The sequence below is a fragment of the Hemicordylus capensis genome, chromosome 6 (assembly GCF_027244095.1).
Source record: "Hemicordylus capensis ecotype Gifberg chromosome 6, rHemCap1.1.pri, whole genome shotgun sequence".
Taxonomy (NCBI): Eukaryota; Metazoa; Chordata; class Lepidosauria; order Squamata; family Cordylidae; genus Hemicordylus; species Hemicordylus capensis.
The window spans coordinates 170,145,473-170,709,544 of NC_069662.1; the positions used below are offsets into that span (position 1 = coordinate 170,145,473).

Below are 564,072 nucleotides of genomic sequence, written 5' to 3' on the forward strand. Positions count from 1 at the left end.
GGGAGAGTTCCTCCTCCTCCTCCTCTCCTCCCCCTCCTCCTCCTCGTTTGCAGCCCTCAAGCCCTGAGCCATGCTGCCCCCTCAGGGTTAGGAGGCTGGCGTGAGGCTGGGCCGGGTGTGTGGCTCACGCCACTTGCTCCCGAGTGCTGGAAGGGAGGGAGTGGCTGGTGGGCAGGTGGACAGCACAGATGGCACGCCCTGGTCCTGCAGGGCACCACCACCAGCATGGCCTCTTCCTCCTGCCCGGCCTCCTCGGCTGATTCCTCTGCTGCTGCCGCTGCCTCCTCTGGGAAGGGGCCTGGCATGGGGGTGGCAGCTGGGGTGTCAAAACCTCTTAAAATGTGATGCTGGAGGTGCCTGCCCAGGTTGCCTAAGTGGGTGGACCAGCTGGCCCCGGGGCCTGTACCTTGGGCAGGAGAGAGCAGTTTCCCCTCCAGGGCTGAGACCATAAGCCATCTTCCAAGGAGAGTAATCAGCATCAGTGCAGAGGAGGCCATTGTGGAGTTTGAATAGGGTTGCCATGTCCTCCAGAATTTAGGGTAGCCCCCGCATTTTGGCTCCTCCTGCTGGCTGCTAAATTCCACCTGGGTTTATATGGATTTCAAATATGCTGCCTGGATTGCCCGGAATTTACTCTGGATCCGATCACATGGGAGGTCAGAGAAGGAGGGGAAAGTAGACAAATCTGTCAAATAAATCTATATATATATTTCTCCTGGGTGTGCCCAGGAGAAATGCGTCCCGGCAGCCCAGCTGATTGGCTGGGCTGCAGGGGCGCCTGATTGGTCCTGGCGGCACAACCCAGGAGAACCAGCGGGCCAGGAGTGTGGGCGGCCATGGTGGCCGCGGAGCCGAGGTGGCGGCCCAGCCGGGCGAGGCAGCAGCGGGCCCAGGCGGAGCCGAGCCGGCGGCCTGCGGGCCCGGCCGGGCCGCGGAGGCAAGGCAGCGGGCCATGCGGCAGCGGCGGGCCCGGCCCAGCTGCGGAGAGGCCAGAGGCGGCGGCGGCGGGCCCGGCCACGGGGAGGCCAGAGGCGGCGGCGGCGGGCCCGGCCGCGGGGAGGCCGGCGGCGGCGGCGGGCCGGGCGCAGGAAGGCCAGAGGCGGTGGCGGGCCGGGCGCGGGGAGGCCAAAGGCGGTGGCGGCGGTGGGCCCGGCCTGGCCTTGCCGTGGGGAGGCCAGAGGCGGCGGCGGCGGCGGGCCCGCTTGAGGCACAGATGCTCTGTGCCCGGGCCCACTAGTAAATAAATAAAATGCAAATTAGTTGCTGAGTAATTTGCAAATTAGGCCACCCGGATTTGGCAACCCTAAGTTCGAAGGAAGCATCCGAAGCATTTAGCAGCCAGGAGTGGAGGGCACAGGGGACTCTGGCCATGCATGCAAAAAGAAGCCATTTAGTTGAGACACACAAACTAATGGATGAGGGAGAATAAACTGAAGCTGAATCTAGATAAGACGGAGGTACTTATTGTGCAGGGTCAGAACTCCAGAGACGATTTTGATCTGCCTGTTCTAGATGGGGTCACACTTCCCCAAAAGGAACAGGTTCACAGTCTGGGAGAACTTCTGGATTTACACCTCTCCCTGGTTTCTCAGGTTGAGGGGGTGGCCAGGGGTGCTTTCTATCAGCTCCGGCTGATACACCAGCTGTGCCCATTTCTCGAGATCAGTGACCTCAAAACAGTGGTACATCTGTTGGGAACCTCCAGACTTGACTTCTGTAATGTGCTCTACATGGGGCTGCCTTTGTACGTAGTCCGGAAACTTCAGTTGGTTCAGAACGCAGCAGCCAGGTTGGTCTCTGGGTCATCTCGGAGAGACCATGTTACTCCTTTACTGATGGAGTTACACTGGCTGCCAATAGGTTACCGGATGAAATACAAAGTGCTAGTTATTACTTATAAAGCCCTAAAGGGCTTTGGCCCTGGGTATGTAAGAGAGCGTCTTCTTCATTATGAGCCCCACTGCCCATTGAGGTCATCTGAGGAGGTCTGTCTCCAGTTACCGCCAACTCGTTTCGTGGCTACACAGAGACAGGCCTTCTCGGTCGCTGCCCCGAGATTGTGGAATGCACTTCCTGCTGAGATACGATCCTCCCCATCTCTGGCAATTTTCAAAAAACACCTGAAAACCCATCTTTTCGCCCAAGCTTCCTAAATTTTGGGGTTTTTAATATCTGGTTTGTTTTAAAATTAAAAACCCAATTTCAGGATTTTAATCACTGTAATTGTTTAATTTTTGTTTTAAAGTGTTTTTAAATGGTTAATTGTTATATTGTTTTTTAATTTGTTTTAGCTCTCTATTGTTTTAGTGGTTTGTTTTAATTGTAAACCGCCCTGAGCCATTTTGGAAGGGCGGTATACAAATCAAATAAATAAAGTAATAAAATAATGGGGGAAATGAGGGAAATTTAGGAACAGAACTCCAAGGCTTCTGTGGGTTCCAGCAAAGAGGTGTCAACCTACTGGATTTGGAGGTAGACTATAGAGCACACCCTTGTATTTTTGGACTCTGCATTTACAGACCCATTTTTGTTGTCTGGCAAGTCAGAGAATGGAAGAGGCCACTCACTGATTGGGTGGGTTTTAGTCTGTGTTGTAGCCAGGCATGGTGAGGTAACTGTGCTGTCCCCTTAGGAGGCCCTCCCCTCCCTGGGTCTTGGAGAAACCTGCTGCAGGTGTGTGTGTTCAAAGCCCTGGCAGGCAGCTGAATATCGCCCTGTTGATTAAACCAGTGGCATTAATACCAGCAGGTGTTGGGGCCAATGGAGTCAAGGTTCAACAGGGAACAGCTGCTTCTTCCTATAGTGATGCAATGTTACAGGATGAAATGCATCTCTGTGCTAAATTAAACATGGTTGTGTAATATTTTGCACTTAGCAGAAACCAGGGCCCTTTATCTATGGATGAGCATGGAAAGCTGTTTGTGAATCAAATCATAAATGAGTATGAGTCTCTTTGAATTGGGGAGTGGTCTATTGTAAGCCAGGTACAAGAGAAGTCACTCCATTCTTATTTTATTTATTTATTTATAAAATTTGTACACTGCCCCCAGAGGTGCACTTAGGTAATTTTGGAGCCCCCCCCCCAATTAAACATCATCATGCTCGGCTGGGTGAACACACCACCCAGGACAGACTAAAGATGATTTGGCGGGGGGCAGGGGCTGTTGAGGCCCGGACTTCATTTTATATTGGAGAATCTGGTAGACTGCTGAAAGATAGAGAGAGAACATCTAGCAGATATGAGGCATTGTGCACAGAGAACAAAGTCCTGGTGAATGCATATGAGAAAAAAAGCACAAAGTAGGTGCCTACTAAAATATCTATTTGGGGAACTGAAAGGAATGTACAAAAATGGAAAATAAAGGAAGCATTATTTATAGAAAAATTGAGGCCAGACATCAATGCTTGGGAGGCATTGGCTGATGCTATAAGATTCATTATTAGCCTGTGAGAAAAACCAGGTGATTCCCCTTTTGTCTCCCTCCCTCTCATTTCTCTCATTATCTCTCCGCCAGACACAGACCAGAGTGTTATCTGGTTTAAAGTATTTATCTGCTGGGAATAGAAGAAGTCTTTTTCTATGCATGTTTGTTTAACTGATGATGGTGTGTACGCCAAAATGAGTTTTTTCTGGATGAGTATCAACTTTTATTTTTTGCACAATAAAGGATATTTTGCAGAGAACTGAAACTATAAAATATTATTGTAGTCCAAAATCACAGTTAGTTAAGGATGAAAGTGGTGGCCAGGTTCAGACGTACAGTATAACCACAGTAAACTGTGGTCAGGGGAACTCCAATCTGCGCCGCAGATGTTCAACAAATTGCGGCCAGCCAAACTGGAGTTGCAGGAGAAGGGAGCCCCTCCCTGCTGCTTGGCCTCTCTGGCTGATCCTGGCCAGCTCTGCGACCAGACTGTGGGCAAAGTGTCAGTGCATCAGCTGACGGGGCTATGACCCTGTGGTGGAGGGGCACACATCCTCAGAGGGGGTGGTGTTGAGGGTATCTGTTCATGGTTGGCGGGCACCATTGCATTTCAACATCCTCTGCAGGGCAGGGCAGGGCATGGGAGAACACTTTGGCTTGCTTACCACTCTTGGTGCCACTCGCCTACCTCCCCTCCAGGGCTGCTCTGATAGTGGTAAGCTGGTGCAATTGGCAGCCACCTGAAAGGGGATTCCTATGTCCTTCCCCTCATTGCTCCCTGCTGGCCCCAGGGAGTCCTTTCTGGCCAGCACACACCACCCACCACCTGAAAGCCTCCATTGCCCCATGCCATGCATGTTAGGGGGGCCCATGTGCCTTGCCTCCCTATCTAGCTACACGTCTACATCCTCCACACACTCCTCCTCTGGCTGGTTGTGGGCTGGAGTCGCTGTCATCACTGTCACTCTCCGCTGCCTCCCTCCTCGCCCTCTGGATGTGTGGACGGGTCTACAGGCAACTCAAGCAGGATGTCACCCCTTGACTTGCAGATGTTGTGGAGGATGCAGCAGGCCATGAGCAGGTGGGGCACCAGGTCCTCCTCCACATCCAGCAAGCTGGACGATTCTGGAAAGAGGAAAGAGGAAGCTGCAGTCCTGAGAGGCAGTTGCTTGCTGGCCTTGAGGAGGGAGGAAGCAACAAGCTTGTAGCAACAGTTCCACAGCAAGGAAATAAAATAAATAAATAAACCACCAAGAAAACAAGAGGGGAAGGAGAACCTAGGTCTGCTAGGGTTGGGAATCTCCTAGGGTTAGAACATAAGAACAGCCCTGCTGGATCAGGCCAAAAGCCAATCTAGTCTAGCATCCTGTTTCGCACAGTGGCCCACCAGATGCCGCTGGAAGCCACAGGCAGGAGTTGAGGGCATGCCCTCTCTCCTGCTGTCACTCCCCCGCAACTGGTACTCAGAGGCAACCTGTCTTTGAGGCTGGAGGTGGCCTATAGCCCTCCGATTAGTAGCCATTGATAGATCTCTCCTCCATGAAGTTATTCAAATCTCTCTTAAAGCCATCCAACGTTTTTGGCTGTCAAGAGCCATCTCATGGCAGAGAATTCTACAAGTGGATTATGCATTGTGTGAAAAAGTACTTCTGTTTGTTGGTCCTAGATTTCCTGGCAATCAATTTCATGGGATGACCCCTGGTTCTAGTGTGATGTGAGAGGGAGAAGAATTTATCTCTCTCCACTTTCTCCAGACCATGCATGATTTTATAGACCTCTATCATGTCTCCCCGCAGTTGTAATTTGCCTTGTTTGCAGCTGCCGCACATTGAGTCGACACTTTCATCGAGCTGTCCACCACGACCCCAAGATCCCTCTCCTGGTCAGTCACCGACAGCTCAGATCCCATCAGCATATACTTGAAGTTGGGGTTCTTCGCCCCAATGTGCATCACTTTACACTTGCTAACATTGAACCGCATTTGCCATTTTGTCACCCACTCACCCAGTTTGGAGAGATCCTTTTGGAGCTGCTCACAATCCGTTTTGGATTTCACTACCCGGAAGAGTTTGGTATCATCTGCAAATGTGGCCACATCGCTGCTTACCCCTGCTTCTAGATCATTTATGAATAAATTAAAAAGCACCGGTCCCAGTACAGATCTCTGGGGGACCACGTCTTACTTCCCTCCAATTCAAAAACTCTCAATTTATACCTACCCTCTGTTTCCTGTCTTTCAACCAGTTAGCAATCCACACATGTACTTGTCCCCTTATCCCATGGCTGCGAAGTTTCCTCAGGAGTCTTTGATGAGGAACTTTGTCAAAAGCTTTTTGGAAGTCCAGGTAGACTATGTCAACTGGATCACCTTGATTCACACACTTGTTGACACTCTCAAAGAACTCCAAAAGGTTGGTGAGGCAAGATTGACCTTTGCGGAAGCCATGCTGGCTCACTCGCAGCAGGGCCTGTTCTTCTAGGTGCTTTACATTTTTATCCTTGAGGATGCTTTCCATCAATTTGCCTGGAACGGACGTTAGGCTAACTGGCCTGTAATTTCACGGATCGCCCCGGCTTCCAGCGGCATCTGGTGGGCCACTGTGTGAAACAGGATGCTGGACTAGATGGGCATTCTTGGGCCTGATCCAGCAGGGCTGTTCTTATGTGATTGGCCAGAATGAGTCTTGCGCTCTGGTAGGCTCTTGACTGTGCCACTGTTTGAGAGCTGGCACCCTGTTGGGTTGGGCGGGGGAGTGCAAAGGTGGGGGATCTCAAAGGAGGGAGTTTCAAACCTATTTAAGCCAAGTCTCTGGCCTGGAAAATTCTCTTTGGCTGCAGTTGTTGGATCTGGACCGTGTGCTCTGAGCTCTCAGCTAGCTCCTGGTGTGAGTCCTTCAGACTGTGCTGCTCTTTTCTTTTGCCCCTCTTTCCTTTCCTTCTCTCCATCCTCAGCCCTGTGTATCCTCCTCTCCTCTGATTTTTTTTTACATTTTACACCTTTCCCCATTGTGGGTTTCCCATTCTCTCTCTCTCTCTCTCTCTCTCTCTCTCTCTCTCTCTCTCTCTCCTTCCTTCCTTCCTTATTTGGCCAGGGTCCTACAGGGCTTGGCCCTTCCACCCCACCCACCCCACCTGCATTGATTTCATTTTGCCCTGCCTCTCTTCTTGTCCTCTTCTCCTGTGTCCTGCTTTTTGCCTTGATTTTGTTTTTTAGCGTGTTCTTTTAATTGTTGTCCCTGCCTCCCTGCATCCCATCCCATTTTCTGGCTTGTGTGGCCCTCTCCTTCCCCTGCATCCTCTGTGTTTGACTTTTTGCTGTGTGTGCAGCAGTCAGTGTGTGTGAGATTACCTGTTTGTGTGTGTGGTGTGTGTGTGTGTGTGTGTGTGTTTGTTGTTTGCCTGCCCTCCTCCTTCTACATCCCATCCTAGGCCAGTCGCTGCCCGGCCTGGTCCCCCCCCCCACCGACCTCCTCCTGTCTGTGCTTTGGATTTTTCTGATTTAATATCTGTTGTTCTCCATGTTACTGTTCAGTTGATTATTTTATATTGCTCCCCCCCCACAAACTCCAGTCCCAGTCCTTTTAACTTTGGGCCTTGGGCCTGGTGTTTTTCTCACCCCTCTCCCCCGCCCTCTCTTTGTGCATCATTGGAATGTTGTGATTTTTTGTTTGCTGGGTTGATTATTGTTGATTATTGATTATTGTTTGCTGATTTGTCCCCCTCCCATCTGGCACCCCCCACTTTGTGCCTTGGTGGAATGTTGTGATTTTTTTCCTTTGCTGATTGATTATATTGCGTTCCCCCCACTCCAGTCCCAGTCTTTTTAACCTTGTGCCTGGTGTTTTTTCCAGCCCACCCCACGCTTCCCCTTTCTGTGCCTTGTTGGGATTTTGTGATTTTTTGTTCTGTGCTGATTATATTCTCGCCCCCCCCCCCGCCTGCCACACATCCCTCCCTGACTCCTCTCTCTTTGTGCACCTTGGGCCCGTTGTCCCCCTCCTCTGCTCTGTCCTGCAGTGCCATCTCCCCCCTCCCATCTAGATTCCCCCGAACCCTCTCCCTCTGCGCACTCTCTCCCTCTCCCTCCCTCTCTCTAGTCTCTTTCTCTCTTTCACTCTTTCTCTCTGTTTTTAACTTCTCTTCCTGCTCTCTGTAGTCTCTCTGACTCTTTTTCTCTTCCTTCTTCCCTTCCCTTCTTCCACACACCACCTGCCAGCCTTTTATATTTATTTTAAAAGTATTTTTATTTAATTTGTTGCTGCTTGGGGGTGGGTGAGTCACTCTGCAACTAGTGGCTCATTCTGCCCTCACCCTTGCCCCCGGTGCCACCCTCCCTGTGTGGCAGCCCACTGGTATTGCTGGTTTTCGTCTTCTAACCAGTGTGGGGCAGGAGAAGAACCGGAAGAAGTGTGTGTGCAGAACATCCCCATCCCTAGTTGGTGGTTTTAAATAGGGCCTCCTTTATTTTTCATTTGGGTGTGGGGAGGGATATATATTTGTGTATTGTTGTTTGCTGCTGCTGCCTTTTCTCTTGCAGGTTGTTTCTTTTTTGGCAGGTTCTTCTCCTTTTACAGGTCCCGTCCCCCCCCCCCCCCGCCCAGCGATTGTTATTGTTGATTGCTTGCTTGTATTATTGTATTGCTTGCTGTGGGTGGAGTGGGTGGGTAGGCTTTTGTTAAAGGGGTCATTTTAAATAGCACTTACACTTAGCACTTATATTTATATACCGCTCTATAGCCAGAGCTCTCTAAGCAGTTTACAATGATTTAGCATATTGCCCCCAACATTCTGGGTACTCATTTTACCGACCTCGGAAGGATGGAAGGCTGAGTCAACCTTGAGCCCCTGGTCAGGATCGAACTTGTAACCTTCTGGTTACAGGGCGGCAGTTTTACCACTGCGCCACCAGGGGTTCATTCTAAATAGGCTTATAACATATCCCCACCCCCACCCCCAACAATATAAAACTTCAGATTAAAGAAGTATTTTGTTTTGATTTTTAGGTTCCCCAAGATTTGATTTCCTATTGGTAGGTGGGTGCTCCTTAATCCCCCCCATTCTCTTTCCCCAAAAAAGCTTGCCCCCCCTTCACCTGGTTAGAGCCTAGGTTAACTGCCTGTGCCACCCAGGGGTCTCCCCCTTTAAAAAATTTTCCCCTCTCCAACACCTCCCCCAAGTGGCTTCCCCCCCACACAAAGGTTTCCCTCCCCTCCCCTCCCCTCCCCTCCCCTCAATTGGCCTTCCCCACCCTGCTAAAAGTCTTCCCTTCCCCCCAATTGGCTTTCCCCCTAAAGAATCTCTCCCTCCCAATTAATTGGCCTCCCCACCCCTTTTAAAAAACTATTTTGCCCCTTTCCAGCCTTTCTCATAAAGTCTCCCACCTTTAATATGTCTGAGCAACATGAGCGCCGTGTTCAGGCCAGGCCTTGCAGAAAGTTGCAAGGCAGAGGTGGGAGAGGCCGGGGGTGGGGGCTGTGTCTGTGGCTGCAGGGCAGAGGGGGAGAGGATGCAGGGAGGAGCCAGGTGATGCCCCAGTCCTCCCCACTAAGGGATTCTTTGCCCCAGCTGAGGCGTCTGTGCACAGCTGGAACTTCCCCCAACCTACTGCCAGCGGCAGCTGAGGCTGAGCCACTAGAGCTGTGGTGGGTCCCTCATCACCAGTGTTGGAAGTAAAGGACTTTGCGCTGTCTCATGCCTTAGACAGTGGAGGACAGACTAGTGAGTCAGAGGGCTACAGGGGCAGGACATTTGGTCATCCCTTCTCCGCTGCTCTGATGCTATCCCTTTGATGTGTAGATTGCTAATCTCAGGGACTTCCTTCCTCCTTCTCTCTTGCTACCTGGCTGTTTACCTTGCAACATGGCAAGCCTCTCTCCCTGCACCATGTGTGCAGAGAAGATGGAGAATCCATCTGCATCCTCTTATAGATAGATTAGAGATCCTAAATCCTCACTTTCCTATCTAGAATGGAGTTCCTTAATAAATGCCTTTTATATTGATTTGAAACTAGCAATTGGCTCCAAGTTACTTGACTCTCAGCATACACGCATGCCTAACTAATTCCGCTGTGTTGTGCCTCTGTGCACTCTGCTATATTGAGAAAGGGATTCTCTCACCACAGAGAATTTCCAACAGGTTATGGGAGCCCAGTATTTTGAGCTGTGTGTACTGCAACTAGAGAGTTAGGATTGTTCCGGGAGATCCATTGAGATCTAGCATGGACACTTTGAATTGCTAATCTACAGCAACTGCCTTTTGGAGCCAGTGACGATGGCTGCATACCTGGAGGGAAAACTCAGGCTTACCATCCTGGAAGCGGATAATTACTTGGAATGGAAGACTCGACTGAGGATTGCACTGAAAGCAGAGGGACTCCACCAAATTGCTGAGGAGGACCCCCTGCCAGATGGATCTACAAATGCTGAGAAAACCTTCAAAGAGAAATGGTTGCACAGAGATGCTCAAGCTCAAACGATGGTCGCAGCTTCCATGAGTAAAAATCTGCTTTACAGTATTTGTGATCTTGGAACCTCAAAGCAAATGCTAAGCAAGCTAGATTCCTTGCATATGAGGAAAGGCTGGGCATATACCTTTAATTTACGCAAGAAAATGCAAGACCTCCAATATAAAGAGGGGGACTGCTTTTCTACTTTTGTGGGAATTTTAGAAGATTTCTTTTTTCAATTTAAAGAAGCAGGAGAAGAATTTTCAGAGAGTCAGAGACTGGAAGCTCTGTTCCTGAGCATGCCCGCTAGTTATAGCAATTTAATCGGGCAATTGGAAACCCACACCAATCTAAGCTTTGAAAAGGCTGTGGAAATGCTAAGTTCAGAGGCAAACCGAAGAAAGCTTTTGAGCTCACGCTCTGAAAGTGAGTTGGCGAGTAACTTTGCTCTTAAAGCAACAATTGATCATTCCAGACGTAACCCGAGATGGGGAGGGAATGCTGCAAGAGGAAACCGGCCCCTCACATTTGCATACAAAGAGAGCTGATTATGCCAAAGAAACTCAGCCCAGAGAGAGGCGGGAAACTGCTGCAGAAATGAGGTCACCTGGAAATAAAGCCTTTAGATGTTTTTTGTGTAACGAATTTGGCCACCGGGTGGCGCACTGTCCCAAGAATCAGACAAAGAGCTTTACTAAAGAGAATGGAAATAATGGAGATCATGCTTTCAAGTTTAATACAGAAAGAGATTCCAAGTATACAGACAGACACTTAAACAAGAACTATAATGTTAATCTAATAAAAGGTGGTGAGAAGTTTATTTTAGATTCAGGCTCGTCTGTGCATATTTCTAAGAATCTAAGTTTCTATACTGAACTGTTTGATATTCCTGAAGAGACTGTTTATTTGGGCAATAATACCGCAATTAAAGCCAACAAGAGAGGCAAAGGAGTTTTTTTATTGCAAATTGCTGGATGGATCTGTTAAACCATTTTTTCTGAGAGATGTTTTGTATATCCCTGACTTCTCAAGCTCCTTGATTTCAACAAGGCTGTGAACTGTATATTAAAGATGGACAATGTGTTGTTACCCAGAATGGAGAAGTTTGCCTTGTAGGCTCGGAATTTCAAGGTCTTTATTGTGTGGAAGAGCATTCTACAGATAGAGAAAGACCTGAGGCATACCAGCCTAATGTAGTGAACCTAGCCAAGTTGTGCCAGCATGGAAACTGCGTACAATTATGGCACAGAAGATTAAGACACAGAAGTTTTGAATCAATTCAGAACATGAAGGAACAGGGATTAGCTAATGGCATTGATTTTGTACCATGTGACACTGTAACTAACTGTGTTTCTTGTCTTGAGTTCAAAGCAGTAAACAAGCCATATCCAAAGCAGAGTGAAAGGAAGACTGAAAAACCCTTGGACCTGATTCACAGTGATATATCTGGACCACTACCAGCAACCATAGGTAATCAAAAATATTTTCTAACTATAACAGATGATTTCTCATGATACACATGTGTTTATTTGCTAAAGGAAAAGTCAGAGATGCTCGAGAAATTAAAAGGATATGTGGCGATGGTGAGCAACAAATTTGGCTGGAAGCCAAAGATCCTACGCACAGACAATGGAGGAGAATATATGTCCAAAGCTACACAGCAGTTCTTGAGAGAACATGGAATTGTGCATCAAACTACCGTGCCTTACTGCCCGCCCCAAAATGGAATTGCAGAACGAAAGAACAGAAGTCTACTGGACATGGTAAGATGCATGCTTGCTGACGCACACCTCCCACAGAAATTCTGGGGAGAAGGCATCATGACTGCTACATACATACACAACAGAATGAACACAAAACCTATAGAAACAACACCTTATGAACTTTGGCATGGTCATAAGCCGTCCCTGATGCACCTGCGTGTCTTTGGAAGCACGGCTTACCCATACATCCCAAAGGAAAAAAGGACTAAGTTAGGGGCTAGGGCCACAAAAAGGATTTTTGTAGGCTACGCAGCACAATCCAAAGCCTACAGAATTCTGGATCCTGATACCAACAGGATAACCATAAGCAGAGTGGTGTATTTTGAAGAGAATGAAAGAGCTACACCTTCAGAGGGGGCCTACACCGAAGCAAGCAACCAGACCAAGCACCCTGATGACTGGATTATGCTTCCTGATCTCAGAGGAATTGAGGAGGAGGAGACAGCAGATCCAGATCCAACCACACTCCACACAGAGACCCCCAGCGATCGACCAGATGCACCCGAGGTAATGGGAGAGACCACAGAGGGTGAGGTGAGGCGATCAACGCGCTCAAACAGAGGTGTTCCAGCTCCGAGACTGTCCTACCTCGCAAGAACGGCGGAACAACCAGAACCTTCATCATGGGAGGAAATATCCCAGCTACCACAACCAGAAGCCCAGAAGTGGAAACAAGCTGCAATTGAAGAGCTTGAGGCTCTACAGAAAAACAAAACCTGGACTCTTACTAAGTTAGCTCAAGGAAGGAAAGTAATAGGCTGCAAATGGGTTTTCAAACTCAAACATGATGCTGATGGTGAGATTCAGCGCTACAAAGCCAGATTAGTAGCAAAAGGATATTCACAGAAATGTGGAGAAGATTATGATGAAACCTTTGCACCAGTAGTCAAACATACCACAGTAAGGACTCTGTTAAGTATTGCTGCTAGCAAAGGAATGCATGTTGAACACCTAGACGTGAAAACTGCATTCTTGCATGGCGAACTAGAAGAGGACATTTACATGCAACAACCACCAGGTTTCTTAGAGAAAGGCAAAGAGGACTATGTATGCAAACTGCAAAAGAGCATTTATGGTTTAAAACAAGCTGCCAGAGCATGGAACATAAAACTAAATGATATGCTGCTTCAAGCAAACGTCAAAAGAAGCAACGCGGATGTACAAAGAGAGAAAGATGGAAGTTTCCTCATCAACCAAGAACAGAAAATTAAAGACTTGATAAACCTGCTCAGACTGGAAATGCGAATCCTACACGAGTAGGATGCGAGTACCCAGAATGTTGGGGGGCAATCATTATAAACCGCTTAGAGTAGGCATACCCAAACTGCGGCCCTTCAGATGTTGCTGAAATACAACTCCCAGCATACCCAGCCACAAAAAATTGTGTCTAGGGATGCTGGGAGTTGTAGTTCAGCTACATCTGGAGGGCTGCAGTTTGGGGATGCCTGGCTTAGAGAGCTTCCAGCTATAGAGCGGTATATAAATGTAAGTGCTATTGCTATTGCTACACCAACTCCAATGGAAGTGAACTACATAAAGCAAGAAGATCAAACTGAGCCACTATCTGACAACCATAGATATCGTGAAGCATTGGATAAGCTTTTATACATTAGTACACTCACTAGGCCAGATATTAGCACAGCAGTTGGCTTACTTTGTAGAAAGACTGCATCACCAACAGTCAAGGACTGGAATGCAATGAAAAGACTTGTTAGGTACCTAAAGGGTACTGCACACTTTAAGCTCAAGCTGCCAGCTAATAGTCAACCAAAACTAGAAGCATACGTAGATGCAGACTGGGGTGGAGATATAACAGAAAGGAAATCCACCAGCGGTTACATAATTTTCTATGGAGATGGAGCCATAAGCTGGTCAAGCAGAAAGCAAGACATAGTAGCATCATCAACCACTGAAGCGGAATATGTATCAGCTGCACAGGGCTGTCACGAGATACAGTGGCTGTGTCAACTACTGAAGGACCTAGGTACAGAGGTACCACAGCCCATACCGGTGTATGAAGACAACCAAAGCTGCATTCAACTCTCCAAACAAGAAGATGTAAAGAGGCGTACCAAACATATTGATGTGAAGTACCATGTAGTGAGAAGTCTGCAGAAGGATGGACTAATCAAGCTGATCTACTGCCCGACAAATGAAATGCTTGCAGACATACTCACTAAGCCACTACCAAGACCCCGCTTTGAAAAGCTGAGAGAGAAAATGAATCTTGTGAACTGAGTCACGAGACATCGAGAGGGGGTGTTGGAAGTTAAAGGACTTTGCGCTGTCTCTTTGCCTCAGACAGTGGAGGACAGACTAGTAAGTCAGAGGGCTAGAGGGTCAAGACATTGGTCATCACTTATCCACTGCTCTGATGCTATCCCTTTGGATATGTAGATTGCTAATCTCAGGGACTAACTTCCTTTTCTCTCTCTCTTCCCTACCTGCCCTTCTACCTTACACCATGGCAAGCCTCTTTCCTTGCACCATATGTGCAGAGAAGATGCAGAATCCATCTGCATCCAGCTAGATAGATAGATTAGAGATCCTAACTCCTCACTTACCTATCTAGAATGGAGTTCCTTAATAAATGCCTTTTATATTGATTTGAAACTATGAATTGGCTCCAATTTACTTTACTCTCAGCATACACGCATGCCTAACTAAACTACCGCTGTGTTGTGCCTCTGTGCACTCTGCTATAATGAGAAAGGGATTCTCTCACCACAGAGAATTTCCAACAGGTTGCACCTCCTCAAGAGGAAGTTCAAGGAGGTCAAGGCCCATAACAAGCCCTAAGGTGTTGCGCCAAGAACAATGGTGGCATATAAGCACCTGGCTGAATTGCTACATGATTGGCACTAGGTCACCCCTGTGCATACAGCTGGGAGCAGAGTTGCTGTAGGTGGGAAGCGTAAGAGAGGAAGCAGGATCGCATCCCAGCGCACCCCAAAGGCAGCCTGCACACAACTGCACTCCACTGCCCCACAAACACAGCTGCTGCTAGGTGCAGCACGGTAGATATCACATGGTGCTCATGGGAACAGGGCATCATGTTCCAGTCTGAGAGACAGGGCACCCCTGCCTGGCTGACCAGCAGTAGTCGGGGCCATTCCAGTAGCCCCCCAAAACACAGTGGGGCACACAGCAGGGAGCCCCCCCCGAGGCAAACACCCCCTGCCGCAAAGCTCACTATCTGGAAAGGACACAGGAGAGGTGCCCTGTGCCAGCATAAGACCCCCAGCCAACAACCACCAGTTCAGAAGGCTGCGGCGCTTCTCCAAGTGTGTTGCTGGGCTGCACAATCATCTGCTGAGGGAATCTGTGTACACCTCCCTGGGGCACAGCTGCAGCTGGAGGAGGAGGAGGAGGAGAGTGAGGAGGAGGAGGTGGATGAACAGGAGGAGAACACTTGAGAGCAGTCCGTCTGCAAACCAGAGGCATCATGCAGCACAGCAACAAGGTTGGCAACCACAGCTGGCCAACGTGATGCCCATGAGGTGACAAGGAGCACTGACAGAGACAGCGCTGGAGAAGTACTTGGCCAGGAATGGCTGGAGCCCTCACAGGAGCTCCTCTCAGGCACCTCAATGCACGTAGTATCCTCCCCAGAGAGCAAGGAAGATCCAGAGCAGCAACATCAGTAGCCAAGAGCAGGGCGTGGATGACAATGCAGGGCATGCACTATAGAGCTCCCGCACCCACCCACCCCATGGAGGAGACACTTGCTGCAGGTGAGTGTAGGGATGCGATGCCAAATGTTGAGATGGAGTCTGTGCACACACAGACCCCTTTCCATGACCCACAACCATGTCCTCCCATATTCCATGGAGCTGGGGACCCACAGCCACAACCCCCTGCCCATGGTTGGAGATTGGCACACCCCGCAGCCCCAATTCACACATCCATCAGCAGCATCCAGCTGCAAGGGCTAGCCTTCTCCCCAACATGGTGAGGGAATGGGGGATGCAAAGAGGGCCACTCCAGGGCCACGAGTCCTGTCATCCAGTTGATGGGCCCTTCCCTCTTTGAGCAGGTGGGTCATCATCACCAGATCATGATGCTGGGGACAGCGACTTTGGCTCCCCCCAGGACCAGGAATGCAGCAGAGAAGAGATGGAGTACCGTGATGACAGCAATGAGTCTCCCAGTCAGAGAGGATGGTGGGGAGGGAGGGAGGTGGGCAAGTGCCAGTGAGTAATGCAGAGCGAGCAGCAAGGCTGAGGGGCAGGAACAGAGACAACAGAATGCAGCTTGCCCGGGACCTTGTGGCACACACAGCAGCTGCCAGTGAGCGATCTGCAGAGACCCTTCGTGAGATTGACAGGAATGAGGAGGCTCAGAGGGAGGCAGGCAGGCGTGCCCACATGGAGGCTGCCACAGCTATGCAGGCAGCTATGGCAGAGAGTGCTGCTTCCACACAGGCAGCTATTGCCAAGAAACATGGACAACAACCTCTGGCTCCTCCCCAGCACTACCTACCAGGCTATCATCTATTTGGTGTGTGACATCTGCTACCTTCACAGCAGGCAGGCAAGTTGCCTTGCAATTGGCACACTCATCACAAACCCAATGATCTCTATTCCTAATGATCAAATCACCCACTACTAGGATCTCCTGGTCCTCCCCACCCCTGGGAGTATAACCTTGGTGCAAGTGGATGTCTTCACTCATTCATTCGATTTCTATACTGCCCTTCCAAAAATGGCTCAGGGTGGTTTACACAGAGAAACAACAAATAAATAAGATGGACCCCTGTCCCCAAAGGGCTCACAATCTAAAATAAACATAAGATAGACCCCAGCAACAGTCACTGGGGGTCTGTGTGCCTGTCAAGGAATGGGTCCCTTGTATGGGTCCCTTGTCTGTGTGCCTGTCAAGGAATGGGTCCCTTGTAAGGGATCATTTCCATCTTCTAGTCTGTGTGACCAGCCCCGCTGGATCAGGCTGAAGGCCTATCCAGCCCAGCATCTTGTTTCACACAGTAGCCCACCAGATGTCTCTGAGGAGCCCACAGGCAAGAGCTGAAAGGGGCATGCCCTCTCTCCTGCTGTTGCTCCTCTGCAACTGGTTTTGAGAGGCATCATGTCTCTGAGGGTGGAGGTGGCCTCTAGCCACCAGACTAGTAGCCATTGATAGATACGTCTTCCATGAATTAGTCTAAGCCCGCTTGAAAGCCACCCAAGCTAGTGGCCATCACCACATCCCATGACAGAGAATTCCATAGATTCATTATGTACTGTGTGAAAAACGACTCCCTCTTGTCGGCCCTCAATTTCCTGGCCTTCAGGTTCAAGGGATGGCCCCTGGTTCTAGTGTTGTGAGCGAGGGAGAGAAATTTCTCCACCCTCTCCACTCCATGCATAATTTTATACACCTTCTGTGTAGAAGGGTGCTGTGAGAAAGATAAGTTCAGGTGGCTCTGATGCTTCAACTGGAGTGAGAGAGATGGAGCATTGAATCTTCAGGACTGGGGTGTGACATGGCTTCCCCTGGCTGGATGGGTAACAGGGTTCCTTCGGGGGCTTCCTGCTCTGGGGTGCCTGAGAACAAGGTTCGAAGGGTTTCATAACTGAGGTGTCCTCCCTCACTGCTTGGCCACCATAAAACTCTGTGGGGGAAATGCTGGGCAGGATGACACCTCCTAGCGCTCTGTACTAGACTTCCCAGATGGCCCTGGGGCTTTAGAGGGAAGTTTCTCTTAAAACACCACACCTCCAGTGGTGAGAAAGCAAAGCTCTGTGCGGAGATTAGCAGCACACTGGGAAATGGCTCTCACACTGGAGGTGTTGTTGTTGTTTTGCCAAAGTGGCTCCCTCATGAAAAATAGTGAACATTACTGACCAATGGAGTTTTTGTTGGGAATTCTCTCTGGTAAGAGATACCCTTCTAATATAGCAGAGTGCACAGAGGCACAACACAGCAGAGTCTGCCCAGGCATGTGTGTATGTTAGGAGTAAAATAACTTGGAGCCAGTTCATAGTTTCAAATAAATATAAGGAGTATTTATTAGTGAACTCCATTCTAGATAGTAAAGTGGAGAGATAGGATCTCTAATCTAGCTAGCTAGCTGGATGCAGATGGATTCATCTCTGCACACATGGTGCAGGAAGAGAGGAGCGTGCATGTTGCAAGGGAGAGAAAGGGAAAAGAAGGCAGAGGAAGTGGCCAGGAAGGAAGTTAGTCCCTAAGAATAGCAATCTACATACCAAAGGGCAGAGCAGTAGAGAAGGGATGACCAATGTATTGACCTCTCTAGCCCTCTGACTCATGAGTCTGTCCCCCTCTGTCATTGAGGCAAGAGACAGTGCAAAGGCCTTCACTTCCAACAGTTTTCCTTATGGTAAAAACTCCACCCAGCCCCCCGCCTAAGGTTTCGGTGTCAGGAGAGAGAAGTTAAAGAGCTAAGAATGGTTGAAGAGGGTTTCGTGAATAGGCAGTAAATAGGCTAAATTGATTTTGGATTGCCTCCGTGCTTTTTACAACTCAGGTGTAAGGTGGCCCAGGCCACAGAAGGCAACAGGACCTTCTTACTGAAGAAGTCAAGAGCAGTTCCCCTGTCAGCCTTCTGACAGTGGTGGGTGGGCAGCAAGACCCTGAGGTGATTGTGATCCCTGAGGGAGACACTTTTTGCCTGACCGATGCTTTCCTGGTGAAGAGAGAATTGGGGGTGTTGGAAGTGACGGACTATGTGTTGTCTCTTGTCTCAATGACATAGGAGGACAGACTAGTGAGTCAGAGGGCTAGAGGGTCAAGACGTTGGTCATCTCTGCTCTACTGCTCTGACACTATCCCTTTGATATGTAGATTGCTACTCTTGGGGACCTCCTTCCTTCCAGCCACTTCCTCTTCCCTTCTTCTTCCCTTCCTTCTACCTTGCAACATGCAAGCTCCTCTCCCCTGCACCATGTGTGCAGAGATGCAGAATCCATCTGCATCCAGCTAGATAGATAGATTAGAGATCCTAACTCTTCACTTTCCTATCTAGAATGGAGTTCTCTAATAAATACCATTTATATTGATTTGAAACTATGAACTGGCTCCAAGTTACTTTACTCTCAGCATACACGCATGCCTAACTAAATTGCACTGTGTTGTGCCTCTGTGTACTCTGCTAAAATGAAAAAGGGTATCTCTTACCAGAGAGAATTCCCAACAGGGGGAAGGGGGAGAAAAGGGATTCTACAATCCTGGCAGGCTTACTCAGAAGTAAGCCCTTCTGAACAGAGAGGGTCTGAACTAATCTATCCGATCTCTTTTGATTTGTATACAGCTACACAGATAACTACTTAGCATGTATGTGTATGTTTTGCATGTTTTCATCTGCTTGTGTTTGTGTGTGCATGTGCTTAATGAGTGTGTGTGCAGGCAGGCACATCTGATTTGTGTGTAAGCGCACATGTGTTTCTGTGGCAGTATGCTTGCATTGAGTGTGTGCACGTGATTATGTATGCATGTTTCTGTGTGTTTGTGTACTTCTGTTCCTGTGTGCATACATAAGAATATGAAAACAACCTGCTGCTGGATCAGGCCCAAGGAAGCCCATCTCGTCCAGCATCCTGTCTCACACAGTGGCCCACCAGATACCGCTGGAAGCCTGCAGGCAGGAGTTGAGGGCATGCCCTCTCTCCTGCTGTGACTCCCCTGCAACTGGTACTCAGAGGCATCCTGCCTTGGAGGCTGGGGGTCAGGGGCGTAACTACTATTAGGCAAGGGGAGGCGGCTGCCTGGGGCCCCCCCACTCCTCGAGGGGGCCCCCAGAGGCAAGTCACATGACTATATATTGTTGAGTGTGTGTGTGTGTGTGTGTGTGTGTGTGTGTGTGAGCGAGGGGCCCATTTTAAAATTTTGTCTCTGGGCCCACTCCAGCCTTGTTACGCCCCTGCTGGGGGTGGCCTATAGACCTCCGGCTAGTAGCCGTTGATAGACCTCTCCTCCATGAAGTATCCAAAGTTCTTTTAAAGCCATCCAGATTGTTGGCTGTCACCTCATCTTGTGGCAGAGAATTCCATAAGTTGATTATGCATTGTGTGAAAAAGTACCTTTTTCACACAATGCATAATCAAGAGGAGAGGAGAGCTGGCCTTGTGGTAGCCAGCATGACTTGTCCCCATAGATAAGCAGGGTCTGCCCTGGTTGCATCTGAATGGGAGATTTGATGTGTGAGCACTGCAAGATATTCCCCTCAGGGGATGAAGCCGCTCTGGGAAGAGCAGAAGGTTTCAAGTTCCCTCCCTGGCTTCTCCAAGATAGGGCTGAGAGAGATTCCTGCATGTAACCTTGGAGAAGCCGCTGCCAGTCTGTGAAGACAATACTGAGCTAGATAGACCAATGGTCTGACTCAGTATATGGCAGCTTCCTATGTACCTCCATTTGTTGGTCCTAAATTTCCTAGAAATCAATTTCATGAGATGATGCATGGTTCTAGTGTTATGTGAGAGGGAGAAGAATTTATATCCACTTTTTGTTTGCATACATATGTATTATGAGCATGTGCTTGTGTTGTGTGCATTTATGTGTGCACATATGTTTATGTGCATGTTTGTGCATGCACACATGCATGAGTGTTTTTGTCATGTGTGGATGTATTTGTGTGTGCACATTTGAGTGTGCATTGTATGTGCATGTGTACATGTTCCATGCATGTTTCTGTGCATATCTCTGTGTGTGCTTGTGTATATGTTGCACATTTGGTGTTGTAAATTACCCAGAGACATGAGACTGGGGTGATATACAGGGTATATAACAAAGTAAACCAAGAAATAAAAATGTGTGCATACATATGTTTGTGTTGTGTGCATGTGTTTTTGTTGCATGCATGCATGTGTGTATCTATGTGCTTGTGCATGTTTGTGGTGCATACATTTGTGTTTCTGCATATGTGTTTGAGTTTGTGGTGTGCACATGTGTGTGTGTGTTTATGGCACATATATGTTTGTGGTGAGTACTTCTGTTTGTCCCTGTTCTGTTTAATGGGGGGCAGAAAACCTTAATCATTTTTGAACCACTGCTCAAAACATCACTAAGCCACTATAAGACATGCTTCATAGACACAAGCTGGAACAGAGTACATCAGTCCTTTTCACCACATTTGAAATAAATATAGGATATATCTGGATAAATTTTGGGCAAAAAGGAGTCAAGATGTCAATTTTCAGGACTTTTAAACTTGCTATACCTGTGGAAATTTATTTCAGGGTACTTCGAAACTGGGCACATTTGTACCGCTTGAGCCCTTTCTCACAATCGGAGAAAGGGCTCAGATGGGCGAGGGGAGGAAGGCTTGAAATGCTCACCTCCCCTGCAGATGATCCAATTCTTGTTGCTGGGTGGCTGATTGGCCGCCCAGATGATTGCCAGCTTCTGCTGGTAGCTCCGAGGGCCGGGGTGCTGGGACGGCTTGCCCCATCCTGCCCCATGCATTGCCCCCCCCATGCTGCCCCATAATACACCGCGTGGGTGTGTGGTGCATTATGGGGATCCCCCTTCCCCTCCCTGAAGCCAGCCAGGAGCCCCGTAGTCTGCCAGCCCCAGCTGGAGCTGGCAGACGATCAGTAAAACCCTATTTAAGAGGGTAGCTTTGGAGGTGGGTTTGCCGCCAAGGAACCACTAGGATCGGACATGATCCTGGCGGTTCTGACGTACAGGGAAAACTGGGCTTGTCTTCGTTAGCCTGGTTTTGCTTGCGCATGAGCGGAGCCTCTTAGTCTAGTAGGTCACATGTGTCCACTTTCAAGTGATTAGCTCAACCACCGTCTTATTTTTAATCAATACAATTTTCAGTGTTTCTTTGTTTTCTGCAACTTGTCTTAACGAAAGGGATACACCCCCCCCCCATCTCTTTAATAACAGGACGTCCCTGACTGACATACTAGGCAATGAGGTGTGCGGAGTGACGCGATTCCCCTCTTCCAGAGCACTTCCAGAGCACAGGCAGTGCTGGGAGGTTGTCACCCTCTGGAACAACACAGCGCACTGTGGAGGAAGGAGGCCTAAGACCTCTTGGTTTTGTAAACAAGTCATTGTATTCTAAATGGATTGAATTGATATCTCCCCAAACCTCTTCTTCTTGTAAATAAGCCCTTGTGTTATCTTCTTTAAATTTATTTCTCTAAGATGTACCCATGGCTAATCCCGTGCGTGGCAGCTCTCGTGCGAGTTTGCAAGCAGATTAGCCACGGGGACGGGGGAGAAAATGGCAATGTGGTGGGCAGGTGGTGGAGAGGGCAGATCAGCCTCCTTCTCTCGCCTGCCTGCTGGCCACAAGGCTGGACCACTGGGGGTAGGAGCGTAAGTGGAGGGGGGGACAATGGGGGGCGGGGAATGGGGGAGAACTAGAGGTGCAGATGCTCTGCACCCGGCCCAGCTAGTTGCATCAATATGCCTAAAACTCTTCTTTATTGTAAATAAGGTTGTGTGTTTAATATGCTTGCAAATCCCTTTGTATGAAAAAACTGGCGAGGTCAAAAGTTCATGCCTGCTCTGTTTTAGTTTCATTTTGAGAATTTCAGTCTGACAGTTTGGTTTGGGAGGAAAGGGAAGATTTGAAAAATGGAGGGAACATGGAGTTACCCTGACTGGGTTGTTTTAAAAACAAACAAACGGTTGGAGTATAATTTTGTATATACAGTGGTCCCTCGACTTACGAACTACTCGACATAAGTATTTTTCGAGTTACAAACGGCAGTTTTAGATCCGGTTTTAGATGCAGTTTTTTCGACTTACAAATTTTTAGATGGGGTTTCCTCGACTTACGAATTTTACATGCGGTTTCCTTGACTTGCCTGCCTGTTTACTGCCTGTTTATTCTTGAAAATAAATGTTCCTGTGCAGTTTGCAAGCCTTACTGGGGGTCTGGGTCTTTTTTCTAGGCTCCGGAATGCATTAATCCGTTCCCAATGCATTCCTATGGGAAACCGCTTTTCGACTTACGAACTTTTCGACTTACAAATGTGCATTCGGAACGGATTAATTTCGTAAGTAGAGGGACCACTGTATAGAGAGAGTTTGGAAGTCACAGCTGAGAAAAGAGTCAGAGACAGAGTCAAGAAGAATCAAGAAGAGAGAATCAAGCAGTCAAGTTGGCAGAGTTGGAGAGCTGTGCAGAGCTGTGGAGGAGGAGGAGGAGGAGAAGGAGAAGCCGGGTGGTTTAGAAGTCACAAGCAATAGCTGAAAATCACTACAGTGAGTGGAGACTCTCTGAAGGGCTGAAATCACAGAACCACTAGTCTGGATTTAGCCCCAGGCCAGGAAAAGTGACTAAGACCTGAAGCTGCAGAAGGAACAAGCCATACTGCTGACAAAAGGAGGTAACTGCAGAGAACTCTGTGCTAGGGACCAGTTGACTTAGGTTAGTTGGGTGCGTTTTTCCCAACCCTTTTATTTCTTCTTTTATGCTTTTATGGAAACTGTAGGTTTTTAAATTTAAGAAACCAAAGCTAATGTATTAAATTGACTATATGTTTTTCCAAAGTGAACTTCCGCGTTGCATTTTTTAAAAATTGAAGCTTGGCGAATTGTCTTCACCCCACACCTATAAGCCTTTCCACTCTACTCAGGTTTTTGTTTATTTGGTATTGTTGCAGAGGTGTAAGGGCTGTGGTAGTAGACCCAGCCATATATAAGGAAAGTCTACTTCAAGCAAGCGATAAAGAGTTAATATCACGGGGCTGGTGGGATCTGAAATCCCTCCACGCATAGCATCACACAGGTAGGACAAGTAAGAGTTCTTCCACACACACACACACACACGGCCTGGGGGAGCTGCGCATGAGCACCTGTCATGTCCCCACAGAACCTCCCCATGCACACAGTTGGTTAGTATGTCAGTCACTGGTGTTAGGCAAAAGCGAAATGAAGGTGTATAGCAAGACACAGCGGGACACAGAGGGGCTCTTTATGTTCTTTATTTAAGCCATCTTGCAATAATCGTCCTTCTCTTCTGTTTGTCCAGAGTGAAAGGGGCTTTTGGTTCATCCTGCTTATAAAGGTCCTCCTCTTCTGGCAGCAGAGGCTCCTTGTTGGCGATCTTCTGGATGATCTCAGCCACTTTCCTCACTTCCTTCAGAGACCAGATTCTTTCCAGATATCCAGGCTTCCTTTCCTGCTGTTCTGATAGGATGAGGAGGTCGATGTAGTCTGGGGTGGAGAGAGGGTTGGGCTTCAGCGCAATTTCCCGCAGGCGCTGGAGGCTTTCGGATGATCTCCTGAGAAGGTCCAGCAAGACATTTTTCACCGCTCGGTATTCTTTGTGGAGATTTTCAAGCACCTTCTCTGTGGTCATCACCTCTCCAGAGGCACGCTCATACTTTTGCTTCAGCTCCTCATAGGTCCTTTTCTCTTTGATGGTTTTATAGTCATACCTGTATGTCTCGATGAGGTGAGCACTCAGTGCACACTGGCCAGGGCAAACCCTGCATGTTCCTTTCAGCAAACGCATAGCTGAACAGAAGCGCCTGAGGGCATCATTCGCAATTGTGCAGGGATAGTGACATGTGTAGGAACAAAGGCCACAGTTAGTTGCATGCTTCCTGGTGCCGGCAATGTCCATCTTCACCTGCACAGTTTTCTCGACCTCGTACTCAAAGTTTCGGTTGGCCGCCATGTCATCCTTGTGCTGATCCAGGGCTTGCTGTGTCTTCCTCAGCTCTTCCAGCTTGACCAGGCCGGCGTTGATTTGGGGCTGTAGTCCTTCCACGGCAGTTTCAAGCTCTTGCCGTTCCCGGAGAACTTCCTTTGTCAAAGTCAAACTTTTCATTTCGAGTGCATATAACGAATCAAAAAAGATCTTCATGCTCCCTGAGCCCAGATTCCAAAACATTTGGGCAAACAAGGTGCCATTTCCTTTTTTATCTCCAGTATTCTTGGCAAAAAGTACAGAATTATTGAACTGAAAATGAATAGGGGTGCCCTCAGCATCTTTCGCACATGGCACATCAGCCACTTTTATGGCTTCTAGAACGGGGGGTGTTTGCCCATCTGCAAATGTGACCAGGACTTGGATATTGTCCTTGATATCTTTCCCAAAAATGGAGAGCACTGAATCAAACACATATTTCTGGGCATGAGTTAAACGAGCTAAGGGGGCCTGGACCACAAAGCAGACGGCATCAATGTGGTCAATGCATCCTGGGGTGGAGAAGAACTCCCTGATTTGTTGGGTAATCAGCTTGTCACGTTCGATGCCTCTGGTGTCTCCAAAGCCTGGGGTGTCAATGATAGTGAGGGAATAGGGGACATGGAAACCTTTGCGATGATTCACCACATAGGCGGTCACTTCTTGTGTCTGGCTTTCTGCTTGGCTTCTGTTTGTAATTTCATGAATCAGTTTGTATCGGAAGTTGTCTCCCCACTGGACCCCCAGGATATAATTGATCATCCCATTAATGAGGGTGGTTTTCCCTGACCCCGTTGCTCCCATCAGCATGATCACCTTGTGGAAGACCTGCAAGTTCTCTTTTCCTAGCTGGTACTTTCGGGAAGGCAGGGAGGCTTCGGACCCTCCCTTCTTCAGTGGAAGAGCAAAGATTGCAGGATGCCCTTTCTCCACCAGGGTGCTTTTGGGGAGATATTTATGGGCTAGTCTGTTTCCATCTTCTTCATCACCTGGTGGTGAAATCTCCATCTTCTCACCAAGAAACGTTCTGTCAGAGAGAAATCTATGCATCAGAAACAAACCAAGAAAGAGAAAGAAAAACTGAAGAGAGTGGAACTTTTCAAGGGCAGAATAATAATTTTTAAAAATGAAACTGGCCCAGGTAATCAGGAACATCTGGGACATATGGGAGTGAATTAAGTTGTGCCCTCAAACTATGCCCTATCTAGGTTGGATGGCGAAAAGGAGGTCTTCCTCATTATGTCCTCTGGGCTTTATCCCTGACCTCCTGACATAAGAACAGCCCTGCTGGATCAGACCCAAGGATGCCTATCTAGTCCAGCATCCTATCTAGCCCACCAGATGCCTCTGAGAAGCCACAGGCAAGAGGTGGATGAGGGCATGCCTTCTCTCCTGCGTTTGCTCCCCTGCAACTGGTCTTGAGAGGCATCTTGCCTCAGAGACAAGAAGCCTTCCTCTCTTGTGGAATCTAGAGCGCCAGCTTTACTCTGCATCCCACCCCTTCTCTCATCCACCTACAGGCACCCAGCCAGAGCTCATCCCCTCACTCCAGCCAGTTGCGGATAGCTCCCATCCCTCTCATTCCTAATTTGGAGGGTCAATGCTTGGCTCTCTAGGCTCTTGAGATCCTTCACTGGTCTTCCACCCAACCATCATAGGTGCACACTGCTTCTTCTTGGCTACACCCTACAGTGATCCTCTCAGGCTGAAATCCAAAGATCTCTACTCCATCCTCAATGTATTGCTTCCAGTTGCCCCATGGAATGTGCAATCCTGAGTTCAGTCATGGGGAAACCAGCCACCACTGGGGAGGGGGGCAGGCCCTGCATGGCAGCACATAACACACCCATTGGGTTGTCCAGATAGACCGCCACAGGCAACCCCACTGCATATGCCAGCATTGTAGGACAGCCCTCCTGGCCACTGCTTGCCTGCAGAAACACAACACTGGTCATGGCCGCTTGAAATAAAGGCTTGCAGGGCCACTTCTCGGCCAGAGAAAGGAAAAACATAGCACCCTTTCCTCTTGCACAGCATAGAGGCAGACCTTTTGGTGTGAGGCGGAGAGTGACTTCAGATCATGGGGATTCCCTGAAATGCCTCCCCTCTGATATGCCTTTTGCTCTTCCTCAGGCTCAGTTCCCTTCCTCGGCTGCTCTTTTTGTCTTACTTGGCTTCCTGAGTGGAGGGCTGGCCTTGGACATCCCAATTGCCGGTGGTGCAGAAGGAATGGCTACCACGGGGCAGAAGATCTGGGGTGCCATTAAGGAGGGCAGAAGGAGAGAGAGAGAGATTTGTGCTGTGCCATGGTCTCCTGGGCAATGAAGGAACTTGAGCTGCCCCCTGTTAGGCACCTGCAGCTGGTGACTTCACAAAGGCTGCCTTCCGCCAGCAGGGAGCAGCTGACTGCCGCATTGGAACCCACAGCAAGATGGTGCCTGTGGCCGGGGCTGGGGCCATTTTGGCCTTTCCTTTGTTATGGCTCTGCTTCCACCAACTTCCCAGGCCTCCCCACCCAAAAACTGCTGACCACAGCTTGATGTTTTCATGGGGAAGCTGTTGAAGGAGAAGCAGTGGAAAGCACTTCAGTATGCTTCTCTGGATCACACCAGAGGGAAGAACCAGACAACCATCATTGGTGAGGATGTTACAGAGCCCTTTGTAATCGCTGGCACCATCAGCCAGCTTGAATCTGGTTTCACTGTCATGGAAATTCTAGTTTGGTGAGGATGCTGAGTGTTTGCTGACAGAGACCCCCTACCTAGCCCCTTCACCCTATCATGAATTTCCTCTCATTAGATTACTTTTCACACCCCAACAATATTTACATTAGCTGCCAATTCTATCAAGAAAATGCAAGGTATCTACACATCCATTTAGGAATACACTTACTTGGGTCCATGTTCCTCAAAGGGGTATTGATTGATTGATTGATTGATTAAATGCCGTTAAGTCGATGTCAACTCTTAGCGATCACATAAGATAGATTCTCTCCAGGATGAGCTGTCTTCAACTTGGCCTTTAAGGTCTCTCAGTGGTGCAGTCATTGCTGTCATAGTCGAGTCTATCCACCTTGCTACTAGGCATCCTCTTCTCTTTCCTTCAACTTTCCCCAGCATTATGGACTTCTCAAGGGAGCTGGATCTTAGCATAACATGTCCGAAGTATGATAGTTTGAGCCTGGTCATTTGTGCCTCAAGTGAAAATTCTGGATCAATTTGTTCTAGGATTCATTTGTTTGTTTTCCTGGCTACCCATGGTATCTTCAAAAGTCTTCTTCAGCACCAAAGTTCAAAAGTGTCAATACTTTTCCTATCTTGCTTCTTCAACGTCCATCTTTCACATCCATAGAGTGTCACGGGACCAGGCTTATTTTGGATTTCCCCCTGCTGCTTGATCACCTGCTGCTGCCTCCCAACTCCTGGACTGTTCCTGGGGAAAGAAGTCCTTCAGTTGCATCTGAGCCACAAGGGTCCAATTGCCACTAAATGGAAGAAGCGAGGTAGTAAAATAACTACTGCACCCCTCTGGGCTTCTCCCTATCCCTGTTCTTTCCCAAACCCAGAACCCTGTTTCTCTAAAACCTTCTTTCTCTAACCAGCCTGGAGTTCATCTAATTCAGACACCATGCTAAACTGACGCTTTGCAAGCTACGTGGTTAATCTCTGTGACGTATTTTAGTAATAATATTGCCTTAACTCATTTCCTACTGTATCCTTAAGCCCTTCAATAAACTGAATGTATTCATGAATCTCAGCCTACTCTCTGTCAGTTCATTTCCCCAGGGCCAGGACTTTGCACAAATTTATTCTGACATGGGACTGCTCCACTCTAGTTTGCTAACCCCCCCCACAAGCCCAAACACACTTAGGGGTGTTTGCCAGTCATCCCGTAGCAGTTCCATTAACAACACTCTCAAACCCAGCACAGCTGTGAGGGAAGAGCTCCCTTCCTACCCTTCCCCTCCTTAAACGAACCTCCGTGAGTGGAAGAGGGGTGAAGCCATGGACTCTGGGCAGCCCTCCCTGGAGCTTTCTCTCGGTGGGGGGGGCTTGCCATTTCTGGCCTCAGTCTCTGACACCGCCGTGGCCAGCCGGCCCTTGGGGGAGTGGGAGGTGTGGGCCTCTGCTCAGCTCGCAGCACACTCCCCACCCTGCTCCCCCGTCAGTGCACAGGAGGTGGTGCTGGGTCTGGAGCTTTAGACAAGGACAGGCACACCTTTATTCCTTCTAGGGACAAGGAGGGAGCAGCTCTTGCAGAACTTGATGTGTACAGTTCAGGAAAAGAGTCTTGTAGTTGTCAACTTCTTTGGCTCAAGAGAAAATATAGGATCTAATGTCCCATAAAATGGCGCGTCTTGTTGAGTATGCTTAATGCTAAGTTTCACAAGAATAGTTTTTGTCAGTTGCAGCTGAACATATAAGAACAGCCCTGCTGGATTGGGCCAAAGGCCTATCTAGTCCAGCATCCTGTTTCACAAAGTGGCCCACCAGTTGCCTCTGGGAAGCCCACAGTCAAGAGGCGAGGCCATACCTTCTCTTATACTGCTACTCCCCTGCAACTAGTATTTAGAGGCATCTTGCCTCTGAGGCTGGAGGTGTCCTATAGCCACCAAACTAGTAGCCATTTATAGCCCTGATATACTTGTCTAAGCTCCTTTTAAAGCCATCCAAGCTAGCGGCCATCAGCACATCCTGTGGCAGAGAATTCCATAGATTAATTATGTGCGGTGTGAAAAAGTACTTACTTTTGTTGGTCTTAAATTTCCTGGCCTTCGGTTTCATGGGATGATCCCTGGTTCTAGCGTTGTGAGAGAGGGAGAAAAATTTCCCTCTGTCCACTCTCTTTACTCCATGCATCATTTTATACACCTCAATCATGTCCCCTTCCCCCCCTGTAGTTGCCTCTTTTCCAAATTAAAAAACCCCAGGAGTTGCAGCCTTGCCTCATAAGAAAGGTGTTCAAGGCCCCTGATCATCTTGGTTGCCCTCTTCTGCTGGTTGGTTACACAAGACTCTGTAACAACTGGTTCAGGGTACACCAGACCACAAAAAGGAAACATCTGTGTGAGTGAGCATGTGAAGAGTGAAAGTAGATCATTTGCAGCCGTAATGGGCTGGAGAGACCATTGTTGGAAGATATTTTCAAATTGCTTGAGCAGCCAGCATTCTGCTAGCTAAGATAGATGGCGCTTTCACGCTTTTCACGCCTGGTACATTCTCCCCTGCCCCACTTTGCCTTGAGGATATCTCACATTGCTTGAGGAATGTCTCTGCATGGGGAGGGGAAGCAGGAGCCAGATCTCTTCAGTATAATGGGTGAGGAATATCACACCTGGGAGCAAGATCAGAAACCTCATTGTTAAAAGAAGTGCTTTGGCTTGTGTACAATGCACAGGTGTGGAATGTGTGTGTGGCTCAGTATATAAGGGGATGGAATTTGCCAGAAGGTGGCCGGCCATACAGAGAAGGAGCTTATTGCTAGCAATGAATGAATAAAGCTTATTTGAAACTGTGATACTGATGCCTGGTGAAAATACCTAACCAAGAAACAAACGTAAGGGCGGATCTCTCCCTTCTAACACCATGTTGAGGGTGGAATGAGAAGTGCAAGAAGATGCTCTCCTGGATGGTGAAGGAGGTCCGCCCTATCAGGGAGAGGCTGTCTAGCCAATGACCACCCTTGGGTGAAGGATGGATGAATAAATAAAATGCCAGGAAGACACCTTACCCTCAGTTCAGCTATAAAACTGATGAATGAAATTAGAGTTTCCCCTTCTCTGAATGTGTTTAAGAAGAACCTGAAAACATACCTGTTTAGCCAGGCTTTTGGTTTACAGTTTTAAATGTCAAGCTTTAGAGTTTTTATTTGTATTTTACATTGTTTTAATCGTATTAATGTTTCAGTGGATTTTGGACTGTCAACTGCCCAGGTATTTTTTTGTATGGGGCAGTATAGAAATGTAATAAAAGTGACCCAGACCCAGACCCACACAGAGAAGTGACCATCTGGAACTTGGAGGCTGTATTACAGCTGCTCCTCTGCTCCTCTGACAGCACACCCAGTGCCTCCGGCCTCTGCACCTGGCCAGTCCGAGTTAATTAGTGGATCAGTGAGCAGATGAATGTAAGAATGACTGAGTTTCTGTACTATTATTTCTAGGATCTTATTCCCCCCCTTATTAATCTTGTTATCTGAGTGGCTTGCATTGCTATCATTCTTAATACTTAATCAAAAGTTACATGAAGAGTGTTCAACCTAACTCTCTGCCTCCAGTGCCTCTCTCTCCCTTGCCCTTTTGGGGAGTAAAGACCCCAACCAAGCCTTGGGTTTTTAAGAAAATGACCCCTTAGGCATAACAGACTCCAGCACGCATCCCCCCCTCCCCGAGAACAGCCCTCAGACTGGGCTCCAGACCCAAGACCAAAGGAGGGGGAAGGGGGAGAACCTACCTGTTCTCATGACTCACCCACAGCTTAGCAGGGAGGGGAGAGTGAAAGAGAAAGGCCCCCTTGCGAACTCAGTGACTCGATCCACAGGTAGACCTACCTCATTGTGTTGCAGGCCCTTGCAGAGAAGTAACAGGCCTTGGCTGTTGCCACCCCAGGCCTCCACCATTAGCCATGCAGGGGATCGTGGCCGTTTGGCTCCTCTGTATGGCCACCTCCATGACAGGAGGGGAAACTCCTCTGCACAGCCTGATCCTCTGCACCTTGGCTCAGAGAGATGTCCCACTCATTTCAACAGGGCTGCTTTCTAGGGCCGTGCTATACAGTGCAAGCATTGATTTACTCCGAAGTAAGTATGTTCAGGCCCTGAAGCTAGTGACTTCCAGGCAGAAGTGGCTAGTAGTTCCTCAGAGAATGAAGGCTGGACTGGATAACCTCTGAGACTTGGAGCACAATCTCCAGAATGAATCACCTCTGATTTTACACACCCAAGGGAACTCACCCCACCCATGGACCCTGTGTTCCCTGGGGATCCTGCTCCCCCATCAGGTCTGCATCCTTCAGCAGTAACCCCAGATGTACTAGAGATTTCTACCTCCATAGTCCCAGGAGTAACTAACATAAGAACAGCCCTGATGGATCAGGCCCAGGGCCCATCTAGTCCAGCATCCTGTTTCACACAGTGGCCCACAAGATGCCCCTGAGAAGCCCACAGGCATCTGTTGCTCCCCTGCAACTGGTATTGCAGGGCATTTCCCTGCTAACTGGGCAAAGAGGCACCTTTTACTGTGGTGATTCTCTTTATTTAGCAGGGGGAGAGTAACTGGCCCTATCCACCCCCAGCACAATACTTCCAGTGACTGTTGCTGGTGTCTATCTTGTGTTTTTTTTAGAATGTGAGCCCTTTGGGGACAGGGAGCCATCTTATTTATTATTTCTCTGTGTAAACCTCCTTGAGCTATTTTTGGAAGGGCAGTATAGAAATCAAATTAATAATAATAATAATAATAATAATAATAATAATATTCAGAAACATCTTGCCTCTGAGGCTGGAGGTGGCCTATAGCCACCAGTCTAGTAGCCATTGATAGACCTGTCCTCTATCAATTTGTCCAAGGCCCTTTAAAACTCATCCAAGCTGGTGACCATCACCACATCCCATGGCAGAGAATTCCACAGACTAATGGTGAATTGTGTAAAAAGGTTCTTCCTTATGTTGGCCTTAAACTTCTTGGCCATCAGTTTCATGGGATGGCCCCTGGTTCTAGTGTTGTGAGAGAGGGAGGAAAATTTATTTCTGTCCAGTCTTTCTACTCCATGCATAATTTTACAGACTTCTAGCATGTCTCTCCATAGTCACATCTTTTCCAAACTAAAAAGCCCCAGATGCTGTAGCCTTGCCTCAAAGGAAGGTGCTCCAGGCCCTTGATTATCTTGTTTGCCCTCTTCTGAAACATTTCAATTCTACCATGTCTTAAGATATGGTGACCAGTACTGCATTGATTTTCATTGATTGATTAAGTGCTGTCAAGTTGGTGTCGACTCTTAGCGACCACATAGATCGATTGTCTTCAACTTGGGCTTTAAGGTCTCTCAGTGGTGCATTCATTGCTGTCCTAATCAAGTCCATCCACCTTGCTGCTGGTCGTCCTCTTCTCTTTCTTTCAACTTTCCCCAGCATTATGTACATTTGGAGTACTGTACTGCATACAGTACTCCAAATGTGTCCACACCATTGATTTGTATAATGGCATTATACTATTAGCATTTTTAAAATTTTCAATCCCCTTCCTAATGATCCCTAGCATGGAATTTGCATTCTTCACAGCTGCCATGCACTGAGTCGACACTTTCCACCACGACCCCAAGATCTCTCTCCTGGTCAGTCATCAGCAGTTCAGATCCTATTGGCCTATACTTGAGGTTGGGGGGGGGGGGGTTTGCCCCAATATACATCACTTTACACCTCTTTACACTGAACTGCATTTGCCATTTTGTTGCCCACTCACCCAGTTTGGAGAGATCTTTTTGGAGCTCCTCACAATCTGGTTTGGATTTCACTACCCTAAATAATTTAGTATCATCTGCCAATTTGACCAGATGACAATAAACTATTTAGGGTAGTGGCCTTATGACCACAGCAGAGATGTCCACACAGGTGGTGGTGGTGGTGGTGGTGAGATGGATGCTTTCCAAGGGAAAGACAAAGATTTAATAAATAGTTCATTAGCCAGCACAGCATAGTGGTTAGAGTGTTGGACTAGGACTGGGAAGACCCGAGTTCAAATCCCCATTCAGCCATGAAATTCACTGAGTTATTCTGGGCCAGCCACGTATCTCTCAGCCTAACCTACCTCACAGGGTTGTTGTGAGGATAAACATAACCATGTGCTCTGAGCTCCCCAGAGGAAAAGTGGGATATAAATGTCAAACAAACAAACAAACAAACAAACAAACTGGTGTATGATTGAACAAGCCAGCCACTTCCCAGAATCCCCTTGGGCCCATTGACCCAAGTCCTGCTCACTGTTCCTGGTCCAGCTGCAGGATCAGACTGGGCTGTTTGGGCCTAACCACCAGCATTCCTTGAGACACTGGCTGGGGCATGGCTTGCGCTCCCAGCTGCGATTATTCTTGAGCTGGACCAAATGTTCATCTATGGGGCATGGGCCCCCTCTGTTATCCCACTGCCTCCTTGCCAATGCTGCATGCAACTGCTAACTGTCGAAATCATGAGGTCAGTTTCCGTTTCTAAGCCAGCATCTCCTGGGGTCTTCCAACCAGGGGCGTAACTAGGTTGGAGTGGGCATGGGGACAAAAAGTGAAGATGGGCCCCCACCATCTTCATCTCCCCACCGGCCCACTATCAAACCTGTAAGGCCAAAGTGAAAAACAAAACCTTCTTGGCATGCCCTTTCTCTCTCTCCTCTCTTGGTAGGGCTGTGAAAGACGCCCGGCTGAAATCCTGGAGAGCAGTTAAGTAAGAGAAGAAATGAGAGACTCACTCCTTCAATCTTGGGTTCTATTCGGCATGTCCTGGCTGGCAGTTGGCCCTCCAGGCAATGCTAAATCACTGGCTTTAATAAATAAGGCTTACAGCAAGCTGCTTCCCTTAAGCAACTACTTTACTACGGTAAGTGTGCCGTCAAGTAGATTTTGACTCCTGGAGCCCACAGACTAGCCCTGTGGTTGTCTTTGGTAGAATACAGGAGGGGTTTACTATTGCCGCCTCCCACGCAGTATGAGTTGATGGCCTTTCAGCACCTTCCTATATCACTGCTGCCCAATATAGTACCAGCGGGGATTCAAACTGGCAACCACCTGCTTTTTAGTCAAGCATTTCCCCACTGTGCCACTTAAGGTGAAGAGCTTTTGGCACAGGAGCCAGTCACCAGAGTTTTTTGGGGGGGGGGGGGCTGGAACAGATATTTGGGGTAAGGTGGGCTAGAAAAAGCTTTCAGGGTCCAAATAGAAATTTGGGATGGGAAGGGTCTGTCCTGGCCCAAGCCTGGCTATGGGCCTGCTAACCAGTCAGAAGGTATAGAGCGGGCCCTGGAAAAAAAAGAGGAGCAGACCAGATCCATCTTCAATTGGCTGGGCCAGCTTATATGGTTATACGATTTGCACTACTTATACTGAAGTCCTGCAAAAGTCTACAGAAATTGCAGTTCTCTAAATCAATGTTTTAAATAAATTCAATTTAAAAAATCACACAGTTAAAACGTCAAACTATTTTTATTAAGCAACTACAACAGAGTATTATAATATTTTATATCAAATAAAAAATTCACATAGTTAAAGCTCTAAACAGTTCTAATGAAGGAACATACTTTTCTAAATGCATTCATCTTTTACCACGACATGACCGGCACAAATAATTCAACAAGGAGAGCTTTTGGCCAGCATAGCGATAGGAAATGTTTCCTCTACTGAATTTCTGCCTATTTTATCACCCTCTTGCATTGACATGTGAGGCCATTGTAAATGAGAAGTCTGGCTGGGGAAAAAGTTTATTATTTATTTATTTATTTATTTATTTATTTATTTATTTAACATATTTTTATACCTCCCAAAACGCAAGTTAACAAAACACATTTCCATGTGTCTATTGTGAGCAGCGGTGGGGTTGGGGGACGGATGGGGGAGGAAACCACTTGACTGTGTTATCCAATTAACTTTTGCAGCCAGCATCAGGGTGAGTCATTTACGTGGGCTGTGACTGCCAGCAAGCCAGCCTCCCCTTGATTGCACTGATGCGATCTGGCTTTCATTGACATCTGGGGAATCTCCATTGCTCTGGAACAGACAGAAGAAGCAACACTCAATAATGACACTGCCTCTTTGACCATATAACCGCTCCAGAATTGAGTTTTTCAGGTTTAGTGACTGAGGAAATGGGTGAATTTGAGGTGACAATGGAAGAAAACTGTTTTGAAAAAGCTATAAATTAACAAATCGCCAGGGCCAGTTGGCATCCACCCAAGAGTTTTGAAGCTACTCGAATGGGAAATTGCTGATCTCCTAGCAAAAATATACTGAAAAGTAGCCAATGTGACTCCAATTTTCAAGAAGGGATCCAGGGGGGATCTGGGAAATTACAGGCCAGTCAGCTTAACTTCGGTGCCAGGTAAATTGACGGAAAGCATACTTAAGGACAACGTTGTTAAGCATATAGAAGAATGGACCTTGTTGAAGGAGAACCAGCATGACTTCTGCAAGGGAAAGTCTTGCCTCACTAACCTTTTGGAGTTCTTTGAGAGTGTCAACAGGCATGTGGATAAAGGTGATCAGGTTGACATAGTATACCTGGACTTCCAAAAAGCTTTTTATAAAGTTCCCCACCAAAAGCTCATGAATAAACTTATCAGTCATGGAATAAGGGGACAGGTTATTGTGTGGATTGGTAACTGGTTGAACGACAGGAAACAGAGAGTAGGAATAAATGGACAGTTTTCACAGTGGAGGTAGGTAGGAAGTGGGGTCCCCCAGGGATTGATACTGGGACCAGTGCTCTTTAACTTGTTCATAAATGATCTGGAAGTTGGGGTGACCAGCAAAGTGGCCAAATTTGAACATGGCACCAAACTATTTATGGTAGTGAAATCCAAAATGGATTGTGAGGAATTCCAAAAAGATCTCTCCAAACTGGGGGAATTGGGTGACAAAATGGCATATGCGGTTCAATGTAAGCAAGTGTAAAGTGATGCACATTGGTGCAAAAAACACCAACTTCACATATACACTGATGGGATCTGAGCTGTCGGTGACTGACCAGGAGAGACATCTTGGGGTCATGGTGGATAGATAATTGAAAGTCTCCTTTCAGTGCACGGCAGCTGTGAAAAAAGCTAATTCCATGTTAGGAATCATTAGGAGGGGGGTTGAAAATAAAAATGCTAATATTATAATGCCCTTATAAAAATCTATGGTGCGGCCACATCTGTAGTACTGCGTACAGCTTTAAAAAATTAAGAACATAAGAACAGACCTGCTGGATCAGGCCAAAGGCCCATCTAGTCCAGCATCCTGTTTCACACAGTGGCCCACCAGATGCTGCTGGAAGCCTACAGCAGGAATTGAGGGCATGCCCTCACTCCTGCTGTTACTCCCATGAAACTGATAATCAGAGGCATCCTGCCTTTGAGGCTGGACGTGGCCTATAGCCCTAGGACTAGTAGCCGTTGATAGACCTCTCCTCCATGAAGTTATCCAAGCCCCTCTTAAAGCCATCCAGGTTGTTGGGTGTCACCACATCTCGTGGCAGAGAATTCCACAAGTTGATTATGCATAGTGTGAAAAAATATTTCCGTTTGCTGATCCTAAAATTCCTGGCAATCAGTTTCATGGGATGACCCCTGTTTCTAGTTTTATGTGAGAGGGAGACACTTTCAATGAGCTGTCTACCATGACCCCAAGATCCCTCTCCTGCTCAGTCACCAACAGCTCAGATCCCATCAGCATATACTTGAAGCTGGGGTTTTTTTTGTCCCAATGTGCATCACCTGACACTTGCCAACATTGAACTGCATTTGCCACTTTGTCACCCACTCACCCAGTTTGGATAGATCCTTTTGGAGCTCCTCACAATCCGTCTTGGATTTCATTACCCAGAATAGTTTGGTATCATCTGCAAATTTGGCCACATTGCTGCTTATCCCTACTTCTAGATCATTTATGAATAAATTAAGAAGCACAGGTCCCAGTGCAGAGCCCTGGGAGACCCCACTTCTTACTTCCCTCCATTATGAAAACTCTCCATTTATACCTACCCTCTGTTTCCTATCTTTCAACCAGTTAGCAATCCACACATGTACTTGTCCCCTTATCCCATGACTGCCAAGTTTCCTCAGGAGTCTTTGATGAGGAACTTTGTCAAAAGCTTTTTGGAAGTCCAGCTATATTATGTCAACTGGATCACCTTGATCCACACACTTGTTGACACTCTCAAAGAACTCCAAAAGGTTGGTGAAGCAAGATTGACCTTTGCGGAAGCCATGCTGGTTCACTCCCAGCAGGGCCTGTTCTTCTAGGTGCTTTACAATTTTATCCTTGAGGATACTTTCCATCAATTTGCCTGGAACAGACGTTAAGCTAACTAGCCTAATTTCCCGGATCGCCCCTGGATCCATTCTTGAAAATCGATGTTACATTTGCTACTCTCCAGTCCTTTGGTAAAGAGCCCGATTTCAGGGATAAGTAAATATTTTAGCAAGGAGGTCGGCAATTTCACATTTAAGTTCTTTGAGGACTCTTGGATGGATGCCATCTGGCCCTGGAGATTTGTTAGTTTTCAATTTTTCCAGACAGTTTAGAACATCATCTCATGTCACGTCTATCTGACTCAGTTCTTTAGCCTCCATCCCTAAAAAGCCTGGTTCAGGAACAGGTATATGCTCAGTATCCTCTGCCGTGAGGACGGATGCAAAGAACTCATTTAGCTTCTCTGCAACCTCCATATCCGCCTTAATAATCCTTTTCACTCCCTCATTGTCTAATGGTCCAACCGCCTCCCTGGTGGTGCTGCTGGGCCATACTGGCTCCAGGCCAGGATGTGCCATCCACCTCTATCATGGGCCTCGTGGTGTCATGCATGGTTGAAACAAATCAAACACTATTCAACATTAAAGGGAAACAAAGCAAACCCTCTGTGACAGTGTGCTCCACTCGTGTGTGTTTGTGTGTGTGTGCAGTTAGACATAAGCATGTGTGAGACATAGCATCCCAGAAACGTTCCTGTGCCTGCACACGGAGCAGCCTGCCTCTGTGATGGATGGTGTGCCCATCTGTGGATGGGTGGTGCTGCTGCTGGGCCATAGTGGTGCCAGGCCAGGCCAGAGCATATGCATAACCCTCTGTGGCAGTGTGCTCCCCTCATGTGTGTGCATGTGTGTGTATGTGTGTGTGTAGTTAGACGTGCACATGCAGCAGCCTGCCTCTGTGATGGATGGTGTGCCACTTCTGCCTCCTGGTCCTCAGGAATGGACAAGCGGGTGCTCTTGCAAGAGGGAGGGATCCACAGATGTATGCTACTGAGAGCGCCTACAACTCCCATTGTCCCTAGTCTCGATGGTGGCCAGCCATTGTAACAGTGGGGAATGGGAGTTGCAGGCTCTCTCAGCAACATCTTGGAGAACCCCCCCCCCGATGCAGGGAGCACTCACTTGTCCTATCCCTGAGTGCCAGCACAGCAGCAGTGCCCCATCTAACGATTCTTGGGCTGGCAGGGTGGCCGTTCCTGTGTGCGTGTCTGACTGTCTGGATGTGTCAGCAACAGTAAGGGGCAGACACTGTGACACAACTTGGTTGGGATGAGCTGCCATGGTGTGGGAAGCGCTGCATAGGGGTGTGTGTGAACGAGTCACTCACCCTTCATGGCCAGCTCGGGGTAGCCCAGCAGGAGGAGGTTGGCCTTCAAGAAGACCAGCTGCTCAACCAACTCAGCATACAGACGTGAGAGTAGAGGGGTCACCATGTCCCCAGCCATGGAGAACAACCTCTCGCTTGAGACACTGTTTGGCGGGCATGAGAGGAACTGGCCAGCAACGGTTGCCAAGTCCAGCCAGACATGGTAGTGCATTGCCCAAAACTGGCATGGCTCCATCTCCCAGCCTTCTGCTGGCTCCTTCAGGTAGAGTAGAACGGACTGCTCAGCATGGCTGCAGGGAGCGGCAGGCTCCTCCTGTCCCCCTGGCAAGGCACCAAAGAAGCCCTCTGTGAACCACAGGGTGGCAGAAAGTGGAGGTGGCATTGGCTGCTCCATTGGTGCCACTGCCAGAGAAACCGTGCTGTTGCACTGGGAAGAAGTGGTGGTGAGTCCTGCTGGGGGTGGAATGTGTTGGAAGTAAAGGACTTTTCGCTGTCCCATCTCAGACAGTGGGGGACAGACTAGTGAGTCAGAGGGCTAGAGGGTCAAGACATTGGTCATCCCTTCTCTACTGCTCTGACACTATCCCTTTGGAATGTAGATTGCTAATCTCAGGGTGACTTCCTTCCTCTCTCTCTTCCCTACCTGTCCTTCTACCTTGCAACATGGCAAGCCTCTCTCCCTGCACCATATGTGCAGAGAAGATGCAGAATCCATCTGCATCCAGCTAGATAGATAGATTAGAGAGCCTAACTCCTCACTTTCCTATCTAGAATGGAGTTCCTTAATAAATGCCTTATATATTGATTAGTAACTATGAATTGGCTCCAAGTTACTTGACTCTCAGCATACAGGCATGCCTAGGTAAATTCCGCTGTGTTGTGCCTTTGTGCACTCTGCTATAATGAAAAAGGGATTCTCTCACCACAGAGAATTTCCAACAGAATGTACACTTCTAGGGTGTGTACCTAGACTCTTCTCCTCTGCATGCCTGATGTGCTCGACCAGGTGATCCCTCCTCCTGGGCAGCTGGGCAGGGGTAACAGCTCTGCCCTTCCTCCTTGGGTCACAGATGCATGCCAGGACATGCCATGCAGATGCACCCAAGGGTGTTGTGAGCCGTTCCACTACCCCAGTCCTCAGCCAACCTGCCAGGGCGACTGAAACCCCAGTGGTCAGAGTGGCCTAGAGATCACCCATGGTCTTCTCAAGGAGAAGACTGCTGGGCAAAGCCCAGCTCAGCATAGCTGCCTCAGTACACAAGCTGTTCATGGCAGCATAGAACAGCTTGAGTACTAAGGCCAGCTCAGAAATGAGCTTCCAGTCCCCAGTGGACAGGTCACACACATCCAAGCCACTACACCTTGCCAGGCTGTGGATGGCTCCCTCTTACTCCTTCAGGTGCTGGAGGAGGAGAAAGGTGGAGCTCCACCAGGAAGGAACGTCCGGAGGGATCAGGTGATCAGGCATGCCCAGCTCAATCTGCCTCGCCTTTGAGCAGGCACCTTGCCTTTTCACTCCGGTGGAAGGGGCTAGCAATCTTGTGGCACTGGTCCACAAGAGTGGCCATGGAAGCAGCAGGTTCTGGGGTGGGAACTAAATCTAACCTCTGCTGGCGATTGGACTGCACCTCCTTAAGTCCAAGTGCATCTTGCACCACCAGGTTCAAAGTGTGTGCAATGTAAGCGATGTGCACAAACTGAACCTGCCTGGCTGCTGTATTATGTTGGCTGCATTGTTGGTGACCACGAAGCCTCGGCTGAGGTTTGGCTCCTGGCTAGCCAAGTCCCCACCTGTTGGGCCATGCTCGCTGACAACTGATTCGACCTGTGGTCTGTGTCCATGCCTCTACATGCAACACTGCCCAAGAAGGCTTGTCTGCATGGGAGGAGATGGATACAGCTCCTGTGGAATCGTATGTCCCCTCACCCTCATGCCCCCACCAGTGGGCAGACAGAGACATGAAGGCAGTGTGTAGCCCACTGTGGCTCGTCCAGAGATCTGCAGTGAAGTGCACACTGGTGCTGGGTCCGGCTGCATGCAACTAGGCCAACACAACCTCCTCCTACTTTCTGCTAGAGGAGGCACTTGGCCTAGCACTGCTGCCAGCAGAGGTGCTGCCAGCACAGCCCAGCATGTCAGGGGGAGATAAGGGACTGGGAGGATGGGTGGGCCAGATAGCAATGAACCACACAGAAGCCACAAAGATGGAGCTTGATGGAGCTGCAGAACAGACATGTGGACCAGGGTGGACCCGGCACGGGATGAGCCATGATACGGATATGCAAAGCCAATGCCAAGCTTGTGAGGGGCAGATAAAGAACCCTGCAGAAGCCAGAGAAATGGCTCATGGATCAGCACAAAATGGCCAAATGGACCAACATCAGATGAGTTAGAGTGACCAGTAATCATAAGTCCCCTCCTGGACTATTAAGAGTTTCTGTAAGGAAACCAGGAGAGACCATGCTATAAAAGTGTAACATTGAGGGAACCATGTAGCTTCTACCTCACTGCCTCCCTTTTGTCAGGGGTGGACGAGGGGAGGCAGCGATATTTATAATCCTTCCTTCCTTCCTTCCTTCCTTCCTTCCTTCCTATTTATATACCACCCAGTACCTAAGCGGCATACATAGACCAGAATACATTATAAAAACAGTTTTAAAATAGTTTGGATTAAAAGCCTGAAAAAACAGGTGTCCTTGGGGTCTTAACAAGCAATCAGAGAAGGAGATTTGCTCATGCTACAAGCTCGTAGCAACATCTCCACAGCAAGGATAATAAATAAATAAATAAATAAACCACCAAGAAAACAAGAAGGGAAGGAGAAGCCAGGTCTGCTAGGGCTGGGAATCTCCTAGGGTTGGTTGCTTGGCAGGCTGGCAGCGTTTGTGTCTTTGCCAGAGGAGAAGCCTGAGTGGGGGATTCATTCATTCCAGGTGAGGGCCCCAGCTTGTGGGAGGCTCCACATTCCTGAGCTGAGTCAGTTTGACTGCTGGTGTTGAATACAAGTCTTGGACCAGAGGAGCTTTCCTCCCAGGAGCTTTCAAACAGATAACGAAGGAGTTTTGCAGGCGTTTAGTGGGAGATTATTATTATTATTATATTTATTTGATTTGATTTGTATACTACCCTTCCAAAATGGCTCAGGGCAGTTTACAATTAAAACAAACCACTAAAACAGTAAAGAGCTAAAACAAATTAAAAAACAACATAACACCTGCACCACCTCCACATCTGCCACGGGAAGAACTTCTTCCCTGGCAGGTGAGGCCCTCCCCACTAACTGCTGCCTGGCCACAGGTCCTGGTGTAGGGCCAGGCAGACGAGAGAAGTCCAGCCTGCACACCAAAGCAGGGGTGGGGGTGACTCGGGGAATAGGACCCGGTTGCCCCCCCCCTCATGACTAGCAAGAAAAACCCTCCCCCTACCTAGCACTCTTCCACCCTGTCCAGCCATCTCTTTGGGGACTTTTTAGAAGCCTGACTTAAATTCTTTGTTGTTGAAAGAATTGGTGGCCAGGGGCAGAAGTGGGGTGAGAGGGCAGGGGACACTCAGTTGGGAGAAGGGTCAAAACCAGGGGCTGGGCTGACTTCAGCAGAGTGTGCCCCCAGCAGGTGGGGGTGGGGGTGGGTGGTAAGGGAGGAGGCTAGAGTCTGTGCTGACTCAGAGCCTGTAGGCTGCTGCTGGGCTGGGCACTAGGGAGGGAAGAGATACAATAGGCTGCTGCTGCTGGACCACTGGGGTGATGGCTGAAGGCTTTGCTTGTTTAAAGGCTGCAGTTGGGAGCAGCTTGGGGGTAAATGGGCGCAGTGAGGAGGCTGGAGTGTGTGCCCACTCAGAGTCCGTAGACTGCAGGGCAGAGAGTCTCCATACTGACCTATATTCCTGGCACAGAGGGCTGGAGGACAGGCTTCTGTTTTTTCAAAGTTGTCAAAAGAAATCTTTGGCATGGGGGAAAAAGACAGAATTGTTTTTTTAAAACCATGAGGTTATGCTACCCTTCTAACCACCTTCTAGTCCTAGCTAACGGGGATCCCTCCCACAGACAGAAATTCAATTGCAGCCCAAAACCTCCCTCCAAACAGGGAAAAAGTCACAAGAACACACAATTCCAGAGGGGTGTGTGTGTGTGTGTGTGAGAGAGAGAGAGAGAGAGAGAGAAATGGGTACTCACTCAGTCTAAGGCTTCACCCATGTTGCATCCAGTATTCTACTTCTGTGCTCTGGTCTCGGAGTCTACTCTTTCTTCTTCAATCTTCTTCCGATGGTGGGCGGGGGCTGCGGCAAAAGCCGGGACAATCCAGTGGCCACAGGTGCTCTGGGGCTGGTGGCTGGCACAGACTGCAGGCACGGGCAGGCAGTGATTCTCTCAGCAGCAGGAAGGGGGTGAAAAAATAATTCTCTTTTCTTCTCTATTCCTGAATCAGCAGCAGGAACAAAAAAGCAATGCAGCAGAGAAACCATTCCAGGCTTGCATGCAGCAGGGGCAGGCAGTCTGAATGGCAAGGCAGAAGGCAATATGCAAGGCAAAGAAGGGCAGGAAATTCAAAACAATGTCAAAGCACAAAATGGAGACTACATAGAGATCGCCACAAAATGGAGGTCTGAAACAATGAAACATTCGGCTCTGAAATTTGGGTGATTTGTTTTGGAGCTGAATCTTGCCGGACTTGCAGAGGGGCAATTTGTTTTGTGCACAAATCACCCGAAACAGGTAGATTCAGGTACAGATCTTTCTGTACCAGAAACATTTCATGCATCCCTAATGGGTCCCTCAGTGGCAACCACCTCCCTTCTAGAGATGGATGTACCCTGAATGGTGACTTCCAAGCTGAGACCTGAATGGTGACTTCCAAGCTGAGACCTTGGGCACCTTGGTCACTCGTGTGGAGCCAGTGGGCATGCAGGACCTCCCTGACGAGCCAGAAGGAGTACACCCAGGATGGACAGTAGGGATCTGCATTATTTGATTTTTTTCATTTCAATTTGTACTCAAACTGAAACACCCCCATTTGTTTTGGGTTCAAATATGACCCCTCGAATCACCTTAGATTTGATTTGTACCCAAATTTTCCGAATCCAAATCCTAATCGATTTGGATCAGAAACCAGGGTCCTGGGACCAAAAGAGTGGGGTGGGTGGTAGTGCTCAATGGGTGGAAGCTACCACCCAAATTTCAAAGATATTGGGCAAAGGGGTGATTTTAAAAGAATTTTTGAATTTTATGCATCTTTAAGTTTCCCCCCATAAGGAATAATGGGGATTTCAGCACCCTTATAGATCAATGTGGGGGGCACTGGGGTGGCCCAGAGTGAGGTCTGGTGGGTGGTAGTGCCCAATGAGTGCAAGGAAGCTACCGCCCATATTTCAAAGGAATTGGGCAAAGGGCTGATTTTTAAATGATTTTTGAAGTTCATGCATCTTTAAGCTTTATCCCATAGGGAACAATGGGGATTTCAGCAGCGTTAGTTAGAACTCCCTAGAGTGTGTGTGTGTGGCACCAGGTTGGCCCAGAGCGGGTTGTGGTGGGCAGTAGTGCCCAATGAGTGCAAGGAAGCTACCACCCATATTTCAAAGGAATTGGGCAAAGGGCTGTAGGGATGTGCATGAATTGATTTTTTCATTTCAAAAATCATTTTTAAATGATTTTTGAAGTTGGCATGTCTTTGTGGCAGAAAGGGAGTCTGGGGGGCAGAAGACTGGGTGAGATAGTAGTGCCCCAATGGGTGCCTACTACCATCCAGATTTCAAAGAAATTGGGCAAAGGGTTGATTTTTAAACCATTTGTGAAGTTTGCACGTCTTTAAGCTTTCCCCCCACAGGGAATAATGGGGATTTCAGCAGCCACACAACTCCACTTGGGGGGCACCAGGGTGGCCCAGAGTGAGTGGTGTTGTAGTGCACATAGGGTGCCAACCACCTCCATACCCACAAGCCCATGGGGTACTGGGTTTTGTGGTTACCAAGGTGTTTTGAGAGTAGATTCTCTGGTAGCAAATGAGGGTGGACTCATTTTCAACGACAAACCATGAAACCACTCTGATATGTCCAAAGCAGCTCACAAGAAGTTGTGGGGTGGAACTGTAGTTTGGGGCAGGGCATCTGCTTTGCGTGCAGAAGGTCCCAGGTTCAATCTCTGATGGCATTTCCAATAAGGACTGGGGAAAGACTCATGCCTAGAGTTTTTTCAATTGTTTTTTAAAGCAGCCACAGACTCCAAGGAATGGACATCCCCTGGGAGAGCATTCCAGAACTTCGGGCAACAACAGAAAAAGCAGTAATCCAGCCACAACATGCCAAGGCATGGTAACTGTGGCTAGATCTGTGTTCTCGAGAAAGGTCTGCAGGAGGCACACTAGCTGAAGCTGTGCAAAGGCACCCCTGAACACTGCCTCTGCCTGAGCATCAAAAAGCAGAGTCAGGTCCAGCAACACCTCCAGGCTGTGTACCTGCTCTTTCAAGGGGAGTACAACCCCATCCAGAGCTGGTTGAACCACCCTTGGACTCTCCACCCAGCCCTGGGGCTTCCACCAGGCATCCTATGCACCAGGCAGCTCTTTCCCAAGCTCTTCTCCCCCTCCCCTCCCTTCCCCTCCCCAGCCCTTCTTCAATCAGTCTCTTTTGCTGCCGAAAATTTGTGGCTACTTAGGACCAACACTTGCTCCTTGCTTCAACACGCCAAAGAGCCAACCGGCTCGTCGCCCCACCTAGAGCACGTTTCTGCAGCTGTAGAAGCACCTGTCTCTCTGGGTGAATGGCGGTTGGGTCTGTTCATCCTCACCAGACAGGAGGAGATGGGGAGAGTCTTCCTAGACTCCCAGAATCCATCTTCTCCTCCCTGCCTTTGCGCTGCCAGTGCCTGGCTGGCTCTGACATGATGCCAACCCCTGCTGTGTAATGTCGCTCACTCACTCGCTCTGCACAAGCACACTGCCTGCTATGGCGGGTGGGGGGAGAAAGTGACTTGGGTTGGGGACCTCCCCCGCCTGACCCCAACATTTGTCACCAAACCAGAATTACATGGAACCCACGCCTGTGTCTGATTCCATTTTATAAGAGTTCAATTAAATGCCTGAACTCAAGGTGAACTGACACCCAGGTCTCATGCCTGCTTCATGTACTGCTCTGTGAAGGAGGAGGCAATCCAGCATTGTATTGTGAAATGGGCACTCACAGACACACAAGGGCTAGGCCTGAGCTAATCAATATGCTAAAATGTAACTCACTATCAGATAATGTCTGTGGAAGAGGCCAGGGGCTGATCTCCCCTTTCCTGTTGCAAGAAGTCTATGTTAATCCTTGTCAATGATTGCTCTGCCCTGCCCAAAGGGGATTACTCAATTGCTGTCTATAGAAATTCCACTCTAGGAAAACACCTGTAGATCTAGTCTTTTACTAACACCTTTTAACATCTGGGACAAGGCGGAGAAATCTGGGGACAAGAGAAGATGCCCATTTGCAGCTCAGAGATGCAGATTTGCTTTGGGCAATGTCCCCTCCTCAAGATAGCAGCTAACAGAAGATGGGATTAAGTTCTCCCTGGACTGGGCTAATATCCTGACTAATCGAAAGACATTATCCAGAAGGTAACAGCATTGTCACCTTTCTGAGGACCCAGGAAGGATGAGGATATTTTGAGTAGACTCTATGGGGATCAAAGGAAAATACAACTATAAAGAATGAGGCTTACTGGACAGAGAGCTAGCAGTCTTTTGCCTACGAGCAGTCTTTTGCCTACTAGCAATCTTTTGCCTACAAGCAAGACTTGCTCATGAGCAATCCAAGGGTTTGCTGCCTAAGCCGTGGGGCTGGAGGCAGGAACTCTTTCCATGGGAGAAGGGACTGTTTGTGACTTCTGCTGTGAAGTGAGAAGTCAAGACTCCCCAGCCATGATACTCCTGAGCAACCTTGCCTAACAAGTATACTTGCTCAAGAGCCATTTCAGAGTTTGCTGCCAAAGCCGTGGGACTAAAAGCAGGAACTCTGTCCATGGACAGGAATTGTCTGACTTCTGCTGCGCAGTAAGAAGTCAAGACTTCCCCAGCCATGGTGCTCTGACTCTCTGCCTCACTCTGAGCAAACTGCCTGCGTGACCAGCGTTCTCAAATTCCTGTTCCCAGCCATAGCCTCTCTCCTTCAGCTGAAAGCCCCACCGCTCTCGAAGCCTCTGACCCTGGTAATATGCTGCTCCACAAGCCTTGGATCCCTCTTCCCTCCTTCCTACTAATCACTGCCATCCCTCTCCTAAGCCCTGCCTTCTTCCTTCTTCCTCTGCTTCTCTCTAAATGTTTTATTAGGATTTGTTAGATTATTAGATAGCTGCAATTACTGATTGCACAGACATATGTTAGTTAGGCACATTACACTACACTTTGAATCGGAAACATGTTTTTATTTTATCCTGATGAGCAACTTTTTATAATAAAGCCCATTGAGTGTGTCTCTCTCTCTGCTTGCGCGCCCAGATCCTACATGGTCACCATCTCCAAGAACCAATTCAGTTTGTGTATGATGTGACTTTGCCTCTCTCCCTCTGAGCATGTACAGAGTGTGAAACCAGGTGTAGCTCACACTTGGGCTTCTCCACCGCCCTTTTCGTCTCAGTCTTACCACATGCCTGGCCCCCACCCAGACCCAGCGAGTGAGCGGGGCTCACTACAGCCATGGCAGTGGAGGCCGCAGGCCGACATGTCCCCACTCAGCCCCTGGTCGGCAGTTGCGCATGGCAAGAGAACATGGGCTGTGATAACACCCCTGCACAGCATGGGTGTCCATAAACCAAATGCACCCCTGGGCAGTGCCATTTTGTCCACTCCTTTAAGCCACCCCCTGCTTCCCCAGAAGGAACAGGTACACAGCCTGAGGTTGCTTCTGGATCTGAACCTCTCCCTGGGGTCCCAGGTTGAGGTGGTAGCCAAAGGTGCTTTCTATCAGCTTTGGCTGATATGCCAGCTATGTCCATTTCTTGAGATAAATGACCTCAAAACAGTGGTACATATGCTAGTAACCTCCAGACTTGACTACTGCAGTGTGCTCTATGTCGGACTGCCTTTGTACATAGTCCAGAAACTGCAGTTGGTCCAGAATAGCAACAGGCAGCCAGGTTGGTCTAGGTTATCTTGGAAAGAAAATATTACCCTTGTTTTGAAAGAACAACAATGGCTACCGATACATTTCTGAGCAAAATACAAGGTGCTGGTTATTACCTATAAAGCCCTAAGTGTCTTAGGCCCTGGTAGGGGCGTAGCCAGCCTGCCGGTGGCCTGTGTGCGGCCATGGCAGGCGGCCCGATAGGCCTGCCCCTGTGGCTGACATCAGATGCAGGGGATAGCCCTGCCCCCTGCATCTGACATCAGACGCGGGGGCGTGGTCTGGCTCCTGACCTCTTTGCAGGGAAGAGCCGCTCCTGGCTGGTGCTGCGAATGCAGCACCAGCCTTTGTTTAGTTCCCGAAGGGGCTGCGCGGCCCCCACTTGGGAGCTAAACTACCGCCCCCGCGTCTGACATCAGACGTGGGCGGTGTGTCAGGGCCACTCTTGCGGCCCCTGATTGGCCACCGGCCTGGGTTCTTTGAACCCGTTGGCCCAATGGTGGCTCCGCCCCTGGGCCCTGGGTATTTAAGAGAACATCTTCTTCGCATTGATTCCCACCTCCCATTCAGTCATCTGGAGAAGTTTGTCTACAGTTGCCACCGGCTTGTCTAGTGGCTACTCAGGGACAGACCTTCTCTATTGCTACCCCGAGGCTTTGGAATGCGCTCCCTGTTGAAACAAGAGCTTTCCCATCTCTGACAACTTTTTAAAAGTTGGTCAAGACACATCTGTTCACCCAGGCTTTTAATTAGACTTACTGTTTACTGTTTTAAAGCAGTCTGGAAACAATGGCAGAGAGGGAAGTAGAGCAAATAGAGGGGCTGGGGGCAGGCATCTAGGGCCTAGCATTTCAAGGAATTCTTGTGATTAAAAATGGCACAGCACCTCTCATCACAAAGTTTATTGCCTTGGTGAGAAGGAAACAGGAAGAGGGTTTTTGAAACGATGATTGGCCCAGGTCACTGCATTAACTCTGGTTTGTTCTGCTTTGGAGCAGAAGATTCCAAGTTCCCTCCCTGGCAGCATCTCCAAGACAGGGCTGGGAGATTCCTGCCTGCAGCCCTGAAGAAGCCACTGCCAGTCTGTGTAGACAGTACTGAGCTAGATGGACCAAAGTTCTGACTTGGTGGAAGTCAGCTTCCTATGTTCCTAAAAGTGGTATAGAAAACCTTAATTAATTAATTAATTAATTAATTAAAACAACAACAACAACAACAACAACAACTTTTTTGTTTGTTTGCAGAGTCAGACAGGTGTTATTGACTGGTTTGTTTTATCCAGACATCGAGTCCTTCCCAAGGACCTGGGATGGCTGAATTTTATTATAAGTGTTGCTTTTATTATTATAGATATTGTTGCAGAATATATGCTGTTCCCAGTAAAGTTGCTTTTTGTAATTGGCTGATGGTGATTTCTGTGGCCCCTCTGGTGCTGAGGTGCTCCTCAAGGCGTTTTGGAATTGCACCTAGGGCGCCAGTTACTACTGGGATTATTTTGGTCTTCTTCTGCCACAGCCTTTCAATTATATGATTATTATTGTTATTAGTCTTGCTTCATTGGATAAGACAAACATGAGAACCTGGAAGGAAAACATTACATTTTCTGAATTAGGGTGTAGGAAGTTGAAAAATTTCCATTAAAAAGGCACCTGCTGAAACGAACAGAACACATTCTATTGCACTGTGGTGGTTTGGAATATTATATTTTTGTTGTATTCTGTGTGTGTGTGAGTGTGGTGCATTTCAATTAGGGAACCATATGAGTGAGGAATAGGTCACAGCCCAGCATGTCAGGGGGAGATAAGGGACTGGGAGGATGGGTGGGCCAGATATCCATGAACCACACAGAAGCCACAAAGATGGAGCTTGATGGAGCTGCAGAACAGACATGTGGACCAGGGTGGACCCGGCACGGGATGAGCCATGATACGGACAAGCAAAGCCAACGCCAAGCTTGTGAGGGGAAGATAAGGGACTGGGAGGACAGGTGGGCCAGATATCCCTGCTAGCTTGGCAAAGAGGCACATTTTAAGGTGGTGATTCTCTTTATTTAGCAGGGGGGAGAGTAACTGGCCCTATCCACCCCCAGCACAGGACCTCCAGTGACTGTTGCTGGTGTCTGTCTTTTAGATTGTGAGCCCTTTGGGGATAGGGATCCATCTTATTTATTTATTATTCCTCTGTGTAAACCACCCTGAGCCATTCTTGGAAGGGCGGTATAGAAATAGAATAAATAAACAAACAAACAAATAAATAAATACCCACAAACCACACAGAAGCTACAAAGATGGAGCATGAAAATATAGATCGGGGCAGCACCAACACTGGATACGGCGGAGGGACTAGTCAGGATAAGGATAAGGAAAGCAGGAGCCCAGCATGTCAGGGGAAGATAAGGGACTGGAGGATGGGTAGGCCAGATATGGAAGCCGTGCAGAAGCCCCCCCAATGGAGCTGCAGAATAGACATGTGGACCAGGGTGGGCCTGGCACGGGATGAGCCATGATAAGCATAAGCAAAGCCAACGCCAAGCTTGTGAGGGGCAGATAAGGAACCCTGCAGAAGCCAGAGAAATGGCTCATGGATCAGCACAAAATGTCCAAGTGGACTAAAGGAGATGGATCAACATCAGATGAGTTAGAGTGACCAGTAATCATAAGTCCCCTCCTGGACTATTAAGAGTTTCTGTAAGGAAACCAGGAGAGACCATGCTATAAAAGTTTAACATTTAGGGAACCATGTACAGGTGAAACTCGGAATTAGAATATCGTGCAAAAGTCCATTAATTTCAGTAATGCAAATTAAAAGGTGAAACTGATATATGAGACAGACGCATTACATGCAAAGTGAGATAAGTCAAGCCTTAATTTGTTATAATTGTGATGATCATGGCGTACAGCTCATGAAAACCCCAAATCCACAATCCCAGAAAATTAGAATATTACATGGAACCAAGAAGACAAGGATTGTAGAATAGAACAATATCGGACCTCTGAAAAGTATACAGTGTACTGTGCTTGATTGGCCAGCAAACTCGCCTGACCTGACCCCATAGAGAATCTATGGGGCATTGCTAAGAGAAGGATGAGAGACATGAGACCAAACAATGAAGAAGAGCTGAAGGCCGCTAATGAAGCATCCTGGTCTTCCATAATACCTCATCAGTGCCACAGGCTGTTAGCATCCATGCGATGCCGCATTGAGGCAGTAATTGCTGCAAAAGGGGCCCAAACCAAGTACTGAATACATATGCATGCTTATACTTTTCAGAGGTCCGATATTGTTCTATTAGGTTGTCATCAAGACTGGACAGTAAATACTTCAAATAGAAGTCATCCAAATGCCCAGGAAAACGTTGCAGCAAAGGGGACACTAATGGGCGTCCCTATAGAAATTACAGTATAAAATGGCATGCGCACTTGTCTCCACTTGACCAGACCCGCAAGGGCAAAGTCGAGCAGAGAAAGGGGTACCTTTAAATCTTCCCTCCATAACAGCAGATGGAAGCGCATTAAGACAGGTGAGCGTCAAAACACGTCTAATTTTAGGAATGGTAATTAGACTCAGATAGCTAGCTGGTTTAATGTTAAATATTTGATCCCCCAGAAAGATATTCTTGGGCAAGGAAGCAACTTCTTCCTGCAGTTCCATGTCCGTTATGGCGGCATATGGAATAGAACGTAACACTTTGGTGGCCAAAGTGAAGGTTTCAGCGGCAAACCTTAGAGATAACCAAAGGTTTGATTTGGAATTTGGCGAGGCAAACTGGAGGTCGCTTTTGGCCCATAACTGAAGTTTCACACATTCGGGCATACGGGAGCTCCAAACTCAGCCACGTTTAACTCTGGTTTGGCATTATGTCTGAATCCGGCCACAGTGGCTAACATCCTAACTAAATCAATTAAAATAAGTCCTTTAGAGTAACTCCTGAATAGTAACACTGAGAAATGTTGTCAGGATGTCAGTCAGCAACCACTGAGCAAGGACTTGTGATTCAAAGGGGAGAAACTTTCTCTCTTTATGGTCAGAGCTTATGCCTTCTTTTAGACAACTTTAAAAACTTACTACTTTCTGGACAGCAGACAAAGAAAGAGACAGACTCCAAGAAGAGCCAGCGTGGTGTAGTGGTTAGAATGCTGGACTAGGACTGGGAAGACCCGAGTTCAAATCCCCACTCAGCCATGATACTTGCCGGGTGACTCTGGGCCAGTCACTTCTCTCTCAGCCTAACCTACTTCACAGGGTTGTTGTGAGGAGAAACCTAAGTATGTAGTACACCGCTCTGGGCTCCATGGAGGAAAAGCGGGATATAAAATGTAAAATAAAACATATTTTTAAAATACGGGAAGGGAGAAGGAGAAAGTCTGTCTTTCCAGGCGAGAGAATGAAACCTAGCAGTCTAACAAAGGGGAATCTGAGTAGAGCAAGCATGGTCAGAGGGGGAATGCCCTTACGGGTGGTCTCTACCCCTAATGCCCTTAGTGGTCAATAGGGTTGCTGGTGCCAACAAGGGTCGGTGCCATCGGGAGCTGCATCTCCAACCAAAAACACCAAATAGATGTTTCCCTGTCTCAAAGTGGGTGTCACAGTCTGAAATCATTGTTCCATGAAGGACTCTTCAGCCTTCAACCCTTTTATATCAGGGAACAGTGAGGCCATCATAAATTCAGGCTGCCTCTGATGTGTAGAGGGCCTTCCCCCCTTAACCACTGTCACAGAACTCGACTGCCCTTTGGAATGGCAAAGCAACACTTCTCCACCAGTGAGAAGGTCTCCCTTTGCAGAGGAGGCTGGGTGCTGGCGCAGCCCCATTTGGATGAGTCTGTACAAAATGATCTGCCCAGATAAAGAGCAAGTGTCCAGTTCTGGGGCACGTGCCACCCAGAATGGGTGCACAACCCCCCTTGCAAAGCACTACTACTTTGGGGCAATTTTCATTCATTTCAAGTGAGCTTGCGCAGAGAAGATTCCCGATGGATTGGGCCCCTGGTCCGAAGAAGGCTGCCCCTCCCACAATCAGTGCTGCTGCTGCTGCTGCTCAGGAGAGCCTGTTGGAAGTTCCTTCAAGCTGGCTGCTGCGGAGTCTTAGGTTGCACAGCTCAGAATTACCTAATTAGGTGTGTTTGGATGTACTGTGATTCTGATCATTTCTGCAAACCTTAAAATTTTAAGGTTTTAATTTGCGGGAGATTTTTTAAATTGTTAAATTGTTTTTGTATATGTTTTAACTTGTTTTATGCTATTGTTAACCACCCATAAAGTTTGTGGGTGGTGTACAAATTTGACTAATAAATACATAAATATGTTCTAACTGCTGGCAGAGGAGGGGTCTTCCCGGGGGCGGGGCGGGGTGTGTGTGTGCAGCAGCTGGTGGCAGAGGTAGCTTCCTTCCGCACGCAGCAGGATGCGTCCTAATTCTAAATTCAACAATAAGTTGTTGCTGCGGGCTGCTTTGAATTGCATCACAGACGTACCCCAACGGCGAGCAAGGTGGGGCGGCGTACAGTTTAAAAAACACATGGATGTAATTCCATTTGTTTGAAAGGAACTACACAAGCGTAACTACCATGGGGTCCCTGGGAGTGGGCGAGAGAGACGCATTCCGTTGTGTGTGGAACGCAGCTACCTCTGCCAGCGGCACCCCACGCCCTCAGGAAGACCCCTCCTCTGCCAGCAGAGCTGGAGAGCCCGAGGGAGCCCCGCGAAGGACCCGCCTGCTGGCCCCAGCCAGGTGGGGTGAGAGGAAAGAGGCTCCGACCTGGCCGTCCACTCTCCTGGTCCGTCTCCATCCTCGAGGAGCCTCCCCCCTGCCTTGGCACAGCCGGTCACGAGCCCGAGACGGTAGGGGCAGGCAGGCAGGCGCCCCTCCGCAGCCAGAGCACATCCCTGGAGAGCTCAGCCCCCTGCCCCGGCGCTGCACCCCTGGAGGCCAAGACCCCGTGAGAGGACAGCGAGGCACACAGTCTCTGTCCGCTGCTACTGCCGCTGCCCGGGGAGTATGCAGAGCGCGCGGGGCTCCCGCAGCGGGCGGGTGGGTGGGGAGAGGGGAGGGCATGCTGTCGCTTTCTGGCCGCCCCCTGGGGGGCGTGGCGACCTGAGCGTCTCCCTTGCTGGTTGCTGCTGGAAGAGGAGGGCCTCGTTCGGGCAGCTGCTGGAGGAAGGGCAGGCGAGCGGCCAAGCTTTGCATTCCTTCCTGGAAGAAGGCTGCGATTCTCGGAAAGGTGCCTCTGGCTCCTTCCTGGGCCACGGACAGGGCTGCTGCTGCCACGCCCACCTCGAGAGAGTAAGCGCTCGGGGCTCCTGTGGGGGCCAAGAGCTGCTCCGACTGCCCCGTCCGCCCTTCGCCCAGACACTGCACGGTGGGTGAATCTTAGCAAGAGGGGCTGAAGGACGGCCAGACAGAGCCGTGTGCCTGCATGATCAAAAGTGGGCTGAGCGAATCCTTCCTGGCAGGCCTGCTGCAGATGGCCACGCTCAGCCCCCAGACTCTGTAAGGTGGTCATAACAGGAGGGTGCCTCTGAATGTGCACAGCGTGCTGCCACACCGCACTGCGCATGGGTTCTGGGATTTGAGGACTCAGCTGCAGTTCTGAAAAGGCTTCATCAGCCAGCTGCTGCCCTGCAGTGGCCTCTAGGAAGCCCGCAAGCAGGGGAAGGTAAGAGCTCCCTGCCACTGTTGCTCCCCTGCAGCTGGTGTTCAGGGGTAGACTGCTCTGGAACCTGGAGATCCAAAGAGCTTTGGCCGCTTTGTGCAGTCAAGGTGCCTTTCTCTTGGAAGGATTTTTTCACACAACGCATAATCACCTTGTGGAATTCTCTGCCACAAGTTGTGTTGGCTACATAGGCGGAACTTGGGGGGGGGCAGGCAGGGCACATGCCCTAGGAGCCAGTGAGGTGGGGGCGCCATGCCAGTTCCTGCCACCCCGCCCCATTGCCCACCTGCCCAGCCTCAGGGCCCCTCAGCCACTTGCCTCCAGCTCCGGCCTAGGATCAGAGCAGCCTGCAAACTGCAGAGCTCTTCTCTCCCTGCCTCTCAGCTGATCGGTGGGTGGGTGGGGCTTCCAGAGAGGCCTCCGAGTAGGCCTCCCTGAAGCCTGAACTCGGCAGGCCCCAAGGGAGGCAGGAAGCCCGGAAGGAGGCTGGCAGAGCTCCCTGCAGCAGGCCTTCTGCCCAGACCATCCAGCACAGCCTTTGCCAGGTAGGCTGTGAATTCCTTTTTGTGGTTCCCCCCCCCCCATATAGGGATCTGCTTGCCATAGGGCTTTGATATGGGGTCTGGGGCGAGACTGAGAAGTCTCTGAATATTTAATTTAAAACAGACTGAAAAATGTGCTGGCTTTAAAAACAAAAACTATCTAAAAAGGCCTATAAGTGGCTTGTTTCATGTCAGAAAATTACAAGCACTTCTGGAACAAATATTCATTCATTCATTCATTCATAAATGCACTTATGTTCAAGTTGTTTTGCAACCCAGAAGGTCTGAGTGAGAACTGTGAAGCATGTGTTGTGTTTTTATTTCATTTTATTTTTCTTGTGTGTGAACTGCTCTCCAATAACTTGCAGGGACTTCAGGGTAAATCTGGCCAACATGTGAATGCAGCAGCTCCATTCCAGAGGAGATGTGTGTTAAAGGGCTTTAAAAGCCTCGTGTGAAAAACCTCCTGGAATCAAACTTTACTGTTCAGAAATCTGAGAAAACAAACCTAGGCTCAACCTGCATGGTTGAAAGTCTCCTTTGCTAATCTGCAGCGAGGGGGCCATTTTAATAATTAGCGTTGCTAGTGTGTTCTAGGCATTAAAACTAGCACAAATATATAGTACTCAATGTATATCACTATATACTGTGAAGTGTGCATGTGTGTATTCAGTGAAATGTATTTCCAGGCAGCATACTTATTTTGAAATATCAGACTTAAATCCTTGGGGGCCTGGGGTGTGTGGAGGCCCTGGACTTTGAGGGGCTGGGGGCCCATTTTAAAATCTCATCTTGGCCCATTCCTACCTTGCTATGCCCCTGGCGGTCACTACACATGGGTTTCTGCACAACACCTGCACAGAATAAACTTCCATGTAGAAAATGTGTCTCTTGTAAATTGACCCTGAATTTTCCATCCATGAACTTAGAGTCAATAATAAAAGAACAGCACACTGCTTGTGACAGGAAGGGGCAAATTACAATGATTTCTTAGTCTGGCAGGGGCTGGTGTTGGCCCTGGCAGAACTTGGCTGTCTGCTCCTGTTGCAAATGCCTCTGTCTAGTGTGGCAAACTAATGTATCCTCCTCCCTCTTGGTGTCAAAGTAAGCACTAGTGTGGTGAATGCACATATACCCCATCATGAGCCAACAGTCATCATAAGACAAAGGCTGGCAGGAATCATTCACTGGTTTATAGACACACACACACACACCACCACCTTCTTCTTCCCCTATTTTGCTAGTGGCTATTTGGGCAGGTGATCCTCTAGGGCAGGGCTTCTCAACCTGTGGGTCCCCAGATGTAATTAGACTTCAACTCCCATAATTCCCAACCAAAGGCCACTGGGGCTGGGGATTATGGGAGCTGAAGTCCAATAACATCTGGGGACCCACACGTTGAGAAGCCCTGCTCTAGGACAAAGTCATGTTTTTTAAAAAGAATGAGATGAGACAGAGAAAATGACACTTGGAATCCTTGCATAACTCCTGACTGTTGTTCTAAGTCATGTTTTCAGGTTTTGATCAACAACCATGTCTAGATGGTACAGTGTTCCTTTTAACAGGGATTTCCAGATATTGTTGACTACAAGTCCCGTCATTCCTGTTTGGACAGGGGCGCAATTTCTGTACTTGCCCTAGGCGCTATTTTCCCTAGTTATGCCTCTGGTTGGCTACTAGTTTGGATGGCTTTAAGAGGGGTTTGGATAACTACATGGAGGCAAGGTCTATCATCGCCTACTAGTCGGTGTGGCTATAGGCTACCTCCAGCCTCCAAGGCAGGATGCCTCTGAGTACCAGTTGCAGGGGAGTAACAGCAGGAGGGAGAGGGCATGCCCTCCACTCCTGCCTGTAGGCTTCCAGCGGCATCTGGTGGGTCACTGTGTGAAACAGGATGCTGTACTAGATGGGCCTCCTTCTGGGGAAGGCCTGCTGTGAGACAGAAAAGCAGCCTCTGCTTTGGATCTGCTTCCCCGAGTGGTTCTCATGTACTTACATAAAAGGTTTGATGCAGAGGATCTAACCTATCTTAAACCCAATCTGGAAACCATAACGAAGCTGATATGGTGAGGAAAATTACTCAAAGTAGTCCCAAAGGATTGCTCAACTTGTTCTTTTAATGTCAATGGGACTACTTTGAGTAATTTTCCTTATCATGTTGGGCAGAATTTTTAATTTTTTTCTTAAGCTGGAACCAAACCTGAACCATTATTCACAAGTCTCTGTTGAGTCAAAGAAAGTCAAATTGGAACCTTCCCCGCAAAAGTAACCAGTCTGAAATAAGGGTTTAACATTTTAAAAAGCCGGACTCCACTTGGGTTTATTCATGCTCCTGCAGGATCACAAACCAGCGCTCCCAGAGTCCCCTGTAAGAAGGGTGCACAAGTGGACACAAAATGTATCCATTTCAGGATGGGGTTTCTGAATGTAAACAACCAGTTTTTTTAGCTGAGCCCTTATTTTGGACGGGTAACCGAATCTCCCCCTCCCCCACTGCAGTGCAGAGCATTCCCTTAGCAATAGCACTTACATTTATCTACCGCTCTATAGCCAGAGTTCTCTAAGCGGTTTACAATGATTTAGCATATTGCCCCCAACATTCTGGGTACTCATTTTACCGACCTTGGAAGGATGGAAGGCTGAGTCAAGCTTGAGCCCCTGGTCAGGATTGAACTTGCAACCTTCTGGTTACAGGGCGGCAGTTTTACCACTGCGCCACCAGGGCCTTGACCAGTGGTTCTCAGCCAGTCTCTACAGTGTTAACGCAGCATAGGGACATAGGAAGCTGCCATATACTGAGTCAGACCCTTGGTCTATCTAGCTCAGTATTGTCTTCACAGACCGGCAGGGCTTCTCCAAGGTTGCAGACAGGAGTCCCTCTCTCAGCCCTATCTTGGAGATGCTGCCAGGGAGGAAACTTGGAACCTAGATGCTCTTCCCAGAGTGGCTCCTTCCTCTGAGGGGAATATCTTGCAGTGCTCACACTTCTAGTCTCCCATCCATATGCAACCAGAGTGGACCCTGCGTAGCTAGGGGGACAAGTCCTACTTGCTACCACAAGACCAGCTCTCCTCTCCTAGCAGTTGTGGAGGTGGTTCCTTCCTGCCTTTGGCCTTGGGGCCTGCATATCACACTCCTCAAGGATGCTTCTGGGCATGACTGGGCTGAGGGCAGCCCAGCGACACGCATGGCCTGGTGATCAGTGGAGGTGGGCAGCACAATCCAAGACTCAAGCATGCCATAAGGAGAAAGCATGGCCCAAAAGCGAGTGCAGGCAGTTGGCTCCAGGTGACTACAGCAGGGAGGCCAGCCACAGGCTTCATGGCAAGCCAAATCCATACAATTCGCTGAGATGTGCCCTGTTTCATTTTATGCCATTTGAGGATGCTGGTCTCAAGGCACAGCAATACGTGAGGAGCCCAAGATTGGCCCATGAATTTGTGGTACAAAATTCTTGAGGAGGAATAATAGTCAAAGTGCCTCTGAGTATATACAGAGAGCTTTCAGCTCATTCCCGAACCATTCCAATCTCTTTCCGCAGCACACATCCTTAGAATTAAGAAACGGGGTTTACAGTGTAACTTCCAGCCTGGCATCAGCCTGTGGCATCCTAGGGCAAATGCAGGGGGCTTCCCCACCGCTGTTGCAGCCTCCCACTCGGCCCCGTGCCCCTTCCCACTCTGGGACTCCTTTTAGTGCCAGCTCAGCTAGAAGCACACCATTTTAATTTGCCCACAATGCCTGGTCCCCACATGCCACTCCAAGATTCAAGTTGTTCAAATTCTGAATAGCTCGACGTCCTGCTTTGCTGAATCCCAGCCACATCTTACTTCCAGGGGATGTCGGAACATTCAGATTCAGGTGGAAGCGGCGATGCAAAGAAGAGGCATTGAGAGGAGCATGGTCCCTGCTGCTGCTGCTGCTGCTGCCAGTAGCTCATGACCACCACCTTGTAAGCCCACCAGGCGGGCTTCCCGTGTGAGTGGGCCGTCAGCTTCCGGGGTGGCGAGAATCAGCAGCAGGCAACAAGGACAGCAGGGTCATTCCCCTCGCTACTTTTGCAGTTGAGGAGCGCAGTGTTTGAATTTCTCCTTCGGGGCCAGACCCCAAAGCGCCCCTCTGGCCTGAGCGTTGTGGGGAAGGGAAGATTCCACTGAGAGGAGCAGTCATGCCCTTGCTGCTGCCTGGGAAGCAAAGGCCCACCCACATAGGAGGGGGCCCACCAGTGTGGGGCACTTTGCCCAGAACCTGAGAGCTGGCTCTGAAACACTGAGCTCCGGAATGCAGACCAGCTGGGAGCAGGAGGGGAGGCGTATGCAGAGCTGCTTCTTGGAAAGAAAACTCCCTGCTCCCTCCTTGCTGCAGTTCAAACTCTGGATGGCTCAGCCTCCTGCTTTGCTAAATCCCAGTCATGTTATTTCCACTGTATGTTGACAGCCAGATGGGAAGAAGTGGGACCCAGAGAGCCACACTCTTCTAATATTTTCTTACTAACCCACAGGACAGGGCAGAGAATCGGAACTGGGGATCATCCTGGTTGGAAAGACCAGAGGTGGGAAAAGTGCCACCGGAAACACCATCCTTGGCCGGAAGGAGTTCCAGTCCACGCTTGGGGTGAAGGCAACCACTCTGTCCTGCCAGAGAGGGTGTGGGAGCTGGAACGGCCGGGATGTGTCAGTGATTGACACGGCAGACATCTTTGATCCAGAATCCTGCAGTGAGGACTCCTGCAGTGAGGTCATGCGCTGCGTTGCGCTCTCCAGGCCGGGCCCTCACACTCTGCTGCTTGTGACCCAGGTGGGTCGTTTCACCGCCGAAGACGAGGCAGCCGCAAAGCGAGTGCAGGATGTGTTTGGGCTGGAGGCCACCAGGCACATGATCGTCTTGTTCACCCGGAAGGAAGATCTGGGGGATTGGGCCCTGCAGGATTACGTTAAGGGCTCAGATAACCAGGCTCTGAGGGAGCTGATTCGGAAGTGTGGGGGCCGATTCTGTGCCTTCAGTAACAGGGCGGTCGGAGCAGAACGGGAGAAGCAGGTCTCTGAGCTGATGGCCATGATCCAGGGAATGGTTTGGGATAACGGAGGAAGTCATTACATCAATGAGCTGTACTCGGAGCCCAATTTAACAGACGCAAAGGTCAAGTCTTACCTGGCAGCAAACAGAAGGGCCAGGCAGAGGGCAGAGGGAGGCTTTTGGAGTCAAAGCTTTTGGCGTCGTTTTGGCAGAAAAGTGATTGGGATGTTTCCATGTGCTGCTGCTGGGCTTTTCCTTCTTTACTGCTATTGGAATAATTTCCTCAGCTATCCTCCTTCAGGGACTGAGAACCACTTGAAGAATGTTTAAACCCAGTGAATCCTGTTGTTCGGAGCAGGCAAGGAAGGGATGAATGGTCCAGCCAATTAATGGACAATGTCTGGTTCTCTCCTTTGGTTTGAGGTCATGAATAAATTTACTAGCAAATAATCTTAAATGTGCATTGCTTGACTTAGCAGGTGAACATGGACTGGGCTACTGTAAAACGTTGTCAGAACACTGATTCACAGGGAACAGCTCAGAATAAAAATCTACATTTTTAACCTAGAAAGTGTAAGATTGCTAGCACTCTACCATAACTGCAAATATTTATATATCACTTTTCAATAAGTTTTCAAAGCGGTTTACATAGAAAAATAAATGAGATGCCCCCAAAGTGCTCATAACCCGAAAAGGTTAAATATTAATAATAAATCTTTCTTTTAGAGTAGACCCCCAAAGGTAGACCTCAGCAACAGCCAGTGGAGGGATGATGCTGAGATTGGAGAGGACCAGTTGCTCTTGCTCTGCTAGATAGGAGAGAGTCAATTCACCAGTTTAAAAGATGCCTCTTCTACCAAGCCAGGAGATCAGGGCCGGACCTCTAACCCCTACAGAAATGCTGGGGTGGCCCCCAACACTCTGGTCCCATTTAACTTGCCATCTTCCAAGGATTCTCCCTCCGGCCAGGATTCTCCACACTAACCCTAACCGGCTCTGTGGCCCTGACACACTCTCCAGAGCCAGCAGACCCGGATGTCTCCTCATCAGAAGTGGGAGGGAAAGGGATGCTCATCACAGTTGGCAGTGACCACTTATGACTGTGCTGGCTAAGCACAGGTCGGAGTGGAGATGCTTCCAGGCTCTTCTGATGGCCAGAGGGGAGGGGAGAGATCTTGCACAGGGGATACTCCTCTGGGGGGTGGGGGCCTCCTTGTAGTTGGTGATTCGATCATTAGAGGTATAGAGAGATGGGTTTGTGACCCACGTGTTGACCGCACAGTGACTTGCCTGCCTGGTGCGAAGGTTGCGGATATCACAGTGTCTAGATAGGCTCTTAGGCAGTGCTGGGGAGGAGACAGCTGTCGTGGTGCACGTTGGCACCAACGATGTGGGGAAGTGTAGTCAGGAGGTTCTGGAAGCCAAATTTAGGCTGATAGGTAGCGTATTGAAGTCCAGGACCACCAAGGTAGCATTCTCAGAAATGCTACCTGTTCCATGCGCAGGTACAGTGAGACAGGCAGAGTTGAGGGGGTCTCATTGTGTGGATGAGACGCTGGTGCCGGGAGGAGGGGTTTAGATCTGTTAGGCACTGGGATACAGTTTGGGGCAAGCAAAGCCTGTACAAAAGGCTCCACTTGAACCAAGATAGAACCAGACTGCTGGCGCTTAAAATCAAGAAGGTCACAGAGCAGCTTTTAAAACGACTCCTGGCTGGGGAATAGCCAACGGGAGCTGGAAAGTATCTGGTTCAGCAAATGTAATCCCTTAAGGTGCGAGGGTGTAAAAGATTCAGATAAAACAGAAGGGGACAGAGTAGAACCACATAAAGAGAAGACAGAAGGCTGTGCCAGCTGGTCAAAGAGTCAAAAGAAAGATAGCATACATCAGGTGAGAGATTCAACATATAGGTGCTTATATGCCAATGCCAGATGCCTCCGAGCCAAGATGGGCCAGCCGGAGTTTGTGGTTGCTAACGAAGAAATAGATATTGTGGGCATAACAGAAAACTGGTGGAATGGTGCGAACCTGTGGGACACTGTTATCCCTCAATATAAACTTTCTATAGACAGGAAGGGGCGCCTTGGAGGAGGGGTAGCACTGTATGTTAAAGAAGGGATAGAATCTAACAAGCTAGAAAACCTAGGTGGACTGGAGTCCTCCACAGAAACCCTGTGGGTGATGATACAAGGCCTGAAAGGCAATGTGCTACTGGGGACGTGCTATCGCCCTCCGGATGAAAACACTGACAGTGACTGGGAGTTGCAGGAGGAAATCAGGGAGACGCAGGGCTGTAATAATGGGTGACTTCAATTACCCACTTATAGACTGGGTAAATTCACAGTCAGGTCATGACAGAGGGGTCAATTTTCTAGATACACCGAATGACTGTGTCCTAGAACAGTTGGTCTTGGAACCAACCAGAAAGAAGGTGACCTTGGACTTAATTCTGAGTGGCACCCAGGACCTGGTGTGTGATGTCAGTGTCACTGACAAAGAAAGAAAAAAAGAAAGAAAGAAAGAAAGAAAGAAAGAAAGAAAGAAAGAAAGAAAGAAATTTAATTATATATGGGGAGCCCTTTCTCACAATCATGTGAGTGGGCTTGAGGGTGGGTGACAGGGAAAGCTGCAGAAATGTACCTCCCCCACAGACGATCTCATGGTGATCATGTGCCCAGATGTTCACCAGCTGCCCCAGGCAGCACGGAGGTTCAGGGGCTGGGACATGTCGTCCTGGCCCCCAGAAATCCCACAATGCATCACACCAGTGTGCGGTGAATTGTAGGGATCCCTCCAGAGCTGGCCAGGAGCTTGCTCCTGTGTCGATGCCACGTGGCTGCCTTAGCCTAGTCTTGGCTGCTCATGAGAGCGGCCTCAGGGTTTCTCTGTTACAGCTTGCCTAAAAATGATCTAGAAACCAATCCTTTTCTTTTTATAGTTCTCAGGAAACGAAATTAGGTCAGCTGTCACGATTTTGTTGGCAAACACCAATGTGTTTACTTGGTGTTCTTATGAGTTGTACCATAATCACCCCTGATAACTGGGCAAAGAGGCACCTTTTACCATGGTGATTCTCTTTATTTAGCAGCGGGAGAGTAACTGGCCCTATCCACCCCCAGCACAGTACTTCCAGTGACTGTTGCTGGTGTGTGTCTTATGTTTCTTTTTAGAATGTGAGCCCTTTGGGGACAGGGAGCCATCTTATTTATTTGTCATCTTATCGCCCTGAGCCATTTTTGGAAGGGCAGTATAGAAATCAAATTATTATTAATAATAATAATGATGATGATGATGATGATGATGATTTACAGGAAGAGAGGTGGTCTTTCTCCCTGCTCTCCTTGGATAAAAAGAAGTTTTGTAAAACACCTAACTCTGGTTAACACCTTGAAACTATTGATTGGATGCAGAAATCCTTAAACTTGACTGACACTCATCTTAAAGATGACAATGACATAAAAATGCAAGTCTGAGTTCATATATATAGAAAACCAAAATTGGGGCAATGAAATACAACTGGATAACTCAGCTCAGGTTTTGCACTGTGTAGCCAATGCAGTAAGAATGAAAGGAGAGCAAAGAAAAAAGGTTGCTCATTTTGAATAAAATTCTATGCCTGCAGTTCCGTTTTCCACACCAGGCACTTCACACGACATGTGTGAAGCCCACTCTCCCCGCACATGAGCAGCTGCTCGTAGCTGGGTGGCCGGATGGGCCATCCACACAATGCCGGCTCTGTCACAGAGAAGTTGCGGGGATTGGGGGAAGGTTCCAGGTGGTGCGTTGGGCATCCTGGAGAGACCCCTGAGCCCGAGAGGTTGCTGCATACCGCGGCGACACATAGGCAATGAAAAGAGGTTAATGGAGAGCGCTTGCTCTGTTAACCTCATTTAAGGGGAGGGTGGTTTAGGCAGGCTAGCTGCCTAGGCAGCACTAGGCTCGCCTGGTGGTTCCCCTGACCACTGGAAAGCGAGCCCGCTTTCCAGTGGTTGTGGGAATACCTTCAAGGCCTGGCAGCCATTAGGAGGCCACTGTGCCTGTGCAATGGGCCTCTGCAGTAGCCTGAGTCATGCCTCTGCGGACCCCCACCCGCCCTGGAGAACACTCCTGGAGGGAGCAAGTTTAAATTAAAAATAAATAAATATGCAAACCCCCAAACAGGCCAAAATTATCTAGGTGCACCTCTGTTGTTGAGCAGCCGAAGAACAGGGAGAGCCCTGTCTGTCTTTCTTTTTGCTCTCAACCCTCGCAATTGCTTGATTTTAATAAAGCTTTTCTGACAGTGAGTGGACTACACGCAGAGTGAAGGCGGAAGTGAAGAGGGATGATTGCAGTGTGTGGCATCATTAGGTCTGGCTGGCACAGCAGCTGAATCCTCCTAGTCCTGCTGCCGAGAAACTTGAGGAGGAGCCGCCTTCTCTCAACGGCCTGTGCGCCCTCCTGTGCTTAGAAGGGCAGCTCAGCAGCTTCTTCGCGGTTTCTCTCTCTTCGCGGACTGCAAAGCTGCAAGGCCAAGAGGAAGAGCCCGTCAAGGGGCGGCTACTTTCGCTTTCGAGGGTAGTGACGCCACCGCGCCGCCTGCCCAGGACTCGGCCCCTTCCGCCTGCCCCACTGCGCGGCGGTCGTTGCTGCAGCGAGCGGGGACGCGGAGGCTCCGCCTAGCTGGGAGGTGCCTCCGGGGGCTCCTCCCTCCTCCCCGGAACGGAGAAAGCAGCCGCAGCGCAGGTAAGGAGCGCAGCAGCGTTTCCAAAGCCCGAGTGTGCCTCGCTGGAGCCCGGAGGCTGCCCGTCGCTCTTGGGGTGAAGGGAGCCGAGACGGAGCCTGCCCTTCGCGGGGAGGACGAGTGCGGCGGCCGCCTGGGCTGCTCGCCTGCCTGCCTGCCTGCCTGCCTCCCTCCCGGCTCCCAGGGCTGCGGGGAGGAGGCACCGCTCGCACCGTTGTCCCCCGCGCCCCCTTGGCAGGACGGGGCGGGCTGCGGAGGAGGCGGCTTTGGGGCTCGCTGTGGAACTCCCCTGAGAGCGCGCGCCTGGAGGAGCTGGCGAGGGGCCCCTTTTTGGAGGGGGTGCGCGCGGGCGCGCTGGAGACTTCCTTGAGCCCTGCCTCCCGCGACCGCACACTTCAGTTTCTTGGGGCTGTCGGAGAGATCTCCAACTAGGGTTGATTATATTATTATGTTATATTATTATTCTTTAATATATTTTTATACTGCCCCAAACTCACATCTCTGGGTGGAAGCAAACAAATGAAAACTTAAACAGTAGTTAAAACAAAATAAATGAGATAATAAAATAAAAGTTAAAATATTACAACTCAAATGGTAACATTTTCAAATGCAGAGAGAGAAGTGACTGGCCCAGAGTCACCCAGCTAGTCTCATGGCTGAATGGGGATTTGAACTCCGGTCTCCCCAGTCCTAGTCCAGCAATCTAACCACTACACCACGCTGGCTAACATTTTCAAATTGAGCCAGCGTGGTGCAGTGGTTAGAGTGCTGGACTAGGACTGGGGAGACCTGAGTTCAAATCCCCATTCAGCCATGAAACTAGCTGGGTGACTCTGGGCCAGTCACTTCTCTCTCAGCCTAACCTACTTCACAGGGTTGTTGTGAAAGAGAAACTTAAGTCTGTAGTACAATGCTCTGGGCTCCTTGGAGGAAGAGTGGGATATAAAATGTAAATAAATAAAAATAAAATGAATAAATTCTAAAACAACATTTTAAAATGATGCTAAAACTGTTAAAACAATACTTAATTAAAAGTCTGGGTGAATAGGTGTGTCTTTAAAGACTTTTTAAAAGTTGTCAGAGATGGAGAGGCTGTTATTCCAGCAGGAAGCATGTTCCAAAGCTTTGGGGCAGCAGCGGAGAAGGCCTGTCCCCAAGTAGCCGCCAGACAAGCCGGTAACTGCAGACAGATCTCTCCTGATGATCTCAATGGGCGGTGGGGTTCATAACCCAAAAGACATTCTCTTAAGTACCCAGGGCCCAGGCCATTTGGGGCTTTATAGGTTATAACCAGCACCTTATATTTTGCGCAGAAACATATTGGCAGCCAGGGTAGCTCTTTTAGTACAGAAGTAATCTGGTCTCTTCAAGATGACCGAGAGACCAAACTGGCTGCCGCATTCTGAACCAGCTGTAATTTCCGGACTACACACAAGGGCAGCCCCACACAGAGCGCATTGCAGTAATCCAGTCCGGAGGTTACCAGGATATGTGCCACTGTTTCGAGGTCTTTTATCTCAAGAAATGGAAGCAGCTAGTGTATCAGTCAAAGCTGATAGAAGGCACTTCTGGCCACTCTGCATGTCCAGCCTTCAAGCCACAGAGAGGCTATTGTTTATTGTTTTTCACTCACAGAATCTTTCCCAAATACCACAGACAGGGAGTAAAACTTGGGTTCATTACTCCATCTTGGATTTCGCTCTTCCGTCTTAGATTTTCCACAACAACTCCCTCCTTTGACGCTATGTGAACCCTTCCACCTTCGCCTCACCACCCACCTATAACCCCCTCTCAGGCCTTCAGGCTACATGTTCATATATTCCTTCTGCTCCCTGACTCTCTCCTGCTGTGCATACATTCTAACATACATAGCACGCTCGGATCTCAGCCCTCGCAGGAGTGGGTAATCCCAAAGGCATAACGACTATCCGTGTAGATGGTAGCCCTCTGTCCTTTGGCCAGGGTGCAAGCACATGTGAGAGCAATAAGTTCAGCCGAATGAGTGCTCCTGTAGGCAGGTAAGGAGAAAGCTTCAAGCACAGAGAAGACAGCATATCCAGTATGCAAAGTGCCACAGTCATCCCGGAGACAGGAACCATCAACATAAAGGACAAAATCAGAATTCCGCAATGGATAATCAGTTAAGTCAGGGCTGGGATTTTCCACAACAGGGCAGGGAACAATTTTCTGTATTTCCATTGCTAAAAGCCCATCTTGAGCACTTCTTTGTTGAAAGGTGGTGTATGATGAACATCTCAAGAAATCTTTCCCTGGGGTCTTTATAAGCAGGACAACAGAGTGTAGTGAGCAAGATCTCCCATTTCCAAAGCAAAAGCCACAGTCAGGTAATTTCTTTCTGAAGACCAAAGTGACATAAAGGTCTGAGCAGCAAGTTTTGGAGGTCTCCAGGACTCTCCTTCCATCTGGGCGGTCAGAAATGCATCAAAGAGAGTGGGTGTGGGGAGGAAGCTGGGCACAGTGGCCAACCCCAGAGTCAGGAATGGCACTTAGGAGAGTCCTGGTGATGGAAGGCAGGAGGAGTTATGTAGACTTAAGCTGACAAGCCTCACTGGTTGCCAGAGACTATCTGATGTCCAGGCGTTTTACAGATTATGCACTGTAACAGTTTTGTAATGTGTTCACTAAGTGCCCCTCTATTTTGCCTGTGTTGCGACATCGGTGTCGCTGCATTGTCAGCAGGGTACAGTTCATATTTCCCATGCCCTGTTTCGGATTTAGTTGTTTTGTTTTTGCCCTGTAACATAGTAGCAGTGTTGCAGGAAAGTAGCTGTATTTTTCCATTGTACGGAGGCTTGTCACGTTATTTATGCTTGCAGCATGTTGCAATGTGGACAGTTACTTTCATAACTTATCATCTATCTATCTATCTATCTATCTATCTTAGGTGGCCCCACCACTAATCCCATGCGTGGCAGCTCTCATGAGAGAACTGCCAATTAGCAACAGGGACTGCAGGGGGAGGGGAGAGAAGCGGTGGCCCAGAGAACGGCTGCCCGCTGGGGTGGGGTCGGGAGAAGTGGCGGCCCAGCAAACAGCTGGCCGCGGGGGGGGGCGGGCAGGGCGAGGCGAGAAGACAGGCAGCCAGCAGACAGATGAGTGGCCCCAGCAGGCGGCTGCCCAGAGTGGCCACGACCAGCTGGTGGGCTCGGCAGATGGGCGGCTGCGAACGGCAGTTGGGCCCGTTAGACAGGTGGCCAGAGCAGCTGTGGATGGCCAAGTGGCTGTGAATGGCAGGAATGGGGGCTGGGAAGAAGGCGGGGGCTGCAGGGGGGGGGAGAAGAAGACTGGTGGTGGGGAAGAATGTGGTGGTGGTGGGCAAGCAAAAAAGCGGTGGTGGGTGGTGGAACTAGAGGCGCGGATGCTCTGCACCAGATCAGCTAGCTGTTGTTATTTGGTGGTGGGGAAGGGGGTCGGGTGCTGCTTACGGTGGGGGTGTTGAGCAAGAGGCTCCCTTCCACTCCTTTCCCTGCCAAAAGCATATTCCCTGGCACTTTTCTCAAGAGGAAGCCCATTGAACTAAATTGTTACTTTTGTGCCTTCCCAATAGCAATAGCAGTGTGAGGATTGGTTGATTTTACAGCCCCTCTGCGATCCGTCCATGAAATAGCTTTACCAGACTGATTTTGCTCTCCTTCCAGAGAGCTCCTTGGGTGGGGTGGGGGCTGCCCTCTCTCCATTTCCTGCCCCCTCCTCCCCCCACTTGCAAATTGCTCCTTTTCTGGAGCCCCTCTGCCAGCCCGGCACTGATGGGGAGAAGAAGCGACAGAGACGGCTCTGACAGCTCAGGTCAGGGAAAGCCTGCAAGTGCCAGTCCCAGAGAAGCCGCCGCTCTTGCTTGGGTGGGTGGGGTGGGGGGCACAGAGACCAGACGTCCTGGGCAGCCCCCTCCCCTCTCCTTGTCTTCAGATTGCTCGCCCTCACTGGGGGAGCACCTGCCTCCCCTCTGCCGCCTCCCTCCTTCACCACTGGGTTTTTGTTTTTGTTTTTAATTATCTTTGCTTGCTCAATTTGTCTGCCATGGCAAAAGGCATTGCTTTGGAATGGTGCTTCCCCCTGCTGGTGGATTTTTGCAAGTGCCTCGAGAATTATTATTATTTTTAAATAGTTCTGTCGTGTCAGCAGTTCTCCCTTTCCCTCCGCAACCCCATTGGCCCGAAATTGAGGAGGGGCCAGTGAATGTGTTCCAGAAGTGGAATATGGTTAGAGTGCTGGACTAGGACCGGGGAGACCCGAGTTCAAATCCCCATTCAGCCATGAAACTAGCTGGGTGACTCTGGGCCAGTCACTTCTCTCTCAGCCTAACCTACTTCACAGGGTTGTTGTGAGGGGAAACTCAAGTATGTAGTACACCGCTCTGGGCTCCTTGGAGGAAAAGCGGGATATAAATGTAAAAAATAAAAATTAATTAATTAATTAATTAATTAATTAAATATTCTCGGCCTGGGAAAACCACTGCAGTGATGGGCAGTATGGATGGGCAAAACCTTGCCACATTGCATATAATACTGCCTGAGAATTGCTGCGCTTGCGGTTCCAAACTGCTGCCTCATTCCATTACACTTTGCAACACGTTAAGTGTTGCAAGTCTCGTAGTCCGGAAAACGCTCCCAGTTAGCAGCCAAGGTATTGGTTTGCTAGGGTTGTGGAGAAGAAGGGGGGAGGAGTGAATGGGCTTTGTGGCGATTAAACTTGCAGGTCAAGTAACAGGGCCCTAAGAGCAGTTCCCTCCTCAGAGCTGAATGGTCCAGGCAGTGGGGCGTAGGGCAGAGCCAAAGTGCTGAAATTTACTTCTTGCCCTACAATTACATTTTCACTGGCCAGGGTGCCACTACCTTTGAAGGAAAAGGATTCAGCCATTTCAAACCCTGAACACATTGGGTTGTTGGTCAGCGTGGATGTGGCCCCCTCCCTACGTGAGGCCCAGGGAAATCGCCTGCATTGTGTCCACTAGGGATGTGTATGAACTGGCCGAATGCCGGTTTTGCAGTGGGCGGGAGGGGTTACCTTTAAGGATGCTCATCCCCCTGCCACGGTTTTTTTTTGGGGGGGGATGTCTGTCAGCACTGTCTACGAAACCGGTGCCACAGGATAGCAGCGCACCTCCTTGCCTCCCCGTTCAGCAGTGAAGCAGAAGTGGCAGCACTTCTGTCTTCAGCAGGACTTTCCCTTCTTCTTATATTGCAGGGATTCGGAAGGATTTGAGCCCTGAGCTGGGACTTCTCCTTGGTGGGTGAACATGGCTGGAGTCCACCCAGGTGAGGCTCCCCCCAGCTGCCCATTGCGTCTCCGCTGAGGCCTAGGAGAAGAGCCTGGCTGCTGGATCAGGCCCAAGGCCTCCTTCTGGTCCAGCACCCTGTGTGTGGCCGTGGCCCGCCAGATGCCTCTGGGAAGCCCACGGGAGCGGGAGCAGAAGGTTGGCCCCCTCTCCTGCCACCGCTGTCCTGCCGCTGGGCTCCAGAACGGATGGAAGAGAACCAGGAAACCATCTGCTCAGCAACCTCGCCTGCATTCATTTCTTCTTTCCCTTCCCGCCCTTCCCTCTCTCCTTCCCCAGGGGAGAACGCTGCCCCCTCCCAAGGCCGGTCCTTCCTTCCTGGCCCAGCTTGTTGTAAACTGCCCAGAGACGTAAGTTTTGGGCGGTATAAAAATATGTTAAATAAATAAATAATCTTAATGCTGTGGCCTGGTTCTGCATTTCCGCCAGAGGAGTGAGCACATACATAGGAGGATGGTCTAAAACAGCCAGCTCAGGTTCACAAGACAGAACCTCACTGGGTTATTCTTTGAAGTTCACAGGAGAGTGACAGAGGAGGGGGAATCGGTGGCTGCTCTTTGGCTCAGGGAAACACACACACACACAACTGGGCACCAAATCATTGCGAGGGCATTTTACCCTAATAAGTCAAAGAGCATTTTACTAGCTCCAGTTCCGTTCTGGGCTTGGGTCCGGAGGATGGGACTTCAGGGGCTCAACTTGTGATGGTGTCCTGAGACAGCTGGGTCTGGCCCCACAAGCACGAAATCCTCGGGGGACCCTGAGGAGCTACCAGGCCACTCTCTCCTCCTCCCTCTGCTCATCTGCGGTAGCTGCTGTTTCTGCTCACTGCTGGCAGACTTTAAAATAAGGGAAAGGGGGGAGGGTGATTATGAAGTAAGGGAGGCTGGTGGGGAAGTTGTTTTAGGGCTGGAAATGGGTCATGAAGAACTGGGGTGTTGAGGAGCTTCCTTTTCCTTTAAGGGCCCTTTTCAAATCCCCAAAGTTCTTCTCCAAGCCCAAGTTTTGAAAATTCTGCTGAACCGACATTGAGATGAGTTGAACCCTAGCCATGGTGCACTGTATTTCTTGTACTTCCTGCTTTACAGGGCAAGTCAGACAACCAGAACTGAGGATCATCCTGGTTGGAAAGAGTGGAGGCGGGAAGAGTGCCACCGGAAACACCATCCTCGGCCGGAAGGAGTTCCAGTCCACGCTTGGGGTGAAGGCAACCACTCTGACCTGCCAGAGAGGGTGTGGGAGCTGGAACGGCCAGGATGTGTCAGTGATTGACACGGCAGACATCTTTGATCCGGACTCCTGCAGTGAGGTCATGCACTGCATTGACCTCTCCAGGCCTGGCCCTCATGCTCTGGTGTTTGTGACCCAGGTGGGTCGTTTCACCGCCGAAGACGAGGCAGCCGCAAAGCAAGTGCAGGATGTGTTTGGGCTGGAGGCCACCAGGCACATGATTGTCTTGTTCACCCGGAAGGAAGATCTGGGGGATTGGGCCCTGCAGGATTACGTTAAGGGCTCAGATAACCAGGCTCTGAGGGAGCTGATTCGGAAGTGTGGGGGCCGATTCTGTGCCTTCAATAACAGGGCGGTTGGAGCAGAACGGGAGAAGCAGGTCTCTGAGCTGATGGCCATGATCCAGGGAATGGTTTGGGATAACGGAGGAAGTCATTACATCAATGAGCTGTACTTGGAGCCCAACTTATCAGATGCAAAGGTCCAGTCTCACCTGGCAGCAAACAGAAGGACCAGGCAAAGGGCAGAGAGAGCTTCTTGGCGCAGAACAGTGGTTAGAATCTGTGCATGTCCTATAATTGTTTTCATGCTCTTCTACCAGTTTGCCGCATTCATTCTTCGGTTCTTCTCTCGTTGCTTTCGGCGTTTTTTTTAAACTCAATTGATGGCTGTGCTTTCCGATGTTCAGTAAATGAATAAATGAATATTCTAATACAGTTATGAACACACACGGTTTTCCTGGCTTAATGAAATCACTGGTTGGAAAATATTCTCAAACATGCTTTTGCACAACCCCTACTTCCTCAGGTGGTGAGAGGTTCAAGGGTAGCATTACCTGGGTTCGGTTTCTTTTGGAGGAACAATCTTGGTGGAGACTTGAGGTGTTTTTTTTAAAATAGTTGCTCTGTATGATTATGTAAGCAGAGCACAAGCAGTGGGAAACAGCACAACCTGCTCAAACCACCATGGTGTAGGGGTTAGAGTGCTGGTCTAGGACTGGGGAGACCCAAGTCCAAATCCCTGTTCAGCCATGAAACTCATTGGGTGACTCTGGGCCAGTCACACATCTCTCACCCTAACCTACCTCACAGGCTTGTGGATAAACACAATCCTGTACACTGCTCTGGGCTCCTTGCTGGAAGAGCAGGATACTAAATAAAGGAATAAATAAGCAGGTGTGTTTCCCCCCCGTCACATCTGCAGAAAGAGGCCCTGCCCCCCTAAGGTACTTCCCCTGCAGCCTGCATGCCCCACTCTCTCTGCCTTCTGAAACCTGCTGGTTTTCTTCCCCAGACACACCCCTCCCTCTTCTCTAAGCTGGATCTCTGGGCCACCTTTTCCAAGCTCTGACAGGCATATGGTTGAAACATGCAGATTCCCCGCCTGTGAGTAAATCAACTCCTAACCCAGGGGTGAACTATCAACTGACAACTAACAGGAAATGTTCCAGACCCAAATAAAGCAAGATAAATGGAGGGGATTGGGTAAAGATTTGAAAATAGACATTGCAGAATAAATAGTAGTCCACAGAATATTTCCCCACGGAAATAGCCATGGGTATTCCTCTAGCACAGCCCTGCACAACAGAAGGCCTGGGGGCCAGATCGGACTTTTAGGGATTTAATTTTTATTTAATTTATATATTTATATATATTTTTATACCGTCCAAAACTTGCCTCTCTTGGTGGTTTGTAATTAAAATCATTTAAAACATTAAATCAATTAAACAATTAAAATCATTTAAACATTAAAATCATTAACATCAGAATCTTTTAAAACCAACATTAAAAATTAAAACCGTGAGTCTAATTAAAAGCCTGGGTGAATAAATGCATCTTCAGTGCCCTTTTAAAATCTCCAGAGATGGGGAGGCTCTTATTTCAACAGGGAGCACATTCCAAGGTCCAGGGGCGACAACGGAGAAGGCCCTTTCCCGAGTAGCCACCAAACGGGTTGGTGGCAACTGCAGATGAACCTCTCCAGATGATCTTAACAGGCAGTGGGGCTCATGGTGAAGAAGACGTTCTCTTAAGCACCCAGGGCGTAAGCTGTTTAGGGTTTTATAGGTAATAACCAGCACCTTGTACCTTGCCCGGAAACTTATTGGCAGCCAGTGTAGATCTTTTAAGATCGGAGTGATATGGTCTCTCTGAGATGACCCACAGACCAACCTGGCCACCGCATTCTGGACTAACTGCAGTTTCTGGACTACGTACAAAGGCAGCTCCACATAGAGTGCATTGCAGTAATCCAGCCTAGAGATTACCAGCAGATGTACCACCGTTTTGAGGTCGTTCATCTCAAGAAACAAATGCAGCTGGCGTATCTGCTGAAGCTGATAAAAAGCACCTCTGGCCACTGCCTCAAGATAAGGACTAGGACCGGGGAGACCCGAGTTCAAATCCCCATTCAGCCATGAAACTCGCTGGGTGACTCTGGGCCAGTCACTTCTCTCTCAGCCTAACCTACTTCACAGGGTTGTTGTGAAAGAGAAACTCAAGTATGTAATACACCGCTCTGGGCTCCTTGGAGGAAGAGCAGGATATAAATGTAAAAATAATAATAATAACAACCCCCAGTGAGGCACTACCTTGACGTGGTTGTGGGGCTTGTGTGCTCTGATGAAGGTGAGAGTTATGCCAGAGGTCCAACCATACTGGGCAGGTCTCACCAGAGGAGCCAGACAAAGAGTGCCTCTCCCATCAACAATATGGTGAGACGTAACTTTAATAAATCTATACCGGATCGGTCGTCGCCCAGGTCAACAAGGACCGCGCCAGGTGCTATAGTCCCTGAACATCTGGTGGCAAGTGGGCAACAGGACTCAGGATCTTCAGTTGAGCAACCAGGACTGGAGACAGCAAAGCTACTGGAAGAAACGTCGCTTAACCGGAAAAAAAAAACAACAAAAAATGCCAACAAGGAAATGATGATCTGCTATTACAAGTCTAGTCCAACTAGAAGAGTCCAACTAGAAGTTATTTAAAAAGAATGTACCAAATTTGAAAAGAGAAGCATCCAGATACAGAAATAACAACAAAGGTTAGCAGACCAGAGAAGATTCATAATAAGAAATAAAGTATTCACAGAAGTTGAGCTGGAAGAACTGCAAAAAGCAACACAGGCTCAAGATATGGAAGAAGAATTACCACCAACTGAAGCAGTTGCTCAGGCGCAGATGGAGGAGGTGTTGGAAATAGAGGATACCACCATTGCAGAACTGTTTCAAAATCAAAACCAGGCAACCTCCCCTTTGCCTTCACCTCAAAAACCCAAATGCCGTTTAACAGAAAAGCAACAAGAACTAAAGCAAAAAATAACTGAGCACATGAAACAAACAACCACCAGGGTTCGACTTCCCGCTCTAAAAACAGTTGCCAAAAAACAACTTGCTCAGGCATTAAAAGATGTCAATGCTGCACTCGCAGAAATAACAACCAAGAATTTGCAAGAAACAAACCAACTAATGTACAGTGCAGCGACAATAACAACACAAGAGCTCGGATATAAGATCAGTGGACCTGTCAAAAAAGAAAGCAGTACATCACCTAAATGGAAGATTCGATTAGAAAATAAAATCTCCAGGCTTAGATCAGATGTTGTAAATTGAAAGATATGAAAGACAAGAAGCTGAAGAATGAAAACACCAAACAGTATCTGATCCAAAAATACCACCTAGATTCAAGGAAAATTAGAGAAGTCCTGGAAATAATAAAGCAGCAAATAACAGCAGTGTCAAAGAAGTTTAGCAGATATGAAGCCAGAATTACACAACACAGGCAGAAGCTCCAATTCCAGTCGAATCAGAGACGTTTCTACCAAAGCATAGAAGGAGAAACTGCAAGAAACGTAGAAACACCAAATAAAGAAGAAACAGTGCAATTCTGGGGGAAATTATGGGACAATCCAATAGATTATAATAAAAAAGTAGGCTGGATGAAAGAGGTCCAAAAATGTAACCAACAAATGCAAGATCTAATAATAACACCAGAATTAATAAGTGAAAGAGCAAAGAAAATTAAAAATTGGACTGCGCCAGTTGACGATGAACTGCATGGCTTCTGGCTTAAACACCTAACAAGCCTTCATAAACAACTATCAAAACAGTTCAATCACATTATGAAAGGCGGTGATATTGAACAATGGCTAACAACTGGGAAAACTCATCTCATTATGAAAGACCCAGCAAAAGGTGCAGTTCCAAGTAATTATAGACCGATAACCTGCCTGCCAACCATGTTCAAATTATTAACTGGAATAATAGCAGATGAAGTGATGCAACACTTATTAACTAACAAACAGCTTCCAGTTGAACAGAAAGGAAATTGCCCGAACACCAGAGGCACAAAAGACCAGCTGCTGGTTGACAAAATGATTTTAGAAAACTGCAAGAGAAGAAAAACAAATCTAAGTGTTGCATGGATTGACTACAAGAAAGCCTTCGATTCATTGCCTCACACATGGATACTAAAATGTTTAGAAACAACTGGTGTCAGCAAAAACACTCAGATATTTATTTAAAAAGCAATGAGCATGTGGAGTACACAGTTAACAATCAATGGCGAGGCACTTGGACAGGTTAGCATTAGAAGAGGCATTTTCCAAGGGGACTCACTATCCCCTCTATTGTTTGTAATTGCCATGACCCCACTTTCACAAATACTAAACAAAACAAGCCTCGGATACCAAACATCTAAAACATCCATTAAAATCAACCATCTGCTGTACATGGACGATCTGAAGTTGTATGGAAAGTCCCAGTCAGAAATCAAATCACTGCTAAACACTGTCTGCATATTCAGTAGCGATATAGCAATGGAGTTTGGACTAGACAAGTGTGCTGCATTAATAATGAACAGAGGGAAAATAACAAAAACAGAAGGAATAGAACTGCCCAATGGAAGCAACATCAGGAACCTGGAAGAGAAAGAACCTTACAAATACTTGGGCATTCTCCAGGCTGATAACATCGCACACACTGAAGTTAAAAGAAAAATTGGAAGTGAATACATCAGGAGAGTCAGAAAAATCCTCAAGTCCAAACTCAATGGCGGGAACATCATACAAGCCATAAACATCTGGGCTATACCTGTTATCAGATACAGTGCAGGAATAATAGACTGGACCCAGGCAGAGCTAGAGACGCTGGATCGTAAGACCAGGAAAATCATGACCATCAATCATGCTCTGCACCCCCGCAGTGATGTAGATAGGCTCTACCTCCCTCGCAGCTCAGGTGGAAGAGGAATGCTGCAAGTCCATCAAACAGTAGAGGAGGAGAAAAGAGGCCTTGAAGAATATATAAGGGACAGTGAAGAAGATGCACTTCAAATGGTCAAGAATGCGAAACTATTCAACACCAATGAAACAAAGCAGGTCTACAAGAAAGAACAAGTCAAAAACCGAGCAGAAAAATGGAGAAATAAGCCCCTGCATGGTCAATATTTACACAATATAAGTGGAAAATCAGACATCACCAAGACCTGGCAATGGCTTAAGAATGGCAACTTGAAGAAAGAAACAGAGGGTTTAATACTGGCTGCACAAGAACAGGCACTAAGAACAAATGCAATAAGAGCAAAAGTCGAAAAATCCACAACAAACAGCAAGTGCTGCCTTTGTAAAGAAGCAGATGAAACAGTGGACCACCTGATCAGCTGTTGTAAGAAGATCACACAGACTGACTACAAACAAAGGCATGACAAGGTAGCAGGGATGATACACTCGAACATCTGCAAAAAATACAAGCTACCTGAGGCCAAGATTTGGTGGGACCATAAAATTGAAAAAGTTGAAGAAAATGAAGATGTAAAAATATTATGGGACTTCCGACTACAAACAGACAAACATCTGCCACACAATACACCAGATATCACTGTAGTCGAGAAGAAAGAAAAACAAGTCAAAATAATCGACATAGCAATACCAGGGGATAGCAGAATAGAAGAAAAAGAAATAGAAAAAAATCACCAAATACAAAGACCTACAAATTGAAATTGAAAGGCTGTGGCCGAAAAAGACCAAAATAATCCCAGTGGTAATTGGCGCCCTGGGTGCAGTTCCAAAAGAGCACCTCAACACCATCGGGGCCACAGAAATCACCACCAGCCAATTACAAGAAGCAGCTTTACTGGGAACAGCCTATATTCTGCGACGATATCTATAACAACAGCAACAACATTGACAATAAGATTCAGCCATCCCAGGTCCTTGGGAAGGACTCGATGTCTGGATAAAACAAACCAGTCAATTACACCTGTCTGACTGTGTAAACAAGAAATAATAATAAAATTAATCATAACATAAAAACAGCCCTGCTGGATGCCCATCTAGTCTAGCATCCTGTTTCACACAGTGGCCCACCAGGTGCCTCTGGGGAGCCCACAGGCAAGAGGTCTTCTCTCTTGTCCTCTCTCTCTCCTGCTGTTGCTCCCTTGCAATTGGTATGGAGAGGCATTGTGCCTCTGAGGCTGGAGATGGCCCACAGCCACAGGACTAGTAGCCATTGATAAGAGCAGTCCTCCATGAATCTGTCTAAGCCCATTTTAAAGCCATCCAAGCTGGTGGTCACCACCACATCCCATGGCAAGGAATTCCAAAGATTAATTACGCACTGGGTGAAAAAGTACTTCTGCTTGTCGGTCCTAAATTTCCTGACCTTCAGTTTCATGGGGTGACCCCTAGTTCTAGTGTTGTGAGAGAGGGAGAAAATTTTCTCTCTGTCCACCCTCTCCACACCATGCATAATTTTATAGACCTCTATCATGTCTCCCCTTAGTTGCCTCTTTTCTAAAGTAAAGACCCCAGATGCTGTAGCCTTGCCTCATAAGGAAGGTGCTCCAGGCCCCTGATCATTTTGGTTGCCCTCTTCTTCACCTTTTCTAGTTCTACAATATCCTTCTTAAGATACGGTAACCAAAGCTTTACGCAATACTCCAGATGTGGCTGCACCATAGATTTGTATAAGGGCCTTATAATATTAGCATTTTTATTTTCAACTAGCTGACCCCGCACAGAGCATCTGTGCAGTCGTGCACTGAGCCTGTGGCACCCCCCGACAGCGCGCTCGCCCGCCTGCCCCGCCCCGCTCTCGCCGCCCCCCGCCATGCTCCCCCCCCCACCGATTAGGGTTAGGTTTAGGGTCCCTATAACTGTTCCAACTTTTTTCAAATCTGTCCAGGCTTTGCAAGGTTGATAGCAGAGGAGACAGACACACACAGAAAGCTGGGTGATATCTTCATCTTACTTTCCATAAGAAAAGTAGGCAAAACCCACAAAAGTCTCAATTCACTGGGTCCCGTCCCCCCCGAATATGCTCCTTAAGGTGTTGTGGAGGGCCTGCTTCCTCTGTTAGTCATGCCCCCAAAGAGTGATTTATGGATATGCAAATTATTCCTGGATGTACACTTCCCAGCATGTACTGAACCAAGTATTGGACTAGTACCAGGCAGACCAGAGTTCAAATCCCTATTCAGCCATAACCTTCACTGGGGCGTTTTCTGTCGGAGATGGGGTTCCAGTGCATCGACCTTTTGCACCAACTATCCTAATGACCACTAGGGGCATTGGGAGTAGAGAGAGTAAGTAAGGGTCTCTCTATCGGTCCCTACTCTATGACCCCTAAACTGACTCTTCAGCACTTCCTGTGCTGAGTCACAATCCTTCCTTTCCTCTTAGAGAGCAGATGGAAACATCTCTCTCCCTCCTTACCTATTCATTATGTCATCCTTTAGATTAGGTTTAGGTCTTTCCTATCCAAGTGTACTTAACCAATAAATACTTCGTATTGAGTTCTACAAGAATCTCCATGTGTTTTCTCTAAATAGCTGCAACAACTAAACCATCCTCTTCTACCTACTCTGTAACTGAAGTGTGTGCTCGCTTCCTTAGTGCTCTGCTGTTTACTTACTGGAGGTAAAATTAACAACCCCAACATTTTCCAGACTATGAGATTTGCAACTGTTAATGCGTTGCAAACTGTGACGGAATAGTGCAACAGTTTCAAAACAAGAGTAAAGGGTTGTTTAATGCTTTGTTGTAAGCTGGTGGCCATTCATATTTTCCATCCGCTGAAACATATTTTCCAGGCAGGAATGTCCATATTCTCATTGAAACACATTTTTCTGCTCCTCCTCCTGCTCCATTTGGGCCAATAGAGTTGTGAGCGAAAGGGAATCCTGTGGTGAGCCTGGAAGGCGGGGGGGTGGGGGGAGAGGAGCTGGCGTGCCTGGGTGGGTGCTCTCTTCCATGGCGGTGGTGGCCAGCAGCCCCTCAGCTCCCCCGCCAGGGCTGCTAGAGGCGGCTGTAGCAGTAGCAGCAGCAGCCTCCGCCACTCTTCCTCAGTCAGGGCCCCAGGCAGAGCCTTGCTAGTGCCAGGGAGCCTTGTGGGGGTGGGGGGGCGCGCCTTTCTCCTCTCCACCATTGCCTCTGCTGCTTCCCTCCTGCTGGGCCTTCTCCGGAGGAGGGAGGATAGTTCGCCTTGTAGTATTTATTATTTATTTATTTAACGTATTTGTATACCACCCAAAACACAAGTATCTGGGCAGTTTACAACAAAACAATAAAAACAACAAATAAGAAGGTTAAAACTTTACAACAATTTAAAATTCAAAAGGTTATAACTATTAAAAATCATCAAACAATTAAAACAGTATCTAATTAAAAGCCTGGGTGAAGAAATGTGTCTTGACTGCCTTTTTCAAAGTTGTCAGAGATGGGGAGGCTCTTCAGCAAGCAGGATTGCACAGATGTAAATGATTTAGTTCAACAGGCTTCCTCTTCAGTAAAAAGTGCATTTGAAAGGGTTGGATTCAGAAAGCTGCTCAGCTGCTCTCCCCTCTCAGTCTGTGTTGACAAGCTCAAATTATGTTGGAAGCAAGAGGAGGAGGGAGGTGTGGGGTCTATGGTGGGAACGAAAGGAGAAGAAAGCCAAGATTTCTCTCTGCCTGTTTCTCTCTCCGCGGAAAGAAATGTCCATACTACAAAATGATAGAACACATAAAATGCGGGGAAAGGCTCCCTACAACAGAAAAATACAGCTACTTTCCTGCACCACATTTATAATGTTGTAGGGCAAAAACGCATCATTAAAATTCGAATCAAGGCATGGGAAATGTAATTGGCACCCTGCAGACAATACAGCGACACCGATGTGGAAACACAGGCAATCTGGAGGGGCACTTAGTGGATATGCTGCAAGTACATTGGGGTTTATCCTACATCTGAGTGTTGTCTTGTGTTTTATTCTCAGTGATTTGAGCATTGCCATTTCATTTTGAACCCCCTTTTGAAAATATATCGAAATATGGTATAAAGATGGCTGTGGCCAGGAGCACTTTCCATCAACTTTGGCCGATTCAACAGCTGCATCCATTCCTTGATGAGAACAGTCTCAAAATAGTGGTGCATCAGCTGGTAACCTCCAGACTCGACTACTGCAATGCGCTCTACGTGGGGCTGCCTTTGTATGCAGTTCAGAAACTTCAGTTAGTTCAAAATGCGGTAGCCAGATGCGTCTCTGGGATAACCCAGAGAGACCATATTATGCCTGTTTTAAAACAGTTGCACTGGCTGCCGGTATGTTTCCAGGCAAAATACATAGTGCAAAATACAAACCATTAAAACTCTGAACAGCTTGGGTCCGGACTACCTTAGAGAGTGCCGCCTTCTGTATGATCCCCATCGCTCATTGAAGTCATCTGGAGAGGTCCATATCCAGTTACCACCGGTACATCTGGTGGTGACTCTGAACCGGGCCTTCACTGTAGCTGCTCCTAGCCTATGGAATGCATTCCCAGCAAACATCCGCAGTTTAGGCTCGCTGTTGGCCTTTAAAAGAGCCCTAAAGACTTATTTGTTTGGCCTGGCCTTCCAAGGTTTTTAAATTGTTTTTAAGTACTTTAATTGGTTTAAAATGGTTTTGAATTGTTTTTATATTGTTTTAAGCAGTAGGTTTTAAATGGTGTTTGTTTTTATGTCTTTTTAAATTTGTTGTGCACCATCAGAGCCTTTGGGTGGGGTGGCCTATAAATGCAAAAAACAAATAATGATAAATAAATAAATAGTTTGTAAATGAATAAGAAAATCAGGTAATCCAGCATTCCACTGGCATGTGCCTTGACAGAAAGCAACCTTTCTGCATTGCTTTTAAACCTGCTTTATCTGTAATGGAAGAGCATCTGCAGTTGCATATAGAAGGTAGCTGGTTCACGCCTTAGCAGCCTCTGCAAGGAGGGCAGGGTAGGGAACAAATTTTGTTTAAAAAACCCTGCAGAGTGGCTGCCAGTTAGAGTAGTCACTACTGAGCTAGAGGATAAAACAACTTCCTGTGTGGCTATCAGGACAAGGCTGTCAGAGTGAGGGGTGTAGGAAGCTACTTCCAACAATTCCTTCAAAAAATTGAAGAGGCCCTGTAGCAGATTTAACCCAGCCTTTGTCTCAAAGCAAGCTCACATGAGGGGAAGAAAAATGTGGAATCATCCTCTCTCTTGCTTTCACCCACAAAGGCTCTTCCTTTAAACTTAAACTGTTCCTTTAGTAGCTCAGTTGCTGCCACCATGCCCACTTTTAAACAGAGTTTAATCCCACCCCGCTGGTGTGGATGAAATTCCAGGGAAATCTCCTTCTCTTTACTATTGGAAAAGTGCACAAAAACCTCCACGTGCAAGCCTACATGTGATGATGATGATGATGATGATGATTTTATTACATTTATATCCCACTCTTCCTCCAAGGAGCCCAGAGTGGTGTACTACATACTTGAGTTTCTCTTTCACAACAACCCTGTGAAGTAGGTTAGGCTGAGAGAGAAGTGACTGGCCCAGAGTCACCCAGCTAGTTTCATGGCTGAATGGGAATTTGAACTCGGGTCTCCCTGGTCCTAGTCCAGCACTCTAACCACTAGTTGCTGAGCAATCAAACTAAGACGTGTGTTACATACACCAGAGACAAAACCCCTTTCCAGCTCCACTTTTCTGAGTTAAAAATCCACTGAAATCCACTGGTTAAAAGTGCAAAGGACAAAAGGAAAAACAAACTTTATTTAAAATACTACAGACTGCTTCCATCTGAGGCTTTCTCAGCTTTTAGTTACAGGTAAAAGAAAAACTCTGGAGTTGCAAGAATACTTCAGAAAGCACCCCAGTTGCAAGAAACAGGGATATAGGAATCTTTTAAAACCCCTTTAAAGGTTACAGAGACTTTTGCAGCACCCTGCTGGAATGGCACCGGCTCAGTTTCTCTTAGCTTGTTACATTACAGATAAAACACCATAAAACAGTTATAAGAATTTGCAAACCACGATAAAGGAAAATAAGTAGTCTAATGCGAGCTAACTAACAAACTGTTCCATAGGCTAAACCCTTCCCCAAGCCAACACTCTGGCTTCCTCCCTGAACTCACCAAATCCATGGTAGAAACTTCAGGCCCCTGCAGTCCTAACTTCTCAGGATTGCGGTCCTCCTGGTTGCAGCCATTTCCCTGGCCAGCCAACCTGTTGTTAGCCCGGCCTGACTCCAACTGAACACAAATAAATCCTTCTCTTCCTGCTGCAAGGCCCTCTAGCCCCCACCCACCATGTCCTGAGTGGCTGATCGCTAGAGGTCACTGCCTGTCAATCAGGACAAGGTTCACTTCCGGTTCACTATTTCGGAGAGGGGAGGGCTGATAATTAGCTACAGGCCCCAAACCTCATTTTGCATTAGGTCCCTAAATCCCTTTATCAGACCCTGGGTCAGCAGCAGGTGGGGAGGTAGTGCTGGTGTTGTTACCCAACTCTCCTCCCCCTCCCCAGACTCTGGGCGTTTGCCTACCAAAGCTTTAAGGTGTGCTCTTTCTGGGTGCCTTCATGCTTGAGAGAGCCACAGATTCACTATGGCCACTAAGAGTTTCCTTGAAGGGTCCCTCGGCACTCCCAGTGCCCCGATGAGTGTCACAGCTACTTGTACAATACACCTGGTTTTGCAGACACATCCTTTACATTTTTAGGAATATATCATTGCCTTTGTGAGAACAGTAGACACTAGACTTCTAGACTAGACTGACACACCTCTTTATTGCTTACAACTCACTGAAGGAAAAAAACTTAGACTGGCGGAATAAGTACAACAGTTCCAAATATTGTCTTTAGTTGCTAGTCCATCTGGCCCAGGACTGAATCTGGTCCGTGAGGAGATCACAGAGGCTTCTGCCGCAAAACAGGAGTGGATCCCTCCGGTCTCTCCCAGGAACCTCCTCGTCCTTCCAGCCGGGCCGCATGGCTCTTGAAGAAGCAGCTCACAACGGTGCCAGTGTAAAGTCTCTTTTGTGTGAAGCAGCCCTCAGCCTTTTTGGTGACTTCAGGGGTCTAAGGAGGGCTCCCTGCCACCTTGTTTGGCCCCCTGAGCATTGCAGCAGTGTGTGGGGGGCTCTGAGGAATAACATGATGGCTAAGAAGCATGCGGCTCCAAACATGTCAGGATGGGCTTGGCTCCTTCCCTTCACCTCTGCCAGCCATTCCTCAAGTGTCCCTTTCGAACTTTCCACCTCCAGTGACAATTTCCATGCAGATTTACCTGCTGAAACTGGAATGGCTGTGCTTTCCAGGGCACTCTGGACATGTTCTAGGGTGCACATGCTTTCCCCACCGGGACCTCCCCTTCTTCACCCTATGTGTGGACTGAGAGCACAAGCCAGCACTCTGCTCCCAACATTCTCCTGCAGATGCACTTTGCTGAGGAAGAGCCATCTCAGGGAGAAGCCGCCTTTCAGGGATGCTCCTCTGCATGACTGCCCTTCTCATGGAGGAATCCCCAAGCCGCTTCCAGGAGCCCCAGAATTCAGGCTGGTTCCCTCACACTAAGTGGGGCATATGGCCAGGGAGCAAAGCCAGGAAGAAGAAACCTGGGGACCCGCAGAGAAGCAATCTTCACCCTCTGAGCTGCAGCAAGCAAGAAGGGGGAGGCAGGCCTTGTTATCCCCGTAGGTAGGACAAAGCATGGAAGAGGAATAGCAGTGGGGGGTGGCCCAGGTTGGGCGAAATGTTTATAACCTTCTTCCTGTTTTTCTCGAGGAGAATAAACGTTGCTCTGGGAGCCGCTGGGTGCTCTTTTTAATCATGTGAATTCTCAGAAATGCTGAACGGCAGATGCACTTTCGTTTTTGCTGTTTGCTCTCCCTGGGGTTATTTTCTGAACTTGGCTTGGCTTCCTGAATGATTATATATGTGCTTGCAAAAATGTGCTGCAGAGGCACGCAGAGCCTGAGGAGCCCCTTCTTGTCTTGAAAAACAGCCACTTGGGCAGGAGTCCTCCTGGTCACGACAGCAGCAGCAGCATGTTTGGAGGGGGAGGAGGTTCATTCTGGCCCTCCCACCATTTCCCTGCCAAAAACCTCCCCCGAAGTGGCTGTTGGAGGAAGCTTGCCCTGCAGCTTACCCTGCAAGAGGGCTCTTTGGGGAAACCCCAGTCCCACAGGGGGGTCCCAGCTTTTCCCTGCCTTTGTCCTGCTATTGACGGAAGTGCATGGCATGGGAGTCCTCCTGGCCTTGCCGCTGTCTCTGGAGGGCCAGTCAGCAGCGGGGGTGTTGAAGAGTGCAGCAGCTTGGCTCTGACTGCATGGGTCTTGTAGTTCCTAGGGAATGGTTTTACTTGAATGGAAGCAGTGTTAGTTTCCCCGATCACCCAATTACCAATAAATCCTTCTTGTTAAAGAGTGTCACTCTTTATTGGGTCCTGCCCTAGTCACATGCTCCGGAAGGTCTAAGATTGTTGATGCTTTTATAGTACCCCTTATCATCCAATTATTAATAAATCCTCCTCCCTCCTCCTCCTCCTCCTTGTTCTTGTTTTGATTTTCATTCACATAGGTGACTACAGTGAGTGCTTTCCGCTGTAAAAGATTTCCCTTAGGGAATGTGGGCTGTAGTTCAGTTGGTAGAGCATCTGCTTGCCTACAGAAGGTCCCAGGTTTACTCCCTGGCAACATCTACCTACTACAGTGAATCGTGGGTGCTAAGGAGAGAGACCAAGTTCTAAGCCCTGGGAATGGCAATTCTCTTACAGAATGGATGACAGGTGTTGATTAAAAGAGGGATTGAGACAGTTTCAGACAAAGTCATGATTGTTTAAAAAGCATGGAAGTTAAGGGGACCACCTTGTCTTGATGCTTCCATTATTTTTGAAGTATGTATGAAAATTGTAAACACCTTGACCGAAATGTCAACACATATTACAACAACATGGAATGGTGGAATGGTTTTATTTTCTGTGCAGAATAATCAAGCAGACTTTGCAGATGGAGTGTGAACAGTCAGAGGGCAGTTTGCTCAGAGGCTTAGCCAGGGCAGCTGGATAGACAGAACACACACACACCCCTTGTGGCTTTTCATTGGCCCTCTGCTTGCAGCCTAATACAGCAAAGCAAATTCATCCACTGAATATTTCTGGTGAAGAAGGAGAAGATCAAAGACTTGTGATGTTGGACAGCAGCATCCAGAATTTTCTTTTTTTTACACAACAGCTTCTGTGCAGGAGCGGTCTTAGCAGTAAGAACTTGGAAACTCAATGGCAGAAACTCTGAGGACTACCACTATTCTCAATTCACTCCTCTGTTTTTGGTTAATCCATTCATTGATCCAGGCCAGCTTTTGAATGGTGCTTTAGTTGCTTTTATTCCAGTCCTGGAGTAGAGGCGGGGCTAACACACAGCCAGCAGCAAGAGCACTGAGCCTCTCTGTCAATAATGAGGCTCTACACACAATCCGTGTGCAGAGCCTAACCGGGCTTTGCAGGGAGAGCGGGCTTAGAGCACTCCCCCCACAGACAAGCAGGTAGCTCACCCTGGGCGGCCAGATTGCCCACCCACATGAGTACTGGCTTCGTCACGGAGCCGGTAGGGGCGGCAGGGAACAGCGGCCATCCGACCCACAGAAGTCTTAGGATGCCTTGCGTGAGTGTTCAAGGTTTATTACGGTCTATGACCAGCACAACAAGGAAATAGAATAGAACATATAACACAGTTTCAGATAAAAACATAATACCACTTATATCACAATCATAATCCAGTAAACTGGAACAAGTACCAATGGTCTGACAAAAATTCTGCACATGCATGTATCCAAATATTTAAACTCTAGTAATAAGACAACAATATAGCAAGGAGTAAATATACACATGAAAATACTACAAACTGTATATAAGTCCATATGTAGAATGATGATTGCTCCAATGTAGATGGCAATTTCCAAATAAAATAGAGGTGTTGATATACTGATGCCTGAGCATCCAGTTTACTGGATTATGATTGTTATGGTTTCATTCTCATATAGCATCTTGAATTTGTTTCACAGATATTATTGCCTCCTTCCCTCTATATGTATTTCTGGTTATTTTTCCAGTATTAGTAGAGGTTCCGCTACTGTTAGCTATTTTTTGAGTCTCTGAGCAATTACCTCTGCACGGTTTTTTGCATCTTATTTCTCCTATTTTTCGTGCATCCCGCTTTTTTTTGCTCTCTTCTCTACAGACTGCTACACGTGATGATTCTTGCCTCTAGATTGTCATTAAGACCATTCACAGCGGTCAGTGGAAAGCACTTTGAAATGATTTAGCACATTTGACTTCTGAGGCACAAGCCACCATTTGATCTTTTGCCACGGTGCACAATGAACTTACTTTCACAGACAACGATTTCCTCCTTTGGGGCACTCCATTGGTTATTCCATGGGCTCTATAGAACTGTGCCATTGATTTGGCTCATGAAGGTCACCAAGGTTTGGTGAAAACCAAAGCGTTGTTAAGAGAGAAAGTATAGTTTCCTGGTATTGATGCCCTTGCTAAACCATGTGTGCAATCTGGCTCTCTGTGCCAGGCTGCAGTTCTTCGGGGTCACTCAGCTCCATTGCAAGTTTCTCCTCTTCCTTCCTCACCATGGACAGAAGTCAGTGTTGATTTTTATGATCCCCCCAATGGCAGAGGCACCTTTTGGTTGTCTTTGATTACTATAGCCCCTTTCCAGAGGTGGGAATGCTTACAAGCACTTTTGTAATCCCCAAATTGGATAAGATATTATCTTCCTATGGCATACCAATCAGTCAATCAATCAATCAATTTTATTACAGCCTTAAGCCAACCAGAAGAACATACAAAGGTGCAATAAATATCATAAAGAACATCGAAAATATAAAACCAGGATTGCGAATCAAACTATGGCATACCAACTGATCTCAATAGTGACAATGGAACACCTTTTCAGAGCTCCCAGTTTGATTAATTCACAGGTTATCTAGGTTTCAAACATCGAAAAATCATGCCTCATTGTCCTGCAGCCAGTACGGCGGTGGAGGTGTTCATGAGGACACTCAAGAAAATCCTCCAGATTGCCACAGCAGAGGGTGCCATTCTGAAACAAGAAATATTTTGTTTCTTCCGCAGCTACAGGTCCACTCCCCACTGTTGTACTGGTGTGGCACCAGCTACCCTTATGTTTGGCAGACAAATTTGGACAAAGCTGCCTCCACATTCCATGTCAGGACACCGCTTTATGTCAATTAATGTGAGGAACATGCAAAAAGTGCGATGAAACAGTACACTGGTCAATGCAGGCAAGCCACTATACTACCATTGAAAGTGGGTACATGGTTCTAGTGAAAAACCTTCGTTCTTGGATCAAACTGTCACTGCCTTTTTATCCTGCACCATATCAAATAACGCAGATAAAAGGTACCCTGATCACAGCCCAGCACAGAGATCACACAGTCACAAGAAATATATCTCACTTCAAACCAGTGCAGCAGAGCACACATCAAGCTTCACGATCAGATGATGACAACTCCAGACCCAGTGGCACGGTCATCCCATCCAGCGCTCCTGATCCACCAGTGTCTGCAGCCCCGTGTGATCCTGAGCAGTGCCATTCATGCTATCCGCAAAGGACCAATCGCTGAGCTCCAAGCTGTTTGCAGGACTTTATTACATATTTATTATTTATTACTATTTGTTTATTTATTACATTTATAAACTGCCCCATCCAAAGGCTCTGGGCAGTGTACAACAAATTTAAAAACAAATTTTAAAACATAGCAGTAGCTGGTCACAATTCTGTGCACCAACTTTTGATCTGAGTTCTTGTTTTATGTGCCTAGTTTTGTGTTTTGAATGTTGTTAGTAGTGTGATGGGACTGGTCTTTTTATATGGGGGAAAGGAGGGATGTGGTGCTTTTGTTAATCCATTCATTGATCCAGGCCAGCTTTTGAATGGTGCTTAAGTTGCTTTTATTCCAGTCCTGCCAGCAGCAAGAGCACTGAAGGCAGACTGCACTGGCCTCTCTGGACATAATATCATTAAACTGTTCAAATTCTTGATTCAAGACCGCTGTCTTGTCCTTGCACACCACAACGCTTCCTCTTGGGTTCTACAACTGAGGAGAGGAGAAGTCATGGATGGGAGTAGCTCACGTAACTCCTGTGGCACAGATTGAGGCCACTAATGAGAAAGGAACAAAAGAGTCCTTCGGTGTCAGCTGCTGTGTAAAAGTGAAACCAGCGTGCAGCCAAAAGCAGTTGCTGGCTGGGAGGGGGGAAAGCTCAGAAGGCTGAGAGAGTTCAGAGAAGTTGGAGGTTGCCTGGAGCTGCAGAGAGAAAGACCAGATGGGCGAAGGAAGCCCCAGGTAGTGAAGAGCAGATCCCCTTCTTTCCCTCCCGCCTGAGGCTTTTTTTCACAGAAATGCTTTTTAACATCAGGATAAAGCAGAGCCGATGGTCCCTCTTAGCAGGAGTGGGAGGCAGGGAGGGGGCTCACCAGCACTCAGTCATTCCCCACCCCCCTCCCCTTTGCATTTCTGGGTTTGGGTGGGGGTAGAGAGTGGGTGCCGTTTTGAAGCTGTCTTTGGGCATCAGATCTCAGTTCTGTGGAGTTAGAATGAGCATGATCCAAAGTCGCATGCAGCTCATTCCTATAGAAGGCTAGGATTACATTGTGCTTAATATTTGTAATTGACTGTTTAACATATTTCTGCACTGTACTTTGAAAAGTATATTTGATCATTATAGTGTGTTTATTTGGTCCACCGACCTTTCTACAACCAGAATAATAATTAAAAACAAAAACAAAAAGAAAGATTAAAATTATATAGTTAATTTTCCAGTTAACCCTTCAGACATTAGATAAAACTCCTAATACTGTTCACCTAGGCTTTTAATTAAATATGGTTTTAATAGTTTTAACAGTGTTTTAAAATATTGTTTATTTTTTAAAAACTGTTGTAATGTTTTAACTTTTTCTGTTTTTTTTAACTAATGTTTTAACTTTTTCTGTTTTGTTTTAACTTTTTCTTTTCTTTTTGCTTTGTTGTAAACCACCCAGAGATGTAAGTTTGGGGCGGTATAAAAATATGTTAAATAAATAAATAAATAAATAAATAGGAAAGGAAAGGTTGTGCCATCAAGTCGGTGTTGACTCTTGACAACCACAGAGCCATGTGGTTTTCTTGGTAGAATCTAGGAGGGGTTTACCATTGCCTTGTCCCATGCAGTATGAGATGATGCCTTTTCAGCTCCTTCCTATATTGCTGCTGCCCGATATAGGAGTTTCCCACGCATATTCTGGGAAACACACCAGCAGGGATTCGAACCAGCAGCCTCCTGCTCTCTAGGCAGATTGATTCCCCGCTGCGCCATTAGGTGGCTTACAAAAATATTTAAATTATATAGTGAGTCTCCCAATAATCTGAGCATTGGGAAACTAAAGGTATATTTACCTGAAGCAATTTACAGTAAATTGGAGGACAAAAAATTCAGTCATAAGAAAAAAGAAAAAGCAGAAGTAGCAGAGTAAAACACATGAAACCAGTGTCAAATTATTTTAGCTAAAAGCCAGCCTAAAGAAGTGAGTGGTAAGAATTTGTTTAAAAGCCATAAATGTGGAGGCCTGAAGGATCCATCTGCAGAAAGTTCCACAGATGAAATCCTATTGATTTCTTAGGGCAGAAATACCAGTTCCTCCAGATTGCTTGGATTATGTGCCATGCTGCTGTGCTTATGGTTTTATTATTTGTAGTCTTTATTGTTTATTGATTGATTGATTGATTTGATTTGATTTGACTTGATTTGTATACCACCCTTCCACAATAGCTCAGGGTCGTTTACAATTAAAACAAACATGCTGTTTAACATACATGCATAATACATAATACATAATATACATGCTGTTTTGCATTGCTCTCATTACAACTCCATGAGCTCCATAATTAATAGCATGGATTTACAGGTGAGGGGACCAAGGCTGGATTTTGCCAAGTCCAGGTGAAGCATGCAGTGGGATCAGGAGGACTGTGATTTCAAGAGATTGATTGATTGATTGATTAAGTGTCGTCAAGTCGGTGTCGACTCTTAGCAACCACATAGATAGATTCTTTCCAGGATGGTCTGTCCTCCACTTGGCCTTTAAGGTCTCTCAATGGTGCATTCAGTGCTGTCGTCATCGAGTCCATCCACCTTGCTGCTGGCCGTCCTCTTCTCTTTCCTTCCACTTTCCCCATCATTACAGACTTCTCAAGGGAGCTGGATCTTAGCATAACATGTCCGAAGTATGATAGTTTGAGCCTGGTCATTTGTGCCTTGAGTGAAAATTCTGGATTGATTTGTTCTATGATCCATTTTTTTGTTTTCCTGGCTGTCCATGGTATCCTCAAAAGTCTTCTCCAGCACCAAAGTTCAAAAGCGTCAATACCTTTTCAATCTTGTTTCTTCAGAGTCCAGCTTTCACATCCATAGAGTGTCACGGGGAAAACCATTGTCTGAATGATTCTAATCCTTGTAGGTGTAGACATGCCACAGCATCTAAATATCCTTTCCAGGGCCTTCATTGCAACCCTACCAAGTGCTAGTCACAATCGAAGGCTTTTCTGTAGTCGATTTCAAGAGAAGGGGGTGTATTTATTTATTTAGCACGTTTATAGACTGCTCCATATAAAAAAGTCCCTGGGCAGTTCACAATATTGAGGGTTTCCAGTCCTACCTGCCACCTTCACTGGATGGAGGCCATGCCCCACAGAGCTGAAAGGCTGGTCCCCCAATCACTATTTTACAGGGCTGCCAATTATTCTGTGACCAAAGAAGGCACTCGGTATGTGCTCAGATTACTGCCTTGCTTCTTCCCCTGTTTTGGGGTGAGTTTAGCACTGAAATGGGTTTTAGGCTGGAGCTGTGTTTCAAGTTCAGCTCTGGGGTGTTAAAGGAAATGTGCTCTGGAAGATACTCTCCTTGCCATTTCAAAGGGAGGGGGGTGATCAGAAGTTGAAGGGTGGAGAGCAGCCAGCCAGGGATGTTTCTTTGCTGATTTGGGCCTTTGGAAAGGGTTGCAGAAGAGCAATTTTGCACCCTGGGGAAAGAAGCTGAGGGATGGGAGGGGTGAGCTGGGCTCACAGGAAACATCTCTGTAGGAAATCTGGGCCAGAATGGCCCGAGATGAAGGAACCATAGGAGGCTTCCGACTTCAGCAGGAGATTGTCCTCTCCTCAAAGAGAAGACAAGGGATGCTGTAAAGCACTACAGGGATGCCATAAAGGCAGGAAGGATTGTGAGGCTCCACAGGGACAAAGACTGAAACAGAGACAAAATTTCTTTGTGATTGTGTCAATAATTGGGGCAAAAAAATCCCAACTTTACATCTACACTAATGGGGTCTGAGCTGTTGGTGACTGACCAGGAGAGGGATCTTGGGGTCAGGGTGGACAGCTGGTTGGAAGTGTCGACTCAGTGTGCGGCAGCTGTGAAAAATTCCATGCTAGAGATCATTTGGAACCGGGTTGAGAACAAAATTCCACTTCCTACAGCAAAACCAAAAGGCAAACCATTTTCCGGACTGCAGAACTTAAATAATCCCCCATCTAAAAATATTTGTGTGCACAAGAAAGTAGCACATCTGGGGAAATTCAGCCCAGCAGTCCCCTCGAAGCCTGACATTTCTATGCAGAGGGGGGAGATTCTCCTTGCTCCCCTTTTCTTTTGGGATTACAGTTTGGGGAGGAGGGGAATATTCAGACATGCAACCCGACCCCAGCCGAGCCGGGCAAGGAACAGAGCTTTACCGGCCCTAACATTGCTTGGTTGGTGGGCTTCTTCTCTGCTCTGTCCCTACCTTCTGTTACTGCTAGCAGATGGACATTGCCAATGCAACCTTCTAGTACTTCTGCCTTTTTAGGTTTAGTTGTTTTTTAAAATGAAAAAGTAGAAACGTCTTTATCATTCTAAAAAAGCGGAATCCCTCCATCCCTCCCCCCCCCACCGATTTAATAAAGAGCACGAACACAACCCAGTCCTGGGTTCAGTCCCTGGCAGTATCTCCAACTAGGGCTGGGATAGACCCCTCTCCCCTCTGAAACCCCGGAGTGCCACTGCCAGTCAGTGCAGGACCAATACTGGAGCACTGGGATGATCTGCTATAAGGCAGTTGTCTAAGTTCACACATATGCAACGGACATGACAAACAGGCCTGGGGTGAGGACACCGGGTGTAGCTGCAGTGCAGGCAGTGGACATGTGTGGCACCAGGGAGGGACCCCATGACCAGTCTTGCAGGGCTCACACATGCCACCTGTGGGGAGGGGCTGAAGGTGACATTCCCCTCCTGAGGAGTCAGAGTGAGAAGAGCAGACAGGTTGCTGGGTGGGAGAGACCAAGGCAGGATTTTAAGCACCTGGAGATAGTGGGGTCATCTTAGGATGCAGAGGCGGGCAGTCAGGGCAGGTATTGGGCTCTCTGGTGTAATTGGCTGCTATCTTCTAAGAATGTCCTGCTTTCTTTCCAACTTCTCCAAGGCTCCACCTGTAAATCTGTGCAAAGCCAGTATATCCTGCAGTGACAGTGACTCTCGTTCTAAGGGAAAACAGAATCCAAGTCGTGCAGCAGAGGCCTGGAACTTCCCACCACTCGGGAGTGAGAGAACTGAGGCCGTGGGACACACTGGTGTCAGGTGGGGTTGTGTTTCCCTGGAGAGAAATTGTGAGCTGGTGTGACTGAGCCAAGATGGAAGAAGCTGTGGTAACACTCATAGAGCAAATGAAGCTGATGATGCAAGAGCAGAACCAGCAACTGAAAGACAGCCTGGAAGCAAACATGGAGACTGAGGCCAAGCTGCAGACGAAGACTTTGTGGCAGCAGGAAGGAGACCTGAAGGCCAGCCTAGAGAAGCTGAAACAGAGCCTGGAAGCCTTGGGTCAGGAAGTGAGAGCCCAGCTGCAGAGCCTCCAGTCAGAAATGGCCAGCAAATTCAATGAAGTGGATGGACAGCTGAGCAACATGGAGTCCAAGGTAGTCCAGTCAGCAGCTGAAAACCAACAGGCTTTGACTAATTTGGAAACAGCCACCAGAGACGAGAGTGATCAGCTGAACACAAAACTACAGGCACTGGAAAACATATTGCAGGAGTTGAAGGGTAAGCAAACCTGCTCTGTAGACACCTTTATAGCCCATCTGCTCCCCAAATAGGCCTCAGTGGGAGGAGAACAGTCCCTCTTGCATGAGTGCTCCAGAAGTCCACTCTTTGCAAGGGCTTCAAAGTCTCCTGGGAAGACGATCTCTGCCCGTCTGAAATGGTCTCCATACTATTATTATTATTATTTTTACATTTATATCCCGCTCTTCCTCCAAGGAGCCCAGCACGGTGTACTACATATCTGAGTTTCTCTTTCACAACAACCCTGTGAAGTTGGTTAGGCTGAGACTGAAGTGACTGGCCCAGAGTCACCCAGCTAGTTTTATGGCTGAATAGGGATTTGAACTCGGGTCTCCCCAGTCCTAGTCCAGCACTCTAACCACTACACCATGCTGGCTCTCATACTAAATGGTTGAGGGATAGAAAGGATGGTCCCTGCCAGCTATATGGAATGGGCCAGCTCTGAAGGTCCTGCAGAATGTGGTCTCAAGTTTTTCACACCCAGCTTTTAGTTCGCATCTCTTCCAGAATGGAGGTGTGCATTCACATATTGGCCAAATTTGCCCCAAAGTCCCTGCAAGCTATTGGGGAGCACTTCACACAAATTTGGGGGTTTCCATTGCGCATTAAGAGTGTAGCCCAATTTATATCTGGGACCAAAAAATCCACTTTTTGCATCAGGGTTTGGGGACAACTGCGAACTCACAGTAAGGCCTCGCAGTAAATCCTTGGTAAAGCCTGATGTCTGGGAAAGCTCCAGGAGACCGAGTTATGCAGACTAGTTCTGCAGTTTGCAGCAGTACAAGACAGAGAGGATGACCCCCCTAGTGTGACAATTCAAGGAGTAAGCCATTCATTTTGCTCTATGGTCCATTTTTTTCTGAAAAGCCACCCTATGGGCTTACTCTGGTTTAACACCATTTGCGCAGTTCTGGTGTTTGTGTAACTTTCATGCACATAGCATTATTAAGCTGCTGTATCATTGTGTGACATGTCAGCCAGCAATAATAACCTTTTTCTTTGCCCCCATCCCCACCCCCATTTACCAACAGGATCTGAAATGAGAATTGTCCTCATAGGCAAGACAGGAGCTGGGAAGAGCGCGACAGGAAACACCATCCTGGGGAAGGAAGCATTCAATAGCCACATTTCATTAAGCTCAGTAACAAAAGAATGTGAACAACAGAATGCCTTTGTGGAGGGGAGGAAAATTATGGTTGTGGACACTCCTGGCTTTTTTGATACCCAAAACAAGCCAAAGTTTGGCTGGAAAGACCTTGAGAAGTGTGTCACTCTTGTCAGCCCAGGACCCCATGTTATTCTGGTCGTGACAAAGGCAAGCAAGATGAGCGGAGAAGAAAAAAACACATTTCGAGAGATTAAAAAGCTTTTCAGCGTGGAAGGAAAACATTTTCTTATTATTTTATTTACCCATAAAGATACATTAGAAAGCAGTGGCATGAGTCTAGAAAGGTTCTTAGAAAGCGCAGATGGAGAGCTGAAGGAGCTGATTGAGATGGCTGGAAACCGCTGCATCCCTTTCAACAATAAGGCTGAAGGAGAAGAAAAGACTCAGCAGGTTAGGGAGCTGATCGCCATGGTGGATGCCTTGGTGACCCATAATGGGAGAAACCCCATTTATACTCTAGAACTGTTCAAAAAGGAGGGCTCGGGGTGCTGCATATTGTAGCGTGTTTGGACTCAAGGGTGGAGATGTATTTGACAAGGAATCCTTGTTTCCATTATGTGACTCCCTGCAGAAATGAAACCCAGCTGGACTGCCTCCATCTTTCTCCTCCTCCTCCTCCTCCCTCAACAGGCTGTTTCACCCGAAGCATCAACCTTCCAGTATAAAACTACTTTTGTACTTCTGGGGGCCAGTTGCCTCCACTGGGGATGTCAAAATTCTGTTTTGCCTCTTGTGTTTCTTTACAAGTAGGCAAATGCCAGTTGGGAATTTCTTGAAGTACACAAAGTTGTACCTCAAAAGCAACCAGTGTTCTTTCTCAGTTTTTTCACCTGTGTATGGAATGGGTTTTGCTCTGGCCAGCAGTATCAAGGCAGTGTGTGCACACCTGCATTCAGAGTGCGGCTCTCCTGATTCAACCGGAAAACTAACTGGGTCAACATTTTAAAAAATCATGAGTGTGCACACATGTGTACGCCTTAGAGGAAACACTGCTCCCAGCCTTCTGCGAGCAAAGCTCTCTATTCTGCTTCTGAGTGCTCCTTGCCCCCAAGAGTTTTTGCCCGCTCAACAGGGGCATCAGAGGGGGCTCTGCTCCATGTGCCAACATTTAGGGAGGTTCAACTGCTGTGCACACGGGACAGGGCCTTCTCTGTTGTTGCCCCAAGGCTTTGGAATCCTCTGTCGGTGGGTCTCCATTCTCTGGTTCTCTGGTGAAGGGATTGCAAGTCCGTTCTTCAGAGCTACTCAGTTTTGGTTTTATGGCTATTTTATGCTTCTATGATTTTAATTGATTTTAATATTTCCATCTGATTTTGTGGAATTTTATTGCATTAATTTTTGTAAACAGCCCTGGGATAATTTTATGGAAGGTGGTATATAAATCTAACAATAAATAAATAAAATAAAATAAACCAAATGACCTGCTACAGGGGTCTGATTGCTATTCCCATCGCATTCCTGTTCTTCAGGCTGCTGCCCATGTTATGGGGCTATGCAAGGACTATGCAAGAAAGAAAAGGCCATCTCATTTCTCCATTTGTATTAACAGTATCCCTGTTGTTATAGAGAGGAGAGCTGGTCTGGTGGGAGCAAGCATGACTTGTCCCCTTAGCTAAGCAGGGTCCTCCCTGGTTGCATGTGAAAGGGAGACTAGAAGTGTGAGCACTAGAAGAGATTCCCCTCAGGATGGAGGCGCTCTGGGAAGAGCATCTGGGTTCCAAGTTCCCTCCCTGGCAGCATCTCCAAGATAGGGCTGAGAGAGATTCCTGCCTGCAACCTTGGAGAAGCCTCTGCCAGTCTGTGAAGACAATACTGAGCTAGATGGACCAATGGTCTGACTCAGTATATGGCAGCTTCCTATGTTCTGTGTTATCATGTCAATCCCTGTAGGCTTCAAAACGTTTATATTCAAACTATATTGCTTCACTCATTGGAGAAAAACCCAACTTCACATATATGCTGATGGTGTCTGAGCTGTCAGTGACTGACCAGGAGAAGGATCTTGGGTCGTGATGGATAGCTCGTTGAAAGGGTTGACTCAATGTGTGGCAGTGGCGAAAAAGGCCAATTCCATAACACACACATTGGGTTTTATTCTTAGCATTACCCGGCCATAAAGTTAGTGCCAGCATCAAAAAGGATCTCTAGGGGCCACCCTATTCTGGTGAATAGGTCTATTAATGCTTGACTCACAGTCTTGGCATCAATACCAAGACTGCCAAGACCCCTGTTAACCCCAGCTAACTTGGCAAAGAGGCACCTTTTAACATGGTGATTCTCTTTATTTAGCAGGGGGAGAGTAATTGGCCCTACCCACCCCCAGCACAGTACCTCCAGTGACTGTTGCTGGTGTCTATCTTATATTTCTTTTTAATTTGTGAGCCCTTTGGAGACAGGGTTCCATCTTATTTGTTTGTTTATTTGTTTGTTATTTCTCTGTGTAAACCACCCTGAGCCATTTTTGGAAGGGTGGTTTAGAAATCGAATGAATGAATGTGGCTCAGGGCGAATGCATCTGGCCACCTGGAGGCATAATGCACCAATGTAAGGGTGTATTGCTTGCCACAGGGTGAATGGGCCCCATAATGTCCGATGCAACCCTCTGGAAGGGAAGGTCTGTTACAGGGAGTGGTTGGAACAGGGCCTTGTTTGGGCTGGTACCCACCCGCTGACATATATCACATGATTTCACATAGTTGGACACATCTTGGCCATAGCCCTCCCAGTAAATGTTTTGTCTTAGTCTCTCTTTGCTTCAACCCACTCCCATGTGTCCACTGGGCACTGGCAGATTAAAGGAGAGACAGTAGAGCAAAATTTTTGGTGGCAAAATTCCCCCAGCGGCGAACTTTGGAGTGGAGACTGTGGATGTTTAAATGGATTTTTAATTTTTTTAAATTTGTTTACCTTTAAAACTGCCGCTGAGCTGCTGCACGGTGGTGAGAGCTCCTTGCGCACCCCACCCGCCTCCCAAATTATGGCAGCACAGCCAGTGGCAGGTGTGGCAGCAACGGTGTGGCGGCAGGTGTCCAACATTGGCAACGGAGAGAGCAGGACAGAGAGAGCAGGGCAGGCAGCGATATGCCTCCTGACAAGCCCACCTGTCTCCAAATGAAAGCCATCCCCTGATGTCGGTTTTTTTGCACACATGCACGTGCGCAGGAAGGCCCAACATCGGGCAATGGCTATCATTTGGGAGGCAGGCAGGCTTTTGTTAGGAGGTCTATTGCCACCCTCTCCACTGCATTGGTGGCAGAAAGACGAGCACGTGAGCAGAAAGACCCGGCATTGTGGGATGGCTTTCATTTTGGAGAGAGGCGGGCTTGTTAGGAGGTCTATTGCTGCCTGCCCTGCTCTCTCCGCCATGCTCTCTCTGCCACCAATGTTGGGCACCTGCCGCTGCACCGTTGCCACCACACCCGCCGCCGGCCACACCGTTCAAATCCCCATTCAGCCATGAGACTTGCTGGGTGACTCTGGGCCAGTCACTACTCTTTCAATCTAACCTACTTCACAGGGTTGTTGTGAGGAGAAACTCAGTTATGTAGTACACTGCTCTGGGCTCCTTGGAGGAAGAGCGGGATATAAAATGCAAAATAAATATGTAAGTTTCTCCTCACAACAACCCTGTGAAGTAGGTTAGGCTAAGAGAGAAGTGACTGGCCCAGAGTCACCCAGCAAGTCTCATGGCTGAATGGGGATTTGAACTCGGGTCTCCCCAGTCCTAGTCCAGCACTCTAACCACTATACCATGCTGGCTCTTCCTCTATATCCTTCTCTATAGCCAGGTTGAGGAATGATCCCTGCATTAATCCATGCCATCTCAGCCTCATGGGCTAACTCAGCTTTCCTCTGTCCAACTTCTAGTCTTTCTCTTTCTATTTTTAGTTTCTCTTGTTCCTTTCCCATTATCTTGAGTTCAATTTGGAACTTCCCAATTTCCAGATTTTGAAGGGTTGTCTCTGTGCTTTCATCTGGCCTTGATCCGGTTCCCGTGCCACTGTGTGACTGAAGCTGCCTGGACTTCCTCCCCATTCCCTCCTGAAGCTAGCATTGGGGTTTCAGTGTCCTCCACTGCAGAGTTGGTGTTTTTTACACTCTTTCTTCCCCTAAGGAGCATACACACTTATTCCTAGCACTACCCTGAGTGTCCACCGTTTCCCGAGAGCTAGAAATAAAACAAACTGTGTGCTTGCTTGGATCTGTTTACAAAACCTTGCTCCCTCTTTTCCTTCCTACAGCGCAGGGAAAAGGGCAGGAGAGAAGAAGGGGGAGGAATCGTTCCTGCCACTCACATTCACTGAGGGCTGCCCTAGTGTTGTTCAACAAAAATCCCACCATGCTACCTATCTCTCCTATAGCATTGACTTCTCATCCACTTTTTAATATGAGCAGATTCACCCTTCCAAGTGAATATTTTGGGAGAGTAAAGTGGGAAACCACTCCCTACAAGAAAGACTTGAGCAGTCTTGTGACTTGAGGAACGTGTGACTATGGTAGGACCCAATAAGGAGTGACACTCTTTAACAAAAAGGATGTATTAATAATTGGATGATAAGGGAAACTAACACTGCTTCCATTCAAGTAAAACCCTTCTCCAGGAACTACAAAACCCATGCAGTCAGATCCAAGCAGTTAAAAACAAACAAACAATTTCCTGATGCATCTAGCTAAACTGCTCCATTTCCTTCCTCCTTATTTCTAGGTAAGGAACTCTCCATTGATTTCCAGCCCAAGGTGGTTAGTCTCCTCTTTCCCTACAGTAGATGCTGATCAGACCTCCAGGGAAGAACTGAGCTCACACACACCTCTCCCCTGCTCCTCTATAGGCTGTTGTCCAGTAAACCCTGCCACTCACCCTGCACTGGACCACTGGGATTTGATCCTCCTGGGCTTTCTTACTTGTTGGGAATTCTCTCTGGTAAGAGATACCCTTCTAATATAGCAGAGTGCACAGAGGCACAACACAGCAGAGTCTGCCCAGGCATGTGTCTATGCTAAGAGTAAAATAATTTGGAGCCATTTCATAGTTTCAAATCAATATAAGTAGTATTTATTAGAGAACTCCATTCTAGATAGTAAAGTGAAGAGATAGGATCTCTAATCTATCTAGATAGCTGGATGCGGATGGATTCTGCATCTCTGCACACATGGTACAGGGAAAGAGGAGCTTGCATGTTGCAAGGGAGAAGGAAAGGAAGGAAAGGGAAGAGGAAGTGGCCAGGAAGGAAGGAAGTCCCTAAGAGTAGCAATCTACATACCAAAGGGATAGTGTCAGAGCAGTAGAGAAGGGATGACCAATGTCTTGACCTTCTAGCCCTCTGACTCACTAGTCTGTCCCCCTCTGTCATTGAGACATGAGACAGTGCAAAGTCCTTCACTTCCAACATTCCTTATCCGGAGAAGCCCACCCTCCAAGCAGTTACTCTAATTGAGGCCTCATCCTCCCTCAAGCCTGACTATCAGTACAACTGGACAAAGGTTAAATAGAGACTAAGTGATCCTGTCACACTGTAAGGATTGTGCTTCATGTCAATTCAATTCAATTCAATTCAATTCAATTCAATTCAATTGTGCGTCATTAACCCCGTCCTTTTTAAGAACCTTGTCCCCATGCTCTGATTTCAACTGCCTGTTTTCCTGTGTTTCTCCAGTAGTAGCATTTGACGAAGTGGGTTGTTACTCACAAAAGCTTGTGCAATATTCAACCATCTTACAATCCTTTCAGTTAAGATCTGAATGCCACCTATTTCTTTACAAGTCATTTGAAAACTTTGATGAACATGGCTAATAAAATATAAGAACATTAAAAAGTGAGTTTTTCATCCCCCCCCCCAACCTGTGGCATTTACCATAAGAGGAGAAAGTTGAAAAAATCTGGAGTGCACATCCCATACTGCATGCCCCAAGGGTGTATATGTTGGGGGTTGTAATTTTTTAACCCCCACTTAATTAGCAGAGCACTAAGGAAGGCACCCACTCCAGTGACAGAGTAGAATGCTGAGTTTAGTTGTTGCAGCTGCTTAGAGAAGAAACATGGAGATTCTTGTAGAACTAAATACTAAGTATTTATTAGTGAAGTACACCTGGGATAGAACTACATAACGAATAGTTAGGGGGATATAATATATATATATATATATATATATATATATATATATATATATATATATATATATATATATATCCATTTGCTCTCTAAGAGGAAAGGAAGGGAATCTGATTCTCACAGGAAATACCTGAAGAGTCATATCCGGGGTAATAGAGTAGAGACAGGTAGAACAGCGAGGGAGTCCCTGACTCACTCTCTCTACTCCCAGTGCCCCTAGTGGTCATTAGGATAGTTGGTGCAAAAGGTCAATGCACTGGAATTCCATCTCCAACAGTACAGGTGAAACTCGGAAAATTAGAATATCGTGCAAAAGTCCATTAATTTCAGTCATGCAAATTAAAAGGTGAAACTGATATATGAGACAGACGCATTACATGCAAAGCGAGATAAGTCAAGCCTTAATTTGTTATAATTGTGATGATCATGGCATACAGCTCATGAAAACCCCAAATCCACAATCCCAGAAAATTAGAATATTACATGGAACCAAGAAGACAAGGATTGTAGAATAGAACAATATCGGACCTCTGAAAAGTATAAGCATGCATATGTATTCAGTACTTGGTTTGGGCCCCTTTTGCAGCAATTACTGCCTCAATGCGGCGTGGCATGGATGCTATCAGCCTGTGGCACTGCTGAGGTGTTATGGAAGACCAGGATGCTTCATTAGCGGCCTTCATCTCTTCTGCATTGTTTGGTCTCATGTCTCTCATCCTTCTCTTGGCAATGCCCCATAGATTCTCTATGGGGTCAGGTCAGGCGAGTTTGCTGGCCAATCAAGCACAGTACACTGTATACTTTTCAGAGGTCCGATATTGTTCTATTCTACAGTCCTTGTCTTCTTGGTTCCATGTAATATTCTAATTTTCTGGGATTGTGGATTTGGGGTTTTCATGAGCTGTACGCCATGATCATCACAATTATAACAAATTAAGGCTTGACTTATCTCGCTTTGCATGTAATGCGTCTGTCTCATATATCAGTTTCACCTTTTAATTTGCATTACTGAAATTAATGGACTTTTGCACGATATTCTAATTTTCCGAGTTTCACCTGTATATCGCTCACGATCAGGCAAGCATGGCGATTCCCCCACCCCCACCCCGCGCCCTGCACTCTCCCAGGGCCATAGCAGAAACCCACCCTGGGTGCCCTGTCTCCTGCGCTGCTGTGGCTGCTGGTGCTCCATCTTCTGTCTAGAAGGAGAGGAAGAGGACTGACTCACCACAGGAAGTACTGGAGGAGCCAAAGCAGGGGTCACAGAGGGACAACAGGTAAGGCGGCCCTCACCAAGTGCCTGTACTTCCAGTGTCCCTAGTGGTAATCAGGATAGTTGGTGCAAAAGGTCGATGCACTGGAACTCCATCTCCAAGAAAGAGAAAGGACCACTCTGTGCAAACATGCCAAGTTGCCTCGTTCCAAGTCAGCCACGGGCCCCTCTGCGCTAGTCTGCTCTGACCAGCAGCCCTCCAGGGTTTCAAGCAGGAAACTGTCCCAGATCTCCCGCTGAGCCACAGCCCCTCCTGTAAATGCAGGTGGAAGCAGCAGCCCAGGGCTGAAGGCTTGGCAAACTAAGGCTGCTGTGAAATGGGCCTGGAACAGGAGGGTCAGTGCTGGGGACACAAAGAGGAAACGCTGAGCCCAAGAGGCCACTGGCAAGATCCACAGACAAAGGCTGCTGTGACCGGTCTAGGCATCCATATCAGTGTCACGTGGCCCTGCCTCTGCTTCGGTCTGGTCATGCTGCCTTAAGCAATGCTTTGGGGATGTGGGAGGGCCTGCCAGGGGCGTAGCCAGGGGCGTAACTAGGTTGGAGTGGGCCCTGAGACAAGATTCTTAAATGCCCCCCGCCGAGAATTTTTTTAAATAATAATAATGATAATAATGATAATAATAATATTTCTATACCACCCTTCCAAAAATGGCTCAGGGCGGTTTACAAAGAGAAATAACAAACAAATAAGATGGCTCCCTGTCCCCAAAGGGCTCACATTCTAAAAAGAAACTTAAGACACACACCAGCAACAGTCACTGGAAGTATTGTGCTGGGGGTGGATAGGGCCAGTTACTCTCCCCTTGCTAAATAAAGAGAATCACCACAGTAAAAGGTGCCTCTTTGCCCAGTTAGCAGGGGACTTTTATTCTCACATTTGAGAATAATTTGCCTTTAGGTGGCAATCGAAGAACATCTAGGCAAATTCTTCCAGCAGAATCAATATTGGGATGTTAAAGACAGACTGGTGGCTAGTAGGAACCAAAGTCTTCAGCAGTAGCAGGCTTGTTGTGAACTCCTTTCTTAGGGCAAGACTTATTTCTTACACTTCAGAAGTTACCAGAACACTTTCATTCCATAGGGCTTTTGAGATAGGTAAATGCTACTAATAGGGCAGGAAGGGAGAGATTATCCCCCACTTGACTGTGATGTGTAGTTTTATTTCACATTTTGTAAACCTCAATACAGGAGGACCAGTTTACTTAAATAGCACATATTTAACAAAGAAAGCTTCATTTTGACACACAAATACCATCTTGCAGGCATCTCAGAAGAGCAACAAGAAAAGCAGCCAAAATAGTTTTTAACCATCTTACATCACGCTGAATTAGATCAACAGAAGGTAAACATTGAAGACCTCTCAATGATCATAATACTCTTTTAAAAACCTTTCATAGCAATAGATCAAGAGGCCGGATCAAGGATGGAGAGGGAGAGACTCTCCCCATTGACAAGTTAAAGTGAGATTTTTAATTAGTCTTTGGAACTGTGATTTCTACGTCGTGGAGTTCCTTCGCACTAATTACACCGAACTTTAAAAGATTGCGATGACTACAAATGTACCCCTGGGTTTGAGCCTCCAAGGAGAGGGAGAGATTAGCGATTCCGTCTTTTATAGACAGTGAACCAGAGATCCTTTGAACGCCAAGGAGGACGCCTCCCCCTCTCAACCCGGCCGCTGCGGTCCCGGCCTCGACACAGCCTTCCCTGCAGCACCAGCAATAAAAGGAGCAAGGCACAAAGCAAGGTAACTTACTAGGCGATAGCCGTGAAAGCAGCACCGACTGCAGGAAACAAGGAGAAGCGGGGGCCACTCTGCTCTTTGCACAAGCCGCAAAACGGCAGCTGCGCCCCTCCACCCCACCACCTTCACAGGCCAAGGAGCTTCCCCGAGACCTAGGCTCATGGGAAGCTCCCTCTACCTTTTCCAGCCGCTCCAACCGAGCCTGAGCTTCGGGCCCACCCCTTTCGTGTTGCTATAGGACGGTGACCTGCAACTCTGATTGCCATTGGGTGAGATCGGGTTCGGGTGCGCCAGATAGGGAGAGCCCTAGCAATAGCAATAGCACTTACATTTATATACCGCTCTATAACTGGAAGCTCTCTAAGCGGTTTACAATGATTTAGCATATTGCCCCCCCAACATTCTGGGTACTCATTTTACCGACCTCGGTAGGATGGAAGGTGAGTCAACCTTGAGCCCTTGGTCAGGATCGAACTTGTAACCTTCTGGTTACAGGGCGGCAGTTTTACCACTGCGCCACCAGGGGCTTACAGCTTCTCCTTGGTAACGCGCGAAAGATCGGGTGGGGGAGAGCCTCTGAGGGGCCCCCCCAAGGCGGGGCCCCCCGAGACTATTAATTGTAGTTACGCCCCTGGGCGTAGCTATAATTGAGCGAAAGGGTTCAAAGAACACGGGCCCCCAGCTCCTGAGGGCCCTTCAGCTCCACCCCTCCTTATTTTCTTCATTATCTCCCTCACTCTGGGGGGCCGCCCGAGAGAGGGGTGAACACACGCCCCTGCATCCTGCCTGTAGGATATCCTACTTTCTGAATTGGAAAAGAGCACAAGAATGAAGAGAGTGAGTTGCCATCCCACTCTGTGCTGCTTTCTGAAATTGAGATGATGACGCCCAAGAACAAAAGTGAGCCCTTTGTGGTTATAGTGTTGATTGAAGCTTCTGCAGAGGCCTCAGCAGATCAGCTGCTTTCTAAAACTGAGATGAAGCCCAAGAATGCAAATGAGTCATTTAATGCACTAACATTGGCTGAAGGTCTTGAGAGACGATCTAGAAAAAGACTGTGGGAGGCAGAGGAGAGGTTGGGGGAGGAGGAGGAGGATGAGGAGCTGCAGCTGCAGCTGCAAAGTTATGCAGACAGAGGAGTACCAAGGGCTGCCCCATAATCAACAGCCTGTGGTCCATTTCAGACCATACAAGGGTTCTCCAAGTGTCCCATGAAACCTTCTGCCTCGTCTTCTCCTGGTGACTGCCAAGCTCCCCGTTTCCTTATGTATTCTTTACGCTGCTCAAGCCCTGCAGGCCATAACTGTGATGGTTCAAACCCAAGTACAGACTAAGCGTATGATCCACCAGGAACCTGTCCTGCACAAGCCCCTTTGCAATGAGTAGGGTTTGTGTGGGACCACAGCTTGTTGCAGTGTTTGAACTGCATATAGTAGGTTCAAGATACTAAGGTTTTTCTCACAACCACTGCAGCCTAACAGGGAGGCACTGCCTCGGGGGTGCTGCCTCGGGGGGGCCCTGACCATGAAGGGGCTTCCACAAAGGGTTCCATCCTCAGGGCTTCCTCACGTTCTGGTTCAGTGGTGTGGTCCAGCTTAGCCTTCCCACACTCTACTATACTGGTAGTGTCCAGAATGGTGTCTGGCTCCAGTTCTACCCCCCTTAGTATCCAACTCTGAGATGCTACTGGAGGAGGAAGGGGTGGCAACAGATGGGGACATGACAACAACCTGCCCCAAAGCCACTTTGAAGTGGGTCCATCCAGGTAATCTGTTTCTTCCCAAACCTCCTGGAGCTAAGAAGCCACCACTCCCTCAGTCATCGTGCCCAGCCATGGCAGCTGAAAGGCTGGCCTTTAATTGCTCATCGCTATGAGATCCAATGCAGGCTTCTGCAAAAGTGGGCTAATACCATCCTCCTTAAGACACCTGCCCTCCCGCCCTCCCTCAGAGAGGCACTGAGAATATCCACAGGGCCATCTCTGGTAACCTCCTGGCTAGAAGATACAAGCCATTCTGCCCAAGGGTCAGTATTACAAGTATTACTAGCTGACCGGGCGCATAGCATCTGCGCCCCTAGTTTGACTCTTCCCCCCACCCTTCAGCCCCTTCTCCTTGTCTTCCGGCCCACTTCTCTCCCCCACGCTCACAGTTTCTCCTGCCACCGCCTCCTCTTCCTAGGAGCCCAGCCACCCACTGTGGCTGGGCCTGCTGCTGCCGCCGCAATTTCAACATCACTATTTCTCGGCCGGGCTGAGTGCCCCCACCGCCGCGGCCGGGCCCGCCGCCTTGCCTCCGCAGCCGCCGCCGCCGCTTTCTCCTAGGTGTGCCTTACCCAATCAGACGCCCCTGCAGCCCAGCCAATCAGCTGGGCTGCCAGGACGCACGTTAGAAAGGCACACCCAAGAGAATTAAATATATATATTAGTGGACAGGACAGATCTAGGCAGCTTGTTCATGTCCCCTGGAGTCACAGATGGAGACTGGCCCAACCTAACCATATAAAGTGAGTTGCTGGACATCTCCATAATTAGCTCTGCCCCAATAGGGGGATGTAGGTTGGCCTGGATGCAAGAGATTTCATCCCCCCACAAAAAAAACCCCAAACTCATTACATGTGTGACAGTGGGTCTCTGATGGCTGTAGATTTGAATTCAGGGAAGGAGGAATCTGAATTAGTGCCTTCACTACCCTGGATAATTCTGACAGACATGGACATGCAGATGCAATGCGTGCAGAAAAGAATTGCTTCGTTGCTGCACGTATGGCCCCAGCATAAGCCTCCAAATGAGCCCTATGTTGAGCCTTGTCAGCTTTGAGAAAAGCCCTTCTCCACCTGCGCTCTGGTTGTCTACCTTGCCGCTTTGGCTCCTGCCATTCCAAATACCATGGTGCTAATTGTGAAGTGGGGCAGAGAGAAGCACTTCTGTCAATGGCCCTAATAAGTTTGTTATTCAAGGCTTCTAATAGGGTGTTGACAGAATCCCCACAAATGGAGGAAAGACATGACATTTTCTGCCTTGCACGTCCCATTCAGGAGCCACCCCAGGACAGCAGCCAGCCTGAAGACTAGGAGGAGAAAGGGAACGACAAAGGAAAACATTGAATCAGGGTTCAGTTTGCTGGTTAGTCCTTCCTTAGTTTGCTTCAGGTGTTTCTACCCCACTTCTCCAGTTCACTGCTTCTTGGAGTGGCCTACAACAAAACAAAACCACTGAAAAACGAAAACATATATAAAAATGCAACAGCAAGACAACCGAGCAGATAGGAGTAAATCAGGATTAAAATAATAATAGTATTATTATTAATAGTATAATAGATTAAAACTCAGTTAAAACCAATTTTGAAAGGCTCCTTTATAAAGATGGCTTTCCAATTTCCTTTTAAAACCTTCAAAGAGGGGGACTAATGTAGCACCTCTGGGTGGGCGTTCCAAAGTGAGGGCACCACGACTGAGAAGGCCCCGTCTGCAGTCTCTGCCAAGGAGCCCTGTGTCAGTGCTGGAGCCAAGAGCAGAGCCTGGGAGGGAGACCTGAGGATCCTGGCAGGTGCTTATGGGGGAATGTGGACCTCCAGACATCCAGGTCTCAACCCGGGCAGAGCTTGGACGGTCAAAAGCAGCTCTTTGCATTGAGCCGGGGAGCAAACGGCCCACTAGTAAAGCTGCTGCTTGACCTGTCCAGAGAGCATTGCAGTGGTCCAGTCTGGATGTCACCAAAGCCAGAGAAGCAGAAGTCAGAACTGGTTCCCCCCAGCAGGCTCCCAGCCGGCATCCCAGCAGAAGCGGATCAAGGGCACTCTCCCCCCCACTGCCGACTGGCCCTCCAGAGACAGCGGCAAGGCCAGGAGGACTCCCATGCCATGATCTTCCGTCAATAGCAGGACAAAGGCAGGGGAAAGCTGGGCCCCCTCTGTGGGACTGGGGTTTCCCCAAAGAGCCATCTTGTAGGGTAAGCCGCAGGGTAAGGGCCCAACGCTTCCTCAAACAGCCACTTTGTGGCAAAATGCCACTTCAGGGGGAGCTTTCTGGCAGGGAAATGATGGAAAGGGGAAGAAGTAACTTCCCCCCTCCAAACATGCTGCTGCTACCTTGGCCAGGACTACTGCTCAAGTGCAGGGGTGTATCTAGGGTAGGGCAGGCAGGGTACGTGCCCCGGGTGCCACTTGAAGGGGGGGTGCCATTTTTAAAAATTATTATTTTTAAATGGCCACCGAAAACAAAATGGGCACCGTGCATGCTCAAATGGCCTCTGTGAGGCCCTAGGCCATGCAGGCCTTGCAGAGGCCATTTGAGAATGTGTGGTGCCCATTTTGTTTTTGGCTGCCATTTAAAAAAAAAATTAAAAAAAATTAAAATGGCCACCGCACATGCTCCAATGGTCCCTGCAAGGCTCTAGGCCTTGCCAGGCCTCACAGAGGCCATTTGAGCATGCGTGGCGGCCTCCAAAATGGCCACCACACTGATCTTTTCCGGCCCAAACAGGCCCGAAAATCAGCCTGGGATGGGCTGCAGCGGTGAATTAAGAGGCCAGTGGGGGGAGGGAGAACCTTTGCAGACCCCCCCCCCCGCCACGGCCTTTAGGAAGCCCCTCAAAGAGGCTACAGGTTAAAAAAAAATATTATTTTTAAATATAATATGTCACTGTACACATATTCAGTTTGGCACTATGTACAGAGAATCAGGGCTTGTGAATACTGAGTGAAGCTTATGAGATAGGATTGTATTCATTTGCTCTTACTTTGCTTCTTGTGATAAGTGAGTTAAATGTGATGTCTTAATAATATGGCTATTAATGGTGAGTTTGTCTTTGAATCAGTGTGAAATCCTTAGTATTAAGGCCCACTGGGAGTTTCTTGCTCTCTTTCTCTCATTTTAACTGTCTTTCTGAAATACTAGAATATATTCCAAGCAGTGATACAGTTTACTCTGCATATCCTTTAATTATTTTCAGAGTATCTGGGAAAAGCCAGAATCTCCATTTATTTTTAAAACTTATGTAATAGTGATGCTACAATGCATAGTAGAGAACTAGACAGGCACTTCTGTTTAGTTTACCAAGTACACCTCCACATAGTAATTGGGTATTTCATGAGCCCCAGCATACTGAAATTCATAGTTTCCCAGCATTTTTTGGTCTGGCTACGTCCACAGCTAAATAGTTTTTGAAATATTAAAAGATTAACAAGCCTGACTTGTATTTTTGAGCTGATATTATGGTCAAGTTATCTGAAAGATGGATGTCAGATGTTTGGACAGGGGGTGCAATTTCAGTGCTTGCCCTAGGCGCTATTTTCCCTAGATACGCCTCTGCCCAAGTGGCTGTTTTTCAAGACAAGAAGGGGCTCCTCGGGCTCTGCGTGCCTCTGCAGCACATTTCTGCAAGCACATATATAATCATTCAGGAAGCCAAGCCAAGTTCAGAAAATAACCCCAGGGAGAGCAAACAGCAAAAATGAAAGTGCATCTGCCGTTCAGCATTTCTGAGAATTCACATGATTAAAAAGAGCACCCAGCGGCTCCCAGAGCAACGTTTATTCTCCTCGAGAAAAACAGGAAGAAGGTTATAAACATTTCGCCCAACCTGGGCCACCCCGCACTGCTATTCCTCTTCCATGCTTTGTCCTGCCTACAGGGATAACAAGGCATGCCTTCCTCTTCTTGCTTGCTGCAGCTCAGAGGGTGAAGATTGCTTCTCTGCAGGTCCCCAGGTTTTTTCCTGGCTTTGCTCCCTGGCCATATATGCCCCAGCCAGCCTGCATTCTGGGGCTCCTGGAAGCGGCTTGGGGATTCCTCCATGAGAAGGGCAGTCATGCAGAGGAGCATCCCTGAAAGTTGGCTTCCCCCTGAGATGGCTCTTCCTCAGCAAAGTGCATCTGCAGGAGAATGTTGGGAGCAGAGTGCTGGCTTGTGCTCTCAGTCCACATATAGGGTGAAGAAGGGGAGGCCCCGGTGGGGAAAGCATGTGCACCCTAGAACATGTCCAGAGTGCCCTGGAAAGCGCAGCCATTCCAGTTTCAGCAGGTAAATCTGCATGGAAATTGTCACTGGAGGTGGAAAGTTTGAAAGGGACACTTGAGGAATGGCTGGCAGAGGTGAAGGGAAGGAGCCAAGCCCATCCTGATATGTTTGGAGCCGCATGCTTCTTAGCCATCATGTTATTCCTCAGAGCCCCACACACACTGCTGCAATGCTCAGGGGGCCAAACAAGGCGGCAGGGAGCCCTCCTTAGACCCCTGAAATCATCAAAAAGGCTGAGGGCTGCTTCACACAAAAGAGACTTTACACTGGCACCGTTGTGAGCTGCTTCTTCAAGAGCCATGCGGCCCGGCTGGAAGGACGAGGAGGTTCCTGGGAGAGACCGGAGGGATCCACTCCTGTTTTGCGGCAGAAGCCTCTGTGATCTCCTCAGGGACCAGATTCAGTCCTGGGCCAGATGGACTAGCAACTAAAGACAATATCTACCTATTTGCTTCCGGGCCCAATTCAAAGTGCTGGTCCTCACCTTAAAAGCCCTTCAGGCCTTAGCACCTGTCTACCTGCAGGACCGTCTCTCCCGGCCAGCTCTGTCACATCCTGTGAGACCTTCTCAGGTTGCCCTTCTTTCAGTCCCTGGTCTCAGAGAGGTCCGTAGTACTGGGGCCCGTGGAAGGGCTTTCTCTGTTGCCACCCCTTCACTTTGGAATTCTCTTCCCCCCAGATTCGGTCTGCTTCCTCCCTTTCAGCTTCTAAGATCTTATTGAAGACATTTCTTTTCTGCCAGGCATTTTCCCTTTAAATCTCTCTCTCTCAGATCTCAGACGCTGTTCTTTTCTGTATACTGCCCTGAGTCTGGATTGGGCGGTATATTATAGCAATCAAATCAAGCAGTCAGTCAATGGAAATGTTCAAAAAAGGGTTCAAAATGAAATGGCAATGCTCAAATTACTAAAGAATAAAACATAAGAAGATGCTCAAACATAGGGCAAACCACAAACCAGCAGAGGAGTGTTTGCAAAAGACATGTTTGCAAAACCTGATTGAACCGTGAGAGATCTGCTTTGAATACCTGAAGCTGCCTCAGTGCATCAAGCCTCGGGCTCTGACTCACAGCATTTGCTACTGCCAGTCAGACTCGTAGGCTTGGTGGACTGATAAGATCTCAGTAGTGATGTGCATGAATCACAATCTGTGTGCTGATTAGAAGGGTCAGTTCGGGAACCTTTAAGAGAGAAGAAAGTAGGTCCATAATGCTCTTCCACCTCATCTTCCTGTTGCGGTGTTGCACTCCCCAGCAGCATGTGTTGTCAGGGGCGTATCTAGGGAAAATAGCACCTAGAGCAAGCACTGAAATTGCGCCCCCCGCATTCAAACATCTGACACCCATCTTTCAATGGAAGGTGAAATGCTTGTATTGTATTAAAGATGTATCAGGCATGCGTACAGAGTAAAGATTTATCAGGCACAAGTACATCCATTCCAAAAGAAATATTGATTTCTGTTTACTATTAAATGGCTTCTCTTTCACTGAAGGTGAAATTGAATATTTCTTTTGCAAATGAACAGTCAGTATTTGCATCCATGTTGTAGCAGATCAACTGATACAGTTGAAAAATGTTTTTCTTTTAATTTACCCAGGAGCGGGGGGTGGGGGAAGGCGGTGGTTGAGGAAAATGGTTGCGTGTAGTGGTTAGAAGGTTGGACTAGGGCTGGGAAGACCCAAGTTCAGATCCCCATTCAAGCCATGAAACTTACAGGTGACTCTGTGTCAGCCACTTATCTCTCAGCCTAACTTCTCTCACGGGGTTGATGCAAGGATAAACATAACCATGCAGTCCTCTGAGCTTCTTGGAGTAAAAGCAGGTTGTGCTTGGACCAGCACCTGATTGCCTAATCCACACCTGATTGCCCAATCCACACACACACACCCCAGCGAGCACTTGCAGTTTATTTCAGGCAGCGTTTGCTGCCTGAAAGCATCTCTTCCCCTTTCTCTCCCTCCAGAGAGGGAGAGAAAGGAAGAATAGATGCTTTTGGGCAGCAAGTCCTGCCTGAAGTGATGCCGAATAGCTTGCTCAGGCTCTTCAGAGCTTGAGGTCATGCCCCCTTTGACATCACATGCAAAAGGGGGCATGGCTTCAAGCTCTGAAGAGCCTGAGCAAGCTCTTTGGCTTGCTGCCTGAAAGCATCTATTCTTCCTTTCTCTCCCTCTCTGGAGGGAGAGAAAGGGGAAGAGATGCCTTCAGGCAGCAAACGCTGTAATAAATGGCAAGTGCTCACTGGGGAGAGGCGCCTCTCCGGACCACAGTTGGGGTGCGGGTGGGGGGACATGGCAGGCACTTTGCACCCCCTGCAATGGCAGCCAGGGCACATGCCCTGCCTGCCCCACCCTCGTCATACGAGTTGTGAACCAAGCCTGATTTGTATACTAGATATGCTCAGGAGCTAGCATATGAAATTAGGCTGGCTTCACTAGTGTCACAAAGTGACCAGTTCTTTTATACGGTGATCATGTATAGTCTGGACATGAAGGTAGAAAGAAGGCCCAAAACACTGGGGTGGTTGCCCATCACTGTGGGGCCCTCTGTTTCTTCGATCTATCTGACCTTTGGATGGCCTTGAATAAATGCATCCTGAGCAGGAACAGCTGGAGCTGTGCCAAGTTTTCACCTTCTTGCATCAAGGGGTTTTTATTTTTTTGATACTAGTGTCTGCTGGACTAACTTGGCTTCTGTGATCTCTGGCTTTGGCCCAAATGTCCTGCAGGGGGAGTGTGTGCCTTTTTAACACAACCAAAGATCAGCAGAGGCAGACAGCCCCTCCTGGATCAATGGGTCTTTTATTTACACTGCAGTTATTTCTTTCAAAGATCTCTGGAAGGGATCCTCCTGGTTTGCTTCTCTCTTCTGCTAATTTAGTGACTTGATTTCACTAACATAACTCTCTTGGACAAAGCATAGTCTGACTATTGTTGTATTTAAGGGGCTTTGCCTGCACTTTTGTATTTCTTAAATAGCAGCTTTCTGCAGGGGTATTCAATTGAACCACTGCCAATCTATCAACTTCCTATTGTGATTGGACTGGGGCCAATTGGACTTCTCCAAACTTCTGGGTTTGGACTTTTATGGACTGGGTTCCCGCCAGTCTGTCAGCTGGGGACTCCCACCCCTCTACCCTGGTGGAGCTGTCACCAAACTGTCCACAGTTCAACTCTGAACTAACCTCAGAAACCTGACTCTTGCAGGATTACTCCTCCTCTGCTCTCAAGGCAGAGACAACTTGGCTGGTGTTCTTGACTGTGACAGAGGTTCTCTCTTCCTGTCCATGCGTGTTCAGCCTAGTGGTGACTGAGGAGGTAATTGCTGCTATGGGATTCGCTTCCCAGGAGGCAGTGCATTCTCGGGCTGGTCCCTCAATCACTGCCACAGGCTCCCAGCTGGGATCAGGCTCTGCTCCCATGATGCTAGAGATTTGTCGGGTCTTCTGCTCTAGCTATCTTTTAAGCTGCTGGACTTGAGAGTGACAATCACACAGATTGTCCTTTCTGACATGCTGGGGTTTTGGTAGGGAGAGTTCCTTTACTAGCTCTTTTAATCCTGGAACAGCCATGTTCTTTTTTTCTACTACTTAAAAAAAACAAAACATTTTCTATCCCGCTCTTCCTCCAAGGAGCCCAGAGCAGTGTACTACATATTTAGGTTTCTCTTCACAACAACCCTGTGAAGTAGTTTAGGCTGAGAGAGAAGTGACTGGCCCAGAGTCACCCAGCTAGTATCATGGCTGAATGGGAATTTGAACTTGGATCTCCCCGGGCCTAGTCCAGCACTCTAGCCACTACACCACGCTGGCTCTTCCTCAACCAATCTCTGATTGGCGAAACCTAAACTCCTAATTGTTGGGAATTCTCTCTGGTAGGAGAAACCCTTTTTCATTATAGCAGAGTGCACAGAGGCACAACACAGTGGAATTTAGTTAGGCATGCGTGTATGCTGAGAGTAAAGTAACTTGGAGCCAGTTCATAGTTTCAAATCAATACAAGTGGTATTTATTATAGAACTCCATTCTAGATAGGAAAGAGAGGAGATGGGATCTCTAATCTATATCTAGCTGGAGACATATGGATTCTGCATCTCTACACATATGGTGCAGGGGAGAGGAGCTTGCATGTTGCAAGGCAGAAGGAAGGGAAGAGAAGGGAGAGGAAGTGTAAGGCAGGCAGGTAGGAAGGAAGTGTCCCTGAGAGTAGCAATCTACATTCCAAAGGGATACCGTCAGAGCAGTAGAGAAGGGATGACCAATGTCTTGACCCTCTAGCCTTCTGACTCACTGGTCTGTCCTCCACTGTCATTGAGACAAGAGACAGCGCATAGTCCTTCACTTCATGGGTTTTCAAACTCAAACATGATGCTGATGGTGAGATTCAGCGCTACAAAGCCAGATTAGTAGCAAAAGGATATTCACAGAAATATGGAGAAGATTATGATGAAACCTTTGCACCAGTGGTTAAACATACCACAGTAAGGACTCTGTTAAGTATTGCTGCTAGCAAAGGAATGCATGTTGAACACCTAGACGTGAAAACTGCATTCTTGCATGACAAACTAGAAGAGGACATTTACATGCAACAACCACCAGGTTTCTAAGAGAAAGGCAAAGAGGACTATGTGTACAAACTGCAAAAGAGCATTTACGGTTTAAAACAGGCTGCCAGAGCATGGAACATAAAACTAAATGATATGCTGCTTCAAGCAAACTTCAAAAGAAGCAACACGGATCCCTGTCTATACACAAGGTGCATATGATGGCAAGTGGACCTACATTTTGGCGTATGTTGATGATTTGATTCTTGCCTATGAAAATCCAGATGACAGCAAGGAAATAATGTATCATCCGAACAGAGATGTGGAAGTCAAGCGACTTGGCAACATTGCACACTACTTGGGCATTCAAGTACAAAGAGAGAAAGATGGAAGTTTCCTCATCAACCAAGAACAGAAAATTAAAGACTTGATAAACCTGCTCAGACTGGAAGATGTGAATCCTACACCAACTCCAATGGAAGTGAACTACACAAAGCAAGAAGATCAAACTGAGCCACTATCTGACAACCATAGATATTGTGAAGCATTGGGTAAGCTTTTATACATTAGTACACTCACTAGGCCAGATATTAGCACAGCAGTTGGCTTACTTTGCAGAAAGACTGCATCACCAACAGTCAAGGACTGGAATGCAATGAAGAGGCTTGTTAGGTACCTAAAGGGTACTGCACACTTTAAGCTCAAGCTACCAGCTAACAGTCAACCCAAACTAGAAGCATATGTAGATGCAGACTGGGGTGGAGATCTAACAGAAAGGAAATCCACCAGTGGTCACATAATTTTCTATGGAGATGGAGTCATAAGCTGGTCAAGCACAAAGCAAGACATAGTAGCATCATCAACCACTGAAGCGGAATATGTATCAGCTGCACAGGGCAGTCACGAGATACAATGGCTGTGTCAACTACTGAAAGACCTAGGTACAGATGTACCACAGCCCATACCAGTGTATGAAGACAACCAAAGCTGCATTCAGCTCTCCAGACAAGATGTAAAGAGGAGTACCAAATATATTGATGTAAAGTACCATGTAGTGAGAAGTCTGCAAAAGGATGGACTAATCAAGCTGATCTACTGCCCGACAAATGAAATGCTTGCAGACATACTCACTAAGCCACTACCAAGACCCTGCTTTGAAAAGCTGAGAGAGAAAATGAATCTTGTGAGCTGAGTCACGAGACATCAAGAGGGGGTGTTGGAAGTTAAGGACTATGCGCTGTCTCTTGTCTCAGACAGTGGAGGACAGACTAGTAAGTCAGAGGGCTAGAGGGTCAAGACATTGGTCACCCCTTCTCCACTGCTCTGACACTATCCCTTTGGATATGTAGATTGCTACTCTTAGGGATCAACTTCCTCTTCCTCTCTCTCTCTCTTCCCTACCTGCCCTTCTACCTTGCAACATGGCAAGCCCCTCTCCCTGCACCATATGTGCAGAGAGGATGCAGAATCCATCTGCATCCAGCTAGATAGATAGATTTGAGATCCTAACTCCTCACTTTCCTATCTAGAATGGAGTTCCTTAATAAATGCCTTTTATATTGATTTGAAACTATGAATTGGCTCCAAGTTACTTTACTCTCAGCATATATACATGCCTAACTAAACTACCGCTGTGTTGTGCCTCTGTGCACTCTGCTGTAATAAAAAAGGGATTCTCTCACCATAGAGAATTTCCAACAAATATGGTCCTCCAGTCTGATTGTGTTGTCCTCTAATAGTCTCAGAGCCATGGCTTACTTGGTTTCACATATGTGCACTTTTTCCAGGGCAGCATCTCGCTCCCTTTCCAAAGTATCAATACGTGCCTCCAGGGCTAGAGTTATGCTCTTAACTTGTGCAAGGAGCTCTTCATTCTTGTTTATGAGTGTTCTAATTTTTCCAACCTTATGGTCATGTTTCTCTAAGTGCTTATGTAGAAAAGCTCTGCTGCTGCTTTTCTGTCCTTTTTATCTGGGCACTGCCTACTGCCGTATTCCTCGAAGAGAGTCTTACAGTCTTCAAGTTCTGAAAGTTCTGCCTAACTTTGGAAAGGGCGAAGGTCCAAATTACTCTAAAGCTGCCTCCCACTTGCCCTTTTTGGGTCCCCAAAAGGCGCCACTAAAATTCACTTCCCTCCCAGGACTCAGGTTTGGGGTGTTCTTTCACCTTATATTTCCAGAAAGCCATGGTTTCACCAGTATTCTGCTCACAGTGCCATATATGTTGTGAACCAAGCCTGATTTGTATACTAGATATGCTCAGGAGCTAGCATATGAAATTAGGCTGGCTTCACCAGTGTCACAAAGTGACCAGTTCTTTTATACATAAGAACATAAGAACAGCCCTGCTGGATCAGGCCCAAGGCCCAACTAGTCCAGCATCCTGTTTTGCACAGTGGCCCACCAGATGCCAATGGAAGCCACAGACAGGAGTTGAGGGCGTGCCCTCTCACCTGCCATTACTCCCCTGCAACTGGTACTCAAAGGCATCCCACCTTTGAAGCTGGAGGTGGCCCACAGCCCTCCGACTAGTAGCCATTGATAGACCTCTCCTCCATGAAGTCATCCAAACCCCTCTTAAAGCCATCCAGGTTGTTGGCTGTCACCACATCCTGTGGCAGAGAGTTCCACAAGTGGATCACACGTTGTGTGAAAAAGTACTTCTGTTTGTTGGTCCTAGACCTCCTAGCAATCAATTTCATGGAGTGTCCCCTGGTTCTAGTGTTGTGTAAGAGGGAAAAGAATTTCTCTCTCTCCACTTTCTCCACACCATGCATGATTTTATAGACCTCTATCATGTCTCCCAGGTGTTGTAGTCTTGCCTCATAAGAAAGGTGCTCTAGGCCCCTGATCATCTTGGTTGCCCTCTTCTGTACCTTCTCCAGTTCAACAATGTCCTTTTAAAGATGTGGTGACCAGAATTGTACACAGTACGCCCTGTGGTCACACCATAGTTTTGTATAAGGGCATTATAATGTTAGCCGTTTTATTTTCAATCCCCTTTCTAATGATCCCTAGCATTGAATTTGCCTTTTTCACAGCTGCCGCAAATTGAGTCGACACTTTCAAAGAGCTGTCCACCACACCCCCAAGATCCCTCTCCTGGTTCGTCACAGACAGCTTGGATCCCATCAGTATATACTTGAAGTTGGGGTTTTTCATCCCAATGTGCATCACTTTACACTTGCCATCACTGAAGCACATTTGCCATTTTGTCGCCCACTCCCCCAGTTTGGAGAGATCCTTTTGGAGCTGCTCACAATCCGTTTTGGATTTCACTACCCGGAAGAGTTTGGTATCATCTGCAAATGTGGCCACATCGCTGCTTACCCCTGCTTCTAGATCATTTATGAATAAATTAAAAAGCACCAGTCCCAGTACAGATCCCTGGGGGACCCCACTTCTTACTTCCCTCCATTGTGAAAACTCTCCATTGATACCTACCCTCTGTTTTCTGTCTTTCAACCAGTTAGCAATCCACACATGTACTTGTCCCCTTATCCCATGACCGCTAAGTTTCCTCAGGAGTCTTTGATGAGGAACTTTGTCAAAAGCTTTTTGGAAGTCGAGGTAGACTATGTCAACTAGATCACCTTTATCCACATACTTGCTGACACTCTCAAAGAACGCCAGAAGGTTGGTGAGGCAAGATTTACCTTTGCGGAAGCCATGCTGGCTCACTCCAAGCAGGGCCTGTTCTTCTAGGTGCTTTACAATTTTATCCTTGATGATGCTTTCCATCAATTTGCCTGGAACGGACGTTAGGCTAACCGGCCTGTAATTTCCCGGATCGCCCCTGGATCCCTTCTTGAAAATCGGTGTTACATTTGCTACTCTCCAGTCCTCTGGTACAGAGCCCGACTTCAGGGATAAGTGAAATATTTTAGCAAAGAGGTCGGCAATTTCACATTTGAGTTCTTTGAGGACTCTTGGATGGATGCCATCCGGCCCTGGTGATTTGTTAGCTTTCAGTTTTTCCAGACAGTTTAGAACATCATCCCTAGTCACTTCTATCTGACTCAGTTCTCTAGCCTCCATCCCTAAAAAGCCTGGTTCAGGAACAGGTATATGCTCATTATCCTCTGCCGTGAAGACAGATGCAAAGAACTCATTCAGCTTCTCTGCAACCTCCATATCCTCCTTAATAATCCCTTTCACTCCCTCATTGTCTAATGGTCCAACTGCCTCCCTGGCAGGTTTCCTGCTTCTGATGTACTTAAAGAAGTTTTTGTTATTCCCCTTGATACTTTTGGCTAAATGTTCCTCAAACTCTCTTTTTGCCTCCCTTATTGTCACCTTGCATTTCTTTTGCCAGAGTTTGTGTTCCTTTCTGTTCTTTTCGTTTGGACAGGCCTTCCAATTTCGGAAGGAAGTCTTCTTCCCTTTTATGGCTTCCTTGATGGTACCCGTTAGCCATGCTGGCATCCTCCTGGACTTAGTGGTACCTTTCCTCCTTTTGGGTATACAATCTAACTGGGCTTCTAGTATTGTGGTTTGGAGTAAACTCCATGCACTCTGGAGCGAAGTGACTCTCCTGATTTCCCCCCTCAGCTTTCTTTTCACCATACTCCTCATTTTGGAGAAGTTTCCTCTTCTGAAATTCAAAATGTCTGTGTTAGACATCCTTGGTGATTCTCTCCCCGCATGTATGCTGAATTTGCTGGCACTGTGGTCACTTTTCCCTAAAGGGTCGATGACACTGACGTCACACACCAGGTCCTGGGTGTCACTCAGAATTAGATCCAAGGTCGCCTTCTCTCTGTTTTTTTCCATGACCAACTGTTCTAGGGCACAGTCATTTAGCATATCTAGAAATTTGACCTCTTTGTCCTGACTTGAATGTGAATTTACCCAGTCTATGTGTGGGTAGTTGAAATCACCCATAATTACAGCCCTGCCTCTCCTTGATGCCTCCCTGATTTTTTCCTGCAACTCCCAGTCACTGTCGGCATTTTGATCCGGAGGGCGATAGCACGTCCCCAGCAGCACGTTCCCTTTCCGGCCTTGTATAGTCACCCACAGGGTTTCTGTGGAGGACTCCAGTCCACCTAGGTTTTCTAGCTTCTTAGATTCTATCCCTTCTTTAACATACAGTGCTACCCCTCCTCCAAGGCGCCCCTCCCTGTCCTTTCTGTTGAGTTTATACCCAGGGAGAACAGTGTCCCGCTGGTTCTCACTGTTCCACCATGTTTCTGTTATCCCCACTATGTCTATTTCTGCGTTAGCAACCAAGCACTCCAGCTCACCCATCTTGGCTCGGAGGCTTCTGGCATTGGCATATAAGCCCCTATACACTGAATCTCTCCCCTGATGTATGCTACTCTTTTGACTCTTTGACCTGCTGGCAGAGGCTCCCGTCTACTCTTTGTGCGGTTCTGATCTGTCCCCTTCTGTTTTATCATAACACATTAAATCATAACAGAAAAAAGGTGAAAATAAAATACAAAATACAATACAAAGCAGCATTAAAAGCTCATCTTAAAAATCAGATAAAATCTGAAAAGCTGGATTTAAAATCCCAAATTTAAATGTCCTGGGTGAACAAAAAGCTCTTACCTGCCATCTAAAAGAACAAAGTGATGAAGCCAGGTAAACTTCACTGGGGAGGCTATTTGTATTCCACGAACAGAATAACTGTTTGCGCAATGACTGAACCGTTTGTGCAACCACTTTCAGTATAACCACCAAAAGGCCCTCTTCCTGGTAGCACTGCCTCACCTTGTTTGGTAGGGGTACCCAGAGGAGGCCTCCAAAAAGGATTTTAAGGTACGGGTAGGGACACATGGGGCAGGACACTCTCTCAGGTAACCCGGTCCAAAGCCATTTAGTCATTCTCTCTAAATGGAGGGAAGTAAGAAGTGGGGTCCCCCAGGGATCTGTACTGGGACCGGTGCTTTTTAATATATTCATAAATGATCTAGAAGTTGGGGTAAGCAGTGAGGTGGCATAGGACACTGTAGCACACAGTTTCTCAACCACTGGTCCCTGGACTGCTGCCGGTCCCTGAAGGGTTGAATGCCAGTCCCTGAATGGGAATCAAACCCCACCCCCAACAACTGCAATCAAGGCACTCACTTCCTCAATTTTGCACATGGCACGGAAGAGGAAGAGGAAGAGTATCATGGAGGCGTGGGACCCTTCTTGTTCCTTGCCTCCACGGGCTACTGAGATCTTCCTACAGCTATCTTATTCCCTATCTTTACAGCTTCAAACTGTATGCAGCATGGGGGCATCAAGGAAAAGGTATGGCATTGGGTGCCACTTGAAGGGCTGCTGGTTCTTGCATGCTCATTGTTTGCAGCCAAAGGTTGATTGATTGAAACCCAGCTGCCTGTTGCGGCCGAGGCGCCTTGAGAGGGAACGCTGTTTCCCTCTTGCATCGGTGGGGTGTTGTGGTCCCTCGGTCCCCTGTAACCCCCTGGTCTGCATCGCTGGTGGAAGACGGCGGTCCCCTTTATGACCTCGCCGGTTGTGGGGGACAACCTCTGGCCGGGATCATGCCGCGGTGAGGGCTAAGCAGAGGAGGGAGGGAGGAGGGCTGCCTTGGCTCGGCTCACAGGTATGCGCGGGCAGCCTGTGGGACCACGTGAGCTGCGTGGCCCCAAAGGCAGGCTGGTGTGATTGGCTCACGCAGGGGAGTTGGAAGCGGGGCACAGAAGCGCGCATTGTGAGAGAGGATGGGGGAACACCTGCTACACTCTGGTGCACAAGCACAGTGACGGCAGCTCTTGGACCCAGGCGACCTTCCGAGTGCGGTCCAGTGTACCATTGCCTCACCCACCCTGAACAGTGCCTCGTCTCCCCAGTGAGGAAGATGAGGCATCCACCACTACAAAGCCCCACCCCCTCTGCCATCTCAGAATCACCCTCTTCCCTTTAATGCCAGGTCCCCACTGCTCTTCTTCACGCTTTCTTTCACCATTAAAAAATCCCCATTCCCAGCACCTGCCATGTAACCGTTTTTAAGGAGTTTTGGAGGAGCTGCATGGGTTTCATTAGGTCCGCCTCACGAAGTGCACATCTAAGAGCAGGGGATCCAGATCAAGCCAGGTAATCATGACCAAGCAGCATTGACACAAATGAGAGATGACTAAATTAATTTCAGTGGGAGGTCCTGACTAACATCGTCTGGATCCGGCCCTATGACTACACAACTCCTGCTAAAACTCCACCTCCATCATGAGAGGATTAAACTGTAAGTAGTATAGGGGCATACCTGCTGTCAAAAAGCATGTGCTTTTGTTTACAAACAAAAGCACGTGGCTGGAGGATGACGTCACAGTGACATCACGGGGGCGGGGGCTTGCAGCTGTCAAAATGCGCTTACGTCACCGGAAATACGTCATCGGAAGGGCTTGAGGAGACCCCCACGTGACCGGAAAGGGTCAGAAGTGGGGGACGCCCTTACCCCCGGAAGTCTGGCACCCACCCTACCACGCATACCCCAGAATATGTTCAGACATGTCCGAAGGGGTGCATGTGGCCCCTCTACAAACACTCCTAGCCACCCTGGACCAATAGGAACAGGTTTCAGGCTCCAGAAAGGTCCAAGTGCGCAGGGGTGAAAATGGTCGGGCGGCCATTTTGTACAACTTTATTGTGTGAAATGGCCCAGAGGAGGCCCCACGTGGTCGGGAAGGGTCAGAAGTAGGCGTACGCCCTCACCCCGGAAGTCTGGCACCCACCCTACCACCCCTACCCCAGAATATGTCCAGACATGTCCAGACATGTCCGAAGGTGGACATGTGACCCCTCTACGAACACGCCTAGACAGCCTGGACCAATAGGAACAGGTTTCAGGGTCCGGAAAGGTCCGAGTGCGCAGGCGTGATAATGGTTGGGCAGCCATTTTGTGTAACTTTATTGGGTGACACAGAGTCAAGTGAGCCCTCTACGAACACACCTGGCCATCCTGATTCAGTAGGAATACACCGTTTCTCTCTGAGCCACTTTGTTTTTGCAGACCCACGGTTTGAGCGATCATGGGTTCCCCAGAGAGATCCTTGGAGGATATTGTACAAGAAACAATTGTAAATCCCTAGCCTGAGAAAGCATTCTATTAGTACAAGTTCTGATGATGAGAAGTTTCCACCAAAGTCCCCTAATTTCCTTTCTTCTCACAAATACGCACATGCACCCTTTTTTTAAAAGCAAGACTTTTCTCTCTCTCTCTCTCACACACACACACTATAAACATTTCTGGGATATATATTCTTTGGTTGCAAAGCTAAGCACACAAGGGTTACCTGGGAGTAAGCCCTCATGGGTTCATTAAAGCTTTGAAGTAGAAACTGTATAGAATGGTTGCAATCTGGGCTGCTATGATTTAAATCACTTCACAGAACTTAGTTTTAATGATTTAAATCTCAATTTAAAGCACCATTTCCTAGTAAAAGTAAATTCTTTCTCTTTTCCTTTCCTTTTCCTCATCTTCTAAAATTTCACTAGCAAATCTTAGTAACACTCAGAAATCTAGAAAAGCCTGTTGCGAGCTTCCTCAGCTCTCCTCTCGAGAGGGTGGTTTAAAAAATAATAATGATATTTTAACTGAAATTACACCTTGGAAAATTTCAAACCTACCCTGTCTGAAATGGGTCTTTAAAACAGAAATACTTGTTTTTAATTTTTAAGAAATCTGACATTTCTTGCCTTCTATTTATGAGCCAACCTAACAGGTATAGCTTAGAAACCAGGCAAGTCCAAAATATTTAAGTAACTGCACCTCTCTCTATAGTCCTTAATTATTCTAAGGTGTGTTTTGGGGTTTTTTTTTTTGTTTTGTTTTTTTTTTGCTGTTGGCTGTTTATTTTGTTTTTGTTTTTTTTAACTTTGGTGACTGTAGTAGTATTGAAAGGAGAGATCTTCAGCATAAATTCTCTCTCAGGGCTGTGATCTATATGCCTTAATTTTTCAAAACTGATAAAGTAAATGTTGCATAGAATTGCAGCTGGGGTTGATAGAAAACAATGATTTTTAAAAAAAATAAATAAATCAGATTTTAAAATTTAAATTGGATTTTCCCCCTTAAACCTATTTATTTATTTATTTAAAGAACATAGGTCAAAGATATCATGAACAAGAGTATTAATAATAACTCCTAATTATATTCTGTGAACTTGTTGGTCCATTCACACATTATGTTCAACAATTGTACAATGAGTGTATGCACAGGTACAAATCTGTGCACACGTACAGTCATTCATATGTTACACAGGTACAGCATTATACTTCCTATCTGTACCATGCACTTGAAGGGCCTGTATCCCCGTTTGAATTTTAAAATGAACCCAGGTACAGTAATTCACACCAACTTGTGTACACCTCCACAGAACAGTGTCTGAATTGGGATAAAGAAGGCCTAGGAGATCTGGGGAGGTTGGAATAGATCTGGGCAAGCAACAGGAACATGGAGGAAACCTTTTCCAAGTGTATCCTCCATTTTAGAAGGGAAACACCTATCAGGGTTGCACGCTTAAAAGAGACCTCACTTGGGAGTATTTTAATCAAGTTTCTGTACATGTGGGTAAGTCAGGTATGTGTGCAAAAAATGCAAAGAGTGCAACAAAGAAATGCAAGGTCTGGTTGCCCGAATGAAACAGCATTATGATCTCTGAATACGTATTACATCTCTGAATACGTACTAAGGTTATATTAGACAACGAGAATTTACTTTTACTAGGAAATGGTGCTTTAAATTGAGATTTAAATCATTAAAACTAAGTTCTGTGAAGTGATTTAAATCATAGCAGCCCAGATTGCAACCATTCTATACAGTTTCTAACTCAAAGCTTTAATGAACCCATGAGGGCTTACTCCCAGGTAACCCTTGTGTGCTTAGCTTTGCAACCAAAGAATATATATCCCAGAAATGTTTATAGTGTGTGTGTGTGAGAGAGAGAGAGAAAAGTCTTGCTTTTAAAAAAAGGGTGCATGTGCGTATTTGTGAGAAGAAAGGAAATTAGGGGACTTTGGTGGAAACTTCTCATCATCAGAACTTGTACTAATAGAATGCTTTCTCAGGCTAGGGATTTACAATTGTTTCTTGTACAATATCCTCCAAGGATCTCTCCGGGGAACCCATGATCTCTCATACCGTGGGTCTGCAAAAACAAAGTGGCTCAGAGAGAAACGGTGTATTCCTACTGAATCAGGATGGCCAGGCGTGTTCGTAGAGGGCTCACTTGACTCCGTTTCACCCAATAAAGTTACACAAAATGGCCACCCAACCATTATCACGCCCGCGCACTCGGACCTTTCCGGAGCCTGAAACCTGTTCCTATTGGTCCAGGCTGTCTAGGCGTGTTCGTAGAGGGGTCACATGTCCACCTTCGGACATGTCTGGACATATTCTGGGGTAGGGGTGGTAGGGTGGGTGCCAGACTTCCGGGGTGAGGGCGTCCCCCACTTCTGACCCTTTCCGGTCACGTGGGGGTCTCCTCAGGCCCTTCCGATGATGTATTTCCGGTGACATAAGCGCATTTTGACAGCTGCACGCCCCCGCCCCCCTGTGACCTCACTGTGACGCCATCCTCTAGCCACGTGCTTTTGTTTGTAAACAAAAGCACATGGTTTTTGACAGCAGGTATGCCCCTATACTACTACTGTAGATTTCTGGCTCTACTGAACATGCCCAGCTCTCCTCTCCTCACCTCCTTTTTGCTTTGCTTGACATCCAGCCTGATGAAGCGTTTTGGGGAATTCAAAAGCTTGCTTGTGTGTTGTTTTCATTGGCCCCATGTAGCTTTTGAATTTTGCTAATGGCCCAACATCCATTGGGCCATCCATCCATCTCCATTGAGTAATCACAAGCAACCCTACTCCCACGCCGCACATACTGAAGACATACTGGTGACATACTGGAGACAAATTTGTTCACCCAGGCTTTTAGATTCAGGGGCTCTCAACCTTGGGTACCCAGATGTTGGCGGACTTCAACTCCCATAATCCCCAGCCATAATGGCCAAATGCCATTGTGGTTGGGGGTTATGGGAGTTTAACTGAGGGACCCAAGGTTGAGAACCCCTAATATTCCATGTTTGCAAAAGATTCCAAATTTAATGATTTTAATACTTATATTATTTTAATTGTAAACTGCCCAGAGATGCAAATTTTGGGCAGTATAGAAGTCTGTTAGATAGATAGATAGATAGATAGATAGATAGATAGATAGATAGATAGATAGATAAACTTGAAACCCCTTTACTAACTGCTGGTCCAGGAAACTGCGCATGAAGAATGTAGCGGTCCTTGAAACTCTGCACGAAGAATTTAGTGGCCCTTGACTCCAAAAAGATTGAGAAACTGCTGTAGCGGATTAAAACCTTTGTCTCAGAGCAAGCTCACGTGAAGGAAAGAAATGCTGAATCATCCCTGCTTTAGCTGCCTGGCTAGGCTCCTCCTAAAACTATTCTGTCTTATTTGTAGGTTCAAAATGCTGCCGCCGCCACCCCTCTTATTGACAGAGCTTGAACCTCCATGGGCTTGGGGTGGAATCCCAGGGAAAACTCCTCTTTATTTTGACTCTTGGACAAGTACAAAAACCTTTCATGTGCAAACCTACACATGGCAAGAAAATGGATAGTTGCTGAACATTTGAGGACATGTTTGCACCAGATAACTGCCCCCTTCACCCTCCCTTTTCCCGAGTTAAAAACCAATTCGGAGAAGCTTGTAAAAAAAAACAAAAAACTTTAAAAACCAGTTTTATTCAATTACTACAGACTGCTTCCATCTGAGACTTTCTCAGCTTTTAAATACAGTTAAAAATACTTAGTAGGTTACAAAAATAGATTGTTTTAATGCATGTTTAAATGTTTATAGAGTCTTTTGCAATGCCCTAGGTAGGATGTGTGTAGGCTAATGTTTCTTATTTTAATTAAGTTACAGGTAAACAATAAGAGAACAGTATCAGGATTATGCAAAAGTATACACACCAAAGAAATATAAACTTCTAAAACAGAGTCTGACTAAATGAACATTTCCCTAAATTAATCTTCCTGAAGCAAAAGCCCAGGTTTCCTTTCCTTGAACTCACCAAACTCCAGATGAGAATTCTGCCTTCCTATCTTTCAAGGATCTGCAGAATTATTCTGCCCCTGCTAACTGGGCAAAGAGACACCTTTTACCGTGGTGATTCTCTTTATTTAGCAGGGGGAGAGTAACTGGCCCTATCCACACCCAGCACAGTACTTCCTCCAGTGACTGTTGCTAGTGTCTATCTTTTGTTTCTTTTTAGAATGTGGGCCCTTTGGGGACAGGGATCCATCTTATTTGCTTGTTATTTCTCTGTGTAAACTGCCCTGAGCCATTTTTGGAAGGGCGGTATAGAAATCAAAATAATAATAATAATAATAATAATAATAATTATTATTATTATTCTCCAGCAGCCAGCCCCCATGCCACAGATATAACTGTAGTCGAGAAGAAAGAAAGACAAGTTAAAATAATTGACATAGCAATACCAGGGGATAGCAGAATAGAAGAAAAGGAAATAGAAAAAATCACCAAATACAAGATCTACAAATTGAAATTGAAAGGCTGTGGCAGAAAAAGACCAAAATAATCTCAGTGGTAATTGGCGCCCTGGGTGCAGTTCCAAAAGACCTTGAAGAGCACCTCACCACCATAGGGGTCACAGAAATCACCATCAGCCAATTACAAAAAGCAACTTTACTGGGAACAGCCTATATTCTGTGACGATATCTATAACCATTGACAATAAAATTCAGCCATCCCAGGTCCTTGGGAAGGACTCGATGTCTGGATAAAACAAACCAGTCAATAACACCTGTCTGACTGTGTACACATGAAATAATTCTCCAGCAGCCAGCCCCCATGCCACATGTCCTCCTCTGAGCACCTCCAGTCTAGCTTCTTTGTAACAAAGAACTCCCCTCTTCTTGGCAACAGCTCTCTAGGTCGCACCCACCTGGTGTGCTGATTGGCTGAGCCCTGGAATTCACCAGCCTATCAGTCAAGACAGGGTTCACTTCAGGTTAACTCCTTAGAGGGAGGGGAGTCTGATCACTACAGACACAAAACTATTTAGGGTAGTGAAATCCAAAACAGATTGTGAGAAGCTCCAAAAGAATCTCTCCAAACTGGGTGAGTGGGCAACAAAATGGCAAATACGGTTCAATGTTGGAAAGTGTAAAGTGATGCACATTGGAACGAAAAACCCCAACTTCAAGTATACGCTGATGGGATCTGAGCTGTCAGTGACTGACCAGGAGAGGGATCTTGGGGTCGTGGTGGACAGCTTGTTGAAAGTGTCGACTCAATGTGCGGCCGCTGTGGAAAAGGCCAATTCCATGCTAGGGATCATTAGGAAGGGGTTTGGAAATACAATGGCTAATATTATAATGCCCTTATACAAAACTATGATGTGGCTACACCTGGAGTACTGCGTACAGTTCTGGTCACCGTATCTTAAGAAGGATATTGTAGAACTGGAAAAGGTGCAGAAGAGGGCAACCCAGATGATCAAGTGCCTGGAGCAGCTTCCTTATGAGTCACCTAGGCAGTAGTGGCTGGTGCAGGCCAGCGCCGCTGGGGGCGGGGGAGCAGTGAGAGGCACCTTTGAGAGTAAATTAATAGGGGCTTACCTACACTACTGCCAACCCTGAATCCTGCTCAGAGCAGCGCTGTGCCGCCTAGCAGGGGATCAGCTCAGCAGAGGCCAGGTGAGTGGCAGAGGTGATCTGCCATCGTAGGGGGTGCTGGGTGGCATGCTGCTGCTCCGAGCAGTTTTCAGGTGCAGTGAGAATGGTGGTGGTAAGACCCTACTAATTCACCCCCAAAGGTGCCTCTTGCCACCGGCCCCCAGCAACACCCTCACCGGCTTCTACTGCACCTGTGGCTTTTTAGTTTAGTTTAGAAAAACTTCTGCAGCTGGGGCCAGAGCTTCAGATGTGGCACATCTGAGCACTTGGTGAGTGTCCCACAGCTGCAGCATCTAGAACAGCATCAGGCTGGATGCTGCTCTGGGATTCCCGAAAGCCTCACATCTTCACATGTTAAGCCACTCTTTGCTCATGATTCATTCTACGTTATTTGAATTGTCTTCTGCTCTAATGTAATATTCACTATGGTTTTGTTTGTTCTCCAGACATTGCAATCACATTGTGTGCACAGCACACAATGAATCCCTGCAGAATATAACTTTTCACGACTGGACAATAAGCAGGTAGAAGTGGCGGGTCGGGGGGATGTTTAAAGCTAATGAGATTCTGTCATTTGTAAAGGAATATCTTTATGCAGGGATGTTTTACACATCTCAGGCCATATCCTGTAGCCACAGTAAGATATATGCACTTCCTTTTCCGTGGACAAATGTTCATGTTTACATAAAAGAGGTCATAACAAGCAGGTTCTGCACAAATTATGAGAGGATGGTCCTCCCTGTCTGGCTGGAGCATCTTCACAAGGTGAGACAAGAGGTTTCTTCAGAACCTGACACAAGTTTATGGAGCATGTGAGAGAGCCCATACTTAAGTAAGGTTGGAGTTTTAAAAGTGACAGAATAAACCATGGCCTGGAGGAATACTTACAGTCATAAAACCGAAAGTCACTGCTGTTCACCAAAAGCAAAGAAAGGGTGCATGCAAAGATGAGATTCACAGAGGGTGTTTTACATTCTTTATTTCAGCCATCCAGAATTATCCCTATTCTAAATGTGTCCGGGGTGGGGGGTGGGGCGGGCATTGGGGGGATGCTTTCTTTGTTCAAGCTCTTCTGGCAGCAGAGGCTCATTGCTGGCAAACTTCTATATCATCTCAGCCACCTTCCTCACTTCCATCAGAGACTGGATTCTTTCCTGATACCCAGGCTTCAGTTCTTGCTTTTCCGACTCGATGAGAAGGTCGATGTATTCTGGGGTGGAGAGGAGGTTGGGCTTCAGAGCAATTTCCCACAGGCGCTGGCGGCATTTGGATGCTCTTCGGAGAAGGTCTGCTAAAACATCTTTCACCTCTTCGTATTCCTGCAAGAGATTTTCAAGCACCTCCTCTGTGGTCATCACCTCCTCAGAGGCATGTTGATACTTTTGCTTCAGGTCCTCATAGGTCATTTTCTCTTTTACAGTTTTATATTCAAACTTGCACTGCTCAGAGATGTGAACACTTGATGCACACTGGCCAGGACAAACCCTGCATGTCCCTTCAAAAAAACGTATAGCATCACAAAAGCACTTCAAGCCAAACTTAGCCACTGTGCAAGGATAGTGACAGGTGTAGGAACAATTTCTGCAGTTAGTTGCATAGTTGCCAGTCTCACAGACATCTGCCTTCACTCGCACCGTTTTTGGTACTTCATACTCAAAATCTCTGTTGGCTTTCATGTCATCCTTGTGCTGATCCAGAGTTTGCAGCATCTTCTTCAGCTCTTCCATCTTGACCAGGCCAGTGTCGATTTGTGGCTGCAGGCCCACCATGAGAGTGTCTAGCTCTTTTCGTTCCTGGGAAACTCTTGTCAAAGTTAAACTTTTTGTTTCTAGTGCATTTAAGGAGCCAAGAAAGGTCTTCATGTTATCAAAGCTGAGATTCCAGATTTGAGATTCCAGATTGCCAGTTCCTTTTCCAGCCACAGTATTCTTGGCAAAGAGTATGGAATTATTGAACTGGAAATGAACAGGGGTGCCCTTGGCATCTTTCGCACATGGCACATCAGCCGCTTTTATGGCCTCTAGAACGGGAGGCGTTTGCCCATCTGCATATGTGACCAGGACTTGGATATTGTCCTTGATTTCCTTCCCAAAAATGGAGAGTACTGAATCAAAAACATATTTCTGGGCATGAGTTAAACGAGGTAAGGAGGCCTGAACTACAAAGCAGATGGCATCGATGTGGTTAGTGCCCCTTGGGGTAGAGAAGAACTCCCTAATCTGCTGGGTAATCAGCTTGTCATATTCTATGCCTCTTGTGTCACCAAATCCTGGGGTGTCAATGATAGTGAGGGAATAGGGGACTTGGAAACCCTTTTGATGATTCACCACGTAGGCTGTCACTTCTGGTGTCTGACTTTCAGCTTGGCTTCTTTTTGTTATGTCATGAATCAGTTCGAACCGGAAGTTGTCTCCCCACTGGACACCCAGGACATAGTTGATCATCCCATTGATGAGGGTGGTTTTCCCTGATCCTGTTGCTCCCATCACCATAATCACTTTGTTAGGGACTTTCCAGGTTTTCCTTCCTAGGTAGTAGGTAACACCAGCTTTTGAGACAGCAGGTGATGCATTTTTAAATGGCAGAGCATATACAGAAGGTTCCCCCCTTTTTGTCAGTTTGTTTTCTTGGAGATATTTCTGGGCGATTCTTTGGGACCCTTCTTCTTCCTCCTGTGATGTAGCTATCTCCACCTCCTCACTGGGGGCACTCATGGCTTCATCTGCACACACGGCAGACACCCGGAACCGGTAGGCCGTCTGGGGCTTCAGCCTCTCAATGTGAAAGAACTCCGTTTTCCCGCCTGTCCTCTGCTCAGCCCAGGGGTCTTTGCCCTCAGGACTCTCCTCTCCCTCCACTTCTCTGTACTCCACTTTGTACTCCTGTATGAGGACTCCAACTCCAGTGACCTTTGGACCATCCCAAGCAACAGAAATTCTGGAAGATTCAACCAATACCATTTTGGGTTTTCCAGGGGGGCTTGTGGGAAGGGTCTTCACCAATTTGCTTGTATTGCTGGTCTCACTGAGGCCGAGTTTGCTCTTTGCTGTGTATTGGAACTGGTACTTGGTGTTTAGGTGCAGATTCATTACTGGGAAAGTCTCCTGGCTATCCTCTGTCTCCAGAGTTGTCCAGTCTTCTTCCCCTGCAATCCTGTACTCCACCTGATAGCTAGAGATATTGGCCCTCCCATAGTCAGCTGGCTGAAATATCAGCTGCACACAGTCATGTCCAACCTCACCAATCAGGGGAGGGAGAGGTCTGAAGGGCAGCTCAAAGCTCCTGCTGACCAGATCTCCTTCTTCATAGAGGTAAATGGACGCCCCTGGGTTGTCCTCATCCGGGACAGAGGCCACAATATACTGGATCTTCTGATTTGACTTATTGATGCGGGCAAAGTTGGAAATGGCTTTGGCAGATCTCCGAGCACATTGGTGCCTCTCATTGTCTTCAAACCAGGCCATGCATTTCTCTGGCACAGAACAGGGACTGGCCGTTTTCTCAATGTGTTGCTTCTGAAGGCAGTCTTGCAAGCTGGATAGGAATGGCTCCTTCTCGTGGAAAGAAGTGAATGTAAATGAAACCACAAACTGAATTTCAGGGTTAAGAACTATTTTTTCTAGTTTATTCTGGGAGGAGATTATATCTATCCCCTTTAGGATAGAAAGGTAAGAGCTCACAAAATTCATCTCCCGTTCCTTGGTGTCCAGGAATTCCGTGAGTCTCTGGCTGTTGAAGGGCGACTGGTTTATTGCTGTTAGGATGTCCACCAGGGCTACTTCCTCTTTCCCTCCTCCACGGATTGAAGGCAAGATTCCCGCCAGCTCTTTCTGGAAAATCTGCTTCTGTTTCTTGCACAGATTGCTGAATTGCTGGATTTTCCTCTTGATTTCTGGGAAGGTGTCAGTAATAGGATTCTTTGCCAGGTCATTGCACCTCATGTTGATTTCGGTCAGCTGCTCCATGAATGACTGGGCATCAAAGAGCAGTGCTAAGCGGATCTCACGAACCAGCTTAGCTGCTCTGGAATCCAGCTTGGTCAGTGGGTACAACCAGACTGTGACGGGCACAGCTTTTTCCCCATCCTGCCCCAGCATTTTGGGCAGAGCTGTGTAGACCTCCATGGCATCTTGGAAAGTCACTGGATTTTTATCTAGAGAGAAGTCTCCATGGAATTTGCAGCTAAAGTTCTCAGCATGGGATTTCCCTTTTTTATTTATCTCGAGTTCTGCTTGCCCTGTGATGGAGACTGTGTTTTTAATCACAGCTTGGAGGTTTCCTTGTATCTCTAGTATATTCTCAGAAGAAGACACTTCTCGGTCAAACACAAAGAAAGCCTGAGCTCCATGCAAAATTGCAGTGACAACGTGGGTGGCCGTGCCTTGATCAAAGACAGCTCGGTAGGAGACATTTTGAGTTCCCAGATGGCTCATTGTCAGTTGTTCAAACTTGGTGGTCACTTTGTACTGCAGAGTGACTCTGGCCTGCCGCTGGGACTTCTTGGTGTCATTGAGGTATTTGGCAGATCCTTCCAATTCAACCAGCCCCACCAGGAAACTGGCCTTGAGTGATGCCTTGATGTTGAGGGCAGAGGCCTTGTCATCAATGGAATCGGACGCAATGATCTCGGATTCTGTCTTGGGCTGCGGTTTGACACACAAGTCCTTCTGAAGCAATTCCAGATCCCAGAGGGTGATCCCTGAAACAGAAGAGGAACAATCAGGGGCATTGCTAGGCTGTCATTATTGTTTCTATGTTTTTATTGGATGTTTTAATATTGTGTTGTGAGCTGCCAAGAGAACAATTTGTTATGGGACAGCTAACAAATAAAGTCTGTTTTTCTAAAAAAAATTGCTGTTGTTCTTATAGATGTTATCTTGCCTGTTTTAAACCAGTCACTAATTCAGCTCAATTAAGTGATGTCAAATTCAAGAGGGAGAAACTATTTCTCAGCTGCTATGGGTCACCACAGGTGCCATCAGATATAACAGATCCTCTTTAATGTAATAACTGCTCAATGAGTTGTATCCAAAGCAAGTGAATCCTGACTAAGCACCCTTGACATCAAGAGGACTTCAGTTAATCATTACTAGAATCTCACTGATTTCAGTCATGGTGCTTAGCCCTGAGTCACTTCCTTAATTGTATCAGCAGACAGAAGTCACAGATGAATATTAATTGAGGCTGTTCTCATGCACAGCTTAACTCAGCCTAGGACATTCTGATCTGGGTAAGAATGTATGTGTAAAGTGCCGGGAGCCAGTTCACTCCATGTCTCCATAGGATCAATGGGAATCTCAAAAAGCTGAATAACTCCCAAATGGCTATGCAGAAAGCTCTGAAATTTCATATGGTATTAAATTAAATTAAACCCATAATGATATCACATGATGTAGAAAGGCTACACACCACAAGAGAAATGTTTCTCCCTCTCTCACAACACTAGAACCAAGGGTCACCCATGAAACTGAAGGTCAGGAAATTTAGGACCAACAAGAGGAAGTACTTTTTCCACACAGCACACAATTAATCTATGGAATTTCTTGCCATGGGATGTGGTGATGGCCACCAGCTTGGATGGCTTTAAAAGGGGCTTAGACAGATTCATGGAGGCTATCAATGGCTACTAGTCTTGGTGGCTGTGAGCCACCTCCAGCCTCAGAGGCACAATGCCTCTCAATCCCAGTCGCAGGGGAGCAACAGCAGCAGGAGGGGGGCATGCACAGACCTCTTGCCTGTGGGCTCCCCAGGGGCATCTGGTGGGCCACTGTGTGAAATGGGATGCTGGACTAGATGGGCCTCCTTGGGCCTTATCCAGAAGGGCTGTTCTTATGTTCTTATGTAAAGTCCATAGACATTAAGTATGTGGACTTTCAAGGATATTGAGTCTCTTGATTTTTCATTAACGTTCATTAAAAATGGAGCAACTCAATAGTTTCTGTTTAAAAGTGTCATAATGGCTTTCTTTCAAGTTACAAAAAGTTCTGGAAATGAATCACCCATTCTGGCCATCATTCAAACCTCATTTGCTGGAAACTGCTCCTTACCTTCATACAAAAGGCGTATCCCCATTTTTTGCACTACATGTTCCAGAATTCAAGAATGACTGGGAATAAAGTTCTCAAAGTTCATATGATGGTAGCATTAAATGTGTGGATGTTCAAGGAGATCAATTCTCCTTGAGTTTTGGGCGGTATAAAAATGTTTTAATAAATAATAAATAAATGATAAATAATCATCATGCGGTTTCTGCCCAGCCATTCCTGAGTTATTAATATTTTTGAGTTCCTCATTATCCCTAGGAAGAAATTATTATTTTAAGTTTGGAATCTGGACGTGGCTCCACCTAGTATAGCAACCCATGTTCGTTGCACACATTTACTGGATTGTAGATCCAGCCCTGCTGAGAACTGCTTCTAAAAGGAACTGAGGCTGTTCACCAGCTGCTGCTCGGAAGGGCTGCAGGGAGGGAAGGCGAGAGCTTGCCTGCTCTCCCTAGCAGATGAGCAGCAGCCATCTGTCCCTCTGCTGTGCCACTCACCCGCATCAGCAGTGGTGCAGCAAAGGCCAAGCTGGGAGTGGGAGGCTTCGCCCTCCAGCATCCCACAGTGCCCCTTGCCACAGGTGCAGCCACTCCTTTCTACCAACTTGCTACCAGAAGTGACGGCGGGCCAGGGAGAAGCCTTTTAAGCCAGTGGTGATAGTTCTCATGATTGCCAGCCAAAGTTCAACAAACAGCAGGTTCATTTATCCTCAGCTAAATGCTGGGTTTAAAAGTCAGGCTACCTTGTTCTGGAGCAGCCGGGAGTGGAGTGGAGGGTTCCCAGCGCTGCAGATGTTGGATTACCCCAGGCAGCACATGTCGTGTGAATAGCCTCAGTATTGCTTCTGGAAATTGTAAGGATTTTGCAACTGGTTGATTGTCATTGTATGGGTTTTGCTTTGCTATGTTTTCAGATTTTAGTTTTGAAGCAGAGTTGCCAGAACTTAAGGGGTATACTCGTGGGTCAAATGGGCCATAAGCCAGAATTTGGCTTTTTAAAAAGCCAAATCTGGCCACCTAGTTTTGAAGTACTGAAATAATTGGCTTAGGCCGAGTTCAGACGCACACTCTAACTGCGGTTATAGCTGACTGAGATTGTAACTGCAGTACGCCCAAACGCGTGAGACTGTGGTTATGGGCCGAAAGTTAATTCTGTTTTGCCCCGCCGAACTCCAGTTGGGACCTTTGGTTTTCTCTAAGCTTTGCTACCAACTGTGGTTTTGCCACTGAAGCATTACGCTCGACTGCAAACTCAGCTATAACTGCGGTTTCATGCTTATTCCAAACCCCAGTCATAGAGGTGGCAGCCTAGAACTGCCCAGGGACTTGCCAGCACTATGAATGCTGTGGCTTTTCCGGCACGTTCGTGGAGAACACGCTCTGCCCACGACCTCCTTCCCTATCATGCTCATTCTGCCTAGCAACAGTGACATGTGCTGGCAGCTTTAAAGAGACACGGCCCTCATGCCACTCCCTGCTGAAAGCTGCTGTTGGGGGGGGATGTTTCCTTGGGGCATGCCTTGCCTGCAGGGTCTCGGGGTGAGGGTGGTGCATGGTGGGGAGGCACTTGCAAATGAGGATGCACAGCTCTCACCACCTGACCCAAGCAGGTGACAGTGTGTTCAGAACACGGGTGGAGTGGGGTGGCCAGCACACACCGCAGAACAGAGTTTAAGCAACGTACCCCAGCAGACCTCCCTCTAACAGGCAGCAGCACAACAGTGGACAAAGGGCAGACAGGAGTTTGCTGGCAGGGGGTGTCAGTGCACCCACACCAAGGGCCCTCTTCTCAAACGCAAGACTGGAAGAAGACTGCCCCTGCTGTGCTGACTCTGCGGTATCTCCTATCTAGTTCTATGTCCTGAAAACTGCCAGCAAGGACATGCAGTGTCCACCATGGGGATGCACAGCCCAATCACAGCGCACCTGTCCCTCACCTCATGAGCCAACACCACAATGGTTTCCTTGCTGATGCTTGTGAACAAAGCGATGGGAATAGTCTGTAAATACTGGGAGGGTGTTTGTTCTGAACCATTAATGCAAAAAAGCAGAACTGCTCATACGGATTCTATATGGTCAAAATAAATGTCAAATACCTCCAAAATGGCATTGTCATGGCTTCTCCTCCATTGTCCCTTACATACTTCTGTGGAGGGAGAATATATCTCATTTCCCTGGAGATACTTGGCTTTGAGATTGTGCATGGGGTGGGGGAGGAATCAGGAGGGCCAGCAACTGAAAGGACAGAGGGCCTAGCAGTCTCCATTTGCTCTCTCTTCCCAGGCAGTTGGTGTTGCAGGGAGCTATTGCAAGACGCCTGCCCATTTAAATGCAGCTTGTTCTCCTTCTCAGCCCTGCACAAGAGAATATCCCCAACAGCCCCTTCAGCCATTACCTGGGACGAGTGTGTCATTTCGGCAGTCGTACAGCATCCCCAGCTGGAAGGGGCGGCCCAGAGCTGGGATCTCAATCGCGGCATCTATTTGGCTCATGGCTCAGCTCCAAGTCACTGTGCTGCCCTGCAAGAAAGAACAAGAGTGAAGGACACCTAGGCAGGACCGTGAGAGCTGGAGGAAGCTCTCTGGACACCTAGATGTCTTTGCTCAGCTTTTGTTGCCAGTAGCCCAAGGTCCCAAGTGGTGAAAAACAACTCCCATCATCTGCAGCCACAATGACCGTTGTGGCTAGGGACGATGGTGTTACAACGTTAGAGGCAGAGTGGCAGTTCAGTCCCCAACTAGCAGAGCAAGACCAGTTTGGGGAGAATTCAGCCAAGCAAGAGGTCTGGAGACAACTCTTGAGTATTGAAGAACAACAAGGATTTATTTAGAAGTTACAAAAGGATAGGAAAGCTAAGCTTAAGGCTGAAAGGGCAGAGAGACTAACCAAGCAGCCATCTCTGGAGAGACAAAATGGAGACGAACACTGGAAGGACTCTGCAATAAGCCATTGATCTTTACCACACTCTGGTTGTGGGGTAAATTGTGCCAGGTTTTCTCAATAATTCTCCAGCCTCCACTTTTTTAGGCCAGGAGTCCCCACTTCCATGTTACCTCTGAGCTCTTGTATTTTATTTGTTTGTTTAATTTAAATTTCTATCCACTTTTCCTCCAAGAAGCCCAGAGCAGTGTACATGATTATGTTTATCCCCACAACAACCCTGTGAAATAAGTTGGGCTGAGAGAGAAGTGACTGGCCCAAAGTCACCCAGTGAGTTTCACAGCTGAATGGGGATTTGAACTCAAGCTTTCCCTGGTCCTAATTCAACACTCTCGCCACTACACTACTATGGGGCAAAGAAGCCAGAGAAGCTAACGGGCATTCACAGATTCCTGGATATATTGAAAAGGGGTGAAATCAGAGGCGTATCTAGGGAAAATAGCGCCCAGGGCAAGTACTGTAATTGCACCCCCCCCAAACATCTGACACTCATCTTTCAGATAGCTTTACCATAATATCAGCTCAAAAATACAAGTCAAGCTCTTTAATTCACATATCTTTTAATTAACAAATTATGGCACTACCTGAAAATTATAACTGCACCTTCCTTGCTTGTCACTTCTCTCTCAGCCTAACCTACTTCACAGGGTTGTTGTGAGGAGAAACTTAAGTATGTAGTACAAGGAGCTCTGGGCTCCTTGGAGGAAGAGTGGGATATAAATGTTAAAATAAAATAATAATACAAAGAAAAACATTTTCTCTGAGTGTTAGAAGTCCAGCACAGAGGAGGTGAAACATTGAAGCCTAAAGGGGACATTAAAGCATAGCCTATCTTTATTCTCACCAATATTGATGACAACAGTATCAATTTTCCTTATGAGTAAAAATTTAGGCAAAATCCCTAGCATTGCTTGATTAGAATTAGCCCTCAGGCGAGGTGAGAATTATGGGTGCCTGATATCAGACTTTCAGTACTGTCTCCAGTTAGTTAATCTCTGAAAGCACAGAGAACATGAACGCTGTAGTGTAGAATACTAGGCTACTAGCAGATAAGCTATTGGAAGTGTCAGTGTGATAAAAAGTGTGTTGAAGAGGAACTTTTCTATGTAACACAGAAGATGAAGCCGGAACACAACTAGCACATGTCACTTTTTCTGCACTAGCAATTCCCAGTTCACATTTACTGTCTTTCTAACTCTCTGCTCACCCTGGCAGCTGACCTAGGACTGCAACTCCTCAGAGCGGTGTAATTCAGTAAACTGCTGAATTACAGAAGTAAGCAACCCAGCACAAGCAAATTTGTAATCTGGAGAGTGCTACACATTCATGGCTAGAACGCTGTAAAATGTAGATCAGCTGGACTGCCCGACAGAGACGTCAGGCTAGCTGACTTCTGGTGGCGGGGGGGGGGGGGGAAGCGTCGCCAGATTGTAACACTCCAAAATAGCCGGAACTGAGAAGGGAGGGAGTGGCGACTGGAAGAATAAACGGAGGAAGGCTGGACTACTATACTATCTTCTTAGTTTAGTCTCTTTCCGAGTAAGCCACCATTCGCTCCCTCAGAAAAAGCCACAACAAAACACACCACCACCACTCTCTCTGGTTGAGATGTCTGGAATCATGCTTGGAAGGGGCCAAAGCTCAGAAGAGGCTACTAGCGGGCAGCGTGGCAGCTAACGCTTGTTCCTAACCCAACGGCAGGCAGGCAGGCCTCTCTGCTGCTGTGGGCCATTTTCTACGGCAACGTCTATGCGTACACTCTCACGCAACTCAAGCCAGAGACTGAGGAGTGAGGGGAGGGGTGCCGCCTGGCAGGCAGGAGGAAAAGAAGTGAACAAGGGCTCCTCCTTCACATAGGGGGAAAGCGGAAAGAAAGCGCCAGCCTGCCCTGCTGCAGTGCAATCCTGCCTGCTCCTCGGAAGAGCCCCGCAAGGAGGGCGTGCTTCCCCTGCGCCTCCCTCTGAGCCAGAGATTGGGGAGCTAGGGAGGAGGGCCAGGCGGGAGGGAAAGTAGCGAGCAAGGGCTCCTCACCCCGGCCCCGGGGAAAGCGGAAAGAAAGCGCCAGCCTGCAGTGCCTGCTCAGAAGAGCCCTACAGGAAGGGCTTGCTTGCTGCCTCACCTGCGTCCTGCTGCCTCGTTATTGCAGTTATTTATTTCAAAGGTGGTTTTTCTACACTTAAACAGCCGCAAAAGCCTCTCTGAGCAGCAGAGCAGCTAATGATTAACAATCCAATGGCGAGCAGATATGCTCAGCCAGCCAGTAGCTGCAGCGTCCCTAGACAAAGACCAAGCAAACCCTGGTGGTCCCACCCTGCCTGCAATGCGCACACACAAAGTTTCCGATTCCACCCCACACACTGACCTTCCAAGGAAAACTTTACATTGGCTTGGGGGAGCGGGAGAGAGGAGGAAGGAAGATCATTCAATGAAGCAGGCAGCAGGAGGGCGCGCGGGCGACACACACAGAGCTTGTGTATTAGCTTGTTTATTTTTACTTACTTTGGAAATGGGGAGGGATCAATTAAGAATGCAGCGAGAAAAATAAAAATGGGTCGAAGTGACAAAGGATTAGGCAGCAGCAAACACAACAGTAGCACACGAGGATTAGCAAACAGCACGAAATTCCCAACTGCCCAGCAGCAGCTGCAGTATCTCTCTTCAGCAACCCACGTGGACGCAGGCACGTGCGCTGATTGAATGGGGGGGGGCGTGGGGCGCCGCATGCACTCTCTGCCAGGTCACCAATGGGAGCTCTCAGTGCCTGCCTGTCCCCACTCGCCCGGACTGGGTCAGAGATTCTCGCAACTCATGTGAGTGAGTCGAGTGCGCTGTGCCTGCGCGAGTGGGGGTGGGTGCGGGCGCCACCCAGAGATAGTGGATGGTGGTGGTGAGCAGCGGCGGGGGGCTTCCCAGCACAGTGCCGCGCCCCCGCTGGCTGATCGGAGAATAGTGGAGGGGAATTCTGCGCCGCCTTCAACAGTGGCGCCTAGGGCACATGCCCTGGCTGCCCTAGCCTGGATATGCCCCTGGGTGAAAGGCCTTCTAAAAACAAACTTCAGCAGCCTACAAGTGCTTTCCCATTCAGTGCAAGTAAATTTTATACTATAATCCCCAGCCCTTACACAAAAGAGAGCTAACAATCTGAGCTAACCTTACGACATCAGCCAACTGTACTAGTTTCATGTTTAGGGTCAAGAAACTGAAGGAGCTGCAGGGGGGGTACTGCTGCCAAAACCTCTGTTTCTTGAACAGAGGCATATCTAGGGCAAATAGCGCCTAGGGCAAGCACCGAAATTGCACCCCCTGTCCAAACATCTGACACCCATCTTTCAGATAACTTTACCATAATATCAGCTCAAAAATACAAGTCAAGCTTGTTAATCTTTTAATATTTCAAAAAATATTTAGCAATGGACATAGACCAAAAAACGCTGGAAAACTACAAATTTCAGTATGCTGGGGCTAATGAAATATGCAAATACTTTGTGGAGGTGTACTTGGAAAACTAAACAGAAGTGCCTGTCTAATTCTCTACTGTGCATTGTAGCATCACTATTACATACGTTTTAAAAATAAATGGAGTATATGTGTGTAGTGACTTATATTATATTACATTTTTTATTTATTTTTAACCTGTAGCCCTTTTGGGGGGCTTCCTAGAGGCCATGGGGGGATATGTAAAGGTTCCCCCTCCCCCCCGGCCTCTTAATTCACTGCTGCAGCCCATCCCAGGCTGAGGGCCTCGCAGACACCATTTGAGCATGTGCGGTGTCCATTTTAAAAAATCATTTTTAAAAATGGCTGCCTTAAACAAAATGGCCACCACACATGCTCAATTGGCCTCTGCGAGGCCTGGCATGGCCTAGGGCCTCGCAGAGGACATTTGAGCATGCACGATGGCCATTTTGTTTTCGGTGGCCATTTAATTTTTTTTTCATTTAAAAAACTGGTGCCCCCCTTCAAGTGGTGCCCGGGGCACGTGCCCTGCCTGCCCTACCCTATATATGCCCCTGTTCTTGAAAGGCCATGATAGTGTTGCTTTTAGACCCCAGAGTACTTGTTTTAAGTCATCTAAGTAACTAGAAATTTTCTCATTTGCTTGTGCAGACAGAAAACATTGATTTCTGAGCTGTTCAAAATTTTTAGCCACTGCCTCATTGCTATCACTGGAGAAAATATCACCCCCCTGATTATCTGGCTGGCTGTCATGGGCCCAGGGTGTAGTGGGAACCCTTCTGCTGAAGAGGCTTGGATCAGGTGACCAGCTTCCCAGACAGACCTCCTCCTGGGCATTTTCCACACTACAAGCTTTGCAACACTTAAAGTGTTGCAAAGTGTAATGGAGTGAGGCAGTGGTTTGAAACTGGGAATCCAGCAATTCTCTGGAAGTAATCTTTCTGAATTCTGCAGCATTGTTTCCAGGCAGGGAGCTTCCATCCTCCGCCTCTAGAATGCATCCACTCGCTCCTCTTCCTCCTCTATCTCGGGCCAATGGAGTTCCAGAGGGAGAGGGGGTTCGCTGACTTTTAAAAAACAATTTCTCGGCGCACTTGTGCAAATCCGACAGGAGAAAAAAAGCACCTTTCAAAAAAAAAAAAATCCCTTTTGTCAATGCAGGCTAGCACAAGACAAGCAAAGATAAATTTTTATTTTAAAAACCCAATGGTGGAGAGGGAGGGAGGAGGCGAAGAGGAGGCTAGCAGTCTGAAGACACGGGTGGGGTTTTTGCTTAAATCTCCCTACCTGCTCATGTTGGTATGTTTGAGAAATAGAAGGCTGATACGGGGGTTGTGAAGGGAGGTGAGGGACATTTACAATAATTTCTCTCCCTTGCCTTCCACAACACCATCTCTGCCCCCCCCCCTTCCCCGCAGACTGAGTTTGTTCACTGGAATTAGTTTCAAATACTTCAAATTAGTTTATTTTTTATGACGATGGCTTCATCCCAGCAGCTGCTTGCAAGTTTACTGACCAGCAAAAACTCTTTTCTCTCTCCTCCTCCTGGCTTGTTTTGTTCCCATCCAATTATTCAGTGTGTTTGCTGCTCTCTTCATTTACACTGCAGCTTTTGCAATCTCTCTGTAGAATATTTCCCCCCAGTTCCTTCATCTCTCCCAGCTCCCATCAAGTCATCTTCAGGGAGGAAGAAAAAGCTTGAGACGTTTCCTCTTGCTCTCCTCCCCACCACCCCCAAGTGGAGACTCGGGAAGCAAAAATATTTCCAAGCTGTTTTGATAAAGGGAGGTGTGAGAAGAGGCTGGTGGAAGCTCCCAGTCCTGGGAGGGGTCGGAGAGGGTTAGGAGAGGGGCTGCAAGAACAAAAAATGGGGAAGCTGAAGAAGGGAGGCTATTCCCCTGCACCGCCTTAAGCAGCCTCCAGTGGAGGTGGGAGGGGAGGGAGACTGTCGCCTTTCCCTCCATAGGTAAGGCCCGCTGCTGCCCCCTCCCCACCCATGAGAGCTGAACATTTAAAGAGGCAGGAGGAAGCAGATGTCATTTTCAGAGTAAATACAAGGCCTGCCACACGTTGCAGTGCATTAAGTAGGCATATAGCCTCCCTAATACGGAAAAATACAGCTAGTTTCCTGAGATGCATTAAGAGCGTTGTAGGGCAAAATCACATCACTATGATTCGAATCCAGGCAGGGGGGAATGTGGATGGCACCCTTCTTACAATGTGGCGATACCGAGGGCAATCGGGACAGGCACTCAACAGAAACATTTTGAATACCTTGCAGCATCCAGTGTGAAAAACACCCTGCAGAGGAGTAGGCAGCATCATTTCTGGAAACATGTCACTAACTGTTTCTGCAGGATTAGGATGAGTTGCATCAGTAACGTTGGCAGGTATATTTGAACCAGGCATGAAAAAAACATTCTCTTTCTCTTTGGGCAGCAAAAAGGATACAAGAGGGGTCCAGAGGCTTAAGCTTGATAAAAGCAGGAAGGCTTCAGACTCTAGATCAGGGCCACCATACATAGCCAGTGGGCTAACAGACTGCCCAGGCCAAGCAGCCCTGGTTGTGGAGTCTGTTGCCGCCCCCTTAACACACAATGGGCTTGTTCTCATGACCAAATGGGGGTGAGCTGGAGAGAAGGCAGAATCTGACCTTCCAGATGACCAGAGCCTGCTCATGGCTCTGTAGCGCATGTGCCCACATGAACTGCACAGCGGTAACCTCCATGGCTGAGATTGGGCGGGGGGGGGGCGGGGTCCAAGCTGGGTCCTTCAGTATCCCACAATGCACCATGCAAGCAGTGGAGAAGCAGGCTTCGATGCTGCAGCAGTCCTGTTCTGCCTGGTTCTGCTTTCCACAGCACTGGCTGTTGGCTCCTCAGGAACAGTTTAAACCATGCCAGTGTCTCAGACATCCAACAGGAGGAGGTCGGGGTGCACTCTTCTTGTCCTGCCTCACCTTTAACCTGGGTAGTGCAACTGGGCTACCCAGGCTCAGAACTGCAGGGTTGGGAGGGCTCCCAGTGCTGCAGATGAACTCAGATTCCTGGGTTAACCCCCTCCTACCCAGGAATCGGTGGTCATGAGAACAGCCTCATAACCTCCTGGCATTTTGTAGCATGGGTGAATGTGGTAAGGCCTTAACAGAACACGTCCTATTGCGAATGGGAGTCTAAACCATTCATGGGAAGGTGAAATCTTTCTCTCTCTTTGGGCAGCAAAAAGAGATTAGTCTAAAGGCTTATGACTGACCTAAGCCAAGCAGCCCTGCCTGGTTGCAGAGTGTGTTACAAGCAGGAGCGTAGCCACCGTGGTGCTAACGGGTTCAAAGAACCCGGGCCGCCAATGGTAGGGGCCGCTGTGGCTCAGGCTCCAGAAGAGCCCCAAACGAACTCCCCCTGCCCACACCTGGACTACTAAGAGCCCTGAGCCAGCACTTGCCCATCCTTTTCAGACAGCGATTGCTCCCTGAAAGCATCTATTCCCCTTTCTCTCCCTCCAGAGAAGGAAAGAAAGGGAGAAAAGATGCTTTCAGGCAGCAAGCACTGCCTGAAATGACAGGGAAGCTCTTGCTCAGGCTCTTTGGTGCTCGAGACCACACCCTCTTTGTGTGGAGAGAAAGGGGCATAGATGTTTTAAGGGAGCAAATGCTGCCTGAAAAGGACGGGCAAGTGCTGGCTTGTGGGCGGGGAGGGGATTCTCTCGGGGCTGAGACATGCCCACAGAGCCTGGTTACAAGGAGATAAGGAATAGGAGGTGTTTAAGATGGATTCTGTGACAGAGCAGCCTGTTGTCAAAGAAAGAACTCCAGGGCACGAGTTTGAGGGAACACCAGCAAAGCTTTCCAGACAAGATTTCTTGCATCATGTGGTGCATATGGTTCCTCAGCTTTCTACACACACACACACAAACACACACACACACACACACACACACACACACACACACACACACACACCTGGCAGTGTTGCCTAATATCACACTTGCCCCAGGCCGCATAACTCCCCTTGGCAGCCCTGGCTGGCTTGTGGGCTTCACAGAGGCTTCTGCTTGGCCACTCTGGGAAACTAGAGTCTGGACTTGCTACTCCTTGGCCTGATCCAGCACCCCTTTTAAAGATGTAGCTGATTTCATATGTTGGGGTTCCTAGTTAACAACCATGACAAGATCATCCCCCCTCCCCAGCCTCTTCTGGAATTCTGTGCTAGTTTTGTGCTGCTTTGTGCAACCCCCTTTAAAGATGAGTATACCAGACAGATCAGGCTGGATTCCTAGATAAGTGCTTAAAAAATTAAACAGCAGGGATAGTGTCTCTGGGGTTTATCCCAAGCTGACTTAGCACGTGGGAAAGTGGCCTTGTGACAAAGCCGAGCCTTCTAGCATGGAGCCAACCAAGCCAGGTGCACGGTGGAATGCTGGGGTGGTGGGAATTCCCATTGACTGGTCAGCCCTAGGTTTGGTGGGAGCCGACAGAAGCAAAGAGCAAAATGGAAGTATCATTTCCTCATAATTAAAACAAAAACAGCAGTCATCCCACCATGGAGCACAATCTTTGCCACTTCTCCAAGAGCAACCCTGAAGGAGCAATGCAAGTCTGCACTGGAGTCAACACCAAGTGCTGAAAGCCACACACACCAACAAAGAGACACTAGTAAGGAGGGAACAGACCGTGAAAGCAGGACCTTCTTTGGACTCCCTCCTCCCCATCCTCCCCCAAACAAAGCACCTCCCTTCAACTCTGCTTTATCCAAATACGACAAATAATCTTTTACCAGGAAGGGTAAGGCAGGATGAGCAAATATTTGCTCCTTTTTCTTCCTTCAGAAATGACTGGCCTGGTTGTTCTTTCCCTCTGCAGTGTCAGGCAGCTTCTGGTCCGTCTTGGTCCGTCTCTCTGGAACAACTCAGTCTCCAAAACAGTTTCACTTGCATTTTTAGAGCTGAGCTCTCAGCAGCCAAGAGTGGTTTCATTTTTACACAGCTGCTGCTGAAAAGATTGTGCACATTTGCCAGTTACATTTTGATCAATACAATTACAGTACCAGATGCCACCACACTAGAATGGCCACATTCCAAGAATCCAAAAAGCAAACCAACAGATCCAATAATATGACAGAAAGAAAAACAACAAATATATAAATATAAACTATATTGAAAAAGGAGTAATGATCTAAACATGGTCAGTCTGTGGGTGCTTCTGGACACAAAACTCTCCCTGGTATCCCAGGTTGAGGCTGTGGCCAGAGGTGCCTTTTTCCAGCTTCGGCTGATACGTCAGCTGTGTCCATTTCTTGAGATAAATGACCTCAGAACAGTAGTACATCTGCTGGTCACCTCCAGACTTGACTACTGCAATGCGCTCTATGTGGGGCTGCCCTTGTGTGTAGTCTGGAAACTGCAGTTGGTCCAGAAGGCAGCAGCCAGGTTGGTCTCTGGGTCATCTCGGAGAGACCATATCACTTCTCTTAAAACATCTACACTGGCTGCTGGTAAGTTTCTGGGTAGAGTACAAGGTTTTGGTTATAACCTATAAAGTCCTAAACATCTTGGGCCCTGGGTATTTAAGAGAACGTCTTCGTTGCTATGACCCACACCGCCCATTGAGATCATCTGGAGAGGTTCGTCTGCAGTTGCCACCAGCTTGTCTGGTGGCTACTCAGGGATGGGCCTTCTCCATTGCTGCCCCAAGACTTTGGAACACACTTCCTGCTGAAATAAGAACCTCCCCATCTCTTACAACTTTTAAAAGGGCAGTCAAGATCCATTTGTTCACCCAGGCTTTTAATTAGATACTGTTTTAATTGTGTTTTGTGTTTTAATAGTTTTAACTTTTTAGATTTTAATTTTTGGGATGTTTTAATCTTTTTATTGATATTTTTTATTTTCTTGTAAGCCACCCAGAGAACTTTCGTTTTGGGGGGTATAAAAATATGTTAAAATCAATCAATCAATCAATCAATCAATCAATCAGGTAAGGCAAATTTGCTGGCAAAACATAAAATGCAACCAACAACAAAGAACTGAACAAGAGAACAGAATAGTCCATCAAACGAAAGAACTAAATGTGCAAACAGTAGCATAATGCTGTTTTGAATATCATTTTCAAGAATTCATAAAAGTTCATATATTCTTCCAAAAAGGTCAATAAGATGTGAGGGGACACTGGAACTGTGGACATTGCACATGTTGCCACAAATCTTTACAAACAGAAGAATTTGTTAATCCAGCTGCTAAGAAAATTACATTAAAATGTTTTACTACCTGCCAATCCATTGATGCTATTTATGTAATTCTTTGTCCCTGTGGACTTTTTTATGTGAGGCAGACTAGTAGGTCTTTAAGAATTCAAATTACAGAACATATGAGCAAGATTAGTACTAGGAATATGAAGCCCCCCACCTTTACTGCTCATTTTTTAAAATATAGACTTTTACCAGAAACAATGACATTTTTTTGCTTTAGAAAAAGTGATAGTTAACACAAGAAAGGTGAGGAGTTGATTTCAAAATTGAGTCAAAGGGAACATAAGAACAGCCCTGATGGATCGGGCCCAAGGCCCATCTAGTCCAGCATCCTGTTTCACACAGTGGCCCACCAGATGCCCTCCCTCCTGCTGTGACTCCCCTGCAACTGGTACTTAGAGGCATCCTGCTTTTGAGGCTGGAGGTGGCCTTCAGCCCTCCGACTAGTAGCCGTTGATAAACCTCTCCTTCATAAAGTCATCCAAACCCCTCTTAAAGCCATCCAGGTTGTTGGCTGTCACCACATCCTGTGGCAGAGAATTCCACAAGTTGATTATGTGTTGTGTGAAAAAGTACTTCCATTTGTGGGTCCTAAATTTCTTGGCAATCAATTTCATGGGATGATCCCTGGTTCTAGTGTGATGTGAGAGGGAGAAGAATTTCTCTCTATCCACTTTCTCCACACCATATAGACCTCTATCATGTCTCCCAGCAGTCATTTTTTTTCTAAACTAAATAGCCCCAGGTGTTGTAGCCTTGCCTCATAAGAAAGGTGCTCTAGGCCCCTGATCATCTTGGTTGCCCTCTTCTGCACCTTTTCCAGTTCTACAAAGTCCTTTCTCAGATGTGGCGAACAGAATCGTACACAGTACTCCAGGTGTGGCTGCACCATAGATTTGTATAAGGGCATTATAATATTAGCAGTTGTATTTCCAATCCCCTTCCTAATGATCCCTAGCATGGAATTGGCCTTTTTCACAGCTGCCGCACATTGAGTTGACACTTTCAATGATTTATCAAATTTATTTATTTGTCATGACCCCAAGACAACTGTCCACCCCTGTCAGGCAGATGCTTACTGCCTGTTGCCTCCATAGCAGGAGGGGGTTGGAGAACAACTTCCCTTAAAAAAATATCAGTGCTACCAGAAAGTGGGGGGGGGCATCTTCAGCCCCTTCCGAGCTTATTACGCCCCTGGCCATGAAACAATACTTGGGGCCATTCCAGGTCAATCACCCCTCTACATATTGTTGTTGGGAATGCATAATTAAAGGATGCACCAAGACACCTGTACCAGTGACATCAAAGCAGGTGCCTTCGTGACACAACCCTGATGCTATCACGTGTGCAGGACTCTGTTTATCTGCACCTGCCCTCAGAGGACTGTGGTGAGGGATAACTCTTTTCCCAGTGTAGAGGTGGGAAAATAGAGAGGAGAGCTGGTCTTGTGGTAGCACGCATGACTTCTAAGCAGGGTCTGCATTTGAATGGGAGACTACATGTTTTCCACAGAGACTACAACTGCCTGCCTGGGCCACGAGTTGGTTCATTAGAACTGGCTAGCATTTCGGTTTGTGCCTAGAACAGGTTGAACTGGCCCAGTTCTGCATGCTTGCAGAGGGGACTCTGGTCAGGATTCCCCTTTACAAGCAAGGGGGTGGGGGTTGAGGAACCCTGTGGGGTTTAAAAGGGAGGGGTGGGTGGGAGGGATGTACCAGGGGCATAGCAAGGCTGAAATGGGCCATGGGGCAAGAAGTAAAGGTAGGCCCCTGCCTCTCCCTAGGGCACCTGCCTTCTTCTCCCCCTCCCACAAATCTTTGCTGCAGTAGAACTGCAAGGATATGATGAAAAACAAAACATGCTCAGCATGGCCTGTCTTTTGCTTCTTTGCAAATGATATCACACCCTCCATTCAGGAGGCAGCAGCTTGTCACTGATGGGGGAGCAGAGATTGGGAGGCCCCCTCCCTGATGGGCCCAGGGGCATTTGTCTCCCCTGCCTGTTCAATTAGAGCTACGCCCCTGCTCCATCCATTTGTGAGGTTTTAAAAACAATCATAACAAATAGATTGCATGAATATAGTCGTCAGTTAAGATACATGGTACAGAAAGGAACAGACCTTCCTTGTGTGTTACTACCCACCAAGCTCAGAAGGGAAGGGAAGTGAAGGAACCTGGAGGAAGCCTCCCCAGAAGATTTTAAGTGCAAGGTAGACTCATATGGCCCTCTCCACCCCCAGCACAGGACCCCTCCAGGGGCTGTTGCTGGTGTCTGTCTTCTGTTTCTTTTTAGATTGTGAGCCCTTTGGGGACAGGGGACCATCTTATTTATTTATTTATTATTTCTCTGTGTAAACCGCCCTGAACCATTTTGGGAAGGGCAGTATAGACATTGAATGAATGAATGAATGAATGAATGAATATGGTCCTTTAAGCCCCTTGATCCTGAGCCATTTAGAAAATGTCCTTGATAATGACCTTCCCACTAACAAAGATCCAGTTGGGGAAGACTAGAGATTTTGTTTGTGACCGTTTGGCTTTAGAACAGGGTCTTTAAGAAATTGTGGAGGATCCATCTCTTTAGAGTGGCATGATTAACTCTTTAAATCTGGTTTTAAGTGGGGATTGCTATTAGTTAGTTTCTGTTATTTTCTTCATTTCAATTTGTTGTTTATAGTGCATTTGTTTCACTAATAAACATTTTAAATATATAAATAATGGGTGAAGCAATACATTTTGCAGATATACTTTTTTAAAGGCTATAGTGACGGAAATGATAACAGGGATGCTGTTAATACAAATGAGGGAATGAAAATGACTCTCACCTCCCCCCACTTGCACATCCCATTCAGAAGCCTGAAGAATAGTATTCAGGGAGCGAATGCCAAGCAGAGCCCTGGAGCAGGATTTGCTTGGCTGGTTGGCACATCCGTCAACAGCGCTTCCGCTGCAGAGTGTGCCTCTGTCACCTGCGTTCTTGCATGCACGTCTGGTTCGATGCCCAGCTCCACTCGGGAAGCCAAGCAATGGTTTTGGAGCAGTCCAGAAGCAACCTCAGAGAGAGGAGCAGAGCCAACTGAGAGCGAAAGGCACTTGCAGTCTAGCATTTCTGGGAAGTCACGTGGCTAAAAGTAGCACAGCCGTGAGAAACAGGAAGCGGCTTTCAAGAACTTTGACTGACCCCGGTCGTGCTTGCTTTGCTCCACTCTGTTTCCCACCTCCATGCGGTACTGTGCTTCCCTCAGGGCTCTTAAGAATAACAGAGCCCTGTAAGCCCCAACACCACACAAGCCCCCACCATGAACCTGGACTTAGAGCTGCCATATTCAAGCTTCCCAAATCGGGGTGGCCTAATTTGCATATTGTGGCAACTAATTTGTGGCAACTAATTATGTGGCAACTAATTTGCATTTTTTAAATTTATGCATTTGACAGATTTGTCTACTTCCCCTCCTTCTCTGCCCTCCCATTTGATGGGATCCAGAGTAAAATCCGGGCAATTCAGGCAGCACATTTTAAATCTGTGTAAATCTGGGTGGAATTTAGCAGCCGAGTGGAGGAGCCAGAATCCAGGGCTACCCTAAATTCCAGGGTACATGGCAAGGCTAGCCAAGGTCTGTGATCTTCCCTATTTTTCAAGTGAAGCCCACTTTGGTTAAAAAAAAAAAAAAATCCCCACTGTGAGAGGCATTTCCCACCTCCATGCAGTGCTGTGCTTTTCCCAGCACTGGGGAGCAGTGGAGAGTGAAGGATAATACAGTGAACCCCCCCAGATTAGTGAGAGGCAATCCCACCCTACTCTGATGCTGCCGGGGGGGAGATGCAAATCCAGTGAGCTCCCTTTCAGATCTATTTAATCAGAACTGAGGTTTATTCAACACAAGGAAAGTGGGGGCCAGGGGGAAGAAATGATAAAAATGATTCCAACAAATATGTCATTTAAAATAAATTCCTAGCCCACACACAGATTTTACTCTGGATCCGATCACAGTACAATATTTATTTATTTATTTTTATTTATTTATTTTTACATTTCTATACCGCCTTTCGTTAAAAGAAAACCCCAAGGCGGTTTACAAAAATTAAAACATACAATAAAAGCAGTAAAAACATCAAGCAATAAAAACATCAAGCTAAAAACATATAAACAAGCATAAAAACATGACAACAGATAACAGATAAAAACAGAGAAGCCGCAGTAAAAACGATCATGTAAAAGCCTGGGTAAAAAGCCAAGTCTTTAAAAGCTTTCTAAAAGCTGTGATGGCGTCTGAGGAACGAATGGCCACCGGGAGAGCATTCCAGAGTCTAGGGGCAGCAACAGAGAAGGCCCTGTCCCGAGTGCACGACAGCCGGGCCTCCCTCATTGTCGGCACCCAGAGCAGGGCCCCCTCAGATGTCCTTGTCAAGCAGGCAGCAACCCTTGGGAGCAGGCGGTCCCTCAAATACCCCGGGCCCAAACCATTAAGGGCTTTAAAGGTCAAAACCAGCACCTTGAATTGGACCCGGAAACGAACTGGCAGCCAGTGCAGCTCTTTCAAAATGGGGGTGATATGTTCCCAACGGGCAGCTCCAGATAACACCCTCGCTGCCGCGTTTTGCACTAGCTGTAGTTTCCGGATAGTCTTCAAGGGCAGCCCCACGTAGAGCGCGTTACAGTAATCCAACCGCGACATGACTAAGGCGTGGCTAACTGTGGCCAGATCTGCCTTCTCGAGAAAGGGACGCAGCTGGCGCACCAGCCGAAGCCGTGCAAAGGCACCCCTGGCCACTGCCTCCACCTGAGCTTCCAAAAGCAGAGCCGGGTCCAGCAATACCCCCAAGCTGCATACTTGCTCCTTCAAGGGGAGTGCAACCCCATCCAGAACCGGTAAAATCTCCTCATCCCGATTGGCTCTCCTACTGCCCAACAGTACCTCCGTCTTATCCGGATTCAATTTTAGTTTGTTAGCCCACATCTACCCCATCACGGCCTCCAGCCCCCGATTCAGGGCATCCACCGCCTCCCTAGGATCCGATGACAAGGAGAGATAGAGCTGAGTGTCATCCGCATATTGCTGACAACTCAGTCCAAATCCCCGGATGACCTCTCCCAGCGGCTTCATGTAGATGTTAAACAGCATGGGGGACAAGACCGATCCCTGCGGGACCCCACAGGCCAACGGCCACGGGGCCGAGCAGTAGTCCCCCAGCACCACCTTCTGGACCCTCCCCTCAAGAAAGGACCGGAACCACTGCAACGCAATGCCTCCGATTCCCATACTCGAGAGGCGGCCCAGAAGGATACCATGGTCGATGGTATCGAACGCCGCCGAGAGGTCCAGCAGAACCAACAGGGACGCACTCCCCCTGTCTAGTTCCCGGCGTAGGTCATCCACTAGGGCGACCAAGGCAGTCTCAGTCCCGTACCCGGGGCGGAAGCCAGATTGAAAAGGGTCCAGATAATCCGTATCATCCAAGACCCTCTGCAGCTGGGACGCCACCACACGCTCCATCACCTTGCCCAGAAAGGGGAGGTTAGATACAGGTCTATAGTTGTCCAGGTTGGAGGGATCAAGGGAGGGCTTTTTTAATAGAGGTCTTACCACCGCCTCCTTAAGGCACGATGGCATCCTGCCCTCCCTTAATGAAGCATTAACGATCACCTCCAGCCATCTGCCTGTCCCCTCCCTGGCAGCTTTTATTAGCCATGAAGGGCAAGGGTCAAGAGCGCATGAAGTCGCCCGCACACTGCCCAGGATCTTGTCCACATCCTCAGGCCGCACCAACTGAAAAGAATCCAAAACAACGGGACCAGATGGTACCAAAGGCACGTCTGCCGGTACTGCCAAAACTCTGGAGTCCAGGTCAGCACGGATGCAAGCGACTTTATCTGCAAAGCGACAGGCAAACCGATCACAAAGAGCTGTAGATGACTCCTCCCCCATTGTCCGGGGGGGATGTGTGGAGCAATGTTTTCACCACACGAAACAGCTCTGTTTGCCTGCACTGAGCAGATGCAATGGAGGCGGAGAAAAAATGTTTCTTCGCCGCCCCCACCGCCACGGCGTAGTCCCTAAAATGGGTTCTAGCCCGTGTTCGATCGGATTCGTGATGACTCTTCCTCCAGCGTCGCTCCAGGCGTCGTCCAAGTTGCTTGGGGTGGCTAATAAAATTAATAAAATGGATAGCAATGTAACTCCTGATTGGAAACATGAAACAAGGGGCCCAGCAGACAACCCAGACCATTGTATCAATCAAAATATGATCTCATACAAGAGGTACATTGATGATATAACTAAATCTAAAGATAATACAGACCTTAATGAAATGGGAAGTGTTACACTAACCAGGGGTGAACCTGATGCCCAAGGGTGGTTAGCTTTCTTGGACACAGAAATTAAATTAAAAGGGGGTGGTGGTGTTCAGACAAGATGGTACAGAAAACCAACTAAAAAGAAAATAATAAGGAACAGCTGATCAGCAGACCTGCTGAGGATGTACAGACCATGAAAGGCATGATACAGAGAGTAGTGGGAGTATCAGCCAAAGATTATGTTGAATAATCTAGGACAGGGATTCTCAACCTTGGGTCCCCAGATGTTGTTGGACTTCAACTCTCATATTCCCCAGCCCCAGTGGCCTTTGGTTGGGGATTATGGGAGTTGAAGTCCAACAACATCTGGGGACCCAAGGTTGAGAACCTCTGATCTAGGAAGAAAGCAGAGGAATAGGGAAAATTGATGGTTATGAATTCCCAATTAAAGGACATAGGAGCACAAAATTTAGAGAAGGGTACACAGTACTTAAAATCCCATATGTGACTTTGGAGGCACATGTGACTTTGGTTTACTTTGGAGGCACAGTGGATTATCAAGAAACAAGGTCTGGAAGTGAATGTTTTCTGTACAGCCCCGGTGACCTTGAGACACTGCAAATGTAAATGTGAAATAGAGGATTGCCAAATTTGTGAGAATAAAGAGGGGAGATGTCAGACAAAGGGGGTGATATATAAAATGATGTGCCTAGAATACATGGATTATTATATTGGGGGAACAGGTCAACTCCTGATAAAAAGGTATAACATCTGGCAGACAAACGGCACAAAGACAGAACAAAATCTTGGGTGGTGCATATTAAAGAACAAACCCAAGGCAGAGCAATGAATACAAAAATTTTCACCTTGGCTGTGTGAGGCTGATGTGAGGAACTGGAAAATCAGGGAAGCCATGTATATAGAACAGTTGCACTCAACTATAAATATCAAAGAAGAAATGAGGGAAGCAATGAAATCCATTGGTTATTGAGCATGGGTGTGAACTTCATTTTATGTTTTATTTTCTCCCTTCCACTGTTACCTTCTTTTCCTGTTACATTGGGATTATGTATGTATGTATTTATGTATGTATTTATTTACTCTCTCCCTCTGAGTATGAGGCATTGGGAGTTTGCACTTGGCAATGTAACAGGATTGGCTGATTGCTATCAGTCCTTTTACTGAATCATGACAATAAGTTACATTTAAGAGCACGACTCAGCCACCTTTTTGTATAGCATTGAAACTGATGTTTTACATGGAAATCTCTGTTATCTGGGAACACCTTTATTTATTTATTTATTTGATTGATTGATTGATTGATTGATTGATTGATTGATTGATATACTGCCTTCCAAAATGGCTCAGGGTGGTTTACAGCATGATAAAAACAATTAAAATAAGTTAACAGTTAAAATCTAACTATAATAACAGAGCAAAACCAATTAAACAATTGAAACAGCTAAAAAACCCTGGACATCAGGGCAGCAATTTAAAACAATTTGTCAATCATTTTAAAACCCTGGAAGGCCAGGCCAAACAGATAGGTTTTAAGGGCTCTCCTGAAGGTCAATAAAGAATTCAGATTGCGGATTTCTGCTGGGAGTGCATTCCACAGCCCAGGAGCAGCTACAGAGAAGGCCTGCCTCTGCGTCGCAACCAGACAAATCAGTGGCAACTGTAGACAGACCTCCTCAGATGACCTTAACGTGTGGTGGGGATCATGTAGAAGAAGGCGCTCTCTAAGATAACTCGGACCTAAGCCGTTCAGGGCTTGGTAATAACCAGAATTTTGTATTTTGCCTGGAAACATAACGGCAGCCAGTGCAACTCTTTCAAAACAGGCATAATATGGTCTCTCCAGGTTATCCCAGAGACCAATCTGGCTGCCCCATTCTGAATTAACCAAAGTTTCCAGACTACATACAAAGGCACCTCACATAGAGCGCATTGCAGTAGTTGAGCTGGGAGGTTACCAGCTGATGCACCACTGTTTTGAGGTCATCCTCTTCAAGGAATGGGCACAGCTGTCGAATCAGCCAAAGCTGATAGAAAGCGCTCCTGGCCATAGCCTCCACCTGAGATACCAGAGTGAGGCCTGGATCCAGGAGTACTCCCAAGCTGTGCACCTTCTCCTTCTGGGGGAGTGTAACCTTATCCAGTACAGGAAGATCTAACTCACCCCTCAGATTCTGAGCCCACACAATGAGCACTTCTGTCTTGCTTGGATTCAGCTTCAATTTGTTATCCTTCATAAAGCCCATTACTGCCTGTAGGCAGACATTTAGAGAATGAGTGCCATTTCCTGAACATGAAAAGGAGAAGTAGATTTGGGTGTCATCAGCATACTGATAACACCCAGCACCAAAACTCCTGATGACCTCCCCCAGCAGTTTCATGTAGATATTAAAAAGCATTGGTGACAGAATGGAGCCCTGGGGGACCTGTTGTTTTTAATATATTTGTGCCAGGTGCGGAGCCTGACTGCTGGCAGCCCATGTGCAGCCGTGGCGGTGGCCCTGCTGACATCAGACAAGGGGGGTGGCGAGGCTACGAGGCACGGCCCCTGATTGGGCACGTGTTACCAATCTGACCACCCGGTAGGGAAGTCTAGGATGATAGTTCACAAAAGACCAAACTGGATTGCAAAAGTGAAACACGGCTTGGAAATCTCTCTCTCTCTCTCTGGTTCAGGCTGGAAGCCGTCGACACTAGGGATGACATATGTTGCCTTCCAGCGGCTAACTGCAAGCTGTAGACATGCTTTTATAGTCCAAGCTGATAACTCTCAGCTGGCAGGGATTCAAGGCTTATCAGCCCTCTGCAAGAGGCATTTACTTCTCCTGATGGATTCCAGATGTGCTTGTCACCTTGTGACCCGTCTCTGCTGAGCATCCAGTGGGGGTTGCCTGCACGGCTCATCCTCTGGTTTGTCAGTTCCTGTCTCTGCTGCCTCAGACTGCTGTGCCTGCTCTGAGACATCAGCTGGACCTGCCTCAGCCATCTCTTGGGAACTGACAGCCGGGCTCTGCCCCTCAGGCACTCCTGCATTGGCTGAAGGTCTGGCAACATCCCCCTCCTCTTCGCTATCTGAAAGCGAGGGCATGACAGCATGGCCTGGGTTCCTTGAACCCATTTGCCCAACGGTAGCTCCGCCCCTGATTTGTGCAGTGGGCAGGGGTTATCCCAGAGACTGCTTTCCTGCTTCCAGTGACAGTGACTGAGGTGCCAGGGAGACCAACCCTCTGCCATGGCAGTGACCCCTGCAGTCTACTCAGCTGTCCCAGGGGCAGGGGAGCAGAGGGAAGTGGCCTCTCTTGCAATTCCTCACACCCACCCATCTGCATATGACGCAAAGACGGACTGTACTGGGGAACTTTAAAACTTGAGTGAATGTGCTGTCCCATAGGTCCACCCCATGGATGTGCATGCACCCATGCTGCTATGGAACCTGGGATATGGTGATGTCCTCTGGGTTGCATGCAATGCAGAAGAGGGAGTAGGGGAGAGGGAAGTTTTATTTTTCTTACTCCAATTTTTAACAAGGATAGTCGAGGACCCCACTAGAGCAGGGCCTCCTTTGATTCCCTTCTGGTTAAGTGGCCAGCTCAGCTTGTGAGCTCGTAGTCCGCAGGTGCGGATAATGACTTAATAGACTCAGATATATCCCCAGTGTGAGCCCACTGGGCAGCAGGCTGCTTGAAGTGTGGTGCTTTCAGGTTTTAAATAAGTTCCATGATTTCTGGTATGATTTGACCCTCCTGACTTTCCCTTTCAGCTTCCTTTTCACCAGACCCCTCATTTTTGAGAAGTTTCTTTCTCCTGAAGTCCAATGCATCAGTGTTGGACTACTTTGACAATTCTCCACTCACATATATGTTGAGTAGAGTCACACTATCATCACCGTTCCCCAATGGTTCTGCAACTCTGACATCTCACACCAGGTTCTGGGCACCACTCAGGATTCAGTCCAAGGCCACCATCTCTCTGGTTAGTTCTGTAACTAACTGTTCCAAGGCACAGTCATTTAGCATGTCTAGTAGGGATGTGTGAATCGATTCAAGATCCAATTGATTCAGCTTGAATCTGGTCAATTCGAATGATTAGATCTCAAAATGGATCTGCCCAGTCACTTGTGGCCAAATTTGAGTTCAAATTGAATCTCACCAGATTCGATTCAAATTGATTCAAGATTCTACTTTCACCTTTTAATTCCCCTGGATTCCCAGTGTTCTTCCCTTTTTCTTTTTCTTTTTTTTAAAGCTAAGCTCTAGCCCTTGTAGAAGTGTAGTTATAGAGCAAAATGTGCGGTCACTATTTTTAAAGTGTTTTGAGGCTTTGGTGTCTAATAACATTTTCTCATAATGAATTCCTATGAGGATTCATCATTACACACTTTCATTTCTTCTGTTCATTTTGACTGTATTGGACAGTGGCAACTGTCAACTGCCATGTCCCAACTACTCCCTCTCACCCATAAGGCAGTGGGATACTCAGTTTATTTTTTAGGAATTTTTTCAAGTGTTTTGGACTCTTTGATGTCTAATAACCTTTCCTCATAATGAATCCCTATAAAGACTATCTATCTATCTATCTATCTATCTATCTATCTATCTATCTATCTATTTATGTCACCCTACTCCCATAGGACTCAGGGCGGCTTACAAGCAAACATACACAACACAATTTCATAAAACTATATCTTGCATAGCCTCATAAACCACAACCCCATATAATACTCATTCCACATGACATAATAACCATGGATTACAAGAGCACTCTGCGACCAGCTATCTAAGTGACCGAACACCCGGTGGAACATTTCAGTCTTACATGCCTTACGAAAGGCCAACAGATCATGGAGAGCTCTGATATTATCTGGGAGACCATTCCATAGAGTTGGGGCCACCACTGAGAAGGCTCTGGCTCTCGTTGATTGCAATTTAATATCCCTCGGGCCCGGGATCACCAAGGCATTACTTGTGGCTGATCTCAGGACCCAGTGAGGGACATATCGAACCAGGTGGTCTTGAAGGTATGGAGGGCCCATAGCGTTTTGGGCTTTAAATGTTAAGGTTAATACCTTAAACTTAACCTGGGACTCAACCGGCAACCAGTGCAGCTGAATGAGCAAAGGTGTCCCATGTGCTCGCCAAGGCGCCTTAGTAAGGACCCTGGCCGCTGCATTCTGCACCAGTTGCAATCTCCGAGTTAAGTGCAGTAGCAGCCCCACATAAAGCGAGTTACAATAATCTAACCTGGAAGTGACCGTTGCATGGATCACAGTGGCCAAGTCCGGAGAGGATAGATAGGGGGCCAGCCACTGTATTTGCGGTAACTGGAAAAAGGCCTTTCGAGTGACCTCCATGATCTGAGCCTCCATATTCAAAGAAGCATCAAGGATCACGCCCAGGCTCTTCACAATAGGCTGAGGTATCAGACAAGCACTACCAAGGGTTGGTAATTGAAAACTCCCCCCTGACCTCTTCAGGCCCAGCCACAGAACTTCAGTCTTATCCGGATTAAGCCATAAACGACTTTGCCTCAGCCAGTCTGTGACTGCCTCCAAACACCTGATCAGCTGGGCTATGGTGTCCTCAGCCCTGCCATGCATCAGCAGAAAAAGCTGGGTGTCATCCGCATATTGATGGTACCCTAGCCCCAAACTCCTCACCAGCTTTGCTAAAGGCTGCATATAAATATTGAACAGCAAGGGCAAGAGAATAGCCCCCTGGGGGACACCACATGTTAGTACCTGACGTGAAGACCTCTCATTGCCCATTGCCACCCTATATCCCCGGTCTTGTAGGAAGGAACGCAGCCACAACAAGGCCACACCTCGAATCCCAGCATCAGCTACACGGTGGACCAGAATATCATGGTCCACAGTGTTGAATGCTGCCATGAGATCGAACAGCAACAGCAGCGCCGACCCTCCCCTATTGAGCCGGTGATGGAGATCATCAGCCAGGGCAACAAGGACCGTTTCTATTCCATGCCCAGGTTGAAACCCAGACTGGAAGGGGTCGAGAATCGCTGCATCCGCCAAAAATGTCTGAAGTTGTATGCTACCGCTCGCTCTATCACCTTACCTAAAAAAGGCAAATTCGATACCGGGCGGTAGTTAGCTGGCTCCGAGGCATCCAACGATGGCTTCTTCAAAAGTGGCCTAGCCAATGCCTCCTTCAGCTCTCTTGGGAAAATCCCCGTCTCCAGGGAAAGCTTGATAATATTCCCAAGGGAGGTCTGCAACCCCTCCCAGGCAGCCTTCACCAGCCAGGAGGGGCAAGGATCTAGGGGACATGTGGTGGGCCTCATAGCCATCAAAGTTTTTTCAACATCGGCCTCTGAAAGTTGGTTAAAATTCTCCAAAATTGGCCTGGTAGACGACCATGAAACCTCCAATTCCTCAATTGCATCAAGAGTGAAGGGGCGGTCCCGACGGAGCAGCGAGACTTTATCAGCAAAAAAGCCCTTAAAAACCTCACAGCCAATACCCAATTCTCTAACTTCATGATCTGTACCAGAAAAATTTGTCAGAGATCGAACTATCTCAAATACTTTAGCTGACCATGAGCTAGCGGATGCAATGGCAGCCCCGAAAAACTCTTTTTTCACGTCCCTCACTGCTACCTCATAGGACCTCATAAATGATCTATAGGATGATCTCATAGCTTCATCTTGGGTTCTCTTCCAGCCCCGCTCTAATTGTTTGAGATGACGTTTCATCTCCCTCAACTCCAGGGTATACCACAGAGCTGGGTTCCGGGGACATCTCAAAAGACACTGCAGTGTGATCGTATCAATAGCCTCAGAAAGCCGGCTATTCCAGTCGGCAAATAGGGCATCCAACGAATCATCAAGAGGCATCGGATCCCGTAAAGCATGCTGCAATTCCAATGGGTCTATTAATCTCCTCGGGCAAACATAAACCTGCCTTCCCTCTGAGCGGGGCAGAGGTGTAATCCCCAGCCGTGCCTTCAAGGTATAATGGTCTGACCATGGCACCCTTTCAGTTGAAAATGGACACACCTTTAACCCCATCCCAAAAACCAGATCCAAGGTATGACCCAATTGATGGGTAGGACCCATAACAAATTGCGAGAGTCCCAAGGATGTCACACTAAAGAGTCAAAACACCTCAAAAAACTGAGTACCCCTCTGGCTTGCGGGTTGTGGGGTAGTTGGTACATGGGAAAACACTAATCCTCACACCCCAGCCACAAAGCGGTGGGGTCAAAATGAACCGAAGAAATGGAGAAATGAAAGTCCTCAGATCGGAAGTGACTGGAAGCACCCAGTGTGTATGTGCACATTGGGCGCATGCGCATGAGCCAGTGTGATGTGTGCACACACATGCCTAATGTGTGCATGTGCACTGAGTTGTTCCAGTCCAAGGAGGCAACAGGGTGGCAGGGAGGTACACTGCTGCCCCGCCTTGTTCTTTCGCCTGCTGGTGCTGCTGTTTAATGTCAGGTTAGTTCAGAATAAATCTCTATCATCCACAATTTAATTGTGGAGGAAGGGGACAATATGGTTTTTATTATGGAGACCGGGGTGGGAGTGGGGTAGCTGGAAGAGATTAGTCTTTCCCAACTGTGTCCACCTGGGTAATTAGTGTAATATCAGTATAGGCTGGAGAGTTGGGGGGTGGGGGCATTTCTGTAATTTATAAAAGTTCTGTTTTCCTCTCTAGGCTCCCTGTCCAAGTCAGTGCCAGTTCAGAGTGTGTCAACACCTCAACCTGGTGTTGGGCTCTCGGGGACAGAGTGGAGATTCTGTTGGTGTACCACCCACCCTGCTTCCCAGCTGTCCTTCCTGCCTGAGCTCACGGAGGTGGTCTCGGATTTGGTGTTGAGGATTCCCAGAATGATTGTTGTGGGTGATTTCAACATCCATGCTGAGTAAATGGCAATCATTATGGAAGTCTGGGGGATTCCTGTCAGCTTCCATACAATGGAAGATTTTACATCAGTGGCACTTAACTCCAGTAAAATTAGCACATATTTCTCATAATTATTCTGCTCAGTGTTGGAGGGGGTGTAAGCAAAAGGGAACATTTTATCACATGTGGTGGTCTAGTGAAAAGGTGGTATGTTTTTTGTGGGAAATATTTGGAGAAATAAGAACTATAACGAGACAAAATGTGGAGTATTCTCTAGAATTAGGGTTATTACATATATTTGTAGGAAATAATGCCAAGTTAAAAAATAAGGAACTTGTAACTTTTTTAACCATGGCAGAGAAAACACTAATTGTTTAACAATGGAAATATTTGGATCAATTAACAATTGAGCAGTGGTATAATAAGGTGTGGTCATTTGCGCGCTTAGAAAAGATCACTGATAAGATTAGATTAATGCAGGCTGTGAGAGTAGAATCACAGTTCCATCGTATTAGGGTAGATTATATTTATTATATTAACAGTACTAGAACTGATTTTGGATTTTCTTGTGATATTTGGAAAATACGATTGTTAAATGTACTGTGTTGTTATGTGATACCGTTCTATGTTATTATGTGAATACTGCAAATAAAAATGAAAGAACAAAACAAGAACATCCATGCCGAGGCTGCCTTGTCTGGGGCGGCTCAGGATTTCATGGCCGCCATAACAACCATGGGGCTGTCCCAACATGTTGTTGGCCCAACACATAAATTGGGGGCACACTCTGGATTTATTTTTTCCGACTAGGCAGGAGGATGGTGATTTGAACATGGGGGATGTGCCAACTGTGCCATTGTGACGGTCAGATCACTTCCTTCCGAGGTGTAGAGTTTCAGCAACCACACCACTCTGTGAGGGTGGGGGAGATGTTAAAATGGTCCACCACCCCAGAGATGGATGGATGGATGCCTGAGGACTCTGGGGGATTTTCCAGCTGGCATGGCAGGTACTCCTGTCAAAGCTCTAGTTGCTCTCTGGAATGGAGAGATGGCTTGGGCTGTCAACACAATCACTCCCAAGTGCTCTCTTCTCCTGCAAAGCAGAGCCTGTGCAGCACCTTCGCATACGCCTGAGCTGAGGGTGATGAAGCAAGCTGGGAGATGGCTGGAATGTAAGTGGAGGAAAACTCGGGATGAGTCTGAGAGAATGCAGGTTAGCGCCAGTGTGGTGTAGTGGTTAGAGTGCTGGATTAGGACCGGGGAGACCCAAGTTCAAATCCCCATTCAGCCATGAGACTTGCTGGGTGACTCTGGGCCAGTCGCTTCTCTCTCAGCCTAACCTACCTCACAGGGTTGTTGTGAAGAGAAACTTAAGTATGTCGTATTCTGCTCTGGGCTCCTTGGAGGAAGAGCAGGATATAAATGTTAAATTATATATATAATTATATATATATATAATCAAGTCTATTCTGTGGCCATGATGGACAGAAGCAATATTTGTATTTCCATCCACCATTGCATCTGCTCAATGTTGTCCAGCAGGGCTTTTCCAGGTGGTGTGGGGCTCTTGAAACCGGGCCCCAGCCAAGATGTATTAGAACCTTCGGTAGGAACGTAGGAAGCTGCCATATACTGAGTCAGACCTTGGTCCATCTGGCTCAGTATTGTCTACACCGACTGGCAGCGGCTTCTCCAAGGCTGCAGGCAAGAATCTCTCTCAGCCCTATCTTGGAGATGCTGCCAGGGAGGGAACTTGGGAACTCCTGCTCTGGGCAAAGAGACACCTTTTTAATGTGGTGGTTCTCTTTATTGAGCAGGGGGAGAATAACTGGCTCTATCCATTCCCAGCACAGTACTTCCAGTGACTGTTGCTGGTGTCTATCTTGTGTTTCCTTTCAGATTATGAGCCCTTTGGGGACAGGGACCCATCCTGTTTGTTTATTATTTCTCTCTGTAAACCACTTTGGAAATGTTTGTTGAAAAGCGGTATATAAATATTTGTCGTTGTTCCCAGATTGGCTCCATCCCTTAAGGGGAATATCTTACAGAGCTCACACTTCTAGTCTCCCATTCATATGCAACCAGAGCAGATCTGGGGACAAGTTATGCTTAGCTAAGGGGTCAAGTCATGCTTGCTACCACAAGACCAGCTCTCCTCTAGTATGCTGTACGCTGTGACACATTTGCACAGTACTTTGAGGGCAAAGTCGCTTGCATTCACCAGGAGTTGGACTCTACAGTTGATGCAGGGTCATTGGGAGAGGTGCCCAGAGTACCTCCTGGTCCCATTTTACTGGAAGAGTTTCAGTTATTGGTGCCTGAGGATGTGGACAAAGTGTTCAGTCAAGTTCGGCCGACCACATGCATGCTTGACCCTTCATGGCTTATTAAATCTAGTACTAGTGGGCCCGGGCACAGAGCATCTGTGCCTCTAGCTGGCCCGCTGGCCCGCCGCCACCAGGCCCACCGCCGCCTCGCCTCCGGGCCCGGCCAGGCCCACCGGCTCGCCTCCTTGGCCTTGCCCTGCCAGGCCCACCGGCTCGCCTCCGTGGCCGGGCCCGCCTGGCTCCCCGGCCATGGCCGCCGCCGCTGTTCTCCTGGGTGCGCCAGGACCAATCAGGCGCCCCCACAGCCCAGCCAATCAGCTGGGCTGCCGGGATGCATTTTTCCTGGGCACACCCAGGAGAAATATATCTATAGATGGAGGTCCAGTAAGTTCTGAATGCCTCATTGAGAGAGGGAGTGATCCCAGCTCTGTTGAAGAAAGCTATTATTCCACCACTTAGGAACTTAGGAACTTAGTCTGGACCCAGAGGATGTAAACAACTATAGACCTGTGGCCAATATTCCCTTCCTGGGCAAGGTGCTTGAGTGTGTCGTGGCTGAGCAGCAACAGACACTCTTGGAGGAAATGGACTATCTAGAGCCATTTCAATGAGGCTTCAGGCCTGGCTTTGGAAAAGAAACTGCTTTGGTCACTCTGTGGGATGACCTGTGCAGAGAGAGAGACGGGGGACTGCAACGAACCCTGTTAATTGTCTTCGACCTCTCAGCAGCTTTTTGATATCATTGACCATGGTATCCTTCTGGATAGGCTGGCTAAGCTGGGTCCACACTGCACTGCCAAGTTGGGTGTAGAGGATATCCAGAGTTTTGGCCTGAGGTGTCATCAGTATGTAAATGACACTCTGTTGTATCTCCACTGATACACTCAATTGTATCATCAGACAGAGATGAGTGTCTGGATGAGAGCGATCAAGTTGAGACTCAATACAGACAAGACATGAGAACAGAAGAACAGCCCTGCTGGATTGGGCTCAAGACCTAGCTAGTCCAGCATCCTGTTTTATACAGTGGCCCAACAGATGCCTCTGAGAAGCCCATAGGCAAGAGGTGAGCGCATGTCCTCTCTCCTGCTGTTGCTCCCCTGCAACTGGTATTTAGAGGCATCTTGCCTCTGAAGGTGGCCTATAGTATTCAGACTAGTAGCCACTGAAAGCCATCCAAGCTTGTGGCCGTCACCACATCACATGGCAGAGAACTCCATAGATTAACAATGTGCAGTGAAGAAAAAGTACTTCCATTATTTGGTCCTAAAGTTCCTGGCCTTCGGTTTGATGGGATGACCCCTGGTTCTAGTGCTGTGAGAGAGGGAGAAAAAAATTCTCTCTATCCATGCATAATTTTATAAACTTCTAACATGTCTCCCCTTAGTTGCCTCCTTTCCAAAGTAAAGAGCCCCAGATGATCAGGGGCCTAGAGCACCTGCCTTATGAGGCAAGGTTACAACACCTGGGGCTCTTTAGTTTGGAAAAAGGTGACAGAACAGAGACATGGTAGAGGTGTATCAGAGGCTTCTGGAATTGGTATATAAACACCTATATGCTGAGACTGTTACCTGGAGTTGCCGTGTGCTGACTCATACAAACATAGGAAGCTGCCATATACTGAGTCAAACCATTGGTCTATCTAGCTCAGTATTGTCTTCACAGACTGGCAGCGGCTTCTCTAAGGTGGCAGGCAGGAGTCTCTCTCAGCCCTACCTTGGAGAAGCCAGGGAGGGAACTTGGAACCTTCTGCTCTTCCCAGAGTGGTGGCTCCATCCCGAGGGGAATATCTTGCAGTGCTCACACATCAAGTCTCCCATTCAGATGCAACGAGGGCAGACCCTGCTTAGTTAAGGGGACAAGTCATGCTTGCTAACACAAGACCAGCTCTCCTCTTTGTCTCCCTTAACTTCATTTGAGCTTTTTCTCCAGCTGTAATTTGTTTCTGTCTGCTCTGCTCCTGGTTCTACTCTGTCCCCTTCTGGCTTATCTGAAACCTTTGTACCCTCACACCTTAGGGGATTTTGCTTGCTGCATCAGATACCACGCAGTTCCTGTCGGCCAACAAATTAAACCAAGGAAGAGAACCAGGCATTGTTCATTAGTTTATTAGATGACCCACTTGTCAGCTTCTTGCCAGCTACCATATTTACTTGACAAGTTTATTGTCTGTTATTGCTTGTTAAATATAGGAGGATCATCTTGAATTCAGAGCCCTCTTTCTTTTTGGTAAATACAGGTATAACCTGTATTAAACTGCTATCCTTTAAATCATTGCTTTAAATTCAGAGTTGCCTATACTCAGGTAAATACAGTAAGAACAAGGCAGCTAGTTGGGCTAATAGTTCCTTATCACCCTTGGCCTTTCTCTACTGGTTCTCCTTCTCTCACTTTCCCTCTGGCCACTGGGAGAACTTCAGGGCATCTCCTCCCCAACCTGTGCTTAGCCAGTCATGAAATAGCAACAGCCAACCATGGCAGGGACCCCCTCCCCTCTCTCTTCTGGTGATAAATCCAGGCCTGCTGGTCCTAGACTGTGGTCAGGGGCATGGATTTGGGCCTCCCCACCAAAGCAGCCGGGCAGTTGTGGAAGCACCCTCTGCTTTGTAACTCTGCAGGGGGGGACTTCTGGGGTGGGGGTGGGGGGAGGGTCCCATCTTGGCCCACAGAAGCATCTTTGGAAGGTGGCAAGGTGGGTGGAGCCAGGGAGTTGGAGGGGCGACCCCAACACAGCAGGCTTATAGATGATTGTGAGAGGTCCAGCCCAGATTTCCTGGCTTGGGAGTAACAAGAGCACTAGCAAGATGATCACTTTACATATTGCAGATTAAAACGGAGGTTATTATTCTGAGCTGTTCCCTGTGAATCAGGGTTGAGTCCTGACAACATTACAGTAACCCATCTGTGTTCATCGGCTAAGTCAAGAAATGTACAGTTAAGATGATGATTTGCTAGTAACTTTATTTGTGACATGAAACCAAGGAGGAGAACTAAGCACTGTCCATTAGTTTATTAGATGATCCACGTGTCAGTCCCTTGCCAGCCGAGAACAAGAGATCTAGTTGGATTTACTCACTCCTCAACTGCTATTCAGGACCAAGAAAAGCAGCACCGCTGGGGAAATGATGCCGACAGTAATAAAGGAGTAAAAGACCAGCAGCAGCACATGCAAAGATCACAAGGGCTTTTCTGTAGGATAGGAAGCCTCCCTCTGCCCTCTGCCTGGCCCTTCTGTTTGCTGCCAGGTAAGATCTGATCGTTGCATTTGTTAAGTTGGGCTTCGAGTACAGCTCATTGATGTAATGACTTCCTCCATTATCCCAAACCATTCCCTGGATCATGGCCATCAGCTCAGAGACCTGCTTCTCCCGTTCTGCTCCGACCGCCCTGTTATTGAAGGCACAGAATCGGTCCCCACACTTCCGAATCAGCTCCCTCAGAGCCTGGTTATCCGAGCTCTTAACGTAATCCTGCAGGGCCCAATCCCCCAGATCTTCCTTCCGGGTGAACAAGACGATCATGTGCCTGGTGGCCTCCAGCCCAAACACATCCTGCACTTGCTTTGCGGCTTCCTCGTCTTCGGCGGTGAAACGACCCACCTGGGTCACAAGCAGCAGAGCGTGAGGGCCAGGCCTGGAGAGCGCAACACAGCGCATGACCTCACTGCAGGAGTCCTCACGGCAGGATTCTGGATCAAAGATGTCTGCCGTGTCAACCACTGACACATCCCGGCCGTTCCAGCTCCCACACCCTCTCTGGCAGGTCAGAGTGGTTGCCTTCACCCCAAGCAGGGACTGGAACTCCTTCCGGCCGAGGATGGTGTTTCCGGTGGCACTTTTCCCACCTCCACTCTTTCCAACCAGGATGACCCTCAGTTCCGATTCTCTGCCCTTTCCTGTGGGTTTGTAAGAATACGTTAAGAGAAGAAGCAGGATGGGGCTCTCCAGCACAGTGCAGTGGTTAGAGTGTTGGCTAGGACCAGGAATACCTGAGTTCGAATCCCCCATTCAACCATGAAACTCACTGGGTGACTGGGCCAGTCATGTATCTCTCAGCCTAACCTACCTCACAGGGTTGTTGTGAGAATAACAATAAGCATGTACACTGCTCTGAGCTCCTTGGAGGAAGAGCGAGATATAAATGTAAAAAACAAATAAATCTGGCTGTCAACAGATAAGGAATCTTTTGACACCCACTGGAAAGAATACATGGCATCAAAGCAGGAAGTTGAGCCATCCGGCACTTGAACGGTTTGTGGCTGAGGGCCAAGCAATGCACCCAGATTCAGTGAGCAGGGGACAGGGAGCTTTCTTCTCCAGAAGCAGCTCTCCACACGCCGTCCCTCCCCCTCCCAGCTGGCCTGAGCTTCAGAGCCCTGGCAGGGCCAGCTCTGAGGCCCTGGGCAAGGGGCTCTGCCGTGGTGCCCCCACCACCCCCACCACATAACAGGGGTGTACCTTGGTTTCCTAGGAAGCAGCAGCAGCAAGAGCACCCTTGCCCCTCTCAGTGGAATCTCCCCTTCCCCACAAGGCTCTGGGGTCAGGCCCTGCAGAGGACACCCAAACTGTGCCCTCCCCAGCTGTGGAGGCATTGAGAGGAGGAGCAACATTGCTATCCTCACTGCTGCCGCTTCCCGCAATCCAGTGACAACAGTGGCAACACAGCAGCAGCAGGAGGGACGATGTGCCGCTCACTGCCTCTCTTCTGAATCTCCCCTCTCATTTGAATCCGACATCCATTTTTAATTTAAACAATTAAAAACCATGTTAAGATCACTGAAGGCCCCACTATAAAGATGTGTATTGTAGAACTGGAAAAGGTGCAGAAGAGGGCAACCAAGATGATCAGGGGCCTGGAGCACCTTCCTTATGAGGCTAGACTACAGTATCTGGTGCTCTTTACCTGGAAAAGCGGTGACTAAAGGGAGACATGATCGAAGAAGTGTATAAAATTATGCGTGGAGTGGAGAGGGTAGGCAGAAATTTTTCTCCCTCTCTCACAACACTAGAACTAGGGGTCACCCCATGAAACTGAATGTTAGGAAATTTAGGATTGACAAGCAGAAGTACTTTTTCCACACAGCACACATTTAATCTATGTAATCCCTTGCTATGGGATGTGGTGATGGCCACCAGCTTGGATGGCTTTAAAATGGGCTTAGACAGATTCATGGAGAGGAAATCTATCAATGGCTACTAGTCTGGTGGCTGTGGGTCATCTCCAGCCTCAGAGGCAAGATGCCTCCAAATCCCAGTTGCAGGGGAGCAACAGCAGGAGAGAGGGCATGCACATACCTCTTGCCTGTGGGCTCCTCAGAGGCCTCTGGTGGGCCACTGTGTGAAATAGGAATAGGATGCTGGACTAGATGGGCCTTGTGCCTGATCCAGCAGGGCTGTACTTATGGTATTCAGAAGCATCTTGCCTCTGAGCCTGGAGGTGGCCTATAGCCCTCAGACTGATAGCCATGGATAGATCTGGCCTCCATGAATTTGTCAAAGTCCCTTTTAAAGCTGGGAAAGGTTAGATGCTCAGGATCAGATATTCAGGATAGGTTAGATACTCTGTAGTGAAGCTTTCTATGCGAGTGCTTGAGAACCATCCGTGGCACTGAGGGCTGGCCGGTCTTTTCCAAGAGTTCCCTGCTTTCACAACTGATGTGTCCTGAAAATCACCCCTACGCAGAGGCGTATCTAGGGGAAATAGCGCCTAAGGCAAGCACTGAAATGGCGCCCCCCTGTCCAAACATCTGAGATCCATCTTTCAGATAACTTTACCATAATATCAGCACAAAAATACAAGTCAAGCTCGTTAATCTTTTAATATTTCAAAAACTATTTAGCAGTGGACATAGCCAGACCCAAAAATGCTGGGAAACTACAAATTTCAGTATGCTGGGGCTCATGAAATACCCAAATACTATGTGGAGGTGTACTTGGAAAACTAAACAGAAGTGCCTGTCTAATTCTCTACTATGCATTGTAGCATCATTGTTACATAAGTTTTAAAAATAAATGGAGAATTTGACTTTTCCCAGATACTCTGAAAATAATTAAAGGATATGCAGGGTCAACTGTGTCACTGCTTGGAATATATTCTAGTATTTCATAAAGACAGTTAAAATGAGAGACTGAGAGCAAGAAACTCCCAGTGGGCCTTAATACTAAGGATTTCACACTGATTCAAAGACAAACTCACCATTAATAGCCACATTATTAAGACATCACATTTAACTCACTTATCACAAGAAGCAAAGTAAGAGCAAATGAATACAATCCTAGCTCATAAGCTTCAGCTCATTATTCACAAGCCCTGATTCTCTGGCAGCCTCCTAAAAGCCGTAGGGGGTCTGCAAAGGTTTTCCCTCCCCCCACTGGCCTCTACGGCCTCACAGGGACCATTTGAGCATGTGTGGTGGCCATTTTTAAAAATAATCTTTTTGTTTAAAAATGGCTGCTGAAAACAAAATGGCCACTGCACATGTTCTAATGACCTCTGCAAGGCCCGGCATGGCCTAGGACCTCACAGAGGGCATTAGAGCATGCACAGTGGCCATTTTGTTTTTGGCGGCCATTTTAAAAAAATAATTTTTAAAAATGGCGCCCCCCCTTCAAGTGGTGCACGGGGCACATGCCCTGCCTGCCCCACCCTAGATACACCTCTACCCCCACTCACCACTGAAGTAAGAAATGAAGGTAGATTTTTCAGTTTTGGTTACTGTCAGCGTCATTCAATGCTTTAAACAAATGTTTTGAAAAGCCCTCATGTCAAGCTCTCATCAGATTGTGATGTTTTGTCTTGTGGCTTACCATACATGATCCTGTTCTCCTCTCTCTGAAATATCTGCCAAAAAAGAAAAAAGAAAAGGTTGTGTGGGTTACAAGCAGTCCTCATTCTGCAACCCCAACAAACACAAAGAGCATGCAGGGGCGTATCTAGGGTGAGGCTGGCAGGGCACATGCCCCGGGCACCACTTGAAAGGGGGTCACCATTTTTTAAAATTAAGAAATTTTTTTAAATGGCCACCAAAAACAAAATGGCCACTGTGCATGCTCAAATGGCCTCTGTGAGGCCCTAGGCCATGCCAGGCATCGCAGAGGCCATTTGAGCATGTGCGGTGGCCATTTTGTTATCAGTGGCTATATATATAGCCACTGCACATGCTCAAATGGTCCCTGCAAAGCCATAGAGGCCAGCGATGGGAGGGGGAACCTTTGCAGACCCACCCCACAGCGTATAGGAAGCCCCCAAAGGGGCTACAGGTATTTTTTAAATTTAATATAATATAAGTCACTGTACTTATACTATCACTTTGGGGGACAGCGAGGGGGAGGGCCAGGTCTCTTGGCCTAGTTATTTGTATAGGGGGGCATTTAATAGTGGAGCTTCTGTTTTAATTTGTCCTGGGTGAGACAATCTTAGAATGTGTCTGGGCTTAACTGGAGATGGGGAGACGGGGGGGCATATCTACTGACTCTGGGGTGGCCATTCTGGTCGTGGTGGGGAACAGAAGGAACATTGGCAGGTCAATGGGCCATTACAGGGGAAGGGGACTTGGAAATCTAATAGCTGTTTCCCCTTCCGGCTGTCCTGCCAGCTCTTTGACCTTGGGGAGCAGTGCCAATCATCCTTGGAACCTCACCTTGCTCCTCTGTAATGCCAGGTCGATCCAGAACAAATCAGAAACCATCCATGATTTGATTCTGGATGAAGGTGCTGACTTGGTATGTATTACAGAGACATGGCTGGGGAGGCTGGGGTCCCAGTGTGGTCCCAGCTTCTTCCTCCAGGCTACTCTGTTGAGGAGCGGGTAAGGGACCATGGGCAGGGAGGTGGAGTGTCTGTGGTCTATAAGAATAGCCTTTCCCTTACCTGGATCCCTGTTAGAGTGTCGGACCATATCAAATGTGTGTAGCAAGGTAATTGAGAGGGTCGTGGCCTCACAGCTCCAGACAGTCTTGGATGAAACTGATTATCTTGACCCATTTAAAACTGGCTTTCGGGCTGGCTATGGAGTGGAGACTGCTTTGGTCAGCCTGATGGATGATCTCCAATTCGCAATTGACAGAGGAAGTGTGACTCTGTTGGCCCTTCTGGACCTCTCAGCGGCTTTCGATACTATTGAACATAGTATCCTTCTGGAGTGTCTGAGGGGGTTGGGAGTTGGAGGCATGGCTTTGCAGTGGTTCCGCTCCTACCTCTCGGGCAGGTTCCAGATGGTGTCCCTTGGAGACTGCTGTTCCTCAAAATCTGAACTTTTGTATGGTGTTCCCCAGGGCTGCATATTGTCTCCAATGTTGTTTAATATCTACATGAAGCCGCTGGGAATGATCATCAGGAGATTTGGTGCAGGGTGCTACCAGTATGCTGATGACACCCAAATCTATTTCTCCATGTCAGCATCATCGGGAGAGGGCATAACCTCATAGGAACTTAGGAAGCTGCCATATACTGAGTCAGACCATTGGTCTATCTAGCTCAGTATTGTCTTCACAGACTGGCAGCGGCGTCTCCAAGGCTGCAGGCAGGAATCTCTCTCAGCCCTATCTTGGAGAAGCCAGGGAGGGAACTTGGAACCTCCTGCTGTTCCCAGAGCAGCTTCATCCCGAGGGGAATATCTTGCAGTGCTCACACATCAAGTCTCCCATTCATATGCAACCAGGGCAGACCCTGCTTAGCTATGGGGACAAGTCATGCTTGCGACCACAAGACCAGCCTTCCTCTCTCTAAATACCAACCTACATGCCTTCCTGGAGTCGGTGATGGGCTGGATGGGGGATAACAAACTGAGACTGAATCCGGCTAAGACAGAGGTACTCATTGTCCGGGGTTGAAACTCAAGAGATGATTTTGATATGCCTGTTCTGGATGGGGTCACACTTCTCCAGAAGGAACAGGTACACAGTCTAGGGGTGCTTCTGGATCCAAGCCTCTCCCTGGTGCCCCAGGTTGAGGCGGTGGCCAGAAGTACCTTCTATCAGCTCTGGCTGATACGCCAGCTGCGTCCGTTTCTTGAGGTGAATGACCTCAAAACAGTGGCACATCTGCTGGTAACCTCCAGACTGGATTACTGTAATGTGCTATTTGTGGGGCTGCCCTTGTACATAGTCCGGAAACTACAGCTGGTCCAGAATGCGGCAGCCAGGCTGGTCTCTGGGTCGTCTAGGAGAGACCATAATACTCCCGTACTGAAGGAGTTGCACTGGCTGCCGATATGTTTCCAGGCAAAATACAAGTTGTTGGTCATAACCTATAAAGCCCTAAACTGTTTGGGCCCTGGGTAATTAAGGGAATGCCTTCTTCTGCATGAACCCCACCACCCACCGAGATCTGCTGGAGAGGTCTGTCTGCAATAGTTTTAATCTAGATTTAATGTGGGCTACCAACATTGAAGTGCTGGAGGCAGTAATGGGCTGGATGAGGGATAACAAACTGAGACTGAGTCCAGATAAGATGGAGGTACTTATTATGCAGGGTCACAACTCAGGAGATGATATTGATCTGCTGGTTCTAGATGGGGTCACACTTCCTCAGAGGGAACACGTACACAGTCTGGGGGTGCTTCTGGATGTGAACTTCTCCCTGGTGTCCCAGGTTGAGGCAGTGGCCAGAGGTGCTTTTTATCAGCTTCTGCTGATACACCAGCTGTGTCCCGTTTCTTGAGATGAATGACCTCAAAACGGTGGTACACATGCTGGTAACCTTGGCTGGATTACTGCAATGTGCTCTATGTGGGGCTTCCTTTGTACATAGTCTGGAAACTGCAGTTGGTCCAGAATGCAGCAGCCAGGTTGGTCTCTGGGTCATCTAGGAGAGATCATATCACTCCTGTGTTGAAAGAATTACACTGGCTGCCAATAAGTACAAAATACAAGGTGCTGGTTTTTACCTATAAAGCCCTAAACAGCTTAGACCCTGGGTATTTAAGAGAACATCATCACCACCATGAGCCCCACTGCCTGTTGAGATCATCTGGAGAGGTTTGCCTGCAGTTCCTGCGGACTCATTTGGTGGCTACTTGGTAACAGGCCTTCTGCGTTGCTGTCCTTGGGCTTTGGAATGCGCTTCCTGTTGAAATAAGTCTCCCCATCTCTGGCAACTTTTTAAAAGGCACTGAAGAGGCATTTATTCACTCAGTCTTTTAATTAGATTTATGGCTTAAATTTTTAATGCTGGTTCTAAATTATTTTAATGTTAATGTTTAAATGATTAATTGTTTAATTGATTTAGTTTTGATTTCAACCATTAATTGCTTTTAATTTGTTTTTATTTGTTCTAACCACCCTGAGCCATTTTTGTCCCGCCCCTCCAGCGCAATCCCGCTCAGGGCGGCTCACATTAAAAGTAATATCAAAAGGAGCCCAATGAAACAAAGCCCCGTGGAGAATGCAAACCCGCCGTCTTCAGGCCTCCGCTCGTCTGAACCACCCCGACGAGGAGCTGTCCTGCTGCTGCAGCCGCCCAAACGTGCAGCTCGGCTCCTCTCGACTGAAGGCCCCGCTCGGCCGCCCCGCCACAGTCAGGCGCGCCACGCAGCCGCCCCGGCATCTCCAGCAGCCCCTCGGGAGTCCGCTCAAAGAGCCTGGGCGGCCGGGCAGGCGAAACTCTCTCTTAGCAAGGACAACAACAAGCCGCAGGCAGCGGCGGGGCTGCTGGCAACCGAGGGCCGCCCCGGGCGTGAGCTGAGAGAGCAGCGGCGGGCCTGGCGGGGCCTGCGACCCACCTGCGTGTCGTCGGGCTGGAGCAGCAGCGCGGCCGCCTTCGGGGCTGCTTCTCGGAGCCGCTTCTCGGAGCCGTGACGAAGGAGCGACGAGTCGAGCAGCTCCGGCAGCGGCGCTTTCGCTTTCGCTTTGCAGGCGGCGGCTCTGCCCGCCGGTGGCCAGCCGGCCAGCAGCCCTTTCCGGGAACCGTTGCGGCGCTTTGCTGGAAGTCAGGCTGGGTGGCTGCCTCTGGCCCCTCTCCCGCAGCCGGCCCCAATGAAGCGCCTCCCGGCGGGGAGCTCAGGCAGCCCCGCCCCAGCAGGCTGGAAAGCGAAAGCAGACGCCCTGCTGGGAGCTTCACACCCGCGGCGGGGCTCCTCGGGCAGGTAGGCTACGCGGGCTGCTTGGGGGCGGCAGTGGCGGTCCTCCTGCTCGGGGGCTCCCGGGTGGTGCTGCGCGGCCGGGGAGAGGCTGTGCTGGTGCCGGCGAAGGGCGGGTGCGCCCGGCGGAGAGGAGAGGGGCCGGCAGAGGGGAGCGCCGCTCGCTGACCCTGCGTCCCATGGGTCGAGCAGTTCCCCCCCTCGGACTTGCCGCCCTCATGTTTGATTTGATTTTAAACAAACGAATATATGTTTGTAAAAATAACTGCGTGTTGCTTGCTTGCACTGAGGATTAACCCCCCCCCCCGCCGCCCCATCAGCGGCCCCTTCTGTCTCGTCCCAGTTGCTTCCAGGCAGGGGTGGGGGCGGGTCTCCACCCCCCAAATGGCCTACCCTGGGGTGGGGGCGGTGATGGCAAACAGAGGTGGTCGATGCCCTTCCTCCGGCCAGAGCACGACTGTCCTCGCCCGCTCTCCGGCTGCAGGCTTCTTAAACTCCTGTAGTTCCTCTTCAACCGTGCATGGAATGACATCAATTTATGCTGTTGTATTTTACTTTATTTTGAAGAATGTGTGCCCCCCATTTCTTGCCACCTATTCAAGGCCGCCAGCTGCAGCAACAAAAATGTGCAATAAAAACCTATACAGAAATAATCAAAATTGCAGTACATCCAAACAAAACCGAATAAATTCTGCAAATAATAATGAGTTAGTAGTACAACAGAAAGATACGCAGCAGCCAGCTTGAAATTAGTCAGAACAGACTCCTATGGACAGCAGCGCAGACTGTGGGCTGGGCAGCCATCAGACCATGGTGGGCCCAATCCACCAGGAATCTTTTCTGCACATGCTCCCTTGAAACTAATAGAAACTGCACAAGAGGATTGGTTATTCGAAAGGGGACTTGTGCATGAGGGATTGTGGGTGGATCGTGCCCCAGAACTGTAGGGAGGTATGTATGTATGTATGTATGTATTACATTTATATCCCACTCTTCCTCCAAGGAGCCCAGAACAGTGTACATGGTTATGTTTGTCCTCACAACAACAACCCTGTGAGGTAGGTTAGATTGAGAGTTATGTGACTGGCCCAGAGTCACCCAGTGAGTTTCATGGCTGAATGGGGATTTGAAGAACTCAGGTTTTCCCAGTCCTAGTCCAACACTCTAACCACTGCACCACACACACATTTTGTGCAAAGCTATCCTGATGTCAGCCCAGCCTCCAGTGAGAATGAAGCCCTGCTGCCTGCTAACTCAGAAGTGTTTCTTTGGAATTCCAGGAGAGAGTAGAGTGCTGACTTTGGTTGAGAGGGAAAGGCACTCTGCACGCCCTCAGAGGCAGCCCTGAGTTGATGAGCTGACCTTTCCCAGATACAAAAGGGTTGAGGGCTGAATGATTGTTTCAATTGCGACTCCCACTTGGGACATGGAAACTTCTCTTTGTTTCTTTGAGCAACATAAACAGCTTTGAGGGCACTTTTGTGAGTGGCGATATATACATACAGTGGTCCCTCTACTTACGAAATTAATCCGTTCCGAATGCACATTTGTAAGTCGAAAAGTTCGTAAGTCGAAAAGCGGTTTCCCATAGGAATGCATTGGGAACGGGTTAATGCGTTCCGGAGCCTAGAAAAAAGACCCAGACCCCCAGTAAGGCTTGCAAACTGCACAGGAACATTTCTTTTCAAGAATAAACAGGCAGTAAACAGGCAGGCAAGTCAAGGAAACCACATGTAAAATTCGTAAGTCGAGGAAACCCCATCTAAAAATTTGTAAGTCGAAAAAACCGCATCTAAAACCGGATCTAAAACTGCCGTTTGTAACTCGAAAAATACTTATGTCGAGTAGTTCGTAAGTCGAGGGACCACTGTATTTTAAATAATAACAAGCTGACCCCCGCACAGAGCATCTGCACGTTTTTTGGGGCTGGCTACCGTTCTCTACCTCTCTCCGGCCGGGCCTCCGCTGCCGGGTCAGGCCCGCCGCCGCCTCTGTCCTCCACCACAGACGCGCCTCAGCCAATCAGGTGCGTCCCTCCGCTCCGCTGCCCAGCCAATCAGTTGCGTTGCCGGGACGCATCCCCACAGAGGCTGAGGCATGTCTACGGGGATTAAATATATAGCTCCTGCATCTATTTTTGTGTGAAGTCACCATGAGAGGATGGCTCCAGTTTCCATATCTGCACAGGTTTGTCTGAATTCCAGAGCCTGTCTGGAATGCCAAGGCATAGCCCTGGAACATGGGACGGAGTGAGTGAAAGCCTCTGAGCATGCACAGAGCAGTTGTGGTACTTGACCCTCTCCACTCCCTGTATCTGGGGTTGTGCGAGAGGATGCGGCCAGAGGGTGTGGATTCCTGAGAGGCTTCAGTTCCCCTGCCGACATTAAAGGAAGGAAGCCTGTCAGCTGCTGTAGCCTGTGAGGCAGAGATCAGCCAGGGAAGTGGGAATTGAGCAGGCTCAGCTGAGATGGGGCTTCCCAGGCTGGCTTTTATAGCTGGATCCAGACCTAGGATCTCCAGAGGGCCTCTGACCATGTACAGAGTGCTTCTTGGCTGCTGGGTGAGGACATTTCACGTAGGTTATCCTCTATGCACGCTCCAGAGGGCAGGACACAATTAAGCAAAGGCTTTAAGAGATGGAACAGGATAGCCCCTCCCAGTTCAGTTTGTGCTGCTGCTGCTTCAGAAAGAAGGTCTTCCTCGCCATGCTTCTAGTTATTGAATAGCTGCTATTCCTTTTTCTGCCTACTATTTCTGAATATTGTTTCTCCCCTGTTCCTCTTATTCCTTCTCCAAAAGAACTCCCCTTTTCTCTGCTAACCCCCCCCCCAACCTTTATTTTGCTTACCACTCTCCTCTACACACCTCTGTGTAGAGAAACCGGTACTGCCTCCACCTTCTACCCTGGTGGAGCAGTTGAAGGACAATAGGGGCAATGGGGATCCGAGAGCATGCCTCCCACTCCATCCTGACCATCCCTGATGACACTGGGAATGGATGCGTTCTGTGCCCGGTGACCTGGCCGCCACAGGGACTGGTGAGTCCAGGGCCATCTGGTCCATTAAACCCAGATCAGCTTAGCCTTATGCAAAATCCAGCAGTTCCCTTCCTCCCAGGGGAAATGCCTGTGGCTTGGCAGGCTTTGTTTATAAGAACATAAGAACAGCCCTGCTGGATCAGGCCCAGGGCAGCCCATCTAGTCCAGGATCCTGTTTCGCACAGTGGCCCACCAGATGCCCCAGTGAAGCCCACAGACAAGAGGTGAGGGCATGCCCTCCCTCCTGCTGTTGCTCCCCTGCAACTGGGACTCAAGAGGCATCCTGCCTTTGAGGCTGGAGGTGGCCCTCTGACTAGTAGCCATTGATAGACTTCTCCTCCATGAAGTTATAGAAGCCCCTCTTAAAGCCATCCAGGTTCTTGGCTGTCACCACATCTCGTGGCAGAGAATTCCACAAGTTGATGATGCGTTGTGTGAAAAAGTACTTCCGTCTGTTTGTTTGTTTATTTACTTATTCATTTAACATTTTTATACCGCCCAAATCTTACGTCTCTGGGCAGTTTACAAGAAGATAATAACAACATTAAAATTCTCCAGTGGAAGCCTGCTGGAGAAGAGGAGAAGAGGAGACCATCTTCCCCAGGGTGTGAGACTGGGGTGCCTGCCTCTTCTCTTCTGCCCTCCCTGGTTGCCATCTGCCTCCCCCCAGGACTGCTTGCGGAGAGGCTTTGCAGGACTGGGGCTGTAGGGGTGACTGGGCAGTTTTCCTGGTTCCAGCTGCTGAGCTTGCTGCTCAGCCTATATAGGAAGACTGCTAGTGGTGGCGGGCCCGCCCCCGGCGGTGTAACCACCAAAGGGCCCCTTTGGGGGAGAAGCAAGGGCAAGGGCTGGACACCTTGACCAACCATTTGTATAGAGGGAGGCATTCAATAGTGGAGCTTCTGTTTAATCAGTTTTAAGTTGTGCTGAGGTTGGGTTGAAGTTGCAATGTGTGTGGGTTTGTCTAGAGATGGGGAGGCAGGGAGTGCTTTCGTTGAATGTGGGGCAGCTATTCTGGTGGTGGTGGGGAATGGAAGAAGAAACGTTGGCAGGTCAGCAGGCTGTTCCTGGGAAAGGGTGGTCAGAAATCTAATAGCTGTCCCCCTTTCTGGCTCTCCTGCCAGCTCTTTGACCTCGGGGAGCACTGCCAACATCCCACATAACCTTACCTTGCTCCTCTGCAATGCCAGGTCGGTCCAGAATAAATCAGAACTCATCCATGATTTGATCATGGATGAAGGGGCCGACCTGATGTGTATTACTGAGACTTGGTTGGGGGAAGCTAGTGGTCCAGTTTGGTCCCAGCTTCTTCCTCCAGGATATTCTGTAGAGGAGCAGGTGAGGGGATGTGGGCGGGGAGGTGGAGTGGATGTGGTCTGTAAGGATAACATCTCCTTTACCAGGGTCCCTGTTAGGGTATCAGACCATATTGAATGTGTGTACTTGAGTTTGGGGACCAGGGATAGATTGGGACTTCTGTTGGTGTACCGATCGCCCCGCTGCTCAGTGGAATCCCTTACTGAGCTCACGGACTTGGTCATGGAAATTGCGTTGGAGTCTCCCAGACTTTTGGTGCTGGGAGACTTCAATGTTCATTTTGGGACCAATTTGTCCGGGGCGGCTCAAGAGTTCATAGCAGCCATGACGACTATGGGCCTATCCCAAGCGGTCTCTGGATCGACGCATATTGCAGGTCACATGCTTGATTTGGTCTTTTATTCTGATCAGGGTGGTGTTCCGTGGGTGGGGACTCCTACGATCTCCCCGTTGTCATGGACGAACCACCATCTGGTTAAGGTTGGACTTACAACAGCTTTCCACTTTCGCAGGGGCGAGGGGCCTATTAGAATGGTCTGCCCGAAGAGGTTACTGGATCCGGTAGGATTCCAAGAAGCCTTGGAGGGATTTAATGTTGGCTCTGCTGGTGATCCTGTTGATGCCCTGGTGGAGAACTGGAACAACTTGCTCACCAGGGTAGTAGACACGATTGCTCCTAAGTGTCCCCTCCGACCTGCTTCAAAATTGGCCCCTTGGTATACGGAAGATCTACGGGGGCTGAAGCGGCAAGGTAGGCGACTGGAGCCCAAGTGGAGAAAAACTTGACTCGAATCCGACAGATGATCTATGCTCAGGTAATACGTGCAGCAAAGAAGCAGTTCTTTTCTGCCCGTATTGCCTCTGCGAGTTCATGTCCGGCGGAATTGTTCAGGGTTGTGAGGGGACTAGTATCTGCTCCCTCTCCCTTGAACCAGAATTTGGAAACATCAGTTACCCGCTGTGGTGTGTTTAATGAATTTTTCGCTGAGATACGATCCTCCCCATCTCTGGCAATTTTCAGAAAACACCTGAAAACACATCTCTTCAACCAGGCTTTCTCAGCTTTTTAAAACTTGTTTTTAAATTGTTGTGATTATTTAATTGTTGTTTTATGATGTTTTTAATTGTTAATCATTGTTGTATGCTTTATAATTTTTGTTTTATTTATTAACTGATTTTAATGGTGTTTTAATGTAAACCACCCTGAGCCTTTTGGAAGGGCAGTATAAATGTTTGTATGTATGTATGTATGTATGTATGTATGTATGTATAAATAAATAAATAAATAAAATTACTTAAAAACAAAAACAAGAAATTTAAAACACTAAAATTTCTTTAATACAATATTATAGAACAACATTAAAAACAATCAAAACAGTATCAGTTAAAAGCCTGGGTGAACAGATGCATCTTTAAAGACTTTTTAAACATTGTCAGAGATTGGGAGGCTCTTATGTCACTAGGGAGTGCATTCCAAAGCCTCGGGGCAGCAGCGGAGAAGGCCCGTCCCTGAGTAGCCACCAGACCAGCTGGTGGCAAATGCAGACGGACCTCTCCTGATGATCTCAATGGGCCGTGGGGTTCATAACAAAGAAGAAGTTCTCTTAAATACCCAGGGCCCAAACTGTTTAGGGCTTTATAGGTTATAACTAACAACTTGTATTTTGCCCAGAAACATATTGGTAGCCCGTGTAACTCCTTCAATACGGGAGTATTATGGTCTCTCCTAGATGACCCAGAGACCAGCCTGGCTGCCGCATTCTGAACCAACTGTAGTTTCCAGACTACATAAAAGGGCAGCCCCACATAGAGCGCATTACAGTAATCCAGCCAAGGTTACCAGCATATGTACCACCGTTTTGAGGTCATTCATCTCAAGAAACGGGACACAGCTGGCATATCAGCAGAAGCTGATAAAAAGCACCTCTGGCCACTGCTTCAACCTGGGACACCAGGGAGAGACTTGGATCCAGAAGCACCCCCAGACTGTGTACCTGTTCCTTCTGGGGAAGTGTGACCCCATCCAGAACAGGTAGATCAAACTCATCTCCAGAGTTCGGCCCTGCACAATGAGTACCTTCGTCTTATCTGGATTCAGTCTCAGTTTGTTATCCATCATCCAGCCCATTACTGACTCCAAACAGGCATTTAGGGTAGGGGTGTGCATTTTGGAATTTTCTTGTTTCGATTTGTATCTGAATCGAAACATCCCCGTTTTGTTCCCAAATTTTCTGAATCCGAATCAGCCCTGTTTTGTTTTGTAGCCAAATTGCTGACAACTCAGTCCAAATCCCCAGATGACCTCTCCCAGCGGCTTCATGTAGATGTTAAACAGCATGGGGGACAAGACCAAACCCTGCGGGACCCCACAGGCCAACGGCCACGGGGCCGAGCAGTAGTCCCCCAGCACCACCTTCTGGACCCTCCCCTCCAGAAAGGACCGGAACCACTGCAACGCAGTGCCTCTGATTCCCATACTCGAGAGGCGGCCCAGAAGGATACCATAGTCAATAGTATCGAACGCCGCCGAGAGGTCCAGCAGAACCAACAGGGACGCACTCCCCCTGTCTAGTTCCCGGCGTAGGGCATCCACTAGAGCAACCAAGGCAGTCTCAGTCCCATACCCGGGGCGGAAGCCAGATTGAAAAGGGTCCAGATAATCCATATCATCCAAGACCCTCTGCAGCTGGGACGCCACCACACGCTCCATTACCTTGCCCAAGAAGGGAAGGTTAGACACAGGTCTATAATTGTCCAGGTTGGAGGGATCAAGGGAGGGCTTTTTTAATAGTGGTCTTACCACCGCCTCCTTAAGGCACGATGGCATCCTGCCCTCCCTTAATGAAGCATTAACGATCACCTCCAGCCATCTGCCTGTCCCCTCCCTGGCAGCTTTTATTAGCCATGAAGGGCAAGGGTCAAGAGTGCACGAAGTCGCACGAACACTGCCCAGGATCTTGTCCACATCCTCAGGCCGCACCAACTGAAAAGAATCCAAAACAACGGGACCAGATGGTACCAGAGGCACGTCTGCTGGAACTGCCAAAACTCTGGAGTCCAGGTCAGCACGGATGCAAGCGACTTTATCTGCAAACCGATCACAAAGAGCCATAGATGACTCCTCCCCCATTGTCCGGGGGGATGTGTGGAGCAAGGTTTTCACCACACGAAACAGCTCTGTCTGCCTGCACTGAGCAGACGCAATTGAGGCGGAGAAAAAACGTTTCTTCGCTGCCCCCACCGCCATGGCGTAGTCCCTAAAATGGGTTCTAGACCGTGTTCGATCGGATTCGTGACGACTCTTCCTCCAGCGTTGCTCCAGCCGTCGTCCGAGTTGCTTCATCGCCCTAAGCTCCGAGGAAAACCAAGGAGCAGAACGGGCTCCACCAAGCCGGAGAGGGCGCTTGGGGGCAACCGTGTCAACAGCCCGGGCCACCTCTCCATTCCAGAGATCAACCAAGGCCTCAACAGGGTCACCAGCTCTGGACACTGGAAACTCCCCGAGGGCCGTCTGAAATCCAAGCGGATCCATAAGCCTACGGGGGCGGACCATCTTAATCGGCCCACCACCCCTGCAGAGGGCAGACGGAGCAGTCAAACTAAACCCCACCAGGTGATGATCTGTCCATGACAAGGGAGTGATCTCAAATTCCTCCACCTCCAGATCATTTATTTCCCGGTTGGCAAAAACCAGATCCAGAGTGTGTCCCGCCACGTGGGTAGGGCCCGATACCAATTGAGACAGGCCCATGGTTGCCATGGAGGCCATGAAATCCTGAGCCGCACCCACTAGGGGGGCCTCGGTGTGGACATTGAAATCCCCCAAAACAATAAGCCTGGGGGAACCCAAAGCCACCTCCGAGACCACCCCCGCCAGCTCAGGTAGGGAGACTGAAGTGCAGCGGGGTGGTCGGTACACCAACAGAATCCCCAGCCTATCTCAGAGGCCCACCCTCAAGGACAAACACTTGAAATTCTGAGATTGCCTGACCGGGCACCTGGAAACGGGGAGGGTCTCTCGAAAGATGACCGCAATGCCTCTTCCCCGGCCCTCGAGGAGAGGCTGCTGCACGATCTGGAAACCTGGAGGACAAAGCTGAGAGAGACCAACCCCGCCCAGCGCATCCAACCAGGTCTCCGTCACACATACCAGGTCAGGTAGTATGAAGTTATGCTCCAGGTTACAATCTGTAAGTGAAACCCAAAATGCTGGGATATCAGACATTTTAAAAGATTCTTCAAGGCAAAACTGAAAGCTGTTAGCATTGGAATGCTGAGATCTTCAGCAAAGTAAAGATAGAAGAAAATAAGCAAGAGCTTTCAATAAGGAAAAAAGCCGTAGATCTGCCAGACTCACGGCTGTGGACTTCTCAGAGATTTATTAGGAAAGTTAAAAGGAATAGAGCAGGTTGTCCGTAATTAGGCGATTAGCCCCTCTTCATTCGGTCTGATGATTGTGGATAGGTCTCTCCAGATGTCCATCAAGGGTTTTCCAGACTTTTTAGCGTCTGAAGACCCCTTAGACTCCCACCTCTAGGAGGAGGACCTAGCCCCGCACACATACCGACCTCCATCTGGCCGATGGAAGGTGATAAGACTAAACGATTGATGAAAACCTTGACAACTGGATTAGTCAGGCGTTTTCCTTCCGGACACCATATTGCTTCCCAATAATTTTTTTTCTGATGCAATACCCAGCCAGCTGTGTGGCCCCCTCCAACCACAGGGTGGGATGGCAACTCACTCTCTTCATTCTTGTGCTCTTTTCCTATTCAGAAAGTTGTCAACAGACTGAGCAATGGCTGGATTCTGCCGACTCTTGACAGAATGCATGGGTAAGCTACCCCTCCCCTCCCCCTCACACCTATCTCAGAGGACCACATGGCAGTGGTGGAGACGGTGTCCTTCTGGACTGCGTGGGCAAGAAGGGACGCATGGCCCAGGAGGCTGGCCTTAGTTGTGGCCATGGCAATGCTGGCTTAAAGCAGCCTCGCTGCACAACTGCACGAATAAGGGGTGGGATCCAGGGCCCCAGGCAGTGGGAGCCAGCTGCAAAGTGGGAGGGATGCTGTCCCCATTTCCAGGGGTGCAGGAGGCAGGGTGAGCAATGGCATGTGTGTGTGGTGGGGTGGGGGGCTTCCTGGAAGTGGGAGCCATGCAGAAGGGAGGCGGGCAGTAGTCAGGCTGGGGGGGTTGGTGGCATCGTCTTCTTGCACGCTGGGCCTGCATGCAGGAAGGCTGTCCTGTGGGGAGAAGAAGCCTCGTGCAGCGGTGCAGGCAGAGGGGGCCGCCTGGAAGGCCATCTGAATCCACACAGGACAGGGTGCACCACTTTGGCCCTCCAGCAGTTCTTGGACTACATCTTCCATCCTCCTCAACGACAGTGGCCAAGGGTCAGGGATGATGGGAGTTGTTGTCTAGCAAAAGTGTTGAATAAAAAGGGCAGGCTCCCTCTCCTGTTGTTGCTCCCCTGCAACTGGTGTTAGTGGCATCATCTTGCCTCTGAGGCTGGAGGTGGCCTGTAGACACATAAGAACACCCCTGCTGGATCAGGCCCAAGGCCTATCTAGTCCAGCATCTGGGACAGTCATCATTCAACAAGGTAGAGGGCTGGATTGGATGGAAAGGCTAGCGTCCTCTACATGCCTGTTTATCAGTAATGGTAAATTACACTTACCTGTAAGTAAGTGTAAGACTGACTTATGTCCCAGTGAGTTTGCCCTTCAAGTAAACATGTATAGGCTCGGACTGCACATCTACTGAGCCTTTGCTAACATGTGTTGTATCTAACTCATTTTTGCTACAGACACGCGTGTTGAGGGTTGGGGTGCCTCAGTGGCGGGGGGCAGTGATCAAAAGCAAAAATGAGTTAGATACAACACATGTTAGCAAAGGCTCAGTAGATGTGCAGTCCGAGCCTATACATGTTTACTTGAAGGGCAAACTCACTGGGACATAAGTCAGTTGATCACTGCCCCTTCAATTGGCCTGTCAGGGAGTACCTGATTGCTCACTGATGCAATTTAGAGATTCCACCTTGCCTCTCAAGACTCACGGTCTCTTTCTCCTCTGTCCGTAGGAAGTTGTTTCCCCTGCTGTAGCTCAGCTAGTGTAGCTGCAGCCACAGAAGAGAGCAGTGGTGGAACCCGAAGTCCTCCAGGTAAGTTACTCAGAGTGGTGGCTTCCTGGGGAGCACATCCTGGTGGCCGTAGGGTGTGGGAGGAAACCCGGAGGCAGGCTCAGCCAGATCCCTGTTGCTCTGGGCAGGAGACTGAACTCCTGGCGGTGCAGCTCCCTGGCTGCATCTCAACATCCCCCCCACCACACCCCTCCCTCTCCCCACACCCTGGTCCTGGCTCTCCCTTGTTGTCCTCCCCACTGCTTGGGGGCAGGGCCCAGCTGCTGCTGCCAGCCTCAAGAACATGCTTTGGGACGGTTATACATGTTTGTATTCCACTTGTACCCTGCCTTTCTGTCCTACCAAAAGGACTATTGGCAAAGTAGTGAAATCAATGTTTGCAAAAACCTCAATTAAAACCATTTAAAAGAAGGAGAGAGACAGAGATGGAGCAGCACAGCCAATAAAACCAAGACATGAAAGCCACCAAAACAGCAGGAGGCAAAAATGTTAGGCATAAAGGCATAGCACGTGGTGGTGGGTGGGCCCATTGGTCTGAAAATGGGGTGGGTGGGTGTAACAGAGGGCTCGCACTTCCCCTTGAGGAGGAGTTTTGCATGCTGGACTTGGGATGCTGGAGTCTGGGATGCTGAACTTGGCATCAGGCTGCAGCGTGGCTGCTGTTATGGCCCCGAAATCAAGCAGCAGCCGTGGCGTCTGCAAGGGGATGCCAAGAATGCCACCGCCCCAATGCTGATGTTAGCCATGCCTCCCTCAGAAGAATAGCCCTGCTGGATTGGACCCAAGACAATCTAGAACAGCATCCTGTTTCACACGTGCATGATTTTATACACCTCGATCATGTCTTCCTGTAGTCGCCTATTTTCCAAACTGAAAAGCCCCAGATGCTGTAGCCTCATAAGGAAGCTGCTCCAGGCCCCTGATCATCTCGGTTGCCCTTTTCTGCACCTTTTCGAGTTCTACAATGTCCTCCTTAAGATAAGGTGACCAGAACTGAACACAGTACTCGAAATGTAGCCACACCATATATTTATTTATTATTAAAACTTTTATACCGCCCTCCCCAAAGGCTCCTTATATATCTGTATAAGGGCATTATAATATTAGCATTTTATTTTCAGTCCCCTTCCTCATGATCCATAGCATGGAACTGGACTTCTTCACAGCTGCCAGGCACTGAGTTGACACTTTCAGAGAGCTGTCCACCATGACTCCAAGATCTCTTTCCTGTTCAGTCACTGTCAGCTCAGACCCCATCAGTGTATACTTGAAGCTGGGTTTTGTTGGCACAATATACATCACTTCACACTTACTTACAGCTCTCCTAATAGGGGGAAGTAAGAAGTGGGGTCCCCCAGGGATCTGTACTGGGAACAGGACTTCTAAATTTATTCATAAATCCTCTAGAAGTTGGAGTGTAAGCAGTGAGGTGGCCAGATTTGCAGATGACACCAAGCTAGGGTAGTGAAATCTAAAACCGATTGTGAGGAGCTCTAAAAAGACCTCTCCAGACTGTGAGAGTGGGCAACAAAATGGCAGCTGTGGATCAATGTTAGCAATGTTAGCTTATTTATTTATTTATTTTGATGTATATACCGCCCTTTGTAAAGGGGCTCAGGGCAGTTTACATTAAAATAAAATAAAAAACATTTAAAAGCAGATTAAAATTAGATATCATTAAAAGCCAGGCTAAAAAGATAGGTCTTTAAGGGTCTCCTGAAGGCCTTGAAGGAAGATTATCCTCTAATATCCATGGGGAGCATGTTCCACAACCTAGGGGTGACAACAGAGAAGGCCCTATCCCAGGTTGCCACCAGATGAACCAGTGGAACCCAAAGACAAATCCCTCCTGATATTGGGGAAAACCCTGCCAATTTCACATATACACTGATGGGGTCTGACCAGGAGAGTGACTGGTTGTCGGTGACTGACCAGGAGAGAGATCTTGCAGTCATGGTAGACAGTTTGTTGAAAGTATTAACACAATATGTAGAAGCTGTGAAAAAGGCCAATTCCATGCTTGGAATCATGAGGAAGGGGGTTGAAAATAATAATGCTACTATCATCATAATGCCCTCATATAAATCTATGGTGTGGCCGCATTTGGAGTGCTGTGCACAATTCTGGTCCCCATACCTCAACAAGGGCATTATAGAACTGGAAATGTTGCAGAAGAGGGCAACCAAGATGATCAGGAGCCTGGAACACCTTTCTTGTGCGGTAAGGCTAAAACACCTGAGGATTTTTAGTTTAGAAAAAAGACACCTGAGGGGTGACCTATAAAATTGTGCATGGTGTGGAGAGAGAGAAATTCCCCCCTCTCACATAGCACTAGTACTAGGGGTCATTCCATGAAACTGATGGCCAGGAAATTTAGGACCAACAAAAGAAAGTACTTTTTCACACAACACATAATTAACCTATGGAATTTTCTGCCATGGGATGTAGTGGTGGCCACCAGCTTGGGTGACTTTAAGCGTGACTTAGGCAAATTCATGGAGGACAGGTCTGTCAGTGGCTACAGATTTTGATGTCTATAGGCTACCTCCTGGATCAGAGACAGGATGCTCCGAATTACCAGTTGCTGGGAAGCAACAATGAGAGAGGGCATGTCTTCATCTCTTGTCTGTGGGCTTCCCAGACAAGGGATCTTGTCTGGCATCTGGTGGGCCCCTGTGGGAAACAGGATGCTGGACTAGATGGGCGTTGGGCTTGATCTAGCAGGACTGTTCCTATGTTCTGATGACATGTAAGTATGTCCTATTGCTTTCCAACAGAGGATACAAAGGACCTCAGCAGTGCTGCATCAGAACTACGGATCATCCTTGTTGGGAAGACAGGGGGAGGGAAAAGTGCCACAGGAAACACCATTCTGGGTAAAGATGAATTTAAGTCCAAGCTTTCACTAAAGCCTGTGACTGAGACTTGTAGGAGAGAAATCCGGGAGAAGAAGTGGAAGGGGAAGCAAGTGGTTGTCATTGACACTCCAGTGATCGTTGACACCATCATTAAAGGTCCGCAGAAGTCTCAGGAGATCCAGAATTGCCACCGTCTGGCCCGGCCAGGCCCCCATGCTCTGGTGTTTGTGATCCAGGTGGGCCGTTTCACAAGGGAAGACAATAAAGCTGTGAAGAGGGTATGGAAGGTCTTTGGCAAGAAGGCTGCAAAGTACACGGTTGTCTTATTCACCCACAAAGAAGACTTGGATGGGAAACTCCTGCAAGACTATATAGAGGAGTCAAACAACAGGGCCCTTCAGGCCTTGCTCAGAAAGTGTGGGGACCGTTACTGTGCTTTCAACAACAGAGCAACGAGAGAGGAACAGGACACCCAGGCTGAAGAGCTGCTCTTGCAAATTGAGAAGATGATGCAGGAGAATCGAGAGAAGCCATATCTCAAGCCGCTTCCCAGGGGGCTGACGGGGAGGACAACAGAAAGGAAACCAGATAAAGAGGACATGGGCAAGGAAGAATTGCCAAAGCATTGTGAGAAGAGGGCAATGGAAAGTAAGGCAGAGGAGGAAGAATTGGGCACAGAAGAATTGCCAAGAGAGGAGGAGACAAATGTTCATGAGGAAAGGAAGATATCAAATGATGAATTCACAGGTAGAATTCTGCTAAGTTTTCTAGGATTATTATTATTTATTTTTTGGCCTGTTACTAAATTCACACAGGGCTATCCCCTTGCGAGACCCACCAAATTGTTTGTCTCCTCACTGTTAGAAGGGAGGGCACAAGGTGTACCCAAACACTACCTCCCCAAACCCCTTGATGCTATATGTGCACATTATGCAAATTAAGCAAATGCACCTTGGCTTGCTTGTATCATCTTCTCCTTCTGTTCCTCATGATTGCAGCCTTTTCAGTACCACCATCCAATCTGACTTTTCTGCCTGCTCACTTCTCTTCAGGCTTAGCCAGATAACGAACCATTGCACACAACCATCTTGGTGTGGTTTGTGATAGGGAAGAGCCCTAACCCTGATTCCTATAGATGACCAGATAACTCACCACCCACATGATAGCTGCTATCAAGAACTGGGATGAAGGAAGATCTTTTGAGTATAATGAGAGACCTCCCACAATGCACTACACTGCCAGCAGTAGGGAAAATCTCATTATATGGAGCCACTCTTGGGCAAGCCCCATTTGAGCCATTTTAAGGAGGTGATCATAGAGTGTGCTGTGCAGAGCAGCACATTCACAGATCACAGCCCCTCTAGCTGCAGCACTCTCTGACAAACATGGAGGCTGGTGGCAGGGCAAAAACAGGGGAAAGCAGACACTGGATCAAGACCCCAAAGGCTGCAGGGTTAAAAGCAGGGTTACCCAGATTCAGACTACCAAGGTTGGGAGATTTGCCCTGGTTCACATGAGCATTCAGCCCTGGGTTATATGCTTCTAACCCAGGTTTAGATGATTGTGTGAAGAGGCTTCATCAATGTTACTGCAAAAAAAAACAACAACTCAACCATTGCTCCATGATTGCTTCCAAGGGAACTGGAACTCTTTCCCTGGGATATTACTGCTATTGTGGGATAACTTTATATAGCATCCAAGTGTCCGTTTTTATTTTCCAGGAAATTATGTTGATTGCTTCACCTTCCCCGATCCTCCAAACTAACACTTCCATCATGTTCATCGACTGTATTTATGCAAGTGTGACAGGCATCTATTGGAAGGAGCTCATGATGTCACTGAAGGGTGAAATAATGTGGTTTTCCCTGTGCTTGAAAAATGTTTTAAGTGTTTGAAGACTGGTCACTCTCCAGCTGTATTGTTAAATTGTTAAGAGAGCCATCATAACTGACTTGAACCGAGTAGAACAAAGTCAGGGAGGAGAGCTGGTTTTTCAGTAGCCAGCATGAATTATCCCCTTTGCTAAGCAGGTTCTGCCTTGATTTGCCTAGGATGCGTGACTACATGTGAGCACTGTCTGCTGTAGGATATGGGGCCACAGCTCAGTGGCAGAGCCCCTGCTTGCTTGCAGAAGGTCCCAGGTTCGCTCCCTGGCAGCATCTCCAGGTAGGACTGGGACAGACTCTTGCCTCAAACCTTGGAGAGCTGCTGAGAGGCGTAACTAGGGAAAACGGCGCCTAGGGCAAGCACTGAAATTGCGCCCCCCCGCCCCCCCCATACATCTGACTTGCTTGAAATAAATACATATAAATAAATACCCCCCAACATACATCTGACTTGCTTGAAATAAAAACACAGGCAAATCAAAAAGATCATGAATAAGTAGGGGTGAGATTTTTCTTTGTTTAAAAAAAGCCTTCCCAATTTTCTCTTATTTTTAAAACTCTCTCAAAGGAAAGTATAAGTTTAATATGTAAAACAAAATACACATTGAATGAAAAACTGTGATTAACTTTTAAAAAACTATTAAGTATGTAATTAGAAGGATTCCATTACATTAAGATACCAATTTCTTTAAAGCCAGAAATAATACCTACTGAAACTTTAATTATTTAAATGAGAGAAAAAGGCATGTTATCTTCCCTGACAAAGATTAAAATCAATTTAATTGGTTCTCCACTGCCTTGACATGATTCTCGCTGTGAGTCAAGCAACCAAAAAGGGAAATTAATAGTGCAGCTGTTAATCAAGTGATATTTGTGCACTCCATCTTATTAAAGCTACAGGGGCAGAAAGAAAAACTTCCCATTGTTATTTTTTGGACCAATTTGTTCACACTGTATTAAATGGGATTCCCCCCACTTCAAAAATATAGATGCTGTACTTATGTTTTGGAGACAGAACATCTACAATATGCACCAAATGAACAAGGCTGAAAATGTTGTAGACTGTATGTTGCTAATAAAAATCTGCTATAAAGGATAAACCTAGTATTAATCCAGACAGACTGAACATTATTCAAAAATTATATTAATTAGTTCCAAATTAAATTTGCCACACACACCCATGCTAAGGGATGATCCAGAAGTTGTAATTATTAGCAGAGCTGCAGAGGTCTTGTGTACTAGTACTACTAGTTTCCTTTTGCAATCCCACCTCGAGTGGCTCCGAGGTGGGATTGCAAAAGGAAATTCACGCAATGCAAGCCAGGAGAGCGCCACTGGCTCCACTTGCAGGCAGCTACCCTCGGTTTAGGGGTGGGGGGGTGAAGCCTGCTATCTATGCGAAGCGGAGAAGAGCTAAAAGGAGGACGTGGTGGTGGTAATCTTGGGGAAACCGCGGCTGAGGCGGGACTCGGAAGAGGCAGACAAGTCTCTCTCTCCCTCTTCTCTGCTCCCCACCCCATACCCCCCCCTTTTTTCAACTTTAAAATAAAAGGAAAGAAGATCTGCTTGTTCCCCAACCCCCACTCCAATGCCTACGCTAAACGTTTGAAGCTTGATTCAGCCTGTGAGCGACACCCGACACCAGCTCCTCCAGACTCCAAGGAAATCACTGGGTCTGAGAGCTGCAAAGCACTGGGGAGAAAAACTTTTGTCTTGCTCTCGAGGAATCCACACGGCTAGATTCAGAAGCCCACAGCCACAGGACACACAAGGCAAGGGGAATCCTCCTTCCATGGTCAGCCAGCTAACAGAGGGTTCCCAAAACACTGCATTTGGTGGAGTTGGAGGGTGTTATAAAAGCACCCTCCCTTTTGAAATGCGCAACACACATGGGAGAGAGAGATTTGAGCAATGACTTATAACTTACTTTGTTAATGCAGAACAGAACTGAAGAATAAAAGGCAGCCAGAGGGCAGTGTGGTGGGCAAACGGCAGGCAGGCAGAGTCAGAGAGTGTCCCCAGCAGCAGCTGCTCTCTCAACCAAAGCAAGCTGCTCTGCTCCACTCCTCGTGCGTGCAGCAAGCAGGGAGGGAGGAGCTGAGACAACCGGCATGGCGGGCATGTGTTCTCCGGCAGCCAATGGGAGCGCCCGCCCACCGGAGATCTCAGTAATGACCAAAAAAAAATCACAAATTTTTTTTTTTTTGCCAAAGGCAGGGGATCGGCGGGGGCACTTTTTGGCGCCCCCTGCCAAGTGGTGCCCAGGGCACGTGCCCCCCTGCCCCCCATCGTTACGTCCCTGGAGCTGCGGCCAGTCAGTGCAGATGATCTTGAGCCAGATGGACCAAGGATCTGACTCAGTATACTCAGGGGCGTAACGATGGGGGGGGGGCAGGCAGGGCACGTGCCCTGGGCGCCACTTGGCAGGGGGCACCAAAAAGTGCCCCCGCCGATCCCCTGCCTTTGCCTAATTTTTTTTTAAAATTCGCATTTGTTGTTGGTTTTTTTAGTCTGGAAAGAGCAGTCCCCCTCCCCCCCGGTCCCGGCGCGCCCCCCCCCCCCCCATTGCTCAGCTCCGGCCCGGCACTGGGCGCCTCCACGGTGTCTTCGTCACATTCACATAGTCTGACACTGAGTCTCTGACGCAGCACTCCCCGCCCCGCCACCAGTCGTGTATGCATCGGGAGGAGGACACGCCGCGCATGCGTGTCTGGTGTCTGGCCTGGGAGGAGAGCTCGCCGCCTGAACGTGCGTGCACTTTGTCTTCTCTTTAAACAAGTTCGAAAACTGTGTGCTTTCTGATAAAGTGCACCATGTCGGTAGCCACCGGGGGCAGCGAGCCGGGAGCCACTACCGCCGCTGCTACCGGAGGCGGAGGGAACCGGGTCTTTTTCCAGAGCCCTCGCGACGGCTCGTCCTGGGAGGATTCGGTTGCCCCATCAGCAGCGGTGGTGCAAGTCCAGCAGCAGCGGCGCCATCAGCAGGGCAAAGTGATGGTCAAATACAATCGCAAAGAGCTGCGGAAAAGGCTGGTGCTGGAGGAGTGGATCATGGAGCAGCTCGGGCAGCTCTACGGCTGCGAGGTAGTAGCCGCGCAGTAGCCACTGGCCGACTTCTGAAGAGGGGTGGGGAGAGAGTTGGCTTCTTCCAGGCAGCAGCAGGCTCCCTCCGCCTGGGTCCGATTGTACAGTCTGGCCCTTGCCCGAAATACAAGAGAAGCCGCCCGCCTGTCAAGGCACACACCACACCCCTCATGGCACAGTTATCCAGCGAGCGCTGAGCAAATGCAAAACACTCGCAGTTCAGATTTCCGTCTCGCTATTTTAGGCGTCTTCTAGACTAGAGCATAGGCTGAGCTCCTAGCAACCCCAGCTCGCGCTTTCTTTTAATTGTTTTTGGGGGTTTGTCTTGTTCTTCGTAAATGTACTTGCTGCTCTTCGTGTCCTCAATCCTCGGTCTACATAGACCGAATTCTTTAAATAGTGCTCGTCGCTTTAAATTGCTCTTTAAGAATATGAAGAGCTCCTTGGTTGACAACTGTGTGTGAGAGAGAGAGGGAGAGAGACATACACACACACACACACACACACAGACAGAGAAGCCACCTCCAAATGACATTCCCAGTGCTCGGTTTCCCCATTCTTTGCCCCGTTCTCTATTCCCCCACCCCCACCCTTTATTTTCAAAGAAAGAGGAGGGTATCTGTGTATAGGATTTCTACCTAGCCCTGTAAAAACCCTTTAAAAGGCAAGTTGGCACTCCTTAAGATCTTGGCATGTTTTGTGATACAGGGTGGCGGGGGGGGGGACGTTTTTCAGTGTTCATACATGCAGTTTCTTCTCTGTATCATGTGATGCATATTACACTATGGTTCTGCCCACTGCAGCTTAGCTGAAATCGTTCGGCTGCCTACAGAGAAGCTCTGACTTTATGTGAGGGTGATGAATGTTTCATTTGCTGTTTCTTCCTAGGTTCAAAATCTTTACCTTTTGATGCCACATACTGTTGACAATTATAGACATTGTCTGAGCTGATTTATCTGGCTGTAATCTCTCTGTGTGATCACAAATCACAGGTTTAGGTTGCAAATAGACTTAATGGATTTTTAAAATGTGTGGTGAACCTTGGGTTAAGTGGAGTCTCCTTGTTCTGATAATGCATGTACAACTGGAAGAATATAGTAACCTTGGTGTGTTTCTGTTAAGTTTGTCCAGAAACTGGTCTTATGTTACTGGATGCCTCTACAAGGAGGTAGGTTTGGCTGGGAGTGATTACCGGTACATGCATTAAATCCTGATCTTGTCCGTAGCCAATTGACTGCCTGAAGAAAATCACTTCATTATAGAAAATTGCTTCATTATAGAGGGTGTCAATTTCTTGCCCAGAATATCCATCTGGGACTGTGTAAATAAAATATCAGCGACTCAACCGGTGGTAGAAAAATGAGAGTCAAATAGGCGCATTTGCTGATATCCTTTGCCTGCCTGCCTGCCTGCCTGCCTGCCTTCCTTCCTTCCTTCATATTCTTTTTTAAATCTCTACTTCACTTTCCCTCGAGCTCCTACTCCTTCCTTCCTGGGGGTATTTATTTATGTGTATTTATTTCAAGCGGGGGGGGGGGGGGGCGGGGGGAATTTCAGTGCTTGCCCTAGACGCCGTTTTCCCTAGTTACGCCTCTGCAGCTTCCTAGGTTTCTGAAATAAAGGAGCAAACATCATGCAACCCTTTCCTCAGCATATTCAGAACCCACTCCATTTCATGTCATTTCTGGTGGTTATCTTCTCTTTCATTGAAAATGAATGCTAAACAATGCGTCCCTCTGGCTAGTGCTCTAATCCTGAGTGTTAGTATAAACCCCGTCTATTTCACTTTCCTCACTTTCCTAGGGTGTGAAATTGACAGAGGTTGCTGCCAGGCATTTGCTGATTCTTCTGCGGTGTAGCATTTCTGTGGTCTTCTGGGAGGACCCCCCAAAAAGAGGGGGGGATGTGCTGCAGGATAGCCTTGTCCTGAGGGGTGGTGGCATTATGTGGTCTTGTGGGAGGGTCCACCAGAAGGAAAAATATCAACTCCTGGGCTGTGTCTTACTGTGGACTATGTTAAGTGACAACATCAGTAAATATCTGGGTTGCGTTTCTCTCCACAGAGTCTGAGGATGTCAGCAGCTTCCCCATGGAATCAGAATGGTGTATTGTCCTTGTTGGAAAGTCAGGAGGAGGAAGAAGCACCACAGGAAACACCATCCTGGGTGAAGAGAAGTTTGAGTCCAAACTTTCTCCAAAGTCAGTGACCCAGGTTTGCAGGAAAGAGAAACGGGCAGAGGAGTGGGAGGGGAAGCAAGTGGTTGTGGTTGACACTCCAGCCATGTTTGACGCCAACATTAAAGACCCCCAGAAGTCCCAGGAGATCCAGCATTGCCTCCATCTGGCCAGGCCAGGCCCCCACGCTCTGGTGTTTGTGACCCAGGTTGGTCGTTTCACAGAGGAAGACAGCGTGGCCCTGAAGCAGGTGGAGAAGATCTTTGGCCAGGAGGCCACAAAGTACATGGTCATCTTATTCACCCGCAAAGAAGACCTGGATGGGGAACATCTGCAAAACTATATAAAGGAGTCAAAGAACAAGCCCCTTCAGGACTTGGTCAGAAAGTGTGGGGACCGTTGCTGTGCTTTCAACAACAGAGCAACGAGAGAGGAACGGGACAGCCAGGCTGAAGAGCTGCTCTTGCATATTGAGAAGATGATGCAGGAGAATCGAGAGAAGCCATATCTCAAGCTGCTTCCCAGGGGGCTGACGGGGAGGACAACAGAAAGGAAACCAGAGAAAGAGGGCATGGGCAAGGAAGAATTGCCAAAGTATTGTGAGAAGAGGGCAATAGATAGTAAGGCAGAGGAGGAAGAACTGGGCACAGAAGACTTGCCAAGTGATTTGGAGGCAAAGAACAGGCCTCTGCAGGACTTGGTCGGAAAGTGTGGGGACTGTTGCCATGCTTTCAACAACATAGTGACAGGGGAGGAACGGAATGTCCAAGCTGAAGAGCTGCTCTCTCCAATTGAGAAGATGGTACAAGAGAATCGGGAGGAGCCGCGTCTCATGCTACTTCCCAGGGAGATGAAGGGGAGGGTAGCAGAAAGGAAACCAGAGGAAGAGGAAATGGAAAGGGAAGAATTGCCAAGGGATTGTGAGAATCAAGAGGAACTGCATCTTGAGAGCCATGATGCCCCAGCTTCAAAACCCAGGAGTGGCCACTCTGAAGAATAGGGTGCAAGGGGTCCCAGAGGATTTTTTAGGATGCTTTGGTACCATGGCCCATGAGAGAGCCATGGTGTGTCGGCCAAGAGTTCGCTTTAGTGAGTGGCCTGGCTCTTGTGCTGGAGTCCTCATCCCATCCAGCCCCACCTCCCCCATGTTCATATGCTTGATTACTGGTCCCAGAAGCCCTTTCTCCATTCACTCCAACCTTTCACTGCCATGCAACCAGTAATCTGGAGGAGGGTGGAATACAGGGACCTGTTGAGGCTCTCGCAATCCTTGCTTCATCTGTTCTTCAGTGACATGGTTCAGGCCAAGTTGCACAGCCTCAGCCCACAGGGTGTGGTGGACCCCAGCCCCTCCCACTGTGGGTGCCCCATCCCGAAGAGAGCTAATGGTGTGCCGTGATTGGCACCAGAGCTAACTGAAATGCTAATCTGACTGAATGTCTGTTGCTTCTCAGCTAATGAAGAAGAGCTTGCCGCAAAAACCAAGATGTCTTAGTTTTATGTGTTCCTGCAGGATGCATCTGGCTGAGGCTGCTAACTGTGCCAAAACTTCAGGGTTGTGTTTGATGCAATCCAACTCCTCTTCTGAACTCATGGTCTGAATTCATCCAGGGGTGGGATTCTGAACTAACTTGGGCTCTACAGGGACTTGGGAACAATGGTTCAGGTTTTGGTCTAGCTTTTAAAAAAAAAGAAAAAAAAGAATGAGTCTCTCTCTTTTTCACCTGGCAATCTTATGTGTTTAGTAGGTGAATCTGTCATTTACATAAGGAACTTTAAGTATAGGTAACCCTTCCTGGCAAAACACAAAATATTTTGAGAAAACATGGCCTGAAAGCTAATGTAATTTGTACAGCACCCATGAAGCTGAAATAGCATCTGGTTAAGTCCAGGCTTTATGACAGTAAGTGTGAGAGAGGGGAGGATTGTTTGATTTGTGAGAAGGAAGAGGGTTGTTGCCAAATTAAAGGAACAGTGTATAAGATTGTATGTCTGGAATGTGAAGAATCTTACGTTGGGGAGACGCCTGTTAAAACGGTACTAAGAGTGTTTGGCAGACATGCAACATAAAAATCGATTGAAACCCTGGGCAAGGCATATGAAAGAAAAACAAAGGGAGATGAGTTTATTTTGGCTATTGAACTTAATAAGTAAAGCTTAAGATAAGGGGCCATGTATATTGAATAGCTGCAACCAACTATTAATGCTAGGGAAGAAATGAATGAGGTAATGAAATGTATTGGTCTATAAAAGGGTTAACATTTGTTCTGTAGAGTCATCTCCTCCCTCTCCTGTTCTTGGATTGGTTATTTAGCCTCAGTTACTGTATTTAATCTTAAGGGTCATGTTTGTAAGATCTTTGTTTTATTTGTTTTATTTATGCATTAAAAGAGGTCTTAAATCTTGTCTAAATTGTATTTTTCTGACCACTTATTTATTTATGTCTGCTTCTTACTTTTGCCCATAAATTATGTTGAACTTAACGTAAGTAAGTAAAGTGTGCCATCAAAACGATTTGATTCCTGGTGCCCACAGAGCCCTGTGGTTTTCTTTTGGTAGCATACAGGAGGGGTTGACCATTGCCTCCCCCTGCACAGTGTGAGATGATGCTTTTCAGCATCTTCCTATATCGCTGCTGCCTGATATAGTGCCAGTGGGGATTCGAACCGGCAACCTTCTGCTTGTTAGTCAAGCATTTTCCCCACTGCACCACTTAAGGTGACTGAACTTACGTAGCTTGCTAGATTTCTTTAATTCTGAGAACACAGGTTCTGTTACAATACATATGTGTATTATATGTGTAGAATGGGTATTTGTTTAACTCTCATCTAGATTTTGGAGTAAATTACTGCCCCCAGCTGCATAAAGGTGCTTAAGAACAAGCAAGCTGCTCCACTCCCAGCTATGCCCTTGTTGTCATACTCTTACCTGCACTTTGGTACACAAGATATCCACAAGAATGGCCTCATATCAGTTATGATATTTATGTTTTTAGTAGAAATATGACCTAGGGTAGAAAACCACACTAGAAATGAATGTACTCCTTACAGTTGGGGTGGTTTCTATCTCATTCCCACACTAAGCCACTTGTGATGGGAGAGAACACCCTGTTTCTCTTAGGAAACTTCAGTTTTGTTTCCCCTTGCAAACTCAATTGTCCTCAAAAGATGATGGTGTCTAAAAACTAGGCTGAGGCACTGTGTAGTTCTGTGCTCCTGAGTTAGGGCAGATGAAACCAGCCCCTCCCACAATGTCAAACCTAATGTTTGGAACCAGTAAATCATTCCGAAGCATCTGACCTTGCAGAAGCAGAAATAGTAGCCAGGAGAAGATAGTTGAATGGATCACAATGTGTCAGCTTCAGTGAGCCTGGCATCAATGGATCAACCATCCACAGTATGTCTCTGGATTTTCCAGCTTCTCCTAGAGGGATACAGCCCAAAACGGGGGTGGGTGAGCTTGGTCCCAGATGGAGAGAGCAAGATGTAGAGATGGGATGTGTGGCACTGAGCAGACTGCTGAACCTCACTCACCTATCAGTGAAGGTACCGAGATAGTGGGTTACATGACAAGCAGAAATAGCAAAAAGTGGTCTACAACGGGGCCATCACTGGCCCAATGTGCTCATCATACATGAGCACACAAGGATGGTGTGTGAAAAAATCAGAGACACTGTCCGTTCCTCACACCTCATCCTCTGCTTGACTCAGCCAGAAGGGGGAAGCAACATGGGGAGACAGAGTAGTGTGGGGTCCTGATGTGGCATAAGGCCTGGCCAGAGTGACTGGTGCTGGTCAAGCAATGCGAGGAAACTGGGCAAAAGTAGGGGGGCCAGCGGATGTTCATGTAGCAGCCAGTGTGAACAAAGGCGATGAGGTGGGGCTTCTGACACCTGAGAGAGCCCCGGGATAGGAGGAGCTTGGCTTGGGAAACACTGAAAGGAGGGTGAGCAAGGAGGTTCATCAGGAAGGATGGAGGTGGAGGCAGGAAATGAAGTGGGAGGCCTCTGGAGGGATGTGTGAGTGGAATAAAGATATTTAGGGATGTGCAACTCAGTGATGAGATGAACAATGCTGAGGTGAGGTCTGGGTCCTCCAAGAGGAGCTGAGTCTGGTGAAGTGAGTGAAGCAACTCCCTCCCCTGCAATCTGAAACCAAGAACCATCATGAACCTTGAGGGAGGAGTCCAAATACTGCCTGAAGCCCTGGAGAGCCTCTGCCAGTCAGAGTAGACAATGCTGCTCAATGGTCTGACTCAGAGGGCAACAGCTTCTAATGTCCCCAAGGAAGCACCTTGACCGCACAGGACTGAAAGCATAGCTTGGCCTGCTAGTGTGTTTCATACCAACCATGAAGTGCTTCAGGGACTGTGGACAGCACATTTGGGGCCTTCCTGCTTCTGTGCCATAATGCAGCTGAGATAGTTTGAGGACATCACAGGTACTTTAAGGTTCTATGACAAAGCCACATGACAGGAAAGAAGAGTGACTGCCAAGCTGGCAACCATTAGAAGTATCTGGATCTTGTTTGTGCAGCAGATATCATTCCTCTGTATGACTTAACAGTTGATGAGCTGCTGCTAGGCTTCCAAGGTGCTCTCCCTTCTGGCAAAATGTGCCAAGCAAATGAAAGAAGTACTGTTTAAAAATAAGGTGCTGCTGTGATGCAGAAACATCCTACCACTCACAGGCAATGTTTACCATGGAAAGCAAGCTGGAGGACTGCAACAAAGACAGGACTGTAAGTTGCACAGAGGCACTGCAAGCAATACCAAGTTTGTGTGCATTCCATCTCCCTCCTTCTCCTTGTAATAATAAATAAAAATTCCTCCATCTCCTGTTCCATTTGTCTATTAAATTGAGGTTCATTCAGCAGGGATATATTCATATACCACCTAAATGAGGTATTAGAGCAACTTTCCAAATGAACAACCATCTTAACGGGGGCGTTATCTGAGATTGCTATGACATCAATATTACATGCCTGAACTTGGGACACTAAGGAACAAGGTATCAAAAAATAATCCAACCTAAAACAATTTTTATAGACAGGAGAAATAAATAAATATTCCCATTGAGAAGGATTGAGAAGATGCCCTTTGTGTGCTAGATTAAAATCTGACATATAAGCCTTAAGTGTGGTATGGGTTCGAGAGTGTGGTCTAGATGGGGGGGGGCAGTGTTGAGGTCAAGAAGGGGATCAAGAGTCTGATTCAGGTCTCCACCAATAATCAGGTGATCAAAAGTCAAGGTATGTAAATGTGCAAAACAACCGTGTATTAATTCTGGAGAATCTGTATCTGGACCATACAAATTCATTAATGTCACGCGTTGACCACCCATGCTATCAATAAATACAAGGAAATGACCTTATATCCCGTTCAACAATTAATTTAAAGGATTTATGAATTAAAGTGGCCACACCCTTCGCCCTCGTAGAATTGCCACAGACATAGACTTTCCCCACCCATAACCATTGCAAAGGGATTTTTCAACTGGCAAAATATGAGAAAGGCAACCTCAGCAGCCGATTCTCCTAACTTGACCAACACTTTGTGAATTTCTGAAGGCTGGCATAATCGGTGAATATTCCAGCTAACCATAGGAACTGTCATGCTCAATTATTAAAAAGATCACACACACAAAAAAAAGCCCAAACAGCAAAAAACAAATGAATATGTGTAAATGTGAAGAAGTAGGTGAATACAACTTGACAGGTACATAATTATTCGTAAGGACAACATAACGTTATAAACTCCAATTGATCCAACAAGTAAAAAAGCTGAAGAAGAAAAAAGTCAAAGGAACAAACAACCAATCAAAAATAATGTGTACTTCCAGTTCAGTAGCCCCCTGTGAAAGCAATTGAAGTCAGGATAATAATTAACTTTGGTATAGAGGCCTTGAAGGGAAGCGAAAGAAGATAAGAGGCCTCGGCCGATGTTCAAATAGTAAGAGTTAGTCTAAATTTCATTCATTCATTCATTCATTTGATTTTTAGACTGCCCTTACAAAACAGCTCAGGGCAGTTCACAAATATCATAGAACAGTTAAAATCAATCAATGATCGGGAATAAAAATTTTAAAATACAATAAAACAGCTAAAAATAAAACAATTCAAAACCTTATAAAAACCCGATACATTGAAAACCCTTTAAAACAATTTAAAAACCCTGGAAAGCCAGGCCGAACAGGTAGGTCTTTAGGGCTCTACTAAATGCCAATAAAGAATTCAAATTACGGATTTCTGTAATTATTCATTCTCCAACATGGCTCAAAGCAGACAGAAATTGCACAGAGGTTGACGAATCATGAAAGGATCTAAATTTATTCTCATGGCAAATGCAAAACATTGCTGGAAAATGAACATGATGGATCTTTAATTTTCTTTCTCTAGCCATCACGTGAACTTTTTGGAAGGAACACCGTCTGTCAGCAACTTCTTTGGGAAAATATGGGAAGAACATTATTCAAGAGCTTTCCCACAGAAAGTCCTTTCCTTCTCCAGCATGCCTCAAAAGATCCTCTTTAACTGTAGATTTTAAAAACTTTATGATGAATGGACGAGGCTTATCACTGCCACGTGGAGGAATAGGTATATGATAAGCTCTTTCCAACACATACTCCTCTGGCAAAGTGAATATTATGTGGAGAAAATCTTTAATGAAATTAATAGAGTCCATCTTTCCCAGATGTTTTAGAACCCGCAAAATATGCAAATTCTGATGATGAGACTCTAATTCCAGGATACAGACCCTGGCATTCAGGCTCTTATAAAGTAACTAGTAATTTTAAGCCCGTTAAAATAACGGGCGCTAGTACCTGTTGTTGTTGTTCACTTTATTCCTTTCCTCTCTTGTTTGCCCTCTTTTCCTTTTATTTTGTTCTATTTTTGTCTTTCCTTTGTCTTCCTTTTCTCTCTCTCTTCCTCTGTTTTCTTTTCTTCCTGTCTGCTTTCTCCCTCTCCTTCTCTTCCTTCCTTTCTTCCACCTCTTCTAATTCCCATCTTTCTGTTTTCTTGGTCTTATTGTTTTCTCCTACTCTCGCTCCCTGTATTTTGACCCATACTTTTGTATCTGTTTTTCTTTCTCCCATTCCACCCTCTTGTTTTCTACCCTTCCGTCTCCTGCACTCTCTTGTTTCCTTTCCCCTCTCCCTTGGCCCTCTGTCTCTGTTTTCCCCCTCTCCCCTCTGTCCCGCTTTCTTTTGCCCTTCCTTCTCCCTTATTTAGTTTTTTCTTACTTATGAGGCAACTTTTAGAGCATAGTTCTTGTTTTTATATATATTTTTATTTTTTATACTCAGTATTGAACTTAACTTACTCATCTGAATCATGTTTTGGTTTCCCCCCCAACCCTCATAGTATTTCTTTATGCACCACAGTCTTTGTGAAAATTCTTTCTGAGTTTGGTAATAGTCTTCCTTGTTCTGGGCCTTCTAGCACCTTGACCACGACGTTTGTAAAACTTCTGACTCTTGATAATGCCACATATAACTGTCCGTGGCTGAATACTATCTTGGGCAAATAGATCCAAACCTTTTCTTGGGTCTGACCCTGTGACTTACTTATTGTCATTGGAAAAGCCAATTTTATCGGGAACTGTCGCCTTCTCAAGGGAAATGGTAAGTCAGTACAGGATGGTGCCTAATCAATTTGGGGGATGAAGTCCATGTCTCCCTGTGTCGATCCTGTAATCACTTGAGCAATGATGAATTTCCCCCCCCAGGTTTTTTATGATGAGGCGGGTGCCATTGCATAATTCTTTCTTGGTGTCTAGATTTCTCAGGAGCATAATTATTGCACCTACTTTCAGGGTGAGTTAAAGCTTAGGCATTCCTGTTGGTGTTTGGTCATTGAGGAATTCAATAGGGTAGTTTTTTTAATCCTCCTTAGTGGAATCATCTATTGTGTCTGCGCTGAGATATGTGACTTCTTCTCCTTCCAAAATGTTGAACACCTGTTCATTTATGGTGTCAACATTGGAGTTCTTAGGTCAAAGGATGGATCTGTTTTCTATTCTGGGAACATTGTCAACAGGAATGTAGTCTTCGGAAATATCGATATCCCCTGTGCATATTATTCTGGCTGGGATTTCAATGATGTCCTCTGGAAGTCCTTCAATGCGTGGTGTTTCTCCATTGCCAACTTTGATTAGCCACTTGCTGAATTCCGCGTCGATGGATCGGATATTGTTTTGTAGCTTGAGGATTTTGAATGTGGGCCATAGCGTAATATATTTTATGCAGGCTTCAACGATATGTGTCTGGCTACCATGTGGCACCACTGGAAGTGTTTGCTGGAAATTTCCTGCCAGCAAAAATATTTTTCCTCCCATGGGTTTGTTGTTTTCCATAATCTCTCTAATTAGTTTGTCCACTACTGTGAGTGCTAGAGTGGGTGCCATTGTTGAATCGTCCCAAATGATTATCTTTGCTTTTTTTATATTTTTAGCATCTGCAGAATTGAGGCGCATGTTTGATATGAAGTTCTCAAGTATAGGTGCTGGTAGTTTGAACTGGGAGTGGTATGTTCTGCCTCCCTGTAGTAGATTGGATGCTATTTCTGTGGAGGCCACAGGGAGTGCGACTTCATCTTGGCCATGCACTGTACTGAGTAAGGTCTTGTATAAGTAAGTTTTTCCACTGCCTCCTGGCCCATCCAATAAAAAATAGCGGTGGCAAAGCTGATCATTCTGGCTTGCTGTTAATATTTGCTCCATGGCTGTTTTTTGCTCGTCGTTGAAGCTTCTTGCCATTTCTTCAGTTGTGTGTTTTTCATAGGCCTGGTTGTAGGCATCTGTAAGCTGGTCTGTATTTTGCATGGTTCATGTCAATCCAAAGTCTTTTTTTTTTTTTTCCCATGGAGTGTCAGAATGTTGGATATTTCTTGAAGGGCGAGGTCACGGCATCTTGTGCAATATTCATTGTGTCATATATGTTTATGGACATAATCCTCAATGAGGTATTGTTCATATTTTTGAAACAGTTCATGCATGTTTTGCAGGGATGCGAATACGCAGATATAGGCAAGCAGTTCTCTGAGTTGTTTGGGCATGCTGTATTGGACAGCATCTTCTAGTGTACTCTACCACACTTGCTCATCATTAATGAGCCCTCTTGTTTTGGCAGCTTATTGGAAAGTGGGGTAGGCATTACCATTTACGCTCCTGAGAATTTCGAAGGATGTAGCACCTGGTACATGCAGCAGTAGGAGGCGTTGGCAGTAGCGCTCTGGATCCGATGGCAAATTTACAGAATACATTCGCCCGATCACTTTGTCTGCACCAAGTTGTCGTAATTTCCAAGTGCAGTTTGCAGAGTGAAAGACATAATGAAAAGGAATGTCTGAGTATAATATGTTTCTTGCTTTCTCTTCTTGTTGATTTAATTTGAACCAAGCTGTCAAATGAGTTTCGCGAGTTGAAGCTCTATCGGCTGCAGCGCCAATGTCATCTGGGTTGAAAATTACTGCCTGTTCGTTTGGGAGATGATCTGCTAGCCTGTGGACTGCATGGGATTGGTAATGCATTTTAAATCCATTCAGACGCCATGCTGCTTCTGGTGCGCTGACATACCTTGAATCCATGAAGGTTTTTATTTCATCGTGGTTCAAAGTGTCTTGTTTCTGGATCACTACTTTTGTGCAATTGTGGCCCTTGTATACATATTAGAATAGGGTTTTTACGCTCTTAACTGAAGCGCAGACTTCAACGTTGATGTGACAGTTGTATTTCAGGGCTAGTTATGGATTATACGGTACAACCCAGCTGTTATCAATTGTCCTGTTATTTTCCATTGTGCTTTGGCCAGTGTTTCGTCTTCTGTATTTGGGGTAGCCGTTTCTAATTGCAGTAGTTTGTTGCTGGTATTCTTTTGGGAAGTCCTTTGTGCATTTCTCATTTGACATACAGGGTGAATTCCGATTGTGTGTTCTGCATGGTCCATGGATCATATGCTTTGTTATGATTGCATATAGTCGAGGAGTTTTCTCCACGTTCGGGATTTCTGTGGGTAGTATTTTGTCTATGGACGCTTCGGTTTTAGGTTTATAGTTTTCTCTTAGGATGAGCAGTATGTGTGCGTGTGGTAAACCTCTCTTTTGGAATTCTATGACATACACAATGGCTTTAGGTGGCCCAAAAATATGCTTTTTGCAGATGTCATCAATTAGTGATCTTAGTTTTAGGTGGAAGACTCTAGCCAATAAATCAGGTCGTGCAGCAGCAGTTTGGCCATGTTGCAGGTTATCCACAATTTTTTCCCACTTGGGGTTGCATGTAATGGTAATAAAGAGATGTGGTTTTCCATACTTTCTGACAATTGCCATTGCGTCCTGATAGTTTTGGAGCATGTTTCTGAGGCGACCTGCAAATGAGGATGGCAAAGTAAATGTCTTTCCAGGAATTAGGCCTGTTGCATTGGCTTTTTCATTTTAGTGGTCCATTAATCTTGAGTATTTCTCCACTCTCAATTTGGGCTGATTTTTCCAGACAAAAGTGAGCCTGTTGGCTTCTGTTGTGACATATTCATCTACTATGTATTGTTGTGTTAGACGTCCAGCATTTTGGAAGGTGTTAATGTTGTCTCTGATGGAAACCCACAGTACTGCATATGGCTGACTCTTACTCTTGGTGCTCATGGCTGTTTTGCTAAAGCTTTATAGGCTTGTGGTCTGAGTTGTAAAGTTATGTCTATTCCCCAGCTTTGTTCTCCATAGGGGAATAGCAATGGGTACAGCAGTGGCTCGAGATTAGGATCTAGGACACTAATTCTTTCTGTTATTTTATGGTATGTTTTGCCTGCACTTGGTTTGCAGTGTATTAGTAGATCTCTTTCCAGTGGAGGTTCTCCATCCTTATTTTGGAAAATAAACGCTACCTCATTATGCTTTGGTGCATTATAACGTCTTGGGTCATTTTCATGATCTTGGACTATAGTCAAGGTAACTTCCTTAATAGCATCGTTGGCTTCCTCTTGACACTCTCTTTCTACCTGGTGTAGCATTTTGCAGGCTTCAGCAAATGAATTGTTTTCTGCCATAAGTGTACTTAGTTCTTGCATAAGGTGAGGTTTTATTTTTGTGTTGGATTGATTTTTCATTCTTTTTTATGTGGCCTCAGTGGGATTTAAGATGAACAATCAATGTTCAATCTCACATAGAGCATATTTGAAGTTTTTTAAATAATTTTGGTATTGTTTTCTTTTTTTATTGAATTTATGTATACACCACATTTCTTGTGAATATTATTTTTGAGTTTGCTAATAGTTTGCCTTGGTCTGGGTCTTCTAGTACCTTGTCCACAACGTTTGCAAAACTCCTGACTCTTGATAATGCCACATATAACTGTGTGTGGCTGAATACTGTCTCTTGCAAATTAATCTCTATTTTTTCTCGGGTTTGGCCCTGAGATTTATTTAATGTCATGGCATAGGCTAATTTAATTGGTAATTGTCGCCTTTGCAAGGTAAAGGGTACATCAGTGCAGGATGGTGCCAAATCAATACGGGGGATGAAGACCATGTCTCCCTCTGCTGATCCTGTTATCACTTGAGCAATGATGAGGGGTTTTTTCAGGTTCTTTACGATGTGGCGGGTACCATTGTATAATCCTTTCTTGATGTTGAGATTTCTAAGGAGCATATTTATTGCTTGCAGTTTCACGGTGAGATAATGCTTAGGCATGCCTGTTGGTGTTAGCTCATTGAGGAACTTGATTGGATAGTTTTTTGTATCCTTTTCACTGGAGTCATCAATTGTGTCTGTGCTGAGCTATGCAACTTCTTCTCCTTCCAAAATGTTGAGTACCTGTTCATTTATGGCATCAACATCGGAGTTCTTTGGGCGAAGGATAGATCTATTTGCTATTTCGGGCACATTGGCAACAGGAATGTTGTCTCCAAAAATGTATTTGACAATATCCCCTGTGCATATAATTTTGGATGGGTTCTCAATGACGTTTTCTGGAAGACCATCAACGCGCGGTGTCTCACCATTGCCAGATTTGAGTAGCCAGTCGCTGTTTTCTTTGTTGATTGATTGGACAGTGATTTGAAGGTTGAGCACTTGGAATGTGGGCCTAGGCCTATTTTACTTTATGCAGGGTTCTTCCATTCATGTGTGTTTACCGTGTGGCACCACCAGAAGTGTTTACTGGAAATCTCCACCAATCAGGAAAATTTTTCTTCCACAGGTTTGTCGTTATCCATTATTTCTTTCATTAGTTGGTTGAATTTTGAAAGCGCTAATGTGGGGGCCATTGTAGACTCGTTTCAAATGAGTTTTTTTGTTTCTCTCTAATTATCTGCATCTGCAGAATTGAGGCGCATATTTGATATGGAGTTCTCAAGTCTAGGCACTGGTAATTTGAATTTGGAGTGGTATGTTCTGCCTCCCTTTAGTAGATTGGCTGCTATTTCTGTGGAGGCTACAGGGAGTGTGATTTGACCTTGTCCACGAACTGTGCTGAGTAGGGTCATGTGTCTCATGAGATTATTAAAGGATTCTGCACCTGGAACATAGCAATAGCAATAGCAATAGCACTTACATTTATATACTGCTTTATAGCCGGAGCTCTCTAAGCGGTTTACAATGATTTAGCATATTGCCCCCAACATTCTGGGTACTCATTTTACCGACCTCGGAAGGATGGAAGGCTGAGTCAACCTTGAGCCCCTGGTCAGGATCGAACTTGTAACCTTCTGGTTACAGGGCGGCAGTTTTACCACTGCACCACCAGGGGCTCATTGGTGGAGCAATAGGAGGTGTAGACAGTAGTGCTCTGGGTCCAATGGCAAATTTACAGAATACATTAGTCCGATCACTTTGTCTGAACCACGTTGTCGTAATTTCCAAGTGCAATTTGCAGAGACAAAGTCATAGTGAACATTAGGTTTACCATACTTTCTCACAATCACCATTGTGGCTTGATAGTTGTACAGCATGTTTCTGGGGCTCCCTGCAAATGAGGATGGCAAAATATAGATATTTTCCGGAATTAAGCCTGCTCCATTGGCTTCATCATGTAATTGGACCATTAATCCTGAGTATTTTTCTGTTCGCCATTTTAGCTGATTTTGGCGGACGTAATTGAGTGTGTTGGCCTTGGTTTTGACATATCCGTCTACTATATATTGCTGTGTAAGGTGTCCAGCATTTTAGAAGGCGTTATAGTTGTCTCTGATGGAAAGGCGGTAGCCATAATATTAAATTTGGCTTACCCTCACTCTTGGTGCTTGGGACTGTTTTGTTAAGTCTAATAAGGCTTGTGGTTTGAGTTGTAAAGGTATGTAAATTCCCCAGCTTTGTGCCCCATAGGGAAATAGCAAGGGGTTCACCATTTGCTCTAGATTCGGATCAAGGACACTAACTCTCTGTGTTCTTCTCTGGTCTGGATCGCCTGCACTTGGTTTGCAGTGTATTAGAAGATCTCTTTCAAGTGGTGGTTGTTTGTCATTTTTTAGAAAAATAAATGCAGCCACATTCTGTTTTGGTGCATGATACCACCTTGAGGCATTTTTGTGATCTTGGATTATTGTCATGGACAGTTCCTTAATAGCATTGTCTGTTCTGGCGGCATCTTCTCGATACTCTTTTTAAACCTGGTGCAACATTATGCAGGCTTCTGCAAATAGATTGTTCTCGGCCATAAGTGTGCTTAGTGTTTGTATAAGTTGAGGTTTTATTTTTGTGTTGGCTGAATTTTGCTTTATTCCCTTTCCTGCACTCTATTATTTCCTTTCCCCTCTCCCTGGTTCCTCTGTCTCTCCTTTTATTCTCTTCTCGTTGTCCCACTTTCTTTTGTTCTTCCATCTTTCTTATTTATTTTTTCCATCGTTATCAGGTGTTTTCTGTTTAAATAATATGCTTGTTTGGTGTTCTTTTTAAACTCAGTTTCTTTGTTTTGTTTTCCGTCTCTCAACCCTCATAGTATTTCTTCATATCTTTCCCCATTTTTTTGTGTTTGTCTCCCCCTCTGTTTTACGCTTTGTCTCTTTCTCTGTGTCGTTGTTTTTGTCTCCTTTTTTATTCCGCTCTCCCCTCTCCCTTGTCCCTGTGTCTCTGCTTTTGTTCCCTTTTTGTGGTTGTTGTTGTTGTTTGTCCTTCTCTTTTATTATTTTCGTAATCAATTATGTGGCTATTTGTTGATTAAATATTATGTTTTGTTTATTATTTTCTTGGTTCCCCCCCCTCCCCCCTTACAGTATTTCTTTATATACCACATTTTTGGTGAATATTTGTTCTGAGCCTGCTATTAGTCTTCCTTGTTCTGGGCCTTCCAGTACCCTGACCACAACGTCGTTAAAACTTCTCACTCTGGATAATGCTACATATAATTGTCCATGGCTGAATACTGGGTCAGGCAAATAGATTCCGACCTTTTCCAGGGTTTGTCCTTGTGATTTGTTGATTGTCATAGCGAAAGCCAATTTGACTGGGTATTGTCGTCTTCTTAAAGTGAATGGCAAGTCAGTGCAAGATGGTGCTAAATCAATTCTTGGAATGAAGACCATGTCTCCCTGTGCTGATCCTGTAATTACTTGTGCTATGATGATATTCTTTTCAAGGTTTTCCACAATGAGGCGGGTGCCATTGCATAATCCTTTTTTTGTGTTTAGGTTTCTAAGAAGCATTATTATTGCGCCTACTTTCAGGGTGAGTGTATGTTTGGGCATTCCCGTTGGTGTTTGGTCATTTAGGAATTCTGTTGGGTAGTTTTTGGAATCTTCTTCGGTGATGTCATCTATTGAGTCTGAACTGAGATAAATGATTTCTTGGCCCTCCAAAATGTTGAGCACCTGGTCATTGATGGTGTCAACATCACTGTTTTTTGGGCAAAGGATGGATCTGTTTGCTATTTTTCGGACGTTTTGCACTTGAATATTGTCTCCAAAAATCTCTCTCACGATATTCTCTCTGCATATTATGCTTTCTGGGATCTCAATGATATCTTCTGGTAATCCCTCAATGCGTGGTGTCTCTCCATTGCCCACCTTGATTAGCCACTCGCTGAAATCTGGGTCATTGGATCTTATATTGTTTTTGAGTTTGAGGATTGTGAATGTGGGCCACAGAGTATTGAATTTTATGCAGGCCTCAACGATATGTGTTTGACTTCCGTGTGGCACCACTGGTAGTGTTTGTCGGAAATCTCCTCCCAGTAGAAATACTTTACCTCCCATGGGCTTGTTGTTCTCCATGATTTCTTTCATTAGTTTGTCTACAGTTGTTAGTGCTTGATTGGGTGCCATCGTTGACTCATCCCAAATGATTATTTTTGCTTTTTTTAGATTTTTAGCATCTTGAGAATTGAGGCGCATGTTAGACACAGAGTTTTCAAGTATGGGTACTGGCAATTTGAATTGTGAGTGATATGTTCTGCCTCCTTGTAGAAGGTTAGCTGCTATGCCTGTGGAGGCTACAGGGAGTGCGATTTCACCTTGGCCACGCACTGTGCTGAGTATGGTTTTATATAAGTATGTTTTTCCACTGCCTCCTGGCCCGTCCAAGAAAAAGCAGCGGTGGTCTAGCTCATCATTTTGGCTTGCTGCTAAAATTTGTTCTATGGCTGATTTTTGGTCATCATTGAAGGTTCTGGACATCTCTTCTGCTGTTTGTCTTTCATAGGCTTGGTTGTATGTATCTGTCAGGTGCTTTGTATTCTGTATGGTGTATGTCAAGCCGTAGTCTGTGCATTTCTTTCCATGGAGTGTTAAAATATTGGCAATTTCTTGGAGGGCGAGGTCACGGCATACTGTGCACTCGGTATTGTGTTGTAAATGTTTATGGACGTAATCCTCAATGAGGTATTGTTCATATTTTGTAAATAGCTCCTGCATGTTTTGGAGGGATGCAAAGACACAGATATAGGCAAAGAGTTCTCTGATTTGTGTGGGCATGTTGTAATGTGCTGCATCCTCTAGTGTACTTTCCCACACTTGTTCATCATTTATGAGCCCTCTTGTTTTTGCTGCTTCTTGGAAAGTTGGGTATTCATTTCCATCCACGGTTCTGAGGTGTTCATAGGATGTTGCTCCTGGTATATGCAACAGTAAAAGGCGTAGGCAGTAGCGCTCTGGGTCTGATGGCAAGTTCACAGAATACATTCTACCAATCACTTTTTCTGCACCACGCTGGCGTATTTTCCATGTGCTGTTTATGGTGTCAAAGACATAATGTAATGGGATGTCTGCGTATAATATGTTTCTTGCTTTCTGGTCTTGTTGATTTAGTTTGAACCATGCTGTCAATTGTGTTTCACGATTTGTAGCTCTGTCGGTTGCTGTGCCAATGTCTTCGGGGTTGAAAATTACTGATTGTTCGTTTGGGAGATGAACTGCTAGTCTGTGTACTGAATGGGATTGGTAATGCATCTCAAATCCATTTAGACGCCATGCTGCTTCTGGTGCGCTGACATACCTGGAATCCATGTAGGTTTTGATTTCATCATGGTTCAAATTGTCTTGTTCCTGGATCACCACTTTTGCGCAATCGTGGCCCTTGTATATATATTTAAAGAGGTATTTTACACTCTTAACTGATGCGCAGACTTCGACGTTGATGTGGCAGTTGTATTTCAGGGCTAGGAATGGATTGTACGGTACAACCCACCTGTTATCAATTGGTTTTCCTTTTTGCATTGTTGTCTGGCCAGTGTTTCTTCTTCTGTATTTAGGGTAACCGTTTTTGTTTGCGATAGTATGTTCTTGGTATTCTTTTGGGAATTCTTTGATGCATTTTTGGTTGGACATACATGGCGAATATTGGTTGAGAGTTCCACATGGTCCATGTATCATATGCTTTGTAATGATTGCATGAAGTCGTGGGGTTTTTTCAATGTCTGGGATTTCTGCAGATACTATGTTGTCTATGGATGCTTCGGTTTTAGGTTTATAGTTTTCTGCTAGGATGAGTAATAGGTGTGCATGTGGCAAGCCTCTTTTTTGGAACTCTATGACATACACAATGGCTGTGGGTGTTCCAAATATATGCTTCTTGCAGACGTCTTCAATTAGTGATCTGAGTTTGAGGTGAAAGACTCTTGCCACTAAATCTGGTCGTGCTGCAGCTGTTTGGCCATATTCTAGGTTTTCTGTAATTTCATCCCACTTGGGGTTACATGTCATTGTAATGAAGAGATCTGGTTTTCCGTACTTTCTAACAATGGCCATTGCATCCTGATAGTTTTGGAGCATATTTCTTGGGCTTCCTGGAAATGAAGATGGCAAAATAAATGTCTTTCCGGGAATTTGGCCTGTTGCATTGGCTACTTCATTTAAGTGGTCCATCAACCCTGAGTATTTCTCCACTCTCAATTTTGGTTGATTTTGCCGGACAAAATTGAGTCTGTTGGCCTCAGTTTTAACGTAGGCATCTACCATGTATTGCTGCGTTAGGCGTCCAGCATTTAGGAAGGGGTTAAATTCGTCTCTGATGGATAGACGGTAGCCATAGTACTGCATCTGGGTGACTCGTACTCTTGGTGCATGTGGCTGTTTTGTTAAATTTTTTAAGACTTGTGGCCTAAGTTGTAAAGGTATGTCTATCCCCCAGCTTTGTTCTCCACAGGGGAATAGCAGTGGGTACACCATTGGCTCTAGATTTGGATCTAGGACACTAATCCTTTGTGTTTTTCTCTCATCAGGGTTGCCTGCACTTGGCTTGCAATGTATTAGTAGATCTCTTTCCAGTGGTGGTTCTCCTTCGTTATTTTGGAAAATGAACGCTACCTCATTGTGGTTTGGTGCATTATATCGTCTAGGGTCATTTTCACGATCGTGGACTATTGACATGGTCACTTCCTGAATAGCATTGCCAGTCTCATGGGCATTGTCTTGACACTCTTTTTCTACCTGGTGTAGCATTTTGCAGGCTTCAGCAAATGGATTGTTTTCAGCCATAAGTGTACTCAGCGCTTGCATGAGTTGAGGTTTTATTTTAGTGTTGGATTTGTTTAGCATTCTTTTCTCTGTGGCCTCAGTGGGATCCAAGATGTATAACTGTGCAAATTGTCTGTCTTGGCCCTGCTGTGGGTGCAGTGTCCCTGTTCTGTGGCAAATTGAGCCGTGTATCCGGAAGCAGTACGGCCCATGGCCAGGTGGTGGTACAATGTTTGCTCCCATGGAGGCAAATGCTAAGGCACTATTTATCGATCTGACATTCTCCGTAAAGTTTCTGCTGTGTTGATGTTGGCCTGTCATAAGCTGCTGGATGAATGGCATTGTTTTTATGGGGGGTAGATGTACTTTTCCCTTAGAGCAGCAATGTGTGAATTTTTGATCTGTGGGTCTTTCTTCCTTAAAATGCTTTGCAGCACAGAATTCGCATCTTTGGTCCAAACTGCCGCAGTTGTGTGGTTTGATGTTGTTCTGGTTGTGCTCTGTATTGTCATTTAGAATGGATGTTGTGGTGATTGCAGCCTGATATTCCAGATTTTGGGATCTTTTTTTATGGGTTACTTCTTGGCGATGCATTTTTTGTTGTTCAGCAGTCTGACCTCTTCTTCTTGTTCTCTCCTTCTCTGCATGTTGTTTTTGCTGTGTTTGTTGTTCTTCTGGAGTTTGATTTGATTTTTTTTTAATGCGTCTCATTTTTATTTTTTGCTGCTCAATTTGTCTCTGCTCAAATGTTCTCTGTGTTCGTCTTTGGTTTTCTTTTTCTGCTTTTTCCTGTTTTGTTTGTTTCTGGTGGCTAGTTAGCTCTTTCTCCATATGTTTTACTTCTGGTGTCTGCTTTGCTCTGTTTTCTCTACGTCGTTGTGTGTGTCTGTGCTGTTCATTTTCCTTCTGTTCATTTGTTCTTTTTGCGCGTCTGTGTTTCTCGCGTTCTGCTTTTTTCTTGTTCATTAGTATTTGGTAATTCTTTTTATCTTTCTCTATTTGCTGCTTCTCTATGTCTTGTTGGATTTCTCTGTTGGCTGTCATTTTTATGTTCTCTTCTTGTGCTATGGAGGCCATGTTTCTTAGTTTCAATTTTTGTTTTATTTTTCTCTTTGTAAATTGGCCTTTTTATTCTTTATTTATTTTGGCTGAATGTACTGTACAGACTTTTTGTTCTTATTGTTTTGTAACTGTGGTTTATTTCACACTGCTGGTATCAGCAGGAATATTGGTGATTTGATTATTATCTTGTTTCTTCTGCCTGGCTGTGACTTCCCTGTGTGTTAGTGGACCCTGGGCTGAGGATCTTGGCCAAGGCGAAGTCAGTGTTTCACATGTGTTTTTGTTCTTTATAAATTTTCTTGGATTTTGTTTTTTGCCCCCTTTCAGGACAGTGCCTAAGCCAAATATATGTGTATGAATTTGGGTGTGTGGTGAATTAGCTGTTTATTGTGTTGTGGTTCCAATTCCTTGAGCTGCTGTGAGAGGTGTTCTTCACTGGAACCTGGTATGTGGCAGAGCTTGGCCTAAGGCACTAACTTTTAATCCTGCTGGAGATGCAGGTCTGAAGTAAGAGCAGCAAGGATTTTCCTCACTTTTTTGCTTTCACACTCTCCTTATTTCCTGCCTTTTTTCTATCTCTCTCTCTTTTGCTCCTTTGTTTAGATTTTGTTTTTTGCCTCCTTTGAGGGCAGTGTCCAAGTCTAATAAATATGGACTCTCCTTCTTTCCTCTCTCTCTCTTTAATGCTCCTTTGTTTAGATTTTGTTTTTTGTCCCGTTTGAAGGTTTTGTAACTGTGGTTTGAGATGCAGGTCTGAAGTAAGAGCAGCTAGGATTTTCCTCACTTTTTTGCTTTCTCACTCTCCTTATTTCCTGCCTTTTTTCTATCTCTCTCTCTTTGGGTTTTTTTTTTAGATTTTTTATTTTTTTGCCTCCTTTGAGGGCAGTGTCCAAGTCTAATAAATGTGGGCTCTCCTTCTTTCCTGTCTTTCCTCTCTCTCTCTTATGCTCCTTTGTTTAGATTTTGGTTTTTGCCCACTTTGAAGGTTTTGTAACTGTGGTTTATTTCTCACTCCTGGTATCAGCAGGAATATTGGTGATTTGATTATTATCTTGTTTCTTCTGCCTGGCTGTGACTTCCCTGAGTGTTAGTGGGCTCTGGGTTGAGGATTCTGGTCAAGGCGAAGTCAGTGTTTCACGTGTCTTTTTGTTCTTTTTAAATTTTATCAGATTTTGTTTTTTGCCCCCTTTGAGGGCAGTGTCTATAAGTCAAATATATGTGGACTCTCCTTCTTTCCTGTCTCTGTCTTATGCTCCTTTGTTTAGATTTTGGTTTTTGCCCCCTTTGAGGGCAGTGTCTATAAGTCAAATATATGTGGACTCTCCTTCTTTCCTGTCTTTCCTCTCTCTCTCTTATGCTCCTTTGTTTAGATTTTGGTTTTTGCCCCCTTTGAAGGTTTTGTAACTGTGGTTTATTTCACACTGCTGGTATCAGCAGGAATATTGGTGATTTGATTATTATCTTGTTTCTTCTGCCTGGCTGTGACTTCCCTGTGCGTTAGTGGGTTCTGGGTTGAGGATCCTGGCCAAGGCGAAGTCAGTGTTTCACGTGTCTTTTTGTTCTTTTTAAATTTTATCAGATTTTGTTTTTTGCCCCCTTTGAGGGCAGTGTCTATAAGTCAAATATATGTGGACTCTCCTTCTTTCCTGTCTTTTCTCTCTGTTTCTTTTTTTCCCTTTTTCCCCGATTTTGATTTTTGCCTCCTTTGAGGGCAATATATGTGGACTCTCCTTCTTTCCTCTCTCTCTCTTTCACTCCTTTTTTTAGGTTCTATTTCGTGCCCCCTTTGAAGTTTATTTATGTATGACCCTCTGTGGTATTTTCTCCAATTCTCCACTATAGGCAAGGGATGGCACTGTCTCTGCTGTTGTGAGAAGAAAAGGGCTTCCCTGTTGGTTAGCCGGCTGACTCCCCTCAGGGAGTTTTGTGTCCTGCCTTTGTATTTATTTATTTATTTATTTAATCTAGTTAATTATATTTATTTTTTTTAGTCAATGTGGAGGCAATAATATACGACGTTTGCTACTCTCCTTACGCTCTGCTCTAGCGGTGACCGTTAGTCTGTTAGCCTGTCTCGCGCTCCCGTTATTTATGCACCCACTTTTCCCGCCCTTAGCTGGTAAGGGGGGGGGGAGTTTTCCAGGTTTGTGATTGGTTGTCCGCGGAGAGGGAGAGGGAGAGGGAATGGCAGGGGACTTGGAAGTGCTTGTGTGACAGTGGTGGCCATGTTGGCCAAATGGAAGATAGTTTCTCAAATGTTTCCCGCGGCGCCAACTGTCCTCCCGCCCTCCCTGCTGGCCGATTTCTCCTTCGCCGTCCCATTCCCCGCACGAATAAAGGCCGCCGCCCACCGCCCTCCCAGCTGCCTGAATAAAGAATTCCCTATTCCCCCTCTCAAAAAAGCCCAGTCCCCGCCGCAGTCAATTGAAAGGAGAGAGGAACTCGCAAGCAGAGCTCCTCTCTCGGCCAAGCCTCTTCCCGAAGTGCTGCATTGGCTGCAAAGAACGCCTATTGCATTCTTTGTGTCCAAAGCGGCAGTCTGAGCAGTGGCTTTGCCGAGAGAGGAGCTCTTTTCGTGAGCTCCTCTATTTTGCTTGTAAAGGGTCCTTGCTTCGCCCTGGTTCGGGTAAGGAGATCTCGGACAGCTGGGTGGGAGAGGGGGGGCTGGCGGCGACGGCCGCGGCCACAATATTTCGGGCCGTTTAGGCCTTTATTATTCATGTGGGGGGGAGCGGGGAAGGCGAGATTGGCCACCTGGGAGGGCAGGAGGACAGTTGGCCGCGGCAGCAATATTTCGGGCCATTTAGGCCTTTATTCAGGGGGGCGGTGCGAGGAAGGCGGTTGCAGCATTTGGGGCACTGAAAACATGGCCGCCGCCTCGGCCGCACTCTCCGGCTGCCGTTTCTCGGGCTGGCGGCCGCCGCCATCGGGGCCAGTCGCCCCGCCGTGGCCCCCGCCTCCTTGGCCCGCACTCCTTTGGCCTCGGCCGCGGCTCCGCCACCGCCTCGGCCGCACTCTCCGGCTGCTGTTTCTCGTGGCGGCGACTGCCGCCATCGGGGCCAGTCGCCTCGCCGCGGTCCCCGCCTCCTTGGCCCGCACTCCTTTGGCCTCGGCCGCGGCTCCGCCGCCGCCTCGGCCGCACTCTCTGGCTGCTGTTTCTCGTGGCGGCGACTGCCGCCATCGGGGCCAGTCGCCTCGCCGCGGTCCCCGCCTCCTTGGCCCGCACTCCTTTGGCCGAGGCCGCGGCTCCGCCGCCGCCTCGGCCGCACTCTCCGGCCGCCGCTCCGCGCATGCCCAGATTGGGCGAAAAAGACACGGGCGGCACGGACGCACGCCCAAGGCTTTTATGGGTAAGGACAACAGAGGCTTGAAGTGAAGCAATCAAAGCTGTGATACTTTTTAAGATTGGATTTTAAGTCAGCAGCCATAGTTTAAAGAAATCTCTGAACTGAATGTGGAAGTCCCCAAATTAATATTGCTCCAGGACACTCTGCTCCTTCTGTGTGAACCAAGGGAACACTACTGCAACCACCAAAGGAAGAAATACGCACCATTTAGGAAGCTCAAGTTGCTTGAGAAAGAAAATAAGATGTATGAGAATTACACCAGTAGGTGCCATCTACTGAGTAAGTCTACACTGTTGGAAATTCTCTGTGGTGAGAGAATCCCTTTTTCAATATAGCAGAGTGCACAGAGGCACAAACACAGCGGATTTAGTTATGCATGCATGTGTGCTAAGAGTAAAGTAACTTGGAGCCAATTGCTAGTTTCAAATCAATATAAAAGCTATTTATTAAGGAACTCCATTCTAGATAGGAAAGTGAGGAGTTAGGATCTCTAATCTATCTATCTAGCTGGATGCAGATGGATTCACCATCTTCTCTGCACATATGGTGCAGGGCAAGAGACTTGCCATGTTGCAAGATCAACAGCCAGGTAGCAAGAGAGAGAAGGAGGAAGGAAGTCCCTGAGATTAGCAATCTACATTTCAAAGGGATAGCATCAGAGCAGCGGGAAGTGATGACCAAATGTCTTTGACCTTCTAGCCCTCTGACTTACTAGTCTGTCCTCCACTGTCTGAGGCAAAGAGACAGCGCAAAGTCCTTTACTTCCAACACCCCCTCTCGTTGTCTCGTGACTCAGTTCACAATATTCATTTTCTCTCTCAGCTTTTCAAAGCAGGGTCTTGGTAGTGGCTTAGTGAGTATGTCTGCAAGCATTTCATTTGTCGGGCAGTAGATCAGCTTGATTAGTCCATCCTTCTGCAGACTTCTCACTACGTGGTACTTCACATCAATATGTCTGGTACTCCTCTTTACATCTTCTTGTTTGGAGAGTTGAATGCAGCTTTGGTTGTCTTCATACACCGGTATGGGCTGTGGTACCTCTGTACCTAGGTCCTTCAGTAGTTGACACAGCCATTGTATCTCGTGACTGCCCTGTGCAGCTGATACATATTCCGCTTCAGTGGTTGATGATGCTGTTATGTCTTGTTTTCTGCTTGACCAGCTTATCGCTCCATCTCCATAGAAAATTATGTGACCACTGGTGGATTTCCTGTCTGTTATATCTCCACCCCAGTCTGCATCTACATATGCTTCTAGCTTTGATTGACTATTAGCTGACAGCTTGAGCTTAAAGTGTGCAGTACCCTTTAGGTACCTAACAAGTCTTTTCATTGCATTCCAGTCCTTGACTGTTGGTGATGCAGTCTTTCTACAAAGTAAGCCAACTGCTGTGCTAATATCTGGCCTAGTGAGTGTACTAATGTATAAAAGCTTACCCAATGCTTCACGATATCTATGGTTGTCAGATAGTGGCTCAGTTTGATCTTCTTGCTTTATGTAGTTCACTTCCATTGGAGTTGGTGTAGGATTTGCATTTTCCAGTCTGAGCAAGTTTATCAAGTCTTTAATTTTCTGTTCTTGGTTGATCAGGAAACTTCCATCTTTCTCTCTTTGTACTTGAATGCCCAAGTAGTGTGCAATGTTGCCAAGTTGCTTGACTTCCACTTCTTTGTTCAGATGATCCATTATTTCCTTTCTGTCATCTGGATTTTCATAGGCAAAAATCAAATCATCAACATACGCCAAAATGTAAGTCCATTTCCCATCTCTGCATCTCGTGTACAGGCAGGGATCAGCTTCACTTCTTTTGAAGTTTGCTTGAAGCAGCATATCATTCAGTTTTATATTCCATGCTCTGGCAGCTTGTTTTAAACCATAAATGCTCTTTTGCAGTTTGCATACATAGTCCTCTTTGCCTTCCTGTAAGAAACCTGGTGGTTGTTGCATGTAAATGTCCTCTTCTAGTTCACCATGCAAGAATGCAGTTTTCACGTCTAGGTGCTCAACATGCATTCCTTTGCTAGCAGCAATACTTAACAGAGTCCTTACTGTGGTATGTTTAACCACTGGTGCAAAGGTTTCATCATAATCTTCTCCATATTTCTGTGAATATCCTTTTGCTACTAATCTGGCTTTGTAGCGCTGAATCTCACCATCAGCATCATGTTTGAGTTTGAAAACCCATTTGCAGCCAATAAGTTTTCTTCCTTGTGGTAACTTAGTAAGAGTCCAGGTTTTGTTTTTCTGTAGAGCCTCAAGCTCTTCAATTGCAGTTTGTTTCCATTTCTTGGCTTCTGGTTGTGGTAGCTGGGATATTTCCTCCCATGATGAAGGTTCTGGTTGTTCCGCTGTTCTTGCGAGGTAGGACAGTCTCAGAGCTGGAACACCTCTGTTTGAGCGCATTGATCGCCTCACCTCACCCTCTGTGGTCCCTTCTATCACCTCAGGTGCGTCTGGTGGATCGCTGGGGGTCTCTGTGTCGAGTGTGGTTGGATCTGGATCTGCTGTCTCCTCCTCCTCAGTTCCTCTGAGATCAGGAAGCATAATCCAGTCATCAGGGTGCTTGGTCTGGTTGCTTGCTTCGGTGTAGGCCCCCTCTGAAGGTGTAGCTCTTTCATTCTCATCAAAATACACCGCTCTGCTTATGGTTATCCTGTTGGTGTCAGGATCCAGAATTCTGTAGGCTTTGGATTGTGCTGAGTAGCCTACAAAAATCCCTTTTGTGGCCCTAGCCCCTAACTTAGTCCTTTTTTCCTTTGGGATGTATGAGTAAGCCGTGCTTCCAAAGACACGCAGGTGCGTCATGGATGGCTTATGACCATGCCAAAGTTCATATGGTGTTGTTTCAATAGGTTTTGTGTTCATTCTGTTGTGTATGTATGTAGCAGTCATGATGCCTTCTCCCCAGAATTTATGTGGGAGGTGTGCGTCAGCAAGCATGCATCTTACCATGTCCAGTAGAGTTCTGTTCATTCTTTCTGCGATTCCATTTTGGGGCGGGCAGTAAGGCACCGTAGTTTGATGCACGATTCCATGTTCTCTCAAGAACTGCTGTGTAGCTTTGGACATATATTCTCCTCCATTGTCTGTGCGCAGGATCTTTGGCTTCCAGCCAAATTTGCTGCTTGCCATCGCCACATATTGTTTTAATTTCTCCAGCATCTCTGATTTTTCCTTCAGTAAATAAACACACGTGTATCGTGAGAAATCATCTGTTATAGTTAGAAAATATTTATGATTACCTATGGTTGCTGGTAGTGGTCCAGATATGTCGCTGTGGATCAGATCCAAGGGTCCTTTCGTCTTCCTTTCACTCTGCTTTGGGAATGGCTTGTTTACTGCTTTGAACTCGAGACAAGAAACACAGTTAGTTACAGTGTCACATGGTACAAAATCAATGCCATTAGCTAATCCCTGTTCCTTCATGTTCTGAATTGATTCAAAACTTCTGTGTCCTAGTCTTCTGTGCCATAATTGAAAGCAGTTTCCATGCTGACACAACTTGGCTAGGTTCACTACATTAGGCTGGTATGCCTCAGGTCTGGACTGGGCTGGTCTTTCTCTGTCTGTAAATTGCTCTTCCACATGATAAAGACCTTGAAATTCCGAGCCCACAAGGCAAACTTCTCCATTCTGGGTAACAACACATTGTCCATTTTTAATATACAATTCACAGCCTTGTTGCTCTAGCTTGGATATTGAAATCAAAGAGCTTGAGAATTCAGGGATATACAAAACATCTCTCAGAAAAAATGGTTTAACAGATCCATCCAGCAATTTGCAATATAAAATTCCTTCGTCCTTTTTCTTTGCTTTAATTGTAGTATTATTGCCCAAATAAACAGTCTCTTCAGGAATATCAAACAGTTCAGTATAGAAACTTAGATTTTTAGAAATATGGACAGATGACCCAGAATCTAAAATCAGCTTTTCATTATTTTTCATTAAATTAACACTGTAGTTCTTGTTGAAATGTCTGTCTGTATACTTGGAATCTCTATTTTCATTCTCCTTTGTTTGACTGATATTCCCAGACCTCCTGGTCTGATTCTTGGGACAATGCGCCACCCGGTGGCCAAATTCGTTACATAGGAAACACCTGAAGGCTTTGTTTCCAGCTGACCTCATTTCAGCACTGGCGGTCATGTGACCTCTCTCTCTGGGCTGAGTTTCTCTGGTGTAATCGGCTCTCTTTGTATGCAAATGTGAGGTGCCCATGCGGTTCCCTCTTGCAGCATTTCCTCCAGCATTCCCTCCCCATCTCGGGTTACGTCTGGAATGATCAATTGTTGCTTTAAGAGCAAAGCTGCTAGCCAGTTCACTTTCATAGCGTGAGTTTAAAAGGATTCTTCGGTTTGCCTCCGAAGACAATGTTTCTACAGCCTTTTCAAAGTTTAGATTGGTGTGGGTTTCCAATTGCCCAATTATAGTGCTATAGGAAGCAGGCAAGCTCAAGAACAGAGTCTCCAGCTTTTGACTCTCTGTAAATTCCTCTCCTGCTTGTCTAAATTGGAAAAAGAAATCTTCTAAAGTCCCAATAAAAGTAGAGAAACAGTCCCCTTCTTTATATTGGAGGTCTTGCAATTTTCGGAGTAAATTAAACGTGTATGCCCATCCTTTCCTCATATGCATAGAATCTAGCTTGTTTAGCATCTCCTTTGAGATTCCAAGATCACAAATAGCATAAAGGAAAGTTTTACTCACGGAAGCTGCAATCATCGCTTGTGATTTTTGGTCCTTAATTAGCCAGAGTTCCTTCTCCTTTTTCTCAGCATCCGAGGTTCCATCTGGCGGGGGGTCTTCCTCAGTAACTTGGTGAAGTCCCTCTGCTTTCAGTGCAATCCTCAGTCGAGTCTTCCATTCCAAGTAATTATCCGCTTCCAGGATGGTAAGCCTGAGTTTTCCCTCCAGGTATGCAGCCATCGTCACTGGCTCCAAAAGGCAGTTGCTGTAGATTAACAATTCAAAGTGTCCACGCTAGATCTCAATGGATCTCCTGGAACAAACCTAACTCTCTAGTTGCAGCACACGCAGCTCAAAATACTGCTCCCATAACTTGCTGGAGCCCATAACCTGTTGGAAATTCTCTGTGGTGAGAGAATCCCTTTTTCAATATAGCAGAGTGCACAGAGGCACAAACACAGCGGATTTAGTTATGCATGCATGTGTGCTAAGAGTAAAGTAACTTGGAGCCAATTGCTAGTTTCAAATCAATATAAAAGCTATTTATTAAGGAACTCCATTCTAGATAGGAAAGTGAGGATTTAGGATCTCTAATCTATCTATCTAAATGGATGCAGATGGATTCACCATCTTCTCTGCACATATGGTGCAGGGCAAGAGACTTGCCATGTTGCAAGGTCAACAGCCAGGTAGCAAGGGAGAGAAGGAGGAAGGAAGTTGAATCCCCTAAGATTAGCAATCTACATTTCAAAGGGATAGCATCAGAGCAGAGGGAAGTGATGACCAAATGTCTTTGACCTTCTAGCCCTCTGACTTACTAGTCTGTCCTCCACTGTCTGAGGCAAAGAGACAGCGCAAAGTCCTTTACATCCAACATACACTGACCAGCAGACGCTCTCCAGGATTTCAGACGCAGGAGGCTTCCCCAGCCCTACGGGGAGATGCTGCCAGGGATGGAACCTGGGAAGTTCTGCATGCAAAACAGACACTCTACCACTGAGTTATGGCCCTATCCTTAATCAGTGTGCCAGAAGTAGAGCCCTTTCCCAGCTTGGATGTGGTTTGTCTGTCATGGGAACTGCAGTCCAGGGAGGATTTGGTGTGCCTTATAATCTGGACTCTCAGCCCTGCCCACAATGGTAGTTTCCAGAGATCCTTGCCATGGCACTTGCCGCTTAAACAGAGTTGGAAATGATTTAAATGTGCCATGTGGACAGGCTGCTAGAACGAGCAACCCAGTAATCCCAGAAACGGAGACACTGAGGCAATGGCAGATATTTAATTGTTTCAATTAACAACAACAAAAGAGCAGTGTGAAATATTTGGCCCATCTCATGCCTAAAGTTTGCAACAGGTTACAGAATTTAAAAGTGTATTTCATCAGAAAACCAGACTGCATTTAAAAACCCAATCCTAGGTCTTTACAAGCTCAGCCTTGAAAGTCTCTCCAGCTGCAAAAATCACCCCAAAATAGAAGGTTTTGCAATGCTGGTTAAAAATGCCCAAGCTCAAGCTTTGGTTTGCTTCCAGTTGCTGGAGTTTTACAACAGAAGGGAAACCAGACAGGCACATATTGTAGAAGATAATCACCAATGGAAACTAGTAGAGCGTGATGAGATAAAGAGTAATAGATTGTATCATCTGTTATGGCTTAGATACAGATTATATTCCCAGGAATCTTCCACTGAATGAGGAAATCCCCAAATCAGTATTGCTCCAGGACACGCTGCTCCCGCTGTGAACCAAGGGTACATGACTGCAACCCTCAAAGGAACAAATACGCACCATTTAGGAAGCTCAAGTTGCTTGAGAAAGAAAACATGATGTATGGAAATTATACAGGTAGGTGCCGTCTACTGAGTAAGTCTACACTGACCAGCAGACGCTCTCCAGGGTTTCAGACGCAGGAGGCTTCCCCAGCCCTGCGGGGAGACGCTGCCAGGGATGGAAACTGGGACCTACTGCATGCAAAATAGACACTCTGCCACTAAACTAATTCACGTACCAGGATAATGACAATCACAATCACAACAATTCCTCCAATTCCTGCAAGCACTAGTCTCTTTCTATCCCAAACCCAAGCGCCCTCTGCCCTTTTCCTGGCTCTTCTATATTCCGCCAGGTAGAATTTGAGCCTCGTGTTGGTCAGACTGGGCTCCAAGTACAGCTCATTGACGTAGTATCTTCCGCCGTTCTCCCGAACCATTTTCTGGATCATGGTCATCAGCTCAGAGACTTGGCTCTCCCGTTCTGCTCCTTCTGCCCTGTTATTGAAAGCGCAGAAGCGGTTCCCGCATTTCTGAAGCAGCTCCCAGAGAGCTTTGTTATTTGATGAGCTTACGTAGTGCTGCAAGGACTCCTCCCCTAAATCTTCTTTGCGGGTGAACAAGACAATCATGTGCCTGGCGGCCTCCCTCCCAAACACATCCTGGACGTGCTTCGCGGCCGCTTCATCTTCCGCGGTGAAACGACCCACCTGGGTCACTAGCAGCAGAGCATGTGGGCCTGGCCTGGAGAGGTCAATGCAGCGCTTGATCTCCCTGAGGGATTCGTCACTGCAGGATTCGGACTCAAAGATGTCTGCTGTGTCAATCACAGAAACGTCCTGGCCATTCCAGCTCCCACGCCCTCCCTGGCAGGTCAGAGTGGTTGTCTTCACCGCTAGTGTGGACTGAAAGGCCTCCTTCTGGCCGAGGATGGTGTTTCCGGTGGCACTTTTCCCGCCTCCACTCTTTCCAACCAAGATGATCCTCAGTTCCGATTCTCCGTCTTCACCTGCGGAGTACAAAGAAGATGTCAGAGAAGAGCAGAAAAACACAGCCATGGCTCAATGGGTTGCCAGGTAAGTGTCAACGGCTGCCGAATTTCTGATATTCCCTGTCAGATCATACATGGCTGTGATCCAACGCAGCCAGGAGTCAAACTGAGACATTTTGGGATCAGTTCAGGTTCACCAGTGACCACATTTGCCCCCTTTCAGATCCTCTGACTCATTACATGGAAGCAAAAATAGATATTGGTTGAACATGCTGCTGCTGTTCTGCCAATGTGAAGGGAGATCACAGGTGTATGAAATGTCATGATGATGATGTGGTTATATCTCAACCTTATACTAGGTGGGTGACCATACTAGATAGGAAAGTCTATACTTGAAGCCAGAAACTGGAACACACCAGGGAGAAGAGGGAAGGAACTGTCAGAGCACGGTTCATTGTTCCTGAGCTATTACTGGGCAGTAAAAGAGGCAAACCTCAAGTTTAAAGGGAGAAACTTTCTCACTCACACCCCATTTCTCTAGGGTGTCTCTAGTGGAGCTGGGATCAGTCCTGGGAGGCTGCTGCACTCACCTGCCTGGGACCCTACAAGCCAAACCAGCACAGATGGAGCCTGTTAGGCAACTGAGTCCAGACAAGGCAGAGGTTTTCTTGGCTAGGAGAGCCAGTCTGGGGCCAAGTTTGCAGCCTGTTCCGGAGAGGGCTGCACTCTCTCTGGAGGATCAGGCTTGTCATTTGGGTAAAATGGGCTGGGCGCTGCTACAGGGTGGTCAGGCAATGGCCAGGGTGCTTCCGTGCAACTTTGGCTGGTGTGCCAATGGCAGCCTTTCCTGAAGAAAACAGATCCAGCCCCTGCCACCTATGCTCAGAAAAGTGTGTGAGGCAAGCAGCGAGAGAGAGGGAGAGAGAGAGAGAGAGAGAGAGAGAGATCTTTATTTTGGTCATTGACCAGCATATATTTGACTCTGTCTCAGGGTAAGCAGAGATTTTCCAATCAACATTGGCTGACTTAGTGTTGAGAGTCTGCCACTTTTAACACTTCTGTGTTGAGTCCTGGAATTCCATTATCGGGCTGATATTTACGAGGAGTCCACAAACTGAAGATACAATGGAGGAGATGAAAAAGTCACGCGACACTGTGTGGACTTTCACCACCACCTCTTCGTCTTCAGCCTTCTCCCAACATTACTGCTCTTTTGGGAAACAAAAGTTTCAATATAAGCAGTCCGAGCATAGAGACTGCAAAAAAACTTTTTAATACATGCCTAAGCACCAGTACAACCTGTGCAACCATCAACAACAATGTATAAAACTGAGTGGGGTGGTTTCCAGGTCCCTGTGCAGTGTGGCTCCTCTACAGCTTTGGGACTGGAGCATTGCACACCAAGTATACCCCTTCATAGCCCTTCATATCAAGGGCACAGTCAATATTCCGATGGACGCCCTCAGCAGGGACTTTGACTTGATCCAACGTGAGTAGGAGGTCAATCCAGCCCTGCTGGAAAACACCTTTTGCCAATGGAACACCCTTCGAGTAGATCTCTTCGCCACATGATTCAACAAGAAATGCAGGCTGTTCTGCTCCAGGGCAGGAGTGGGCCTAAACTCGAAGGGGGATGCATTTCAGATGCTGTTCACACAGCATCTCCATTCTCTTTCCTCTCCATTTCCCTTCTATCAAAGGTCCTGGCCAAGATTCTTCTGGAATGCACCCATTGCATTCTTCTCACCCCATGGTGGCCATGGCAACCATGGTTTCTGACTTTTCTCAGGCTGCCGTGAGGCATCTACCTACGCCTGTCTCTTTGACAGAACCTTTTGTCTCAGCACGAGGGCCGTGTCCTCCATCCCAACCTCCGTCTGCTGAATCTGTCCACCTGTTATTATTAGATTCCATTCTACTGAACAAGCAGAAATAATCCACACGCAGAAATTACATGCATAAGTGGAGGCATTTATCTGCCCATGCCGAAGCTAAGGGCTTTGATCCTTTCGCTGCTGTTATCTGCCAAATTCTTCTCTACCTCAAGCACTCTGGTCTCTCTAACACATCTCTCAATGTACATCTGGCAGATCATTCTGCAAGACACCTTGGGCTGGATGATCAGTTTTTCCCCATCCAGATTCCAAACTCTTCCTCAAAGGTGTTAACAACCTCTTTCCTCCCAATGAGATCCTGTTGGAGCCTCTCTCTGGTCCTCTCTTCTCTCCCTTCGAACCGCTCCTGTCCGTTAGCATCAGGTCCTTGTCCTTAAAAGTCACCTTTCTTGTTGCCCTATATTTGGCACACCATGTCAGCCAGCTGATAGCGCTTTGTGCTGACTCTCCATACATGAAGTTCTTCGCAGACAAGGTCGTTCTTTGGATGGATCCCCCTTTCACTCCTAAGGTTCCCCCTTTCACTCCTGGGCCAGCAAAAGAATCCCCACGGGCCACATTTGGACCCCAAGGGGCCTTATGTTGTGCAGGCCTGCTCTAGATCAGGGATTCTTAATGATGGGTCCCCAGATGTTATTGGACTTCAACTCCCATAATCCCCAACCAAAGGCCACTGGAGCTGGGGATTATGGGAGCTGAAGTCAGGGGCGTAGCTAGCCCACCGGTGGCCCATGTGCGGCCGTGGCGGGTGCCCCGATAGCCCCGTCCCCTGCGTCTGACATCAGGTGCAGGGGATAGCCACGCCCCCACATCTGATGTCAGACATGGGGGGGCGTGGTCTGGTTCCCGAAAGGAGCCTTGAGGCTCGTTCGGGAGAAGCAGCTTTAAACAAAGGCTGGTGCTGCATTCGCAGCACAGCCCAGGAGCGGCTCTTCCCAGGGAAGAGCCGCTTCTGGGCTGCGTTGCGAATGCAGCACCGGGCGGCCCCATCAGGAGCTAGTTAGGCTGGTGCTGCATTCGCTCCTGGCTAGCGCCAGCCTAACTAGCTCCTGAAGAGGCCGCCCAGCCCCCGCTCGGGAGCTAAACTACTACCCCTGCGTCTGACATCAGACGCAGGGGGTGTGTCTGGGCCGCAAATGGCGGCTCCTGATTGGGCACGGCCCGGGTTTTTTGAACCCGTTCGCCCAATTATAGCCCCGCCCCTGGTTGAAGTCCAATAACATCTGGGGACCCAACATTGAGCATCCCCGCTCTAGACAGTTCACAAATATAAAAACAGATTAAACAAATAAATAAATAAATAACTCATCAAAACAAAATTGAAACCACTTGAAAATAATTTCAGCACTCACCACAGGTCAGGCTAAAATGATATGTTTTTAGGGCTATTATAAAGGCTGCTAAAACTCTTAAGCCTCTACGATACCTAAGGAGTGCCTTCCGGAGCCCGGGAGTAGCTCCTGAGACGGCTGCTCTAACTGCACTCAGACCCTCCTTCGGAACTCAAGGTCTGATTTATTTATTTATTTATTTAACCTATTTTTTTTACTGCCCAAAACGTATGTCTCTGGGCGCTTTACAACAAGATTAAAAAGTAAAACATTAATTAAAAAAAAAAACAAAAAAAAAATTAAAAGCAAGAAATTTAAAACACAACTTAAAATTTTAAAACAATATTCTAAAAACAACATTAAAACAATCAAAACCAAACAAAAAAAATCAAAATGTCTTTGAGGGGTGGGAAAGGGATTTGATCCGGTGCAACAGAGGGGTCCACATAATGGTTCAGATCTGGGTCTAGCTTGAAGAGCAAAAGAAGACTTGATCTGGTTTCTGAATGAGCTCCAGGTTCCCTGCAAGGAAACTCAATGGGCGAGAACCAAGGAGAACCATGCACAGAACTGGCAGTGCTTGTAAAGGGGGGATTTAATGTGACACAGGAGATGTGCGGCTGCATCTCCCACCAGATCTCTCTCCCCTGAAGAGGAGCCGTGGAGGAGGCTGAATTGCGACCCTATGAGTTGTGAAGGGGAAATGTGGGGGCACAATAAGAGGGCCTGAACATTTTCCCCTCTAACAGCAGCTTCTGGGGAGGAGGATCCAAGCCAGGCACATGGCGGAGAGGAGATGCTCAAATCCCTGCTCCCTTGGCACCCTGGCCCTGATCCAAATCAGCGCTTCGGTTGCCTTTAGCCAAAGACCAAGGCATCATCGGGAGAGAGGGTCCTGCATTTCCCACCCCACATTCCCTAGTATGGCCCCAGATGTCAGGGGCAGTTTTCCTTCAGGGAGCCTATGCGCTGGGAATCCTCGCCCGGGTGAGAAGACACTGTGGAGAGAGGGGACTCCCCTGGGAAAGCACCCTGCGGAGCCAAGAAGGAACATTTTGGAGATACATGCCAAGCAGCCAAGCAGCGCTGTCGCCAGAATCAGCGGCTCCGTCTTGCTCCTTACCGTGTCTGTTCTCGTCCATCGCTCCCTGGAATGTCTGCAAGAAAAGCACGTGTTAGATGCAAGCAGCCTTCCGTTTCTCTAGAGACACACAGAGTCGGGCTGTGCATGGAACCGGTTCGAAGAAGCAGTGGTTCCACCGGTTCAAAGGTGGCGGGGGTCTCCCTTTAAGAGCAAGGGGAGGGTGCACTTACCCCTCCCACCACTCTCCCCCTGCTGGCGTCAGTTTTTTAAGAAGCCCATCAGGGAGGTTTCCTGCTGCCCCAACGGGCTTTTAAAAAAACTGACGCTGGTGGGGGAACACTGGCGGGAGGGGTAAGTGCACCCTCCCCCCGCTCTTCAAGGGAGACCCCGGCCGCCTTCGAAGCGCCTCGCCGTGGCTCCGTGCAGATCCCTAACACAGAGCAGAACTTGAGAGATTGGGGGGCGGGGGGTGAGGGCGGGGAGTGTGCCTCAGGCCATCTTGGGAGCTCCTGACTGAAGCCAGATGCCGGCTCTGAATACCAGCCCTTGCTGGCTCTTCCAGAGGGTGTGGGGGGACCTTGGGGTTAGCTTCTCCTTCCCTCCTCTCTCCAGTCAAGGCACGGGGTGGGTGTTAAAAAGGGGAGCAGTGGGGTGTCTGTGTGTGTGTGAGAGAGAGAGAGAGAGACTCAGCTGCACTTTCTGAAAGGTCCAGCCACTTCAACCCAAGCTTGGGGGGTTAGAGCGCTTACCCACGGAGTGCCTGAGGTCGACTGATAGGTCATCATTTCTCTTCCTGTCGCTGCCAGGTGAGGCCCTCCGCGGATCTGTGGCTGCAAACAAGAGCAGTTTTTTCCTCCTTCAGGTGAGGGTGATGATGATAGCTGCTCCCTCCCTGCCTAAAGGCCTTAAGGGCAGTCAGCACCTTACAGCAGCAGGTATACAGCCCGGTTCGGATCGGCGAGGGGAACGCGTGGGTGGGTGCCCGGAAGGGGCCTGGACGCTGCCGGGCCCGCCACACACAGCCCCAGGCGGGGCAGGCACACGCACGAGGACCATCTCGGGCAGCTCTGAAGCCAGCCTGAGCGCCTGCAGACAGTGCCCCGGCCCAGGCGCTCCAGGCCTTGCTCTTGGGGAGGGCGACGGGTCCTGTGTCCTTTGCGCGCGTCTGAAGGCAGGACACCAGACAAGTCCCCTGGGTAGCGAAGAGGTGGCAGTTCTCAAACAGCTCTGCACCTGCGGAACTCCCTGCCCCAGGAGACTCGCAAGAACGGAGGCTTTTCTTCTACGAAGCAGTAGCACCCCTTCATCTGGAGGGAGGCAAGCAGGCGGGGATCCTCTCCCTCCTTGGCTTTGGTCTCTGGCTCGCGGTGGGTGGGGGCGCGACTGCCAGTTCCAGGAAGCGCAGCAGCCCTCCCCGCCTGCCTCCCCGGCGCTGTTCTCCAGCAGCCCGGCCAGGACCCCGAGGGCGCTTCCCAGGCCCCCGCCTCCTCCCCTCGCAGCCTCGCCTTGCCACCCGCGGGCCTTACCTGCCGGGCGGAGAGCGAGCGCCCCGAGAGCCAGCTGCCTGCAGGGACGGAGCGCGCTGCTGGGCAGACTCCGGGAGGGCAGCCTGGCAGCAGCAGCAGCAGGAGGAGGAGGAGGAGAGGCGGCGCCCCGGGAGCTGCCCCCGCCGAGGGAAGCGGCGAAAGCGAAGCGCCGCCCAGTGAGTCCGCGCTGCGCTGCTGGCGGCTCGGTCGGTGGGAGCCGGAGCCGGAGCCGGAGCCGGAGCCGCGCTCGCACCGCTGGGCTTCCTGGTCCTCGGAGAGGAGGGCCCGTCCTGACGCGGCGGCGGCGGCGGCACCCCAAGCAAGGTCACCGCCTGGCGGAGAGCAGAGAGAGAGAGAGAGGAGCGCGGGCGGGAGCTGCAGCTGCCGCCGTCGCGGGAGAAGAGGAAGGCTGAAGGCGCCTGCCTGCCTGCTGGGAGGAGAAGCCCCGCTGCTGCTGCTGCTGCTGCTGCTGCACCTCGGGGGGGAACCGAGTAACGGGTACAGACGCGCGCCCTGCACGGCCCCAACCCTCCGCACCTCGAAGGAAGCCCCTTTGAAGGCGCGCGTCTCCTCCGTCCGCTCGGGGTCAGGTGGGCGGGGGGGGGGCTGCTGCTGGGCGGCGGAGGAGCGTCCCCGCGCCGCGTCACCGAGGGGGTCGCCGCAGACTAGGCGAGCCTCCCAAGGCCCCGACGGTCCCCTGCACCGGCACAGGGCCAATGGCCGAGGGCGGGGGAGCCCAGCCAGCCGGCCGGGGAGTGGCGGCGCCCGCTTCCCTGTGGATCGTGCCACTGTCTGAGTGGGCGAGAGGAGGAGGAGGAGGGCGCCTTTCTCTCCCCCCCCCCCAAGGCTGGGTGGTGAGTGAGCGCTCCCTTCCCCGCCGTCATTTGCATGTGTTTATAACAGGGTTGGTTGGTTGGTTTGTGTTTCCCATGTTTGGGAATGTCCTGAACCTGAAAAATCTGTAATGCCTTAGGTGGGAATCAATTCTGCATTTGGATGAAGTTTTGGTTGGTCCAAATCCATTGGATAACAATGCTTTTGAAAGATTTGGGGACATGTTTTTGCACACGCGTGCCCTTTATACATATACATGCTCATTTCCTAGTGAAACATTGTCTGATGCATAACTTCTTTTCCTTTTCTTATTCAAGGAAAAGCCAGAACATGGATTGGTTGAGGAGCTGGGGACCATATCTTGGTAAGATCTTCCTTGGCAGTTCCAGAAGGCCATTTGAGAACAGTGGGGGAGGGTCACAGGGTCCTGTGATGGCCATTGTGGGACAAGTGGAGACTCTAGATCAGGCCTGCTCAACGTAGGCCTCCCAGCTGTTTTTGGACTACAACTCCTATAATCCCCAGCCACAGTGGCCAATAGCCAGGGAGTTGTAGGCCAACATCTGCAGGAGGCCCAAAATTGAGCAGCCCTGTGCTAGATAGAGCTATGCTTGCTTGAGCGGAGAGCCCTCACGACGCTGAGTCGCCCCAATTTACATGCAGTTCTAGAGCTCCAAGGACTCAAGCAGCCCTTCGATCCATCCCTTGCTTCCAAGCAGGACCATCCTGCTCCAACCCACCCGCCCCAAAGCCAAGAAAAAGGCTGCAGAAAGCCAAGAGGAGACCTGCAGAGCAAATCACTCCAGAAAACTCAAGCCAGCGAGCCAAGCCACACACTGCCAGGGAAGGCGGGCTGCTGCCCACCCCATCGAGGGGCAAAACGACCCTAAACAGGGCAGGCAGCCTGACCTTGACTACCCTTCTTCTGCATCTGTCATCTCAAGGGAAATGTCACAGGATTATTTGGGGGGGGGGTTAGTGAGATTGCTCCAAACTGATACCTCCATTAATTCAAATCTGCCCTATTTCTTTTTTCCTATTTGTTTTAATAAGCAACAAACTTTAAAATTAAGCAACAGACAATAAGCACTTTTGTTCCATGCGGTAATTACAATAGATCAGCCAGTTTACAACATTGTCATCCATTTCATATCTGGACGTTGGGATACATGGCAAAGTGGCCAGATTTGCAGCTGACACTGAACTATTTAGGATTGTGAAATCCAAAACACTTGTGAGGAGCTCCAAAAGGATCTCTCCAAACTGGGGGAGTGGGCGACAAAATGGCGAATGAGGTTCAATGGAAGCAAATGTAAAATGATGCATACTGGGGCAAAAAAACCCCAGCTTCACGTATACACTGATGGGGTCTGAGCTATTGGTGACTTACCAGGAGAGGGATCTTGGGGGTCGTGGTGGACACACTCGTTGAAAGTGTCAACTCGGTGTGTGGCATCTGTGGAAAAGGACAGTTCCATGCTAGGGATCATTAGGAAGGGGATTGAAAATAGAAATGTGACTATTATAATGCCCTTATACAAATCCAGGGTGCGGCCACATTTGGAGTACTGCATGTAGTTCTGGTCACTGTATCTTAAGAAGGACATTGTAGAACTGGAGAAGGTGCAGAAGGGGGCAACCGAGATGATCAGCGGCCCAGATCACCTTCGTTTTGAAACAAGGCTATAGCATCTGGAACTTTTTAGAAAAAAAGGCCTGGAAAAGAGGCAACTATATGGGAGTGATGAGAGAGGTGCATAAAATTATGCATGGAGTAGACAGAGATAAACATTTCATCCTGATACTGAAGGCCGGGAATTTTAGGACCAACAAAAGGAAGTACTTTCCCACACAGCGTGTAATCGATCTATGGAGTTCTCTGCCACCGGATGTGGTGATGGCCACCAGCCTGAATGGCTTTAAAACAGGTGTAGACAAATTCACGGTGGACAGGTCTATCAACGGCTACCGGTCTGGGGGCTATAGGCCCCCTCCAGCCTCAGAGGCAGTAAGAGGCCTCTAAATAAATAAATACCAGTGGCAAGGGAGCAACAGCAGGAGAAAGGGCATTACCTCACCTCTTACCTGTGTGCTTCTCAGAGGCATCTGGTGGGGCACTCTGCAAAACAAGATGTTGGGATGGATGAGCCTCCTTGGGCCTGATCCAGCAGGGCTGTTCTTGTCTTCTTACAGTATATGCTATATTTGGGGTTGCCAAGCTTGATTCACTATTTGTAATTCATACAATGATCTTTTGATAGTGTGTTCACAGGTTGACATCTCATATCTTTAGTTACCATCCCTTTGTTCAAGATATGAGAGAGAGTTCAGGGGGAGTGGGCAATATCCAGAAACTGCCAGTGTTGCTGTTCCTCTGCTAGAACCTCCAGGGTTCCTGGAGGCTCCCCTGGCCCTGAAGCCAGGGGCGTATCTAGGGTTGGGCAGGCAGGGCATGTGCCCTGGGCGCCACTTGAAGGGGGGGTGCCATTTTTTAAAATTAATTTTTTTTAATGGTCACCAAAAACAAAATGGCCACCGCACATGCTCAAATGGCCTCTGTGAGGCCCTAGGCCATGCCAGGCCTCCCAGAAGCCATTTGAGCACACACGGTGGCCATTTTGTTTTCTGTGGCCATTAAAAAAATTTTTTTAATGGCCTCATGCTGTGGTAAAGTTATCTGAAAGATGGGTGTCATATGTTTGGACAGGGGGCACAATTTCAGTACTTGCCAAAGGCGCTATTTTCCCTAGATACGCCTCTGCCTGAAGCCTCCTGCATTGCATGCTGTGTGATGGCCAGAGGTCCCCTGACCTTCATCCACAGCCCTTAGGAGGCTTCGGGAGCATCCGGGGGGAAGGCTGCACCATGTCGGATGCTCCCCAATGTAGAGGCTTCTTTTCCAATGATGATCTGTGTTGCTGTGCTTTCCTGCTCCAGCTTGCGTGTATCCTTCGGTCGGAGGAGGATCCGGTGGGGTACAATGTTCCAAACTGGTCTCTTTTCTGCAGGCAGCAACAAGCTGCTGAAATGCAAGTGCACAACATGCATGCAGAGGCATGGCACTATCTCCACCCACCAGGGGCGTAGCAAGGTTGTAGGGGGCCCAGAGACAAGAAGTTAAAATGGGCCCCCCGCTGGTATACACACACAAACACACTTCACAATATATAGTGCACTCACACTCATATTCCCATTATGAATACGGTGACTATCTAGTTCACATTGAATCTAGTTTTTTAACTCTCTGCTCCAGTCGATCTCCAAGAGACTCAACATAATTCATGGGGGGTGCAACATGGGTGGGTGGGGAGTCATGTGATGTGCCTCTGGGGGACCCCTCGAGGGAGTGGGGCCCCATGACGACTGCCTCCCCTTGCCTAATGGTAATTACACCCCTGCCACCCACCACCACCAAACTGCCCCTCTGTTTCTGGCCCAAGGCAGTGCCTGGAGCAGGACCCTCCCCCTTCCTCACCCTGGGGTAATATTGGCCACACCCCCTCGAAACAGATCTCTGCATAGGCTGCAGTGTGCTGGCTGCACACTTGTAACCTCTGGCTTCTTTTCAGCCGGACCCAGCCCTTTGCCCCAAATCCCGGAACTTCGGATTGTCCTCGTTGGGAAGCCGGGAGCAGGGAAGAGTGCAACAGGAAACTCCATTCTTGGCAAGGAGGCATTTGAGGTCGGCTCCAGAACAACCTCTTGTCACCTAGGAATCCGGGCATGGGAGAGGAGGCGGGTCATCCTCATTGACACTCCAGCTATTCCAGAACTGGATGGGGACAACCCCCAGACTTCCCCTGCAGTCCAGCACTGCTTCCGTCTTTCCAGGCCAGGCCCCCACGCTCTGGTGTTGGTGACCCAGCTGGGCCTTTTCACAGAGGAAGACAAGAAGGCGATAGGCTGGGTCCAGAAGGTGTTTGGCCCCGAAGCCTTGAAGAACACCATCCTTGTATTTGCTGGAAAAGATGCTCTGGGCGGCCAAACCTTGGAGGAGTATCTCTCTGATAACAAGGGTCATCAGGACATGTTTGATGCCTGTAATCTCCAGGGCTACGTATTCCACAGCAAAGAGAGGGAAGAAAGTTTGGTTGAGGAACTGCTCTCCAAGGTTGAGAAGATGGTGCTGGCAAATTCATACAGACCCTTCTGCATCCTTGAAACGGCCAAGCCTCCCCAAAACCTTCCAAAGGAAATGCAAGTTATGGAGGTGGAAGGAGAATGCAAAGAGATCATTTTGCGGGTGGAAACGGAGAACTCAAATGCAGGAAGAGAAGGCACCCTTGCTCAGGGTAAGAGTTCACAGATAGATTGGGGTGAGAAGAGAATGATTTGTGAGTTGGTAGTTCTCCTCTTCTGGATGACCGACCGAGTGTGTAATTTCTTGGTTCTACTGGACCCAGCATTGCTCCAGGGTTCCCAGCGGTTGCTGAAGCCTCCCACTTGCTCTGGCTGCTTGTAGATTTCCGTGACCTCTCCAGGATGACATATTCTTTGGTAACCCTTGAGCTGGACTCTACATGGGTCTGCCTGTTGAAGACCAAGCATCTGTTACTGAAAAGGTTGGCCACCCCTTTGAGGATGGGACAAGACCAAAGGGATCACCTTGTCTCTCCACTGAAGCAGCAGCATTCGCTCCCAGTGGGCTTTGAGGCACATTTGAAAGTGCTGGTGTTAGATGTTAAGCTTTTAACCAGCTGGGCGAAGGTGGATGGAGCCCCTTCTCCTTTTCCAGCCTTGAAGCCCTGAGATCTTAGGAGGAGTCTCTGCTTCAAGCAGTGGTGCAGCCAGGTGACTTCCGAATATGCACCCAACAACCTTACGGGCCCTCTGGTATGCAGGTTTTAAAAATCAGCAGCAGCAGCTGCTGCTATGTTATTTGTGGAGCACCTAAATTATTCTAGGGCAACTTCCCTGCCAAGCAGGGAGGGAGACAGACCAGGGAAAGAAAGGCGGGCTGAAGACAGTGGAGGACACTCTGCTCTAGTGCTTGCTTAAGGGGCCAGCATGCCAGGTTCTCGGACTGGCCAGAATGCTGTGGGGCAGAGGAGAGGATTGCTGGGGCCTGCACACATGAAGGCAGAGCAGGGGCTCTGGACTTGTGCCCAAAGGGCCCTTCCAAAAGGTGCCACTGCCTCCAGGTTCCTCTCCTGTCTGAGGTTAGTTTGGCAGGAAGAAGGAACAGGGCCTTGTCAGCCTTGGCACCTTCTCTTTGGTACAAATAAAGCCAGGCGATTTCTATCCAGGAAAGGCTGCAACTGGCAGACTAACCTAACTGGTGACAAGCAGCCTGTCACAGATGCCACCGGAGCAGCAACACTTCTGACTGCTTCCTTGGCTAACTGAGCAAAGAGGCACCTTTTTAAAAGTGGCGCTTCTCTCTATTGAGCAGGGGGAGAGCAACTGGCCCTATCCATCCCCAGCACAGCATCCCTCCAGTGTCTCTGTCCTTTTTTTTTTTTTTTTTAATTAAGGTTGTGAGCCCTTTGGGGACAGCGAGCCTCTTTCTTTCTTTCTTTCTTTCTTTCTTTCTTTCTTTCTTTCTTTCTTTCTTTCTTTCTTTCCATTTGATATCCCGCTCTTCCTCCAAGGAGCCCAGAGCGGTGTCCTACATACTTAGGTTTCTCCTCACAACAACCCTGTGAAGTAGGTTAAGCTGAGAGAGAAGTGACTGGCCCAGAGTCACCCAGCTAGTTTCATGGCTGAATGGGGATTTGAAAGTCTCAGGTCTTCCCGGTCCTAGTCCGGCACTCTAACCACTACACCACGCTGGCTCTATTTATCTATTTATTTCTATCTCAGCGAACCGCTTTGGGAACTTTAGTTGAGGAGTGGTATAGAAACATTCATTGTCTTGGTACCTCCCAGAACTACTGTGTGAGGATGAGGATGAGGATGACGACGATGCAGCAGCATCCCCGAGGCCCACACATTTCTGCTTAGACTGCTGGCCAAGAGTGGATCGGTGGTTGTTGTCCAACCAAATGCCCCGCCCCACCACACACACGCTTGGCTGGCTCACCCAGTCGGAAATAAGGCAGGAGGCACATCCCACCCACATTCGGGAGCTGTCTACACTCCCATTTCTGCTCATGTGTGAGTAAAAAGCAAGGTAGGAGGCGGGGAAAGTGATTCTGTGTGGGGCTTATGCTGGGTTGGAGGGCTTTTGCTCCTACCTCACTAAAGAGCTGGGTGCAAACTCTGCCCTCCTACGTTTCTTTTTACTCTCAGATGCCCACAAAATGGGAAGACATGCCGCTCCTACACTTGGGTAGGATGTGTCTCCTACCCAGTGAATGATGGAGCCAAGAGCCCTGTCCCATTCCACACTCCCCTCCTTCTCCCTGCCGGGCTACCTGGCTGCTCAGTGGCTCCTGCTGTGTATTAAGGGTGGCCTATGAGCCTCCCGATGCCCAAGAGAAAAAGCTGTGGCGGCGGCGGCAGCAGCAGCAGCGACTGTCATTTTCCTGCCCAGACCACCGGTCATCTGGAGGCTGGGGCGGGGTCTGCCCAGGGCTGGCTGCAGCACGTGGGGCTGCTCTCTCCTGGGAAACTGGGGTGGAAAGAGCGGAGCCGGACACCTGCTCTTCCTTCCCCGTCTCCCTGGAGGTTTTACAGACAGGGCTTTCCCCCTGAATCCACTCCTGACCGGAGTGGGCCAGTCCACATGTTGGCTGGATTTAACCTGACCTCCCTGCGGGCCACCAGGGAGCAGGACAGACCGGGCTTTGCTTTTCTCCGAAGGGAGGCGTCAGATTCTGGCATAGCCCGAGGTGGCACCAGGGTAAAAAAACCAGTCTATCTCCAGATTCGCTCTTCAGATACCCCCGGCATGGAGCCACGTGGGAAAAACCTCCTGGACTTGCTTCCCCTTTGCATGGATTTCTGCAGGAGGCAGCAGTGAGGCACATCTGGCGCTTCCTGCAAAAGGGAGGGGGCGCATCTCCCTTTCCTCCTCAGAGGCAACCAGAGCACCCAGAGAAAGAGCTTCTGCCCAGCAGCAGGCCTTTTGCCGGAAGGGCAGAGATGCTAGCCAACAGGGGAAGGACAGTTGCCACAAGTGGGGAGGCCAGTGGCTCTATGGAAGCCTGAACATCTCCACCTCGGCATGTATTGCACCTTGTACAAGATGCCAGATCGCTTGAGGAATCTGCTCTTCTGCGCCCCACAATCTGCAGTTGGGACACAGAGATGCAGGCTTCCTGCATTTTGAATCATTTCACCCACAGCTGTGCATTGTGCCCAGTGGGGAGTTAACCACTGAATGGGAGAGGTTAACTGTGGGTCTGGAAGATTCTTTGTCTGCTGCTCTTACAGGCTCTTGTTCCAGTTCAACTTGCTGCATCTCACTTTGTAGGAAACTTGCTTCTCTTCCCTTTCCTCCTCCTCTTGGAGAGTTCAGGGCTTGTTGGAGAAGTCACAGAATGCAGGAAGGGAGCGGTCCAGGAAATTCCGATAGTAGACTGGCAGTGAGGCCTTCTGTCTGGGATGATTTCATTGCTCTGCAGTGTAAAGTTTACTTTACTGGATTCCCTGACTCTGATATTCTCTTTGCAGCAGCTGCCAATGAGAGCATCGCCCTGCCTTTTGAGGAACCAGAGCTGCGGATTGTCCTTGTTGGGAAGACAGGCGGAGGGAAAAGTGCGACTGGAAATACCATCCTTGGGGGAAAATGTTTCGACTCCAGGCTTGACTTAAATCTGGTCACAAAGTCTTGCCAGTTAGGAATCAGGGAATGGAGGGGGAAGCGAGTTGTCGTTCTTGACACACCCGCCCTTTTTGATGCTGGATGCCAGGATGCTGCTGGGAGGGAGCTCTGCCTCTGCCTTTCCAGCCCAGCCCCCCGTGCTCTGGTGCTGGTGACCCAAGTGGGCCGTTTCACGGAGGAAGACCACCAGGCAGCAGAGGAAGTGAAGAAGATATTCGGCAGCAAGGCCCCAAAGGACATGATCGTCTTATTCACACGCAGAGAAGACTTGTGCGATGGCAGCCTGGAGGACTATATTTTGCACTCCGACAACCAGTGCTTTAAGGAGTTGATCGATGCATGTGGCAGCCGCTACTGTGGTTTCAACAACAAGGAAACAGGGGAGAAGGCAGCAGCCCAGGCCGAACAGCTGCTTTCCAAAATCGAGGAGATGATGGAGTCAGAGAACAAAAGCGAGACCTTCACGGTTATAACATTGGTTGAAGCTTCTGAGAAACAAACTAGAAAAAGACCCAGGGATGAGGAGGAGGAGGAGAGCCACAAGCACGTAGACACAGAGTAGTACAAAGTGCTGCCCCATAATCAACAGCTTGTGGTCCATTTCAGACCATACAAGGGTTCTCCAAGAGCCCTGTGGGGCCTCCTGCCTGCCTGGTCTGCTCCTGGTGACAGCCAAGCTCCATGTTTCCTTATGTATTGCTTAGGCTGTTCAAGCTCTGGAGGCCATAACTGTGATGATTCAATGCAAAGTACAGACTATGGGCATGATCCTCCAGGAACCTCTCCTGCACAAGCCCCTTTGCAATGAGTAGGATTTGTGTGGGACCACAGTCTGTTACCATGTGAACTGCATAAGTCCACAATGTTGACTATCCTACCCCATGGTGTAAGCCTTTAGTTAGGATTTTACTCATATTCCTAAATAATTATAATCTTGTTTTGCTTGGCACACATTCTAAACCAATGAAGAACAAATCGCATCTTCCAACATTGCCTGTGTTCTGTCCATACTAGGTTATGCAATGATTTTCCAAACTAATGTTACTGAGGAAGAGCTGAGCTTGCTAAATCAGATAAAAAATACTTTTAGCACAGCCCAGTTCATTTACAAGTTAAGTGGTCTGCCATTAAAGCACAGTTATGTTTTCAAGGAGCAGAGCTGTGCGGCTGTGGTGCTTTCTTTCGTTCTAGAAAATTCAGCTTCTGGAGAGCTTACTTTGACCATCCTTGCAGAATCTGCTGAACCGGGGTGGGCATTAGGTAACTCAGGAACCGCTGGTAGATCCCAGATGTATCTGAAGAACCTCTCCATGTAGAGCCACACCAGGGGAGGCAGGACACTTGATTTCCTTCTAAAGACAGCAGCAAGCAAATACATAAATAAACAAACAAGGAAATGAGGAAAGGCCAATATGAGCTTGTCAGGGCTAGGCGTTCCTAGGGTTAGATTTCTAACTGGCTAGGGGTGTGTTTTTGACAAGGCACTTTTTGCTTCAGTTGTGGAGAGCCAGAGGGTGGGGATTAGCTGCAGGTGAGTCACAGCTTGTGGGAGGGGCCACATTCCGGCGTTTGTCACTTTGCATACAATTAAGTGTACAAACCCACCAATCTGACTGCAACAAACCCTCTTATTTAGAAAGGCTCAAGGGCCACCTTTTGCTGGTTCAGCTTCCTTTCAAGTAGAGAGACACCACCAGTGAAGGAAGAATGGGTGGGCCACAGCAAACACAAATGCTGCTTAGCCCAGAGCCTGACTCAGTCTCAGAGTGGGCTTCAGGGTAAGGACGGCCCAAAGCACAACAGGCTCCTTCTGCAAAGCCTCAGCTCCCGATGCTTCTTGCCGCCAGAAGCAAACCCACCTCTTTCCAAACAGGGTCAAATCCTTGCATCTCCACATGCAGAACCACTGGATGGCTCTCGGCAATCGCTGAGCAAGGGGCTGGACCAGTATAGGTGACCTCCAAGGTCCCTTCCCGCCGTGCAATGGGAAGAACAACACTCTGCTCCACAGGGTTGCTGCCATGGTGCAGAACTTCATGCCAGGTGGGGCCACCATGTTTCCCTGCTTTCCCCCAGCTGCACATTTCAGACAGAGGTTGCGTGTGCATATGGGCGTTTTCAGACATCACTTCAGAGACACCTTCACCCCCCAAGCCAGATGGAGCAGGTCAGGCTCCCAGGATTAAGAACATGAGAACATCCCTGCTGGGTCAGGCCCAAGGCCCATCTAGTCCAGCAGCCCGCTAAAATATGATCAAGTATAAATACATACTTTCTGTTTCAGACAGTGACCAGACATGACACGGACTGGGACGCAAGGGGGGTTGGCCCACTTCCCAGCGTGGTGAGAAATTCCAGGGTCCTGCAGCAAGCCTCGGAGTCTGGTTTCCCTTGGAACTGGGGCCCTTGTAGGTACAGCATTCCTACCAAGGCTGGAATGAAGAGTGGGGGCAGGTGGGGATCACTTTATTCAGTCATTGACCAGCAAATGGAATGAAGGTTCACTGAAAGGATTACGTTGCAAAATCATTACAGACCCTTGCAGTGTAAAGTAAACCCTTTTCTGAATAAACATTTTGATGAGAAAGTTCTATAACAAGTTTATAGAAGAAACGTAAGAAAACCAGCATTGAATTGAATCCTGGGGGAAATCCAAGAAGCACTGCAGCACAAAATCTGACTAGAAAACCAGCAGAGGAGTGAGTGTGTGGTGGGGAGGGCGGGGAGGCAACTTACTTTGGAAAGTGAAAGAAATGACCTGCCCTTTCTGGGAAATGTCATGACTGTGTGGAATCCTTCATCTACAAGGCAGGCTTTCAGCCAAGCCGCACACTCACAGAGAAAGGACACAAGGCCGGATCGAGGGACCTGTTTACTTCTCTTAGGCTCAAACTGCTGCTCTAGGGTGTGCAATTAAGTCTTTGCTGGCAAAATGTCAGGACAGCCGGTCAGTCACAAGGATATAAGAACAGCCCTGCTGGATCAGGCCCAACAAGGCCCATCTAGTCCAGCATCCTGTTTCACACAGTGGCCCACCAGATGCCACTTGAAGCCTACAGGCAAGAGGTGAGGACATGCACTCTCTCCTGCTGTTACTCTCCTGCAACTAGTATTCAGAGGCATCCTGCCTCTGAGGCTGGAGCTGGCCTATTGTCTTCAGACTAGTAGCCGTTGACAGAGCTGTCCTCCATGAAGTTATCCAAACCCCTCTTAAAGCCATCCTGGTTGATGGCTGTCACCACATCTTGTGGCTGAGAATTCCATAGGTTAATTGTGTGTTTGTGGGAAAGTACTTCCTTTTGTCGGTCCTAAATTGCTTGGCAATCAGTTTCGTGGGATGACCTCTTGTTCTAGTGTTGTTTATTTTTATTTATTTATTGTTGAATTTCTATACCGCCTTTCATTAAAAACCACCCCAAGTGTTATGCAAGAGGGAGAAAAAAATCTTTCAAATCTCCACACCATGCATGATTTTCTAGACCTCTCTCATGGTGCCGGCTCAGTCTTTTTTCTAAACAAAAAAGCCCCAGGTGTTGTAGCCTTGACTCATAAGGAAGGTGCTCTAGGCCCCTGAACTTCTGGGTTGCTTCCTCTTCTGCAGCGTCTCCCGTTGTACAGTGCAAAATACAGACTAAGCATATAACCCACCAGGAACATCTGCACAAGCCTCTTTGCAATGAGTAGGATTTGTGTGCGGCCACGGCCTGTTGCAGTGTTTGAGCTGCACATATTAGGTTCAAGATCATGGTTCTCCCCACCATTGCAGCCCAGTGGGGAGCACACGGGGACACTGTTCCCTCCAAGGAGCGGGCACCTGCACCAACTCCCAGGCCTCCGCGCAGCCCCCCCCACTGCCTGTCCCCCCGCCCCCCCCATCACCAACTGGGAAGCATTTCTGCGCTCTCCCCGGCCAGGTTGCTGCCGTGCCACTGCTGCCTCCTCCCTCCCCCCACCAGCCGGGCCGCCTCCTCCAGGTCCGGCTGCAGCTGGAGGAGGTCAAGAGGCAGTGGCAGCTCCCCAGACAGAGCCCACAGAGGCTGGAGCTGGGGCGGGGGGGGGAGGGTGGCAGATGGCGGCAGGTATCCCCCAGCCCTGCAGGGGGAAAAGGGTTTAAAGTTTGTGTAAAAAAAAATTTGTGTAAAAAAAAATTTGTGTAAAAAATAGTAAAAAAATGGGGGGGGGGTGACTGAGAGAGAGAGAGTTGTGTGCACACAATGACTGGATGCTGCCACCCAGGACAAAACTCTTTCCACTCACTGATTATAAAAATTAGAGGGAACGCAGCACCGGTGGGCAGGGAAGGGGAGGAAAGATTGAGATACCCCCCCCCCCCAAACAATCCTCCTCTTGTCCTGACCATCTCCTGGCCACGTGCAGGGGCGTAGCAAGGTTGGAGTGGGCCCAGAGACAAGATTTTAAAATGCCCCCCCCCCAAAGTCCAGGGCCTCCGCACACCCCAGGCCCCCAAGGATTTAAGTCTGATATTCCAAAATAAGTATGCTGCCTGCAAATACATTTCACTGAATACACACACACACGTCACAATATATAGTGATATACATTGAGTACTATACATTTGTATTACTTTTAATGCCTAGAACACACTAGAAAGATGAATTATTAAAATGGGCCCCTCGCTGCAGATTAGCAAAGGAGACTTTCAACCATGCAGGGTGAGCCTATGTTCGTTTTCTCAGAATTCTGAACAAATTCAGTCAAGTTTGATTGCAGGAGGTTTTTCGCAGGAGGCTTTTAAAGCCCTTTAAGACACATCTCCTCTGGAATGGAGGTGCTGCATTCACATGTTGGCCAGATTGACCCTGAAGTCCCTGCAAGTTATTGGGGAGCAGTTCACACACAAGAAAAATAAAATAAAAGCACCACACATGCTTCACAGTTCTCACTCAGACCTTCTGGGTTGCAAAACAACTTGAACATAAGTGCATTTATAAATGAATGAATGAATAAATAAAATTAATAAAATACTGTTCCAGAAGTTTTTGCAATTTTCTGCCATGAAACAAGCCACTTATAGGACTTTTTAGATAGTTTTTTTTAAGTCAGCAAATTTTCCAAGCTGTTTCAAAATAAATATTCAGAGACTTCTCGGTCCCTCCCCCCCCCATTTCCAAGCCCTATGGCAAGCAGATCCCTATATATGGGGGGGGGGCGGGAAAGGTAACCACAAAAAGGAGTTCACACTCGACCTGGCAAATGCTGGTCTGGGTTAAGCAGGGCAGCAAGGGGTCTTCTGCTGCAGAGAACACTCTGGCTGCCTCCTCCTTCCTGGCTGGCTTGGGCCCTACTCGAGTTCAGGCTTCCCTGCGGCCTACACGGAGGCCTCCGTGGGAGCCCCATTGCCCACCCGCCGATCAGCTGAGAGGCAGGAGAAAAGGAGCTCTTGGCAGCTTGTCTGCTGCTTCGATTGCGGCCAGCAGAACAAGCAGGAGAGACGGCGAAGAGGGCAAGTGGCTGAGAGGCTATGGGGCTGGGCAGGGGGCAATGGGGAGTCACATGAGGTGCCTCTGGGGTGCCCCTCCAGGCAGTGGGGCCCCCAGACAACTGTCTCCCCTTGCCCTATCATTGTTACGCTCCTGGCCACGTGGCTTGGGGCGCCCACACCACCAGCTGTATGGCCATCCGGAGGCTGGGAAAATGCATCCTAGCTGAAAACGCTTTGTAACACAGCCCAGCTCATTTACAGGTCAAATAGCCTGCACATTTTCCTCCGACCTTGGTCAAATGCTGGGTATGGGAGCAGGGTAGGTTAGCCCTGTCCTCCCCAGCTTTTCTCCCTGCCTTGATTCCACACAATCACTTACAACTGAAAATTGGGAGCGCACACAGCTCCCAAACTTGTTTTTGGTTGTGTGAATGGCCTCTGTTACTCTGTTTTGGAGCAGCAGGCCTGTGTGGCAAGATGCTTCTGCAGAGCTTACTTTTTCCATCCTTGCGGAATCTGCTAAACCTGGGGTGGGCATTAGGGAACTCAAGAACCACTGGTAGATCCCAGACTTGTCTGAAGTGCCTCTCCGTGCAGTTAGGCTTGCTTTGCCCTGCCTCCCTTTTCAGATGATACTGCAAATCTGGCTGAGTGGGGGTGTGGTCCGCACCATCTTAAGTTTCTCTCTAAAATTCTCTTGCTTTTACTTTGTCTCCCATTATTTTCTTGCCTGTTTCTTCCCCCACAAGGCAGCCTCTCTTTCTCCCACCCTGCAGCAAAGTTCTGTGGTACTTCAGGGACTGAACGGTTACACTCCTTGTTCTGCTGATGGAAAACCTTATATATGCTGCCATTTTGCAGCTAGTTCCACCTTCCTAAGCTGCCATTTTGTGACAAGCTCTGCTTCCTCAAGCTGCGATTTCATGCTGACAGCAACCAAAGCTCAGGTGAAAAGAAGAAGAACTCCCAGAAGCTTTAGTCTGCCTGATGTAGAGTAAATCAGAAATACATAGAGGTTCACAGCATGACATAAGCAACGCCATTATGTTTAACTAAACTCAAGGATCTGCTCTGCTAGAAGGATGCTTACTACTGTGTATTCTATCTAGTGGTCTTCCATCCCCCATAAGTTACAGTGACCATCTGTGGAATGTGTTATGTAGAAGAAGGGAGATAAGGCTGTCTGTCTGCCTGCCTGCATGTTTGTGGTTTATTCCCTAATCTTAGCAAGTCATGATGACGTATTTGCTATGTAGCTGAACAACATGTTATTCTGGAGAACAATTTTAAGAGTATAAATGTATGCTCTCTGTAATGGTCCTTTGTCTTGCTTTGCGCGAAAGCCAAAGTAACACCTTTGTTCTTAAGGCAGAATAAAACCTTTGATCTTGTTATCTCGTCTGGGCTGATGATTATTGGGCTCCATCTGCCCAGGAACGAACCTCCTTGTTGGGGACAAGGTTACCCTGATACATCATGCCCATCCTTGTCTCTTTATTGGAATAAAAATGTGGGTGGATCTTTATTTCCTCAATGGGCAATCAGAGCAGCTAACCCGGACCTGCATATGGTGCAGCAGTCCACGATCCTTCGAAGCGAGACGGCCCCACACAGCAGCATTCTCCTCCAAAGCAGGCCACCACTGTCTGCACACAACCAGCAGCCTCGGTGGCTCCTAAGCGCAGCATCACCGCTGGAGTGACGATGCTCCCATTGGGAATCAGGGGAATGTTGTTGCTCCGGTGATGAAGCTGTGCTTAGGAGCCACAGTGGCAGTGGTGGCGGCGGCCATGTGTTCGTAAGCAGTGGCGCCATGTCTGTGAGTAGAACGCTGCTGCATGGGGGCATCTCGCTTGCCAGGACGGTGGCCGCTGTCAACGGACCTCAGCAATGGAGCTCCACAAGTCGTGGGGTCTCTCTCAAAGGAAGTGGTACAAGCTGTTTAGGGCCTTAAAGGTAATGGACAACACTTTGTATTCCGCCCCTCCAAAAAAAACCTATGGGCAGCCAGTGTAGTGTTTTTGGCATCAGAGAAATGTGTTCTCTGCATGTTGTTCTGGAGACCAACCTGACTGCTTTGTACTAACTGAAGTTTCTGGACTACATACCAAGGCAGCCCTATGCAGCATACACTGCAGTAGTCAAGCCTAGAGGTCTCCAGCATGCATGTGCACTACTGTTTTGAGGTCATTCTCTTCCAGAAAAAGAGTCAATTGGCATATCAGCTGGAACTGACAGAAAGCACCCCTGGCCATTGCGTCAGTCTGGGAAACGAGAGAGAGGTTTGGATCCAGAAGTACTCCCCAACTATGTACTCTTATCCTTCTGGGGAAGGGTAGCCCCAATCAAGGACAGCAACAGCCATCTAGTGTGTATACTGTAGCTAATAGAAGGAAGAAACGAAGCAAGGTTACTTCTCCTTCATTTCAATGTCCCATTTGTGTCACCATGCTGTGGGCAAGGCGTCAACACACTAGTGAAGCTGCAACCATTGGCCATGATGTATTAGAGCGAGCATGCTCAGTGCAATCATGCCTTTTCGGCAGTGTTTGCCATCCTCAGCAGGGTGAAGACCTTTTAACCCTTTCCTCACACCGCTTGCACCACTGTCTTCCGCAGCTGGGGAGGAAGGGTCTTGTGGCTCCCCTCTTCCCTCCCCTGGGAAGAGAGGATTGGGCCCCTCTCTTGCCACATATACTGTGTAAAGATAGACTGTACAAGCGTACCCTCCACTTTTTTTCATATGTGTGCAGAAGGATCCAGTTATGGGCCATTTTTGACACCATCACCACCACCATCCCATTCTACTTTCTGTACCAGTTGGTAGGGGAAGGGGCCCCTTTCCCTGGGTGCAAGCATGCTTTGTCTTGGCCAAACCTCAAACCTCTGGAATTTTTACCTCTGGTTTTGACGTTGTGTCCGAACGTAGGCTGAGGCTGTCCCAGGCAAGGCTAAGGCAAAGCAAGGCAGGGTTGGACCAGGCTGGGATGAGGCTGCAGTTCCCTCAAAGGGCCCCATGGAACAAGCTGACTCACCACTGTCTGCAGGAAGGCTGATCCCTCAAGTCCTCTGGAGACCAAATCACTCTTCCCAGGCTCCGTCTCCATGCATGGAATGTCCAAGCCTTAAAGAGGCCTCAGTCCAGAGTCTGGTGCTCCTTCTCCGTTCCAGCTGTTCTTCCCTGGATTGCTGGTGGCATTGGTGGGGTCTGGTGATGGAGCAGAGGCTGGCTCTGTGGTGGGTTCAGGTCCCATAGGTGCTGCCTCGGGGGCCCCTGACCATGAAGGGGCTTCCACAAAGGGTTCCATCCTCAGGGCTTCCTCACGTTCTGGTTCAGTGGTGTGGTCCAGCTTAGCCTTCCCACACTCTACTACACTGGTAGTGTCCAGAATGGGGGCTGGCTCCAGTTCTACCCCTTTTGTATCCAACTCTGAGATGCTACTGGAGGAGGAAGGGGTGGCAACAGATGGGGACACGACAACAACCTGCCCCAAAGCCACTTTGAAGTGGGTCCATCCAGGTAATCTGTTTCTTCCAAAACCTCCTGGAGCTAAGAAGCCACCACTCCCTCAGTCATTGTGCCCAGCCATGGCAGCTGAAAGGCTGGCCTTTAATTGCTCATCGCTATGAGATCCAATGCAGGCTTCTGCAAAAGTGGGCTAATACCATCCTCCTTAAGATGCCTGCCCTCCTGCCCTCCCTCAGAGAGGCACTGAGAATATCCACAGGGCGCTCTCTGGTGACTTCCCTGCTAGAAGATGGAAGCTATTCTGCCCAAGGGTCAGTATTACAAATAGTGGACAGCACAGATCCAGGCAGCTTGTTCATGTCCCCTGAAGTCACAGATGGAGACTGGTCCAATTGTACCATATAAAGGGAGTTGCTGGACATCTCCATAATTAATTCTGCACCAGTGGTGGGATGTATGTTGGCCTGGATGCAAGAGATTTCATCCCCCCCACAAAAAAACCCCAAACTCTTTACACGTGTAACAGTGGTTCTCTGATAGCTTTAGATTTGAATTCAGGGAAGGAGGAATCTGAATTAGTGCCTTCACTATTCTGGATAATTCTGACAGACATGGGCATGCAGATGCAATGCGTGCAGAAAAGAATTGCTTCGTTGCTGCACGTATGGCCCCAGCATAAGCCCCCAAATGAGCCCTTTGTTGAGCCTTGTCAGCTTCGAGGAGAGCCCTTCTCCACCTGCGCTCTGGTTGTCTACCTTGCCGCTTCGGCTCCTGCCATTCCAAATACCATGGTGCTAATTTTGAAATGGGGCAGAGGGAAGCACTTCTGTCAATGGCCCTAATGTTGGTTGTTCGAGGCTTCTACTAGGGTGTTGACAGAATCCCCACAACAAATGGAGGAAAGACATGACATTTTCTGCCTTGCACGTCCCATTCAGGAGCCACCCCAGGACAGCAGGCAGCCTGAAGAATAGGAGGAGAAAGGGAATGACAAAGGAAAACATTGAATCAGGGTTCAGTTTGCTGGTTAGACCTTCCTTGGTTTGCTTCAGGTGTTTCTACCCCACTTCTCCAGTTCACTGCTTCTCGGAGTGGCCTACAACAAAACAAAACCATAGAAAAATGAAAACAAACATAAAAATGCAACAGCAAGACAACAGAGCAGATAGGAGTAAATCTGAATTAAAACAAGTGAAAACTCAGTTAAAACCAATTTTGAAAGGCTCCTTTAAAAAGATGGCTTTCCAATTTCCTTTTAAAACCTTCAAAGAGGGGGACTAATGTAGCACCTCTGGGTGGGCGTTCCAAAGTGAGGGCACCACAACTGAGAAGGCTCCGTCTTCCGTCTCTGCCAAGGAGCCCTGTGTCAGTGATGGAGCCAAGAGCAGGGCCTGGGAGGGAGACCTGAGGATCCTGGCAGGTGCTTATGGGGGAATGTGGAACTCCAGACATCCAGGTCTCAACCCGGGCAGAGCTTGGACAGTCAAAAGCAGCTCTTTGCATTGAGCCAGGGAGCAAACGGCCCACTAGTAAAGCTGCTGCTTGTCCTGTCCAGAGAGCATTGCAGTGGTCCAGTCTGGATGTCACCAAAGCCAGAGAAGCAGAAGTCAGAACTGGTTCCCTCTCAGCAGGCTCCCAGTCGGCATCCCAGCAGAAGCGGATCAAGGGCACTCTTTCCCCCACTGCCAACTGGCCCTCCAGAGACAGGGGCAAGGCCAGGAGGACTCCCATGCTACGATCTTCCGTCAATAGCCATGCACTTCCATCAAAGGCAGGGGAAAGCTGGGCCCCCTCTGTGGGACTGGGGTTTTCCTAAAATAGCCACTTTGTGGCAAAATGGCACTTCAGGGGGAGGTTTTTGGCAGGGAAATGATGGAAGGGGAAGAATTAACCTCCCCCCCCTCCAAACATGCTGCTGTCGGCAGGACTCCTGCCCGAGTGGCTGTTTTTCAAGACAAGAAGGGGCTCCTCAGGCTCTGCGTGCCTCTGCAGCACATTTTTGCAAGCACATATATAATCATTCAGGAAGCCAAGCCAAGTTCAGAAAATAACCCCAGGGAGAGCAAACAGCAAAAACGAAAGTGCATCTGCCGTTCAGCATTTCTGAGAATTCACATGATTGAAAAGAGCACCCAGCGGCTCCCAGAGCAACCTTTATTCTCCTCGAGAAAAACAGGAAGAAGGTTATAAACATTTCGCCCAACCTGGGCCACCCCGCACTGCTATTCCTCTTCCATGCGTTGTCCTGCCTACGGGGATAACAAGGCCTGCCTCCCCCTTCTTGCTTGCTGCAGCTCAGAGGGTGAAGATTGCTTCTCTGCGGGTCCCCAGATTTCTTCTTCCTGGCTTTGCTCCCTGGCCATATGCCCCAGCCAGCCTGCATTCTGGGGCTCCTGGAAGCGGCTTGGGGATTCCTCCATGAGAAGGGCAGTCATGCAGAGGAGCATCCCTGAAAGGCAGCTTCCCCCTGAGATGGCTCTTCCTCAGCAAAGTGCATCCGGGCATTTTCCAGATCCCCCACTGCAACCTACTCACACCACATCCACTAAGTGCTCTTCCAGATTGCCTGTGTTGCCACATCAGTGTCACTACGCTGTCAGCAGGGTGCGTTCACATTTCCCATGCCTTGATTCAGATTTTAATGATGCGTTTTTGCCCTACAGCGTTGTAAATGTGCTGCAGGAAAGTAGCTTACAGTGAGCACTGGAAGAGATTCCCCTCTGGGGATGGGGCCACTCTGGGAAGTACATCTAGGTTCCAAGTTGGCAGCATCTCCAAGAGATGGCTGAGAGAGACTCCTGCCTGCAACCTTGGAGAAACCGCTGCCAGTCTGTGAAGACAATACTGAGCTAGCTGGACCAATGGTCTGACTCCGTATATGGCAGCTTCCTATGTTCCTATTCTTGCTGAGAGCCAGCCAGGTATTCAGAAGAATCCATGGCCTTTTCTTTATATTTATTTTATTTATTTAAAATATTTCTATACTGCCTAAAATGTGTGTCTCAGGGTGGTTTACAATTAAAATCATTTAAAACATTAAATAAATTAATAATTAAAATCATTTTAAAGATTAAAAACATTTAAAACCCAATATTAAAATTATTTAAAACTATACATCTAATTAAAAGCCTGGGTGAATAGATGTGTCTTCAGTGCTTTTTTAAAAGTTGCCAGAGATGGGGAGGCTCTTATTTCAACAGGGAGCACATCCCAAGGTCCAGGGGCTGCAACGGAGAAGGAGGCCCCTTCCCGATGAGTTGGCGGCAGGTGCAGACGGACCTCTCCAGATGATCTTAGCAGATGATCTTTTCTATTTACATTTGGCAAGTAAATGTTTAGCAGCACCAAGGATGCAAATTGACCTAGTCGGACTCTGTGAATTGGCAAGACCAGTGGAAGGCTTGGACTGGCCCACAGGGCAACAGGGCATATTCCTGGTGCGCCCTACCTGTGGGGTGCCCCTCCTCCCTCGGCAGCAGTGAATACTCCCACCCTTAAGGACCCAATCTGCTCAAAACCTGGCGCCCTCCCCACATACATTCCACCCCCCTCTCAGTGCCCCCAGTCCGGCCCTGAGCAATGGGCTTCTCCTTGTGTGGTCTTTCATTCTTTTCTTTCACCTGATTATAATGCAAACACCAGACTTCAAAGGCTCCATGCAAAGGCCTCATTTGCATGCTCCTTGAGCAGGGCATGTGCTGATGCATCTGCAGGATCTTGGAGCTGGAGGGATCTTGGCAGTGCTTCTAACCTGGTGTTTGCTGTAGAAAACTGCTGCAGCATCCATGACTGATGGTGGAGTCCCTGTTTTGGAATCACCTGCAAAGGCAAGTCCAACCTGCAGGGAGGCTTTCCTTATGCTCCGCTCCTGAACAGTTCTGGCAGTGCGGAAATTCCTCCTAAGCCCAAATCTGCTTCCTCAAAAATATCCAACCCGTCGGTTTTAGTCCTGCCCTCAGGACCAAAAGAGAACACGTGCTCCATCTTCTGAGTCGTGGGTTTCCAACCTCTGTCCCACGGTCTTTCCCCACCCACCGAACATTCTTCACCGGGAGGGGAAGAGAATGCTTAAGAGAATTTATGTCCAGTTCACAAATCTCTTCATTTATTTTGACATTTCTATCCCGCTCTTCCTCCAAGAAGCCCAGAGTGGTGTACATGGTTCTTTTTATCCTCACAACCACCCTGTGAGGTAGGTTAGGCTGAGATTTAAGTGACTGGCCCAGAGTCACCCAGTGAGTTCCACAGCTTAATGGGGATTTGAACTCAGGTCTTACCAGTCCTAGTCCAGCGCACTCTAGCCACTCGTGACTTTATTCACCCAGGAAGTGGTAGTAGTCTTTATTTTGGTCAGAGACCAGATACAATAAAAGGTTTACAGACCCTGCATAATAATAATACATGGCTCCATCCACAATACCTGACTGTCCTACTGTCTATTCCAGCTAGTGGTACTTGATGCCAGGTTAACGGTTAATACCGAAAAACATACAAATTAAAGGCCTGAGCCCAAAAGGTGGTGCCTGACCTTACAAATAGCTATACAAAATTTGGCCACCTTGAGACTAATTGCTGTATTCTGGTCTGAACGTTCTAAGTAAGATAAAATGCTTCAGTACAGCCAGGAATAATTTGCATATCCCTTGATCACTCTTTGGGGGCATGGCTAACACAGGCCCCCCACAACACCTTAAGGAGCATATTCGGGGGGTGGGGTGGAACTCAATGAATGGAGTTTTTAGGCTGCTTTCCTTAAGGAAAATAAGCTCATGAAATCACCCAGTTTTCTCTGTGTGTCTGTGTTTCCCCTGCTATCGACTTTGCAATGCCTGGACCAACTTGAACTGAATTTGAAATAGTTGTAGGGACACCTCAGCAGCATAGTTTGTGATGATGTCATCCACCCTAGTTCAAGATGGCAGATATGTGAACATTTGAGGCCCAAGTGGGCTAACTTATGAACCATTTCATCCATTTGAACTAAATCTGATACAGCTGCAATGACGCATAGGGACACCTCAGTGATGTAGTTTGTGATGCCATCCACACTAATTCAAGATGGTGGACGCATGGATGTTTGAGACTCAAATTGGGAACCAATTTGATACGGGGACACCCTGACAGTGTAGTTTGTGATGTCATCCACCCCAATTCAAAATAGTGGATGTCTGAATCTTTGATTCACAAGTGGGCTAACTTGTGAAGATGGTAATTATCAATTAAGATTGTAGTGAAAGGAAAGCAGGCAGATTAGTTCTTTCCAGAATTTCCTGTTTTATATATATAAATAGGCTAAACTGTTGGATTTTATGCATATGTTTTAAATTCATGGTGCTAGAGCAGGGGTGCACAACTCAAATGCCCCAGTGAGACAGAACCCACCATGAAGTGGTATGAGGGAGTCAAGGTCAATTTCCAGCACATTAATTATTAGAACTATGTATGAAAGTGAGGGGACAGAGGGTTGGAGTCAGGGGAAAGGGATGGTGTCAGCAGGCCCCAGTCCAGGGGCAGGGGAATCTGGCCTCAAGCGGCCAACGGCATTGAACTTCTGCTGCTGGTCAGCAGGACAGGCCAAGAGCTCTTCATAGTTCTTGCTGGTGCTGCAGGGGAGTCCTACCTGAGAGCCAGCAAAGAAAGTCCAGGTGGGCCGGATCTGGCCCCGAGGTCTTGTGTTGTGCAGGCCTGTGCTGGAGGAATACCCATGGCTATTCCTGTGGGGAAATATTCTGTGGACTACTATTCATTCTGCAATGGCTATTTTCAAATCTTTACCCAATCCCCGCCATTTATCTTGCTTTATTTGGGTCTGGAACATTTCCTGTTAGTTGTCAGTTGACCCCTGGGTTAGGAGTTGATTTACTCACAGGCGGGGAATCTGCATGTTTCAACCATATGCCTGTCAGAGCTTGGAAAAGGTGGCCCAGAGATCCAGCTTAGAGAAGAGGGAGGGGTGTGTCTGGGGAAGAAAACCAGCAGGTTTCAGAAGGCAGAGAGAGTGGGGCATGCAGGCTGCAGGGGAAGCACCTTAGGGGGGCAGGGCCTCTTTCGGCAGATGTGACAGGGGGGGAAACACACCTGCTTATTTATTCCTTTATTTAGTATCCTGCCTTTCCAACAAGGAGCCCAGAGCAGTGTACAGGATTGTGTTTATCCACAAGCCTGTGAGGTAGGTTAGGGTGAGAGATGCGTGCAGGTGCGTAACAAGGATCGGGCAAGGGGAGACAGTTGTCTGGGGGCCCCACTGCCTGGAGGGGCACCCCAGGGGCACCTCATGTGACTCCCCATTGCCCCCTGCCCAGCCCCATAGCCTCTCAGCCACTTGCCCTGTTCGCCGTCTCTCCTGCTTGTTCTACTGGCCCGCAATGGAAGCAGCAGCCCAGCTGCCAAGAGCTCCTTTTCTCCCGCCTCTCAGCTGATTGGCGGGTGGGCAATGGGGCTTCCACGGAGGCCTCCGTGTAGGCCGCAGTGAAGCCTGAACTCGAGTAGGGCCCAAGCCAGCCAGGAAGGAGGAGGCAGCCAGAGTGGCCACCACTGATCTCTGCAGCAGAAGACCCCCTGCTGCCAGGTCGAGTGTGAACTCCTTTTTGTGGTTACCTTTCCCGCCCCGCCCGCCCCCGGATATATAGGGATCTGCTTGCCATAGGGCTTGGATATGGGGGGGGGGGAGGGACTGAGAAGTCTCTGAATATTTATTTTGAAACAGCTTGGAAAATTTGCTGACTTAAAAAAAAACTATCTAAAAAGTCCTATAAGTGGCTTGTTTCATGGCAGAAAATTGCAAAAACTTCTGGAACAGTATTCTATTAATTTTATTTATTCATTCATTCATTTATAAATGCACTTATGTTCAAGTTGTTTTGCAACCCAGAAGGTCTGAGTGAGAACTGTGAAGCACGTGTGGTGCTTTTATTTTATTTTTCTTGTGTGTGAACTGCTCCCCAATAACTTGCAGGGACTTCAGGGTCAATCTGGCCAACATGTGAATGCAGCACCTCCATTCCAGAGGAGATGTGTCTTAAAGGGCTTTAAAAGCCTCCTGTGAAAAACCTCCTGCAATCAAACTTGACTGAATTTGTTCAGAATTCTGAGAAAACAAACATAGGCTCACCCTGCATGGTTGAAAGTCTCCTTGGCTAATCTGCAGCGAGGGGCCCATTTTAATAATTTATCTTTCTAGTGTGTTCTAGGCATTAAAAGTAATACAAATGTATAGTACTCAATGTATATCACTATATATTGTGACGTGTGTGTGTGTATTCAGTGAAATGTATTTGCAGGCAGCATACTTATTTTGGAATATCAGACTTAAATCCTTGGGGGCCTGGGGTGTGCGGAGGCCCTGGACTTTGGGGGGGGGCATTTTAAAATCTTGTCTCTGGGCCCACTCCAACCTTGCTACGCCCCTGGATGCGTGACTGGCCCAGAGTCACCCAATGAGTTTCATGGCTGAACAGGGATTTGAACTCGGGTCTCCCCAGTCCTAGACCAGCACTCTAACCCCTACACCATGGTGGTTTGAGCAGGTTATGCTGTTTCCCCATGCTTGTGCTCTGCTTACATAATCATACAGAGCAACTATTTTAAAAAAGACAAAAGTAGCTTTTTCTCCTACCTTGCTTCCACACAATCACTTCTACCCAGGTTTTCCTCTAACCTTGCTTCCACGCAATCAAAAATTGGGAGTACACACAGCTCCCAAACCTGGGTAGAACACAGTTTTCGATTGTGTGAATGACCTCATTGTATACTATTGTATTTTCTATGACTATTGAGTCTGAATTCATCAAATGTATATACGAGATTCAGAAGACAGGATATAAATGCATTAAGTTTATACTAAGGTCTTTGGTCACGGTGTTAGTGGTTTGTTTATGCCTCTATCTTTCCTTGCTGGTTTATACCCGTGACTCCTGTTCTTGGATTTTTCAAACTGCAGTCTTTTTTCTAAACAAAAAAGCCCCAGGTGTTGTAGTCTTGCCTCAGAGGAAAGGTGCTCTAGTCCCCTGATCATCTTGGTTGCCCTCTTCTGCACCTTCTCCAGTTCTACAATGTAGTTCTTAACGTATGGTGACCAGAACTATACACCGTACTAAAAATGTGGCCACACCATAGTTTTGTGTAAGGGCATTATAATATTAGCAGTTGTATTTTCAATTCCTTTCCTAATGATCCCTAGCATGGAATTGGCCTTTTTCACAGCTGCCACACATTAACTCTGCATCTTCAACAAGCTGACCCCAAGATTAGGGATGAATGAACTGGTTTAACTGTTATGCATTTCATGTTTTAGAAAATTAGTTTTGCTTCTGTTTATATTTTGATCTATCTTTTGCCACGCATGAATTGTTTGCAACACATCTACCATCTTTATGTATCTTTAGCTATAGATTCCCCCCCATTTTATATGTTTATATGCCTCAACTTTGAAAAATGTTTTTAAGTTTTAAGAGGTGTGGTTATTGGGCTCTGGGATTCTGATTGTACAAAAAGCCTACTGAGGTAATAAAAGAATTGGATCATTTCAGCATATTTTCAGATGCAAAGAACTCATTCAGCTTATCTGCAATGTCCTTATCTTCCTTAAGAATCTCTTTCATGCCCTCATTGTCTAATGGCCCAACCACCTCCCTGGCAGGTTTCCTGCTTCTGATGTATTTAAAGATGTTTTTGATATCCCCTTTGATGTTTTTAGCTAAATGTTCCTCAAACTCTCTTTTTGCCTCCCTTATTGTGTCACCTTGCATTTCTTTTGCCAGAGCTTGTGTTCCTTTCTGTTCTCCTCATTTGGACGGGCCTTCCAATTTTGGAAGGATGGCCTTCTTCCCTTTCCTCCTTCCTGGCATACATTCCAACTGAGCTTCTATTATTGTGGATTTGAATAAGTTCCCTTCTCTCTGGAGTGATTTGGCCCTCCTGACTTTCCCTTTCCTCTTCCTTCGCGCAATGTGAGCATGAGAAGGGGATTGGGCTGTGCAGGGGAAACCGCAAGATTTGCCAGCTGCAGTCTGACAGTCCCGAAGAGAGGGGGTCCCACTGCTAGGGGTGTGCAGGGAACCGCCAAACTGCAGTCCGGCACTGGGGTGGGGGGTAGCTTTAAGAGCGGTGGGAGGGTTTACTTACCCCTCCCTCTGCTTTCCCGCTCTGGCACCATAATTGTAGGAGTAATTGGGGCAGCAGGATATCTCCCTGGCGGCCCTTCCCCGTTGTAAAAAACTCCCAGGAGTCCTTTACGTGCGCGCACAAAGGACTCCTGGGAGTTTTTTACAGCAACAGCAGGGGAGGGGTGGCAGGGAGATATCCTACCACCCCAATTACGGCGCCAGAGCGGGAAAGCAGAGGGAGGGGTAAGTAAACCCTCCCACCGCTCTTAAAGCTACCCCCCCACCCGAACCGGACTGCCCAGGTCCGGACCGGTCCGGAAGCCTTTACAATGGCCTCCGGACCGGTCCAGGCCCATCCCTACCCACTGCAAGGAGGACATTTGCTCCCTGCAGGACTCCACCCACGTTCTAATGTCCCCTGTGCAGGGCCCATCCTTCCTGTTCACAACATCTTCCCCAAACTTTCCTTTTTTCCTCCCTTTACCACACCACAATGATATTCCAAATAAAGTTCTTTTATTTAGACAAAAACAAAGTTCTTCGATATTTACAAAAGGAGAGTATCCTAAGCTGCATGCTGCTCCTCCTCCTCCCTCACACCAGGAAACCTGGCAGCTTTGATGTCCTCCTCCATGCGGTCCAGTCGCTGGCTGGTCTGTGCAGAGAACTCTGCAAACTGCCGCTGAAGCTGCTGAAGCTGGCTCTCCAGCTTGGCCATTTGCTGCTGGACCACCCTGGCCAGCTCCTCTTCTGCTTGGGGAGAAAAAGGGGAAGATGTGCTCATGCTCATGCAATACGGCACCCAATGATCACCACCCTAAGAATCAATCCCATTACAATGCACAGAGCATGCAGTGGTTCAAAAAAGTGAGGGTGTATACCAGAGTAGGAACCACGGAAGATGCCATATACTGAGTCAGACCATTGGTCCATCTAGCTTAGTATTGTCTGCTGTTATGAACGGTCTATAACATATCAGAACCAGAGGTACCAACTCAGAAGTATGTGAAATATAGGCCTGTGTCTGATTTCATTTTATATTAAGAAATGAATTAACTCCTGAACTCAAGGTGAACTGGCATGCTAGATCTCAAACTGCTCTGTGGAGCAGGAGGCAATCCAGCATTGTTTTGTAAAATGGGTAAGCACAAAGGCTTGGCCTGAGCTACTCATATGCTAAAAATGTGACTCACAATGTCTGTGGAAAAGAAGCCAGGGGCTGATTCCCCCCCACCCTTCCTGTTGCAAGAAGCCAGTGTTAATCCTTGTCAATTGCTCTCTATAGAGATTCAACATAGGTAGATGCATACAGAGATCCGTCTGTAGACTTTAATTCTTACCTCACTGATGCTTCTGTGCCAGCCAAATGTATTGAACGTCTCACACAGAATAGAATTAATTCTCACTAACTCCTGACTTTTAACACCTTTTGGGGCCAGGCTAGCACATCTGGGATGAAGATTTGCTTTGGACTATGTCCCCTCCTCAAGATAGCAGTTTACAGAAGATGAGATGGAGATCTCTCTGAACTGACCAAATATCCTGAGAGATTTTTGGTAATTAAAAGACAATATTCAGAGGATAGCAGGAATAAACGCCTTTTGTGATCCAGAAGACTCAAATGGACATCAAAGGATGGAACCACTATAAGAAGGAGTCTCTGGACATGGCAGTTTAGCTATCTTGTGCCTACAGCAAGATTTGCTCACAGCAATGCCAGAGTTTGCTGCTAAGCCGCGGGGCTAAGCAGGAACTCTGCCCATGGACAGGAACTGTCTCCTACAAGCAGACTTATGCCTACGGGTAATCTTGCTCACATGCCATCCCTAGAGTTTGCTGCTAAGCCGCGGGGCTAGAGGCAGGAACTCTGTTCATGGACAGGAACTGTCTGTGACTTCTACTGCACAGTAAGAAGTCAAGACTTTCCCCCAGCCACGGTGCTCTGACTCTCAGCCGTGATTTGAGCACTGCAACAACTCCTGTCTCCAGCCAGAGGCCTCCTTCAGCTGAAAAGATCTCCGCTCTCAAGTCTCTCTGATCCTGGTAAATATGCTGCTCCTACTAGCCTGGAATCCACTCATCCCTTCCCCTTCCCCTGATCCCTTCTCCTCCCCCCCCTTTTCCCCCTCTACTAATCTCCCCAAACCAACCTCAGTCTACCTCCCCCCCACTCTTTTCTGCCTGTATCTGAATTGTATTAGGCTTTAGGAAGATTTAATGCACACACATATGTTAGGCACATTACACTACACCTTGAATCGGAAACAATTTTTTTAATGTGGATTATTTTATCCTGTTGAGCAACTTTTTATAATAAAGCCCATTGAACTTTCTGAGTGTGTCTCTCTCTATCTCTGTTTGCACGCCCAGATCCTACATGGTCACCATCTCCAAGAACCAATTCAGTTTGTGTATGATGTGACTTTCCCTCTTTCCCTCTGAGCATATACAGAGTGCGAAACCAGGCATAGTTCACAACACTGCACAGACTGGCAGCGGCCTCTCCAAGGTTGCAGGCAGGAATCTCTCAGCCCTATCTTGGAGATGCTGCCAGGCAGGGGACTTGGAACCTAGATGCTCTTCCCAGAGTGGCTCCATCCCGAGGGGAACATCTTACAGTGCTCACACTTCTAGTCTCCCTTTCACATGCAACCAGGGTGGACCCTGCTTAGCTAAAGGGACAAGTCATTCTTGCTGCCTCAAGACCAGCTCTCCTCTCTGAGCAGGGGCACTGCTCAGTCTGTGTCCCTTTGTTGAGGCTCTGTTGTCCCAACTGCCCCTGAGGAATAAATTGAGAATGTGTAGTACAGGACAGGAGGACACAGTTCCACTTGTGCTATCATTGATATTTAGCCGATTCTCTTCCTGTAGGGGGCAGGGTGTGCATGCATACATCTGTGTGTGTATATATATAATATACATTATATGCATACAGTATCACATAGATAATCTGCATGCAACATTGACAAGATGTTCTGGTGATGAACCTAGGATATGTCTCCAAAAAAACCTTGTAGAGTTTAAAAAACAACAACAAACAATTCTGATGAAGAAGGAAGAACCCCAATATATAATCTAGTCCTCACTCTGCATAATAATCAAATACTTTTTAATATAAATAAGACTATAGGCTAAACAATGTTGATCCCCAGTCTATGAATTCACTCCTCAGAAAGATATATCACATGTCGTTCTAAACACATCCCAAATGCCCCATATATGTTCAATTTATACTATAGCATTTCAAGCTTCAAAAGGAACATCTAGTTCATACATGGCAAGCGATTGGGAAGACGTTCTTTGGAGGCAATAGATTCCTTTGGGACTATCAGGAAAGTTTGTTGACAATGAAGTGGGCTAAAGCGACAAGAACCATCATGTGTTTGTGTTCAGGAACTTTGCTGGGTTAATGGGATGGATGTGGGGGTTGGGGTCTCAGGCAACCCCACCATTCCAGTCTGGGGGACCCAAGTTTCTCCATTTATCCTTGCCAATGGCACCTACCCAACGTGCTGGTGGCTCATGAAATCCTACCTGGGGCACAGAAACTGGAAAGAAGCAAACTACAGCACGGTTTTTAACAGATGTGGCCATGTTGTAGAAGGGGTATTTGGCTACCTCAAGGTGAGGCAGTGGTATCTGATTGGAGCTCTGCAAGTGAGAGACTGAAATGTTGTGTCAGTTGTCACCACTTGTGCCATCTTGCACAATTTTGAGGAGAGCTGGTCTTGCGGTAGCAAGCATGACTTGTCCCCTTAGCTAAGCAGGGTCCACCCCGTTTGCATTTGAATGGGAGAGTAGAAGTGTGAGCACTGCAAGAGATTCCCCTCAGGGGATGGAGCCGCTCTGGAAAGAGCATCCAGGTTCCAAGTTCCCTCCCTGGCAGCATCTCCAAGATTTGGCTGAAAGAAATTCCTGCCTGCAACCTTGGAGCAGCCGCTGCCAGTCTGTGCAGACAATACTGAGCTCTATAGACCAAGGGTCTGACTCAGTAGATGGCAGCTTCCTCTGTTCTTAATACACGCAAGGAGAAAGGACACCCACTGCTTTCTGAAGAAGAGCCCACAGAACAGCCAATACTTCCCGAGCCTGTTTGCCAGGGGGAAAACTACTGCAGGGAGGGGTGGGGGTGGGGGTGGGGGCAGGGGACTGGACGAGGGGAGGAAGGTGCAGGACGCAACAGCCGCTTGGTTGGACACTGGCCAGATGGCTGACTGACAGCTGCTTCCATGTATACCCTGGCAGTGTGCTAAAGTGCTGCCTGAAGAACAGGTTGCATGCCTTATAGGTCATGAAAATCACCAATAGCTTTTTAATTTAAACACACTGATTCCTGCAATGGCACCCATGGGTGGTTCTGTGTCTGGCAATGTGGGCAGAAGGACTGAGGCTGTCTTAGCAAAGCCATGTGCTGCTGCACTGGCTCAGGGGACCTCTGTATGGCCTGGCAATGAGGTGGTGGTGGTGGTGGTGGTAGTAGGGAAAGAGAGGAGGCAGCCTCTGGTGACAGAGGGCCGAAGGGGATGCTGGTGGAGGGCATCCTCAGTAGATGCAAACAAAGGAGGACTCTACAAGGAGGCTGTTCAAGGGATGCCCAGCCTGGGTGAGGCTGCTCATGAGAACTGCTGGGGTGGGGCCTGATCCTGGTGGGGCAGCACCGCCTAGCCCGGCTTTTTAGCCAAGATTGTGAGTGCGATTAGCTGGGCAATTAGCATAGCAAGCTCCTATAGGAGCTGGGTTTCTTGGACTGACCTCATGTGGCATTAGGACAGAACTGGCTTCAAGACACCCCTCCCGAAATGCACATCCTTGGAGGTGCAGTGCATAGTGTCTAATGAAGGGGCAGAGACACTCTTACCCCTGGACTCTGAGGCTGAAGTCCAGGGCCTCCTTCGGCCCTGGTGGCCCCCAAATCTCCTTTGTTCTGTCCTGGGTGGTATGGTTGCCTGGTAGAGCATGATGGAGCTTAATTTGCAGGGGAGGGGGGCCTCCAAAGACCTTGAGGTCCAGGCTCCAAAATTACCTAGGTGCACCTCTGTGAAAGGTGGCTGCTCTCTGGCTCTCAGCCATGGAGACGCCTGACAGATTGGTGGCCAAAGAATCTACCGCTCTTGTAGAGTGGGCCCTGATGCCCTTGGGTGGGTCTTGGCCTTGAGACTTGTAAGCCTCCACTATAGCTTGAATAATCCAGCGTGACAAGCACAGAGGCTAGCGGACAAGAAATACAGGAGTTAGCAAACAGGTATACAGGAGTTTAGCATGGAGTTTAGTGGGGGATCTTGAAAGGAGCTCCCTTGATCACAAGGAGCTCAGCAGGAAGAGAAATTAAGTACTACTCCCTCTTTCATATTATTGTGCAATAAAGTTTAAACTGTTGAATAGCTAACAACTTCAGCTAAGACCCAACTTTTAAACAAACACTCTCCAAATACTCTAAACAGCCAAGTGGTCATAAAGGTAGAAAGCCAGCAGGGGAGGGGGCACTTCCCCAGTGTATTGCACAGAGTGCCACGTGTATGACTGTTTGCCCCATGGGCAGAAGTCATGGGTGTGTGCTCGGTGCAAGGAGCTCCTAGCTCTCAGGGAACAAGTTTGTTCCCTCGAAGCCAAGGTGGTGGATCTGGAGAAACTCAGAGAGATAAGTGCATACGAACATAAGAACATAAGAACAGCCCTGCTGGATCAGGCCAAAGGAGGCCCATCTAGTCCAGCATCCTGTTTCGCACAGTGGCCCACCAGCTGCCGCTGGAAGCCACAGGCAGGAGTTGAGGGCGTGCCCTCTCTCCTGCCATTACTCCCCTGCAACTGGTACTCAGAAGCATCCTGCCTTTCAGGCTGGAGGTGGCCCACAGCCCTCCCTGGTAGCCATTGATAGACCTTTCCTCCATGAAGTCATCCAAACCCTTTTTAAAGCCATCCAGGCTGTTGGCTGTCACCACATCCTGTGGCAGAGAGTTCCACAAGTGGATCACACGTTGTGTGAAAAAGTACTTCCGTTTGTTGGTCCTAGACCACCTGGCAATCAATTTCATGGAGTGACCCCTGGTTCTAGTGTTGTGTGAGAGGGAAAAGAATTTCTCTCTCTCCACTTTCTCCACACCATCCATGATTTTATAGACCTCTATCATGTCTCCCCGCACTCATTTTTTTCCCTAAACTTAAAAGCCCCAGGTGATGTAGTCTTGCCTCATAAGAAAGGTGGTCTAGGCCCCTGATCATCTTTGTTGCCCTCTTCTCTACCTTTTCCAGTTCTACAATGTCCTTTTTAGGATGTGGTGACCAGAATTGTACGCAGTACTCCAAGTGTGGTCACACCATAGTTTTGTATAAGGGCATTATAATATTAGCTGTTTTATTTCTAAACCCCTTCCTAATGATCCCTAGCATGGAATTGGCCTTTTTCACAGCTGCCACACATTGAGTTGACAGTTTCAACGAGCTGTCCACCACAACCCCAAGATCCCTCTCTTGGTCAGTCACCGACAGCTCAGTTCCCATCAGCGTAGACTTGAAGTTGGGGTTTTTCATCCCAATGTGCATCACCTTACACTTGCCAACACTGAACCGTATTTGCCACTTTGTTGCCCATTCACCCAGTTTGGAGAGATCCTTTTGGAGCTCCTCACAATCCGTTTTGAATTTCACTACCCGGAAGAGTTTGGTACCATCTGCAAATTTGGCCACCTCACTGCTTACCCCTACTTCTAGATGATTTATGAATAAATTAAAAAGCACCGGTCCCAGTACAGATCCCTGGGGGACCCCACTTCTTACTTCCCTCTATTGTGAAAACTCTCCATTTATATCTACCCTCTGTTTCCTGTCTTTCAACCAGTTAGCAATCCACACATGTACTTGTCCCCTCATCCCATGACCACTAAGTTTCCTCAGGAGTCTTTGATGAGGAACTTTGTAGAAAGCTTTTTGGAAGTCCAGGTATACAATGTCAACTGGATCACCTTGATCCACACACTTGTTGACACTCTCAAAGAACGCCAAAAGGTTGGTGAGGCAAGATTGACCTTTGTGGAAGCCATGCTGGTTCACTCCCAGCAGGGCCTGTTCTTCTAGGTGCTTTATAATTTTATCCTTGAGGATGCTTTCCATCAATTTGCCTGGAACGGACGTTAGGCTAACTGGCCTGTAATATCCCGGATCGCCCCTGGATCCCTTTTTGAAAATCGGTGTTACATTTTCTACTCTCCAGTCCTCTGGTAGCCCGATTTCAGGGATAAGTTATACGTTTTAGCAAGGAGGTCGGCAATTTGACATTTGAGTAAAAAGTGTTTTGTCTGTGGGAGTCCCAGACATATGAAGGCTCAATGTCCTCAGAAAAAAGAATTTGCAGCTAAAAAGGAGGGAAACCTACATTTCAAGAGGAGTGAGTCACCTAAGCATACAAAGGAAAATGCATGGAAGCAAGAAGAGAATAGGTCTGACAAACAAAACATATGTTGCTAATACAGAGAAGAATTTAAGAGCTAGTTCTACAAAATGTAATGCTTGGATTTGTATTAATTCAGGTGCAACCAGCAATTTGATTATGATTTACTAAGTAGGACACAAATGATAAATTTCCCATTTTTCTAGTTGATGGAAAGCAGATGTTTGATGAAGGCAGAGGTTCTGCAAGGCCACAATGCAAATTGAAAAAGGAGAAACAATGAAACGGAGTATTGAGGATGCATTGTTTGTGCCCACACTTGAGTCCAGTCTGCTGTCAGTTAAAAATGCCACACAGAAAGGTTATCAGGTGAAATTCAAAGGAAAACACTGTTTTATCACAAATAAAGATGAGCTACTTATGAAAGGGACTATTTGAAAGGGACTTATGAAATAGTCTAGTGGTCTGTTTGAAGTATATAAATAAATTGGGACACAGAGATTCCAATGCAATGCCACAATTGGAGAAGGAAAATCTAGCCAGAGCCCTCAGTATAAGACACTGTAATGAAAAGTCCAAGTGTACATGCTATGTAAGGGTGAAGGGAACTAAACCCACTTTCCCTCAACACAGAGAAAGAGAGAGACAGCAACCTCTTGAGTTGATACACAGTGATATTTGTGGGCCTATGCAAATTAATTCATCCAGGGGAAACAAGTATTTGCTAACTTTCATAGATGATTATTCAAAATAAACTTTTACTTATCTGATTAGTGAAAAGAGTCAAGTATTTGAAAAACTGAAGCAGTATTTTGCAAGCATTTGCAATAAGTTTGGAAGGAAACCTCAAATTCTGAGATGAGACAATGGAGAAGAATATACAGGAAATGAGATAAATGAATATCTGAAAAATGAGGATATTGAACATCAAATAATAATAATAATAATGATGATGATGATGATGATGATGATGATGATGTTTAGTGCCCAGTGAGGCACTACCTTGGCGTGGTTGTTGGGCTTGTGTGCTCTGAGGAAGGTGAGAGCTATGCCAGAGGTCCAACCATACTGGACAGGTCTCTCCAGAGGAGCCAGACAAAGAGTGCCTCTCCCATCAACAATATGGTGAGACGTAACTTTAATAAGTCTATACCGGATTGGTTGTCGCCCGGGTCAACAAGGACCGCGCCAGGTGCTGGAGTCCCTGGACGTCTGGTGGCAAGTGGGCTACAGGACTCAGGATCTTCAGTTGAGCAACCAGGGCTGGAGACTGCAAGGTTACTGGAAGAAACGTCGCTTAACCGGAAAAAATATACGAAAATGCCAACAAGGAAATAATGATCTGCTATTACAAGTCTAGTAATAGACTTCCAGTTAAAAGAAAAATTGGAAGTGAATACATCAGGATAGTTAGAAAAATCCTCAAGTCCAAACTCAATGGCGGGAACACCATACAAGCCATAAACACCTGGGCTATACACCTCTTATTAGATACACTGCAGGAATAATAGACTGGACCCAGGCAGAGCTAGAGATGCTGGATCGTAAAACCAGGAAAATCATGACCATCAATCATGCTCTGCACCCCCGCAGTGATGTCGATAGGCTCTACCTCCCTCGCAGCTGAGGTGGAAGAGGAATGCTGCAAGTCCATCAAACAGTAGAGGAGGAGAAAAGAGGCCTTGAAGAATATATCAAGGACAGTGAAGAAGATGCACTTAGAATGGTCAAGAACGCAAAACAATTCAACACCAATGAAACAAAGCAGGCCTACAAGAAAGAACAAGTCAAGAACCGAGCAGAAAAATGGAGAAATCCCTGCATGAAGTCCCTGCATGGTCAATGTTTGCACAATATAAGTGGAAAATCAGACATCACCAAGACCTGGCAATGGCTTTAAAATGGCAACTTGAAGAAAGAAACAGAGGGTTTAATACTGGCTGCACAAGAACAGGCACGAAGAACAAATGCAATAGGAGCAAAAGTGGAAAAATCCACAACAAACAGCAAGTGCCGCCTTTGTAAAGAAGCAGATGAAACCGTGGACCACCTAATCAGCTGTTGTCACAAGATCGCACAGACTGACTACAAACAAAGGCATGACAAGGGAGCAGGGATGATACACTGGAACATCTGCAAAAAATACAAGCTACCTGTAGCCCAAAATTGGTGGGACCATAAAATTGAAAAAGTTGTCGAAAATGAAGATGCAAAAATATTATGGGACTTCCAACTACAAACAGACAAACATCTGCCACACAATACACCAGATATAACTGTAGTCGAAAAGAAAGAAAAACAAGTTAAAATAATTGACATAGCAATACCAGGGGATAGCAGAATAGAAGAAAAAGAAATAGAAAAAAATCACCAAATACAAAGATCAACAAATTGAAATTGAAAGGCTGTGGCAGAAAAAGACCAAAGTAATCCCAGTGGTCATTGGCACCCTGGGTGCAGTTCCAAAAGACCTTGAAGAGCAACTCAACACCAGAGGGGCCACAGAAATCACCATCAGGCAATTACAAAAAGCAGCTTTACTGGGAACAGCCTATATTCTGCGACAATATCTATAACAACAGCAACAACACTGACAATAAAAATCAGCCATCCCGGGTCCTTGGGAAGGACTCGATGTCTGGATAAAACAAACCAGTCAATAACACCTGTCTGACTGTGTAAACAAGAAATAATAATATTTATTTGATTTCTATAGCGCCCTTCCAAAAATGGCTCAGGGCAGTTTACACAGAGAAATTACCAATAAATAAGATGGCTCCCTGTCCCCAAAGGGCTCACAGTCTAAAAAGAAACACAAGACAGACACCAGCAACAGTCACTGGAGGTCCTGTGCTGAGGGTGGACAGGGCCAGTTACTCTCCCCCTGCTAAATAAAGAGAATCACCACATTAAAAGGTCCCTCTTTGCCAAGTTAGCATGGATCAAGTTAGCAAATGGCAAGTTAGCAAATGGCAATGCCTTATATTCCAGAACTAAATGGTGATGCAGAAAGAAAGAATCAGTCTTTCATATAAATGGCCAGATGCATGCTGCTGGATGGAGGACTACACAGTAAGTTTTGGGGAGAGGCAATTGCGAAAGTGACTGATCTACAAAACAGATTGCCTAATAAAGTTACAGATACCACACCATTTGAATTGTGGCATAGAAAGAAGCCTAAGATGGAGCATATTCGAGTTTTGGGCTCAAAGGTATATGCCTATGTGTCAAAGTTTAAAAGAACCAAATTCAACTGCAGGTGTGAGGAAGGGATATTAGTTGGCTACAGAAGGGTACAGAATACTAGATCTTGCCATAGAAACTGTAAAAATGTGTGATGATGTGATGTTGTTGTTTTTTAAAGGAACGCCAACTGCTAATGAAGCATCAGATATTAATCCAGACATTCAGATGCAAAAGGACCCCGAACAAGAAAAATCAGAGTAATAAGTTGTAATTATTGTGCCAAATAACTATCCAGAGAAAAATGAAAACATTAAGACTCAATCAGAGATAAGTTGCTGAGCAAGAACCAACAAAGGTGTTCCAGCAAAAAGATTCTCATATATGACTAGAGAAGAAAATGTGCAGGAGCCTAATACATGGGAGGATATCGATAAAATGCCAACAGATCAAGCTTGCTATTGCAGAAAAGTTGCAGAAGAAGAAATCCAATCGATACAGAATAATACTTGGATTCTTTCAGAGCTGCCTATGGGAAGAAAAACTGTAGGGTGCAAATGGGTTTTCAAAGTGAAGCACAATGCAGAAAGAGATGTCCAACACTATAAAGCAAGGCTAGTTTCTAAAGCATATTCACAAAAATATGGTGAGGATTATGATGAAATGTTTGCCCCAGTAGAAAAACACTCTTCTATAAGAATGCACCTTTGTATTGCAGCAGCGAGGAAAATGTACGTAAACCATCTAGATGTCAAAACTGCATTTTTTACATGGTGATATTAAGGAGGACATTTACATGGAGCACACAACAGGGTTCAGGGAACCTGGCAAAGAGGAACTTTGTGTAAGCTTCAAAAGAGCATTTATGGCCTAAAGAGCATAAATAAAGAGTGTTTATGGCCTGAAATACAAAGCTAAATCAATTGCTAGTCAAACATGGGTTTATCCAAGGAAAAGCTGATTCCTGTCTATATTCAGTTTAGAAACAATAGGTGGACTTCTATACTAATATATGTTGGTGGTTTGATTGTTGTCAAAACACAGAAGATAGTGATGAGATTGTAAAACATTTGAACAAATTAAAAATAAAGCAGGTCTCTAAAGGCAGTTAGAGTCAGTAAGATTTGTTCAGTTGGTGAAGGCTAGTGCCTGTTTGGGTATGTTGTTCTATGTCTCTCTCAGTACGTGATGTCCCATTTCTTAATAAACCTTTATTTGTTTTTTTAACTCAACCTAGTGTCTCCAGATAATCTCTCGGGCAAAACCTCTTTACCACCAGAGCATATCCTGCTGTGTGAGGACTTTAATGTTTCTCCTTATACCCCTCAACAGCTCATTGAGTCCTCAGGGAGACCTGGGCAGGGAAGAGACCCCTGAACAAGGGAGGGAGGTGGAAGAGAGACTTCCATGTTTGCTTCCCAAATGTCTTTTCTCAAATGACTGCAGAAACTTTGAAGCCTGTCCTCTTTGTTAAGCAGGGTCCACCCTGGTTTGCATTTGAATTGCAAATGAACAAGTGAGCACTGTAAGATAGTCCCCTTTGGGGATAATGGCCACTCTGGGTAGAGCACCTGCCTGCTTGCAGGCAGAAGGTTCCAAGTTCCCTCCCTGGCAGCATCTCCAGGTAGGGCTGAGAGAGACTCCTGCCTGCAACTTTGGAGAAGCTGCTGCCAGTCTGTGTAGTCAATACTGAGCTAGGTGGACCAAGGGTCTGACTTAATATAAAGGCAGCTTCCTATGTGCTTATTAAGATTATATGTATGTATGTATTGGTTTATTTCGGCCCAAGGCCAGCATAATTAAGATTATAGGAAACAACAAAATACTCCTTTTCTCTCTCTAGATTCCTACCCCACAATTACAAAGCACTTGGAGCATGTGGTATGAGGTGCAGAATTCAGCATGCAAAGGACATATTTTGTGCGCTGGAGGGGCGGGTGTTCTTATAAGTTCTTAGCCCTTAAGACTGTGAAGACAGGCTTAAAAACATATGGCCAATGTTTGTTAACATCTTGGATATCCAAGCAAGGACTGAGCAGGATGGCCTGCAGTCAGAGGGTGGGTTTCATGGCCCTTCATGGCTCTTTGGTCACCCAATGAGGAGCAGAAACAAGACAGATGATGCTGAGCAAGGAAATAAGTGCACCACTTCTTAATCTGCATGATTTGTACCAAGATCTTTGTGGTGCAATCTTTGGGTTACCCATCTGTCCTTTGCTGCAACAAGGAGACGTATGTAACCCAATGGGAATAGCTCTAAGTCAGCTTAGGTAGGCAGGCATGCAATATTCTACCAATCATAACTAGGTGGGCACATGTTTGCCTTCACAGGAGCTCTTCATTATCTTATGATCTTTCATATTGTTACCCTTGACTGTGGCCAACATCCTACACTGCACTTACACAAGGATGCTGTACTAGCTTCTTGCACTAAGCCTGGAGCTGCTGTCCCTGAATGGTATTGCGCTAGTGCACAACAGGTGTTCAAGCTGTGTCAATGCCTCGTATGTTTTAAAGGGAATTTTTGTACAACAGTGCAATTTAGAAATTTAGAAAATCCCCATGCTTTCACACAGCTACAATCTTTTTGCACTATTGCAACCTTGCTCATAGCACAATTGCATTAGTTGGGACACTGGCCTGTGTTTTGGTGGGGTTTGGGGTGTTCCCTCATCCCTTTGCCTCCTTTGTGCTGAGAGCCACTTACGGTTTGATGGCAATGACTCAGAACACGGCTTCTTCCGATTCCTCTGCACCATCTCCTCAATCAGAGAGAGCAGCTCTTCAGCTTGGACATTCCGTTCCTCTCTTGTTGCTCTGTTGTTAAAAGCACAGCAACGGTTCCTACACTTTTTGACCAGCTCCTGAAGAGGCATGTTCTTTGAGTTCTTTATATAGTCTTCCAGGCCTCTCCCATCTAGGCCTTCTTTGTGTGTGAATAAGATGATCATGTACTTTGCAGTCTCCTTGCCAAAGATCTTCTCCACTATCCCCACAGCTTCGTTGTCTTCCTTTGTGAAACGATCCACATGTGTCACAAACACCAGAGCATGGGGGCCTGGCAAGGCCAGATGGAAGCATTTCTGAATCTCCTGGGTCTTCTGAGGTTCTTTAATGCTGGAGTCAAAAATGGCTGGAGTGTCAACGACAACCACTTTATTCCCTTTCCATGCCTTCGTCCGGACAGCACTTGAACAAGTCTTAGTCACTGACTGTAATGAAAGCGTGGACTCAAATTTATCTTCACCCAGAATGGTATTGCCTGTGGCACTTTTCCCTTCTCCAGTTTTCCCAACCAGGATGATCCTTAGTTCTTGTTTATCAGGGTGAGGGCTGCTATTGCATGACCCTGTTGGGGAAAAATCAGACACTTTAACCACTTCTGTCATGGAAGGTGTGTTTACACAATTCTTTAAGAACATAAGAACAGTCCTTCTGGATCAGGCCCAAGGCCCATCTGGTCCAGCATCCTATTTCACACAGTGGCCCATCAGATGCTGCAGGAAGCCACAGGCAGGAGTTGAGGGCATGCCCTCTCTCCTGCTGTTACTGCCCTGCAACTGGTACTCAGAGGCATCCTGCCTTTGAGGCTGGAGGTGGCCTATAGGCCTCCAACTAGTAGCCGTTGATAGACCTCTCCTCCATGAAGTTATCCAAACCCCTCTTAAAGCCAGCCAGGTTGTTGGCTGTCACCACATCTTGTGGCAGAGAATTCCACAAGTGGATTGTGCATTGTGTGAAAAAGTACTTCCGTTTGTTGGTCCTAGATTTCCTGGCAATAAATTTCATGGGATGACCCCTGGTTCTAGTGTGATGTGAGAGGGAGAAGAATTTCTCCTATCCACTTTCTCCATACGATGCATGATTTTATAGATCTCTATCATGTCTCCATGCAGACATCATTTTTCTAAACTAAATAGCCCCAGGTGTTGTAGCCTTGCCTCATACGGAAGGTGCTCTAGGCTCCTGATCATCTTGGTTATGCTCTTCTGCACCTTTTCCAATTCTACAAGGTCCTTTTTTAGATGTGGTGACCAGGATTGTATGTAGTACTCCAAACGTGGCCCCACAGCAAGTTCACATTTGAGTTCCTTCAGAACTCATTGGTGGGTTCCATCTAGCCTTGGCAACTTGTCAACATTTAATTTTTCAAGACAGTTTAGAACATCCTCTCTCGTCACCTCAAATTGGCCCAGTTCTTCAGCCTCCAAGCCTGAGAAGCTCAGTTCCAGGAAGGGTAGATGGGTACACTTAAATGGGGATCAATCTTATGTGTTCTGTGATCAACTGGAGACCAGTGCCAAACTTCTGTATTCTTTGCTAGTTGGAGAACTATTTTCAAAGTTATCCCCATGTACAGTGCATTGCACTAGTCATGGTGAGACGGTCAAAAGACAGCAGCCCAATCACTTATCTCCTCAAATGCAGGCAGCTGACATAGCCAAAGTTGGAAGAAGGAACTCCTGGCCACTGCCATCCAGAGATCCAGGAGCACCCCTAGCTGCAAAACTGCTACTCCAAGGGAGAGTATGAGCCCCACCACACACAAACATCTAGATTAAAGGACCCACCCACCATCAGATGATATGACTTTGCAATTAATTTTTCCCCCATGTTGGTTTTATAGCTTTAATGGCTTAAAGTTTTATTTTTAGCTGTCAAGTTTCATCTCACCTTTTAAGTTGTCTGAACCAATCAAGGTTTTTAGCCTACTTTCCTGTAGCCTTATGAGATCACCTGGCATCCTGTGTGTCCGTCCCCTTGTATCAACTTTGCAACACCTGGACCAATATGAACCAAATTTGGTACAGTTGTAGGGACACATAGGGACACCTCAACGGTGTAGTTTGTGATTATGTCATCCACCTTCAGTCAAGATGGCAGACACGTAAACTTTTGAGGTGCATGTGGGCTAACTTGTGAACTGCCTAACCAATTTGAACCAAATTTGCTACAGCTGTAGGGACACATAACGATGCCCCACTGGCATATTTTGTGATGATGACATACATATGGAAAATGGGAAGGGTAGGTACCAAATGCAATTGTGAAACACAAAAAAAGAGAAGTTCCTAATAGATGTTGAAGTATATTATAATATCAATAGTAAGAGAATATATACATAAGTGAGAGGTAAGTATACAGTGTACAATATTCCAATGGGTAATAACACAAAAATCAGAAAACTAAAACAGTTTTCTGATTTTTGTGTTATTACCCATTGGGATATTGTACACTGTACACATAGGAAGATCTCAATGGCTTAGTCTGTGATGATGTCATCCACCCTGTAACAATCAGCCAACAACAGCCTCTCCTCACCTCTAAAGAGTGAACAGAAGTGTACCCTGTCCTGACTGACAGGCTAGGGATCAGCTACTCAGCACATGGTGGGCGGGACCTTGAGGGCCATAATAGAGGAAGAGAAGGCTTTCTTTGTTCTCAGTTGGAGCCAGGCTGTGCTTGCAACAGGTTGTTGGCTAGGCAAATGGCTGCAATCAGGACTGCAATCCTGGGAAGTTAAGACTTCAGGGGCCTGAAGTCTCTACCATGGATTTGGTGAGTTCAGGAAGGAAGTCAGGGCTTTGGCTTCAGGGAAAGGTTTAGCCTATGGAACAGTTTGTTAGTTCACGTTAGACTTCTTATTTTCCTTTGGTGTGCCTTGCGTGACCTTGCAACTGTTTTATTGTGTTTTATCTGCAACATAACAAACTAAGAAACACTAGCCTGCACCCAGTTGTCCATCCAGGGCACTGCAAAAGTCTCTGTAACCTGTAAAGGTGCGTTTAAAGGTTCCTATATCCCTTTTCTTTGAAACTGGGGTGCTTTTTGAAGTATTATTGTGTAGCAGAAATCTGGGCTACTAACCCTCAAATCCCTGATGAGAAAGTGAACCAAAGTTACTGTTTAGGATGAACTGATGATTTTTGGAATGTGTGATAAGGAGGGGAATGGGGGGAACAATGAATAATGGGGTTACTGTACTTTGAAGAGCCTACATGTGTAGTTGGGACCATAATGTATCTTGTCTAGAAAAACCATGATTGGGTTCTCAAACAGATTTGGCAAGATGGTGTTGTGACCTGAAGTTGCAGACGGCAGAATTGCCGCCAAAGCTGCAGTTTCTCTTCGGTCTATCACCTTCAATCGGCAAGATTGATATCAGAAGACACGTGGATTTGGACTTCCTCTCTGGGGGCTGTCTGGGTCTGATCTGAAGCATGATACTTGTAACCTTCTGGTTACCCCTGTAACCAGAAGGTTACAAGTTCGATCTTGACCAGGGGCTCAAGGTTGACTCAGCCTTCCATCCTTCCGAGGTCGGTAAAATGAGTACCCAGAATGTTGGGGGCAATATGCTAAATCATTGTAAACCGCTTAGAGAGCTTCCAGCTATAGAGCGGTATATAAATGTAAGTGCTATTGCTATTGCTATTGCTATTGCTATTGCTATGATAGTGCCTTGGAAAAGCCTGGGCGATCCCGCCTGGGAGACCTGACCACAAGTGTCTCAGCCCGAAGAAGACAAGGCAATTCCACCAGCCTGTTCAGCAACGTCTGCCAGTTCTAACTTTTCTTATCTTTGATTTTTGGAAACCTGCAAGAATGTTAGAGTAAAGAGTATTTCCATATTAAGACCTTTGGGAACATGGATTGGAGTGGTGGAACCATCTGGATAATCAGCTTAAACAAATAAGAAGAGCACAGAAGAGACGGTTACATGGATGGGTCATTTACTGTTAATTCAGCTTTTACAACTCTTTTTCAACCCTTTTACAGATTTCATAATGGCCTTTCCTTTACAACCTCCAGACTCCGCTAAGATGTTAATCCAACAAATCTGCTTTGCTTGCTTTTCCCTTTATCCAATCTTTATCTATGAAGTTTTTGAATTTTTTAAGGTAGAGAAGTAAATATTTTTGCAGCTCTTGAAACATGAAACAAAGTGACTGTTGCTATTCTTTTTTTCTCTAATTTACTGATGACTGAAGATTGTGTTATCTATAAAAATTAATTTAAGTAAAGAGCAAAGGTTGTTATACAGCAGCCTTGTTTTCAGCTGATTGACCATTACAATTGTTTTCTTTTTTATTACTATTAACTTTTTGTCTGACCTTTAGGTTCAATTTTTCCTGGATATCTTGGAGGACTCCATTATGGGGCATTTCTGTAAGTTTTAATCTATAAACTATATTAAGACTTTGGATATTTGGAGGGAGCTGTGTTGGATTTGAACAAGCATTTTGTTTCATTTGAGGTTTATTTGTGCTCACTGTTCATTGGAGTAATTTGATAGTATGGGGACAGACCTAAAGGATTACAATCGTTATATAAATACCTAAGGAGTGAAACCATCTATTAATTTATTTTCTTTGCTGTAAGAACTGGATATTTTTGTTTATTGCTGGAATCTGGCTTCCTTGGGGTTCACTCGGAAGGATTATGTGGCAGTGAGTTGGTGCTCTGATCTCGTTTGGCTCTCCCTCACCCTCTTCTTTTGGTTACATCAATTTAAATGGATTGCAAACTTAAAGAGTAATTAACTAATGCAGAGGGTAATTCTGATTTCAAGCAGTAAAGAACTGCATTTTACTGATTTCAAGAAGTTGTTTTTTTACTCTGCCTGCGATATAGTGCAGCGTTCAAGACTAATTACTTTCTAAGGTGGACATTTTCACTTTCCTGTTGGGACTTCTTTTTCGGCTGTGATCCCCCCTTCTTCGAGGCTATTCAGTCTCCTGTTTTTCATCTCATCTGTTTTACAGAACATTTGTGGATTGCCATTTCAGCTTGTTATTTCAGGAAGAGACTAGACTGTTACCAACTTATCTGCCTGAATACTTTAAGAAGACTTGTGCTAAGACCTATTAAAGTTATTCATTGGAGAGGACATTTACAATAAGCACATCATTTACATTAACATGTACTGATTCCCCATATTAGAACTTCCCTTTGAACATTGAACATATGAGCACTGTTTTTTATTGGACTGCATTTATTTGTAATTTTTAAATTTGTCTTGGATTTCATTACTGTTGGCAATTAATTTAGAGATTGCTTTTTATGGTTTCTTTCTTTCTTTCTTTCTTTCTTTCTTTCTTTCTTTCTTTCTTTCTTTCTTTCTTTCTTTCTTTTTCTTAAGAGATAGTTTAGCTGATCTTTATCTTTTGGTCCCTGAAGTAAGAATAGTTCTAGCATTATTTCTGACTTTAGGACATCTGTTTAGTAGTAATGATTATATACAGGAGGAAAATAATTCATGTGGTCAATACCAGAAAATTTCTGGTCGGGAAATGTTGCAAGATTATTTTTCTAATTCGATAGAAAGTGAAGATGTGAGTACCGGTTCGCTTTCTGCAGCAGTGACTTCAGATATGCAGGGTGTTTTCCTTTCGAATTTTGGAATTGGTTACACAGCGGAATCTCAGATGGTGAAAACAATTTGATTTTTAATCCCTCTTCTTACAGGAGCACTTCCTTTAAAAGGAATTAGGTACAGATGGGCAGCGGATTTTCAGCAAATTCCTTCCCAAAGTTACAGAAGAGTGTACACAAGTTCTTGGGCTCAAAATAAATCTTAAGTGTATTTCTTTTTCCGAGTGGCCCTCATTCTGGATTATGATTAACTTGATCTGTTTTGTGACAATGCTTTTAAGATACACCTTTAAGAGTTTCTTTTAATTTTTAATCTAGTTAGAGATAATAGTGTTTCCATATATTTTCTCAATACTACAGTTCCCTCTAATCCATTTTGAATTATCTATTTGATTTTTGTAGCCTAGAATATGAACTGGATATACAAATAGAATCTAAACCAATGAGGCCCAGGTTTAATCTGAATTCATAATGTTTGTTTTATATTTTCTAGTTGGTATTTCCTATTCTTTGCTTTTATTCTGTGGATGGTCAGGCAAAACAGTTTGGTACCAACGTAATGGCTGTATTTCATGTATGAAAGTTGAAAGTTTAGAAATGTGATTTTTCTCTTTCTTTCTCTCATTTGTAGCTAATAATTTTTATATATATATATTTTTAAAGAAGAACCATGATTAATCCTTCTGGAGCAGGGGGGATGCTCAGTTTACAAGAGCATATGTATGACTAGATATTAACATAGAGATACGAATGAGTATATAATATGTCACCACCATTTTGTGGGAGCTTCACCCATCACCTGCATGTGTTAGGTGAAAGCCCAGCTGTGATTCTCATTATGTAATAAAGTGCTTTGAATCTGACAGAAAGGGTGTTCGCCTCTACCTAGAAAGAAACTAGAGTGTAGTATTTCCGCTACACTTGCAACTACTGAGTGTTTCTTTTACCTGTAACTAAAAGCTGAGAGAGCCTCAGATGGAAGCAGTCTGTAGTATTTTGAATACAGTTTTTCTCTTTTTGTTCTTTGTCTTTTACCTGCCTCTGAGTGGATTTTTAACTCAGGAAAAGGGGTTTACTCTGGTACAACACATGTCTCAAGTTTGATTGCTCAGCAACTCTACCAAGTTTTTTCATCACATGTAGGCTGCATGTGGAAGAGTGGGGTTTTTTTGTACTTTTCCATTGGTAGAGAAAGAGAGTCTCCCTGGACATCCACCCAAATCCAGGGGTGGCTAAGCGCTGTTATTAGGGTGTGGTGGCAGGGATTAAGCTACTGTAAAACAGTTTAAGTTATAAAGGAACAGCCTTTGTGGGTGAAAGAAAGAGAGGGAATGATTCAGCATTTTTCTTCCCCTCACGTGGGCTTGCTTTGAGACAAAGGCTGGGTTAATCCGTTACATACCCCAGTTCAAGATGGTGGATGCGTACATGTTTATTTATTTATTTATTAAAACAATTTTATACCACCCAAAACTTACGTCTCTGGGCAGTTTACAACAGAATAAAAACAAAGTAAAACATTCGTTAAAACAAAAATGGGGACACACACACACACACACACACACACACACACACACACACATTACAATAATTTAAAAATTTCAAAACAATACTTTAAAATAGCATTAAAACCATTAAAACATTAATTAAAAGCCTGGGTGAAGAAATGTGTTTTTAGCAATAGCAATAGCACTTACATTTATCTACCGCTCTATAGCTGGAAGCTCTCTAAGCGGTTTACAATGATTTAGCATATTGCCCCCCAACATTCTGCGTACTCATTTTACTGACCTTGGAAGGATGGAAGGCTGAGTCAACCTTGAGCCCCTGGTCAGGATTGAACTTGTAACCTTCTGGTTACAGGGCAGCAGTTTTACCACTGCGCCACCAGGGGCTCCTGGTGGCGCAGGACTCTTTAAGACTCTTTAAAAGCTGTCAGAGATGGGGAGGCTCTTATTTCACTAGGGAGTGCATTCCAAAGCCTCGGGGCAGCAGCGGAGAAGGCCCGTCCCTGAGTGGCCAGCAGACAAGCCAGTGGCAGCTGCAGACGGACCTCTCCAGCAGATCTCAGTGGGCGATCGGGTTCATGCAGAAAAAGGCGTTCCTTTAAATACCCAGGGCCCAAACTGTTTAGGGCTTTATAGGTTATAACCAGCACCTTGTATTTTGCCCAGAAACATATCGACAGCCAGTGCGGCTCCTTCAAAACAGGAGTTACAGTGAGGGAAATAAGTATTTGATCCCCTGCTGATTTTGTCCATTTGCCCTCTGACACAGAAATGACCAGGCTATAATTGGAATGGTAGGTTTATTGTAGCTGTGAGAGACAGAATAACAACAAACAAACCCTCAAAAGCCCAGTGCCCAAAAGTCAGCGATGGATTTGCATTGTAATGAGGGAAATAAGTATTCGATCCCCTATCAACCAGCAAGATTTCAGGCTCCCAGGTGTCTTTTCACTATATGCAGGTCACGAGCTGAGATGAGGAACACCCTCTGTAAGGGAGTGCTCCTAATCCCAGCTTGTTACAGTACCTGTATAAAAGACACCTGTCCATAGAAGCAAGCAATCACTCAGCTTCCAAACTCACCACCATGCCCAAGACCAAAGAGCTGTCGAAGGATGTCAGGGACAAGGTTGTAGACCTGCACAAGGCTGGACTGGGCTACAAGACTATCGCCAAGCAGCTTGGTGAGAAGGTGACTACAGTTGGCACGATCACTCGCAAATGGAAGAAACACAAAATAACTGTCAATCTCCCTCGGTCTGGGGCTCCATGCAAGATCTCACCTCGTGGAGTTGCAATGATCATGAGAACGGTGACAAAGCAGCCCAGAACTACACGGGGGGAACTTGTCAATGATCTCAGGGCAGCTGGAACCATAGTCACCAAGAAAACAATTGGTAACACACTACGCTGTGAAGGACTGAAATCTTGCAGTGCCCGCAAGGTCCCCCTGCTCAAGGCAGCACATGTACAGGCCCGTCTGCAGTTTGCCAATGCACATCTGAATGATCCAGAGGAGAACTGGGCGAAAGTGTTGTGGTCAGATGAGACCAAAATCGAGCTCTTTGGCATCAACTCAACTCGCCGTGTGTGGAAGAGGAGGAATGCTGCCTATGAGCCCAAGAACACCATCCCCACCATCAAACATGGAGGTGGACACATTATGCTTTGGGGGTGTTTTTCTGCTAAGGGGACAGGACACCTTCACCGCATCGAAGGGACGATGGACGGGACCATGTACCGTCAGATCTTGGGTGAGCACCTCCTTCCCTCAGCCAGGGCATTCAGAATGGGTCGTGGATGGATATTCCAGCATGACAATGACCCAAAACACACAGCCAAGGCAACAAAGGAGTGGCTCAAGAAGAAGCACATGAAGGTCCTGGAGTGGCCCAGCCAGTCTCCAGACCTTAATCCCACAGAAAATCTGTGGAGGGAGCTGAAGGTTCGGGTTGCCAAACATAGCCTCGAAACCTTTCTGACTTGGAGAGGATCTGCAAAGAGGAGTGGGACAACATCCCTCCTGGGTTGTGTGCAAACCTGGTGGCCAACTACAAGAAACAACTGACCTCTGTGATTGCCAACAAGGGTTTTGCCACCAAGTACAAAGACATCTTTTGTGAAGGGATCGAATACTTATTTCACTCACTACAATGAAAATCCATCGCTGACTTTTGGGCACTGGGCTTTTGAGGGTTGGTTTGTTGTTATTCTGTCTCTCACAGCTACAATAAACCTACCATTCCAATTATAGCCTGGTCATTTCTGTGTCAGAGGGCAAACGGACAAAATCAGCAGGGGATCAAATACTTATTTCCCTCACTGTATATGGTCTCTCTGAGATGACCCAGAGACCAGGCTGGCTGCCGCATTCTGGACGGGCTGTAGTTTCTGGACCACGTACAAGGGCAGCCCCACATAGAGCACATTACAGTAATCCAGTCTGGAGGTTACCAGCAGATGTACCACTGTTATGAGGTCATTCACCTCAAGAAACGGACGCAGCTGGCGTATCAGCCGAAGCTGATAGAAGGCACTTCTGGCCACCGCCTCAACCTGAGACACGAAGGAGAGGCTCAGATCCAGAAGCACCCCTAGACTGCATACCTGTTCCTTTTGGGGAAGTGTGACCCCATCCAGAACAGGCAGATCAAAATCATCTCTCAAGTTTCGACTCCGGACAATGAGTACCTCCGTCTTAGCTGGATTCAGTCTCAGTTTGTTATCCCTCATCCAGCCCATCACCGACTCCAGGCAGGCATTTAGAGAGGTTATGCCCTCTCCCAATGATGCTGACATGGAGAAATAGATTTGGGTGTCATCAGCATACTGGTAGCACCCTGCACCAAATCTCCTGATGATCTCTCCCAGCGGTTTAATGTAGATATTAAACTACATTGGAGACAATATGGAGCCCTGGGGAACACCATACAAAAGTTCAGATTTTGAAGAACAGCAGTCTCCAAGGGACACCATCTGGAACCTGCCCGAGAGGTTGGAGTGGAACCACTACAAAGCCGTGCCTCCAACTCCAAACCCCCTCAGACACTCCAGAAGGATACTATGGTCAATAGTATCGAAAGCCGCCGAGAAATCCAAAAGGACCAACAGAGTCACACTTCCTCTGTCAATTGCCAATTGGAGATCATCCATCAGGCCGACCAAAGCAGTCTCCACCCCATAGCCAGCCCGAAAGCCAGTTTGAAATGGGTCATGATAATCAGTTTCATCCAAGACTGTCTGGAGCTGTGAGGCCACCACCCACTCAATTACCTTGCCCAGCCACAGAAGGTTGGAGACAGGCCTGTAGTTGTTCAAGTCCGAGGGATCCAGGGTAGGCTTCTTCAGAAGCGGCCTAATAATTGCCTCCTTAAGACAAGGAGGCATCCTACCTTCCCTCAGAGATGCATTTATAATCTCTACCAGGCCTTCTACAACAACCCCCCTGCCAAATAGTATAAGCCATGTCAAACAAGGTTCAAGAGAACAGGTGGTAGGCCGCACCATTCCAATCAGCTTGTCTACATCCTCAGGAGTCACAAACTGGAACTGGTCCAACCTAATCACACAAGAGGAGTCGCTGCACACCTCCACATCAGACACTGAGGTAATTGTAGAGACGTAGTCTTAAGTCGGCCCAAATATGAGAGATTTTTTCCACAAAGAATTTATTAAACATATCACAGCGGGTAATCAATGGTTCCAGATTCTGATTCAAGGGAGGAGGGGCATTCACTAGCCCTCTCACATCCTGAACAACTCCACTGGACGTGAACTTGCGGATGCAATACGGGCAGAAAAGAATTGCTTCTTTGCTGCATGTATCGCCTTAGCATAGGTCTTCAAATGAGCTCTATGTTGTAATCTGTCAGATTCAAGCCAAGTCTTTCTCCACTTGCGCTCCAGTCGTCTACCTCGCCGCTTCAGCCCACGTAGTTCTTCTGTATACTAAGGGGCCAATTTTGAAGCAGGCCGGAGAGGACACTTAGGAACAATCATGTCTACTGCCCCAGTGAGTTTGCTGTTCCAATTCTCCACCAGGGCATCAACAGGATCACCAGCAGAGCCAACACTAAATCCCTCCAAGGCTTCTTGAAATCCTATTGGATCCAATAACATTCTCGGGGGGATCATCCTAATAGGTCCCTCGCCCTTGTGAAGGTGGGAAGTGATTGTGAGTCTGACCTTAACCAGATGGTGGTCCGTCCATGACAATGGGGAAATCACAGGATTCCCCATCCACGGAACGCCACCCTGATCAGAGTGAAAGACCAAATCAAGCGTGTGACCAGCAATGTGCGTCAGCCCCGAGACCACTTGGGATAGGCCCATAGTCGTCATGGCTGCTATGAACTCCTGAGCCGACCCGGACAAATTGGTCCCAAAGTGAACACTGAAGTCCCCCAGCACCACAAGCCTGGGGGACTCCAACACCAGGTCCAAGACCAAGTCCGTCAGCTCAGTTAGGGACCCTGTTGAGTAGCAAAGCAATCGGCACACCAAGAGAAGTCCCAGTCTATCCCTGCTCCCCAGTCTTAAGTACACACATTCGATATGGTCCAACACTCTAACAGGGATCCAGGTAAGGGAAAGGCTATTCTTATAGACCACAGCCACTCCACCTCCCCGCCCATGGTCCCTCACCCGCTCCTCAACAGAGTAGCCTGGAGAAAGAAGCTGGGACCACACTGGGCCCCCAGCCAGGTCTCTGTAATACATACCAGGTCAGCACCTTCATCCAGAATCAAATCATGGATGGTTTCTGATTTGTTCTGGATCGACCTGGCATTACAGAGGAGCAAGGTGAGGTTCCAAGGATGATTGGCACTGCTCCCCAAGGTCAAAGAGCTGGCAGGACAGCCGGAAGGGGAAACAGCTATTAGATTTCCAAGTCCCCTTCCCCTGTAATGGCCCATTGACCTGCCAATGTTCCTTCTGTTCCCCACCACGACCAGAATGGCCACCCCAGAGTCAGTAGATATGCCCCCCCGTCTCCCCATCTCCAGTTAAGCCCAGACACATTCTAAGATTGTCTCACCCAGGACAAATTAAAACAGAAGCTCCACTATTAAATGCCCCCCCATACAAATACCTAGTGCAAGAGACCTGGCCCTCACTCTCCCCCGAAGTGGCTCCCCCAAAGGGGCAGCCCCCTTTGGTGTTACCCCTTCGGTGGTGACCCCGCCACCACTGGCAGAAGCCTATATAGCCCTGAGCAGGCAGCTCTAGGCAGATGGAATGCAAGCAACTGCCAAGTCACCCTCCTCCCCGGCCCCAATCCTGCAAGGCCTCACCTCAGCACAGCAGCCAGTCCTGGGGGGCAGATAACAGACAGGGGGGCAGCAGGAGAAGCAAACAGGCAGGCACCCAGTCTCACACCCTGGGGTCTACCTGGGAGCAGCTGTTGTCTCTCCTCTTCTCTCTCCTGCGAGCTTCTGGGGGCTGAAGTCACTGGCAGAAGCCTATATAGCCCTGAGCAGGCAGCTCTAGGCATGTTTGAGGTGCAAGTAGGCTAATTTTTGGACCATCTAACCAATTTGAACCAAATCTGGTACAGCTGTAGTGAGTGAGACATAGGGACACGTCAATTGTGTAGTTTGTAATGATGTCATCCACCCCAATCCAAGACGGCGGATGCGTGAACATTTGAGGTGCAAGAGGTCATACCTGTGGACTGCCTAACCAATTTGAACCAAATTTAGTCCAGTTATAGGGATAGTGAAAGTTAGGTAGGCAGATTAGTTCTTACTAGAACAACTTCTTGTAAATATTTGTTTCACTACCGTCTAACTACGGCTGTTAGATACCTTGATAGTCCCGTGGGTAGGACAGAGAGGCAGGACATCCATAAAATGAAATAACCATGTCTAACCAAAGCATGTTCCTGCTTCCTTCCATCACCACTGCTTGCTCTCCCTCCTGTACCAAGTTGTGGGGGCAGAGGAAACATGGAGACAGGAAGGCCAGTGGACTGACTGCACAGATCCTGCCCTTCAAGCAGAGGGTTGGACAAAAATGGATATCCAAGACCAGGACAGGGGAGAGGAAGTGGAATGGGAGGAAAAGGGGCTACCAGGAAGGCTAACTGAAAATCTGGTGGTCTTCTTGGAGTCCAGCTGGGTTGGTCAGAGAGTTTCCCCTCACATCCACGACCACTCAGGAAGCCACAATGCTGGAAAACATACCTGCCCGAACCAGATATTCATAGCTTTCTTCAGTGCCTTCAGCTGCACCAGCTGATCCAAGGGCCTGGCCATGCAAAAAGGAATGGAGAAGCCCTTCTGTTGGAAAAAGGAGGAAGACACTGTGAGTATTTAAAGCCAAAGTACATTAGAGCCAAAGCAAATTAGAGATTTGCAATTTGATTCACACTCAAATCGATTCATGACAAAATGAAGGTGATTCAAGGATTCAAGCGCAAATCAAATTACCCCAATATTAAGGGGCTGATTTGAGTGCAAATCAAATCACCCCCAATTTGACACTTATCAATTTGTGCGATTCGCGCTGCAGGAGCCATTTTGTCTGTGTTTCCCCCTTGCTGTTTAGTCATCTGGCACTGGCTTCCAAATGGCTTGAGATCTCCTTGCTTCTTAGTTGGCTTGTTTGTTTGTTTGTTTAATACATTTCTATACCGCCCGAAATAGAAGTTCTCTGGGCGGTTTACAAAACAATAAAAACAGCCAATAAAAGATTAAAACATTTCAACAATTAAAATTAAAAAGTTAAAACTATTAAAACACATGTAAAACACAACTAAAACAGTATCTAATTAAAAGCCTGGGTGAACAAATGCGTCTTGACTGCCCTTTTAAAAGTTCTAAGAGATGGGGAGGCTCTTATTTCAGCAGGAAGCGTGTTCCAAAGACTTGGGGCAGCAATGGAGAAGGCCCATCCCTGAGTAGCCACCAGTTGAGCCGGTGGCAACTGCAGACAATCCTCTCCAGATGATCTCAATGGGCAGTTTGGTTCATAGCAAAGAAGACGTTCTCTTAAATACCCGGGGCCCAAGCTGTTTAAGACTTTATAGGTTATAGCCAAAACCTTGTACTCTGCCCAGAAACTTACTCGCAGCCAGTGTAGATGTTTTAAGATAGGAGTGATATGGTCTCTCCGAGAGGACCCAGAGACCAACCTGGCTGCTGCCTTCTGGACTAACTGCAGTTTCAGGACTACTTACAAAGGCAGCCCCACATAGAGCGCATTGCAGTAGTCAAGTCTGGAGGTGACCAGCAGATGTATTACTGTTCTGAGCTCATTTATCTCAAGAACTGGACGCAGCTGGTGTATCAGTCAAAGCTGATAAAAGGCACCTCTGGCCACTGCCTCAACCTGGGACACCAGGGAGAGTTTTGTGTCCAGAAGCACCCACAGACTGCGTACCTGTTCCTTCTGGGGAAGTGTGACCCCATCCAGAACAGGCAGATCAAAATCATCTCCCGAGTTCTGACCCTGCACAATAAGTACCTCCGGCTTATCTGGATTCAGTCTCAGCTTGTTACCTCTCATCCAGCCCATCACTGCCTCCAGGCAGGCATTTAGGGAGGTTATGCCTTCTCCTGATGATGCTGTCATGGAGAAATAGATTTGGGTGCTATCAGCATACTCATAACACCCTGCACCAAATCTTCTGATGATCTCTCCCGGCGGTTTCATGTAGATGTTAAACAACATTGGAGACAATATGTAGCCCTGAGGGACTCCATACCGAAGTTCAGTTTTTGAAGAACAGACCCCGAGAGACACCATCTGGAATCTGCCTGAGAGATAGGAGTGGAACCGCCGCAAAGCAGTGCCTCCCACCCCCAACCCCCTCAGACACTCCAGAAGGATACTATGGTTGATAGTATCGAAAGCCGCTGAGAGATCTAAAAGGACCAACAGTGTCACACTTCCTCTGTGAATTCCCAATTGGAGATCATCCATCAGGCTGACCAAGGCAGTCTCCACCCCATAGCCCACCCGAAAGCCGGTCTGAAATGCGTCTAGATAATCAGTTTCCTCCCAAGACTGTCTGGTGTTGGGAGGCCACCACCCTCTCAATTACCTTGCCCAGCCATGGAAGGTTGGAGACAGGCCTATAGTTGCTTAATTCTGATAGATCCAGTGCAGGCTTCTTCAGAAGTGGTCTAATAATTGCCTCCTTAAGACAAGAAGGCATCCTGTCCTCCCTCAGAGAAGCATTTATGATCTCTACCAGGCCTTCTACAACAACCGCCCTGCCAGATAGCATTAGCCATGTTGGGCAAGGGTCAAGAGGACAGGTGGTCGGCCGCATCGCTCCAAGCAGCTTGTCCACATCCAGTCACAAACTGAAACTGATCCAGACTAACTACATAAGAGTCGTCACTGGACACCTCCCATTCAGACACTGCAGTAATTGTGGAGTTTGAGTCCAAGTCGGCCCGAATATGAGAGATTTTATCAGATTTGAGAGATTTTATATGTTGTCATTCAGATCCAGTGTTGCATTGGCAACTGTGCCCCGTTTGGCTGGGGAGAGGCAGCAGGGAGGGGGAAGGCCAAAGGAGGAAGTTTGAAAATGTAGTTAAGGGGCTGCTTGGAGGCAGCGAGAGCCATTGTTTTTGTGCCTCGGGAAAGAAGGATCAGAGAGGGAGTGAAGCAACACTGAGCAAAGACTGGTGATGGTGGCCTGGGTCTGCCTGGGCCCTGTGAGTGGAGAGAGACGGAGACAGAGAGTGCCTGCTGGGCTTCTCTCTCTCTCTCTCTCTCTCTCTCTCTCTCTCTCTCTCTCTAGCAGTCCTAGTGGCTTTAACTGGGTGCTGCTTGGAATTTCTTCTTATTATTTATTTATTTATTTGTTTGTTTATTTATTTATTTATTTAATTTTTACATTTCTATACCGCCTTTCGTTAAAAGAAAACCCCAAGGCGGTTTACAAAAATTAAAACATACAATAAAAGCAGTAAAAACATCAAGCAATAAAAACATCAAACTAAAAACATATAAACAAGCATAAAAACATGACAACAGATAACAGATAAAAACAGAGAAGCCGCAGTAAAAATGATCATGTAAAAGCCTGGGTAAAAAGCCAAGTCTTTAAAAGCTTTCTAAAAGCCGTGATGGAGTCTGAGGAACGAATGGCCACCTGGAGAGCATTCCAGAGTCTAGGGGCAGCAACAGAGAAGGCCCTGTCCCGAGTGCACGAAAGCCGGGCCTCCCTCATTGTCGGCACCCGGAGCAGGGCCCCCTCAGATGTCCTTGTCAAGCGGGCAGCAACCCTTGGGAGCAGGCGGTCCCTCAAATACCCCGGGCCCAAACCGTTAAGGGCTTTAAAGGTCAAAAAAGGTCTTCTTCTTCTTCTTCTTCTTCTTCTTCTTCTTCTTCTTCTTCTTCTTCTTCTTCTTCTTTGCATTTCTTCACACACACACACCCGCTTGTAGCCAGCCCCCACAGGCTTTGGGGTGCTGTGCTGATTTGTGTTTTCTCCTGCAGCCCCAAGCTGCACCTCTTTTTGCTGCTGCTGCTGCTGCTGTCTGCGTGCCTGGATTGGACTGATTTATTTGGTGGGGGCGGGGGCAGGCTGGTGTGCTGTGACTTCTGTCTGGTGCCAAGCCTGCCCAGGCTCCTTCTGTTTCCCTCCCCTCCTGCCCCACCCAGCCCCCCACACCTTGGTCTGGTATTAGAGATAACTGAGTTCTTTTAATAGGGCCTAATTTGGAGAAGGGAGGGATTAGGTACTAGGAGGTCTGAAGGACAGGGTTGGGGTTAAAGACAGGCCACTGTAACCCCTGGCCTCTCTCTTCTCTTCAATTTACCCCATTGTTACTCATTCCTCTCCAAAAAAGCTCCCCCATAAAGCCTGCTTCTTCTAGATCACCACTGACCCCACACCCCATTTTGAAATACCTGCCTTAAAGGCACTTCTTCTCCCACCCATCAGAGTTAGGGCTTCAATTTAACGCCCCCCCTTCCAAGACGTGTGAGGCAGAGTCAGGAGCAGATTGCCAGGTGGGGTGTGTGTGTTTGTGATGCTGTTGTCCCCGCCCCCACTGATGTGGTTCTGCACAGGCTCTCCTTTCCGGAGGAGCCTGCTCTTGCAGCACACCCAACTGTGGCAGCTGCACACAATAACAGCCCTGCTGGATCAGGCCCAAGGAAGACCATCTAGTCCAACATCCTGTTCCACACAGTGGCCCACCAGATGCCGCTGGAAGCCACAGGCAGGAGTTGAGGACATTCCTTCTCTCCTGCTGTGACTCCCCTGCAACTGGTACTCAGAGGCATCCTGCTTTTGAGGCTGGAGGTGGCCTTCAGCCCTCCGACTAGTAGCCGTTGATAAACCTCTCCTTCATAAAGTCATCCAAACCCCTCTTAAAGCCATCCAGGTTGTTGGCTGTCACCACATCTTGTGGCAAAGAATTCCACAAGCTGATTATGCTTCGTGTGAAAAAATAGCTTTGTTTGCTGGTCCTAAGTTTCCTGGCAATCAATTTCATGGGACGACCCCTGGTTCTAGTGTGATGTGAGAGGAAGAAGAATTTCTCTCTATTCACACCATGCATGATGTTATAGACCTCTATCATGTCTCCCCGCAGTCATCTTTTTTCTAAACTAAAGAGCCCCAGGTGTTGTAGTCTTGCCTCATAAGGAAGGTGCTCCAGGCCCCAATTATCTTGGTTGCCCTCTTCTGCACCTTTTCCAGTTCTACAATGTCCTGAAGTAGAAGAAGGGGCGGCCTCCCATCAGGTAAGAAGCTGCTCCCGTGGCAGCTGAGGAGGAGGGGTTGTTGGCTGCTAGCCCAGCCAGATCACTCTCTCCATCCTCCCCCTCAATCCCTGTTGGCAATGGGAACCCCGTCTGAGACTGAGGAGGAGCAGGAGGAAGTCATTCTGGTTCTTCCTAGACATTCTCAGCCCTAGACCAAGGGCAGTGGTGGTGGCGGCCCCCAGAATGAACCAGCAGCCCCAGTACCACCACCACCACCACCACCACCACCACCAAAATGTTCCCGGTCCAATAGCAGCATGGTGTGGGACCACTTTGAGCTTTGCCATGGTGACCCACCCCATGTTGCCTGCATCCACTGTGGCTCACAGGTCAGTGGGGGAAGGACCCCAAGCACCTTGAGACAAAGGGGATGCAGCAGCAGCTGCAACTGCATCACCCAGGGGTCCGTGCCCCTGCTGGCAGCCATAGGCCTGGTATGTCCTAATAGCAGCAAAGCACCTGCTCCTGCTCCCAAGCACGGGAAGTTGCCTGCGCAGTGGGTGCAGTTGGTGGGCAAGCAGTGTGCTTCCCCAGATCCTCATCCGATCACCTGGGCCATTGCCAAGATGTTCGCTTTGGGCAACCAGCCATTTCAGGTAGTGGAGAACACCGGCTTCTGCCAGCTGCTCCAACCGCTTGCCCCCAACTACAACATCCCCTCACAACCACTTTTAGCAGGTGGGTGGTGCCCTTCCTGTACCTCCCTGACACCAGTGTGCACTTCATTGCAGATCTGCGGAACAGTCCCAATGTGGGGTACAGTTCTTTCCTGTCCCTCACAGTGCACTGGTGTGGGCAGGAGAGCAAGGGGACATCTGCTGCTGGTGGCGTGGACAGCCCCTCCCATGCAGCGAAGCACAGGTGGGTTGTGCTGCATGTGGAGGTGCTGGACATTGACCACATGGCAGGTGAGCGAGCTGCCAGGGGGTATGACTGTCCAGGTAGCTATACCTTCACCAAAGGTTCATGGTCACCGACAATACTGGCAACATAACTAAGGCAGCTGCACAGGTTCATTTTGTGTCCCTCCGTTGTGTGGCGCACACTCTGAACCTGGTCATGTGGGATGTGCTTGGCCGTTCTGGGGCTGTGGCCAGGCAAGTCATCCCCGCTGCTCAGTGCTATCCTCCTGCTGCTACGACTGCTTTTGTGGAAAGGTGCCACCAGATAGCATCTTTCTTCCACCGGAGCAAACAGGCTAGGCATATGCTCAAGGAGAAGCAGCTTGAGCTGGGCCTAACTAAACACCCGATCCCTCAGGATGTTCTGACCTGATGGAACTTCATCTTTCTCTTGCTCCGGTGCCTGCAGGAGCAAGAGCTGGCCATCAACGCCCTGGCAAGGAGGTGTGGCTTGGAAGTATGTGACATATCCAACCAGGAATAGGCGTTCACTTCTGAGGTTGTCTCGGCACTTGAGTCGTTCTTTGTTGCCACTAACAGTTTGTGCGCTGAGACAGCATCACTGAGCCAGGCTTTGCCAACCACTCTTCTTGAGAAGAGGATGAGTTCCAGACCACACTGACCAGGGGGGAAGCAATCACCTTGGCAGGTTGTCTGAGGAATGGAGTGATGGATCAGCTCCCAACACCCTTGAGTGCATTGGCAGCACATTTTTTTGTCTTGCCTTTGTGACCCAAGGGTGAAAAGCAAAGCAGTTACCCATGCCCAGCCGCCGAGGAGAAGGGACCTCCTGGTTGCAGAAGTTAGGCAAGCTGAGGAGAGGAGACTGGGGCGCAACCAGGAGAAGGGTGCTGGAGTGCCTACTGGTAGTGTGCAGTCCACCCCTAGCAGCAGCAACACCACCGCCCCCTAGTCCAGCAGCATGGTGTCCCTGGCAGCACCGAAGCAGCTGGCAGTTCCACCTGGGCATTCCACTCAGTGGTTCACAGAGAGAATCCTTGTTGCTTTGCCAGGGTTACGGGAGAAGCCCGCAGAGCCCTGAAATAGTGCTGAGCAGGGTGTTCTGCAGTACCTGCATGAGCCAGTGGCAGGCCAGGAGACTGAGCCAATCCAGTTTTGGGCAACACATTGACAAGTTGGTCAAACTCGGTGGTGGTTGCCAGACGGTCTCTCCTATACCCACCAGCCAGCATCCAGAGCAAGAGGGTTTCCTCCGTGGCCGGGGACATGGTGACACCCCATTGCACAGACATGGACGCTGTCATGGTGGAGCAGCTGGTCTTCCTGAAGGCCAGCCTCCCCCTGCTGGGCTATCCTGATCTGGCCATGGAGGATGAGATACTCATGGTCAACCCCACTGCAACACCACTAGCAGCTCACCCCACCCTGGCCAACCCCAAACCCAGATGTGTCACAGTCTGCCCAACAGTGCTGCTGACACACGCAGACATGTATGCACACCTCCGCCATGGCCAATGCACTGTCTGGTGTCCTGACCCATGTGTCAGGCAGGCTGTCAACCGGGGCCCAGCACCAATCTCAGGCCATGATGTTATCCAGATACAGGCAGGCATGTACTACATTGGAGAAGAAGAGAAGAAAGAAGAGTTCTTCTCATATTAAAAATCAATCTAGAAACTTTGTTTCTTGTCAGACCATTGTTCCATCAAGCCATGACTGCTCTGTCCTCCTGTCCCTCTGTGGCAGGCAGGATAGAAGGCAGGCAGGATGGAAGGCAGGCAGGCAGGCTTGCTTTTGTGGTTTTCTTTTCTCAGCACTGAATATAATATGCTGTGCTATTGCTCCTATAACTATCTGGTTTTTCTGGATCTTAGATTGACAAAGGCAGAACTGGGGTGCCCACCTTCCTTGAGTTGTAATTTGTTTCATTTGTGAGATGGTGTTGTGGTGAGAAATGGACAGCGGCAGCTCAGCTTTCTGGGTGGGTGTAATGGGCTCCCATCCAAGTCTTTCTCTTGAGACATCTTAACACAGGTGAAATTCCAGCTTCCTCCTGATCAGTCTCCTCAGCCCTCATCTCTGCCAGCTGTTCAGATTCCCCTGTCTGCTGCCATTCCACCTCAGCAGGCATTTGGGATCAAGCCAGCATTTTCATGGCCACAACTAAAGCCAACCTCCTGGGTTACCCGGCCCTCCTTGTTGTCATAAATCTGTTGGCACGACTGACCTGACAGGATTTACGATCCCTCCAGCTCTACTTCTGTGAGTCAAAAATAGAAATTCTGTAGATAAGAGTAGCAGCTTAGCTGCAAGAACAAAAGCAAAGAATGACTCTCAAAAATAAACAAAATAAAGTCCCTTGAAACTAAACCAGGTACCCTCCTCTATGATAACTGAGTAATAACTGAAAGAAAGGAGCAAGGAATGAACAGAACAAGGACAGGCTGAAACAAGAAAGGTTGAACAAGTATAAATACAAGGAACACTGTCTGTAGAAGGCAACGTTGCTGACAGTACTGTCCCATGAACAATGTCTGCTTAACATAAGGCTCGAGATAACCGGCAACCAATCAGGCTTTCCTGACACAGCATTTCTATTGCCTCTCCTGTGAGAACATGCGCCTGCATATCTCCCACTGAGCCTTTCTCTTGAGACATCTTCTTAACACAGGTGAAATTCCAGCTTCCTTCTGATCAGTCTCCTCAGCCCTCATCTCTGCCAGCTGTTCAGATTCCCCTGCCTGTTGCTGTGCCAGCTCAGCTTCAGACTAGAGTCTGTTCTCACAGCCAAGTCCTCCTGCTGTGCTTCTGAGCCTGCTCTCCCGACCAGGTCCTCCTGCTCCTCCTCTGACTCTTCTGACTCAGAGGTCTGGGCCATGACACTTGTGCATGAAGTCCAGAATGACCCAGCCTCCACCATACCACTGTCATGTGGTTCTCTGAAGGAATGGGACTCGGGTCGGGGTCGGGGTCGCTTACCTGAGCTTTGTCTCAAGGCTTTCCATGCAGGCATTGCTCAGTCTGTGGAGAACCTTCTGAACTGGAAAAGAAGACAACAACAAACTTAGTAAGCAACCATCTCACCATGAGAGTAGCAGAGGCCATACAGTTGGCTGAGTACTGCAGCAGGAAAATATATCTGGGGTTTCTTGTAGTTATGATCTGATAAAAGGTAAGGCACCAGTTGTTTAAAATGTTTGAAGGCCTTGTAACTCAATTATTCTATAGCTGGTAGTGGGGCTCAGAGGGGGGAAATGAAATAAAGTTTTCTCAATGCCTAGCTTATGGTTGTGCTCCTAAAGAAAATGGAAAATATGTTGAGTCACAGACTAGTCAGCTGTCTCCAGAGACTGTGTGGTTGAGCAGAGCTTTGAAAGGTGCTTAACTACTCAGTCTTGAGGGAAATGCATTCTGCATATGATCAGAAGCTCTTTGAAGGTCCTAAGACTGGTGACAAGAGAGGATGTTCTAAACTGTCTAGAAAAATTAAAAAATCACAAGGGACAGGTGGAATCCACCAAGAGCCCTTAAAGAACTCAAATGTGAAATTGCCGACCTCCTGGCAAAAATATGACTTATCCCTACAATCAGGCTCTACTAGTGGACTGGGAAGTAGCCAACGTAACACCGATTTTCAAAAAGGGATCCAGAGGCAATCTGGGAAATTACAGGCCAGTTAGCTTAACGTCTGTGCCAGGCAAACTGATGGAAGGCATTCTCTAAGATTTTTAAACATATAGAAGAACATATGGGTGAAGAGCTGGTCTTGTGGTAGCAAGCATGAATTGTCCCCTTTGAAAACCAGGGTCCACCCTGGGTTTGCATTTGAATAGGAGACCACATGTGTGTACTCTGTGAGATATTCCTCTTAGGGGATGGGGCTTCTCTGGGAAGAGCGTCTGCCAGGCATGCTTACACACAGAAGGTCCCCGGTTCCCTCTCTAAGACAGGGCTGAGACTCCTGCCTGCAACCTTGGAGAAACCGCTGCCACTCTGTGTAGACAAATACGGAGCTAGATGGACCAAGGGCCTGACTGTGTAGAAGGCAGCTCCCTATGTTTCTAACAGGCCCAATTGAAGGAGAACCAGCATGGCTTCTGCAAAGGGAAATCTTGCCTCACCAACCTTTTGGAGTTCTTTGAGAGTGTCAATAGGCATGTGGATAAAGGTGATCCGATTGACACAGTATATCTGGACTTTCAAAAAGCTTCTGGCAAAGTTCCTCACTACAAGCTCTTGAGAAAACTTAGCAGTCATGGGATAAGGGGACAAGTTCATGTGTGGATTGGTAACTGGTTGAAGGTCAGGAAACAGAGGGTAGGTGTATATGGAGAGATTTCACAATGGAGGGAAGTAAGAAGTGGGGTCCCCCAGGGATCTGTACTGGGACCGGTGCTTTTTAATTTATTCATAAATGATCTAGAAGTTGGGGTAAGCAGCAAGGTGACCACATTTGCAGATGACACCAAACTATTTAGGGTAGTGAAATCCAAAACAGACTGTGAGGAGCTTCAAAAGGATCTCTCCAAACTGGGGGAGTGGGCAACAAAATGACAAATGCGCTTCAGTGTAAGCAAGTGTAAAGTGATGCACATTTGGATGAAAACCCCCAACTTCACATATACGCTGATGGGGTCTGAGCTGTCAGTGACTGACCAAGAGAAGGCTCCTGGGGTCGTGGTGGACAGCTCGTTGAAAGTGTCGACTCAGTGTGTGGCAGCGGTGAAAAAGGCCAATTCCATGCGAGGGATCAATAAGAAGGGGGTTGAAAATAAAACTGCTAATATTATAATGCCCTTATACAAAACCATGTTTCGGCCACACTTGGAGTACTGTGTAAAATTCTGGTCACCATCTCTCAAATAGGACAAGGTTAAGAAAAGGTCCACATAAAAACAGCCCAGTTGGATTAGGCACAAGGTCCATCCAGTCCAGCATCCTGTTTCCACTTCTCTGAATGCTTCTGAGAAGTCCACAGGCAAGAGGTGAGGGCATGTCCTCTCTCTTGCTGTTGCTCCCCTATAACTGGTATTTGGAGGTCAAATACTGATACTGATATTTATCAACAAAATACTGATCAGTAAGATATTCAGGGGCCTGGAGCACCTTCCCTATGAGCCCTTCAAGGTGTGTGCACGTGTGCATGCTCACAAGTTTTTGGATGTCTGCTCTGTTGATTTTAGATCCTGCTCAGGTTGAATCAGGAAGGCCCCACTCTGAATATACATGTGTGCACACTGCCTTGATACTGCCACCCAGAACAAAACTCATTCCGTACAGAGATGAAAAAAAATTAGAGGGACCACTGCTTATGAGGCAAAGCTATCTGGGGCTTTTTAGTTTAGAGAAAAGACGGCTGAAGGGAGACATGATAGAGGCGTATAAAGTTATGCATGGTGTCAGGGGAGTGGATAGAGAGAAATTTTCCTCCCTCTCAGATTGCCAAAAAAGTTAGGATTGATGAAATTTAGATCTGGGTTTGATACAAAAGTTAGGTTCGACAAAAGGAAGTATTTTTTCATACAACAGATAATTTAACTATGCAATTCTCTGTCACAAGATGTGGTGGCAGCCAACAGCCTGGATGGTTTTAAGAAGGGGTTAGACAAATTCATGGAGGTCAGGTCTATCAATGGCTACTAGTCTGAGGTCTATAGGCCACCTCCAGCCTCAAGAGGCAAGATGCCTCTAAATGCCAGTTGCAGGGGTGCAATGGTAGGAGAGAGGGTGTGTCCTCAACAGTGTTCCCTCTATTTTTTAGAATCAGTGAGCGGAAAGAGTTTTGTTCTGGGCGGCAGTATCAAGGCAGTGTGCACACATATCTCTCTCTCTCTCTCTCTCTCTCTCTCTCTCTCTTTACACACACACACACCCCTTAGAGGGAACTGTGGCCCTTACCTCTTGCCTGCGGGCTTCCCCAGAGGGATCTGGCAGGCCACTGTGTAAAGCACGAGGCTGGACTAGATAGGCCTTGGGCCTGATCCAGCAGGGCTGTTCTTATGGAATTCCTTATGGTGTTCTCAAGGAAAGCTATTCTTTGCAGAAGGACAAGTTCCATTGCCAGGGATACTTCGAATACCATTTCAGCAGCTGTGGAGACTCCTATGTGGAATGCATGAGGAATCTTGCTGTAGGTTTCCAGGTGGCAAACCACCATGCAGAAACTGCAACATGCTTAAGAACAGGTATCGGTCCATGCACGATGGGCCTCCAGGTGTAGCTGCAGGGTTTCTATCTCCAATGGGGCCCCTGTGCCATCCTAAAGTTCTGGATCCACTGCTCACCATCCCAAATGCAGAGCGTCATGTAACATCTCTAGTTCCTTGGGTAGATCCACCACTTCTTTCTGGGAGTTTGTGAGTGGGAAGACCAGGGTCCAGCGAAAGGGCTGGCATCCTGCTTGCCAACCGGTGGATTGGGGCCCTGGTCTAAGGGCTGCGCAGCCCACAATCACTGATGCTGTCCCGAGGAGCCTGTTCTTCTGAGTCATTTCCAGTGGGCTGCTGCTTAACCTTCTCCTAATTATTTGTGGGATTTTGATTTGATTTGATGTGCTGCCATTTTAATTGTTCCTGGGTATGCTTTTACTGCATATTGTTGTTGCTGCTGCTGCTGCTGCTGGTTGCCTTGAATGGGTGGCAAGCAATGGGGGGCACACATTCTAAACGAATACACTAAACGACACCCAGCGAGACTGATTTGATCCCCTTTGTTGAAGAGGAACGGCACGCACAAGTTTCACCACAAGGGGCTGTGGCGGCTGAAGCAGCCCGGGCGGGCCAGCGAAGGCCGGCCAGCCTGCCGCGGAAACGGAATCTGCCTTCTGTCCCCTCGCCCGCACCGCGGGGAAGAGGAAGGCGGCGGCGGCGGCGGCGGCAGCGGCAAAGCTGTCGGCAAAGCAGCGGGGAGGTGCTGCCGCCACGCAAAGGCCCCGCTTCTGGCCTTTGGGTGACCTGACGGGGCGGCGGGGCCTGGGGAAAGCGCCCCTCCCAGCTGGCACGAGAATGAAGCGGAGCGGACGCCCATTTAATCCGCAGTTTGCGCGGAGAGCTCGGCTCGGCCGGGAAAGCCGGCCTCTGGCTCGGGCAGCCAGAGGCCACGGCAGTGGTGGGTGCGCCGTCCACGGGAAGCGAAGCGCCGCCGCCGCCGCCTCTGGGAGACGGGAGCCCCCTCCCCAGCCCCCCGAGCAGCGCGAGCCTGGAGACGCCCTGCCCAAAGCCCCCTTCCTTCCAGCGGGAGAGCCCCGAGCCGGCCGTACCTGCCCGCGTCGAGGGGCGGGCGGGCGCGCGGGCGGGCTGTCTCTCCTCCTCCGCCTCCGGCGCCGCTTCGCTTGTCTTGACAGCAGCGGGTCCTGCTGCTGCTGCCGGCAGCTGCTGCGCTCCGGCCGAGAGCGAGAGCAGCCAGCCACTTTCGCTTTGCAGCCTTCCGTCGGCGGGCGAGCGGGTGTGACGAAGCTGCTCCGCCTCGCCTTGCCCTTCGCTCCCCGGAGGGTTTTCTGGGAAGGAAAACCTCACTGGGCAGCATTGTGGCGGAAGGAGGGAAGCTAACCCGTGGCGGCCCCCGCCACCTCCACGGGAGGCAGGGTAGGATCTCCTCCGATGCGGCAACCCCTGCTAGCCTGGCAAAGAGGCCCCTTTTAAAAGTGGTGACTCTCTTCACTGAGCAGGGGGAGAGCAACTGGCCCTCTCCATCCCCAGCACAGCATCCCTCCAGTGACTGTTGCTGGGGTCTGTCTTACGTTTCTTTTTAGATTGTGAGCCCTCTGGGGACAGGGGGCCATCTTATTTATTTATTTGTTATTTCTCTATGTAAACAGCCCTGAGCCATTTTGGGAAGGGCAGTATAGAAATGTAAATAAATAAGTGTATGGCAGGGCTGGCCTTAGGGCAGGGCAAGCAGGGCAACCACCCGGGCCCCGCTCTTTGAACCCCCATTAAAATTAACTGGAAGGGGGACCCGCACTGGCTGATTGGCCCCAGGCCCTGCACCCTGCCAGGGCTCTCTAGGGATGGCCCTGGTGTATGGTCCAAGGCAGAATTTGAGGTTTCCAAGATGGGGCAGGCCAGGACCCAGGGGGGAAGCCAGTATAAATTAGCGGGGCCCAGCAGTCTGGAAGGAGAGCTGGTCTTGTGGTAGCATCAAGCATGACACGTCCCCTTAGCTAAGCAGGGTCCACCCTGGTTGCATCTGAATGGGAGACTTGATGTGTGAACACTGGAAGATCTTCCCCCCGGGGATGGAGCCGCTCTGGGAAGAGCAGAAGAAGGCCCCAAGTTCCCTCCCTGGCTTTTCCAAGATAGGGCTGAGAGAGACTCCTGCCTGCAACCTTGGAGAAGCCGCTGCCAGTCTGTGAAGACAATCTTGAGCTAGAGAGACCAATGGTCTGACTCGGTATATGGCAGCTTCCTATGAAGGGGGCCCAAGGCCCAGCTATGTTGCATATGTTTTTGTCTTGCTTCCTGCTGCCACCCCACACCTGCCCCACCTCCGCCAAACCTCCAATCTTTAAAATAATTCTAGCTGCCATGTGTGCGGCCGAGGGATAAGCCAAGCACCCACACACACGCACACACCGTGGGCGGCAGCAGGAAGAGCGGGAGCGGCCACCGAGCCCGACCATCTAGCCCAGCGGCCCTTAAAAACTGCGAGGTGCTCCAGAGCACCTGCATAGTTTATATATTTTATTTATTTAACACATTTGTATACTGCCCAAAACACAAGTCTCTGGGCAGTTCACAACAAAACAATAAAAACAACAGATTAAAAGATTACAACAATTTAGAATTTAAAACCTTAAAGCTATTAAAAGCACAATTAAAACAATGTCTAATTAAAAGCCTGGGTGAACAAGTGCATCTTGACTGCCCTTTAAAAGTTGTAAGAGATGGAGAGGCTCTTATTTCAGCAGGAAGTGTGTTCCAAAGCCTCAGGGCAGCAATGGAGAGTAGTCAACAGACCAGCCGGTGGCAACTGCAGATGAACCTCTCCAGATGATCTCAATGGGCGGTGCCCAGTTACGGAAAGTTGGAGAAATAGAGCGCCAATGCTCTATTCAAACTGCGCAGGCACCTTGCAGTTCTCAGCTAGGTGGCCAGATTTGGCTTTTTAAAAGCCAAATTCTGGCTTACGGCCCATTTGACCCACGAGTATACCCCTTAGGTTCTGGCAACCGAGCTCTGGGTTGCCAAATTTGGCTTATTTTAAGCCAAACTTTGGGTTATGGCCCATTTGATTCACAAGTATACCCCTCAGGTTCTGGTGTGGCTGAGCTGAACTCCAAAGTCAAGGCCCATCAGTGTCTGATTGCACCATCCATTGCTTTCTGAGTGACAGTGAGCTCAATGGAAGAAGACCAAAGAGGACTCCACTGTTGAAAGAAAAACCTAAAAAAGCCAGACTGGAATTTGCTAAAATGCATATTGACAAGCCACAATGCTTCTGGGAGAATGTCCTTTGGACAGATGAGACAAAGCTGGAGCTTTTGGGCAAGTCACACCAGCTCTATGTCCACAGACGAAAAAATGAAGCTTTCAAAGAAAAGAACACCATACCTACTATGAAACATGGAAGAGGCTCGGTTATGTTTGGGGGCTGCTTTGGCACGGGGTGCCTTGAGTCTGTGCAGGGAACAATGAAATCTCAAGACTATCAAGACATTCTGGAGCAAAACGTACTGCCCAGTGTCAGAAAGCTCTGTCTCAGTCGCAGGTCATGAATCCTCCAATAGGATCATGACCCAAAACACACAGCTAAAAGCACCCAAGAATGGCTAAGAACAAAACATTGGACTATTCTGAAGGGGCCTTCCATGAGCCCTGATTTGAATCCTATCGAACATCTATGGAAAGAACTGAAACATGCAGTCTGGAGAAGGCACCCTTCAAACCTGACACAGCTGGAGCAGTTTGCTCAGGAAGAGTGGGCCAAACTGCCTGTTGACAGATGCAGAAGTCTCATAGAGAGCTACAGGAATCGCTTGTTTGCAGTGGCTGCCTCTAAAGGATGTGCAACAAAATATTAGGTGAAGGGTCCCATCGTTTTTGTCCATGCCATTTTCATTTGTGTTATTATTTGAAATATCCTGTTGCATCAAAACTCTAAAGCAAAGTCTGATTTTTGTTAAATGCGGAATAAATTACTTTGTCAGTTTCAAGTTATTTCAGAGACAATTGTGGGTTCTTCTTTTTTTGTGGAGGAGTACCAACACATTTTTTCACATGTGCATAAAAAGATGCCCTATCACAAGTGCCCCTGCAGATCAGGTGAAGTTGAAAATTTGGCTCATGTTTTACTTTGTTGTAACTTGTATAGCATCCCACATAGTAAATTGATTTTACTGCTTTTAGAAGGTTTACGGGGGAAATCAATGGATTTTTATATAACTTACCTCCTTGCTGAAAAGAGTATGTGTGTTATCTCCTGTGTTGCCAAATTTTGTGCCATTGCATATACACAATGCCCAGTTGCATTCATTGTAGTTGTTGCTTGCTGATTGGTCAGCAGTTGTGCTTCAGTGGCCACACTCTTGTCCTTGATTGGCTGGCTCAGGACTGCTTGTGACTGTCTTGCTGGCTCATTCACAAACCATCTGGGAGGAGGAGGCTGAAGAGTGACCCAGATCGTGCTCACTCCCCGTTTCTGGTCTGTTCTTGCCTCTGTCTTGCTTGTGTTGTTGTCCCCTGTGGGATAAGGATGGCAACGGCTTTTCCTATGTGAACCACATACTTACTTACTTATTGATATAACATATTTCACTTCAAGAACATTTGCTGAAAAGCATAATAATAACAACCACCACAATAATAATGGCTTGCATCATGTGCAACCGTAAGGCTCACCCCCGGGGCTTCTGCAGACTTGGCCAGAAGCAAGCCCTGACACAATTCGGGACTCACAGTTTCGCCAGCAGTGTTACTCCAGCATTATTCCAGTAGTCGGGATCAGGAATGGAGAAAACTGCAGTAACACTGCTTGTGAAACTGCTTCTCCTGAACAGGGTGGGTGTGGGGGGGGGGGGGGGGGCTCTTGTTCTGAATCTGCAGAAACCCTGGGACAGAGCCTTATGCCTTTGTATGACTGTGCATCATGTAAGCCAACACCAAATTAGTGTTAGGGTTTTTGTGTGTGTGTATTTTAAAAAACAAACCTTATAATTTACTTGTTTGAAGAGGTTTTTTGATGGGTTTTTCCCTGTTGGGTCTGATAGGCTTATATTTTTGATTGGGTCTGTTTTAATTGATTTTATTCCTGATTTATTGTTTTACTGTTTTTAATGTTATGTGGCTTTTATAATTTGACTGTTGTGAGCTGCCCTGAGCATTATTGTAGTGGAGGGGTGAGATATACGTTTTGAAAAGAAAGAAATAGACAACAATCAACAAAACACAGCCATGCACTTTGCTAGGAACAAACTCTGGTCGAGCAAAACTGGGCAGTTCCCAAGTCCAACCATGCAAGCTGAAAGGCAGACATGATCGGCCCGCCCAAGGCTGGTCCCCTTGGGTGCAAGCCAGAGAGAGGTGAGTCTAGGCTGAAAGCCAGCCATTTCCCAGAAGGGCCAAGATTTCCGCTCCCTTTCAAAGTGCCACTGCAGCTCCACCACACACAGATGTGCTTCTAACCCTTTAGGGACCGGGGGGGGGGGGGCGCTCTGATAGGCCTCTGCTGTCTAGAGTACTGGATCTTGAGAGAGCGTCATTCCCTCCCTGTTACAGATCCGGGGATGCCTGGGGACTGCACTTCCTCCTCCGGTGGGAAAAGCTCTGGGAGGAACTTCAGTTCCCAGGCACCCCCACGCCCTCTCCCAGCCTCCTGTGTGTGCCTCCCCACCTGCTCCACGGATGCTCCCGGTATTCTCCCCACCCACCCAGCCTGCCCCTCAGCAGTGCTGGATCGGGACTGAAAGAACTCCACCCACCCTCCTCCGCCATCCTGCCCAAAGCAATTGCCCCACAATCAGCTGCCTCCTTGTGCTGGGGGGAGGGAATGGCGCTTCGGGGGGTTCCGATACTCCTTCCAAACTGGTGAGGGGCCAGTCGCCTCCTGCCATTCAGGCTGGGAGCCAGGAAAGCCCGTGCACTGCCTTTAGTAGGAGTGAGAGGTGACGCTGCTGCACTTGTTGGTAGTAGGTGGCACTTTGAGGAAGCACAGTTCTGGTAAAGACATATTTGGATGACATTCACAAGGTGCCGCTACGCCTGCTGAACGTAAGGACACCCTTGCTGGATTAGGCCCAAAGCCTATCTAGTCCAGCATCCTCTTTCACTCTAGGAAGCCCACACAGGCGAGAAGAAAGGGCATGCCCCCTCTCCTGCTGTTGCTCCCCTGCAACTGATTTTGAGAGGCATCCTGCCTCTGAGGCTGGAGGTGGCCCACAGCCACCAGAACAGTAGCCATTGATTGACCTGTTCTCCAGGAATTTGTCTAAGTCTAAGCCCCTCTTACAGCCATCCAAACTAGTGCCTAGCACCACATCCTGTGGCAGAGAATTCCATAGATTAATCATGCACTGTGTGAAAAAGGACTTCCTTTTGTTGGTACTACATTTCCTGACCTTCAGTTTCATGGAATGACCCCTGCTTCTAGTGTTGTAAGACAGGAGAAAAAATTATCTCTGTCCACTCTCTACTCCATGCATAATTTTATACACCTCAATCATGTCTCCCCATAATCACCACTTTTCAAAAATAAAAAGCCCCAGGTGTTATAGCCTTGAATTTCTCCCTAGATGCATCCCTCCCCAGCACAATGTTGAACTGAAAGGCCAAGGCAAACTGTGATTGCATGGAACGTAAGTTGTAAAGTCAGCATAAGATATGAAACTGTACAAAGTCTATACAGCTTACATGGTGTGATAGTTAAGGTGACCAACCTTTTTTAGGCCTGGGGAATGGTGATTCCCTTAAGGCAACATTTATGAGTGGAGGATTAAAGGGGGGGATTTGGGCAGTTTCAGACAAAGGCTTACATGCAGTGTAGTACAAAAGGCAGGGCACACGCTCTGTGCATCACCTAATCATGTCCTCTAGTGTACCAGGTGCCGTTGCTACAAATGACTGCATCATCACTGCAGTGACTTTTTGGAAGAGGAGAGCTGGTCTTGTGGTAGCAAGCATGACTTGTCCCCTTAGCTAAGCAGGGTCTGCCCTGGTTGCATTTGAATGGGAGACTTGATGTGTGAGCACTGCGAGATACTCCCCTCAGGGGATGGAGCCGCTCTGGGAAGAGCAGAAGGTTCCAAGTTCCCTCCCTGGCAGCATCTCCAAGGTAGGGCTGAGAGACACTCCTGCCTGCAACCTTGGAGAAGCCGCTGCCAGTCTGTGAAGACAATACAGAGCTAAATAGACCAATAGTCTGACTCGGTATATGGCAGCTTCCTATGTACCTATTAATCCCAAAGGGGAGCTTGTCACTGCAGCAATGTTGCAATTCTTAGAAGCCACAGAGGCTCTGCAAGCTCAGTACAAGCAAGGACATGGTTTGGGCTTCCATGGAGTGAACACACATGCCCTGTTCTTCCATGGGCTGTGCACTGTGCGGTGTGTAAGCCATGTTCTTTACTGCTTACATGGCATGGAAGTAAAAGAGACCACCTTATCTTGAAATTTTTAAAGTATGAGTGAAATCTCTAAGCATCTGAATTCACATTGATAGATATTACCACATGCAACTATAGAATAAAGTGTGTGTGTCTGTGTAAGATAATCAGGCAGGTTTTTCAAATGAAGTTGGCTATCAGGTTGCTCAGAGGCCAAGGCAAGGCTGCTGACCAGGCAGAGAAGCCCCCTTTCAGCTTCTTTGGCTCTCTACCTGCAACCAAGCACAGTACAGCACATTCAGCCACTGAACTCTGTTGGTGGAGAAGGAGACAATCAGACTTTTGATGCTGGACAGCAACCAACAAGCTTTTGCGCAAGAGCTTCTGAGCCAGAGAGGTCTGCCTGAGCAGTGAGAACCTGGAAAATCAATGGCAGAAACTTTAGAGGTCCACCACCATTCCCAGCTTACTTACTCCTCTACTGGAATCTCAAAGCCAACTGCAGGAAGATCCAGTTAGCTCTGTGCACTGCTTAATCAACACATGTCTGTCGGTTCCTTTCAGTGAACGAGTGCACTGAGGCCTTTGACCTGTGACACTGGACGGAGGTCTGCTAGGCTAGGTGAAGGTCCAAGTGAAGCAGAAAGTGGCAGATACCCGGCCACAAGGCAGGGGATTTCCCTGGGAAAGAGGCGATGATGGAGAGTTCTGAGCTAAAAGCCATGTGGAGCTAGACAGAGCTCCATGGAAAAACAGAGGGAGGGTCATGAGGGAGCAGGCAACAAGGATGAGGCGGACCAATAGACATGAAGGAGGGAGGGCATTAGGAAGGACTGCCTGGTTGGGATAAGCCAATCACCATGGAGAACAAAAGACATTGCTCAATATGGAACTTGAATCTTGTGAAGCAGGGTTATAAAAAGTGTGCCTTGCTGAAGAACTGGGGTCTGCCATCTTGGTTCTTGATCCATGCTACGTTGCCTCTTAAGTGCCCACCAGATTGGCTGACTGTTTCTGTCAGCCATACTTGCGTGAGTATGCTGTCTGTCTGTCCTCGCCATTTCTGACAACTTTCAAAAAGTATCTAAACATGCATTTATTCACCCAAGCGTTTAAACTAGAATTGTGGTTGTCAATTGTTTTAATGTTTTAATTTTTGTTTTGACTTGTTTTATGTGGTAAACTGACCAGAGATGTAAGCTTGGGGTGATGTACAAATATGCTAAACAAACAAACATATTGTTTGAGACTGCAGATGGCAATCTATTGGATTTCTGCACACTGAACGTGATGGGAGAAAAGCCACCCGTTCCTGCTTCGGACTTCTGGTCTGTGTGGGCTTCTCTAGGGCAGTGTGCTGGGCCATGTCCAAGCAGAGAGGGGGGGGAGGAGTTGTCGCTTGTGGGGGGGAGGAGGGGGGAGCGGGCTGTGTGTGGCTGCAGATCTCAGCCTCAAAGGGACTTGCTTGCTACACCCCCAAGTAACTGCATCAGGCGCCTAGCTAGGGGAGGGGGGGCCGTGCTCGCCCCTCTCCCCCTCAGAGGGAGGGAGGAGATGAGGAGGAGAAGAGAGAGGGGTGGAGCTGGGGGGCCGGCGGGTCCTCTGAACTCGTTCGCTCCACGGTGGCTCCTGCAGCATCCCAGAGACCTGGAATCCCCCAGCAGCAGCAACAGCTTCGCTCAGGCCCTGGAGGCGAGCCGCGCGCCGGGCAGGCCCAGCAGCCCCTTCCAGCGGGAGGCACGAAGCACACGGGGCGGGCGCCCAGAGTCCCGAGGCCAGGAGGGAGCGGGGCGTGGGGCAGGGCAGGGTGGGTCCCGTGGCCTCCTCCGCTGTGGCTCCTCACCGGCTGCTGCGAGCAAAGCAGGCGCCTCCCTTCGTGCTGCACACGCTTCCCGGCGGAGGCCGCCCACTAGCCGGACGAGCGCAAACGAGCCTCCTGCACCCACCCCGGGGGTGTCCGCTGCTGCCGCCGCCGCCGCCGTCGCGACTGCAGAGAGAGCAGCAGAAGCAGCCCCGAAGGCGGGCAGAGCCCAGCAAAGGCGGCGGCGAGGAGGACGGCTCTGGGCAGGCGCTTCCCTGGCCGAGGACGGAGGCGGCAGCAGCCCTGCAACCCCCCGGTATGATCGGACGGAGACCGGCTCCCCCGTCCCCTCCCGGCAGGGCCTTTTGATAGAGGCAGGATTGGCAGCGTCTGGCTCGGCACTCGGCCGCCGGCGTTCCCCAGACGGATCCTTTGCATTTCGGGGGGGGGGGCTGCTGGGCGGAGGGAGCCCCTTGTTGGGCGCTGCTGCCCCAGACCGCAGGCGGGGTGGGGTTGGCCCAGAGCCCTTTCTCTGTCCGGGGGCGCAGAGGAGCCAACTTGTGGGGACTCCGGAAGCCGGACGCGCCCCCCAGATTCCCGCCCAGCCTGTTCATCCCGGGCAGAGACCCCAGCCAGCCCCAGGTCCCACGATCCCGGTCCTCCTGCTCGGGGGCTCCCGGGTGGTGCTGCGCGGCCGGGGAGAGGCTGTGCTGGTGCCGGCGAAGGGCGGGTGCGCCCGGCGGAGAGGAGAGGGGCCGGCAGAGGGGAGCGCCGCTCGCTGACCCTGCGTCCCATGGGTCGAGCAGTTCCCCCCCTCGGACTTGCCGCCCTCATGTTTGATTTGATTTTAAACAAACGAATATATGTTTGTAAAAATAACTGCGTGTTGCTTGCTTGCACTGAGGATTAACCCCCCCCCCCGCCGCCCCATCAGCGGCCCCTTCTGTCTCGTCCCAGTTGCTTCCAGGCAGGGGTGGGGGCGGGTCTCCACCCCCCAAATGGCCTACCCTGGGGTGGGGGCGGTGATGGCAAACAGAGGTGGTCGATGCCCTTCCTCCGGCCAGAGCACGACTGTCCTCGCCCGCTCTCCGGCTGCAGGCTTCTTAAACTCCTGTAGTTCCTCTTCAACCGTGCATGGAATGACATCAATTTATGCTGTTGTATTTTACTTTATTTTGAAGAATGTGTGCCCCCCATTTCTTGCCACCTATTCAAGGCCGCCAGCTGCAGCAACAAAAATGTGCAATAAAAACCTATACAGAAATAATCAAAATTGCAGTACATCCAAACAAAACCGAATAAATTCTGCAAATAATAATGAGTTAGTAGTACAATAGAAAGATACGCAGCAGCCAGCTTGAAATTAGTCAGAACAGACTCCTATGGACAGCAGCGCAGACTGTGGGCTGGGCAGCCATCAGACCATGGTGGGCCCAATCCACCAGGAATCTTTTCTGCACATGCTCCCTTGAAACTAATAGAAACTGCACAAGAGGATTGGTTATTCAAAAGGGGACTTGTGCATGAGGGATTGTGGGTGGATCGTGCCCCAGAACTGTAGGGAGGTATGTATGTATTACATTTATATCCCACTCTTCCTCCAAGGAGCCCAGAACAGTGTACAGGTGAAACTTGGAAAATTAGAATATCGTGTAAAAGTCCATTAATTTCAGTAATGCCAATTAAAAGGTGAAACTGATATATGAGACAGACACATTACATGCAAAGCGAGATAAGTCAAGCCTTAATTTGTTATAATTGTGATGATCATGGCGTACAGCTCATGAAAACCCCAAATCCACAATCCCAGAAAATTAGAATATTACATGGAACCAAGACAAGGATTGAAGAATAGAACAATATCGGACCTCTGAAAAGTATAAGCATGCATATGTATTCAGTACTTGGTTTGGGCCCCTTTTGCAGCAATTACTGCCTCAATGCGGCGTGGCATGGATGCTATCAGCCTGTGGCACTGCTGAGGTGTTATGGAAGACCAGGATGCTTCATTAGCGGCCTTCAGCAATTCTGCATTGTTTGGTCTCATGTCTCTCATCCTTCTCTTGGCAATGCCCCATAGATTCTCTATGGGGTCAGGTCAGGCGAGTTTGCTGGCCAATCAAGCACAGTACACTGTATACTTTTCAGAGGTCCGATATTGTTCTTTTCTTCAATCCTTGTCTTCTTGGTTCCATGTAATATTCTAATTTTTGTCTAAACTGGGCACTGGGCTAATAGATTTTTGATATAATTTAACAGTTATATCTCCACATATTTATAAACTCAATGTGATAAATAATTGTGTAGCCATACAAGTATAATTTGTTCTTATCAGAAAAACACTGTCCGGCAGCAAGTCAGAGAGCCCGGCCTGAAACCCTGGCGGGAGAGCAGCAGCTGTTGCTGCCAATCCCTCCGCACAGGCAGTACCGGTGCCTTCTTGGCCTGACGCCGTAGCAGGCGGCAGCTCACTGGGTTCAGCCATCAGAAAGCAGAGCCGAGGCCTCTCGGCAACAGGTTCTAAAAAGCTGGGGAGGCTTCCAGGAAATGGCTCCAGCTCATCATCATGCTGGATGCAGGACACCGGCACTGGCAGGCTCGTAAGGCTCACATATAGGGACATAGGAAACTGCCATATACTGAGTCAGATCCTTGGTCCACCTAGCTCAGTATTGTCTTCACAGACTGGCAGCGGCTTCTCCTTCGCCAAGGTTGCAGGCAGGAATCTCTCTCAGCCCTGTCTTGGAGATACTGCCAGGGAGGGAACTGGGAACCTTCTGCTCTTCCCAGAGCGGCTCCATCCCCTAATGGGGGGAATATCTTCCAGTGCTCATACTTCTAGTCTCCCATTCATATGCAACCAGGGTGGACCTTGCTTAGCTATGGGGACAAGTCATGCTTGCTACCACAAGACCAGCTCTCCTCTTCCAAAAAGTCACTGCAGCAATGATGCAGTCATTCTCATTCGTAGCAAGGAGGAGAACTCCAGGCAGGCGTAGGGAGGTATGCAGTCATTCGTAGCTCTCCTCTCCTATGGGCTGGGGTGTGTGTGCTGAAGGTGACATTGCCCCCCCCCCCCCCGTGAACCGTCATGTTGAAAAGAGCAGGCAAATTGGCGGGGGGCGGGGCGGCGAAGGCAGGTTTTCAAGTGCCTGGGAGAGGTGCCAAGCAGAGAGTGGAGGCTTCTTGGGGCAGAGTCTGGGCTTTCTGCTGGATGGAAGCTGGGGCTCACTTTTAAGAATGCTCTGCTCTCTTTCCAAGGCGCCACCTGCAAATCAGGGCCAATCCACAAAGGCACTATACGCCTGCAGCAGCGACTTTCCTTCCAAGGAAAAGGAGCCCCCCCCCCACCAGCTGTGAGGCAGACCCTTGACATTTCCAACTGCTCAGGGGAGTGGGGCAACGGAGGCATCCTAGCACACTGGTGTCAGGCGTGGGATCCCGCTTCTTTGGGGAAGAATTGCGAGCTGGTGTGAGGGAGCTGAGATGGATGAAGTTGCAGCCACACTCCTACAGCAATTGAAGCTGACGATGCAAGAGCAGAACCAGCAGCTGAAAGACAGACTGGAAGCAAACATGGAGGCCAAGGCCCAGCAGCAGATGGAGGCTTTGGGGCAGCAGAAGGAATACATGAAGGCCAGCCTAGAGAAGGCTCAGACGCAGCTGAAGCAGAGCCTGGAAGCCTCTGGTCAGGAAATGAGAGCCTTGCAAGAGCGGAGGCTCCAAGGGCTTAAAGAAGACTTAGAAGCCCAGCTGCAGAGCTCCAGGACGGACATGGCCAGGAGATTCGAGGAGATGGGTGGGCGGCTGGCCACCTCAGAGTTGAAGGCAGCCAAAAACCAACAGGCTCTGGCTAACTTGGAAGTGGCTACAAGAGGCAACTATGAGAACCTCAACAGAAAACTGCAGGAACTGGACTGTGAATTGCAGGAGGTGAAGCGAGAGCAGCAGCCCACACAGAGAGGGAGTGACTCGGCGGGGGAGCTTCTGTCAGATGCCATGGGCCAGGAAACCCCCCCTCTAAACTTTTATACCCCAGCTGCTCTCCGAAAAGGCCTGAGTGGGAAGAAGACGGTACCTACTATGGCTCAGGTGGTCCAGCAGCCCGCTCGTTACAACGGCGAGGTGCCCTGGGAAGCCTACCTCATCCAGTTTGAAATAGTCTCCAAACTCAATGACTGGGACGAGGGTCAGAAAGGGAGATTCCTGGCAGCTAACCTGAGTGGGCCAGCTCTGATGGTCCTGCAGAATCTGTCCCCAGAGAAGAGGCAGAATTATCCAGCCTTGGTGAAGGCCTTAGCCCTGCGGTTTGGAGCAGTGCACCAGTCCAGGCCACAGACCACGAGCAGCAGAAGAGAGGAGGAGGAGGGCGATCTCCTGGGGTATGATGACGGCTTGAGATGTCCTGGGGGACTAGCACACTGGGGAGCCAGCGGGGAGATGCCAGAGAGGCTGGCAAAAGACCAGTTTCTGTACAGGCAGTATGGAGCAGACATCCTCTCAAAGATCAGGGAACGGCAGCAAAAGACTCTTTGGGAAGAAGAGAAGATGGCCATAAAGGCAGAGGCTTCCCTTGCAGCTGCCACCAGGCCTCACGCTGGAAAAACATCTGCAGGTAAACACTGCTCTGTTTCTACAGTAGTTTCTGATCTCTCTCCAGTGTGGGTGGGGATTTGGAGCGCCCTGACTGGGACTCAGAGGAACTCCTAGGCCTGCTTGGAAGAGCACAGGCCACTGGCCCTGGCAGAGGGCTTGGCAGGCGGAGGGGAGCATTGAGGCCATCAAGAAGATGGCTGCTCTCTGGGGAGTGGAAGCCGGGGCTGAGGTTCCCAAGTGGGTTTGTTGATTGTTAGATTTTTATACCATCTTTTCATTGACAAATACGACTATAAAACAGTTGCACAGTAAAAATATTAACTTAGAATATAAAAATACAAATCAAACTAAAAGTTTAAAAAACATACACAATTGGGCCATAGAAAACAGAGCAGCAGCAGCAACAATACGGAGCACCAGCATATAAAAGCCAAGATTTCACTTGCTTTCTAAAAACTGTGATGGTGACTGGGGAGCGGATGCCCACTGGGAGAGCATGCCAAAGTCTGGGGGCAATGACTGAGAAGTCCCTGTCCCATGTGCACGACAGCTGAGCCGCCCTCATTGTCAGCACATGGAGCAGAGTCCCCTCAGATGACCTTGGCAAGTGGGCAGCAACCCTTGGGAGCAGGTGGTCCCTCAGATACCCTGGGCCCAAACCATTAAGGGCTTTACAGGTCCGAACCAGCACCTTGAATTGGACCCAGAAACAAATTGGCAGGCAGCTGTTTCAAAATGGGTGTAATATGATCCCAGCAGCCAGCTCCAGATAAAATCCTAACTGCCACATTTTGCACTAGCTGCAGTTTCTGAATATTCTTCAAGGGCAGCCCCACGTAGAGTACATTACAGTAATCCAGCTGTGATGTGACTAAGGCACGGGTAACTGTGGCCAGATCTGTCTTTTCAAGGAAGGGGCACAGCTGGTGCACTAGCCAAAGCTGTGCAAAGGCACCCCTGGCCACCGCCTCCACCTGAGCTTCCAAAAGCAGAGCCAGGCTCAACCATACTTCCCAAGCGGCACACTTGCTCTTCCAAGGGGAGTGCAACCCCATCCAGAACTGGTCAAATCCCCTCATCCCGATTGGCTCTCCTACTGACCAACAGCACCTCCGTCTTGTACGGATTCAGTCTCAGTTTATTAGCTCACTTCCAACCCATCACTCCCTCCAGCCCCCAACTCAGGATGTCCACTGCCTCCCTAAGATCAGGTGATAAGGAGAGATAGAGCCGAGTGTCATCTGCATATTGCTGACAACTCAGTCCAAGTCTCCGGATGACCTCTCTGAGTGGTTTCATCATGTAGATGTTAAACAGCATGGGGGACAAATCTGAACCCTGTGTGACCTCACAGGCCAATGGCCAAGGAGCTGAGCAAGTCCCCCAGCACCACCTTCTGGACTCTGCCCTCAAGAAAGGACCAAAGCCACTCCAAAGCAGTACCTCCAGTCCCTATACTCAAGAGGTGGTTGAGAAGGATGTCATGGTCGATGGTACTGAACACTGCTGAGAACTCCAGCAGAATCAACAGGACGCACTGCCCCTGTCAAGCTCCCAGAGTAGGTCATCCACTAGAGCGGCCAAGGCACTTTCAGTCCCATATCCAGGACAGAAGTCAGACTGAGAGGTGTCTAGATAATCTGTATCATCCAAGACCCTCTGCAGCCAGGATGCCACCACATGCACTATCACCTTGTCCAAGAATGGAGGGTTAGAAAGGTTAGGAAGGTCTATAGTTGTCCAGGTTGGAGGAATCAAGGGAGGGCTTTTAAAATAATGGTCTTACCATTGCCTCCTGAGGCATGGTGGTAAGTTTCATTAAGGGAGGCCCTCTCTCCCTTAATGAAGCTTTGATTATAAACTCCAACCATCTGCCTGTACCCTCCCTGGCAGATTTCATTAGCCATAAAGGGCAGAGTACACAATGTTGCCCGCACATTGCCCAGGATCTTGTCCCACATCCTCAGGCTGCACTAACTGAAAAGAACCCAACTCAGTAGGACCAGATGGTACCCGATGCATGTTTGCTGGAACTGCCAAAACCTTGGTGCCAAAAGGTTTGTTGGCAATAGGAAACTGGGATATTGGGCAGAGGATCAGATGCAATTGTCTTTCAGTCTGATTTGCTAGCCATTCTCAGAAAACAAAGGGCCCCAACTGGTCTCATCTGGAGACGGTCACTGGTGCCTACCTATGCCCCAGTTGGAGAAGGTGGGCAAGCCAGATCTCTTCTTAAGTACGGGCAAAGAGTTTGTTCCAACAGGGGTCAGACAGCAAACAAACCCCATCCAAGGCATTTAGAAGTAGAGAAGCTCCATAGGAGGCAAAGGAATGAGATAAAGTAAAACTCTCAGGGCGATGGTGAGGAGGAAATGAAACTCGATCGTGTGACAAGACCTTTTCTTAATTCTGCTGATCTTGAGCCCAGTGAATTGAATCCGATCTTGCAGGGAGTGATTTGCTGGCAGACGTGGAAAAGCAGATCCGAGGATTCTGATCTGTCACTTTGGGGAGACTCGCAAATGCCAGAGCATTTGAGCCAAGCCTTCTCCTGCTGTGCTTCTTTGGGAGAACTGCATGCGAGCGAGTGCAGGACTGCAAGCAACTAGCACATGGGACAAGGGGTGGCCCCTCATTTGGCAATCCAAAGAGTGAGCCATTCCTTTGGCTATGTAAACTGCTGGGTGAACTGCTGCTGCTGCTGCTGTTGTTGTTGTTGTTTGAAAAGTTGTATATATGTATTCTTAGTAACAATAACATTTGCCCCCTCATTTTCACTCACTTAGCAACTGGGCAGGAACTGAGAATCCTCCTCGTTGGCAAGACAGGCACTGGAAAGAGCGCAACTGGGAACACCATCCTGGGGGAGAAAGCATTCACAAGCAGCCCTTCATTAAGCTCAGTAACAATAAATTGTGAGCGAAAGAATGCCTTTGTGGAGGGGAGGAAAATTCTGGTTGTGGACACTCCTGGCTTTTTTGATACCTATAACCAGCCAAAGTTTAGCTGGAAAGAGGTTGAGCTCTGTGTCAATTTTCTCCACCCAGGACCCCATGTCATCATTGCTGTGATAAAAGCAGCCAAGTTAACACCAGAGGGCAAAAATACTGTAAGGCAGATTAAAAAGCTTTTCGGTGTAGAAGGAAATAAATTTCTCATCCTTTTATTTACTCATAAAGATGATTTAGATCAGCAGGGTTCAGATCTAAACAGTTTCTTAAAAAGTGCAGATGGAGAGCTGAAGGAGCTGATTGAGATGGCTGAAAACCGCTGCATCCCTTTCAACAATAAGGCAGAAGGAGAAGCAAAGTCTCAGCAAGTTAGAGAGCTGATCGCCATGGTGGATGACTTGGTGACACTGAATGGGAGAAACCCCATTTATACTCAAGAAATGTTCGCAAAAGACAGCGCATGGTGCTGCATATTGTAGTGTGTTTGGAATCCAGGCTGGAAAAGAATCAAGGAATCCTAATTTCCATTCTGACTCTGAGGGGCTTAGATGACTCCCTACCACCACTCAGAGACAAAACCCTGCTGGGCTGCCTCTGTCTTTTTTGCTCTCCTCCAACCCCAATCCTTTCCACCTTAACTGCTATACATGGACCTATTTCAAAGTCAAAATAAGTCCACCTTTTTCAGCTACATATGCTGCTGCTTTGGCTTAGGTGTGCCTGCCGTTTTTCTGCATGCACTTTGACTCTTAGCGACCACATAAATAGATTCTCTCCAGGATGATAGCACCATTAGGTGAATGAAATGAATGAAAGGATGAATGAATGAATCGTTAGTAAGTAACAGTTGGAGCTCTGGAACATTTATTTTTAACTCAGCTTCTCTGAGGGAGGGCAGAATGATGTGGAGGTGTCCAGCGACTTCTCTTGTGTGGTGAAATTGGATCAGTGCCAGTTTGTGACTCCCGAGGATGTGGACAAGGTGATTGGAACGGTGCAACCTACCGCCTGTTCTCTTGACCTTTGCTCAACATGACTTATACGATCTGGCAGGGGGGTTGTTGTAGAAGGCCTGGTAGAGATTTTAAATGCATCTCTGAGGGAAACCAGGATGCCTCCTAGTCTTAAGGAGGCAATTATTAGACCATTTCTGAAGAAGCCTGCCTTGGATTCATCAGAGCTGAGTAACTACAGGCCTGTCTCCAACCTTCTGTGGCTGGGCAAGGTAATTGAGAGGGTGGTGGCCTCCCAGCTCCAGATGGTCTTGGAGGAAACTGATTATCTAGACCCATTTCAGACTGATTTTTGGGCGGGCTATGGGGTGGAGACAGCTTTTGTTGGCCTGATGGATAATCTCCAATTGGGAATTGACAGAGGAAGTGTGACTCTGTTGGTCCTTTTGGATCTCTTGGCGGCTTTCGATACTATATCGACCATAGTATCCTCCTGGAACATCTGAGGGGGTTGGGGGTGGGAGGCACTGTTTTACAGTGGTTCCGCTCCTACCTCTCGGATAGATTCCAGATGGTGTCGATTGGAGACTGTTGCTCTTCAAAATCTGAGCTTAAGTATGGTGTCCCTCAAGGCTCCATACTTTTTCCAGTGCTTTTTAACATCTACATGAAACCGCTGGGAGAGATCATCAGGAGATTTGGAGCTGGGTGTTACCAGTATGCTGATGACACCCAGATCTACTTCTCCATGTCTACTTCTTCAGGAGATGGCATATCCTCCCTAAATGCCTGCCTGGAAGCAGTAATGGGCTGGAAGAGGGAGAATGCACTGAAGCTGAATCCAGATAAGACGGAGGTACTTATTGTGCAGGGTCAGAACTCCAGAGACGATTTTGATCTACCTGTTCTAGATGCAGGTCTCACGTCCCCAAAAGGAACAGGTTCGCAGTCTGGGAGTACTTCTGGATTCACACCTCTCCCTGGTTTCTCAGGTTGAGGCCAGGGGTGCTTTCTATCAGCTCCGGCTGATATGCCAGCTATGCCCGTTTCTTGAGATCAATGACCTCAAAACTGTGGTACATCTGTTGGTAACCTCCAGACTTGACTTTTGTAACGAGCTCTACGTGGGGCTGTCTTTGTACGTAGTCCAGAAACTTCAGTTGGTTCAGAACGCGGCAGCCAGGTTGGTCTCTGGGTCATCCCGGAGAGACCATGTTACTCCTTTACTGATGGAGTTACACTGGCTGCCAATAGGTTTCTGGACAAAAAACAAAGTGCTAGTTATAACTTACAAAGCCCTAAACAGCTTAGGCCCTGGGTATCTAAGAGAGCGTCTTCTTCATTATGAGCCCCACCACCCATTGAGGTCATCTGAGGAGGTCCATCTCCAGTTACCGCCAACCCATTTGGTGGCTACACAGATGGGCTTTCTTGGCTGCTGCCCTGAGATTGTGGAATGTGCTCCCTGCTGAGATACGATCCTCTCCATCTCTGGCAATTTTCAAAAAACACCTGAAAACCCATCTTTTCACCCAAGCTTTCTCAGCTTCTTAAATTTTGGGGTTTTTAATATCTGGTCTATTTTAAAATTTGAACCTGATTTCAGGGGTTTTAATCACTGTAATTGTTTGATTCTTGTTTTAACATCTTTTTAAATTGTTAATTGTTACATTGTTTTTTAATTTGTTTTAGCTCTTTACTGTTTTAGTGCTTTGTTTTAATTGTAAACTGCCCTGAGTCATTTTGGAAGGGCGGTATACAAATCAAATAAATAAATAATAAAAATAAATAAACTAATGTTTTAACTTTTTGGTTGTCATTTATTTTATTTTGTTGAGACATGACCCAGAGACATGAGTTTTGGGTGGTATAAAAATGTGTTAAATAAAATACTTAAGTAAATAAACTCTGATTGGCTCTTAAGTTGTTTTCCATTTGCTTGTATACGTGCCTGATCTCCCCTCCCCTGCTTTGCATAAATGCACTTCTCTTTGTTTAAAATCCTATTGCTTTGTTTTGGGGATTCAAAAATGGAGGGTGGTGAGGATGCAACTGGGGAGCTCTTGTATTACGAAAGGAAGCTCCAGGCTCAATCCTGCCTGCACATGTTTCTGTTTAGCAGGAATCCCTGCCTACTGGGACTAGAATGGGGGGGGGGGAGAGGGGTCAGAAAATCAGTTTGGCTTAACAAGAACTATTACGCAGGTCTACTGGCACTTATATAGCCACCAATGGTGCAGCAGGGAAACAATCTGCCTAGAGAGCAGGAGGCTGTTGGTTCGAATCCCCGCTGGTTTGTTTCCCACAATATGGGAGACTCCTATATCGGGCAGCAGCGATATAGGAAGGTGCTGAAAGGCACCATCTCATATTCCACGGGAGGAGGCCATGGTCAACCCCTCCTGTATTCTACCAAGAGAATCACATAGCTCTGTGGTCGCCAGGAGTCGACAGCAACTTGATGGCGCAACCTTTCCAAACCATTCTATCAAAGGTGCCCAGGACACTTTCACAAAAAGACTGTACACCCAGAGTAGCACCAAAAATTCAGTCTGAAGTGCTGGCAGGATCGGCACTCTTAGCTTCACATGCAAACTCTGAAGACATCTCCTATCTGCCGTAAATTTGTGTTTTGGTATATTGCTCTCTTTGCCCAAGCTGGAGGCAGACATGTTATATGAGACTGGTGGGCTAAGATCCCAGAAAAGGTCTGATGTCCATGAAAAAAAGCAAAGTACACAGGCAGCAAAAACAAGGAAAGAAGGAAAAGACAGAAATGTGTGTATGATATCTGTACATCTGGGTGGTTTACAGCAAACATGAAGCAAATTAAAACAAAAATTAAAATATTAAAACAGTTTGGAATCACAGTTCTAATCAAAAAGCTTGGGTGAATAAAGTTTTTAAAAACTGTCAAGAAATGGGAGGCTCTTGTTTCCGCAGGGAGCACATTCCAGATTCTCGAGGGAGCAACAGAGAAGGCCCGTCCCTGAGTAGCCACCAGATGAGCTGGTGGCAACTGTCTTTGGACTTCTCTGGACGATCTCAATGGGCGGTGGGTCTCATGGTGAAGAAGACGTTCTCTTAAATACCCAGGGCCTAAGCTGCTTAGGGCTTCATAGGCAGGAGTGCACCTAGGTAATTTTGGTGCCCGGATCTAAAAGGCTTGGGAGGCCCCCTCGCCTCCCACCGCGAGTTTAAAAAAAGTTAAAAGTTTTTTTTAAAGAATAAAGTTTTTTAAAAAGGGGAACCATGGTGGGACTCCCCAGAAGCATTCTGTGCAGCCCCGTGGTGCTAAAAATAATTCTAGCCACCATGTGCACAGCCAGGGGATGGTGTGTGTGTGTGTGGGGGGGGTTGTAGAGGATTAAAGCCTTTGTCTCAGAGCAGCTTGCTTGAGGGAAATGCCAAGTCATCCCTGGTGAGCTGCCTGAGTGGGCTTCTCCTAAAACTCTTCTGTATTTCTGGTAGGTTCAAAATACTGCCGCCGCCACCCCCTTATTGACTAAGCCTGAACTCCCCTGAGATTTGGGGTGGAATATCCCAGGGGAAAACCCTCTTAATTTTGCTATTGGGCATATATAACAAAACAAAAACAAAAACCTTCCACATGTATACCTACACATGGTAAGAAAACTGATAGCTGCTGAGCTCCCAAGGACGCATCTACATCAGAGAAATCGTCCACTCTACTGAGTTAATAACCAACCTTGAGAGGCTTGTAAAAAGAAAACCGCACTTTATATTTTGCCCAGAAACATATTGGTAGCCCGTGTAGTCCTTTTAATATAGGAGTAGAGTGGTCTCTCCGAGATGACTCAGAGAACAACCTGGTAGCCTGGACCTAAAGGCCTTTGTTCGGAGGCCCACTGCTGCAAGTTAAGCATGTACCATTTTTTAACATGCAGGTTACTGAGGGCACAAACCACACCACCCAGGACAGACTAAAGAGGATTTGTTTATTTTATTCATTGAACATATTTATATACTGCCCAAAATGCAGTATAGGGGCCCCTAGAGGGTGTGGAGGCCCTGGACTTTGGCCCTGAAGTCCAGGGGTAAGAGCGCCTCTGGTAGCCGCATTCTGTACCAATGGCAGTTTCTGGACTATGTACAAACTGGCAGCCCCACCTGCTTTATCAGGCTTTTAGTTTATGACGTCTGATTGTTAGGTTTTAAGTGTCGTTTGGTTAAATGGTAAGTCACGCTGATATTTTATAAAGGGTGGTAAATAAATATGGCATATAAATAAACACAATAAAATACAATACCCTTAACCTCTGCTAGCTTGGCAAAGAGGCACCTTTTAACGTGGTGATTCTCTTTATTTAGCAGGGGGAGAGTAACTGGCCCCCCTCTCCACCCCCAGCACAGGACCTCCAGTGACTGTTGCTGGCGTCTATCTTGTGTTTCTTTTTAGATTGGGAGCCCTTTGGGGACAGGGATCCATCTTATATGTTTTATTACTTCTCTGAGCCGTTTTTGGAAGGGCAGTATATTTTTGGAAGGGAAGTATAGAAATCTAATAATAATAATACAACTTGTGCTGGTCAACGACTGTAATAAAGATTATGAATAACAACAACAACAACAACAACAACAACCCAGTGAGGCACCACCTTGGCGTGGTTGTGGGGCTTGTGTGCTCTGAGGAAGGTGAGAGCTATGCCAGAGGTCTAACCATACTGGACAGGTCTCACCAGAGGAGCCAGACAAAGAGTGCCTCTCCCATCAACAATATGGTGAGACGTAACTTTAATAAATCTATACCGGATCAGTCGTCGCCCGGGTCAACAAGGACCGCGCCAGATGCTATAGTCCCTGGACATCTGGTGGCAAGTGGGCAAGAGGACTCAGGATCTTCAGCTGAGCAACCAGGGCTGAAGACAGCAAGGTTACTGGAAGAAACGTCGCTTAACCGAAAAAAATATAAGAAAATGCCAACAAGGAAATAATGATCTGCTATTACAAGTCTAGTCCAACTAGAAGAGGTTATTTAAAAAGAATGTACCAAATTTGGAAAGAGAAGCATCCAGATACAGAAATAACAGAACAAAGGCTAGCAGACCAGAGAAGATTCATAATAAGAAATCAAGTATTCACAGGAGTTGAGCTGGAAGAACTGCAAAGAGCAACACAGGCTCAAGATATGGAAGAAGAATTACCACCAACTGAAGAAGTTGCTCAGGCGCAGGTGGAGGAGGTGTTGGAAATAGAGGATGCCACTGTTGCTGAACTGTTTCAAAATCAAAACCAGGCAACCGCCCCTTTGCTTTCACCTCAAAAACCCAAATGCCGTTTAACAGAAGAAGATCCTGAGTCCTGTTGCCCATTCGCCACCAGATGTCCAGGGGACTCCAGCACCTGGCGTGGTCCTTGTTGACCCGGGCGATGACTGATCCGGTATAGATTTATTAAAGTTACGTCTCACCATATTGTTAGTGGGAGAGGCACTCTTTGTCTGGCTCCTCTGGTGAGACCTGTCCAGTATGGTTGGACCTCTGGCATAGCTCTCCCCTTCCTCAGAGCACACAAGCCCCATAACCACGCCAAGGTAGTGCCTCACTGGGGTTTTTTATTTATTTATTTATTTATTTATTTATTATTAATATAATACAGACTGAGGAGGAGAGGCAGCCGCGGACACTCTTCAAATATCTGCAGGCCTGTCACACAGAAGGAGAAGCAGCTTAAGAACATCAGAACAGCCCTGCTGGGCCAGGCCCAAGGAGGTCTATCTGGCCCAGCATCCTGTTGCCCACCAGATGCTGCTGGGAATTCCACTGGCAAGAGTTGAAGGTGTGCCCTCTCTCCTACTCTTGCTCCCCGGCAACTGGGATCGAGAGGCATCTTTTGGACAGGATTATTTCTTGTATTTTATTTATTGTTCAATTTCTATACTACCTTTCATGAAAACAATCTCACACCACCTTAGGGTTCTGAGGAGAGAATTAGAACTAATGGCTGAAGTTACAAGGAAGCAGGTTTAGCCTAGTCCTTGGAAGGAATTGACTGTGAATATTTCTACACCACTTTTCAACAAAGGTTCCCAAAGTGGTTTACACAGTAAGTAAGAAAGATGGCTCCCTATCCCCAAAGGGCTCAACATCTAATTTCTCTAACTGTAAGAGCTGTTGGAGAGGGGAGTGGTCTGCCTTGGAAGAAATGTGCACAGTCTGAACTGCAGAGAGAAATTCCATTTTTCTCTCCATGGAAGCCAGCCAAGCCAAGCCTGAAAGAATCATTGCAGTGACCGGGGTCAGGCATAATGTTGTTCCAAAGCCTCTTTCTGTTTCTCTCCAAGGGAACAAATGTTGCTGTGGGTGCAGCCTGGGCTGCCTGGCTATTTCTAATCATGTGAGTTCCCAGAAAAGGCGGGTGGGGTGGGTGGGGGGGGAGCTGCAGTAGGAGCTCTTTCACTTTCGCCCTTTGCTCTGTTTTGCTCTCTGCTGTGGTTTCCTGGCCGCTCAGCAACCTTTGCTTGGCTCCTGAATGGAGCTGAGCCTAAACAAGACATGTGTGTGCATGCGCGCGCGCACACACACGCTACAGATGTGAGTGCTTTGCACTCAAAGTGGCTTTGTCTCTATAAAACCAGCTGGAAGGGATGGCAATCCTGGTCACATTTGGAGGGGGAGGCTCATACTTTGCTCTTACATCAGTTTCCTGCCAAAAACCACCCTCTGAAGTGGCATTTTGCTCCCAAGTGGCTGTTTGGGGGTTGGCGCTTCCCCTCAGCAATCCAAGGGTGGGCCCAGAAGTGTCCTCAGAGAGCGGCTTGTGAGGGTCTCTACAGCCCCATAGAGGCAGCCCAGCTGCTCCCTGCCTTCTGGCTGCCTTGTTGACAACCAGTAAGCCCAATCAATCTCCCACCCCCACTCCTGGCCAAATTTGCAGATGATACCAAACTCTTCCAGGTAGTGAAATCCAAAACGGATTGTGAGGAGGTCCAAAAGGATCTCTCCAAACTGGAGGAGTGGGTGACAAAGTGGTCAGCCCAGTCAATCTGCTGCTTCAGGGGGCTGCTTGGCATTCCCACCCCTACTCCTGACCTCCAGTCTACGCTGGCAGGGCTGGAGAGGCAGAGGGAGTGCAAGAGAGACAAGGTCATTCCATGCCTCCCTCTGTGTTTGTCATTTATGTTGGAGATGAACTTCCAGTGCATCGACCTTTTGCACCAACTGTCCTAGTGACCACTAGGGGCATTGGGAGTAGAGACAGTGAGTCAGGGTCTCCCTATCTGTCCCTACTCTATGACCTCTGAACTGACTCTGCAGCACTTCCTGTGCTCAGTCACAATCCTTCCTTTCCTCCTAGAGAACAGATGGAAACATCACTCTCTCTCTCCTTACCTATCCACTATGTAGTCCTTTAGATTAGAGATAGGTCTTTCCTATCTAAGTGTATTTAACCATAAATATTTAGTGTTTAGTCATACAAGGTTCTCCATGTGTTTTCTCTAAATAGCTGCAATATCCAAACCATCTTCTGCTACCTACTCTGTAACTGGAGTGTGTGCTCATTCCTTAGTGCTCTGCTGTTTTACCTATTGTGGGTAAAAACCAACAACCTCTAACAGGGTTATGCGCCCAGCAGGAGCAACAGGCTTCTAGGCACAAGCAGAGTTTATTTTATTTTTCATTTTTCATTTTTGAAAGTGCAGCTGAGTTAGTTAAAAACTGCAGTATGGATCCTGTGACTACAGCCTACTCAGGAATGGCTCCTTCTTTTCCCAAACTGGATGGCAATAACTATGAAACCTGGGCCCTCAAGATGAAAGTGATCTTCATGACCCTGCTAACTGGGCAAGGAGGCACCTTTTACAGTGGTGATTCTCTTTATTTAGCAGGGGGAGAGTAACTGGCCCCATCAACCCCCAGAACAGTACCTCCAGTGACTGTTGCTGGTGTCTATCTTGTGTTTTTTGTAGAATGTGAGCCCTTTGGGGACAAGGAGCCACTTTATTTATTTATTATTTCTCTCTGTAAACCACCCTGAGCCATTTTTGGAAGGGCGGTATAGAAATTGAATTAATAATAATAATAATAATAATAATAATAATAATAATGACAAAAGGAATCTTTGAAGTGCTCACGGAGAGACGGCCAGCCCAAGATGAAGCTGTTCAAGCCTCGTGGGACAAGAAAAACCAACACGTGTAGTGTATGGCCTTTTAATTTTGAGTATAAGCGATGATTTATTGATCTATGTGCGGGATACTGATTTAGCCTCAGAAACGTGGGATAGACTGAAAAAGCAATGTGGCCAAGTCTCTGCGAACACAGCGCTTCTCCTGTATAAAAGGCTATGTGAAAGCAAACTGCAGAAAGGGGGAGACTTTGAAGCCCACTTAGCGGATATCTTAGAAATTAACAGGCTTTTGAAGAGTAACCAATGTGAATTGAATCATGTTATTCTAATTGGGGCAATCCTACAATCCCTGCCTAAAAGTTTTGAACCCCTAATTGTTGCTCTTGAACTGTCTCATTGTGAACTGAAGGTTGATCATGTCGTGTCCAGTCTGAGAAATTTTAATATAAAGTTGCAGCAGGAGAAATTTGAAAATGATGGCACTCTGGCACATTTCAGCAGGCAAAGTAATTCCAGCATTAGCAAGCGAAGTAGCCTCAGTGACTCATCAGCATATAATTCAAAGAGCGGGAAACTCAGAGGGCACAGACCTGGTCACCATGACAATGAAGTAAACACAGGGATGAGTCATGGCGACAAACAAAGAGGGGAGGAGGAGAAGAAAGGACAAGGCGGCTTATCTGAAAGGGAGAGTAATGCCAAAAGCTACATTACCTAAAAGAGCCAACAAAGGGTCACACTTTCATCCTGGACTCAGGTGCATCCCAGAATATAATCTGTGATCGCAATCTGTTCATTGAACTCGACACATGCTACAGATCGGATGTCACACTAGCAGATTCAAGGAAGATAAGTGTGGCAGGCAAGGGGACAGCAAAGATACTTTGTGGTTCTGCTACTGAAGCTTATGAGGTTAAGATAAATGATGCACTTTTCATGCCAGAGATGCAAGTCAACTCGATTTCAATTGGGCATGGACTCAAGAAGGGGTGCAAAGCAATTTTTGAAAATGAAGCATGCTACATATCTAAAGGTGATGAGTTAATCATGACTGCCCACATGCGGGATGATGGACTTTTTGAAGTGGACTGTGCTACTGCACAAGCAAATGTGGCAAGTAGTTGCCAACACAAAAATTGTGATTTCTTATGGCACAGAAAATTGGGCCACCGAAGCCTAGACTTTAAAATTGACTCCCAAATGAGGAAACTAAACAAGGGATTTAATATAAGGGCATGTCCAGAAATCGCCAGCAGATGTCAGTGTTGCATTCTTAACAAGGGAGACAAGCCAACCTTTCCGGCAAAGGGAAATGTACAGTCCAGGAGCATTTTGGAACAGGTTCACTCAGATGTTTGTGGGCCATTACTGATCAGTTCAGGTGGAAATAGGTATGTCCTGACTTTCATTGATGATTACTCCCAATTTTGCTATGTGTATGTTCTAAGAGAGAAAAGCCAGGTGTTTGAGAAATTTAAAGAATATATTGCACTGGTGAATAACAAATTTGGAAGGAAGCCCCAGTGTTTGAGGTCAGACAATGGAGGGGAATATATGTCAAACCAGATGAAAGAATTTATGAAATCAAATGGTATCTCTCACCAGACTACCCCTCCATTTACTGGACAGCTCAACGGGGTAGCTGAGAGAAAGAACAGATCTCTAGTGGAAATGACCTACTGCATGATGCCAATCTAGCGGACAGGTTCTGAGGAGAAGCAGTGATGACTGCTAACTACCTGCAAAACAGATTGCCAACCAAGGCAACAAATAAGACACCATTTGAACTTTGGCACGACAGAAAACCTTCCCTAAGACACATCAAAGTGTTTGGTTCAATGGCCTATGCATATATTCCCAAAGCAAAGAGGACCAAACTCAACTGCAGATCTGAACTGGGAATTTTTGTTGGCCATGAATCTAGAGGATACAGAATCCTTGATCCAAAAAGTGGAAAGGTCAAAGTCTGCAATGCAGTGTATTTGGATGAAAGACAAAGACCAAATAAAGGTGAAGCATCAAAGATTTCCCCAGAAATCCAGATGAATAAAGAGCCATGTGATTGGGCTCAAATGGATCTGGAGTCAAGCAGCAATCCCAAGGAATCAGTGCCAGATTCAGAAGGGGCTGGACAACTGGAACCCAAACTGAGGCACTCACAGAGGCATAACAAAGGGGTTCCACCTAACAGACTCTCACTCATGGCTAAAGGAGGAGAGATGCAAGAACCCACTACATGGCAAGATATAGAAAGGTTGCCAGATGACGAAGCTGAGAAGTGGAGAAAAGCAGCAATGGAAGAAATTGATTCCTTGCACAAAAATGACTTGGAGACTTGTGGAACTACCCTGTGGAAGAAAGACTGTGGGATACAAATGGGTCTTCAAAGTCAAGCAGGATGCAGAAGGGGATGTACAGCGCTACAAAGCCAGACTAGTAGCCAAAGGATACTCTCAAGCAGGGCCGGCTCTTCCGATGAAGCAAGAGATGCGTTGCATCGGGCACAGCTTGCTGGAAGGCGCAGAGCGCCACCCACTGGGCTGGGAAGGTGCTGCTGCCGATGGAACTTGAAGAAAAGCAACAACACTCAGAGTGTGCTGTGCCCTCAGCCTGAGCCCCGACCCCCTCCTGTGTGTCCCACGGTGCCTGCCTGTCTCTTTCAGGGCAGGGAATCTGCATACAAGTGGATTGCAATTTGCAAAGATAGACAGACTAGCAGAGGTGGGGGGTGGACTTGGCTTCCCTTTGTTCTGCTCAGTCTGAGTCAACAAGTCAAAATAAAGGGACTCTCTTTGTTTTGCAAAGGGACTCTCAAACAAACTTGACCAGAGCCATGTAGAAAGAGGCTCTCCTCCTCCCCTCTCTTGCTCTCTGGACTAGACTCTCTGTACATGCACATAGTCACTCCTCACCTCATGTGTGAGGCTCTTCAGATCAGAGTGAGGAGAAAGGAGACATGGGGAGCAAGACCACAGGCACAGTCTCATTTCAAAGAGGAAGCATCCTTTATCATTCATATTTCAAAAATAGTAAGCAAAAATGGAGGGGTGCATATGGGGGATGTTTTGTGAAATGGGGAGATACCAGGCATGAAATCACTCTGTGTCTGTGATTCTGGGGATGGCAGAGCATTGAATGCAAAACATGCAGTGCCTGTAGAATCCAGGGCAAAAATGCAAAAATGCAGTATGTTTTAGTTGCTTAATGCAGTATAATGTTCAATTTAATTTTCAGTATGATTATTTTGAGTTAATTGAGTAATATTTACAGGCATAGGTAGGGACTATTTTTAAACGGTGAAAATAAGGAGCAAGGACTACTTGAGTGTTTTGCCTGCTTAATCATGATTGTATGCACAAAATTGAGATTAACTGGCACAAAGAAAAAAGCCTGTGTGTGATCTTGTGTAAGTTTCAATGATGAGATAGAGGAGAGTGAGAAGGATTTTGTGAAGGTGGTTGTTCATGCTGGCCAGTGAATTGCTGTGAAATGCATACCTTACTTATATGTTACACCTTAGTTTAAAGAATATACATACGGATATTCTCTCTCTCTCTCTCTCTCTCTCTCTCTCTCTCTCTCTCTCTCTCTCTCTCACACACACACACACACACACACTCACTCACTCCTCATTCAGTTCTGGACATGTAAATGTAAAGTGTGCTATTGAGTTGGTGTCTACTCCTGGTGACCACAGAGCCATGTGGTTGTCTTAGGTAGAATACAGGAGGAGTTTACTATTGCCATCTCCTGCGCAGTATGAGACGATGCCTTTCAGCATCTTCCATGTAGCATGTGTATAAATGTGGTGTAGTGGTTAGAGTGCTGGGCTAGGACCGAGGAGACCCAAGTTCAAATCCCCATGCAGCCATGAAACTAGCTGGGTGACTCTGGGCCAGTCACTTCTCTCTCAGCCTAACCTACTTCACAGGGTTGTTGTGAGGAGAAACCTAAGTATGTAGTACACCGCTCTGGGCTCCTTGGAGGAAGAGTGGGATATAAAATGTAAATAATAATAACAACAACAACAGAAAACAGAGTTTAGATATCAACAGTTAACAGAAGAAAAAAATTATTAAATGAAACAAAAAAGTACCGTGAAACCCACCCATTCTGCTGAAAACCTGGTGCCCTCCCCACATTATTTATTATTATTTTTTACATTTGGAACCTAGATGCTCTTCCCAGAGTGGCTCCATCCCCAGAGGGGAATCTCTTCCAGTGCTCACTGTAAGCTACTTTCCTGCAGCACATTTACAACGCTGTAGGGCAAAAACGCATCATTAAAATCTGAATCAAGGCATGGGAAATGTGAACGCACCCTGCTGACAGCGTAGTGACACTGATGTGGCAACACAGGCAATCTGGAAGAGCACTTAGTGGATGTGGTGTGGGTAGGTTGCAGTGGGGGATCTGGAAAATGCCCGGATGCACTTTGCTGAGGAAGAGCCATCTCAGGGGGAAGCTGCCTTTCAGGGATGCTCCTCTGCATGACTGCCCTTCTCATGGAGGAATCCCCAAGCCGCTTCCAGGAGCCCCAGAATGCAGGCTGGCTGGGGCATATGGCCAGGGAGCAAAGCCAGGAAGAAGAAATCTGGGGACCCGCAGAGAAGCAATCTTCACCCTCTGAGCTGCAGCAAGCAAGAAGGGGGAGGCAGGCCTTGTTATCCCCGTAGGCACAACAAAGCATGGAAGAGGAATAGCAGTGCAGGGTGGCCCAGGTTGGGCGAAATGTTTATAACCTTCTTCCTGTTTTTCTCGAGGAGAATAAAGGTTGCTCTGGGAGCCGCTGGGTGCTCTTTTCAATCATGTGAATTCTCAGAAATGCTGAACTGCAGATGCACTTTCGTTTTCGCTGTTTGCTCTCCCTGGGGTTATTTTCTGAACTTGGCTTGGCTTCCTGAATGATTATATATGTGCTTGCAAAAATGTGCTGCAGAGGCACGCAGAGCTTGAGGAGCCCCTTCTTGTCTTGAAAAACAGCCACTCGGGCAGGAGTCCTGCCGACAGCAGCATGTTAGGAGCGGGGGGGGGGGGAGGTTAATTCTTCCCCTTCCATCATTTCCCTGCCAAAAACCTCCCCCTGAAGTGCCATTTTGCCACAAAGTGGCTATTTTAGGAAAACCCCAGTCCCACAGAGGGGGCCCAGCTTTCCCCTGCCTTTGATGGAAGTGCATGGCTATTGACGGAAGATCGTAGCATGGGAGTCCTCCTGGCCTTGCCCCTGTCTCTGGAGGGCCAGTTGACAGTGGGGGAAAGAGTGCCCTTGATCCGCTTCTGCTGGGATGCCGGCTGGGAGCCTGCTGGGGGGGAACCAGTTCTGACTTCTGCTTCTCTGGCTTTGGTGACATCCAGACTGGACCACTGCAATGCTCTCTGGACAGGACAAGCAGCAGCTTTACTAGTGGGCCGTTTGCTCCCCGGCTCAATGCAAAGAGCTGCTTTTGACCGTCCAAGCTCTGCCCGGGTTGAGACCTGGATGTCTGGAGGTCCACATTCCCCCATAAGCACCTGCCAGGATCCTCAGGTCTCCCTCCCAGGCCCTGCTCTTGGCTCCATCACTGACACAGGGCTCCTTGGCAGAGACGGAAGACGGAGCCTTCTCAGTTGTGGTGCCCTCACTTTGGAACGCCCACCCAGAGGTGCTACATTAGTCCCCCTCTTTGAAGGTTTTAAAAGGAAATTGGAAAGCCATCTTTTTAAAGGAGCCTTTCAAAATTGGTTTTAACTGAGTTTTCACTTGTTTTAATTCAGATTTACTCCTATCTGCTCTGTTGTCTTGCTGTTGCATTTTTATGTTTGTTTTCATTTTTCTATGGTTTTGTTTTGTTGTAGGCCACTCCGAGAAGCAGTGAACTGGAGAAGTGGGGTAGAAACACCTGAAGCAAACCAAGGAAGGTCTAACCAGCAAACTGAACCCTGATTCAATGTTTTCCTTTGTCATTCCCTTTCTCCTCCTATTCTTCAGGCTGCCTGCTGTCCTGGGGTGGCTCCTGAATGGGACGTGCAAGGCAGAAAATGTCATGTCTTTCCTCCATTTGTTGTGGGGATTCTGTCAACACCCTAGTAGAAGCCTCGAACAACCAACATTAGGGCCATTGACAGAAGTGCTTCCCTCTGCCCCATTTCAAAATTAGCACCATGGTATTTGGAATGGCAGGAGCCGAAGCGGCAAGGTAGACAACCAGAGCGCAGGTGGAGAAGGGCTCTCCTCGAAGCTGACAAGGCTCAACAAAGGGCTCATTTGGGGGCTTATGCTGGGGCCATACGTGCAGCAACGAAGCAATTCTTTTCTGCACGCATTGCATCTGCATGTACATGTCTGTCAGAATTATCCAGAATAGTGAAGGCACTAATTCAGATTCCTCCTTCCCTGAATTCAAATCTAGAGCTATCAGAGAACCACTGTCACACGTGTAATAAGTTTGGGGTTTTTTTTGTGGGGGGGATGAAATCTCTTGCATGCAGGCCAACCTACATCCCCCTATTGGTGCAGAATTAATTATGGAGATGTCCAGCAACTCCCTTTATATGGTTCCACCAGTCTCCATCTGTGACTTCAGGGGACATGAACAAGCTGCCTGGATCTGTGCTGTCCACTATTTGTAATACTGACCCTTGGGCAGAATAGCTTCCATCTTCTAGCAGGGAGGTCACCAGAGAGCGCCCTGTGGATATTCTCAGTGCCTCTCTGAGGGAGGGCAGGAGGGCAGGTGTCTTAAGGAGGATGGTATTAGCCCACTTTTGCAGAAGCCTGCATTGGATCTCATAGCAATGAGCAATTAAAGGCCAGCCTTTCAGCTGCCATGGCTGGGCACGATGACTGAGGGAGTGGTGGCTTCTTAGCTCCAGGAGGTTTTGGAAGAAACAGATTACCTGGATGGACCCACTTCAAAGTGGCTTTGGGGCAGGCTGTTGTCGTGTCAGCCTGTTGCCACCCCTTCCTCCTCCAGTAGCATCTCAGAGTTGGATACTAAGGGGGTAGAACTGGAGCCAGCCCCCATTCTGGACACTACCAGTGTAGTAGAGTGTGGGAAGGCTAAGCTGGACCACACCACTGAACCAGAACGTGAGGAAGCCCTGAGGATGGAACCCTTTGTGGAAGCCCCTTCATGGTCAGGGGCCCCTGAGGCAGCACCTATGGGACCTGAACCCACCACAGAGCCAGCCTCTGCTCCATCACCAGACCCCACCAATGCCACCAGCAATCCAGGGAAGAACAGCTGGAACGGAGAAGGAGCACCAGACTCTGGACTGAGGCCTCTTTAAGGCTTGGACACTCCAGGCATGGAGGCAGAGCCTGGGAAGAGTGATTTGGTCTCCAGAGGACTTGAGGGATCAGTCTGCCTGCAGACAGTGGTGAGTCAGCTTGTTCCATGGGGCCCTTCGAGGGAACTGCAGCCTCATCCCAGCCTGGTCCAACCCTGCCTTGCTTTGCCTTAGCCTTGCCTGGAACAGCCTCAGCCCATGTTCGGACACAACGTCAAACCAGAGGTAAAAATGCCAGAGGTTTGAAGTTTGCCAAGACAAAGCATGCTTGCACCCAGGGAAAGGGGCCCCTTCCCCTACCAACTGGTACAGAAAGTAGAATGGGATGGTGGTGGTGATGGTGTCAAAAATGGCCATTGCCCATAACTGGATCCTTCTGAACACATATGGAAAAAAGTGGAGGGGACGCTTGTGCAGTCTATCTTTACACAGTACATGTGGCAAGAGAGGGGCCCAATCCTCTCTTCCCAGGGGAGGGAAGAGGGGAGCCACAAGACCCTTCCTCCCCAGCTGCGGAAGACAGTGGTGCAAGTGGTGGGAGGAAAGGGTTAAAAGGTCTTCACCCTGCGGAGGGTGGCAAACACTGCCAAAAAGGCACGATTGCACTGAGCATGCTCGCTCTAATACATCATGGCCAATGGTTGCAGCTTCACTAGTGTGGGACGCCTTGCCCACAGCATGGTGACACGAGCGGGACATTGAAATGAAGGAGAAGAAAGTAACCTTGCTTTGTTTCTTCCTTCTATTAGCTACAGTATACACACTAGATGGCTGTTGCTGTCCTTGATTGGGGCTACCCTTCCCCAGAAGGATAAGAGTACAAAGTTGGGGAGTACTTCTGGATCCAAACCTCTCTCTGGTTTCCCAGACTGATGCAATGGCCAGGGGTGCTTTCTATCAGTTCCAGCTGATATGCCAGTTGACTCTTTTTCTGGAAGAGAATGACCTCAAAACAGTAGTGCACATGCATGCTGGAGACCTCTAGGCTTGACTACTGCAGTGTACGCTGCATAGGGCTGCCTTGGTATGTAGTCCAGAAACTTCAGTTAGTACAAAGCAGCCAGGTTGGTCTCCAGAACAACGCGTAGAGAACACATTTCTCTGATGCCAAAACCACTACACTGGCTGCCCATAAGTTTCGGGGCAAAATACAAAGTGCTGTCCATTGCCTTTAAGGCCCTAAACAGCTTGTACCACTTCCTTTGAGAGAGACCCCACGACTTGTGGAGCTCCATTGCAGAGGTCCATTGACAGCGGCCACCGTCCTGGCAAGCGAGATGCCCCCATGCAGCAGCGTTCTACTCACAGACTTGGCGCCACTACTTACGAACACATGGCCGCCGCCACCACTGCCACTGTGGCTCCTAAGCACAGTTTCATCACCGGAGCAACAACACTCCCCTGACTCCCAATGGGAGCATCGGCACTCCAGCGGTGATGCTGTGCTTAGGAGCCACCGAGGCTGCTGGGTTTGTGCAGACAGTGGTGGCCTGCTTTGGAGGAGAATGCTGCTGTGTGGGGCCGTCTTGCTTCGAAGGATCGTGGACTGCTTTACCATATGCAGGTCCGGGTTAGCTGCTCTGATTGCCCATTGAGGAAATAAAGATCCACCCACATTTTTATTCCAATAAAGAAACAAGGCTGTACAGACTAAAGCTTCTGGGAGTTGTTCTTCTTTTCACCTGAGCTTTGGTTGCTGCCAGCATGGAATCGCAGCTTGAGGAGGCAGAGCTTGTCACAAAATGGCAGCTTAGGGAGGTGGAACCAGCTGCAAAATGGCAGCATATATAAGGTTTTCCATCAGCAGAACAAGGAGTGTAACCGTTCAATCCCTGAAGTACCACAGAACTTTGCTGCAGGGTGGGAGAAAGAGAGGCTGCTTTGTGGGGGAAGAAACAGGAAAGAAAACAATGGGAGACAAAGTAAAAGCAAGAGAATTTTGAAGAGAAACTTAAGATGGTGCGGACCACACCCCCACTCAGCCAGATTTGCAGTATCATCTGAAAAGGGAGGCAGGGCAAAGCAAGCCTAACTGCACGGAGAGGCTCTTCAGACAAGTCTGGGATCTACCAGTTGTTCCTGAGTTCCCCAATGCCCACCCCAGGTTTAGCAGGTTCCGCAAGGATGGAAAAAGTAAGCTCTGCAGAAGCATCTTGCCACACAGGCCTGCTGCTCCAAAACAGAGTAACAGAGGCCATTCACACAACCAAAAACAAGTTTGGGAGCTATGTGCGCTCCCAATTTTCAGTTGTAAGTGAGTGTGTGGAATCAAGGCAGGAAGAAAAGCTGGGGAGGACAGGGCTCTCCTACCCTGCTTCCATACCCAGCATTTGACCAAGGTTGGAGGAAAATGTGCAGGCTATTTGACCTATAAATGAGCTGGGCTGTGTTACAAAGCGTTTTCAGCTAGGATGCATTTTCCCAGCCTCCGGATGGCCATGCAGCTGGTGGTGTGGGCGCCCCAAGCCACGTGGCCAGGAGATGGTCAGGACAAGAGGAGGATTGTTTGGAGGGGGGGTTAGCTCAATCTTTCCTCCTCTCCCCTGCCCACCGGTGCTGTGTTCCCTCTAATTTTTATAATCAGTGAGTGGAAAGAGTTTTGTCCTGGGTGGCAGCATCCAGTCATTGTGTGCACATAACTCTCTCTCTCACACTCACCCCCCCCCATTTTTTTACTATTGTGTCATGCTAAGCGCGGCACACAAATTTTAAAACCTTTTTTCCCTGCAGGGCTGGGGGATACCTGCCGCCATCTGCCACCCTTCCCCCCCCCGCCCCAGCTCCAGCCTCTGTGAGCTCTGTCTGGGGAGCTGCCACTGCCTCTCGACCTCCTCCAGCTACAGCCGGACCTGGAGGAGGTGGCCCAGCTGGTGGGGGGAGGGAGGAGGCAGCAGTGGCACGGCAGCAACCTGGCCGGGGAGAGCGCAGAAATGCTTCCCAGTCGGTGATGGGGGGGGGACAGGGGGACGGGCAGTGGGGGGGGGGCTGCGCGGGGCCCTGGGAGTTGGTGCAGGTGCATGCTCCTTAGAGAGAACAGTGCCCCCGTGCGCTCCCCACTGGGCTGCAATGGTGGTGAGAACCATGACCTTGAACCTATTATGTGCAGCTCAAACACTGCAACAGGCCGTGGCCCCACACAAATCCTACTCATTGCAAAGAGGCTTGTGCAGGAGATGTTCCTAGTGGATGTTCCTAGTGCTTAGTCTGTATTTTGCATTGTAGAACGGGAGAAGCTGCAGAAGAGGGAAACCCAGATGATTAGGGGCCTAGAGCACCTTCCTTATGAGTCAAGGCTACAACACCTGCGGCTTTTTTTGTTTAGAAAAAAAACTGAGCCGGCACCATGAGAGAGGTCTAGAAAATCATGCATGGTGTGGAGATTTGAAAGAATTTTTTCTCCCTCTTGCATAACACTTGGGGTGGTTTTTAATGAAAGGCGGTATAGAAATTCAACAATAAATAAATAAAAATAAACAACACTAGAACAAGAGGTCATCCCACGAAACTGATTGCCAAGCAATTTAGGACCGACAAAAGGAAGTACTTTCCCACAAACACACAATTAACCTATGGAATTCTCAGCCACAAGATGTGGTGACAGCCATCAACCAGGATGGCTTTAAGAGGGGTTTGGATAACTTCATGGAGGACAGCTCTATCAACGGCTACTAGTCTGAAGACAATAGGCCAGCTCCAGCCTCAGAGGCAGGATGCCTCTGAATACTAGTTGCAGGAGAGTAACAGCAGGAGAGAGTGTGTGTCCTCACCTCTTGCCTGTGGGCTCCCGAGAGGCATCTGGTGGGCCACTGTGTGAAACAGGATGCTGGACTAGATGGGCCTTGTTGGGCCTGATCCAGCAGGGCTGTTCTTATATCCTTGTGACTGACCGGCTGTCCTGACATTTTGCCAGCAAAGACTTAATTGCACACCCTAGAGCAGCAGTTTGAGCCTAAGAGAAGTAAACATGTCCCTCGATCTGGCCTTTGGCCGTTTTGATTGCCATTCTCTGTGAGTGTGTGGCTTGGCTGAAAGCCTGCCTTGTAGATGAAGGATTCCACACAGTCATGACATTTCCCAGAAAGGGCAGGTCATTTCTTTCACTTTCCAAAGTAAGTTGCCTCCCCCCACCCACCCACACACTCACTCCTCTGCTGCTTTTCTAGTCAGATTTTGTGCTGCAGTGCTTCTTGGATTTCCCCCAGGATTCAATTCAATGCTGGTTTTCTTACGTTTCTTCTATAAACTTGTTATAGAACTTTCTCATCAAAATGTTTATTCAAAAAAGGGTTTACTTTACACTGCAAGGGTCTGTAATGATTTTGCAATGTAATCCTTTCAGTGAACCTTCATTCCATTTGCTAGTCAATGACTGAATAAAGTGATCCCCACCTGCCCACACCCTTCATTCCAGCCTTGGTAGGAATGCTGTACCTACAAGGGCCCCAGTTCCAAGGGAAACCAGACTCCGAGGCTTGTTGCAGGACCCTGGAATTTCTCACCACGCTGGGAAGTGGGCCAACCCCCCTTGTGTCCTAGTCCGTGTCATGTCTGGTCACTGTCTGAAACAGAAAGTATGTATTTATACTTGATCATATTTTAGCAGGCTGGACTAGGTGGGCCTTGGGCCTGACCCAGCAGGGATGTTCTCATGTTCTTAATCCTGGGAGCCTGACCTGCTCCATCTGGCTTGGGGGGTGAAGGTGTCCCTGAAGTGATGTCTGAAAACGCCCATATGCACACGCAACCTCTGTCTGAAATGTGCAGCTGGGGGAAAGCAGGGAAACATGGTGGCCCCACCTGGCATGAAGTTCTGCACCATGGCAGCAACCCTGTGGAGCAGAGTGTTGTTCTTCCCATTGCACGGTGGGAAGGGACCTTGGAGGTCACCTATACTGGTCCAGCCCCTTGCTCAGCGATTGCCGAGAGCCATCCAGTGGTTCTGCATGTGGAGATGCAAGGATTTGACCCTGTTTGGAAAGAGGTGGGTTTGCTTCTGGCGGCAAGAAGCATCAGGAGCTGAGGCTTTGCAGAAGGAGCCTGTTGTGCTTTGGGCTGTACTTACCCTGAAGCCCACTCTGAGACCGAGTCAGGCTCTGGGCTAAGCGGCATTTGTGTTTGCTGTGGCCCACCCATTCTTCCTTCGCTGGTGGTGTCTCTCTACTTGAAAGGAAGCTGAACCAGCAAAAGGTGGCCCTTGAGCCTTTCTAAATAAGAGGGTTTGTTGCAGTCAGATTGGTGGGTTTGTACACTTAATTGTATGCAAAGTGACAAACGCCGGAATGTGGCCCCTCCCACAAGCTGTGACTCACCTGCAGCTAATCCCCACCCTCTGGCTCTCCACAACTGAAGCAAAAAGTGCCTTGTCAAAAACACACCCCTAGCCAGTTAGAAATCTAACCCTAGGAACGCCTAGCCCTGACAAGCTCATATTGGCCTTTCCTCATTTCCTTGTTTGTTTATTTATGTATTTGCTTGCTGCTGTCTTTAGAAGGAAATCAAGTGTCCTGCCTCCCCTGGTGTGGCTCTACATGGAGAGGTTCTTCAGATACATCTGGGATCTACCAGCGGTTCCTGAGTTACCTAATGCCCACCCCGGTTCAGCAGATTCTGCAAGGATGGTCAAAGTAAACTCTCCAGAAGCTGAATTTTCTAGAACAAAAGAAATCACCACAGCCGCACAGCTCTGCTCCTTGAAAACATAACTGTGCTTTAATGGCAGACCACTTAACTTGTAAATGAACTGGGCTGTGCTAAAAGTATTTTTTATCTGATTTAGCAAGCTCAGCTCTTCCTCAGTAACATTAGTTTGGAAAATCATTGCATAACCTAGTATGGACAGAATACAGGCAATGTTGGAAGATGCGATTTGTTCTTCATTGGTTTAGAATGTGTGCCAAGCAAAACAAGATTATAATTACTTAGGAATAAGAGTAAAATCCTAACTAAAGGCTTACACCATGGGGTAGGATAGTCAACATTGTGGACTTATGCAGTTCACATGGTAACAGACTGTGGTCCCACACAAATCCTACTCATTGCAAAGGGGCTTGTGCAGGAGAGGTTCCTGGAGGATCATGCCCATAGTCTGTACTTTGCATTGAATCATCACAGTTATGGCCTCCAGAGCTTGAACAGCCTAAGCAATACATAAGGAAACATGGAGCTTGGCTGTCACCAGGAGCAGACCAGGCAGGCAGGAGGCCCCACAGGGCTCTTGGAGAACCCTTGTATGGTCTGAAATGGACCACAAGCTGTTGATTATGGGGCAGCACTTTGTACTACTCTGTGTCTACGTGCTTGTGGCTCTCCTCCTCCTCCTCATCCCTGGGTCTTTTTCTAGTTTGTTTCTCAGAAGCTTCAACCAATGTTATAACCGTGAAGGTCTCGCTTTTGTTCTCTGACTCCATCATCTCCTCGATTTTGGAAAGCAGCTGTTCGGCCTGGGCTGCTGCCTTCTCCCCTGTTTCCTTGTTGTTGAAACCACAGTAGCGGCTGCCACATGCATCGATCAACTCCTTAAAGCACTGGTTGTCGGAGTGCGAAATATAGTCCTCCAGGCTGCCATCGCACAAGTCTTCTCTGCGTGTGAATAAGACGATCATATCCTTTGGGGCCTTGCTGCCGAATATCTTCTTCACTTCCTCTGCTGCCTGGTGGTCTTCCTCCGTGAAACGGCCCACTTGGGTCACCAGCACCAGAGCACGGGGGGCTGGGCTGGAAAGGCAGAGGCAGAGCTCCCTCCCAGCAGCATCCTGGCATCCAGCATCAAAAAGGGCGGGTGTGTCAAGAACGACAACTCGCTTCCCCCTCCATTCCCTGATTCCTAACTGGCAAGACTTTGTGACCAGATTTAAGTCAAGCCTGGAGTCGAAACATTTTCCCCTAAGGATGGTATTTCCAGTCGCACTTTTCCCTCCGCCTGTCTTCCCAACAAGGACAATCCGCAGCTCTGGTTCCTCAAAAGGCAGGGCGATGCTCTCATTGGCAGCTGCTGCAAAGAGAATATCAGAGTCAGGGAATCTAGTAAAGTAAACTTTACACTGCAGAGCAATGAAATCATCCCAGACAGAAGGCCTCACTGCCAGTGTACTATCGGAATTTCCTGGACCGCTCCCTTCCTGCATTCTGTGACTTCTCCAACAAGCCCTGAACTCTCCAAGAGGAGGAGGAAAGGGAAGAGAAGCAAGTTTCCTACAAAGTGAGATGCAGCAAGTTGAACTGGAACAAGAGCCTGTAAGAGCAGCAGACAAAGAATCTTCCAGACCCACAGTTAACCTCTCCCATTCAGTGGTTAACTCCCCACTGAGCACAATGCACAGCTGTGGGTGAAATGATTCAAAATGCAGGAAGCCTGCATCTCTGTGTCCCAACTGCAGATTGTGGGGCGCAGAAGAGCAGATTCCTCAAGCAATCTGGCATCTTGTACAAGGTGCAATACATGCCGAGGTGGAGATGTTCAGGCTTCCATAGAGCCACTGGCCTCCCCACTTGTGGCAACTGTCCTTCCCCAGTTGGCTAGCATCTCTGCCCTTCCGGCAAAAGGCCTGCTGCTGGGCAGAAGCTCTTTCTCTGGGTGCTCTGGTTGCCTCTGAGGAGGAAAGGGAGATGCGCCCCCTCCCTTTTGCAGGAAGCGCCAGATGTGCCTCACTGCTGCCTCCTGCAGAAATCCATGCAAAGGGGAAGCAAGTCCAGGAGGTTTTTCACACGTGGCTCCATGCCGGGGGTATCTGAAGAGCGAATCTGGAGATAGACTGTTTTTTTTACCCTGGTGCCACCTCGGGCTATGCCAGAATCTGACACCTCCCTTCGGAGAAAAGCAAAGCCCGGTCTGTCCTGGTCCCTGGTGGCCCGCAGGGAGGTCAGGTTAAATCCAGCCAACATGTGGACTGGCCCACTCCGGTCAGGAGTGGATTCAGGGGGAAAGCCCTGTCTGTAAAACCTCCAGGGAGACGGGGAAGGAAGAGCAGGTGTCCGGCTCCGCTCTTTCCACCCCAGTTTCCCAGGAGAGAGCAGCCCCACGTGCTGCAGCCTGCCCTGGGCAGACCCCGCCCCAGCCTCCAGATGACCGGTGGTCTGGGCAGGAAAATGACAGTAGCTGCTGCTGCTGCCGCCGCCACAGCTTTTTCTCTTGGGCATCGGGAGGCTTAAAGGCCACCCTTAATACACAGCAGGAGCCACTGAGCAGCCAGGTAGCCCGGCAGGGAGAAGGAGGGGAGTGTGGAATGGGACAGGGCTCTTGGCTCCATCATTCACTGGGTAGGAGACACATCCTATCCAAGTGTAGGAGCTGCATGTCTTCCCATTTTGTGGGCATCTGAGAGTAAAAAGCAACGCAGGAGGGCAGAATTTGCACCATGCTCTTTAGTGAGGTAGGAGCAAAAGCCCTCCGACCCAGCATAAGCCCCACACAGAATCACTTTCCCCGCCTCCTACCTTGCTTTTTATTCACACATGAGCAGAAATGGGAGTGTAGACAGCTCCCGAATGTGGGTGGGACGTGCCTCCTGCCTTATTTCCGACTGGGTGAGCCAGCCAAGCGTGTGTGTGGTGGGGCGGGGCATTTGGTTGGACAACAACCACCGATCCACACTTGGCCAGCAGTCTAAGCAGAAATGTGTGGGCCTCGGGGATGCTGCTGCTTCTTCTTCTTCATCATCACAGTGGTTCTGGGAGGTACCAAGACAATGAATGTTTCTATACCACTCCTCAACTAAAGTTCCCAAAGCGGTTCGCTGAGATAGAAATAAATAGATAAATAGAGCCAGCGTGGTGTAGTGGTTAGAGTGCCGGACTAGGACCGGGAAGACCTGAGACTTTCAAATCCCCATTCAGCCATGAAACTAGCTGGGTGACTCTGGGCCAGTCACTTCTCTCTCAGCTTAACCTACTTCACAGGGTTGTTGTGAGGAGAAACCTAAGTATGTAGGACACCGCTCTGGGCTCCTTGGAGGAAGAGCGGGATATCAAATGGAAAGAAAGAAAGAAAGAAAGAAAGAAAGAAAGAAAGAAAGAAAGAAAGAAAGAAAGAAAGAAAGAGGCTCGCTGTCCCCAAAGGGCTCACAACCTTAATTAAAAAAAAAAAAAAAAAAGGACAGAGACACTGGAGGGATGCTGTGCTGGGGATGGATAGGGCCAGTTGCTCTCCCCCTGCTCAATAGAGAGAAGCGCCACTTTTAAAAAGGTGCCTCTTTGCTCAGTTAGCCAAGGAAGCAGTCAGAAGTGTTGCTGCTCCGGTGGCATCTGTGACAGGCTGCTTGTCACCAGTTAGGTTAGTCTGCCAGTTGCAGCCTTTCCTGGATAGAAATCGCCTGGCTTTATTTGTACCAAAGAGAAGGTGCCAAGGCTGACAAGGCCCTGTTCCTTCTTCCTGCCAAACTAACCTCAGACAGGAGAGGAACCTGGAGGCAGTGGCACCTTTTTGAAGGGCCCTTTGGGCACAAGTCCAGAGCCCCTGCTCTGCCTTCATGTGTGCAGGCCCCAGCAATCCTCTCCTCTGCCCCACAGCATTCTGGCCAGTCCGAGAACCTGGCATGCTGGCCCCTTAAGCAAGCACTAGAGCAGAGTGTCCTCCACTGTCTTCAGCCCGCCTTTCTTTCCCTGGTCTGTCTCCCTCCCTGCTTGGCAGGGAAGTTGCCCTAGAATAATTTAGGTGCTCCACAAATAACATAGCAGCAGTTGCTGCTGCTGATTTTTAAAACCTGCATACCAGAGGGCCCGTAAGGTTGTTGGGTGCATATTCGGAAGTCACCTGGCTGCACCACTGCTTGAAGCAGAGACTCCTCCTAAGATCTCAGGGCTTCAAGGCTGGAAAAGGAGAAGGGGCTCCATCCACCTTCGCCCAGCTGGTTAAAAGCTTAACATCTAACACCAGCACTTTCAAATGTGCCTCAAAGCCCACTGGGAGCGAATGCTGCTGCTTCAGTGGAGAGACAAGGTGATCCCTTTGGTCTTGTCCCATCCTCAAAGGGGTGGCCAACCTTTTCAGTAACAGATGCTTGGTCTTCAACAGGCAGACCCATGTAGAGTCCAGCTCAAGGGTTACCAAAGAATATGTCATCCTGGAGAGGTCACGGAAATCTACAAGCAGCCAGAGCAAGTGGGAGGCTTCAGCAACCGCTGGGAACCCTGGAGCAATGCTGGGTCCAGTAGAACCAAGAAATTACACACTCGGTCCGTCATCCAGAAGAGGAGAACTACCAACTCACAAATCATTCTCTTCTCACCCCAATCTATCTGTGAACTCTTACCCCGAGCAAGGGTGCCTTCTCCTCCTGCATTTGAGTTCTCCGTTTCCACCCGCAAAATGATCTCTTTGCATTCTCCTTCCACCTCCATAACTTGCATTTCCTTTGCAAGGTTTGGGGGAGGCTTGGCCGTTTCAAGGATGCAGAAGGGTCTGTATGAATTTGCCAGCACCATCTTCTCAACCTTGGAGAGCAGTTCCTCAACCAAACATTCTTCCCTCTCTTTGCTATGGAATACGTAGCCCTGGCAATTACAGGCATCAAACATGTCCTGATGACCCTTGTTATCAGAGAGATACTCCACCAAGGTTTGGCTGCCCAGAGCATCTTTTCCAGCAAATACAAGGATGGTGTTCTTCAAGGCTTCGGGGCCAAACACCTTCTGGACCCAGCCTATCGCCTTCTTGTCTTCCTCTGTGAAAAGGCCCAGCTGGGTCACCAACACCAGAGCGTGGGGGCCTGGCCTGGAAAGACGGAAGCAGTGCTGGACTGCAGGGGAAGTCTGGGGGTTGTCCCCATCCAGGTCTGGAATAGCTGGAGTGTCAATGAGGATGACCCGCCTCCTCTCCCATGCCCGGATTCCTAGGTGACAAGAGGTTGTTCTGGAGCCGACCTCAAATGCCTCCTTGCCAAGAATGGAGTTTCCTGTTGCACTCTTCCCTGCTCCCGGCTTCCCAACGAGGACAATCCGAAGCTCCGGGATTTGGGGCAAAGGGCTGGGTCCGTCTGAAAAGAAGCCAGATGTTACAAGTGTGCAGCCAGCACGCTGCAGGCTATGCAGAGACCTGTTTCGAGGGTGTGTGGCCAATATGACCCCAGGGTGAGGGAGGGGGAGGGTCCTGCTCCAGGCACTGCCTTGGGCCACAAACAGAGGGGCAGTTTGGTGGTGGTGGGTGGCAGGGGCATAATTACCATTAGGCAAGGGGAGGCAGTCGTCTTGGGGCCCCACTGCCTCGAGGGGCCCCCCAGAGGCACATCACATGACTCCCCACCTGCCCATGTTGCACCCCCTATGGATTATGTTGAGTCTCCTGGAGATTGGCTGGAGCAGAGAGTTAAAAAACTAGATTCAATGAGAACTAGATATTCACTTTATTCAGAATGGGGATATGAGTGTGAGTGCACTATATATTGTGAAGTGTGTGTGTGTGTGTATACCAGCGAGGGACCCATTTTAACATCTTGTCTCTGGGCCCCCTCCAAACTTGCTACGCCCCTGGTGGGTGGAGATAGTGCCATGCCTCTGCATGTATGTTGTGCACTTGCATTTCAGCAGCTTGTTGCTGCCTGCAGAAAAGAGACCAGTTTGGAACATTGTACCCCACCGGACCCTCCTCCGACCAAAGGATACATGCAAGCTGGAGCAGGAAAGCACAGCAACACAGATCATCATCGGAAAAGAAGCCTCTACATTGGGGAGCATCCGACATGGTGCAGGGCTGTGGATGAAAGTCAGGGGACCTCTGGCCATCACACAGCATGCAAGGCAGGAGGCTTCAGGCAGAGGTGTATCTAGGGAAAACAGTGCCTAGGGCAAGCACTGAAATTGTGCCCCCTGTCCAAAGATATGACACCCATCTTTCAGATAACTTTACCACAGCATGAGGCCATTAAATTTTTTTTTAAATGGCCACAGAAAACAAAATGGCCACTGTGCATGCTCAATGGCCTCTGTGAGGACTGGCATGGCCTAGGGCTTCACAGAGGCCATTTGAGCATGTGCGGTGGCCATTTTGTTTTTGGTGGCCATTTAAAAAAAATAATTTTAAAAAATGGTGCCCCCTTCAAGTGGCCCCCAGGGCATGTGCCCTGCCTGCCCTACACTAGATACGCCCCTGGCTTCAGGGCCAGGGGAGCCTCCAGAAACCCTGGAAGTTCTAGCAGAGGAACAGCAACACTGGCAGTTTCTGGATATTGCCCACTCCCGCTGAACTCTCTCTCATATCTTGAACAAAGGGATGGTAACTAAAGATATGAGATGTCAACCTGTGAACACACTATCAAAAGATCATTGTATAAATTACAAATTGTGAATCAAGCTTGGCAATCCCAAATATAGCTTATACTGTAAGAAGACAAGAACAGTCCTGCTGGATCAGGCCCAAGGTACACCCATGCCAACATCCTGTTTTGCACAGTGGCCCACTAGATGCCTCAGAAGCACACAGGCAAGAGGTGAGGTAATGCCCTTTCTCCTGCTGTTTTGTCTCTTGCCACTGGTATTTATTTATTTAGAGGCCTCTTACTGCCTCTGAGGCTGGAGGGGGCCAGGTGGCCTACAGCCCCCAGACCAGTAGCCGTTGACAGACCTGTCCACTGTGAATTTGTCTACACCTGTTTCAAAGCCATTCAGGCTGGTGGCCATCACCACATCCGGTGGCAGAGAACTCCATAGATTGATTACACGCTGTGTGGGAAAGTACTTCCTTTTGTTGGTCCTAAAATTCCCGGCCTTCAGTATCAGGATGAAAGGTTTTATCTCTGTCTACTCCGTGCATAATTTTATACACCTCTTTCATCAGCCCCATATAGTTGCCTCTTTTCCAGGCCTTTTTTTCTAAAAAGTTCCAGATGCTGTAGCCTTGCTTCAAAAGGAAGGTGATCTGGGCCGCTGATCATCTCGGTTGCCCTCTTTTGCACCTTCTCCAGTTCTACAATGTCCTTCTTAAGATACAGTGACCAGAACTACATGCAGTACTCCAAATGTGGCCACACCCTGGATTTGTATAAGGGCATTATAATAGTCACATTTCTATTTTCAATCCCCTTCCAAATGATCCCTAGCATGGAACTGGCCACAGCTGCCACACACCGAGTTGACACTTTCAACAAGTGTGTCCGCCACGACCCCTCTCCTGGTCAGTCACCAATAGCTCAGACCCCATCAGTGTATACGTGAAGCTGGGGTTTTTTTTGCCCCAGTATTCATCATTTTACACTTGCTTCCATTGAACCTCATTCGCCATTTTGTCGCCCACTCCCCCAGTTTGGAGAGATCCTTTTGGAGCTCTTCACAATAGTTTTGGATTTCACAATCCTAAATAGTTTAGTGTCATCTGCAAATTTGGCCACTTTGCCGCGTACCCCAACGTCTAGATATGAAATGGATGACAATGTTGTAAACTGGCTGATCTATTGTAATTACCGCATGCAACAAAAGTACTTATTGTTTGTTGCTTAATTTTAAAGTTTGTTGCTTATTAAAACAAATAGGAAAAAAGAAATAGGGCTGTATTTGAATTACTGGAGGTATCAGTTTGGAGCAATCTCACTACCCCCCCCCCCAATAATCCTGGGACATTTCCCTTGAGATGACAGATGCAGAAGAAGGGTAGACTCAGCGTTGTGAGGGCTCTCTGCTCAAGCAAGCATAGCTCTCTCTAGCACAGGGCTGCTCAACTTTGGCCCTCCTGCAGCTGTTGGCCTACAACTCCCATCATCCCTGGCTACTGGCCACTGTGGCTGGGGATTATGGGAGTTGTAGTCCAAAAACAGCTGGGAGGCCTAAGTTGAGCAGCCCTGATCTAGAGTCTCCACTTGTCCCACAATGGCCATCACAGGACCCTGTGACCCTCCCCCACTGTTCTCAAATGGCCTTCTGGAACTGCCAAGGAAGATCTTACCAGGATATGGTCCCCAGCTCCTCAACCAATCCATGTTCTGGCTTTTCCTTGAATAAGAAAAGGAAAAGAAGTTATGCATCAGACAATGTTTCACTAGGAAATAAGCACGTATATACATAAAGGGCACGCGTGTGCAAAAACATGTCCCCAAATCTTTCAAAAGCATTGTTATCCAATGGATTTGGACCAACCAAAACTTCATCCAAATGCAGAATTGATTCCCACCTCAGGCATTACAGATTTTTCAGGTTCAGGACATTCCCAAACATGGGAAACACAAACAAACAAACAAACAAACCCTATTATAAACACATGCAAATGACGGCGGGGAAGGGAGCGCCACTCACTGCCCCGGCGTGGGCAGGGGAAGAGAGAAAGGGGCCCTCCTCCTCCTCCTCCCGCCCACTCAGACAGTGGCACGATCCACAGGGAAGCGGGCGCCGCCACTCCCTGACCGCCTGGCTGGGCTCCCCCGCCCTCGGCCATTGGCCCTGTGCCGGTGCAGGGGACCGTCGGGGCCTTGGGAGGCTCGCCTAGTCTGCGGCGACCCCCTCGGTGACGCGGCGCGGGGACGCTCCTCCGCCGCCCAGCAGCAGCCCCCCCCCCGCCCACCTGACCCCGAGCGGACGGAGGAGACGCGCGCCTTCAAAGGGGCTTCCTTCGAGGTGCGGAGGGTTGGGGCCGTGCAGGGCGCGCGTCTGTACCCGTTACTCGGTTCCCCCCCGAGGTGCAGCAGCAGCAGCAGCGGGGCTTCTCCTCCCAGCAGGCAGGCAGGCGCCTTCAGCCTTCCTCTTCTCCCGCGACGGCGGCGGCGGCAGCTCCCGCCCGCGCTCCTCTCTCTCTCTCTGCTCTCCGCCAGGCGGTGACCTTGCTTGGGGTGCCGCCGCCGCCGCGTCAGGACGGGCCCTCCTCTCCGAGGACCAGGAAGCCCAGCGGCGCGAGCGCGGCTCCGGCTCCGGCTCCCACCGACCGAGCCGCCAGCAGCGCAGCGCGGACTCACTGGGCGGCGCTTCGCTTTCGCCGCTTCCCTCGGGCGGGGGCAGCTCTCGGGGCGCCGCCTTTCCTCCTGCTGCTGCTGCTGCTGCTGCCAGGCTGCCCTCCCGGAGTCTGCCCAGCAGCGCGCTCCGTCCCTGCAGGCAGCTGGCTCTCGGGGCGCTCGCTCTCCGCCCGGCCCCCACCGGCTGCCCGGCAGGTAAGGCCCGCGGGAGGCAAGGCGAGGCTGCGAGGGGAGGAGGCGGGGGCCTGGGAAGCGCCCTCGGGGTCCTGGCCGGGCTGCTGGAGAACAGCGCCGGGGAGGCAGGCGGGGAGGGCTGCTGCGCTTCCTGGAACTGGCAGTCGCGCCCCCACCCACCGCGAGCCAGAGACCAAAGCCAACGAGGGAGAGGATCCCCGCCTGCTTGCCTCCCTCCAGATGAAGGGGTGCTACTGCTTCGTAGAAGAGAAGCCTCCGTTCTTGCGAGTCTCCTGGGGCAGGGAGTTCCGCAGGTGCAGAGCTGTTTGAGAACTGCCACCTCTTCGCTACCCAGGGGACTTGTCTGGTGTCCTGCCTTCAGACGCGCGCAAAGGACACAGGACCCGTCGCCCTCCCCAAGAGCAAGGCCTGGAGCGCCTGGGCCGGGGCACTGTCTGCAGGCGCTCAGGCTGGCTTCAGAGCTGCCCGAGATGGTCCTCGTGCGTGTGCCTGCCCCGCCTGGGGCTGTGTGTGGCGGGCCCGGCAGCGTCCAGGCCCCTTCCGGGCACCCACCCACGCGTTCCCCTCGCCGATCCGAACCGGGCTGTATACCTGCTGCTGTAAGGTGCTGACTGCCCTTAAGGCCTTTAGGCAGGGAGGGAGCAGCTATCATCATCACCCTCACCTGAAGGAGGAAAAAACTGCTCTTGTTTGCAGCCACAGATCCGCGGAGGGCCTCACCTGGCAGCGACAGGAAGAGAAATGATGACCTATCAGTCGACCTCAGGCACTCCGTGGGTAAGCGCTCTAACCCCCCAAGCTTGGGTTGAAGTGGCTGGACCTTTCAGAAAGTGCAGCTGAGTCTCTCTCTCTCTCTCACACACACAGACACCCCACTGCTCCCCTTTTTAACACCCACCCCGTGCCTTGACTGGAGAGAGGAGGGAAGGAGAAGCTAACCCCAAGGTCCCCCCACACCCTCTGGAAGAGCCAGCAAGGGCTGGTATTCAGAGCCGGCATCTGGCTTCAGTCAGGAGCTCCCAAGATGGCCTGAGGCACACTCCCCGCCCTCACCCCCCGCCCCCCAATCTCTCAAGTTCTGCTCTGTGTTAGGGATCTGCACGGAGCCACGGCGAGGCGCTTCGAAGGCGGCCGGGGTCTCCCTTGAAGAGCGGGGGGAGGGTGCACTTACCCCTCCCGCCAGTGTTCCCCCACCAGCGTCAGTTTTTTTAAAAGCCCGTTGGGGCAGCAGGAAACCTCCCTGATGGGCTTCTTAAAAAACTGACGCCAGCAGGGGGAGAGTGGTGGGAGGGGCAAGTGCACCCTCCCCTTGCTCTTAAAGGGAGACCCCCGCCACCTTTGAAGCGGTGGAACCACTGCTTCTTCGAACCGGTTCCATGCACATCCCGACTCTGTGTGTCTCTAGAGAAACGGAAGGCTGCTTGCATCTAACACGTGCTTTTCTTGCAGACATTCCAGGGAGCGATGGACGAGAACAGACACGGTAAGGAGCAAGACGGAGCCGCTGATTCTGGCGACAGCGCTGCTTGGCTGCTTGGCATGTATCTCCAAAATGTTCCTTCTTGGCTCCGCAGGGTGCTTTCCCAGGGGAGTCCCCTCTCTCCACAGTGTCTTCTCACGCGGGCGAGGATTCCCAGCGCATAGGCTCCCTGAAGAAAAACTGCCCCTGGCATCTGGGGCCATACTAGGGAATGTGAGGTGGGAAATGCAGGACCCTCTCTCCCGATGATGCCTTGGTCTTTGGCTAAAGGCAACCGAAGCGCTGATTTGGATCAGGGCCAGGGTGCCAAGGGAGCAGGGATTTGAGCATCTCCTCTCCGCCATGTGCCTGGCTTGGATCCTCCTCCCCAGAAGCTGCTGTTAGAGGGGGAAATGTTCAGGCCCTCTTATTGTGCCCCCACATTTCCCCTTCACAACTCATAGGGTCGCAATTCAGCCTCCTCCACGGCTCCTCTTCAGGGGAGAGAGATCTGGTGGGAGATGCTCCTGTGTCACATTAAATCCCCCCTTTACAAGCACTGCCAGTTCTGTGCATGGTTCTCCTTGGTTCTTGCCCATTGAGTTTCCTTGCAGGGAACTTGGAGCTCATTCAGAAACCAGATCGAGTCTTCTTTGCTTTTCAAGCTAGACCCAGATCTGAACCATTATTTGGACCTCTCTGTTGCGCCGGATCAGAATCCCTTTCCCACCCCTCAAAGACATTTTGATTTTTTGTTTGGTTTTGATTTTTGTTTTGATTGTTTTGTTTTGAGTGTTTTAATGTTGTTTTTAGAATATTGTTTTAAAATTTAAAATTGTGTTTTAAATTACTTGCTTTTAATTTTTTTTGTTTTTTTTTTGTTTTTGTTTTTTGTTTTAATTAATGTTTTACTTTTTAATCTTGTTGTAAACTGCCCAGAGACATACGTTTTGGGCAGTAAAAAAAAAAAAAAGTCAAATAAATAAATAAATCAGACCTTGAGTTCCGAAGGAGGGTCTGAGTGCAGTTAGAGCAGCCATCTCAGGAGCTACTCCCGGGCTCCGGAAGGCACTTCTTAGGTATCATAGAGGCTTAAGAGTTTTAGCAGCCTTTATAATAGCCCTAAAAACATATCATTTTAGCCTGACCTTTAGTGAGTGCTGAAATTATTTTCAAGTGGTTTTAATTTTGTTTTGTTATTTCTCTTTGTAAACCTCCCTGAGCCATTTTTGGAAGGGCGGTATAGAAATCGAATTATTATTATTATTATTATTATTATTATTGATGATTTATTTATTTATTTGTTTAATCTGTTTTTATAACCAGGGGCAGGGCTATAATTGGGCAAACGGGTTCAAAGAACCCGGGCCGTGCCCAATCAGGAGCCGCCATTCGCGGCCCTGACATGCCCCCTGCATCTGATGTCAGACGCGGGGGTAGTAGTTTAGCTCCCAAGCGGGGGCCGGGCGGCCCCTTCAGGAGCTAGTTAGGCTGGCGCCAGCCAGGAGCAGCCCTGAAGAGTCACTCCTGGCTGGTGCTGCGAACGCAGCACCAGCCTAACTAGCTCCTGAAGGGGCCGCCCGGTGCTGCGTTTGCAATGCAGCCCAGAAGCGGCTCTTCCCTGGGAAGAGCCACTCCTGGGCTGTGCTGCGAACGCAGCACCAGCCTTTGTTTAAAGCTGCTTCTCCCGAACGGAGCCTCAAGGCTCCTTTCGGGAACCAGACCACGCCCCCCCGCATCTGACATCAGACGCGGGGGCGTGGCGATCCCCTGCGTCTGATGTCAGACACAGGGGGCGGGGCTATCGGGGCACCCGCCGCGGCCGCACATGGGCCGCCGGCGGGCTAGCTACGCCCCTGACTTCAGCTCCCAAAATCCCCAGTCCCAGTGGCCTTTGGTTGGGGATTATGGGAGTTGAAGTCCAATAACATCTGGGGACCCAACATTAAGAATCCCTGATCTAGAGCAGGCCTGCACAACATAAGGCCCCTTGGGGTCCAAATGTGGCCCGTGGGGATTCTTTTGCTGGCCCAGGTGTGGCCCAAAGGTTTGTGTTGCCTGAGGTGAGGTCCAAACATGATGGCCTTGCCCCATGGCCCTGGCGGGGGCCACCCCCTTTCAAAATCAGCCTTTGCAAGCTTTGGAAGTGCACCAGGGGCAGAGAGGAGGAAAGGTTCTAGCAGCCTCCTCCTCTCCCCTCATGCTGCAGGCAACTAGTAATTGCTTTCATTAATATTTTTAGTTAGTAAAAACAGGTTGCTTACCTGTAACAGGTGATCTTCGTGGTGATCCATGTTCACTCACAACCTGGGTACTGCGCCTGTGCAGTAACCTGCCGTGGAAGAATTCCAGGCTCTTTGAGGTGCTCTTCGGCTCTGCTGAATTGCACATGTGCTCAACCATTAATTTTGGCGGGAGACAGCCATTCTAATTTCCTGATCGACCACTGCAATGAGTGAAGAGGAATGTCCATAGATTAAGGCAAGAAAGTACAACTATGGAGGAATCCAAGCAGCGAGGTAGGCCAGGTGGGTGTTGTGAGTGAACATGGATCACCAGAAAGACCACCTGTTACAGGTAAGCAACCTGTTTATCTTTGAGGTGATCCATGTTCCTGCACAACCTGGGCGATTAGCTATCTCACCAAGATGGAGGCAGGAGCCAGGATTCCATTCATAATACTTTCTTGAGGACCGCCGGACCAAAGTTGGCCTCCACCACTGAGTGCATGTCTGTAGTGTAGTGCTTTACAAAAGGTAAGTCCGAAGACCACGTGGCTGCCTTAAAGGTGTCCTTCACACTGATTCCAGACATGTGAGCCACTAACGTGGCCATGGCCCAAGTGGAGTGAGTCCTGATCTTTCAAGGGTGCTGAACCTCTTGTTGGCGGTAACACATGAAAATAAGTTCAACAAACCAATGGGAAAGTCTTTGGCAGGAAATAGGGCACCCCTTATTTTCCCCTTTGTATGAAACAAAGAGTTTCCTAGATCTACAGAAGGGCTTAGGATGGTTAAGGTAGTAGAGCAGGGCTTGTCGAAGGAATGCATCAACTTCTCCAGTAAGGAGGAAGGGTTCTGGAAGAAGTCAGGCAATATGAAGTCCTGATTGAGATGAAAAACAAAGACAACCTTAGGAGTGAAAAAGGGATCCATCCAAAGAACGACCTTGTCTGCGAAGAACTTCATGTATGGAGAGTCAGCACAAAGCGCTATCAGCTGGCTGACATGGTGTGCCAAATATATGGGAACAAGAAAGGTGACTTTTAAGGACAAGGACCTGATGCTAACGGACAGGAGCGGTTCGAAGGGAGAGAAGAGAGGACCAGAGAGATGCTCTAACAGGATCTCATTGGGAGGAAAGAGGTTGTTAACACCTTTGAGGAAGAGTTTGGAATCTAGATGGGGAAAAACTGATCATCCAGCCCAGGGTGTCTTGCAGAATGATCTGCCAGATGTACCTTGAGAGATGTGTTAGAGAGACCAGAGTGCTTGAGGTAGAGAAGAATTTGGCAGATAACAGCAGTGAAAGGATCAAAGCCCTTAGCTTTGGCATGGGCAGATAAATGCCTCCACTTATGCATGTAATTTCTGCATGTGGATTATTTCTGCTTGTTCAGTAGAATGGAATCTAATAATAACAGGTGGACAGATTCAGCAGACGGAGGTTGGGATGGAGGACACAGCCCTCGTGCTGAGACAAAAGGTTTTGTCAAAGAGACAGGCGTAGGTAGATGCCTCACGGCAGCCTGAGAAAAGTCAGAAACCATGGTTGCCGTGGCCACCATGGGGTGAGAGGAATGCAATGGGTGCATTCCAGAAGAATCTTGGCCAGGACCCTTGACAGAAGGGAAATGGAGAGGAAAGAGAATAGAGATGCTGTGTCAACAGCATCTGAAATGCATCCCCCTTCGAGTTTAGGCCCACTCCTGCCCTGGAGTAGAACAGCCTGCATTTCTTGTTGAATCATGTGGCGAAGAGATCTACTCGAAGGGTGTTCCATTGGCAAAAGGTGTTTTCCAGCAGGGCTGGATTGACCTCCTACTCATGTTGGATCAAGTCAAAGTCCCTGCCGAGGGCGTCCATCAGAATATTGACTGTGCCCTTGATATGAAGGGGTATACTTGGTGTGCAATGCTCCAGTCCCAAAGCTGTAGAGGACCCACACTGCACAGGGACCTGGAAACCACCCCACTCAGTTTTATACATTGTTGTTGATGGTTGCACAGGTTGTACTGGTGCTTAGGCATGTATTTAAAAGTGTTTTTGTAGTCTCTATGCTCGGACTGCTTATATTGAAACTTTTGTTTCCCCAAAGAGCAGTAATGTTGGGAGAAGGCTGAAGACGAAGAGGTGGTGGTGAAAGTCCATACAGTGTCGCGTGACTTTTTCAGCTCCTCCATTGTATCTTCAGTTTGTGGACTTCTCGTAAAGATCAGCCCGATAAGGGAATTCCAGGACTCAACACAGAAGTGTTAAAAGTGGCAGACTCTCAACACTAAGTCAGCCAGTGTTGATTGGAAAATCTCTGCTTACCCTGAGACAGTCAAATATATTGCTGGTCAATGACCAAAATAAAGATAGCGCTCTCTCTCTCTCTCTCTCTCATAACAGAGCGGGCTGCCCCTGCCCCCTTCCTCTGTCTCTCTCGCTGCTTGCCTCACACACTTTTCTGAGCATAGGTGGTAGGGGCTGGATCCGCTTTCTTCAGGAAAGGCTGTCGTTGGCGCACCAGCCAAAGTTTCACGAAAGCACCCTGGCCATTGCCTGACCACCCAGTAGCAGCGCCCAACCCATTTTACCCAAATGGCAAGCCTGATCCTCCAGAGAGAGTACAGCCCTCTCCAGAACAGGCTGCAAACTTGGCCCCAGACTGGCTCTCCTAGCCAAGAAAACCTCTGCCTTGTCTGGACTCAGTTGCCTAACAGGCTCCATCTGTGCTGGTTTGGCTTGTAGGGTCCCAGGCAGGTGAGTGCAGCAGCCTCCCAGGACTGATCCCAGCTCCACTAGAGACACCCTAGAGAAATGGGGTGTGAGTGAGAAAATTTCTCCCTTTAAACTTGAGATTTGCCTCTTTTACTGCCCAGTAATAGCTCAGGAACAATGAACCGTGCTCTGACAGTTCCTTCCCTCTTCTCCCTGGTGTGTTCCAGTTTCTGGCTTCAAGTACAGACTTTCCTATCTAGTATGGTCACCCACCTAGTATAAGGCTGAGATATAACCACATCATCATGACATTTCATGCACCTGTGATCTCCCTTCACATTGGCAGAACAGCAGCAGCATGTTCAACCAATATCTATTTTTGCTTCCATGTAATGAGTCAGAGGATCTGAAAGGGGGCAAATGTGGTCACTGGTGAACCTGAACTGATCCCAAAATGTATCAGTTTGACTCCTGGCTGCATTGGATCACAGCCATGTATGATCTGACAGGGAATATCAGAAATTCGGCAGCCGTTGACACTTACCTGGCAACCCATTGAGCCATGGCTGTGTTTTTCTGCTCTTCTCTGACATCATCTTTGTACTCCGCAGGTGAAGACGGAGAATCAGAACTGAGGATCATCTTGGTTGGAAAGAGTGGAGGCGGGAAAAGTGCCACCGGAAACACCATCCTCGGCCAGAAGGAGGCCTTTCAGTCCACACTAGCGGTGAAGACAACCACTCTGACCTGCCAGGGAGGGCGTGGGAGCTGGAATGGCCAGGACGTTTCTGTGATTGACACGGCAGACATCTTTGAGTCCGAATCCTGCAGTGACGAATCCCTCAGGGAGATCAAGCACTGCATTGACCTCTCCAGGCCAGGCCCACACGCTCTGCTGCTAGTGACCCAGGTGGGTCGTTTCACCGCGGAAGATGAAGCGGCCGCGAAGCACGTCCAGGATGTGTTTGGGAGGGAGGCCGCCAGGCACATGATTGTCTTGTTCACCCGCAAAGAAGATTTAGGGGAGGAGTCCTTGCAGCACTACGTAAGCTCATCAAATAACAAAGCTCTCTGGGAGCTGCTTCAGAAATGCGGGAACCGCTTCTGCGCTTTCAATAACAGGGCAGAAGGAGCAGAACGGGAGAGCCAAGTCTCTGAGCTGATGACCATGATCCAGAAAATGGTTCGGGAGAACGGCGGAAGATACTACGTCAATGAGCTGTACTTGGAGCCCAGTCTGACCAACACGAGGCTCAAATTCTACCTGGCGGAATATAGAAGAGCCAGGAAAAGGGCAGAGGGCGCTTGGGTTTGGGATAGAAAGAGACTAGTGCTTGCAGGAATTGGAGGAATTGTTGTGATTGTGATTGTCATTATCCTGGTACGTGAATTAGTTTAGTGGCAGAGTGTCTATTTTGCATGCAGTAGGTCCCAGTTTCCATCCCTGGCAGCGTCTCCCCGCAGGGCTGGGGAAGCCTCCTGCGTCTGAAACCCTGGAGAGCGTCTGCTGGTCAGTGTAGACTTACTCAGTAGACGGCACCTACCTGTATAATTTCCATACATCATGTTTTCTTTCTCAAGCAACTTGAGCTTCCTAAATGGTGCGTATTTGTTCCTTTGAGGGTTGCAGTCATGTACCCTTGGTTCACAGCGGGAGCAGCGTGTCCTGGAGCAATATTGATTTGGGGATTTCCTCATTCAGTGGAAGATTCCTGGGAATATAATCTGTATCTAAGCCATAACAGATGATACAATCTATTACTCTTTATCTCATCACGCTCTACTAGTTTCCATTGGTGATTATCTTCTACAATATGTGCCTGTCTGGTTTCCCTTCTGTTGTAAAACTCCAGCAACTGGAAGCAAACCAAAGCTTGAGCTTGGGCATTTTTAACCAGCATTGCAAAACCTTCTATTTTGGGGTGATTTTTGCAGCTGGAGAGACTTTCAAGGCTGAGCTTGTAAAGACCTAGGATTGGGTTTTTAAATGCAGTCTGGTTTTCTGATGAAATACACTTTTAAATTCTGTAACCTGTTGCAAACTTTAGGCATGAGATGGGCCAAATATTTCACACTGTTCTTTTGTTGTTGTTAATTGAAACAATTAAATATCTGCCATTGCCTCAGTGTCTCCGTTTCTGGGATTACTGGGTTGCTCGTTCTAGCAGCCTGTCCACATGGCACATTTAAATCATTTCCAACTCTGTTTAAGCGGCAAGTGCCATGGCAAGGATCTCTGGAAACTACCATTGTGGGCAGGGCTGAGAGTCCAGATTATAAGGCACACCAAATCCTCCCTGGACTGCAGTTCCCATGACAGACAAACCACATCCAAGCTGGGAAAGGGCTCTACTTCTGCCAGCAGCGCTCCAGGAGGCCTAGAACAACCCTGATGGATGATCGACTGCTCCCTGCTCTCTAAGGATGCAGTTCAGAGGTGTGTGCACAAAAGTGAGTTCTGTTTCCTTGTCAAGAGATCTCCAGCATGGCTCCAAACTGCAGTATGGTTGGTGGGGAGGAGCTGATAACCTTATTCTGCCTGCTCCCAGAAGCCTTCGTGGTTGCAACTGCATCTGCAGGCTTGGAAATTGCACTTTGGTTATGCTCAGGAGCTGCACCACAAAGTGAGCTCCCAGTCCACGTTATACATGGGGACATATCACTTAGTTGGCAGTGGACTTGTCACCCCTAGATTTAGCTACAAGCACCACACATTGGAAAGGGGATTAGATTCACACTCCCTCTTTCTATGAGGGCCCCCCAGCTAAACAGACTCCAGAATTAGCAAGATCATTTTGGCCAGAGAGATAACACCTGATGTAGAAATATATGATATCAGTTTCCAATGACATGGGTTTAAAAAGTATGGGGACGAATCCAGATTTAACCATACAGATTTTGAAACTGTCACACCCAGTTTGAATCCCTCTCTTAGTTTATTTGCATGCTTAAATCTCTTTCCTAATATTGTTCAATATCCACCATGCCAGTCTCATGTGTTGCTGAGTGGGATCTTACTAAAGGACTGGTGTAGCACACTATACTCCAACCTTGTACTTTTATGCATATTTGATTTGGTTTTCCTGCCTCTCCTCTCGCTTTTTTTTTTTTTTTAAGGAAGCCACTGTGTGTTGGAGGGGGACGATGGACAGTTGAGTTGGAGTGAAGGATGCACGGTTCGTACCAGAGCCGGTTAGGAGGTGCCCCACTGAGCCAGTGAAAACTGCCACTGCACCTCCCTGAATGACCTTGAATAGCCAGCAGGGTTGGTGAAGAACGAGGTGCTCTCCTACACACCCAGGACTCAATCAGTAGCCAGGAGGAGAAGCCTGTGGTTGGCCAGGCAAAGTCGTTTTGCACAGACATTTGAAGGAATTAAATCTATGCAATAATGTGATTGGAAAAGGGAACTAAAAGGACAGTTGGAAATTTGTAGAATTCTATTTTTTAATTTTTTACTTTATTTTATTTATTATTCAGTTTTTATACTGCCTTTCATAAAACATCCCAAAGTGGTTTACAAAGGTTAAAATACAATAAAACTCCATAAAAATCAAATTTAAAATCATCATAATATATAATTAACATAATTAATTATACATACATACAAACATATTTGTATACCATCCAAAACACAAGTCTCTGGTCGATTTACAACAAAACAATAAAAACAACAAATTAAACTTAAAACCTTACAAGAATTTAAAATTTTAAAACGTTTAAACTATTTAAAATCATCAAACTATTAAAACTTTTTTGGTTGTGCTTCCCCCCAGCCCCCCATCCTAACCCACTCAAACCGGAAGCAAACACTGTTGCAGAGGAAGCCTCTAAAGGTTTGAGGGTGGCGGGGTGGGGGGGAGGAACATCAGTTTGTCTCCCTCGGTTCCAGCCTGCTGCATCAACCTAATTTAAAAGTACTTGTCAATATCCCCCAGCCCAGCTAATCACCCCAGCATACTCTTCCCTCCTCCCCTAAAATTCCCTTAATATAGAGGTTTAACAAGTTTAACCAAATCTTCCAGCTGGTTTCACAGTCACATTGCCTAGTTTCCAAGAAGACGGGGGCGGTGGGGAGGGGGAGAGAGAAAGGGAAAAAGTGGTTTTCCCCCTTCTTCCTTGGCAGAAGCTCATATCTTATCATCATATCTCATGTACAAATCTCTCCAGTTGGCCATGGCACTGAAGCATCTCAGAAATGCCTGCTGGGGTCCCTCCCAGCCCATTATTCTGAGTGAGCCCTCCCAGGTAATGAAGCTGGGGCATCACAGGCCTTGAGATGCGGTTTCCCCCGATTCGTCTGCACCATCTGCTCAATCAGGGAGAGCAGCTCTTCAGCCTGGGTGTTCTGTTCCTCTCCTGCCGCTTTGTTGTTGAAAGCACAGCAACGGCCCCCACACCTTCTGACCAAGTCCTGAAGGGGCTTGTTCTTCGACCGCTTTATGTAGTCTTTCAGGCGTTCCCCATCCAAGTCTTCTCTGCGGGTGAATAAGACGACCATGTACTTTGTGGCCTCCTGGCCAAAGATCTTCTCCACCTGCTTCAGGGCCACGCTGTCTTCCTCTGTGAAACGACCAACCTGGGTCACAAACACCAGAGCGTGGGGGCCTGGCCTGGCCAGATGGAGGCAATGCTGGATATACTGGGGGTCTTTAATGCTGGCGTCAAAAATGGCTGGAGTGTCAACCACAACCACTTGCTTCCCCTCCCACTCCTCTGCCCGGTTCTCTTTCCTACAAGCCTGGGTCACTGGCTTTGGCGAAAGTTTGGACTCAAACTTCTCTTCACCCAGGATGGTGTTTCCAGTGGCACTCTTCCCTCCCCCAGTCTTCCCAACGAGGACAATCCGCAACTCAGAGGGAGGGCTGCTGCTGAGTGGCTCTGCTGGAAAGAAATCACACTCATTTACCACAGTTGTTGCAGAAAGTTTGTTCACATAGACCCTTAAAATAACCCTAGTCTTTTGTTGGAGCTAGGACCCTGGCAGCATCAGCTCTTGGCTGCAATGTCCCATAGTGACCACTGGGGGTTTTAGGGTCATGGATACAAGTGCTGGACTCCTCCCCTCTTTGTCCTTCCAGTGTTAGTCTCCATTTTGTCTCTCCAGAGATGGCTGTTTGGTTAGTCTCTCCCCCCTTCGGCCTTAAACTCAGCTATCCTAATCTTTTGTAACTTGTAAATGAATCCTTGTTGTTCTTCAATACTAAAGAGTTATCTCCAGACCTCTTGCTTGGCTGAATTCTCACTGAACTGGTTCTGCTCTGCTACTGGGGGACTGAACTGCCATTCTTCCCGTACATCTTTTAGGGAGTACACCACTAGAAAATCCCGGCTTCTGTTTGAAGGGAGTCATACCATTGCCTGGGATGGTGTAAGGGGCAACATGTCTTGTGGTAATATTAATTTACAGGTGGGGTGTTCATGTTAGACATAGGGATGTGCACAAACCAGTCCGGAGGCCATTATAGAGGCCTCCAAACTGCTTTGAATGTGGACCAGTTCGGTGGTTTGACGCCAGCGGGGGTCTCCCTTTAAGAGTGGGGAGTTGTACTTCTCCCTCCTGCCGCTTTCCCCCTGCCAGAGCTCCTTTTTTTGCAAAGTTTTTGGGGCGGCAGCATTCCTCCCTGCCGCCCCTGCCCCCGTTGTTGGCTGGAAATACCAGAAGTAGCGACTGCGCATGCTCCCACTGCCGCGCACGTTGGACATTGCGTGCGCACGTCACACACGCAACGTGGGAGCATGCGGCAGGGAGGAACGCTGCTGCCCCCAAAACTTTGCAAGAAAACGGAGCACCGGCAGGGGAAAAGTGGCGGGAGGGATGAGTACAACTCCCCACCCTTAAAGCGAGACCCCCGCTGGCATTGAACCACGCCTCCACGGTTCCATGCACATCACTAGTCAGAAAGTGCTCCCTCAAAAGACCTGGACCCAGGCCTTTAGGAGTCAAAACCAGCACCTTCCATTAAATCCAGCACCAAACTGGGAAGAGGATCACTGTTGTGTGTTCTTCCACCATCAATGGAGACCAGTGCCACACTGCCACATTTGGGCAACTTGAAGCTTGTGAACTATTTTGAGGCCAGCCTGATGTAAAGTGCCCTAGTGGCCAGGCCCTGGGCTGGTTCTAGCCCAAATGGGGCCTCAAGCAAGGAAGACTGTGGGGCGCCTCCTACTGGCGGCATCCTGAATGGTGCTGCTGCCTCCTGACACTGCTGTGAGCCAAGCCTCCCTTGTTGGCATCATTCCTCTTCCCTGTTGGCCCCACCTTTCTGGTTGGTGATGCCACTTGGTTTTAGAAGGGTGGCAGTGGCTGCAGAGAGAATGGAGCTTGCTTGCAGCAGAGGTGGCCGCTGATGAAACAACTTATGTCCATTGAGGAACAGAGACCATAGTGTGATCCAATTCAGTCTATATGCAAGTGGAGCATTGCCAAGCAAGTCTACCACAGATGCGTTGGACAGAAGAAGAAGAAGAAGAAACTTCTCAAACATGAGGGGACTGGTAAACAGGAAGCTGAATGGGAAAGTCAGGAGGGACAAATCCCTCCAGAAAGCAGGGGTGTTGTGTGGCCCAGCCTCTGATCTGAGCTTTGTGGGATGGGTTGCCTTACTTAGCATCCTGCACCGGATATCCTAGACAGGGCTACACAACTTCAGGATGGGATGGGATGGGGGAGGGGAGAGGCAGCTTACCTGGGTCTTTTTTAAAGGATTGCCTCAATTTTTGCCACTGCCCTTTCAGTTTATCCATTGTTCAGTCTGTTGACAACTTTCTGAATTAGAAAAGAATACAAGAAAGATGTTAGTGAGCTGCCATTTCACCATGTGGATAGAGGCGGCCATATAGCTGGCTGACTATTGCACCAAATATATATATATTGGGGGGTTAGAATTGTGATCCCATAGGAGGAGAGGTCATGGGCATGATAGATGTTAGTGCACCAGTTGTTTAAAATACTTGAAAGCCTTTGAGCTCAATTATTCTGTGGCTGGTATAGGCACTCAGTGGGGAGGGGGGTTGATATAAAGTCTTCTCAGTGTCCAGCTGATGGTTGTGCACCTAAAGAAAGTGGGGGGAAAGGTGTCAGTTGAGCCACAGACCAGCTGGCCTTCTTCAGCGACTCTGTGGTTGACCAAAGTTTTGAACTGTGGTTAGTTACTGGTGAAAGAAATGCACTCTGCACGTGACCAGAGGCCCTTTGAAGATCTGATGTCTGGCTCCTCTACAAAGCCGGCCTGAGGCCTGGTGAGCCAGCATCTCAGCCAAGTCCTGCTCCGCTCGCACTTCCCAGGGCTGATCTCTGTCTGACTGACTACAGAAGCTGCCAGGCTTGCTTTCTTTATCGTGGGGTGGGGGAACGAAAGCCTCTCCGTAATGCCCACCCTCTGACCGCAATTCCTCCCCCGCAATCCCAGATATGGAGTCCAGTGGCAGCCAGGGAGTCCCAGGTTGGCTGTCCTTGCTCCGGGGAATCGTCAGGCTGAGCAAAAGCTCGATAGGTAGGGATCTGCTTGTAGGTTTCTGGGTGAGGCAGGGTTTTGACTCCCACCTTTCTTCTCAACATTATTTTGTTTTCAGAACCCTCCCCCTCCCCCTGTGATTCTGCAACAGGGGCCAGAACAGCTTACAGAACATCCACCATGAAGTGTAAAATACTTGCAGGGAGGCATTGTATTCCTTTTGCAATGTAAACTATCTTGAGAAGTTTTTGTTAGAAAGTGGTATACCTTGAATATGTCCTAAATCAGGGTTGTTGTTATTTAGAACAAGGTTTCTTAACCTTGGGCCCTCAGATGTTGGTGGACTACAACTCCCATCATCCCCAGCCATGTGGCTGGGGATGATGGGAGTTATAGTCCATCAACATCTGGGGGCCCAGGTTAAGAAACTCTGTTCTAAATAATAACAATGCTGAGATTATTCAATAGCATATAATTCAATAACATATACATCATTGATACTCGGGCTCTTTTTCGCATTTTAAAATTTTATTGATTTTTACAATACCTTAACAATCAAGTTACACTTAATTAAGTAAATATTGACTTCCCGCTTACCAGTCTGTGCAGTTCTTGTTAAGTATACATATAAGCCATTGCTATAATAATACAAAACATATATACTCCACTTTACAATTTGATTTTATCCTACCCAACCTGCTGTGATTACTAAATTTCAAACCCTGCTGCAAGGTCCGTGTTAGAAAAATAGTTCTTTAAGTAACAAAGGTTCCCAATCTTCTTTGAAACATTCCAAGTTTTCATCCCTTATAAGTGTTGTAAATTTTGCCATCTCCGCATATTCATTGATACTCGGGTTCTTGATTATTTTATTTATTTTATTTTGTTACATTTTATATACCGCTCTTCCTCCAAGGAGCCCAGAGCGGTGTACTACATACTTGAGTTTCTCCTCACAACAACCCTGTGGAGTAGATTAGGCTGAGAGAGAAGTGACTGGCCCAGAGTCACCCAGCTAATCTCATGGCTGGATGGGGATTTGAACTCGGGTTTCTCTGGTTCTAGCCCAGCACTCTAACCAGGACACCACGCTGGCTCTCATTTCCCTCAACACACTGAGTAGTTAACCACTGTGCAAAGCATACTAGGGATGTACACAGAACCAGTTCAGAGGCCCTTTACGGCGTCAAAGCCCACCCCTGCCGCCTTGTTGTCCCCGTTGTCTGGATATAACCGGAAATATTTGATGTGCATGCGCCCGCTAGCTCAGCATGTTGCACCTACCTGCACCTGATGTGCAGGCAGGCAGGCAGGCAGGCGCAACGTGCAGGCATGTTGGGTACTTTCGGTTATATCTGGACAACAGGAGTGGCACAGGGAGGAACGCGGCTGCTCCGATGGGCTTGGACAAAAATGGACGCTGGCAGGGGGAAAGTGGCGGGAGGGGTAAGTGCACCCTCCCCAGCTTTAAGCAGCGCCCCCGCCTAGGGTTGCCAACAACTTTTCATGGCTAGAAGGAGGGGCACAAGTTTGGGGGGAGGGGCTGGGAGGTGTATGGAGCGGTATTCAGGAGCCTGAGCATCACCGACGCATCTGCAACTGAACTGTATGCTATTGAATAAAGGAGGGGCCAACATGTCATCCCTGAAAGGAGGGACAGTTGGCAACCTTGCCCCGCGCTTCCCTGCTGCACACACCTCCAGCCCTGCCAACCCCGCCGCTTCTGCCCCTCGCTCTTCGCGCAATGACATGTTGGCAACCCGAGCGGCCAGCCCAGCGCCCGCCCTTCGCGACACCGGCGAGCCCGTCCGAGTCAGGAAGACAGAAGCCGTGCAGACCGCAGCCCCAGACACGAAGCGGAGCCAGGCGGAGCCGCCGCCGTACCTACCTATCTGCCTGCCTGCCTGGAGAGCCGCGCCGGCGGGAGCGCGCAGATCCTGGGGCTGGGCTCCCGTGCCGAGCTTGCTGCTTTCGCTTTCGCTTTCCGGCCGGCGGAGCGGGTTGCCGGAGCGCCTCTCTGGCAGCAGCTGGCCTAGCAGGGCTTCGTCGTCCGGCTGCGGCAGGGAGGGAGGGAGGGCAGAAGGCGCGCCTGGCTCTGGCGCCCGGCAGCAGCGCTCCCCCGCGAAAGCGCCGTGCGGCCACGGCTCCGCCCGCGGTCAGGAGGAGGAGGAGGAGGAGGAGGCGCACGCCAGAGTCCCCCGGAGGCGCCGCGGGCTGCGCTCCCGCCTCAGAGGCCAGGTGGGTCCCTCGTCAGCGGCTGGGCTCGCAGTCCCCTTGAAGCCCAGGCAGGGTCGGGGCCTAGCCCTGCTGTGGCGCGCTGGGTGGGGCCCAAACCCTCGGTGGGATGCATTCCTGCCGGGCTGATGCCGACGCGCAGGCTGCCACCCTTCGGTGTGCTTCCCACCGAGCGCTAACGGGGGCGGGGGGGGGGTGCTCCGGCTCCCCGCTGTGGCCATTGGGCTGCTTCAGACGGGCAGGGCCCTCTGCACAGCCGGGTCACCCGCCTGAGGCCGCCCCCGCCATTGGATGCGTTCTCGACAGCGTGCCCCTTGCTCGCCTGTGCAAGAGCCCACTCGCACGCGAGCCAGGCCAGGTGGGCCGCCAGGCATCCTTTGGTGGCGTCGGGGCAGTGCCCCCTCCCTGCACCCCGACATCGCGCCGTGCAGATAGAGCCAGAGGGCCCTGCCTGATCACAGAATTGCATCTGAGGCCACCTGCAGCTGCCTTCAGACATGGTTCAGGGCCTCCCGAGGTGAGGACTCCAAAGACCATCAAACAGCAGCCCACTGTGACCGATTCGCTTTACACTTTGCAGATAAAATCGCTCCTATCCGTTCTGACTTGGATGCCATGATTTTTGCAGCACCGGAACTGGATGTTGCTGATGCACCCTCTGGTCTTGTTATATTGGATGCTTTTCAGACTGTGTGGCCTGGGGAGGTGGACAGGCTGCTTGGACGGCTGAGGCCTACCATGTGTGTCCTCAACCCTTCCCCTTCTTGGCTGGTGAAGGCCTGAAGGGAGGGACTGGGCCGTGGGTGGCAAGGCTGGTGAATGCCTCTCTAGAGCAGGGGGTGGTCCCCCCTTGCCTGAAGGAGGCAGTCATTAGGCCCCTCCTTAAAAAGCCCTCCTTGGACCCAGATGACTTAAATAACTCTCGACCAGTTTCAAACCTCCCCTTCTTGGGCAAGGTGTTGGAGAGCGTTGTGGCGTCTCAGTTCCAGGCAATGCTGATGAATCTGATTACTTAGATCCTTTCCAGTCTGGCTTCTGACCTGGATATGGGACTGAAACTGCCCTGGTGGATGACCTATGCTGGGAGAGATATAGAGGGAGTGTGACTCTGTTGATCCTCCTGGACCTCTCACCTGCTTTCGAGACCATGGACCATGGTCATGGTATCCTTCTGGGCCATCTCTCCGGGTTGGGACTTGGGGGCACGGTGATGTGGTGGCTCTGTTCCTACCTAGAGGGTTGTACTCAGAAGGTGGTGCTGGGGGATGCCTGTTCCACCCCTTGGCCTTTGGCCTATGTGGTGCCACATGGGTATGATTCTGTCCCCCATGCTGTTTTAACATTTACATGAAACCCTTGGGAGAGATAATCTGTGGGTGTGGGCTGTGGTGCCATCAATATGCTGATGACACCCAGCTCTGCCTATCTTTTAAGTCAGCAGATACCAGGGAAGCAATAGATGCTCTGGCTTGGAGGCTGTTCTGGACTGGATGGGGGAAAACAAGCTGAAACTTAATCCAGATAAGACAGAAGTGTTCTGGGTTGGTAGAACTGATCATCCGAGTAATGAGATAAATCCGGTCTTGGAAGGGGTCACTCTCCCTCTGAAAGACCAAGTCCCTCCTTGGAGGTGAAGGTGGCGGCCGGTATGGTTGCAGCTCCCAATGCACGGCTCTTCCTCTGAACTGCTGCTAGTTCCGCCAGGCTGGTTGCTGGGAGAAGACCGTTCTGCTTCTGGGCAGAGGAGAACCTAATTCCTGGCACCATGAAGTGTTTTTCAACATGGAGCAAATCTATTCCCTGTTAATTGCCCGAAACCAGAAGACGGAAACAGCGTGCAAGGCAGTCCAGAAACCAAAAAGATCTGCAGAAGCAGCTGATAAGACTATACTGACAATCGCTAAAAAGGTAGAGATGGGTGTGCGGGGAGAGAAGGAGAAAAGGTTCTGAGATGGTGACCTGTTTCTGGGTGGAAAACATATGGGAAAGCAGCAGATATGCTTGTAGGGGGAGTCGATCCACCTCTCTCCCACAAGGCAAGCAGCTGCTCCAGGGGGACATTTGCCTTGAAAGAATGGAGTGGGGGGAGGGTTAACACCCCTCACCAGTGCTGGTGCCTCAGCACCTATGGTAACTGGGGAGGGGGCACAGCTGAATTTGCCCTTTTAAAAAAAATGTGGAAGTTCCAGACACACAAGGCCTCCTGTCAGGTCCGGTTCGGTTGTAAGAGCGTTTGCACCCAGGGGCCTCTTGGTGAAGGTGCCGTTCTCGCTGTCCTCTGCAGCAGACTGAATGTCAAGGCCGCACTTCTCCTGGGAGGATTTCTAAATTCATGTTCTACATTCTAATGTTCTAAATGCAGGCTCTCCATGTTTGCAGAGCAAAGGCTGCTTGTGACCCACACATTCTATTTTTTGCAGATATTCCAGACAGGAGGACAAGATCATGTATGGTAAGAAACAAGACAAAACATCACAATCTGGTGTGATCTTGACATTAGGACTGTAAAGTTGGAGTAACCTGGGACCCCTACATTCGGATCACAAGGCTGGGTTAAGCAGTCCCCAGGGGGAAAGAAAGGCACAGATCTAATGTTCCAAATAAATATATATATTATTGAAAACAATGAAGAAGCATGGCCTTAAAGAACATATGTATTCTCACATTAGAGAACACACTAGATGTTTGGTGTCTAGGCACTAAAACTTAACTTTTATTGTATAACTAAAGTGGATTAATATGTATGAAATTGGCTAGGTAATGAATAACTAAACAATTAATGATGCAATCCACTAACACACTAGGTAGATGTATTTAAATTACTAACCAAGACCAAGTCCTTTTGAAGACAGAGGGGTTCTGGTGACTGGAGTTGCTTAAATCTGAGAGGGACACAGGAACGGAATCCTTCCCAGGAGATCTGGTTGGAATCTACCTATGACAGGGCAGTGAAAGCCCAAAAGGTTTCTAGACTGCCTCCTGGGGCAGCCCTTTGGATTGTGAGTCTCCAACATGGAGACTCTTCTCCTGTCCTGGGGGAGAGTTGGCTGTCTTCTCCAAGGGACAAGGGCTTCCCCCATTATTCTAGTCTAAAAGCTGCTAGGCTGACTGGTCCTTAAACACTCACCCTTGCATTCATACGGTATATCTTCAAGCATGCTTGGGATGGGAAGGGGAATTAAGAAAGGCCATAGTTACCTATCCATGTGAGATGTGCTGAAGCCAGGTGTTTAGTACAGCAAAAATGGGGTGCACTGCCAGGATCAGAGAGAGCGTGTGGGGCTTGGAAGTCCATTTTTTATAAGTTCCAATTCATGTGCTCAGTGCTGATGTGAGTCACTGAACACCTCAATATGTTTCTTGGGTCAGAGAAAAGAAGGAATGGGATTACAAGTTGCAAGACAGAAAACAGCCTTATGTTGATGGCCGAAAATGCAAAATACTGGTGTTGGGTAGTTATCATCCACAAAGGGGTGACTAGCTTTTGCCACCATAGTTAAAGGTAGGGTCGAGTTGATTTGGGTTGGATTTGGGTTGTCGTAGAATCGATTTGGGTTGAATTGGGGGTGATTAACAAATTTGACCCCAAATTGAATCGCCCTCAAAATAGAAAGCCTGATTTGGGATTGAGGAGACTCCTGATACAACCCGAATCGATTTCTGCGATTCAAATTTTTATTCGCTTATTAATTATTTATTCAACCTATTCCTATGCCACCCAAAACTTGCATCTCTGGATGGTTTACAATTAAAATCATTAACATTAACATCATTTAAAAACCCAACATTAAAAGATTAAAAAACTATAAATCTAATTAAAACCGTGGGTGAATAAATGTGTCTTCAGTGCCTTTTTAAAAGTTGCCAGAGATGGGGCGGCTCTTATTTCAACAGGGAGCATATTCCAAAGTCCAGGGCCAGCAACGGAGAAGGCCCGTTCCCAAGTAGCCACCAGATGAGTTGGCGGCAACAGCAGATGAACCTCTCCAGATGGTCTTAACAGGCAGTGGGGCTCATGGTGAAGAAGACATTCTCTTGAATACCATTTTGAGCCCAGTTTTTCTGCAAAAACAGGCCTCAAAATGGGGTCCCCCCAGGGAGAACTATTCTACCAATTGGGATCAGTGGGTAGACCAGCCCTCCCCTCTGGACTTAGTATTTTAGTCTGCCTTGGACAACAGGTCTACCCAGGTAGACCTGTCCTCTGAGGTGGACTGACACACTTAAGTCCAGAGTGGAGGGCTGATCTACCCGCTGATCCCAATTGGTAGACCAGTTCTCCTGTTTTTGGGGGGAGAGCTGGTCTACCAAATGAGATCAGCCCTCCCCTCTGGACTTAGCGTGTCAGGCTGCCTCGGAGGACAGGTCTACCTGGGTGGGCTGACACGCTCAGTTCAGAATGGAGGGCTGGTCTATCCACTGATCCTAATTCATTGACCAGCTCTCCCAGGGGTGGGGGGAGTTCCAGTTTTTGAGGCCAGTATTTCCAGCAGCCTGGGTGATTTGGGGCTGAGTCATCGAGGCAGATGGCCAAGCTGGCTGCTTTCGACAAATCAGTTCGAAGGTCTGTGATTCAATTGCACCTTGAATCGAATCATAGACTTTGATTTATGCACACCCCTAGTTAATAAGCATTCCAGTAGGAAAACAGGAATGGGCAAAAGGAGCTTCCAGAAGGTGCCAGAAAACCCATCCAGGAGGTGGAGATTAACAAAAAAGCCAAATCTCCCTGGGGCAATAGGATGGATCCAAGAGGAACCAGGGCCATTTTGATATTCAATGCAGGAATGCCAGGAATGTTGCAGACTTGCTCTGGAGGGGTCTGAGCAGTGGAGATGCAATTCATCTGAGGGAAATCTCAGGAAGTTTTAATGGAGACTGCACGAACTGTGCGGTCAGTCTGATTTTAATGGGTCAGGGACTCTCCTGGGAGTAAAATGCATTTGCCCGGCTTCTCCCTCATTAGAGTGATTCCAATCTCCAGTGCTAAAACATTGCTTATTCCTGGACTATTTCCTCTTACACACATGCCAACCCATGCCAAACACTCCAGTAGGGGTGTAAAACAAACTGGGTGTGTGTGTACTGCCAGATCTGGGATCAGATCCCGTAACAGGACTTTGCTGTTTGTCTTTTTTTTTTTAAAGCCCTTTTAAAAAAGCCTTGAACTGCATTGACACTGATCTGCCCCGAAAGCGATGCTCATTTCTCTCTTGGGTTGTGGGCGCAATGGGGGGTTCTGGGTGGGGCGATTTTCAGGACACATCAATTGTGAAACAAGAAAGCTCTCTGGGGAAGTCCTGCCATGAGACAGAAAAGCACCCTCTGATTCCCCACATGATTCTCATGCACGTACATAAATAGCTTTACTGCAGTGTGTCTAACCTATCCGGAGCTCAGTCTGAAGACCAGACAGGAGGCTGACATGGTGAGGAAAATTGCTCGAAGTAGTCCCAAAGCATTGTCTAACTTGTCCTTTTAATTTCATTGGGACTATTCTGAGTAATTTGGATCCCTGCCCCTCAAAAATTCCAGTCTGGAACCAGGAAAAAATCTGAGCTTTTTAAAAAAACACACACACACATTCAGAGCCAGTCTTCAGCTGGAATAAATCCTGAAATGGACAGATCGAGGGTTCACTCGTGCTCCTGTTCTGTGCCCACCTTGGGGGCTGGGAGCAGCAAGCGAAGCGGATCAGGGCCTGCGGCTCCCAGGCAGAGACCAGAGCAGTGAGAGGAGCTGCCAGTTGCTTCATGGAGCGCCAGATCCACCAAACTCACAGAGAGGCTCTCTGCTGTTACCATCATGCCCTTTTGAGGACGTTGGTCTCCAGGCACTGCCATCAGTGAGGGGCCCATGACCAGGCAGTGAGTTTGTGGCCCAGCGCCCTTGAGGAGGAGGAGGAGGAATAATAGTAGAGGGTGCCTCTGAGCATTTGCAGAGAGCTCTCCTCTCATTCCTCAGCAATTCCAATCTCCTCCCGCAGCACACATCGGGATTTACAGAGCGGTGGCTTAACTCCCAGCCTGACACCAGCATCTTGCACCACCACTGACCCCCCCCCCCTTCCTTGCTGGGACGCCTCTTAGTGCTGGCTCAGCTGGAGGCCTGGCGTTTTAATTTGCCTGCAAGGCCTGGTTCCCACATGTCACGCGGAAATTCAGGTTCAGATGGGAAGGGGGGTGGTCAATGGAGGGGCGTTGAGAGGAGCTTCCTCACTGCTGCTGATTCCACCTGTTGCCCACCAGCAGGTGGGCTTCCCATTGGAGTGGGAAGCCTTGGCTTCCCGGGCAGAGGGAAGTGGCAACAGCGAGGATGCAGAGTTGCTCCTCTGGGCTGGGCATTGTGGGGAAGGGGAGATGCCACCCGGAGGAGCAAAGGTGCTCTTGCTGCTGCTGCCGCCACCCCCAAGCCCACCAGGGCAGGGCACTTTGCCCAGGACCTCGGAGCTGGCCCTGTAGCAGGGCTCTGAAACTCAGGACAGCTGGGAGGGGGAAGGAAGGCATATGCAGAGCTGCTTTTTGGAAGGAAAGCTCCCTCCCTCCCTGCCTGCCTGGCTTGCTGCATTTGAATGGGGAGCCTGACTCTCAGTCGCAAACCATTCAAACTCTGAATGCCTGACTTCCTGCTTTGCTGAATCCCAGCCATGTACTGTATTACTTCCAGTGGATGTCAAAAGATTCCTTATCTGTTGACAGTCAGATGGGAAGAAGTGAAACCTGGAGAGCCCCATCCTGCTTCTTCTCTAACGTGTTCTTACAAACCCACAGGAAAGGGCAGAGAATCAGAACTGAGGGTCATCCTGGTTGGAAAGAGTGGAGGTGGGAAAAGTGCCACCGGAAACACCATCCTTGGCCGGAAGGAGTTCCAGTCCCTGCTTGGGGTGAAGGCAACCACTCTGACCTGCCAGAGAGGGTGTGGGAGCTGGAACGGCCGGGATGTGTCAGTGATTGACACGGCGGACATCTTTGATCCAGAATCCTGCAGTGAGGACTCCTGCAGTGAGATCATGCGCTGCGTTGCGCTCTCCAGGCCGGGCCCTCACGCTCTGCTGCTTGTGACCCAGGTGGGTCGTTTCACCGCTGAAGACGAGGCAGCAGCAAAGCAAGTGCAGGATGTGTTTGGTCTGGAGGCCACCAGGCACATGATCGTCTTGTTCACCCGGAAGGAAGATCTGGGGGATTGGGTCCTGCAGGATTACGTTAAGGGCTCAGATAACCAGGCTCTGAGGGAGCTGATTCGGAAGTGTGGGGACCGATTCTGTGCCTTCAATAACAGGGCGGTTGGAGCAGAACGGGAGAAGCAGGTCTCTGAGCTGATGGCCATGATCCAGGGAATGGTTTGGGATAACGGAGGAAGTCATTACATCAATGAGCTGTACTCGGAGCCCAACTTAACAAATGCAAAGATCAGATCTTACCTGGCAGCAAACAGAAGGGCCAGGCAGAGGGCAGAGGGAGGCTTCCTAACCTACAGAAAAGCCCTTGTGATCTTTGCATGTGCTGCTGCTGGTCTTTTACTCCTTTATTACTGTCGGCATCATTCCCCCAGCGGTGCTGCTTTTCTTGGTCCTGAATAGCAGTTGAGGAGTGAGTAAATCCAACTAGATCTCTTGTTCTCGGCTGGCAAGAGACTGACACGTGGATCATCTAATAAACTAATGGTCAGTGCTTAGTTCTCCTCCTTGGTTTCATGTCACAAATAAAGTTACTAGCAAATCATCATCTTAACTGTACATTTCTTGACTTAGCCGATGAACACAGATGGGTTACTGTAATGTTGTCAGGACTCAGCACTGAATCACAGGGAACAGCTCAGAATAATAATCTGCGTTTTAAACTGCAATCTGTAAAGTGATCATCTTGCTCGTGCTCTGTTACTCCCAAGCCAGGAAATCTGGGCTGGGCCTCTCACAATCATCTATAAGCCTGCTGTGTTGGGGTCCCCCCTCCAACTCCCTGGCTCCACCCACCTTGCCACCTTCCAAAGATGCTTCTGTGGGCCAGGATGGGACCGTTCCCCACCCGCCCCCTAAAACGTCCCCCCCCCGCAGAGTTATGAAGCAGAGGGGGCTTCCACAACTGCCCGGCTGCTTTGGTGGGGAGGCCCAAATCCATGCCCCTGACCACAGTCTAGGACCAGCAGGCCTGGATTTATCACCAGAAGAGGGAGGGAGAGAGGGGAGGGGGTCCCTGCCATGGTTGGCTGTTGCTATTTCATGACTGGCTAAGCACAGGTTGGGGAGGAGATGCCCTGAAGTTCTCCCAGTGGCCAGAGGGAAAGTGAGAGAAGGAGAACTAGTAGAGAAAGGCCAAGGGTGATGCAAGCAACTCCCCTCCCTCTCAAGTCTCAGGCCCTGTAGTGGGGGTGGGGAGAGTTGCAAGCAAGGGTCGAATCCCAGCCCTCACATGGTGAGAACACCCACAGGATCCCCGAGCAGGCTGTAGTCATCCCAGGACCCTTCCAACCCCACGCTCTTCAAAATGCCCTAGAGGAAATCTGTGGAATGAGGGAGGGCCAAGGCAAACAGTAGCCGAGGGCCAGTCCAAGCTCTGGCTTCTCCCCCCACAAGCAGGGCAAGTTGCCAGTGGGAGTGATCTCCAGTGGCTGCAGCTCCTGTTTCCAGGGCTCCAATCTGGCAGAGGAGATGAATTGGGTGCTCATGGCTCCTGACAACACAAGGAAGGACACTACGGACAGCTAGAATAACACTCCCTATGACCTTTGCACCAGCACCTAGGAAACGGGGCGTCAACTGTGTGACATCCCTTTTCTGCCTCAACAGCATCGTGGGTTTGATACGCATGCAAGTAGGAAGCCAGGTTAATATTGTTAGACTTCCTATTGTATGTAACTCTAGAAGAATGACCTAGTCTGTGTTAGATGAACTAGAAGCTATGCTGGCCACTTAAGCAGAGAAAGGCGTATTTAGGATCAATGTCTAGGGAAAAGCTTAGTAGGGCTGTCTTGGTCTGAGATAGGGGTGTGCATGGAACCATCTGGCCTGGTTCGGTTCAAGGCCTGACCGGCCTCAAACGGAACCGGGCCAGTTTGGTCCAGCCCCACATCAAACCTCTCCCCCGACCTGAACGGTCCGTGAATTTTTTTGGGTTTTTAATTTTTTTTAAAAGTTAATAAAATACCTTTAGCCCCTTTGGGGGGCTTGCTGAGGCTGCGGGGGTGTGTGTGTGTGTGTGTGTGTCCGTGTGTCCCTGCGCGGGTTTCCTCGGTCCAACGGTTCTGGTTCCAGTTTGACGGGACCGGGGGGCGGTTCGGTTCAACCCCGAACCGGACCACCGGACCGGTCTGCACATCCATAGTCTGAGAGCCAATGAAAGCACTGGCTCCTCTTTTGTCTTTGCGCCTTCTCCCAGCTGATCCTGCTGGTAGTGGGGGAAATGCCCTGTCTGGGAAAGAGAGACCTTGAACCCTCACCCAAACATGGCTGAAAACAATGGTATTTTAATCTAATGGGTTTTATGCCCAAGCTTCTTCAATCTGAATGAACTCGCTAACAAACGCTGAGGAAATCTGTGATCTGTGAGTTACCCTTTGCATGTTAGGCAATAACCTAACATTTAACCTTCTTTCATGTTTTCTTCGGTTTGAGTGATACTGTGTGAAATCACCTGATGTTCAGAATGTTCCTCTGTCCCCACTGCTGCCTGTTAAGTTCAATGTGCAGCATTGGGAAGAAAAGTGGGCAGCAGCAAGGAAGCCTCTTGAAAGGGAGGCCCACTGTGGACTTGGCCCGAAATCCTACAGGGAATCACTTCATAATGGGTTCCGGGAGGGAGTCAAAAGTGTGCCCCAGTTCACTGACCCTTGTCACCATCACCGACACAGTTCCCAGATATCAGGTGCTCAGGCTTGAGGGTGGCCAGTAGGTTGGCTGAAGGCCAGTGTTGTGGAAGCCCAAAGGGAGGGTCTGGTGGCCTCTCTTGGCAACAAGGTGCCCAGACTGGAGGAAGGCAGAACTGAGTATTCTTAGCTGGTGCCACCGGATTCGGTTTGGCCCTCAAGTGGTACTGATTTCCCAGGCCTGGAGAATTATGAAGTGTTGTGTGAACGTTCCTGCTGGAACATATTATTATTTCTTGTTAACACAGTCAGACAGGTGTTATTGACTGGTTTGGTTTATCCAGACATCAAGTCCTTCCCAAGGACCTGGGATGGCTGAATTTTATCATCAATATTGTTGTTGTTTGTTGTTATAGATATCGTCGCAGAATATAGGCTGTTCCCAGTAAAGCTGCTTTTTGTAATTGGCTGATGGTGATTTCTGTGGCCCCGATGGTGTTGAGGTGCTCTTCAAGGTCTTTCAGAACTGCACCCAGGGCGCCAATTACCACTGGAATTATTTTGGTCTTTTTCTGCCACAGCCTTTCAATTTCAATTTGTAGATCTTTGTATTTGGTGATTTTTTCTATTTCTTTTTCTTCTATTCTGCTATCCCCTGGTATTGCTATGTCGATTATTTTGACTTGTTTTTCTTTCTTCTCGACTACAGTTATATCTGGTGTATTGTGTGGCAGATGTTTGTCTGTTTGTAGTCAAAAATCAAATAACATATTTGCATCTTCACTTTCTACCACTTTTTCAGTTTTATGGTCCCACCAATGTTTGGCTACAGGTAGCTTGTATTTTTTTGCAGATGTTCCAGTGTCTCATCCCTGCTACCTTGTCATGCCTTTGTTTGTAGTCAGTCTGTGCGATCTTTTTACAACAGCTGATTAGGTGGTCTAAAAGCAGCGCAGGCCGATCTCCTTTCCAAATGCGGCCATGCGCCTGACATCAGCTGTGGGAGGGGGGCCGGGGGGCTGCAGTGGCTGCACACGACACAGGCCACCACCAGTCTGACTCTGCTCCTGGTTTGTTGACACTGTCTTGGTAGAATGAACTGCTTCTCCACCCTCTCAACAAACAATCCCCCAAACGAGGCCGAGAACATGAAAGAGAAAGCAAATTCCGCCAGAACCAATCACAAAGAGGGCAGCTCAATAAATACCTAAAGCTTTCTGAGAAGTGTTTGCTCTTCTGGGAAAAGATATGCGTGTGTTTTGTTGTTGTTGAACAATGAGGAAATTCAGCCAGCATTTGTGGCCCTGTCCATGAGGTTTAGATTTATTTATTTTTAATGCTTGTTTTTCACCTCTAAAATTAATCATTGTTTATAAATGGGGAGGGGGGACAAAGACATTCATGGTTGTTAAGGGTACAGTGCTCAGTTGTCATTGGCTCAAAGAACTCCCAAAGGTTCGTGAGGCAAGATTTCCCTTTGCAGAAGCCATGCTGGTTCTCTCCCAGCAGGGCCTGTTCTTCTACGTCCTTTACAATTTTATCCTTGAGGATGCTTTCCATCACTCTGCCTGGAACGGACCTTAAGCCAATGACAACTGAGCACTGTACCTGGAACGGACGTTAAGCTAACCGGCCTGTAATTTCCTGGCTCGCCCCTGGATTCCTTTTTGAAAATAGGTGTTACATTGGCTACTTTCCAGTCCTTTTAAAGCAGGGAGAGCCACTCCTGGCTGCACTGCAAAAGCGGCGCTGGTCGGGAATTTGCTCAGAAATGGGCACGCCCTGTTTCTGAGCAAAACCCACCCCCCTCAGACACTGGGTGGGGCGTGGCGGCGGGCAAACACAGTAAAACACAGTCCTCAGTAAAAAGGCATTCTCAGAAATAATCAGGGAAGCCTGATGGAAGAAGCATCTTCTCAGTCAATGCTGGCTCACTGGTGGGATGGGGGCCAGCTTTGCCTCAGGAGGCAGGGATTTTCATAGCCACAAGAGGGGAAGCCTTCTCATCTGTCACCACCAATCACGTTTCAGAAGAAACCTGGAAGAGGCCTCCCCAGAAGATTCATTCCTGCTACCTTGTCATGCCTTTGTTTGTAGTCAGTCTGTGCGATCTTGTGACAACAGCTGATTAGGTGGTCCACTGTTTCATCTGCTTCTTTACAAAGGCAGCACTTGCTGTTTGTTGTGGATTTTTCTACTTTTGCTCTTATTACATTTGTTCTTAGTGCCTGTTCTTGCGCAGCCAGTATTAAACCCTCTGTTTCTTTCTTCAAGCAACCATTCTTAAGTCATTGCCAGGTCTTGGTGATGTCTGATTTTCCGGTTATATGGTGCAAATATTGACCATGCAGGGGCTTCTTTTTCCATTTTTCTGCTTGGTTCTTGACTTGTTCTTTCTTGTAGGCCTGCTTTCTTTCATTGGTGTTGAATAGTTTCTTGTTATTGACCATTTGAAGTGCATCTTCTTCACTGTCCTTGATATATTCTTCAAGGCCTCTTTTCTCCTCCTCTACTGTTTGATGGACTTGCAGCATTCCTCTTCCATGTCAGCTGCGAGGGAGGTATAGCCTATCTACATCACTGCGGGGGTGCAGAGCATGATTGATGGTCATGATTTTCCTGGTCTTACGATCCAGCGTCTCTAGCTCTGCCTGGGTCCAGTCTATTATTCCTGCACTGTATCTGATAACAGGTATAGCCCAGATGTTTATGGCTTGTATGGTGTTCCCGCCATTGAGTTTGGACTTTAGGATTTTTCTAACTCTCCTGATGTATTCACTTCCAATTTTTCTTTTAACTTCAGTGTGTGTGATGTTATCAGCCTGGAGAATGCCCAAGTATTTGTAATGTTCTTTCTCTTCAAGGTTCTTGATCTTGCTTCCATTGGGCAGTTCTATTCCTTCTGTTTTTGTTATTTTCCCTCTGTTCATTATTAATGCAGCACACTTGTCTAGTGCAAACTCCATTGCTATATCGCTACTGAATATACGGACAGTGTTTAGCAGTGATTCGATTTCTGACTGGGACTTTCCATACAACTTCAGATCGTCCATGTACAGCAGATGATTGATTTGACTTGATGTTTTAGATGTTTGGTATCCAAGGCCTGTTTTGTTTAGTATTTGTGAAAGTGGGGTCATGGCGATTACAAACAACAGAGGGGATAGTGAGTCCCCTTGGAAAATGCCTCTTCTAATGCTAACCTGTCCAAGTGTCTCACCATTGATTGTTAACTGTGTACTCCACATGCTCATTGCTGTTTAAATAAATATCTGAATGTTTTTGCTGACACCAGTTGTTTCTAAACATTTTAGTATCCATGTGTGAGGCAATGAATCAAAGGCTTTCTTGTAGTCAATCCATGCAACACTTAGATTTGTTTTTCTTTTCTAAAATCATTTTGTCAATCAGCAGCTGGTCTTTTGTGCCTCTGGTGTTCGGGCAATTTCCTTTCTCTTCAACTAGAAGCTGATTGTTAGTTAATAAGTGTTGCATCACTTCATCTGCTATTATTCCAGTTAATAATTTGAACATGGTTGGCAGGCAGGTGATCAGTCAATAGTAATAATAATTATAATAATTATAATTATAATTATTATAATTATTATTATTTTATTTACAGGTAAAAGAAACATTCAGTAGTTGCAATACTTCAAAAAGCACGCCAGTTGAAAGGAACAGGGATATATGAATCTTTAAAAGCACCTGACAGAGACTTTTGCAGTGCCCTGGATGGATAGCTGGGCGCAGGCTAGTGTTTCTTAGTTTGTTATGTTACAGATAAAACACAATAATACAGTTGCAAGGTCATGCAAGACACACCAAAGGAAAATAAGTCTAATGTGAGCTAACAAACTGTTTGCTAGACTAAACCTTTCCCTGAAGCCAAAGCCCTGGCTTCCTTCCTTAATTAACCAAATCCAAGTCAGAGACTTCAGGCCCCTGCAGTCCTAACTTCCCAGGATTGCACTCATCCTTGTGGCAACCATTTGCCTGCCAACAACCTGTTGCAAGCCCTGCCTGGCTCCAAATGAGCACAAAGAAACCCTTCTCTTCCTGCCGCATGGTCCTCAAGGGTCCTGCCGCATGGTCCTCAGCCCACCATGTGCTGAGTGGCTGACCCCTAGAGTTGGCTCCAGCAGGAGGTGAGCAAAAGACTCGCATGTGACCAGGGTGGGGTGTGGAGTCTGATGGTAGGATGAAAATGCTGATGTGCTTGGAGGTGGCTCCTCTGTATGCTCCTTAGACAAAGTGATGTTTGCAAAGAGATTGCTGAATCACTCTTCAGATGGGGCAACCTCTCTGGAAAATTGGTGGCCACTGGACTGTTGGCTGGATTGGCAGTTGTTTCAGGCAGGCAGGCAGCAGTGATTATTCTGGCTCCACAGCAGGAAGAAGTTGTCAGGATTTTATTTTATTTTTACCAGGAAAAAAATCCTTCTCTAACTATATTCTCTTTCTCAATTAAAAAGAGAGAAAATGCAGGAGGGAATGGCTAGCACAGGCAGGCAGGCAAGAGGCTGGCTTTGCAGCAAGGCAGGTATTTTAAAAAATCTTTTTTTTTCTCCTCCTCTTCTCTTTTTCTGAAAAAAAGGCTGAAATTAAGCAAGTGGGAGGCAGGCAGACCACTGGCATAAGTGCTTGCTGAACAATAGCTTGCTGAGCAAAATGGAGGCAATGGTGGAGAAATCAGGGAATCGCTCTCTCTTCTCTCACACAGGCAGCAGCAGAAAGGAAGAAAATAGCTACTGCTAGCCCTTTAAATACCCTCCTGCAAAGCCCTCTGAAAATGCCCCCCCACCGTTGCCCCTTCCTTGACCTCCCCTTGGCCAATGGGGGGTTAATTTGGCCACTTAACACCAAGTGTGGTCATCCCTCTGCAGGTCAGAACTTTTCAATTAAAGAAGCTAGTTTTTAAATACTGCCCTCCGGCAAACTTTGCAAAGCCCTCTGCAAATCGCCCCCCAGAAGTTGCCCCTTCCTCGGCCTCCCCCTGGCCAATGGGAGGTTAATTGGCCACTTAACACCAAGTTCCTCTGCAGGTCGGAACTTTTAAGCTGAAGTCAATGGGATCTGTTTTTACATTGAAGTCAATGTAGGCAAAAAGGTGGGAAACTCACATACACGTCATTGCTCAAAATGAAGGGGGAAGAAGAAGCATTTTATCGGCCACAAAATGGAGGGCCGAAACAACAGATACTTCGAAGCTGAAACGGGGGTGATTTGTTTCATCTGTTTCGCTCCAAAACATTTCAGGGGGCTGGGGAGGGGGAGATTCACTTTGGCAACGAATCACCCAAAAATGGCATTTTTGGGCACAGAACGATCTGTACCCGAAACCTTTCGCTCATCCCTACCATGTATACTATGTCAACTGGATCATCTTTATCCACCTGCCTGTCAACACTCTCCAAAAGATTAGTGAGTCAAGACTTGCCGCTGCAGAAGCCAGGCTGGTTCTCCTTCACAATTTTGTCCTGAAGTAAGCTTTCCATCAATTTTCCAGGCACAGAAATTAAGTTGGCCAGTTTGTAATTTCCTGGATCCCCACCCCCACCCACCCCGACCCTGATCCCTTTTTGAAAATTGGAGTTACACTAGCTACATTCCAGTCCTTTGATACTGAGCTTGTTTGTAGGGACACGTTACATATTTTTGCTGGAAGATCATCAGCCAGTTTCACATTTGAGTTCCTTCAGAACTGGCTTGTAGAACAGAGACCTGACTGGGTGAAACTAGTGGTCTGGGCCCAGCTTCTCCCTGTGCTATATTCTGTTGCAAGGGAGGTCAGGGAAGGGCGGGGGTTGGAGTGGCTGTGGTCCACAGGATCCCCCCGCCCCCTGTAACCAGAATCCCTAGGAGAGAATCAGCCCATAGGGGGGGTGTCTATCCTGGCCTGGGATGCAGGGATGGACTCGGGATTCTGTGGGTGTACCAGGCACCCCACTGCCCAACAGAGTCCCTTACTGAGCTGCTCACAGAGTTGGTTTGGAAGCCCCGGCTTTTGGTGGTGGGCCACTTCCATGTCCACTTCAGGGCTGATTTGTCTGGTGCAGCTCAGGAGTTCCTAGGATGCTGGATGGATAGGCCTTGGCCCTGATCCAGCAGGACTGTTCTTATGTTAGTTATTCCTGGGACCTTGGAGGTAAGAGTTATCTAGTACATCTGGGGTTACTGTTGAAGGATGCAGAGCCAATGGGAGAGCAGGATCCCAGGGAACACACACAGGGTTGATGGAAGGGAACCAATTTCCCTGGTTCGTTCTCTCGGTTAGGTTGTTTGCTGGACACCAGAAGCAGAGTTTCAAAAAGAGCTTTATTGAGAAGGTTTGCAAACGAAGCTCTGGGAGGTGGCCGTGCCGACATGGGAGGGCCCGACCCTTAATTACGAGGCAACAACAGCCCAACAAGCTGTTGCCCCAGATAAGATAGTAGACCTTAGCAACTGCATCCAAAGTGTGCTGGTCATGTCTATAATCTGTTTGCAACCTGCCCCCAACCCCAAGGGTGGGGGTCTAGTCTTTGCTCTTGCGATAGCAGTTTCAGCACATCAGCATCTGCTCTACTTGCAAAGAACAGATAACCACACCCTGTTTTCAGACAAGGGGCGCAGTCTTACCAGTCCAGCCAAGGCTGAACTTTTAGCATGTAGCTAGCAGAGAAGTTAATAAAGGATTATACCCCCATAGAAATGACCACTTACAACAGGGTCCGTGGGTGGGGTGAGTTCCCTTGGAGATGTACAGTCAGAGGTGTTGTAAGGGTTCCTCATTCTGCAGGTTGTGCTCCAAGTCTCAGAGGTTATCCATTCCAGCCTTCATTCTTTGAGAAACTATTAGCCTTTTCTGCCTGGGAGTCATTAGCCTCAGGCCCCAAACCCAGGTGGATTCAAATATCAAGGGTTTGATAGAGGGAGTGTGATTCTGGGCCTCTCAGTAGCTCTCAATACCATAGACCAATTCCCAACCTCTTTTTTTTTTTTTAAAGAGTCCCCTTTCTGTCACACACCATCAGCTCGGGTACCCCAGAGAGATTTAAGTGCATACTCTCATTAGAATTAATAGGATAAGTAAACTTGTCCCATTAGTTTCAATGCGACATCTTATTCATCTGATGATGTAAGCCAGTGACTGGAAGAGCCAAACTCATAACTGTAATGTTTCAACGAGTGTGTGCTTGGAGAGCAGGAAGGCGGAGAGAGGGAGGGAGTCCAGAGAATACCATTCTACCCATCAGAGGGTCCCAGAGCAGCAGGACTGAAAACAAGACAGGGAACCAAGGAGGAGGAAGGCCCTTGCTTGGCTTCCTAGCTCTCCTCCCAATGCCCTCAGGGGTCTATAGGCTGGAAGGTGTGAAGAGTCAATGTTGCTGCTGGAGCTCTGTCTCCAACAGGATGCTGCTCTGCCTCACAGGCTTGCTGTGATGGTCCAGAACTTGGTGCCAGGCAGGGCCTCCATGCTTGGCTATTGGCACCAGCTGCACACTTCAGAGGGAAGTTGTGTGGATGTGGATGTTTGCAGTCATCGCCTCAGAGGCACTTCCACACCCAGCCAAAGCTGGAGCTGGTCAGGTTCCCAGAACTGAGGCCATTGCATGCAAAGCATTTCCACCAAGGAAGGAAGGAGGATTCACTGAGAGGAGGATCACATTGCTTGCCATATCATTCATCCATCTGCAATGCAGAGTATGTCTTCTTCTGGACAAACATTTTGACAAGAAATTCCAATAACAGCCTTATAGAAGAAATCCACAGAACATTCCGGAAGAGCTGCTGCAGTGCAAAACCTGATTAGAAAAACTGCCGAGGGGGTGGGGTGGGGTGGGGGTGGAAAGGCAGCTCAACCTGGAAAGCAAAAGGCATTCTTTGCCTTTCTGGGAAATGTGGTGACTGTGGAAAAACCTTGATCTAAGAGGCAGGCTCTCAGCCAAGCGGTAAGCTCACAGGGAATCGCCATATAATCTTCCAGAGTTTCCTGTTGCAAGAGGACACAAAGATAAATCCAGGAACCTGTTCACTTCTCTTGGCTTCCAACTGCTGCTGCAGAGTGTGAGGTGGTGTCTTTGTGGGAGTCTGTCCTAGGAAAAGGGGGGCCAGCTGGTCAGCAAGGTTACATGTCCTGACTATGGAGAGACATGGTAGAGGTGTATAAAATTATGCATGGAGCAGAGAGACTAGACAGAGAGAGATTTCTCTCCTCTCTCACAACACTAGAACCCGAGGAAGTACTTTTCCACACAGCACATCCTTAATCTATGGAATTCTCTGCCATGGGATGTGGTGATGGCCACCAGCCTGGATGGCTTTAAAAGGGGTTTAGACAGATTCATGGAGGTCTATCAATGGCCACTAGTCTGGTGGCTGTGGGCCACCTCCAGCTGCAGAGGCAAGATGCCTCTCAATACCAATTGCTGGGGAGCAACCGCAGGAGAGAAGGCATGCACAGACCTCTTGCCTATGGGCTTGCCAGAGGCATCTGGTGGGCCACTGTGTGAAATAGGATGCTGGACGAGATAGGCTTCCTTGGGCCTGATCCAGCAGGGCTCTTCTTATGTTTGCTGAAGAGCCCTGGCATGCCCCCAAAAGGTACGGCCTCTGGCACACCATGTTTGTCTTCCAGCTGCCTTGTTTAACTTTTGTGGAATTAGTGTGGTGATCTTCACTGTTTTTCAAGTGGGGGCCGCTTGGGCCAAAAACCTTCAACAGAGCAATTCCCTCTGCACAGTATTGTGCTTTTCTCAGTGCTGGGAGGGCCCTTTGAGACGGAGCCCTCCCTTTAGAGCTCTTGAAGGAAAGCCCTGGGAAGGGCTGCATTTCCTTGCATGCTGTCCAAGAAGTGCAGAGGCTCAAGAGGGCAGACCATGGGCGGGGCACAGCACTGCATGGTGGGGATGGATGTCTCCGCATGGTGCCCGGAGGCAGTGGTGGGGCATGCAGAGTATTCAGCCCTGCCTTCATCCCAGCCCAATAAACAGGTCATCATCAGGGAGCTGCAGCTAGCCTTGATGGGAGCTCCCACTGGCTCACCATGAAGAGCACTGGACTGCTGCATCCGGATGCAAAGAAGGACAGCAGTGTCCAAGCGCAACATAGTTGTGCAGAACTACCAGAAGTGCCAATTTCCACACCCTGGATGATAAACGGCAGCTGCCAAAATCCCCTCTCTGAAGGTGTTGAAGGCACCAGGCAGATCTCCTTTGCCGCTGGTCACCTTAACAGGGACTGGAAAGAATCTGCCGGTGCCTGCTTCTCCATGCCTGGCCCCAGGGGCGTAACTCCAATTGGGGGATGTGTTCTGAAAACTCAGGCCACCCATGGTCACCCCCCAAAAGAGGGGCCACCAAGCGCTCCTCACCTGTCTCTTGCCCCCTCCCACTGTCACCACTTGCGGCCAGACAGTAGGCAGCTAGATGGTCTCTTTCTTCACTTGAGGAAAAAGGCTATTCAGCCCCTTCCTACTGGGCGAGTGAGCTGGCCAGCAGTGACTCCAGGTGGGCGGGCTGGGCAATTCAATTTTAAATCGTAGCTCAATTTTTAAAACTACATAGGTAAAACAGCGAGCTGCTTGCCTTAAGCAATTGCTTTCTTTTCAGGCTCTGTGTCTTTCACCTTTGCATGCAATTGGAATGGACAGTGGTGAGGAGCATCCCCTGGGAAGACAGAGGTGAGCATCCTGCCCCAGGCCGTAGACTGGAGGAAGGATGCAATCTGCAGCCAGCCAGGCCTTCCATCCGGAGAAGAGAGAGAAGAGGATACAGGGGCCAGTCACCAGAGTATTTGGGGAGGCCCTGCTACAGATGGGGGGGGGCAAGGTGGACCAGAAAAGCCTTTTGGGGGGCCAAATGGAAATTTGGGAAGGGCTGGGTCCATCCTGGTCCAAGCCTGGCTACGGGGCTGCTTCAGGCCTGTAGCTTTCTGTAGCCAGCCAGAAGGTTTAAAGCGTGCCCTGATAAAAAATGGGGAGTAGGCCAGGTCCATCTTCGATGGGCTGGGCCAGCTTATATGGTCGTCGTAATACCATTTGCACTACTTGTACTGAAGTACTGCAAAAGACTACAGAAATTGCAATTCTCTAAATCAATGTTTTTAATAAATTCAGTTTAAAAAAATCACACAGTTAAAAGAGCAAACTATTTTTATTAAGCCACTACAACAGATTATTCTAATATTTTATATCAAATAAAAATTCACATAGTTAAATCTGTAAACAGTTCTAATTAAGTAACACACTTTTCTACATGCATTCATCTTTTACCACTTCATGACCGGCACAAATAATTCAACAAGGATAGCTTTTGGCCATCATAGCAATAGGAAAAGTTTCATCTGCTCTACTGGTTTTCTGCCTGTTTTATCACCCTCTTGCATCGACATGTGAGGCCATTGTAAACTAGAAGTCTGGCTGGGGGGAGATCGAAGTTTAAGGTCTAAGACAACACATTTCCATTGGTCTGTTTTGAGCAGGGAGGGGAGAGAGAAAACCACTTGACTCTGTTATCCAATTAACTTTTGCAGCCAGCATCAGGGTGAGTCATTTACGTGGGCTGTGACTGCCTGCAAGCCAGCCTCCCCTTGATTGCACTTATTAGATCTGGCTTTCATTGACATTTGAGGAATCTCCATTGCTCTGGAACAGCGACACTCAGTAAGAACACAGCCTCTTAGGAGAGGAGGCATATCATGCCTAGTTTAGCATCATGCTGGTGGCGGTGGGGACACCTGGAGGGGGCCAGCCGAGAGACTGATTGGAGTCGGGGCCACAGAATTGTTTAGAGCGAGCCTTGTCTGGCAAGACCACCACCTGGCTACAGGCCTGTGCTTGCTGACAGTGCTGATGCTTGGATGGGAGGGAAACTTCACATGGACCTGAGCAGCAGGACGGTGGAGTGTGGGCAGAGGCCGGAGCCACAGAGACTGGTGTGGGTTGGGCAGCCGAGGGACAAACTGCCAAGAGTGGCAGAGATGTGTGAATGCATCTCAGGTGCATTTCCTTGTCTGCAAAAAGCAGCTGCTGGGTGTCTTGTTTGGATGAGGGATGTGGCACAGTGGGAGGCACCCCCAGGGTTGCAGAGGGGGAAATATACAGCCTCTGTGTTCCCCCCTCTGTGGCTAACATGAGCTCTGGAGGTGTGATTTATACTGAGGAATCAGCACGGAGGAGGGAGGGGAGGTCTTCTAAGTCTGCTAAGCATTTGACTATAGGTCTGTATTTGTATTACTCGACTATTCTACCACAATATTTTTTCATTTTTGTTTATGGAGGCTTTTTGCTCTCTATTAGAGTATTGTGCACCAACTCAGAGGGAACTTCTTTTTGTCTTCCTCAAACATTTCTTCCGTATAATAGGGGGCCTTGCTGTTCCTCTCCACCATGCCATCAATCATTTCCAGCAGTTTGGCTACCTGCGCCTCCCTTTCCTGGCCTTTCGCCTTGTTGTTGAAAGCCAGGCAGCGGCCTTCACACTGGGCAAGCTGCTCTTGAAGATCTTCGTCTCCCTCCTGCAGGAAATCTTGGAGAGATCTGCCTTTCAGATCCTCTTTCCGGGTGAACAAGAGGATCATGTACTCCTTTGCTTTGAAATTAAAAACCTTTTGGATTAACTGAGCAGCCTCCTTCTCCTGTGCGCTGAAGCGGCCCAGCTGCATGACTTGTATAATGGCTTGTGGCCCAGGGTAGCTGAACTTCACGCATTTCTTAACTTCCTTGGACATCTTGTCGTTTGGAACATTAGGGTCGAAAAAACCAGGAGTATCAACAACTACAATTTTCCTGCCATCAGTCAGAACCTCCTTTTTTTCAGTTTTTTGTGTCACTGCAGCGGGTGAAATGGCAGACTTAAATCCTTTCATCCCCAGAATGGTGTTTCCTGTGGCACTTTTCCCAGTTCCAGTTTTACCGACAAGCACAATTCTCAGTTCATTCTCTGCAACAAGGAAGTGAAAGAGAAACATGAGAAACTGCCATGCAAAGTCCACTCGCAGTCCAGCCTTTCACAGTCATTGTTCCATCTTCTGACATCTGGAAGCCCAGAGGGCAGGGAGGGAGGAACACGGAAAGATCCATCGGAGACATTCACCCCATCATGGGGAGTCATGGCTCACTGTACACCAGAGTCCCAGGAATATCCCGACTCTCTTTCTACATGCCCACATCCATTGTAACAGCCACCTGTCACTGATAAAGGTTGTTCACTTGACTGCTTAGTCTTGGTCTTGGGAGGGCTGGGGGAAGGCAAGATTGTACCTATGTACCTTGCCCCACATGAGCAGGGCTTCCTCTGGGCTTTGCCACACTGTGCACCCACACGATCGCCTCTGCAGTGAGCAATGCAGCGATCTGGAGTCAGGAAGAGTGAAGCCCAGCTACCCGGAATCCCACAATGCACCGTGCGAGCAGCACCATGCATTGGGGGAATGCTTGCTGACGTGACGCTCCTTCCACCCCAGCTCTATGGCCGAGATTGCCCCTGGCAGCCCAAAAGGAGCTGCCAGCACCCTGCTCACCCACACGACCGGGAGGTGAGGTTGAAGGGTGTGCACACCCCTCAAACTCACTTTTAGCTGGGTACAAAACCCAGACTGCCCTGCAAAGGAATGTTGGGATGACAAGTGATCCCAGGAGTTCTCACAACCATCCCTACCTGGATAGGGCAGTTCCAGCCCAGGTAGGGCTGATCGTGTGAACAAGCTTCTGCTGCAGCAATCTCCTGCACTGAGCAAAGGCTGAACTGGAAGACCTCCAAGTTCCCTCCCAACTCTAAATTTTGTGCTTCTGTAACAATGGGTCTTCTGCAAGGAATAGAGTCCAACAGTGAATACATTAATAATATACAACTAGGGATGTGCCGAACCAGTTTGGTGTGAATCGGTTTGGTGGCAAACTGGACAGGCCTCAGTTTGAGGCAACTGGTCCACACTCAAACCAATCCTGAACTGGTTCAGGCCAAACTGGTTCAATCCTGGTTTGGTGGGTCCTAACGTAAGGGGGAATCCAGTGAGGATTCCCCTTTAAAGTCAAGAGGGAATCCTGCAGAGGAACGCCTCTAAGCAGGGAAACGGTGAGAGGGCAGCTTAACAGCAGCAGCAGTGCGGTGACAGCTCACCCAAGCTTAGGCACTGTTTCTCCCCAGCAGTGTGGCCCACACAGTGGCAGGCCAGTTCCAGCCTCTGAGCATGCACGGAGACCACACAAATAGCTTCCGTACATGCATGGGACATGCTGCTAGTGGGGGAAGCAGCACCAGGGCATGGAACCTCACCAGATTCCCCTTTACATTTGAGTCCCTTGAACCAGTTCGGACAGGTTCGACAGGTCGAACAGAACTGGGGGTTGGTTAGATCCAAACCAGGTCACGGACCAATGGTCTGGTTGGAACTTGGATTGAGTTCAAACCGAACCTCCAAAATTGGTTCCGCACACACCCCTATATATAACAGTGTATATGATAAGAAAATATTTTTGCTGTAGTTTGAAGACTGGTCTGATATGACCCCATAATTCAAAGCTTTGTGAGAATGATTTCAGGTCAGCTGGTTAAAGGCCTTACCTTTGATGCCTGAAGCCATATTCATACAACCAGGGCAAGTCAGAAGCCAATATTCAGGATTTCTGCATTTAAAAGAACATTTCAAACCAGAATGAGCAAAGTCTGGGATGTTTTTAACTTGGAATAATTTTATGAAAGGCTGTAAAGAAATCTAAGTATAAAATAAATATAAATAAATAAATAAAATGTTTGCCTTATTTGCAGGATAAATGTGCCCCACAATGTATTGTTCCATAAAGTGTCTTTCACGTGGGTAGCAACAAAAGAAAAGAAAAAGGAATTCTGGCTGGCAGAGGAATGGTCCTTGGTCCTGTGTGGGGTAATGTTAATCATTCTCTTCTACACCATCCCATCAGCTCCACTTTATTTATTTATTTATTTCGGGGTTTTTTTATACCACCCTTCCTCTGAAGACCCCAGGGCAGTTAACAAGATAAAACAGTGATAAAATATAATAATAGCTACATACATGCTAGGAGGAGGGGGCTGGCAGCCACTGAAGTTATAAAGGAGAGTGCAGCTGATGGCACAGCGGTTAGTGGCTCACTGGCCGGGCCGCCTATCCATGCCCACCACAGCCAGCTACCAAAGGGGGGCAGCCTTGGGGTGGGCTTTGGGTATGGGACTGAGGGCTGGGAGAAGCCATGCTGCTGCAGACTGGTTTCTGCTAAATATTAATTAGGCCTATGCAGGTATGTGCTTTAGTTTACCTGGAGATGGGGGTGGGGGGACTGGGATGGCGTTCACTCTTCCTGGGGCAGCGGGCTATTTCGGTGGTGGTGGGGAACAGAGGAAGGTGTGTTGCTAGGTCAGCTGGCCTACAGGGGACCTCTAGCCAGCGTGTCTTCCCTAAGTTTTGAAGAAAGGGGGCAATTTTGGGCAGGTTTCTTTTTAGAAGAGTTCCCCCCACCCCCAACAGCCTGTATATTTGCATTAAAAACAATACAACTGCATTAAAAAAAATACAAATACTATAAAGTGGTGACTTGGTGGTATTGCGTTTTGGGGGCGTGGCCACTTGGGTGTGTGTGGCTATGGGTGTGGCCACGGAGGTGAGTGTGGCTGTGGGGGCTGTCATGGAGGGTCCCTGCGCTTCTGCGTTTGTGACTACACCACTGAGCACTCCCTCAGAAACTCATTGCCCCTATACTTGGAAAAGAATATTTTCCAATTCACTTAATAGAATGGATAGAAGAATTTTCCAGAATATTCTCTTCGACTTGACGAATATTCTTTCCCAGTCTGCACAATGCATTCAGGACATGCTGACAGAGCTGAGCATGAGGAAGTTAAAATTAACAACAGGAGAGCACAACTTGTTATGTATGTATGTATGTATGTATGTATGTATGTATGTATGTATTTAAACAAACACATTATTATACCACCCCATACACAAATCTCTGGGTGGTTCACAATTTAAAAACACAATTTAAAAATTAACACAAATTAAAACAATTTAAAATACAGATAAAAACTCTAAAATATTAAAGTTTAAAAACTTTAAACTTTGAAACTATAAACTAAAAGCCTGGCTAAACTGGTGTGTTTTCAGATCTTTCTTTAAAACACCCAGAGAAGGGGAGGCTTTAATTCCATTAGGAAGCACGTCCCAAAGACTTGGGAAACCCAAGAAAAGGCCTGGGGTTGTGTGACCACCAGCCAAGCTTGTGGCAACCCAGCCGGACTTCCCTGAGGACCTTAATGGGTGGTGGGGTTCATGAAGAAGGAGCCAGCATTCTCTTGAATACCTCGGACCCAAGCGGTTCAGAGCTTTATAGATAATAATCAGCTCTTTGTAGTTGGCCTGGAATCTTATTGGCAGCCAGTGTAGTTCTGTGGAAATGGGTGTAATGTGATTCTGTACCAGCTGCAGTTTCTGGACTACGTAGCATGCATTGCAGTAGTCAAGTCTGGATAGGTTATGTGAATGAAATCATTTTTATTTCTGTATTATTTTGCAAAAATCCTCAGTGGCTGACATCCTGACTAAATTACTCAACAGTACTACTGAGGAGTTAGTCTTAAATTTCAATGGGATTTCCTCGAGTACATTTAGTCAGGATGTCAGCCTGCTTCTGCTAGCCAGGAGTAGGGATGTGTGGACTGGTCTGGCGGTTCGATCTGGGGGTCCGGAGGTTTGTGGTCGAACCAAACCATCCCCCCAGCTCCGTTGGACCAGAACCGGACCGCTAGGTTCCAGTCCGGGTTCATGGCAGCCGCGAGCTCTTACGGAGGCCCAAAAGGGCAGAAAATGCTCCAGTTACACAGCCACGGCGGTGATGAGGAAGGCCGGTGGGGGGAGAGGGAACCGGTGCAGACCCCCCTCCCCCCGCAGCTTCAGAAAGCCCCCCGAAGGGGCTACAGGTACTTTTCCTTGATTTTAAATTTTTTTTAAAAAAATTCATGGACGGGTCCAGAACCGGACCGGGGGGGGGGGAGGTTTCGATGGTGGGCCGGACCGAACTGGCCCAGTTCCATTCAAGGCCAGTCCGGCCTCGAACCAAACCAGGCCAGACGGTTCTGTGCACACCCCTACCCAGGAGGGTTGGGAAGCCTCCTCTGTGCCTCCAGCCCCTCTCTAGCTGAGCAAAGGGGCTTCCTGGACCCCCTGCCTTCTTCTCCCACATGCCCCATGCCTTTGCTGCAGGAGAATGCAAGGAGAGTCAGGCTGAGGGCAGGTGGAAACTGAGCATTAGCCAGTTTTGAGGAAGAGGGATGTTGCCTGACACTCCTCTCCCTCTCCCCCAGAAAGTTCTCCCTTGACGCTGAGGTGAGTCCCCCAGTCAGGAGCCATCAGTATGCCAGAAGTTGGGGAGGTGGGAGAAGGAGACCAAGGAGTCACCTGTGGCCCAGCCAGAGGGTCCCCTCTCCCCCAGGGACATGCATTCCACCTTGTTCGATTATCGTTCCACCCCTGGCTGATAGCCTGGTGGGAGGATGTGGCAACTGAATCAACTTCCCATCCTCTACGAGCAAAGAATACTTATTGGCTCAGCTCAGGTTCTTGATAGGCAGTCTTGGCAACTGTTATTTCCTTTCAAAATCCCACTTTTCCTTTCAAATTCCCCCAAAATATTAAAACAATGGGGGGAATCTCTAACACCCACCCCCACCCCCACTACGGAGTAGTAATGCCATGATGTCACAAACTAACATTTAAACACACCTTAGATACACAAATTGTGGTTGGTGATGGCAGGTGCGTTGTCACCAACCAGACTTTGAGTCTGTTCTCACAACCAGCTCTACCTGCTCTAGTGCAGCCCTTGCCAGGTAGAGCTGCTCGTGAGAACCGCTAAGATCAGTCCCAATCCTGCCACTCCTCAGCTGGGTAACCTGTATTCTTTTACCCAGGCTAAAAGTGAGGTAGGAGGGCCTGCGTGGTGTGTGCCCACTGCCCAGCTGTCCTTCCCCCGGCCTCCCTTTCATCTGCAGCAAGTGGGGCCACTGTGTGGCGGAATGTAGGACCAATCCTGCCTCCCTCCCAGTCCTTCCTGGCCCCAGGAAAAATGTGTGACCCACCTTGCTGTGTTTTGGCAGTGGAAGCAGCTATCCCCACAACTGAGCAAGAGAAATTAGCAACTGCAGCCCTCCCTGTCCCAACGAAGGGGAGTCCGCTCTTCCAATTCTTTCGCAACCAAAGCAGTAACTGTCCCTTCGAGCCCACCTCTCACTTGGGCTGTGAGGTGCAAAAAGCCGGGCTAGAGAGGAGTCTGGGAGATACTGACAGGCAGAATTTCACTCTGTCACTCTGCAGTCAGCTGTGGCTCCGGAGACTTCTGGCAGACTCGGCTGGAGGTGAGGTGGGCTCTGTGTTAAAAGTTCTTGCTCTTAAAACAAGGCAGAACCTACTCACGGTTTGCAGGCTCCCCGCAAGGCAGGCTGTTGATTGAAGAGCAACAAAGCACAGACTGACTACTGACCAGGAAAATGAAAGTAACTGCAGCAAGGAGAATCTGAAGGGTGGGGTCGTTCGCTTTATATTTAACCCTATAAATCCTGTTACATTAGTACACTCTAGTTCATGACCAGCTTCTGCCACAGTAAATCTATTTAGTCCTTAAAAGTCTTTGCTATATTTGCTGCAACACAGCTGAGCTAACCCTCTAGGACAGGGATTCTCACTGTTGGGTCCCCAGATGTTATTGGACTTCAACTCCCGTAATCCCCAGCCTAAGTGGCCTTTGGTTGGGGATTATGGGAGTTGGTCCAATAACATCTGGGGACCCAACGTTGAGAATCCATGCTCTAGGAGATCCTTTCTGGCAACTTATGGGCCAACATCTGCATCTGGCCAAGACCAGCAGAGCTGCAATGGGTGGGATGCAAGGAGTGCCCTCGGCGACAAATTCCCAGGTCACCAGACTGCAAACTGGGAGAAAATGGATACTCTCACTTTTGCCCAAGAGCATTAGCCTGTGAATCTCACAGGACGCGTGAGGACTGCCGCCAGAGATTGCTTCTGCACTGTGCCTCACTACAATGCAGCCATGTGCCGACTGTGTTTTCTGACATGTTTTTTCTGCAATCAGTTTAAAATTGTTAACGTGATTTTTCTAATATGAAGTTTCTAAATATATTTTGATAAAGAAGAAAATGTGTAGTCCTAAAAGCATTTCTTTTTTTAAAGGTAAATAAAAATGTTAAATGTGTTCTTCCAGGCTAATTAATGCTAAGAACATCAATAGTGCCTTTTCTGAGTTATGTAATACTTTTGCAGTGTTTAAATTGGGCGAGTGGCTGGGGTACCCACCCACCCCCGATTTCAAACAATGGCCTCTTAAAGGACAGAAAGTTACCCCACAATTACAATGTTATAATTTTCATGAGGTCTGTTGAAGGTTTTAAAGAGAATGGCAATTCTGTGTGAGCTCATACAGCTTGGCTGGGAGGCTGCCTCTTAGATCAAGGCTTCTACACAATCATGGCATTTCCCAGAAAGGCAGAGAATTCCTTTCACTTTCCAAGTTAAGCTGCCATTCCGCCCCCCTGCCCCCCCCCACACACCCTGCTGTTTTTCTAGTCAGGTTTTGTACTGCAGCGCTTCTTGCATTTTCTGTGGATGCTGATCCTCTGACATTTCTTAGATACATTTATCATTTAAATTTCTTGTCCAAATGTCTGTCCCGAAAACAGGTTATGATCCTTCCAGTGAGCCCCTCCTTCGCCTTTCATGGGAATGCTTTGCCTGCAACGGCCCCAGTCCTCAGATGCCTCCAGTCTCAGAGGCAAGAATCGGGTCCCCTCCGTATATCTCTGTCTGCCAGGAAAGGCTGGAAGTGTTCTTAAGCACCCAAGCCTCGTGCAGATGGTGGACACATCTATTGTCTGAGGACCTCACGGAGAAACATGAAGCTTTTGAATCCAGAGTCCTAAGCAATTAAGTACCATGCTGTTAGGAGGGGGATCTCCGGTTTACAGGTACTTTCAGGAGTCCCACTTGTTAGACAGGGAAACCTCATCTTTTACCTATTAAGGGAACGGCCGGCTTGTTGCTGTTTCCAGATTGTTACTTTTGTGTTAATTTGGCTTTGTCAGCTGAGGCCAGGCTGCATGGCTCCCAGGAGCATGCAGACAGGGGTGTCGCTATAACTGAGCGGGTGGGTCCAAAGAAGAACCCGGGCCCCCAAGTTCCTGAGGGCCCCTCAGCTCCACCCCTCCCTATCTTCTTCATTACCTCCCTCATTCCAAGGGGCCACTAGAGAGAGGATGGAACACGGGCCCCTCTCCCCTGGCTACGCCTGTGTGTGCAGAGCTCACCATGATGCGAGTGTTTGTTTTCTGAACTGCAGCTTAAGACCCAGGATCGACTAAGCCTCCTGTTTAACCACCAGACAGGAAGAGACATGCCTCACTTATGCCTTGTAACCATTTTGCCTGTAGTCCTGCTTTTTATAGCTACTTGAATAAACTAGGTTTTGATTGTTTTAAACTGGACCTGGCCTGTCCTTAAGTCAGTTTTTTAAAATATAAAAGACCACATTCTGAAACTTTAACATAGAGATATTTATTGCAAATAGAACTGATTGATTAAGCAGAAGTACTGCAAACATGCACAAAGCATTGTAGCATTGGTTTATCTGCACAAAATGCAGTGATTATAAGACCAAGGCACCAACAGCTGAAGCAGAAACAGAACATCTCCTGCTTTCTGTGAGGAAACTCAGTTCACCAGTGAGTTAGACGGTGGAGTTAGCAGATATCAGGAAACCTGATCTCTGAGTGCCCTGCAGATCTTCAATGCCCCTGGAAAGTGTATCCTCTGAATCGTGTCCAAGGTAAAGTCTTAATGAATGGAAGAAGATGCCACAGTATGCAGCTAGTTGAAGATCCCTGTGTGGGCAGAGGATCCAAAGGCAGCAGCACCCTCTCAGCCAGCCTGATTCCCTCTCCTAGGCACCTTCCCTACACGCCAGCCAGGTTCTCCACACAAACTCCTGCAGCTGTGAAGGCTGCTCAATTCAATCATTACAATTTCCCCACTATATTTGTGTCCTTGCTATTCCATTTGGGCCTGAGAATGCAAACTTGCATGCCAGTTGCACTAACTGGTAGGAGAACTGCCACATTCAGATTCTGCCATGAGCGGATGCCTCACTTCCCTTTGCATGGAATACTACATCTGCTCCTGCCTTTCAGAATCTATTGGATATTGTGGGGTTGGGTGTGTGTAGGTGTAACTAGAGGATCAGAGCAGGAGTAAATATTTGCAGAGGGCCCACTTGGGTCTGAGATCAACCTGGTCAATTATATAATCTAGGGAAAGTTGAAATATATAACTAGGGAAATTAAGCCATAGGAATACTTTGGGCAGAACTTCACCCAAAATTGAAAGGCGTAGCAGCGAGAAGCTGGCTTAGAGGCCAAGAGTGGGGTGACATGGAGGCAGGGACTCAAGCAGTGGAACACAAGACTGTGGCTCTCAGTCGCTAGTTCAATTAGACTCTGCTGTTCGGCTATGATTCTTTGCTAGAATGTTCCTTTTGGTTTTTCAGTTGGGGAATCTTTCTAGGCTTTATTATAATAATGTACAGCAGTCACCACTGGTCTCACGCACTACTCTCTCTTGGTCCTTCGCTAACATGTCTTCCGTATAATAGGGGGCTGCTTTGTTCTTTCCCACAAGGTCATCCACCAAACTAAGCAATTCAGCCACCTGCTCATCCCTTTCCTGGCCAGTCGCCCTGTTGTTGAAAGCCAGGCAGCGGCCTCCACACTGGGCAAGCTGGTTCTGGAGATCTCTGTCCCCCTCCTTTAAGAAATCTCGGAGGGGTCTACCATCCAGATCCTCTTTTCGGGTGAACAAAAGGATTACGTAGGCCTTTCCTTGAATGGTAAAAATTTTTTGGATTAACCGAGCGACATCTTTTTCCTCCTGGCTAAAACGATCCAGACGAATGACTTGTATAATGACGTGTGGACCCGGAGAGATGTACCCCACACATTTTTTGATTTCTCTGGCAGTCACCTCGTTTGCATAGCGGGTGTCAAAAAAGCCAGGTGTGTCCACCACCACAATTCTCCTGCCATTCCTTACAACCTCCTCCCTTTGGCACTTTGTGGTCAGGGAACTGGGTGACATAGAAGACATAAACACATTGGCCCCCAGGATGGTGTTTCCTGTGGCACTTTTCCCAGCACCGGTTTTGCCAACGAGGACAATCCTCATTTCAGGGCCTAAAACAAACAAAGCAGAGAACATCAGCAAATGCCAGGGAGGTAATCCTAGGGATGAGCACTCTAGGTCAGTATCGCTCTTCTGCCAGGCAGATGACATGGGGTGTGTGTGTGTGTGTGGTGGGCAGGGGACCACAGGGCACTGTTAATTCATTAACCACTCCCCTCACCCACAAATGAAAGCTCAGAGCACACAACTGCACTCCCTCATCTGGGGCCCAGGAACATGCCAGGCCTCCACCCACCCACAACCTAGCACTCTGAACATAGGAACATAGGAAGCTGCCATGTACCGAGTCAGACCCTTGGTCCATCTCGCTCAGTATTGTCTACACAGACTGGCAGCGGCTTTTCCAAGGCTGCAGGCAGGAGTCTCTCTCAGCCCTCTCTTGGAGATGCTGCCAGGGAGGGAACTTGGAGTCTTCTGCTCTTCCCAAAGTAGCTCCGTCCCTTGAGGGGAATATCTCACAGTGCTCACCCTTCTAGTCTCCCTTTCATATGCAACCAGGGCAGACCCTGCTTAGCTAAGGGGACAAGTCATGCTTGCTACCACCAGACCAGCTCTCCTCTCCTGACAATGACACCAGCCATGGGTAGATAATGTGCAACCATCATCCAGGCCTCTGTAAAACTGACATCAAGTGTGCAGACTGAAGGCCTTACCTGTGATGTTTCCAGCCATAATCACAGAAGCAGGGCAAGTCACAAGCCAAACGTCAAGATTCCTGGATTTAAAAATAAAAATGAAACGGGGAATCAGCTAAGGGGAAGCTTGTCCTGTGAGGTAGAGAAATGCGTCCTGCAGCATTTGGTGCTAAAATTTCTCTTCCATAGGCAGAAAAAGCAGTTCTAGGTTCATGCAGGGATCGTCCTCCTTAGTGCCCCCCTTTATCAATCAGCATTTGTGTGTGTGAATGTGAATATTCTTTTCCACACTCTGCCCACCCACCCCTCCCTCCCTCCCCCCCATTACAGGGACTGTGCAGCAACTGCTGCTGTTGCAAGCCAGCGGCTGTACTTGCCCAGAGGTGTCCCCCGTCCCCCCCTCCCGTCCCCCAAGCAGGCTCTCTGACCACTGCCTGGGGCAACCCTGAATCTCAGCAGCGGGGGGCGGGGGATGGAGAGCAGAGACTCCTCCTAACAGCAAAAGCAGCACCTGGCAGTTGATGGAAAGGGAGGATGGGGAAGAAATGGTGCTGCCCAAAGCAGACGGGCAGGCACAGAGCTGGGCCTTCTTCCACAAGGCACGGTGAGTTGGTCACCTCAAGCAGTGAAGGGTGGAGGTGGCCGTGGGGCAGCAAGCGGCCCCCTGACAGCTCACCTGCCTGCCTCTGCCACCCGATGAGCAGCTCTTTGCCGACACCTCCCTTGCTGCTGAGCTGAGAAGGGAGAGGCAGCCGGGAAAGGGGAGATGAGGGGAGAGGACCCGGCCATGCTGGGAAAGCTCTCCAGGAGGCCTCCAGTGTCCTTTCCTGATGTCCTCTTCGGCTTCCTCGCCCGCCTCAGTCTCTGCAGCAAGGGAAGCCGTGCAGAAGAGGAGGGCGCCTTGGGGAGGGCAGGCCTGCACACAGACATGCACACAACTCCAAGTGGAGGTGGTACAGCTGCCGCCGCCGCCGCCAGCTGGAAAATGGGAAGGGGTGCCAAAGGCCACTAAAAGGCGGCAGGGCAGGGGGGATTATGGTCTTCTTGGGCCACCGAGAGCTCGCAGATGTGGACTCACTGCTCTGCATGGCAACAGGCTTTCCAAAGGCAAGTTAGGGTCATGACTAGCTGGTCCCGTCACTGGCTCATACTCTGGAAGGGCTCTGCACGGAGAGGAGCCCGTGGCTGAGCTGCAGCGACACACTTGCTTCCAGGCTTGCAGAGCCCTTCTTCGGGAGCACAAGCAAGCCGTGCCCGGAGTCGGAAGTGGGGGTCTTGTGGCACCGCGCAGGAACTGGAGGGTTGCGTGCGCGGTGCGGGTTGGGGTGGGGCCCCAGCAGCAGCAGCAGCAGAGCCTCTGAGGCGAGCAGCGCTCTTGCTCAGGAGGTCAGCCTGGCCCGCCGGGCCCCGCCGAGCTCCCTCGCAGCCAGGAAGGCGGCTCCTCCTCCTCCTTCTCAAAGGAGAAAACGGCCAAGCGGCTCTCCGGGAAAGCGCCCGTGCGCCTCGCTGGAAGGCAGCCGCCGCCGGCTTCTTCTCTCCGCCGGTGGTCCCGGGGAGGAAGCAGCAGAGTCCCCTCATGCCGCAGATGAAGCGTGGCGCAGGCGCCGGTGCTGCTGCTCTCCGGGGCTGGCCCGACGAGCAGCAGGGAAGAGGCCTCCTGAGTCGCCTCCCTCCGGCCGTTTCTGGGAAAGGGAGGCTCTCACGAGGCTTCGGTGTCTCCTGCGTGGGGAGGGGGGGCACAGATCCGGCGGGCAGCGAAACCTGCCCCTCCCCGCGCCCGCTCTTTCCCCACGCACGTTTCCGGCCTCTCGCCTCCGCTGACCCGCAAGGGCGCCCGCGCCCTCCCCACGGTGCCCCCTCTGAGCCCGCGACTTTGCCTGGAAACCCCCCGCAGACACACATCCCTCCTCCCCAGAAGCAGGCGGAGAACATGCCGCACCGCACCGCACCCCACCGCCGCCTGGAAGGAAAGCGAACTTGGAGGGACCCGAGTCCTGTGGCTCTTCGCGGGCTGAGCATCCCCGCGGGACGCTCGCCTCCTCGGCAGCCGGGCCCGCTCCCCGCCCGGGCAAAGCTGCGTCCTCCTGGTGCGGCAGAGGCTGCTGGGACCAGCAAGGAGCGTCTCTTTCCAGGGACGCCCAGCCGGGGCGGAGGAGCTCCAGGGAGACCAGTCCTGCTGCGCTCCTACGCGGCGGGGGGGGGGCGCTTGTGGATGCCGCCCGTGCCCACCCACCCCCGACTACTCGGTCCCCCCAGGCAGCCACGCGCCGGCGAAGCCGGAGACCCACCTGCGGAGCCAGATGCTCCTCGCTCCCGAGCTGCAGCAGCGGCAGCGGCAGGCACTTCTCGCAGCGAGAGCAGCGCAGCCGGCGGCTCCTTGCACTTTGGTCGCGGGGGCGGCTGCGCCGGAGAAGGAGGAGGAGGGCTTGTTTGGAGGAGGCCAGCTGAAGAGGACGCGCCCCTTTCCGAGAAGCGCGGCCGCCGACCCCCCAGCCCGGCCGTCTCCTCTGCCAGTGACTCTGCTCCTCGCTCGGCTCCCCTCGGCGCAGCGAGCCACGAGCCGGCCACCCCGAGGCTGCTGCCAGCCAGCCAGCGGCGCGGAGAAGGTGCGCGTAGCCTCCTTGCCCTTCGCTGCGCGGACAGCGGGAGCAGCCACGTCTGTATGGGGCGCGGGGGGAGGCGAGAAGGGCGCGCGCTGTGCCGCGGCGGAGTCCGGAAGGGAGGGGAATCCCCGCGGGCTGGTTCACGCCCACGCCCCCCACCCTGAAAACCTCCCCCCGAACCCCGCATCTGGCCCCCACAGCCCGCGAGGACCGGCTCCCTAATTAACGGGGGACAGACGGGACAGAGAGAGCCTCTCGAGGCGGGGTCCCCCCAGGGGCATCACCAGGCGGCTTTTGCCGCCTGCTTTTCGGGTTGCAGTGCTTGTGACGTGAGTAGGGGACCCGTGAGGGGCGCTCGAAGGCCAAGACAGGCCGTGGCTGGGAAAGGGGGTTGCTGCACTCCCGCCCCACTAAGACAATCCCTGGGAGAAAGCAGTTGCAACTCCGGTAAGCAGCCGAGAGGAGGGTCCCGTGTCTGTGGGCTGCGAAGGAAGTCCCTCCCGCTCAGTTCAGGCCCTACTGCTGCCCTGGGGGGCCCTGCCCCCTGCTGCTGCTGCTGCTCTTGTGCACCTTTGGGAGTTAAACCCAGTCGGCTCAGTGGGGCTTACTTATTCCCAGGTGAGCGTGCTCACAATTGCAGCCGCCTCGGACTGGACACACTTGCTTCGATACAAATCCCCCCTGACTTCTATGAGGAGGATCGGGCTCCCTCAAGCTTCCGGAGCTGGTCTTCTGACCCTGGAGGGGCAGGCAGGAGTCCCGCGTGTTTGTGTGAGACCCTTAAACACTTTCAGCGTCTGAGAGGCATCAAATGAAGCCCCAGAGGTTTTCAGGGCCGGCTTTCCTTGAAGAAAGACGGGGATCCTCTCCAAGGGTCCTTCGTTTTGTTTGGTGCAGTGCTCAGCATCGCCGGGAGTCGGCACTGAGCGGAGAGCAGAGCACAGCCTTCCCTTTGCCCAGCCTCGAGGTGAGGGCAGGAGAGAGGACGCTGCTGCAAGAGAAAGGGCTGGAGGGGAGGCGGCTGGGGCTGGGGCTGGGGCTGGGCTGAGTTGCCAGTGGATGCCGAGTCCCCTCTTCCCAGGACAAAGGACAAATGTCCTCTTGTGGGACCTTAAGAAACTAGCCCATTTAAAGGCACAGGCAAGGAGAAGAGATGGCAGGGGGCATACCTTGAATTAGGACGATGAGCTGGAGGAGGGCTGAAAACAACATCACCAGCTAGCAAAACGAAGGCCAAGAGCTTAGAAGCGAGTATACCACACTGGAAAGTAAGAAGGCAGCCAGCCCAGCAAGGCAAAGAGGAGGCAGAGCCAGGGCTGAGTCCCCAAGGGCAGCAGAACAAGGTGAACCATTCCCTGGCCCAGGAGGTGAGAAGCTGCATCTGCTCCGAGGGCTCTCGGCCCCAGGGGGGCTCACAGCGAAACTTGAAGCCGTGCAGAGAAGGGAGCCCTGCTCTCGCCCTCCTCTTGAGCTCCATGGTCAGACGCTGCCCCGAGCCTCACCAGACTCCTGTCTCTTTTAGGCCGCAGAGGTGCTCTCACCCCTGGACCTGCGGGCCAAAGTTCAGGGCCTCCACCACACCCTCTGGGCCCCCCCCCCCCAATCCTCTGCAGTCTGCCTTTCGTGGTGTGGTCACTGTGCCACCAGCCCACTCTGGGCACCACTCCTTTAGAGACAGAGAGGGGAGTGGGGAAAGAAATATGTGGGATGGGGGTATGTTCAGTTGTGTGTTGAAATGTTTCTGCTCATGCATTTTGCATAAACATTCCGTTTTCTATTCTTACATTCTTGTGTGTTCTGTTGTGCTTTGTGCCCTTAAGAACCCGCATGTTAAAAACACTCTGTGTGTGTGTCACAGGGTATGTCTGTGTAGGGGGATGGATGATGCTCAACCTGAAGTGGGCAGGGGGCCTCCCTCCGATGGCCTTTAGGCCCAGGCTCCAAAATTACCTAGGTGCATCTCTGCTTTTAGGAGCAAAACAATCAGCCTGAGCATCTCGGAAAGTCCATTTTATTTTCTCGCCAGTCCCTGAACCATATGAAGAAATATGGAGCCTGAAGGCTTTGAGACGTTTTAGGTGAGGGCTGACACATATTGCACAATTGAGCAAAGAGGCACCTATTTCAAGTGGTGGCGAGTCTCTTCTCTTCAGCCAGGGGAGAGCAACGGGCCCTCTCCAGCCCCAGCACAGCACCCCTCCAGGGGCTGCTGCTGGGGTCTACTTTGTGCTTCTTTTTAGAAAGAATGTGACCCCTACTTTGGAACAGGAAGCCACCTTGTTGGTTGCTTTTTCTGTGGAAACTCCTTTGAGAAGTTTTGTTGAAAAGCTTTATATAAGTACTTGTGGTCGCAGACAAGGCAACGCGGGTGTTTTTCTGAACTGCCACCAACTTAAAACAGGGCACAGGCACCTGTGCAGCCCTGCTTCCCTGGTTTCCCGTGGGAGTTGTGTTGCACTGTTCCAAGGAGTTGCACAAGTGTGCTCTTGTGCAACACCACTGGGGCTGGCTTGCACATGCACAGCAGCCCCGGCCTATGCAATGAAAGAGATCCTGCCATTCCCTAGTCTGCCTGTTTCTCTGCCTCGTCCGCATTTTGTGGGACCAGCTACCAAATCCCAGGGATCCTTCCCTCGCGCTGTGCAAATGGAGCAGCAGCTGGCTTCCTTCACTTTGAAAGGTGGGAGATGACTCATTTTCATTTTTCTGTTCTTTTCTAGTTCAGACATCTGTTGGAAGACTGAGCCATGAGTTCTCGGAAGTTTTTCGGCTCCAAAAAGGGTAGGTTCCCTCTACCTGCTGCTGGCACTCTTTCAGAGGAACCAATTGCCAAAGGTGGAGCTCGTATCATTCATGGCCCATCTACCAAGGATCCTCTTCAGTCGTATCAGTAACCCCTGGCTTGCACTTGAGGCTGTAAGAGCGAGAGGACAGCTACTGGGATGATGAGTGAGGGAGGAGAGCTGGTCTTGTGGCAGCAAGCATCAGGGGCGTAACTACCACTAGGCAAGGGGAGGCAGTCGTCTTGGGGCCCCACTGCCTCAAGGGCCACCCCCAGAGGCACATCACATGACTCCCCACCTACCCATGTTGCACCCCCTATGAATTATGTTGAGTCTCCTGGAGATCGGCTGGAGCAGAGAGTTAAAAAACTAGATTCAATGAGAACTAGATATTCACTTTATTCAGAATGGGGATATGAGTGTGAGTGCACTATATATTGTGAAGTGTGTTTGTGTGTGTATACCAGCGAGGGACCCATTTTAACATCTTGTCTCTGGGCCCCCTCCAGCCTTGCTACGCCCCTGGCAAGCATGACTTGTCCTCTTAGCTAAGCAGGGTCTGCCCTGCTTGCATATGAAGGGGAGACTAGAAGTGTGAGCACTAGAAGAGATTCCCCTCAGGGGATGGAGCTGCTCTGGGAAGAGCATCTAGGCTCCAAGTTCCCTCCCTGGCAGCATCTCCAAGATAGGGCTGAGAGAGACTCCTGCCTGCAACCTTGGAGAAGTCGCTGCCAGTCTGTGAAGACAATACTGAGCTAGATAGACCAATGGTTTGACTCAGTATATGGCAGCTTCCTATGTTCCTATGAGACAAAACTCACCCGTGGAGTCCTTTGCAACATTTCATTTACTTAATTATTTTTAGGGATGTGCACAAATGGTCTTTGGCACCGGCAGGGGTAGTACTTTAAAGGCAGGGGAGAGTGTACTCACTCCCCCCGCCACATTTTCCCCGCCAGCGCTCTGTAAACTTTAAGCCCATTGGGACAGCAGCATTCCTCCCTGCTGCCCCGTTCCCCCCATCGGCCGGAAGTGGCCGGAAGTTGCGAGCGCGCATGCGCCCATCGTGCGTCCGTGTGCCCATCTGTCGTGTGCACACACACATGATGGGCGCACTCACCACTTCCGGCCGATGGGGGGAACAGGGTGGCAGGGAGGAATGCTGCCACCCCGAGGGGCTTAAAGTTTACAGAGCGCCGGCGGGGGAAATGCGGCCGGGGGGGTGAGTACACCCTCCCCCGCCCTTAAAGTACTACCCCCACTGGTGCCGAAACGCCAAATACCGCCCCAGAGCCGAAACGTTTCGGAGGCCTTTACAATGGCCTCCGAAATGTTTCGGGCACATGCCTAATTATTTTACCGCAGATTTTTGTTTTTGAAAAGGCAGGCATTTGCCACAGAAACACAGCATCTGCTGCTCGGTGGTCCCATTCAGCTGGATATAGTGGACAGGTGTATTCTGGGTGGGGTCTCCCTCCTGTGTCCTAAGGTTTCCAGCCTGGACCCAGCCTTGCTTCTGGATCTCTAGGTGACCGCTGTGGCCCGGAGTGGGGTCTCAGCTTTGCCTGATATGTCATCGGTGCTCCTTTCTGGAGAAGGACATCCGGGCCACTGTCTTGCACCTTCGGGTTTGATTGCTGCAGTGGACTGTACTGTACATGGGGCTGCCCTTAGAAGCAGTTTGGAAACATGCACGGATCCAGAATGCAGCGGCATGGCTTTTGTCTGCATGAGGATCCCCCTTTACAAGTAAAGGGGTACCCCTAAATCTCCCTAAAGGTGCTGGGGGGGGGTTAGTGAGAGAAAGTGGCCTCCGTACCTTTAGTGGAGGCTGCAGGATAGGCAGCGAGGCAGCTTCAGTCCTTCGGAGAAGCCTCAGAGGTTGTGGGCAGTGGTGGGGGCTCCTACAAGCCCCCTGTTGGCCTCCCAAATGACAGCCTGGGCTGGCTGTGGCCTGGTTCAGGCCTCTGTGCACACGCAGAGGCCATTTTTATAACCTCCATGCATGTACAGAGGCCATCTGCATCACCACACAATTTGTATGGTGACTCAAATGGCGGCTGTGCATTTGCAGAGGTCACAAAAATAGCTTCTGTGCATGTACAGAGGCCCGAACCAAGCCACAGCTAGCCCAGGCTGTCATTTGGGAGGCCAGCAGGAGGTTTGGAGGAGCGCCCCCCGCTACTGCCTGCTTCTCTGAGGGACCACAGTCATCTCATCGCCTATCCAGCGGCCTCAGCTAAAGGAAGGGAGGCTGCTTTCTCTCAGTACCCCCCCCCACCCCCGGTGACTTTAGGGAGATTTAGGGGTGTCCCCTTCACAAGTATACCGAAGCCAGTCCACAAGCCGGTTCAGCCTGGCTTGAGGGCCGGACCGAGCTGGACTCGGCTCGACTGGAACCTGGCTAGGCCAGGTGGGTTTGAATCCAGTCTGGCTGGTTCTGTGCACATCCCTAAATGACAATCCTTTCCCAGTCACTTGTTTATTTCTGGGTTGATCTAAGGGTCCTCTCAGCTCTTTAAAAGCTTGGGAAGCATCGGGGACACATTCTTGTATCTAAATATATCTATATTCCTCCCCCGCCACCCTTCATTAAGGTAATTAGGAGCCATGTAACGTCAGGTGCTGCCACAATACATTGCTAAGGTTTCCTTCCACCAGAATCAGGGTTGATGTGGTGGCCACTTTCCTGTGGACTCCCCTCTGCTCATGGGCTGGGCTTTACTGCTGACACACCTTCAGAAGTAAGAATGGTCACTGTGTCTGAATTTCCCCTAACAGAGCCAGACAGCATCCGCCATGTCCCAGAGGAACCAGAACTTCGTGTTATCCTTATTGGGAAGACTGGAGGAGGGAGAAGCGCCACTGGAAACACCATCCTGGGTGAAAAGGAGTTTGAGTCCAAACTTTCTCAAAAGCCAGCGACCCAGACTTGTAGCAAGAAGTTTCGGGCAAAGGAGTGGAAGGAGAAGCAAGTGGTTGTGGTTGACACTCCAGCCATTTTTGACACCAACATTAAAGACCCCCAGAAGTCCGAGGAGATCCAGCAATGCCTCCATCTGGCCAGGCCAGGCCCCCACGCTCTGGTGTTTGTGACCCAGGTTGGTCGTTTCACAGAGGAAGACAGCGTGGCCCTGAAGCAGGTGGAGAAGATCTTTGGCCAGGAGGCCACAAAGTACATGGTCGTCTTATTCACCCACAAAGAAGACTTGGATGGGGAACGCCTGAAAGACTACATAAAGCGGTCGAAGAACAAGCCCCTTCAGGACTTGGTCAGAAGGTGTGGGGGCCGTTGCTGTGCTTTCAACAACAAAGCGACAGGAGAGGAGCGGGACACCCAGGCTGAAGAGCTGCTCTCTCTGATTGAGAAGATGGTGCAGATGAATCAGGGGAAGCCGTACCTCACAGTACCTCCCATGGAGATGAAGGCCAAAGCAACAGAAAGGAAACCAAAGAAAGAGGAAATGCCAAGAGGGTGGGAAATGAAGGATTGTGAGGAAAAGAAGAGATCCGAGGATGAACACACATGTGCTGAAGGTAGAATTCTGCTAGGATTCCCAGGATAATGTGTGCCTATGACTAATATCACGTAGAGCTATACCCTTGGGTGACCCACCAGATGGCATTCATCTTCCCATGGTGACAAAGAATGGCACAAGGGACTCCCAAATGCTGCCCCCAAGGCTCTTGATTATGAAATTTGTACACATCTTGCAAATTAAGCCAAGGTGCCTGGGTTTGCTTGTGTCATCTTCTCTGTCCTGCCTCTGACCCTTATGATGAGGGTCTTTTCATCCTCAGCAGCCCCTTCCACTCTGACTCTTCTACTTGCTTATTTCTCGTATATGTTGTCGCAAAAAAAAAAAAAACAAAGTACAGCCATTGCTCCGTGATGGCAGGGGAACCCGGAATCTTTCAGCAATATTTTACTGCTGTTGTGGGATAACTTTTCCCAGCATTCAAAATGCAAGTATTATTTTCCAGAAAGGTAGGCTGATTGCTCCCGGCCCTCAGTCTTCCAGCAAACACCTCCACTTACGTCCATGGACCTCATAGACTGCGTTTATACAAGTATGGCAGGCACCTATTGGACCGGGCTTGGTGGTCTTAGCAAAGGGGTCCATTCGTGCTCACCACTGCAAAACCAGCTCTCCTTTCCTACTTTGAGTTGTCTCCTTTGCTAAGACCACCAAGCAGCTGGTCTTGTGGTGACAAGCATGAATTGTGGGAGATTACATGTATTGTGAGATATTCCCCTGAGGGGATGGGGCCGTTCTGGGAAGAGCACCTGCCTGCCTGCTTGCATGCAGAAGGTTCCAAGTTCCCTCCCTAGTGGCATCTCCAAGAGAGGGCTGAGAGAGATTCCTGCCTGCAACTTTGGAGAAGCTGCTGCCAGTCTGGGCAGACAATACTGAGCTGGATGGATCAATGATCTGACTCAGTATATAGCAGCTTCCTATGTTCCTATGTCACTGGAAGGTGTGCTAATGTTTTCTCCAAGACTGAACAAAATTAGGTTTTTAAAGAAAGTTTTTGAAGCCTGGGCATTATCCAGTTGTATTGTTAAATTGTCAGAGTGCTAACATAACCTGTTTGAACAATGTAGGAAAGGAGAGCTGGCTTTTCGGTAATGAGCATGAGTTTGCTCATTACCCTTTGCTAAGCAAGTTCTGCCCTGGTTTGCATTTGGATGGGTGACTACACATGATCACTGTCTGCTGTAAGATACTCACTTTAGGGCAGGCCTGCTCCACTTTGGCCCTCCTACAACTCCCATAACCCCTGGCTATTGGCCACTGTTGCTGGGGATTATGGGAGTTGTAGTCCAAAAACAGCTGGGGGCCACCAAAGTTGAGCAGGCCTGCTTTAGGGGATGGGTCTGAAGCTCAGTGGAAGAGTACTTGCTTTGCATGCAGAAGGTCCCAGGTTCACTCCCCGGCAGCACCTCGAGGTAGCGATCAGAGGGACCCTTGCCTGAAACCCTCCTTTCCTCAGCATACTCCTGTAGTGACAGTCAGGATTGAGGGAGGACAAAGCCTCCGTTAGAGTAAGGTATGTTAGAGTTCGGTTCAAGACCTCTGAGTGAGGTCTGATCAGCAACTGCTGTAGGACAAAGGGAGTCTAACAGCCTTGGGCTGGGAGTCAACTGGAAGTTCATTATCTGGAAATAAGTAGGATGGAGACGGACCAGTTTAGCTAGACACACCAGGGAATTTATTTTTGTTTAGGTGCTTGGATCTGACTGCATAACTCTTCTAGTTCCTGGGGAAGGCTTTCATTTGAATGGAAACAGCAATTGTTGATGCCTCTATAGTTTCCCTGATCATCCAATTATCAATAAATCCTTCTTCTTGTTATAGGGTGTCAGTCACTCCTTATTGGGTCCTGCCCTTGTCAAACGCTCTTGAAGGCTGTGGGCCACCTCTATCCTCAAAGGCAGGATGCCTCTGAGTACCAGTTGCAGGGGAGTAACAGCAGGAGGGAGGGCAGGCCCCTTTCAACTCCTGCCTGTGGCTTCCAGCGGCATCTGGTGGGCCACTGTGAGTAACGGGATGCTGGACTAGATGGGCCTCCTTGGGCCTGATCCAGCAGGGCTGTTCTATGTTCTTATGAAGGCCTAAGACTGCTCAAGCCTTTCTTGTAGGGAGGGGTTTTCCACTTTACTCTCCCAGAATATTGCCTTGGGAGGGTGACTCTGCTCATACCGGGGACTCCTCACAGCTAGAGGAGGGATTTTGTATTCTACCCCCCTTCTGGTGGTTACAACTCCAAGCCCACTCCATTTCATGACTTTTCTGGTTGTTGTATTTCCTCTTCATTGCTAAACAATGGATTTGTGCTGCCTCTATCTGGGGCTGTAAAATAGCCCTTGTCAGTTTCACTTTTGCCCCCTTTCCTAGGATGTGAAATTGGCAGAGATCTGCTGCCGGACTGTCTTATCCTGAGGGTCTTGCGGGAGGATCCAACAAAAGGGAAAATATTGGCTTCTGGGCTATGTCTTCCTCTGAGCAACTTTAAGTGGCAACTGCTATAAATATCTGGGTTGTTTTTTAATCCACAGAGCCTGAGGATGTCAGCAGCTTCCCCATGGAATCAGAACGGTGTATTGTCCTTGTTGGAAAGCCAGGAGGAGGGAGAAGCGCCACTGGAAACACCATCCTGGGTGAAGAAAAGTTCAGGTCCAAACTGAGTTTAAAGCCAGTGACCCAGATTTCCAGCAGGGAGGTCCGAGCAAAGGAGTGGAAGGAGAAGCGAGTGGTTGTGGTCGACACTCCAGCCATTTTTGACGCCAGCATTAAAGACCCCCAGAAGTCCCAGGAGATCCAGCATTGCCTCCATCTGGCCAGGCCAGGCCCCCACGCTCTGGTGTTTGTGACCCAGGTTGGTCGTTTCACAGAGGAAGACAGCGTGGCCCTGAAGCAGGTGGAGAAGATCTTTGGCCAGGAGGCCACAAAGTACATGGTCGTCTTATTCACCCGCAAAGAAGACTTGGATGGAGAATGCCTGGAGGACTTTATAGAGGAGTCGAAGAACAAGCCCCTTCAGGACTTGGTCAGAAGGTGTGGGAGCCGTTGCTGTGCTTTCAACAACAAAGCGACAGGAGAGGAGTGGGACACCCAGGCTGAAGAGCTGCTCTCTCTGATTGAGAAGATGGTACAGGAGAATCGGGAGAGGCCGTGTCTCATGCTGCTTCCCAGGGAGATGAAGGGGAAGGCAGCAGGAAGGAAACCAGAAGAAGAGGAAATGGACACAGAAGAACTGCCAAGAAGGAAGGAGGCAAAGGATCCTGAGAAAACCGAAAGACCAGGTGAGGGGGAATACTAGGTGTGCACCAAAGGTAGAATCTCACTAAAGTTTCTGCTTGTTTATTTCTAAGAACATGGATAGGTTTCTTTTTCACAGTGAGCATAATCAAAGCAACTTATAGCTTGAAACTACATAAAATAATAGCACCAATAGAGCCTATTAAAAACATCATAGAAGGAAGAGTCCAGCAGCAGAGCCAAATACCCAGGGAAATGAATCAGTCCTCATGTGATGGTGGTGACATCCAGTGGGGGGGGGACCTATTCAAGCATCTTGGGGGAGGGAGTTCCACAGCTGAGGACCCACTACTGAGAAGGCCCTGTGTATGACCCCTGGGAATCCTGCTCAGCCTCTGCTCTGACTACTTTTGAGATGTTCACAAGAACACGGGAAGCTGCCTTCTGCAAGGCAAACAGACCCATTGCCAGCACCCTAAAGGAACCCGCCCCTGCTACTCAGCTGGGCGCCACGTGTGTGTGGTGGTCAGCATGGCCAAACTTTGCCATGCTGACTCCTCAAATGGCTGCCAGGCATGTGTGGCGTGGCCAGCTGAGCAGCAGGGGCCCCTCCCCATGGGATGCTGGGCCAGCCTCCTCCAGTTCCCTTGGGGTGCTGGCCGTGGGTAAGTTCGCCTTGTGGAGAAGTTATATTCTGCCATCCTCGCCGCCCCCTCAGGTCAGACTTCACTGGCTGCCACTGGTCTACACTGACTGGCAGCAGCAGAAGCCCCAGAAGTCTCTCCCAGCCTTACCAGGAGATGCAGCTGCAGGTTGAACCTGGGAGCCTGCAGTTGTGGACGGGCTCTCAGGAGGGGATCATCTGCTCCAGCGCTGTGGCCCCACCTCGCAACGCCATTGTTCACAGTCATTCAGAAACCTGAAGGACTGGGAACTTGCTTTAAAAAAAATAAATGAACCAAATACTGCAGTTCTCGGGATACTGATTTCTGCTCCTCCTGCCAAATGTAGGGAATTGGGGTGTGCACAGCCCTGAATCTTCTGGGGTTGGTGGGGGTGGGGGAGAGAATAACATTGTTGTGTTATCTTTTTTTTTTTAATTGCTCCCCCCTCCTTCCAGTCTTCAAAGTGTCTCCCCGCAGTCTTGACATGTGTGAAGCAAAGTTGCCGCGTCCATTCTGCTGCTTTTACCCCCCATTCAGAAGTTTCTTCAGGCCCAGCTCCTTGGAGAGTCCGCCTTCCACCCGTCTCTTCCACCTGCGTGTTTATTCGACACACATTTCTCCCACCTGTCTGGCAATTCCGCAGCTTCCTACTGTGATTTGTCTTTTCTTTGTTTTTGCAGAGGGGCAGTTCCAAAGCCATTTCCAACACACTGAGAGGAAATCCGGTGAACTGGAATTTGAAATGCGAGTAGAACCAGCGTCAGAGGCAACTGAAGAGACGTTTCTGATGCTGTGACCACTCTCGATATCACTGGGTGTCCTCCATGTAGCACTGCTCACATAGCATCTGAGAGCTGAAAGGGTCCAGGAGGACTTCTGCTCCTTCACCACCCCTGCCTAGTGCAGGGACCTGCTATTGCAGGGCTGTGCACCTCCAGCCCTCCTGCAGAATTTGGGGTACAATTCCCACCCTATCTGCTTACTGGCCACTATGGATGGGGGATATGGGAACTGTAGGCCAAAAGGAGCAGGAGGGCTGAATCTGTGTGGCCTCTGTCAGGAAGAGCATCCCTGGCAGATGGCCTCTGTCCCCAGGCCTCTAGAGAAGGAGAGCTCCCCACTGCACAGGCAGACTGCTCCACTGTCGTGCAGCCAGGAGATTTGCCCCGATGACGTCTAGCTCCCATGACCTGCTCCCTTTTAGCCTCCACCCACGGGCCCCAGCCCTGCCCTTGGGAGCAGCTGAGAACAAGCCTGCTTCTCCTCCTCCTCCTCCTCACCCTTTCTGATACCTGCACTCAGGCTAAGCACACCCAGCTCCCTTCGGCATTCCTCACAGGACCGTTTCTAACCCTTCACTACATTTGTTGCCCTCCTCTGAACCCATCCCCATTGATCAGTGTTCTCCTCAAAATGCAGGCTTGGCCAGTGCCGAAGGGAGAGTGGAATGATGCCCCCTCGGGCCTGGGGCACCACAGCCTGAGATTGCATTTGCTTTTGGGCAGCTGGCTCAGGTTCCCGCTTGTTGACCACGAAGGGACCCAGGTGCTCCCTTGCACACATCCTGCTGCCCACATTTGTGCATTTGATTGTTCTTCCCCAAAGGGAGAACTTCCACAGTTGTCTCCGTTGTTCATCATGGGTCTCCCTATCTGTCCGAATCTTGACTCTGTCTTCTAGGGCATTCAGTATCCCCCTCCACAGCTTTGTGTTGATAAGCATCCCCTTGTTACCCCACCTGCTCACACCTGTGTATGCTACTATGAACGTACCCGTGCTTTTAGATGGACTTGGGGGAATTAGCCCAGAAACCAAACTTTCAATGGTATATAACAAAAATACTGCAACCTGAACACATGCAAATGTGATGGCCAGATGACCCTCGAGGAGGGTCAGACTCCGAGGGAAGGCTTTTGGGAGGAAAACAATGTCGTTTATTAATAAACAGAAGTGCAATGCAAAGGTTGGAAGAATTGGGCAAATTTGCAAGTTGCATGTTGCTAAGAACCAGCTAAGGAGGGAAGGGGCTTGGCTGGGGGGGACTGAGGGCTCTAATAAAGGTACAGATGTGCTGTCAAGTTGGTGTCAACTCCTGGAGACCACAGAGCCATGTGGTTTTCTTGGCAGAATACAGGAGGGGTATTGTATTGCCTCCTCCCGTGCAGTGTGAGATGATGCCTTTCAGCACCTTCCTATATTGCTGCTGCCCGATATAGGAGTTTCCCATAGTCTGGGAAACATACCAGCGGGGATTTGAACTGGCAAGCTCTGGCTTGCTAGGCAAGTCATTTCCCCACTGTGCCATTAGGTGGCTATGGCAATTAGATGCCAAACATTGGCATGTGGACAGAGAAGAAAGGGGAGGGTGAAAATGGTTGCCTCTCCTTATTCTGCACTTTCGTGTGCAATGCCAAAAGAGGGGGGGACCTCTCCATGTCTGTGGTGGGTTTGAGGTTCCTTGCAGAGGTTTTGCCAGAGGAGGGCAGGGAAAGACCGCTGGGGACTGGCACGGCAGTTGCACATGCCCCCAGCTTAGCAAAGGGGAGCACTCAGGCTCCTGGGCTGTCAGGCACAGGGGTTAGTCCGCACAAGCCCACATGGAATAGCCCAGTTCCAGAGGCTCCTCTCTGGGGGCAATCTGCACACCCCACTTAGGAGTCTAGGGGCTCTTAGGTGGCCGGGCATGGGAGTATTGCCATGTCAAGCCCACACAGAAAGTGACCCAAAGAAGACTCTGGCGTCCAAGAAGGTCCGGGGTAGTCAAGAGCAGGTCTCCCCACAAGCAGCCCCACAGAAGACGTGTCCCAGGCTAGTCGATTCCACTCAGTCATCTCTTGTGTCTTCAAGCCAGTGGTCCAACTTCAGGGCTCAGCAACCTTGTGGTTTTGGATTCGAAGGGGAAGAGGGGTGAGCACAGAAGCTGGTGCTGGCTGGCTGGATCTCCCAAAACAGTCTTCAGTTGCTTGCATCACCAAGCCTGATCCTGTGCTCCCTCCTCTAAGTCAACAGCAAAACTGTTGAACAGTTTTGCAACAGGACCCCGGAGACAGTCCTGTGGCACACCACCCAATTCCCTCCACCCCCGAAGGATGAGGAGCCAATCAGGAGTCCTTGCTGGGCACAATGGTTCAACCAGTTGTGAAGCCACCTAAGAGTGGCATCGTCTCTATTTTACCAGTTTGTCCACAAGGATATTGTGGGAGACTCTGTCATACCCTTTGCTGAAATCAAGATGCAGTGCCTGATGTGCTGTGCAATGTTCCATCTGCCTTTTATTGGAATGTGTGTGCATTTGCACAAGAAACCTCCTGTGGAAAATGCATGAATTGTGCCATAGGAAAGAATGTCTGTTCATCACGCACCTGCATTTGCACGATTCCTGCATTTTTCGCGGAACGCTCTTGTGCACATACTCGTCATCTGTTCCATTAGAAGGCAGACGGATCATTGCTCCTTACGCCAGCCACGAAGTCCACAGCACAGCCATGACCTGCTAAACTGGGAACTCTGTGGGGGAATGAGGTGAGCTAGTCTGGCATGACCACCGCTTCTTGATAAATCCATGCTGGCTCCTATGAATTCCTCGATTCCTTCCCAAGTGCTCACAAACAGACCCCTTAATACCCTGTTCTGGTATCGAAACCACACTGACGGGCCTGAACTTTCCCAGACCCTTCCCCTCTGTTTGTAGTGGGGTGCTATTTGCTTGCCTCCCATTTTCCAGCACCTCACCCCTTCTCCACGAGTTTTCGGAGGTGACAATGATTCTGAGAGCACCAGGGCTGGCCCGAAATTTGGCTTCTACATAGCTTCTATAATTAAAAAAAAAAAAATCTAATGTAATCCTTATAATGTTGAGATTTGATATAAAAGGTTCTTCTTGGAAAAGAACAAGAAATTAGAAAAGTCTTGCATCAAAAGAATAACTTGCCATCACAAACGGTTACATCAAAATAAATGCATACATTAAAACAGACCTTCGATAATAAATAATCCATAATAATCAATAAAGCTTGAAGAAGAAGAAACCGTAGTCTGAAAACAATAGTTTGGCCCCCAAAGGCTACCTCTAGCTTGCATACAAGAGGAGGTTCATTAGCTCTTCCTGGCATCTCAAAAAGCATTCTTGAAAAGAAAAGGTACAATTCAAAGCTGCTGTTTCTAGTCTCAGAAGAGACTGGCTCCCTCTTAAAACAAGGAGTTATTCACACTTGGCTTCAGTGAAGCCACTTGGAGGTACAGGGACCACCTTGAGGGAAGCAGCCCCTCCCCACTGCTCTCAGTTTTCTTTTGAAACAAGTCCACATGCAGGCGTCTGTGTTTTCCTTCTAGCCAGTGTGTGTGGGAGCATTTCTGAAGAGAGCTTGCCTCTTATCATGCTAATGATTCTACATCAGTTCCTCTCCCTATTTGCTCCAGCATTTTTAGAAAAAGTAGCTTAAAACCAGCATTTTTACAATCCAGAAATACCTCAAGATAAGCCAGAATTCGCAAGACAAAGCCCAACTTTGTGGAGTGAGTCCAAGGATCTCGAAGGGACTTCAGGGTAAGTTTGGCTGGTGTATGAACGGACACACTCTCTCTCGAAGGAGATTCAGGGCAGAAGCCCTGTGTGTAAAACCTCCTGGTGACCAGTCCACTCTGCTTCTTTAGAAGTGCATTTTCTGGCTGCCCGACTACCTGGTCAGCTGAGGATCAAAAGTTCCTTCTGTGTGTGCTCTGGAGCGCTTCACCGAAATGGAGAACTTTCGCTCCAACTGCCCCTCCTCATTCAAAACCATCCATTTAATTGATGTCACTTAGTCCTGGGAATGTTGCTCCGAGTGGAGACAAGAATATCGTTTTGGTTAGCTGCGTTCTTGCTCCTCGGGAAGGCCAGGCTGGTCTCTTAGCAGCAGCTTGTAAGGCCCCGATGTGTGTCCAGAGAAACTGCTGAAAAGTTCACACGCACAAAGATGATTCTTTCCAGCTTCCAAGTAGTTCGGGCACAAAAATGGCTCCTCGCGTGTCAGGCTGGGAGGCCAGACCAGTCTAGAATTGTGTTTATCCACGACATTCCCATTCTATAACAACCTTTTTGGGATGTGGCACAACCAGAATGGCACACACTGTTCCAAATGTGGCTTCATCGTAGATTTGTATACATTATTTGTATAAAACTACTAGTTTTATTTATGGCCCTAGCATGGGATTTACCTTTTTAGAATAGTTTGTGTGTATGGTGGGGGGGGGGGTTGTCCCAATGTGCATCACTTTACACAAACTTATACCGAACCATATTTGTTGTTTGTTGTCCAAACTGGACAACAATCCCCTTTTTGGAGATCACCTTTTTGGAGCTCTTCAGAGTCCACTTGGGTTTCCTCCATCCTAGATAATTTCTCACCATCCACAAACTGCTCACTCCTAACTCCAGATAATTTATGAGAAAGTTGAATGGCCTCAGTCCTAATACTGATTCTTGGGGAAGACCATTCTTACTTACTTCCATTGTGAGAAATGCTCATGTAATCCGACTTTCTGCCTCCTGTTGAATAACCAGTTGCTAGTCCGCAAAAGGGCTTATCCTCTTCTCCTGACTGCTAAATTTTCTCAGGCATTTCCAGAAGGCTGTGAGGCAGGGATGCTCTAAAAGGTCACACCAGATGCCGTCAGGTTCCCAGAGAGTGGTCCCTGCATGATCCCAGGCAGCTGAAGCTCTATCCTGCCTGGCTGCTCCATTCCAGGCTTGAACCACCACCACCACCGTGTACCAGGAATGCCTTGATACACAATCTCTTATTTATTCTTATGCTTGGAAACTGGGGTCTTCTCAGTACTTATGAGGCCTTAGCACAGTGTTTCAGTTGTTGGCAGAAACTGGTCTCTGGGCCAGAAACAAGAGTGTTGTGGCTGGTGTAGGAGCTGCTGTCTGGTGTCAGAGTCTGATTTATTTGTTATTGAGAGTTGGGGCTTCCTGAGATCTGTTTCCTTCAGTGTAACCAGGAGACTGAAGAGGGAGTTTCACATAAAACCCCAAGATGTTTTTCTTCCAAGTGGTACGACAGCTGGAAGCACCTAGAGGTGTCCTCCCTGGTTTAATATGCAGCCGTACAAATCTAGGTTCAAGGAGTATTTTCTGCTCTTCGATAGGAGGAGGGAATTGCCTCTGGCTGGGTCCCAGTTCAGTTCGTCTTCAGGAACAGAGAGGAGATTTTGCAAAATGGCTTCTATGTCTCGCTCTTGATATTGGGAATTCTCTTTGGTGAGAGAATCCCTTTTTCTTTATAGCAGAGTGCACAGAGGCACAACACAGCGGAATTTACTTAGGCATGCCTGTATGCTGAGAGTCAAGTAACTTGGAGCCAGTTCATAGTATCAAATCAATATAAGTGGTATTTATTAGAGAACTCCATTCTAGATAGGAAAGTGAGGAGTTAGGATCTCTAATCTAGCTAGCTAGCTGGATGCAGATGGATTCTGCATCTTCTCTGCATACATGGTGCAGGGAGAAGAGCTTGCCATGTTGCAAGGTAGTAGGAACAGGAAGAGAAGAGAGGGAGGAAGTTAATCCCTAAGAGTATCTATCTACATTTCAAAGGGATAGTGTCAGAGCAGTGGAGAAGGGGTGACCAATGTCTTGACCCTCTAGCCCTCTGACTCACTAGTCTGTCCCCCACTGTCTGAGACAAGAGACAGTGCAAAGTCCTTAACTTCCAGCACTTGCTACCGAGTGTGTGTGTTCCTGATCATGTTATAAATGGTGCTGCTGAGAGCGAACATTTTCTGGTTTTAAATAATTGGCTGGCTGGTGCAGAGTCAACAGTTTCTGTTGTGTTGATAGCTAAAATACTAAGTCTGAACTGACCAGATCAGCAAATATTCCAGGATATTGTGGGCGGACCAATGCAAAGTTCATATGCAGCCGTTCTCTAAGCAGACCCATCCAGTTGCATGGTGACCTTGCTGTTAAATGGAAGGTTAGAGGGCATCACTGCACCGAGAAACCAGACAACTTGTACAAATGAAAGAAATTTGCCTATCGCTGTTTGTTTTGCATTATGTGCCCTGCTTCTGCTCCTTGTGAGGACAGGCAAAGAGCCAGCCTGGGCTGTGACCTCCACTCTGACCAGGAAATCCCCTCAGCCTCTGCTTGGGCTTCTTGGTGGTTCATGAAAGATGAACCACCAAGCTGGCCTTGACAGTCTGAAAGGCTGGAGGAGACTGGCTTTTCTAGAAAGGAAATTGGAAGTTCTCCAAACTGTGCTCAGTGGTGTGTGCTGTGTTCAGAATTCTGGAATTGTGGAATTATGATGGGATAGACACAGGGGCGTAGCAAGGTTGGAGGTGGCCTGGGGAGAAGATTTTAAAATGGGCCCCTCAATGCAGATTAACAAAGGAGACTTTCAACCATGCAGTGTGAGCCTATGTATGTTTTCTCAGAAAGCCTAACTAATTCAGTAAAGTTCACTTCCAGAAAGTTCTTCACATGGGGCTTTTAAAGCCCCTTAACACACATCTCCTCTGGAAAGGAGGTGCCGCATTCACATGTTGGCCAGATTTACCCCAAAGTCCCTGCAAGTTATCAGGAAGCAGTTCACACAGAATTCGGGTTTTTCACTGCTTGTTAGAGTGTAGCCTGATTTAGGGGCTAAATCTGGGGCTAAACAAAAAATCACTATTTGTGTTGGGGGTATTTTTTTGGACAACTTCGATTTCACAGTAAAGCTTCCCACTAAACTCGGAGTAAAGCCTGCTGTGTGTAAACATCCCAGGTAAGTGTGTGGAGAATTGCAGCAAATCTAACCACATTTAGCTGTAAGTGTTGCAATTTGTGGTTGTATAGCAAAGTACCAGAAGGAAGCTGCCCAATCCAGTTACGAAGTAATGCAGTCAAGAACAAGCATGGAGATTGTAGTGCAGTATAAACTAAATAACATTTATTAGGATAAGTACATTTGAGATAGGAAAGGCTTCTCCTGACTATGAGCTACATAATGAACGGGGGGTGGGGGGCTCCATGCTGAATCATCCCTGCTGAGCTGCCTGGGTGGGCTTCTCATTTCCTTTTGAAAATTATCACTTTTATTCCAGGAGGTGTGCAGAAGAGAAGACTGCTGCATTTTATCTGCAACTGCTAATTATGCTTTATTTCCCCCCCTCTTAGTGCTAGAGGATTATATTGTTTTCATTTTAAAGTTGTTTTATTTGCACAGAAGATATTTCATATAGACAAATGTTGAATAATCTTACACAATCTTTGCATGTAAAACAGGGGGAAAGAAAAGAAAAAAACAGGGAACCCAAAGTAAAATCAAAGCATTCAGTATACAGCAGCTGCACCCTGTGGCCTGGAAAATGCCTTGTTTGCATCTGCTGCTTGGCGCTGTAGCAGGAGTAGTAGACACTGCCCTTCCCCTTAATGTCCATGTTTTCACACACACACACACACACACACACACACCAACCCCGATTCTTTCCCATTAAGTTGTTCTGTAATGGGTGCAGAGAGTTTTGATTTTGATGCTGCAGTCAGAAGATGCTGGGTGACCCGAGAGCCCCAGCAAGGAGAAGAAATCCCCCGACCAGGACAGGCGTTGGGAGGGTAGCAGAGAACCGGCTCAGACCTGCAGCAGCTGAGATAAAACCAAGACAAAAGGTTAAAGGCCTGAGTGGTGGAGAGACCCAAGGACCTGCAGCCCCCTCCCCCTCCATGGAGCAGCCGCTTTGGGAAGTTCTTGCCCTTCAGCAGAAACGAGGCAGGGCTCCGGTCTGACCCTTCTTCTGTTACGACCTGGTCATGGTGAGGGCAGAACGGCTCACCCAGCCCACATGCTGGCGAGGGGCGGGAAATGCTTGGAAGTATTTCCAGGAAATGCTTGGTTCCGCTGTGTGGTTCTCCCCACAGAGGTCTGGGTGAGTGGGGGTGTAGAGCACATAAGGTGCCAACCACCCCCATGGGTTGTGAAGCCATGGGGTACTGGGTTCTGTTTCTGAGATGTTTTGAGTGTAGATTCTCTGGTAGCATATAAGAGTGGATTAATGGTTTGTCGTTGAAACTCTCATATGCTACCAGAGAATGTCAAACACAAAATGGAGACTGACTAAGAGATTGCCACAAAATGGAGATCCGGAACAACAAAACATTTTGTAGCCGAAACAGGGACGTTTTGTTTTGTGTAGAAAACTTTCGTATTTGGAGAATGGGCGTTTTGTCTACAAAACACCCAAAATGGCCCGTTTCGAGTACAAAACATTTTGTACCCAAACCGTTTCCCATATCCCTACTCCCCAGCTTCATTCCCCCTCAGTGAAAGATCTTCTGGGGTGTGTGTGTGCTGCATGCAAAGTCAGAGTGGGGCATCTCTGACTAGCGCAGTCCTTGCACCAACTCATTCGAGGCTGGGTCCTCCCCTCTCCTTCCTTCTGATACTCAAACATGATAATCATTCCGTGTTGTTGTTGTTGTGCACTTCTGCTTTAGTGCACTTCTGGCCTATTCAACTTCTGCAGCATTTTACACACACACAGACATTCCCATGATCAAGTTAGAATAAACGCCCCAGGAAAAGGCCAAGGGATTGCTAGGATTGCCATGCAGATTGCACAATTGAGTTGAGGGATGTCCCATCCTCATCTGGACCACCTGCAAAACCACCCCTAATAATCAGTGGCAGTGGCTGAATAAGCCGCCGTCTGGACAGACCCGGAGACAGAACAACAGGGCCACGCAGCCCTCGCTTCTGGCCACAGGGGCTTTATTGCAGAGGGGGGGAAAGTGGGGGTCCCGCTGTAGGTTTAGGGGCTGCTGCTGAAATTCCAAGGATCGCTTCTATAGGGTTGGGGGGGCACAGTGGGGGCAGTGCTTTCACGGAGGCTGCCTTCAGGGTCACTGGCCTCATCCTGGTCCTCAGAGGGACCAAGCCTGACCCAGCTCGAGTGATCATTCCGCTCCTGTTCCCTGCTTTTTCCTCCTCAGTCCCTCCCCTTCTCTAGGGCCAAGGCTGACGGCAGGTGGGTGGCCACTGCCTGTTGCCACTTCCTCAGCCCTAGCCACCTGCCTAGCTGTCGCTCCTCATGGCTGGGTGAGCAGGAATCGCCACAGGGTCCTCCTAGCACCAAGGAGAGTTTCCTCCACTCACCACTCTCAGCACTCAATACCATGACTCTGGTAAACTGATATAAGTTTGTAGAGAAGGTCTACTGCTGTGTGGCACTAAGAGTCTAGTACACACACACACACACACACCACTGTAGCTCTTACCACTCTTACATCCACAGTTGAAGTTGCTGTGACTTCCCTTGTGGTGGAGTGCAATGAATTTTTCTGTGGAATTTATGACAGTGAACGTCTCATAGGGTGGGATCAGAATCTCCTCCTGTTCAGGATGCAAGGATAAGTTCTCAATGGAGACCCCAAGGCAGGTGTAGATGGTGAAGAAGGTGTCATTTCCAAACCTCAAGGCACTTTTCCGGGTCAGTGATGAGGAAGAAAATTGCCCCAAACGAACAATCTTTTGGGACTTGGAGACGGTGAAGCGGATGTCGCGTACCCCACGATACACTGTGTAGCACTCGGGCTTAGTGGTCTTCTTCAGGACCTGAAGGGCTCTGGTCAGGAGAAAGTGAAAGCTCTTGAAGGTGAAATTGCTGTAGTAATACTGTTGAGATTGACCACCATTTCTTACAGCTTCATTGAAAACTTCGTACACCTGGTTATCAGTGTAAGTCAAGATTGCAATGCCATACTCTGGCTTAAAGTCACTGGGAAGAGAGGGATGGGCCATGTGACTCAAATTGGACTTTGCATCTTGCCAGATCTTGGCGTACGTTTCATTGTTGGCAAAGTCAGTGTAGATGGGGTCTTCTAGCCTGGCGCCATCTGCACACCCCTCATATTGGTCATCGACGGAGTTTGGGGCCATGTCAAGCGAGATCTCTGTGAAACAGGAGACCTGAGGAAGGAAGAGGACATGAGGACAGGTGCTGCTGGGGCGGTGGGGAGGTCTGTCTAATTGTTGTGTAGCCTGCAGATGGGATTAATCATGAAAACTGAAATACAGAGAGAAAGATATTGAGGCGGGTCCCATGATCAGTGGGAGCCATCGAAATGGGGTTTGTGGGGAGAGAGGGCTTAGCCAGCATTCCCAGCAGACGAGCAGTCAGTCTGCTCCAGGTGGCTGCAGCGGCCGCCCACACGACTGCTGGCTCCATCACGGAGCCGGTGGGGGCTTGGGAGTTCAGGGGCCACTCGGCCCCCGGAAGCTCCAGCATGCCCTGCGTAAGCGTGCAGGGCATGCTGGAGAGACCCCAGGGCCTGGAGGCTGCTTTTAAGTCTGCCGGTCAGGGGTCTACTTGTGAGTTGCTGCGGCATGGAGCCACACCGCAGCAGCACAGGATCCGTTAACAGCGGTTAGGGGAGCTCTCACTCCGCTAACCTGAGCTAAGGCTAGGGCTTCTCAAGTGGGTTACCCACTTGTAAACCAATGGGTTTGCCTGCGAGCTCGGTGGTTTACACAACCAGCAAAAATTGGGATAGGCTCTCCTAGCCTAATTTTTGTTGGTCGTGAGAATAGCCTAGTGATCTCCTCCCAAGCAGGAGCAAACAATCATTCTTAAGAGCCACATGCCAGAGAAATCACTTCCCACTATGCACCTGTTCATTTTGCACCACAGGCATCTCTGATCAAACAGGCTGTGCAGGGTTCTCCCCCCCTTAAAGCCCTGTAATTACCCACCTATTGAAATATGCCAATAATGGGGTGAGTGTACTCAGAATGGGCAAAATTAGCAGCAGCTCGTCCCATGAGCCGGTGGGGTCTGTGTGCAAAGGAGGTGCAGCAGTCTCTGTTCCCCGACAGCCCTGATGATTGCTCCTCTCTGCCCCACCCATCCTGCCCCAGCCCAGCCTGTGCAGCTCTACCTGATGAATGACCAGCCCGAGGTTGAGTAGGATGAGATGGGAGAGGAGAGGAGCAGCCAGAGCTGCCAGGAACAAGAGGCCGCTGTGCCTTGCTTGGTGCCCACCCAGCTCATTAGGACAAGTTTCTTCTGGGGGGCAATGACGTTTCCCTTGATGGTGCCTCATCCCCATCCTCTCTCCGGAAAAAGGAAAAGGCCCACCAGACCAATCAAGCATCTTCTCTTGACTCCCTAGCATTTATACTCGTTGCTGGGAACATCCAGCACTAAGGATCTTTAGAAATCTTCACATAAGGAGGCATCAGTCCCACAAACAAAAGAAAAACAAACATTTTTTAGTTTCAGATAGACTGGTCTGGCTCGGTAGAAGGCAGCTTCCTTCGTTTCATACTCTCCAACATTTCACTGACAAAACATTTTTCTCAAGGAATCATAAGAATTCCCTGACAGGTCCATCTAAAACTCATCCCCTGCTAACTTGGCAAAGAGGCACATTTTGACATGGTTATTATTATTACTATTTATTTACACAGTCAGACATTAATTATTTATTTCTTGTTTACACAGTCAGACAGGTGTTATGGACTGGTTTGTTTTATCCAGACATCGAGTCCTTCCCAAGGACCTGGGATGCCAGAATTTTATTGTCAGTTGTTATAGATATCGTCGCAGAATATAGGCTGTTCCCAGTAAAGCTGCTTCTTGTAATTGGCTGGTGGTGATTTCTGTGGCCCCTATGGTGCTGAGGTGCTCTTCAAGGTCTTTTGGGACTGCACCCAGGGTGCCAATGACCACTGGGATTACTTTGGTCTTTTTCTGCCACAGCCTTTCAATTTCAATTTGTAGGTCTTTGTATTTGGTGATTGTTTTCTATTTCTTTTTCTTCTATTCTGCTATCCCCTGGTATTGCTATGTGGATTATTTTCACTTGTTTTTCTTTCTTCTCAACGACAGTTATATCTGGTGTATTGTGTGGCAGATGTTTGTCTGTTTGTAGTTGGAAGTCCCATAATATTTTTACATCTTCATTTTCTTCAACTTTTTCAATTTTATGGTCCCACCAATTCTTGGCTACAGGTAGCTTGTATTTTTTGCAGATGTTCCCGTGTATCATCCCTGCTACCTTGTCATGCCTTTGTTTGTAGTCAGTCTGTGCGATCTTGTGACAACAGCTGATTAGGTGGTCCATGGTTTCATCTGCTTTTTTACAAAGGCGGCACTTGCTGTTTGTTGTGGATTTTTTGACTTTTGCTCTGATTGCATTTGTTTTTAGTGCCTGTTCTTGTGCAGCCAGTATTAAACCCTCTGTTTCTTTCTTCAAGTTGCCATTCTTAAGCCATTGCCAGGTCTTGGTGATGTCTGATTTTCCACTTATATTGTGCAAATATTGACCATGCAGGGGCTTATTTCTCCATTTTTCTGCTCGGTTCTTGACTTGTTCTTTCTTGTAGGCCTGCTTTGTTTCATTGGTGTTGAATAGTTTCTTGTTCTTGACCATTTTAAGTGCATCTTCTTCACTGTCCTTTATATATTCTTCAAGGCCTCTTTTCTCCTCCTCTACTGTTTGATGGAAGAGCATTCCTCTTCCACCTGAGCTGCGAGGGAGGTATAGCCTATCGACATCATTGTGGGGGTGCAGAGCATGATTGATGGTCATGATTTTCCTGGTCTTACGATCCAGCGTCTCTAGCTCTGCCTGGGTCCAGTCTATTATTCCTGCACTGTATCTGATAACAGGTATAGCCCAGGTGTTTATGGCTTGTATGGTGTTCCCGCCATTGAGTTTGGACTTGAGGATTTTTCTAACTCTCCTGATGTATTCACTTCCAATTTTTCTTTTAACTTCAGTGTGTGCGATGTTATCAGCCTGGAGAATGCCCAAGTATTTGTAATGTTCTTTCTCTTCCAGGTCCTTGAACTTGCTCCCATTGGGCAGTTCTATTCCTTCTGTTTTTCTTATTCTTCCTCTGTTCATTATTAATGCAGCACACTTGTCTAGTCCAAACTCCATTGCTATATCGCTACTGAAATATACGGACAGTGTTTAGCAGTGATTCGATTTCTGACTGGGACTTTCCATACAACTTCAGATTGTCCATGTACAGCAGATGGTTGATTTGACTTGATGTTTTAGATGTTTGGTATCCGAGGCCTGTTTTGTTTAGTATTTGTGAAAGTGGGGTCATGGCGATTACAAACAACAGAGGGGATAGTAAGTCCCCTTGGGAAATGTCTCTTCTAATGCTAACCTGTCCAAGTGTCTCGCCATTGATTGTTAACTGTGTACTCCACATGCTCATTGCTTTTTAAAATAAATACCTGAATGTTTTTGCTGACACCAGTTGTTTCTAAACATTTTAGTATCCATGTTTGAGGCAATGAGTCGAAGGCTTTCTTGTAGTCAATCCATGCAACACTTAGATTTGTTTTTCTTCTCTTGCAATTTTCTAAAATCATTTTGTCAATCAGCAGCTGGTCTTTTGTGCCTCTGGTGTTCGGGCAATTTCCTTTCTGTTCAACTGGAAGCTGTTTGTTAGTTAATAAGTGTTGCATCACTTCATCTGCTATTATTCCAGTTAATAATTTGAACATGGTTGGCAGGCAGGTTATCAGTCTATAATTACTTGGAACTGCACCTTTTGCTGGGTCTTTCATAATGAGATGAGTTTTCCCAGTTGTTAGCCATTGTTCAATATCACCGCCTTTCATAATGTGATTGAACTGTTTTGATAGTTGTTTATGAAGGCTTGTTAGGTGTTTAAGCCAGAAGCCATACAGTTCATCGTCGCCTGGCGCAGTCCAATTTTTAATTTTCTTTGCACTTTCACTTATTAATTCTGGTGTTATTATTAGATCTTGCATTTGTTGGTTACATTTTTGACCTCTTTCATCCAGCCTGCTTTTTTATTATAATCTATTGGATTGTCCCATAATTTCCGCCAGAATTGCACTTTTTCTTCTTTATTTGGTGTTTCTAGGTTTCTTGCAGTTTCTCCTTCTATGCTTTGGTATTTCCAGGACTTCTCTAATTTTCCTTGAATCTAGGTGGTATTTTTGGATCAGATACTGTTTGGTGTTTTCATTCTTCAGCTTCTTGTCTTTCATATCTTTCAATTTACTAGCATCTGATCTTAGCCTGGAGATTTTATTTTCTAATCAAATCTTCCATTTAGGTGATGTACTGCTTTCTTTTTTGACAGGTCCACTGATCTTATATCCGAGCGCTTGTGTTGTTATTGTTGCTGCACTGTACATTAGTGGTTTGTTTCTTGCAAATTATTGGTTGTTATTTCTGCAAGTGCAGCATTGACATCTTTTAATGCCTGAGCAAGTTGTTTTTTGGCAACTGTTTTTAGAGCGGGAAGTCGAACCCTGGTGGTTGTTTGGTTCATGTGCTCAGTTATTTTTTGCTTTAGTTCTTGTTGCTTTTCTGTTAAATGGCATTTGGGTTTTTGAGGTGAAGGCAAAGGGGAGGTTGCCTGGTTTTGATTTTGAAACAGTTCTGCAACGGTGGTATTTCCAACACCTCCTCCACCTGCGCCTGAGCAACTTCTTCAGTTGGTGGTAATTCTTCTTCCATATCTTGAGCCTGTGTTGCTTTTTGCAGTTCTTCCAGCTCAACTCCTGTGAATACTTTATTTCTTATTATGAATGTTCTCTGGTCTGCTAGCCTTTGTTCTTTTATTTCTGTATCTGGATGCTTCTCTTTTCAAATTTGGTACATTCTTTTTAAATAACCTCTTCCAGTTGGACTAGACTTGTAATAGCAGATCATTATTTCCTTGTTGGCATTTTTCGTATATTTTTTTCGGTTAAGCAACATTTCTTCCAGTAACTTTGCTGTCTCCAGTCTTGGTTGCTCAACTGAAGATCCTGAGTCCTGTTGCCCACTTGCCACCAGATGTTCAGGGACTCCAGCACCTGGTGCGGTCCTTGTTGACCCGGGCGACGACCAATCCAGTATAGATTTATTAAAGTTACGTCTCACCATATTGTTGATGGGAGAGGCACTCTTTGTCTGGCTCCTCTGGTGAGACGTGTCCAATATGGTTGAACCTCTGGCATAGCTCTCACCTTCCTCAGAGCATGCAAGCCCCATAACCATGCCAAGGTAGTGCCTCACTGGGGGATTATTATTATTATTATTATTATTATTATTATTATTATTATCTTTATATAGCAGGGGTAGAGTACCTGGACCTCTCCACCCCCAGCACAACACCTTCAGTGACTGTTGCTGGTGTTTATCTTGTGTTTCTTTTTAGATTGTGAGCCCTTTGGGGACAGGGATCCATCTTATATTTGTTGTTTCTCTGTGTAAACCACGGTGAGCCATTTTTCGTAGGGCGGTATAGAAATCGAATTAACAACAATAATAACCATAACAATTGTGTATGTGGATTGTGGAAGTTCAGGGAACTCTGTGCTTGAGGTGTAGTGTTCCCTTGATGGGTTCAGCCAGGCACTTTCCAGATAACATGCTACAACAGAGGTAAAATGCTTCAGCTTGGCTGGATCTTATTGGAAACAACCCCCAGGATCTCAAACTCCTACAGCTATTTTTCGGCAACGGACTTGCAACGTTGTAGCACTATTACGTAAAGATAAAATCTGAATGAAGGCATCAGAAATGTGAACAGCCCCTTGCTGACTTCACAGGGACTGCAATGACAAAACACAGGCAGTACAGAAGCACACTTCACGTAGTGACACTGCAGTAAGGTGTAATCAGGAAAATGCCCTGGCGCACAATGTTCAGTTCAGCTCACCTTTGGCACCAGTAGCTGAGCTGCTGGTCTGCAGAGGCCAGGACTCACTCCCCCAGCTTCTGGAGATCCACGATGCACCATGCGATACGCACAATGAGTCGGGGGATTCCCCCTGGAGACGGGCACTCTAAGCATCCATCCCTGTGTCCGCTGGGGCTAAACATTGCCCAGTGAACACATGATCTGGTAGCCCAGGTTAAGGGACCACTTGCTCCCTTAACCTCAGGTAGCAGATGGGCTAAAAATCTGGGCTAGGCAGTACTGGCTGGCTGTCCCTAGCCTGGGTTAGGCTGTGTGTGAGAACAGCCTCTCTGTCATGAAGTGGCTCACTGGGTGATCTTGAGCCACTCATTATTTCTCAGCCTAGCCTACCTCAAAGGATTGCTGCAAGGATAAAATCACAACAAACTTGGGATAGTGTACAGCTGCTGCTGCTGTTTCTGCTGCTTCTGCTGCTGCCGCCGCCGCCGCCTCTGGAGAGATCTGTGTTTCAAGGAGCCAGTTCTGATCAGCCTGGGGCCCCTCAGCATTGAGCCCTCCCACAAAGGCAAAATGGAATCCTGCTCAACAGAAAGGCAACTGCTCAGTTCCCAGATCTGCGTTCCTAGGCACAAAGACTCCTGGCTCGGTCCACCCAGTCACGTCATGTGGGCTCCTCATGTGGTTTGCCTTCCAGACTCCAGACCCCTTCTCTCTCCCAGCCCCCACCCTTCTTGGGCCCTTCTTACCTGAGGGTCTCTTATGAAGATCCCCATCAGATGCAGCAGCACAGCCAGATGTGCAGGTGGCGTCCTCATGATCCACTCCTAAGGAGAAAACAACCCCAAACCATCCGTATTTATGCCTTCTAGCCCCCATACAGCATTGCGTGGAAAATACGTCTGGAATTCAGAACTCCTGGGTGCCAGTGTTCCCTGTAAGTAGGATTCCCAGATGTTGGTGACTACAATTTCCATCATCCCCAACCACCATGGCTGTTGGGATCTAGGAATCCTTCTGAGAGGGAGCACTTGTCGGCTGCCCTGAAATTCAGCCCTGCCCTGTGCCAAAATCAAAATCTGGAAACAAAGGCATTCAGGGCTATCAGGATAGTGGCCAGCATTTGGAATTGTGCCTAGAGACAGATTAGCAATCAGGGCAGTTGGAATAAGCATGGACGGACATCCAGAATCCAGGCATTGCATTTTGTACCAGCTGAAGTGTCTGGGTGGTCTTCATAGGCAGCCTGACACAGCACACATCGCAACATCCTACTCTAGATGTGACCCAGGCAGGCGAGACAGTAGCCAGCCTTGGGGTGCAGCAAGGTTGGAATGGACTCTATGACAAAAGCGAAGATGCCCCCCGCCCACCACCCACCCTCCTGCTCCTTTGCTCGAGAAAAAGTGTAAGGACCTGGTAGCCTCAGCCCTTCCTTCCTCTCACTTCTGTGCAAAGAACACACTCCCCACACATGCAGACACATTCACACACAATTGCATGAGTGCATTCCCCTGCCACAGCAATGTAGAAGATATTTTTACATAAATAGCTCCTGGGCATTTTCTTTGCACCACTTAAAGAGTTGCAAAGGTATTAGGCAGTGGGTGGAAACCGTGAGCACAGAGTTTTTCAATAATTTTCTCAATGCATCATGACCGGGTTGTGGCCGTTCAGATTGCCCACCTCTGCAGTGGGTTTTCCAGGCAGGGGGTGTCCATATTCCAACAGAATTGCATTCACTGCCCCTCCTCCCCCTCCATTTCGGGCCAATGGGGTAACAGAGTGGGAATGATGTGATGAACTTTAAAATATATATATTTCCCCCCTCTTGGCACTTTTGCACAAAACTGCCACTAGGGGGAGCACCAAGGGGGAAGCTACAATCCCTTGATTGCCTCTATATCAAGCAAACAGAAAAGGATTGTGCATTTGCGCAAGAACCCAAGGCCCCCCCTTTAACTGCGGAATGAGCCCTCCACACCACCTGGCATTGAGAGCAGTTTGCGAGGCTTCCTTCCAGTGAACAAGGTGTGCGGGGCTGGGTGGGTAGTCCATTGCCTTGCAGTAAGCAAATGTGAAAGATTAATTCAGCCATTCAGCTGATAAAGCAAATAGGTTTGCACAGAAGTAAACGATTCAGTTAAATGGACTTCTTCTTAAGTAAGTGATCAGATCCATGCTTCCAGGGACGGAGGGAGACCAGCGGCAGCCCAAGTTCAGCACACCACTGTGGCCCTATCCCCACTCCCTGCATCAGACACAGGGGGGCATGGTTAAGCCCCGCTGCCTGTCTCTGACGTCAGACGCAGAGTGCATAGCTTAGCTCACAAATGGGGCTGCATGGCTTTGTTTGTGAGTGAAATAATGCCCCTGCATCTGACGTTAGACACAGGGGCAGGGCTGGGGAGTGATGCATGGCCGCTGAGGGGCGGTGGCCCAGGTTCTTGGAACCCATTCACGCAATGGTTGCTCCACCTCGGCGTGCTTGCCCTAAAAGCAGAAGACAAAAAGAAGTAACACTGGAAGAAGAGGTGCTAGGAAGGAAGGTGGGAAGGCCAGCAAGGGAGAGAGCGAGAGAGCTGGGAGTCGCCTGCAAGGGGCCCCCGTCTTGTTCTTCTCCTGCTCAGGCAGGAGGCCTGGCTGGCGGCTATGGCGAGAGGCTGTTGGGACCCACAGGAGCGTGTGGGGCCTCTTTCCAGAGGCTGAACATGCACACACAACCCCATTCCATGGCTCACCTCCACCGCCGCTCCTCTGGCCCTGGATGGCTGTGCTCCCTCATTCTCCTTCCAGTCTTGGGGTTGTATCTCCCTGCATCACGGTCCAGCCCTCCAGCCTTGCCCAAGCTGGTCCCCCTCCCTCCTCCCTTCCTTCTTGCCAGGCCGCCGGGTGAAGGCCGAAAACCGGCCAAAGAGTGCCTGAACGGGGCGAGGGAGTGATTTAGAAGGCCAGCAGGGGGGAGGGGAAACCTCTGTGGACCCCGCCCCCTCCGCTGCCTCCAGGAACTCCCCCGAGGGGAGTACAAGGTAAAAATATATATCCTTTTTTAGAATTTTCAGTCCACGAACCCCCCAAACTTCTGGGGGTGGGGGTGGTCCGAGTTCAGACAGAACCATAGAGGTTCAGTTTGACCCCAAACTGTTGAACCCCCCAAACCAAACCCCCAAACAATGAACCCCCTGAACTGGTTTGCACATCCCTAGTGGCCAGTGACAGGATCGCTCTCGATCCTGGCACTCCACCCCCGGGACTGCTGGCTTGACCTCCAAGCTAAAAGTGAGGTGGCAGGATGTACACACACCTTACCCACCTCACTGCCCAGTCATGTGGGGCTCGGGCTTCTGGAAGTTCTTTCTGGGCTGCTGGCAGCCATCTTGGCCACAGAGGCTGGGGGAAGGAGTGCCCTGGCAGCCTGGAAATATCCCAGGGCACCATGCCGCTTGTGCAGTGCATTGTGGGATATTTGTGGCCAGGCTGTCCCCTCCCAACCTCTTGCTTGCTGCACCAATTGCTGCCACATCGCCCGTCTGGGCACACAAGCAGCAGAGCCCTATGTGGGCTCAGCTCCTGCCTCCCCCCACAGCCTTCCCCAGCGGAGGTGCTGTTGGTCATGTGAACGACATTAAGAAATTAACCTGCTTCCTTTATTTATAGGTTGAATAAAAATCTTTGCACAGACTTCATGTAGGACTATTGCTGACATCCCCAGAGCCCACTGACTGCCCCACACAACCCAAGACTTCTGGCTTGCCCACTACCTCGCCGTTCTTGCTTGTCATGCAGGACTCCAGCCTCGGAGGCATCTAACATGTGCACAGAAACATGAACGCCCTGCACCCCTCCTCCCCGAACGTCTCTTCCTAGAGGCAGTTCTGACCCTGTGAGGCTTCTTGATTTGTTTCGGTACACTTGTTGTTGCCAGAGTCTGCCCTCTCCCCACTCTGAGAACCTGAAGCATTGGCATCATCTCTCTCAGGGACCAGTCACTCCCAACTAGATCATGTTCAGAAGCTCTGGCTGGCTTTCACCCACCAGGGAGGTTCAAAGCTGCTCTGTCTTACGAACAAAACCCTTGAAAAAGCCATTCTATGACTTTTTTGGATGTTGGGTTATAGCAGTCTGGTTCCATGATGATTCAAAGGCAACCTTTCTCTTTTTGCAAAGGCCCATTTTGTCCCAAGTAAGTTCCTTAGCAAACCTAAATCAACCATTCCTCTTGACACCACCATGGGGTGACAAAAAACTGAGAAGCAAGACATTAGATAATGCAATGAGGAAAACAATAATTTTAAAAGAATACCTGAAAGGAAAGGTGATCTGCTATGTTAGCTGTAGGGAAGAAAAAATAGCTAGCATCTTGGTGTTAGATCTTCCAGAAAGAGCAATAAAGAAAGAAGCAAAACAATCAAACCATCCTGAACTTTTGAAATGATGAAAGCAAAAGGAACTCTCTTTTGTGGCATTTCAGACATGTCACGTTGTAGGAAACAGTCTTCCAATCCACACACCAGAGGAAAGTATGGTTATTTTTTTAAAACACACCTGGGCTGACTTATACTGTTATACTGTTGCATGCTTCATTTGTCTGTATGAAAAGCCAATGATTAGTCAATCAAGAACTGTGTTCCACCCAGGTTTGGGATCTGTGTGTGCTCCCAGTTTTTGGTTGTGAGGAAGCAGGGTAAGAGGAAAACCTGGGTAGATGTGATTGTGTGGAAGAAAGGTAGGAGGAAAAGCTACCCAGGTTTTCCTCCTCCCTTGCTTCCACACAATCACTTCCACTCAGGTTTTCCTCCTACTTTGCTTCCATACAACCAGAAATTGGGAGCACACACAGCCCTCAACCAGGTGGAACACAGTTTTTGATTGTGTGAATGACCTCAGTGAAAGAGATAGAGACAGAAATAGAAAGATATTTAAATGTATGCTTTGCTTTTCCCAACACCAAGCTAAGGTGGCAGATTATGCAACAAATGCACGTACAAACATCAGATCCAATCAAAATAAAACATCAAAGCAAAACATACATACGATGGTTAGGCAATATTAAAACAAAATTAAAAAGCCCACTTAAAATAACTCAGTGCAGCCACCTCTAAAGAGTCCCCCTGCCCGCCATTGACAGCTCCACATGGCCAAGTCATGTCTCATCTGAAGGAGTCCATCAGAGGGGCCACACAGGCGTACAGGGGAAGGGAGACACACCGGGGCATGCCATCGATAAGACAAAGGGAGACAAATGTCTCCAGGCCCACAGCCTCTGAGGAGTCCCCAACAGGGCCGGCTCAGGGGCCAAAACCGGCCAGGGGCGCACTCAGTCACTCGAGGGGCACCTGTGGCTGCCGTGAGAGGCGGCGGCAGCGGTGCGGGCCACGAGATAGGCGCAGAGGTGGTGGAGCAAAGGCAGGAAGGCGGGGAGGAGGTGCCGCCGCTGCGGGCGTGGAGAGTAGCCTGCACCAGGCGCCTGCACACAGCAGCCTCCCTCTGTCCCTAGCAGCGCCTGCACAAAGTGGAGGCTGAGCTCTGCTCCCAGCAGTCCTCCGACAACACGCAAGGTTCTTTCCTTCCATCCCTCCCCTCCCTCAAAGCAAGCCCCCTTGGTGGCACCCCTGTGAGTTGTTTCATCCTTTCTGTATTTCCTTGGCTTCCCCTTGCTGGCTTGACCATGGCTGGCCCCGCTGGGTAGGGAGGTGCTGCTATGCAGGGCGTGGGGGGGTGTGTGTGTGTGAGCAAGGAGGTGAGGAGCTCATGGTGGGCTGCCCCTGCTTGGGGCTGGGGACTGTGAGAGGTGGGGGTTGGGGTGGGGGCTCAGCACGGGAGAGAGAAAACCCAGTTGCCTCTGCCTGGAGTGGAGAGACGCCCATTGAGGGAGGAGATATGAGGGTGTAATTCGTTACACTTGGGGTGTGTGGGGGTTTTTGCGGCGGTGGGGAGGGAATCTGAAATCTCTTTAAGGAAAGAAAAAGAGGTGAGCAGCCCAGCTTTGATACTGCAGGGTTTTCCTTTCCCATTGTATCATGAGCATCCTATTCATGTCTACTCAGAAGTAAGCCCCATTGTACTCAGTTGGACTTACTCCAAGGTAAGCAAACCAACACTTGAGAGGCAGTGTGATGCAGTGGTTAGAGTGCTGGGTTAGGATTTGGAATGTCTGGGGTCAGGTCCCTCTTCCTGCTCAGCCATGAAGCTCACTGGGTAACCTTAGACCAGATACTCACTCTCTCTCTCTCTCTCATCCTAACCTGCCTCACAGGATTGTTGTCAGAATAAATGGGGATGGGGATCATCATAAAATGGGGAGGGGGGTGTTCAAGGAGCCCTGAACTCCTTGGAGGAAGGGCAGAATATAAATGTTATAGATAGTAAAATACCCACATATATGTTTATTTAGAACTGTCTTTAGGTTTTGTGGGTCTGAATGCTGCATCTGTTCACTAACAGCATTTGGCAACTGTGGTAGGGGGTCGTCAAGGATTGACTTCCTTGACTGCCCCTGACCATGGAGGCTCTGAATATGTTAGGAGCAACAGTGGGGAGCAGACTCTTGCCTTCCTGCCCCAATCTGCAAACTTCTAGATGTATCTGACTGGCTGGTGGTTGTTGAAATGAGGATGCTAGAGTACATAAACATATGGAGTCTGACCCTTTGTCCATCTAGCTGTGCATTTTCTATACTGACTGCAGAAATGAGTTTGTAAAAATATAGTAATTAGAATGTTGATGGGTTTTCCCCTTTGTTTGCAAAAGAAATAACTGTCACAACATGTTCAGGAACATGTGTCTTCCTCACTTCAAAATACTTTTCTGATCGGCAAACTGTCCATATAATTCTCAGAAGAGCAATGAAACTTCTCCTTGCTTGAAGAAGTCTGTGCTTCAGCTAGCCTAACTGAGCAAAGAGGTGCCTTATAAAGTGGTGACTTTCCTATATTGAACTGGGGGAAAGCAACTGGCCATCAGAAAATCCAACACCTGAGAAGCCACATGTGCTGGATTTTTTGATGTCACATAGATTCTACAAAGGGATTCATTATGTAGAATATATGTGACATCAAAGAATCTAATCCTCATTGTTCCCTATGGAAGAAATAATAAAAAAATCTTCTTTAAAATTGTTACAAATCATCCCTTTGACCATTTGCTTTTGGGCTGGGTGGTTGTTGGCACACATGGGGGCCTCAGATTAATCAGATTGTTTACAGTTGTTCTAGTAAGAACTAGTCAGCCTACCTTCCTTTCACTGTTTCAACAACTGGACTAAATATGGTGCAAACTGAGGTCCACAAGCAGGAGCGTAGCTATAATTGGGCGAACGGGTTCAAAGAACCCGAGCCGTACCCAATCAGGAGCCGCCATTCGCGGCCCTGACACGCCCCCTGCTTCTGACGTCAGACGCGGGGGTGGTAGTTTAGCTCCCGAGCAGGGGCCAAGCGGCCCCTTCAGGAACGCCAGCCAGGACCGGCTCACTCCTGGCTGGTGCTGCGAATGCAGCGCCAGCCTAACTAGCTCCTGAGCGGGGGCCGCGCGGCCCCTTCAGGAGCTAAGACTGGTGCTGCGTTCGCAACGCAGACCAGAAGCGGCTCTTCCCGCTCCTGGGCTGCACTGTGAACGCAGCACCAGCCTTTGTTTAACTGCCGAAGGGGCCACATGGCCCCTTCAGCAGTTAAGCTGCTTCTCCCGAACGGAGCCTCGAGGCTCCATTCAGGAGCCAGACCACGCCCACCCCCCGTGTCTGACGTCAGACGCGGGGGCATGGCGATCCCCTGCGTCTGATGTCAGACACAGGTGGCGGGGCTATTCAGGCACCCGCCGTGGCCACACACGGGCCGCCAGCGGGCTAGCTATGCCCCTGTCCAGAAGTTAGATCTCTTGCACTTCAAATGTTCATTTGTCTGCCATCTTGGATTGAGGTGTATGTCATAATTACAAACAGCACCACTGAGGTGTCCCTGTGTGTCACTAACTACAGCTGTTCCAAATCTGGTTCTAATTATTATTATTATTATTTTTACATTTATATCCCGCTCTTCCTCCAAGGAGCCCAGAGCGGTGTACTACATACTTGAGTTTCTCTTTCACAACAACCCTGTGAAGTAGGTTAGGCTGAGAGAGACGTGACTGGCTCAGTCACCCAGCTAGTTTTCATGGCTGAATGGGGATTTGAACTTGGGTCTCCCCGGTCCTAGTCCAGCACTCTAACCACTACACCACGCTGGCTCAGTTAGACAGTCCTTGAGTGAGTACACTTGTGCCTCAAATGCTTATGCGTCTGCCATCTTGGATCGGGTTGGGTGACATCATCACAAACTACACCATTGGGCATCCCTATGTGTCCATTCAGTTGTAGCAAGTTTGGTTCAAATTGGTTAGACTGTCCACAAATTAGTGCACTTGCACCTCCAAAGTTTATGTGTCCACCATCTTGAATTGGAGTGTATGACATTGTCACAAACTTTGCCATTGAGGTGTCCCTATGTGTCCCTACAGCTGTTGCAAATTTGGTTCAAATTGGTTAAGCGGTTCACAAGTTAGCTCACTTGCACCTCAAAAGAGTATGGTTCCGCCATCTTGAATCAGGGTGGGTGATATCATCACAAACTACACCACTGAGGTGTCCTTCTGTGTCACTCACTACAACTGTACCTAATTTGGTTGAAATTGGTTAGGCAATTCACAAATATTCACCTCAAATGTTCATGCAATCAACCAAATTAAAGTGAAATGAATTAAAAATGAATGTAATCAATATTTAACTTTTGATGTTCTGGCAGGCCAAGATTGATTTAAATTAATATGAAAAAATATGAGAAGCTCTTCTCATAATTTTGGAAAAGAAGGGAGAAGGGGAAAGAAAGATGGAAAGGATGCAGCAGGAGGCTTGGCTTGAGAGAAAGAGAGAGGGAGGGAATGAATGGAGCAATCCTGGTGAGAGAGAGTCCGTTACCCTTGTTCCGGAGGTCCCCGTTCTCCTCCTGCCCTTAACAGCTTTCCCTCCCCATCCCTCAGCAACGCTTTCTCTCCCCGCTGGGCTCCATCCATCCCTGCCATTTTTGCCCACCCCCACCACTGGACTCCCTCATGGGGCCACTGTCCACCGCCTCCTCCTACCTCATCGCCGCTGCCACAAGAGTGAAGAAAATGATAAACAATAATGACACTTAATTTTTTGGCACAGTTATTTGAGAATTCTGCAGCGGGTGTGAGCCTGTCCCTGTGGCACTAGCACAGCAGCACAACCCATTTGTGGATTCAAGCAATCTTTCAATAAAATCCCTCCCTCCCCATGGAACAGTGATCACAGGTCACTTGAGATAGCAAGATAGACCAATGAACTGCCTTGGTACTATGGAACAGCTTCAAATGTTCATTTGACTGAAGTAGAGTGAGCCGTAGCCCAAACAAATCCGCCTACTGTTCAGAATGGTTGAGATTTATCATCACTGCGTTTAAGAAAGTGCAAAACCATGGATCACGGTTACAAGAAAGAGAGAAGCAACTAAGATTCCTGGGGATGTCAATAGATCGACAGGGGTATCCCTCACCCCCTCCTTTTGTCTCATGTAGTCCCATGTGGATGACCTGTCCCTGCAATGGCAAAAGTTGTGAACCACTGGCTTAGACATCATGTCCCACCCAATTACATTGTGGCCTAAATTACATTAGACTGCTCAACTTGGGCAACAAAACTTAGACACCACTATAACTCATAAAAATCAGAAGAAAAACAAAATAGCTCTTCAAAAGACCCCTGAACAAGTCAAGAGATTCTTTCTAAACCTTTGGAAAGAAAAACCTGTGTAACCTGTGTAATTTCAGAACTTTCTTAACCAGCTTCTCGAAAAGCGTCTCTGCACAATTTATACCATGGCTTTTAGCAAGATAGATAGATAGATAAATTTTACTACGATCATAGATCAGACAGTACAACAGGGGGAAAACTTACATAAGACTAGAGCGTATAATACAAACAATGTAGCAAAACCTAGCCACATTGAAAGTGATCTCTTGCTTTTAGCAAGAGCTGTGGAATTGCATTGAGCTCCCAAAGATATTTGAATATTTCTGTCTCAAAATGCCGTCTTCCAAATCCCTTTGCAAGGTCAGTTTGCATTTCAATCACACTGAATACAACACATACTGAACTAAACCATTCATGCTCAACGCTTTTTGCGTATCATCTTCTGCTAATCACTCAGTGCCTCAGCGGGAGTGGAGAGAATCAGAGAAGTCAATTTCAATTGCAATGCTTTTCCGAAGAACAAAGCATTCTGTCCGAAACACAGTCATTTCGATTTGGAAACAAACATCTCTGTTTTTTAATTCTTGATTTTGTTTTGGTTACAAAAACCCCGAAATTGCCATTTTCGGGCATAAAACATTTTGTACCTGAATCGAAATGCACAAGCCTGTTAAAAACAATCAAAACAGTATCAGTTAAAAACCTGGGTGAACAGATGTGTCTTTAAAGACTTTTTAAAAATTGTCAGAGATGGGGAGGCTCTTATTTCACCAGGGAGCGCATTCCAAAGCCACGGGGCAGCAACGGAGAAGGCCAGTCCCTGAGTAGCCACCAGACAAGCCATTGGCAAATGCAGACAGACCTCTCCTGATGATCTCAATGGGCCGTGGGGTTCATAACAAAGAAGATGTTCTCTTAAATACCCAGGGCCCAAGCTGTTTAGGGCTTTATAGGTTATAACCAAGACCTTGACTTTTGCCCGGAAACATATCGGCAGCCAGTGTAACTCCTTCAATACAGGAGTAACATGGTCTCTCCTAGATGACCCAGAGACCAGCCTGGCTGCCACATTCTGAATTCTGCCACATTCTGCCGCATTCTGCATTCTAAATGCAACAAGGTTTTGTATCCTACTAAACTTTGAACGCATATCACCCTGTTTGTGTTCTCGTGTTGTTTGGATTAACACGTCCTTATCTCTTTTATTTCTTGTGCAGAATAGCAACTGCTAGAAATAAACTACTTGGTTTCAGCAAGCTCGGTGTGCCAGTGCTTCGCAAGTGGGTGGGTGTCCTTCTGGCTCCTCATCCATCTCATCAGTTCAGCCCACTGGGCCAAAAAAGGACCCTGTTTCCAGATCAGCCCAAAGGGGACATAGGAAGCTGCCATATACTGAGTCACACCCTTGGTCCATCCAGCTCAGGGCTGTCTACCCAGACTGCATCGGCTTTTCCAAGGTTATAGGCAAGAGTCTCTCTCAGCACTCTCTTGGAGATGTTGCCAGAGGGGGAATCTGGGACCTTCTTCATGCAAGCATGCAGGTGCTCTTCTTCCCAGAGCAGCTCCATCCCCTGAGGGGAATAGACTTCTAGTCTCCCTTTCTCATGCAACCAGGGCGGACCTTGCTTAACTAAAGGGACAATTCATGCTTGCTACCGTAAGACTGGCTCTCCTCTCAAATAAGCATTGGAACATAGGAAGCTGCCATATTCTGAGTCAGACCTATTGGTCTATCTAGCTCAGTATTGTCTGCACTGGCAGCGGCTTCTCCAAGGCTGCAGGCAGGAGTCTCTCTCAGCCCTCTCTTGGAGATGCTGCTGCCAGGGAAGGGACTCGGAACCTTCTGCTCTTCCCAGAGTGGCTCCATCCCCTGAGGGGAATATCTCCCAGTGCTCACACTTCTAGTCTCCCCTTCATATACAACCAGGGCAGACCCTTGCTAACACCAGACCAGCTCTCCTCCCCATTTGGTCCACATCTTGCTTCCCACAGTGGCCAGTCAGATGCTTTCATTTTATTTTGTAGATTTGTATAATGCCTCAAACTCACCTCTCTGGGCAGTTTGCAACAGAAGTAACATAAGAAGCTAAAACAACAATGAAAACATTACAAACAGTTTAAAGCAAAGTCACAATTTGCTGATCCAGAGTTAAAAGCTTAGCTGAATGTCTTGAGAGTCTTTTTTAAAAGAACTCCACAGGCCAGGCAGGAAGGGAAAATCTCTCCTCCACTTTGGATCCAGACTGACTGGCATTCTGTGGTCTTCTGCCTTGTCCTCATATCTGGACACCTCCCTGCCTCTGACCTTTGCTACTCCTCCAAATGACCCACCTTCCTCTGTCCCTCGTACCTGCAACCTCAACACCTGACTGATGCCGTGACCTCCAGCTCCCTCACCAAAGGCCACTACTGTCCCCATGGCACATTTGGTCCAACCCTTTCTCTTCCTACAACTACCCTCACCTGCATCCTTCTTCCCTCCCCTCTAATGTCTCTCCTGTGTCATTTTCAGACTGCAGGCTCCTTGGGGCAGAGTCTGTAATCCTCTTGCGCTGTAAAGTACAGCACCCACTGATGGTGCTAGCAAATCAATATCATTCTTTCTTGGGTTTTTATTACAGGCAGCAATGAAGGGAAAGAAATGTTAGCTACCTGCTGGTTATCTCAGGTGGAGGAAATCCGTATGTCTCCCGCCTCCTTCTTTCTGCGTGAGGCAGCCTCTGACTTGGTCCCTCTTAGCAGGCGGAATCGGGAACTCCTTTTATAGCTGAACTCTCCCCATCCAGGTCAAGTTTCGCTTTTACTGAGGAGCAGAAAGTGAAAGCCCCTTTTTCTGATTCCTTGTCGAGGACTTTTTGATGAAAGGTTAAGAACCTAAAAATAGCCCTGCTGGATCAGTCTAGTCTAGCCTCCTGTTTCCCACAGTGGCCCCCCAGATGCTGCTCGAAGCCACGGGCAGGAGTTGAAAGGGGCCGGCCCTCCCTCCTGCTGCTGTGACTCCCCTGCAAGTAAGTTGTAGCACAATAGTAGCAGAGCCGCTGCTGCTTTCCATGCAGAAGGTCCCAGGCTCAATCCCCGACACCCGCCCCCCAGTGCAAGATTGCAGAGATGGAAGAAGACCGTCCTTTGAAACCCTGGAGCCACTTCCAGGCAGAGGAGACTGTCCGGGGCTCGCCAGACTGTGGCCTGACCCTGTCTAAGGCACTTTCCTATCAACAGACTTGAATAGAAATATGTTTGCGATCGAGGCGGAACCTCCATGGCTTGCACGCAGAAAGTCCAAGGTTCAGTCCCTGGCAGCGTCTCCAGGAGCTTTGCCAGACAGCAGGCTTGGCCGTGGGTTTTCTGTGAGGCTTTACTGTGAATTTGAAGTTGCCCAAAATGACTGATTCAAAAAGTGGGGGGTTTTTTTGACCCTGGGTATAGATTGGGCTACTACACTCTAGTGTGCAATGAAAAACCTGTGTGTGACGTGCTCCCCAATAGCTCACAGGGATTTCAGGGCAAATGTGGGTATGAATGCACACCCTCCATTCCAGAGGAGATGCGAACTAAAAGCCAGGGGTGAGAAACTTGCAGGTAGGGCTGGGAGAGAGACTCCTGCCTGAAACCTTGGAGAGCTGCTGCCAGTCAGTGTGGACAGTACTGAGCTAGATGGACCGATGGTCTGACTCTGTCTAAGACAGCAGAATATACCCATTGCGGGGGAGGGGGACTTCATCTTAGTTTAGAAAAGAGGCAGTGAAGGGAAGGCCTGACTGAGGTTTCTAAAATTACTCACCTCCCTCTCTCACAACACTAGAACTGGCAAAACATTGAGCACTGACAAAAGGAAGTACTTTTTGAAACAGCACATTATTAAGACAATTAAACCCACGCAAACAACAACCTGCCCTTTTAAGACCAGAGTTAAGCCCTTCTTTTTTTGGCTCATAAGAACAGCTCTGCTGGATCAGGCCCAAGGCCTATCAAGTCCGGCATGTTGTTTCACACAGTGAAATAGGCCTTTGGTGAGAAACATGGTCGAAGCCTTTTTGGAAGTCCAAGGATACTATGAGGCGAGTCTCGCGATCGGTGAGACCCGCCTGAATGGGGCTTGCAGGTAGAGCAGGCTGAGTCCACTCTCCCTGCAGACGACCCCCTGGATCGGCCTCCCACACGACTGCCGGCTCCGTCATGGAGCCGCAGGGGGCTGTGGGGATCAGAGACCGCCTGGCCCCTGGAAGTTCCAGGATGCCCCGCGCGAGTGTGTGGGGCATCCTGGAGAGACCCCCGCTTGCAACCTCCCGGCGGGGGTCTACTCATGGGTCTACTCGGGTCTACTCAGCGAGCGTCTACTCCCGGTGGGGGTCTACTCGTTTGTTGCTGGGGCACACAGCCGCGCCGCAGCCAGAGGCGTGTCTAGGGAAAATAGCGCCCAGGGCAAGCACTGAAATGGCGCCCCCCTGTCCAAACATCCGACACCCATCTTTCAGATAACTTGACCATAATATCAGCTCAAAAATCAGCTCAGTAAGGAACTCTGGGGAGTTCCCAGAGACTACAGCAACAGGCAAGAGACTTGCCTAGGAACAAAGCATTAGTTAGCAGAGGGTGCATGTCAACTAACAAATGTGCCAGATTTCAAACTTCTTGATTACAAGGTTCACTAGGGATCCACCCTGGAGACTTCTGGTCAAAATTTTAATTTTTTTAAAAAAATTTCTAAAATTTAAATTTTATTGGTTTTACAATATCATAACAATCCAATTACATTTAATTAAGTAAATAGTGACTTCCCACTTACCAGTCTGCGCAGTTCATGTTATCTGTACATATAAACCATTGCTATAGTAATTCAAAACATATATACTCCACATTGCAACTCGATTTTACCCAACCCAACCTGCTGTTATTACTAAATTTCAAACCCTGCTGAAAGATCCATGTTAGAAAAATAGTTCTTTAAGTAAAGTAAGAGAGATTCCCAATCTTCTTTGAAACATTCCAAGTTTTCATCCCTTATAAGTGCTGTAAGTTTTGCCATCTCCGCATATTCCAAAATTTTTATCAACCAGTCTTTTTTTGAGGGCATTTTATTGTTTTTCCATTTCTGCGCATATACTATTCTAGCTGCCATGGTTGCATACATAAAAAATGTTAAATTTCTTCTGGAGAACTCTCCTTGAGTTATTCCCAGCAGGAAGGGTTCTGGCCTCTTAGGAAATGTCATTTTAAATATTTTCTTCAACTCATTATATATCATATCCCAAAAGGCCTTTGCCTTCCTGCAAGACCACCACATATGAAAAAAAAGTTCCTTCACAATGTCCACATTTCCAACATTTGTTTGAAACTTTTTTATACATTAATGCTAATTTTTTCCGGTGTCAAATACCACCTGTACATCATCTTATAATAATTTTCTTTTAAAGTATAACATACAGTGAACTTTAAATCAGTTTTCCATAATTTTTCCCAAGCTGCCATCTCTATATTGTGACCCACATCTTGAGCGCATTTTATCATAGTCGTTTTAACCACTTCGTCTCTTGTCTCCTCCAAAAGCAACAACTTATCCATCTTAGAGACTAATTTTTCATCAGTTCCACACAACTCCTTCTCAAATCTCGACATTTGATCCTCAAATCCAACTTTAAGATCCTTCTTGTAAATTTCGTTTAGCTGATGATACTGAAACCAGTTACTAACCAAATTTTGTACTTCGATTCGGTTTTTTAATTTACAGCCCTTCTCTTGAAAACATAACAAATCCCTATAGGTACCCCATTCAGATTGCATATTTGTCTCTTTACGTGCCAAAGCTTCAATCGGGGATACCCATAATGGAGTTTTAGATTCCAGCCATTTTTTGTATTTTACCCACACTCTCATTAGACTCCTTCTTACATAGTGATTAAGAAAATCTTTATGCACTTTACTTTTATCGTACCACAGATATGAATGCCAGCCAAACCTTCTATCGAATCCTTCCAAATCAAGTATAAGACTTATGGTCAGTTTCAGGACTCTGATCTGAGAGATGCAGCTAAATGAAGAGGTACCGAGTTAATTTCCATGCCTGCTAAGAAGCCACAGCTTCTCACACACAAACAGGTGGTGGGATTCATGATGAGCAGGGGTTTCAGGTGCTCAATGAGCAAAGAAGCACCTTTGAAAGTGGTGATTCTCTTTATATTTAGCAACGGGAGAGCAACTGACCCCCATGGAGCACCAACACAGACACCAGCAAGCCACAGGAGGGATGCTATCTTGTGTTTTTGAGAGCCCTCTTTTTGTTTGTTTTTCTGTGTAAAACACTTTGGACCGGGTCTCACGATCAGTGAGACCCAGATCCTAGCCGTGAGTGGGAAGAGTGGGCTAAGCCTGCTCTCCCCGCTCACGAGCGGGCAGGGAGCCCTGGCCGGCTCCAAGACAGACCCGGCGGGGGCTGGGGAACTCGGGGGCCACGCGGCCCCCGGGAGCCCCAGTATGCCCTGCGCGAGCACGCAGGACATACTGGGGAGACCCCCAAGCCGGGGGTCTACTCACAAGTAGCTGCGGCACGGAGCCGTGCTGCAGCTATTCACAAGCAGATAGCCTGGGTTTGCAGAGCGCTCACTCCACAAACCCGGGCTAAGGGGCGGGCTACCGGAGTGGGTTAGCCGCTCCAGAACCACCAGGCTTGGCTGCAAGCCCGGTGGTTCTTACGATAACAAAAATCGGGCTAGGATTTTCCCCAATGAGAACTTTGGTTGAAAAGTGGTATGTAAATATGCACAGTAGTTCCAGGCGGGAGTGTGGGACTTCCAGACTGATCTGCTCACTGGCACCTCAGACTTCTGTAAGCTACTGGCACTGTCCAAGGTTTATTCTAATGTGCACTGTTGTGAACTACACCAGATTTCACACTCTGTACATGCTCAGAGGGAAAGAGGCAAAGTCACATCATACACAAACTGAATTGGTTCTTGGAGATGGTAACCATGTAGGATCTGGGCGTGCAAACAGAGATAGAGAGAGACACACTCAGAAAGTTCAATGGGCTTTATTATAAAAAGTTGCTCATCAGGATAAAATAATCCACATTAAAAACATGTTTCCGATTCAAAGTGTAGTGTAATGTGCCTAACTAACATATGTGTGTGCAATCAGTAATTACAGATATCTAATAATCCAACAAATCCTAAATAAAACATTTAGAGAGAAGCAGAGAAAGAAGAAGGAGGAAGGGGGGCTTAGGAAGGTGGTAGCAGTGATTAGTAGGAAGGAGGGAAGAGGGATCCAAGGCTTGTGGGGAGGCATATTACCCAGATCAGAGGCTTGAGAACGGTGGAGCTTTCAGCTGAAGGAGAGGAGCTTTTGGCTGGGAACAGCAACTTGGGAGCGGTGGTCTGGCTTCTGGTGGTCAAGCAGACAGTTTGCTCAGAGCAAGGCAGAGAGTGAAGGTGCCATGGCTGGGGAAGTCTTGACTTCTTACTGCGCAGCAGAAGTCACAAACAGACAGTCCCTTCTCCCATGGAAAGAGTTCCTGCCTCTAGCCCCACAGCTTGGGCAGCAAACTCTTGGATTACTCATGAGCAGACCTTGCTTCTGGGCACAAGATTGCTTGTAGGCAAAAGACTGCCCGTAGGCACAAGACTTCCCTCTGCCATGTCCAGAGACTCCTTCTTATAGTGGTTCCATCCTTTGATGTTCATTTGAGTCTTCTGGATCACAAAAGGCGTCTATTGTCTTTTAATTATCAAAATTAGCTCAGGATATTTGGTCAGTCCAGGGTAAACAGGGTCTCTCCTGTTAGCAGAGTATTGTTCTATTGTCATTCTCCAAAACAAATCTACATCTTCTCCTGCCTTGTCCCAAGAATGTTAAAAGTCAGGAGTTAGTGAAAGAGTTAGTTCTATTTGTGTGAGGCAGCAATTAAATTACTTCTTGTGTACCTCTATCTAGTGTGTAATTATAACAAAAGAATATTTAAAGTAACATCAAAAGGGGGTACATGTGTGAGGCAAGTTAATCAACACATTTGACTAAGGCAGAAGCATCCTGTCAGTGAGGTAAGGGGATTACTGGAAGGCCAGTTAATTTCAGCAGTGTGAGACTGGTAATTGAGCCTGACCCATTGTATCTCTTGTGAGTTCCACAAACACTGATAACCAATGCTAGATTACCCCTGCCTTTACAAATCATTAACCAGGCAGTCATGAGATCTGGGCATCATGTTCACCTCAAGTTCAGGCATTTAATTGAACTCTTAATATAAAATGAAATCAGACACAGGCCTGAATTCCATATACTTCTGGGCCGGTACCTCTGGATCTAATGTTGGGGTGCCCAACAGCACCAAGACATCTTTCATGCAGTGCAAAAAATAGGTATTGTGCAGTGGAAACCATGTTCTTGTAACAGGGAAGTAGGTTAAAAAAGAAACAGAAAATAAAGATGAACACAGTTGCCTTTCAACCTTAATACCCTTTTACAAAAGCAGTATTAGTCCCTATCTTACCCTCTTTCTTTCTTTGCAAAGTATTTCTAGAGGCTATTCTGATGATCAGATGAGATCGGGCTAGTGGAGGCTAGCCCGATTTCGGCCCATCGTGTGAATCACCGGGCTCGGCTGTGAGCCTGTTGGTTCCTAAGTGGGTAACCCGCCAAAGAACCCTTGCCCTTAAACCAGGTTTGCGGAGCGAGCGCTCTGCAAACCCAGTTTTTAAAATCATGAGTAGCCGCGGCATGACTCTATGCCATGGCTACTCACGAGGAAACCCCTGACTGGGAGACTAAAAAGCATCCTCCCGGCTCAGGGGTCTCTCCAGTATGCCCTGCACACTCGCACAGGGCATACTGGAGCTTCCAGGGGCCGCTTCTCTTCAAGTCTGTCTCCTTTTCTATTGATTCTCCTTTTCCCTTCCGTGCATCTTTCCTGCTTTCTGTTAGGCAACTCTCTGGCAAAGGAGGCATCCCCCCTCCCCCTTCAGCTGCTATGTTCTCTCCAGCTCTGACTCCCCTACTGAGCCATCTGAATCTGACCCATGAATCACTATTGCAGTCTGGACAGAACTTTTCCAGTAAACTCACAAACCTCAACAGCTGCCCTTTTAAAAACTCAGCCAGCCACAATGCCCCCGATCCCAACCAATCCTGCTCCTCTCTGTCTCTCCCTGCCCCAGCTCCACTCTCATGTGACTTGCCTCTGGGGGGGCCTCGAGGCAGGGCCCCCCGAGACAACTGTCTCCCCTTGACCAATTATAGTTACGCCCGTCACTTCTTCTAAAATTCCAAACTATCAATTTCTCTCTCGCCAGCCTTGAGTGAGCCTAGTGAGCCTAATTTGGAAGCTCAAGCTAAATTGCCTCTTTGCAAGTTCTCTTGCAAAGTTTATTCATGATATTGCATTGCCCCTAATCTGTCTTTTTCCACTGTACCCCTAAACCCTTCAATAAACCAACTGTATTTGTGACTCTCAACTCATTCTTTGTCAATTCTTTTTCCCGGGGACCAAAACTTTGCACAAATGTATTCTGGATGTCTCCTCCATCCAAGTTCCCCACACAAGCCTGAATGCCATTAGGGGTGTTCGCCAGTCACCCCAGGAGCCGTTCCATTAACACAGCATTCTCATTTTTCAGATGCCTACCTCCCCACTCGGGGTGGGGGATACAATTGAACTCTTTTACTCATGATTTTTTAGTTATTGCTTTGCACAAACAAAACAGTAACCAGCTTATATCTTTTGTTGCAGAGTCCAAACCTGGAGCTGAAGGATTCTTCCTCAGGATTCTCCTGGACACCAGTTTCCAGCATACACAGAGGGGTCGCTGTGCCTTGGAAGCAACACATCTATGTCCAGACATGATTTTTTATAATAATTCAACTCTATCTTTCTGGCAATTTGAGAGAGAGAGAGAGAGAGAGAGAGAGAGAGAGAGAGAGAGAGAGAGAGAGAGAGAGAACTAAGCATCAGTGGCCTTTTATATTTGGATTCAGCTGAGCAGCCCATGTCATCAGGAAACAGGAGCTACTCCTTCAAAACCGAAATCTTCTCTGTAGCTGCTCCTGGGCTGTGAAATGCACTCCCCCCACCCCAGCAGAAATCCACAATTTGAATTCTTTACTGGCCTTCAGGAGAGCCTTTAAGAATCTGTTTGACCTGGCCTTCCAGGATTTTTAAATAGTTGTAATGGGTTTTAATGTTGTAACCTGGTTTTCAGGGTTTTTTAGTTGTTGTTACTGTTTAACTGCTGTTTTATGATGTTTTAATTGTTAATTGTTGTTTTCTACTGTTTTTATAATTTTTGTTTTAATTGTTAACTGATGTTAATGGTTTGTTTTAATTGTAAATCGCCCTGAGCCATTTTGGAAGGGTGGTATAAAAATCAAATAAAATCTACAAGAACTGGATTTCTTGCTCCCTTAATTTAGGCTGAAATTTGGACCAGGATCTGAATCCCGTCTTCCCGGTTTATTTCAAACAGCCTTTCCTTGTGGGAAAGTGGGAGCTCCTCCTCCTTCCTGAAACCAGCTGCAATTTGGCCACTGGCAGGAGTGCCCCTCAGCCTCCCCTGCTGTTTGGAAAGTCCTCTGTATCTAAATTGCCTAATGACAACTAAAGGATCTAAGGGGACACAAGAACAGCCCCGCTGGATCTGGCCCAAGGAGGCCCATCTCGTCCAGCATCCTGTTCCACACAGTGGCCCACCAGATGCCCCCGAGAAGCCCCCAGGCAAGAGGGGAGGGCATGCGCTCTCTCTCTCTCCTGATGCGGAGGAATGGATGCAAGAGACTGGAGGATGGGTGCCCAGGACCTTTTGCACTAGGTGTAGCACACACACCAGTGCGGTGGACCTTTCTCCCTCTCTTCACACGTATTTCATTCTCACTCAGCATTTGGAGGGGTGTGTGCTGTGACTGGGGTGCAGCACCACCTGCCCACCCTCACTTCCATAAGGCAGTTCCCTGAAATGATCTGAAGATGAAGCATAAAGTCCTGAAACCTGCATAGGGGTTTGCACACAGGAAGTTGCCTTCTACCAAGTCTCAGACCCTTGGTCCATCTAGCTCAGTATTGTCTACTCAGACTGGCAGCAACTTCTCCATCCAAGGATGCAGGCAGGAGTCTCTCCCAGCCCTATCTTGGAGAAGCTTGCTTCCAGGGAGGGAACTCAGAACCTTCTGCATGAAAGCAGGCAGGGGCTCTTCCCAGAGCAGCCCCATCCCCTGAGGGGAATATCTCCCAGTGATCACACATGAAGTCTCCCATTCAAACACAAACCTGCTTAGCAAGGATGACAAGTCATGCTGGCTGCCACAAGGCCAGCTCTCCTCCCCATATACACGGCCACACTCCTCCCTCGATATCAGCCGTGGTGCCATTTGGGTGCAGAGTAAGTGGTGGCTTCCCCTCTTCTTAGGCTTCCGCAGAGCAGAAGAACAAGCAGGGAGAGGCGGCTGCGTGGCTTAGACTCACCATAGGGTGATGCACACAGCCCATGGGGCTTGGGAGGCGGGAGGGAGGAGACAGGCTTGGTCCTGCCTTCCCCCACATGAGTGTCGCTTGCCCTGCTGCTAAGGTCGCCATGCTCCCACCCAACCACCACTGTGGAGAGGAAGGATGCCGGGAGACGCATCCAGTGGAAGGGTGTCCAGCCTCTAGGGAGCCCACACGGCACTGCGCTGCTCGTGCGGTGCATTGCTGCCATTCCAGAGGCTGGGGCGCTCCTTCCCTCGGCCTCTAGAGTTGCACGAGCTGTTGTCAGTCCGTGCTGCCACACTACTGCACACCCGCCCTCCTCCCTCACTTTTAGCTCAGGTAGAAAACCCAGGCTACCCAGTCCTGATCCCAGAACTCCACACGGCCAGCCCTGCCCAGGTAGCAGGGCTGTGCAAGTCCAAGTGGGACGGGCCGCGTGTTGCTAGGAACTGGCACCTCTTCCAGCCCGATCTCTCTAGAGTGCCACCTGTCTGCATGGTGCTTGATATCGAGCGAGTCCTGGCCCCACTCTAAAGCAGGTGCAAGGGAGACCAGAGAGGTGGGGAGGGGGGAAAGTGGAACGAGGAAGCAACTGGAAGAGAAGTAAGATGCAGCCCCTTCCTCCCTCTTCACTCACTTGGGCTCAGTTGCAGTGCCATGAGGGACGAAGGGTTGCAAAGGAAGTGTGGGAGGTGAGTGCATCACAGAGACCTTCTGGGAGGAGTTTCCAGGTAAAAGCGGCCGCAAAGGAGAAGGGCAGAGCCAGCCGAGGGCACGCGGGGCCTTCAGGAAGCTGAGGGCAGTGGAACCAACGAGTGAGTGAAGGGCACGGGCAGTGATGTGGCAGGACTCAGGCGTGGAGAGAGGAGGGGGTGAGACGACTGTGCATATTCCATAAGCAGACAGGAGGGCAGTGCAGGGAGTTAAGGAAGGCTGTCACAAGAGAGGCAGATTTTTCTTCTTGGCAGCTGAATCCTGGACAATGGTGAGGGACCAGAGAAGAGAAGGATACAAGAGGTGGCTGCGGCATAAACCTGAGCTTTGGTGGGTGGGGGCAGAGAGGAATATTTCCATAGTATTGTGCAGAAAGAAGTGACAGGATTATGAGCCAGATATAGAGGAAAAGGAAAGAAGGAAGTCCAAGAGAAAGTCAAAGGCTACATGCCTGATCCGCTATATGGCAGACGGGATGCTGCTGGTGGAGGAGAAGAGGGAATGAAGAGGGAAGTGGAAAAGTTGAGTCTTGGACGTGCTGAGCTTCAGATGCTTTTAATTAGATATGTTTTAATAGTTTTAACTTTTTAAACTTTTTAATTGTTGAAATATGTTAATCTTTTTAATTGGTTGTTCTTATTGTTTTGTAAACCGCCCAGAGAACTTATGTTTTGGGCGGTATAAAATATGCTAAATAAATAAATAAATAAATCAAATAAATGAAGAATCCAAGCAGAAACATCAGAGAAGCACTTGGAGACGTGGGATGAACAAAAGGAGAAAATTCTGGTGTGGAGAAGTTGAGTCAGGCATCATTAATACAGAAGTAGTACTGAGAGTCATAGGAGGATGTGATGATATCATTCAGGGAGATCACACGGAGTGAGAACAGCAGGGGATGACACAGCAAGGGAAAGCAAAGGCAGAGCTTCCTTTTCGGGAAACACTGAAGAAGAAGAAGGTTTTAGACAGATGAGAGGAGAACCCACTGAGGGCAGCATCACAGAGTCCCAGCAAAGGGGAGTCCAATAGGAGAGCAGGATTAACAATATTAAAGAAGCCGCAAAGCGCTCAAGGAGGATGAGGACTACGTAAACTGCTCACATTAAGCACAAAGCAGGGATAGGGATGAAATCACAGTAGCCTGCAAAATGATTCCAGGAACTATTTCTGCCAACCGCAGAGGACTGGCAAAAGAATCCTGACCAAGGACAAGGACAAGCACAGGATGAAGAGCTCGCCTGGCTCATTGCCCTCCATAGACTTCCCGGTCCTTTCTCTTGCCAATGTAACTGGATGGCTCTATGTAGAAAGAAGACCTATCAGGACACTGGATGCCTCAGTTACTGGACAGGACATTAGTTTGATGTCATGTCAAGTGTGTCATCACCTAGTTATGGGCTTGACTTTACAGCAGCCATCTATCCAGGTGCCTGGTGCAAATTAGAATAATCACGGCATAGAGACAGGGGCGGTTAGTTCCACACAATTTTCTAATAGAAACCCCCCACCCCAATAAAGCAGGGTTTTAACCCCAAAAGTGCCGCTTACTGGAGGTAAAGCATCTGAAAGTTGATAATTTATTACTTGTAGAACATATAACAATTATCAATTCAACAATCTAACAGCAGGAAAAAGTTAGAAACGTAAGAAATGGCCTTATCCTGAGTCAGACCTTTGGTTCAACTAGCCCAGTCTGATCTACACTGACTGGCAGCAGCTCCTCGGGATATCTGGCAGGGTCACTCCGCAGCCCTAGCTGGAGATCCTAGTTTAAGTTTATTCTTATGGATGGAAGTCGGTGGTCATAAAAACTGTGACAGGGAACCAAACGTCCTCTGAGTTTTCAGAAAGTTGTTCAAAATTGGCTAAAAGATTAGTTAAGATTCTATCAGCCTTTTTGTACTTTTCAAAAAATGTCTGCTGAATAAAATTGTACCAAATTAAAGTTTTTTCTGCCTCATAGATCCTACGGAAACTGATCATTTTCTTGTAGATGTTTACTTCCTGTAGGACATTATCTTTAGCTGCTCCTAACTCCCACAATATCCCATGCTGTCATTTTCAGGACAGTTTAGAATGCCTCTAAATACCAGTTGCAGGGGAGCAGCAGCAGGAGAGGGGGCATGCTCTCACCTCTTGCCGGTGGGCTTCTCAGAGGCATTTGGTGGGCCACTGTGTGAAACAAGATGCTGGACTAGATAGGCCTTGGGCCAGATCCAAGACCCCACATTCTTTCCTCTGTTGAAAGAACTACGCTGGCTGCCGATATGTTTCCAGGCAAAATACAAGGTGCTGGTCATTACCTATAAAACCCTAAACAGCTTAGGCCCTGGGTATTTAAGAAAACGTCTTCTTCACCATGAGCCCCATTGCCCATTGAGATCATCTGGAGAGGTTCGCCTGCAGCTGCCACCAACCACCTTGGAAGCTACTCGGGAACGGGCCTTCTCTGTTGCTGCCCCTAGACTGCGCTCCCTGTTGAAATAAGAGCCTCCCCATCTCTGGCAACTTTTTAAAAGGCACTGAAAACACATTTATTCACCCAGGCTTTTAATCAGATTTTTGGTTTAATTTTTAAAAATGTTTTTAAATGGTTTTAATGTTAATGATTTTAATTGTTTAATTGATTTAGTTTGATTTTAAGTGTTTTTATTTTGATGTAAACCACCCTGAGCCATTTTTGGAAGGGCGGTATTTAAATCAAATAAATAAATAAATAAATCTAGCAGGGTTTTATATTCTAAGATTATTGCACACAGCCTTGGCTTGCAGTCGGGCTAAGAAGCCAGGCTAGGCGGCACTGGCCTGCCAGGATCGGGCCAGTCTCACATGCAGCCTAACCTTGGCTGGGCGTCCCTGAAGGCATCCCTCACCTGGGTTAGGCTACGCATGAGAGCAGCCTCAGTAAGTTTTGGGAAGATGATGAACCCTGGAGAATAATACACATGTCCTCAAGGAAGGATGTTGGAATTCCAAGAGCAACAGCCAAATCCAGTTTGGAGAGTAAAGGGTTAACTTTACCTTTGGCATGTAATTGGCTGCTGCAGGGAGTGGGGGGGATTGATATGCGAATCAGTTCCTGCATTCCATCAGGCAGAGAGGCTTTCTCCCAGCCCTGACACAGAGAGACTTCCAAGGCTCCCCTCACCACAGCCCTCAGGTACGCATCACAGCTTTTTACTTTCTTGCATGTTTTGATTTAATAAGGCCCCTCGACCACCACATGGAGAAGCAGCTTGCCTAGGGAGCAAGAGGCTGTTAGTTCGACACCAACTTGACGGCACTTCATCCACCAATATTGGGCAGCAGCAATATAGGAAGGTGCTGGAGACGGATGCTCACTTCAGTCTCAATGGCAAAGGCATCATTTCATACTGTGCAGGAGGAAGGCCATGGCAAACCATTCCTGTATTCTACCACGAAAACCACATGACTCTGTGGTTGCCAGGAGTTGACACCAACTAGACGGCACAATCTTTACTTTACTTTCCCCCATGTAAGCTTAACAGTAAGGTCTTCGTTACAGTCATGCTGTGGTCTAGGTTCTTCAGAACCAGCTGTACTAACACAGGGACGCCGTCGCCCAGGAAGCTGTCAGGGCCTTGGACCACCTCGCTCTATACTGACCGGCAGCAGCTCTGCAAAGTTCCAGGCAGGACCGGGGCACAGCTAGGGGGGAGGGGGCCTGTGTTTGCCCCACTCCCTGGCGGCCCCTCGGAGTGAGGGAGAGAAGGAAGAAAAGAGGGAGGGGTGGAGCTGGGGGGGCCCGGGTTCTTTGAACCCACCTGCTCCATTATAGCGACACCCCCCTGGGCAGGAGCCTTTCCCTGCCCTTGCTGGAGATGCTGCCAGGGACGGCAGCTGGGGCTCTCTGCCTGCCAAGCGGGAGTTCCCCCCCTGAGGCTGCACAGGTGGAGCCTTGGCCCATCGAGCTCAGTCTGGTCTACACTGGCAGATATTTCTTGGCCCTGCCTGGAGATGCTGCCAGGGACTGAACCTGGGATCTTCTGCATGGATGGAAAGCAACTCCAGAGGGACGTTGCAAGAGGCTGGCTGCCGGGATCCCCATTGCAGGATGAGGAGGTGCCTCTTTTCCAGGACGGACCTCCAGCCTCCTTCGGTGCTGCCTCCAAAGAGCCCACTCAGTGTACATTGCTGCCACTCGCCTCCAGCTCTGCCAGACTTCATCAGAGTGCTCTGAAATCTGCCCCAGTCCGCCTCTAATGAAAGTTCAGACGGGACGGGATTCGGCTGAGGTTTCCCTTCTTTTCTTTTTACAGACTAGGCAATGATGTTGCTGCCTCTCCAAATGGCCCTGGTGTCATCATGCCTCATGGGGATATTCAGAGGAGACCACCTGGTAGGGAAGCTACGCAAAGGGTGGGGAGGGGAGGGCTTGAGCCCCACCCAGCTCCTAGTTACAAGGCTGGGGAAAGAAGCAGTTGTGGGCAGAAGAAGCAGGCGGCCTTGGCGCTAGGAGCGAAAGCCCTGGGGAGGCCCAGCCCTTTCTGAGGGGCATGAGAGGAGTGCTGGCTGGCACAGGGCCCTGGCTCCCTGGGGTGGGTTCTGCCACCACCGCTTGTGTTAGCTCAGCAAAGCCTCCATGGTCAGGGCCAGTCTATATCCAAATACCCATTCCTGGAGGCCAAGAATGGGAGAGGCTGTTGCCTTCCTCCCTGCCTGCTTTTGGGGGGGGGGGGGTTGACGGAGGCCTCTGGCTGGACACTGGTTGAAAACAGGGTGCTGGGTAACATTGGCCCACCTTGGTGTGAAAAAGCTGGGGAGGAAAAGGAGATGGTGGCCAGGCACCAGGAAAATGGCCAGCACTTCAGGCTCTCCTGCAGCCCCCACCGCTGCAGCATAAAGTTCTTGTTGTTTGAAAATAAAGTCCCACCCACACCACCACAGCAGAAAGGTTGGGGTAAAGCCACTCAGCCCACAAATTCTTTGAAGTTTCTTCCATCACTATCTCTTAATTTCCCTTCGTTTGTCCCTCCCTCTGCAGACTGGCGGAAACCGTCCCCAACCCTGAAATTGACTGATGCGGGGGGGACGGGGACCCACCATTCAGATCAGCATTCAGAGGTTTTGTGGCTGCAGACGAGACGCCCCTTCTTGTCGCTGCCTCTGTGTCTTGCAGGAGACTGGTAGAGCTTCCAAGGATCCTCCCAAATCTCTCTTGAAGGGCAAAGCAATGTTGTTGTTGTGGTTCCCCAGGAAGAACCCCTTCCTGGAAGCCAGCCCTGGCCCTGCTCCTAGGCAGAATGTTTGGGCAGGCGTGGAGCAGGGTTAGGGTGGAGGCTCTTTGCAGACACACCCGAGGAGGATGCTTCCCTTTCCCCCGGTCAGAGCGCCAGGCAGGGATTCCCTGCTGCACCCCGGACCCTCCCCGGCCAGCCTTCACCCCCTCCGCCTCCCTGCCGCTTTCTCACGCGCCCCTTTCCTTCCACTGCAGGTCTTCGGTGCCCCCAGCCCCCCAACCGACAATTCATCTAGCAGTAAGTTCACCCTGGACTTGGCCCTTGGCTCTTTCGATGACCAGTACAAGGGCTGCGAGAGCCAGATGGAGGAGAAGGTGGGGCAGCTCCAGCAGGCGGAGTTTGCCAGCAACAACCTTTATGCCCAGGCCTGGAAAGCGGCGGCAGCAGCCTGGCGTGAGAAGGCGGCTTCTGCCTCAGTGCCCAAAGGCCTGAAGCCCGAGTATGCCACCGCCATTGTGGCGTATACGGGGGAGCGCCTCTACAGGGATTTCAACGTGGCCATCCGGACAGCCGGGCGCAGCAAAGAGGAGTACCTCAGCCAGTTCCGCTTCAAGGCCTTCCACTTCCTCCTCACCAGAGCCCTTCAGGTCCTGCTTCCCACCAACCCCAACAAATCCAGATGCTACCAGGTGTACCGTGGGGTCAACAACAAGTTCACCTTCAGGGCTGTGCTAGCTCAAGCCATCCGCTTCGGCCAATTCACCTCCTCAACCCTGAAGAAGGAGGTGGCCCAGTCTTTTGGGCAGGCTGGGAGGAAGACCATCTTCCGCATCACGACCTGCCTCGGGGTCTACGTCAAGCAGTTCTCCTACTTCCCGGAAGAGGAGGAGGTCCTGATCCCGCCCTACGAGAGGTTCGCCTTTGTGAGCTCCAAGGAGGAGGGAGACACAACCTGGATCCAGCTCCGCTCAGAGGGGGAGTTCAGCCATTACAACTGTGAATATGTGAAAGGTAAAACTCGGGACACCTGAGACCCCCTTTTGCCAGGGAAGAGCGGCCGACATCCTCCACAGTCCTCTGGTGATGGAAGGAGGACTGCCGGTCTGCAAGGAGCCTTCAGCATCCCTGCGTGGAAGGCTTCTTGTGCAGCAGACGGGGCATGGAGGGGAAGGGGGGCATCTCCCCCTCCCTCCCTCCCTCCCTCCCCAAGCCCTTCCCACTTGTATCGTATGCTCCTGAGAGGGTTGGGCGAAACAGGATGCTGGACTAGATGGGCCTCCTTGGGCCTGATCCAGCAGGGCTGTTCTTATGTTCACCTTCTGTACCCCAGCCTCAGTCTGTTAAAATGTCCAATAACTCCAGTCATTTCTTCATGAATGTCAAAGAAAAGTGTGTGTGTGTGTGTGTGTGTGCACGCGCGTGCAATGTGCATGTGTGTGAAATATATCTAGTTCCTCTGCCACCCCCAGCCATGCAGAGTAGTCTCTTCCATGCGGTCTGCTTTTTGAGATCCTAAGAATTTGGTCCATGAAAATCTCCACTTTTCCTCTTCTTATTTCACTTATTAAATGTGTGATCGTCCCACCCACACCATTTCCCCCGAACGATACAATAATGGACCTGTTTATTTTCTTGCAGGCTCTAAACCATGACAAATTGGAGGACTTTCCCCCAGGATTGTCCTGGCCGCTTTCCAGATTAGCTGCCTAACAGCAGGAAAATGCCTCCGTTCAGGCAAATTGCATTTGGAATGTAAACAGCAGGGGGAGCAGTCTCGCGGAAACTAACAACCCGAAAAACCAGCAACTTCCTTATGCCGGATATGCAATGCCATAGCACTACATTGCAGTGATTAAATTCGAAACAAGCTCCCTGCTGTCAGCGTAGGGACTGCGGTAACACAACGCAGGAAGTGTGGAAGCACCCTTCCAAGATCCGGCATGACCCCATTGCAGGGTCCAATCTGGAAAGTGCCCTGGTCCTTTTCCTGCCTAGGAAGCCACATATGTGTCCAAACATCTTTAAAACAAAACAAAAACCAGCCTATTGTACGTCTCTGACATTTTACAAAATAAAGACAGAACAAATCAACAACGGCCTCTGATACTTGGGTTTGGCAGAGTCCACCTTGTTGAGAAATGGGAGTCGTTTCTCCAGACGCAGGTCTGCAAAACCTGGATTTGCTGCTCCATTCATTTGGGCTGAAACTTTGTCCATGACCTCAAACCCCCATATTATTTTCATGCCACCCTCTAAAGTTTTGGTTAGCAGGAGCCGCTGCTGAGATGCTGCCCGAAGGAGCGCTAAGAGTTCTCACCTTATCTGGGGGGGATATTCTCTGTATTCCAATTGCCGCATAACACCACAAAGGGATCGTGTTATTCAATACCCAGAAATGAATGTCATGTATCAGAGGATGGCTACCCAGTATCTTTTTTCCTTGCCTTTTTTAACTAGAGGGCACACAGCTCAGAGGTATCAGCACGTCCCTCTGGCGCCAACATTTCTCCTTCCATGCATCAGGGCATTCTGTGTTTATGTGCTACATTTTAAGTGGGATTCAAAACTAGTCGTGCCTTTGTAAGACTGTTCCTTGCTGGGGGAGGGTTTTTAAGCCCCCGTCTGGTGTGACATCTCCCACAGCATCTACACGATGCCCCTGAAGCTGCTGTGAATTCAGCAGGCATGATGACACAACTCTCTGCCTTCCCCCTCACCCACTTTACAGAAGTAACAGCAGTTCTGGGAAAGGGGATTTAACTTGGGATAACAGGGGGAGGGTCACACCCCCTCCCCTCCAGCCATGCAGCTGTGATCTAAATCAAAGCCTCCAGTTGCTACAGCTACTTCACATTTTTATTTTATTTTATTGGCCAGGGAGGTGTGATTGCAACCCTGCTCCCCACAGCAGCACCTCAGGCTGCATTCCTGTGCACAGATGCCTGGGAGCAGCAGCAGCAGCAGAGTCCCACTCAGCTCAGTGGGGCTGCTGGATAAAGAGGCACTGACCAGGCTGTAGGGCCCCAGTCCTCTGCTCACTTGCTCCTGTGAGAGCATCTCCTACGGAACTCCATGAGACTTACTTCCAAGAAGTAGGCATCAGATCAAGCTTCAGAGTTAGGCCTCCTTTGTCCAGAGTGAACGTTTTCTTGTTGAAGGGGACTCTTGTGGCAGACTCAGATGTCCTGCCCTAGACCCACGCAATCCCCAGACTCCTTAACTGACATGCCATGCCATGGCCCACTGATCCAAGAGTGGGGGGCCTGCACTGCTTCTGCCCATTTCTCAGCTGCATCTCTGCTGTTTCTGAGCTCACAGAGCCTCTGTGGCAACTTAGAATCTCTGTAGCCACACTGGCATTATTCCCCATGGCAGCAGCGTCACTACAGCAGCGATGCAATTCTCAATTGCCACAGAGGCTCCGTGAACTCAGAAACAGCGAAGATGCAGCTGGGAAACGGGCAGAACAGTGGGGCGCTGTGCAGCATGTCTGTCTGTATTTCCACACTACTTAAAAATGGCGAGATTTCCTCTCTTCAGTAAGAAATTATTATAGACGGCACTAATCTTGTGTTAACAGGACTGCTCCCCTGTTTGGGGTGGCACCTACCTGGAACCGGAGTGAGGTGTTGACTCCTCTCCTTTTAGGTTGCCCAGCGGGGGAGAACTGGCCCCCCTGAGGTTGGGAAGAGGCCTGGAGGCTCAGCCTGATGGGCCCAGATTCTGTGGCAGTGGGGCAAAGCCGTCTCTGTGCATGTTTCAAATGACAAAAATGGCAGAGACTGTGGCAGGTGGTCCCAAGGGACATTTCTGTTCCTGCAGATCTCTAGAGGGGACCAGCCCCAGGAATTCTTGCTTGCTTGTACGCCCTCTGCAAGGGAACCCAAAAGCCCCACCGGTTTTCTGTTGAATTTCGGCTTGCCTGGTCAAAATGAAAGGAGGATGAATGGGAAATAACTGTTTTATTCTATTGTTTTTATTGTGTCATGTATTTTAATCTGGGATATTTTAAAATTTGTACACCGCCCAGGGATGTACATATCAGGTGGTATAAAAATATGATAGATAGATAGATAGATAGATAGATAGATAGATAGATAGATAGATAGATAGATAGATAGATAGATAGATGTGAAGGGAACCTGGCAGGGGGGATGTGCAGTAGAAATTTCAAAAGCACTGAAAGTTCATATCAGAATACTGTTACCTGGGGAGCCCAGTTCCCATAAACCAGACGACAAGGATGATTGAAAGAAGCAAAATCACCTTTTATTGTTTTACCCCAAAAACCAGCACTGGTGGCTTCCCTCTGTGCCTCGTGGCTATTCAGAGAGTCGCGCGCAGCTGCCTTTGTTTTAGGTAATTATACTTTGGCATAATTACATAGCTGGGCGTCAACATTCAGCCCCGAGGGACCAATCGTTTCATTGGTTAGCATCATTGTCCATCATATTACAAATATTATAATCATTGCTAATTAGACAAACATTCCTCTAGTACAATGAAGCATTTCTACTCTGTGTTGATAAGCAAGCTGTCCTCCCTTATCCTTGAAGGTGTAACTTTTGCAGGCTTTTGCTTTCAGGAGATACAAGGAAAGGGGGGCCTCTTCTCACACTCTAGCCTGTCAGCAAATTTATGGTTTTACAGCTTGCAATTTGGCAAGGCAACTTACAAACCCTATTAACCATTTCTTGACCAGTGCAAACCTTAGTTCTGTCTCACACTCTTTGCGGCTGAACCATCGCCCTAAAACTTCGAGCAGTTTCTATCTCAGAAAATGGAGAATGGAACAATTACAAAGCCACTGGATTGCAAAGACACTTTCCCATTCCATGAGAACAAAGTAATTACAAAGCAGCTTTCAGAAAAGGCATTTTCCCCTTATTCCACAATACCATAGCTATGTTATTTAAAATATGACACTTTAGACTAACAAATGAAACCATGGTTAAAAGATAGGAACATAGGAAACTGCCGTACACTGAGTCAGACCATTGGTCCATCTCGCTCAGTATTGTCTACCCAGACCATCAGCGGCTTCTCCAAGGCTGTAGGCAGGAATCTCTCTCAGTTCTATCTTGGAGATGCTGCCAGGGAGGGGACTGGGAACCTTCTGCATGCAAGCAGGCAGGCAGGTGCTCTTTCCAGAGTGGCCCCAGCCCCTAAGGGGAATATCTTATATTACTGACATGTAGTATCCAATTCAGAAGCAAACCAGGGTGGTCCCTGCTTAGCAAAGAGGACGATTCATGCTTGCTACCACAAGACCAGCTCTCCTCCCACGTGTTGACTGAGCTGGATGTGGCCAGCTGGCTCAGTCCTCCTCCCTCCATCCCTTTTCAGATGAGGCAGTTCTTTCAAAATAGGGCCCTTTCAAGATTCTTCTCCTCACCTGCCCACTTTGCAGGATGAGTTGGGATCCACTTCTCCGTTCTGTGTTGTGTTCCTGCTTCCCACATGCCCAATGAGTCAGGGGGTCACAAACCAGCCCCAGTCTACTGGGGGTCTTCCAAAGACCAACCAGCTCTTGCTTTGCTACACTTAGGGTTGTGGGGAGTTCAGACGAGGAGGGAATTTACAATTTAATATATATATTTTAAACATTTTATATCCTGCTCTTCCTCCAAGGAGCCCAGAGCGGTGTACTACATACTTAGATTTCTCCTCAGAACAACCCTGTGAAGTAGGTTTAGGGTGAGAGAGAAGTGACTGGCCCAGAGTCACCCAGCTAGTCTCCTGGCAGAATGGGGATTTGAACTCGGGTCTTCCCAGTCCTAGTCCGGCTCTCTAACCACTACACCACGTTGGCTGGTGACTGTTCCTACAGCCATCGTGCTGTTCATACAGCCAGTGGCATTATTTGGTTTCGCCCCAACTACTGACCTTTAACATGTAATATAAACATCCTAATAAAGTTGCACTTGGAGGGGGGGAAGTTGGAACAAGGGATACTCTGGGGTGGGGGGTTGTGGAGCCATATGGAGAGACTGCCGAGATAAAGTGTGAGACGGAGGCTTCTGGGAGAGACTTGGGGGAGTATCGGCTGGGTGTGCCGCCCCCCCCCCGAGTCCCACCCCGTGCACACTGACTCCCTGCCTCCTGCAGTCCACCCCAAAGCCCTGTCAAACACCCCGAGAACCCCATGTTCTGGCACTCTTGCAACAGGGCACAAGAACAAGGCCAAGGCCCAGCTCTGCAAAATCCACCACCGCTTTTGCTCTGTAGCGGGGGCATGTGGGGGAGGGGAAATTAGATGCCCATTTCCAGTGTGGCAGCAACCTGTATGGACCCCCCCCCTCTTTTTTTAGAATATGCGTTTCAGGTTGTTCTTGCACACAAGGACACCAGCACACTGCTACACCACTACTCCGGCCGTGAGAGCAACGCCCAGTTCCTTTCATAAGGAAGTAAGAATCATGTCGGGCATCTGTGGAGGGTGGGGGAGGAGAGCAGGAAGCCCCTTTCCTTTTCCTTTGTGGAGTTTGGATTCTTTGTTTTCTATGTTGATTTGCACAGCATCATTACACCAGAGCACTAGTACGCCTGTACACCAGAGCACCTTGCAGCTGTCCTTGTGCAAGAGCACCAGGAAAATAAATATTTGTGGGGAGGAGACCGAAAATGCCCAACTTGGCTGCTTTTATCTAGCAGGGAGATTGTTGGGGGTGGCTTAGTTAATATCATTAACTAATTCACTGAGGGTGGGTAGGATGCCTCCTTGTTTGAAGGAGGCAATGATTAGACCACTTCTTAAGAAGCCTTCCCTAGATCCCTCAGTGATGGACAGTTATAGGTCAGTCTCCAATCTCCCATGGTTGGGCAAAGTGATTGAGAGAGTGGTGGCTGACCAGCTCCAGGAGGTTTTGGAGGAAACCGATTATCTAGATCCATTTCAAACTGGTTTTAGAGCGGGATATGGGGTTGAGTCTGCCTTGGTCAGCCTGATTGATGGATGACCTTTACCCGGCGGGTAATCGACAAAGGGGGTGTAACTCTGTTGGTTCTGTTGGATCTCTCAGCAGCATTCAATACCATCGACCATGGTATCCTTCTGGATTGGCTGGGGGAGTTGGGGATAGGAGGCACTGCTTTGCAGTGGTTTTGCTCCTATATCTCGGATAGATACCAGATGGTGGAGGTTGGTGACAGTTTCTCCTCAAAATGGGAGCTGTTATATGGAGTCCCTCAGGGGTCCATTCTGTCACCAATGCTTTATAATATTTACATGAAACCACTGGGTGAGGTCATCAGGAGATTTGGTGCAGGGTGTTATCAGTATGCAAATCTATTTCTCCTTATCATCATCATCATCATCATCATCATCATCATCATCATCATCATCATGAAATGGCATTCACTCACTAAATGCCTGCCTACAGGCAGTAATGGGCTGGATGACGGATAACAAATTGAAGCTGAATCCAAGCAAGACAGAAGTGCTCATTGTGGGGGATTGGAATTTAAGGGATGAGTTAGATCTTCCTGTGCTGGGTGGGGTTACACTCCCCCAGAAGGAACAGGTACGCAGCTTGGGAGTGCTCTTGGATCCAGGCCTTACCCTAGTATCTCAGGTGGAGGCTATGGCCAGGAGCGCTTTCTATCAGCTTTGGCTGATTCGACAGCTGCGTCCATTCCTTGAAGAGAACAATCTCAAAACAGTGGTGCATCAGCTGGTAACCTCCAGGCTTGACTACTGTAATGCACTCTATGTGGGGCTGCCTTTGTATGCAGTTCAGAAACTTCAGTTAGTTCAAAATGAGGCAGCCAGATTGGTCTCTGGGGTAACCCAGAGAGACCATATTATGCCTGTCTTAAAACAGCTGCGCTGGCTGCCGATATGTTTCCAGGCAAAAAATACAAAGTGCTGGTTATTACTTTTAAAGCTCTGAACTGCTTGGGTCCGGGTTACCTTAGAGAGCTCCTTCTTCATTGTGATCCCCATTGCTCGTTGAGGTCATCTGGAGAGGTCCATCTCCAGTTACCACCAGTATGTCTGGTGGCAACTCGGAACCGGGCCTTTTCTGTAGCTGCTCCTGGTCTATGGAATGCACTCCCAGCAGATATCCGCAGTTTAGGCTCGAGGTCAGCCTTTAAGAGAGCCCTAAAAACTTATTTGTTTGAACTGGCCTTCCAAGGCTTGTAAAGTGTTGTTGTTTTTTAAAAGTTTTTTAATTGGTTTTAAGTGGTTTTAATCGTTCTTGAATTGTTTTTATTTGTTTTTAGCATTGTGTTTGAATTGTGGGTTTTATGTCTTTTAAAAATGTTGTACACCACCCAGAGTCTCTGGATGGGGCAGTTTATAAATGTAATAAATAAATAATAAATAAATAAATAACAAACAAATAAATAATAAAATGACATGGGGGAATCCAGGAACACCTCATATGCATGCATGAACATACACCTGCCTTCTCTTCACCACCTGGGTAGAGATGAATGAGCCAATCAGAAGCAGAAGATGGAGTGCCCCCCACCTCCTCTATAACCCTGTTGGCCAGACATGGGAGAATGGATAAGAGGAATCCTGCCCAGTGAACGAACCAAAGTAGGAAAAAACATACCAATACGTAGTAAAAGGCAGCAGTGTGAATGCCCCCAATTTACTCCAATAGATGCTTATTTATGCTTAGATGCACTTATACAGACTTTATTCTTTTCATCAACTATGTTAGTCATTCTTCCTATGTGAGATTCTAAGCTTCATGCTTCTCGTATCCAGGAGGTTTGCCAGACTAGGGCGTTACTGTGGGAGAAAGTGGTGTAAGTTTTGACGTCCTCCTAACATATCAGATCTGGTGTTGGCTTTTCCAGAGTGATCCTCAGCCTTATTTATTTTATTTTATTTATTGTTAAGTTTGTATACTGCCTTTCATTAAAACAATCCCAAAACAATTTACATAAAAATTAAAAACAAGACTATAAAAATGACCCAAAATATTAAGCTAAAATATAAAACAAATCTGACTAAAAAGATTTAAAACACAAGCATAAGAACTGTTCAAAATACAAAGAACCAGCAGTAGAGACAACCTTAAAAGCCTGGGCAAAAAGCCAAGATTTAACAAAAACTCTTGGCTTAAGGGCCCTTAATGGCTTTTGCATTATCTGGTTCATCTCTCATTCCAACATGAGTTCTCGCCCTGAGGGTACAGTCACACCACTGATTCAGCATGAATAGCTGATAAGGTGGTGCAACTCCCTTGCAAGCATTTGGGGGAGGGGGGGCTTCTCAAACTTGGGTCCCCGGATGCTGTTGGGCTAGAGCTCCCGCGCCCCCAGCCACAAAGGCCAAGGATGGGGGTTTAGTCCAACATCTGGGGAACCAAGTTTGCACCCCCCCCCCGAGATGCCATTCCATTCCATCATGTGATCACATGTCAGGGGCCATTGGAACAGCTCACTGAAGAACAAACTGATAAATTGGAAAAGTAATTGACTGAATGTGATAAAGAATGAACTAGAGGGAGAACCAAACACTGAGTAACTCTAGTGATATTTCAGGGGGGTGGCTTTAGCAAAAGGTACAAAGTCAAGGAATTGTGATTGCAAGACTTAAAAGAAAATACCAACTCTTCTGTGGAGTTCCCATTAGGTCAGAATGAAAGTATGGGAAACCTTTTAAGGGGGAGAAATTAATTTTTCAAGGAATACTGGAGAAAGTTGCAAATGGAAAATTTATTAGCTTTTAAGAAGGGACTATCAGTGAAGTCACTGGAACTTGAAGTAGAAGAACTAAAGTATTTAGCGTTTGTTATTTGAATCTGTTCTAAAGCAGCTTTGAAAAGACATGGAGATTTGTTGGTCAAATTATTAAGACAGAAGGAGAAATCTTGTCTGAAACACAGCAGGGCAAACATTCAGAGCTGATCATTAAAAGGGAACAAAAGAGCTGTTTTATCAACGACATAGTGTGATCTGTGGCAATATTGTATTCTTTAACTTTACTAAGTAGAAAGATTCTTTAAGGATAATTGGGATGGCACAAATACTGTCTGGATGCATGATACGTAATACTGATTGTAAAGTAATAAAAAATAACTGGAAGTTGCTGCTGTTGGCAAAAAAGAGGGGAGCAAAGTTACGGGGTGCACAGGGGCTGCTGACGGCGCCCCTCATTTGAACCAGCTGCAAATGTCCACCATCGGTTTCATGAACTTCTTGGACAGAGGGAAGCGCTTCCGGCCCTCCAGCTGGGCATACAGAGCCTCCTCCTCCGGCCGCAGGGCCTCCTTGGTGGTGACCTTCTCAATGAGCTCAGCCACTTGCCGCGCTTCCCTCAGGGTCTGGAGCCTCTCCTCGTGGCCGGGCTTCAGGTCCGCTTCTGCTGCCTTGAGGAATGGGTCGATGTATTCTGGGGCGGACAGTGGGCTGGGCTTTAAAGCGGCGGCCCGGATGCACTGGCGGCTCTGCGATACCTTTCGGAGGAGGCGGATGGCGGCATCCTTCACCCCTTCAAACTCCTGGCTGAGGACCTCAAGCGCCTTCTCCGTGGCCACCAGCGCATCAGAGGCACTCTGGTACTGTTCTTGCTGCTCCTCCTGGGTCCTCTTTGCTTTGACAGCTGGCTGTTCCAGCTTGTGCTGCTGGGTGAGGTGAACGCTCCACGGACACTGGCCAGGACAGACTGTGCAGCTCCCGGTGGCTGGGTCCAGGGCATCGCAGGCAGGCTTGTCCTGGCCACCAGCAGCCGGGCAGGGATAGCAACAGGTGTAGGCGCACTGGCTGCAGATAACGGCGCAGGCCTCGGCCCCATCGATGTCCACCTCCTCGGGTGTCGTTTCCTCTCCTTCACGGGGCTCAGCCTTCGTGCTGGCCGCCATGTTGTCCATCTGCTGATAAAGAGCTTCCTGGGTCTTCCTCAGCTCCTCCAGCTTCACCAGGCCAGTGTCCAGTTGGGTCTGCAGCCCCACCACGGCATCCTCCAGTTCTTCCCACTCCTGAAGGACTTCCTTGGTTGAAGTTAAGCTTTTGGTCTCTGCGGTGTTTAAGGACTCTAGAAAGGCCTTCATGCTCATCCTGCCCATTTTCCAGAAGGTTTCCTCATAGCTGAAACTGTCTTCGCTTCCCATAAAATTAGTGGCAAAGAGGGCTGAATTGTTGAATGTGAAGTGAATGGGCCTGCCCTTGGCATCCTTAGCGCAAGGCAAATCAGCTTCTGCAATTCCCTCTAGTATAGGGGGTGTCTGCAGGTATGAAAATGTGATCAGGAAATGGATGCTGTCCTTTACATCTTTTCCCAAAACGGAGAGGAGCGAGTCAAGCAGGTATTTGGGGGCGTACGGTAAACGAGCAGAGGAAGCCTGGACCACAATACAGATGGCATCTAGATGGTCGATGCCACCTGGGATGGAGAAAAACTCCCGGATTTGCCTTGTTAGCCACTGATCATGCTTTACGCCTCTCGGGTCAACAAATCCGGGAGTGTCGATGATCGTGAGGGAATAGGGGACCTGGAAACCCTTTCGATGGTTCACCATGTAGGCCGTCACTTTTGATGTTGGGCTTTCTGCTGGGCTTCCCTCTGCCGTTTCGGGAACCAGTTTGAATCGGAAGCTGTCTCCCCACTTGACACCCAAGACGTAGTTGACCATGGCGTTGACGAGAGTGGTTTTCCCCGACCCTTTCGGTCCCAGCACCACGATCACTTTGTTGGGGACTTCCCAGCTCTCCCTTCCTAGGAAGTAGGTAAGGCCAGCTTTGGAGGCAGCGGATGTTGCATTCTTAAATGGGAGAGCATAGAGAGAAGGTTGCCCATTTTCTATCAGTTTGCTTTCTTGGAGATATTTCTGGGCGATTCTTTGGGACCCTTCTTCTTCTGCCCGTTGTGTTGAAATTTCCACCTCCTCACTGGCGGCACTCGTGGCTCCATCCGCACACACGGCAGACACCCGGAACCGGTAGGCCGTCTGGGGCTTCAGCCTCTCAATGTGAAAGAACTCCGTTTTCCCGCCTGTCCTCTGCTCGGCCCAGGGGTCTTTGCCCCGCTCAGGACTCTCCTCTCCCTCTACTTCTCTGCACTCCACTTTGTACTCCTGTACAAGGACCCCCTCTCCAGTGACCTTTGGACCATCCCAGACAAGAAAAACCCTGCAAGGCTCAACAGCCACTATTCTGGGCTTTCCAGGAGGGCTGGTGGGAAGCGTCTTCACAGATTTGCTCATGCTGGTCTCACTGAGGCCTGGTTTGCTCTTTGCTGTGTACTGGAACTGGTACTCGGTGTTGAGGTGCAGACCTGCTACTGGGAATCTCTCCTGGCTATCCACTGTCTCCACAGTGGTCCAGTTTTCTTCTCCTGCAATCCGGTACTCCACCCGATAGCTGGAGATGTTGGCCCTCCCATAGTCATCTGGTTGAAATCTCAGCTGCACACTGTCATGCCCAACCCCAATCAGGGGAGGGAGAGGTTTGGGGGGCAGCTCAAAGCGCCTGCTGATCAGCTCCGCTTCTTCATAGAGGTAAATGGAAGCTCCAGGGTTGCCCTGATCGGGGACAGAGGCCACAACATACCGGATCTTCTGATTTGATTGATTGATGTGGGCAAAGTTGGAAATGGCTTTGGCAGATCTCCGAGCGCTTTGATTCCTCTCATTGTCTTCAAACCAGGCCTTGTATTTCTCTGGCACAGAACTGCCTGTTGAGGGACCGGCCCTTTTCTCGACATGTTGCTTCAGAAGGTAGTCTTGCATGCTGGCTATGAAAGGTTCCTCGTCATGTAAAGACGTGAATATAAATGAAACCACAAACGTATGTTTTGGACCAAACACGATTTCTTCTAGTTTGTTCTGGGAGGAGAGTATATCCATCCCCTGTAAGATTGAAAGGTAGGATTTCACAAAATTCATCTCTCGTTCCTTGGTGTCCAGGAATTCCGTGAGTCTCTGGCTGTTGAAGGGTGACTGGTTTATCGCTGTTAGGATGTCCACCAGGGCTCTTTCCTCTTTCCCTCCTCCACGGATAGAAGGCAAGATTCCCGCCAGCTCCTTCTGGAAAATCTGCTTCTGCTGCTTGCACAGATCCTTGAACTGCTGGATTTTCTTCTTGATTTCGGGAAAGGTGTTAGCCATAGGGTCGTTTGCCAAGTCATTGCATCTCATGTTGATTTCAGTCAGCTGCTCCATGACTGCTTGGGCATCAAAGACCAGTGTTAAGCTGATCTCACGGACCAATTGAGCAGCTTTGGAATCCAGTTTGGTGAGTGGGTACAGCCAGACCCTGACAGGCACAGCCTTCTCCCCATCTTGTCCAAGCATTTTGGGCAAAGTGGCAAAGACATTCATTGCATCTTGGAATGTCACTGGATTGCTATCCAGAGAGAAGTCTCCATGGAACTTGCAACTGAAGTTCTCAGTTTTTGATTTATCCTTCTCAGTAAACTGAAGTTCTGCTTTCCCTGTGATGGAGATGATCTTCCCAATCACAACCTCAAGGCCTCCTTGTATGTCTTGTACACTTTCAGAAGAAGATACTTTCCGGTCGAACACAAAGAAAGCCTGAGCTCCATGCAAGATAGCGGTGACGACGTGGGTGGCCGTGCCTTGATCAAAGATAGCTGGGTAGGAGACATTTTTAGTTCCCAGATGGCTCATTGTCAGTTGTTCAAACTTGGTGGTCACTTTGTACTGCAGAGTGACTCTGGCCTGCCGCTGGGATTTCTTGGTGTCATTAAAGTATTTGGCAGATCCTCCCACTTCAATAAGCCCCCCCAAAAAACTGGCCTTGAGTGATGCCGAGATGTTGAGGGCATTGGCCTTGTCATCAATGGAATCGGATGCAATGATTTCGGATTCTGTCTTGGGCTGCGGTTTGACACACAAGTCCTTCTGAAGCGATCCCAGATCCCAGAGGGTGATCCCTGAAACAGAGCAGAACAACACCCACACAATGCCTTAGACCTTGCAGGTAACTGAAGAAGAACACAACCCTCCCAAATGCATCCAGCTGGATGGGGAAATCATAAGGCTGAAAAGGCTGTGGGCAAGCCATCAACCCTTCTTGCTGTTGTGATTCCTGCCTGGATTCTGCTGGGCATCAAGTCCCAACTCACACTTGTGGGGGAATGTGGGCCGTTCAGGCATGAGTGTCCACTGGCCCTCCCCATCACGGAATGACCAATGCAGGCTTGCATGTCCCTCCCCTTGCACCCCTCAGGTGCCCCTCCATGCCTCGTACTCCCAGGGGTGGGGCTGGGATGCCCAGACTGCCCAGCATGCTATGGTCCAGGTGCTCCTTTCCAGGCACATTTCAGCAATGCAATTAGGGTCTCCACAGAGAAAGAGCACCGTGGAGAACCCCTAGCTGCACACCATTTCTGTAACTCTCCCACTCTGAGCCTCCATGGGCTCAAAGTGGCCAGATGACATACACCACCTACCCAGTCCCCTCAGAACCTGACACTCCCTCATCCTTTAAAACTGTCTCACACTAAGAGACTGGCAATGTAATTGGATTCCCAGGATCTTGGTGCCCCCTTTAATTCCCCACCAGGGAGCTGGTCTTGCTCCGCTCTCCTGTGACTCCTCCTCCTGCCCACTGGGAGGTGGTTCCTTTGTTTCCCGTCTCCGCCCTGCACAAGGGATCCCTCCTCACAGCCCCTACGGCCATCACCTGGGATGAGGGAGTCACTCCGGCAGTCGTACAGCATCCCCAGCTGGAAGGGGCGGCCCAGAGCTGGGATCTCAATCGAGGCCTCTGCTTGGCTCATGGCTCAGCTCGGGGTCACTCTGCCTCCCTGCAAGACAGAATGAGAGTGAAGGAGGCCTGGACAGTACCGCTGGATCTGGAAGAAGCCATCTGGATTTGCTCAGCTTTTGTTGCCAGTAACCCAGAGGTTCTCATCACTGGATCTTCAGATGTTATTAGACTACAAATACCATCACCCACAGCCACAATGGCTGCTGCCAGTTCCACACCCCCTGTGGCTGCTGTGGAGGGAGTCTGGGTGGGAAGAGCAGAGGTGCCCTTGCCATGGACCTCCAGGCAGAAGTCTGGTCCTCCACACCCCCAGGCCCCCCAATTCCCTGAAAAAAGTGTCCCATGGTCTGGGAGTGGCTACCCTGTGCCATGCTGCCCATGCTGCGTGGCGGAGGGGGCAGAGGTGCGGCTGGGACACATTCTCCTCCTCAATCCCTTAGGCTGCATCCAAGTAAGTTCTCTCGCGTTCCAGGTGGGGGCGTCATCCTCCCTCTGCCCTGTGAAAGCAGCCACCTACATCACCACTCGTCTCTCCCACGCACACATGCAGAGCCTCCGCCTCTCTCTCTCTCTCTCTCACACACACACACACACACACACACACCATGGCGCTGTTTGCATGCAGTGCTTCTTCTGCATTGGTGCTTCCCACCGGCGGGGGTCCAGCCACCGCTCCCCATGTGTGCCCAGCAGCAGCCTGCACGCCTCCTCCTCCTCCTCCTCCTCCTCCTCTTTCGAGTCTCTGAGGCACCCAGGGGAGTCGGCCTCATTCCCGCTCCCGCCACCCCAGGCTGACCCCCAGTCCCCCAGGGCTCTCCACGGCAAAACTGGAAGCCGTCCAGTGTGGCACCGGTGCTTGTGAAGGACATGCCTAGAGACGCCGGGCTTCAGCAGAGAGGCGGCGAACGGCTCCACCCAGACAGAGCAGGTCTCCTTCACACAGGGCAGCTTGCCAGTGTGGTCAGTGCAGGTGGCACCAGAAAGAGCCTGAGGCCGGTTTTATGCCAGAGGGGTAAATTCCAAAAATCACACCGTTTCCTGAACTAAAGCTCTGCAAAAGCAGGGTGGGGAGGGGTGTGTGTGTGTGTGTGTGTGTGTGTGTGTGTACACAGAAACCTTAGTTGTGAAGCAGAAACAACTGCCCCTTCCAGAATCTGCTGCCTCCTTGGCATTGCTCCGGAGTTGACACAAGTCTTGGCAGGAGAAATGGCTCCACGTATCACTACCAGCCAAGGTCTGGCTTGTCTACACGGGCCACGGCTACAAACCCCAACGTCTGCATCGGCCTTATCCAAGTTACCCCTGCTAACTGGGCAAAGAGGCACCTTTTACCATGGTGGTTCTCTCTATTGAGCAGGGGGAGAGTAACTGGCCCTCTCCACCCTCAGCACAGGACCTCCAGTGACTGTTGCTGGTGTCTATCTTGTGTTTCCTTTTAGATTGTGAGTCCTTTGGGGACAGGGAGCCATCTTATTTATTTGTTAATTCTCTATGTAAACCGCCCTGAGCCATTTTTGAGCCATTTACATTGAATGAATGAATGAATGAATGAATAATCTTGGAAGAAATGCTGAGATGCATTCTTTGCATAAATATACTTGTTTTACATCCTTACATTCTTGTGAGTTCAGTTGCTGTTGGGGCCCTCAAGAGACCACGTGTTAAAAATACTGCATGTGTTATGGGGTTTGTGGGGGGTGGGGGGTGTGTGCGTGATTATTATCGGGGGGGGGGGCAAAAGGCCTATAGGTCCAGGCTCCAAAATTACCTAGGAGCACCTCTGGGGAAGGGGAAAAGGTGTTCATCATCCGAGGGGGCCAAGAGGCACTTTGCAGACCCCCCCAGCAGCGGCAGCAGCAGCAGCAGCAATCATGCCCCCTGGAGCCAGCAGAGACTCTGTCAAGGCAGGGAAGTCTGAGGGGAACCCGCTCCTGGAAGGATCGCTCAGGACAGCAGTGGCAGAAACACCTGGCTCCCCCCCCCCAGAGAGAAGCGGATGCAGGGCCAGGGGTGTGGGGAGGAGGCCTGGGCATCCCAGAGCCACGCCACGGGGAGCCAGAGGCCTCTGCCAAGACATCACCCCAGAGCGCCATTGCTGGAGCTCCTTCCCTCTGAGGACAGGCTACCCCAGAGGGAAAGACGAGGCTGCCTTTTACCGAGTCGGACCCATGGTCCACCTAGATCAGTATTGTCTACCCAGGCTGGCAGCGGCCTCTCCCAGGTTGCAGGTAGCAGGAGTCTCTCTCAGCCCTGTGTCTTGGAGATGCTGCCAGGGAGGGAACTTGGGACCTTCTGCATGCCAGCAGGCAGGGGCTCTTCTTCCCAGAGCAGCAAAAGGGTTACAAGAAAGGTCCAGAGGCTCAAGCGGGATGAGAGCAGGACGGCTCCAGCCTCAGGATCAGGGTTGCCGTACGTTGCCAGTGAGCTGACACACTGCCCGGGCCAAGCAGTCCTGGTTGCAGTTTGCTGCAAGGATTGGTGGAATCAGGGAGGCTTTAAGCGGCAGAGCAGCCCCCTGTTGTCAGGGAAAGAACTCCAGGGGAGCGGGTTCGAGGGAGCGCTGGCTCACCTTGCCAGGCAAGATTTCTTGCATGTAGCACACACGTGGCTCCCCAGCCTTGTACACAAGCAACTGGGTCCTGCTAAGGGGCAGCAGTGGGGTCTCCATACCAGGCCCCATAAACTTCTTGGGCTGTGGGGGGGGGCTTGTGGCCTTCCTGGAAGCTTTGGCCAGGATGCTGGACCAGAGACCTCTTGGCCTCCTCTGGCAGGCTTCTGCCCCTCTCTTAAGGGTGTAACTGGATGGAGATCACATGCTGGGGTTCCTGGTCAGCACCCCGGACAAGGTCCTCTTGCCCCCCCCCCTCAAAGCCACTTCCAGGGTTTGGGGTTTGCTTTGGGCTGCTTTGGGCCACCTCCTTTGAGGGTGAACTGATATAGCAGGCTGGGGCTCCTAGAACACAGACAGGTTAATTCGGTGTGTGTGTTGGGGGGGTGCTGACTAGGAACCCCCACTAGAGATGCCAGCTTCCCTGGGAAAAGAGGCAGCCCAGCACTCAGGGCTTGTGGCTGGCACAAAACTCTGGGAGCTGTTTTGAGGGGATGCAGCCATGTTCCTTTGTCAGGTCTCGAGGGGTCAGCTGCACCCTTAAAAGAGAGGACACACAGCTCAGGGCTTGTGGCCCACAATGGCATCCCAGAGCTCCGGAAGAGGGTTTGTGGGGGGCAGCTCAGGATAAGGGCCTGCATAGATCAGCACACCGAGCCAGATGTGGGATGCAAGGTGGGGCCCCATTGCCTGCCCCGTTCTGGATTTGGAGGGAGCAGCCGGATGCAAGGTGCTATGACTGCAGAATGCAAGTTTCAGTTCCTAGAAATGAAAACAAAAACAGGGGCCATCCCTCAGAGCCTGTCACTTCTTTAAGAACAACCCTGGAGGAACTCTGCAACACAGAGAGGTGGGCGGGGGGGGGGGGAGGGAGGGAAAGACGGAGAGGGAGGGAGAGGGAGGTGGGGGGATACACACTGTAGCATTTGTAAGGAGCGAACAGACTGTAAGCAAGACCTTCTTTGGACTCCCTCCCCCCCCACCCCGATCCCCCACCCCACCCCCACCCCCGACAAAGCACCTTCCTTCAACCCTGTTCTATGCAAATTCCATACATGGAATTGTGGCTTGTTACCAGAAAGGACCCGGGCGGTGAGCAGGTAGCCAGGGCCTGGCTGTTCCTCCCCTCTGCAGCCTCAGGCAGCTTCTGACTTCAGTCTGTCTCTCCGGACTCACTCAGTCCAGAGCACTTTCTCTTCCACTTTTGCAGCTGAGCTCTTGGCAGCCAAGAGAGGTTTCACTTTTATGGAGCTGCTGGAAGTGTTCTGCCCATTTCTCAGCTGATTGCTTGGATCAGCATGATTGCAGAGCCAGATGACGAGCTGACTTGTGTGTCATCTCGGACACAGCCTCAGACAAGCTGAGCTCTCCCGTTGCAGTAACACTTAATCTGCAGACTGCAAGTGCTTCTCCATCGAAACTGAATGTCTCTGCAGAAAGGGAGCTTGCCGAGACCATTTTAGGCCCGGTTCATACATAACGCAAAACCAGAGGTTGGAGAACCCGCAGTTTCAATTTCAAACTGTCCATCACCCTGCAGCCCTTCGCCGGACCCCAGTCTGGAGCCCCTCCCTGCAGTGCTCGGCCACCAAGGCTGACCCCAGCAAGCTGCGTGGCCAGACCGTGGGCAAAGCATCAGCACGTCCGCGGAGCAGCCACGGTTGGCCACAATTTTGAAGAGGGTATGCCGAGTGCGGCTGTGCATTTTCGGAGCACACCCCCTACCCTGGGCCGGGAAAGTTTAAACGTTCTCTTTAAACGTTCTTCCATGCCATGCCATGGTGGCACTTCCTCCGGCAGCGACGGCACCATTGCCCCCCACCAAGAGCCCTGCCCCTTTTACCATGGAGAGTAGGGGGCCCCACACAAGCGGGGCCACCTTGGGTTAGGGTTGGCTCAGCTCTTGAGCTCACAGTCCTTGGGCTGGCCAGCGCCCTCCCAGCCGCATCGGTCTCATGAGAGGGCGAGTCGGCTGGCAGCAAGCTGCTGGTGGAGCAGGCGTGTGGCTTGGTCTGCACGGACTCCCTGGTCAGGGTGATCGCTGGCAACAGCATCCCAGGGCACAGCTGGACAGACCCCCCCCCCAGCATCTTTTGCCCTCCCTCACTTACATATCCCCCCCCCAGGGAGGCTTCACGTTCCTTCCCTTCCCTAACAGGGAAATATCACCACCACCCCAGATTACACCCCCCCCCCGCGCCCAAAACAGTGCGTGTGCTCACTTCCTAACTGAAGGTTCAAATGGGAATTGGGAGAGGCAGCCTGGAGGTCGGACCCAGCTTGGGAAGCCCTGCCTCAGAAGGACAGCAGGGCTGGCTTCATTTTCAACTCCAGGATCTGCTCTGCAGGCACGGCGGGGGGGGGGGGGGAGCCCTGTCTGTAAAACCTCCTGGTGAGCAAAGGGACAAATACTGCAACCCACCCAGGGGTCTTTTGTATAGGGTGGTATATAAATGACTAGATAAATGATACATAATAAATCCTGGAGGCAAAGGGACTCATAATAAGGAAATACCCCCTCTTGTTTGGCTGCAAGGGGCCGGGGTGACACATGGCCACTAGGGACACACAACTCAGAGGCCACTGTGTGGATCCACAGAAAAATCCAAAAGTCACGGTGTGGGAATACCTTCCGTAGAGCCAACCACAATGGCACCAAGTCAAGATTTCGCGTTCCCAACTGTGCCGCAGAGAAGAGGGCTGCCCAGCCCACCATCATAAACCCAAAACATATCAGTGTGTCATGCTGCCACTTTTTCTCAAGCTTTGCTTCAGAATGAAACGATATCTCTCCGTCTAAATGTTCCTGTTTTTCAGACTTTAACCTCACCGCAACCTTCTGAATGAGGCGCTCTCTCCTTTCAGTTCTACAGAAGGGAAACTGAGGACAAGAGGGAAAGTAGCCCACCCATGTCTGCTTTGACTTGACTGGGCCCTTCCTTTTGCTTGCTGGTTCCAGAGGACTCCATCTTGAGGGCAAGGAGGGCCCTAGAAACTGCTCGTTGTATGGAGAGATGTTGTCAGCCTGCAAAATCCTGCTTTCTTGGAAGGGGAGGAGGACTAGATGACCCTTTAGGGGCCCTACTCAGCTCTGAACCTCTTACTTCACCAGACTCAATTTTTCACAATTTATGAGAAAATCACCATCAACGGAAAATTCAGCAAGAGCTGCAGAAAACGTAACTGCTGACCGGGGGTGGGGGAAAAGCAGCTGCATGCATGCTGAAAGTAAGACTTGGCCTTTCTGAGGAACGTTGCTACGGTGTAGAAAGTGAAAGTCCTCTTCCACTGTAGGGGGCGGGTGGCCATGATGCCCATAGATATTGGTTAATCTTTCACAAGAGGCAAGGTCACCATCCTGTTTCTGAACTTCCTGTGGGTTCTGCTGTTCCTCTTTCGGTCTGCATGGTGGCTGAGCCTGTGTTTGTGTGTGTGTGTGTACACACACACACACACAAAATACTATATACTGTGTGTATATTTACTCTGCCACAAGATGTGCTGACAGCCAACAACCTGGATGGCTTTAAGAAGGGTTTGGACAACTTCATGGAGGAGAGGTTTATCAAGGGCTACTAGTCGGAAGGCTATAGGCCACCTCCAGCCTCAAAGACAGGATGCCTCTGAGTCCCAGTAGCAGGGGAGTAACAGCAGGAGGGAGGGCATGCCCTTAACTCCTGCTGTAGGCTTCCAGGGGCATCTGGTGGGCCACTGTGTGAAACAGGATGCTGGACTAGATGGGCCTCCTTGGACCTGATCCAACAGGGCTGTTCTTAGGTACTTAGTGCCCATAAAACCATTGCAAGAAGTCTCTTCAAAAGGAGATGGAATGTTTGCTCCTACCCTCCATCTGGGGAAGTGGGTGATCATCACCCACAAAGGGGTATGTGTTAAAACACCAGTTAGTCTAAAAGGTGCTGCCTTGGTCTTTTGTTGTTGTTGTTGTTGTTGTTCTATATAATTGACTAATACAACATATCACAACTATTTTCACACCGTTCAGTGTATATAATGTAATGTATAGAAGGAATCAATTCAGCAGGTACTGTGCACTGGTGGCGGGGAGTAGCAGGAAGCAAGCTCCACCTAGAAATGGGACTGGCTTACTTCTCCTAAGGAGACGGGGGAGGCGCAGCTGCCTCCGCTTCTGGGTTTCTTGCTCCTCTCTGCCCCACCCCACTCGAGAGCCGTGCTGTCTGCCGGCTGGCCATTGGTCAGGGAGATCTGTGCAGCTAACCGTGCAGCTCCATCTGACCAATGGCCGGCCTGCAGACAGCACGGCTCTCGAGTGGGGTGGGGCAGAGAGGAGCAAGAAACCTGAGCTGCTGCCCGGAAGCAGAGGCAGCTGTGCCTCCTGGGGCGCCCACCCAACAGGGGATGCTGCTTCAGGGCAGCTTGGAAGCCCGTCCAGCCCAGTGGTGGTGTGAAGTGTGGCATGGGAGTTGGGCCACCTCCTGGCTGAGAGGTCTCATCTCTTCTCAGCGGGACAGCAGAGGTAGGAACTGCCCCCCCCCTCTCCTTGCCTCCCTCTCCTCCCTGCCTCCCTCTCTCCAGCTCTGCTTCCGCTCTCACAGGGCCTGGGCTTCAGTCGGAACATGCTTCCCCTCCGCTCACTGAAACAACCTTCATATGTACTTTAAGATCTTCTTCGGAGGCCCTCCTCCGGGTGCCCCTGCCAAACGAGGTGAGGCGGGTGGCTACCAGGGAGAGGGCCTTCTCTGTGGTTGCACCCCATTTGTGGAATAGCCTCCCCAGTGAGGTTTGCCTGGCTCCATCACTTTGTTCTCTTAGACGCCAGGTAAAGACCTTTTTGTTCATCCAGGCCTTTTAAATTGGGGTTTTTAAATTGGGTTTGTTTAGATTTGATCTGATTTTTAACTAATTTTCAAATGTGTTTTTAAGCTGCTTTGTATTATATTTTGTATTGTTTTTCTTTTCATCGTTTTTGTCTGTTATGATTTAATTTTATTGTATGTTTTAATCCTCTGTCGTGAGCCACCCAGAGAACAATTTGTTATGGGGTGGCTAACAAATAAAGTTTATTATTATTACAAAATCATCATCATCATCATCATCATCATCATCATCATCATCATCATCATATCTAGCAGCCAATATTTAATACCTGATTAGTGGTGAAAATCAGGTCCTTCTATCTGCCCCAGTGGGCTAAACCGACGGGAGGATGGGTGGCCAAACACATACCAACTCACAGAGCAACGGCACATTGGTTTTATTGAAATAGATCCAATTTGTTTATTTTAGCATCAGGCATTTTGCATAAGAAATAAAGGAAATGTGGAACTAGAGGAACGTGAAGAAAAGAAGCATGGAAATAAATCATAGTTTTCAATACATAATGATAAGCTTTGTTCTTCCATCGCCTTCCCCTCTTGTTTTAATCTTTTAAAAACTTGACAATATCAATTTTTTAAAGACATTAAAACTTCCATTAACATCTCTGAAGGGGGACAATTGGAAGGTTACCAGCAATACAGTCGCCTGGTCCACACAGTTCTATGAATCTTGGATTAATGTGGGTTACCAGCATTGGCATGGATGTGTGTGAACCCAGGCCAAGGTGGGAACCTTAGATCCATCGCAGGCCATAAACCACCTTGGTGTGGGTTCACCCAATGATGCTCATGTCATTAACCCACCTTAAACCTTGGTTTGAACGACTGTGTGAGCGAGGCACTGGATGACACTCCACGCAGCCGTTTGAGCAACCAAACTAACTGTGCTGAGGCTCGTCTCACAATGCAAGTTGGGTGGAGCAATCTTATCCCCTCCCTACAAAAGCCCCTGACACATCACCAAAATGTCCACGAGGGCTGCGCAGCCCTGACGGACATATTCCTGGATGCAAAAAGGGGGTTTGCAGGGAGGGGCTAAAAGCAAAGATGGCCTCCCCCTCCATCTCCCCTTGTGCCACATTGTGAGGCAAGCCTTGCATGGAGTTAGTTCCCTGGCTGCTTGCAAGGATGCAGCTCTTGCTCTGCCTGCCTCAGTCCATGCAGAAAGTCAGGCAGTATTCAAGGATTCACAGTTACTTGTTGCATAGAAGATACAGAGGAATTATTAAAAGTACAAGGAAGTAAAATCCAAGATCTGCCACCATTCTTCCAGAAATTGCCAGAAGTTAGAGGTCCTTGATTCACCCATTCAGGCGCGTAGCAAGGTTGGAGTGGGCCCAGAGACAAGATTTTAAAATGGGCCCCCCCTCACTGAAGCTCAGCTCATGAAGTAAAGAAATCTTAAATGAGGCTGAATAGTAGTAATTAAAAGCATAGTAAAATTTATATATAACCTATGTGTCACAATAGAACATCATCCTAAATTCTTTTTAAATTGGTTTTGTAAATTGTGGACGATGCAAGTCATTTAATGGTACTAGAGAAAGAGATGCTCTTCTGGTAGCTCCAGGTCTTAACATTCACATCAATTTGGAATACAACTGAAGGAAGCCCCGGCGGGTGCGTGGCTGGGGGAGTCAGTCATGTGTCTTGCCTCTGGGGCCCCCCCAAGGCAGTGGAGCCCCAGACAACTGTCTCCCCTGGCCCGATTATAGTTACGCCCCTGCACCCATTAGTGGAAATGCTTTACTCAAAAAGAAATAAGGCAGAGGCCAAAGGCAAGAACCTTGACCTCATCAGGCCTGGGCTGCTGAAGCACCCTCAGGAAAGTAGGGAGGGTTTCAAAAACAAATGAATCAAGCTATAGCTATACACACACACACACACACACACACACACACACACATATAACCAAAAATTCCAGCAGAAATTAAGTTTGGTCAAAAAGCTACAAGGGCCAGGGCGCAAGCCTCTCGATAGAGCTTCTCTTCTCCCCACAAAGCCACTAGTCCAAAAAGGGGGGGGGGCTGTAATGACTAGCGCCCCAAAGCAGGCAGTGCACCCAGTGAGGGTGGGGGTGCAGCCAGAGGGCCCTCCCCCTGTTGGGTGAGCCATTGATGCAAGAGCCGAGGCCTTAACCAGACACTTTGCTCTCAGGTGGAGAGAGGGGGACGGACGAGGGAATGAAAGGAGTTGGAAGTGGCAATTTGTCATTAAGACGAAGCGTTTACAACTAGTTAATATGGAATAGGATAAGGTGGAAGAGCAAAGAGATTTCTTGGACCATTTCCCAAAGATGGATACAAGGGGAGGGGGAAAGGGGAGCTGAGCCCGCTTTCCAGCAATCGCGGGAACCACCAGGCTCACGGGCGAGCCCAGAGCTCCCGAGGCCGCTAGCCTGCCTAAAACACCCTCCGCTTAAATGAGGTTAATGGAGCGAATGCTCCGTTAACCTCATAGTCTTGCTCGTGTGCTGCTGCGGTGCACAGAGGCACACGCTTAGACCCCCGACTGGGGGTCCCCACAGAATGCCCAGGCACTTGCTCGGGTCATCCTGGGACTTACGGGGGCTGCACAGCCCCCGATCCCCGCACACCCACCGGCTCTGTGACTGAGCCAGTTGTTGTGGGGGTGGCCGATGCAGCTGCCCATGCGGGCTACAGGCTTGATCGTCTGCAGGGAGAGTGGGCTAAGCCGGCTCTCTCCCCAAAGCACCGCTTGTGTGAAGCGCCTCATTGAGTAACTCCAGTGATGTGGAGAAAAGCTTCAGCAAAAGGTACACAGTCAGGGAGCTGTGATTACAGGACATAAAGAAAAGGCTGGCTCTTCTGTGAAGTTCCTGTTAGGTCAGAATGGAAGTTGAGAAAACCCTTTGAGGGAGAGAAAATTAATTTTTCAAGGAATACTAGAGCCAGTTGCAACTGGAAATAGATTAGCTATATGGAGGATCAACTGGTGAAGTAAATGGAAATGGAAACAAAAATATTTATTCAGAATCTGTTATTTGAATCAATTCTAAAACAACTTTGAAAAATATTGGCAATGGATAAATTCTTAACACAAACGGTAAAGTATATTTGACTATATGGATGTATTTTAAGTAACACTATTTGCAAAGCAGTGAAATATTTATATTTGAAAAACCCTGAAGTCACTGCTATAAGCAAAAAGAGGGTGTGAGCAAAGTTGATCATTGCGGTTTGATCATTAAAAGGGAACAAAAGAGCTGTTTTATCAACGACATATTGTGATCTGTGGCAATATTGTATTGTTTAACTTTACTAAGTAGAAAGATTCTTTAAGGATAATTGGGATGGCACAAATACTGTCTAGATGCATGATACGTAATACGGATTGTAAAGTAATAAAAAACAACTGGAAGTTGCTGCTGTTGGCAAAAAAGAGGGGAGCAAAGTTACGGGGTGCACAGGGGCTGCTGACGGCGCCCCTCATTTGAACCAGCTGCAAATGTCCACCATCGGTTTCATGAACTTCTTGGACAGAGGGAAGCGCTTCCGGCCCTCCAGCTGGGCATACAGAGCCTCCTCCTCCGGCCGCAGGGCCTCCTTGGTGGTGACCTTCTCAATGAGCTCAGCCACTTGCCGCGCTTCCCTCAGGGTCTGGAGCCTCTCCTCGTGGCCGGGCTTCAGGTCCGCTTCTGCTGCCTTGAGGAATGGGTCGATGTATTCTGGGGCGGACAGTGGGCTGGGCTTTAAAGCGGCGGCCCGGATGCACTGGCGGCTCTGCGATACCTTTCGGAGGAGGCGGATGGCGGCATCCTTCACCCCTTCAAACTCCTGGCTGAGGACCTCAAGCGCCTTCTCCGTGGCCACCAGCGCATCAGAGGCACTCTGGTACTGTTCTTGCTGCTCCTCCTGGGTCCTCTTCGCTTTGACAGCTGGCTGTTCCAGCTTCTGCTGCTGGGTGAGGTGAACGCTCCACGGACACTGGCCAGGACAGACTGTACAGCTCCCGGTGGTTGGGTCCAGGGCATCGCAGGCAGGCTTGTCCTGGCCACCAGCAGCCGGGCAGGGATAGCAACAGGTGTAGGCGCACTGGCTGCAGGTAACGGCGCAGGCCTCGGTCCCATCGATGTCCACCTCCTCGGGTGTCGTTTCCTCTCCTTCACGGGGCTCAGCCTTCGTGCTGGCCGCCATGTTGTCCATCTGCTGATAAAGAGCTTCCTGGGTCTTCCTCAGCTCCTCCAGCTTCACCAGGCCAGTGTCCAGTTGGGTCTGCAGCCCCACCACGGCATCCTCCAGCTCTTCCCACTCCTGAAGGACTTCCTTGGTTGAAGTTAAGCTTTTGGTCTCTGCGGTGTTTAAGGAGTCCAGAAAGGCCTTCATGCTCATCCTGCCCATTTTCCAGAAGGTTTCCTCAAAGTTGCAGCTGTCTTCGCTCCCCATAAAATTAGTGGCAAAGAGGGCTGAATTGTTGAATGTGAAGTGAATGGGCCTGCCCTTGGCATCCTTAGCGCAAGGCAAATCAGCTTCTGCAATTCCCTCTAGTATAGGGGGTGTCTGCCAGTCCGAAAATGTGATCAGGAAATGGATGCTGTCCTTTACATCTTTTCCCAAAACGGAGAGGAGCGAGTCAAGCAGGTATTTGGGGGTGTACGGTAAACGAGCAGAGGAAGCCTGGACCACAATACAGATGGCATCTAGATGGTCGATGCCGCCTGGGATGGAGAAAAACTCCCGGATTTGCCTTGTTAGCCACTGATCGTGCTCCATGCCTCTTGGGTCGACAAATCCGGGGGTGTCGATGATCGTGAGGGAATAGGGGACCTGGAAACCCTTTCGATGGTTCACCATGTAGGCCGTCACTTTTGATGCTGGGCTTTCTGCTGGGCTTCCCTCTGCCGTTTCGGGAACCAGTTTGAATCGGAAGCTGTCTCCCCACTTGACACCCAAGACGTAGTTGACCATGGCGTTGACGAGAGTGGTTTTCCCCGACCCCTTCGGTCCCAGCACCACGATCACTTTGTTGGGGACTTCCCAGCTCTCCCTTCCTAGGAAGTAGGTAAGGCCAGCTTTGGAGGCAGCGGATGTTGCATTCTTAAATGGGAGAGCATAGAGAGAAGGTTGCCCATTTTCTATCAGTTTGCTCTCTTGGAGATATTTCTGGGCGATTCTTTGGGACTCTTCTTCTTCTGCCCGTTGTGTTGAAATTTCCACCTCCTCACTGGCGGCACTCGTGGCTCCATCCGCACACACGGCAGATACCCGGAAACAGTAGGTCGTCTGGGGCTTCAGCCTCTCAGTGTGAAAGAACTCCGTTTTCCCGCCTGTCCTCTGCTCGGCCCAGGGGTCTTTGCCCCGCTCAGGACTCTCCTCTCCCTCCACTTCTCTGTACTCCACTTTGTACTCCTGTACAAGGACCCCCTCTCCAGTGACCTTTGGACCATCCCAGACAAGAAAAACCCTGCAAGGCTCAACAGCCACTATTCTGGGCTTTCCAGGAGGGCTGGTGGGAAGCGTCTTCACAGATTTGCTCATGCTGGTCTCACTGAGGCCTGGTTTGCTCTTTGCTGTGTACTGGAACTGGTACTCGGTGTTGAGGTGCAGACCTGCTACTGGGAATCTCTCCTGGCTATCCACTGTCTCCACAGTGGTCCAGTTTTCTTCTCCTGCAATCCGGTACTCCACCCGATAGCTGGAGATGTTGGCCCTCCCATAGTCATCTGGTTGAAATCTCAGCTGCACACTGTCATGCCCAACCCCAATCAGGGGAGGGAGAGGTTTGGGGGGCAGCTCAAAGCGCCTGCTGATCAGCTCCGCTTCTTCATAGAGGTAAATGGAAGCTCCAGGGTTGCCCTGATCGGGGACAGAGGCCACAACATACCGGATCTTCTGATTTGATTGATTGATGTGGGCAAAGTTGGAAATGGCTTTGGCAGATCTCCGAGCGCTTTGATTCCTCTCATTGTCTTCAAACCAGGCCTTGCATTTCTCTGGCACAGAACTGCCTGTTGAGGGACCGGCCCTTTTCTCGACATGTTGCTTCAGAAGGTAGTCTTGCATGCTGGCTATGAAAGGTTCCTCATCATGTAAAGACGTGAATATAAATGAAACCACAAACGTATGTTTTGGACCAAACACAATTTCTTCTAGTTTGTTCTGGGAGGAGAGTATATCCATCCCCTGTAAGATTGAAAGGTAGGATTTCACAAAATTCATCTCTCGTTCCTTGGTGTCCAGGAATTCCGTGAGTCTCTGGCTGTTGAAGGGTGACTGGTTTATCGCTGTTAGGATATCCACCAGGGCTCTTTCCTCTTTCCCTCCTCCACGGATAGAAGGCAAGATTCCCGCCAGCTCCTTCTGGAAAATCTGCTTCTGCTGCTTGCACAGATCCTTGAACTGCTGGATTTTCTTCTTGATTTCGGGAAAGGTGTTAGCCATAGGGTCGTTTGCCAAGTCATTGCATCTCATGTTGATTTCAGTCAGCTGCTCCATGACTGCTTGGGCATCAAAGACCAGTGTTAAGCTGATCTCACGGACCAATTGAGCTGCCTTGGAATCCAGTTTGGTCAGCGGGTACAGCCAGACCCTGACAGGCACAGATTTCTCCCCATCTTGCCCCAGCATTTTGGGCAGAGTGGCATAGACTTTCATGGCATCTTGGAAATTCAAAGGATTGCTATCCAGAGAGAAATCTCCATGGAATTTGCAGCTAAAGTTCTCAGCATGGGATTTCTCTTCCTCATTCAGCTGAACTTCTGCCTGCCCTGTGATGGAGATGGCCTTCTGCATTGTAAACTTGAGCTTTCCTTGTATATCTTGTACCTCCTCATTAGAAGAAACCTCTCGGTCGAACACAAAGAAAGCCTGAGCTCCATAAAGGACTGCAGTGACAACGTGGGTGGCCGTGCCTTGATCAAAGACGGCTGGGTAGGAGACATTTTTAGTTCCCAGGTGGCTCATTGTCAGTTGTTCAAACTTGGTGGTCGCTTTGTACTGCAGAGTGACTCTGGCCTGCCGCTGGGATTTCTTGGTGTCATTAAGATATTTGGCAGATCCTTCCACTTCAATCATCCCCGACATCAAACTGACTTTGAGCGATGCCGAGACATTGAGGGCATTGGCCTTGTCATCAATGGAATCGGACGCAATGATCTCGGATTCTGTCTTGGGCTGCGGTTTGACACACAAGTCCTTCTGAAGCAATCCCAGATCCCAGAGGGTGATCCCTGAAACAGAACAACACCCACAATGCCTTAGACCTTGAAGGTAACTGAAGAAGAACACAACCCTCCCAAATGCATCCAGCTGGATGGGGAAATCATAAGGTTGAAAATGCTGTGGGAGAGCCCTCGTAGGACACTCATTACTTTTTCTCACTGTCATTCCTGGTTAAACAGCTTTTGCAGCTTTGGGAAGCCCTGAAAAAGCCTGAGGCAGTGTGTGACAGGAGGCAACCATGGTATGAGTGTGTGCAATGGCCTTGGGCAAGGCCCCGTCTCTCATCCCACCCGCAACTCTCTGAAATTGGAGAGTCTCTCTCCAGCCTAGGAGGCTCCTCTCCTGGTTAAATCCCATCTTGATTATAGGTACCATCCATGGGCCAAGCTCAGAGGCATTGTGGCTACTGAACTGGGGTTCACTAAGCCCTGAACGGAAGCATTTCCTGCCTGAATTCTTCTTAGGGGTTCTCCTTGGGGCTGGCCGTTGGGGGTGGCTTTTGAGGAGCACACAGGGTCTTGGGGTATAAGAGGGCTCCATCACCCAACATGGCAAACTCCTCAATCTCCCTGTTTTGTATGGGAGTTCAGGATTGCAGAATGGAGCTAGAGAGTGGTCATCGCGTGGTGGGTGGGGCATCCCAGTGGATGGTGCTGGCTGAACTGGCCCCGTGTGAGTTTTTCAGAGCAATTCCTTGCTGAGAAGCATGTGAAGACAGAGAGATGTCAGATACTTGCCAAGATTTTAAGGATGTAAAATCCTCTGCCTTTTCAAGGAAAGGAATGTCCTAATTATATTGTGTCATCAGCTTGGATAGACATGCTGTCTTCCAATGCAGACCTCAACACAGTTACTTTGTAAAAATGGTTTGGGATAAAATGGCTGTGACCTCATGTTTTGCTGGGGGGCGGGGGGAAGCAAAGAAGACATCCCCCCTCCTCTAAGGCGGAGAAGGCACTAGAATAAGGGAAAGGTTACACTTTTCTTGGACCAGCCAGGAGGAGAACATGGGGGGCAGGCAAAAGGGAGGACAGGTCTGAGTAGCAGCAGCTCCCAAACATGGCGTGAAGCTATGCAGAGAGGCCACAGCGAGCTTTGTGGCGGATGCTGGAATAAAACCACCCCGTTTCACCTGGGTTGATTTGATTCTGCTAAGCCTAAGATGATGGCCTGCCTCTAACGGTTGAGACCTACAACTCCTCCTTGGGCTCCCCTGCCCAGGGAGCTGGTCTTGCTCCGCTCTCCTGTGACTCCTCCTCCTGCCCACTGGGAGGTGGTTCCTTGTTTCCCGTCTCCGCCCTACACAAGGGATCCCTCCCCAAAGCCCCTCCGGCCATCACCTGGGATGAGGGAGTCGCTCCGGCAGTCGTACAGCATCCCCAGCTGGAAGGGGCGGCCCAGAGCTGGGATCTCAATCGAGGCCTCTGAGGCATCTGATCGGCTCATGGCTCCACTCCGGGTGACGCTGCCTCCCTGCAAGACAGAACGAGAGTGGAGGAGGGCTGGACAGCACCGCTGGATCTGGAAGAAGCGGTCCGGAGGCCCAGACGTCTTTGCTCTGCTTTTGTAGCCAGTAGCCCAGCTGTTCTCAGCACTGGATGTCGTTAGACTGCAAATCCCACTATCCCCAACTACAACGGCTGCTTCCCACCATCTGGTCTCCACAACCCCTGTGGCTGCTGAAGAGAGAGTCAGGGTGGGAAGGAGAAAAGGGGTTCATCATCCGAGGGGGCCAAGAGGCACTTTGCAGACCCCCCCAGCAGCAGCAGCAGCAATCATGCCCCCTGGAGCAAGCAGAGACTCCGTCAAGGGAAGTCTGAGGGGAACCCGCTCCTGGAAGGATCGCTCAGGACAGCAGTGGCAGAAACACCTGGCTCCACCCCAGAGAGCAGCGGATGCAGGGCCAGGGGTGTGGGGAGGAGGCCTGGGCATCCCAGAGCCACGCCAGGGGGAGCCAGAGGCCTCTGCCAAGACACCACCCCAGAGCGCCATTGCTGGAGCTCCTTCCCTCCGAGGACAGGCTAACCCAGAGGCCGAGCCAGACCCTTGGTCCATCTCGCTCAGTATGGTCTTCACAGACTGGCAGCGGCTTCTCCAAGCTTACAGGCAGGAGTCTCTCACAGCCCTATGTATCTGGTGATGCTGCCACGGGGGGGGGGGGACCAGGAACCATCTGCATGTACATTTGGGGCTTTTCATTTTGAAAAAGGTGAGGGAGAGGGGACATGCCTGAGGTTTGTCAAATGAGGCACAGTGTGGAGAGAGTGGATGAAGAACAGGTTTTCTTGATTTTCTGTAACACCAAAACCAGGATAATCCAGCAATACTGATAGGTGGAAGGTTCAGGGACAGGCAGAAGGAAGTCCTTCTTCACAGAATGTGCAGTTAACCTATGGAACTCACTGCTACAAGATGTGGTGATGGCAACTAGCCTAGATGGCTTGAAAGGGGGGATCTGACACATTCACAGGGCTGGTGTGAGTGAAACCGCCTGCCTGCCAGGCCAGCCATACAGGGAGACTAGTGTACGTACCCATCCCTTCCCTGTGCATTGGCTGTGGAGACATATGCACCTGTGTGCCCTGTTGGACAGTTGGGTGGGCAGGTGATATTCCCGTCTGAACCAGACCCTGGACAACAACCATGGCTGCTGGCAGTGTTCTCTCTAACAGGGATTCCCAGAAGTGGTTCACTATGACCCCCAGCATCCCCAGGTGCAATGGCTTTTGGCAGGGGATTATGGGAGTTGTAGTCTGCAGCATCTGGGAATTCCTATTAGAGGGAACACTGGCTGCTGGTCTTGGTAGTAACATGCTGCCTCCAGATTCAAAGGTGGGGGACCAGTGTTGGGAGAGGGTTAGGGGCCTACATATGTTAGGGGGTTAGGGGCCTACATCTCCCCCCGGAATCTTATGTGGAGAGTGGAGTCTCTCACGCCAAAATAAAGTGGATGGTGGCAGCCTACTGCAAATCCCTTCCAGACCAGGATTCACCCCCCCAGTGAACTCCCCCCTCTTCCTTTGGGTCGGGTAAGAGAGGAGAGCTGGTCTTGTGGGAGCCAGCATGATATGTCCCCTTAGCTAAGCAGGGTCTGCCCTGGTTGCGTATGAAGGGGAGACTACATGTGTGTGCACTATAAGATATTCCCATTAAGGGATAGAGTTACTCTGGGAAGAGCAGAAGGTTTCAATTTCCCTCCCTGGCAGCATCTCCAAGAGAGGGCTGAGAGAGACTCCTGCCTGCAACCTTGGAGAAGCCACTGCCAGTCTGTGAAGACAATACAGAGCTAGATGGACCAGTGGTCTGACTCGGTCCATGGCAGCTTCCTATGTTCCTATGACAGCCCCAGACAAGATCAACATCACATCCCCTCAAAGCCCCTTCCAGAGTTAAGTGCCGGTTTGTGCGCCACACACCGCAAGCTTCCTTTGTGCCCCCCCCTCCAAGGGTGTACCCTGCACAGCAGGTGGGGGGGTCCTCGTTAAGAACACCAAATGGTTAATGTGGGGGGGGCAGTTTGATAACTCGCCACCCCAGCTTGAGATGCCGACTCCCCTGAGGAAGGAAAGAGGCGGCTCTCGGCGATTGGCAGCAGCGGCAACCTGCCACTCCAGACAACCAGCCGCGCCTTCCAGGCTGAATGGCTGTATTTGCACCCCCAAGACATGCAGTGGCAAGTCACTCTGGCGGGCTGACTTGCAGAGGGTCCCGGTTCAGACAGAGAGCAGAGTCCTGGAGAGGCATCCTTGAACTGTGGGGAGGTGATTGCCTGGCGAAGGCATCGGTGGCTTTGCTAAGCAAGGAGCGGCTCAGAAGGAGCACCCCTCTTGCTCTCCCCAATTGCTGCTGCTGCCGCCCAAGAGCCCAGGGCAGAGCTGCCCACGCTGGGTGGGCTGAGAGGGAGGGGCTTCTCCAGGGAGCTCCTCTTCCGGGGTCACTCGAGGGCAGAGAGGCCACAGACAGCCACAGAGGCTTGTGGCCAAACCACCCAGCAACTGTGCACCGCATTCCTGGAAGGCGAATGCCTAAGCACGCCACTCTCGACTCGGCATGCAGTCTCAACTCATGCTGCCCTCCGGCAGAAGAGAGGCACACGCCTCAGGGTTTGTGGCTGGGAGCCACAATTCTGGGCGCAGCTGCCAGGGGGTGTGGCCGTGTTCATTAACTGAGACCCCGACCTGAGAAGCCGGTTCGCCCTTAAACGAGGAGGCACAAAACGAGGCACAAAAATCTGGAAGGGGCGGGGGTGGGGCTGAGCAGGGGCGTAGCTAGGGGAGAGGGGGCCCGTGTTCACCCCTCTCTGGCGGCCCCCCAGAGTGAGGGAGATAGTGAAGAAAATAGGGAGGGGATGGAGCTGGAGGGCCCTCCGGAGCAGGGGGCCCGTGTTCTTTGAACCCTCTTGCTCAATTATAGCTACGCCCCTGGGGCTGAGGGCTCACGATCAGGAGCGGCATGATGCCTGCACAGACCGGCACACCCAGCCAGGAGGCGTGCTGGGCCGTGGGGGGGGGGTGTTTGGGGGGTTCCCCATGGCCTGCTCAGTCCTGGGTTTGGAGGGAGCCCCCCCCCGAAGCAAAGAGCTGCGTCTGCAGAATGCGAGTTGCCGTTCCTTGTAATGAGAACAGAGACAGCAGCCTCCCAAGGAAGAAGAGCGTCTGCTGCCACCCTGGAGGAGCAAAGCAAGTCTGCACTAGAAAGGCAACACCACATGCTGAAGATCACCCCCGCCTCTCTCTCTCGCGCACACACAGAGAATTCACACTGGGAGCTTTGTAAGGCGGGGATGGAGTGTGGATGGAAGCAAGGCCTTCTTTGGACCCCCCGTCCTGCCCCCGCCCCCGCGACACTCAAAGCATTTATGCAAATAGGACGGACCACTCGTTACCAGTCGTAAGGAGAAGGTGCTCAGCCCCTGCTTCTTCAGCCCTGGGCCTTGGAAGTGCCTGGCCTGGCCGTCCTCCTCTCCCGCGGCGGCAGCCTCAAGCACAAGCAGCCTCCGACTCCAGCCTGCCTCTCGGAGTCAACTCAGCCGAGAGCCCTTTCGCTTGCACTTTCGGAGTGGAGTCCTCGCAAGCAGCAGCCAAGAGGAGTTTCACTTTCTGGACCAGCACAGCTGGTGGACGTTCTCCAGAGGAGGCCCTACAATGGGGTCACTACGGAGCAGCGGAGTGCGCCTCCAGGCTTCCTGTCTTGTGACACGGCAGTCAGCAGGGTGCCGTTCACGTTCCCGATGCCTCCTCAGAAGAGCCCTGCGCTGGATCAGGCCCTGCAAGGAAGCCCATCTAGTCCAGCCTCCTGTCTCACACAGTGGCCCACCAGATGCAGGGCCTGCCCTCTCTCCTGCTGGGACTCCCCTGCAACTGGGATTTGGGGATTTCATCGCTGCGATTTAGTACTATAACATTGTATGTCCATTGCAAAAAGGTCGCTGTATTTCCCCCTTTTAGGGTGGTTACAACGCTGTCTTGGCACTGTAAGTGGTGTGGTGTGGACAGAGTAGTCTGTGTGGATGTCACCGTCCCCCCTGCACGGCCCCAACCTTGCTGCTGCCCATGCAGCTGCTTTTGCCCTCCCCCACTGGCTGCACGGGGAGACTGCTCTTCTTCTGACCCCCTTCTCTGCCGGCCAGTTGGCCAGAGAAGCCCAGCAGGAGCTCGGGGGGGGCACGAGGTGGGGGAGCCGGGCTCCCAGGAGCTGACCCAGCCTGGCTCGACTGAACTTCTCTGGAGCCGACGGGCCAAGGCCTGGCCGGGCCCCTCCACAAGCCCCCTCCTCCTTTCAGGCCACAGGGGCGCTTGGCTCTCCCAAACTGGGACAAGGACTGGCCCGCAGGAGGAAGAGGAGGAGGCCATTCCCCTCTAGTTTGATGGGGTGTGCAAAAGAGGACGAGGGGCCAGCCGTGTCCAGGTGGCTGAGAGAGGGGCAGGAGGAGGACACTGGCAGCTCCGGAAGAAATGCGAGTTAAAGGGCTTCCAAAGGCCCACGTGAAATACCTCCTGGTGGCCTTTAGGAAACAGCTGAAGACACTTCTCTTCAGCCAAGCTTCTTAGTTGAATTTTCCTGATCTGTTGTTTTCATTTGAATTGTATATGTGTTTTAATGCTGTTTTAAATTTTCTGCTTGTTTTTAACCTACTTTCCAGCAGGCTTATGAGATCACCCAGCATTCTGTATGTGTGTCTCCCACTACCAGCTTCGCAACAACTGGAGCAATATGAAGCAAATCGGGTACAGTTGTAGGGACACCTCAATGGGAAAGTTTGTGATGATGTCATCCACCCCCATCCAAGATGCAGACATGAAAACTTTTGAAGCACAAGTGGGCTAACTTGTGTACCACCTACCTGATTTGAACTAAATTGGCTACAGCTGTAGGGACACATCCGGATGCCCAAAGGGTGTGGTGTGTGATGATGTCATACACTCCAATTCAAGATGGTGGCCACATGAACATGTGAGGAACAAGCAAGCTAATTTGTGGGCTGTCTAACCAATTTAAATCAAATTAGGTACAGCTGCAGTGAGTGACACATAAGGACACCTCAACGGTGTAGTTTGTGATGTTGTCATCCATCCTGATTCAAGATGGCAGAACCATAAACTTTTGAGGCGCAAGTGGGCTAACTTGTGAACCACTTAATGATTTGAGCCAAATTTGCTGCAGCTGTAGGGACACATAGGGACACCTCAACGGTGAAGGATGTGACGATGTCATCCACCCCAGTTCAAGATGGTGGACACATAAACTTTGGAGACACAAGTGCACTAACTTATGGACAGTCTAACTGATTTGAACCAAATTTGCTACAGCTAAATGGACGCATGGGGATGCCCCAATGGTGTAGTTTGTGATGATGTCACCCACCCCGATCTAAGATGGCAGATGCATAAACCTTTGATGCACGTACACTAACTTGAGGGCTGTCTAACAGGTTTGAACCAAATTTGGAACAGTTGTAGTGAGTGACACACAGGGACACCTCAGTGATGCAGTTTGTAATGATGACATCCACCCTGATCCAAGATGGAGGACACATGAACATTTTAGGCACAAGAGATCTAACTTGTGGACCTCGATTTGCAACAAATTTAGTCCAGATGTAGAATGAAAGGAAAGCAAGCTGGTTAGTTCTTACTAGAACTTGTATATTCTTACATTCTTGTGAGCTCAGTTGCTGTATGTGCCCTCAAGAACCCACATGTTAAAAATGTGTGTGTGTGTGTGTGTGTGTGTAGCGGGATGATGCTTAACTTGTGGTGGGGTGGGGGGCAAAGGCCTTTAGGGTCCAGGCTCCAAAATCACCTGGCTGCACCCGGTCACAAGCCAGACCTCCAAACCTGACAAGAGCACAGCAGCAGCAGCAGCTCAGACCTGGAAGGACTGAGCTATGGACAGAGCTGCCACCTGCCACGGGAAATGGGAGTGCAGAGGTTTGGGAGAGGCATCACCTGGATTCTCAGGAATGACCTGGTGAGCAAAGGGACAAATACTGGAGGCAACAGGGCTCATCATAAGGAAGGAGTCCTGCTTGTTTTGCTCCCAGGGGTGGGGGTGGCTGGGCTTCTCGGAGGTGAGACATGGTCACTAGGGACACGCAACTCAGAGGCAGCCGTGTGGATCCTCAGAAAAATCCAAAAGCCACAGTGTGGGGACACCTTTTGTTAGGCCAGCCAAAATGGCACAAAGTCAAGGTTTCAGGTTCACACCATCACAACTGTGCTGCAGAGAGGGCTGCCCAGTCCACAGTCAGGCATCAAAACCAGGAGGGTACCTAATTCATCTATAACACCAATATTCATAGCTGTCCATTTTAGTGCAGCTTCTTCCCAAGCTTTGCTTCAGAATGAAACTCTCTTTCTCTCTAGCTATAGCTCAGGGTGTCTTATAGTCTTTACCCTCATAGCAACCTTGTGAATGAGATCACTGCACTCTGCTTTCCATTTTACAGAAGGGAAACTGAGGTCAGGAGGGAGAGTGGCCCACCAAGCGACGTCACTGAGTCTACCTCATCACATGAGGTCTGCTTTGATTTGGCCGGGCCCTTCCTTTTGCCTGCTGGTTCCAGAGGACCCCACTTTGAGGACCCCACCTAGTAAGGAGAGATGCTGTCAGCCTGCAGAATCCGGCTTTCTTGGAGGGGGTGGAGGACTAGATGACTCTTTAGGGACCCCACTCAGCTCTGTGATCAGCTTAATTCACCAGACTCCATTTTTCACAATTTATGAGAAAATTGCTACCAACATAAAAAGCAGAAAGAGCTGCAGAAATTACAACAGGTGACCAGAAAAAGCAAAACCAGCTGCAAGCCTGCTGAAAGGAATTCTCTGCCTTTCTGAGAAACCTTGCTGTGTAGGAAGTGAAAGTCCCCTTCCACTGCGGGGGGATGGCCATGATGCCCATAGATACTGGTTAATCTTTCACAAGAGGCAAGGTCGCCATCGTGTCTCTGAGCTTCCTGCGGGTTCTGCTGTTCCTCTTTCAGTCTACATGGCGGCTGAGCCTGTAGTAACCCCAGCGCCTCAGATTCAGGACCCAAACAGGCTCAGGACCAAACTCAGACTGATCCCAGAGAGGTGAGAACCCCTGGAGAGATGCCAATGGATCTCCCAATTAATTTCTTTTCCAAAGTATCTGTGAGGTGGGTGTAGTGTAGACTGGATTGGGACCATGGCACGGAGGAAGAAGGGCTCTATCCTCCCTTTCCCGCTGCGCTGTTTTCACAATATAGAGCATGCAGCCGGCCTCCCCAGAAGCTGCTATCTGGTATTTGCCCTGATAGAAAAGGGCAACACTCTTGCCTCTGGTGGGGAATCCTGAATGCTTTCTTTGCAGAAAACCCCCAAGGGAAGAGGCCTTTTGTGGAGTCAGACGACCCTTGGCCCATTTCACTCAGCACTGTGTCTGGCACCAACATTCCCCACCTGGCATTTCTGGGGTTGCACAACACAAAAAGGGGCGGAAGTCCCATTGAACACCTGGAACCCCCAGTCTCCTCCGCTCGTCTGAACCTGCCCCTGGCCAGCAAGAGCCCTGCCCCTTTCAGGATCTTCAGGCCAGCCCTGCACTAGAGGGGCAGGCAGTGTTCCCTCTCACAGGGGTTCCCAGGTGTTGTTGACTACAACTCCCAGAATCCCCAAGGGAATCCCGGTGAGAGGGAACACCTGAGCTCCCTCTCCTCCCAAGTAGAGGAGGGAAGCCCTGAGCAGCCAGGAGAGCACTCGGTCAACTCCAGAGCTGACACGTCTTCTGGGGAGCTGGGAGTGATGGAGGGGTTGTTGAGAGTGGGGCAGCAGGAGCCTCCTTGAGGGGCCCCGGGGCCCCTCCAGGTGACTGACTCCAGCTGCTCCAGGGGTTGCAGGGGCACTGTCCATGGGCTCAAGGACCCAGGCTGCCCAGAGTTGGCTTAAACCATTGCCCTTTGCGCCTACCAAGGCCCTGAGTGGGGCCCCCACCGTTTCTCTCCTGTTTCACTGCGCTAAGGAAGACACGTGAGACGCCTTCCTGGGCCTGTGTCAGGAATGGGCATCTGGCTGCCAAGGAGACATCCTGTTGTTACGGACTTGGGGTGACTGGACGCTTGGGGGTTCCCAGAGGCTGGCAAATACCTCCGTGTTGGTAGTGTCAATTCCACTTTAATCCAAGGAGCTGTGGCTGCAATTTCCTCGAGTGTCACTAGATGGCAGCAATGTGCTCTTTGACGGGCTGGCTTTCAGTTCACACAGTGCCTTTCCAATTGCCAGGCATGGCAGCTTACTCAGAAAGGCTGCTCCATGGGGTTGCTCTGCACTGGGATAGCCAAAGTCTTTCCCCACCAGGTTTGGAGGTGCGCCACCAGCAGAGCAACAAACCTAGCCGCTCTCTCCTTATTGTCTGGGAAGCCCACTCTAGCGAATCCCGCTACTTTATGCTGAAGGCTCCAGGCCAGACCTGGCCCAAGAGGTTCAGTTCAACCTTGGACTGAGCTGGGTCCAGTTCAGTTCAAGGTCAAACATCCGAACCAGCCTGTTCAGAGGTGTGTCTAGGGAAAATAGCGCCTAGGGCAAGCACTGAAATTGCACCCCCTGCCCAAACATCTGACATCTAATTACCTGTAGCCCCTTCAGGGGGCTTCCTAAAGGCCGTGCGGGGGGGCGGGCTGCAAAGGTTCCTCCCCCCCCCGGCCTCTGGGGCCTCGCAGGGACCATTTGAGCATGTGCAGTGGCCATTTTTAAAAATCTTTTTTTTAAAAAATGGCCGCTGAAAACAATGGCAGCTGTGGATGCTCAAATGACCTCTGCAAGGCCTGGCATGGCCTAGGACCTCACAGAGGCCATATGAGCATGCACGATGGCCATTTTGTTTCTGGCAGCCTTTTTTTAATTTCACAAAATGGCGGCCCCCCTTCAAGTGGTGCCCGGGGCATGTGCCCTGCCTGCCCCACCCTAGATATGACCCTGAGCCTGGTTGAGTGCAAAGCAGTTCAATACGGAACCAGTTTGCACATCCCAGACTGGGGGGGGGGGGGCACAAAAGGCCTTGAGGTGCAGGCTCCCAAATTTCCTAGGCGCAGCTCTGCCTGGGCTATCTTCTAGTCCAGGCCTTGCTAAGGGCAGGAAACGGCGGCAGCTTCTCTGACAGATGCCTGTCCGCCACTGCATGAGGCAGACTGTTCCACCATCCCACAGCTCTTAGTGTCATGCATTTCCTGCAAATGCTTTGGCCTGAAGCTGCTTCCTCCTGCTCACTCCAAGCCCCTGGTCCTGGTCCTGCCCTCAGGAGAAACAGAGAATGAGCTCGCTCCTTCTTCCAGGTGACAGCAGACCTCCAGATCTTTGGAGACTGCCATGTCTCCCTTCAGTCTCCTGTGTTGTACTTTACTTGGTTCTACTTGATCATTTTTGCCTTTTTAAATGAAGACTGAGCTATGGACGCAGAAAACAAGCAAGCAAGGTGCCCAGCCCACTCGTGCCCCGGAACAGCTCCTGCTCATTGGACAAAAGGCCCTCATGGGGCGCCCCCCTTGCCCAAGCGGACCAGATTTCCCTCCCCCCTCAGAGCAGGACCAGAGGCCATCTCTGCCGGTGCCACCTGTGGCCATTTGCCTTCATTCAGGCGGCTTCTCTCCCGATAGGCAACCAGGCAAGAGAGGCAGGGCTGGGGAATTTGTGCTGAGAATCAGCAAATCAGCAGGAGGGGTCTGCAGAGGAGTAGCCACATGACAAGCGAGAGGATCACAGGCCTGCACCGCACTGGGAAGGCCATTCCTTGTTCGCTGCCCGAGGAGGCATCCATGGGGGTTGATCTGGAGGCATTTGGTTGAGTTCAGAAAGCACACAAAGACTGATTCAGAAATGGAAACCTCACATCCTGAGAGAGAGAGAGAGAGAGAGAGTCATGGAGCAACATACCCAAACAGGCATTAGCCATCAGCAACAACTGGACCGTTCTAACTCATTGCCCCCCCCCACACACACACCCTCCCTCCCTCCCTCCAGAGGGGGCCTGGGCCATATTCCGCCCTTTCAAAGAGGCAGAAGAGCGATTCCCTCCCCCGCGCCTTGTGCTCCCCACAGGCTCCAAGGAAGCGGACTTTGCACTCCTGGGGCTGCTGCTCATCAGAGGCAAATCTGGGAGTGGGGGTGTGTGTGTGTGAGAATTTCCTGCTCCGGGGAGAAGCGCCTGCTGAGCACCCTGGCTGGCGAGGGGAGCAAAGTCGAGCCACAGCCAGCCTCACGGCGGGGAGGAAATGGAGCGGAAGGAAGTGGGGGGCCGCTCTCAGGGTGGTTCTCGTTTTGGGCTCCTCGCCTTTCAGAAGAGTTCCAGGAACTGAGGAAGCTTCTGGCTGTGCGCCCACCCAGGCCCCGGTCTCCAGCAGGTGAGCCTTCCGCCTTTGAGGCCCCTCTCCCTGGGGCGGCTGCTCCTTGCCTGGCCCCCTGGCTAGGGGCAGCTGCTGCTGGCTGCCACGATGGCCTTGCAGCAGCAGCTGGGCTGGGGCAGCACACACACCCCTGCCCCCCCCCTCTCCTCCCCCCCCCAATCCCTGCCATCCGTGGCTGTGCTGAAAGACTTCATTCCGTTTGCAGTTTACCTCTGAGGGCCCCCAAATCCTCAGGTCTTGCTCAGATCTCTAAAGGGGGGGAGGGGAAGATCCCCCCCGCCCGCAGCCTGTTGTGGTGAGAGTGGTTTTTAGAATGGATCCTCCACTTCCCAGCCACAAGCAGCCGGGTCAGGCCATGCCCTTTGTTTCTGCCCGCAGGGGAATCCCAAGGGCTCTCCCACCTCCCAACCAAGCAGAACGGGGGGGGGGCGGGGCGCCCCTTGGAGCTTTCGGTAGAGCAGTGGCATTTGTGGCCACGCGGTGCCCTGTGAGGACTGCCACGAATTGATGGTGCCCACCTCTCAATAGGGTGGGCTTCCACATTTTCTGCAGGGTTGCTGTGCCTTGAAGAGCTGCATGGCAGGCTGCAGTTCAACAGGGAAGCTCTTCCCATCATGACATCCCCATGCAGGGAAAGGCTCTACCTGTGATGTAGCAGCTAGCTGGGAGATTCAAGTTCTTCCTTCAGGGAAGTGCCAGAAGTGGTTACAGTCGCTCACTCCCAACCAGGGAGCAATGAATGTTACAGGAGGCGGAATGAATTCTACCCTGGTGAGAAATCCAATAATGGTGATCATCAACCTGATGAGAAACTGGTCTCTGTGCATTTAAACGGCACATACAGTACTTAAATCATAAGAATTTATTACCCGAGAAGCTTATAAGAATGTATGATCAGGCCCAGGTCTCCCCCTGCAAAGCCTCTCCATGCAGGCACCCCCAACAGAGCCACCCCCTCAGCAGCAGGAGGGCTACACGGAGGGGCATGGCTTAGGAACAGAGGAAGCTGCCATGTACTGAGTCAGACCATAGGTGCATCTAGCTCAGTATTGTCTACCCAGACCGGCAGCGGCTTCTCCCAGGTTGCAGGCAGCAGGCGTCTCTCTCAGCCCTGTCTTGGAGACGCTGCCCGGGAGGGCCCTGGGACCCTTCTGCATGCCAGCAGGCAGGCAGGCAGGCGCTCTTCTTCCCGGAGCTTGGCAGTTCCGTTGGATGCTTCAGGGGGTCTGCCCTCCCCCTTCCCACTCCCTGCCTCAAGGTACTTCCTGGACTGGGCAAGAGGCAGGCTGGCAGACCCCCAGCAGCAATGGCCCCAGTCCTGGGCTGGGGCCCACTGCGATTCCCAGCAGCACCCACTCCGTCCCCACGGCTCCCCGGGGGCTTAAGAGGGGGATGCCAAGAAGAGAGACCCTTCTTAAAGGTGAAGCTGGACTCAAATCACCGCTGGGGGTCTGCCAGCCTGGCTCCTGCCCCCGCCTGGTCCCATGCAGGACTGGGGGAGGGGCAGGTGGGGACAGGCCAGCCTGAAGCCCCCTTCATTTAGGCCCAGTTCGGGCCAAGCCAGATGGCGGTTCCTTCTGAGTTGGCCATCAAGGCTTTCCATGGCAAGCCCTGCAGATGTGGACCGCTGCTGTTTAGACCTCCCCATCCCCTTGAGGGGTGCCAGAGGGGGCTCCCAGGGAGTAGTGGCAGCCAAGCAACCATCAGTCGCCTGAACAAATCCTGCAAGGAGCTCTCCTGGGGGCTCCCCGTAGGCCTGCAAAGGGGGCCAGGGTTTCAAGCTGCTGTCTCCCCTGCCGCAGGGTGTCTTTCCTTTCCCTGGAACATTCTGCTAATGCAAGAGAAGCCGCACCACCATGGCCTTCCCGGTCACAAAGGACAACGAACTGCCGGCGCTTGGCCGCCCTCTGCACCTGGGGATGCTGTATGACCGGCGCAGCGACACCCTCATCCCAGGTAAGCCACCCCGTTCAACCGGGTCTGCTGCGGCTTCTCCCAGCTTGCTCTGCTCTGGCCACCAAGGAGTTGTTGGAAGTTAAGGACTTTGCGCTGTCTCTTGTCTCAGTGACAGTGGAGGACAGACTAGTGAGTCAGAGGGCTAGAGGGTCAAGACATTGGTCATCCCTGCTCTACTGCTCTGACACGATCCCTTTGGAATGTAGATTGCTAATCTTGGGGTGACTTCCTTCTTCCCCTCTCTCTTCTCTTCCTGTCCATACTACCTTCACCTTGCAACATGGCAAGCTCCTCTCCCTGCACCATGTGTGCAGAGAAGATGCAGAATCCATCTGCATCCAGCTAGATAGATAGATTAGAGATCCTAACTCCTCACTTTCCTATCTAGAATGGAGTTCTCTAATAAATACTCCATATTTTGATTTGAAACTATGAACTGGCTCCAAGTTACTTTACTCTCAGCAAACACGCATGCCTAACTAAATGTCCGCTGTGTTGTTCCTCTGCGCACTCTGCTATAATGAGAAAGGGATTCTCTCACCACAGAGAATGCCCAACAGGAGTGAGTGCAAAAGGTTCCAGCGGACAGAGCAGCACGGAGACGTGCTCCCAGCCCCGAATGGTCGCAGCAGGAACATCTCAAGACTGGGAAGCTGGCCAGCTGGCCATGTCCTCTCAAGGGTTGGGACGGAGAAGCCCCGTCAGTGTATGTGAGAAAGATTTGGCTCAGGTTTGGGAGTGACCACCCGCATTGTAGGTGTGCATTTTGGGTTGAGGGTGCAAAGGGGGGGGTGGTTGGGGCCAGCCAGATTTATGTGGGCATTCCTGCCAGTCAATGTGGGGCCTGGAATGTGAGAAGGGCCATGCCCACCTCCCGGGGAGGGGCAACCTTTCCAGGGGCTGGAGAGAGGGAATGAGAAGTCCTCCTCTGAGGCAGTTGAGGGAGAGACAGGGAAAGAGAGAGAGGCAGGCTACACAGTCTTGGAATTGATGACTTTCCTTGGCTTGTGAAACCAGCAAGGGATGGTGGGAGTTGTAGTCAGCAACGTCTGGGGATCCCTGTGGCAGGGAACACAGATTATTAGGACGCCCACTGCCTTTATGTTCCGACTGGCAGCCAAGCCCTCCGGCTTCCTCATAGTTGCATTCAAGCACCTCCGCATGTCATATCACGTCCCTTCTCCCCTATTGCTGGCGTCTCTCTAAGGGGGACCTCTTACAGTGCAGCTCACACGTGTGCTCTCAAATGCAAACCAGGGCAGACCCTGCTTAGCAAAGGGGACAACTCATGCTTGCAAGGACAAGACCAGCTCTCCTCTCCTGGACTTATGTAAGGGAGTTACAGAGTAAGCCCACCCTAGAGAGGGGGACTGGGTGGAGTTTGGGGAAATGAGTCCTTGGTCCTCTGGGCAGAGCTGTAGTTCAGGGCCCTGTGCCCCGTCTACCTCCTTGTCCATGGAGAGTTGGTCTGGTGGTGGCAAGCATGACTTGTCCACTTAGCTAAGCAGGGTCCACCATGGTTGCATTTGAATGGGAGACTACAAGTGTGAGCCCTGGAAGATCTTCCCCTCAGGGGATGGAGCTGCTCTGGGAAGAGCAGAAGGTCCCAACTTCCCTCCCTGGCAACATCTCCAAGAGAGATTCCTGGCTGCAACCTTGGAGAAGCCGCTGCCAGTCTGTGAGGACAATACTGAGCTAGCTAGACCAAGGGTCTGACTCAGTCTATGGCAGTTTCCTATGTTCCTTTGTCTCCTCTGGAGTGGGTGGGGAGGCCTGACTGCAGGTCCTGATGGCACTGTGAATCTCTCATTGTGAACTTCTGGGACATTTTGCAGGGATTACGCTCTGGGACCCGGAGGCGCTGCAGAAGCACGTACGCACAAAGCTACAACCCAAAACCGAGTGCCACATGCTTGCATCTGACAACTACGACAACTTGGCCTCAGCTCTCAATCTCACGTTGCCGCTGAAGGCGAGTTTATTGGGGGGTAATGTTGATTTGCACGGATCCGCCAAATATTTGAAGGACACCAGAAAGTCCAGAAACCAGGTTCGCCTTGTCCTCCACTACTCCATCACCACCCGCTTTGAGGAGCTGACCATGAGCCATTTAGGACCCCAGAACATCGCCTATCCAGGTGTGTTTGACCAGGGGGAAGCCACCCACGTGGTGACGGCTGTGCTGTACGGCGCTCAAGCGTTCTGCATCTTCGACCGGGAAGTGGCTTCATCCGAGAATAAAGAAGACACAGAGAGAGAGATGAGGGCCAGCATACAGATGATGCTCAAAGAGGCGAACCAAGGCGATGAAACTACCAGTATTCAAAAGCGAGGGAAAACCAACATGGAGAACTTCAGGTGCACATTTTACGGTGATGTTGCTCTTGAGAGCAACCCCATTACGGACCCAGATGCAATGAGGATATATTCCAATCTCCCAAAACTCCTGGGAGAAAAGGGAGAGAAGGCTGTTCCCGTGAAGGTCTGGCTGTATCCACTGGCAAAGCTGGACCCCAGGGCAGCCCAGCTGGTCCGAGAGATCAGCGCTGACCTGATCACAAGAGCGCAAGCCGTGATAGAGCACCTGAGTGACTGTGAAACGCAGTGCCAAGACCTGGTGAGCGGCAGCCACGTCTGTTTCCCTGTGATGCGCGAGAAGATCCAGCATTTCCAAAAGCTGTGTAAACGCTACCAAGTGGCTTTCCAAGAGCAACTGGCAAGAGTCCTGCCATCCATCCGGGGAGGCGGCCAAGAGGAAGAGGCCCTGAGGGAGATTTTAACCAGAAACCAGCAATCCCCGTTCCACCCCAAAGGCCTCACTGAATTTCTGAGCAAGAAGAGTGCAGAGATGGAGTACGTGAATTTGTGCTGCACTTTGCTCCCGGGGGTGCGTGTCATTCCTTCAGCGTGCAAACTCAAGCAGGTGCTGTTTGACCACCAGTGCCAGCGTCTCCTGGCCTTCATGTTCACCTCCTTGCAAAGGGTGGAGCCCTATCTCCTCGCCTTGGAGGGATGGATTCAGGAAGGCGCCTCGGCCCCAGCAGCACCCGCCAGTTCTGCTGACGAGAAACCCCAGCCCAAGCAGTGGTTTGAAGAGGAAGCCATCGTTAGCAGAGCGCGGGAGTCTCTGAAGTCCTTCTCAGACTTTGTGGGCCTCAAGCAGCCGAACGAGAGGATGCAGTTCATTGTGGCCTCTGTGCCCGATGGGGACAATCCGGGAGTCTCCATTTATGCCTATGAGGAAGGGAAGCTGGTGAGCCGCCACTTCCAGCCCCCGCTGCATCCCTTTCCGCCTGGGATCGATTGGCTCAGACACGACAGCCTGCAGCTTCTCTTGAACCCCCGAGTGGACGGCGGCTCTTGTGTGGAGTACAGGGTCTCGGGTCAGGAGAACTGGGCCTCCCTCCCTACCAAGCAGGGAGAGGAGAAACTTCTCGTGAGGAATCTCCTGCCCAACACCAGCTACCAGTTCCGCTATGCCGTCCCGGGCCTTGGAGGGAGCAGCAGTGAGAGCACCACTGTGAAGACGCTTCCGACCGGCCCTCCTGGGAAACCCCAAAGGATGACTGTGGAGGCTTCTGCCATCTCGGTCACTTGGAAGAGCCCCCAGAGCACTGGAGAGGGGGTGGCTGTCCAGGAGTACAAGCTCCAGTACCAGGAGGGGGCCGCAGGAGGAGGACGCCGCCGCCAGGGGGAGAAAGCAGAGTGGGGAGAGGTGGTGGTCCCGAGGAGCAGCGGGCGCTGCAAGGTGGCTGGACTGAGGCCCGAGACACCCTACCGGTTCCGAGTCTGCGCCGTGTCTTCAGATGGGACCCAGAGCGCCCCCAGCGAGGAGGCTGTCATTGCAACCCTCAGTCCAGATCCGCCTTTCCAGGTAACGGGGACTGGAGGCTTTGTGGGGTGGGAGATCTGCGGTTAAGAATGAGCTGGGCAAGGCTGCCGCCGACGGGGGCCAAGAGTCATTCTCTGTGCCAGGATAGAGTCCAACCGTGCTGGGAAGAACATCTCAAAGCTCTGGAGCAGCGCAGAACTCCTTTTTGCCACGACGGCTGGGTAAGCACCGTCTGTGGCCGCACACCTGGGAGGAGAGCCCAGGATCCCAGGTCAGAGTTTGGCCCGCAGCTCGGCCAGATCTTTGCCTCTCTTCTTAGAAATGGAAGTGGCCCAGGGCCAGCAAAGACAGGGCAGGTCCCAAGGAGAAGTCAGGGCAGGCCCAAGGATCCCGGAAGGCAAGGGCTCCCCAGGGCCACACCCAAGCATCCCGCACAGCTGATCTCCACCAAAGTAGCCATGACAAAAGAATGTGACACAAAGAGCAATGGAACCTCCATCTTCAGAGGTAGTATACCTCTGCATACCAATGGCTGGGGGGAAAGCAAATGAGGAAGCCTACTTAAAGCATAATCAAAGCAGTACATAAAAATCGAAGAAATGTCATCAACGGAAGGGGTGTGCATGGAACTGTCTGGCCCCCATCCCCCCCCCCCAGTCCGGACCCAGACCACGGACTTAAAAAAAAAAAAAAATTTAAAAAGTAACTACCTGTAACCCCTTCAGGGAGGCTTGCTGTAGCTGTAGTGGGGAGGTGTCTGCATGGGTTCCCTCTCCCCCTGCCAGCCTCCCTCATCACTGCCGCGGCCAGGTAAACTTAGTCTTTTTGGCCCTTTTGGGCCTCTGTAAAAGTGAGCGGCCACCATTTTGGCCGATGACGCGCATGCGCAAATGCCCTCTGTGAGGACTTAGGTGCATGCACATGCGCGGCGGTGGCCCAAATGGCAGCCACTTGCTTTTACAGAGGCCCAAAAGGGCCAAAAAGACTAAGTTTACCTGGTTGCAGTGGTGATGAGGAAGACCAGCAGGGGGAGAGGGAACCCGCGTCCCCCCCGCCCCGGCGGCTACAGCAAGCCCCCCGAAGGGGCTACCTGTAGTTACTTTTTACATTTAAAAAATAATTTTTTAAAAAGTTTGCGGTCTGGTTCCAGTGCGGACGGAACCGGGGGGCGGGGGGTTCAGTTCGATCATGAACCCACGAACCCCCGGACCGAACCATCGGACTGGTTCTGCACATCCCTAATCAACGTAACACCACTAAAAATCATTCATGTAAAACTGACAAAGAGATTCAAAGCTGAAGGCTGAGCTGAAAGGGCTTAAGTGAAAACATTCTGATCAACATCGGGTGGGGGGAGAGAAAGGGGTGCCGCCCCCAAACCCTCCCCCCACCCTATTTTGCAAAGCCACTTGTGCGGCTTCTCCTGGAAGCCACGCCCACCCCCACCACCAGGTCTGCACGCACACGCACACACACACACCCCAGTTCCTTGCCCTTGTCCTGAGGGGGGGATGGTGGCTGGTCCGAGCAGGCCAAGCGCTGCTACTTCTGCTGCCTCCTGTGAGTGATGCAGCCTCTTAATGTTGTGTCTCCAGCCCTCAGAAAGCTACTAAAGTCCTGCCCGCCCCCCACCCCCCGCCAAATTCACTGCCTGCAAACGAGGCAGTGAAAACAGGGGGCCATTGGGGGGCAGCACTATTAAGGAACAGTCCAGAAAACTAGTTCTTAAAATAAAACAAATAATCAAATCTAGAAACTTCCATCCAGCACTGGAGGCCTTACATAGGGACATAGGAAGCAGCAATAAACGGAGTCAGACCCTTGGTCTACCTAGCTCAGTACTGTCTACCCAGACTGGCAGCGGCTCCTCCAAGGTTGCAGGCAGGATCCCTCTCAGCCTTATCTTGGAGATGCTGCCAGAGAGAGAACCTTCCACCTTCTGTATGCAAACATGCAGGTGCTCTTCCCAGAGCAGCCCCACCCCAGTTTCTGGTGGCTCCTTCCTGGAGGTATCCACCTGGTTTTTCTCGGAAACAGGAGGCTGGGCTGGGCTTTTGAATCTCCCCGCTAGCAGCTGGGCTCTTCTTCTTACGTTCTTAGCCAAAGCAAAGGCTGTTTGGGATGGAACTAAAGCATTTAGCTGTAAATCAGGACAGGTCATTTTCTTGCACCCCTGAAGATGGCAATATTGAGATAGCCCTCCTTGGGTTATTATTTATTATATTATTATTATTATTACATTTATCTCCCGCTCTTCCTCCAAGGAGCCCAGAGAGGTGCACTACATCCTTGAGTTTCTCTTGCACAACAACCCTGTGAAGTAGGTTTAGGGTGAGAGAGAAGTGACTGGCCCAGAGTCACCCAGCTAGTCTCATGGCTGAATGGAGATTTGAACTCGGGTCTCCCCGGTCCTAGTCCAGCACTCTAACCACTACACCACGCTGGCTCTGTAATGGGTTGCCATTACAGCCTCTCCAACTGGGACAATGTTGCAAGCCACTTTATGCCTTCTGCAGAAAGACTTCCCCCCTGTTGTCGCTCTCATTTAGGCAGAAGAAGCCTCTTCTATCCGGCACAGGGCCCTCCCCGTCAAAAAAGAGAAGGGATCGCCCACCCTTGGCCGCCCTCTGCTGCCCAACCCCTGCAATGACAGCCTCATGCCAGGTATGTGACGGAAGATGTGCGAAAGCTGTGCAGCTCCTCCTTGCAGGCTCCACTATGCCGGGCACGGAAGGGTGGCGGGGGGGTGGGGGAAGGAGTGACAGAGGAGCATCGGGAGCTGCTCGCAAGGCCTGGGGGTGGCTCTGCCTCCAAAAGGCTCCCCCCTCTCTTCCCTTCGCTGCCAGCATTGGAAATCTGCCCCACGTGTGCCTCCTGGGGTTCAGTTCCATGCTTGAAGTAAGTCAGGCTGAGTGGGAGGGAAAGAGCCTTGAATCGGGTTCAGCGCTGTGGAAGTCATTTTGCTTACGCTCTTCCATGGCATCCCTGGCTTCAGTGACGCAGCTTCTTCTTGTTGTTCCGAATAGATAGATCTTCCTTCTCAATTAAGAAAAAAGTTCTCAAAGCAGTTTACATAGCAGAAGGAAGGGGGAGAGGATGCTTGCCATGGCCTCGCCACCCACAGAGCTCTGGAGAGACAGGGCCTTTTTTGTTGTGGCCCCTCAGAGGCCCCCGGCTCCCCTTTGGGACGGCCTCCTGGAAGAGCTTCGCCATGCTCTCTCCCTCAGTGTTTTTGAAAAACAATTAAAGACACATCTTTCTAGAGAGGCTTTTTAATGTTTTATTTTCTGCTTATATCTGGTAGGTTTCTTAGTTCCTCATTTTTAGCTTTTTACTTACACACTTTAATTTAAAACTTTTAAAACCTGTAACATTTAAATGCAGTTTCAGCTTGGTCTTTTAACTTTTTGAATTGTGTTGTGTTGTATTGTTTCATATTGAATCTGTTTTATTAATGCCGTGAGCCGCCCCGAGCAGTAGTGTGCTGGAGGGGCAGGGTATAAATATCTGAAATAAATAAAGAGGAGCTGTGCTGGGTTGAATAAGGAGACAGTCCTCACTTGGCAAAGGCCCCCACTAAAAAAGAGGCCCCCTTGTCCATGCAGCAGGCATCCTCTCTAGCTAGGCTGCTGCAATGCGGTCTACATGGAGATGCCCTTGAAGATGGGTTTAGATGTTGCCATTGAAGCAGAACTGCCAGTGATGTGCTGCTGGGTTATACCAGCCACTGGCTGCCTGTTGTTGAAGCCAACCACTGTTCCCTCCAGGGTGTGCATGGGTGCACGCACTCTCAGGTTTTTTGATGTCTGCTCAGTTAATTTTCGATCCCGCTCAGGTTGAAGCAGGAAGGCCCCACTCTGAATGCACCTGGTGCACACACACTGCCTAGATCCTGCTGCCTAGAACAAAATTCATTCCGCACACAGAGGAATAAAATTAGAGAGAACACTGAAGCCAACCTGGTCTGGGCATCAGTGGTCTTAAGGACCAGCTGCTCCCACAGGAGGCCGCCTTTAACAAGGATCTGTCTGGCAGGTATCCGAGAGAAAAGGCCTCTTTAGTGGGGGCACACATCTGTGGAACTACAGGTGAAACTCGGAAAATTAGAATATCGTGCAAAAGTCCATTAATTTCAGTAATGCAAATTAAAAGGTGAAACTGATATATGAGACAGACGCATTACATGCAAAGCGAGATAAGTCAAGCCTTAATTTGTTATAATTGTGATGATCATGGCGTACAGCTCATGAAAACCCCAAATCCACAATCCCAGAAAATTAGAATATTACATGGAACCAAGAAGACAAGGATTGTAGAATAGAACAATATCGGACCTCTGAAAAGTATACAGTGTACTGTGCTTGATTGGCCAGCAAACTCGCCTGACCTGACCCCATAGAGAATCTATGGGGCATTGCCGAGAGAAGGATGAGAGACATGAGACCAAACAATGCAGAAGAGCTGAAGGCCGCTATTGAAGCATCCTGGTCTTCCATAACACGTCATCAGTGCCACAGGCTGATAGCATCCATGCCACGCCGCATGGAGGCAGTCATTGCTGCAAAAGGGGCCCAAACCAAGTACTGAATACATATGCATGCTTCTACTTTTCAGAGGTCCCATATTGTTCTATTCGACAATCCTTGTCTTCTTGGTTCCATGTAATATTCTGATTTTCTGGGATTGTGGATTTGGGGTTTTCATGAGCTGTACGCCATGATCATCACAATTATAACAAATTAAGGCTTGACTTATATCGCTTTGCATGTAATGCGTCTGTCTCATATATCAGTTTCACCTTTTAATTTGCATTACTGAAATTAATGGACTTTTGCACGATATTCTAATTTTCCGAGTTTCACCTGTATCTGCTGCGGGAGATCCACCAGGTCCCCTCAGTCACCAGCTGACATCCAGATCATTGCTGCACAGGGGGACCCAACACGCTCCGTTCCAGACCAACAGAGGGAGGGTGGGCGGGTGGAGGAGCAACATTGGCCGAGCTCCCCTCCCCTTCTGCCAGAAGCTCTCTAGGCCCCATGGAGACATGTCCCCGAGGGCTGCATGATGAGTGAGCAGGATCCAGACCAAGTTAATCATGGCTCAGCACCACTGAACTAAATGGATCCCTGACCAACCACTCAATTCAGTGGGACTGACTCCCCCTATCCTGCCCTCTTTGTGTGCAAGTTGACTGAGATATCACTTTGGCTGGGCATATAACTCCATGTGCTACTGTAAAAGGCCTCCCTTTAAGCTGAATTGCACCTTTCAGGCAAGACCCCGAAGGAAGCGACTTGTGGCCCCCTCAGAACAATGGCTGGGCCAGACGACGTGGTGGAGTTGCCGGCCCTGGGCCGCTCCTTCCAGCTGGGGATGCTGTACGACTGCCGCAGGGACGCTCTCCTCTCAGGTAACCCTCTCCTGGCTGCCACACCTGACCTCGAGAGGCCGAGGCAGGGAAGTCTTGTTGGCCACAAAACGTAGTCATCAAGGACGAGCTCCCCACTCATCCCGGGGGAAACGCCAACGCCGTGTGGTCCTCAGGTGGCAGAGTCAGTCTCCTGGGCAGACTGGCAAACTCCCCCACTGAAGGAGAACACCCCACCCCAAGGCTGCCCCTCTCTTCTCTCTCGCCTCTCCCACCATGGCGTTAGCCCCAGTTGCGTGGGCTGGGGTTCCCATGACTGATCGGCCTGCGTGGGCCTGGGGCTAAGGCCACAACAAGCCAGGCAAGGGGGTGGGGGGACGACAGCCCAGGGGGAGGAGAGGGGGGAGGAGCTGCTCACCCCCACCCCTGCTGGCTGCCACGGGAAGCACCAGGCCTCTTCCTGGCTGCCCTGGTCGTTCCCAGGTTGCCCCTCGGATGATGTCACACCACGCTGCACCTCATGGGGAGGGGACCTCTGGGGTGGGAGAATGGCCGGTGGATGCAGCTGGTTGCCAGGGAACCATTTGGTGCTCTCAAGTGAAGGAGTTTTACTTGAATTGCTTGAAAGAATCTCAGGTAAATTGCCCTGAGCCAGTTTTGGAAGGGCAGTACAGAAATCAAATAAATAAATAAATAAGCGCATGCACGCGCAGCACAGAAAAGCAAAAATTGGCTCCCTGTTTTACCCTATGTGGTCGCTAAGAGTCGACACCGACTTGACGGCACTTAATCAATCAATTTTATCCATTGCATCATATTACCCGTTTTATTTTCAATGCCCTTCCTAATGATCCCTAGCATGGAAAGGCTAAGTTCCTCCGTAGCACAACTTGGGAGTTGCCCTAACAGATGACTAAATTTGAGTAAGAATTGCTGCAGCACATGCGGCCAGGATCCAGCCACCCTCTTGAACCAACGTGCCTAGCACACTGGAGGCAAGGGATCGAGGCCAGCCCCCTCTATACCCAAGTGAACAATCCCTTCCTTCATGAGTGGAAGGATTTGCTCCTCCTCTCCAGTAACCTCATGTTTTATTCTGAATGTTACAGAGCACCTATTACTTGACCCAGAGACACTTCAAAGGCACACAGAGCAAAGGGCTCACACCAGCCACACAATGGAGCCAGTTTCTGCTGGGACCATCGGAGAGAAGGCAGCTGCTCTGGACATCCAGCCCTCCCTGCTGACCAGCCTCCTCTGTGGCCTCTTTGAAGTGAGTGGAGCTGCAAAATACCTGCTCGGCCCCAGGAAATCCCGGCCTCAGGACAGCAGCATCACCTATAAGTACTTGGCAATAGAAAGGGTTGAGCAGCTGAGAGCCGACTGCTTTCGAGCTGGACGTTTCCTTCATCCCTCTGCCCTTAACAACTGCGTGGCCTCTCATGTGGTCACTGCCGTGTGGTATGGGGCCCAGGCCTTCCTGGACTGTCATAAAGATGCTTCTTCCTCTGAAAATGTGGATGAGAACATGGGAAGTTCCATAGCTACAAAGACGAAGCTTCCATCACAAAGCAAAACTGATCTCAAAACTGACAATGAAGAAGGACCACAACATCAAAACGTTGGCGATGGGTTTGGTGGTGACTTTCCCCTAAAGAATAAGCCAGTCACTTTCCAAGATGCCATGAAAAGGCACATCGTCCCCATCAGATTTCTGGGTGAGAGCAGCGAGACGGCTGTGCCCGTGAAGGTCCGTCTGTACCCACTAAAGGAACTGGGGCTTAGGGACTGTGAAGGCTCCTTCCATGAGATTCGAGATGTGCTGAATTGTGACATTAAAGATGAGTTTGAGGCCCTGGCAGAAATCAGGGCGCAGTGCAAGGACTTCTTGGATTCCCTTGCTGCCAAAACCTTCCCAGAAACCAGGAAGAAGATTCAGCACTTCCAAGATCTGTGTGGGCATCACAAAAAGGCTTTCCAGAGAGAGCTAGCAGAAACCGTAGCCTCTGTTCGTGGAGGAGTGAAAGCAGAAAAGGACCTGGAGGAGGTCTTGACATGCAAGCAACAGTCCCCCTTCAACACCCAAAGACTCCATGAATTTCTGGGTAAACAGGAGCAAGAGATCGCTGTTGTGAATTCCCTCCTTTTGATCCTAAAAGATATAGAAGCCATATGCCTTAAGAAGGAACTCCACAAAAAGCTCCTTGACCCAAAGACTGACTGCGTTGTTGCATTCATGTTCACATCATTACATAAAGAGGAGTCCTACTTCTCTGAGCTGAAAGCCTCTCTCTCTTCCTCAAAGCAGCCAAAGGACATGAACCCGGAGACCCAGAGGGAAACTCAGAGCTCCACAGAGTGGTTTGAGGATGAAAATGAAGTCAAAAGGGCAAAAGAAGCAGCCAGGTCCTTCTCAGCGTTTGCCCGTGCCAACCTTTCCAGGAAGGAGACCCAGTTCTTAGTGGCCTCCATCCCAGATGAGAACAACCCTGGAGTTTCCATTTACCTGTATGAAAGCGGACACTTGAAAGGGACCACATTTGAGCCTCCATCCAAACCTCTTCCCATAGTGATCGAGGGAGGATCACAAGACAGTGTGCAGCTGAGACTCACTCCAGCACAGTTGGGGAAAGACGCCGTCTCCAGCTGCCAGGTGGAATACAGGGTCACAGGGCAAGAGAAGTGGGCAGCTGGTATTACAGAAGGGAATGGGGAAATGCTCACAGTCAAAGGCTTACGCCCAGACACCGAGTACCAGTTCCGCTATTCTGCCATAAGCAAGCCAGGGCTCAGTGAGAGCAGTGATGTCAGTGACTCTGTGAGGACCCTTCCTGCCGGCCCCTCTGGGATGCCCAAAGAAGCTCATGTGGGATCACACGGTCTGGCTGAGGGGGGTAAGAACACTTGTAAGGAGGAAGAGAACACGCACTATACAGACGACACAGGAGTTGTGAGGGATAACGGAGAAAAGCAATTGTGTGAACCAAGCACAAATAGAGAAAGAGAGAATGTTGGAAGTGCCCACAGCTTCCCAGCACCTACCACCTTGACAGCTGATGTGGCTGCCTCAGGGTCAAAACCCAGTGGGGAGTCGGAAAATGTTGCCAGCTCTTTCCTCAGCACCAGCCGCATGATACGAAAAGGGTCTCCTTCCGTGTATGCCCTCCCACTGGAGAAGCTGGCTTGTAATTCAGAATCGACTTGTCTGAAGTACAGATTTGGGAAGAAGGACCTTCAGCTTCCTCACAAAGTGATTGTGTTGCTGGGAGAAACAGGAGCAGGGAAAAGTACACTAATCAACGGGATGGTCAACTACATCCTAGGTGTGCGATGGGAGGATCATTTCCGGTTCAGTTTAGTCCAAGAAGACCCAACGGGAAGCTGGACTTCCAGCCAGGCAGACAAGCTGACTGCCTACGAAATCAACTCTGCTCCAGAATTCCAGGTCCCCTATTCCCTGACCATTATCGACACTCCAGGATTTGGGGGCACAAGAGGGCTGGAGCGTGACAGGATGCTGCTGGAGCAGATCTGGGAGTTTTTCTTGCCCCAAGCTGGCGTAGACCACTTGGATGCCCTCTGCTTTGTCGCCCAAGCCTCCCAACTGCACTTGACACAGCCCCAGAAGTACATGTTTGACTCGGCACTCTCCGTGTTTGGCAGGGACATCCAAGACAACATCCAAGTCCTGGTCACCTTTGCAGATGGCCGGACGCCTCCTGTGCTTGGGGCCATCAAAGAAGGGGGAGTGCCTTGTGCTCAAGATGCTCACGGAGTCCCAGTTCACTCCCTGTTCAATAATTCGGCTCTCCTTGCCAGCAACGTTCAAACCGGCGAGGACAGTTATCATTTCTATCGCATGTTCTGGGAGATCGGAGTAAGGAGCATGGCCAAGTTTTTCCAGTCCTTAAATTATTTAGAACCTCAGAGTTTCACATGGAGGTCAAATGTTTCAGAGGAGCAGAAGGAGCTGGAGGCTGCCATGCAAGGAATGGAGCCGCCCATCAAAAGGGCGCTGGTGAGACTGCAGGAGCTCAAGAAGACATGCAGAGCCCTGGAAAGGCACGGGGAGGCCCTGCAGTCCAGCAGGGATGTTGAGTACGAGGCAGAAAAAATTGTGCCCGTGATGCTGGACATCTCCGGAACTGGCTACTTCTCAACCAACTGCCCGCAGTGCCAGTCCACTTGCCATTATCCCTGCCAGTTTCAAGGTGAAAAATGGAAATGCATCGTCATAGATGACTCTGGACACTGCAGAGTTTGCCCCGGGAAATGCCTCTGGGAAACCCACTGCAGTCAAGGCCACAGGTGGGACTACTGGGTAAAAAAGGAAAGGCAGAGCTACAGGCAACTGAAACAGCAGTACCAAGAAGCTCACGGTGAGCCTTTGAGCCAAGAGAAGGCCCTGGAATGGGCTCACCAGGAATCCAGAAGCGCAGAAAAGGCCTTGGAAGGGCTGGTTTTGAAGTCTTCCCATTATCTCCAGCGCCTGCAAAGGACTGCTTCGAATCCCAGCTGCCCACCGACTATTTCGGAATACAGTGACCTGCTGATCAGAACGCAGAAAGAGGACCAACAGCCTGGCTATGAGGAACGGATAAGCATGCTGCAAGCTATGAAAGCCAAGTTCTTGTCCAATTCCTCAGCTGGAAGGTCCTGAGGAATTGGGTCTGGAGGGACTCGCCTTTCAGGCACTGTTGGAAAACGCTCTGATGAGAACCCTTGTGGGGCCCAGGGAGAAGCAGGTTGGAGTCCTGTATCCCCCTCCCCCCTGCCCCCAACAGCCACGAAGCTCGCTGGTGGCCTTGAACCCATCACTCCCTCTCATTCTGCCTGACCTACCTCATGTGGGGCTTCTGTCTTCCCCGGAAGGGAGCAGGGGTGAGATGGTTCCAGGCAGTCAGGTCCCAGTGGGGTTGAGCAGGCGAGACAGGGAGAGCTGCAGGGATCACAGCTCCAGTGAGGCCGCCATGTTGGGAGTAGCAAGAAGAGGAGGCGAGACCAGGGAGGCGTGGGGCTTGGGGGAGGCGCTAAGTCCTGTCAGCTCTTTACTGGGGCATTTAATGCCAAGGCAGCCTATGACGAGGGCTGCTCTTCGGTGTGGGAGCCACAGTTCCCCTGGAGAGAGAACTGGCTGGACGCAGTGAGCCCAGAGGAGGATTAGGGTGATGAAGTAAACTCCTCCCTTGGCTTACCCTGCGGCTGTCCTTGGCTGTTCTCATCCTGCGATTCTGGAGTTTTAAGAAGGGCCAGGAGCACACCTCCCCCCCCCCACCCTGGAGTGTGACAATAAGTTATGATTAATAATTACTGGGATTGTCTCTTCGGTGTTTGGGGAGTTAATGGGGCCATCTGAGTTGGTACCAGTTTGTCCTGAAACAAACATGCTTACAAATCAGCTCCATTTCCCCCTTCAGCTCAGCTGGAATTACTGGCAATCAACTAATATTGCAAGTGGCAGCCAATTTTCATATTATGCCAACTGGGCTGCCCAGACGTGAAACACTGGATCCTGGCAACCCTCCCTCTGGGTCCAGAGAGTGGGTCCTCCCAGCCCCCCTTGGGAAAGGCTCAGTTGGGCCTCCCTCTCGCCTCCCGTCTTCTGCCGAAGGACGGAGTAGCATGTCTGAGGCATTTTCCAGATGTGAGTTTAGTGCGCGATTTCACATCCCCTTGTGGAAGTCATGAGTGTGTGTGTCAATATGCCTGGGCCGTGCCTCTCTGCTTTCCAGGGTGCTTTCCATAGTGCAGAGGTTCTCAAACCTGGGTCCCCAGATGTTCTTGGACTACAACTCCCACCATCCTCAGCCACAATGGTCATCATTATTCTGTAGTAATGAAAAGGGATGGATTCACAAGCCCTGGCTAGCAGTTGGTGCTGTAAGGGCCATGCTCAGCCTGTGGCCAAAGCATGGAGACAGGCCATGAGGGAGGGAGGGAATCCTCAGGAGACCCTGCAACCATCTGGATGGCATTTGAGAGTCCATGGAAGGGCACAAACAACTCACATCCAGAAAAGCCCAGAGCATCTATTTGCTGAACTGCAAGTGACAGAAACTACATGCCCTTGTGTCTGCCACGTGTGTATGGTGCCCCTCTCTTCATCAACATCATTGGTTTGGGGGGAAATCCTTATATAAGGCTTCCCTTCAGTATCTGTTGTTTAAGAACTAAGTTATTTGTTACTTGTACCTCTTTATATACAAATTCATTTTAGAATCTATTGTTTAAGGATACGTCAAGCTTATTTATTTTTAATGGATGACACAATGAGGAAAATTACTAAAAGCGGTCCCCTTTTAAAAGGGAATAAAATAAAAGGGAAATTTAGGCATTGTCTCGCTTGCAATGCCTACTTTGCAATGGGGCTACTTTGAGTAATTTTCCTTATCGTGTCAGCCAATGTATTTTGTTTTTTAGAATCATTTACTCATGCATCTATTTATGTTTGCTGTTTATAGATTTCCAGTTATATATTCTTCACACAGAGTTCTGTTTTTATCATGTTGTAATAAGGTGTGTAAACTAGATGGCGGGTTATACGTTTTGTGACTGTTCCGTTAGTTCCCTGAAGGAAGGCTGTGTCTCAAAATATGTTGGGACTGTTTGAGAAAAGTCTCAAAAATAATGATTGTGTAGGTTTTTATATCTATTAACACTCTTCAAAGAAGAAAAGAGGAGGGGAGAGGCTCTCTCTGCAGCTTTTATCCACAGCCCATCCCATTCCCAGTGGACTAAAAGGTTCCCTGTTTGCCAGGATCGCTCCTTTCCCTCGTTGGCTTTACCTGCAGAGTGCAGTAAATGCTGCCTCTCTTGGCCTTCTATACTCAGCTTGACAAACAGCTTGAAAACAGCCCGCAGTCCCCATGAGTAATAAACAGAGTCTTTTCTCCGACAGCTCAGGCTGGATCCAATCTTCTTGCCTTGGTATAAATCAAACATGAACTTGATATTAATTATAACAGACGGGGAGCTGAGAAAGAAAGCACGTTTCAGATGATTCTGTGGCTATGAAATACTTACTGACATTTCCAGTTGATCCATTAATTAAGGACAGATGGATCCCCCTTGCTCGAATGGTTGGGGTTTCCTCCCTGTATGGGGGCAGCTCCACAGAAAATTAATTTTGGCCATAGATGGAAGGTGGAGAGCCGCCCAGAGACGCAAGTTTGGGCGGGGTATAAATTTAATAAATAAATAAATAAATAAGTGAGTGGGACGCCACCTTCAGTAACCAGCCTCCAGGCACAAGATGGCATTCGGAACACATCGGGGGACATCAAAGGTGGATCTAAGAAATTTTGATTGCACCACTTCCAAAGAATGAAAGTCTTGATGAGCTCCTATCCAAGAGCCATATAGCAACTGGGAAATCACTTTGGCTTCAAAAAATTTGATAGCTGATGGAATGTCATTGGCGCCATTGAGTCCAAGAATGGCCACAGAAGTTATCTGTGCATCCCCAGCAGCATTTTTAATTTGTGCATTCCAACTGCCTGTAGCCTGAAAGGGAACTCCATTATATTAATAATGCTTTTCCTGGTCCGTCTGGACACCATTTATTTGCCATTTGTGGAGAGTAGGCCTCCGAGCAAAGACCACTCCCTTCGTCTTCTGACCATTTATAGTTACAAGTTCTTCCTTGCAATACGCTGCTAAGGTGTGCAGCAGCATCTTTCTCACCCCCTACCGTCACTGACAGAAATTTCTGTCAGTGACAGAAGTGCAGCACTGCATTCAGCCTGTAGTAAAGTGGCTAGATGTATATCACCTAATTTTGGAGCATGGAATCTTATATTCATTAGCAGCAACAGCAACAAATATTTATATACCGCTTTTCAACAAAAATTTCCAAAGCGGTTTACACAGAGAAATGACAAATAAATAAGATGGCTCCCTGTCCCCAAAGGGCTCACAATCCAAAAAGGAACATAAGAGAGACACCAGCAACAGTCACTGGAAGTACTGTGCTGGGGGTGGATAGGGCCAGTTACTCTCCCACTGCTAAATAAAGAGAATCACCATGTTAAAAGGTGCCTCTTTGCCCAGTTAGCAGGGGTTCGTTAGAAGTTAAATAATGTGGGTGCTAGTATACATCCCTGCCACACCCCTTTCTCAAAAGCTATTGGTTTAGTCAAATGTCCTTGTGGGTTACACTGTACTCGAAGATAAGTATTCTCATGAACTCAGGCTCCCACTCTTTGGTTCAGACCCAAATTTGAGTTCAAATTTGAGTTCTCTGCCTCCGAACCATTGCATGGAAGACGCTGGAGTTGCAGCTTCCCAAGAGCTGACCATTTGGTTAAGCTTCTTAAAGACAAACTTAACTGAAGAGGTGAACTAACTCAGGCTCCCACTCTTTGGTTCAGACCCAAATTTGAGTTCTCTCTGGAGTCAGAGAGTGGTGGTAGCAACGACTAGGCACTGGAACAGGGGTGTGTGAGTCAGACCGCTTAGCCCCAGTGGGTTCATTCACACTGATGTAACGGCACAACTGGGTAGACTCTCATGTCCTGCTCAGGAATCTTTGGACCAAGAGCTAACCTGGATGTAGGCACAGGGGTGATACAAATGGGGGAGACAGGCTTTTAATGTGAAACATTGCAGATTTCTTAGAAGAGAATCAAAATATATATTCCGGTTAGGGAATTAGAAAAATAAATTATTTACATGGGGAATTTGGTAGGGCAGACTTGCTCTCAAGAACTGTTAGCTCAGAAAAATAAGACATTCAAGCAATGCAATTGAAATGAATGGGGTAAAAGCATCGAGTTCCAGGAGGCCCAGCTCCTAGGGAGTCTATGGCTGGAATGGCTGGGGAATTTGTAAAGCCTCTTGGGAAGTGACCCTGGGACAGGCGGTCATAAAAGGAAAGGGAGGAGAGGGACTCAGGGGAGAGGGTGGTGAGGAAGGAGTCCTGGGGGCTAGACTGGGCACAGCTGGGGAGGGTAGACCTGATCTGTCTGCGTAGCTCTTCCTGGGCTGGAATGATGAGGTTGGAGAGCCACTTGGCGAGGGAAACGCCAGGCAGCTGCTGGGCTGAAGTTTGCGATGGGTCAGGGACCCAAATAGTGAAGTCAGCACTGGATGAGCCAGAGATTCCTGAGGTCAAGAAACTCTGAAGACTATCCACAGAATCTCTCTCTCTCTGGGTTTTGCAATGGGGTGCATGGTCTTCGGGGCAGAGACCAGTGTGGCTTTGGTCTCTGGGTCAGCCCACAAGCACCCACCCACTCTGGTGGTTCAGGCTGGACTGCTCAAAGTGCTGCCTTAGAGCTGGGCTTCTTATACCCTCAAATGAAGTAGATACAGGACAAAAGAACTGCAGACCTCCCACCTGACTCCTATTCAGAGAGAAGGTGCCCTGCTCTAAAGCATTTGTCTTGAGTGGAACTGAAACTACCCAGACACATTTATAAAGGGTTTCACACGAAGAGCAGCATATGCGAAGAATATATGCAGTATATGCAGCATATACAAAGAGCCAGCGTGGTGTAGTGGTTAGAGTGCTGGACTAGGACCGGGACGACAGGAGTTCCAATCCCCATTCAGCCATAAAACTAGCTGGGTGACTCTGGGCCAGTCACTTCTCTCTCAGCCTAACCTACTTCACAGGGTAAGTATGTAGTACACCGCTCTGGGCTCCTTGGAGGAAGAGCGGGATATAAATGTAATAATAATTTTGCGGCTGTTTTGTACTTAGGGCTAAAATGGGTTAAAGCTAAGCACAACGGCTATCATAAGGATAAAGAAGTTGTTGTTTTCCCTAACATTAACATTTAGCAGAAAGCTTTCTGAGCAATACCAGACTCTTGTTAATTATTAGGACTCTAATTTTGTCTGGAGTTGGTTACATTTCTTCTGCTGCTGTAGTCTGGGTTTTAGTACTTTTTAAAAAATGCTTGCACTGATTCAAAGTCAGTACAAGGGAGGAGTCAATCAGGGAGGAGAGCTAGTCATGACTTGTCACCTTAGCTAAGCAGAGTTGCATGCACAAGACTGCAAGATATTCCCTCAGGGGATGGAGGCACTCTGGGAAGAGCAGAAGGTCCCAAGTTCCCTCCCTGGCAGCATCTCCCAGATAGGCTGAGAGAGACTCCTGCCTGCTGAGGGAGGCTGAGGGAGACTCCTTGGAGAAGTCGCTGCTAGTCTGTGCAGACAATACTGAGCTAGATTGACCAAGGGTCAGACTCAGTATATGGCAGCTTCCTATGTTCCTAAGGTTGGGCAAAGAGCGATAATTCCTATCTGAGTGTCCCAATGAGATATTGTACCCAAGTCCATTGGTCTGGGATTTTTGGACTGATTGAATCGCCTTGGGGTAGGGTCCGATCACTGTAGGGGAGAGACTCAGTCCTTGGATGTGATCTGATTGAAACCCTCATATTCCCACTCCAGAACCCCCTGGTTGTGGGTGAGACTGTGGGAGCCCGAGTTCAGTCACTCTGGAAGATGTGAAAGGGGAAATCCAGGGGCCACCTTATTAAATAGTCCAAGAACTAACATGTATTCCATGGGGGAAGAAACTGTAGCTGGGTGTCCTCCTTGCAGACCACTGGGGGGCTACTCAAGTGAACATCCAGGGCCCCCTCCAAAAAGGAGCCCCTTGCCAGCTCCTCCAGCCCCACACTCCTAAGTGGGGCTTTACAGAGAGCCCCGAAAACGCCTCCTCCCCCGCAGCCCCTGCTGCTGCCTCCAAGGGAAGGACACTCTGCATGAGGGCAGGAGGCTCCTTCTCTTCCGCGCAGCCCTACTGGGAGCCGAGGGGGAGGCGGGCCGGGCCGCGCAGCCCAGACCCCTCCTCCTCCTCCCGCTCCCCGGAAGGGCAGGCTCCGCTTCGGAAACGGCTCTCCCTGCACCCCAGGAGGGACGGGCAGAGTCCGGGCTCCAGAGATGCGCGCTCCGGCTTGGAGGGGCCGCCTGGCCGGCAAGCGCTCCCTACCTGAGCCGCCGCCGCCGCCCTGAGACCGAGGGAGCCCCCGGAGGCAGGAGGTCCGGCGGGGCGGGGGGCGCGTTGTCGCTCCCTCCGTACTTAACGACGCCCCCTCCCTTCCCTTGCGCCCAACAGCGCCGCGGAGAGGCGGAACTTGGGGCCGGGCGGCTGGCGGCACGGCCTGCCCAGTCGAAAGTGAAAGTGGCCGCGCCTGGAGGCTGCTGCTGCTGCTGCTGCTGCTGCTGGCCTGAGCCTCCTCCTCCGGGTGTGGCAGCGAGCAGGCAGGCAGGCCGGCAGGCAGCGTCCTCGTTTTTTCCATGCTCCATCTCTGTGCGGGATGAGTTCTGTGCTGGAGCGCAGGGTCCAGGCAGTGGGCGCGCGCCAGGTGCATTCGGAGTGGGGCCTTCCTGAGTCAACCTGGAACGAACTGAGTGCACACATCCCAAAACCTGTGAGCGCGCGCACGTGCACACGCCCGGCCCGCGAGGGAACAGTCAGTGGTGTTGCCGCTTTGCAGCCCGCTGGAGGAGGACGGAGCCCCAGAAGGCAGCAGGCAGCCCTCTGGGGGGGAGATTGTGCCCCAGACCCCGGCTGGGCTCAGCCCGGCCGGCCCCCTCTGGAAGGGAAGCCCGGCTGCTCACTTGCTCAGAAGTGTTGCTTGGGGATTCCAGAAGCGAGCAGGGTGCTGACTGTGGTTGAGAGGGAAAGGCACTCTGCACGCCCTCAGAGGCAGCCCTGGATTGTTTACCACCTCACCTTTCCCAGAAACAAAAGGCTTGAGGACTTAATGGTTGTTCACAGGAATGATTATTTCAGATTGCGACTCCTGCTTTGGGTCAGGGAAACATCTGTTTTGTTTCTTGTCCTATGGAAACTGCTTTGGGAACACTTGTGGGAAAGGTGATATATAAATTTCTAAACAATATTAATTAAGTAATAATCTTGCATTTTAGTTTTTGTAGAGTTGTCACTGTGGGAGGATGGCTCCACTCCTGTATTTTCACAGCTCCCTCAATTCCAGGGCCTGTCTGGAATGCCAAGGCACAGCTCTGCAACACGGGACATGGAGTGAGCAAGTGCCTCTGAGCATGCACAGAGCCTCCTCTCCCCCATGCTCAGAGGCATTCGCTCACTCCATGTCCCATATTCCAGGGCTGTGCCTTGGCATTCCAGTCAGGTTCTGGAACTGAGAGGAAGCTGGAGCCATTCTCTCATGGTGATGCTTAGAAAGAAATGGATGGATGATGATGGTGTAGAATACGTATGTATTACCTTTCTCAAAAGTCTCTGCAGAAGGCCAACCGGTCTGTGACTCAGTTAACACCTTCTGTTCTCGTTTTCTTTAGGAGCACAGCCGTCAGCCGGGCACTGAGAAAACTTTGTTCCATTCCTCTCTGCCTGGCCCTATTCCAGTTACAGTATAGAATTAATTATAGACTTTCAGACATTTTAAGCACCTGGTGCAATATAAGAAATCACTCCAACCTGCTCTCATTTTATGAGATCACCACGGCAAGAAACCCCTGATGTCTCTTTCTGATGCAATACTCCGCCAGCTGTACGACTCCGTTATTCACATGGTAGCCCACTAACTTTGTCATTGTCTCTTTTTCCAGTTAAGAAAATTTTTGAAAGAGTGAGCAATGGCTTTATGGAAAGAGATGTGGCAATCCTTTCTCAATATCTCAGGTAAGCGACTTCTCCCCAGACCCCTGCCCCATTCCTTCAGAGGACCTGAGGCCAGTGGTGGAAGTTGTGTCATTCCTGACTCTGTGGCCCAGGAAGCTGGTGTGTCTTGTGGCCATGAAAATGCCGGCTTAAAGCAGCAGTCTTGCTTGATCCTGAGTGGCTGCAGGAACAAGGCGTGGGATCCAGGGACCCTGGCAGTGGGAGGCAGCCCTAAAGTGGGGGGAATGCCCTCCTCCTTCCCTGATATAGGACCAACTCTGAAGCAGGCTTATGCCGTCAGGATACTTGGCTCCGTCCCCATGCCTTGACCTTTCCAGCTGGGCTCTAGATTTCCTTTTGTCTCTCCGCAGCACTGACCCTCCTGTTCCGGGCCCATTTTGCTGTTAGGGATGTATACGGCACCGCGGCAGGGGTGTGTGTGTGTGTGTCTGGCTTTAAGAGCAGGGGAGGGTGCACTTACCCCTTCCGCTGCTCACACACACACCCCCGCCAGCATCCGTTTTTGTAAAAGCCCACTGGGGCGACAGCATACCTCCCTGCCACCCTGTTGCCCCCATTGTCCGGATATGACCGGAAGTCTCCGACATGCCTGCACTCCTAGTGGTAACTAGTTTCAACCTGAGCCTTAGCCTTGGGGCAGTCCGTCTTGAGCTAACCCTCTTCCCCACACCTAAGGCACCTGGGATCTGGGGCCGGCCTGCTTCGTCCGTCTGCCCCCTTGTGGTGCAGGTGTGGAGTTTTGACTTGGGGCCCCTGGCACAAGCATCAGTTGTGCGAGGCATTTCCACTGGTGGGCGGAGACCCAAACGCAGAGTGGGCAAGCTGTGTCCCACAAATGGGGAGGGGCAAATTATTTGTCTGAGGGCAGGGCCCTTTGTTCTCCTCACCACCTCCACCCTTGAGCTGGAAAGAAAATTCACTCTCCTCAGCCTTGTCTCCGTCTTCCTTCTCCCCTCTCCCATTGCTTCTTCACATAGTAGCAATGCCTGCTGCAATAAAATGCTCAGTTACTCCTGGTGAGACTAAAATAGGTGTCGGGTTTAAGCTGCAATAAAACCGGACACCCCCAACCCCGTGCTTGGCTCTGCGTTTTTAGATCCTCTCCAGACTAGCGGAGGAGGCGTCTTCCTTCACCTTTCCAGCCAAGCCCTCCAGAGGACTAGAACACATTGCAGGCAGCACACAAAGCAACACCTTCTGCTCCGGGTTAGGCTGGGTGTACCTTGCCGTGCTGCGGAGCCAGGGCTGCTGGTGCCCAGGATGGCCAGAGCCAGCAGCACAAGACCATTTGCAGCAAGTATCACAGTCCCAGTCTGTAGCAGGCAGTGGTGGCTTCCAACCCTTTCCTCGTGCCATGGCTGCTTTGGAAGCGAGAGCTCAGGAGTCACCGTCTGTAGAAAAAGAAAGTGGGCACGCAGGCACACACCTCGGCAGCCAGCTCGTTCGCCCCCTCCCACACTCCTGTCCTTCCCCCTCTGAGGCATCTCCCCTTCCCCCTCTGCTGCGGCTGCCTGGAACTAGCAGCAGCCAGGATGGGGAAGGAGCCTAGAGAGAGAGGGTGTGGAGGGAAGGCGCAGCTCCTCAGGTCTTGCCGTGGCAATCGGGCCACAGGCAGGTGCATACACTGGGGAGTCAGGAATCAGGTCGAGATCATGTGATTTGCCTTTTGGGGACGCCCGCTGGCCAATTGGGGGTGGAAAAATCAAAAAATAAATAAATAATATATTTTTTAAAAATTGTGCATGTGGTTGGCAGGCACTTTTCCACTGGTGCCCAGGGCACGTGCCCTGCCTGCATCACCCTGCATATGCCTGTGGGTGGCCGTTCATCCCACCGCTATGCCACCATGTAGTGAATTAGCGACTAGCAAATGGTGGGTTTAAGCCTAGCCTTTGTCTCAGAGCAAGTCCACTTAGGGGAAAGAAAAATGCTGATTCATTCCTGCCATGTTTGCTCAACAAAAGCTGTTCCTTTAAACTTAACCTGGTAGAAAATAAGCTGCCACCACACCCTAATTTACAGGGTTTCCCTCCTCCCTGGATTTGGGCGGGTGTCCAGGGAGACCCTCTTCCCCAAATGGAAAAATAGAAAAACCTCCCACGTGTAGCCTACAAGTGAGGAGATAAAATTTAGTAGAGTGCTGCTGAGCAATAAGACTTGAGGCATGTTTGCACCATAGTAAAACCTCTTTCCATCTTCCCCTTTCCTGAGTTGAAAATCCACTCAAAGAGGCTGGTTAAAATTGTAAAGGACCAAAAAAGAAAAATAACCATCATTCAAAATACTACAGACTGCTCAGTCTGAGGCTCTCTCTCAGCTTCAGTTACAGGTAACAGCAAACACTCAGTACTGTACAAGATTACTTCCAAAGAACTCTCCACTGGTATTTGGAGTAGCATACTTTAAAGATCTTGGTTATTCAGTTGCATAGTATATAAATGCAAGAAAATACAAAAGAAAACATCCCCAGTTGTAAAGAACCTTTAAAAGCACCTTTAAAGGTTACAGAGACTTTTGCATTACCCTGGATGGATAAAAAGGGCACAGGTTCAGCATTCTTACATTACAGATAAAACACACTAGACCAGTTATAAGGATCTGCAAAGCACTAAAATAAAGAAATCTGACACCAGCTACCTAACACACGGTTTCCTGGCTAAACCTTTCTCTGAAGCCAAGCCCTGGCTTCTTCCCTGAACTCACCAAAACCACGGTAGAGACTTCAGCTTCCTGCAATCCTGTCTCTCAAGGATCTGCAGATTTGCTTCCCTGAGAGGATTCTTCAGGCTAGCTTTGACCATGAGGCAGCAAAAGCTCCATTGCTTCCCACTAAGCCTTTCACCTGTTCTCTCTCATCCCCTGCCTGGCTCCAACTGAGACAACAAAAGAAACCCCTTCACTTCCTGCTAGGGATGTGCACAGAACCCGGCGGAGATCGCTTGAGGGGGTGGGGGTGTCATTTTAAGGGGGTGGGAGGGTGCACTTACCCCTCCCCCTGCTTTTCCCCTGCTGGCTCTGGGTATCCGTAAAAGCCTCTGGGGCGGCAGTGTACCTCCCTGCTGCCCCTTCCCCCTCGTCGGCCAGAAGTGGCCGGAAGTACCAGGTGCGTGTGCTAACCCTAAACGCCCCAGAGGCTTTTACAGACACCGAGTGCCAGTGGGGGGAATGGGAGGGAGGGGTTATTGCACCCTCCCCCGCCCTTAGTGACACTCCCCCCAGCTTTGAACTTCCACCCCCCACCCCCCGTGTTCGAACCTGTTCGGAGGCCCATAAAAGGGCCTTCTAACAGGTTCATGCACATCCCTACTTCCTGCCTCAAGACCTCCTATGTCCCAGTCACCACGTGATGAGTGGCTGATCTCTAGAGGTCACTGCCTGATGGACAGGACAGGGTTCACGTCCGGTTCACTCTTTAGGGGAAATGGAAAAGCTGTTCCTGACTGATCACAACAATGTTCCATATTAGGCTTCTTTCCATGCCCCAGTTCAAATGGTGATGCATTTATAACTTTAAACTCTCAACAAAAATACCTTTTATTGTGCAAACAAAGAAAAACTAAAAGTTGGTAAACAAAACCATAAGATGTTTTGGTGTGACTCACCATCCTCAGTTAAGTAAAAACAAATGAGCACAGATGAAGACCTTGGTTCCCCAGCTGTTAAATTCCTTAGACGTGATAACACACAGTTCCCCGACAGGCGGAGAGATAATGAGCGAAGGGTGAGGGGTTATATCAACTTCATACCTTTAGTTGAGGTGGTCTGTTTTGTAGATCTGTAGCAGTCATAATTGCCTCTCCCCAAAATGTATTGTGTAGTCCTCCATCCAGCAGCATGCATCTATTAAAGACTGATACTTTCTTCCTGAAGCACATTTTGATTCTGGAGCATAAGGCATTGTCATTTGATGTTCAATGCCTTCATTTTTCAGATATTCAGTTGTCTCATTTCCTGTATATTCTCCTCCATTGTCCAATATCAGAATTTGAGGCTTCCCTCCAAACTTATTTCAAACTCTTGCAACATACTACTCCATCAATTTTTCACATGTTTGGTTATTTTCACTAATCTGATAAATAAATGTGTATATTGCATAATCATCTATGAACATTAGCAAACCCTAGTTCCCCGCTAATGAACTAATCTGCATGGGCCCACAAATATCGCTGTGTATGAGATCAAGAGACTGGTGTATCTCTCTTTCTCTGCGCTGAGGAAAGGTGGGTTTAGTTCCCTTCACCCTTTCATAGCGGTTGCCTATACATTACAGTCACTCTGGCTAGATCCTCCAGTTGAAGTATTGCATTGGGTATCTGTGTCCCATTCTTCTATGCCATAAATGCAAGCATTTTTATGTGAAGATAGCTTTCCAATTTTGGCCTCTTCATTTATACAATCCACTTCAAATAGGCCACTCTCTTTATCTCACCTTTATCTGTGATAAAACAGTGTTTTCCTTTGCATTTCACCTCATAACCTTTCTATGCATATTTAACTGACATCAGACTGGACTCAAGTGTGGGCACGAACAATGCATCCTCCATAGTTTGTTTAATTGTTTCTCCTTTTTAGGTTTGCAGTGTAACCTTGTAGAACCTCTGCCTTCAGCAAACATCCTCATCCCATCCACTAGAAAAATGGGAACATTATTTGTGTCCTATTTAGTAAATCTTTCTCTGATTTTTAATCAAATTGCAGCTTGTGCCTGAATCAATACAGATCCCAGTATTACATTTTGTAGAATTAGCTCTTAAGTTCTCTTCTCTATTAGCAAAATATGTCAGATTCATCAGATCCCCCTTTAAAAGTATATCCCCAAACCAGCCCACGAACTGGTTTGGCCCAGTTCAGTGTCCAGACTGGACCCAGTTTGGCTGGACTTGGTTGAATTTGAACCAAACTGGCCAAACCAGTTCCGTGCACACCCCATATGAATCCTACCTGGAATCTTCCCAGAAGATGATCTAGTCCATCTTTTCTACTGATTCCTAGGGATGGTTCAGACAAGGAGGTCAGACAATGTGCAGATATTTTGGCCATTATTAGAGAATCAGCCACCCAGTTCATAAAAAAGAGTATTTTTTCAATACTACTTTTCTCTTAACGTGAACACACAGTGCAATATGTGCTAGAAGGAAAAGGTGTGGGTGGCACAGCACAACCTATAGAGAAGTGGTTACCTGCATAGAAACACTGAAGTCCCCACCACCACCACCACAAGCCAGGGGCATGCCAATGCTAAGCCTGAGACCAAGTCAGTCAGCTCAGTTGGACTCCATTGGGTAATGGAGTGATCAGTGCACCAACAGAAGTCCGAGTCTATCCCTGGTCCCCAAACCTATGTACACACAGTCAATATGGTCAGACACTTCAACAGGGAAACTGGTAATGAAGATGATGTTCATATAGACCACAGCCACTCCATCTCCCCGCTCACATTCCCTCACCAGCTCCTCAACAGAGAACCTTGGAGGGTGAATCTGGGCCAGACTGGGCCACCAGCCTCCTCCAACCTGTGATACATAGCCATGCTTCCTTGCCAGGCTGGGGATGACCAGCTCTTTCTCCTGCAGGTTCTGGAGCAAGAGAAATGTGGAGTTCCACATGGTCGGAAGATCCTGAGGGCTCAGGTGTTCAGGAAGGCCCAGCTCAAGCTGCCTGTCCTTGAGCATATGCCTACCGTTTTCACTCTGGTGGAAGAAAGTTGCTATTTACAGCATCAACCCACACGTACTTCCATTTGCTGGTCCTGGATTTCGTTGAAAGTGTCGACTCAATGTGCGGCAGCTGTGAAAAAGGCAAATTCCATGCTAGGGATCATTAGGAAGGGGGTTGAAAATAAAATGGCCAATATTATAATGCCCTTATACAAAACTGTGGTGCAGTCACACTTGGGAGTACTGCGTACAGTTCTGGTCACCATATTTAAAAAAGGACATTTTAGAACTGGAAAAGGTGCAGAAGAGGGCAACCAAGATGATCAGGGGCCTAGAGCACCTTCCTTATGAGGCAAGGCTACAACACCTGAGGCTTTTTAGTTTAGAAAAAAGACGACTGCGAGGAGACATGATAGAGGTCTATAAAATCATGCATGGTGTGGAGAAAGTGGAGAGAGAGACACAACACTAGAACCAGGGGTCATCCCATGAAATTGATTGCTAGGAAATCCAGGACCAGCAAATGGAAGTACTTTTTCATTCAACGCATAGTCAGCTTGTGGAATTCTCTGCCATAAGATGTGGTGACAGCCAACAGCCTGGATGGCTTTAAAAGGAGTTTGGATGACTTCATGGGGGAGAGATCTATCATCAGCTACTAGTTGGAGGGCTGTAGGCCACCTCCAGCCTCAAAGGCAGGATGCCTCTAGTACCAGTTGCAGGGGCGTAACAGCAGGAGGGAGGGCATGCCCTCAACTCCTGCCTGTAGGCTTCCAGCAGCATCTGGTGGGCCACTGTGAGAAACAGGTTGCTGGACTAGATGGGCCTCCTTGGGCCTGATCCAGCAGGGCTGTTCTTATGGGGGGGGAGAAGTGCCTTTAAGGCGGGTATTTAAAAATGTGGTATGGGGTTGGGGTGGTCTGTTTATCGTGCTGTGTGTGCCACACACAGTGCCATCTACAAATATGACAAGTATTTATATACCGCTTTTCAGCAAAAATTCTCCAAATGGATTACACAGATAGACAGGGCCAATGAGGGGGCAGGGGCCCAGCATTCTGGAAGGAGGCCAGGGGCCTGACTATGTTGCATATGGTTTTTTTCTTACCTTCCGCCGCTGCCCTGAGCCTGCCACTGCCGCCGCCATGAGGCCAAACCGCCGATCTTTAAGATAATTCTAGCTTCCGTGTGCATGGCCGGGGGGTGATCCGAGCCGAGCAACGCCCCCCGTGTGGGCAGCAGCAGGTGGAGCAGGAGTGGTCGCTGAGCCTGACCATCCAGCCCAGCGGCACTTCAGGTGCTCCAGTGCACCTGCACAGTTTGACTCCAGTGTCAGTGCTCTCTTCAGACTGCACAGGCACGCTGGAGCACCTCACGGTTCTCAAGGGCCACCGGGCCAGATGGTCAGCCTCAGCAGCTGCTCATGCTGCCACCACAGGGGGGTGCTTGGCTCGCCCCCCACCCAAGGCTGGAATTATTTTAAAGATAGGTGGCTTGGCCTTGTGGCAGTGGCAGCAGCGGGGGGGGGACCTTCCGGAGGCAGAGGCCTCATGGCAGACTTGCTGGGGGTGTTGCAGGCAACCTCTGGTCATCTGTGCTTCCCCCATTTGGAGTCCATTTGGTTTCAGAACAACTCAGTGGCCTTTTGATTACCTTGTGCAATAAGAAAAGTGAAACCCCCAGGCAAAAGCCGCTTTCAGAAAGAAGATTGTTGAGAGCAAGAGGAACCCTTCCTGCCAGTCAGCATTTCACAGAGGTCAGTTTTTTTGCCCCAGCCCACCCACTGCTCTCCCCACAATCCAGGTGGATGCAGAAACAGTAGCTCACCTTCTACACAGCCAGCTGTGCATCCAGGAAGGGTGCAAACTCACTGGCTGTGTGGGGCCCACTGCTGTGCCAGTGCTACTACCAAGCATGGCTGCGTGTGAATAATGTTATGTGGTATCAGAGCTCTGTGGCACTCCCATTGGAAATGCTGGGTGGGGGGGGGGTCACAAAGAGCTGTGATGTGGCACAGCATCCTTTTCATGCAGCCACTTTTGTGTGCAGCAATGGCACTACAGCAGCAGTGATTGCAAGCCAGCCAGAAAGTTTGCATTGTGGTGAGATTAACCGCTGGTTGCCCAGAATGTGAACCCAAGACTTCCATCTCCCCACAACCAGAATTCCCAAGTCCACCCTCTAGGTTTTTGTGGGCTCTCCCTAGACCCATCTTGCCCGCAGAAACAAATATCATTTTCCTGGGCCAAGCTTGCCAAAGGGCCCCTCTCCCCTCAAAGGGCCTTGTGTGTTTTGAAAAACTAAAGGCTTGGTTAGTGTCCTTTATTTTATTTATTTAACATATTTCTATACTGCCCAAAATTTACATCTCTGGGCAGTTTACAATTAAAATCATTTAAAGATTAAAATCATTAAAAACCTAACATTAAAAGCATTAAAACTATAAATCTAATTAAAAGCCTGGGTGAATAAATATGTCTTCAATGCCTTTTTAAAGTTGTAAGAGGTGTAAGAGGCTCTTATTTCAACAGGGAGCATATTCCAAAGACCAGGGGCAGCATTGGAGAAGGCCTGCTCCCGAGTAGCCGCCAAAGGGGTTGGCAGCAACCGCAGATGAACAGCTGCAGGCGATCTTAACAGGCAGTGGGGCTCATGGTGAAGAAGACATTCTCTTAAAAACCCAGGGGCTAAGCTATTTAGGGCTTTATAGCTAATAACCAGCACCTTGTATTTTGCCCAGAAACATATTGACAGCCAGTGCAGTTCTTTCAACCCAGGAGTAATATGGTCTCTCCTAGATGACCTAGAGACCAACCTGGCTGCCGCATTCTGGACCAACTGCAGTTTCCGGACTATGTACAAAGGCAGCCCCACATAGAGAAGATTGCAGTAATCCAGCCTTGAGGTTACCAGCAAATGTACCACCATTTTGAGGCTGTTCGTCTCAAGAAACAGACACAGCTGGCGTATCAGCTGAAGCTGATAAAAGGCACCTCTGGCCACCACCTCAGCCTGCGACACCGATGAGAGGTTTGTGTCCAGACAGAAGCACCCCCAGACTGCGTACCTTTTCCTTCCAGGGGACTGTTACCCCATTCAAAACTGGCAGATCAAAATCGTCTCCCAAGTTCCAAACCCGCACAATAGGTACCTCTGTCTTATCTGGATTCAGCCCCAGTTAGTTATCCCTCATCCAGCTCATTACTTCCTCCAGGCAGGCATTTAGGGAGGTTATGTCTTCTCCTGATGATCTTGATATGAAGAAATAGATATGGGTGTCATCAGCATGTTGATAACATCCTGCACCAAATCTCCTGATCATCTTTCCCAGCAGTTTCATGTAGATGTTGAACAACGTTGGAGACAATATGGAGCCCTAAGGGACAGCATACTGAAGTTCAGATTGTGAAGAACAACAGTCTCCAAGAGACACCATCTGGAATCTGCCTGTGAGGTAGGTGCAGAACCACTGCTAAGTAGTGGCTCCCACCCCCAACACACTCAGACATTCCAGAAGGAAACTATGGTCAATAGTATCAGAGGCTGCCAAGAGATCCAAAAGAACCAACAGAGTCACAGTCCCTCTGTTAATTCCCAGTTGGAGACCGTCCATCAGGCCAACCAAGGCAGACTCCACCCCATAGCCTGCCCGAAAGCCATTTTGAAATGGGTCTAGATGATCAGTTTCCTCCAAGACCACCTGGAGCTGGGAGGCCACCACCTTCTCAATCACCTTGCCCAGTCATGGAAGGTTGAAGACAGACCTGTAGTTGCTTAACTCTGAGGGATCCAAGGCAGGCTTCTTCAGAAGCGGTCTAATGATTGCCTCCTTAAGACAAAGAGGCATCCTGCCCTCCCTCAGAGAAGCATTTATAATTTATACCAGGCCCTCTACAACAGCCTCCCTGCTAGATAGTATAAGCCATATCAGGCAAGGATCAAGAGGGCAGATGGTAGGCCACACCATTCCAAGCAACTTGTCCACATCCTCAGAAGTCACGAACTGAAACTGATCCAGGATAATCACATAAGAGTGGCTGCTGGACACCTTGGCATCAGACATTGTAACAATTGTAGAGTTTGAATCTAAGTTGTCCTGGATATGAGAGATTTTGTCCACCAAAAACTCAAGAATGTCACAGTGAGTAATTGCTGGTTCCAAATACTGGTTCAAGGGAGAAGTGGGAGTCCCTTCACAACTCTGAACAACTCTACTGGATGTGAACTTGCAGGCACGATATGGGCAGAAAGGAATTGCTTCTTTGCCGCACGTATCGCCTGAGCATAGAACTTCAGATGTGCTCTAGGTAATAATTTGTTGGAATATATATCTCCACCATGGATTCTGGCTGCTTGACGTTTATTTAGAGCCAGGTGTGGCATTAGGACTTGTATGCACATTAGTTATATACCAATGGCAAATGCCCTTTAGGCCCTGCTGCTAGAGTCACTCTTCTTCTAGGCACTCTGGAAAGTCCCCTGCCTGAGACGTCAAATAGCTAAAGCCAGTCAGTGGAGACAATATTGAGCTAAATGGACCCCATGACCCCAGTCACCAATTAAGGGACCCCATGACCCCAGTCACCAATCACTCTGATTCGGCATAAATACACTCCAAGAACTGGAGCCGGGGGGGGGGGCCTCTAGGGGGCCACCGAGGAGCAGAGCCCAGCAGGCTGCACAGGGATGGCGTTTGCACACCTGCAGGTGAAGCCCAGTGGTAAACCTCCTGCGTAGCTGCTCTGCGTGCTTCCTAGTCCCTGCCACACAGCCAGGCATGACTCCAGACCTGTGTCGCTCCCCCGAGCACAATCCAGCTATGGATCCCACTAAGCACAAAGCAAGAACTAAGAGTATGACTCAAGCAGGAATGCTGAATCTACATATATGTAAACCAACTTTTGTTGAAAAGTGGTATATAAATACTCTAGGATATAAAACTGCTTTGGACTATCTCACTGACATGAAACTCCCAGACCAAACCACAAAAGATAGAAACATCCTATAATCGCAGGTAGGTGCCAGACCCTACCCAGATTTTCCAAGAAATCCAGAACCCCAGAAAAATGCATTACTTTCCTGGAAAATCGGGGGGGGGGGCTCTTGACCTCATTGGAAAGCATGGGGAATGAGACCTCATAGAGCTAGGAAAAGACTAGAGCCACAGCAAGATAAGGTGTTTTTTTGTCGTGTTTTTATACCGCTCTATATAAAATTTCAGGTTGGTTTACAGTTTGACCAAACAACATCTAAAACCTAAAAATCATGTAAAAGCAAATTATCATACATAAACTTTAAAACATCATAAACTAGAAGCCTGATAAAACGAGTATGTTTTCAGAAGTTGGACAGCCGGAGATGGGGAGATTCTGATGTCACTTGGGAGTGTGTTCTGGAGCTCTGGGGCAACCCTAGAGAAGGCCCGGTTTTTGGATTGCCACCAAACAAGCCAGTGGCAACTGCAGCCAGATCACCCCTGGTCTTAATAGGCAACAGGGTTCATGAAGGAGGTGCCCTCTTGAATACCCGAAGTCCAAACCATCAAGGGCTTTATAGGTAATCATCAGCTCTTTGTATTTTGCCCAGAAACTAATTGGCAGCCACTGCAGTAGAAAAGGAGTCTCTTTGGATAGCCCCAGAGACCAGCCTGGCTGCCTCATTCTGCACCAGTTGCAGTTTCCGGACTATGTACAAAGGCAGCCCCACATAGAGCACATGGCTGTAATCCAGCCTAGAGGTGACCAGCAGATGTACCACCGTTTTGAGGTTGTTCATCTCAAGAAACGGACGCAGCTGGCATATCTGCCAAAGCTGACAAAAAGCACTCTGGGATACTGCCTCAACCTGAAATATTGGGGAGAGGTTTGGGTCCAGAAGTACTCCCAAGCTACATACTTGATCTTTCAGGGGGAGTGTAACCCCATCCAGATCTAATTCACTTCCTAAATTCCAGCCTCCCACAGCAAGTACCTCCATCTTGTTTGGAACCAACTTCAGTTTACTCTCCCTTATCCAGCCCATTAACAATTCCAGGCAAGCATTTAGAGAAGTTAAGCCATTTCCTGATTAAACTGACATGGAGAAATAGATTTGGGTGTCGTCAGCATATTGATAACACCCTGTACCAAATCTCCTGATCTCTCCTAGCGGTTTCATGTAGATAGAATGGAGCCCTGCAAGACTCCATATAGAAGCTCTCTCTCTGAAGAGCAACCATCTCCAAATGACACCATCTGGAATCTATCCACGAGATAGGAGTGGAGCCACTGCAAAGCAGTGCCTTCCACCTCCAACTACCTCAGGCAGTCCAGAAGGATGCCATGGTTGATGGTATCAAAAGCTGCTGAGAGATCCAAGAGGACCAACAAAATCACACTCCCCCTGCCAATTCCTAATTGGAGATCATCCATCAGGCCAACCAAGGCAGTCTCCACACCACAGCCTGCCCAAAAACCAGTTTGAAGTGGGTCCAGATTATCTGCTTCTTCCAAGACCGTCTGGAATTGAGAAGCCCCCACCCCCTCAATCACCTTGCCCAAGCCTTGGAGATTGGAAACAGGCCTATAATTGCCTAGCTTTGAGGGATCCAATGCAGATTTCTTCAAGAGTGGTCTAACAATTGCCCCCTTGAGACAAGGAGCCAGCCTGACCTCCTTCATAAGCATTAATGATAGTAACAAGACAAACCAATAACTTGGTGAACCTCTCCAAGCAGTGTGGAGACACTCCTGTCCACATTCTCAAGTGTATCAAACCGAAACTGGTCCAGTCTAACTGCACAAGAGAAGTTGCTACACACCTCCACAATAGACTCTGCAAAACCGTGGAATCCAGTTTGGCTCAAATCAGAGAGATTTTATCTGCAAAAATCTCATTAAAGATGATAGTGAGTAATCGATGACTAAGTTCTGATTTGAGGGAGGAGGGGTATGTCCTAGTCCCACTCCCCTCACAACCCTGGAAAACTCTGCTGGACGTGAGCTTGCAGATGCAATACACTCGGAAAAGAACTGCTTCTTTGCTGCATGCATTGCTTGAGCATTATGTGCTCTATGTTGTTATCTGTTGGATTCGAGCAGAGTCTTTCTCCACCTGAGCTCTAGCCATCTACCTTGCCATTTCAGCCCCTGTAGTTCTTCCATATACCAAGGGGCTAATTGAGAAGTGGATCGGAAGGGAGGCTTAGGAGCAAACATGTCTACCACCATCGTTTCGTTTGTTAGTCCAAGTCTGGACCTGGGCATTGACAGGATCACTAGTAGAACCAACCTGAAAACCTATTGGATCCAGTAACCTCCTTGGGCAAACTATTCTAATAGGTCCTTCTCTTCTGTACAGGTAAGTTGTGGTTGTCTGTCCAACCTTAACAAGATGATGGTCCATGCTTGACAATGGGGAAATCACAGGTGTCCCCACCCACACGAAACCAAGCATGAGCCCCTGGTGGCGCAGTGGTAAAACTGCCGCCCTGTAACCAGAAGGTTACAAGTTCGATCCTGACCAGGGGCTCAAGGTTGACTCAGCCTTCCATCCTTCCGAGGTCGGTAAAATGAGTACCCAGAATGTTGGGGGCAATATGCTAAAATCATTGTAAACCGCTTAGAGAGCTTCGGCTATAAAGCGGTATATAAATGTAAGTGCTATTGCTATTGCTAACCTGATCAGAGCAGAAATTAGACGAATGCACTACTTTTTGCATTGGAATATGCTTGGTGACAGTTCAAATATATTTTTAGTGGGTTTTTTTAGAATAAGTTCTGAATATCATATTTCCAGATTACTTACAGATATTAGATTTTGTATGAACAGTCCTGCCACTGAAATTAGCTGAATGCACTGCTTTTTACACAAGAATATGCTGGGAAAGGTTTAAATATGGTCTTTTGAATTTTTAGAAGAAACTGAAGATAATCAGCAGTCTTCTTTTTTTTTAAATCAATAATCCGATCAGAGGCACAGAAACCTACTGAGGGATCCACACCTATTCCCCACCTCTCCTCCATCTTCCCAAACTACATCTGGAGACTGTGGTTTGTATGCACATTAACAGGAATCTTTAGTACAGTCTGGAAGAGCCAGTGCTACCTGGAAGCAAGCAAGAGCCTTTGCCTTGGAAACCACTTTTCCTAATCTCAGATGCTGATTGCCAGCTAAGCAGTGGCACAACAGGGAAATGCTTGACTGACAAGCAGAAGGTTGCTGGTTCGAATCCCCACTGGTATGTTTCCCAGACTATGGGAAACACCTATATTGGGCAGCAGTGATATAGGAAGATGCTGAAAAGCATGATCTCAGACTGCGCGGGAGGAGGCCATGGTCAACCTCTCCTGCCAGGCTCTGTGGTCGCCAGGAATCGAAATCGACTTGACGGCACACTTGACTTTACTGGTACATAAACAAGGGTTTCCATATCTAAGGGCAAGTTAGAGCCAAGGAGGCTACTAGTAGCCAATTCTCCAAGGACCCACAAAAAGCAGGATAAGACTTGAGCCTCAAGATTTCCAGAGCATTGGAAACAAATCAGACCTCAACTGTACAAGGTCAGCCTGCTCCCCTAAATCCCTCCCATTTGGGGGGTGGATATGGGGGAGATGTGGCAAGGTCTTAGAACGGAAACCTGCCTCACCATCTATCTGAGTTGTGGGGAAACCACGGGGTCAGCTAAAGTTAAAAAGAGGCTGTTTTCTGTGAAATGCTGACTTGCAGGCACAGTTCCCAGAATCTCTCTGCTTTCTTCCCTCTAGCGTGGGTTTTGCCTCGCTGTGAACTTTCATTACTGCACAGATAAAGGGGCCTGTGGTTAGAAGCAGATTTCTACCAAGAGAGGCATTCCCCACACTCCGTGCAACAAGTCCTCGAGAGTGCAAGCAACTGAGTGACTTGCAGACGAAAGGAGGTTCAGCAGACACCTCCCTGCCTTTCTTCAATTAGGTGAGTGGCTCAGATGAAAAGGAATTGCATTATTGTAATTTATCACTCCAGTCTCTCCTCTTGGTGAATATAGTTAGAACAAAAGAAAATCAGAAGCACCCTGCTGGATCAGGGGCCAAGACCCCTCCAGCCAGCATCCTGCCTCATGCAGCTGCCGTCCAGGTTACTTGGGAAGCCTGCAAGAGGCAGGGAGTCAGATGCTACCTGTGTTCTGTGTTGAAAATGCAGGTTATTTGTGCCCCTGTATCAATCCTGGATGTTATGCAAGTTTACCCAGAAGCTCCTTGAGGACAAAAACCTGTAATCCTAGGGCTTGGCCTTCTGCCGAGTCAGGCCTTTGGATCATTCAGCTTAATATTGACAACTCTGACTGGCAGTGGCTCTCCCATATTTCAGTCAGAGAAGCGTCTTTCCCAGCCCTACCTGGAGATGCTGCCAGGGAGTGAACCTGGGACCTTCTGCGTGCACAGCGGATGCTGTGCCACTGAGTTATGCCCCCGCCCCCCATCCTGTCATCTTTTGTCTATGAAACCTGTATGCCATATATGCTGAGGGTACTGCATCCATTTTCATTATCGGCAGCCCTGCTTATTGTGTTAGATGGGCACCTTTTGTTTCTGCCACTCAACCCCCACCCCCCGTTTCTACTCCAGGAGCCCAGTTCTCAATAGCAGCTGCTGAGGTGTCTCAACATCTCCATTTATATCCACCCTGGCTTTCTTTTCTTGGGTCTACACATGCTCGCTTTAGCCAATGCTTCCACTGAATCCCGGGGCACAGTTTCTCTGGTCTCCACTCAGTCCTTTCATCAGCAACTAGCTTCTCCCTTCCACATGGCTGGTTGTTTAGAAATCTGCCCCATCTTTTTCACCACTGTCATTTCTTGCTGGACAGGATAGGCTCTGGGCATGATTCAGAGGCACTCCTACCCCTGGACTTTGGGGCTGAAGTCCAGGGCCTCCACAGCCCCTGGGACCCCCCAAATCCTCCTTGGTCTGTCCCAGGTGGTGTGGTCACCCAATGGAGCGCAATGATGCTTAACTTGCAGGGGAGTGGGGTCCTCCAAAGGCCTTTAGATCCAGTCTCCAAAATTACCTAGGTGCACCGCTGGCATGATCCAACAGGGCTGTTCTTTCTTATGTTCTTATCTTCTGTTCTTGCAGAGGGAGAGTGACTTAGAAGGGAGCCATGGGCCAGTTGGACGACTCAATTGAGATGTCAGCTCTGGGCCGCCCCTTCCAGCTGGGGATGCTGTATGACTGCCGGAGCGACTCCCTCATCCCAGGTAATGGCCAGAGGGGCTGATGGGGGGATCTCTCTTGCAGGCATGTCTGGGCTGAAAGAGAGAGAAAATAAATGAGTTGCAGAGGCGGAGTTCATTGAGGTGTCCCTACAACTTACTAAACTTGGTCCAGATCAGATCCCACTTGCACCTCAAACAGTCACACATCTGTCATCTTGAATTGGGGTGGATGATATAATTTTTTTAAATTGTTACATTTATATACTGCCTTTCATTAAAAACAATCCCAAGGCGGTAATCACAAACTATGTTGTTGTGGTGTCCCTATGAGTCCAAATTTGAACTCAAATTTGGTTCAAATTGGTCAAGGCATTGCGAAGTTGATGGACACACAGACACACACACACACACACACTGACAGCAGGGTGATCTCATAAGCTTACTTTCCTTAAGGAAAGCAGGCTTTAAAAAGGGAAATCTTATGTGCTAAATTGTACATAGTTCATTTTGCGGCTTTAAAATAGTACAGTACATTTAAATAGTATACAAAATAAGTATTGTATGTTTCAATTTTCCTTTAAAGGGTGGGGGGGATTGGGCATTTTGCGTGGCTTCAGAATTTACACTTACAATGTATAGTACAAAACGTACAGTGACGCCATCAGGCACTTGTTTCTTTTTGAAATGCATTCCCTCTGACGTTCATACGCCACTCCATGGCAACCATGGCAGTACTACTCGGAGGAGGACGTGCCCTTTCCCCATGCGCTTTCCCTGTGTGACTTCTCAGCCAGCCCCATCATGGGCTTTGCCTCCTGCAGAAGAACCCCCCTCCCCCACCATCGGAAAAGGTAATCAACTGCACGAGAGTTGGCCATGGAGGAAGCAGCATTTGATGCTACAGATTCATTGGGATTGCAGTGCCCAATGACCAGGTGGGGGAGACCAGGGGGCTTAGCTAAAGTGAGTTGTGGTGGGAGGGAAGTGAGTTTTTACCCTAAAGGTGGCTGTGGCAGTCTCGGGTGTATGCAGGGGTGGCTCCCACCCACTCTCTGTCGGAGCAGGCAGGGCTGGTTTGGGTCTCTGAGTGTGTGTGGAGGCCCGAACCAGCCCTGCCTGCTCTGGCAGGGGTCAGGGGAGCCCCCGGCCACCCCCGAGGCTGCTACTACTGGCTCCTTTAAGGTGGTTATCCACTCCCCTCCTGCTGCAACTCTCTTTAAGTGAGTTTCACCTCCTGCCGCAACTCCCTCCCTCCACCTAAGCTAAGCCCCCTGGACCCTGCTTCCCCTTTAATGGTAAAGGGGAATCCTTATCGGCTTCCCTTTTACCGCTAGAGCTTTGATCCTACCTGAACTGGGCTCAGTTCAAACCAAACTGGGCCCAGTTTGAGTGTGCACAAAACCAGACTGGGCCTGGTTCAGCTTGAGTCCGTTTTGATTTGAGTTTTCTGGTTTTGTGCATATTCCTAGCTTAAGGGTCAATTTTTAAACTGCTGCATCTTAGCCCCTTTCTGCACCAGATCTGAAGGGGTGGTGTCCCCTAGCTGATGCCTGCACACTTTCAGGCAGATTGGGCAGACAATTTAGATTTTATTGTTAAGCAATGCGGAAACAACTCCCCCATCTCCCCCAACCCTAACCAGAGCTATTCCAATTGGAAAGGGGGTCCGTCAAGGATGTGTGTTGGCGCCCTTGCTGTTTAACTTTTTTGTTAATGATATGGTGACCCTTCTAGATAGCTGCGATTTCCATCCTCCCAAGCTAGCTGGAAGAAGTATCTCGGTGTTGCTGTATGCAGACGATGCAGCCATTCTGGCCAGAACCCCAGTCGGTCTAAGGAGGGCCTTGGGGGCATTGGCTGTTCTTTGTAAGAGAGAATGGCTGAGTATTAACTACCAGAAAACAAAGGTGCTCTCTTTTGCTAGGAGACCCAAGAGACGGGTAAGGAAAATCGATGGACAAAGGATAGAGCAGGTCCAAAATTTTGTATACTTGGGGGTAGCTGTTCACTCATCGGGATCAAGATGGGCCCATGCCTCTCATGTGGCCCAGGTTGCCCAAAACAGCGCTCGAGCTATTTTGCGGTTCTATAGAACCAGGGGAGGGTTTTTTATCCCCGCAGCCTTAAAATTTTTTCAAGCAAAATCATTGGCACAGTTATTGTATGGTGCCCAATTGGGTCCTTACCCAGATCTGTTCCCCTTAGAAGTGGTGCAGTCTAAGTTCTTGAAAGCAATTTTTCAGACACCCAAGTGTACCTCTAGTGCGAGGCTCAGATTGGAGGCGGACCTCATTAAAGTTGAGGCCAGATGTTGGCAAATGGCGCTGTTTTACTGGCTGAGAGTTTTTTCCTCAGACACAGGGCTGAGCCGCTTAGTATTAGAGGATTCTTATCAGTTGCCCTGGAAGTGCGCTCTGAACCAAAAGATGACCACTTTGGGCCTCGATCAGTCTGCCCTGCTTATGCAAAGTTTGGAGACAGCTAGGAAGCTCATCAAACAGAGAATTGAGGATATCGAGAGACAAACAGATATAGCAAGGGTACCTGACTTTCAGAGCCAGGAATCAGTCAGATATAGTTTGGCCCCAGCATCCTACCTCACTGTCTTGGAGTTGCCCCCTCTTAGAAGAGTTTTTACCCTGGCAAGATGCAATGTCCTGCCTTCAGCCCTCTTAGAGGGCCGATATAGAGGGATTCCCTATGGGGAGAGGCTCTGCCCATGTGGTGAGGGTCAAGTGGAAACAGTCACCCATGTGCTATTGGAATGTTTGTTCTATAGAGACCTGTGCCGGGATCTCATTTACCCTTTGCTAGCTAAATGCCCAGGTCTTGATTCTCCTCAGATGACTGACATGCTGTTGGAAGGAAGCAATTCCTGCGCTACCAGACAGGTAGCTAAATTTTGCAGTGCAGCCCTCCATTTGCGGAAGAACTTAATAATGGGAAAATAGGCGATGGATCTAAGGCCAGAGCAACTTATAGCTATAATGTGGCTAGCTGCAGGTGGGCATGCAGGTACTGGTATCACCTGTATATCAGCTGTAAATTTAATGACAATATCTTCCAGAGCTCCAGAACTGTTTAACCCCCCTCAGATTTAGGAGTCGAGAAGGCAACCGGTTGAGTTTTGATTTGTGTGCAATAGCCTCATAAGTAGGAAATACTGCTGCCTCTTTTATCTACAATTATTTTAGTAGTATTTTCAGTATCCTGATCTATGCTGAGGAGGACTTTTTAAAATTTATTTGGTGTTATTGTTTGCAATACAAGTTTGACTGTCCTCTCTTTTACATTTGTTTTAATCTCATGCTGGTCGCTGACCGAAATAAAGAGATTGTGTTAGAAGAACTGTGACATAAGGAAAGGTTCTTTGGTAGGAGTTTTCTTCACCATAAAAGCTCCCTCTGCAATTGGAGGGTAAATTTGCCTTGAAGAACTGCTGGTTTTGATCAATATTCTTTGGAGGGTCCTTGTGAAGGAACCCTGTGCATGCTGGGAGTTACCCTCCATAAGCCAACATGGTGTAGTGGTTAGAGTGCTGGACTAGGACCGGGGAGACCCGAGTTCAAATCCCCATTCAGCCATGATACTAGCTGGGTGACTCTGGGCCAGTCACACCTAACCTACTTTACAGGGTTGTTGTGAGGAGAAACCTAAGTATGTAGTACACCACTCTGGGCTCCTTGGAGGAAGAGTGGGATATAAATAAATAAATAAATTTTCCTGAAAGCAAGAGCACTATGTCTACAGCATCCACTGTTCCTGCCCATCACCAATTCCCTAATCCCCTTTAGCACAGGAGAAATGGACACTTTTATAGCAAATAGTGGATTTAAGCCTTGCCTTTTGTCTTAGAGCAAGCCCACATGAGAGAAAGAAAAATGCTACATCATTCCCTCCATGTTTGCTCAACAAAGGCTGTTCCTCTAAAACTTAAGACTGTTCCTTTGGTAATCACTGCCACCACGCCCACTTTTTAACAGAGTTTAATCCCTCCCTGGTGTGGGCAAAATTCCAGGGAAACTCTCCTCCTTCTACCAGTGGAAAAATACAAATAACCCTCCATGTGCAGCTTCCACATGATGAAAAAGCCTGGCAGTGATTTGCTGAGCAATCAAGTTTGCACCAGAGTAAAACCCCTTTTCCTGAGTTAACAATCAACTCAGAGGCAGGTCAACTCCAAAGAACAAAAAGAGAAAAACTTTATTCAAAACACTACAGACTGCTTCAGTGTGAGGCTTTCTCAGCTTTTAGTTACATGTAACAGAAACACTCAGTACTTTACAAGATTACTTCCAAAGAACACCCCAGCTGTTATATGGAGTGGTACACTTTAAAAATCATGGTTACCCAGTTGCAAAGATAATTCAAAAAGCACCCCCAGTTGCAAGGACCCTTTAAAAGCCCCTTTACAGGGTACAGAGACTTCTTCAATGCCCTAGTTGAAAGGAAAGGGCAGAGGCTCAGTTTCTCTTAGTTTGTTACATTACGAATTTAAAAACAACAATAAAACAGTTGTAAGGATTTGCATAGCACGAAAACAAAGTAATCTAATGCAGGCTAACTAACACATGGTTCTCCGGCTAATCCTTTCCCTGAAGCCAAAGCCCTGGCTTCCTTTCTGATCTCACCAAATCCATGGAAGAGACTTCAGGCCCCTTGTAGCCATCCTGGTTGCTGCCTTTGCCTGGGCAGACAACCTTTTATTCACCCTGCATGGCTCCAACTGAGGACAAAGAACCCCCTTCACTTCCTTCTGCCAGGCACTCTAGGTCCCGTCCACCGTGTGCTGAATGGCTGATCCCTAGAGGTCACTGCCTGACAGACAGGACAGGGTTCACTTTCGGTTCACTCTTGAGGGGAGAGGAGAACTGATCACCACAGCTTTGCACCCCAGCTCCCTTGTGGGGATGGTAACTCAAAATCTCTTTGAACTTCAGACAGGTGAAAGCTTCAGTCACCTCTGCCCACCAGGGCATCTCTCATTGGCTGAGGAGCTGTCAACCTGAGCCCTCGTGGCCTACTTCTGATTGGTGGAATGCACAAAGTACCTCTCCAGGGGCTTTACCTGAGACTCTTTTAAAAGTGTGGTTTTGCCTGTGTTAAGTTGCCCACTTTTTACCATTGATTTGCTGGACCACCCATCACCAACAGGTGTAAGTGCTTTGCTTAGAATGTAGAATGTGTTAGGAGCTAGAAATAACTTTGGCTTTATTTTACTAATGCCTAACTACTTTCCTACCCACCTTGGTTCCTGTAGATAAATAAAGTAATATTTTAAAGAAAACCATCTCACCTCTTGTATGTGCTTGTGGTAACAAGCATGACTTGTCCCCTTAGCTAAGCAGGGTCTGCCCTGGTTGCATATGAATGGGAGACTTGATGTGTGAGCACTGTAAGATATTCCCCTTAGAGATGGAGCCGCTCTCAGAAGAGCAGAGGGTTCCAAGTTCCCTCCCTGGCAGCATCTCCAAGGTAGGGCTGAGAGAGATTCCTGCCTGCAACCTTGGAGAAGCTGCTGCCAGTCAGTGTAGACAATACTGAGCTAGATGGACCAAGGGCCTGACTCAGTATATGGCAGCTTCCTATGTTCTATGCTCAGAGACTCTGGAGTTGGCTCCCCATGAGCTGGCCACTCAGTTGAACTACTTTAAAAGGGAAACGTAACAATAGGGGTGAACCAAGCCAGACTCCCGCTCTGCGGCTCTGGGGCTGAACCAACCTCTCCAGAGGTTGGTTCAGCCCCAGACTTTAGTTCTCTCTAAAAGCAGAGAGTGGTGGCACTGACTACCACACTCACACTGGAGCAGGGGTGAGTGAGTCAAACTGCCTCAACTCCAGTGGGGGCTTCCTTCACCGTCCTGTAGTATCTCAAGCCTTGTTTGACCAAAGCTACTACTCATGCCTCTCCAGATTAAAATCATTAAAGGCCTCAATTGGGCGGGGCCCAGAATTAGTCTTCCAACTCACAGAATACCACCCCCAGTTTAATAGCACAGCTCTCTTTGGCTTGTTTTGACAACACATCATTATTAAGGGATATTTTAAGTCTGCACATGTGGCAACACTTCACTCAACCCAACAGAGCGATCAGGATCCAAACTGCAAATTTTTCAAAGTTCAGTTTTGATCATCATGTGAGCTCAAACAAGGCAGAACTTCCTCATGAACACCAAAAACTTTGTAACACCTTCAGTTAAGATAAGATCACACACCTCCACCCACCCACCCCAAAAAAGCCCACAATTAACTGCAATTCAAGTGCACCTGGAGATTTGGTGCAGGTGTTATCAGTGTGCTGATGACACCCAATCTGTTTCTCCATGTCAGCATCATTGGGAGAAGGCATAACCTTGTTAAATACACCTTGCCAGCCTAAAGCAACTTTAGATGGGGGTGGGGGTGGCATTTAAAAAAAACCAAAACCCTGCAAGGGAAGGGATCAGAGAAAACAGTCCCCTTCTCCCTTGGAAGAATCAAATTTCTATTGTTGTTGGGTTTTGGAAGCAAATAGCAATATTTCCATTCTATTTTTAGAGGGTGTCTTGGTGGTGGCAGGAGGAGGACGGCTGCCTCCGAGTCCCCAGTGGCTGCATTCTTATTAATAATGTGCAACTGGCCCACTAAAGGAGCCAAAGGAGCCCATTAAATGAAAGCAGCATTTTTAAAGAAAAGACAGCCAAGTACATAAGTGAAATTGATTACTTTTATTCACCTAAAGAAATGTCTTGATGCCGTTTGAGAAGAATATGGGGTGGTGTGAGGCTGCAGAATGCATCTCCATCCAATAGAGTACAGCAGCAGCAAAATCCTTTCCTAGACAGATATTTATTTATGACATTTATATCCCAGCCACTCTCCAGTGAGCTCAAGGCAGCATCCATGTTTCTTCTCACCTCTCATTTTATCCTCACATGAGCCCTATGAGGCATATTATTTTATTTATTTATTCATTCATTCATTCGATTTTAGGCTGAGAGATGGTGGTGGTGGTGATGATGATGATAGTTAAAAAAAGTTAACAGGGTGCCTTTAAAAGTGCATTTTGTAGTGAATACTCTGCAAAGTGGATATACATAAATTTGGAAACAGTTGTTTGACAGCTGGGCAGGAGGGAGGGTTTGAGGGTTTTGTTGTGTACAAAGTTATCAGAGATGTGCATCTCCTTACTACTTCAAATATGAGTAAGATAAGATGATAAAGTAGTTCACCAAAAATACTATGATACTATACTTGGTGTTATATACATTTTATACTTGGTGTTATATTTTATATGCTGATCTCAGGACGTAAAGGGTGATAAGGCTCAAGCATACTGGCAGCCTTAATCCCTAGCAACAGTTTTGCAGGGTCAGTTGTAGAAGTGAGTGGTGATGAAAGGACTCCACACTGCTCCTCGGCATAAGCTGGGCTAACTTCTCCGATCAATAGCAGCTGCAGGTGGCAACCTGCAGTTGGTGAGGGAATCTATGACAGTGCTGCACACAGCTAATTAAAACTACTACTAACTACTGCTACAGGTATTTATACATCACTCTTCAACCAAAGTTCACAAAGCAGTTCACACAGAACAATAAATAATGCATCAAGAAGATGGTCCCCTGTCCCCAAAGGGCTCACAATCTTAAAAAACCAAAAGACAGACACCAGCAACAGCCACTGGAGGGATGCTGTGCTGGGGTTGGATAGGGCCAGTTGCTCTCCCCCTGCAAAGAATAAGAGAATCACCACTTGAAAAGGTGCCTCTTTGCTCACTTAGCAGGTGTTAGTCAAGGTTAAAAACTAACATGATCTATTAGAAAGTGTTGGGATATTTAAGGTATCTAGATATTAAGTTTTGTCTGAAATGGTCAAGTAAAAGATAATTCCCCAACTGTTGGTAGTTGATGTCCAGAGGGGAGACATTTCACAGTGCATCAGTCAGCGTGCATACTTTGCATAATATGTAAATTAGTTGCAGCACAATCTGCATAATATGCAAATTGGGCTGCCTGGATTTGTGAGGCTTGAATATGGCAACCCTATTCACTATCACTTTCTTGCTGTATTCTTTCAGTAGGAGAGGAGGGATTATTGGCATTCTTGTTTTAAATAGACTAACAGATCTTATGCCCTGTGGGATGCTTTGGCTAATGTCAGATTCTGTGAGAACAATCGGTGTGCTGGGTGGGGTGCTGGTGGTTTTACCTCACCGGGGTTTTCCACTGTTTTCCACTCACATTTTCAAAAGGACCCTTCCATTATTCTCCCCCAACACGATTTTCAGGAATTGTTTAACTGTCCCTTCATTATTTAGAAGCAAGTCCCACTGAGTTTCATGGAGTTTACTTCCTTCCTGGTGTGCATGTAGAGCTGCAGGTTCACTAATCAAAATGCTGCTGGAGAAGGCATGTGCAGCCAGCATCCTCTTTCTCTCCATGCTCAGCTACATGCTTCCAGAAAGCTCCAAAAAAGTGCAGCCAGTGATTCCCACCCAGTGCCAACAAACTACTATTGTGGTATAGACTGTCCTTGGACATGGAGGTTCTCCACGGGAGCCAAATTGCCTGTGCATACGGAGGCTTCACTTCTTAAGCATGCTCAAGTGAAGCTTTCAAAGCTTTCAGTTTTGCACACAAACACACACCCCACTGTCAAGTGTTGCACACACTCTCATCCACCTACCTCACTTTGAACACAGGTTTAGAAGCAGGGTTACCTGTGGGAGGAGCGGCGGGATCGAGAGTGATCCTAGCACTTCACACAAGTGGCCTGACCTGCAGTAGCCCTGTCCTACCCCTATAGGGCTGGTTGTGTGAATCGCCTCATTAGCTGTGCCCAAAAAGGTCGCCAGCACTTTGACCCCTCTTTTTAGGAGTTAAAATGTGGAAATTGATGTACCTCAGCCATCTCACAATGGATTTGCACCAAATCTAGAGGGGTGCTGTCTCTTGTCACCTAGTTGATGTGTGCAAAAATAGGGGTTGGATGGATAGCTTTGATTTTATGGTCAATAGAATGTTCAGGGCTTGTAATGATAGAATATTGAAACAATTCCTCATCTTAACTATATTGGCACAACTGTGCCAATATAATCTAAGGCAGGCCTGCTCAACTCCCCTCCCCCAGCTGTTTTTGGACTATTACTCCCATAATCCCTAGCCACAGGGGCCAATAACCAGGAATTATGGGAGTTGTAGGCCAACATCTGCAGGAGGGCCTAAGTTGAGCAGCCCTGATCTAAGGTAACATGAGTTAAGGCAAATTTATCTTGTCGCACTGCAACCTCCATTTGCTCAGATGTTGTAGACCTAGAGAAATCAACTAATTTACTCTCAGCTTTATATTGTCCATCATTAACAAGGGGGCAGAAGAGGGCAACCAGAATGATCAGAGGCCTAGAGCAACTCCCTTAGGAGGCAAGGCTACAACACCTGGGGCTTTTTAGTTTCGAAAAAAGACGACTGCGGGGAGACATGATAGAGGTCTATAAAATCCTGCATGGTGTGGAGAGAGAGAGAGATTCTTTTCCCTCTCACACAACACTAGGATCAGGGGTCACTCCATGAAATTGATTGCCAGGAGGTCTAGGACCAACCAACAGAAGTACTTTTTCACACAACGCATCATCCACTTGTGGAAATCTCTGCCACAGGACGTAGTGACAGCCAACAACCTGGATGGCTTTAAGAGGGGTTTGGATGACTTCATGGAGGAGAGGTCTATCAATGGCTACTAGTCAGAGGGCTGTGGGCCACCTCCAGCCTCAAAGGCAGGATGCCTCTGAGTACAAGTTGCAGGGGAGTAACAGCAGGAGAGAGGGCATGCCCTCAACTCCTGTCTGTGGCTTCCAGCGGCATCTGGTGGGCCACTGTAACTATATTCAGAACTGGTTTAAGACTAATCAAATCTTTATATATGTTTCTCTAAGGCAGGGATTCTCAACCTTGGGTCCCCAGATGTTCTTGGACTTCATCTCCCATAATCCCCAGCCCCAGTGACCTTTGTTTGGGGATTATGGGAGCTGAAGTCCTACAACATCTGGGGACCCAAGGTTGAGAACCCCTGCTCTAAGGCATACCCATCGCTCATCCCATGTATGGCAGCCCTCGCGAGAGTTCGTGAGCAACTGCCAGATAGCGATGGGGATGAGCGGGGGGTGGGGGGGGACGACTTCTCAGAGGCATCTAGTGGGCCACTGTGTGAAACAGGATGCTGGACTAGATAGGCCTGATCCAGCAGGGCACGTTCTTATGGGTGTGTTCGGGTAGACTGAGGGGGGAAATTCTGCAACTTGCAAGTGACTCCTGCTACACAGAACCTGATGCCTGGAAGTTACTAAAAGACATTTTAATATTTTATTAAAATGTTCTGAATGAAGTAAACAATAACACATCAAAATGTATGGTTTTCAACTATATAAAAACTGGGTGGGGAAAAGGTTTTAAACTATATAAAAATGGGGGGGGCGACCAGAGCAAAACTGGCCAAGGGCGCCACAGCCCCTTGAGCCGGCACTGCCTCTCTCCACAGACAGGGCCTTCCAAGGCGGTGGAGGGAAGGGAAGGCAGGAAGGGAAGAGGCTCCCGTGCCAGAGAAGGATGTGGATATTTTATATGCCCTTTTAATATTAATAACACTGAATTTTGTTTGTATGTTTTTAATGTGATGCATTGTTCATCTTACTTTGTTTGAAATGAACAAATGAAAAATATTGGTTGTTTTTGTGTTTTTTTTAAAATCCCACCATGCTATAGCCCTGCCAAAAATTGTTCCGCTTGGAACAGAAGCTTCCTTTGGAACCCACAGAAGGGGAGGAGAGCTGGTCTTGTGGTAGCGAGCAGGAATTGCCCCCTTGTCTTTCACAAAGTTGATACTGTTGTACTATTTGGTTCTGCTGTTGTTCACTCCTTGTAATTGTAGTCTCCTGTCCTTTGTTCATCTGCTACACTATATTACACATGTCCTTAATGTTCTTCTGCAGCAGAGACATAGGGCCAGGAGAAGGAGAGGAAGGCAGCGAGGGGCCCATCCAAAAATCTCATGTCCGGGCCCACTCCAACCTTGATACCCCCCTGGAAGGTTAACAAAAGTTTTTTTCTGCTTTAAAGAAGATGGCATCCATTCAATAGCGAAAATATCAACACACTGAGTGTGCCATAGAAGAACTTGGCTTAATGAGTGTCTTATCACTTTCCATGTAGACCCATACCCAACAATGTATCTATTAGTAATTATCTGTAAATGCAATCTGCATAGTCTGTAAAATCTTTGTATCATCCATCTTATCAATGTTGTTCACTTTATTTATAGGGTGTCTTTCCAACAGGGGTCTTTATAGCATGTTGTTTAGCACTGGCATCTATTATCTCACCACTCTGAGTGTGTGTTATGTTCCTTTCCTTCGATATAATTATATTAGTTGTAAAAATTATATATTAATTATATTAGCCTTCTTCAGTGTGATCCCCATTGCTCGTTGAGGTCATCTGGAGAGGTCCATCTCCAGTTACCACCGGTATGTCTGGTGGCAACTCGGAACTGGGCCTTTTCTGTAGCTCCTCCTGGTCTATGGAATGCACTCCCGGCAGATATCTGCAGTTTAGGCTCACTGTTGGCCTTTAAGAGAGCCCTAAAAACTTACAGTATTTGTTTGGCCTGGCCTTCCAAGGTTTGTAAAGTGTTTTTTAAAGTATTTTAATTGGTTTTAAATGGTTTTAATTGTTTTTGAATTATTTTTATATTGGTTTTAGCACTGTGTTTTGAATTGTGTGTTTTTATGTCTTTTTAAAGTTGTTGTACACCACCCAGAGCCTTTGGATGGGGCGGTTCATAAATGTAAATTATTTATTATTGTGGTTGTTGTTATTGTTATTGTTGTTATTATTAATGCATTTGTACAAAAGTGTCAAGAGGTCTTAATATAGTCAACCTTCTAATTAAATTTAGTTTTTCATATAGAGATAAAATTGTTTGTGCCATGAGCAAACATTGTGCTTTCATAAAGTCAGCAGATAATTCAGAGCAACGTTCCGACCCCAGTCATAAGAACATAAGAACAGCCCTGCTGGATCAGGCCCAAGGCCCATCTAGTCCAGCATCCTGTTTCACACAGTGGCCCACCAGATGCCACTGGAAGCCACAGGCAGGAGTTGAGGGCATGCCTCTCTCCTGCTGTTACTCCCCTGCAACTGGTACCCAGAGGCACCCCACCCCCGAGGCTGGAAGTGGCCTTCAGCCCTCCGACTAGTAGCCGATGATAGACCTCTCCTCCATGAAGTTATCCAAACCCCTCTTAAAGCCATCCAGGTTGTTGGCTGTCACCACATCTTGTGCCAGAGAATTCCACAAGTTGATTATGCGTTGCGTGAAAAAGTACTTCCGTTTGTTGGTCCTAGATTTCCTGGCAATCAATTTCATGGGATGACACCTGGTTCTAGTGTTATGGGAGAGGGAAAAGAAGTTCTCTCTATCCACTTTCTCCACACCATGCATGATTTTATAGACCTCTATCATGTCTCCCCGCAGTCATCTTTTTTCTAAACTAAATAGCCCCAGGTTTTGTAGCCTAGCCTCATAAGAAAGGTGCTCTAGGCCCTTGATCATCTTGGGTGCCCTCTTCTGCACCTTTTCCAGCTCTACAATGTCCTTTTTTAGATGTGGTGACCAGAATTGTATGCAGTACTCCAGGTGTGGCTGCACCATAGTTTTGTATAAGGGCATTATAATATGAGCAGTTTTATTTTCAATCCCCTTCCTAATGATCCCTAGCATGGAATTGGCCTTTTTTGCAGCTGCCGCACATTGAGTCGGCACTTTCAATGAGCTGTCCACCATGACCCCAAGATCCCTCTCCTGGTCATTCACCGACAGCTCAGATCCCATCAGCATATACTTGAAGTTGGGGTTCTTTGTCGTAATGTGCATCACTTTACACTTGCCAACATTGAATTGCATTAGCCATTTTGTTGCCCACTCCCCCAGTTTGGAGGGATCCTTTTGGAGCTCTTCACAATCAGTTATGGATTTCACTACCCGGAAGAGTTTGGTATCATCTGCAAATTTGGCCACCTCACTGCTTACCCCTACTTCTAGATCAAACCGCCCTGAGCCTTTTGGAAGGGCGGTATAAAAGTTCTAATAACAAATAAATAATAAATAAATAAATAAATAAATTTATGAATAAATTAAAAAGCACCAGTCCCAGTAAAGATCCCTGAGGGACCCCACTTATTACTTCCCTCCATTGCGAAAACTCTCCATTTATACCTACCCTCTGTTTCCTGTCTTTCAACCAGTTAGCAATCCACACGTGTACTTGTCCCCTTATCCCATGACCGCTAAGTTTCCTTAGGAGTTGTTGAAGAGGAACTTTGTCAAAAGCTTTTTGGAAGTCCAGGTAGACTATGTCAACTGGATCACCTTGATCCACACACTTGTTGACACTCTCAAAGAACTTCAAAAGGTTGGTGAGGCAAGATTTACCTTTGCGGAAGCCATGCTCGTTCACTCCCAGCAGGGCCTGTTCTTCTAGGTGCTTTACAATTTTATCCTTGAGGATGCTTTCCATCACTCTGCCTGGAACAGATGTTAAGCTAACTGGCCTGTAATTTCCTGGATCCCTTCTTGAAAATTGGTGTTTCATTTGCTACTCTCCAGTCCTCTGGTACAGAACCTGATTGCAGGGATACATTATATATTTTAGCAAGGAGGTTGGCAATTTCCCATTTGAGTTCTTTGAGGATTCTTGGATGGATGCCATCCGCCCTGGTGATTTGTTAGCTTTCAATTTTTCCAGACAGTTTAGAACATCATCCCTTGTCACTTCTATCTGACTCAGTTCTTTAGCCTCCATCCCTAAAAAGCCTGTTTCAGGAACAGGTATATGCTCAGTATCCTCTGCCGTGAAGACGGACGCAAAGAACTCATTTAGCTTCTCTGCAACCTCCATATCCGCTTTAATAATCCCTTTCACTCCCTCATTGTCTAATGGTCCAACTGCCTCCCTGGCAGGTTTCCTGCTTCTGATGTACTTAATGAAGTTTTTGTTATTCCCCTTGATACTTTTAGCTAAATGTTCCTCAAACTCTCTTTTTGCCTCATTGTCACCTTGCATTTCTTTTACCAGAGTTTATGTTCCTTTCTGTTCTCTTCATTTGGACAGGCCTTCCAATTTAGGAAGGAAGTCTTCTTCCCTTTCATGGCTTCCTTGACAGTACCTGTTAGCCATGCTGGCATCCTCCTGGACTTAGTGGTACCTTTCCTCTTTTTGGGTATACAATCTAACTGGGCTTCTAGTATTGTGGTTTTGAGTAAACTCCATGCACTCTGGAGTGAAGTGACTCTCCTGATTTTCCCTTTCAGCTTCCTTTTCACCATACTCCTCATCTTAGAGAAGTTTCCTCTTCTGAAATTCAAAATGTCTGTCTTAGACTTCCTTGGTGATTCTCTCCCCGCATGTATGCCGAATTTGATGGCACTATGTTGACTGTTCCCTAAAGGGTCGATGACATCACGCACCAGGTCGTGGGTGCCACTCAGTCCTTCAGCTTGTGTTGAAGATTTACTCATTAAAAGTTCTGTAATGAGACATTGCCATCCTGTAACTGTCTCTCTTTAATAACTGTGGCAGCTTCAATTAAATCAAGCTCCTCTTGTAAATTTATTCAATGTAGGGATAGAGTTGCCCATACTTAGTCTATTACAGTCATAAAATCATCCATATGTATTTGCTTCAATGTTTTCTCCTGATTTTGCACTTCTGGGCTGGAACACTGCTTTTTAAAATTTCCATCATTTAAGACTAATTTAAATACTTTCTGTCAGAAAGGTAATCTGTTGCTCCTTAGAAGAAAACAAAATGTAGCCAAATTATCCTACTATCCAGATGTACAAAGTCTAACCAACCAGCCAACTATCCAAGCCGTACTCTATCTTATTAAGATTCAGTCACTCCTTCAGAAAGCAGACTGCAAAAAAAGAAAGGGAAAAGGGAAAGTCAGAACAAATATCTTCTCTTCCAGAGATGTCCAAACATAAAACAAACAGTGTGTCTGTCTTTATGTCCGTGTGTGTGTGTGTGTGTCCCACTTGCAATGCCTGGACCAATATGAACCAAATCAGATACAGTAGTGGGGGGACACAGGGACACCACAATGACGTAGTTTGTGATGATGTCATCCACCGCCTAATTGATTTGAACCAAATTTGGTACTGTTGTAGTGATGACACATAGGGACATCTCAGTGGTTTAGTTTTTGTTGATGTCATCGACCCCAATTCAAGATGGCAGATGTGTAAACATTTGAGGCACAAGTGGGCTAACTTGTGGACCACTTAACTAATTTGAACCAAATTTGGTACAGTTGTAGTGAGTGACACACAGGGACACCTCAACAGCATAGTTTGTGATGATGTCATTCACCCCCATTCAAGATGATGAACATGTGAATATTTGAGGCACAGTTGGGCTAATTTGTGTGAACTGCCTAACTGATTGGAACCAAATTTGCTACAGGTGTAGGGTCACATAGAGACACCTCAGGGGCATAGTTTGTAATGGTGTTATCCACCAGCTCTCCACCAGGAGAGCTGGCCTTGTGGCTGCAAGCATGATTTGTCCCTTTAGCTAAGTAGGGTCTATCCTGGTTGCATATGAATATGAATGACTAGAAGTGTGAGCACTGCAAGAGATTCCCCTCAGGGGATGGAGCCACTCTGGGAAGAGCAGAAGGTTTTAAGTTCCCTCCCTGGCAGCATCTCCAAGATAGAGCTGAGAGAGATGCCTGCCTGCAACCTTAGAGAAGCTACTGCCAGTCTGTGAAGACAATACTGGCGGTTACCTCTTCCCCCCTCAACCTTCTGCCCCGGTCTCCGGCCGGCCAGGCTCGCCACCTCCTCGCCTCCACAGCCGGGCCCGCCACCGACCAATCCTCCTGGGTGCGCCTCAGCCTATCAGGCACCTCCACCACCCAGCCAGTCAGTTGGGCACCAGGACGCACATTCTGAAAGCGCATCCAGGAGAATTATATATATAGATGGGAATTGCTTCATTTCATTTCATTTCTATACCACCCTTCCAAAAATGGCTCAGGGCGGTTTACATAGAGAAATAATAAATAAATAAGATGGATCTCTGTCCCCAAAGGGCTCACAACCTAAAAAGAAAGAAAAGACAGACACCAGCAACAGTCCCTGGAGGTCCTGTGCTGGGGGTGGAGAGGGCCAGTTATTCTCCCCCTGCTCAATAAAGGGAATCACCACGTGAAAAGGTGCCTCTTTGCCAAGTTAGCTGAGGGTCTGAGTCTCAGTTCTGAAGTTCTGGAAGAGAGATTCAGAATGCCTGTGGAGCTTGGTTCAAAGATGGAGCTGTCAAAAGGGCAAGTGATACAAGCAGCTCTCACTCAGATGGGAATTGAACATAAAAAGAGATGCTTCACCGGGAGACTGGGAGGAGGGAGTTTTTCAGGAGTTCCAGATGGCATGACACCATTGCCCAGTGCCCACATGATATACCCTCTTTCACTGCTCACATTTTTTGATTTGATTTGATTTGATTTATATACCGCCCTTCCAAAGCGGCTCAGGGTACTTTTGCAGGCTTCCGTAGTGTTTCAAAACCTGCAGATTTGTTTGATGGAGAAAACAGTGGAGCAAAAGAAAGCAGGCACCATGGTCACTATGGTCCAACTTTCAAATCTCTAGCATCTGCCTTCTTGCTTTTCTTGTGGGGGAAAGTTGCACTCGAATTACTGGTTACCCTTGTGTGTGTTCCTCTGCTCTGTTTCAGGGATCACCCTCTGGGATCTGGGATCACTTCAGAAGGACTTGTGTGTCAAACCACAGCCCAAAACAGAATCCGAGATCATCGCGTCTGACACCATTGATGACAAGGCCTCTGCCCTCAACGTCTCAGCATCGCTCAAGGCCAGTTTCCTGGGGGGGCTGATTGAAGTGGGAGGATCAGCCAAATACTTTCGTGACACCAAGAAGTCCAAACAACAAGCCAGAGTCACTCTGCAGTACAAAACCACCACTAAGTATGAGCAACTGACTATGAGCCATCTGGGAACCCAAAATGTCTCCTACCCAGCCGTCTTTGATCAAGGCACAGCCACCCATGTTGTCACAGCAATCCTATATGGAGCTCAGGCTTTCTTTGTATTTGACCAAGAAGTTTCTTCTACTGAGAGTGTACAAGACATACAAGGAAGCCTCAAAGTTACAATTGGGAAGATCATCTCTATCACAGGGCAAGCAGAACTTGAGATGAATGAGAAGGAAAAATCTCATACTGAGAACTTTAGCTGCAAATTCCATGGAGATTTCTGTCTGGAGAGCAACCCAGTGACTTTCAAAGATGCCATGACGGTCTACGCCACTCTGCCCAAAATGCTGGGTCAGGATGGGGAGAAGGCAGTGCCTGTCACGGTCTGGCTGTACCCACTGACCAAGCTGGATTCCAGAGCAGCTAAGCTGGTACGTGAGATCAGCTTAGCACTGATCTTTGATGCCCAAGCAGCCATGGAGCAGCTGGCCGAAATCAACATGCGATGCAATGACCTGGCAAAGAATCCTATTGCTGACACTTTCCCAGAAATCAGGAGGAAAATCAAGCAGTTCAAGGATCTGTGCAAGCAGCAGAAGCAGATTTTCCAGAAGGAGCTGGCGGGAATCTTGCCTTCAATCCGTGGAGGAGGGAAAGAGGAAAGAGCCCTGGTGGACATCCTAACAGCGATAAACCAGTCACCCTTCAACAGCCAGAGACTCACGGAATTCCTGGACACCAAGGAACGAGAGATGAATTTTGTGAAATCCTACCTTTCTATCCTAAAGGGGATAGATATAATCTCCTCCCAGAACAAACTAGAAGAAGTAGTGTTTGACCCTGAAAATCAATTTGTGGTTTCATTTACCTTCACTTCTTTACATGATGAGGAACCCTTCTTAGCCAGCTTGCAAGACTGCCTTCAGAAGCAATGTGTCCAGAAAATGGCTGGTCCCTCTACCGTCGGATCAGTGCCAGAGAAATGCAAGGCCTGGTTTCAAGACAAAGGGAGGAACCGAAATGCTCGGACGGCTGCCAAAGCCGTTTATGACTTTGCCAGTATCAATAAATCCAATGGGAAAGTCAAGTATGTTGTGGCCTCTGTCCCGGATGAGGATAACCCTGGAGCTTCCATTTACCTCTATGAAGAAGCAGAGCTCGTCAGCAGGAACGTTGAGCTGCCCCCCAAACCTCTCCCTCCCCTGATTGGTGAGATTGGACATGACAGTGTGCAGCTGACATTTCAACCAGCTGACTATGGGAGGGCCAATATCTCCAGCTATTGGGTGGAGTACAGGATTGCAGGAGAAGAAAACTGGATGACTGTGGAGACAGAAGATAGCCAGGAGACATTCCTAGCAACAGGTCTGCACCTAAACACTGAGTACCAGTTCAGATATGCTGCAAAGAGCAAACCTGGCCTCAGCGAGAGCAGCAGCATGAGCAAATCGGTGAAGACACTTCCCACAAGTCCTCCTGGAAAACCCAAAATGGTATTGGTTGACTCTTCCAGAATTTCTCTTGCTTGGGATGGTCCAAAGGTCACTGGCGTGGGAGTCCTTATACAGGATTACAAACTGGAGTATAGAGAGGTGTTGGGAGAGGAAGATCCCAAGGGCAAATACCCCTGGGCTGAACAAAGGACAGGGCGGAAATCAGAGTCCTCTCACGTTGAGAAGCTGAAGCCACAGACGGCCTATTGGTTCCGAGTGTCAGCAGTGTGTGCGGATGAAGCCACAAGTGCCCCCAGCGAGGAGGTGGAGATTTGGACACAACGGGAGGAAGAGGAAGGGTCCCAAAGAATTGCCCTGAAATATCTCCAAAAAAGCACCAAAGTGAAGGATGAGGACCCATCTGTCTATGCTCTACCACTGGAAGAGGCCACTTCAGACATGTCAGGATCTTGTCTGACATACCAGCTTGGAGAAGAGAACTTGAAAGTCCCCAACAAAGTGATCATGGTGATGGGAGCAACAGGGTCAGGAAAAACCACCCTCATTAATGGGATGATCAACTATATCCTGGATGTCCAGTGGAGAGACCACTTCCGATTCAAACTGATTCATGAAATGACCAACAGAAGCCAAGCTGAAAGTCAAACATCAGAAGTGACAGCCTACGTGGTGAATCATCAGAAGGGTTTCAAAGTCCCCTATTCCCTCACTATCATCGACACCCCAGGATTTGGGGACACAAGAGGAATAGAGCATGACAAATTGATTACCCAGCAAATCCGGGAGTTTTTCTCCACTCCGGGGGGCACTGACCACATTGATGCCATCTGTATCGTAGTCCAGGCTTCCTTTGCTCGTTTAACTCATGCCCAGAAATACGTGTTCGACTCGGTGCTCTCCATTTTCGGGAAGGATATCAAGGACAATATCCAAGTCCTGATCACATTTGCAGATGGGCAGAAACCCCCCGTTCTAGAGGCCATTATGCAAGCTGACGTGCCATGTGCGAAAGATGCCAAGGGCACCCCTGTTCACTTCAAATTCAATAATTCAGCTCTCTTTGCCCACAATCCCGTAGGGAGTGAAGGAGATAGCTTTAATTTTGATGAAATGTTCTGGAAAATGGGCACCATGAGCATGAAGACCTTTTTTGATTCCTCAAGTACACTAGAAACAAAAAGTTTAACATTGACAAAGGAAGTTCTCCGGGAAAGGCAAGAGCTGGAGGCTGCCGTGGAGGGGCTGCAGCCCCAAATCAATGCCGGTCTGGTCAAGCTGGAAGAGCTGAGGAAGACGCAGCACGCTCTGGATCAGCACAAGGATGACATGGCAGCCAACCGAAACTTTGAGTACGAGGTCGAGAAAACTGTGCCACTGCATATAGACATCTCTGGGACCGGTAATTTCATCACAAATTGTGCAACTTGTCACTACACCTGTCACTATCCCTGCGGAATTCCCAATGACGATGGCAAGCGTGGTTGTGCTGCTATAGATCAAACGACAGGAAGATGCCAGAATTGCCCAGGCCGGTGTGTGTGGAACCTTCACTTCAACCAGAAATACAGGTTTGAATATACAACAGTGAAAGAGAAAAAAACCTATGCGGAGCTGAAGCAGAAGTATGAACACGCTTCTGGTGAGCTGATGACCACAGAGAAAGTGCTTGAAAAACTCAATGAGGAATATGAAGAGGTGAAAGAGATCTTGGAAGACCTGATCCAGAAATCGTCCGAAAGCCTCCAGCGCCTGCAGGAAATTGCTCTGAAGCCCAACCCGCTCTCCACCCCGGAATACATCGACCTTCTCATTGAGTCGGAAAAGCAGGAGCTGAAGCCCGGGTATCAGGAAAGAATCCGGTCACTGCAGGAAGTGAGGAAAGTGGCTGAGCTCATCAAGAAGATTGCCAACAAGGAGCCTCTGCTGCCAGGAGAGGAGAATCTGTACAAGCAGCTTGAACAAAGAAAGCGGTCCCCTGCAAAGAACTTACTTATGAGAGGGGTCGCTGCCATTTCTAGCTGGTTTAAATAAGGAGCAGTCCCTTTGCAGACATCTTTTTGCTTTTGGCTAAAACTTGAAACTTCAGGTTAGATAACTGCAAATAAGACCAGAGTCAGGGAGGAGTGTGTGTGTGTGTGTGTGTGTGTGTGTATGGGATGGGATGGGATGGGATGGGATGGGATGGGATGGGGGGAATGTTTTTGTTTTTATTTTTCACATGGAGCAAAGTTTCCATTTGTTTGTTGCTGAAAGGAAAGTGCTTACATATCATTGTTTTTATAGGATATGACTAGGATAAGTTATACATTGCTGCATTAAGATAATGCTTTAAAAATTGCAGCATTTATGTGTTGGGATTTTTTCACCCTGATTATTGTCCATGATATGCTTTGTTGAGCAGACATTATTATTTGCAGTTATTCATCTTATCTCTTTTATTGTAGTAGTATTGACATTATATATTTCTTTCTGAGAACACATGATTTTTCTCTTGAACTATTTCCATAGCGGGCATTGTCATTTTATTTTTGTTTCCAAGGGATCTGTCTTCCTGGTTTTCTAAATGGTGGAGTTTATTGTTTAGTGCTTTGAAATCTTTTATTATGATTATAGGAGAATTAATGGCTTAGAATTGTGATTTGTGACTCTGCTGGGGGGGGCGCTCAGGACCCCGCCTCTCTGTGTTTCCTGCCCACCTCTCTACCATCGCCCAATCTGCAGGTGCTTCCCTCCACTTGCCCTGCCACCAGGAGCATCGCTCTGTACTAAAAGGATTCAGGCCCCAGACCCACACACACCCTTTTTACAATTAAACTCAGTCATCCCCCCATCCCCAAGAATAATTACAAGGCTATCTTTAAAATCTCTAATAATGCGCCTGTGAATGCAGAAGCAGGAGAGAGCTAGGTGTGGCCAGGGGCTCCCTCCCTTGCTCTCTGCAGGTGCCTCTGCTGCTGCCCTTCCTTCCTGGAAGAGGTCACGGAGGAGGGAGGGGGCTGAGCAGATTCGGGGCTCTGACCAATTCATTTGGGGCCCTTACCCCATGGGCTACTCTCTAGTAATGCTCCTGTCTGCCATTTAATCATGGCTTTTTAAAGTTACTTGCTTCGTATGCACCAGTACTGATGTACATCAAAAACAAATGTGCACTTTTAAAAAATTGGTTTGATTGTGTGGAATATAGTGCACATAATTGTAATCACTGTTGTGTATAACTTGCCAGGTTTTCAAAAGGACAGGGAAGAGCTCTGACCCCCAGTAATGCCCTACCCAGCTACACTTTCCCTAATGGGAATTTCTAGAACATTAAAGAAGAAATAAGTGGACCAAAGATGAGAGAATATCACCTGAGAAAAGTTAAAGGGCTCCAGTGTGGAGACATCCTTAGCTACCTCAGTGCTGTGCTCAAAACCATCCAATCACTGCTGTGTGTGTATATATTTGGGGGGACTATATTTTATCATTTGCTTTCTTAAACGATGGTACAACAACCTGGAGACCTCATACGTCAGTGAACACCAGGCAGCTCACCTGTGAAGGAACTTGTGGACCTGGAGCAGAATTCCTCTTGTGAAGGGTCCATACCCGGAAACGGCCGTCATCAGTAAGAGACTGGTCCGTCGTCAGATCTTTGTTCCAGCCACCAGCAAGAGAAGACCAGATCCCATCCTGGTCTCTCATCTTAGAAATTACTTGCATACTCTGCATTTCCTGTGATATACTCTGTAAGTGTTGATATACTCAAACATTTTCCCCATATGTAACTGCATTTTTGAAGTCATATTTTGCTGCTGTTTGAATTCTTGAATTGTATCATGCAACCTTCTCTAAATAAAAGATAATCTGTGTTTTAAGAATGGTTCCAAAACTTGTCTTCTCCGGGGTGGGGTCCGTCAGGGAGACTGTTTGACGTGGCCAAATTTAACGGAACCATCGATTTTTGTTAAGTTGGTTACATATTCTGGAAACTCCTGTGCTGCGAAATGTGGCTTTTCCCCACGGGGGACTTGAGAGAGGGCTGCCTCCCCCTTACAGGGCACTCTTAGCTCTGAGAAGATGCCGGGCTGTGCCGAGACACCTCAGTCTCCGCCCTAAGACTGATGGGCTGCATGCGTGCCTGATGTACCCTTGGGGTACATGTTGTACCTCCTCTCAAGATCACCTTAATTTTAGTTAGGGCTGCAACCTAGTAGTAAAGTAAAGTAAAGTAGTGCGTCAAGTCGGTGTCGACTCCTGGCTCCCACAGAGCCCTGTGGTTGCCTTTGGTAGAAGACAGGAGGGGTTGGCCGTGGCCTCCTCCTGCACAGTATGAGATGATGCCTTTCAGCACCTTCCCGTGTCACTGCCGCACAATATTGGTGCTTCTCATAGTTTGGGAAACATACCAGCAGGGATTCGAACCAGCAACCTCTTGCTCCCTAGGCAAGTTACTTCCCTGCTGCACCATTAGGTGGCTTAACCTAGTACTAGGTAGTGTTTTTTCACCCTACAAGGCTTGGCAGCCTCATGACATCATCACCAGGCCCACCCTGTGAATCCCGGGTTTTCAGGTGCCTCCAGGCAGACAACTGTACCGTAGGCTGCTTTTGGTCTTCTGGCGATCAGTCACCTGGGGTGATGTGTTCCATCCTGGCTTGTTCTCCATGCTGGGAGAATTGTGCAAGCAGAGGGTGGGGGCTCTCTCTGTAGATGCTGGGAGGGCCCCCTCCTCTCCTCTCCTCTCCTCTCCTCTCCTCCCTCCCTCCTGTTGGAATCCCAACTGCCATTGCCGCTTCAGCTGAGGAAGCATCGGACTTGATCAGCCCCAACTCCATCAGTAGCAGTTAGTGTCGGAGGGAAGGACCCCAAGAGAAGAGGTGGGCGGGAACATGACTGTGAGTGGGCCACTGCTTGCCAGGCCACGGACCCAGGTTTAGCAACTGCCTGTTCTGCCTTGTGAGCAGGAGGACAAGAAGCAGCAGCAGCCGCTGGCCAAAGACCCCAACCCAGCCTGGTTCTAACTATTTGCTGTTGGGTTTGTTGATTTCTATGCAGGCCCCTCTGGGAGCCTTGGCAAGTGACGAGTGGGGTAGCAAGGCCTATTCCATTAAAACACTTAATGGCAGATACTGATCTCAAAACTTTGGTGCACTCACTGGTAACTTTGAGGCTTGACTACTGCAGTGCACTCTATGTGGGGCTGCCTTGTGTGGAAATTTCAGTTAGTTCAACATGTAGAGTGGTCTCCGGGGTTTCTCAGAGAGACCATATTGTTTGTTTGTTTGTTTGTTTTAAATATTTCTATACCGCCCCAAACCTGCAACTCTGGGCAGTTTACAATTAAAATCATTTAAAACATCAAATCAATTAACAATTAAAATCATTTAAAACATTAAAAACATTTAAAACCCAGTATTAAAAAATTTTAATTTAAAATTTTAAAACTATGAAACTAATTAAAAGCCTGGGAGGTAGCTTAGTGCTGATTAGCACTTCGACGATCCAGCTGAAGCACCCTGCCTCCTGGGCTGCCGCTTTGCGCAGAGCATGAGGCTTCTTTGCAAACGAGGCTTTGCAATGACAACAAGAAATGCAGAGAGAGAGAGAGAGAGAGAGGAAAACCTGTTTCCTGCAGTGGCTCCAGCATGCCTCAGCTCCTGAATGACGCCAGAAGGGAAGTCCTGAGCCTTGGTTGCAAGCGACAGGCAGCCCTTTGCCTCTTCATTGGACCGGCGTCTCGAATGGGGCTAAACGGTCTGGAAACAAGCTGCGCCCTCCCCCAAGTCTGACCGCTTCTCTCTTTGCCTCTCTGCCTGAGGACAAGCCGTCGCTCTCCGACTTCTCCAGTGGCCTTCCAGGCCCCTGAGATTACTTGCCCCACCCCGTTCTTTATTTAGGGTTTGTCACGTGAAGTTGAGTTAAAGCGGTTTCCCCAAAAGCTGGAAGGCAATCCCCACAGCAGCCCAAAACACAAAGCAGGGGAGATGTTGGTTGCCCCGCCCCTTGTGTCTGACATCAGGCACAGGGGGCGTGGCTTAGGGCACTGGAGCACCCGCGATAAGGGGACTGGTTGCCAGTATGTTTCCAGGCAAAACACAAAGCGCTCGTAATTGCCTTTAAAGCCCGAAATGGTTTAGAACCGGGTTACGGGGGGGGGGCACCTTCTACAGTATGATCCCCACCACACATCAAGGTCATCCAGAGAGGTCCCTCTCCGGCTGCCCCCAGCTCGCTTGGTTTTATCTGCTTTTATGTTTGTGGGCTGCCTGGAGCCATCTAGGTGAGGTGGTATAGAAATTAAATAATTTGATTCCATGTATCTCCAGGCTTGGACAGTCCCTGCCCAACTGCAGCAGCACATGGTCACGTGGGGGGTGGAATGGGGGATTCCCATGCAATTCTGACTTCCTACCCCACCCCTGTTACTTTGAGTGGTGTGGGGGGAACATAGACAGACCCACGCCTCGCCCCATGATGAGTCAGCAGACAAGCGGCTTTCATCCAGTCTGGCCCCAGCGGTTCAAGGGTCTCAGTTCTAAATGATGGATTCCAAACTGACATTGCCACATAATGATTATTATGTGTGCCAAGCGAAAAGGCAGGTTTCAGAGCGGGCTAGTTGGTAGGATCCACTGCACCCACCCCAGCCCTTTGGTCCAGCTGCTGGGAGGGCCCGGCACTGTCTCCCCCACCCCAAAAGGGGATGGGCTGAGACCCTTCATTCAGGAAGTAGGCCTGTGCAGAGATGATGCTCCTCCTGAGACTGGGGGCTGCCCCACTCGTCGAAATTGGTCTCTTCTCCCCCATACAGAGCAGTGGGTCTGCCTACTTGTAGACGGACTCCCCGCACCCCACCCATGCACTGCTCCTTCCTCTACTGGACAATATTAACCAGTAGTTCTGATGGGCAGTTCAGGGAATCCTCTGTGCAGCCACTGAAATCCATTCCTCTGCAGGACTTTCTCATCAGTCGGAAGACGGCCACAGGTGGGATGGAGGAGTGCATTTACAATTTTTTGCCAGTGCCAGTGGAAGTGCCCGTCAAGCCACCCAGGTATTGGGGGGGGGGTCAGAAAATGCCACGCAGGCATCAGCCTGGCAAACGTTGGCACGTGTCAATCAGGAACACAACTCCCACCCAAGGAGAACGTGTTGCAAATCCCAGTAGAAGAAGAAAATAGGGCTGTTCTCACAACAATCACGAGGGTAGAAGAAGCCTCTCACCCTAGTCCGGGTGCTGTGCGTGCCTGTCGTAAATCTGTTGGCACGGCTGACCAGACAGGATGTACTATCCCTCCAGCTCCACTTCTGTGAGTCATGATGGAAATTCTGTAGAGAAGAGTAGCAGCTTAGCTACTCAAACCAAAGCGCCCCCCCCCAAAAAAGACTCTCAAAGATAAAGTAGTATAAGCCCCTTAAAACTAAACTAGGTACCCCCCTCTACAATAACTGAAATGAAGGAGCAAGGAAGGAACAGAACAAGGGCAGGCTGAAACAAGACAGGTTGAACAATTAAAATATGAGGAACACTGTCTGTGGAAGGCAACGTTGCTGACAGTACTGTCCCATGAACAATGTCTGCTTAACATAAGGCTCGAGATAACTGGCAACCAATCAGGCTTTCCTGACTCAGCATTTCTCTTGCCTCTCCTGTGAGAACATGCGCCTGCGTGTCTCCCACAGAGCCTTTCTCTTGAGACGTCTTCTTAACACAGGTGAAATTCCAGCTGCCTCCTGGTCAGTCTCCTCAGCCCTCCTCTCTGCCAGCTGCCCAGATTCCCCTGCCTGCTGCTGTGCCAGCTCAGCTTCAGAGTCTGTTCTCACAGCCAAGTCCTCCTGCTGCGCTTCTGAGCCTGCTCTCCCGACCAGGTCCTCCCGCTCCTCCTCTGACTCTTCTGACTCAGAGGTCTGGGCCATGACACCGTCCCCAGTTGGGGAGTGGGCACTCCTCCCCTCTGAAAACCCGACAAGCCCTGCAATTCTGCCAGCAGCCTGGCCCGGCCAAGAAGCTGCCCCACAGCATGGCAGGCAGCACCATCCCCCTGGAGCAAGGGGTGAGTGGCCAGATTCCCCCCCCCAGGCAAACATGGACCCCCTCCTTTCCCTGGTTGGCCAAATTCACAGAAAGGAGCAGCAGCTGGTGCTGTGAATCGCAGAGGGGGCTCTTCAGGAGGGTGGAGAGAGCAGCAGCGGAGGGTGGCCTCTGTGGCTGCTGCTGCTGCTTCGGCTCAGCTCCGTGAGATGCACCGTGTGTGTGCACAGAGCCTGCCTGGGTCCTCCTCTCTGCTCCACCGGGTCATATTTTGCACTCATCATGGCATGTCAGACTTGCCATTCTGCTAAGAAATGTCGAAGCAACCCTTTGTCAAATGGCCCCTTCAACAGAAATTCTGGCATTTGGCAAAGGGGATGTGGTTAGGTGCCATGGTCTGTGAGGGAAGAACGCAGCTTCCTTGCAAGTCTTAATTGTTGTTGTTTCCATCTCTGCTTCGCATCAAAGGTATATCTCCACCTTCAGACCCCGGGTGAAATTTGAACTTGCAGAGAAGCGGACGGCGCCATGCAAGTCCATGGGGCTACCCAAGCTCCAAGTCCCCAGTCCCAAAGATTTCCTCCGGAAACATTCAAAGGAACCGAAGCTCCCCAAAAGTAAGCCGCCCACAGAACAATCCACCGTCACAGCTGGTGCTCACCAGCCAGGGGGCTGCCCAAGAAGGCGCTGTTGCCTCTGCTTCCCGGCACCTCCCAACCTGGCCTGGCATTAGCGAGAGCTGTGCTGCCTGCCGGCTGGCCTGCTGTCTCTACCGGATGGATGGCCAGCCTGCAGGCAGTGCAGGAGACAGAGCAGCCACCTGAGCTGCTGCTGCCGGGAACCAGAGGCAGCCTGGCCTCCTGTGGAACCCCCATCCTGGCTCGTTAGGACACGTTGATACTGGTTTTGTGCCCTGCTCTGTCCCAACCTGCTTGTGAAGTCTTGACCTGGGTTAAGAGTCAAGATCCTCTGTGTTGAGGCCCTTTCAGAAGAGTGCCACAACCACCCAAGGGCCACCAGGTTGGTATGTTCCACTTTCACCTTTGATCTTGAGAAAGATCAAGAGCCAGCATGGTGCAGTGGTTAGAGTCTTGGCCTAGGACTCTAGGCCAGCCACTTATCTCTCAGCCTAACCTACCTCACAGGGTTGCTGTGAGGATAAACAGAACCATGTACACTGCTCTGGGCTCCTTGCAGAAAGAGCGGGATATAAATGTAGAGATACAAGAGAAGTCGATGCTAGGCATGGGACAGATGCTGGACATGGGCCGCCTCGTGGATCTGCTCCATTCTTCCTGGGCATCTCTGCATTCTCCCGTGTGAGGCCAACAGGAGGCCATTCTCAGCTTGCTTTCGAAATAAAGCTAATGTGTGCCATCCAGTCGATTTCGACTCCAGGCGCCCACAGAGCCCTGTGGTTGTCTTTGGCAGACCACAGGAGGGGTTGACCATGGCCATCTCCTACGCAGTCTGAGATGATGCCTTTCAGCATCTTCCTAGATCGCTGTTGCCCAATAGAGGTGTTTCCCATAGGCTGGGGAACATACCAGCAGGGATTCAAACCGGCAACCTTCTGCTTGCTAGTCAAGCATAACTCTCTGGTTAATTGAGATCATCTCAGGCTTTGGCCCTTTAAGGTCCAGCAACAGAAGAGAAATGTGTCCTTCCCAAAGTTCGCACTGGCCCAAAAGAGACACCGTGTGGCGTTTCATCTTGAAGAAGCAGCCACTACTCATTCCAGGCAATGGGGCCAGCCCCATTGAAGAAGCTCCGTGATCCAGCAGCTGAGGCAGGCCCAGTGATGTAGACCTCAAGACTGAGGTCGGTCCGTTTAGAGCAGTGATTCTCAAACTTGGGTCCTCAGGTGTTATTGGACTTCAACTCCCATAATCCTCAAGCAAAGGCCACTGAGGCTGGGGATTATGGGAGTTGAAGTCCAATAACACCTGAGGACCCAAGTTTGAGAGAATCCCTGGTTTAGAGTTTGGGGAGGCCGGGCTGCCATCACCTTTGCTTTTGTCACCACCTTGTGGGCATCAAGGTGGAAGAAGCAGCAGAGCGGCTAGTAAAAGCCGCCTCAGGGCCTGCTTGGACAAGCCGACTCAGTCCTGCAGTCCTGACTGGCTGCGGACCCCCAGGGTTTCAGGCAGGTTTCCCCCAGCCTGCTTTTCTAATTAAACAAACCCAAAATAACCCACATCAAAGCAGCAGATAAAACCAGGAAAAGCACAAGTGACTCTGTTGAAAGCCTTGGAGGAAAAAACATTGTAGCCTGAAGACTTTTGTACTAGTACAACCACCTCACAAGCCCAGCTGGGGGGGGGGTGTCCCATAAAGGAGACAGCCCCACTGCAGGGGACTTTCACTTCTCTTACAGAAACGCTTTTGGCTTCTTCCCTTGAAATTCTCAGGCGCTTCTCCCTGGAAGGGGCCCTGAAGTTCGCTTTGAATTTTGCTGTTTTGAGATTCCAGGGCCAATCCCGTATCCAAAGAAAGCAAGGAGGGCAAGGGGGACAGGAAGGGGGCTGAGAGGGAGGCAGCAGGGGGCCCGCCTGGGACGGAAAGGCCCCTCTTCTTCACAAGCCGTGCAGGGGTCTCTGGGCCTTCTTCCTTCCAAGATACGAGCGAATTACCACGGCTGTGGTTTCTTTTCGAAAATGAACAGGGACAAGACACCAAGGCACGATGAAGCCCCGAGAGCCGAGCGTGCCGCGAAGGACCGAGCACCCGCTCATGGGCATTCAAGGGGAGAAGGATTTCATCTCCACCAACGCAGCCCAGGCCGTCATGGCTGTGGCCAAGAAGCCGCTTCGGGCCTGTGTCGACATGCGACGTGGAGACCGATTTCTCATTGACGATTCGGGGCTTGTTAAAAAGTACCTCAAAAAGAAGGTCGGTGTCATTGCGCAGGATTAAATGGGGTGGGGCAGCCACTGAAATGCACTGCTGTCTTTTCCTGCTTGTCTATTTGTCTTCGTTTTTGATTTTAGCTGGGTTTGGATTTCTTGGCGTGTGCTTTTGATTTTGATTAAAGCTGCATGGGCTGATTTTGGGAAGAAAGGTAGGATAAAAAGTGTTTCTTTAGAATATATCTGTATCATATATTTGAAATAAATTGATACGGATATTATGCTGCATATATAATCTTTAAGGTTCCGAAGCAACAAAAGAATTTTATTTGATGAACCATCTGCCTATTAATGGTAGCCATTGTGGCTATGGATGATGGGAGTTGTAGTCCAGCAACATCTGGAGACTCAATTTGAGAACCCCCAATGTTAATTTAGTAAATATACATATATGCATTTGTATGGTACAAAAACCTCAATATAGGAGCCTTTTCAGATACAGATGGAAGTTTGAAATAACTCACCATGAAAGAAAAACCCAGGAACACAGGAAGCTGCCATATACGGAGTCAGAACCTTGGTCTATCTAGCTCAGTATGGTCTTCCCAGACTGGCAGCAGCTTCTCCAAGGTTGCAGACAGGAATCTGTCTCAGCCCTATCTTGGAGATGCTGCCAGGGAGGGAACTGGGAACCTTCTGCTCTTCCCAGAGCGGCTCCATCCCCCGAGGGGAATATCTTACAGTGTTCACACTTCTAGTCTCCCCTTCATATGCAAGCAGGGCAGACCCTGCTTAGCTAAGGGGGGCAGTCATGCTGCTTGCTACCACAAGACCACCTCTCCTCTCTTTGTTACGTTTGCTAACAACTCAAGTTGTTGTTGTTGTTGTTGTTGTTGTTATTTTACATTTATATCCCCCTCTTCTTGCAAGGAGTCCAGAGCAGTGTACCTAGTTAAGTTTCTCCTCACAACAACCCTGTGAAGTAGGTTAGGCTGAGAGAGAAGTGACTGGCCCAGAGTCACCCAGCAAGTATCATGGCTGAATAGGGATTTGAACTCAGGTCTCCCTGGTCCTAGTCCAGCACTCTAACCACTACACCACTGTGGTCATTAGTAACTTCCTGATACAGGTACCTCTTCTTGACCCTCCTGCAGTGAGGTTCTGGATTAATGTCTATTGTGCAAACATGGGCCTCAAACCCCACCTCCAACACATTAAAAAATCAGCTGGGGGCATTGCTTGAGGGGGAAAGAGGCAGGCAGAGGGTCCCTCCCTCCCTCCTTCTCCACGGGGAACTGGGCCCTCCAGAAGACTCTTGGCAGAAAAGTGGCCTCAGGGTAATTTGTGCAGGTGGCTGGGCTGGAACATCCTCTGTCCCTAAATGCCGTTTCACCTCATGGCTGACCACAAAGCAACAGGCCTCCGTGCAGGCTTGTCAGGCGACTGGAACCGTGTGTTTTGCCCTTGGAAATCATCAGGGAATGATCTCCTCTGAGATTCATACCACCCCGGCCTGCCAAGAAGGCCTGGCTCCCAATTCCCTCCAGGCTAGACAGGCACAAACCCATCTCGCTCGGCTGTAGAACATGGTGAGAAGTCGCAATGGCCACTCAGTCCAGAGTAGGATGTTCATTTTTGTAGTTGTGACATCCAAATCCGTCTTTCTCAGCGAACAATTACCTGACAACTCTTATTGACCCTTGTCGCATGATGATTTCTTCGCACGTCTGCTTGCGGGGCATGTTATGGGGCAGAGGGGGGGGGGCTGCCGCTTCTGGTGTACCTGCCCTGCCTGGTCACCAGCTGTGCTTCCCTTGTAGGATTTTGGCATCACACCCAAATACATAACAAATCGGACCAAGGCAGCCGAGAGAGCCCAGGAGGAGTCTGTCGTCTATGCCAGGGAGGCCCTCCGCCGAAAAGCCCCCAGACGGATCTCCAAAGAGGAAAGGGAGACTCTTCTGGAGGTGCGTCCTCCTCCTCCTCCTCTTGGAGGGGACTGAGAGTGTTGATGCAGCAGCCAAGCAGCCGGGGTGGGCACGTTGGGGCTCGATGGAATTCAAGGCCAGCCACACGCCGAATGGCGCATGGCACATGGCATAAAGGCTGGCCTCACCGTTCAGTGCACTTGGTCCATCGTGGATGTTTGTGCCGCGATCGTGTGGCTACTCAGAGCAGGGTCCGCCGATCCCGCCCATGTCTCCTCTGCAGCAGCTCTCCAAGGCCTCAGGCGGACCAAGCTCTTGCCCAGCCCTGCTGCCACTGAGATCACACCACATCTGGAGATGCCAGTGCCTGCAGACCCTCCAACCCGATGCTTCCGACAGGGGCAGACTGAGGGCTGTTCCAGGGTGCACATGGAGCGCACGGGCCTCTTTGGGTGCTGGGGCCACCAGGGGCTCTGTTGCACTTCCCCCCCCCGCTCTGCCCCACTCCTGCCAGCTTCGCCCCCTCCCTGGCAGCGCATGATGCACAACCACACTGCTCATTCCCAGCAGCGCACCATGCTCCTGCAGCCCGTCACCACTTCCCAACTGCTCGCCCCTTGGGGGGAGGGATTGGCGCACCGGCTGCCTGGCCGTCCCCTGGCTGCTATGCCATGGACCTACCAAGCAGATGCCCCATCCCCCCGTCTGACCTCCACTCCCTCGTCACAGGACTCTTGTTGCTTTTTGCCCCCATTTGAGGTTCCCCTCCTTCTGTTGATCTTGTCCACTCTCTCAAGTCTTCCCTACATCAGTGCAGGTGAAAGATGAATTGTATATCACAGCTGCATCCCTGAGAGGAACCCTGCTGAGGTTTTGTTTTCCATGCAATTTGTGCAGGGCCTGAAGACGAACTGGGAACAGATCAACAAAGAGTTCCAAAGCCTTTCCGTCGTGACAGACACGATTCCAAAGAAGCTTAACAAAGAGAAACTGGAGCTACAAATGAAAGAACTAGAGCATTATATCAGTACCATTGAGAAGCACAAGTTTATCTATGTTACCAACGACTAAGGATGCCGGCAACGCGAAGCACTTTTGAGTCCTCTCCACTCCAGTGGGAGAGCCTGGCACAGACTCCAGTCTCTCTCGCTGGAATTAGTGGGGCTCACAATTGCTTGGCTTTGGGCAGTTCATCCCCCCCTCAGTTCACACACACACTCTTTCAAACTTGAGGTGGAGGGAGCTGAAAAACACTAACTTGTTTGACAAAAGAAACATAGTTAATTTTATTTTTTTTCTGCATGTTATGAGTTTTGAATTTAAAAGTATTTAAACATGTGCATAGTTTTACTCTGAAATAAATTTCCATATTGGTTACACTTACTATCTATCTATTTTTATAAATTGTGTCCTGCTTTTGGACACATGTAGCCCCAAAGGGTGCACCATTGAGCTCACAAACTATAAAAACGAATGGCCAAAAAACGAAGTTAGAAATCCAAAGCCCAGTCATCAAAGTCTCACAACCATTAATAAAGGACCACCAAGGGGACAGATCTAGGACATACTACATGCACACGTGGATAGATTAAACTCTGTTTTATAACCCCCACCTCCTTTTAGGACATCTGAGACGGGCATTTAATAAAACAATTCAAACAGGAACAGAGGAAGCTGCCATCTACTGAGTCAGACCCTCGGTCCATCTAGCTCAGGACTGTCTACTCTGACTGGCAGCTGCTCCCCAAGGTTCTATTCTTCTTTCCCAGCCCTCCCTGGAGATGCTGCCGCCAGGGATTGAACCTGGGGCCTTCTGCCTACAAAGCAGGGGCTCTGCCCCACTCCCCCACCCCCAAGCTTTGCCATTTTAGATCTAATGAGGTGGAGATTTCCAGATTTTACAGAGTTGTGTCTATTAGCTAGTCTTGTGACAGATGGTGATGACTAAAGAAAATGCCGAAAGGGACGACTTTGACTCTCCCCACAAAGAAGCTCACGAATCAGCCTTTCCAGCCCATATGGGAGCACCCACAACATTATTTATTTGTATGTTTACGATTATTTTTAGGCTGTCTAAATATATATATATTTTTTTAAAATATTTTAGGCAGCTTAAATATTTAAAAAATATGCTAAGCACCATTCAGTAACAATAACCACCACAGTGGGAGTAAAAAGTGCAGCCAGCTCAGGCCCGTCCAAAGGCTCCTCTGTGGCCCGAGAGGGCTGGGTTGCTTTGGGCAGGACAGGACCCCTCCGTGGCGGGGGGGGCTGGGAAGGGGCCCCGGGCTGGAGTTCTGAAGGCTCCCCGGACTGGCCGGCCTGAGGGGGAAAGGAGGCTTCGCAGCCAGCCCACCATGCTTGAGGCGCACCCAGGCTGGAGTGGGCCCGGAGAGGAGAGTTCAAGATCCCTGTCCTGGCCCAGACCACGTGGGGAGGAGGGGGGTGCGTTTCCCCCTCCCTCTCTCGTGGCGCTGGGCTGGAGCTTGGAGACCCCGTTCCGACAGAATCCCGGACTTCTGCACACCAGGCAGCGTGAAGGGGCAGAAGCGACTGCCCTGTGAGGCTGGGGAAGGAAGCGTCAGCCATGAGGTCTGATGTGAGTCAAAGAGGAGAAGTTCACGGGCAGGCAGCAGTGGCCGGTCAGTGGCTCTTTGCCCCTTTCTAGGGGCTTCTTGCTCACCACAAGAACCCCTCCCCGGCCCCCGCACCCTGTGGCCAGTCCTTCCATCCCTGCCGGTGTCTGCTAGGGATGGAGGCTAGAGAGGGGTCCGGAAGGGCTTCTGTGAGTCTGGGGAGCGGGGGGGGGGGGTGGATCATGCCTAGCAGCAGCAGCCGATCTTCAGTCAAAAGGATCTTGGGCAGCAGAGCTCAGGAAGGCCCTGGAGAGCCGCTGCCAGTCAGAGCAGACAAGTCTGGGGTAGATGGGCCAAGGGTCTGGCTCAGCAAACAGAATCATTTCTTCACATAATCAGCTTATGGAATCCACTGCCACAAGATGTGGGGATGGCCACTGCCTCAGATGGCTTAGAAAGGGATTGATTCATTTCATCATGCTTAGCAGCAGCTTCTCTACAAGACAAAGAAGGGAAGCAATGGGTGAGATGATGACAGGCAGCCCTGAGGAGGGTGTCGTGATGTTGCTGCAGTGGGATGCCAGCTTCAAATCCACCCCCAGCACAGGACCTCCAGGGACTGTTGCTGGTGTCTCTCTTACGTTTCTTTTAGATGGTGAGCCCTTTGGGGACAGGGGGCCATCTTATTTATTTGTTATTTCTCTCTGTAAACTGCCCTGAGCCCTTTTTGGAAGGGCAGTATAGAAATTAAATTAAATTAAATTAAATTAAATCAAAATCACACACACATTCTGGAACAGAATTGCCGTCACTTGCTGGTGGAAAACCGTGCGCTTCTTGGGTGGGGGATCCCAGGAGGGGGGCGCCACTGCCACAAAAGCCCCGTGCCACAGCTGCTCCAGAGTAGGCCTTGTCCTTGTCCCGCGATTGGGCTTTTGGAGGGATCTGGCCAGCTGCGCTAGCTGGCCCTTGCAAGAAGTCTGCCTGAGCAACAAGGACCTGATTGAGGAGGGTTCCTCTTTCAGAGCCTGATCGCACAGCTGAGACGGCTTGTTGATGCCAGATTAAAACGGCACCTGTGCAGACGGCCCAGAAGACCGTGGGTCGAAGCGGGAAGAGGAGGCTGCCACCTAACCAGTCAGCTCTTGGGCCCGCCTGGCCCGTGAGGTGCCTGCTGTGGCTGCAGCAGTTCTTCGGGGTTTCCAATGGGTCCGGAGGTGCTGCTGCCAGAGACTGAGCCTGGGACGTTACGGTCCTTCCCCCAAACTGGCTTGAAGAACCTAAGAGCAGCCCTGCTGGATCAGGCCCACCAAGCCCAGCATCCTGTTCCACTCAGTGGCCCACCAGATGCCTCCGAGAAGCCCACAGGCAAGAGGGGAGGAGGGCACCCCCCAGCCCAGCCCAGCCCAGCCCAGCTTCCCTCGAGTCTCGTCAGTGGCGTCTACCATGTGCGTGTGTTTTGTGGTGGTGGTGGTGGTGGTTTTGTTTTAGATTGTGAGCCCTTTGGGGACAGGGTACCATCTTTATTTCTTATTCATTTTCCTACGTAAACCACTTTGAGAACATTGTGTTGAAAAGCAGTATATCAATACTCACAGCAGTTGTAGTAGCAGATGCTGATTTGAGACTTAGGGGATTACTCTAGTTCCAGTGCTGCTCAATTTTGGACCTCCTGCAGATGTTGGACTACAACTCCCATCATCCCTGACTGTTGGCCACTGTGGCTGAGTATGCTCAGAGCTGTAGTCCAAAAACAGCTGGAGGGCCAAAGTTGAGCATCCCTGCTCTAGTCTGATGCACATAAATGCAGTTGGGCTCAGGGCACAGATGTGAAAATCATCCCTACAAGGATACTATTG

General features: G+C 48.7%; 20 protein-coding genes and 1 long non-coding RNA gene across 44 annotated transcripts; 12 read left to right on the plus strand and 9 right to left on the minus strand.

Annotated features, from left to right (window-relative positions):
• Nucleotides 1-23,523: 23,523 nt before the first annotated feature.
• Nucleotides 23,524-26,420, minus strand: LOC128329011 (uncharacterized). Of its 2 annotated transcripts, none has more exons than XM_053259371.1 (2): nt 26,297-26,420; nt 23,524-25,276 (listed from the first exon to the last, which is right to left on the minus strand). In XM_053259371.1, the coding sequence occupies exon 2, from the start codon at nt 25,255-25,257 to the stop codon at nt 23,539-23,541; it is 1,719 nt and encodes a 572-aa protein (XP_053115346.1). In that variant the 5' UTR covers nt 25,258-25,276; nt 26,297-26,420; the 3' UTR covers nt 23,524-23,538. The 2 variants fall into 2 exon arrangements, with proteins under 2 accessions (XP_053115346.1, XP_053115347.1); XM_053259372.1 differs by having other exon boundaries at nt 23,524-25,291; nt 26,297-26,404.
• Nucleotides 26,421-51,310: 24,890 nt separating this feature from the next.
• LOC128331384 (uncharacterized) lies at nt 51,311-71,840 on the plus strand. The gene is made up of 7 exons (XM_053264728.1): nt 51,311-51,390; nt 53,307-53,493; nt 53,780-54,011; nt 59,349-60,187; nt 61,811-61,883; nt 64,271-64,588; nt 70,971-71,840. Exons 1-7 carry the CDS (start codon nt 51,311-51,313, stop codon nt 71,765-71,767), a joined length of 2,526 nt encoding a protein of 841 aa, XP_053120703.1. The 3' UTR covers nt 71,768-71,840.
• Nucleotides 71,841-94,581: 22,741 nt separating this feature from the next.
• LOC128331385 (GTPase IMAP family member 4-like) lies at nt 94,582-95,211 on the plus strand. The gene has a single exon (XM_053264729.1). It carries the CDS (start codon nt 94,582-94,584, stop codon nt 95,209-95,211), a length of 630 nt encoding a protein of 209 aa, XP_053120704.1.
• A 33,813-nt stretch (nt 95,212-129,024) lies between these two features.
• LOC128329530 (uncharacterized) lies at nt 129,025-344,165 on the minus strand. Of its 3 annotated transcripts, none has more exons than XM_053260914.1 (4): nt 343,960-344,165; nt 342,048-342,094; nt 136,494-136,617; nt 129,025-132,754 (listed from the first exon to the last, which is right to left on the minus strand). In XM_053260914.1, exons 3-4 carry the CDS (start codon nt 136,588-136,590, stop codon nt 129,159-129,161), a joined length of 3,693 nt encoding a protein of 1,230 aa, XP_053116889.1. In that variant the 5' UTR covers nt 136,591-136,617; nt 342,048-342,094; nt 343,960-344,165; the 3' UTR covers nt 129,025-129,158. The 3 variants fall into 3 exon arrangements, with proteins under 3 accessions (XP_053116889.1, XP_053116888.1, XP_053116887.1); XM_053260913.1 differs by lacking the exon at nt 343,960-344,165 and adding an exon at nt 343,831-343,915; XM_053260912.1 differs by lacking the exon at nt 343,960-344,165 and adding an exon at nt 343,449-343,823.
• On the minus strand, nt 166,186-174,391 carry LOC128329537 (GTPase IMAP family member 1-like). 2 transcript variants are annotated; one of them, XM_053260935.1, is made up of 3 exons: nt 173,965-174,391; nt 170,051-170,084; nt 166,186-167,139 (listed from the first exon to the last, which is right to left on the minus strand). In XM_053260935.1, exons 2-3 carry the CDS (start codon nt 170,055-170,057, stop codon nt 166,331-166,333), a joined length of 816 nt encoding a protein of 271 aa, XP_053116910.1. In that variant the 5' UTR covers nt 170,058-170,084; nt 173,965-174,391; the 3' UTR covers nt 166,186-166,330. The 2 variants fall into 2 exon arrangements, with proteins under 2 accessions (XP_053116910.1, XP_053116909.1); XM_053260934.1 differs by having other exon boundaries at nt 169,917-170,084.
• On the plus strand, nt 183,231-197,222 carry LOC128329531 (GTPase IMAP family member 8-like). The gene is made up of 4 exons (XM_053260915.1): nt 183,231-183,510; nt 184,755-184,835; nt 187,592-188,419; nt 194,705-197,222. The coding sequence occupies exons 1-4, from the start codon at nt 183,474-183,476 to the stop codon at nt 195,814-195,816; spliced, it is 2,058 nt and encodes a 685-aa protein (XP_053116890.1). The 5' UTR covers nt 183,231-183,473; the 3' UTR covers nt 195,817-197,222.
• On the plus strand, nt 216,228-240,071 carry LOC128329534 (GTPase IMAP family member 8-like). Of its 7 annotated transcripts, none has more exons than XM_053260927.1 (5): nt 216,228-216,379; nt 229,657-229,712; nt 231,528-231,574; nt 234,780-235,502; nt 238,768-240,071. In XM_053260927.1, the coding sequence occupies exons 3-5, from the start codon at nt 231,541-231,543 to the stop codon at nt 239,478-239,480; spliced, it is 1,470 nt and encodes a 489-aa protein (XP_053116902.1). In that variant the 5' UTR covers nt 216,228-216,379; nt 229,657-229,712; nt 231,528-231,540; the 3' UTR covers nt 239,481-240,071. The 7 variants fall into 7 exon arrangements, with proteins under 7 accessions (XP_053116902.1, XP_053116898.1, XP_053116899.1 ...); XM_053260923.1 differs by having other exon boundaries at nt 216,283-216,379; nt 229,657-229,785; XM_053260924.1 differs by lacking the exon at nt 216,228-216,379 and adding an exon at nt 229,161-229,201 and having other exon boundaries at nt 229,657-229,785.
• Nucleotides 223,047-231,046, minus strand: LOC128329536 (GTPase IMAP family member 2-like). 4 transcript variants are annotated; one of them, XM_053260933.1, is made up of 4 exons: nt 230,914-231,046; nt 229,600-229,680; nt 228,890-228,923; nt 223,047-224,558 (listed from the first exon to the last, which is right to left on the minus strand). In XM_053260933.1, the coding sequence occupies exons 2-4, from the start codon at nt 229,633-229,635 to the stop codon at nt 223,771-223,773; spliced, it is 858 nt and encodes a 285-aa protein (XP_053116908.1). In that variant the 5' UTR covers nt 229,636-229,680; nt 230,914-231,046; the 3' UTR covers nt 223,047-223,770. The 4 variants fall into 4 exon arrangements, with proteins under 4 accessions (XP_053116908.1, XP_053116906.1, XP_053116907.1 ...); XM_053260931.1 differs by having other exon boundaries at nt 228,836-228,923; XM_053260932.1 differs by lacking the exon at nt 230,914-231,046 and adding an exon at nt 230,377-230,512.
• LOC128329535 (GTPase IMAP family member 7-like) lies at nt 257,440-296,416 on the minus strand. The gene is made up of 5 exons (XM_053260929.1): nt 296,241-296,416; nt 291,962-292,022; nt 283,571-283,666; nt 270,209-270,850; nt 257,440-257,684 (listed from the first exon to the last, which is right to left on the minus strand). Exons 2-5 carry the CDS (start codon nt 291,993-291,995, stop codon nt 257,500-257,502), a joined length of 957 nt encoding a protein of 318 aa, XP_053116904.1. The 5' UTR covers nt 291,996-292,022; nt 296,241-296,416; the 3' UTR covers nt 257,440-257,499.
• On the plus strand, nt 272,874-276,657 carry LOC128329539 (uncharacterized). The gene is made up of 3 exons (XR_008309694.1): nt 272,874-273,060; nt 274,623-274,671; nt 275,971-276,657. It is a non-coding gene; the product is annotated as an uncharacterized LOC128329539 (long non-coding RNA).
• Nucleotides 304,455-314,650, plus strand: LOC128329532 (uncharacterized). Its single transcript, XM_053260916.1, has 3 exons — nt 304,455-304,636; nt 307,582-308,935; nt 311,703-314,650. The coding sequence occupies exons 2-3, from the start codon at nt 307,807-307,809 to the stop codon at nt 312,344-312,346; spliced, it is 1,773 nt and encodes a 590-aa protein (XP_053116891.1). The 5' UTR covers nt 304,455-304,636; nt 307,582-307,806; the 3' UTR covers nt 312,347-314,650.
• Nucleotides 333,868-339,854, minus strand: LOC128331386 (GTPase IMAP family member 8-like). Its single transcript, XM_053264731.1, has 3 exons — nt 339,836-339,854; nt 338,428-339,393; nt 333,868-335,171 (listed from the first exon to the last, which is right to left on the minus strand). The coding sequence occupies exons 1-3, from the start codon at nt 339,852-339,854 to the stop codon at nt 334,459-334,461; spliced, it is 1,698 nt and encodes a 565-aa protein (XP_053120706.1). The 3' UTR covers nt 333,868-334,458.
• LOC128331387 (uncharacterized) lies at nt 342,417-367,042 on the plus strand. The gene is made up of 7 exons (XM_053264732.1): nt 342,417-342,712; nt 343,936-344,016; nt 344,689-344,776; nt 350,235-351,016; nt 358,849-359,321; nt 361,739-361,770; nt 366,089-367,042. Exons 2-7 carry the CDS (start codon nt 343,981-343,983, stop codon nt 366,895-366,897), a joined length of 2,220 nt encoding a protein of 739 aa, XP_053120707.1. The 5' UTR covers nt 342,417-342,712; nt 343,936-343,980; the 3' UTR covers nt 366,898-367,042.
• LOC128329538 (GTPase IMAP family member 1-like) lies at nt 353,182-356,398 on the minus strand. Of its 2 annotated transcripts, none has more exons than XM_053260938.1 (2): nt 356,316-356,398; nt 353,182-354,504 (listed from the first exon to the last, which is right to left on the minus strand). In XM_053260938.1, exons 1-2 carry the CDS (start codon nt 356,371-356,373, stop codon nt 353,849-353,851), a joined length of 714 nt encoding a protein of 237 aa, XP_053116913.1. In that variant the 5' UTR covers nt 356,374-356,398; the 3' UTR covers nt 353,182-353,848. The 2 variants fall into 2 exon arrangements, with proteins under 2 accessions (XP_053116913.1, XP_053116911.1); XM_053260936.1 differs by having other exon boundaries at nt 353,182-354,507; nt 356,316-356,388.
• A 12,191-nt stretch (nt 367,043-379,233) lies between the features above and the next one.
• On the minus strand, nt 379,234-393,143 carry LOC128331388 (uncharacterized). The gene is made up of 7 exons (XM_053264733.1): nt 392,943-393,143; nt 391,007-391,068; nt 389,688-390,343; nt 387,063-387,082; nt 386,519-386,665; nt 382,664-382,725; nt 379,234-381,040 (listed from the first exon to the last, which is right to left on the minus strand). The coding sequence occupies exons 1-7, from the start codon at nt 393,005-393,007 to the stop codon at nt 380,394-380,396; spliced, it is 1,659 nt and encodes a 552-aa protein (XP_053120708.1). The 5' UTR covers nt 393,008-393,143; the 3' UTR covers nt 379,234-380,393.
• Nucleotides 393,059-405,768, plus strand: LOC128329533 (GTPase IMAP family member 8-like). Of its 3 annotated transcripts, none has more exons than XM_053260918.1 (5): nt 393,059-393,594; nt 396,312-396,372; nt 399,156-399,911; nt 402,436-403,182; nt 404,484-405,768. In XM_053260918.1, the coding sequence occupies exons 2-5, from the start codon at nt 396,339-396,341 to the stop codon at nt 404,597-404,599; spliced, it is 1,653 nt and encodes a 550-aa protein (XP_053116893.1). In that variant the 5' UTR covers nt 393,059-393,594; nt 396,312-396,338; the 3' UTR covers nt 404,600-405,768. The 3 variants fall into 3 exon arrangements, with proteins under 3 accessions (XP_053116893.1, XP_053116895.1, XP_053116894.1); XM_053260920.1 differs by lacking the exon at nt 393,059-393,594 and adding an exon at nt 393,719-394,038; XM_053260919.1 differs by lacking the exon at nt 393,059-393,594 and adding an exon at nt 394,111-394,558.
• A 6,514-nt stretch (nt 405,769-412,282) lies between these two features.
• On the minus strand, nt 412,283-421,270 carry LOC128331389 (erythroblast NAD(P)(+)--arginine ADP-ribosyltransferase-like). The gene is made up of 3 exons (XM_053264734.1): nt 421,202-421,270; nt 414,047-414,737; nt 412,283-412,418 (listed from the first exon to the last, which is right to left on the minus strand). Exons 1-3 carry the CDS (start codon nt 421,268-421,270, stop codon nt 412,315-412,317), a joined length of 864 nt encoding a protein of 287 aa, XP_053120709.1. The 3' UTR covers nt 412,283-412,314.
• A 24,192-nt stretch (nt 421,271-445,462) lies between these two features.
• Nucleotides 445,463-449,593, plus strand: LOC128331402 (erythroblast NAD(P)(+)--arginine ADP-ribosyltransferase-like). Its single transcript, XM_053264754.1, has 4 exons — nt 445,463-445,520; nt 446,641-446,720; nt 447,816-448,572; nt 449,200-449,593. Exons 2-4 carry the CDS (start codon nt 446,649-446,651, stop codon nt 449,211-449,213), a joined length of 843 nt encoding a protein of 280 aa, XP_053120729.1. The 5' UTR covers nt 445,463-445,520; nt 446,641-446,648; the 3' UTR covers nt 449,214-449,593.
• Nucleotides 449,594-490,613: 41,020 nt separating this feature from the next.
• LOC128331390 (uncharacterized) lies at nt 490,614-506,463 on the plus strand. The gene is made up of 5 exons (XM_053264735.1): nt 490,614-490,713; nt 492,549-494,587; nt 497,095-497,209; nt 499,821-499,958; nt 501,026-506,463. The coding sequence occupies exons 1-5, from the start codon at nt 490,614-490,616 to the stop codon at nt 504,574-504,576; spliced, it is 5,943 nt and encodes a 1,980-aa protein (XP_053120710.1). The 3' UTR covers nt 504,577-506,463.
• Nucleotides 506,464-511,058: 4,595 nt separating this feature from the next.
• On the plus strand, nt 511,059-548,991 carry LOC128329343 (uncharacterized). 6 transcript variants are annotated; one of them, XM_053260352.1, is made up of 5 exons: nt 511,059-511,300; nt 512,466-512,538; nt 526,940-527,126; nt 528,290-528,411; nt 545,138-548,991. In XM_053260352.1, the coding sequence occupies exons 4-5, from the start codon at nt 528,315-528,317 to the stop codon at nt 548,878-548,880; spliced, it is 3,840 nt and encodes a 1,279-aa protein (XP_053116327.1). In that variant the 5' UTR covers nt 511,059-511,300; nt 512,466-512,538; nt 526,940-527,126; nt 528,290-528,314; the 3' UTR covers nt 548,881-548,991. The 6 variants fall into 6 exon arrangements, 5 of the variants coding, with proteins under 5 accessions (XP_053116327.1, XP_053116331.1, XP_053116329.1 ...); XM_053260354.1 differs by having other exon boundaries at nt 511,187-511,234; XM_053260353.1 differs by having other exon boundaries at nt 511,197-511,749.
• Nucleotides 548,992-551,549: 2,558 nt separating this feature from the next.
• LOC128329365 (enkurin-like) lies at nt 551,550-561,020 on the plus strand. Of its 3 annotated transcripts, none has more exons than XM_053260406.1 (6): nt 551,550-551,705; nt 553,785-553,882; nt 555,329-555,477; nt 557,526-557,752; nt 559,530-559,676; nt 560,535-561,020. In XM_053260406.1, the coding sequence occupies exons 2-6, from the start codon at nt 553,821-553,823 to the stop codon at nt 560,706-560,708; spliced, it is 759 nt and encodes a 252-aa protein (XP_053116381.1). In that variant the 5' UTR covers nt 551,550-551,705; nt 553,785-553,820; the 3' UTR covers nt 560,709-561,020. The 3 variants fall into 3 exon arrangements, with proteins under 3 accessions (XP_053116381.1, XP_053116380.1, XP_053116382.1); XM_053260405.1 differs by having other exon boundaries at nt 551,579-551,723; XM_053260407.1 differs by having other exon boundaries at nt 551,618-551,671.
• Nucleotides 561,021-564,072: the final 3,052 nt, after the last annotated feature.

Excerpts from the sequence above, each read along its gene's own strand:
- LOC128329011 (XM_053259371.1), bottom strand. The coding sequence starts at position 25,257 with ATGGAGATTTCACCACCAGGTGATGAAGAAGATGGAAACAGACTAGCC.
- LOC128331388 (XM_053264733.1), bottom strand. The coding sequence starts at position 393,007 with ATGCTCAGCCCGCGAAGAGCCACAGGACTCGGGTCCCTCCAAGTTCGC. Across the intron at positions 391,069-392,942 it reads CGCTTTCCTTCCAGGCGGCG|GAATCTTGACGTTTGGCTTG; the intron begins GTGGGGTGCGGT and ends TTTTAAATCCAG. Across the intron at positions 382,726-386,518 it reads GGGGAGCCTGCAAACCGTGA|AAATCCTGAATATTGGCTTC; the intron begins GTAGGTTCTGCC and ends TTTTAAATGCAG.
- LOC128331384 (XM_053264728.1), top strand. The coding sequence starts at position 51,311 with ATGGCGGCATATGGAATAGAACGTAACACTTTGGTGGCCAAAGTGAAG. Across the intron at positions 53,494-53,779 it reads CCGGTCACGAGCCCGAGACG|AGGAGGGCCTCGTTCGGGCA; the intron begins GTAGGGGCAGGC and ends TGCTGCTGGAAG. Across the intron at positions 61,884-64,270 it reads AACAGAAAACTGGTGGAATG|GAGCCGCCTTCTCTCAACGG; the intron begins GTGCGAACCTGT and ends AAACTTGAGGAG.
- LOC128331390 (XM_053264735.1), top strand. The coding sequence starts at position 490,614 with ATGGCCTTCCCGGTCACAAAGGACAACGAACTGCCGGCGCTTGGCCGC. Across the intron at positions 490,714-492,548 it reads CAGCGACACCCTCATCCCAG|GGATTACGCTCTGGGACCCG; the intron begins GTAAGCCACCCC and ends GACATTTTGCAG. Across the intron at positions 497,210-499,820 it reads CAATGACAGCCTCATGCCAG|GCAAGACCCCGAAGGAAGCG; the intron begins GTATGTGACGGA and ends TGCACCTTTCAG.
- LOC128331402 (XM_053264754.1), top strand. The coding sequence starts at position 446,649 with ATGATGTTGCTGCCTCTCCAAATGGCCCTGGTGTCATCATGCCTCATG. Across the intron at positions 446,721-447,815 it reads TATTCAGAGGAGACCACCTG|GTCTTCGGTGCCCCCAGCCC; the intron begins GTAGGGAAGCTA and ends CTTCCACTGCAG.
- LOC128329536 (XM_053260931.1), bottom strand. The coding sequence starts at position 229,635 with ATGATGACCTATCAGTCGACCTCAGGCACTCCGTGG. Across the intron at positions 228,924-229,599 it reads CGACCTCAGGCACTCCGTGG|ACATTCCAGGGAGCGATGGA; the intron begins GTAAGCGCTCTA and ends CTTTTCTTGCAG. Across the intron at positions 224,559-228,835 it reads CAGCGCTGCTTGGCTGCTTG|GTGAAGACGGAGAATCGGAA; the intron begins GCATGTATCTCC and ends TGTACTCCGCAG.
- LOC128329538 (XM_053260936.1), bottom strand. The coding sequence starts at position 356,373 with ATGGATAAACTGAAAGGGCAGTGGCAAAAATTGAGGCAATCCTTTAAA. Across the intron at positions 354,508-356,315 it reads ATCCTTTAAAAAAGACCCAG|CAGAGCCACTCAGCAGCAGC; the intron begins GTAAGCTGCCTC and ends ATTTCTTTCCAG.
- LOC128331386 (XM_053264731.1), bottom strand. Across the intron at positions 335,172-338,427 it reads AGAAGGCACCCTTGCTCGGG|CAGCTGCCAATGAGAGCATC; the intron begins GTAAGAGTTCAC and ends TTCTCTTTGCAG.
- LOC128329532 (XM_053260916.1), top strand. The coding sequence starts at position 307,807 with ATGGATGAAGTTGCAGCCACACTCCTACAGCAATTGAAGCTGACGATG. Across the intron at positions 308,936-311,702 it reads CGCTGGAAAAACATCTGCAG|CAACTGGGCAGGAACTGAGA; the intron begins GTAAACACTGCT and ends TCACTCACTTAG.
- LOC128329343 (XM_053260352.1), top strand. The coding sequence starts at position 528,315 with ATGGGCCAGTTGGACGACTCAATTGAGATGTCAGCTCTGGGCCGCCCC. Across the intron at positions 528,412-545,137 it reads GAGCGACTCCCTCATCCCAG|GGATCACCCTCTGGGATCTG; the intron begins GTAATGGCCAGA and ends GCTCTGTTTCAG.
- LOC128329365 (XM_053260405.1), top strand. Across the intron at positions 553,883-555,328 it reads GTGCCCGTCAAGCCACCCAG|GTATATCTCCACCTTCAGAC; the intron begins GTATTGGGGGGG and ends TTCGCATCAAAG. Across the intron at positions 555,478-557,525 it reads GGAACCGAAGCTCCCCAAAA|GGACAAGACACCAAGGCACG; the intron begins GTAAGCCGCCCA and ends GAAAATGAACAG.
- LOC128329531 (XM_053260915.1), top strand. The coding sequence starts at position 183,474 with ATGGCTGGATTCTGCCGACTCTTGACAGAATGCATGG. Across the intron at positions 183,511-184,754 it reads ACTCTTGACAGAATGCATGG|GAAGTTGTTTCCCCTGCTGT; the intron begins GTAAGCTACCCC and ends CTCTGTCCGTAG. Across the intron at positions 184,836-187,591 it reads TGGAACCCGAAGTCCTCCAG|AGGATACAAAGGACCTCAGC; the intron begins GTAAGTTACTCA and ends GCTTTCCAACAG.
- LOC128329535 (XM_053260929.1), bottom strand. The coding sequence starts at position 291,995 with ATGCCTGCATGGAAAGCCTTGAGACAAAGCTCAG. Across the intron at positions 270,851-283,570 it reads TGAATATCTGGTTCGGGCAG|GGTCATGCAATAGCAGCCCT; the intron begins GTATGTTTTCCA and ends TTTCCCCAACAG. Across the intron at positions 257,685-270,208 it reads TGAGTCATTGCCATCAAACC|AAGAGGAGCTGGCCAGGGTG; the intron begins GTAAGTGGCTCT and ends CTCCCCAAGCAG.
- LOC128329530 (XM_053260914.1), bottom strand. The coding sequence starts at position 136,590 with ATGAGCCAAATAGATGCCGCGATTGAGATCCCAGCTCTGGGCCGCCCC. Across the intron at positions 132,755-136,493 it reads AAATGACACACTCGTCCCAG|GGATCACCCTCTGGGATCTG; the intron begins GTAATGGCTGAA and ends CTTCTGTTTCAG.
- LOC128331389 (XM_053264734.1), bottom strand. The coding sequence starts at position 421,270 with ATGAGGACGCCACCTGCACATCTGGCTGTGCTGCTGCATCTGATGGGG. Across the intron at positions 414,738-421,201 it reads TCTTCATAAGAGACCCTCAG|GTCTCCTGTTTCACAGAGAT; the intron begins GTAAGAAGGGCC and ends TTCCTTCCTCAG. Across the intron at positions 412,419-414,046 it reads CAACTGTGGATGTAAGAGTG|CTGCTGCAGGTCTGAGCCGG; the intron begins GTAAGAGCTACA and ends GTTTTATCTCAG.
- LOC128331385 (XM_053264729.1), top strand. The coding sequence starts at position 94,582 with ATGAGAATTGTCCTCATAGGCAAGACAGGAGCTGGGAAGAGCGCGACA.
- LOC128331387 (XM_053264732.1), top strand. The coding sequence starts at position 343,981 with ATGATGACCTATCAGTCGACCTCAGGCACTCCGTGG. Across the intron at positions 344,017-344,688 it reads CGACCTCAGGCACTCCGTGG|ACATTCCAGGGAGCGATGGA; the intron begins GTAAGCGCTCTA and ends CTTTTCTTGCAG. Across the intron at positions 359,322-361,738 it reads GCTCCCGCCTCAGAGGCCAG|ATATTCCAGACAGGAGGACA; the intron begins GTGGGTCCCTCG and ends TATTTTTTGCAG.
- LOC128329533 (XM_053260918.1), top strand. The coding sequence starts at position 396,339 with ATGAGTTCTCGGAAGTTTTTCGGCTCCAAAAAGG. Across the intron at positions 396,373-399,155 it reads GTTTTTCGGCTCCAAAAAGG|AGCCAGACAGCATCCGCCAT; the intron begins GTAGGTTCCCTC and ends TTCCCCTAACAG. Across the intron at positions 399,912-402,435 it reads TGAACACACATGTGCTGAAG|AGCCTGAGGATGTCAGCAGC; the intron begins GTAGAATTCTGC and ends TTTAATCCACAG.
- LOC128329534 (XM_053260927.1), top strand. The coding sequence starts at position 231,541 with ATGGATTGGTTGAGGAGCTGGGGACCATATCTTG. Across the intron at positions 231,575-234,779 it reads GAGCTGGGGACCATATCTTG|CCGGACCCAGCCCTTTGCCC; the intron begins GTAAGATCTTCC and ends GCTTCTTTTCAG. Across the intron at positions 235,503-238,767 it reads AGAAGGCACCCTTGCTCAGG|CAGCTGCCAATGAGAGCATC; the intron begins GTAAGAGTTCAC and ends TTCTCTTTGCAG.
- LOC128329537 (XM_053260934.1), bottom strand. The coding sequence starts at position 169,971 with ATGACGCTGACAGTAACCAAAACTGAAAAATCTACCTTCATTTCTTAC. Across the intron at positions 167,140-169,916 it reads CTTCATTTCTTACTTCAGTG|GAAAGGGCAGAGAATCGGAA; the intron begins GTGAGTGGGGGT and ends ACAAACCCACAG.